This window comes from Drosophila miranda, chromosome 4, assembly GCF_003369915.1.
Source record: "Drosophila miranda strain MSH22 chromosome 4, D.miranda_PacBio2.1, whole genome shotgun sequence".
Lineage (NCBI taxonomy): Eukaryota > Metazoa > Arthropoda > Insecta > Diptera > Drosophilidae > Drosophila > Drosophila miranda.
Genome location: NC_046677.1, coordinates 26,769,529 through 27,312,088, shown reverse-complemented (window position 1 = coordinate 27,312,088; position 542,560 = coordinate 26,769,529). Strand labels below are relative to the sequence as shown.

Below are 542,560 nucleotides of genomic sequence, written 5' to 3'. Positions count from 1 at the left end.
CAGATAATTCTCCTCTCACCATTATTAAATCAAGTAATATTCCAAAAAATTCTACTGTATGTAAGCTAAATATGGATGTGTTGTATATTTCAAAACTACAGCATATTCCATTAATTAAGTCCAATTTACAAATCGATTAACAGACGAAAAGCATGAAAAGGTTCCGAAATTTCAGATAACCTTCCATTTCAATAAAAAAACCCTTGGATGTTGTTTATATATATATATTTCATATATTTTGCATATATATTTGTTGGTTGTTTTTATATACTTAACACAATAAAAATGATAATGGATCTCAACAAAAACAATTATACGCGTTAATCGAACTTAAAATTTGGAAGAATTCAAAGACAAATTTGCTGTGTGTATCTTTTGTTCTCTACTTTTCAATCATTCGATTTTTTTTTTTGAATGGGAATCGAACGCATCTACGTATGCGTGCCTAGTGGTTATCGGTATTGGTATTGGTATCGGTAGTATCGATAATCGATTAGAAAATAAAATAGTCATAGTTAATTTCGATAGAACTATACGCTCCTCCTCTCTATAAAGTATATGTACATTTGAATGCAGAAGAATATTCTCTTGAGTCATCGATCAGTCATCGATGTGCGGGGCTTTCGATTAAACTTAAATAATTAAACATAGTTTAAGGTAAAAGTATTTAAAGCAAATTAAACTTATGGTTAAGAGTGTTCGGTTTTCTGTGTGTTTTGTTTATCTTTGTTTATCGATTGCAGTTTAAAATTATCGAGCATCGAGCGCTAAAAATCATATCGATCGTGTTTCTCTTCTTTTCGATATATTCGTACGGGGGATATGGGATATTGTGGGGTGCTACGTGAGAATGTGTGATAACGAGAGTCACAGTAACAGTCACAGAGTCACAGCGAGCTGTGATTCCGGTATTCGAGTGCGACTAACGAACGAACGCGTAACGGTTTTGTAAACCTCAAAACATTGCTACGTGTTTGTGTGTGAGTGTGTGTGATTATCATGTGGTGGTTATCGATATCGATTTATCGTTGTGATGCTTTGTGATTGATCGCTTTCAACTTTTTTGGAAGGGGTGGGGTATTTTTAGAGTTTGGTTTTTGTTGTTGTTTTGTTAATCCATGCGTTAAATATGCTTAAAGACTTATATTATATATTTGGTGTACTTTTTGAGTTTTGTGTTCTGCGTTTTTTCGTTCTTTCTGGTTTTTAGTTTAGTTTGTAACTGCTATACATATATAATATGATATATTCTAACGATTTGAATAACTCTTGTCCATGCTTGTCCTGCAGCGATCCTTCCTATCCTTCCGATCTAAACTAAATATAATACAGTTTATCTTTTCATTCGTTCTACGTGGGGGGTGCTACGTCTACAATGCATTTAACGACTCCTTCGAAACGACTCCTGCCTTCTCCTTTATTTCCAAAGTGTTATACACGGCACAGTGGTTACTCCTTTCTCTACTCCTTTCACTTTCACCTCCACTCTCTCTCTCTCGCTCTGTATCTGTATCGCTGTCTGATCCCTCTGTCACGTTTAACGCTTTAGATGGGCGATATGGAGAGCGGTGCGGCGGCTGTGTCCGGCATGTATTCCTTGACCAAATCACGCAGCCGCAGGATCTCCCGTCCAGCAGCCGCCAGATCGCCCTGCAGCGAGAGTTCCCTCTCCCGGAGTCGCTTAATGTCGCGCTGACAAGTCTGTAAATGGAAATGGATACTCTAGTAAGTAAAGGGAAGATCTTTCTCTCTTTGTGGCTTGATGTGCTTACCACATTCTGACGCAGCAGATCCAATTTATCGCACTTGAGTCGCGTCACCTCCTGCCGCAGATTCTCAATCTTCACGATCGTCTCGTTGCTCGGCGAGCTGCCCATCATGGTGGCCTGCACCCCGTCGAGGCACAGCGAACAGGCCTTGGTGGTGGCCTCCGCGGAGCTCATGCTCTCCAGCCCCGTGTCGCTGTCAATGTAGGTGGCACCGCCATCCAGATGGCCCATCATCGGATCGAGATCCACGCTGTTCAAGCTCGAATCATCGCTCGTCTCCGACATTGTGGCCACTGCCACGCCACCGTTCTGTGCGGCACTCACGGCTGCAGCTGCCACTCCACCCACTCCTGAGCCATTCTGAGGGTGCAGTCCGCCACCATTGGAGCTGCCATTGTTGTTGTTTGTGGCCTGTCGCGAGGTAATGTCTGGCGACGAGGAGGTGGATTCGTTCGAGGACTTCGATTTCGAGGAAGATTTCGAGGCGGTGCGACTGCAGGCCTGCAAGAGGGTAGAAAAAAACGTTTGTTAGCGGATCGATTGGTGGGTTTTGCATCGTGCGATCAAACTTACATTCAAGTTGGGTGTCTGCATCTCTGGCTGTGCCTCCTTCTTGGCATTCAGGGTTCCCAGCTTTGTGTTCACGCTGAACTTGTCCTGCCCGTTGCCCGTGTCCACGCTCTGGGAGCGCACTCGCATGATGAGAGCCTTCTTGACGGTGTCTATGAAGCGGGTGCCCGCATTGCCGCCCCCACTGCCACTCTCTGCCTTGGGTGTCTCGGGAGTGGGACTGCCCGCCGTGGTCTGCAAGAGATCTGCGCCTAGGAAGTCCCGTGTCTTCTCGCGCAACTCCTCGACGAGATTCTGGAGCAGGGAGGTCCTCGTACGGAGCTCCAGCTTTGCAAACTTCTCGGCCTTGTAGCAGGCGTTTTCCGCATTGATCAGCTTCGTGAGGATGAACTCCTTGAACTCCTGGCCCTTGCGGAAGACGGCCGGATTGGGGAGTGTGGGCCCAAAGAAGGGCACATCATCCCGGGCCGTGACGCTGACCTTGTAACGGGTGTGTGGGGTGTTCGGCTCCAGGGGCTGCACCACAATGAAGGCGTGCAGAAAGTGACTGGCAATCATGTCCGGGGAGAAGGGCGTGTTCGTCTCCTGGAAAACAATGGCCACAATGTCGTTGCCGATGTGCCGCTTCCGCTGCAGCTGCTGCGGATCGCCCTCCGTGTGGGGCAGCAGCGTGGACACATGGAACATGACCTCGCGCTCCTTGAACACCTCGTAGACGGCCGTGTCGCCGGTGTGTCCATTCTGGATGTCCAAGCCGCCGCGATAGCCCTTGTGGTCCTTCAAGCGGATGCGCTGTCCGAGGACGTCCAAGAACTCATCGAAGGCCGGCGACGTCTGCTGATTGCCGAAGAGCTCCTCCTCGGTCGTCTGGCCGTATCTTTGGTACAACACTCCGAACTTGAAGTGCGAGACGAGAACGTGCTCGTCGTAGACGCTGATCAGATTGGAGGCCTTGGGGCACAGCACCGGCATGAAGTTGTCCACCTGGATCTGCTCGTTCAGAAGCCTCACCATCTTCGCGGGACTCGGCTGGGCGCCCAAGCAGGACACCGGAATGAGCTCGTGCATCGTGCCCGTGCGCAGGCGCAGCAGTATCCGCATGTGCTCCTGGTTGGCCACATTCTCCGTCTTGATGGAGATGAGCACGGGGCCCAGCTGCTCGTCCTGCCCGACCAGATTCGAGTGCTCGCGCGCCGCATAGAAGCGCCGGTAGCACTTGGCCGTGTCGTCCGTCTCGAACTTGGCCATCCATGTGGTCTGCGGCAGCAGCGGATTGCCCCGCGCGTCGTAGCTGCACTCGTGCTCGGTGCCGTCCATCCAGTAGCCGCCATGCAGCGGCAGCAGGATCATCGGATAGGGCGCGGCCTTGGCCAGCGCATCCTCCAGCAGTCGCTGCGAGGCGGGAATGGCCGAGACAATCGACGAATTGGAGCTCACCGACGACTGTGACTGGTAGTGGTGGCCGTTGGACAGCAGCTGCCCCCCGGTGGCACTCACCACTCCACTGAGCTGCGGCGAGGCGGGGGTCGAGCTGCAGGCCGATCCGGACACAGAGGTGCTCGAGTGATTCATCGAATGCCGGAGTGTGGCCCGCGATCCGGAGTGCTGCAAGCCACCGCCGTTGTGTGCCACGTGACTGTCGTGTGGGGAATGCGGCTGTGGGACACGCTCCTCGCTGGTGGCATTACTGCCGCGATGGTGGTTCTGAAAGAGCGAACAAAGGCCAAAGGTTAGTGGATGGCATAGCACGTTGGATTCCATTGCAGGTAAAAGGTGGATAAACTGAGCAAAAAAGGACAGAGATTTAATTCCTATAATGACAGGAAACGCTTGGGTATAAAGACTAAAGAAAAACATTATCCGATTATAATGAAAATTAGCATTTAGTTGGGGAATAGTTTTATGTACGACTCCTCCAAATACCATTGAAATATCTCTAAATTTAAGGCCCCTACCACAGATCCTTTTGTGGGATTTCTGTATTCTTAAACAGAGAAAGAACATCTGCTGTTTCTTAAGCTCTTTTCTGCCTGGCAAAAACTTGCTTGATTGTTTGGCCAAGAGTGTGTCAAAGATTCAAATGGTTGGAGGTGGCTGTGGCAGCAACAATACTGACGCCTGATTATGTGTGTGGGTGCCAGTGCCTCCTCCTACACACACACTATTTGACAGGAGAAGGCAAGAGAGGAGGGACGGAGCGGGACGGGTCGGGGCTGCATGGCTGCATTATAATTTCATGCAATTATCGTCAGCGAACCCCCTGGTGCCACGTGCCCCCTGCTTGCCAGCCAGCCTGCCTGCCTGCCTGCCCCACTGTGTTGTATGCAAATGCTGCGAGGCCTCGAGCCATAGAGCCATGGATTGTGGATGGATTGGATAATGGCAGAGCAGAGTGGAGCAGAGAAGAGTGGAGCACAGGGCCCCCAAAGCTCATGGCTCATGTCGATGGCTCTGTGCAATTTTGTTGGCACAAACTATTTGAAAAGCGCCAAACAAATATGGCAGTGGGCGATGATGGGGCGGCGGAGCTGAGCAGAGTCGAGGGCGTGGTCGGATTACGTGATGGATTTGCCAGGAGACCCACAAAAACGACAGCCATGTGCACTCTAGCTGGAGCTGGGGCTGGGGCTGGAGCTCTGAATTTTTGATAACATTAAGCCAACATTTTCATTTGACATGAACGAAGAGAGGTTGCCCCTACTTGTGCCTCACTCAATGGTTGTGTTGCCTCTCCTTTCAATTCGTGGCGCCACTCGATGCTTTTGTCTAGTCGTAGGACCCCCTACCCGCCCGATTGCGCCCTAAACAAGCAGAAGCATATTAAAAAGTTCCTCTTTTATTTGCAAACAGTTTTTCCACATTTCCACAATTTCCTTTTGTTGCACTTGGGGCCTCTGGCTTGCAGCCAAATGTGGCACGTACAAGGGTTCAAAAGGGTGTGCCTTTGGGGGTTCATCGATAGTTCGTGCTTTGATTTAATAGTCTGCTGCTTGCTGCTGCCAATTGCAGCTGCAGGGCAGCCTGCCTCCCCATTCCCTTTCCTTCCTTTTTCTATAGAATGAAGAGGAAATAATGAGACCAGAGTTGGCAGGAGTTTGACTGGCGACAGTGTGACCATGTCTTAATTGCTTTCTCTTCTTTGGGCAGATCCTTGATTAGAAATTCCTCTATACACATATCCTTTCACTTCTCTGGGCGATCGCATATCTCTCTGGGCAATCGCCTAATCGATTGTTAATCGAAGGCTGAAACCATTTCGATTCATCAATTTTCATTCATGGCTCATTTTCCTAACGAACTGCCTTGTCATTTGAATGCACACCATTCACTCCCCATTCGTTTTAGGTATCTGCATCTGTAATACTCCGAGTATCTGTATCTGTAACATTTTGCTTGGCGTGTGAACCGAACGAAATAAATGCAAATGCAAAATGCAAATGCAATTCAATCCCTCTGGGCACTGTGGCACTGTGGCGGCCCTCTCCTGCCCCCTGCAGCAAAATTGATGTGGCAATTGAGGAAAATTAATAAATTTTGTTGTAACTCTAGACAGAGTGCCATCGCCCTGCGATGGGGAAGTGGATTGGCTGGGAATGGTGTTGTATAGGGCACACAGAGTGGAAGTGGCTGTGTGGCAGAGTGGATCGGAATAGTAGTTATAGATAGTTGGTCACGTCACACGCTTTGTTGGCTTCATTGGCTCTGAGGGGCGGGGCGGGGCGCCCTTTAATGTTTGCTTAAATGTGGAAATGGGAAACCCAACCCCGAAAAGCCAATAGATAGATGGGATAAGCCCTGTCTGGGGGCATGAGTCATCCGTCTAATAGGGAAAAGGTCCTCTGTCTCTCCGTCGTCTGTCTGTCGTTTAATTTGGCAATTGCTTTTGGAATGTGTCTCTTTCCCCCTGTCTCTGGGTCTAGATCTAATTAGGAAACCATTTGTTGAGGATGCTGCTCTTGGAACTTTGAGAAGAACAAATAGTAAACCGGAAAATGCCAAAGTTAAATGTAATAAAGTGGAAAGCATGACGAATGACGAGAACCAGAAACAGAATACAGAACCACAGCCACAGCCAAGAGACAACTCTCAAGAGACAGACAAGAGACATGTGCCGCAGCAGCAGCAGCAGCAACAATAATGATAATCATTATGATGTTTATGTGCCGATTCTGAGGAACTTAAGCGGATTACATTCGAGAGAAAAGTGTTACGAGCTCTGAACAGAACCGAGAAAAGAAACTAAACCGAAAAGAACTTTGAGGCAAAAGAACGTGAACGTGGATGCAACACTACTCGTACTCGGGTACGGCCATATGGCCAGACTCTGAGATGGGGCCTCATTTCGAGGTTAGTGGGGTACAGTCTTGAACAGAGAAGCCCTGCTGTCATCTTTTCGATATTTGCATAAGGCGAAGGGCATTCATTGAACCTGCGCCCCCCTCTCTCTCTTTCTCTCTCTTTCTCTCTCTGTCTCTCTCTGTCTCTTTCTGTGTCCACCCCCATATAAAAATGAATCCTGCAATGGTGCCCCAAAGTCAACAATATTTGCTGGCTGTTGTTTCTGTTGCCTGCCTTTTGTGCCTCCTCTGAAGTGCATGGAGGCGCAGGCGGGCGTCATTAAAAATGTGCATTTTTTTCATTCAACGCCCATGCCACATGCCCTCGGCCATGCCCCCCTGTCCCCCCCTTCAGAGAGCGGAAATGCTAGCTCTAGAGATCGAAGCTTTGGTTACCTTTTATAAGCAATAATTTCTGAGATAATAATGATCAGATACAAGCACTAAAAGTACATCTACAGGATATAGGAATCTTACACATCCATACTCGTATGTCTTCTCTGGCAGATACTGGCTTTTCCCAAGGATGTCGCATACCTCTGCTCTACTCATCATACCCTCTGTACAGAGTATACAAAAAATAACAATACAAAAGTAACAAATGCAAAAAAACGCACAGGAAGCATCAGGCTTGTTGTTCTTCCTCTTGGCACCTCAGGAGTGAGGAAAAGCAAAGAAAAACACAGGGGGCCAAGGAGGAGGAATGGGTGGCCAGTCCCCGTGCAATGCTTGCAAAACTGTGGGCTTGACTTTTGTGAATATTTTATGCAGTTCACATTTCAACGAAAAAAAAGTGTGACACATACGAGTGCTCTCGTTCTGGCTCTCTCAAGTGATTGATATACGTAGGAGAGCACACTCGCACATGAGATGTCTACGCACGTACAGGGGGGGGGGGGGGGGGGGGGGGGGGGGAGGCACCAGGGAGACACACAGAGAGACAGACAAGACACAAACATCAACTTCAACTTCAACTCCACCTTCAAGTGGCGTGCAACAACCCACTCCCCCGGCCCTCCATGATTTATGCGCGTCTCCTCCGAGGGTGCTACATGGCAAAGGAAAAACCCAAACACGCATCAAATCAAATCAAAAACGCATAAATCACCCACAGAAAAAAAACATCTCTCAAAAGGTCAGGCAAATGAGTGTCAAACTGCAGGAAGGGAAATTTGTCAACGAAATGTCCTTCGCAGGCAATAAATAAAAACAGGAGGAGATGCCTTATAATTTTCACTGAATATTTTGGGTAACTCTTGGAAGGAAATCTTACAGATTAATGCATAATTCTTTAAATAAAAATATAGCTTGAAATACTCTAGGAATTACAGGAATTTGAAGTACTTTTAAGCTTCAACAGTGGAAGGTTTTTCTTCTATAATTTTCTCTAGAGAATCGACATAATTTATAGATTTATTGTGGCCTTTTGTTGTTCATCAGAGTTTCGCATAAATCATTCAAGAGCGAGCCCTATTCTTTACTGTAAATCCCTAAAAAATCTATAAAAATTCGTACCGCTAAACATAAAACGCAGAAACACTCGAGACCCCATGAATATTCCCCAGAGAGATAGATAGAGAGAAGTGCCACACAAATAATTGGGTTACAATTCCCTGAACATCAACGTTCTCGGGGCCTGCCCTCCCGCTGCGAGATCGTTCCCCTCAAGTGTTAACTTTTGGGCCACATTTTCAATATGCAATGCACGTGAGGCGGCACGAAGACGCATGAAACGCTTTCACAAAACTTAATTAACATGAGAAATATATATGGGGTAAATGACCATAGGTTTTATAGGGTTTCTTAATGGTTCCACGAGTGCCCCATCGCCGGGGAAAGGAACATAAAAACCAGTAGCCAGAACAAATGGTTAGAGAAATGTTTCAAGACTTAAATATAGTAATTTGCAGGTGTTTTAAGAAATATGGAATATCAGAAATGATCTCAGAAACAGAACCCAAAATGATATCACGTACAGTTGTAGAGTCACACGTAATTACTGCTCGATTTAGCTGCTGTTTTGGGGGCGTTTTAATGTTGGCCAAATGCGGGACAGACAAAACACACAAGACAATCCGTGGCTCATTGATATTCGTGTTTTGTTCGACGATTATTGAACACCAAACAGTGGCCTTTATAAGGCAATCGATTGGAAGTTGTTTTTGTTACAGTTTGGCGACAATTTCATTAACGAATTCAATAAAAAAAAATAACAAAAAAAGCTGAAAGCGAAAGGCTACACACAAAATGCCCAAAAATGGTTTTCAAGTTTTTGAAAATTATGCAAGTCTACTGATTGATTTTTAAAAGTGTTATGATTAATTTAAAATTATATATTTTTCGTGATGGTTTATAAAAATAGCTATTTAATTGCATGAGAAATGCCAGAGGAGTAGGAGAAGACTGTTGCACACACACACACACACACACACACGCACAGGCCACATGTGACCCAATTGGTGCGCAATGAACCCGCAACACCCGCTGCTTCGTCATCGTCATCGTCATCGTGCAGCATAAAATTAGTGGCTGCGACAATTCCAAAGAGGCGTACTCGAAGAGGAAGTCTCTGAGAAGGTAACTCCGTTCCCACATGCCCCACGGGAAGCACACACAATTTCCCAAAAGGTTGCACATGCGATGCCTCCCTCCTCCGCTTCGTGTCACGCCTCTCTGAGCAGCAGTCAGCAGAGAGAGGGAGAGAAGGGACTGCCTCGTAACCAGATATTCTGCAATAGCTCCCAAACTGTGGGCTTTCTTGAGCTTAACCCTGGTGCCGCCGCGCATGTGCATTGAAGCGCCGCTCCGTTTCCAGTCGAAGAAGCACAGAGCGGAGAGGGTCAGGCCCTTCTGTGAAAAACTTTTTGTGTAACTTTGGCACTTTTAAATTACAAACAGCTGACAAAAGTCCAAGCCTCAAGACTACGTGCCACCACTGCCCAAAATGGAGTGGTCTTTCTTTCGCCCTGAAGCTCTCCAGCGACTCTCCCCCTATCCCTATCGCCATCCCTATCCCCTATTCATTTCGTTCGCTTCGGTTGCTTCGCTTCTCATAAAATAATTGCTCCGTGTGATGATGATGATCGGTCCCATCCGACTTTTTGCCTTTCAACTTGAATTACGTTCTGGTCTCCCCTGGAGAGTCGTCGTCGTCGTCGTCGTCGTCGTCGTCGTCGTCGTCGTCGTCGCTTGTCGCTTTTCTTGAGGAGTGGAGTTCGTTCTCCAGCGGAGTGGCCTGGCTTTTGTTTCTTGCCCCTGAGAACTTTCGGCAGCGAAGCGTGAAACATGCAAAACCCTCCCTGGGTGGAGGGCTTCCTGGAATTCTTCTTCGGCCCAAAACAGGCAAAACACACAAGTAATTTGCCTAAAACTTGTGGCAAAAAGCACTTAGTTCGGCTTACTAGGAATTATATTTTGCATGTTTTTTGGTTTGAAACTCGAAGGCTCTGAACACAACAGAGCGGAAAACAAGATCTGAAAAGTGGACAACATGGAACACGATAGCTCTGACAACTAGAGAACATACCTAGAACACGACAGCTCTGAAGAGTAGAGAACATAATGAGGAAGAAGAAACATAGCATAATACTGGAGAAAATATAAACATTTCCTGTTTATAATTAATGGGAAAAGTCAGCAGTCTCATGAAAAGCCCTCTCTTAAGGGCTTCTTCCTCCTCCCCCCCATCAAATATTGATCAAACAATTGGGTAGAAAAGTGGAGCATAGCTCCACACACAGCAACGGCAACAGCTCCGACCTACGCAGTGCAGTGTTTACTTGGCCCAAACAAGCGGCCAACGAGGTTAACCAATTGCTGGTCTGCACTTTGCACTTTGAATTATTGAAGGCACTGCAAAGGGGGTCCTTAACTGCAATCCCCCTTGTCCAAGGGAGGTGCTGTCACTCGAAGAGACAGAGAGAGAGAGAGAGAGAGAGGGTGGGAGAGAGTGCCACAGTGCCTGCCAACAGCATGTTGATCCCCTTTCTAGGTTTAAGCCACTCTCGGACTGTCGGGCTCTCGGGCACCCATTTGTCAGCAAATATTTCAGACTGATTTATGGATTTCCTGACTTTTGGCCAACGGTTTGCGTTGGCGTTTTTTTGACATCAGCCTCACATTCACTTTTTTTGCTGTATCTGTGTATCTGCATATGCATATGTATCTCAGGGTTTGCTTTTTCTGGTTTTTTTCGGTTGTTTTTTTGGGGGGCTGGGGGGAGAGCCACAAAGTGGGTCAACACACGTCCGGCAGGGGCTACTCCTCCCCCAACCCTTTCCACACTTTAACACTCGCTCATCGTTTATCTTCATTCATTTGCATCTGCCACAGCCGCTTGCCGCCTGCTGCATCCATTATTCATTCCCTTCATTCCCTTTGCAGCACCAACGGACTCTCGAGCTGTGTGTCAGCGCCTCCATACGCGACAATTGCCACAAATTGATGCCGCTGTTGTGCCTGTTGCAGGTCCGAGTATTTATAGCAAATCTTTTGACGCCAAAAGAGTGCCCACAAGTGCCGTGGCACCTCCCGCTCCTACCCCTTTTCAGCGGCGCCATTACAGCTTATGCCCCATGCAGCAGCAGCAGCAGCAGCATTATGAGTGCCACAAACGGGGGCACAAAGAGAGGGGAACGAACCTCAGAGTTTCTCGTTCTCAATCCCCATTTACCAGTGCACTTTTCTCCGTCTCTCTGGCTGTCTGTCTCTCTGTCGTCTGTCTGCAAACATTTGTTGACTTATTTACGATCACAGCACACGACTTTCGATTGGGAGAAGCCAGTGCCAGTGCCAGTGCCATAGCCAGAGCCAGAAGCCACTCGTACGAAAGGGAATGGTCATCTATAAATCAGCGAAATCCTCATAAAACCATGCTCCCCCCCTCCCTCTCCATCTCTGTCTATGGCTCTGTTTCAATCTCTATCGCGCGTCTCGCCATCTGTTTAATGTTTACTTTCGAGAGATTCAAAGTGATTTGATGGCTGCACTGCACGGCACAGAAGGAGCACTGCACTGGCAAAGAAAAGCCTTACTCATCTGGTTTTTCCATATGCAATGCGGGGGAAAATGTGGCTGCCTCATCAAATTAAGGGCAACAGGAGATGCAAGTGCAGTTCTTGGCAGATTATTACTCTGTAATTGTAGAGCTAAAGAACAACAGTGATGATTCCAAGAATCTGTGTATGATTTCCAATGCATTTTCTTTAATATTTTACTCTACAGTAGCCCTCGGACTCCCTTGAACCATATGAACCATTGAACCCGCAGAAATCAGAAAAACAGAGAGTGAGCGAGAAAACAAAACCGAAATTTTCGTATCTGACAGTAAAAAGCAGAGATGCAAATTCTGGCTGACTCACCAAATCGATTCGGTTAGAGCTCTACTCCAGTCCTCCCCAATCTACGCTCCCCAATTCCCAACCCTCCCACAACTGTAGCCATAAAAAAACCCTCTCAAACTGTTGATGGTTGAACTCCCTTGATTTATTCCCATTCGCAATGCAATCACCCCGTACGTCAATTGTTTTTTATTTTCATTTTACAATGTGTCTGGCAGGCCGAAAATAAAACATCCAATTTGATTCAGTCTCTGCTGCAGTGCGGCATATAAATCAATAAATTAGCAGTCCATAAACTTAATAAGCCGCATAAATAACGCCAGATACGCCAGAAAACAAAACAAGGCTAAGCATGCAAACGCCTTTTCGGTGGAAAGAAAAGTGCAACTGACCGTTGAAGAGTGGGCCGTTGTTGTGGGGTGCGAATCGTTTTAGAGAGACATTCCACTCTTGCAATCAATCATTGACATCCTGCGGACGGGGCCCCACAGGGGGACACAGCTACAGACAGGGGGGCACTGATGGAGTGATGGAGTGAATGAATTCGAAAAATTGTAGAAGGATTGTTAGCCATTTTGTTGCATGTTGGCTGGCAATTAAAGCCGAGCGGCAAGCGAAAAACCAGCCACTAAAATTCCGAAATAAACGATTCGGGAGACCGACAGTCATGCAAGTGCAAAGTGAAATGCAAAACGAAAATAAAACCCAAAAACCACAACCAAAACCGAAAACCGAAACAAACTGAAACTCAAAGTTGGGCAATGATCAAAAAATAAACAACAGAAACAACAACAGAGAAAGAGTGACCATTGGCTGGTCAGCAGATTCAGATTCAGATTCAGGTGAAGCATTGGCCAAAAACCAGAGTATGCAATGCATTTAACACTTTCAACACACAACAGCCACAGCCACAGCAACAACTACAGAAACAGATACAGATACTCATACTTGATACCAACAAGATACAAGAAAGAAAGGTTAGCCAAAGGGGGAGTCGAGGCCTGGGATACCCTGGCATACCCAGAAATTTCAGTGAAGTAGATATAAAAAAGTTATCGCAAATTTCCAAAAGAAGAATTTAGGAAGAATATTGTATTAAACCTCATAAGAATTGATTGAATTATCTCTAAAGAGTAAAAACCTATATCCCTCGCAAATATAATAAAGAGAACCACGAAGGATCCGACTATAAAGATTCCTTAGAGCATATTTAAGCAGAGAAATTTTATTAAATTTTCGAATAATAGATACATTTTTGAACTACCGACTAAAAAGTTAGCTAAGATTCCGAATGCCATGAATTTTCTACGATTAATGACTTCTTTGGGAACGAATTGATCATCGATGCAGTGAACGATTGTTATGCTTTCTTATAAAAGTGTAAAGATAGCTTTCACACAGAGATTTCCTCAGATGAGTTCCAGAGATAGAAGCCTCTACTTGTATCCATACCTAAACTAATCGCCTATCTATTCACCTTCGTTACAGGGTATTAAATGCCTGGCAATCTTCTGCACAAGACTTGCAACACACGCTTTAATAGGTGATTCATCTGAGAGTCAGGTTTGGGTTATTGGTTTTTCGGGTGCTTTTCGCTTGCGGTGGGGGCCTGCGTTACAGTTTGTCAGCCACTGTGAAACTTTCTTTTTACGAAATATTTATGAAGAAATTCACAGCAAACAAAAAGAGAGGGACGGAGAAGAGAGAGTAAAGAGTGGGCAATGCTAGTAGTAGAAGGAGGGGACTAGGCGACGGGGGCTTCGTGTTGGGGGCGTGTTAGCCACTTCCATGGGCGCTTGGCACCTCTCACCCGCAGGGGCAACGGGATTTTGACTTTTGCCTAATGAATTTATTTCCTTTCTTTTCTTTCGTTGCTTTAATCTTTTTAACACAACATTGCGAGCAATTTTGTTTAGAAACTTTCTTTCCCAGCAGCAGACAGCCGAAAACCGGAACCAAATCTTTAATCTTGGAATATATCTTGAGGGCATATCATCAGCAGCAGAGATGTTTTGTGTCTACATCTCTTTATTGTTATGATTATTGTATTATTATTATTTATTTTCCAGTTTTTCTTCTTCTGAAGTTTTGACACACACGCGATAGGCGAAGGCAAAACCTTGGCCATATCTCTCTCTCTCTGTCTCTCTCTCTTCGGTCTTGGCCGAATTCGAATTTGAATTTTGTTTGTCTCTCTTTTGTTTTCTACAAAGAATCTACACAGAAATCTCGCACACAAACCAAACACAAATTCAATTAACAAAAGGCATAAAAAACAGTGACGGAAAAACAAATGAGATTTAATTATTAATTGAACTACCGAGAGTCAAGGCTTTTCACTTCGCTACATTTACATACAGAGACGTCAAGAGAGATCTAAGGGGCTATCTATAAGATGTTTTTGTATATACGGGCATGTATTTCTTATTGCTTATTGTTTGTCTTGGCAAAATAAGGTCAAGTGGGCCGATCCATTCGATGATTATGATTTTTGGCAGCACATCAATCTGAGAGGGTGGAGTGCCAGAAGTGCCAAAAGTGCGGGTGTTGTAGGAGGGAGATACCCATACCAGATACAAGATACAATATACTTTATACAAGATGCGTAGATACCCCAGAACAAGGTTGAGGTTTCGGAAACTTGAGAAATGTGTGATCCATTATTTATGATTAATTGCTTAAAGTCTGGAGTTTATTTTTAGGGCATTCCTTGGCTGGTTCGAAAGAGGGTCTCCGCTGTAATGACAGTCGAAAGGCACACCCCAGCAGAAAGCCAGATCTGACCGAGGGCCACTGCTGCATGACGCGCAAGAGCTTATTACATCGGTCTCCAAGTGACTCTTCTTGTGGCAGTTCTTTTGCCTTGGCTTAGTTTTCTGTTGCACACTTTGATCATTTGATACACAGAGAAGACGAAGACCTTCTAAAGCTTGTCTTAGAACAAAGCAACTAATTCGAGTGTAAGCCCAAGTCTGAATCGGAATCCAAATCCAAATCCAAGCCTGAGCTTCAATTGAGATCTTGGGTTACCAAGAAACCAGGCGGAGGCAGCGGAAACAAATGCTGGGCTTTGTTTGAGAGCCACAGGTCTTGGCCAGCAAACCAGTTAACTTGGTTTGGTCAGCTCAACTTTCAGTTTTGTTGCCTTCTCTCCCGATCCGGCTCCGGCTCCTTCCTTAACTCTGACAAGCGGAAAACATTGCTTACGTTGGTTGGAAAATTACTTTGCGCAAAATTATAAAAATTAACAGCAAATTATTTATGAATGAGGCGTGTTCTCGAGGTCTGTGAAGCATAGAGGCAGAGAGTGGATGTGATTTGCATGCCAACAAAGAACAGAATAGAAAACATAACCATAAATGATCGATTGAATCGGTTCGAGAGAATGGGAAGAGCAAAAGGAGATCGGAACGGGCTGGGAGTTATCTAAGAGTCTGTTTCCCACTCGGATCTCGCTTTTATGCCTTCGACAGGTTGTATCTTCGGGTGATTAACTCTTTGCGATGTGTAAATTATGTTGTATCTTCTCCTCCCTCTCTACGCCAGCTCTCCATCTGTTGTATCTCTTTGTGTTCTCTGTGTGTTAACTGCTTTTGTGCCGTTCTGTCTGTCTAACTGTTGTTTTCCACCTTTAAGCAACGACCTTAGGCTTTAATTTATGCCCAAAAAGCGGCAAAACGCAAACACCCCGAGCCGAACCCCCGAACAACCTTGTAATAGTTCCTATAGAGCTCCTCCAACAGAAACTCCACTATCTCCATCTCTTTCGCTTGTGGCATGCCGGAAAAGCATTGTTATTTCGGGGCTGGCTTTTCGCTGCCAACTTTCGCTGGCGAGAAAAGCGTTGGGTCGCTTTTTCAATGGAAATGCCATTTGTTGCCTGCCACGGAATGCCATGGAAATTAGCTGACACAGAAACGATACAGAAATGAAACCCATCATCCGTCCAAGAGCCGCCGCTGATAAAGCTCAATGTTTTGCCCACTGATGCGTCGCAGATACAGATACAAGATACACATTTGATAGGCCTCTCTGTGCACACGAGTCGCGATCCATAACCAAGGCTGTTCGGAGTCTCTGTCTTCTCATAAGCGGATCACCCATTTGACATTTTCATTGAGCCGCAAAACGTGTTTTCAGTGTTTTTTGCACAAACATTCCATGAATCAACAGATCGAAGGCTTTAGCCATTAGCTTTCAGCTCTTATGGGTTTCCAGAGGCATCGGGCCTCCTCCTGCTCCTCCTCTGCTGCTGTCACGTCTGCGGGTCACGCAATGGCAAATCCCTGTCAAAGTTCACAACAGTAAAGACGGCGGCACAACTGTAATGACAGTAGGGCCGTAAGATGAGCCCCGGGGCATGCCACACACAAGAAATTAATGGCCATCAAGTGCGAAAAAGTTCATTTCATTTCTTTGTCTGTGTGTTTTCTGTCGCCTTGTAAACTGTCACACAAGACACACGCCACAGCCACAGTTACAGTAAAGCTACAATAAAAAGGGAGGAGAGGGAGTCGGAAGGAGGAGTGGTGGGCGACCTGGTCACCAGGTGTCAGGTCCCAGCCCCGGAGGCATCCCACAAAAGATGACAAATGGCTTGTCGCAGTGTCGTAGGTCTTGTGTCTTTTTTGTTGGTTCAATGAACCGCAAACCGATGGGTGTGGTAGCCATCAAACTGTAGGGAATAGAGCGTAAAACTGTAGGCGTTAGAAGGTGTGCAGATTGTTGATTCCACAAAAGACGGTGGAGAATATCGTGGAAGAAAGTGAAACGAGAGCTAACACTCCTTTTCAGCATGTCCCGCATCATGCAGCAGCGCTCTTCGGTCGCACGTAACGAGCTTGGGATAGGTTTCGAGTTGAAAATGACTCTTTTTATACAACACCCTTTCGGGGTGGACAAGATGTTCTTTTATTGGAATATAGGTTGATCGTTTTCGCTGGCCAAATCTAGAATTTAGCCATCTTTTCGGCGATCCATGCATCGTAGTCAGCGGTCGAGGTGTAAACCGAGGGATACCTGGTGGAAGCGCAAGGAGTGTAGCCCCAGGAGACAATGCCGACCAGGTAGGCCGAGCCGTCGGAGGAGCGGCTGATCAGAGGGCCGCCACTGTCGCCGTTGCAGGCGCCGTCGGTGGTGCCGGCAGTGTAGGTGCAGACGTTGCTCTCAGCCACTTTGCTGTTGGAGGGCAGGGCGGCCTTGCACTGCACGTAGTCGATGATGTCCACATCGAGCTTCTGGAGTTTCTCGGGCAGGGCGCCGGAGTTGTCGCGGCCCCAGCCGTAGAGCGTGCCGTCGGTGGAGCCCTCCAGCTTCTTGGGGGGCAGGGAAATGCTGGCCACGGGCGCGCTGCCGTCGCGGGAGATGGCATTCAGGTCGAAGGGCGTCGCCACGTAGATCAGGCCAATGTCGTAGGGTCCCACACCGCCGTCATAATTCTCGTGGACAATGTGGTCGTCGCTGGTGACCTGGCGCACCTGGGTGTCCTCCTTGCTGGACCGGGCGTGGGCTGCGGCCACCACCTGGTAGCTGTTGTAGATCAGGCAATGGGCGGCAGTAAGCACCCAGTTTTCATTGATGATCGAACCGGCGCAGAAGTGAGAGGTGGTCTGCAGGGAGACGATGTAGGGTGCCTCGCCGGCCTGTGCCTCGTGGCCGTTGATGATGCGTCCCTCGGGGAATCCTGGCATCGCGATCGTGTTGGCCGAAACGGCAGCCACCGTCAGAGCAAGGAGCACCACAAATTGTTTCATCTTGGCCACTGGTTTTGGTTTGTGCTGCTCGTGGCTGGGACATCGCTTTTTATAGGCAGCTCTAATCAAAGTACATATGTTCTAAAGTAGATCGGCTATCAATTATCGTTATCAAATCAGTTGATAGAGAAGGAGATTTACAATCGTAGTACAATCGCTATCGACACTATGTCCTGACGCATCACTTTTTTCTAGACCCATAAAAACATGTAAGACGTTGACTGATTGCGGCAATGTCCGTTCAATGGCACTCGAAAATAATGGTTTCGTGTGAGTTATAGAATGCTCCCTTGATCTGGATCTATGCTCTACTTTTTTGGAGTGCCATCCTCAGAGTCAAGATCACATTTGAATGTATGCGTGTTGGTGGAGACACACGTCTGGGAATAATCAAATTAAAGTAGCCTTTTCTTGGATCCCATCATACGGCAATGTTCAGACTGAAAAATACCAAAATCCCGATCCACTAATCGCGCTTTGTATTGGTATCTGGATTAACAATATAATCGCACAATTCCTTCCCTTTTTTAGACCATTTTCCCAACATCTTTAACGCTTAGCTTCCCCTCGTAAGACCTTTCCACACATAATTCTGAATTCCACTTCCCCAATTTCAATTTCCCTAGTATGCTGTCCCTCTCTCTCTCTCCATTGGGCTCTCCACTTACCCTGACCCTAATGCGTTTAACCCGCTTTCAATAACTGTCCCCCATTCTGGCCAGAAGCGTTTTCGATAATGGCCCAAATGGCTCTGGGGACTAATCTCCATTTTTTTTTCGGTTGGGAATAATTATCCACAGCCACTAAGAGTATTTGTGGAAACGACATTTAATTAGTCTAAGAAGTTTTTTTATATGCTTTCGCACATTATTAACCCATTAGTGCCAAATGGAAATGGAATTCTCGCTCTCTTTAATCGTGGTGGCGAGAATAAGAGAGTGGCGGAGAGGGAGAGAGTGGGCAAGTGTTGAGGTCATCACAATTAGCTAAGAGGCAGAGGTAGAGGCACCACTCCCTGCCGCCCTCTTGGCTTTTTTTAGCTAGAAATAATTTGATTACGAATGCAGCTATGACCTCAGCTTGTAATGGAAAACTCGTGAAAAAGGTTTTTATTTTTTGCGTACTTTTTTTATAACTTTTATAAAGTGTTTTTGTGTTTTGTTCCACCTGCTGCTGGCCAACGCGTGCCAGGTGAAAGGGAGAGAAAGAAAGACAGAAAGAAACGCCGACTGACCGCAAAATATAAAATTTCAAATTGACAGCTGGCGAACAGCTGAATATGGGCCACAAGAAGTGGCCAGAAGCGAGCCACTGAAAGGTAATAATTATTAAAAAAACCAAAACACACAGAGAAAAACGCCAAAAGCAGAAGATAAATAAATCCACTTTGGGCCGGAAATTCGAACTGAAACCGAAACCAAAACCACAGCCCGAAAAGAGCGAGCATAATGCATCCTTCCGCCTTGGTTTCCTCGCTCTCCCCGTCTCCCTCTGTCATCCGCAGCGCTTCCTGTCCAGCTGTCAGGGATGATTGAGCTCCGCCGGGTCCCTCGCGTTTCCTGTACAGTTGGACAGTCCCGCAGCATGACGTCACTGAAACACCATATTTCTGGGTCACTCTGGACTCCGTTTCCGACGCCACAGACAACACTACTGCTATTGACATTTGCTCAAAGCTAAGCGGGTGGCAATCCTAGGACAGAGTTGCACGACAATCGAATTAATGATTGGCTTTCCCTTTTCCCGTGCCCTAATTCCATTCTCCCCCCCTCTGCCGATGCCCCTGCCCCAACCATGACAATGTGTGTTTATAAGCGGCGATTATTATTTTATGACACGGCCACAATGACGGGGCAAAGTCAAAGGAAACGACAGTCGGGGGGAGGCAGTAAAGGGATATGCATGGGATAGGAGGCACATGTAGGGTGGGCGTGACAGGGACACGTGTCACAATTGCCAGGACAGTTGTGTGGCAGAAACCTAAAGTGGGGCAGCAATTGCGTGTGTGGGGCAATCATAAATCTCCATTTGAAGGAATTTAAAATTCATTACAGTTTTACAAGCGCCAGCACGATAATGGGTATGATTTCACTGACAGTTGCAGAGCCATTGCTGTAGTTTCTTCACGCGCTCTCTCTCTCGTACACAGTTTTACACTCCCTGCCGCTGCACTGCACTGCACTCCACTCAGTTTTGCATTCACACGCGAGGAGCAAAGCGAACAAAAAAATATTTATAAAAACCCGCTTACTGTCATCTGGCATATGAAAAGTGGTACTGCTGCCAGGCCATAAATTTTAAGCCATTGCCAGACATTTTTATTAATGACGCAACAGAGAATTCTTCGCAGAGCGACAGAGACAGCAGACAGAGCGGAGGGACATGTGGAGAGATCTCACTCTTATGCAAACAAGTGGCAAATGTCCAAAGACTTGATTTCCTACTCCTTCTCTCTGCCTTTGCTTCTCACTCCTTTCGTTCTACTCCTCCTGCGCCAAGTCAAAGTCTGGTCTCAGTCTCAATCTCAATCGCTGTTTCTGTCGCTGTCGCTGCCTCTGTCCTTGTCGTTGTCTCTGTCATTTCTAGAACCGACTTGCATAATTACAAGGTATATTTAAGGGAGGGTACGGTGTCAGCTATTAGGCAATCTGCGTTCTAGATTTACCTGAATGCTGACATAATAAAAGGCTAAGATAGGGGGCCACCCCGATTGCTGGACTGCCTTTCCTTCTAGTTGATTCTACCCTGCGTGTAATTACAAATGCAGGCAGAGACACAACAGCAGGCAAAAAAACGGTCATTGCAGTTAGCTTTAGGTTACCGTTAGCCAGCGGACGACGCCGCATGCAAAAAGGAAGGAATGAAACAGAAACGAAACAACAAAATTACTGCAAAATACTTCAGTAGCAGCAGCACAGCCGAGCAGAGGCAGCGGTTAAGGCAGAGCAGTAGAAGCTGGAGAAGGAGAGGGAGAACAGCGGCAGCAGCAGCAGCAGTTAAAGCAGAGGCAGAGCAAAGCGCAGCAGCAGCAGTAGTGGAAGCAGAGGGAGAGTAAGGCGCAGCAGCAGCAGCAGTAGTAGCAGAAGCAGAGGGAGAGCAAAGTAGCGGCAGAGGGAGAACAGCAGCAGTAGAAGCTTCGGGAAAGCTTGAGAGGAGGAAGAAGGCAAGCAGCAAAGCAGTGGGAGAGTATTTGCAAGGTACTTTTACACAAGGTACTCTCTCTCTTTTTGTCTTTTTGTCACACGGCCACTGAAACCACATATGCATGCAATTATCGTGGGAGAACTCTTTGGTTGGGCCTCACCTTTTACAAAAACTCCGCGAGGAAGAGTGCGCTTTTTTTTCCCATAATCAAAGAGTAACAAAGTTGCCTCCTAATGCAATAAAACTTAAGACTCTTTTGTAAAGTCTGTGCAGAGGGGGGAGGGTGGAAGATTGCAATATACCCAACTGCCCTACCCCCCTCGCCCAGGCATTGTGTTACTATTATAATTATTTGCCGGGCCATAAATTATGGGAACCCAACGCAGAGCAGAGCAGAGCACAGACTGAGACTGCGACAGCAGACAGCGTTGCCACATCGCTTAATGACCCAGCGGGCTCCACATCAAAATGTGCGAGTTTTTTCCTATACCCCCTCCATGGGGTTCAACCTACTCTTGGCTCACGGCTAATGAAACATTTTGCTTGCAACTTAATGCGACTAAGACGACGGACCGGACGGCGACGGGGTTCATTAAACTTGGCTCGTAAAATAACATTTTCAAATCATTGTTGATGATACCTTGATGAAGACGATGCTATAATCTGTAAGTAGAAGGCTGCCCCGATGACGGGGGGTTGGACACCAACTCTGTCCCATCCGTTGATTGGCGGCACTACATTGAATGGTCCTACAGCGGAAGAGGTTGAAATCTCTCTCAATACTCCACAAATACCAATCCATCACAAGTCTGTTTTCGCTGTATCTCTTGTAACTCTCAAAAACTGACCTTGTAACGTTTTTGTTCAATCAATTTCACTCAATTTCATACGAAATCATAGCTGAATCATTATCATCTTTCAAGTGAATGATCTCCACTCCCCATACAGCCATCCCCCCTCTCTCTCTCACTCTCTCTCTCTCACTCTCTTTGCAGCTCCATTAACTCTTGTACTAATTAATAAATATTTGCTTAATTGCTTAATTAAGACTGCTGCTAAACGCTGACGCTGTGTCTCAGTTTTCAACAGAGCGAGAGAGCAAGAGACTTCCATCGGATTTCCCCTGGCTTTTCTGGTTTTTCCGAGCAAACAAACAATCCGTCTTAAGGCGGCCTAATGTGTGGGCAAACAGTCTCAGAATGGTCTGAATGCTGGCCCTAAAGTAATTTCCGTTTTCGGACTCCATTCTGCCTGCCCCCCCACCCCCCTCTCATATCACTCGATGATGTCAACGGATGTCGCATGTAATTAAAAGTTGTCACAAAAAAGTTGAGCTCCATTGGGCTCCAGTTTTCCCACACAAAAAAACCACAACAAAAAAATGGTAACAGCTACGGATACGGATGTGGATGTGGATGTGCATGCGGATACCCCAGGGTTCAGGGTATCCTCTTTCAGACATTTCAATCTTGAGGCTTTTGCGGTCAATGCTGCTTCTGCTGCTGTCCCAATCACTGGGGAAATTAAATGGGAAAACTTGTCAGCTGTGATAAAATCGATTCTCACTGCAGGATGGAAAGTTCTCAGTGCCATTCTCCGTTCTCCAGTGAAAGTAAACAAAAGTTTAGGCGTCTCTCAAACGGAGTAGAGAAACGGACTATGGACTCGTGGCTAATTGGTGTCTGGCCATACCATCGTACCATCAGGTGAACGATTAAGTCGTCGTCTACCTAAAACAGAGTCTCCATCGCAATCGGAATCGGAGTCCCGAGTCTGTAAGCCGCTTAAGAGATAAACAGTGAAACCTGCCTGGGCATGACAAGTGCAGCTTTGGTTAGGAATCCCTTCCCCATTTCATTTACAGCTGGAAGCGTGCCACAAAATGCCGCACCAATTACATTTCGCAAATTAAATAACTGGCGAGAAGAATTATGAAGCCCTCTATCGCTCCATCTTTCCAGCGTTTTTCCGCTCTCCTAATCGGCTTTGCCTCATAATTTATGAGCAGAAAAATGTTGAGTCGGGTGTCGGTGCCGGGGTCCAACCTCCAGCCTCCAGCCGTTTTTGGGCGTATTATTTTTTTACTAACCTGCAAAGAGCAAAAAAGAAAAACAAGAAATTGTGGATTAGTTTTCGAAGCGAATAAAAAACATTTGAAAAAGGCAGATGGCACGCCTTTTTCCCCCCTCATCCCTGTTTTTGCAGTTCCCTCCCGCCCTTAATACATTTTTTTGCAGTTAAAAAAAAGGTTTTTTATTACATCGTGGGAAAACACACACAAATCGGAGTCGGAAACGCAGTGCGATTTTTGTGTATGTGAATGAATCTTTGATGCGCCAACTGCTGGCAGGCACTGTGTAAAAGGATATATATATGTATATAGTGGAGGGAGACGTGGCAGAGTTATACTGAGTGAAAAAAGTAGGTCGCTGCGGGATTCCACTTTTCACTCTCGTGGCTTAAACCGATTTGTAATGCAAATGAAGCCAACTTTCGCGGATAACTAACTAGTACAAAAGGATAAACATCCTTAGAGAGTTCCAGAACGACAGAGAGAGGGGGAGGGGGAGAGGGATAAGAGGTCTTAGAGAAGACATGCCACATGGCAGTGGACGAGGGGACGACTACTTCATGGGAAACAATGCTCTGACAGCAGAGCAGGTGCACCGTCAGACGGTGGCAACAAAGAACTCGAACCCCGACGCAGAAGAAGCCAAAATAATAATAAGCAGAACGCAGCGGGGGAGGAGCGAGAAGAGACCAGGGGTAGTACCTTCAAGTACTGCAGATACATTCAGACACACAGATACACCGCACACAGGCAAACTCAAGTGGAGTTCCCTTTCGGACAGAGAAACAAACTCGAAACGGATGTGCGGTGCGTGCAGGACTCGTAATCGAGAATGAGAGAACCAAGGAGCGTCGCTTGTATATCTGGAGCTTCATTTACCTCTTCTGACCAGCGAAAAAACACCTCTAGATGGAGGAGGGGGAGTACTAACCACAGCGGAACTGAGCAGCGGAAGTGCAACTAATGAGGTGGCCAATGGATCGGGCAACCTCAGACCGTAATGAACTCCCAAAAACCAATGATGATTGTTGTTACAAATGAGGAAAAAGCAAAGCAGAAACGACCAGTACTAAGGGTGGCACTAAGGAAACCAATCCATCGAATAGATGACCTAACGCCAACCCATGACCTAACGCAAACCGAAACGGTACACACTCTCCTCTCCTCCGCCTCCTCATCTGAAACTCAATCCTTCCACAATAATCAGGATGATGATGATCACTTACAGACATTTCCAAAGGCCAGGATGTGCAGCCGTGCATGTGGAGGCAGTAGGAGATGTACACTCGAAGAAAACTGAACTGAATAAATTCTGAAATTTTATAAATTTAACCTCTTTGAAAATGTTCCCGATTTTTCTACCATTTCCTGGTTTTTCAGAATTCTAGCTCGAATTTTCGCCCAGTGCATCCACTCTATGTGGCACTGTAGCTCGTACTCGTACTTCCCAGAGCCATGTTCGTGCTTGGACAACATGCTTCATTAGAAATGTAACATGTGCTCCACTGCCACCTACCCCACCCCATCCCCCTCATCCCCCTCTCCTTCACTGTTTTTGGAATGTGCTCTCTATTGCATTTAGAACATTGCCAAAGGATTACGCAAATGGCACCTAAAGGTAGTACCCCCGGTTTGCCCCTTCTTCCAGCTCACATTTTGACTGCGCTCAAGCCTGAAATTGCCGGCCATCTGATGGAGTGGAGTGGAGGGGAGGAGAGGCATGCCTCGTTGCAGTTAAATATTAATAAACATGGCATGCCAGGCAGAACGCGACGACTGGCGCGTTCGCGTCCCAAATGCGAGCACAGCTTTTTTTCTGTTCTGCTGTGGCAGCTACGTGACTTCCATGAGTCAACCAGGGCCCGCGAATCAGCCTCCACACCGCCTCCAGTCTCCGGTTTGCATCCACCTCCTCCCTGCTCTCCTTTCTGGCCATTTTGCCTGCTCTGAACTTTGGCCAAAAAAACGTTGGAGAGTCATGCAACAAAATGCTTGCTGGCGCACCTTTTTTCCCTGCTGCTGTCCAAGACCCCGCCCACCCCCCACACACGCTCCTCTACGATCCATTCATTCGCGCAGTTCTCTACGTTTTTCGCCTCGTTTCTGCGGCCTGTGGTTGGGGGCTGGGGGCTGTGGCTGGTGCCATGTCATAAGCAAAGTTGCCCCCATATTAAATCATCATAGACTCTCGAATCCACACACAGCACAACAGCAAAAGGGTTGAGTCCGAGAGTCTCGCTAGCCGAGTGGGCAGTGCGCCACTGCGGAACCACACTCTCGAGGGGAGAGTCTGGGGTCTGGGGAGCCAGGCGCCAGCTGAAAATTACAATCAACATATGTTGGAACGCCCAAATGGGGAAAATGTGTAGGAAAAAACGGAAACATAGCCAGAGAAATAACCACGACAACAACTAGAATTAGCCATGTTAAGAGAGCGACAACAAAACCTGCAGCACGAGAGGGGAGTCAAAGAGGGAGAGGGTTATGAATATATGACACTGGAACTTTGGTTACTCTTTCGATAATAGTTTAAAGAAACTTCATTCCAGATTTCATCGGAATAAATCATTGGGATATAGAGTTCTTATAGGGTATAGAGATTTACCATAATGATATCTCATACCTTTCTATAAATATAAGATAAGAATGGTATACAAAATATATAAGAGCAAACAAAGCAATTCAGGTGAAATATTTCCATATTCACGATACCTTTGTTTATATACGATAATTTCCAATGAAAAAGTTATAAAAACTCATTGAAAACCATACATATTTCACAATTAATAACAAATACTGACCATACCACAAGTTTCTGAAGCATAACTCTTCAAAAAACTCAGTTCCTATAGAACACATTCGCAAATATTGCATGAAATGTAAGAATACATGGTGGAATTGCGCTCTCTTTAACGCTGGACGCTTTAACGTCATCCCTTAAATAAATCTTCCTAAAACTAAGTTCTCATAGCTGGCACTCCATTTTTAGCTATCCCAACAACATTTATCATATTTCCACCTCTTAGATCACCAACTATAAGAACCCTACACAAGATAGGGCACAGCCCCCAGAGAACCAGCCATTCAGTCGACTGTCCAGTGCTACCTTTGTCTAGGCCCCTGATATGACATCATGGCAGAGCCGCTCACAGTCGCTCAGAGTCGCTCAGCCGGAGGTAAGAGATCTTTTGAGCCAAATGAAAACAGACAAAGACCTGAGAAGCGAAAAGACGTCGAGAAACGAGAAGCAGCGGCAACTGAATGGCCAGACCATTTGACGGTTCGTTTGTCTCGGGGACCCACAAGGAGCGCCGCTGCCATTCCGCATCGACATCGACGTCGACATCCACATCCACATCCACATCCCTATCCCCATTCACATCATCAACTTTGGTGGAAATTTATGGCCATCGACAGCGAAAACAATTGGCCACAAAACGATCGAAGCTGACATTTAAATGTTTTATAATAAATGCCATCTGACAGGCCGACAAGGCTGGCGGTCGTTCGGTCGTAACCGAGAAATAGGAAGCGAAGGCTTTCACCTGGAGATTTCCCCTAGACCGTAGCTAATTTTCAATTTTCCGTTTTTGCGTTTCCCCCTCGTTTTTTGTTTGTTTGTGGTTTTTACGACCGCCTCATTTGTGTTGAGGTTTACAATCCATTTGACCTTTAGTTTTAGCCGTGGTTCAGTTTAAGTATTTGCCAAAATAAAACTAATTCCCGAGGCAAACAAAAACAAAAATGTTCTCTTCTTTTATGACGCTTTATTCTGGGCCAAAGGGAAGGCCATTTCGATGGTTGTTGTTTCTCTTTTGTGCTCTGCTCTGCTAATAATCTTGTCAAACGGTGGGACACACTGTCACGATTAGTACCCCCCCTAAAAGCCGCCTCATTAGCCCTATCTGCGTGGAGGTGTGTCTGTCTATCGTATCGCACAAAAATCAATAATGAATTTTTATCATATGCAAATAAACGAGAACCAGAATGCGGCTGCGACGGCGGCGCCAGAAGAGAGCAATTTGGCCGCCAACGAGAGCTTATCTAAGGCTCAAAATGTTGATATTTGTTTGGCGGAAGAGAGTGGAAGAGGAAGAAGCAGGGGCAGGTACTCATGTGTGGAAAATTTAGCTTGTTTATTGGTTGAGCCTCGTTTCGGAAAATTTCTATGATAATTATTTGGGTTAAATATTCATTCGACATTAATCCATCAAGTTCTTTGTTCAAATTCAGTTAGAAAAGCAGGCGGGCAGCCCAACCGAGGGGCGCTGCTGCATGACCAGTTAGGGACTGCCTGAATGATAGAAAATATATATTTTAAAGAACAATTATCCTGAAACTATAATATCATCAGTGAACAACAGTTCTATCTTTCTTTTATTTCTTACAAACATCAACTTTTAATTAAGCAATAAAGCCCTGATTATTCTTACCAAAAAGCAACTCAAATTTGGTTCCAGAAGAACTTAATTAAAGTCAAGATATTCGCCAACTCAAATCTACATTAATTTCCATTCTTAAATGCCAGAAAATAGTCTTTCCATTTGTAGAATCTTCGAAATTATTCACACAGCCTCTCCAACTGTATTATTAATTTGCAAAACTATTTGCCAAGGCAGTCGCAGTCGCTGCGACGTGACTAGCCTTTCACACATCTTTCAGATATACGAGTATGTATCTTTATAGCGAAAAACCCGTCAGAATGATCGTAAATACCTGGCACTCGTTTCCAAATGTCGCCATAAAGATTTCAAGCCATCAGAAAAAAAGAAATATATTTTACGAGACAAACGATAAAAAAATTAACTAAAAATACAAATAAAATAGTGAGCAAAGTAGAAAATGAATCCAAGGCGTGTGACACTGTGTAATGAGAATTACCCAGAGAGAGAGCAGAGAGAGAGAGAGAGAGGAGGTACGAGTTATTGTATCTGACGGGTTGGGTTAGGGATCTCTGTGGTACGTGACATCAACACATGGTACCAGAGGTACAGAACGGAAAAAAACACACCAGGTAGGAGATGGAGAACCCTCCTGAATTCGTGGAAGGTTCGGTCGCCTCTTGTCTGCTGTCGTCTCTCATTAAGTGGCAGGCGCCAGGCTAGAAGGGAACAGGAAACCGAATTAGTGGCACCACCTACGCAGAAAACCACGCCCACACACAGACACGAGTGTCCTCGTCCTCGCCACAGGATGTGGATTGACTTCCTCCGCAGTGAAAGCGCGTTACAACGCAAAAAATCGACTAAAAAACGAAACACGACCGAAACGAACCAAAGTCAGCTCAAAGGCAATTTGCAGCAATTAAAGATACATTTGTATCTGTATTTGTGATTGCTCACACAGAGTGTGTGATGTCTGTGGCAGTGCAAAATTGCTCGTCCATTAGCAAAAAGTTGATTTCTGTGTGTGTGTGTGTGTGTGTTATTTTAGTCAATTTAGTTGCCATTGACATTTGAACTTGGGGCGAAACGAGGCTTTGATTGAAAATAGACCATAGACAAATAGATAGAGAAGTGGCGACAGACAAAAGATTTAAATGGAAAACAGTCTGACGATACAAAAGGAGAGGGAAAATTATTCAAAAGATACAAAAGAAGAATGGGCAGGGGCATGCTTATGGTAATAGATAGATAGTTCTATTCGCCATAGAGACAAAGTGTTTAAAGAATAAAATTTATGGGTTCCTCGGATGATGTGGCGGGGGCCTTTGGTGTTCTGACAATCTATATCTGTGGGTACCCTCCTTAAGAGTCTTTGGCAAGTGACTCAACTCACGATATACCCCGGAGCCATTACCAATCCACCAATCCATATCTCTCTATTTTAGTTTATTCCAGTTCCAGCCCCGAGGCAAGGTTTTGGTGGCATTTTCCCATTGAAAAAAAAAACCTCTCTTTTGAATCAAAGGCCAATCATGGAATGGCATGGCACGGCATGGCTTGGCTTGGGTGGGTGGGTGACGGACTATGACTGATATTCCGACGCCGGACACACCTTGCACACGAAATCGGGGCCCCAACAACAATGGAGGGAGGCACAAGTGCCTCAGTGCCGAGCCGCCTCGTAATTAGCCACGTTTGACTTTTTCGTTAAGCAACAATGCAAAAAAAAAGCTATGAACATATTTTTGTTGCTGTTGCTGTTGCCTTTCGAATGGTAAATTGAATAAAAAATGGATAAATGGAATACGAAAATTGAAAACCAGTTACCCGTGCACCGGCCTCCCCTCCCCTCCCCGCCCCTCTTCTCTGTGTGTGTGTGTGTGCCACCACATGTCCATCAAAAGAGTTTTGCTAATTGACCTCTCAGAAAAATTGAATTGGAAATAAAAAATTGAATCTGCGGTAAAGCAATCTACTGGCTTGAAAATTGGTTTCGATTTGGATTTTGTTTGGCTTTTGGCTTTTGCTTTGTTTTGTTTTGTTGTTTAGCTAATTAAAATGAAAGTTTTTGCTGCTTTTCTATGGGCGATCGCAAAGTGAAATTGTTTATGGAGAGACCTGCTGCCGCCGCCAATTGGAAGTGGAATTGAAATTGATTTGTAAATTGTGCAAATGCCAACTGCAAATTGTGCCTCGTATTTTGATTTGCCCCACGGGCAGAATGCGAGCAGAGCAGCGAGCAGAGCGAGAAAATCCAAAGAAAATTGCTGCAAATTGCAAATGTCATAGAAAGTCGTCGTCGCTGTGGAAATGACAGGCAAATTCGAAATGATTGTTGCATGTCGCCCCGAGCAGAGAAAGAGAATATCTCTGCCCAGAAGAAATGCTAATTCTTGGGAAGAAAGTGAGAAAAGCTGAGAATGTTTTCTATAAATTGCTATGAAGAAAGTATTTGAGAGTTGATCAAGAATTTCAATGGAAAGACTGCTTCCGAAGAAAGTATCTAAAAATTGTTTCTCAAATGAGAGGTTTTATCATCGAATTCGTTGGAAAATCTACCTCTAGTTCGTATGGCATTCAAACAGCCTCAAACACAATCAATTCTTGATGATTTCATATCTATTTATAAGCGTAGAAGTCAATGAAAAAGTCCCAATCTTAATTAAAGGTTTCATATATTGTTTAGTCACGTAGTATTTTTTATTATTGTCTATGAGGTAATGCCATGAAAGATAAATCAATAAGGAATTTAGTTAAGGCTCTAGTGGAGGTTATATTAAAATTGCTTAATTTTTAAGTGCATTTTGATGAAATTTAAAGCGAAAAAAATACATTTTCGGTTTTTTTTTTTGGGATAAAAAATGCTATGTATTTTAAATAATTTGTAACTACTTTCAATACAATATTAATGAGAGAAAATTCTGCTAAAATAAATGTAAAAAAATTAAATAATTTCATTAAAATGTACATCAATGTGGCCAATATTTATGAATGGTAAAATGAGCGTTAAAAATTCACTATTTTCCCGTATATTTTCTTGTAATATTCCATACATATTTTTTCAGTTTATTTCTGATAAAAGGAGCCCCACAAAATGCATAATTGTTCAGCGGTTTTTGCATAATTCAAGCCTCCCAAGCCCTGGCCCCTCATCTGACCGACTGACAGGCGGACAGATTGACAACAGTTTGACAGCCACTTGCTGAAATTATAAATTACATAAGACAGGCGCTATATCCACATGTTGTTTGGGCAGCAAACAGCCAGGCCAGCAGAAAATATAAAAAACACGGGAACTGCGAAAAACACTTACAACGAAATACCCGCGGACTGCGACTGCGACTACGACTACGAGTAAAAATCTGTTTGTTTATTTGTTTGTGGGTAAAACTGTTTGTAAAACTCGTTTAACACTCGATTGAAAACCTGTTACTTGTACCTGTACCTGTGTACCTGTAAGTGTTGTAGTTGTATGTAAATAAATTTAATGGCACAAGTTTTTCCATGAAACCGAAACAGAAAGAAGAAAAAAACATCATCCGAGAGACAGACAGATATATCTGCCATCCAATGAAGTAATAAAAGAAAAAAGTTTAATAACATTTTTTTGTGCAATGCGTAAAGTGTTGAAAGAGGGGAAACGGATCGTAAGGATGGAAACTGGTTAAGAGTTGAGCATAAATCAGCTTGAACCGAGGTATCAATTATAATAAGGCAAACGTCATGGGCATATGTTTTCAAGCGATTCGGAAGCGCGACCCGGCGATAAAGCGTAGACAGATGAGAGACCCTTCGAGAGGAGGCCGGCCCTTCCCCATCCCATGCCGAAAGAAGAGGAGGCACCATCCCATGCTGAAAGAAGAGTAGGAGCTGGAGGCATCATCCCATGCTGAAAGCAGAGAAGTGGAGCAGACCCGGGAGCGAAACACTTGCAGCTGTTGCCTGCTCTGTTTATTGAGGGGGGGCGGCGCACATACAATCCATTGCGGTTGCACGTTCAACAGCAGCAGTGTCTTCAACTACCAGCTGCTGGTCCGAGAGGCAAGTAGAAAAGTTTTTCTGGGTCACCAACGCATTGAAAACCAACAGACAAACAAAACAAACGACTCTCCGTCTCCATCTACGGCTCTGCTTATGGCAACTTTTCACTTCTGTGCCATGCCACAGACAAAGACAACACAAAACGTGGCAACAACAGCCGCAAAATGATTCTCCGTGGTGCATCAGGCATCAGGAGGGGGGGATAAGCATCTCTCGCCATCAAATGCAGAAGGAGAGACAAGAGACAAGAGGCTTGTGCATATCTCGTGGCTGGCATCTAAGCCTTAGAGAACGTGGCGTATGCGCAATGTGGCCTACAAAGCCACACAAAAGACGCAGGGTCTATACGAACTGGAGATATCCTACAGTGTTCGCCAGATAATTGATGGAAGGGTAGTATTTTCATAATTTCGGGTTACATTTAAATCTGGTGAATATTATAGGCATATTTTCCGATACTTTCCGCTTCAGAAATGTACCTCTTCCTATGACCTAACCTTTCTCTCAATCCCCATGTACTTTCCCCATTTAAAAGGTATCCAAAAAAGTGGCATATCTTGAGCGTGCAATGGCTTTTGGTAGCCAATCTCCCGGGAGACACTGTGCCTGAGCAGTAGATGATTATGATATACATAAATCTCTGGCGAAAACACACAAGAGAAAAGCAAAAGGAGAAGGAGAATGAGAGAAAACACAGAGAACCCACGAGATGCTATGAGATGAGAAGAGTAGAGTTCAAAGACCGCGTGTGCTGGCTAATAGATTTCCCATTGAGTTCTGTTGGCGGCCAAAGCGCCGTTGCTTTTGCAAATTGAAATGAAATTCTTGAAATCCCCAAATGGGGGGCCTGGCCTGGCTCCACAATGCGTTTTCAGCCAATTAAAACCAAACAACAGTTGCACACCAGGCCGCAAAACATCTCCATCTCTCGGTCCCTCGGTCTCTGACAAATTATATTGTGCAAAATAATCGAATCGGGTGATATGACGAGATCTAGACGAGACGAGATCGAGACGAGACGAGCTGCCAATTATTGTAATTGATAGTAAAAGTCTACGTTTTGGGGGTCTCCATCTCCGTCTTGTAGTATTTTTTGTTTGCTAATTAAAAGCGATCTCGAAATGCAAAAAAATTTTGCAATTAGCAGTTCCCACTTTTGGAAAATCCGAGCCTATTGGGGAGATATTGGCACAGCTGCTGCTGCTGCTGCTGGGGGGCCGCAATTTAGGCCACAGCCAGGCCTCAAGGGGGGAGACAGAAGGGGAAAGCCATCGGTACGAGTATGTGCTAAATATTGTCAATGTTTAAACAAAACTTAGAGGCAAGAGATAACAGATATGCAAATACCAGGCATAAACGGAAAGAAAGACCAGGAATTTCAAACTTCCCCAGAGGCAGAGGAATTGCAAATATCAGGGGGCCAAGAGGTTGGCAATGGAATGAACAGGGAGTCGTCTTGGGGCACATTCATTCGTGTAAGTGGGGGAATATAGTACATATGACAAAATCACGAGTCAGTGAAGTAATCGATTCGATAAGAGACAAGATAAGATTGTCTGTTTGTAAAACCTTTTGTAATTTACATGTTCTGAAGAGGGCTTCCACTCCCCCAGAAGATAAAGGCTACTGTATTTACTATAAGAGTTATCTTTACGAGGGGTTTTCCTTTGCGGGTATAAAGAAAGGGAAAGCACCTAAGAGCTAAAGGAGTTTCCTTTCCAGCAGAAAGCTCTATCCTTAGAGAGTTTCAGGAGCTTTCCCTTAATAGTAGAAATATAAAAAACATCCAAGAGATATCTTTACAATTCATTAGTCTTGGTTTTACTCATGTTGGATTACAGGGAAACCCCCAGAGTATTCCATGAGAAAAATACAGAATAACACAAGATAATACTCTAGATTAATGGTTTATATTATAACTAACTAACTAATAGCTTCATTTCTTTTACAACAAAAACCTGCACTAATCATTCAAAAATCATATTCTTTGTAGAAATATATTTCTAATCATCTGTTACTAATTTTGTAGCTCCAAAAAACCCTTAAACAACCACTCTCCACTCCATTCTTATGCAACAATCCATCTACAAGTACTCCATACTGTTTAACGACTATTTTTTTGTTGATTTCCCAGTCGTTTGGAACCAATTTTTCATGGCAGAGTCGTGTCCGAGTGTCGTGGCGTTATAAATGGCCCGATGGCAGGCTCCGCGAACGATGACTGCGACTTTATATTCTACGAATGTGGCCATAAATCGAGCCACTGCGACGACTGCTGTTAGCCAGCAGCCAGCCCTGTGGTACGCCCCACTGTACGCCTCCCTGTGTGCCCCACTGTATGCGCCTCTGTGGCCTGTGTGTGTATTTGCTTGGTTCTATTTCGAATGGCTGCTGCTGCTGCTGTGGCTGCCACGTATAATTCTTTTTTTATACGCTTTCAATTTGGGTCAATAACATTTGGCAACTTCAGTGCGTTGTCGACAACAAATACAACAAATACTAGCAACAGTAGAGAGCGTTTAGATCGCATTGGAATGAAACAGAAAGAAAAACAAACAAAAAACAAAACACTGTCAAAGCCAAAAGCCAAAAAGGCGCCAAGTTCGAATGGCATCCGATAGATAATTGCAACAAAATGGCCACAGAAACAACAACAACAACAGCAACAACAATGCCCACAACTATTTGTTCATTAATTATACATTAAAATAAACGCAGAGCAAAGCTATTTGCCATTAAAACAATCATTTTTTTGCGATTCGTTTGAGGTAAGCCGCAAATCAAAGGCCCCATTATATGGTATATGGTTATATCTCTGAATAAAATATAGAAAGCGATTAAAATCTATATACGCGCCCATCAATAAAATAGTTTTACATATAAACAACAGCGGGGAAAAAAGTGAAAACATCTCGGCAACATAATAAAAGTATTAACAGAATATTAAGTTGAAAAATATCTCTTCTAATTTATGAGATATTCCCCATGCCCCCATCCCATCCCCCGCCCAACCGAAAGAAACTTTTACTTTTTTGAGGGGCGGCAGACAAAAGATACAGATACAAAAGAGTGACAGATTCTTTCAGAGAGTGAAACTTTTGTTCAAAGCAGTTTCATAATTCTCCTTCGAGACAGAAAAGACGTGAGTGGGTGTGGGCCCTGGGCCCTAGGCCCCAGAGCGTATTCCAGAACCGATTTCGCCATATAACCACTTTATTTGTCAACATTTGACATCCGACTGTCGCAAGTTTCTTGGCTTTCAATTTGTCAACCTATCGGTGGGGGGCTTTCGGACCCCCAGAAGTAAAAGCAGCTGCCAACAAAGTGTGTTTCTCGGGACTTATCGGTTGGTTCTTGGATATCCCTCAATACAGGGGCCATTTCTTATCAGAAACGCAGTTTTATCTTTTCTGCAAACACAGCCACAAAAGACCTTTCTCTACAAATCTTATCTGCTGAAAGAAAGATAACCCAAAAGCTGAGATACAGCCACTCTATGGGGTGTATCTGTGTGACGAGACCCCACTCTGAATGATGTTAAGGTAGTGGCCGTTGTCTCTGTGTAATCGGCTGTGTAAGGTGTAAGCCCATATAAGAATGCTTTTGCATTGTTTCCAACGCAATTTCATATATGATTTTCCATAGCTTTTACGGCTACAATGCTGACAGCCGGCCTGCCGTCAAGTCAATGTCGTCAACACACAACATTTAAAACATTACACAATACAGAAAAAAGGCAACAACAACAACAACAAAAAAACAAAAACAGGCAACAGCAATTGTTGGGCTCTTCCAATGGTTTTTCATGCTTTTTAATGCCGCATTGTCATCACATTTGTTGCCATTACTTTAGATATATATATACATGAATATATATATATAGTACGTATATGTATCTTTATCTTTATATGGCACTCTGCGTAGAGAGCCAGGCAATGGGAAAGAGGTTTGAAAGCAGAGAAGTTAGCGGAATGCATTCCCGAGAAATATCATTCGAGAGGCCGATCATTGAAGTGAAATATTGTTCAAGAGTCGTATCATATGGTATAAGCAAACCATAGCCTGATATAAACAAAGTACAGACCGCTAGAATGAGGAAAAAAAACAAATCAAGGAGGGGGAAAAACATGAACAAATTGTTTATTTCAATGGGGAATAAATACAAGAATTTATTGCTGGAATAACGTATAGTTTATTATAATCAAATATTTCAACGAATAATCAAGAGAGATATTTGTTTATCAGTAGATATGTATGTGCGCTCGAATTATTTGGTTTTCCTTATAGATCTAAAAGATTTTGGTAAAAAAAGTGAAGAATGCCATCAAAAATTATTCTTTATTTTCCAAAAACTAGGGGAAAACCCGCCTTTTACAATGTGCTATAACTGATGGATATATATCTTCTCTGTAGACATATCAATCTCCATGAAAACATCCCAATTCCAAATGATTAATTTATTTTAATTTCATGTACTTTTAAGAACCCAAAGAACCTTTAAAACCCTTCCAAGTTGAAGGTTTTGTTTGCCTTATCTTTGGTTTTCCTTTCCTTATCGAAGGTTCAATATGTTTTCTCTCTCCTACCTCTCTGTTTGATCGCTGACACATCTCCGATATGGTGTGTGTATGTTTTTCTGCGGACATTTCTTGGTATTCCCTTCTGGCCATCAATCGATATCTGGCTTCGTCGCTGCTGTTATGTTTTCCAACTTCATTCATCTATCAGTAGACGAGAGGTCTTATCTTTCGTACAGGATCTGTGCTCACTGTAGGAGGTACTACCAATACTACTACCTGCTCTTATCTGTGTTTGTGTTTCTGCCTCTGCCTCTGCCTCCTTCTGTAGAGCATTCCCTATCTGGTCCTCCTTCTGTAGAGCATTCCCTCCGTTTGCCTCTGCCTCATGGATGGTTTTCCCTCTCTGTCTGGAGTTTCCCCCGCTCTCTGTGTGGGGCATTGTCTGCTTTTAATCAGTCTGAGGCCTCTGCCTCATCATCATCATCGAAATCATTATCATCATCATCATCATCGTGATGGGGCCATTGTCAAACAGCAACATAAATATTTTTTTTTTCTCCTCTTATATATATATATTTTTTTTTTTGCAAGCAAAATGCAAAATGGATATCCGGTGATGCCTCGTTCCAAGAAGGAAGTGGAGGCTTGGGGGCATCCATTCCATATTGACTAACTGAGGAAATGACTAAATGACGGAGGAGAACGAACAGCACTGCCATGAATCACTAAAAAGTCGCAGCCCCAGACACAGACACAGCAAATGGAAGGAAAGGAGTCGTTTCTTTTCATTAGCGAGAGGTTCGGTTCTCTCATTAATCGCCTGGCATTATGCAAGACACGCGCCTCCAGCACAATCCACAATCCACAATCCATATGCATTATGCTATGGAAAGAACCACTCTTCCTACTCCTCTCGAGAACGCCTCAGTGCAGTGTGGTGCAGCGGTGCAGTGGCGTTGCAGTGTGGTGCAGCTTGTGGCGCAGTGGCGATCGTTAGTGGCCTCCGACTGTTGTCCATTTAAGGGCACAGACCATCGTCGGAGCGGAGCGGAGTGGCGACAAAAAGCGAAAGCGAACACAGACCTTGAGGCGGGTTTTTCAACTCGTTTCCCCCGGGTTCTACCTTACGTACGCAAGTACCTCCTCCTCATTTTGTGGTTGAAGTGGCAGAGGCACACACACACACACACACACACACAGCAGGAGAACTGTTTCAAGTGGCTCTCTCTCTCTCTCTCTCTCTCTGTGTCTCTAAGAATTAGCTCTAGAGAAAGGGAAACCTTGACATCAAACGCAGCGCAAAGAATTTCCCCTCATACGACACATACGGCACACAGCTGATGATAGCATTGAAAGTATCTTCGCGATACACAAAAGGGACAGCCAGATGCTTACGAAATCGAAAAGAGGCAGCGCCGCCGCGTCACAGAGAGAAAAAGATGCGAATGAAAAGATACTACAACAAAAAGTTTCAGCGAAAGTTTGCTTCTTTTTGTTTTTCAGCCACATCATCATCAGCATCATCATCATCTGCATCTACATACAACATCGCGCGGCAGACTGAATGGGGCCCCCAGATCTCAGACCCCATCCCCATCCCCACCCCCAGTGGCCCCCTCTCCATCTTCCCATCTCCCCGATGAAAGCAGCGGATTTTCTGTGGGGGCGCACTTCAAACAAATACTGAAGACGTCCATCGGGCCGCGGAATGATATGAAATCCCAAGCAAACACAGAAATAAATTAAATAAATTAAATATACGGTGGAAATAGAGATAAAAACCACACGAACGAAGGAGAGCACACGAGAGGAAGATTGTGGGGAGAAGAGCATTTTCAAGGTGCCGATAAGCATTAAAAAACAATTTGGAAACGGGGATTCCATGGTCTAGATATGCGTATAGGTGATAGTAAAAGCCCAAGTATAAGGGAGATTATAATATGGAGCATAAGTCTGAATATACGACGGAGTTTAAGACGTAATATAAGAGTATACGAAGGAATGCATCTAATATAGTCGAAACAGTCTATTACTGAGTAAAATGGCGACTATAAGATGGAGTATAAGATTAGTATAAACTTCATCTAAGGATCATAAGACTTTGTATAAGAAATGGTATAAGTCCATGGCCGCCTCCGAGTATAAGTCCCAGTATAAGACGGATTATGAGTCCGGATTACAATACGACATATAAGTGCGGATTACAAGGCGGAGCATAAATCCTTTTTAAATCCGAGCACAACGGAATGTAAGTCTCAAAAAAGGTGTTCAAATCCGGGTATAAGTATCAAAATAAACTGGAGATTCAGAGCACACGAGCGGGAGATTGTGGGGAGAGAATTAAGACCCATTTTCAAGGTAGCGATAAGCATTATAAAATAATTTTTGAAGTTGAATTCTTGTGGTTTGGGGAGGGGGGAGATTTTTTGGAACAAGGCCGAAAACCTTAATTGGAGCGTGCGATCTATGGCGAAAGTTGGCAGACCTCAGAGACACAGCCAAGAGATCTCCGAGCTCAGAAGCAAAGTATCTTTCAGAAGTAAAAGTGCGTAGGTAAAAGCTTCAAAGGCTGGAGAATGCGGCTAATGGCCATAATGATGATGAATGTAATCACAATCCCAATCACTTGCCTCAATCATTATTATCATCGTCATAATCATCGTTATGATGATGATAATCATGAGTTAAACTCCCTGAAGAGTCGATGATTCCGATTCCGCTTTCGCTGCGGCCCCGCGGTGGCTGGCTGGCCGGCTGGCTGGCTGCCGTTGAGTGATTTATATGAAATGTGTCAACTCCGTTTCCATTTTCGAATGATTTTTTGTTGTTCAGTTTTCCAATCACTCAACAAACTGTTGGACAGATTCTTCTAGGTAGAGAGACAGAGACAGAGAGAGAGAGAGAGAGAGAGAGGGCCGTGTGCTGTCTTTACGTTCACAATTTGTATGCACTGTGCCCCTGCCTTACGACATCAAAAATTACAAATACGGCATCATTCCGGCATCTCCAGCTTTCAGCTCCCAGCAGCAGCCATGTGTTATCAGTGAGGCGTCTAAATCTGTGCTTCTTGCCGTTGACTTTATTTAAATTAAGCAACTTAAAAGCACACACACCCTGCCACACACACTCGCTCTTGAGAACAAGTCATGTGTGAAAGCCGCTGGAACATTTTTATGGAAATTACAATAAAATATACGGTTTTTTTTGTGGTATTAAACCGATGATAAGCCCTGCCTGCCTGCCTGTTTGGTCTTCGGAATGATCGTCTCTGATGACGCCGTCTCAATGGGGCCCTAAGATCAGAACTTACAATGCGGCTGATGCTGATGGGGCACTTCGAAAGTCATTATCGTGGGGACATTACAAAAATGCTGAATGGAAGGCGGGAGCATGAGAGATAGTGGCTCTCAAACTGCAGCCATGTGTGGGGGGGAGGGGAGCTATAAAATGATGTAAGATCAAGGATTTTATGTACGAAATTTGTGGTAGAAAGCAGCTAGATTCGATCGACAATAAATCTCTATTAATTTTCAATGAAGACCTCGTTAGATCAAGCCTTAAGACAAACTTCACTGCTTTCCACAGACCAAAGAAAAACTTTGAGATACAAAACTTGCAATGAATGAAGTATTTTCGGTTCCTTTTTCAGTTAATTTAATTCCCATAAAACCACCCACAGAGTCTTCAAGTGCAATCCCAGACCTCTTTCAATCAGCTACTCGAAAACTTTTTTTGTGTCACTCTTACATCATTTCCCTCAGCTGCAACACCCACACACGGCTCTCATTTGCCCTGTATCTCCCAGTTGAAGTGCAGCAGCAGCAACACCTTTGTGACTAACCACAAACAATGCGCCAAAAAGGCAAACAAACATTCGAGCAGCCCATCGAATGAGCCGAACAACATCAATTACAAACGCCCAAATTGCATTTAATTAATGGAAATGTATCCCCCCACCCAACGCCATTCGTTCTGTATCGGGGATACACTGCCGCAGAGATACTTCCCTTTATACTACAAACATGCACAGATCCAATTTGGAGAAAAGTATATAGAAAGATTGAAGCAGTATATCCCACGACTACTGATGTCATAAGAACAATCCCTCGAACAAAAGCCACCGCTGTACTGTCTCTGCAGACATGTAGAATCGACTCCCATCGAATCGAAAGACAGATCTCTTCTTAAGAGTATCCCACACTTCGGATCTACCATGAGACACCTCCTTGTTTCGCTTTGTAATTGCTGGGTGTCACAATAGAATCCGCATTGGAATCGGGGCAACCCACACACAGACCCGTGCCACGATCCGATGGAGCCCCCCTCCCGATTCCAGCCAAGCACTCACCTCTCGATTGTTGTTGTTGCTGTTGTTGTGGTTGTTGTTGTTGTTGTTGCTGTTGATGTGATTGTTGTTGGTGTTGCTGTTGTTGCCGCTGCTATGGTGTTGCCCCTGATGATGATTGTTGTTGGTGTGGCTGTGGCTGTTGCTGTTGCTGTTACTGTTGTTGCCGACTGCTGAGGCAGAGCCCGACATTCGCGATCCGGGTGAATCGCGCCATCTCAATACCCCCATAACGGCCTGACGCACCCAACGTCTTTCGGCGCCTTCGCTGTAAAATGCCACCTTCGCTTGATGGGCAGCCTTTTGCTGCTGGGTTGCACGTTGCTGTTGTGGCAGGCAGGCAGGCGGCAGGCGGCAGGCAGGCAGACTTTTGCTGCTGCTGGTTGCTCAGTCGAAAGACTGCATTTGCAATGGGATTTTCGGGGGTCTCTCTAATGCAGATCTCGGGCGGGGGGGCTTTTTGGGGGGCACCGATCTCCACTCCTGAGGTAATTGTTATAATTTTTTGCAGCCTTTTTTTTTGCGCGATTCACGAGCAACAAAAATATACTTTTTATGAATATCTTGCGTTCGTTTTTTTGGTTTTTGGTTTTGCTGCTTTACTCGTTTGACGGGTTTTTGCTTCGGCCAGTGCTTGCCAAACTGTGGGGCTGGCTTTCCAAGAGACGACGACGACAACTGCGACTCGACTCTGATCTCAGACCGAGAGATCCGAGTATACTATATGTATGCAAATATTATTTGCCTTAAAATTTCTAAGCAAACAATTTCACTCTCCACAGATAAAGATACACACATCTATCCGCCTTATCCGCTTGATATATTTTTGGATATAATATACTTGATGTGCGTGTTGTGTGTTTTATTTTTGTCAGCCACAAGACACAGCCGAAATCCGAAATGCACCTCAAAGAATCACTCCACCAACAATAACAAGAGCACAGATACGGATACGGACACAAAGATACACAGATACAAGTTGCAGCTGCAGTTTTCTTTTGCTTTGGTTTATTGCACTCACAAAAATTTCTGTTTTATTTCGGTTGCGGCGGCATGGAGTATCTCCACCGTGTATCTTCTCTTTTCTTATAAATAACCCAACAAAATGCGTTTGCCTCTGCCTCACGTTTGTTGTTGTTGCTGCTTTCTGTTTCGTTTTGAATTTGTAACGAACAAAATTGTACGAACGACACGAGAGCGTAGCGGGTTTTTGAATATATATATTGATAAATCGGAATATTAATATATTTTATTTGTTATAATATTTGTAGCTAATATTTGTTATATTTTGCGTAAATATTGTATATTTTTTTGTGGGAAACGGAACTATTTTTCGGAACTTGGAAATAAATTCGACATTATTTCAGTGTTTCCTTGTCCGCGGCCAAAACATTTGTGATAGCACAAGCCGCTGCGCTCGGACAGCAGCAGCATAAACGTAACCGAGTAGTCGTTCGAATTGCTCAATTTTGATGTTCCGTTGAATAATGCTGGCCAACTAGGACCCTCAGCTCTGCCCGCACAATTTTTTTCCATTGATGAAAGAATTTTCTACAAGATGAACTACTTTTAAGCACTCGCTTTTGTTTTATTGTGCCTAAAACAACGTTTAAACAAAAAAGTTGAGCAAAAAACAGTGGAAAACGTAAGCGAGTATGGAGTGTCACGTCATTTCATACATGTTGCTGGCTTCTTTGAGACTTGCTGCCTGTTAACCGGTAGTATGGACATTTTTATACCCTACGTCGTTAGATAAATACACAATTTTTTGTGTTTCCAAGATGTAATTAAAGATCCCTTTTCAGATTGATATGTTTTAGACCTATAAATACATATGATTGGTATATGTATATATATCTTGATCCAGATATGAAACTGAGACTGACTAGTGTCTGCATTTATTATCCCCTAAGATGACAAACATTTCCTGAATCCCATAATATCCATTTCCCCAGGGTATGCAGAGTGTTGCTCACATGCCTCTCGATTTCTCGGCACATGAGTCTGGACCATACAAATTGAATGTTGCCAGCAACATAAGACGTAAGACGTAACATTTGTAAAAACAATTCGTACACCGCTACTGGCAGGGTATCAGCAAAAAAGGTATGACCAATGAGCTCAAACACCTAACAACATTTCAAAAGCGGGTCACGAACCCAACCTCACCTTGTACTCCTCAACATACCATGCGGCTGCTTTGCAGGCTTCCGAAATGCACTAAAAAATACCAACTTCAAGCGTTGGATATGATATCAGATGCGGCAGAGCGAGACAACTATAACAGGTGAGAGAGCGCATGCATTGACACCCAGAGGGCGCCAACTTTTGAAATGAAGAATGTTTTTTTTTTCTCTCAGCATCGGAAATTATCATAAAAAGTGCAAAGAACCCCCCCAAAGAAAAGGAAGTACGCCACTCTTTAAAAGATTAAAAAATTCTTCAAAAATATATTTATTCCAGAAATAATTTTTGCTCATTTCTGATAAGCAAAGCAAAACTTTTGGAACGTGCAACATGCTGGGGGACTGGGGCCTGACTTGTGGATAAGCGAGTTCGCCACAGTTTCTGTTGGTTTGTCTCCCACTTCTTGAAGAAAAAAGCAAACAAAATTTGTGATTTAGCTTAGCGTGACCTTGGCATTCGAGCTATTAAATCTGTCGCACACCATATACTATATATAGTTTTTGATATTGTGGAAAAATCTATGGAATACTCAAACGCGCACGTATTCTGTGGCGTTGGAGTGCTTTATGCTCCATGCCCCGGGTCCCACAAATTGTTTATAAACAAAATGTGAACAAAAAAGAAAATTGAAAGAAATAAAAGTATTTTTAGGGTTTCGCAGAGTACCACAAACAAGGGAGAGAGAGAGAAAGATATAGATAGAAAGTAAATATATAGATTCGTGAATAAAGATTGATTGAGAGGTACAGAGATGTGAATATGGAATTTGTTATTGTTTATAGATATGGCTAAATATATAGACCTTTAAAGAGGTAGATGCGCCTAGAAGTGGAGATAAAAACGTATAGATAGATGTAGAAGGAAGGTGGATAAATGGCTAAAGAAATTGGTAGATACTTGTTTATGTATACAAAAGAGTGGACGGAAGTTTATAGTAGAGTTCTTAAAAAGGAATCTATAGATAGATGCATAGATTTATCGATGGATAGATATAATGATTATGATTAGATAACAGAAAGACAGAGAGGTAGAAAAAGATCTGGACAGATAGATTGATAGTTGGTTAGGAGTATAAATAGATACAGAAATAGATCGATTCATAAGCTTATGCAGAGATAGATGGATAGGTAGATGGTCTGAGGAATAGAGGGCTCAATAGATGAATGACGTAGAGATAGTAGTATCTACTAATAGATAGATAGTTAGATCTGCATAGATCTAAGATAAATGATCAAGGAGATGGCTAATTGAATGAATAAATATTTATCCTTCTACGAAAATAGTTCAATTTCATTTCATAAGTATCTAGAAAGTAGTTAAAGCACACAAACAATAAAGATAGACAGACGATAGAAAGATATGTAAATATATGTATATGTATGTAAAAGAAAGACAAATAGAAATGGATCGGTTCATAAGCAAAGAGACAGACAGCCAGTCAGGCAGACAGATAGGCTGCAAAAGTGAACGGATGGGAAAGATAGAAAGATGGATAGACTGGATTGGATGACTGCTTCCGCAGTGCCTCTTCTCATGGCTAATTGGTTATGCTGAACCCGCATCATCTCCAGAACCAGACCCAGACCCAGAGTCAAAAACCGCCATCGAGCTTTAAATTCCATGTGAAAAAGTGTTTTAAGGTCTAGGGTTTGCTTAGTTTTGGACTGTGGTTTCTGCTGCTGCTTCTAGTATCTGCTGTTTGGTGGTGCCTCTTCTGCTGTCAGCTGGCAATCAACAACAAAGTCAGCGAAGCAGCAACAAGGTAAACATCAGAGTCAGTGCCGCATGCCGCATGCCGCATGTGGCCGGAGTCGGAGTTGGCAGAGGGATTACAGAGAGCCCCAGGGCTAGGTTAAAGTCAAAAAACAAAAACAAAATAGAAGCAGACCTCAAACTAAAGCGTGAAAAAATGAATGAACAAAAAAAGTATCTTTAAAGTTGCATTGTTTAAAGGAGAGAGAGAGAGGGCTATAGAGATACTGGGGTGGAAATTAAAAAGCAACGAATGAAGGAGTAACGGAAAGGTTTCCACATGGCAAAGTTGAAGAGTTTGTTGCATGCAACAAGCGGAAAATAATTATAAATTTTAAGTGTCAGATAGAGGGAGGGAGGGAGGAAGAGAGAGATCCAAAAGTATCTTTCAGTTTTTTATTGGGGATAATTTAGATGCCGCTTGGGTTACGGATACACTGATAGACATCGCACATTTTCAGACTTAGAAATTCATAGGTGAAGTATCTTCCCCCAAACCAAAGAAGTATCTATGCATCTGTGTATCCTATGCATCTCCTCCGTTTCTCTGTTTGTGAATGCAGCTCATTTTCATCCGGGAACCGACTGCCTGCCAGCTCTGGACTGTGGGAGTAGGTTTCGCTCTGCGGTCTCTGGTCTCTGGTCTCCGTCTCTGGTTCTGGGAGTCGTCGTCGTCGCTGTCGTTGCGGCTGACGACCATCGCAATTAACAACTTCAACGTTCGTTGCATCCACACACAGCGCACCGCACACCACTCATACCCACCCACACACCCACCCACAGTGACTGCTCAACTGTGCCGCGCCACAGAGAAGAAGTGGCGGTCGGGCAGTGGCAGTGGCAGTGGCAGACAAATTGCAGCACCATTTGAGACAAAGACATAAGGAGACACACACCGCAGAGAAGAGACTTCTTCTAATGTGTGTGGCAGAGGCAAGAGCCCGTGAAAAATATGCAAGAAAAAAGGCCACCAAAACCGAAAAATATATCTTTATATAATTCCAACAAAAGTCGGAGGAGGAGCTGCAGCATAAATTTCCAGGCACAATGGGAATCCCAGATGGGAGTCCAAAGGCCTGGGAAAACAGAACGAAAAAAGGTACGAAAAAAAGGTAGAAAAAAGATGGCAAAAAATAAAGGTAGAAAACGGTTTACTTCTACGTGGATTTTGGCCAGGCTTAATTAGCCGCAGTCGAGAAAGAGGGAGGGGGAGGAGGGGTGGGAGACATTCAGAGACCCAGACCCAGACCCAGAGCCAGAGCCAGAGACATTCCCTCGCAAAGCACTTTATTAGCCCCCAAACTATGCAATGGAATGGGGGATTAAACGTGCGAGAAACTATGCAATGGGGAGAATAGTTAGAGCAGCGAGAAATACCAAGAGAAAACTATGCGAATTGGAGAGAAAACACAGAGAGAGAAGGATGGAAGCGTACCCAAAGGCATCCCAAAAAACACCATGCAAACATCCAAACAGGACGACAGAAAACTTTCTGCACGGCAGGACCTTTGGCATTTTCTCTCGTAGCGGCGTCGGCGGTGGCACGTGGCACTCATCGTCGCAGTTTGACAAGCACTGAACCGTATACAATCTGACCTGAACCCAAATTCAATTTTCAAACTTGAACAAACATCATTTTTAGTAGAAAAGAAAACGGACGATAGACGGGACACGGAGGGACTTCCCGGTCGAAGAGTCAACCTAGTTTTGCCTCAAGACGTTGCCCCAGACTCCGGGCCAGACTGCTTGCCACACAACCCCCCACCCCCAGCCCCTCTATAAGAGCCCGCATAAAAAGTTTTTCGAAAAGGCACTCGACGGACGGGGAGACGCTTGCATCTTGAGTAAAAAATGTGGCAGGGTAGGGGTGGATCGACGGATGGAGGACCGAGGCGGCATGTGGCAGAGCCTGCACTTTGTTGCACTGCACACAAAAACCACTTGTGGGTAAGAGGGGGCAGATGGAAGGGTAAGGGGGTAAAGGGGTAAGGGCAAACATAGGCATAGGGACAGAGACTCCTGCACTTCCTGCGCTGTTTGATGAAAAAGTTTGCCTCCGAAAATTGTTGCGAAAACTAAATTAAAATCTGAAAAGGCCATAGAAATTGTGGATTGGAGGGGGTGCGGGGAAAACTATATAACTGTTGAGGAAGGGAAGGAAGGCCAAGTGGATTATGCTCTAAAAATTTGATAAACTTGGCCAAAAGAAAGAAAAGAACTTTATGTGTGGCTTAGAGAGGGCTAAGGGGGAGGATTTAAGGGTTAAAGAGAAAGGAATTTACTTCGGTAAATATCTTAAATAATAATCAAAATATTTAAGAAACAAATGGTATTCCTATTTCATTTATTTTGTATCATTGTAATCATTAAATCTGTAAGATTCTTAAGATTTAATATATATATCTAGTTCAACAAGTGCCGCCGTCTATCAGCTTCTGCATGAACTACATTCCATAGTACCCTCAAAACCCACCTAGAGGCGCCACTGTATTGCTTGTTAGTTCTAAACAGCAACGCAACCGCTAGAGGGCAGCACTAAAGCGCCATCAAGCGGCTATTTAGCGAAATCTTCAATAATCTAGTTTCATAAACAACCGCATACACATTTGGCGCCACTTCAAATTCAAAAATGCGGCCGTTTCTTAGGAAAACTCTCAATTTTAAATGAAAAACGTGCAGAAATCGCATTTAAGGCCATTCGTTTCGAAGCCAAAACCTCGAAGAATTACCTGTCACTCATTCCATTTAAAATTTAATCAAATTTATTGCAAATAACCCAAAAACAAAGGCCAGGGCCAGGGGCCACACCTGACAGCTGCCAAAAACTTGAATAATTCCAGCAGCAGCTGAATTTTTGGATGAAATAAATGTGTCGTAAAAATCGACAACCACCACAAGCCACACTCCACACACCACACACTTCTTAATCCCAACAGAAACCACACCCGCAATAATAACTGGAGGAACGAGAGTCCCGACTCCGAGTGTGTGTCCACAATTTGCCTATTAAACGAGTCTGGGTCTCTGGGTGTCGCTTGCGGATCCCAGACAAAGCGCAGATTATGTCAAATTATACAGATGTTGCCACCAAAAGGTGCATGTCATGGCGAGGGAGAGGGTGCCCTGTACATGCAGAGACATTTTCCATTGTGTCGAGGTGGTCGGTTGCCCATTGTCCCTCCCATTGGCAATTTTTATGACCGTCCGTAGTGGCGGCAATAAAATGGGAATTTTTACTGCTTTGCCCCTCCACTCCAGAGGAGATGCACTTTTATGGGTCAAACCAGAGGGCAGGCATCCATCGGAGCGGCAGTTGGATTATTGGAGCACCAGAGCATATGCCCGGGGACTAACTGATGTCCCATTGTCGTAGGTCGGGTGCAATGTACGTGTACGCGCGATGCCGGTGACCTTTGGCCCTGATTCTCATTTCGCCAGTCCCCCATTACCCCATTCCCATTCCCATTCCCGCTACCGCATTTGGTACCCACCTGAGAGAAGTATGCGGGCAGAACGCATCGCTGGTCATCCAGTCGCGAGCACTGCACACGCTCAAGCAGCTCGAACAGATCCTGTGTGGCACCGCGCAAACGTTCCGGACTGTGGGTGACGCTGCCACCGCCACTGCCTCCTCCTCCTCCGCCTGCAGATGGCGGCTGCTTCTGTGTGTTGGCCATGAAGGCATGCTGACGCCTGCAACAAGAAAAGGAAAAATTAACAAGGGACAAGAAAAAACAGGAAACGTTTTAATAATAGTGCACGCAAAAAGCTAATCACTAGAGCAAATTTTTCAGTCTCCATTCGCGGAGCACTCCACATGCAATCTTTTCATGGTTCAGCGAAAAGTCGGAGAGCCGGGAGACGTCGCGTCGTCGGAGACAGACGTTCAATTGAGTGAACAAACTCGAGTGTCACTCGAGGAAGGGTTAGGGCGGGGGAAAACCCCCCTCTTGATTTCCGACAGTATGGGAATCAGGGATACGATCGAAAGAGTGCCACTAGAGAGCACAAGAGAGACTTCCTGACTTCAAGACGACTTGGACTTCGATGTCGATGAAGGGTTTGTCGGTGGGTTTTGAGGTTCTTTTGGCAATGAATTGATTGAAAGGGAACAAATCTTGGGGTTTCAGCCAAGGAGAAACGTTTAAAGGGGAGAATGAGCAACTGATTGAAAGGAACTCTTGGAAACTTCAGAATTAGAGGCGGCCTCCGAAAGGATTATGAGTAATGCAGCAGTGCCCCTCAGCTGGCATTTCTTACTCTTTCCACAACTCTGACCTTTCATTCTTTCATCACTCGTGTCTGGAAGGCATCCATAATGTCAGCATCTGTTGCAAGTGCTGCAGCCATTCCCCATAGACTATTCTCCAATTACCCCCTGACCTAAGCCCCGCTCTAGGGCCACTTTCCTAGAGGCACTTCAAAAAATCAACACACACTCATTCAGAGCGAAGTGTGGGGACTCTCTCTCGCTTTCTCTTTGTGGAATGATCGCGCTCATCGGCGAAGAGTCGTGTTTTGATATCCTTTTCCCATAACTGTCACAGAGAGACAGAACGAGAACAGCAGAGGGGGGGAGAGAGAGAGAGAAAGAGATGCGCTAGGTGTTAATTTATGAGTGACAGCCAAAAGGAGTTCATGCGAGTCCTCCTCTAAATGGTCTCCTCTTTCTCCCTCGTTTGGTTGTTTTTCCAGAGGGGGGACAAATGTGGAGCAGACAGACAGCTGCAACAGCAGCATCCAACAATATTTCCCAACAAAACTGAAACAACAGAGTAAACATCCTCTGTTTTTCGGACCATCGTTCCTCTTCCGTGTTCTCCCCATGGAAGGGCGGAAGGAGCCTCCATCCTGTGTGTGTGTGTGTTCATTTCGAGGCGTTCGTCTCTTCGTCGTTTGTGTGTCAACATCCGAAATTTCACAAAAAATAAAGTCACACACACAAAAAATAAGTATAATATCCTCTGGGGCGACAATAAAACTCTCCGTAAAAATTGAGAAAAATATTTTTTGGTGAAGAGGCCACTCATAATTCTCTCATTCTCTGAAGAGTGCGCGAAGAGGCGGGCTGCTCGAGAGTGTGGAAAAAGAAGGAGGCAAATAGAGAGGAAAAGGCTTGAGGGCTTAGAGAGTTCTTTCCGAAGGCGACAAAGAAGGAGGGACGAGTGGCCATGGGATTAAAAGAAGGATATGGAAATCTATTATTAAGGGAAAGTGATTTTTAAAGCCCAAAAAAGGTTCTGAAAATGAAAGTTACGAGACCAACAAATTCTAGAACCGAAATGAAGAGAATGATACATTTTTCCAAGGATTCCCAGGGTTCTCCGACTCTTTTTTGATTCGCAATAAAATACACAAAAAACGTACGTAGTTTACCCCGTCATTCCTCGATAGTTTCCCCAACCCATAAATCACAACTTGAACTACTTTTTTCTTCCATCATCCTTCGATAACAAACCATAAAACATTCCCTAACCTTCAACCTTCAATACAATTTCACTTTTAGAACCGGCATTCGCTTTCAACATCAATCTCTAACCCAACAATCGCTTCATATTTCCAAGCTCTTCGCCCCATAAATCAATCTATTTGCTGGCCGCCCTACCCCTTCGGTAAACGGAAGTACCCATACCCACACATAATATTTTTAGTGTTTTTACAACTCTGTGGACATGGGATTGTTGGCTTGGCCACAACCAAAACTATTTTTATTGCATTTTTATGACAATTTTTCACATGAATTGTTCGCCAAATCGCCAATGAAATCGAATTCTGTAATAAAATTGAGCGAAAGTCGACACCGAGAAGAGGGGATGGGATGGCTGGATGGATGAATGGGGAGATTTTCGGATTGTTAAAAGTCAAAAACTGCAAAAATGGCACCAACAATGGGACCGTTGATGAGGCTTAACCTACAGTTAAGAGTGCAGTGGGGTGGGTGGGGTGCGCATCTCATGTTTAACCTACAGTTAAGGCCACAAGCAAAAAACCACCCACAAAACAGCAAACAGTCGCTTCCTGCCTTTGCGGGTACGCCTGCGCCGAAAAAAAAGAGGTATCCGGTGGTGGTGGTGGGGGTGGTGCCTCCTCCGTTTAGCTCTCGTTTCGAAGTATTTTCTGCCATTGTATGCCACACATTCAGCGTCTCATTATAATGCAATTTCCAGCCCTACCGAACCCCGAACCCCGGACACCACCCACATAATTAAAACCTATTACACGGCAGAACAAAAAGCGTTAATTCTGAGTAAGACGGGGCATGCCCCGTCCTTTTAGTCGAATGCCCAGAAAATGTTCATTAAATGCAAATTTATGGGTCGCCCAACCGCCCAGCACTGCCACACCCCCTCCCCCTCCTAGCAAGCACCTAACCCCTGCCCCCTGCCCCTCAATCTCTGGGAGCCAAGCACCTACCTCATTTGGCATGCGCAGCGCATTGCGCGTGTTTAAAGTTTAGCCGCAAAATGTTGCAAGTACTAGGCAGGAGGTGGAGGAGGAGGGGGAGTGGGTACAGTGGGGTCATGTGTTAGAAAGAAAAACAATTAACACAAACAGCAACAAGAACAAAGCCATAGCCATAGTCACAGCCACAGCCATGTGTGGCGTTGACAGTTCATTGCAGGGAAAACCCTCGGAAGAAAAATGGATGGGGGGATCTTTTCCAAAGGGAAGGGAGGGGGAGGGGTAAGGAATGGGAGTGTGGCTTCTACACAAGTTTTGGGTTAATATATTCCCAAAGAACCGAGAGCGCGTACATTGTGTTGACGTGGGAAATACACTTGTTCTTTGAAAGAAAATAAAACACAGAGGAAAATAGTGAGGGAAGGGGAAGAGAGAGAGGGGATGTTCAAAGATTGAGAGACGATAGGAAGCTGGCAGAGAACACCCTGAAGTCAGAGCACAAGGAAGTGATATTGTGACTTCGATTAAGAGTCAAGATTTCATTTATTTTTGTGATTTCCCCAAGGAACAGAGGAAGAAGCAAAGGAAGAGAGCTGGAGGCCAACAGATGGAGTAGAAATGATGAAGGATAATGGAGGATATTCTGAGATATAGGAACACTTAAAGTCAGGAATGTTAGTGGATGAAAGTAGGCCACAAAAGTAGAAAAATAGGAAGACAGGAATCCTAATGGAAAGAACACTTTTTCTTGGTATTTTTTCAGGAAAAAGAGGCATGACGAAGGCAGAGAGAGTTAGAGATAAAGGATCTAAATAATATTGGGAATATTGTACTCGATAAAGAGCCAATTTCTCCAGGAAGAGAGTGCGTGGTGTACCAAAAAGAATGCTAGAAAATACCACAGTATGTATGGGAGTTGATTTTCCCCTGAAATACAGATCCCCCCCTTAAAGGGAAGTGATTGTGGTTTCCCTAAAAGAGTCAAATTATTTATAAATTAATTTTCCAATTAAAATTTCTATGACATATCCCTAGGCGCTAAGTTGAAAACGTTTTTCCAAAGACATTTCCCACACTCCCTCTCTCTTTCCCAGTGAAAAATGACAGGAAATGTCCAAACGCCAAAGGAAATCAAGTCCCAAAGGACCAAAGTGTGTCCACACAAATGCATAAGCGGTGAAGGGGGGCGAGCGAGAGGAAAAGTCATAGACATTCATGCATTTTCCCCATTTTCCAGCTAATAATGGGTCACACACAAGGCATATAGAAGTCGCAACTGAAAACTAGAGCAGAAAATGCCAGATAGCAATCGCCACAAAGAGGAGAAAGGAGCCAGGGTGGCCAGGGGAGGGTCCTGCCCGCGTCCAAGGAGTGCGATGCACTCGCTCTGATAACCGCGCACAGGACACAGAGGGACAGCAGCGGACATGTGTGTAAAAGGGATATACGAGTACAGTGTGGCACCAAAAAGTCAACTCTGACCAGCTTCAAGGGTCGTTGACAGGACAGGACAGCAAAGGACATCCCAGAGGGGCACAGAGAGCTCTTGTAGGGTCCTGTAATTAATACGAGGAATATATGCCCATAAGTGCTTGCCCTCGAAACTAAATTTATATGAAAAGTACGTGGAAAAACCGCATGAAAATTACTCAAGTCCTTTCAATGCAAAAATGTCCTTGATCACATTTATGATTAATGTTTTCCTATTTTTTTTGGCAGGCGGCGGCGTCGTCGCTGAGAAAAACGAATTTCAAAAGGAAAGCCCGTTCGCAGGGAAATTTGGAAAATGGGCAAGACAAGGATATGCATTTTTAGGGGTGGGCTGCCACAACCCCTTCTTTTCGTTTTCTTTTTCTTTTCTTCCGCTGCTGCATCGTATGGACATTACATAGGTTCGTTTTCACATTATCCTTAATGTCGCGCGGCTACATCCTGCTACACTCCTGTCTCGTGAATTGTCATTAAAATTAGTTCCAACGCGAGAGAGAGAGTCACCGTTTCCTTTCGAGGGAGAAAGGATTTGCGCCGAAAGTTTTTCTCGTTTCCGGAGGAGTACTCGCCCAAGAAGTCCTGCTAGGAAGGGGGTTGCTCGGAACCCGTTTCCCCGTTTCGTTCAACCTCATAAATGCAACACGTTCCAAGCACTCGAACGAACGGACCCTCTGGCTCGCTGGCTCTTCCTCTCCTCCCGAAGATGATATCCTTCAAGCAAGTACAGGCAATCCCCGGCTTCCTTTTGGCTCATAAATTAGCCACAAATTTGCCGGAAAACTTCCACCTCCGGCATCATCAAAGTTTCCTCTTTCGCATTTACATATTTTCATTTTTAATCGTTCCGTTGCCTCGTTTTTGGGTTAAAAATTACCCAAATTTTGTGGACATTTTCCTGGCAGACGGGTTTTTTTCTTTATACGCTGACAGCTTTTGGAAATTTATTGCCTCAATCGAAGGAAAGAAAGTTGCTTTTTTGGGTGTCAAAAAGGTGAAAGTAAAATAGAGGCAGCTGCTTGAGCGGTCAGTGGAAGATTCTGGTGGGATTCTGGGAAATCTTCTCCTAATTTTGATGCTGTTTGAGATTGAGATTAAGGACTGACACTAAGTAGACCCAAATGAGCTACCAGTTTCATCCACAGGGTAGAAAAATGAGGTCCGAAGGTGAGTTGTAGGACAGGATTTTATGGCTGGAAAGAGATCATTGCAGGATCATGCAACCTCTGGTCCCATTTGAGGACAGTTCTCAAATGGGATTGCGGCCCTTGGAATCATTTGAGATGAGAGTTCAACAAAAAGATCAATGGAGCAGGCAGAGATCTCAAGCTGGGACAGATTGAGGCTACTTTGGGAACCATTTAAGAACAGATTAACTTTAAAAGGTCAAAAGGAAGGGGACTCTATGGGGTATTTCTATCTTTGGGTACGTCTTTGAGCGTAGTTTCTGTTGGAAAAGATCATCAGTGATCTTTTTAAAATGAATTGAACAAATGGAATAGGATCTATGCAAGAATAGGCAATATTTGGAACAGAATTGAGTTTAGAGATCAATTACAGATAAATCTAAGGTACATTTATGTAAATTATAAGCGAGGATCAACGATAGATGGAAGATCTCTACAGAATGTACAACGGTTAGAAGTTTTAGAAGTCATTTACCAAAAGATGGAAGAAGAGATCTGCGATAGAAGATCTGCAAGATACATAAGGTAAGTTCTAAGATCGAACCAGAGTCTCTTACAGTACAGATCCGAAGGTAAGACCTATACCCATCAATCCCATACTCTTCCCAACAAGAGCCTCCTCAGAGACATTTCCTAATTAAATCGCCTCTATGAGGCTCTGTTCTGTATCCAAAAGCCATGGATAAATATACCAAAACGAAAAGCGACATCAACAAGTCAACAAGCCATTTATTCTGGCCATCATTTTCCCCCAGATATCCCGCCTATGCGATCCACTTGAAGTTCAATTTGACACGCTATTCCCCAAGAGGGAAGGAGGAGGCTCCTCCTCCCAGAATGAAAGGAAAGGAGAAGAGAGAAACAACCTGTTGCCGGTTGGCCAAGGCAAGTGCAAAATGCAGCATGAAAATGCTGGTAATAACCGTTTAAATGTTGATATTTTTAATGCCTTTCAGCCACAGCGGGGGGCACTCACTTACAGGGTATGCACGGACGTATATATAGAGGGTCACTTTGCATATTAATGAAGCGCTTCGTCAGTTAGTCAGCGAAGCTATTTATAAGGCACTGTGTACCCCCTCCCCCTCCCCCTTCCCATCCTTTTTTCTGCTTTTTTCGGTATTGAAATTAATGTGGACAAGGCACGCGCTTCTTCATTTTGCACGTGCCACAAACAGTGGCACCCTCCACCCCTCCCCCCCCCCCCCCCCCCCTTGTGTGTATCTGCGAAAATCGTTGACCAAAATATTTGGCGCGTTTTCTGGCACCAGCTGCCTGGCACCTCTCTCTTTCTCTCTGCATTACTCATCGATGGCTCAAAAAGATACAAAGATACACATGTATCTTTGGCGGCTAATCCACTCCTTCCCTGCCACCTCTTGAGGCCCCCTCTTTATGTGGGCGTCCCACCATCCACGAAGGTCGAGACTTGTAATCTTTGGTGTCAAATCTTTGCCTCGGGGTCTGTCTCCTCCGCGGAGTCTCGTTAATTTGCAATTATCATGTGGGCTGAAGCGGGGAGATTGCCTCATGTGGTAGCACTAAAGATACATACAACAAAAAAACATTATCCACCCGTCGTCAGATCGACGGAACTGAGAAAATTTGCCATGCATTTCCGCTAAACCGAAAATGTTGACGACATTGAGGGATGGCCGTATCGCCATCCGATTGAGATATTGATGGATTGCTGGATGGATAGGTTGATTGGTTAAATGGTTAACTGGTAGCCGGTTGATGGCTGCTGTGGTGTCGCTGTGTCGCGCACAAATGTGTGGCAAGTCCATCGTGTTAGTAGGTTAAGCGTTAAGCGTCGCGTCAATGGGGGGCGATTATTACGACACTCATTTGGAAGAGCGTTTAAAAACGCTTGGGAGTGGAGTGTAAAGCCAGAGCGTTTAAAACAGCTAGGAGTGTGATGTCAGCGTATAAAACCGCTCGGGAGTGGAGTGTGTAGCGAGAACGTTGAAAACCGCTTGGGAGTGCGATGCACGCGTTTTAAGCGTGACTTTTCTTTGCACCAAGAACATTGGAGGGCGATTTCTGCGCGACTTTCAGTCGTTTTTATATACGCGGTTTCTTCTAGAAGAAGTCCTTAGCGACTTTTACGCGTTTGCTAGTGTATCTGTTTTTGGAACGATTTTTGAACCTGCGCGTTTTCTTCATTGTGCGAGCGTTTTTAACAGCTACGACTGTAAAGCGAGCGTTTTAAGCCGCGGTATTCAACTGACTTCTTGCACTGCTCAAATCGCTAGCGTTTTCTTCATGCGTTTTCAAATCGCTAGCGCTTTCCGCGCTGCTCTTCCAGCCAATAAAAAGCGCCTCAAATTAATTTGATTGCCTGCTAATGCTGCAACTTCCTCCACAAATGCAGAGACTTCTAATTATGTTGGCTGCTGCCGCTGCGGCTGCCGCCTGTCTGTTGCCGGTGTTGCATGTCTGTTGGTCATTTACTACTGACTCTGGCTTAAACCCACCCCTGCACCCCCGCCCCTTCCACGCTTGGTAGCCTTAGGGAAACAGTTGGGTTTAGGTGCGGGTAAAGTCGCGTTGGAGTCGCGTAGCCTAAGCAAATTATGATTGCACGTCTGCGATCTCTGTTTGAACTCTCGGAACTCTCAGACATTGAATATTTCTTTTTGTTGGCCATGTGTGTGGGTTTTGGCCAAGTGATTTACCGTTTTTTCAGTGCCGCTGCCTCTGCCTGCTGCTGATCCTAACAAATCGATAAGCAATGCCGAATATACTTATGGGAAACACTGTTTGCCTATTGACTTTGCAAAAAAAAAAAAAAAATCCACTAAAAAACATAGAGGAGAACGACATCCGGGAGAGGGAAGGGTGCGAAAACTAACAGCCGCAGGACTACTCTCCGAAGGGGTTAAGGCATATCACCTTACACGGGGTTTCCATCCCCCTCGCCACTCCTCTCTGCCCCGCTCCCCGCACACAGCTGTTACATAGGAAAACCATCATCATCATCATGATCATGATGATTGGGCACATCATTCATTAATCATAAATTTAATTAACAAAACAGCCAAAAAGGAATTCGAAGCAACACAACAAAGAAAGAAAGGGTTTCTTGGGATCTCCTTGAAGGAACAAACAAATCCCCTGATATCGCCTGATAATCCCCCGATAAACTCCTTTGCACATTTTTGCGGTTTTGTTTCGGTTTCGGGAGAAGGCACACACACACACACACACACACACACGTTCAACAAAGGAAAAGCCAACAAACAAATGACAAAATTGACAGGAGTTTGCAAAAAAAAAAAAAGGAAAGGGCTGGCTGCCCCGCCCCTTTCCCATCGATGGGCAAAATTTGCATATTTTATGCGACTGATGCGCCATAATTTAGGGGCGCACTCCTGTCGAGTGCGGCATTCAATGGATTCAGCCTAATTATGGCACATTTCATATTCAAATGGCACAAATCACAATCATTTCCATAATATCTGCACACCAATAAGAGATACAAGAGACGGGAGGCAGGAGGCAGGGTCACGGTGGTTCTATCAATATTTGCCCAGATGAGGATGACATTTATGTCCCCCTCCTGGATGCTAATGAAAAAAAAAAGGAATATATAGGGTATAGAATATACATACAGCAGATTTTTCATGTAACGTTTGCGTGCCACCGATGTGTAGGACTCTTTGTGTGTATGCGTTAGATATTTCATTTTGTTTGGTTGAGATCCAAAAGATATTTATTGATGAGATTCGAGTTTTTCTGAGAGACAGGTAGAGGCTGGATAGATGGATGCTCTCTCCCTCTACGGGTCTACAGGTCAGGTATAATTCACTTAGCGTTTGCTTAGGTCAAGGAATAACCTTTGTTCTATTTTGGGATTTTCGTTCACTCAAGAGCAGGTAGTACAGAGGTATTCCATTCCCTACTTATACACAAATATTGCACTATTGAATGTTTATACTAAAATCACTTTATTTCGGTTCGGCATATCTTACAGATACGTTCGTTTAGCTCGAGATTCATTCGCACGGGCGCTCGTTTCGTTTCGTAGTTTTCACGCACTTATTTCTGCCCGGTTTTGACCCACTGACGGAACCCCGCGATATGTACAACCTAACAGCACGAAGTTTCAACGAAGATTGGCCTCAAAAACCACTGAATTCTGTGCGCCTCTGGAGTTGAATCGGAGTTTTGTTGTAGCACCGGTTTCCACCCTGATCGCTGGCTGCAACACGTTCGATTGGATTGGTACAGGTTCGAAGCAAACACTTGCCCGGGAGCTGTTCTTCTGGGGGTTCGCTTGAGGTTCGATCGGTTCCTGGTTCGAAGCGAAGTTTGTTTGAGGGTTCGTTGAAGTTCGATTCAGGGTTCGTTGAAGTTCGTTCGAGGTTCGATGTCCATTTGGGCTGTTTCGGTTTTTATCAAGCCATAATGTGGAATTATAGCAATCGCGCAAATACAGCCGGGTACCGGCAGGGACCACCGGATATGAGCGTGTCACAAAAGGCCTGCCACGGGCTTTGTATTCATGTCTTTGGGGTTGGCTTGGCCCATGTCCGAACAATAGGCCTCCTATCTTCGGTATGGGTATGGCATGTCTCGGGAACGGGGACCGTGTTCTCTTCTATAATTTCATCCAAACTTGGACACATGCAAAACAATGCCATGGCACTGTAGCCCCTGTACGCGGGCTTTGTGCGCTTTGGAAATCAAGTCATTAACACCTGAAAACTGAAACTGAAACTCAACCTGGACTGTGGCTACGGCTCTTAGAATTCACTGAACCGACAGATCAGATATCAAAGCAGAAGCGATACAATATGCAGGAGAGGAGGTTGAGATATCACAAGTACTTCTATAGGGTCTGTTGAGTGCCAGTATTGTATGGAAACCCCCATCCAAAATAAAGAGTGACAATGTGAGTGGATGACATTTTTTTGATTGATTGATCCATCCAAAGATTGATGGCATTTATTGGTTAGTAATTTTCCTAGTGAGTGCTACCAAATGTTGTGTTACTTTGGATCCGATTTCTTGTTCCCGCTGGACTGAAGCTGTGGGTGGAAACCGGGCCTGGAGTTTGGGAAGTACGAACCGAGTTCGTCGGGGAATCTGTCGTCCTAAAATCGGTTTCTGGTGCACTCCGGCAGCTTTTGGGGGATCTCGTCGCGATAGGCCGTCAGGTCGGTTTCCGCGCAAATCTGGGCGATGAGGACCTGCTGCTGGCGATCAAACTCGCGCTGCATCCGCACGCGCTGGTCATGCTGCAGCTTAATCAGCTGATTGAATCTCTTGTCTCTGTTGCTCCGAAGGTAGTTTCTCAGTCCGTCCACAAGGATGGCGGGCACCGTCCCCTCGTTGAGGGTGTTCCTGATTATGCGGTCGAATTCTCGATCCAGATGCTCCTGTCGAGATTGCTCCCGTCGTGATTGCTCCTGGCGCGGTTGCTCCTGGCGCGGTTGCTCCTGGCGCGGTTGCTCCAGACTTGGATACACCTGGCGTGGCTGCTCCAGCCCAGGATAGGCCTGGCGTCGGGGCTCCTGATTCAGATGCTCCTGTCGCGGTTGCTCCAAATTCGGATACACCTGGCGTGGTTGCTCCTGTCGTGGTTGCCCCTCCTGAAGGCTGGGTCTGACGGCACGCATCCAGTGCTTGGGAGAGCAGGACATGGATCGCTTCTTCTTCGACTGGACCGTCTCCATCTTGGGCTGCAAATGCTCCATCATCTGGGACATGTGGTCCACCAGTGTAGCCGATCGCGATCGTTGAACGGTATCGACACTGCCGGCATGGAATGATAATGTGGATGCACTTAAATCCTGCATGTCAGGGTGCTGCCATAGCACAGTGGCCGGGGGTGTGTTCCGCAGCGGTCGTTGAGCGACACCGACTCCGCCGGGTTGTCGCGAGGCCATTACTACGGTTGCGGTCGAGGTCACTGAGGTCACTGTTCCGTCTACGCTCCACATCGAAATACTGTGGTCCACGGTCGTGGTCGAGCGCTCGACTATGATTTCAACCCCCCTCTGGCTCTGTCCCTCCTCTGCCAACAGCATCTCCATTGTCTTGCGGGGATCATGCATGTCGCAAGATTTACAAAAATAATTTATGATACTTAAATTTTGAGAGGCAGAGAAGGAGATTTGGAGACTACTAAACTGACTCCAGACCCAAAGGGTAACTGAACAAACACCAAAGACACTTGATTCAGTTGTTGCTTGAGAGAATGGCTACTAGATTCCCACGAGATGGTTGATTGATGAGGACTGTAAGGATCTTTGAAGAAAGATCTCCCCATCGAAAGACGAGTAGCTTTTGGAACACTCCTCTCGTCGTTTTGGGATCTCCCTTTCTTAAGAATATATTCTACATATAGTCTAGAGTCGAATCCAAGATCGTAAGACCTTATCCATTGGCATTCTTTTCCATTTCCTTCCTTAATCTATCCCTCAAAACACTAATTAACCCACTCCCTATGGTAGTTCCTTATTCGGTGACCTGTTCATCTGTTGTTTCAACAGTCAACACCCATCATCTCTTCCACTCCAAAACACACACAAACAGCTGACATAATGCCTACACTCCAGTGGATCTAATGATCTAATAAGTAACTTCTCAAGCCAATCATTAAAATTCAATTCGATTTCTTCAAAGAGAACAAAACCCTCACATCCACTGCCCCTGCCACTGCCACTGCCACTTCCTTTGCAACAACTCTTTTTGCTACCTGGATCTTACCTTTTATTTTTCTTTGGGATACGATACTTCTGGTGCTCCCATTTGCAACGCTTTATTAACCGTGTTTTCATTTAGTTTTTCTTTCGCATTTTCTTTGTTTTCCTTTGGAGTGCAACTTCTTATTCAATTTCCTCTATTTGTTGGCCCATAACTTTCTATCCATTGTTTTCTTTTGGGTCTAATGTCTCTCTCTCTCTTCTGGCATTTCCACCTCCCTCTCTGAGTGGTCTCTCCTGCTCTCTGTGGCGTCTCCCTAACATCTATTTGCCCCGTTCTGTGGTGTCTCTCTACCATATCTTTGCCTCTTTCTGTGGCATCTCTTTTTACTTCTTTTGGTTTTTCTGAGGTTTTTTTGTTTTTGTTTTTAATGGTCCGTTCCGCTAGTCACTCAACGCTCAACACCTCATAATTCCATTGTCTTTCGACCTGTACCGTCCCGTCCCTAGTCCGTCGCTTGCCCGTGGTCTGGGCTCGGGGTCTCGGAGGGTCTCGGGAGGTCTCGGTCTCGGTCTTCGGGTGTGTGATTATGCATACATAATCATGATAATCAGGGGGCTGCCTTCTTATGGGCCTGCTTCTGGATTCCAATGATGTGATTCCTCCATTCCTCCCCTTAACTTCACTTTCGTCTGCTTGTTTTTTTTCTTCTTTTTTATCACTTCTTCAACTCTTCTGCTGCTTAAAGTCTTTCTATTTCTTTTGATTCTGCTTCTGCTTCTCCTATAAGTCTTGTATTTTTTTCAAATTATGCAAATTTTTTCGGCTCTGTTTATGTGTGTCGTCGTCGTCATCATCATCATCATCATCATTATAAACATCATTAACATCCATGGCGCTAGGTTGACGACGCACTCCACCCAGATTTTTTTTTATCTTTCTTGAGAGACTTCTTTTTTTCGTAGCTTTTTTCATGACTTTTTTTAATTTGCATCTCGCTTCAAGTGGAGAGGTCTCTCCCTCTCATGCAGATTCTCTATGGGATTCTCTCATTCCATTTGTCATCTCAGGTGTCAAAGGCGCATGCGCACGCGTTTCTCACCCTCAGAGACCTCAGAAAAAGGGTCCACGGGGACATCAGAGAAGGGAAAATCTGAGGCAGAATTATAGGGTACCATTTCCACCCCTCGCCAGCCCATGGTTACCCCTCGCACACTCACCCCACGATTTCAGGGGTAAGCATTATTCCACAAAAAAATCCTGTTTTTTTCATTCAAATTTTAAAATTTTTGTTTGAATTAATTATAATTTTGTGGATGCCGATTTGTTCGCTCAATTGCCATGCTTTTGATTTGTAATATTTCCCATTTTTTATTGAGGAAATCCTAATCAAAGAATTAACATATTTTTTTATGAATTTTAATGTTCGGCAATTGCCAGAAACAAACCGTAGAAAATGCACCTAAATAAACCATAAATTGTTCGATGGAAATGAGACTCGAGAGGTAGAGGGAGAGTGCTCTGCTTTTTTCTAAGGTTGGGAGATGCGTTTGCAGGAGGTGGTAACCCTGGTTTTTGGAGAACAATTGTTAATACAGTTTCCATTCGTAAGGCAGCAGGGCGTAGGGTGCGGTCGGGATTTATATGTAGAACATGTGGGTTAATGACGTAACAAAATATGAATTATGAATATTTTCATGGAAAAAGGTGGATGTTTCTTGGGGACTATAACGAAGCGTTTTTAGGCATTTTTAATACATATTTCTTTTTATCTCAACAATTAAACACAAGTCTTTAGTTTAAACTAATAAAAACATTTATCATGGAGCTAAAAAAATATTTTGTTATATGAAAATAATAATTTTTTTTGCTCAAGGTGGCCATTATCTATAAAAACTAGGATAGAATAGGGATAGCTCTGAAAATTATGTATGACTATTTCTTTTTAAAATTTTTTTTTTGCTTATATTATTATTATTTTCTTTTTATTCATTTTTTTTTATTGTTTTTTTTTTGTATATTGTTTTTTTGGTTTTTGCTATTTTTTGTATAATAATTTGTTATGCTATTTTTTTGTATATTTTTTGTTTTATCTATTTTTTTTATATTTTTTGTTTCAACTATATTAAATTTTTTAATACTAATTTTTTTCTGTATATAAAACGTTTTTCGTTTCAACCATTTGGCGAGGATAAGTTTGAAAGAGTACAACATTCTATAATTCTGTAATTCCATTAATCAATAGATTATAAATCCGTATACATACACACTATGTGTATATAATAAAGGATTAACTATAGAACGAAAGGAACGATGAATCACCTTAAGGCTCCTAGTATAATGGATTCAAAAGTTTATATATTTTGAAGAAAATAAAACTTCTTTAAAAACACTTTCCCAGAGAAACATACAAGTAATTTATGAAGAATTGAAACCTTTTGGAATGCCTTGGAAGGATAAATTCTCTATATTATGATGGAATTATTCACTCTGTAATGGGATTTATCTGCGACTGTTAATAATGTATGTGTCATATGCCTCGTTCGTTGGTTAATCACTGATGACCTTCCAGTCATTCCACACGCAGATGATGCTGCCTCGTGTGGTCTGATCCACCCGCTTTGCCATGGCAATTTCTCCTCATTAAATCATATTTATATTCATTGTTCTGTTCCCCCACGTGGCACCCCCAGTCCCATTTGACCCTGACATTGATAGCAGACATTAACCCATGACATCTCTCGCACAGAACCAAACCCCCCGGGCCCCCCACCCGCCGCAAAAACCAAACTTTTGTTCCCACAACAAACAATTTTCGTGCAGCCAAAGAGCTAATTTATTTCAATGAAAATTTCCGCAATTACAGAGCAAAATTAAATGTTAGAAAATGTTGAATGAATGCCAGTTACAGGTGCTGTTCGAGGGGGTGGAAAGAGGTGGCTTGGGGGTGGTGCTAAGGGAGGCTGACTGTCAGTCAAGCAGACGCCGCCGCCGCCGCCGTCGACGCTGCAGAAAAAGTACATTAACCCAGGACCCAAAGGCACAGGAGGAGGACTATAGGCCTAGACCTATGGGGCAATGCTTGGGGAAGGCTGTCGTCTAGCTACACCTCTCTCTCTCTCTCTATCTCTCTCGCCCACTCTCTCTCTCTTTTCCCCAAAGGCCACTCAACAGCAGCCTCAGAGGGTGGGGGATGGGAAGTGGAAACAGCCACAAATGAGAGCGACAGCGACACCCTTTCGAAACATTTCTGCTTTTGATTGTGTTCGTGTGTGTGTGTGTGTGTGTGTGTGTGGTGTGGTGTGTGTGTGTGTGGTGTGGTGTGTGCATTCATGTAGAGATGTAGATACATTTGCACATCTGTAGATACTTACACATGTCTATAGTTATGTACAGAATAAGTATATGTTTTAGAAACGCTTGTTAATTTGCTCCAAATGCTTGAAAAATAAACATTCCAGGGAGGGGGAAATGAGGTGGGAAAAAGTGGGTAAAATGGTAGTCAAAAAAGAGGGGAAATGGCATGAAAAAGAGGGCGTGCAACGGTAAAAACATATTCATATAAATGGGAAAGGAGTGTAAGAATTTCCATATTGCATACATAATTCTCTCCATTGCTCCATATGAGGTCACAGGCACCATTTTAAGGAAATAAAATTTAAATAAATTAAAAAGTTTAAAGCGAATTTCGTAGAAACAGGAGTCAGAAGGTTCAAACTAGATGTATCTGTGTAGGAAATGGCGGTTCCTAACCGTTTTCATATACGATGTACATATAAACAACGATGATCGATCTTCAAATACTTGTAGAATTCATGCATAAAATATTGTTATGTATCCATATGATAAAAATCATTATATATATCATATCTTCATCATTTTCGAAATTTCGGTCTAATTTTTAGTATAAATAAATAAATAGGGATACGAATTTGTGATGTTTTCCTGTATATCTCTCTCTCTCTTTCTCTTTGAATAATCCAATCAATAGACGACATCGATATCTAAGCCTCCGATCATTTATTCACATTTAATTCCATTTATTTCCAACTAAATTCGAAATTTTCTTCAGTGTAGGGAAACTATGGCTCCTAGACAAACACCTACACCCGCGGAAGTCGCATTCCCCCACCTCCTAGCTGGACTGCCGTCCCCCACCCCTGGGATGGACTCATTCGTGCATTTGCTCGTTGAGCATTTGCTGCATTGGCGCATTTTTGCAATGTTTCCGTTTGTGAATTCACTTTTCATTCGTCCCCCGAGCCCAAGTTAGGCCTGCACCTCCCCCCACAGCCCCCCATTTAGGCCTCCGCGATGGCTTTCATCCACTCAACCCCCCATTTAGGCCTTATTGCGCCACCCCCCCGCGCCACACGAAGGATCCACAACGTTGCAAATTAACAAAACGAGTTGAGCCGAGCAGCGAGGCAGCTCCTGGAACTGTCTCGCGAGTGTCTCGGCTGCTGCCCCTAGCGCCCCTCTTCCCCCCCCCCCCCCCCCCCCCCCGCCGAAGGAGGAGGAGCGAGCAAAAAGCGCTGACTATTCTACCAACAAATACAACAAGAACTCGACGACGGCGACAGCGACAGCGACAGCAGCAGCAACGATGACGTTTTAATTATGTGTGTGCCCGGAAGGGGCTGCAGGGGGGAGGGTGACATAAATATAAGTAGGGGTTGATTTAAGAGCGTGGATGGGGGGGGGGGGAGGGAGGGAGGGAGGGAAATGTGGGGAAACTGGGATGAAGATGAAGGATATTATATCAACTTTATCCATGGAAGCAGGTTATAAATCTTATGCCATCCTGGGCGACAGGAGACGCAGCAGCTCCTCTTTAGAACTGCGGAAAAGCCGGCTCCCAGAAGGTGAAAGAAAATGCAGGGAGCAAGAAGAGAGAGGGGTTTTTAAGTGGGTTCTTTATTGCTTTAAAATAAGATGAAACAGATTATGGGAATTGGTTTTATTATGGTACTATTAAACGAAGACATAAAGAAGACTTTTAAAGTTGTTTAAATATCTGAAAACACTTCGAACATCGTTGAATATATAGTGCCTCAAATTAATCAAACGAAAAGGAATAGAAATCCAGTAATTTCCATCCATTTTTCGTCATTTTTTAATACTTGTATGTCTATGTTTCTTAAATATATGGCTTAATCATTAGAATCCTTCATTTAAAGAATGTACTTTCTATCAGATTTTATTGATTTCATTTATACATATTTTCATCTAAAGATCTCCCTCAGAATTGATCCAATACCATGCCAAAAATCACACTTTTGTGCTACGAATCTCAGAAGATTCTTTTTATAAATGTTCCACTCCATCCTCAATCTATTTCCCTCTCCTTACAGGGTACTTCCACTTCGTTGCAATGAAAACTTTTCTAGCAATAGGCAAAGCACTTGAAGAGGCTTTTTGCCATCAGCCAATCCCTGGCACTCCACTCCGATCCACTCCTTCCCCAGGCATCCCCCCTTTAGAATTTTTACATTTTAATGAAATTTAAGGCAGCCTCCCCCCAGTCCTTCGGTGATTTTGTGGCATTTCCCATTGAGAATGCACATGAATTTTTCGCTCAGTGTTGTGCAAAGTCTGCAACTTTTTCTCCGTTGGAGAGTATGAGAGAAAGTCCTACCCGTCTGGAGGCTCAACAATTCACAAAAGGCTTTCGCCTACTCGCATAATGAATTCTCTCGCTCTCGCTCTCTCTCCCTCTCTCTCTCTCTCTCTTCCGTTTAGCAAGGAAATATATTCATGGTTGGAAAAAGCCTGCTGGAAAATTATCGAAATTTCGGACGAAACTAATTTGTTTGTCGAAATTTGCATATCGAATGGCATCGAATGTCAAGCATAAACGGGTTTCGTAGGCCACTCGATCGCTACTCAGAGATAGGCCCATGAAAAATGAGTATCTAATCGGGGAAAGAGAGGAGTCTCGATGGGGTAAGAGAGAGGGGTGGAAAGGTGGTAGAGAGGTGAGGGGTTAAACAAGGAAATCCGAGCAGCATTAAGAGCCTACGGAGGAGAAGGATGAGGCATAGGATGTTCCTGAAAATGCGGGCCCCGGAGCAAATACCAGACACACACACACACACGCAACAGCAGTGCAATGTCCCGACGTCTGTGTATTGGGCAAACAGAGGCGGGGGAGAGAGTCCTTACAAGTACACACAGACAGGAGGGACAGGACAAAGGCCAAAGAGAGTGGGAGAAGTTTTCTAGAGCTTTAACGAAGTTTTAATGCACTTTGGGAGAGAAAATTAAAAGGAAAAACATAGAAGATGAAAACTATCATCGAATGAGCGATCAACATAGATATAATCGATATATTAAGGTTTGAAATCCCATCGGAATACCACAGAATATACAAAAACAGACAGAAAGAAGACCCCATCCTACGAAAAAGGGGAGTTTCTTTGGTTTCCATCAATAAAAGATACTCTCAAAGTAGCTCTCGCAAGTGCAGATCCCTCCACCTTTTCATGGTTCAAATTGGGTATAACTTACTTTAACCAATGGACCAATGGACTGAAATACAACAAAAGACGTGAGTCAAACAGGGGCATCACCTGAGGGTAAAGACAAGGTAGCCCCTTAATCTTCAACGAATTTCGGATACCCTAAAAGTAATATGTAAAGCAGAACTCAAATCAGATGAAGAATTAATCCGAGAGAAGGCAAACAAGACAGAAAGCTCGTAAAGCGAGAGTTCCTTAATAGAAAGATCCTCCAGAGAGAAAGTGTAGCTAAATACAGAGAGATATTCCACCAAGAAGGAGTTCCAATTTCGATCTAAGATTTACTTTCCAGACAGAAAATAGAGTGAAAGTTCTTCATTTGACATAAAACCTTCTATCGAAGAGCTCGTTGGAAAAGAGTTCCTAGAAAATAAGTCCCAACGAAGAGGAACCTCAAAATTAGGAATAAAGGACTGACGTCAGAATCTAAAGTACCCTTTCAATTAGGGTATACCAAAAAAAGGGCGACAGACAGACAAAGCAGAGTGAACATCATTTCATCAACGTTGACAAACTCATCGTGAAATGCAGTTGGACGTAGGACGTAGGACGTAGGACGTTGAACGTTCCTTAGACCTTAACCAAACCCGACATTGACACACACACACGTCCAGTGTCCTTAGTGTCCTATGTGTCCTCTCTGTATGAGTCCCTGTCCCTGTCCGCTCTGTGTGTGTCATGCAAATTTGCTGCCAAACACGCCTTTAAAGCCAATTTCAAGCTATCCAGCCGGCCCCCTTTCTCTGTGGCTGTGTCTGTGTCTGTTTCTGCTTCTCCTTCTGCCATTTGTATTTCCATGTTGTGCAGAGTTAATTTTTTCAATTAAGTGAACTACTGTCCTGTCCGGTCCTGTGCTTTCTCCATTTCTCACTCACTCTCTTGGCAATTCAGAATTTAATTGCTGCCACAGTTGCCTCCTGCTGCTGCTCCTGCTGTTTCCTCTATGCAAAACAGCAAAAAGTTCTTTCGGCAGAAAGTTTCATTCGAGGCTCAAGCTATTTATAGGACTCTCCCAATGAAGAGACTCTCATCCAGCAGCCAGTCATCCATCCAGGAGCCAGGATCCAGCAGCCAGCAGCCAGCAGCTGCCAAAAGTCAAAAGTGGAAAGCGGCAAGCGGCAAGCAGCAAGCGGCAAGAGGACAAAATGCTAGAGGAAAACGCTACTTGAAAATGTATTGCGGTGCACAGAAAATTCTATCGAAATGTATACGAATTTTTTAAGTGGGGAGACTGCTTCCGGAGCTCTCAAAAGAAGAGCCAATAATTATATTAGCAATATCCTCGGGATATATATACAGACATGTACATATAGAGTAGCAGGAAAGAGCTCCTCTCGCTCGAGGAAAAATGGCAAAAGTTTTATGGAAAATGCAAAAACGGTTTAAATATATTCCTGCATACAAATTTCCACCTTGACTTTAATTTAACTCCCATAATTTGATGATTCTTTGGAACCGTCTTTTGGGGATTCTTTTCTTTCAAACTTTATCAGAAATCTCTTCAATCTCTGCCAGTGTGGCTTAGCAATGTTCGGCGTTTCGCAGTAAGACTCTTACTCGAAAAAATACCATCATCGTCCCTTTCCTTCTAGAAACTGAATACCGAAATTGAATATCATGATGTCGTGGCACGTGTGCCTCAATAGAAAATATTCCAACCATTTGTGGATGATTCAGAGAAGACTTAGGCTCTTAGGAAGGAGCGCCTAGGATCGTCGAAAGGGTGTATTCTCAAAAGAAGAACTCCCATCATGAATCCCTATTTCTTCCGTTTCTAAAGGTTCAATCAGGAATCCTGAATAAAGCTTCGATCTTTTCTTTTAGGCAGAAATTCTGTTGAGTAGAAACAATCTCCCAAATGTTATTCTATATAGTACTAAGGTCAATCCATAAATGAATTCCAGTTCTTCCCCTTTCCCTCTCCCTGTTGTCCCTACTTTTTGTCTAATGAGCCATGACCATGCAAGTGTTAGCCCCTGACATCCCCTTTGACACTCGTCGCGTTTCTGGCTAAAAAGGACATGTGGAAAACGCAAAACCCAGACCCGGAAAATACAAAACACTGCCAACGTGTCTGTCACACACCAAAATGTGTTTTTAATTTGTCAGAAACTCCAGGATCAGGTGCTAACAAAATGCACTCTTCTTCGGTTCTTCAGTCCTTCACTCCTCCGGTGGCTGCTGCTGCCACACGTGTGTGGCGACCACACACACACTCACACACGCCACAGCCACGCCCACTCCGCGCCCTGTGTTTTGTGGAATGAATTTTAATTGCCTGACATTTTAGCTCGTTAGCAGCGACAGCGACAGCAACAGCAGCGGTCGAAGGGCAAAAATATTGCAATAATTGATGGCCAAAAAACCAAAAATAAAAATATATTTTAATTAATTTCCCAATGAATGGATGTCGCACACAACATCCCTCCCCCCCTCCTCCATATCCCACCTACTCTGCAGGCAAAAACCTGCCCCATTGAGACTCTGTATTTATGGCAGCTGCCCGTGCCTCTTGGCCCATTATTATGGACACCTTTTGTGGCTGATTTTTATGGCTACTTCGGCGACGACACCACCCAGAAGTGGCACACAGCCGCCAGAAAGGAGGCGGCCTTAAGAGGTCTGGCTTCTCTTGAGTGGCACTTCGGTCAGCTGCTAATTAAATATCTCTCGTTTTTGCATTCCAATCCTCGGCCTCCCTTAGAGTGCACTTTCATTGAATTATCCTTGAAATTGTGAATGACTTTTAAGGCATTTAATTTGATTTTTCAATGTTTCATAATGCATGTTTGCTCTCACGGGACACACCGATTTTCCTTGAATTTTTCTCTCTGTTTTTTTCCTTTTCTTCCGAGAGTGCGCCTAAAAATAGACTTCAATTCCTGGGGCCCAAAATTCGGCCTTCGCTTCTGTTTCCTTTTTGTTTTTGTTTCCTTTTTTCGTGTCCTGCTACACCTGTGGCTAAAAGAAGACAATTTTCTGGGCAAAAGTTTGGGGCAAGAGTCACCTGTGCCATCTGCCTTTATTTGTTGGCCCCAAGGGCTGCCACTTGGCTTCCTCTCACAACATCCTCTACGCTCCTCTTTGCCCCTCCCTCCTGCTCCTCCTGAACCTTGTTCTTCCTACAACTTTCCTTCCTGTCATTTCACTTTTGCTGGTCATTTCTCATTTCGCATTACGCATTCCCCATTCGGCCGGAGACGACTCCGAAATAGACAGACATCCTGTTGGAAGGAACGAAGGTGCTGCTGCCCCATTTTAATTAAACTTCAATTTATTTTATTGCAATATTTATCGCCTTGTGGGCAAACATTTTATGCAACTCCATGGGGGGGGAGGGGAGGGGAAGATTTCTAATTAGAAAAAGACAAAAGCATCAAAAGAAACACAAACTCAAACTTTAGCTCTGTTTCCAGGCATTCCATAGGCCCTCGAAGTTTTCGCCTGATTCATTCCTGATTTTTCTCGTGACTCCACATCCCACATGCTGCATGCCACATCCCATGAAGCATCGCCCTTTGTCAAGGCACTGGCTGTGGCTCTGGCAGGGACGACCCTGCTGCAAAGGTTCAGTGGAAGCGATAAAATATATGTACTCGTCGTACGCATATTGCAATTCCAGTTCCCAGTTCCCAGAGCTCTCTCTCTCCGTTCGGTAGAGCTTCGAGGGAACCCGGCTCCTTATCAACCAAATGCCTGGATGGCGACAAGTTTCTCACGTTTTATCGACAATGATGGGGCGGTGCGGGGCAAGGCAGGGCAAGGGCAGCATCACTTCGACTGGCAACAAAAGTTCTTCATCGTTTTATTATTATTTTTGATACCCCACGAGGGCTCGTGGAGACTGCGAGGGAATGTTGGATATGGCAGAATGAATGTTTGGTTGGTTTCCCTTGAGATATGTATATATATTTTCGATATTTGTTGATCTCAGAGTCTGTTAAATGTGTTAAAATAAAGATTCTTTTCCCTTTTCATTTAAATGTATGAAGAAAAACTTTCTTGAATCCACAATTTTAAAGACTTCCGTTTTATTCTTCAACCTAGAGGCATTTCTTATACATCTCTTCTCTTTCTTCTACTGTTCCTTCTACTATTTCCCCTATTCTTACCTCAATTCGTTCTTCTACTCATTCCTCAACTCTTCCATAAACTAGTCCTTTTATTCCCTCCTCTACTGCCTCTTTTCTCTCTCCCAGTGAAGCTAAGCATATACAGAATTACCCCTATACACTGTATCTTCTTTAAAGAATTTTCTGTATACACAAAAACGCACTCCACTGAATCCCTGGGTATCTTTTATTCGCAAAACATCATAAAAATGTATCCTTCGTTTTTTTTATTTTTTTGTAGGATATTCATGACAGGCAAACCCACAAAATGACGCCAACACTTGGGCGAACAACTCGTTATTGCCCCTCGATGGATCTGCTTGTGCCTCTCTCTCTCTCTGTCTCCCTCTTCCCATCTTCCATCTATGTGTAAATATATGAATCTTCACGCAGCATATTGCCACACATTACCGCATTTATCGATAAAGTGCTCACAATATTCCACCAACTTCAAACCGAAGAAGCAGCCGCAGACCCCCGAGGAGGGGGTCCCCGTATCTGCCATCTCTTTCTCTCGCTGGCAGTGTGCCCAGCCTCCGTTCTGCAGTTTGCAATTCGCACAATGTGCCGTTATCTGACTGCTGCCGCTGCCGCCGCTGCTGCTGTCACTGTCGCTGCTGCCACCGCTGTCGCTGATGGCTGTGACAGTGGGCGGTTTTATGTTTCGGTTTTTGGTTTTTCGCCTGTCGTTTTCTCGCCTGTCAACAACATAAATAATATTCGAAGAAGTGTGAAGGAATGCGCCAGACCAGAGCAGAGATGTTGAGGAGAAAAGAGAAGGGAGCAGAGTGAGAGAGAGAGATTTGAAGTGTAGATTGGGTTGAGTTTAGAGAACATGGGATACTCTATAGAGAATGTAGGAAAAAAGTTCCCAATCGTGGCAGATACTCTCCTGTCTCCATGGACTCTCCGAATCTTAGCGACTAACTTTTTCAGGACTTCTGTTAGTTTATGGAACTAATGAAAGGGAAAGATGGACTTGGTAGAGAGGGTCTAGTGATGGTAATACCAGACGCCCATACATTTCAATAGTACAAGATTTTGTATTATGGATGGAATAAAGATAACATATAATAACTAGTAAAAAAAATGGGCCTTAAGATTCGAAAGTGTGGCTATAGCTGTCTAGAGATAAATCAGATGGAAAAGAAGGACTCATAGAAGAATCGAAGCCTGTAGATTAATAATCCATTGTGTTAAGAGATCATAAATAGCCCATCAAATATTATTCAAATTCAATATATGATTGCAGAAATGTAGACCTTTCTGTGGCATCTTCCAGTGCTTTGCTCAGGGATTGAGGGCAACAAATATGTACCTTCCAACTCCCAAACCTTATATAAAGAGCAGCATGTGATCATCTTTCAATTCCATTCCTCGCAAACTATCCTCCACCTTCTCCTTCTAGCTAATATACCCGACACGCTCGAGATGTACGTTTTCCCTCACTGAACATTGCATATCGGCGACAAAATATTGTACACAATAAAATATTTATTGAATTACGGAAGCCAATGCCGTGATTTGAGAGCGTTTTGCCTGTCGGTCGACTGCCGCCTGAGGGCGGTGGAAACGATGCGATGCCAAGAGATGCAAAGAGGTTTTGGCGGAAAACAAGTTAAGAAAAGCTTACAACGCAGCCCACAGCGCTTTCAAGTTTTTCCAAGGAAATACATTGTGCTGGCTTTACTTACAGAAGTCGCCGCCAAAAACCCATGAAGAAGATGAGGTCTCAGAGCTGATTTGTGAATTCTGGGAAAGGATGGAGACTACGTATTTGTGCTTACCTGAAAGGAAAAAAAAAGGAGAAAAGTGTAAGTTAATATTGCAGTGGAGTGGAAGAATTAAAGGCACTTGAGAGTGCTGGTCCTAGAAATAGTAATAAATATGGATAATAAAGAGGAAACCCTTGAGAAACGACGCTTTTTTAATCGACAATTATCGGAAAGGAATCGATAAAATTAATATTACCCGATTGCACGATTACTTCATTGATAGAAGTGGTGGATTATTCCCTATATCTTTACCAAAGAATTCGTATATGAGAGATACATAAGAAAATCTTAAGAACTTACGATATTTCAACAAAATGTAAATCGAAAACTATCAACATATTATCGATAACTCGAAAAATACCCAATAACACGAGTACATAATGGATAGAAGTCGAGAAATATTCTATATTTCATTAAAAATGAGCTACAACAAGGAGAAGATTTGATATATCAATCGAAAACTATCGCTCTCGCAATATCCAATTTCACGATTAAATCATTAATAAAAGTCGATTGATCTGTAAAATTACATTCTTAATCTTCAATTAAAAGACTCAAAAAACTGATTTACAAACTTCCATTTGTCTTACAGTCCCGAAACGCACTGTTTATTGAATTTCCAACTAAAATCGTTGACATTTGAAATACTTTCAATTAGTGTAGCATTTCCACGAACTCCCAACAAATTGCCAAATGAACTTCTAAGGGTTCAAAACTAAAGGTCCGCCCCTTGGCCGTTTCCCCCCAAAAAACTGACTCCACTTCCTGTGCTCCCCCCGCTACATCAAGCTCCAAACTTCCCCTCCACCGCTCTCCACTCTCCACCAGCTACAACTTCCGCTTGTTGTCTGATGGGTCTGCCTTTTGGCCACTTCTTAGCTTCTTTCCGTCTGCGCTTTAATTTGGCACTTCCGATTGTTGGCCAAGAGAGCAACAGCCAACAACCAACAGGCAGCAGCAAACACAAGACACGGCTAAAAACAAAAGTAAACAACAACCAAAGAAACCCAGTCAAAAGACGCCTATTAATTTTCTTTTCTTTTGTTGCTTGGGTATACGCTGCTTCGAGAGGGCAATATTAATAGAAAGAGAGGTTTGGTTATGAAGAGAAGAAACCATAGAAGGTGTGGGTATTCCTCAAAGGCTTCAACAGAGGCGTCCATCGGTAGAGATCTCTCCAAATCGTTCCCTAAGTTTGGCTTCACGAAGACTATTAATCGGAATTTTAGTGAAAAAATGTTTTCTTTCAAAAGAAAACTGAATTAAAAGTTGAAAAACAAAGTTTCATATTTGCTTGGAGCATAACTCCTACAAAAAATATTAAAATCTTATCACCATATATTTCAGACATCTATATTGATAGAAAGACATATGTATGGAATGAAGAATCGATTTTATATTAATTCGCCTTGGGCTGCCTCTTAGTTTAAATGTTGTGTGAACGAGCCCACAAATTCAGTGGAGTTTTCATTCTAATCCAAAGAAAATTATTATTTATAGACAGATATATGTAGATACTTTCATGTTTTATTAATAAAAGAGAACTCCCTCATAGATAGAAAAAGTTATATCCCTTCCAACCTACTCTAGATCTTGAAGAGTATCAAAACAGTCGTTCTGGTATCTTTCCATGTATCATTTCCCAAGTTAAGCAATATTTTATTGTTGTAACAGTATCTATATATCTTTTGCTGTCTCTATCTGTATTTTTCAGTTGATTTTTGGCAACATTTTTCGTAGCGACTTTGTTTTTGCTGTTACCAACAACTTTATTAGCCCCCATCAACAAATTTTTGTTTTGTTTTCGGTCGGTGATATAAGTGATTAAATGCACCCCCTACGGTCCCCGCCAAGCCGCACCACGTAGGTGCCCCCAACTGTTGAATGGTTGAGCGATTTGGCTGGCGATTGCATCGCACATCGCATCGCATATAAGCCAAAACGGTCGATGTTGCAACATTTTCCACATTTATTCACGCGCCACATTTAGTTTTAGTTGTTGTTTTGGTGTTTTTTTTGCTGTTGTTGTTGTTGTTGTTGTTGTTGTTGTTGTTGTTGTTGTGCCACTGCATTAAATTAAATTACACGCTTTTAAAGGTACGAGTGCGAGTGAACGAGAGTCTGTTTCCCTTTTGCGGCTGTGGTTGGCTGCTTTTCAGTTGCTGTTTTTAGTTTTAGATATTAACCGAAATTATCCCAAATTACAATTACATTTTCATTATATTTATTCCATTTTATGAACTTTATTCAGCTTTTGGTTGCCTGTTTTATGACCTTTCGCTTGGCATTCAGCAATTACATAATTATACAAATTAAAAATTTCATAAAAATAAAAAGTGGGAGATCCCTATACCATAAAGATTGTTATAGTTTTGTTTTTTTTTTTTGTTTTTTGGCTAATGATTTAAGATTGTTAAATGTTACAATACCCATAAATGGAATAATTACCGCTAATGGGATTTGATTGCTGTACGAATTAAAATTTTATAATATTATTTAAGTGGATTTATTGAAAATTTCGATTGGGTTATTCACGTGGTATAGATTTATGGAATATAAGTGGGATAAATCTCGTGCAGATTACGTTTCTTGGGCGCTAATTTCGATAGATGTGATACAGAAAGCTTTTTATACGCCCATCTAACAAAAGTGTGTCCTCTGAAAAGAGATTTTAAGGTATTTCGATGGATGATAGGGTGCTCAAGAGATGATAGATTGACAGATGAAGATTTCAACATCCACTGAGATTGGAATGCAGCGACTTCGAGAGGTAAAGAGATCGAAAGAGAGATATGTTGAGTAATCGAGACATCAAGCGATTGTACATATCGCAAAGCGATGGGTAGATGATCGATACATAAATAGATACAATCATCGATTTTTAGAATGATCGCTGCTTAGGGCTATTGATGGATGTACTAATTTATTTGTAGGTTTATTATATATAGAATATTATATTGTAGAATTATCTATATTTCGAATTATCCATAATTATCAACCAACGAGAGGTACTTGCTCAGGTTGTAAATGTTCTTCTTTATTGGAGCTATCAAAGAACATTCCTATACTTTATTCGAAACTTCCCCCACAAATATTGGCGTACTCCAATCGCAATTCCCTTCTTTTCTATCGCCTTGCCATCTCAAGCACGTCCCCACACGTCGCAGCGTCTGTCTGGTGTCCATAATTTCCATAAGTTGGACTCCATAATTTCCCCCTGGACCACCAGTCAACAGTCGACTGCGTGTCTGGCCAGACAGATGGAATATAAAGGAGGAGGATTGGATACGTAATTCAATTTCAGACTTTGGGCTAGCCTCCTGCCCTGCCCCTGCCCCTGCCCCCGCCCCTCCTGCTCCATCGATTCTCAAAGTTCGGTGTGTTGTGTATTTAAAGATTTATCGCCTAAATTATTAACAAGTTGTGTCAAATCGTTTTTGTTTTCTATTAGTTTTAGTTTTATGATCATGTTGTTGTATGTAGTTTTGCATATAATTAAATTTATTTATTCAACTTTCTGACCAACGGTCAGAAACGCAAACACAGACACAGACATTCTGCTGCCATGTTTTTTGACTAGGCGAAAAGATATTTTCTGTTTTGTTTACTCAACCCGAAATGACATTTTTCATTATGTCCAAATATTTTGGTGTTTTGTGCTGGTTTATTTATCCATGAGATGATTGCCAGCTCTGGGTGTTGTTTGCGTTGTGTGCGTGTGGGAATTTGCTTGTACAATTAACAGATATTCCCACTGTACGCCCGAATAAATAAAGAACAATAAAGTCGGGTATTGGTACTGGTTTTTGAAATGCAAACGGGACATTGAGTTAGGGGATCATTTCTGTAACACTTTGGGTTGAGACTTTATTAGTGTTCTCAGAGGGAGAGCGGAAGAGAGTCCGGTTGAGATCTGGTAATATAATCGGTTTATTCTTAAAATACATTTGTTCTTTTGGACATCGGAATTCCGTTTTCATTGCTGATTGCATGGCACAAATCAATCAAGCTAGAAATTTCTTATTTAAACGTCAAGATTTTCAACGGATGAATGGAAACACGTTCAAATTACAAAAGAAAAATAATTCAAAAATAAATTTTCGCACATTTTGTTGTGTTTTACATGTAATACATTAATGAGTGCAATTTTGTGGGCTACAAATCGACATTGACATACTTATTTTGGATATAAAAAATATTGTATTACTAAAATATTTGAAAAAATTCTTAGAAAGTAGAGAAAAATATTTCTAAATTTATTGAAAATTATTACACCGACATTTAATTTTCTATTTATATTTAGAGATTATTTTCTGGGTATTCTGGATTTCTCAGGGGTTCTTCCCAGGTTCTGCTCTCAATAATCTTTCAGTCCCAACGCTCGAGTTATCGAAACTCCATTATGCTTTGGTTTTCAATCTATTTCCCATAAATCTAGATTAGTTTTAGCCACACGTTTAATGGGTTTCCAGTCAGTGGATCATTTCACTTGGAGATCAATCTTAATAGCTCTGGGAGCAGTAAGGCCCTCGCAATCCATTGTGATCGCCTACCGCTCCAGGGAAGTGGGAAACGAAAGTGATTTGGGTGCTAAAATGCAGTGATTTATGTCTAATTTGCATGTGCAACATTGCCCCCGTTTGACAACCGGCTGTCGGGGTCTACCTCCACCCCCCCGTTCGTCTCCCGAGGCTGTTAATGTGACAGACGGCCAATTTTTGGTCGACTTATTTATTTCGAAAAGTGGGTCTGCAGCCAGCGGCGATTTTCGCACTGATTAATGGCCACGTGTGTGTGTTTTTTTTTTTTCGCAAAAGAGCTCTGCAGAATGGAGCATGCCGCATGGAGTGGAGCTTAGAGTGGGGTCTCCCCAAATCAGTTTCACCTCCAGTTAATAACCGACCATAAATATCGCAGTGGCAGCGGCTGCGGCTGTGGTTGTGGCCATTTTGGTGGCAGTGCAAGTGTTTGCCAATTAGCGAGCAAATTGCATACGCGCTCCCCGTTCCCCGCTCCCCGCTCGGCTCGAGGTCTGCCTGTTGTCCGATACATAAATTAGAGGGTGCATACGAAAAATACAAACCCCACAGCCATCCAACCATCCAACCATCCGTCCATCGAATGTGAATTGAAATTACGAGTGAAGTGAAGTGCAGCGCAGTGCAATATGTGGGGGCATTCTCAATTGGTTTTTTATCAGGTGCTAAGTGGCAGTCTGCGAGGCAGGTGGGCTGTGGAGCGGGCTAGGGTCCTCCAAATGAGGCATGGGTCGCTCTGGGCATACTTTAACCCCACTCATTGCTTTTCTCAGGAGCTGAAGAACTCTCATGACTAACTGACCCACAAATCAAAGTCTTTCAAGGAACATGAATCGGGAGTGCATCGGGGGCTTATGACTAGCATTATCCCCCACCATGGAATCTTCTCCAGATACCGGACAAATACCCAGCGGGAGACCTTGTTTTATTTTCGATTTAAAACTGCTTTTTAATTGCTTTGGCATTGTTTTTGTTCATTTCGTTCTTTTAACCGCCTGGCAGCCTGTGGAGGAAAATTCCTGGTCTGGAAATTCCTATCGAAAAATGCAATTTTCCATTTTTTGTTTGTGTTTTCATTTTGGACGCCGGTGCTGCAGTTGACAAATTCGACAACGAAAATTCGCATAAAAATGCGCATAAATAATGTTTCAACCCAAATTCGGTTCAATTGAGTTCTGTTCAGGTCTGTCGATTAATAGCCTCCTCCTAAGAGGAAAATAAAAAGGAAAATGCAGGAAAGCTGCTACGTATACCAGTATATTTTGTTTTAATTTTAATTTCGATTCGCCGGCAGCGGGTAAACCAATTAAAGTTGTGCCGCTTACAGGAGGGTCCACGGAAAATACACTACTGTATATATGGATATGTACATGTATTGTACCTTGTAAAACGATGGGAAAGAAGCTTCAATTCAAAGGAAAAATATATATACCAGAAAGGTACCCTTTAATTAGAGGGGGGTATCCTATAAGTGGAGCACGATCTCTTAGCATCTATGGTATGGAATCTTTCTATCAAATTTAGAGGCCATAATTGTTAGATTTTTTAGAGATCTGGGCACTCTATAAGCTGTTTACCCATATCCATTGGCATACAAAAAACCCCTTGGTTTCCATAGGGGTGTGAAGACTTTAAGGCGTATTGCAGCAGCGCCCCTCTGTCGGTTTGGATGCCTGATATCCATGTGCAATAAGCTTCAACGTGTCTTAAAAATTCTGTTAATTTAAAGCCGTTTTCACCATAAACAATATACCCTCCTTTCCCTTAAAAGATTTACAGGATACCCATAAAAAAAACTTAAAATAAAAATGTGAAAAGCCTAAAAAGAAATAGAAGAAATGCGAATATAAAAGAGCAAAACAGGCGAGAGAGAGGGAGGGAGACAGGAGTGCAGCAGCAACAAACATCCCGTAAACAATGCGGAATGGAGCGCAAAACACAGTGGCAGCCAAAAGCGCTCGCTCGCCCCACCGCCAGTGCAACCGACACGACAGACAGTCGGACACTTGTCCGTTTGTTGCACTCTCTCCCGTCTCCACCCCCACCCCCCTTTCCACGTTGGTCAGACAATTTTCAGGCGTTGTCTCGCCTGCCACTAAAAATTTAACCCCAGGCTGCCTGCTGGCTTTAGTTTATTTTTTGTGTTGGTACCCTGTACTCAAAGAGTGCGGGGGTATATTAGATCTATGTATATTTATGTAACTATACAAATATGTACCCCCCGAGTGGGATTTACGTATAAAATATATACATATTTAAAATATTACAAAAAATAATAATATTACAAATATTTTCTGATTCAGTGCCACCATACGCTTTCGGTTTTTTTCCCACTTATTTTTAAAGTTTTTGTTTTTGTTGTTTTTTGCACATTTTCGTGCCGCACGCCATTTTCATTTCTCTGCACCTAAAAAAAAAAACTTTGCTCTCTATTTTTTTTGCAACACATTTTTCATAATTCTTGAGGCATTTTCCCCACACAACCGCCGCCTGGCCGCCAGACACTGCAAAGTTTTTCCCTGTGTGGAAATTATATATATATATTTTTTTGCCATCATGTAATAATCTCCGTTTCTGCTTCTCGGCCGCTGCCAAAATATATTTCATAGTTGCACTTTTGGAGTTGCCCCAGCACTCTGCCACTCCACAGTCCATTCCATGGCCCAAAGTTTGGTTCCGGGTGGGAGGAAAAGGGCGCACGAAGTCATAAATATGTCGTCGACAAAAGTCTATATCATGTATCTCTCCATCTCTCTGGGCGCTGGGTGCCAGGCCATACATTTTGTTCACAAAATGCTACAAAATCTATGAAATAACTTCAGAACTTTAGCGAAAAGCACACAAAATATGGTGCCCGTGTGTGGAAAGACGATTCCAAGGGGAGCCCCACACACTTTTGGGGACATTGGGGCCAAGTGTCGGCAACAGTGTTTCCAAGGAAACTTTTAAATGTTTCAACTGTTGCTGATCTTCTATGTGTTTATCACTTTTAAAGGGTTAATAGGATGCAAAGCGATAAGCAAATGACAGCAAAAACAAAAGAATCTACGCAGGAAAGCAAAGGTCCCGTATTTATTTGCTGAGAGAGCTTGAGAGCCCAAGCGCAAGAGAGAGAGAGGGAGGGCCGTTTCATCGGAGTTTAATTGTTGTGGCTGCTGAGAGAGCGGTGGGCAGCAGGAATCGATGAGAGAGGGAGATTCGTATGAACGAATTGCAATGATGTCACGATCGAGAGTGGGAGTGAAAGGGAGAGAGGGAGAATAAAAGAATTGCGGCCCACGAAATATTCTTTTGCTTCTCGCTTCACTTCGCATCTCTTTTTGCATTTGGGCTGAAAAACAACAACAGAAATGCAAGATCAGGAACCTTTTGTGTGTACAATGGAACGCATATCACTAAATATCAATTCTATTCCAAATTTGTACTCCCAATTGTCCACAACCCACTGTTTCTTCCTCTCTTTTGCACTGTTTTTTACACTCTGATGTGTCTTCTATTTTTCAGCACTACTCCCCCTGCTCTGCTGTCCCCTCACTTTGATCTTCCAAGCACATATTTACATCCACACTTTTGCGTTGTCTGCTCCACTGTCCATGGCAGAAAGCAGAAACTAGAACCCCAATGCCCGCTAATGGGTGGGAGTTTTCTCTTCTCTCCAAGTCTGTGCGTCCGCGACCACATTGTTTCTTGGCTGTCGTTGTCATTGCACAACTTTAAAGACATTTCTCACATCATCATCATCATCATTGTCATTGTATTCTGATGATGGGGGTACGACAGACACCTATTAGGCGCAGCATAAACCCCAAGAGAGTTTCTCGCAGATGCCGGAGCGGAGATAACATTTTTGGCATCTGCTTAAAGATCGAATGCTTTAAAAATGCTCGAAGGAGGAAGCAAGAAAGCGTCCCCAAGGTAAACAAAAAAGATAATCCGCACTGGAGATGCATACAAAATACGATGCATGGAGAGGGGCGTGGCATGCGGCATGTTGGGGCCCCTCGAGGCAATTGAATTGCTGATGAGCTTTCGGCGCCTCCTGCGACTCGTTTGAATTCGAAATGCAACCGCAGGGCAGCAACAGCAGCAGCAGCCGGCAAGCGTTACAATAACAGCATACGAAATGCGCGATGATCTCCCAAATGAGAGGAGGAGAGTCCCCTCACCACTGCATCCCCTGCCACAGTCCCATTCAACACCTTTTGTGCTGTACGGCTCCCTTCTCCTGTGACTTCCCTCCCCACTGCTCTTTGACTTTTCCCCTGGACTTCAATCCTCCGTTCAATCCTTCACACTTCCTCTCTCTGTGATAATCTAGAAAAGCTCCCTCGGCAGTCGTTCAATTTGAATTTCCAATATATACATTTATACATCAGTATCAATTTGATACCCTGTAGGAATGGAAAACTAGGGTATGAGGTTTTCGGCTAAATTATTTATTTTTTTAGAAATTTCTTTAAGTTAGTGAAACTTTGATTTTGGTAACCAATCACACAAGAAATTTTCTGATCCACTTTAAACATTTTGTAGCATATACAATTTTCAAGATATGGAACTCATTTTTGGTGGAGTGATATATAATGCTGTTATCTATGTATCTAAAGAAATTCATCACGAACGGATCATTATAACAGTCATTGAATACAACCATGTGATTCTTTCTTAAAAAGTTGTGCAGTCTACTATTTGAAAGATATAAGACTCTATTTTCTTCTATTTATCTACCGATTTTTACGTTAATGGGTCCACTATTCTAGTCAGAACAGGTCAAAGAAATGGCAACACAGTCGAAATCCCTAAAGACAGTAGATTCCAGATTCCCAAAGAACTTCCAAAATAGTTTCCTCTTTCATTGTCAGAGTACTCTTTCAAGACCATCTTTTTCTACGTAGCGCATCAATCAATCAACGAATCATCCCTTTAGTCGTATTCATACCCTATAAATATTCATTCCTACTTGCTTTTCAGATTGGATTGACGTCATCTGTAATGCGCATACGATTTACAATAATACTTGTTGCTCTCTCAACAAATCAGCATACACTCCACCCACACGCCCACTCTCCCCAGAGCAGCCTCCCCTTCCCCTCTTCTATTCTTCCATTTTTCCGCAAAGGCGAGAGAACGAGAAGTCGTACGTCTCGGGAGATACATCGAGTAGGAGAGTGGGAGAGTAGGGGATCTAAGGGGAGTAGTGGAAAAATTATGGTAAAAACAGCTTTGGAGCCGCAGAGACTTTTTGGTGTTTTGACGACGGCGACTTTTATGGCCGACAAATGAATGCAGGCTGGCAGGCAGGCAGGCAGGCAGGCAGGCAACTCCGCACCGCACACGAAATTTGCCCAAGACGAAAATTGAAAGAGACAGCAACAAGACAGACACGTAATTAGCCAACAAACAGAGCCATGGCCCAAAGGAGGAGTTTCAAGAGGTGGGGTGGGGTGTTATAGACCGGCCTTAATCGAAAGTGAATTTGAAAGCCCATTTATTTCGTATTTCATTTAATTGCGAATCGAATTCAGAATTACTTTTCGATTTTAATTGCGGGTTAATTAGCGTCTCTCCAATTAAAAGCGTCTCTCTCGAGCGTCTCACGAGTGTGCGCGAGTGGCCAAAAGCAGTGCCCCGTCCTAGCCAAATCAACGGCCAGCCAATTCGAGCATTTAATTGTGCCCACAAAAAGAATTTTGCAGCTACGACGATTCCTCCTCCGACGTCAAGTTTCGCTCTAAAGTTTCCATTGAAAGCGAAAGTTTTTGTAGAAGGCTTTGGGGGCTTTGCATGTGGCACGAAATGTGGCACCTTCGCCTTCGGTTTTTCGGCGGTGGCAAGGTGTAAATTGTGGGCAAACACGAATCGGTGTAATGGTAATTGGCGCAGCGCAGGTTACAAATCGATTTGAACTGAAAAACTGAATTGCTCGTAAATCCATTTTTAGCCTCATTCTTTATTGGTGGATAAACTATTTTTAAGACACGATTTTGGTGGCGTTTTATAGGGATTGATGACGTTTTATATCTAGATATGACCCACTGCAATGCAATAGTATTGTTTTCTACTCTTAACTGGTTCTAGAAGCTCATTAGATGAATGAAACCTTTATAAAAGGAATACAATTAAAGTGTAGAACGCATCATGCAGAAGCACCACTCGGTTTCTGGGGCGGGAGGTGCTTAAAAATTAAAAAAAAAAAATTTATATTTCGCAGAAAAAGTGTACTGGAAACAGATATTAAATATTTTTAGAGAGCTGAAATGTCTTCTATCCAGGCACCGGAACCTCGACATGAAGATACCAGGTACTCAAAGGAAAAAATGAGTAGAAATACGAAGCAATTTCGAAGTTCTGACATCGGATTAGATTTAGATTTTTCTTTACCGAGTTTGCGTAAATTAAACGTAAAATGCTTTTTACTTAGTAGTGTTTACAAATCTGTGAATATTCGTACAAAATTTGTGCCAAACAAAGAACGATTTTAGGAATAGGAGAGATTGAAATCATTACTGATAGATTTTAGATTGAATTACACCATTTTTCCACTAATAATAGTCGTCGTAATAGTTTAGTTGTTCCACAGGTTCCACAAAACCAAGAAAATTTACATGTAAATGTCAAAACCACATCTCTTACAAAACTTCTACCAAATTGTGTTGATATACGTCAGATTCAATCGACTTCTTTAGCGATTGAGGCAACCATGTCTCAAAGCAATCATTTTCCATACGACTTGTGTAATAGACCATGGTATAGTAAATAGATTTTCCATGTCTTTAGCAAAAACGCAAATAAAATCCCATTTTCCAGTGGATTATTTCTTTGACAAATTATGATCAAATCACTTTTGGTTACGCCAACGATTGAACAACTTTCAGACAATGCGAAAGGCTTCTCTTTCTTTTTGGACAACCCTTTTCCATTCATCATTTATCGCATCTTTTCATTCAGAAATTGCATAATTTTCGTTTGCGATGCGATGACCTTCATTATGCGCTCCCTATTCCACCTGTTGTTGGAGCACCCTCTTGGCACCTCCAGAGAGTATCTTGGTGTCTTCCACAATGAACTTGGCCTCTTGTGACTTTCTTTTGTTTGATTCTCCTCTTAGCTGTTTTGCCGCATCCAAACGCTACGCTTAATGCTCGCTAATCAATTTAACTGTCGCTCATTTGGTAGCAGCCACACACGGAGGCAGCAAACCGGTTGAAACGCTGCTAGATTGGTGTCCCCGACTGTTGGAATGGCTACTGCCTCAACTTTGGAGGCTTGAAGCGATGGTGCCTCCGCTCAATCAACTGCCAGAAACTATTTTTGGTCTGCTGCCAGTTCTCCAACAACAATTCAAGCACTACAACAACTTAACAACCATTCAACAACAACAACAGCCATTCAACAATCCACAAAACGCATGCCAAAAACGTTTCAAGTGGCGGCAGTCGCGCTGCTGCTGCTTTTGTTTGACCCACTGACTGATATTTTTCATGTAAACGCGATATATAGTATATTTGTCCATAAATACAGCGTTCTGCCGCTGCCGCAGCACTGGCTGCCACTTTTGGTTGCCACAAATGTAATTAACTTGTACTCGTATTCTTTTCTGTTGCAGCATTGATGGTTTGGAAATGCTTTCCATCCTCTGACGTTTATCGGTTCTTTGCTCAGCTGTTTGCTCGGTTTTTTCGGGGTCTCAACCTCATTTTTGGGAATATGAACTTTTCGCTCTGTGGCAAGAACTTTTCTTTCTAAGGAGTGAACTTTTCCATTATTTCCCATTCCCCCCATTCCAGGGTGCTATTACACTTGTGCCCCACAACGGCATACACAAGAGTTCAATGACAAAACTACCAAACACTCACACTCGAGTTTCAGTCTGTTTTACCCTTTCAGGGGGTATTACGAGTATTATATGGGTCCAAAGAATGAAATTCTGATGAAGGAAGGATCTTTAAACATAAGGATTCTTACTACAAATCTAAAACTGTGTGTGCTCAACCGTTTTTTAACTGTTTCAGAAAATATGGCTGATACAAACACTTGAAGTACATATAACTTTTGTGTTTTTGAAGATAATCAAACTAAATTTCATATAGAGAACTATGATACTTAGGTCTATATATCTGTAAAGTTTCATTTAAAAAACAATCAGTACGATTAAAATTTGTATAACTTCTATGAACTTCTATTGAAGTACCATCTATATCTGTACAAATATCCAAAAATTCATCAAAAATAGTAAAAGCTTCATATCTCAAGAGTATCCACAACTTCAGCCATCAAATATCTCTTTGCTCTCACTCCATTTTCCTCCAGTCTTCGCCCATTTATGAAAATTGTCTGTCACATCAATTTGATATTTGCATCCATCAAACAACGGCAGTAACGACAGCAACAGTCTGCGGTTTCGAGGCACCGCAAAATGTTCAACTTTGTTCCAAGTGATTTTAACTTTTATAACTTTGTCATTGCGCGCTCCCCCCACTCCCCTCTGCCCCACTCCCCACTCCCACTCTGGATCGCTGGTTGTGCATCTTTTGTCTGGGTTTACAATTTCCAATTAATAATTCATAAAGATTGTTCCCCCTTCTTTTTTCCCGGGAATGGTGGGGGGGGTGTGGGGGTTTGTTAACACTTGTTGTTCAAAAGTGTTTTTCTTGGCAATTTGTTGGAAAAGCTCCATGGGGAAAAAAACTAAAAATAGTGACAGGGGGAGGGGTAGGGAGCTGTGCCTCATAATTGGGTTACGAGTGAAGCGGCATCCCAATGACGTCCGATATGCATCTGCCACAACGATACAAAAAGCAACTGCACTCTGCCTCTGCCTCTGCCTCTGCCTCTGTCGCTGCCTTTTTCGCTGACTCTGCCTCTGTCGCCGCCTCTGCCGTTGGCTTGGCCATTAAATTTTCTTCATTTTCATCTCTAGCTTTTCCACTTCATTAGCGGCAAAATTGGATGAGCAGTCGTTGGCCAACAGATTTTTCCGCTGATTTTCACACACATTTCTTTTATGATTTTGTGAATATTTTTGTTGTTGTTTTGATTTATATTTGCGATTACAATTTTAGTGTCAATGAAACAGGATTTTCATAATGATTTTTTGAATAACTGTTGGGATGCCTTGGGACTGTTCTAATTAGTGGACGAAAGAGGGACATATTTTATGGCTGGTGGATGAAAAAGTTCATGGAAATCAAGTTTTTTCCACTGCAAATTGGTTTCTGCATCGATTTTTGTTCTGCAATTTAAAGTTTTTGAAGATAATCTTTTAGAATTGTTTAAAATGAATCTTAAAAAAAAAATATAAAAAAAATTGAATTTTGGAGAGAAATATACCATAAAAAAATTACTTAAATATAAAACTAAACTTTTGATACATTTTAAAAACATATAAAATTAATTTGAATAATTTTCAGGGAATAAGATATGCAAAAAAGCCCTTGTTTGCTTTCAAAATTAGTATTTCTTTAATCAAGAACTAGAATCCAGAAAATTGTATATAAAAAGCCAGCAAAACCATGACCCAAAAAGGCAGTCCATCTCCCACTACTTTCACACCTTCAGAAATGATTCTTTGGCGTGCCAATCAATCTGTATCTGTATCTGTTTCTGTTGCTGTATCTTTCAATCTGGTTAATTGCTCGAAACGATGTTAGACAGTAGCAAAATGGGTTGGATGGATGTGTGCCACAGGCCCAACAAACAAACTTCCATCATAAAAACCTCTGGCTCTGCCTCATGCATAAGTCATAAGGAAGAGGGCTCCCAGAGATCCAGACAATGAATGGATTTTTTTGTATATTTGCTGCGAAAACAAAGGTGACTTTTGTGTGGAGCAAATAGAAAACAAAAGTTACATCAGTTTTGTGTCTGGGGGCATAAATTAGCATCGCGCTGAGAAATCAAAGAGTGGCAGCAGAGAGAGAGAGAGAGAGAAGGGCGACACACAGAGATCTTTCACCTCTTAAGCGTAGAGCCCGTAGAACCCGTAGAAATGGAACCAACCAAAGTCTCGTTTGCCTCTGAAGTTTCGCCCAATTAGTGGAGCCATCAAAGTGGCAGACTCCCAGACTCCGAGACACAGTTCAGTGGCATGGAAAATCATGCCACACCCCACCCAAAGGTTGCTCTTTCTCTTGTGCTCTCTTTCTTTTTTTTATTGATTTTCCCTGAGGCATTTTCGCCTGTCCTGACATTAATTTAATTGTTTGTCAGCATCTTTGAACCCCGCATGGGACAGGGGCTGGGCCTGGGGCGGGGGCTGGGGCTGGTGGCACCCACTCATGTGGCACACAGAGAGCTGCGCTGCCTGTCACACGAGTGCGGTAATAAATTATACAAAATTTAGAGCGATTACAGGGCCAAAAAGCCTTCGATTGATCTGTGCCGCCATAGTTTCCTGTTCGAATCTCTAGCTCCAATCGTAGATCCAATCGTGAACTTGGCATTCGACGGCTTTCGCGTTTTTTTTTTTCTGTGGCAATTGTCGAAGCACTTGGCCCAATGACAAGTTTCTTTTTTCGGCTGGCCCTCGGGGGCTCCGTCTCCCCACTTTATCAAGATTCAAGCCTTTTTTTTTGTTAAGACAAGAATCACGTACGAATGGGGTTTCTTCAGGTTTCTGCGGCATGAGGCAGCGTGTTGTGGCATAAGCCGAGTCGAGTCCCAAGTGAAGTTCCCTCGAAAGTCACGTGCAAGTCCTTTGTCCTGCGAGAGTCCTTCAATCCCATAACCTACTTTGTAGTTAAAGCAACTAAAAACGAGCCAACTTTTGTTATTCTTAGTTACTCTCACTTATTTTTAGTTACATTTAAGTTGTGTTTAAAGTTTTTAAAGTGTTTACTGATCCCTGCTCAATATTTTCATCCACCACTGTGATGGCAGAGCAAAAACCACCCACAAAAATGCCTTCAAAATAGGTCCGAAAGAGGGCCAAAAGGGGGCCAAAACAGGTCCCAAAAAGAGCCCCAAACGAGGGAGAGCGGGAGCGACACAAACCCCAAAGAAGATACAATCTCATGCTGCGATATTAAAGCCGCTGACATGCCAAATTATCCCCCCAAAATTAAAGACAAACAACAGAGAAACAAAATACAAAAAAAAAAAGCAAAAGAAAAAAATGCTTAAAAATTGGAAAGTGATAAATGGTTTTGGCCTGGTCAAGAGTCGTCTCTTTTCCATACAGATAATGATTGTTGTTGGCTTTGGCTTTTGTCCAGTTATTTGGCTCAATCTTTGCATAGAAATTAGCCTGGAAAAATGGGGAGAACAGAACTCGCAAACAGAACCAAACCGAAACGAAGAGAACTCCAATTTGGTTGCGGAATGGAAAAGATAGACAGCCTTCTGTCGACTGTCGGATGTCTCTCGACTAACTGGGCTAACAACTGCCGCTGTTGGCCGCCTTTTGGCAGCGTTTCGGGGTCGCGTAGCTGTAGAACTCGAACGAAACGAAACGAAATGGAGATGAACACGGAATGAAGCAGAAGCAGAAGCCGAAGCTGAAGATGCAGCTTGTGGCATAATGAGAGCAGAAGACCAGAAGAGTCTGTGCCTCGAGATAAATCAAAAATTGTTTGGGCCACAGGCAGGAGCGAGAGCGCGGTGGCAGGGGCATGCGACTAATGCGAGGCATAAATAATGGCTACAAGGGACGACAAGGGAGACCCGCCGTAAGCCCCAAAAGTCTCCAAGTAATTAAGTCAAAAATAGCCAGCAAGTCAGCGGGAAAACTGGGGGAAACACTGGGGGAAGAAGGATTGAGGGGGCGCCAACGGAAGTGTTTATGTTTTTGAAAATTATGTTTACAAAAGAGAAAGGAAAAGCCCCTGGCCTGGCCCGCTTTTTGCTTTTGGGGAAAATCCCTTTTGATTGTCAAGTTCATAGAAAATGAAAATCCCCATCCCCTTCCTCTCTCTCTCTTTCTTTTTTTTGTATCTGAAAACTGTGACAATGTATCCACCGGATAATTATTAACAAAACTATGCCCAGGGCCACGCCCACATCCAAGACCTTAGTACCCATTGTCTTTCCAAAAGGCTTTTGCTATGCTTTTCCTTTGGTCTTCCATTCGCCTTGATGTGTCGCTCTCACAGGCAGAAAGCCATAACCATCCGCAAGATATCAATTACCTCGAGAGTCTAAGGCAAAAATAAACAACACAACAATGAGCAAAATGCCAAGGAAATGTCATGAAAAGTGGTGGGTGGGCAGTGGGGGTGGGGGTGCTAACTGACCAACAAAAGAAGTCCAGAAGAAAAGAGTAAAATGAGCTTAAAAGATACTCAATTGTTGCTTTGAGGGAATTAAATGAAGCGCAGAACGACACAAACGACTCTGGGGGCCAGGTGAAAGATGGAGAAAAAGATACAGATACCATAGAGAGAGAAAGATAGAGATACTTAGGGCGAACAGAGAAGAAAGTGATGGAACTACTAGAAGTTACGCAACTTGCGATTGAACAATGAATTCTATGGCATATTGTCCATCAAAAGCTCTACAAAAACTGAGCTCAAGCTTGCCGGAAACTTATGGCAATTTTCCTTTTGAAATAAGTAAAAGATACCCAAGCAGAAAAGTATCTTTTGGAGCATGATAATGACGGAATAATGTCAAGTACAGGCTTGGATTTCTTCCATGTGAAATGCAGTGGAATATGGAGAAAAAAATGGGTGTTCTCGTTGGGAATTCCCCAGGAATATTCCTCGAGACCTTGAAAAAGTATCTTCAAGATCTACACCAAGAGGTATCCTAGAATTTTTTAATGTATTTTAATGGTTTGGTGCTAGTATTGTTTTTTGCATGATTTTAATATTTGTATGGTATTTTTTATATTTTGTGAGTATTTTTTAGTATTTTATTTAGTATTTTTATGCTATTTATCTGGGTTTTTTTTAGTATTTTTATGCTATTTATCTGTTGTTTTTTTAGTATTTGTATGCTATTTATCGGGTTTTTTTATAGTCTGTATGCTATTTATCAGGTATTTTATTTAGTATTTGTTAATGGTATTTATCTGCTTTTTTTCGAGCGCTATTCTGTTGTTTTACACAATTTTTGTATGTTGATGGTATATTACAATTGTTTTTCACTTTTATTTCCTAGTATTTATTTATTTTTTTCTGATAGGTTTTTAATAGGTTTTTTTTTGTATTTTCTAGCCAGAAGGAAGTGTTTCCACAACGTATAAAAACTGCTTTGATGTCGAGTTCCTTAAATTCCATTCCACAGACTAAATAATGTATTACATTTCAAAGGTAATCCCGTAAATGGTGTCAATATTATTCATATGACTTTCCTTTTTTTGTTTTGGTCAATTTTAAACACATTTTAGTACGTATTTCCACACGTCTGTCTAACAGTAGCTCTTTTCACACTTCATGCAGTGCATTAACAATTTTCCCCATTTAGACACACCTCAAACGCCACTGAAACCCCACACTCTCTTCCAAAAAAACACACACAATGAAAAGAAAATAACTAAATTTGCGGTGAAATTTGTTAACTAGAAAACTGGGCAAATGGCCAAAAGGCAATGGGGAATGGGGGGAATGCAACGCAATGCAGTGGCAGTGGCATGGCCAATGGGCAATGGGAAAGGGTATGAGTATACCTGATGGACGATGCATTCATTATGACAATGCAACGGCTGTCCACCGCATCGACCAAAGGAATGTGACAGCATGGAAATTGCATCAACAGACAGCAAAAGACAACAAAAAAAGAGAGTGTTTTGTGGGGAAAGCAGAGTCTGCTGCTGCTTTCGACTGTTGCTCATCAAAAAGGCATCCATCATGCCACAGATTGTTGCACAAATACGAGTATGTGTGAAGAGAAACAGCGCTTGATCCGCAGGGCAGGCTCCTCAATTAGCCAAAAATACCAAAGTACCCGGCGACGGGTGCAGACAGGGAAATGGAAATGGAAAAATCTCATTTGGGGAGGAGCGATGGTGCCCTCCGGGAAAATGTGCGTGAAATGTGTGAAAATAAATGGAAGTTTAAATGGTTTTCTTGGGGATCTCATCAACAGTTGGACTTTGAATTCATTGGAATTCAAATTTACGGCCTTTGTGCCTCGACAAAAACGTTTTCCATTGAAAACTTGGCAACTTTTTCCATACCCACCGATCTCTGGCCATTATCGGACATATGTTGGTACCTACCCTGCCGGCGATGATCCCTGGCTGACGCTTTTGCCACCCGCCGTTGCATGGATGTGCCGCTGCGGCGGCGTGGGCTGGTGATGCGGCGACGATGTGGCAGAGACAGTGGGTGTGCTCTTGGCGCTGCCGCCATTCGAAGAGGAACTGCCACCGATGCCGCCAGACATGCCGCTGCTGTTGATGCCACTGGCGATGCCGTGTGGCACCTTCCGCTTTGGTGATAGCTCCTGGGCATTCTCGCAGACGTTCTCCGTGTTGACGACCTGCTCGAGCATGTGTATCTTAAGCATGATTGATGTGGCCGATTGACAGCTACGATTGACTCCTCTGATTGACTCAATGGCTGAATGACTCAATGACTGATTGACGGTTTTGACTGCTTGAAGAAGGTTTGTTTTGTTTTGTTTTGTTTTGATTTGATTTTGGTTTTAGATTTTTGGTTTTGAAGTATTTTTGGTTTGGTTTTTTTTTTTGTTTGTTTGTTTTTCTTTTCTTTTCTTTTATGTTTTTTTCTTAAGATTTTTCTTTAATTTTTCACTTTTAGTTTCACTTTTTTTCACTTTACATTTTCCTGGGGGGGAAGGGGAGGCGAAAAACCGTTGGTAATTCAATTGGGAAATCAGATCAAGAGTCCGTCTCTGCCTCTCTCTCCCTCTCTTTCTGTCTGCCTTTTTCCGGCGATTAATTAAATTTCAATGGAGGTTTTCCTTCGCTTTTTCATTGGTCACTTGAGCGGCCGTAACATTCCCCCCCCCCCCCCCCCCACCCACACATTTTCCATAATGAATTTCCCCTTTTACGATGGTTGGGAAACCTCTAATTTCCCTTCGTCCCGCCCTTTGGCGCTTTTCGCAATAAAAAGAATGGAAATTTAATAACTTTATGGTCGTAAAACTTCTTCTAACAAAAAAAAACGGAATACTTCTGCTGGAAAAACAAAGAAAATCACTCAAAGAAAAACATTAGAGAAGGGTTGGGGGGGCTATATGGTTATTAAAAAGTAATGCCTGAAGAAAAATGCTGAAAAGCCTGCCCATCGAGGCGTGGAAAAGCGCGTGAAAATGCGTGCAAACGGAGACACATGTGGCAAAGGAAAAGCCAGAAGAACAGAAGGAAAAGGAAAGCCAAAAAGGAAAACCCTCATAAAGCGGCAGAGAAAACTCTCTCTGTGTGTGTGTGTGTGCTTGAACCTGCCCCACTGACAATTGGCTTATGCCTCCTCCCAAAATGAGAGCAAGAGCGACCTGTGCCTGCGCCTGTGCCTGTGGCAGTGGCAGTAGCAGTGTGGCACGTGTCCAAGTGTGCGCCCCCGACGATGATTTATGATTTACGGCATTGACTGAAGGCATCTTCTTCTGGCCATCATCGCAGCAGAGACCGCCATAAACTTGGACCCCAGCTCCACATGCCACACAATTCCTTGCCTCATGCCCCATGCCTCAGTGCCTTCGCTCTGTTGTCAGGTGGATGATGACGACGATGAAAGGGCCAACCACCTCTCGCTTAAGTGGTAATGTGCGTACATTATGAGAGTTTGTTCTGAATGGTTAAGGACGGGGCATGGGGCATGGGGAATGGTGAGGGGACTCTTCTGAGAGGTTTACTAAAGAAAATACCATAGAATGGTAGATATTCTGAGGTGAAGGGGGCTACAGCAGAAGCTACTTAACCATGGCTTGGAGTGGGGGTATGAGAGTCAACTGCCAGTGAAAATTGACAGAATGAAAAGTGGAAGATACACTTTCGGCTACTTTTCAGCTAAAAAAGATACTTTCGACTTCTGTTCAGCAAAAATATACTTTTGACTACTCTTAAGGGTTGTTGTTAGTCTGTAGTTACAACGCAATCCATCAGATACAAAGTAGAACAAGTTAAACATTTAACAACCTCTTATCAATGATAGAAGGACATAAAACAATTGAAAAATAACATTTCTTTGGCTTTAATTAAGTTTAAATGCCATATTTTATGTGTAGATACAATGCAATCCGTTAGATACGCATTTGTTACTGATGGAACTTTATTAATTAAAAGAAAAAGGCATTGAACTAACGGTTTCAAATAACAGAACGCAGTCATGGCCAGTTAAGTTTCAGATAAAATTCGAAGAATGAATTAATTCATTTCTGAATAGGTACGCACTCAATTGGTACTAGGAAACAGATACTCTTCAGATCACCATCTAATTTCCGATTATAATTAAAGGAATGCTGAAATTTCACTTGAAGTAAAATCTTTTTGAGGGTTTCACTAGAATTTTATGCCGTATTTTATCTGTGGATACAACGATAACTTCATTTGTTCCATTTATGGCCATTTAAATTTCAAATATTCGAGGAAAAATTCATTGAACTTGCAGATTTATGTAGAAAAATTAAGAAATATTAATTGAAATTCATGTACTAAAACATTTTCTACGGTGTTCCTTTTATTAAATGCTTTAAAAGTATCTGTAGATACAATATAAATCCATAAGAATCTACATTTAGGCCGCAGAAATAAACTTTGAACTCTTCTTGAGACTACATTTAATCTGCATAAATACGCTTTGAACTCATTTTCAGAATATTCCACAAGAAAAGGCAAAATAGCTTAGTTTAAGGCACTTAAGCCTCGACAAAAACCTTTTCTAATGTATCCTATGCCTCAAATATGTATCTTAATCTATTAATCTATCTGAAAACATGGCCGAGCCCATCCGTTAGAGCTTAAGCAATCAAATATCAACTCAATTACTGACCAAATACCATTTAAGCTGCATTCAAAATTAGCCAAACTGAAGGTTGGCCAAAGGCAAAGATAAACCCATATGTGGGACCACATTTAATTGGTTTAGTAATTTCTATGAAAACACAGCCCGAAAATGCCTCCATCTCTTGGCCAAAATACATTACCTGATTTTCTCATTAATTTCCCCACAAATATTACTTAATTTTCATGCCAATTTCAAAGATACATTACCGCATCTACGCCCCTAATGGCCGCACCCCCTCGGTGACCCAAATTCGCATTAAATCTGTAAATCTTCTCCGCAACATTTGGCAAATCATTTGCTGAAAGATACACAGATACATTTACAGACATCAATTTGCAGCGCACACACACACACACACGGACAAAGATACAGATACATTTTGCTGTCGCTGTAATGCAATTACCCAATGTAAAATCGTATTAAGAGCAATCAAAATGTTGAAGCTGCCACAAATCCCTCTTTCTGCCCCACTGTCTCTGCCTCTATCTGTATCTCTATCTGTGTTTGTTTTTTTTTCAACACGCAACTTCCGTTACGCGGTTGCAAATTCCTCATTTCCGCATGCGAAAAAAAGCAACAATTCAGGTGCTAAAAAAAAGATACATCATAATAGATTGAATTACGTGGCATAGAAAACAATTTGCAGCTACAAAAAAAAGATACAAAAATGGGGCGGCTGTTTACCTCGCGGTTTGCTTTTTTTTTGTTTTTTTGTTGCATTATAAAAACGCATATAGAATAATTTATTTAAATCAGACGCTCAGCCGCTTGGCCGCAGTCACCGCCGCCCCCGAACAACGACAACGACAAGACGACGACATCCATTTATGGGGTGGCATGCAACAACAACAACAACAACAGCAACAGAATTATAAGAAATATCTATACAAATTTGTATTCATTCAAATTAATGTCAAGAGATTGCAAAAAGAGGGAGAGATCAGAGGCGATTCGAGACTCAAGAGAATTGTCTGTGTGCGTGTGTGGGACGATGGGGTGCACCGCCCAGTGGGTGGTCCCCCATTCTGTTTCTCTTTTTAGAGGAGGTTCTTCATTTCGCACTCTCTGCTGTTCTGCTGTTCATTCAATTAGGAATTTTCCATTTTTTATTATTATTGATTTATTGTGATCCGCGGAGTTGCAAGCGCTCTAGAAACCCATCGGATGATTGAGTTAATGAAGCAACAAGAGAGAGATATTCAGATACATTACAGAAGATGAAGTGCCGTAAAAGATACAAAATACTTTTGAAAATGATGTGTGGTGGTATTTGTAGACTGAATATTGTATTTCAATAACTCAATCAGCTCTCATTCTCCTGGGTAAAAATCTATCCTTTGACTAGCACATTTCTGGTGTTATTTATAGAATTTTCTGAACTTCTTCTGGTATTATTTCCATATTTTTCTGTATTTGTTCTAGCATTATAAGTAGTATTTTTCTGGTGCTATTGCTTGTATTTTCTGTTTTTTTTCTGAATTTTTTTCTAGAATTTTCGTATTTTTCTGGTACTATTAGTATGATTTTTATGGTATTATACATAGGATTTTTTGTATTCGTTCTGGTATTTTTTATAGAGTGTTCTGTATTTGTTCTGGTATTACTTTTAGTATTTTCTGATATTATTATGGTATTATTAGTTATAGTTTTCTGGTATTATTTCTAATATATTCTATGATTTTTCTGGTATTAGTCTAATATTTTTCCTCGTGTTTTCCGTATTTTTTCTAGTATTATTTTTAATAATTTCTGAAAATATTCTGGTATTATTTCTAGTCTTTTCTGAAATTTTGGTGGTATTATCACTAGTATTTTTGCACTTGTTTTGGTATTTTTTCTAGTATTTTTCTGATATTATTTCTACTATTTTTCCTAGAATTTTTTCCAACATTTTTCCTCAATCATACTTTGTCTTGGTTTGCTTCCTTTACTTTCTCCCTATCAATGATTCACTCCGTTCCGCTTCTATATCATTTTCTTTCCTTATATCATTTTATCGTAGCCCCAATTTCCACAATTATCCGAATGATAACTGTGTCAAGTGCTCGACATACTCAAACATTCGCTAACCCCCTTAAATATTTACCACCCTTCCCTTTCCATAAATTGTGGGGCCGCCAACAAATGTTGCGTCAACGTTTCGCAATCAGATTTCAGTTAGTAGGTTTATGCCCCAAACCATATCGATACGTCATTTACGAGCCGCAATCTCTCCACTAAAAAAACATTCTGTGTTCTGTGACTCAATTGAGACCAAAAAACTGAAAGTATTTCCTTATCAAAAACCTGCAAGATTGAGGTTTTCTTATCGTATAAATAAATATTCCTAGGGAAAATGCTGCACCGTAGAGCAGGAAAAACCCCAAAAGACCAAATTCTAAGCAACATCCGGCAGCATTTTTGGCCAAATTCCAAGCTGGGGGACTTTCCTCCATTTCCGTGTACAAGAGAACAGAACACTTCCCCATAGAGGCGGTCGTGTATCTGTCGTACTGTCGTCTAGCGTCTGTCGTTTGTTGTTTCACATTTTACTCTGAGAATTCTGCTGCTGTTGCCTGTTGCCGCGTTGTGTGCGTTGCACGTGTTCAAATATTTATGCTACGACAAATTTCGTAAACAAATTTGGGCCCCATATTTGGGCGGCTCCATTTCGCATCGGGGCAACAAACGTTAACAGCTGTCGCTTCTGGCTGTGCCGTTGTTTGGGGCAACAACTTTTTTAGGAGGAATTTACCAATCGATTGTGACTTCTGTTGTGCTCTCCGCTTCGGTGGGTTGGGCTGTATCTCTCGCTATGTTGTATCTTATCTAATCAGCTTCCAATTTTTTGGGCCTCACTAATCAGTTTTTGAACGGTTCTGCAACCTTGAAAGCCCTGCCCCACACGCTTCTATATCTCTGGATGTCCATTGGGGAAAAATCGGTAGAGATATTTCTGGTTTTAACTGATATTTAAATGAGAATTTGATGAATTTTGAGACTGGTTATGTATTGGTAGACACCTTTCTTTATAAGAACACCAGTGGCGTGGGTTTTGTGTTCTCAGGGGTATTTTTTCTTCCTTCCTTCATCCTTCAAAATTAATATTTCTACTACTACAAATCGTCTTTCAAATTAAGTTTCGAGGTTAGATACTTGTAAACTTTTGAAAAAAAAAACGATGGTTTTTCACTTGAAAGTGGTTCTTATAATCCCATGTAATATCATATATTCCTAAAGTAAAGCACATATTGCCTAAAAACTTTATTTATGGAGTAGCCAGACATAAACAACTATCTAGTTTCCAGTTGGGTGCCAAAAGTACTGATAAACTTTAAAATTGTTTGAAAAATACCTTTTTTCCCTTGATATATCATTTTTCCCCCAGCCTAAAATCCATATTTAATATCTTAGACTTATATATTGTAAAATAATCCTGCCATATTGGCAATAACCTTTGAAAATTCAAATATATTTCCCCCATCATATCCATTACCCCTCAAAAACCTATTTATGGCACCCCTTTTTCTTAAGCATGTTCGCACCCTCTGGCATGACCTTGAAAACATTATGTTTCCATATTGCAAGTTTGTTTTTCTTGAATTTTCCCTTTAATCCCAAAGTAAACAAGAAAAACTTCAAAGTCCAATCTGTGCCACGCGACGACCTTCCTATCCGCATGCTGTGGTAATAATTATCCCATAACAGCCCATAAAAATATGAGAAAAATACATTAATTTCATAATTTCTAGCGAAAAACGCTTTGCTTTGCTCTGGATGGGGCTGTTTTCTTTTCATTTGATTATCTTTTTTTTCGCACAGGTGTAAACAGATCGTAAACAAAAATCCCCCCATGGTCATGGAAAAATATGGAGCAATTAAAAGTATAGAAAGAGGGAGAGAGGGAGGAGCAGGGGTTGGGGGAAGAGTGTTTACCCTTTCCTCTAGACACCCTTTCCTCTTCCCCCCCACACACTCATTATTTAGCTTCTTCTAATCCCAATCCCCATCCCCATTAACCGTTGCCTTCTTCCATTCTCGATTCCCCTCTCTTCTGTCTATTCCCCCCCCCCCCCCCCCTTCCATTTGTTGGCTTCACACAAACATTTTGGCACTGGGCCATCGCCATGCGTCCCATCGTGCGAAAGCGGCGCGACGGCACACGCCCCATAAATTATTATAAAATTTCGCGTGTGTTTTCTCTGCAGACAAAAAAGATGAGGATGGGCGGAGCGAGGGAAAGAGGGACCGAAACGAGATAAGACACCGAACAGAATACAGCAAAAAGCAACAAAAACGCATGGGCAAAACGGTAAATTGTGCAGGCCAGAATCCAAAATCAATGCAGGGCGAATGACACAGCAAGGTTTTACTCTCCCTCTCTCTCCATCTCTTCTTTCTCCTCTCATTTGGCACTCTCTCGCTGTCCCTGTCTCTGTCTGAGCTTAACTTTTGTGCGGATTGCACTTCAACTTGAACCCTCGAGTGGGCAGCGCCAAAGAGGGAGACAGAGAGAGACGGAGAGGGCCAAGTGCAAGAGCTGCTGGCGGATGGGAGGCAGATGACAAGACAATTGATGGGCCAGACAGCGACAAAAGATGATTGGGACAACAAGGCAGAAGCAGAGAAAGGGACAGCACCGAAAGGGGCAAGGGAAAGGCAGAAGAACGAGCAGAGGAGGGTCACCAGATAGCAAAAGATTTAAGGAAAGAAAGAGTTACAAGAAGAGACACCACAATATTCTGTGTGTTTCCCAAAAAGCAGCTGTTTTTCTCTCCATTTGTTTTGTATTCGCTCGTTCTTTATTTTTTTGCTTTTATTTGTGGCTATTTTTGTGCTCTTCTTTTTGCACTTCTTCTCCTGCCGTCTGTTATTATCGTCCATCTTCATGTGCGCGGGGGACAAGGCCAATTTGCTTTTCGAGTTCATTTACATTTCGCCGCCGCGGATGGAATGCCACTTGAGCCTCGCACTACAGCTCCCCGCACTCCCCCTTTCTCTTGTCATCTTGAACGGACATCTGACATCCGATTCAAACACTCCCAAATATTATCTCAGATTCTGCTTGGCATTCTCTTTCGCATGAATATTTGATGAGCTGTCGTTTACCTTTTTAACCCAAAAATGCAACAAAAATATGTACGAATCGAGGGAATAAGGAAAAAGTGCAAGCGGGACAACAAGGAAACAAAGGAAAGAGGAGGAGGAGTGGGACAGCTTGTTACAGGAGAATCAGGGAGATGATTAAAGCATCAAAAGAGCTTAATCAAAGCTTAAATACCCTTAAGGGATGGGATAGGAGCTTTTTGATGATCGTTTTGAAAGAGGATTACAATTTTCGGAGGTAAAAATGTTCGATAAGCAAGAGCAACCTCACATTGCATCGATTAAATATATATAATTATCAAATTTATTATTAAACGATAAGAAAAAACCATAATTTCCGAGAAAATTTAAATAAAATTATTAAAAATTTTCAATTGGTTAAAAATGGTAATTATTCCCCCCCCCCCCCCCCCATCATTAGTTCTCTTGGCGATTCTCTACAAACAAAGCTCTTCCCAAAACCCATATGCCTCGTTATCTCTCCGGAGCACTGAAATTCAGAAATTCCACAAATTGCAGCTGGTGCCGAACGATACACGATACAGCAGCCACACACACGACACACACACACACACACGACACACACACACACACACACACACAGATACCACACACTTTTGGCCAATAAATATTTTTGCAAGTTGCACCTTGGATACTGCCCCATGAAACGCCTTTCCCCTCCACACAAAAAATTGAGAAAAAATGTTAACGAAAATGAAAAGTCAACAACAACAACAGTCAGACGGGGGGGAAGGAAAAAAACTGAAATCATTTCAGGCCAGAGAACCCGTTTCGAAAAGTCGAAAAAGAAATTCACGTGCTCTGCACATTTTTCATTGCTTCTTTTTTTTCATGCCACAAAATGCGCCACGCCGCCGGCAAATGCATATTAACAACAGATGCAACAACAGGCTTGATAACAGCCAAAGAACAAGAGACTAAAGATGGGCAGATACTCTGACAGGAAATACATACATATGTATATCCCAAAGGCAAACCTTTTAAAACCCTGTATTTTTCCCATAAAGGCCAGAGGATATAGAAACACGATCTTGCGGGAGGAAAAAGGTTGGATTTGTAGACAGATTTTGGTTTAAATTTTTTGGATTTCTTCGTTCTTTGGTTTAAAAAAGTAATACCCTCCCGGAAAGGGTATAAAAAGCAAAAGCAGAAGCATCCACGGGTGCAACATTGTCAGCTAACGGGACAAACAAACAAGACAAAGAGGACGGCCAAAGAGAGATGGAGAGGGGAGTGTGGAGTGCGTGAATTTTAATTTGCATTTTTTGCAATGCGGAAACGAGAAGAAAAAACCAAAAGCGAAGCAAAAGTTGTTTCTTTTCTGTTATAAAAGGAGAGAGTCCTATCCCCACATCGAGTGGCATCAGAGGAACTATAAATAAATCAAAAAAACCTTTTGCCCCTCTTCTGGGATCCCGCCTTATCATACATGCATTACATATACTACATTTTCCCCATATAACCGAAAAAACCTGTTCGTTTCAGGTTCATGATCTTCGAGTGGCATCGTTCAACCCCTAATAAAAATAAACGCTGATAAGTGGAAGAGAGACAAAAAGACCTGTCGGAATCCCCTTAAATGATTGTATGGCACTCACTTTTTGTGATTCATAGCGACTTATGAGGCAACTCTGCTTTGGGCATTAAGTGAGTGTCACACAAGCTCGAGCCTAAGTCGTTTCCCACTTGTTGGACAGCCCTTGCCCATTTCCCAGTCATAAGCATAATCGCGTCACATAACCTGCACATAAATCACATGAGAAAGAGAGACGATTACGATCGGGGAGATCGAATTCAACGGGATACAACACGTAACAATCATGCGTGAAGCATATCAAACCAACTGCAGCTTGAGACAGGAGACAATAACAACAACTGCAAGACCCAACAACAACAAAATTGAGATCTATCAAACGCCTCCAACAACACCAAACTCCTTCTCCAGCAACAACACTACTAATAGCAACGAACATCACACAACCGCAGAAACCGGCAAAGCGATCGAGGTAGACAGAGAGAGAGAGAGATTTTCTGCATTTTTGTTGTTTCTTTTTTTTTTTAGCTATTTCTCTTTTCACAAATTATTTCTCATTTTGCGCGGTTTTTGTGTGCGTTTTGTTTGGGTTTTTTTTAGAGCCGTTTTGCGGCTGATTATTTTTTTTTCTTGTGGATTTCTTTTGTAAATTGCGTTTGACATTTGTTTTGCCATGATTATGTTATTCTCTCACTGCTTTCAATCTTTCTATCCTTTTCCATCACTTAATATTAATGGCATTTTGTAATTGAATTGCACGACAGAAAAATAAAGAGGCATTGAAATTTCACTTTGGAAACACTTTCGTTTGGCAGGTCTTCCTCTTCTTTGGCTGCTGCCGCCGTTAATTGTAATTTCTATGCACACACAATTATTATTTACAGTATTATTTGTTGTCGAATTTCACTTTTTATTTTTTGGTTCGTTTTTCGGAACGTGCTGGCATTTTGCTGCGCCTCCACTTTCGCAAGAAGCGATATTTTTTGACGCTTCTTTTGTCACTATCACGAAAATGCAGTGATAATACACGCACACAGCCACACATACACACACGCACTCACACGCTTTCGCAGAGATTGCCAAAAATATACGAATTCTTGTTTTGGTTTTTTTTTTGGCTTGGGCTTACATTTGTTGCTGCTGGTTTGCCGCTGCTTTCTGCTGCGGCATGCGTTGCAACTGTTGCTGCTTTTGAAGTACCGTTAGAACTGTAGGGAGTAGCGGACTCCAAAGCCGTTGCCGGACTCCGACTCGTACTCGGACGCAGACTCGTGGCGACGCAGGACGACGACAAAACACCGACGACGACGACGACGACGACGACGTCACACACATTTAAATGGGAGACCAGAGCAGCTCCACTCGCCACGACGGGAAAAACGGTACAAACGTGGGGCCGCAAAGCTACGTTGCGCACGAAGCTCAGATTTCTGGTTCCACAATGGAATCCACACAACGGTCTCTCAGAGAGCGCTGCTTTTACTCTCTCTTGGCACTGGAAGGAATGTGTGTTCGTGTGTGTCGCTGCCGCTGCCGCTGCTTCTGTTTTTGGTGTCGGGTGTTGTGTGGGTGGCTGTTGCTGTTGCTGTTGCTGCATTGTGGCTGGTTCGGGGGCGGGGGTTGCATTCCAAATGCGCGCAGTTTGTTTGCGTTGGGAGGAGGGTGACAGAGGCCCGCATTAGGCAAAAAGCAAACACAATTTTCAGTTCAAATACAAAAGAGCCGCCCGCGACCCCTTCCCCCCCCCCCACCACCCCCCCACCAGAAGGAATGCAGTTATATTTGCATAGTCTCTGTTATTGCAAGGGGGCGGTCGGTGGTGGCACCCCAAAAGTATGCAGAAGGCGGCAGCGTCGGCGGCACGCTTTTACCGCTGCTCTGCTCGGCTGCCGAAAGAGATAACAAAAACAAATCGAACGACCGGCATGGGACCCACACAGATGCAGCCCGTAGCACAGACGTTTTGGAGCGCCAGCTCCATATGTTTTGTTTCGGGCGCCAGAGAGAGAGAGATGGAGAGAGCGATAGTTATGCTCGCTCTCGCGCTCTTTCGTTGGAATAAAAACATAAACAGTTGGTTTGTTACACTGCGCAACAAAGGGTTTGGTCTTTGAGAGTGTTTGGTGCTGGGGCATGGGTGGATTTTGATAAATTCTTTTACTTATGATATATTTGACACTGTGTTTCCATGCAAATCAGACACATCTTCTATAAAAAGTCTACTCTCATTCCAGTTTGCCATTAGAATATATAACTATTTTCTGTATTTATAGAAGTATTCCAATCGGAAAACATATAAAGACTGTATTAAATACATTTCCCAGCAACTAATATAAATAAAATACATTTGAACCTGCCATAGCATCAAAATTTTGTGGTCTGGTGTAAAAACAACTTCCATGCTCCACCACGCGCTCATGCTGTGGATGCTGTCTGCCGACGCCTGCTGTTTGTGGAAGCTGGAAGTTCAGCGAGAGAGAGCCGCGCTCTCTGCTCTCACAGACACAGTGGCAGAGCAAAGCAAACCACCAAATGGCGTCCACAAACCACAGAGAGCATCCACAGCGTTTGCGGCGGCGTGCTGCACTTGTTTTATCAGCGGCCTCTGCTGATAAGAGCACAGCATCCCACAAGATAAATGCAAATGTGGCCACGGGGGGGCAGCTGCAAGTGTCGCCCCACTTTTAAGGGGGCGGCAGCTGCAACTTCAAAGAACTATGCACAATGGGGCCCACTGTCCCGTGGCACTCACCTTGTGGTTGGTGTTGCCAGCAGGCAAACATTGTCGCAGCTTTCCAGTCGCTGGTACCGCGTGCTCGGGGTGCTCGATCTTCCTCCCGCTCCAGTGGCTCCTCCTCCTCCACCCACCCCGCCTACTCCCAGGCAGGAGTTGGAGGAGTGTCGCCTGTAATCCGCAAAGCTCTCGCTCTTCCGGAGTCCTGGCATCTTGCCAGAACTGTTGCGCCAGTACTTGATCATGCGATGGAGGGTCTTGGGGGACGAAGTAGAGACCAGCGAGATGTCGCTGCCACCCACGAGGTGAGACGGCGGCGCTCCATGTTCCACCAGGGTCCTATAGGAGCTCATTCTTCCAGTTCTTGTGTGCTTTTACGTCTTTCCTTTCTGCTTTCTGCCACTTTTCTGAGCTTTTGCTAACCCAAAATTCGTTGGATCATCACTCCCGTTAATCCCGCTCCACGGTTCGATGTCGCGTCGCGCTCGATTCGATTTTTCAGACTGACGGCGCAACAAAGAACGCAGCCCCATAGTACTCCCCCAGTACAATGGGCGCTATCTGGAGCATTCAGCATTCCCTCTCTCTCTCTCTCTCTCTCTCGCGAGATCTTCCTCTCTTTTTGTGCCGTTTCACTTTCCATTGTACTTATTGCTTCGCACGTTTTATTGCTGTGGTTTTTTACATATTTTTTTTTTTTTATTAAATTACTTATATTTCTTGCACTTGCAGTATAATTATTTCTTTCGTTTTGCATTTAATGCGATTTTTCCCTCAGCGATAAATAATTACTCAGGCCGTGCGATTCCGTTCGCTCAGCATATTTCCAGAGAATATTGTGAGGCACAACTAAGAAGAACATTTCCCTGTTCTATATGCGGTATAATCCTTATTTTTCTACAATACTACCCATGACTCTTCTTTATATTTATAGGGACGCTCAAACGCGGTATTTGTGCCATCGTAAATCTCTCTTGAACGGACTCTAATTCCTACTGAAACTGTGGGAGTGTTAGACCAATTTTTATCTTGATTTGGATCAATCCACCCCCTTTGACACGCCCCTACGATACGGTGAATGAATACAAATCATTGTCTAAGTTTTAGTTCAATGCTCTAATCAATCAGAGCCACAGCTTACAGGTTAATCAATTTATCCATCAATCAAACAAAGTTTTCCCCGTGTGTATCGGAGAACTTTCAGGGAGTACTTTTGATAATGTTTTTCAGTAGAAAAAGAACCTTAAAAAGAACACAATCCAGAGATATTATACGATGTTTAAAGTGTATATTTCTTTTAAAAGAGGGTTAAAGGAACCTCCTTGAAACCTGCTCCACTCTGCAGATAAGGCTAAATAATGGAGACCACACAACATGTTCGTCATGATCTATTTCCCGCTTAGAACTTGTGGGGAAGGAACTCAATTTGAGTTCTTGTGGAGAAGGAACTCAATCTGAGTTCTGTGGCACATGAGGGGAGGGAGGGAGAGAGAGAGAGAGAGAGAGAGAGATTATGAAGACCTCATCAATGCATCAATCAGTCAATCTCTGTTTACGACTGCACGGGTCACAGAGGAGAACTTTTATGACTCTCCAGAGAGGGAGAGTGGTGAGAGGGAGAGAAGAGAGCACTGGCGATAAGAATACAGACTGGTGGGCGTCTTTGAAGGAAAGGAATGGAAAGAGGAAGGGACACAGAAATGCTCTTTCCTCTGAAGTACAAAGAGGGGCTGAGGAGGGAGGGTAACGCCTTCGATCAAAGGCAGTATCGACTGCTTCCCCGAATCGACTTATCGGGTAATCGAATACCACGCCAATCCAGATAAATCGAAACATGCCAAACGACAAATCGCACGATAAGCAAATGAAATCGAAATCGCGCAAAACTGCTACTGTAACGGTTTCGATTCGCGCGCGGCAAATCCAAGCAAGATTTATCATGACATTTCCTAGATGACGACACCCATACCCGCCCCCCGTCCCCCTTGCTTGCGGGATGCCTTGTCAAAATTGCATTAAAGCGGAAATCGCCTGCTCCGCTCCACTGACCGCTGCAGAAGGGGTGGCGAGTGGAGTGGGGGGGGTGGGGGCTGTGACACGCAACACCCGCGACACACTCGACGACATAAATCAGGCTCCCAGACGCGGAGTCGCTCTGTCTTTGAGTGCGTGCGAGCGGGCGAGAGCTGTAATGCGAGACACTTGCATTTTTGCTCGCATTTTGAGGGGTTTGAGGCGAACATGTCCGAGCTGTCGCTGGTGTAGTCTCCCCTTCCATCCTCCTTCTGAACATAACTGTGCGTGGAGAGACGTAACGTAACACAGAGGCAGGCCATCAGAGAGAGGCACACGCAAGACTCTTGTCGACGTCCGAATTTGAGTTGCAGTTGGAATCGGAGTTGGGGGCAGAAGGCGGCAGGCGGCAAGCGGCAGGCGGCAGGAGTGAGTGGGAGCCAGCCAGGACTGGCCAAACATATTTCATTCGATGGACAGCGGACACGAGACTTGGGCCTTAATTGACATGTGTTCATTAGAAGAGAGACATCACCACGAGAGGGGCGACAGAGAGAAGGGAAGGGAGGCAGACGGGGGCTGAAGTGCAAGAGCACTTTCTCTTTCATTTTGAGGAAGAGAGGAAGCTTTAAGGCACCAAAAAGCTGTTCTATGGCGTGGTTTTCGCGATGCCCCGTGGAAAAAGGGGAGTGCTTCGTCTTGGACAGCTGAGTCGGTCCCAAAATTCAACAACAATCTACACATTATTCGATTTCCTTTACAAGAATCCTTCCGTCTTGAATTCCTGAGGCATCATGCGTTCTATCGTCTTTGATTGTCAGCGTTCCTCTCCTCCATAAAATTTTGCTCTTTTTTCCTTATCCAAAACGACAGTTGCTCTATTTTCCCCTTCCCCTCGTCCCCTACCCACAGCTGTTGACGGGCCCTAATCCTAACCCTCTCTCCCTCCATTTCCCGAATCATATCTAACGTTTGACCTCCTTGCTAATTGCCTTTCAGCATACCCAGCGCCGAATGACGTCCGTCTGACCTCCGTCCAACAGCTGTGTGACCTTTCGGCCTTTCGGCGGACGGTATGGAAATCCCCTACAATCCTTATAGGACAATAAAGAAAGACAAAGACGGCTTTGCCTTCGATAAAAGTTATAGGCGGCCATAAATTAAAATGCAAATTAACACAGAAAGAGAAAGAGCGAGGGAGTGGGAGTGGGAGTGGGAGAAAGAGAAGCCTATAGACTCACAGAAAGAGATAGACTTATGTCAGAGGTTTTCGAAGAAAGAAAAAGGAAATAATTATCGTTCTTTTCTAGGGGCGACTGTCGTTTTTTTATCGCCTTAATTATGGCCAATATTTAGGCAATAAAAAAGGCACGAAGTTGACTCAGCAGGGCTTCCCTTCCCGCCCCTCTCCATCCGCCCACCCAGCAATTTGTAAGAGAAAAACCTCGAAGTAAAACTTATTCGGAAAACGTCATCTTTATCCTTTCCCTTCCCCAGCTTTCCCCTCTATCGGCCCTTTTTTTTTGCAGAGGAAAGCAAAAAACTTTTAATTAAAAAAATTTGTAAAACGAAAAAAAACAAAAAAAAAATGAAAGCGAAAATCTGCGGGAAAAACTACGTGGAAATCCGGGGCCCCCCCTTCCGTTCTCCAGCATCTGTCTTCTGGACATGAGACAAATTAGAACGGGACATGTCTGTCAGATGGATTTTCCTGTCCTCCGTTTTCCTTCCTGGGTAATCCTTCTCCTTCGCTTTTCCGCTTTTCTCCGCCTTTGGGGCTCGTAAATCTGAAATCAGCTTAAATTTAATTTTTGCGCTTTCCGCTTTGGCCCCTGACCAACTAACGTGGCTTTCTAGGGGGTCGCGCAGGGGGTAGGCACTGCCGACGGATACAGGAAGCGGAGCCAGGACCCCTCAGAGGTGCCTCCTCCATTCACATGCAGAGCCAAGCGCTTACAACCTGCCTTTGGCTATGGAAAACTTTGCGCTGCAAAACTCTTCACGGTTGCTCCTTTTGCAGGGCGGCTCCAAGGGGTATCTTCACTTTTAGATAAGGTAGAGATGGCTACAGTTTTTGAGGTATTTTAATATCATTTTTGTTCTCTGTACAACGTTCTAAAGCTCATTTTTTAGTCAACTTTAAGAGACAATTTCTTAAGCCAGTCGAAACTCCTTCTGGTACATTTTATCACAATTTTTTCCACTTTTTTTGAAACATTTCCCATTTGTTCAAGTAATTTTAATAGTTCTCTATAAATATGTCCACAATACCATCTAGAAATCGTTTCATTAGTTCCTCCTTTACGTCCACGAGTATTCACCCTTCAGAGTTATTTTCAGGGGCTTTTCCAATGATATTTCCTAAGATCTATCCCCCTTAGCAGGGATCTATCCAAAGCTCTTTCCAGGATTCTTTCCAGGGCTCTTTCTAGAGTTATTTCCAGGGCTCTTTCTAGGGCTCTTTCCAGAGCTCTTTCCAAGACTCTTTCCAGGACTCTTTCCAGGGCTCTTTCCACGGCTCTTCCTGGGCTCTTTCCAGGGCTATTTCCAAAGCTCTTTCCAAGGCCCTTTCCAGTGTTCTTTCCAGGGCTCTTCCAGGGCTCTTTCCAGGACTCTTTCCAGGGCTCTTTCCACGGCTCTTTCCAGGGCTCTTTCCAGGACTCTTTCCAGGGCTCTTTCCAGGGCTCTTTCCACGGCTCTTCCTGGGCTCTTTCCACGGCTCTTTACACGGCTCTTCCTGGGCTCTTTCAGGGCTCTTTCCAGGGCTTTTTCTGGGCTCTTTCCACGGCTCTTCCTGGGCTCTTTCCAGGGCTCTTTTAGATCTCTTTCCATAGATTTTTCCATTGCTCCTTGATACTACTTTCCAACTATTTCCAGGATTATCTCTAAAGCTCTTTCCACTGGCTCTTCTGGAACTTTTTTTTTTGAAGTACTTCTTTTTTCCCTTGTAATTTTCAGCCCTCTTTCCACTAGACTTTCTTGTCCTTTCTGTTCTCAGCTTAGAGTATCTAAAAGTCTTAATGGAAATATACTTTCCTCGACTCTATTTGAAACACTTCAGCCTTCGTTGCAAGACCCTATGTGTGCTCCTCCAACCACCCCAAAACCCTCCTTTATCCACTATTCTCCACCTTAACTCCCTCTTCTCTCTCCCCTTTCAAATCTTTTCTCACATTCGCCACAAAGGCGCAAATTGTGTTGGGGCTTTGCTTCAGAATTTGACTTTGGGCTGTTTGCACTTGAGCTTTGGCCCGCATGCTGTGGCAAGCCACCACCGAGGCCCCAACCTGGATTCCTGCGGATATCTATCAGATATTGGAGGTGAAACATACACAATACAGATGGGGAGACCTGGGCGGGGGGCAGAGACAACTCTCTGTCGATTATTCAAAGTTTTGCGATAAACCAATAAGAAGGAAAGCCAAACTTTTGCGGGTTAAATAATTCATGAAACGAGGAAAAACCATGGAAATTAAGGAAGAAGGAGGGGTACAAAAAGGCGGAATAGCAGTAGGAAAATACAGATGGAAGGTGGAGGTGGTTGGAGGCGGGAGAACGAACTTGTAGGAGTCTCCCATCCAGTTAGCAAATTGCTTGGCGCTTAACGATTTGCTTCCAAGTGCGCAACTAATTACGGAATATGAAGGGACACACGAGGCGCCCCCCCAACACACGTGCCACAGTGCCACAGTGCCACAGAAAATTAATGAGCTGCCACTTGGGGCCAAGGAAACGCGAGACAAATGTGCCACAACTTAATTTTCGAGCAAGAAATGCACTAAAGAAGGAGCACCTCTTGCTGGGATCCTTTTTCTAGGACCTTTCGTGGAGGATGGCAGCTGTTCTTTAACGCATTTTAAATTTACAAATAATAAAAAATTGTCAAACGCCTGCCCAACGCCTACGCTCGAAGGGACCCAGCTGAACCCGAAGGATATACTCGAGTGTCCTTATCGCGGGATCGTCGACGCAAATGTTGCGTAACTAAGTGCGGCCCCAGGGGCACGGGGCACGGGGCACCCTCTGCTTCCTCCCCTACCTGCTCGCTCTCTCTCTGGCGGTGAGATTTCTAATTGTTGCATCCGCAGGATCCTCCCCCACCAGTCGGGAAAGTCCTATCTCTCATCCTTAATTGAGTTGTCGGCATACGCACAAATTTTCTACACAACAACAAAAATTAAGAGCCTTTTTTCAACACACATTTTGACACTTTATCTGAGCATTTAAATGTCGTGTCCTGCCCTGTCCTGTGGGTCCTGACATGTGTGTGTTTCAGTAATTGAAGCGTGCCAGGCAGAGGCGACTAAATTGAGTCGTGACTTGGAGAAATTACCTTTTGCGGGGGTGAGACAGGAAGAAGAAAGAAAGGGCGATGGGAGAGGGGGCATTCCAGGAAGTCTGAAGATCAGAGATCGGGGGCAGCCTAAGGGTAACCTTTCAATGTTTTATGACATGTAAAGATCGAGAATTTGAATCCATCAACGTGAGAGTTAAGAACTAAATGTTTGCCAAGCAATTATAGAACTTACAAGCCATCTATGGATGATCGTGAGGAGATCGTTTCATATTCGTTTCATAAGCATTCTCTTATTTTTGTTTAATCAAAACTATTCCCACTTTTACATCGATCATATTTCCAATGGGTGTTTTTCTAGAGAATTTTCTAGAAACAATAAAATTTTATTGATCGATTTTTGGAATAACGATCATTCCGTTTATGATTCTAAGAATTTATCATGAAATATCACTTGGGAGAGAAGATCATTTCAGAATATTTCCCATTATAATAGACACGAAGATTTCCAATAAAGATCATCTTTCGAAGATGGTTTTGAGAGCGATAATCCACAGAAATGTCATTAGTTAATAGTTTGCCAAATTAAAATGATATATCAGTAAAATATATCTTTAATATAATTTAAAAATATTAAAAATATATATATTAAAATTTTTAATATAATATTAATTAATTAATATTAATAATATACTTTTTAAAATAAAAATGTTTTATTTATAGGAATTTATAGGAAGATCGATTCTATAAGCGATCGTCCGATGAGAATGTCATTAGTGTTCAATCTTTTGGTTGTATTTCCGGCCAGGATCATTCCTATTACGATATTTCTCATAATGATCAATCGATCTACAAACGATTTTGCAAAGATCAGAGAACAATTGCGCCTCTAGAGGACTATAGATATATAGATAGCTCCTTTGATCATATAATGATCACCAAATGATGTTTATTCTGAGATCATTCGCAGGTTTTTCTTCTAGAAACATTCTCTAGGAAGATGGATATTCCCTCTAGAGGGCGATAGAAGAATCGATTGCTTTTGTATTCTATTTACTGCCCACTTTAAACACTCCCTAAACTTTAGAACCCCATGCAATTGTATCTCTGGCAGTGCACACCCCCCAATCGATTAGGTTTTAATCTTTTTAAAGCAATCTCCGACCTTGCACACTTTCTCCATTCCATTCCATTCCGCTCCACTCCACTCCGCCCCCCCGCCTGTCAGTTGTCGTCAATTCTAAAGGTTTTTGCGCTTCATTGAAAATCAATAAAAAACGGAGAAAAATACAGGCGATGACTGTTCGTTGGAACACCTTGACCATGACTGAAAAGGGGAATGGGGGGGGCCACAGGGGGGAGGCCAAGTAACGTCAATTATTTGTGCACAATTTGCACACGAAATGACGGCAATTAGCTGCAAGTGCGAGACACCTGCCAAATGGGAACACACATACACACATACACTCATGACTGCCTTCCTCTGGCTGTCTCTGTGGGTCAGGCTTCCCCCCCTGTGGGGGTCCCTCTCTCTCTCTGTCACTGCCAGTCATGCATTTGGAATACTCTTGTTCCGGTTTCGGTTGAGGAATGTTCTCAGCTGAAAAAAAAAGGAAAACAGAAGAGCAAAAGCCAAATATGTAGTTGACCTCGTTCTAAGGGGGGAAGGGGACACCCTTGTCGCTCCCTAGAAGACAAGTTTCCTGGCCCATTGTCACGTGCTGAACTCGTTTTCCAGAAGGGGAGAAAATTGTTAGAGACAGAGGAAGCCCTTTGTCAGAAGGGGAGTAAATTTGGATGCTCTGTCCAGCAGATATATGCTGGCACAATCTTTAACTAAAGGGAAACCAAGGGAAAGGGAGGAAACTCCCCTCCAATTCGGGTTTCATTATCATCGAATGATTCATTTAAATGGAATAAATCTCTGAAGGAACTTTACTCCATCATGATAAAAGTCAAATGTGGCTAATAAAGGAACTAAAACTCTTACGGGAGGCAGATTACGGACCAATTCGCTTTCCTGTTCCACTGCCAAAGTTTTCGTCTTATTAATACTTCATTGGGAAAACCCTGGCACTCCGGACTCCTCTCCAAACAAGTTGTTTACAAGGGAAAAGCAATTCGCTCTGTGGGAAAAACAATTCAATTTCCGTGGAAAACAGCAGCCAAAGGAACTGTAAATGTATTCGAGGAATGCGTGTTGGACTGGGACTGGGACTGGGACTGGGACTGGGACTGGGGCATGACCCAAATCTTCAGCTATGAAAAATATCAAATAAAAATGCAAAAACCCATAAAAGTCCAAGTCGAAGGAGCCACAGAGCCACACAGCAAGTGCTTCAAATCAGAGACACAGATCCCAGTCGCAGGACCAGCAAAGGAAAGTGGTGGCTGTGGGGTCCTTGGGGGGGACAGGAGGAGACTCTGCCCTGCCCGACTGTCTGCTTGGGTTACATAAATAAAACAAAGTGGCGCCAGGACGCGACAAAATGACGCGTCGCCTCAATATTTGTTGCGGGTGGTGGCACTGTGTCCTCCTTAGGTTATAGTTTCCTCTCTGTGGCCTCCGCTCCCCACTTGCGGTTGCCCCAATTGTTATTCATTGGCTTCGCTTGCCAGGACTTTTCTTTTCTGCAGGGCCCGCTCGGGCAACTCCACAGAATATCGATTTTCTAGGCCACCACATTTGTCTGGCTTTCATGTTCTGTTGGCAACACAAAAAAGCAACTGGTTGCAAGTACCACACAACCAGTACCAGGCCACCTACTGCTCTTTTTGTGGTGCCACACACACACTACTCTTTCTGCGGTGGAGGGGCGGGGGGGGTCAGTGCCACTGCAACTGCAACGAGGAACAGTTAAAGCTGCTTTTGCGATGGGAAAGCGTATTGATTGCTTCCGCGATAAGCGCTCTCTGGAGCGAAAAACGACTTCTTTTAGCTGCCTCTTAGAGGAAAATGACTTCAAGGAACACTCCGAGCAGTTCTTGGGTTGATTTTGATATATGGATAAGTGTTCTCAACGGAGACATTGTGCAAAACAAGTCAATTTATGGTGGAAGAGTATCTTTTTTAAAGGAACCAACGAAACATTCTGGAATATGTAGGAAAAGGAAGAAATATTCAGTAAGATCAATGGTATATTCATTGAAGTATCAAAAGAGTGTATTGGGATGTATCTTAAACTGTTTGCATATCATCTATTCATCCATCGAAGCATTGCATTTGGAATAAATATAGAAAACTTATCTTTTTCGTACTACTTTTAGAAGAATTTTAGAAATATTTAAACCAAATGCCCCCATAGGGGTTTGAAAATATAAAAATTATCTATTTTTCTATACGTTTAAGGGCTATTTTATAATGTATAATCCATTCAAATTTCATTAGCTGTGCTTTCAAAGGGCTTTAAACTTATTTCATGATCGATTTCCTTTAAAAATATATATATTTTTCCATAAAATTGTATCAGATAAGATAATCCTTTCAGAAAGTATAGAACGTAAGATAGATACATTAGAATTTTCCTTCATGAAATTATTGTTAAAAATCTTGCAACATTTTTCTACCTCTCAATGGCGGCATTCTTCTTCCCAAGACTCTTCTTAGGGTACTCCCGATTCGTTTCATTTACTAACTTTCTTTCTAAGCACTTTCTCTCCCATGTGTGGGCGTGGCTGTTGCTCATTTTCAGGCTCCTCTTCTCTTCTCTTCTGTTCGGTCCGGCTCTGTCGTCCTTTTGGGGTTTTTCCTTTTCCTGGCACTCAACGCAAAGCTCCCTTTTGTGTGGGGTTTAAATGGTTTTCAAATGCAAACATTTACTCCTCACCCCACACCATTCCCCCCCTCCCCCTTCCTCATGCCCCTCCCTCTGGCCATATGCAAATTGCAATTTAAAAAGAGGACAAAAATCGATGCAAGGACTGGCTAAATTTATGAGGTGGTGTTGGAGAGGGGCGGGGGGAAAGTGTCCTTGAAGCCATTTAGATATTGAAATTATGCATGCCCACTCGTTAAAGTAACAAACATCGTACCGCGTGCGCGTATAGCCCAGGCCCTAATCATTGTCACCCTGCCTCTCCGTCCCCCCCACTCCCCTCTGATTTGTTGGAAATGCGCTTTTTGCCATTAAAATTTATGGGCCACCAGGAAAGGAAAGGCCCGGAGAAATGTGTGCCAAAGTGCAAAAATGTGCAAAAATCAACCAAGGGGAGGGGGAAAGGCAGGAGGGGCGGGCAGTCCCGCGCCAGGGAGGGTTGTTGCACTTCGGGGGGTGGCATGCAAATTTTCGTGTCGCCCCTCCCCTCTCCACTGATGAGGTAATTAAATTTCATAGCACCACGAGAGCCCCTAACAGCGAATAAATTTGTGTCGCATTTTTTATGCCATTTCCTTTTTTTCCTTTTTGGGGTACACTAAAAGAGGGTATTATGGGTTTTAGGAGAGGTTTGTCGGGGTTTTAGACTTGGGAAAATATAGATAATTATATCTTCATTAAATTTTTAGAATATTTGTGGGTTTCCGTACAATTTTCGTACTTCGATTAAGGGTTATATAGGGATACAAATATCCCATAGTTTTCTTTACAAATTTATATATTGTTTCTCTCATTAAAGATGTTCATAGAAGATCATGAATGATTTACTATAATATGATAGAGCACCCTTTAAAATCCTACTTATAAAACACATATTTACGGTGTATCTTGATGTCGAGAGACCTTTAAACGCCTATAAATATCTTAAAATAATTTTAACATAATTAAAAGACAACTCTGAAATGATAGGGTACTGAATATCGGCAGAAATAGATGTTTAAAAACAAAGAAAAAAGGAAATATATAGGAACTTTCATCCCTGAAGTCCCTCAAGTCTTGCTATTCCAGGACTCCTGCCTCGTATCGTCTTTGAAAGGGCATTCAGCAGTCACCAAAGTGAAGTTCCATCCACTCTTTTCCTTTGATTTCTTTTTCGGTTTTTTTTTGCATTTCGGTTGTTTTTGTATTCGCCTGCTAATAGGCAAATCGTGTTCGATTATTGCCAAACGATTTCCGATCGCTCAGAGTGGACCTCGACTGATGTGTGTGGAGTGGGGTGGGGGGGTCCATTGGTGAATGCTTCCTTGTTGCACTTAAGTAGCTGCCGCAAATTGATTTCACGCTGGTTCCTCATCCTCTCCGCCGCATCACTCTGCCTGTGCCTCTTCCACTTCCTCTTGGCCGTGCTCCACTTTCCATCCTCGCGGGGAGAACCAGGACAGGGGGGAGAACAATGCTGCACCGCAGGAGGAGGATGCTGCAACATGCAACAATGAGTGACAGCAGTAGGGGAAAAAAGTTTCCTTCGCTTTTTTTTCGGTTTTTTCCTCTTAGGTTTTGTTCTTGTTTTCTTTTTTTTCTGTTCCGTTTTTGTTTAGTTGTTTGTTTGCTTAGCTTTTCTCTGGCGGCCCGAGGAAAATAGAAAATAGATTTTCCCTTTCATTCCATTGTCCGTCCATGTGTGTGTGTGTGTGTGTGCGCAACCCTTTTTTCTTTTTCTTCTCCTTCTGGGCTGCTGGGAAAATCCCAAAATCCTTTGTCCAAGTGCGAGGCTCGCACTAGCAGCAGCCGAAACGAAAGAAAATTCAGAGAAAATGAAAGGAAATTTACTTCTGCGGCTGTGTGGCTGTGGCGGGTCTGGGCCCGGGAGCTGGGATAAGATTCATTTTGTGGGAATTTGCACAATTAGAGCGAGGCGAGTGGTTCTATTTCAGGGCTCTCTCAGGGCTCTCCCTCTCTCTCTCTCTCAGGGGGAGACGAAAGTGAGAGCTAATGGTCGAGGAAATGGTCGTGGTAGTTAGGGAATCAAGGATATGGTGGAAAAGGCTGGAATTGGGGCACTTATTATCTACTTAAGATAGGATCTTTAATGTATCCCAAAATCATTAAAGAAGGCTCTACAAACTCAACAAAGAATCTTGTCATGCACACGCTATGTCGCTTATGCGTGTCTGGCATCAAATTGTTGAGTCATGCACACGCTATGTATGTTGTTTTTGCAATTCGCATTCTTTTTTGCAGCATTCGCTTGGGGGTGTCTGATCTTCTGAACTTCGTCTATGAAGTAATACTTCTATCTGTCTAATTCTTTATCCATTTCTAGCATTCCTTAGGGTTTTTTCTTTATTGGTTTTTACAGATCAATCAAATCCTATTTCAGGGCCAACTTCCATCTCTACAAAATACCCCATTCCCGCTTCTTCAACTTCCTTTAAGCCTGTCTCCAACTCCCATTTAAAACTTCTTTCACTTCAATTGAAGCATTCTTTATCGTAGTTCAAACATTTTCCATCTACCACCATAAACTATTCACATTCTGTCAGCACTTTCAGCAGCATTCCACATGATATACCCAGCATTTCTCTTTGCCCAAGAACATGCTCAGCTCTGCTCCAAAGATATCCTCAACACTTTACCCTCCCTTCCTTAAAGATATATATCAAAAATTTCAGGTTCTCTCCTCAAAAGACTTCAACTTTTCGAGAGTCCCACATTTGTTAGCATCCATTGGAGCGACAACATCCGCATTTACCTGATGGCCCGCCACTTGCTCCACTGACTCAATCCACTGCACTCCACTCCACGGTACGGAGTGTCCGCAGGCCACGGGCCACAGCCCACAGCCCACAGTCGAAATCCCAGCGTGTCCCATCCCCCAGCAAAACTCTAATGGACGATCAATCAATCAAAGCAAAGCCAGTGGCAAAGCATTTAAATGTAATCGCAGACGCTAATCGCCAACTGCAAATCAAGTTGCGATCAACTCGAGCCGCAGATATGCAAAGTATCTTGCAGATACCAAAACCCGAACCGAACCACAGCCAAGCGAAACATTTCGCAGAGTGGCCAGAGCTGTGGACACTCGTCGTGGTTACAAGTTAATTAGAGAAAAGACCCAGACGCAGTCTCCGATGCCCAGCCGCATATGGAGACAGTTTCATAGATTGATTGATTGACCATTCGATGCTGGAACCCTTTCTAGCGGAACCCCCTTCGCTCCGTGTTTTTTCCATGTTTAGTTCATTAGAAGTCGTCGCCTCCGAGTCGTCGTCGATTCCTCTGGCCATTTGCTGACCCCGACACGTCAATGCAATGTGGAGCAGAGATGCGAGGGTGAGTCGTGATTATGCAGTCGAAAAGAGTAGAATTTTGTAAGATATCTAAAAGATGTGGCTTCGAATGCGATTAAGGGCTCTATTACATGTCAGGAAGGAAATCATTCAGTGAAATCAACAGAATTAAATAACTTTCGAGTGGTTTATGGCCTTCGTAACATTAGATTTATGGATAATAATTAAATAATTTATGAGTGCTTTTATTATCTGAGGATCCAAAAGACTACTCTATCTACTTCGAATATTCAAGTTCTTCGAGGTTCTCTTAAAAGAACTAAAGGTAAATCCATCAAGTTCTTCTGCTTGGAAGAAATCAAAGAAAATTCTAAAAAAAAAATCTCTAAAAACTCAAGTATGAAATCATTCTATGGATTATGATGGAAAAGACTGAAGAATGATCCTCCCAAAGTTCTTAATCAATGCTCAAGAATACAAAAATGATACGATGAGACCCATATATATATGTATTTATATATTAAAGAAATGCTTATTATGAACCATTTAGTAAAAGTTCCCAAATAAAACCCTGATCTGAAAGTCATTGAGTCGCGTAAGTCATGGGAAAGTATACCAATTTTAAACACTTTTATGACTGGTGTATAATTTATAAAGATTTCCATATATTTTTCTTCCTCTTCTACAGAAGGTTCTTCAGAAAGACATGAAACAATTATTATAAATAAGTTAGGAACACTTTTTAAAACAAAACACACACCAAAACTTTTGAAAAAGTAGTAGACAAGCCTTTAATGGTATTTTTTTTTGGAAAGAATCTATAATTAAAAGGTTTCTTAGAAGTTTCTATCCCAGACTTATATTTCTCCATCCCTTCACAAGCACTAAAGACAGCTCCGTTTGGAGTTTCCTGATTCCCAATTTAAAGTAAAACCCCAGTAAGGCACCCCCTCGTGAGGTCTCACGATTGCATCTCCGATCTAGAGCCAGTCCAGCGTCAAAGATACGCGTAGAACAAGTAGCCCAGACGACGCCCACAACCAGAGCCGCGACCATATCAAAATCAGAATCAATTCAAAGCGAATCGAATCGAGTCGCCCCCAACCAAGCAGTTTCGCTGTGATATTTATGCCACAACTTCTAGACACGATACTCGGCCGACTATTGAATGTCTTTGGGTCTAATCGAATGCCAATTAGAGGTAATCAGTGGACGGCATACTTGGACCGGCTGTAATTTATAAAGACATCAGACCGGTGGGTTCAATCCTCCCTCGCCTCGAATCAAGGTCAGGGACTGAGGCCTATTGTTGGCCCCTTTTTTTTTTGCTGCAGGGCCGGACCGGAAATGCAAACAGAAAAAGTCGCTCTCTCTGACATGGATATGAGGTAATCAAAGAGGTTTAAACAACAACAAAAGCCGCACTACAATCCACAATTCCATACCTGAAAAAGCAACCGAAAATCGGAATATCCCCTCCCCTCTCCGCCCAACCCAACCCGTTCATTGTGCCTCCAGTGAAGTGCAAATATTTTTTTAAAAATTTCTGCTCAAAAGTCGCGTGCGCGTTGTTTTAATGCATTTTTGCACACTTGACTGAGTGACGTTCGGCCTGTCCGTCCATGTCCGGGCCCGAAGGGTTAGGGGTTGTGCCTGTGGAGGGGTTAAGGGGTTGTGCCGCGCCTGTCCCATGATTTATTTTTAATGGGCCTCTCATATTTTTGGCAAAGCCTCATAAACTAGCTGGCAATATTGATTCTGCTCTCTGTCTGATCTATATTTTATGAGCTGACAATTGGACAAATCGTGGGTTGGCTCAAAAGGGTTGGGTTGGATCGAGAATTGGGGGATGAGGGATGAGGGTGGGTTTAAAATAAGGCACTATGATTAGGTAGAAAGGTGAAAGAAGAGTCTTTCCTCAACCAACTGTGAAAGGTTAGATGTTCAATGTTCGAACTCAAGCTCTGGACTTCCTTTCCTGGTTATAATCCTGCTTTGATCTTTGATCTACATACAAGGAATCTATAAGGAATCATCCTTTGACAAGTTTGATCTTTAATCTATCCTTAATCTCTCCGGCGAGTGAGCCAGGAGTCGCTTCACAATCAAGGCTATTGCGCAGGGCCCTATTAATGCTACTTCCTTTCAAACCAAGTTCGATCTTCAGGTCTCAACTCCAACAAGTTCGAGGGATCAATCATCCCTTCAGGCCCAACACGTTTGAAGTCCCTATCGAACGTCCAACATGTTGGCTTTGTCTCCATTTCAACCAAGGGTTGGTTTTTTCTCTCGCTTCTCTGTAAAAAGGCGGAACCACAAGGATTGTGATTGTCCCTTAAACAAACTAGTTTTTTTTTTTGCTCTCTCCTTAGACAAACAATTAGGAAAACCAACATTTGACAGCCTCAATGGAGCTTCTGTTGCCGATTTTCTTTGTGTTTATTTATGCATTTTGTCGTTTTTTCACTTGATTTCATTTTGATGCGAAGGGAAAAATCTGTCTTCCAGACATTTGCATTTATCCCCCTTCGACCCCCCCTCCCCTCACCAGTGCCAACCAAACCATTTGCTGACCTATTTTCCTAATAATTTTCTTAAGCTGAAGCTCAATCTTGGAGATTTTTCAGGGGTTTTTGTTCGGCATTCAACTGGAAGCAATTTCAACTTCAACTCTGGATATTCTTCCATTTGACCTGATGTGAACCCTGTGGATGATGATGATGATGGGACACACACTGCTCGAGGAGGACCCAGGGACCGTTGACTTGCTCTTATCGGGTTTTTTATTCGATATTCAAATGAAGTTTTCTTTCACACATCGATGGGCTCAAGTGACTGATTGATATTTTGGAATATTTAACCGATTTTTATCCCAGGTAGAGTGCAAGATGATGTCTATCTGTTTAATAGAATCTGTGTGTCGGTTTCCCTTCATGTCATTCCTGACAGGTCGAACGAATCCACTACGAATCCACAAACGTTTCCTCTACCCACATTTTGCATATTTTGAAAAGGTTTCTCTGTAATGCCCAGACTGTGTCTAATTGCGTGAATTGTATTCCCCTGAAAAATTGATGGACTCGTGTCATTTCTGGTTCTGGGTTTTTCGAGGGTTGCTGTTGCTTCTGATTCTGCGCCCGATGCTCGATTTAATTAAATTTTCTGCGCCTGCGCCTGCGCGCAATTTTTTACTCATTTGCCTTTTGTTTGAATGCCATTCAGGTTCAGTTTTTGTTCTGAATATTTCCTTTCATTTGTAGGTTTTTGTGGGCTGGTGACCCACACACAATACGACTTTCTGGTGGCCCATTTTTGTGGTCAATCCCGGGGCCAGGTTGACCGCTTTGGACACGCCTCTTAGGGGTTTCTACCAACGATCTTTGAGGGGTCTATTTTGAACGGGATAATCATTTTTGGGAGCTCTCTGAGGTGCCTTTTCGTTTGAGAACTCTGTAAGGAGTGTCTTCCTGTAGTAACTCTTTGAGGAGACTCTTCTTTCAGGAGCTCCTTACTCCAGGAATCCCTTCTTTCATGAGTTCGTTGGATAGCCCCTTCTTTCAGTAGATCTTTGAGAAGTCCCTTCTTTCAGGAGCTCGTTGGATAGTCCCTTCTTTCGGGCTCTTTAGGTAGTCCCTTCTTTCAGGAGCTCCTTGGATAGCCCCATCTCTCTGCAGTTCTTTGGATAGCCCCTTCATTCGTGAGCCCTATGGGTATCCCCTCCTTTCAGTTGCTCTCCAAAGAGTCTCCCCCCCTGGCCGTCATTCATCTGATCTCTTTCGAAGTAAACTCTGTTTTTTTCCAGTTGAACTCATTCTGTCGCTGTTTTGCTTTGAATTTCCCGTCGACGACATTCACTTAATCAAATTTTTCGAGATCAATAATTAATCAACTGATGGCAGGCGACGCGTGCAAATCAGAAAATCATTTGTCGTTTGATTTTCCATTAACATGCATCCCCATCCCCCCGTCTCTTACCACCCCTCACTCCCTACAAAATGCAAAATTTTTTTTGTGCTCGGGTTTTATGTTTCGGGTAAAGTTACACAAACATCCCAGAAAGGATAATATTCATACAACATAATCGCAGGGCCTTCGTCCGTGGCATTTGCATACATTACTGTCACAGGACTCTACTGGCTGCTGGCTGCTGGCTGATGGCCTCTCCTTTTGATGTTTGATGAAATTAGCGAGCGGCTCAAAGCTGCCGTAAATCTGCTCCCAATGCCAAAAGTATTAAACTTATTATAATGATGTCAGTGTCTGTTTTGGGCTCTTCCTTTATTTTATATACTTTTATTTTTATTTGCAGCTTATTAAACCATAAATGGGAAGCTGAAGAAGAAAAAGGAAGTGGGATTTTGTGTGCGGAAATTATGGAAAAATACTCAAATTGCCCACATCCTGCTCAAGAGCTTCTCCTTTTTGGGCAACTACCTGGCTTAGTCCTTAGTCCCTTGCTCAGTTTTTTCTTTTCTTTAGAAGTCTTCGACTCTTTTTTTTTTTTGGTTCGTGCAGCCTTTTCCATGGCATACTTTGCGGCTGCTGTGGCTCTGGCGGGGCTCGTTTGGGGCTCCACTGACTCTCGACTTTCGACTCTGCGGCTCTGTGGCCGCTGTGGCTGCTGTTGGGTTATTTATCATAAAAGCATCAACAAATTATGGCTTGGCCCGCCCCTTTCCCAGCCAGAACAAAGCCCTGCAAAGTGCACAGCCCCCATGAAAAGCCAAAAGGCAAAGCCTTTTACTCAGTTCAATCAACCCGCATGGGAGGCCTGGGCCTGGGCCTGGTCCTGGGCCAATTCGATATCAGGACTGTAAAGCGAAACCGCTAATGAAATGCCGCAGCAAACTAAGTCGAAAAGTTTTGCGGGCATCCCGAAATTGGCAACAGCAATTAGAGGGGAGAAATTAGCGGCATCCGAGAGGGGGGTTTTGGGTGGGGGGCAGGCACATGTCAGGGGAGGGGTATACATATGCAAACTAGTTGGACGGTTTAGACGGTTTTTGGCTGTACAGCTGGGAGTTTGTACTCTCGAAAGTCAATTAAAAACTTTCGGTCAAGTGGCTCAGACTTTGCCAACTGTCAAAATGAGGAGCTAGCAGGGAACCTGAAGGAAAAGGAGAAGGAAACCCAGGCAACAGGAGGGGTGCGGGGGGGGAGGTTGGTTAACGGTAAGACCCTGGTCCTCAATTAATTTTATCACATGCATTCGATCAAATTCAATTAAAAGTTAAACGCCAAAACGCGTACGTGGGCCATTACTCAAGCCCCCCCGCAAAGGGGGGAAAACTCGTGAAACCACAGAAAAGATACAGCGGAATGGCAAAAGGTTGAACCTTTTTTTCCGCCACAGAGCAACAGGTGGATAGCCGCCAAATGGACACCATCAATAAAGGCCAAGCCGCCGCCCAACCCCAAAGGACACCCCAAGGGAAGCGCCCACCCATTTGGAATGCTTTTTTCCCCCCTCTCTCTGGAGAGCTAGCCAATTTGCTGGGGACTTTGTGTCCTTCTATCTGTCAGGAAACTTTTTAGAACGGTCATGTTTCAAAAGTTATCGGAAAATGGGTTTGTCTGGGGGGGTTAGGTGCTTGCGAAGAGGTGTCAGCGGTGGGTGGGGGGAGGGCAGGCACATTCCAACTTGCCCGTAATTCAATCAGTGATGGAGGCCATGCCACACGTGAGCTGTTTACGCGATGGCCAAGAAGAGCTCTTCCTGTCGATTGTCGATTAGTTTTTTCAGCTAGAGATGGGAAAGGAGCCACGTGAGCCTTTGATTACTTGTACAACAGTCCTACCATTACATAGGTGCTATAGATCTTTCCGGGCAGCTCAAGAGAGAAGCTTTACCTCTTCTTTCTAGCCTCCTTTCGTTGCCTCTACCTTTACCCCAACGTGAGTCACGCATACATCCCCAGACCTACTCCTATCCCAGTCCCTTTGGACCTCGGAGTGGCTCATCCACATGGACTACTCTTCGTAGAGCCATCAGCACAAAAGCCACCACATTAAGGTGCGAAACAGTCGAAAAAGGAGACCCTCCGCTCCTCCGCTCCTCCACCCCTCCCTCCAAGAAGGATATTTACAGGAGCGAAGCGTGCTTGTCACCTTAAACAGCAGGCAGCTGTTCAATAATGCAGTAAACGACTCAAAGGACAGGACAAAGAAGGGTGGAACTAGGAATTGGGTCAGGTCGGGGTTGTCTGGGATATCTAGAGGTTTTCTTCTTGACGGCGGGGAGGCGGATGAAGATAAATCATCTTTGGGTCTGGCACAACAACCTGACAGGGCACTGAATAATCGCACTGAACCTGGCCAAATGCGTTGGCCAATTACATAATTTCAGCGATTTTCAGTGAGTGGGTTAGCAGAGCAAACAGGGAGGGAGGGAGAGAGTGCCAGTGAGAGAGAGAGTGAGGTGAGGCTCATTTATCATGCTAATACCTTTGGTCCACTGCCGGCCGGTCCATGGTATCCTGTTCGGGGGATATGTGTGTATGTTTCGGATCATTAATTATCAGCACATTGCGTTGTCTGTGCCTCTCTCTCTCTCTCTCTCCTGCTCCTGCTGCTCCTCCTCCTGTTGACACAACAACTTAAACATTTGTGCAAACAGGCTGGCAAATCGGGCAAGCGGGGAGTAGCCAATGTCCAGGCTAATCCCCTGGAAGCACTGGCCATATCGCATCGAAATTAATCATTCAGCGGAATGCTCGCACATAATTTCGCAAAAAAAAAAAAAAAGCGAGATGAGACGAGAGAGAGAGAACGGTGGCTGGCGGCAGTTGTCACATTGACAAATGACTTTCGGCGCAAAAACTGAATTTCGCTTCAATTTGCATTTGGGATAATCAATCCAGAGCCTGATTCTTCGCCCCGAAAGTTTGCCAAGGAAGGGGGATGCTCCAGGATGCTGGCACAAACACCCCTATTGATAGGGTTATGAATACTCTTGTCGCCTCTTTTGTTGGCTGCCAACAAAAGTTTAAAAATTGCGTGGATTACTTTGCATGTAAACGAATATTGTTGGCACACACACAAAAGTTTTTTGGATTTGATTTTTTGATTGATTTGGGTTCGTCCTTGTCCTTGTCCTTGTCCCCATGCCATTGATTGATTCTTTGCCTTTTGGATTAGTGTTCAAAAAAGAGAAGCAACTTTGTTATCCGTTGATTGGTTATTTGATATTCATGGCGCTGCGGGCGGTGCACGCACCACAACGAGAGTCGACTCGAGGCAGCAGACGAAGGTGCGCGCTGAAGAAGCCGCTGACAGCCGCCTCGGCGCGTGCCTATGGATTAATGTAATTACTCTTGTCGTAGGTTGTTAAGATGGATAGATACTGGGTAAACAGATGGCTAGATGGATGGGTGTTTCGTGAATAGGCAGCAAGGTAATTCGATGCGTTTTGTGAAACGGATGAAGGATGAAAGCCACAGAATCTCAAGGGGATTTCCCATAGGAAGCTTGCAGTAAAAAGAGGCAGCCCTGACCTACATCTCAAGCTTTAGGTAGATTCTCGTATTCCAAGATATAAAGGTTAAGGGGCCACAAAAAAGGTGGCTTAAACGGAAGCTGGAAATGGAAAAGTGGTGACATCACTTAGGTGTGGAATAAATACTAAATACTTGGATTTTCTTTCTGGTGATATGTCTTAAGAGGTGAATGAGAGGAGAATCGAAGAATCTGAGTCACAGATTACACGGAATAAAGTGTGTGAAACAATCTACAATAAAGTATATTTTGGTAACTTAAGGATACTTCTGATAATCAGTTCAAATTATCCAAAAAGGTGACCCAAAACTAAGAAAAATTATATGAAAAAAGATGACCCCAAACTAAGAAAAATTATTTTAAAAAAAGGTGACCCCGAACCCAGAAAATATATCAAAAAAGGTGACTACCAACTACCGGATAGATTTCAGATACATACCCCCAACTTATCCTTAAAAACAAGAAGAAAAGATTATAAAAATGAACAAGATATTTCAGACAGTAGCCCTTACCAAAAACGATTACGAATACACGACAAAATGATGACCCCAAAGGCAGGGAAAGAGTAAATAAATGACCTATGCTCTGACGTATTTCCTCTTTCATCGTAAAAGGTTTATAATGAATGCATGTGAATAATTTAGTTCAACTAAAACTCCCCCCCCGAGGCGAAAACCACTCACGCGATTGTCATCTAAGCACAATCACCCACAAATAACCGTCATTAAATGCAACCAGATATAAACACACACACACACACGCGAACAGAAATCAGAGCCAATCCACAAAATGAAACCATCAATTACAATAATACCAACATCGACAAAACAACAACAACAACAACAACAATCAGAGCACGCGGAAGTGTTTACAAAATGTCAAAGCGACACAAAACACAGGAGGAAGAAAGAGCCACAAAGAGTCTGGGTTTTCGTGGTGGTGCCCTTCTCCCCAAAAATCTTGGAGAAACGTAACAGAAATTGTCTCTCATGTCAGTTTGGAGATTTGAAATCAGTTAAAAAACAAAGAAGGAAAGGTGGAATGAACGGAACGAAGCGATGGATACCCTTTGGGAGATATATTTATGGTTTCCGAATTGGTGAGATTTATGGCTATATATTTTCCACTGTAGTTCTTTAAGTTGGATTGGAATATCAGTAGTAGGAATAATGTTATTCTTAAGTCTTTTGAGCGATATATTTATATTTCTTTATATACAGTGTCGGATTTAAGTGTTGGCACAGCAATAACTTTTCAGTTTACTGCTGTTTTAAAAGCAGTTCCATCGCTATTTACAACGAAAGAATAATTTTATTCGATAAACTAATCAATTTTCTATAAGATTGGCTAATTTTTATGAGCGTGAATTTATTGAATTATTTTTTACAATTTTTGAAATGAAAAATGGACTAAAATTTGATCCCATTTGATTAGGATTTGTCTGATGCACAGAATTCGGGTATAAATCTTTTTAAACGGCATAGTTTTTCCTACAAAATATTACTTTTAAACACTCCAAAAACAGATCTGAACGATTCCGAAAGGTATACAAAATCAAGGGCGTTCCTAAGTTCTCACAGAAACCAATGCTCTTTATGTACGTTACTGTGGATGCTGTAGATACTTTTAAAGATCCATTAAGCATCTTTGACTCCATAAAAAACATCTGTAGGAAAAGATACTACCCCCCCTTTAAAGGGTATACCCTACAACAAAACGAAATGAAGCGAAATGTAAACGGAAAATGTCAATATCTGTGGCATTTGTCCCAACTAAAACCATTAGAGAGAGATGCACTTAAGAGGCAGAGGCAGGAGGGGAAAGAGAGACGGAGAGAGTCGGCATTAGCAGCGCCTTCAGTTGATGCATTGTCTCAGTCGCAGTCGCAGTCGGAGTCTCAGGCCATTTGATTTATATCACCCCGGAGGAGGAACGGCAGCGGCAACGGGGCAGCAGCCAGACTTGCAACTTGCGATGGTAATGAAACTCCAATCAGCAACATGGGATGTCCACTCCGTGGGTCAGCAGACGACGGGGCTGCCTGCCACTCAGAGACGTTACGAGGGAATCGAGGGGGGGGGACTGGGACTGTGCCAGACGCATCGAGTCTTGTTTTGCTTCTTTCTTTTTGTGAGCATTGTTCGAGTGTCTTGTAACTGTAACTGCGTTGCAGACAGACGAACAGACGGCCCGACAGACGTTGGAGACGGCAACGTGATGGTGATTGCGTAACGCAGCCAAAAGTGGAGCAGCCACCGTCGCTTTCTCCTCCCCCAACGCCACACATTCTCTGATTCGCTGAAGAGTCTTTCTCAATGGAAGAGTCGTTTAATTTATACAAGAAGTGCCGGGGGGGCGTATGGATGCCCGAGGAAGTGGAGTACGGATATAAATAGATTGTGCGATGAATATATTATACAAATAATCATCGTGGATCGTCGTAGCTTGGTTTCGTATAGAGTATAACCATTTTCGCTTTGGAATCCGCTTTCGATTTGCCTGTTGTTGATTTTTTCACTCTCTGACAAGTGCATGATGCATTGCCCCGGTGGCCGAAAGTGGGTGAAAGGCTCTCGGCGGACGGATGGCAAGCCAATCCCCTCCTATCCAATCCCCTATCCGTATCTGGCGCGGAGCAAGTGACTCTTAATTTACGACTTGGAGACTCGGCGACGGCCACGATAACAATTTGTCAGCTTAATGGCGCCGAAGGATGCGCGCGCTCTCCCCAGAGGTAATCCCATTCCCATTCCCAGCTCCGGCTCCAGCTTAAGCTCCTTTTTCTTCGACACGGAAGTGGTTTCGAGTGCAGCCAAGTGGAGTGGCGTCTCTCCGTGAGTGCAACGACCAAAAAAAAAGAAACAATTTTTGTATATTGCGTTGATTTGTTTATAATTGCTTCACTCTGCTGCGATCCGATCTGCACTTCTTTGCGCTGCTCTGCGGTGCTCTGCTCTGCTCTGCTGTGTGGAATGCAGTCATGTCGTGACTTGCTGGCGAGACGAATGCGAAACAATTATCTCCGTTGAATGTTGAACAGTGCGAATGGGAAGGCCTGAGCCAGCGAGTCGACGGTGCAGTGTGGAGCGAGCAGTGCAGCATAGACGAGAGCCTTTGTCTGAATGCGGATAAGCGCAAGCCGGGGGCACAGCTGATTGGGGATGTGATTATGTTGAAAGGCAAAGATCGGAACAAATATTGATTGACTGAAGTTCGACTGATAATTGGATGAAGATGAAAATATAATATGGGAAAAATATATCGAGATATCGATCGATTATTTAATAAATTAGAAGAAATTAGAGGAGGACAAATGTAGGCATTACTCAAAAGTTGCAAAGGAAAATGTATATATAGAAGACATTTTTTCTTCCAAGAAGATTATTGAAAAGAATATCGGTTTAATTAATAGTTTTTTTGAATCTATCTTCCCATTATATTTTTCTTAATTTTTCGATTTTTTTTATTATTATTTCTTTAATATTTATTATAATTTTTTTTTAATATACATATATAATTTTTTGAAATATTTATTATTATTTTTTTAATATTTTTTTTTATAATTTAGGTTTTTTTTTGTATTGTTTATTATTTTCTTTTATAATTTATGTTTTTTTTTTGTATTATTTATTATTTATTTATTTTTTGTTGTATTATTTATTATTTATTATTATTTTTTATTATTTATTATTATTTTTTTTTTGATTTATTATTTATTATTTTTGTTTATTTAGGTTTTTTTTTATGATATATCAATTATTAATACAAAGAGTATCGATGTCAATGATGGAATCAATAATTTTTTCATTCTATGTACAATCTATTTATATATATATATATTTTTCATAATTCTTCGACTATACATTTCCCGATAATATCGATCATATGTGCCATCTCTATTACCCAGATCAGCTGCTGACCTTTTTATCTCCCCATCTCTCCGCTTAGGAGCACCGTGATGGCAGGGAGGGTGTAGGGGGGGGGATAGTACATCGGGACAGTCATGCCCATGCAAATGTATTCATTAGTTACTGCCGGCGCGGCGTCTGCCGTACACAAACACACACCTATTGACACTCGCAGCAAGAGCCGGGCTTCAATTTATGCTAATCCGAATGCAAAACACACTCCCCCCCTCTCTCTTTTACCCCCTGTAACCACTGTCTCTCTCTCTCTCTTTTGACTTGGAGTAATCACCGACTCGACGCGGCTCGTACTCGCGCACTGCTACCCGACTCCGGCGACAATCATAGCTTGTTCAATTACGTGCCGGGTCTCTCCATTCGATTTCTGTGTCACTTGGAGCCTGTCCCCCTCCCCTCCCCTCCCCACCCCACCCCACCATAACGCATTCGCATTTGTTTTGCATATGTTTTCATTAATCTTACTTAGGGGGAGAGACACACAGAGAGACACAGAAAGAGAGGAGAGGCGTGCTGCAGATCGGGAGACTTATAGATAGGCCTATATGGACCTGCTGGGGGTGTTGCCCCAAAAGCCGGCCGTCTGGCCGATTGTTTATGATGATATAGGGGTAATCATGGCCCGTGTGGCATGTGCCAAATGTGTGCCGCAAGGTTAAAGAGCTGCGAGGCGACTGTGGGCGATCTGGGGATTGGCTGCACAAAACTGAGATTAAAGACCTGGGAGGAGCCGAGCGAAAGGTATGGAAAACATTAATTAATAATTGAATAAAAGCTGTATCGAAATTGCGATAGATTGTGATGGATTGCTAAAGTTTATTGAAAGAAATCGGGGCTATAAGATGTGGGGTGGAAAGTGTTGAAAGTTGTTCAACAAAAAAAATTGAAGAGTGCCTGGGGCTAACCTGAAGAAATTGTGGTGGTCTTTAAGGGAAAGAGATTAGGGTGTTTCTGGAAGGGAAGTACTTCAATTTATGTGATCTTCGGGCCTAAAGATCTCTTTCTTAAAACAAATTTCAATGGTTCTCTGAAATATTCATCTTCCAACCTAAAAGATCCTTGGATCTACCCAAACAAGTATCAATCTATCTATCTGCATAGCCATCCATCCATCCATCATCTGTTACCATTTCCATCTAAGGAACGGTTTCCCATCCCAAAGTGCTGCTCCCCAAAATGAATCTTCACCTTTATGGCTTCCCATCGAGCAAAACCCGAGACCGAATCAGACCTCACCTTTAAATGCAAAATAGTTTATCACGCCCCCATCAATCAGGGCTAAATGTTAAGTCAAATAAAAAGCGACGAAAACGAAATCAATTCCCCTTCTTGTACGAGTATCTGTATCTGTAGCCAACCGCAACTGTATCTGTATCTGTATCTGCAGTCGAGTGATTTCAATTGTTTGACTTGGTGTTGTTTTTTTTTCCCCCTGGCATCATCGCATTATCCAAATGCCATTTAAGATTTAACCTTTTGAGGAGCGAATTTCAATTGTCAGGCGGAAGGAGGAGGAGGAGAGGTTTGCTATGCAAATTTCATGGCTACCACAAAAAACAAACATAAAACGGGGCCCATCATCGTCATCGCACCGCCAATTCAAACCGTTCAATGCTACCCAATAATGACTCAAGAGAAAGATGAGATGAATTTTTGTGCTTTGGGCAAAAAAAAACCACAATATCATGTTTTTTAGTGTCATTATGGACGAGGTCCCGCCCTCCCCCCCACCACCGCCACCGTTGCCGGTGCCGGTGCTACACATTAAAAACTTGGCCCAACAATGGGCTTTGGATATCTGGCGATAAATACCTGACTTCGGAGACCCTCTGAATGGGCATTGTATGCAGATACGAGCCATAGATATGAATACGAGTAGATACGGATAGATAGATGGCCGCAACAAAAGGGCCCCAAATGACATGGACATGGCTACCGCATTGAAAAACTATTTTGAGGAGTGCCCGCCCGCAAGAAAACAATTTTGCACTGCCATACACTTCTCTTTGAACCAATTTTTGGCTTCAATTTTGGAGGGCAATCATTTTCGAAAACAATTTCATGAAAGTTTTTTGACATTCTTTGCCACGGGCCCCAAGTGCTACACTGCGGTGCGGCATTCTTGTTAAGATTAGAGCGATTACATGGATTACCATATACCATGGATACCATAGACACCACAGACCATAGACGCCTCGATCCAAGCTCTAACGAGTTTTATTTCTTATTTGGAGTTTGCGCAAGCCTCTTGACAGCCCCAGCGACGGACGACAGACGACCAGCGACTTGGTTTTTTTAAGATTCCCGCGGCGCATCGCACCTGAAATTACAAATTTTGTAATTGCCAAACAAAGCGAAAAAAAAGAGCCTGAGAGGAAAAGGCCGAGGAGGAGTCGTCGCGTCGCGTCGCTGGGGCTCTGGAGCTGGGGCTCTGGAGCCTCACACAATGCGAGTATTGGCAAGAAGGCAAGCGCTAAATTAGATACAAGTACAAGTAGCAGGCAAAAGGCATGTGCACATTGTGCAAATCGCTGACAAAATGTGGACACGGTTAAGGCGGTACGAGGTATCATCTGCAAATGGAGATGGCAGCGTGAGACCCAGGGGAGATCTGTGTGTGCAGAGGGCACTCCAGTGTCTCCATGGGTCTATTAGCTCCACCCAAAGCTTCCTCTTTCAAATATACTTTGAAGGAACTTCATAGGACATTCTACCGTTCTATAGAGATTGAGTTCTCATCATTTCCATTGGAAACTCTGGACATTGCGATTCTCCAATCAATTACTGTCTCTAATGTCTTTTAAGGTCTCATCTTTAAAGATTTCTTCCCATTCTGTTCATCACTTCATTTACTGTTCTTCCCACGCCCAAACCCCACGTTCTTTACCATTCTTTCAGTCTTCTAAGCCCTTGACTTTGGCCATCTTTGAATGAACTTCCTGATGGCCTCACGCTCTCATCTCTAGTGGTTGTCGGGCATTTCGCAGTCGGCAGGGCAGGCAATTATGGAGTCTCACCAGGCAAGGCATTGCGCCAGCAAATAGCCCACTGAATCAGAGGCGAAACAAATAAATGTGGAGGCAATCGGCATTTGAATGAAGCGCTGACTTTTCCCCAGCACAATATACTCTTCCTCCGCTCTCATTCGCATTCCCATTCCAAAGTCCACCTCCACTGCGATGTTCATCTTGAGATAACCAAAGTCGATAGTGTTTTCGTGTGTAGATTATTATTTATTTTTCGTTAGCCTCAATGCGGAAGTGGGGCCACAGATAAATGTTTCTTTTGTCTAACAACTGTATTAGCCATTAGAGATCGCTGCCCCCCTCCTCCTCCTCCTCCTCCTCGTCCGTTCAACACCCGCATCAATTGATCAGCACTCCTTGCGGCAGTGGCAATTACGAACACCGCCCGCTGACTTTGTTTCGCTTTTTTCCGACGAGTATGTGGGGCTTTTCGCTCGTTTTATTTTAATAAAATCAAATCCAATCATAAATAAATTTAAACCCGTTTGACCACAAAACTAAACCCATAAAAAAAGGCCCCATATCTACATATAGAAAATATCCATTGGCATGTAAGAAACGTGCAGCAGCAGCGGCGGCAGCAGCGAGCGGCTTAATGCGAATCGGTAAAGAGTCGTCGAGTAATGTAAGGCACGGAACCACAGACCACGGAGTCTTAGAGAGGAGGGCAGGGGTAGGGGTAGCGAATCGGAGCTATAGAGCTGTAGACGAAGGCACTTAAGTGCGTTGTCGTGGGCCGTCGAGTACTCGAGTGTGTGTGTGCTTCGGATACGGATGATTGCTTGTACCTATGGATACAGATATATCTACAACTCTATATAAATATATATATAGTATAGCTATAGGTACAGGTATGCTGTACTCCCCCTCCTCAGATCTGTGTCGTTGTCAACGTTTTGGACATTACTCACTCAGTCGAACAGTTAGCGGATTCAATTGAACGCGAAAAGCGAAAAGTTTTTATCGCACGATACGGCTACCCTGGCAGCCAAGGGGTATATTGGGCATAATAGAAAAGAGGGTAAGTCCAGTAGATGTGGAAACAAGAGAGTCCTTCTATGAATAAAGTTTAAGGAAAACGTTTCTGATGGATCTTATTATAATTAATTTTCCTGAATCTGTACAAAGATATAGAGAAAATATAGAACAAGATTCGATGCACTTATTCCTCTTCTGATATAATTATATGATCTACAGAACTGCTGCTTTTATTTTGTAATATATGTAAATTTTTCAAAATTGGTTTCTTTCATATTTGGTTTATCTTTTTGTAATCGTCCGATTTTTAAACGATGTTTATTTTTTATTTTTTGATAATTATTTAATTTAGTTTTTATTCATAAATCATCTAAAACGTTGATTCCTTAGCCTTTTCCATGATTTTTCAGTTTCTATAAGTCACTTCTTTTATATTTTTCCGTATTTACATAGTTTTTATATTTTTAGTTTTGATCAATTATTATTTATATATATATTATATTAAGTTCTTTATATTCTAACCTGTATAAAAAATTTCCCTCCAATTTATATTGTATTCCCCTTCTCCTTTCTCCTTCCTTCTCTCCTGCTTCTTAGAACTTTATTTCCATTTCCTTATTGCGATTAATTTCTCACTTTCTCCCCCTCTCTCTCTTTCTCCTTTAAGTGTTTCTCCATCTCCAGCGGAAGTTCATCGAGTGGCTCCATCAAATCTTTGCATTCCCATTACCTCTTTCCTGTTTTCCTCTGGCTGTGGAAGCCTTTCCTGGGTCGCCTTCGCCTCGACCTCGATGCAGTAGCAGCTTGACTTATGAATATCTTTCGTGTATTTTTTCTTTTCAGTATTTCTTTTTATGGTTTTTTGTTGTATTTTTGCTGCTGTTTTTTCTTGCTTTGATCCAGTATTTACAAGCGTGTTTAATCGTAATCGCCAGAGAGCAATTCGCTCGTGTGCACAATGTTAACGGAGTTTATTCCTTGCTTTTTTGTTAGTCTTGGGAGATACATAAATACATACATATATGTATGTATGATATCATGTTTAAAAACATATCTGCATCTACATGTCTGTGTTTTGTTCCTTTTTTGCATATTTCGCTCGTCTCAATCAATTTCATGTGGAATGGAATACCCTAACAAGGGAGGGATATGACTATTTCCAGCAGAGAAGGAAGCATCTACGACCTCATAAGATACATGTATTTACATATATGTATGTATATATTTTGTATATATTTTTATATTTTTTATTAATTTTTAGATGCAATAACTTTAAACGATTTCTGGCTGAAACCAGAAATGGAAAATTTTGTAATACAAAATCGTACAGATCGGCGTACTAGAGATCCCTATAAAAGCTGTCCTAATTGTAGTATTATTTCAGCTAAATCTAATCGGCTGCAAACTCCTCTTAAAGTGTATCTAAAACTTCGCCTCTCAAAGCCACAAAGCACCGTCTCTCGGTCTCTCGGTCTCTCTGTCTCTCTGTCTTTCTTGTTATTTTCTGTTTCCCGCTCATTTGCATTTACCATAAATTCAATTTAACCCGCTGTCCGGCTGGTCTGTCCGCTCATCAGGTTGTCTTTTTCCCAAAGTCCCCCGCACCTCGCCCCTCGCCACCGCCCCCCTCCGACTCCTTTGCATATCAGGTGACGCTGCTCCTCCTTGAGCATTTCTCTTGATTTCCTCCTCGCTGCTCGAGTTATTTACACGCTTTTAATTCAATTGCAATTGCACAATTAATCAAGAGCTTGGTACACCTTGGCATACTCGAATACACTCACATTCGTTCAGTCGCATTCACTCGTACTCACTCGCCGGCTGTTTAGTCTTTCCTCATGCGTGTTTTGCCGAGGTTCAACGGAGCGTATGAGCGATTTTCGAGCATGTCGAGCCTCTCTTTTCCGCTCGTGTGCCGTGTGCCGTGTGCCCGTGTGTTTGTTGAACTCTTTTTCTGTTTCTGTGTTAATTAAACACTTTAATTTGGCTTTGGCGCTTTGTTAATGCTGTCATAATACGGTCTGTCCGTATTTCCACCCCACAACTCCCCCCTTCCCCGCGTGGAAAACAATTGCATTTTTTGTTTTCTTTTCAAGTTGTTCCGTTTTCGTGTGTGCAAAATGATTGATTCGATTTCTCAGTGGCAGCTAACGCACAATGGGCCCCGCCACGTTATTTATGGCCCCCAAGCCCCAAGCTCAAATCTCCAAGTGCATGAAATTGTTCATTACATGCAACCAAGGTACATAATGGGGGGCGGCAGCTGGTAGAATTATGCGATACTCTTACAGGGATACCCTAAAGGCACCAAGAAACGAGTCTACAGATTGACGCTAAGAAATATCAGTTGGAATATTCCTATATAATAGAATCTTTATGCTAATATTTTTCCATTTAAACCTTTGTTTCCGAAATATTTCCTATAAAACTTCTATAACTTACTAGAAACTTGGGAATATCGTAAGAAAATAAAATAAAAAAACATCTATAAAATTTGATTGAAATACTCATATAGATACACTGAGAGAAACATGGCATAGTAAAGAAAAGCACAACCATCTTTCAATTAAATATTCGATTTTTAGATACAAACATAAAGAAATTAAATAGAACCCAATAGGATTTAAATATAAATAATATAATAATAAATAATAATAAATGAATAATAAATAAATATAATAATATATAATATACAAAAATAAATATATACAAATAAAATTGTATTAAAATTGTTTTCTTTAAATGTTAAATATTTTTAAATATTTCTTTAAAATGTATCATATTAAATTTGTATGAAATTTATTTAATTTAAATTATTTACTAATGCAAAATGTGACCCTAATCATTTCCAAACGAAACAATACCCCTAGAACCCTATAGATAACATCTTATTCTGGGTTTTCTGGTAGCCCGAATTTGCCTGAAATTTTGGTGGAAATATTCTAATAAATATATTAACAGACAGAAAAGTTTTCACATAAGAAAATGTATAAATTATCCCGATATTTCCATGTTCCATAATTTCGATTAAATTCTCTAAAAAAAATAGCGCTTCACACCCAAAAATCTGTTGCTGTTCAGATAGACATCTGTTCCGCTGAAACATATTGGAAACGTATTGGACAGTCACCCCAAAGTTCATTCTTTCCGGCATTGACCCCTTCCTAGAGTATCTGTAACAGACGCAGATAATTCGTATTCCAAATCAAAGTCTCAAAGTCGTATTGGAGTCGCATTGGAGTCGGAGTCTGTGACTTTTAAGGTGGGTCGTCGTGAATAGCGGAAATTCCACACGAGCTCTCGGATACCGCCCCGCACAAAAGTCAATCACCGCCAAAGGAAAAATAGAAAAAAAAAAAAATAAACCGAAATGAAAAACGAAACTCAAAATGGAAATGAAAATATCTCGCAGATGCATAGATGCACACAGAGCTCGAACTCGTATTCGTACTCGTACTCGATGTCATAGATACTGGAGCTGGAGTGCGGTAACATTGACATTTAGAATGCAGCAGCAGCAGCGGCAGGCGAAACCCGGGCCGGGGCTCGGGCCATTCATAATTGCGGATTGCTGCGAAAAATGCCATAAAGAGCAACAAGAAAAAACGCCAAAAACCAAATCAAAGTCGAAAACGAAATCGAACGCACTGAAAGTCCACAAATCTACTAACCTTGTGCCCCCCCTCGGGCCATAAAAAGCTGCGTATTGATTTCGGGCCATGTCGCAGTGGCATGGGGGCATGCCGCTTGGTTGCAGGCCAATTATAGTGCACTTGTCCGCGGCAACAGCTGACTCTGGGATTGGGAATGGGAGTGGGAGTGGGGGCCAGGAGTTGAACCACGAGTGAGGCAAGACCAGAGCCGATGGCGGAGCCAATAGTGCGGTCCAGAGTGCTGCAGGAGCCTGTTGTCTGAGTGGTGCCACATGCCGCCGCCGCCACATTGAGCAATGTTTCTGCCATGTCGTGAGTGGGGGCTGGAGCTCTGCACTCCCGGGCAGCCCATACAATGATCCAATACCCAAATCGGTATGTGGTCTATGGAATCGTATCTGCCAGGAAGGTCATTGTTCGGTACGAGTGTAATTCGAAGAATAATGAATAGGTTATAGCCAATACGGGCTTATACGGATCTGGTGGAAGGCTAGCAGACAATGAGGAAGTGGAAAACCCATAATTAGAGCTTTAATCTGGGAAATATCTGGCTAGAAACCATATACGTTTGCTTAAGTGTGGAGTTTCCCACGGTTTTCAGGGTAAATGATTGCCCTGAAGACATTCGATTACTGTGGGAGATCTTTCGATCCTAAACCATCATCTGGCATATCCCCAATCCAGTTCTACCTTCCCTACCATCCCATGGCAGCTTTTTTTGCCATGCTATCCCACATATTGCCAAATATTACACCAACTCATCATCGCCCACGCTCAGAATCAATCTTGGCTTCTAAATTGTTGTCTTTTTCCCTGTAGCATCCCATGAATCATCTTAACCCACTTTGCAGCCGGTCGTCGGCACCCACATGGGCGACATTTGCACAGCCAATTGCAGAAAAGCTTCTCTTGAAGTCGAAGTCGAAGTCGGACAAATACAAGTTATTTTTTGTCAAAGCTCCAGCATTAAAACATTCTTTACAGCCTCTGGGCACGCTTCAGGCAGCGCACACACACACAGAGAGCCATGGAGCACAGATACTCGTACAGGCCACATATAAAAGTCATACAAAACGATCTCATCATAACTTAAACGTCACGTTGCAAGAGCCATTAAAATATTGGCTCTGACGACAATGGTAGGCCCCCCCTCCAAAAAAAAAAAGCCGAAACCAAAATAGACATTGCAGACACAGGCCCCAACAATCTATGCGATTTAAGAGAGAGTAAGAGTGGGCCCCAAAAGCCCACAGCAAAACTCGTTTAAGAGCAAAAGCTATGGCCAGGCCCCACGATCCGCGGGGCCGAGCTTGAAAGCGAAATCAAATCGAAACCGAAAGCCAAGCGAGGCGCATGCGCGGCGGCTCTCTTCGACATCGACATCGAAAGAATAAGCCAAACCGAAATCCGAAAGAGCGGTGGATCGGTGGATCGGTGATTCGTTGGCCAGCTTTTTCGGCATCTTTCGGCTTTGGCTTTGGGGCAAAGGTATCTGCTGTTAGTCGTTATTTTGGCAGCCGAACGTGCGGATGCGGCCACCACCTGTAAGAAGCGCGTCCCAGTCCCAGTCCAGCATCAACAAGTGCTTGCCGCTCATAAAAAGTGAGTTTCGATGTGCCACCAAAGTGTAAAATGGTTAAAAAGGAGGCTGCACCCTCCCCCCAAAAAAAAAAAAAAAAACAAATAAAATACCACTTGAAAATGAAATTTTTATGCAAATTATGACTTTGGTAATTACCACTGTACTTGCAGTGTGTACCGTGTACCGTGTACTGTGTACCGTGTGTTGTTTGTGCAATCAGTCCGACACAAAAGTGACTTTATTTATTTTGAAGTTTGCACTTTTAATTAAAATGCTAGCAAAAATAAGTTGCAATCAAAATTGATTAACATAAAACAAGGCACCCAACATGTGAATGTCTCGGGTATTCGTATTCGTACGGGTATTCGTAGGGGTATTCGTAGGGGTATTCATTTCAACCGCAAAAGTGCCGAGACCCCAAAAACTGTAGCGTGGAAAAGTGACAAAAGTGTGGTTCTCGTGTGAGTTTACTCTAGATCATCGGATCGCTCAAGACGTTGATCGTCTGCGAACAAGTTGGTGTCAAAAAAAATAACTATTTAAATGAGCAAAACAGGTGCAACGGCCAAGAATCTGTGGAGTGTCTTTGAAGTGTGATTGATGGCATAATTGCTACGATGACAGGCAGATTTCATATGAAGATCGTTCGGTATATCTATTCGTCAGCCATAAAGTTCAACGGGTTATTAGAGATCATCTCCTCTGAGATCATTTCAGCATCCAAGAAGAAGAAGAAAACTTAATGAGTGAGATCTTTTTGCGTAAGAAGTTAACTCGTTTTCAGTGGTTTCGGGCAGTGATCAATCAGTGGAAAATTAAATAAAAGAGAACTTAATTTTTGCAACTTGATTGGCAGGCATGACGGGGCAATGGGTAATACAAAGAGCCAGTAATTAAAGTCCACAAAGAGATTGTACTCGAAATAGTGCCACCCCCTGCAGCCCCCCTCTTGGGCAAAGTCGGGACCAGTATTCACCCACGTGGTTCTGGTTCTTGTTGAAATGTCAATTATGATTGATGTTCGATCGCTGGTCGCTAGTCGCAACCCTCTGTAGAGCATCCATGACGCATCGTTAGAATTGCCCAACCAAAGTGTAGCATGCATGTATCTCTGGGTATCTCGACTCATGTCTGGCCATAATCGGCGTGTCTAACAGCCATAATCCACCCGCTAACAGGCCCCAGAAGACAGCTGCCCGACTGCCTGGCCTGCTGGCCTCAGACCCAATCCCCTGACCAGAGTCCGAGTGGCCTGCTCACCTCGCATTGCACATTGCACATCTTAGTGGCACGTAGCAGAGCCGGCTCTCAGTTCGAGTCTCAGGCAAAAATAAAATCAAAAAGGCATCAACAATTTATTTGTACAAAATAACTTTGAACTGCAGGCAGTTGCCGAGCCACAGAATGACTTAACTTGCTATAAGCTGGCATTTTCCATTGGATGCTGCAACGATTGGTTGTCCGAGTCGTCGGAGTCGTCGGAGTCGTGTAATCAATGCAATTTACTGGACTGCCATGCCAGTGGAATGTGGTGCATAGGTTCTCGCTTAAACAGTGTGAAATAAAAGCAATATGCAACACACTCCCTCGATCGAATAGAAGATTGCACTTGAAGCAGAGTGCGGAGCATTCAGGCGGAACGGAACGGCGGTTGCTCAAAGGTGTTCTAATGGCTGACCAAATGAGCTATTGAACAATGGCTGGAAGTGGTTTTCGGGCTGGGAGATACAGCAGATATACTAATTAGAGGGGGCTCCGACTGGCTGTGGGTGGAAGTTACCCAAGATCTAGATAGGTGCGTGCAGGAGGCTGTAATTTGGAGAGCGGAGACTGGCCATTCACTTTATTTGCTGGAGAGGCTATTCCCTTGATCTTTCGATGTTAACCACTAAAGACTTCCCTCCAAAGTTCTGCCGTTAACACCCTCATTAGTCGGGGATTACACAACAGACAGACAGACGACTTGACTAACCTTCTTCTCCACATGCGACATGCTCATCGCCCATTATCCGGGTTTCCTCACTCCGTTTACACCGCAGCCGAAGCATCCAAAGCGGCAGACATTAACAACTCTCTTAGAGCTCAGGGAAGAGCAGAGCAGACCCGACCCGATCGTATTGTTTGGTTACACCCATTCGCCGCAGCGAGAGTCTCGACCCTACAACAAGGTTCTTCACAGCACTCCGTCAATTGCTATTATGACCTTTCTGTCGATGGCTTTTGCTTGGTAGCATTTTCCAACCCAACATTGCCGACTGACCTTAGCGAAATCTTTAGAGCCCCAAGCCCCACTCTTAATAACTCTTTTTTGCACAACTGAGAGTGAAGTGGTGTCTCGGGTTGCAGCTCATTAATCGAGCAACGAACGGCGCAAGAGAGCAGAGCTCTCGAGTGGAGCTGCTACCCATTAATAGGCCGCAGAGTCCGCCCCATCCTCCTGTGCAACACTTGAGGAAGCCCGCAGAAACACGGCAGGCGCAGTCAGGCAAACGAAAACAAAAGTGAAAAGGTCACTAGCACCAGTTGGGTCTCCATTCCACCGCCACCACTGGGAGGGGGGGGCAGGCAGCCAGGCAGGCAGGCAGGAGTCGCAGCTGGAGTCGGAGTCGTCTCTAAGCACTCGTCGACACTCAACATTCAGCCAACTGTGGCCGCCAAGCTCAAGCGATTTTGCTCAGGAAAGGGTATAAAACATAAAACATGAATACATAACACTTAATTTGGTTGAAAAGCAAAACAAAATAAAGAAAACCCCAAGCAGGGAATCCGTTTAACTTCTTTAAAGTATCTGCATCTGCTTTGGCCCCCATTGGCGGCATTTGGGGATTCGAGTGGCTTTGAAGGTGTACTTTATGGAAGGCAAAAACCTAGACAACTCTTCTCGTGGATCTCTGCAAGACAAGGCATGTTTTACTAGGGGAAATACCCCCCGAAATCATCAAATACTTTGAACTGAAAAGCTTAAAGTTTTTCCTATGGGAAATTGCCTTGAAAATCATTCATTTCTGAATATTTATTGGCAAACAACAAGCCAGAAATATCTGAATAATTCCTGGGATATATTCCTATCAAAACCCCTGACAATAGACCTTCTTTAGGCCTACTTTTTTCCTATAGAAATAAGCCTTGAAATATATTAATTTCTGAATAGTTTTTCGCCAAACAGGAAGCCAGAAATGTCTAAATAATTCTTATACCAAGACTTTTAGAACTTTCTTTACGGCCCTGGGATATATTCCTATCAAAACCCCTGACAATAGACATTTTTTAGGACTTCTTTTTCCCTATAGGAAATTACCTTGAAAAGCATTCATTTCTGAATAGTTTTTCGCGAAACAACAAGCCAGAAATATCTGAATAATTGTTATACCAAGACGTTCATTACTTTCATTACATTTCTTGAGTATATTCCTATCGAACCCCTGACTATAGACCTTCTTTAACCAAAGGAAACCCTTCCCTAGCTGCAATCATCAGTCAATTTATGCTTTTTCTAATGGGGTTTCACCTACAATTCGTTGGGGATTCATTGAGACACCCTAGAGGACACCATAGTTCTATATAGCTCTTTAGTTCCCTATCATAAGCCCCGCCTATTCCTCCTATATAGAGCATCTCTTGTTCGTGGTTGGGCCCTGTCCCCAGACCGACTTGTTTCTAACTCTTATTGCTGTTGTTTTCTGTTGTTCGTTTTTCCGGCTAACAAGTTGAGCTTGGCCCAGGCTTTGGGCCCGTTGTGTGCCGCAGAAGCGGCCACAAGAGGGTACCCTCTTGGCCAATGCAATTCGCATTTCAATTTTTCTAAACTATTGGCCAATAGATTTTTTTGGGGGGCTTCTCGTGCGCCCAGACCCAGAGCCACGAGCATTCACATGGAGATACCGAAGCCGCCGATGGCCGATGGGAAGTGCAGCTGTGGCTGTGGCTGTGGCTGTGGCAGTGGCAGTGCTGCAAGGTGCTGCAAGGCGAGGAAGATGTGTCCGAGATGCGGTGGGGAATTAATGAAGCTTAATTGAAGCAGCTCTCGGCGATCAATCTGACAGATCCGATCCGGGGGATCGCGAGTTGGGTGACAACTTTCCAAATAGTGGAAATGCCATCTTGACTTTCATTTTCATTTGTAATTCGATTTCCTTTCGCCGAAAAAAACAAAAAAAAAACAGGAGACTGAGGCCCTAATCTGGTGAACCCCAGGCACGAAGAGGCTCCCCGGATACCCAAAACGCCAGATCGCCAGATCGGTTAGACAATAGCAATTACCCCGCAGAGAGCGAGAGAGCGACGAGGGGCTTATGCAACAGAAGCGGCAGCAGCTGCAATTGACATTTGGACAAAAGTCGGAGACAAAGGTGAGCCGAGGCGATCTCTGGCAATAATCATGGATGAACAGAAGCCCCAGCAGCAGCAGCAGCCACAACCGAACCTCGATGGCATGTCGAATGAGGCCTCATCAGTCAGTGGATTGAGACGTCAGCCCACAAAATATCCGCACGGCCTCAATATCACGGTGCAGACCATCGACGACGACGACTACTCCCGCGCCTCGACTCTGCGCAGCAAGGGCTCCAGCGAGGAGTCGGCCTGCTGGAGCGACACCCACAAATATCGCATTGGCATGCTGGGCAGCCCCGAGGCCCTGGCGGAGCTCCAGGTGCGCCGCTACAAGTATCCCCTGACGAGCCCCAGCTACTACCTGGAAGCGGCCCAGCAGAAGCCCACGCCCCTGATGCTCCTGGGCTATGCCCGGCGCGCCTGTCGCTGGAAGTACCTGCGCTGGCCCATCATCTTCGTGGCCAGCGTGCTGCTCTTCTTCGGCCTGATCACTTACTGCCTGTGGCTGCACGACGTGAGTGTGGCCCGGGCACGCTTCCTGCAGCGCCGCCACGAATCAGCCGTCACGTCCTCCACGAGCAGCAGCGCCGAGGTCTACGATGAGGAAACCACCACCACGGACCCGGACGGGGAGCCCCAGGAGACCACGCGACTCAGAGCGGTCGAGGGGGGGGAGCACACAACGGAGTTCCAGCCAGAGATGACTTTGGAGGAGGGGCAGGAGGAGGACTACGACGACACCTTGCTGCCGGCAGACAGTATTCGATTCACATCTGGTCACCAGAACAGCTTCGGGGTGCCCATCGAGCAGGACAAGCGAATGCTGCAGTTGCTGAAGGACGTAAGTCGATCGATGGGGGGGGCATAGGAGAGAGAGAAGATACACTGTATTGTCCACTTTTTGCAGCTACTGCCCAGACCCCAGGCCACGCCTCCAGGCCACGAGCAGCCCCTCACGCGGGTCTCGCCCACTCTGCCGCCTCCGTCGGCGGCCAGCGGACGACCCACAGAGGCCATGAGCACCACGCCGTCGCCGACAAACAGCGGCTGCTACTCCACCATGCTGCCCATGTGCCAGGGCGTGCTCGACTACGACCTCACCTACAACCGGGAGGGGTCTGCCCCACGGGATGCCGCCGCCATGACGGCGTACGAGGACCTCCTGCGGGCCAACTGCTCGGCGCGGGCCATCGAGTTTGTGTGCGCGGCCCTGGAGCCGGAGTGCCGGCCCTCGCCCATGGGCCAGCTGCCGCCCTGTCGAAGGATCTGCAAGGGTAAGCGCCAGTCAGCGAGAGTCCCGGTCTTTGAGTGATGATATCCCCCCTTTTTGTAGCCATTCTGGAGGCCTGCTCCATAGCTATATCCAACTCGGATGTCCTCAGCGAGCTGTTCGACTGCAGCCAGTACCCCGATGCCCACGAGAGCCACAAGTGCGAGGATCCCACGCGGCGGCGGGACGACTGCTATGCGAATGAGTTCCAGTGCCACGACGGCAGCTGCATACCGCAGCAGTGGCAGTGCGACAAGATCAAGGACTGCTCGGGCGGCGAGGACGAGGACGAGCAGTGTCTGGTGTGCGAGCAGCAGGACGAGTTCCGGTGCCGCTCCAACGAGAAGTGCATTCCGGAGGGGCTGCGCTGCGACCTCAACTTTGACTGTCTCGACGGCAGCGACGAGGAGGACTGCGACGAGTACGGCTCGGGGGACTCGGCCCCCTTCGACGAGGCGGAGCTGAACGCCTTCCCCAGGGTCTTCTCCTACGCCAGCTTCCTGTCGCCCAACGAGACCAACGACAAGTTGTACACCTACATCACGGCCACCACGGACGAGGAGGCGGGCACCGAGACCAAGTTTCAGATCCATCAGGTGGCTGCACCCGTTCCCACGCCAGTGAATGGCTCCAGCGGCGAGGCAGGACCCAAGGGGTTTGGTAAGAAATACTAGAAATACTCCCTAGAGTATCTGAGAATCTGAGATGCTAAACATTCCCCTCTAGTAAACTTTCGGGACAGCAAGGAGATCATGATGACCAGCGACTCGGAGAACAAGTTCAAGTACTCCCAGAGGGCCAATCGCACTTCCGTGAAGTTCAGCATCAGTGGACCCACGACGCCGGCGGCAAGGACAGCCAGTGCGATTCCCAGCTCTGCTTTGGTGCAACAGCGAGGACGCACCACCAGCACCACCACCACCACGACGAGTACGACCACCACTAAGGCCCCACCCACAACACAGACAGCGGTGACTGCCCCAGGGGGTTGTCTGCCCCACGAGCTGCGGTGCGTGAGTGGCAAGTGCATCACAGTCAGTCAGCTGTGCGATAAGGTAGGGGAAACCCCTTCCCCCCCGCTAAAGCAGGAACCCCCTTAAGCCCAAGCCTTTGATCCTCCTTTGATCCACAGCAAATTGATTGTCCCGATGCCGCCGACGAGCTGATGTGCGTCTATCGGGAGCGTCCCAGTGGCCGTAGGACTACCACGACCAGCAGCACCACTTCAACCCCGAAGCCGCCCAGAGCCACGCCCACGCCCACAAGCAGTGCCAGAACCACATCGACGAACCACAGTGCCAAAGGCAGCACCACAACGCGACGCTCAGTGCGGACCACGCCCAATCGAAGTCGAAAGCCCAAGTCTTAGAGTGATGTATCTTGTATCTTGTATCTTGTAATGGTTATTTATATCTCTATCTCTATCCGTATCTGTATTTTATTTCTTCTTCGCGCTCGCTATATGTACGAATTTAAGTTAGTTTTTAGCTAGATTTTAATGAGATTTCATTGACTATTTTTATGTGTATGTAAATTGAATAAAGTCTAAGAAGTGAGTAGCAAAAAGATAAAGATTCGAAAAGTTTGGGAGGGAGGGCGTTGGATCTATCTATCAATCTGTCTGAAAGGCGAAATTCAAATGAAATCGATACAATTAAAGCCGTGAGACATTGTTGCACAAGAGAGCCTTGGGGCGGGGGTCGGGGGCCAGGGGCCCACGCATTGAAAGCAATTCAATTAACCCGACCATTGTTTGTCCATGCCACAAGGCCCATTATCCATCTATGCGAGTGGTGTGCAGGCGACTGCATTAGAGACATGACTCGGCCCAGACAATGCCGCACTCTGCTCTGGTCTCTGGCTCTGTGGCATATGCCTATGAATCCAGTTTGCACATGACAAAATGCGGAAGAGACAAGCCACACTTGTCTGACAGATTAAATTGCAGTCGGACAACAGTTCCAGTCTCCCAGTCTCCCAGTCTCCCAGTCGGACTCCCATTCCGACCCTCGACTTCGATTCCTATGGCGACCCCGCCGACTCGTTGACAGCTCATTGCAATTTTTTTTTCAGGGGCTGATTCTGCACAGAACCACAAAAGTTAAATGCGCTTTGATTTCCTCCCCGGAAAGGGGACCTCTTTTTTTTTTGGGATATTTTCTGATTGATTGCCATCAAAATCCGCTTTCGGCAAATACGATTTGATTGCCGTCATTGTCCTTGCCCGCCCGAGACTATTAATATATGTTTTCGGCAAATCCCTAATCCCCAGCACACGGACAATTGGGCAAAACCCACCCGAAAAAAAAAACGAAAGAAAAAACAGCCCAAAAATTGGGCTAAAAAAAAATGATATTTTATTTCCTGGGCGAGTATTTTATGCCATTTGATACGTTTCATAGGCCGCTTTTTGACAGCTGTCGGGCATCTAAATTTTCACCTTAATTAAGTGATATTAATCGTCGTTTGGCATCTCTCCCCCCGCCCCCCATCACCTCTTCTTCGGGTGCAAAGCGTGCCCGAAAAAACCAGAAAAACTCTCATTCTCTTTTTCGGGCATTAAAAGCTTTTTTCACCTTCGGTTTTTTCAGGGGAAAGGGAATGGACGGCAGGGAGTCGGGGGTAGGGCCATGGACACGCATAATTTTCATGTTTAAAACCCTTTTGCCGGAGACCCTTCTCTCTCCCAGAGCGGGGTCACTGCCAATATTGTTAATGTAGTCGATTCTAATGGCCTCCCATTTCGGTTTTGGGGCCATATGCAAGCATATGAGTAGTATGTATCTTTGTATCTTTAGCCTGGGTCTGGCTATCAAGTTAATTGAAAACTTTTGGGGTACTAGGGCCAGGAGAGGGTCTGGAGAGGGGGTAGTTATCAACTACAGGAAGTACAATAAGTATCTCTCTTTGCGGCCTTCTTTCAAGCCGTTTTCTTGCTCTGGCAATCATCTCTGTGGGAGTCCATAATTTAACATCAGATAAAAGCAGAGGCAGAGACCTCTATCGTTCCAATCAAAAAGGGAGGCTGTCTCAATCTTGAAAGATACTTATCCAGCCCGTATCTATATCCATATCGAAAGACTGGCCCAAGTGCAGGGCCACCCTCGAAAGGGTTCACCCCGTGGGGCACCCATAATTACGGGGCTCTCCTCTTCTCAGGGAGTTCCGCTTGATCGTTTTCGAATTGCAAGCGATGCACGGCGCACACTTCCGCCCCGAGGCGAATGGCAGGAGTTCCATTCTTCAAGGAGTTCGAAAAGTTGACATAATTGTGCCAGCACCAAGGAGAACCCAAGGAGAAGGAGTATAAGGTTTGCCCTGCTGCACTTTTGTATCGTTTTGGGCTGCCTGCAAGAAGTCATTGTCTCGGGCAACCCTTAGAGCAGCACCCATCTGCCCTGCCCTGCCCGGCCCTGCCCTGCCCATCTGCAAGGGGTGTCGTCGGGCTGCATTCCTTTGCCGGCAGTTGCTACACATTTTCCAGCCAAGGAAATGGGTGTGGCCCAATCGGATTGCCCAACCCCAACCCCAGCCCCAGCCCCCTCTCCGCAAAAGTACAGTTTAGCCATTAGAGCAAAAGCTCAAATCTGGGAAAATCATTAAGCGCATTTTCCAATTGATTTCACACCTCAGCCGCAAACGGCAGCATTGGGGAAAGGGAGATGGAACCGAGAGGCAAAACTTGACCAAAATCAATAAGCAGCCAAAAGGCAACCGCATAAACAGAGAGAAATCAACCGAGAAGGAGAGGGAGAGGGAGAGGGAAAGGGCATTGGGGACTGCCAATGCGGCTGCTTGGGCGTTTGTCCACTGAGGCATGGCAGGGACCAGACCAGACAATTGTTTTGCCCATCATATGGGGATTTTTGAAGGGCATGCCCAGGAGTGGATGATGTATGCCACAAGGGCAGGGAGTGGGGAGAGAATATTTGGCGAAAAGAAGTGAAGATCTCTATGGGAATCAAGACATTCATGGGGTATATCTGTGTACTTTTATTTACAGATGGTTTTTGATGATTTTAAGGAGGTTTATAGAGCCCTCTTACCCCCCAAGACCATGATCATAGTGGAATATATCTTCTCTCCGATAGTTGAAAGTCTTTTCATCAATATATTCTCATGTTTTCCAGGTATAAACCATTTCCCTAGGTATCTTGCAGTCTCTACTCCTCTTTGCTGCACTTCACCGCAGACGATTTTGTCGCATTGTTGCAAAATTGATGATGGACCCACCTCAATCTCTCAGTCAATGTCCCCTGTACCCCGTCCCCTGTACCCTCCAGGGCAATCGAATGGCAAAAGGAAAAACCCAAACAAAAACCTTAAAACCGAAAAACCAAAAGTGAAAATTGCTTTTGGGCAGCATCTTTTTACGCCTGATTGCAGCTCAAAGTGTCGTCTCTCTCTCTCTCTCTCGTCTACCTCTTGGGCCTAGGTTTGTTTTCCTCTCTATTCAATTGAAGGCCCACACACACACCCCTCCACAGGGCGCACACACACACACGGATTCGAATGATTTACGAGCCTCGAGCTGAGGGCTGCTTAAAGGATAACACACACAAAAAACCAGGAGGACCAGTGTCGGACACATTCGGGTCCGATCATTTGCATAAATGCTCATTAAATCATGTTTGCCGGCCACTACGAGTGCTCGTAGCTTTGGCTCCTTCTTCTGTAAAAGTTGCTGTCGGGTGTCCAGTTTTTGGCATAAATTTAAAGGCCATACGACACCTCTCCGATCCGATCGGCCCCCCACCCCGCCATTAATCGCCTCACATGGAGTCGAAAGCAAACGATTTGCATTCGCCTCGCACCGAATGTCAAGTTCAAAATGATTTAGTGACTCTTTTTTTTTTTTGTCCGGCCACTCCGGGGGTAATTAATTGGGAGAGAGAATGGTGATAGTAGTTTTTCAGGGGGGGGAGGCGGGGGCTCGCTTTCCGAGAGAAAAGTCGGTGAACGGTTCGCGGCTTGTTTGGCGTGCGCCTAATGAGTGTTCACTGTGGCTCGCTCCATGTGGATTTCGATTTGCTTGTTTTGGGGGAAATTATTCGCCACTTTCGTAGGAGATTGTTTCGGCTAATGATGTAACTGGCGTATAAACGGCGGAGTGTGTTATGTGGCATGAAACTTAAAGGAGATTGCTGGAAAGTGCTTAAATACTATGTGGCCGGGGGAATCCACAAACGGAAGTGCTAGAAGGTGAAAGAAGAAAAAGCAGAAGGAAAGAAATAGGGGATTGTTTTAGACGGTCCTTACAAGGTTCCGCCACTTGATCTGTGGGACTGATCTTCGACTTTCATCGGTTACAATCCGCATTGAGATTGGATCTGCTTAGATCTCACTTCGATGTCTCTATTCTATACGAAAGATTTGGTTAGTGGTTCGTTATTTTGCGAGGCGAGTGAGCCTGGGGTAGTCGCAAGCAAACGAGGCGAGTGAGCAGGGGGGCCTTTAGGATGTTCTTTTCTACCGATTTTAAAGATTTTCCAAATCTCATCATAGATCTCTTGAAAATACCCCAAAAATACATTTTGCAACGATTAATTTTTAAAGATTTTCCACAGGCAGCAGCTCCCGCAATATTCTTCTATAAATTCGATCTCCTCCTCCTCCACCTACTGAGAAACCCCACAGTCATTGTTAATCTTCCAACGTAACCCTCACCGCATATGGACAACACCTCTGTCCAGGGGCCAACTGCAAAAGTTGAGGCCAGACCCAGATACGTAGATACTCGTGCACAATGCGGTGGAAGGTGCGGCCTATCAATGACTAATAACCTTCAATAAACCCCCTGCTTACGAGTGCGGGTTCGGAGATCTTATTGTTTAAAGAATAGAGCAGGACATCTGTCAGCAGAAGGCAGCAACTCCATTCAGGCGCCGTGACAGGCGACGCACATGACTAATTATGGATATTGCAGCTTGTCGACAATACTAGACCATGACTCTGACTCGGGCTCTGACTCCTGCTACGGCTCCTTTGAGCCGCACTAATGATCCGTGACAGACGTTGATCGGAGGCAGGCACCTTTTGACCGCCGACCGTCGATCGGCCGACAACAGCAAGTAGCGTGAAATATTCGCCATCAAAATAACGACAAAACACACAAGACACACAGAAAACAGCAAACAGAAAACAGCAAAGTAAATTAACTTTATCGTCCCATACACGAGTCCAATCTTGGCCACTCATTCGGAGGGTATTGGTGGCACTGGTGGCACTGGCGGCACTGAAGGGGGCCTGAGTCACCAGCTGCATAAACAAATTGCAGTCAACATTCATAATTTCCTGTTTAAATTAAGCTCTGGCCCGCATTTCGGGGCTGGCTCCTAACTCAACTCCAACTCTATATTTCCTAGTGACAAACCAAAAATTACAGCTCCACGCACTAAATCTGGTCTCCCCGGCCTGCCTGCCTGCCCCCCCGCCGCTCTGCCCCTCGATCGCTCAGGCAATTAAATGTCGCCTTCAAAAACGAGCAGTCGCAGAGTTCCAGTGTCTGGCGGCGTCGGCCCGCAAGACTCCGCATCGATATGCAGTTTTCAATGTGCGTTTATTGATTTTATTATGCATAAAGCCAGCCACAAAAGCGACAAAAATGCAAATCGCCATCGGATATCAAATGAAAATTATGCATTGCAAGCCAATCTGACGACGATTCGACGATAGACTTTTTAACGACTCTACTCTATCGATCCAGATGGTGGAAGGGTATTCGGCATAGGGAATATATTGATAATTTGGCTTGAATATGGATATTTGCAGGTTTTGCAGATACATTTTTGAGGCCTAAATCTCAACTACTTAATATTTCCTACACCAATTTCTGATAAGGTTTATATTTTGATTATTTCTTCAAGAGTTCGTCAAAAATGATCTTAACCTTCAGATTGAAGAGGTTGCTATTTAATTATATGTATCTTTTTCCAGAAGATATCGTTCTAAAGAATATAATACATTTTCAGTGCTTCAATTACAGGATTTTTGGAATTGGTAAAGATTGAAATTGTTGTAAGATTGGAAATGGTAAAAATTGTCTGAAAATTTTTAGGGCATTTGCACGTCTAATTATTTTATATTTATTATATTTATTATTATTTATCATATTTATTATTATTTAGTATATTTATTATTATTTATTTTATTTATTATTATTTATTATTACTTATTATATTTATTATTATTTAGTATATTTATTATGATTTATTATATTGATTGTTATTTATTTTATTTATTATATTTATTTAATTTATTATATTTATTATTATTTATAATATTTATTTATTATTTTTTCCAAATTGATATTGATATTTAAACCAAGTTTTCCATAGAATATTACCTAGAATATTTAAGTTTTTTAGTTCTTTCATTTTATCTATCTATCACATATTTATCTATTTATCTATAGCTATCTCCATCTATCTATCGAGTCTCCTTTGGCTCCTCCTGTTCTCCCACTTTCCCTTCCCTTTTCTACATCCTTCAAGCATCCCCAGCCAAATTCCTGCTTTAAATTCCCCTCCTCAGTAGAAGAGTATCCCTCATTCAACCTTTCTCATTTCCCTCTCATGGGCTTTCAAGCGTTTCGCTGGCTTGTGGCGACAAACGAGAAGCGGCTGCCATCAAATTGGCAATGCCGCCGACGCCAAACGATGGACGATGGACGAGCGATAGAGTGGACGTGGACACAGTCCTCCGTTAACCTGTTTTTTTGGGATATTCAGAGCAGGAGCTGCCACAGATCCATGGCATACTCTTCATGCCCCATGCCCCATGCCCCAGAGCCGCAGAGCCGTAGATGTGAATGTCGTTTATCATAATCTTATCAACAATTCACATTCAATTATAAATCAATCAAAATTGCACCAATTTCATTTAAGTCGCGGCTCGTTTTCTCGTGTGTGTGTGTGTGTGTGTGTGTTTGTGTTTGTTGTTGCCGCGCGGTGTGGCACGCTTTGCAAAGATTTTGTGGAGCCTGCGGATTGATACGAATACCCAGATTGAGATTGATATATGGCCAGTGGTCGGGGCTCCCACGTTTTCGGAACAGAGAGAGAGATAGAGAGAGAACCCGATTGACAGCGGAGAATGGATCGCTTAAATAGTTTTGTCTAGATTGATACATTCGTTAATCGAAAATCGAATGTGCCTGTGGTTTCGAGCGGCACTCGCCTACTGGCGGCAGCCACATTCTAGTTCATTATGCAGCCTGTCGAGAATTCCCTCAAGCGTGAATCGTATCCCACTCGAAACAGAGAGACTGCCACCGAATTTGCGCATATTTTTTGAGTATGTTGCAACCCCCCGCTGCTCTACATATTCCCTCATCGAGGATGATCCTTAAACGGAACACAGGACACACTCCTGATTGCAATCAACGCAGTTTTCGCCCTCTCTCTTTATTATCTCTGCGGTTCTGCGGTGGGTTTTTATCTCGACGTTGCAATCTTTTGTGCCGCAAAAATTTTAATGCTTCATTAATTGGAAATTCGCTTGCAAATGGAAATGAAATGGAATTTTCGGCCACAAGTAAATACGCTCCATCCGTAGATAGAGATACGGATACGGATACGGAGGCACACATGCTTTTCGGTAACGCCGGAACGTGCTCTGAATTCAATTTTCAAAAAGTCTCAAGTTCTGTTTGCATTTCCCCCCTGCCTCTGGGTTTCCTTTCGGTGGGCGGTGAAAATGGAGTTGTAAAGTGCTGGGAGTTGGAGCTTCATAACTTTTTTATGCAGGAAGCAAGGCACGAAAGTTACTACATAAAAAATAGTACTTTATTCGGGGGGGAAGGAGGCCCCCCACTGTGATAAGGCGGGGCATAAAATATGAGCGGAAATGCAAGGATATTTGGGGGTCTAAGTGATTATAAATCTGTTTAAAGTTTGCGAGTTATTGGCATTTTTTATAGGGCAAATCTGGACGTTACTCTATGCTTCTTAAGAGGGGGTTTTCCCTAGTCTATGGCTAGTTTATAAAGCTTATATTCTAATCCACTCTAACCCTAATGGAAACCACTTGTAACCCATTAAATACCTTATAATTCCAAGGAAAAACCCCTCGTCACTCTTCCGCCGTAAATCAGCCCACAACCAGGCAACACTTACTTTCTGTTTCTATAAATTTACGATCGTTTAGGAATCTTTGTGGGTCTCCAGAACGAAACCAGTTCCGCAAGACTCTTAAAGATGACTACAAAGTAGTTTGGCAGCGGAATAGTTAACAAATCAACAGCCCGCCCATTCCAGACCCGCCCAAGTCCCCGGAGTTCAACGGAGTTCAGTCGAGCACAGCCTTGAGCCGGAAAGCAGCTTGTGGGCTGGTTTTTTCGGGGCACGTACATACGTCATCATTCGGGGCGCATCTTTGCCTAATTATGCAGACAGCACACCCGAGCAAAAGACCTGCAACCTTCCACCATCTGCTGGGGCGGCTAATTAATTAGAAGGTGAGGCATGAGGCACGGCTCGGGTGACGACAGGCCACAAGATTTGTGTAAATATGTTCTCTTCTTTGCTTTGGGGGCGCGTCAAGGCTGCCCAATGAGTCGATGCTTCTTCGGTTTCATATAAACTCGTGGAATACATAGAAATCTGTGCGCTCAGTGGTGTGATGTCATTAGGCGTGTAACGAGCCAAAATATTCATAAAAAATACATTAAAAAAAAGGTATATTATTCATTCAGCTCACCGAACCCCTTTGGAGAGTGGAAACCCCTCAGGGGCTCAGGGGCACGGGGAAATCAAATCAAAGTAAACGAAATTTTTGTAACATTTTTATGATTTTGTGACACAAAGAAAATATATATAAATTTTTTTATGCATTTTTCCAGCCTATTTGGCGAGTGTCCTGCAAGCAGCTGCTGCCTGTCTGAACTAATTGCGTTTAATTAGGCCAAGTTACGAGCACATAAAACGAGTGCCTGGCTGTACCCCTCTCGTGGTGTCACAACAGAAATCTGTTGTGGAGCGTTCTGCTCTCCAGGTCGATGATTTTTATGGCACGAGCTGCAGGGTTTTACGAGCAATTAGAACTGGGATAGGAGCTCGGCCAGGAGCCAGCTGGTAGGCGTGCCACTGACACGCTTCATCCAGAAACCCGAAAGCGAGAGGCACAACGAATGTCATTTGATGGATTACACAGCACGGCAGAAGAGATACACGGAAGGACTGACAGAAGGAAGCGCAGGCGCAGCCAGCCACCCCTTTAGGGCGCTTTCGGGCTTGGCTTTGCTTTCGTTTTGATTTGTGACAAATTGTCTGTGACAGGAACTAGGAGTTACGCCTGCCTGCCTGCCTGCTGCTGGCTCTTGCCTTCTGGCCTCTCGAAAGTGTCCCTGAGCTGGCACAACAACACATTCGTCATTCGTAAGCGATTCACACCCGTGGGCCCAGCGCGTGGCCCGATACTCGTCTGTCAAACGTCATTATCTCTGCCTGCTGCACGTGCACCGTCACAGCGTCACACAACATTTCACGCCCTGTTCCACAGTTTTCAAGTAGCCGCCGCCACTGCCACCGCCACTGCAATTTAGTTTTCATGTAGTCATGGGATCGAGTGATCGGGGCGCGGCAGCTGCTGTACATCGAAGTACAGTCAAAACACATTGAGAGCGATACTCGGACTACCACGAACAGGTAGCCACAATTCAAAAACTGACAGCCTCTCAAGTGCCAGGCGAAAATGGAGATGGAGATGGAGATGGCAGACCTCAAGTGTCTAGAAAAATATATGCAGAAGAATATTTATACATAAAATAAGTGATTTACTTTTGAGTGAAGCCTGACCCAGAAAAAAATGAGACTATTTTGAGCTTGAAACAATTATTTTTCAATGGCAGAAACAGTCAATCGGCTGCTGTTAGAGTCTTTAAATATCTGTTGGGCCTTTAATCCATTAAAGACTTTTCTGCCATTAATTTTGGGTATCAAATTCTTGAAATTCTACCCCAAAAAAACATAATTTTCATTAAAAGGAAAGTAATTTTTTGTGGCAAATACCCAAGGATATGCCTTGCCACTCAATGGAAGGAAACCCTCCTCATCTACGAGGATACAGAGGCACAGACCCGCCCAAAAGTAAAACAAATATAATTTCGCAAAGTAAATATGAAATTATGGTTGCTTCATCCCCCAACAAAAAAATGAGAACATTTTCGATCAGGGACCCCCACCCCTCCGCCCATTTCCCTTCAACACATACACATAGAGAATGTGAGTTATCAAGTGCCAACTAGCGACCCAAAAACTATCCCAAAAACCAACCCTTTTCCCCCCCTTTTGCCCGCAAAAGTCTCAGCCATAAATCTGTCAAAAGTTGTTAAAGGGTTAAAATTCGATGTTCGTCTTTTTTTGGGACAAAAAAAAATCATAAAAATTAATTAAAAACGAACCGTAAACAAAGTGAAAGTTCAACGAAAAAATGAAGCAATTCGAGAGAGTGCCAAAAAAAAGATATACACACCTAAATCCACAAAAATGCGTAGAGATATTTGCAACAAAGGCTTAGATGCGCCTCATTTGAGGGATGTGCAGCGGCAGCTGTCGATATTTTTGCGGCTATGCGGTGGCTCTTCTTCGGCGATTACGATTACGATTACTAGTTCGATGGGCACTCCCTACTGTGTCCCGGGGCCCACGCTAATGTGGAAAGAAGCGATTTTGTATGGGGAAAGTGACCGCTGGACGGACAGGGCCAATCCTGTTTGCTGTACCGAAACTCACGCCCCGCCTCACGCACAAAGGATGTGCAATTAGAGCGAAGGACCCTCGCTGATTGCCCATTGTGTGTGGTGTGTGGTGTGTGCTGTGTGTGGGCAGCTTCCTATTTTAATCCCCTGCCATTGTTTGCCTTAATTTTGTTATTTTGCAGTTGACCAGGCTACTGTCGGCTACTTTGGGCTAGCGATGTGGCATAATCGCCTTCCAATGACCAGAACACATTTCGGACTGTCACGCGACCATCTCTAATCTGGACTCTTGATTTGCCACTTCCCACCCATGCCACATGCCACACTTGCACTCGAATGAAGTTGTCAGCGGCAAAAGCATTTAAATATTTCAACGGCTCCGCCAATCTCTGCCCATGGTCTCTGGCGGGTAATTTAAGCCCAAAGTGACCCAAAAACCGACACTGAGCCGACTCGGACTCTGTGTATCTGTATCTGTGGCCTGAGAACCGGGCACGCACTTTATCTATGAAAATATTCATGGCAAGTTGCATAAATAATCCGCCCAGCACTTCAAATTGATAAAGACAATTTACAATTTATACAATACACAGACGTGCCCCCCTCCCCACCCCGTTTCTGGGCGCCTGGCAGCAGCAAAAGCAATTTCAAACAAACCCAAACAAATCAAATTGGAGTCATTTACCCGTCGACACTGATAGAAAGGTGGGGGAGCAGGCACTGCCTCTGTCTCTGGAGCTGGAGCTGCCTGGATGCCAATGACATCTGCTGCACTCGAGTAATGGAAAAACCCAGGGATACCCTACAGGGCCTGGGCGGAGGGAGTCTGGGCTGTGGGAGATCCCAAAGACAGGCCAGCTTTGAAATCTTTTAAATATTTGCACAACATAATGAGTTTCTTCTGCCACAAGTCGAAGGGGCAGCCAGGGGTAACCCACTGCTTCGATAATCGATCATTCCCCATGCCAAAGCTGTCATGCCTCCTCGTTGCACACTCGAAGAAGTGTAATCTGCCACAGACACACACACATGCAAATATGTGTATGTTCTCTGGCTCTGGGCTTAGACGGCTCTCTCCTGTGAGCTCCTCGAGTGGAAATTGCCTCCGATGGCAGTCACTGAGTTGGCAATCAATCAAGTCAAGTGCCAGGCTGCAGAGAGCGAGCATTTTCGAAAATTATGAAATTCTGTGAGACGGATATCCTGCAGTGAAATGTGGTACTGCCTCTGTCTGTGCCTCTGCCCTGCCTCTGCCTCTGTCCTGCGCTCGAATCAGTCACAAAGTCATTGCCAATTATGTCATGACGCAGATGGTGATGGAAGATCTGGGGACTGTAATCAAAACTGGTTACCTTGACATTGCCAATGCGGTGTGCGTCCACAGCAATTACCTTGCGTGTGCATCGCTTCTCCTCCTCCTCCTTGGTGGAGCACTATGTGGGTCAACGGGCCATCTAATGGCACACAAATTGGATTAACACATAGCTGGCTCCCCACCCTCCCCCCTATCAAAGCAAAAGAAAACATCTCTGCAATTTGCTGTAATTAAATCGCATCGTGTTTCTTGTCGTTGTCGTTGTCGTCGCCGTGTCTTGCACTTAAATGGCGCATTTAATGGTGTAATATCATTCGAATTGCGCTTTTAATTTCTATTTATGTCTCTTGGCCGGCAATTTCTCTTAATTGCAACACAGATACCCCAAGGCACCGCCTCGCAGTCGCTCAGATACTCTCGCAACTAACTGACAAGTATTTTGATAAACTGCCTTCAGACTTTATCACTCCACAAAAAAAATACCGCCTGTCAATGCGGTTTTGATTTATGCGCCTCGAGAATTTTCTGTCTCGAATGGAGGTTCAAATGTTAACAAATTAAATTTTCTACTTAATCAAAATGCAGTCACATACAAAATATGAAGGGGAGCCACCACCCAGTGGCTGCCTCTCCCTCTTGGTTTATTTTTGGGTTCAAATAAACAAATTTATCAAAACCATTAGATACTCGTAGAACTCAAACACATGCTCGCCTCGGACAGACGGAGAGACAGAGGCCCAGCCTTGAGGTTGTTGTCTGCAAATACGAGTATAAATAAAAATAATTGGCTGGCACCTATTGGGGGCTCTGGAAACCCCAACAGTATAAAGGGGCTGGCATGTGTGTGCCCTGTGCCCCTCCTCCACCCCCTCCACCTCCTCCACCTCCTCCACCTCCTCCACCTCCACCACCTCCTCCACCTCCTCCTCCTGCTCCACCCATCAACCCATTTAAGCAGGTTGTAGCTTTTGAGGCCACGGCTTGGAGGAATGAAAAATGGTAGAGTAATGCTTGAAGGTTGGAAATGTCTGCATTTACGGGCTGTACTAAGTCTCCGGCTGTATCCAAAGACCAGGACGTAGGTGGCTTTGCTTTTGGCACCTCCATATCTGGCTGAAACCACTTTATTACCTTTTCTTTTTACTATTTCCGTACTCGCGAGTATTTATTGTTCGCCTGTCAGGTCTTTCAATATCTCTGATAACACTAAAACTCAATTACTTGTAGATGTTGCCATTTCGAAAGTCGGGATCCAAGAAGACACTCGGACACTTGACATTTAGCCATTAGCATTACCCATAAATCATATTGGCTCTAAGCATAAAATTCAAAAGCCAAAGCGGCAAATTATGGGCAAGGGGAGAGAGAGGGGGAGGGAGGGAGAAAGAGATGATGACGGCATTTGCAACAATATGATTCGCCTGCCGCCTCAAAGACTTTTCGCATTTTCTTTGCAATTTTCGCCAAGCCAAAAGGTCATTGGAGATGGGCTGAAAAGATGGGCAGATGGCCCCCTCCACTCCCCCCCACCCTCCACCGACATACAATGAATAGCAACCGAACAAAGGAGCCCGAAACCAGTTGCTCCTGACTTCCTCCCGAGAGAGGCAGGGCATTCCTTATTGACTTTTGAGTGGCCCCCAAGCAAAATCTCGGATCATATTTCTCAATGCAAGACATTTGAAAGCAGCAAAAAAAAAAAATAGCGGCTGCCCTAGGGATTTGTTAGGATACCCTACAGGAGAAGGAGAGTAAGGCATTTAGGTGCCTGTGTGACCAGAGGTTGATTAGCAGCTGATTAACACCCCATAAACATATGTTCCAGGCCACCATTTACATTTTTTGCATCAATTTGAATGCTAATTTATGTAAATGCTCGAAGAAATGTGCGCTATTAGCCTTTATTTTTGCCATAATTGGATCGTGGATCAAGATATGAACTCTACAATTTATGAACACACTCTAGCAGCTCCATTTGAGACATATCTGAACCGATTTGGATGATTCAAAGACAGGTTTGCAGCAGAAAGCTGTTCATTCGATACAGTCCTTGGTTTAGTGCTTTCCCAGGGTATCTTTTAGCCTCCTACCTTTAGCCTTACTTCAGACGATGGTCTTTTCTCTGGGCAAATCAGTTCAACAACAATATGGCAAATTATGACGCTTCCTGCTGACCTTTGCCTCCCTGTCTCCCTCTCTCTCTCTCCCCCAGAGGATGAGGTGCGATTGTGTGTGTCTTGGAACAAGATGGGGATGAGATGGGGATTCTGTGTGTGTCTTGGGGTTAGAGGGTCGCACAAGTTATACAATTACGCGGCGGCAATCAAGGCGAATTTCACTGGCAATTAGGATAGAGGATAGAGCAGCTCCAAAATGGGGGTCTTGGAGTTTCTGGGCTGCGTGATAGGCATTTTGATTTATGCCATCGTGGAAGAGCGACTCTGGTGCACAAGCAAATCCTTAATTGAACACGCTGCTCGGCTGCTAAGTAACTAATTTTATGGCATATTAGCAGACCATTAATTATGGCAGCGTTATAAATTTTAATGCCGATTAATTGCTGCCAAAACACCAGCCAGAAACAGCAAAAGCCAAAAGGCAAAACAGACAAGAGCCACAATCTGTGTGGCTGTTGACCCAACAACAAGCATCGAACATAACAAGCGACTGTGCGAGGCGACACACACCAACAACCAACAAAACTTACGTAGTTTTGATACCCTGGAAGAGAAGGAGAAAGCATATGGCCATGTTTTTGCATACAATTTTTGCAAAAAAAAATATAAAAAAATAAAGAAAAGCCACCTTTTCTATATTCTACATTAAACTTTGAAGCTAATGCTGATTCTCTTTCAGGAAAATCAAGAGATATACGAGCTATATTTTTTTCTAAACTATAGCCATAGGAAATAAATAAATTAAAAATCAAATAAAAATCTGATGAGCAAAGAAATATACATATATTATTTTTAAGGGGCAAGCCTACCCCCGGCTCACTCGCTTCTATCCTTCCACTTTCTGCGCCGATAAGAGTACAATATCGGGCCACGACGACAGCCTAAGACTTTTTTATATAATAGAGAGATATCCAACAATAAAAAAAAAAAATTTAAATAAAAATAAATAATAAAATAAAAAATAAAAATATTAATAAAAAAATATAAAAAAATAAATAAAAAAACTAAATAAAAAAATAAATAAAAAAAGAAATAAAAAAATAAATAAATAAATAAATAAATAAATAAAAAAATAAAAAAAGAAATAAAAAAATAAATAAAGAAAAAAAAAAATAAATAAAAAATTCTTTTTAAAAAATGCATTAAAAACAAAAAAATACAAAAAAAAATTAAATAAAAAAAAAATAACAAACAAAAAAAAATTAAAAACAAAAAAAAACATAAATAAATAAATATAAATAATTATCTAAGTAATTGAATTTTAAATAATAATATAATATTTAATAAATATAAATATAATATAAATTTAATATAATATTTAATATATATAAATATAAATACACATAAATAATATTGATTATTATCAAATTAATGCCTAACAGAATACATAAAAAATAGTTTGAGCAACAGCTCATGAACACCCCCTAAAAATCCCTCAAAATACTCTCTTTTCTTTGGAAGACTCTGATTATCTCCTGTTCTCCCAACATCCACAGAAATACTTAAATCGAATCATAAATCTTGTCAATTCCAGGGTATCCCAGACTTCGGCCCCCCTTAGCCCACCTTTCTTTCTTGTTCCCGATGCTGTTGCCGCGAGTGTTTCTGTTTCTGCGGACCAACTTCATTTTCTGTTCCACCTGAGAAAGAGTCGGAGCAGAGCAGAGCCAGCGGTGGGGATCAGCGTCGAAGGGGATCGACGGGCCACATGAGATTTGCCTACAGAGGGGCTCGGAGTGGAGCATGCGTGCCGCTGTCGATTCGGATGGCCGAAAGGCTTCCTGTTGTGCGTGGGTCGATGATGTTGTCGCTGTCCGCGGAGCAGCGGACTTGTGCCGCCGACATCACGTCGTGCACTCCGCCAGCATCGTCGTCAAATTGGTCGCACGCGTCATATAAAAAATGAGTGTCTTTGGAGGAAGTGGCTAACCATGAGGCTAGCCAGAAGACCCGGTCCCCTGCACTCGATTTGGGTAATTTTTCTATCTATCTATCTATTTCTATCCCCTGAAAAATCGCTGCCAACTATCTCGGAAATATATCATTACATCACACTTTTATTACGCTTTGCGATTAGTAATTACCGATTTAAGATACATTTCGAAATCAAGAGAATACAAGAAATACTGTAATGAGCGCCCCAAGCAGATACCGAAACCCAATTAAAAACAATTAAAGCTTTAAAGATACTATATAAATTGTGCAGATTTGAGTGCCTCCCCTCAAGGCGTTGGCTGTGTGGCAATCAAAGGCTGCGCATGCGCTGAAAACTTTCCCAGCCTTGGCACAGAATTTCCCCAATATCCTAGTCGATTCAACGAACCCGAAGAAAGCCAACTCCCCGTGGTATCCCGGCGTAGGGTACATCATTTTATAAGACCAAATTATAAGCGCATAACTCTTATTTGGGGCTCGGTAAACGAGTCAGCGGCTGGCCAAATGTTATTTATGCTGTTTTGATTGCATTCGGTGAGTGTTTTTAATTTGATTATAATGCTCGAATGGTTATATATGGCACTGCAGGCAAGGCATAATGAGGCGGGAATATTAATGAGGAACTAACTCAGAAACCTCGACTGCCACGGCGGCAACCTGCCACCAAAAACTGTCACATAAAAGTGTCAACACAGAGTTTGAACTAAATTGAACAATTTATTGGAATACGGAATACCCAGGCCATCAAAATGGACGGCCACCCACGCGCCACCGCCGCTCCATCATCTCCGTTTTCGTTTCCCATTTCTGGGGGTTTCTTCAACTAATTTGCCTTTCGGGGGGGGTGCCCAGGGGTTTATGTAACGCGATATCTTAAGCGGCGTCTCGGTTTTGTAGTTTTTAGTAGTTTGTTAATAAAGTGCTTACCTCTCTCTCCGCAGGGATTTGAATTTCCATTAAATTAGCATAAGATTGGACTGTTGAGTGCTCTGCAGATAAGTCTGAAAACAGATCAAAGATAAAGTGAAATTAGTAGAGCTCACCAATGGGAGATCTCTGGAGGAGCTTCCCCTTCCATTTGCTGCCGTACCAGCTGCTGTTCATTTACCCCCTGGCCACGCCCCGCCCCGCACTAAAATAACCAAAATTATGATCTGCTCTGACAAATCCAAGAATCAAAATCTATAATTTTCGCACTTCGGGGCTGGCTGACAAATTTATAGACCCCTTCTGCCTGCCCCTGCCCCCTGCCCCCTGCCCTTTGTGTGATGCAAATTTATGACAAAACATTTTTCCACGGCCAAAAAGTGTGAAGAAACGCCAACAATGGGCCATCGGGAACGGGTTGGAATGCGCCTAATAATTTAATTATAATTTTCAGCAGCCAAAGGCATGCAAAATTTTCCAAATTGCATGCATATTGAAAATATTTTTTGGCACACAAAAGAAGGAAGGGAAGGGGTTTGCCCTAAGAACAAAAGGTTTTTGGGTTCGTTTCGGTTCGCTTTCGATTCCGGGTTGGGATAGGTTAGGGGTTGCAGGGCCTGGGGGAGGGGCGTTTGCCCGACTCGGGTCGATCCGATCCGTTCGGACAACTGTCTGCGATCCATTCTGGAGCACCCACGCGATAATGTCAATCAAAAAACTGTTCAATATTGGTCATTCCCTGAACATTTGTCTCAATTACACCCGAGACACGCAGGAGATGGCCCGGGGGCAGCAGCGATAAGAGTGGGTCTCTCGGGATATCTGGTCAATGGCTACCTGGAAAGGTTAACTGGTTTCTGAGTGACGTGTGACGAGCGGTCAGCAGGAATGTCGAGTGCAAGGAAATTGAATTAGAACAGTAGTCGGTCGAGGGTTCTCGCGACGGATGACTGGATGACTGGATGATGTTTCTGGTCAAGTTGCGTGTCCGCCTTTAATAGGATTTACGTGCCAGGCGTAATTAGTGATAGGAAGGGAGGAGGTCTGGTAGATAGCGATATCTGTCAGAGGTACAGTCGCCATTCGAAGCTGCCTCTCTGGGTTGGGAATGGGGATCAATGTTTACACATTCAAGTGGTTTTTGCATAATTTGCATATTTAATGAGCCGAAACGATTACGATTCCATTGGGTGCTCCTCTCTGGCGTTATCGCTGGCTGGAAAAACAAATAAAAATTAAGTGAAAAAAACTAGGGAAAAAAATTGTATCTGGCCTTTGTCATTGATTGGCAACGGAAAATGTTGGAAAATTCTGTCAAGGGTTGCTGCGGAAATTCGAATGGAATGGAATGAAATGAAATTGAATGGGTTAAGGGGATTACCAGGGCCGGGCAGGAGAGGGGATCATATATCATTTACATACGGCAGAGAGGAAGCTGCCAACGGGATAGAGTCCTGCACACAGACACATAAATCAAGGCTGCATTTGCATCTCTCTTGTCGGACAGATGTCGCCTGAATAAATTAACACAATTGGTCAAGCCATAAAGACCAACTAATGCGAGTCCTAATCGAATTTCAAGGCAGGAAATGGGAGACCCCAAGCCGAAGATGGAATGTTCTTTGATGCAAGAAAATTGTATGCTTTTCTAGAGATATTTCTTGCCTTTTCGTGTCTAGAGTATCCCCACGGCTTATGCCTCTGGCAAATTGAGATTTATTCACATCTGTGAAGCAATTTGTTGAACAAATCTCTGTGGCAATATGCTAAACAAGCCACTCAGTTGGGCAAACAAGAAGGGGTTTTGGGGCTCCAACCCCCCCACTTAACTGTCGATTAGGCACACACAAAAGCTCACAGATGCAATCGATATGGTGGCGTGTGCCGAAGGTGTTGAAATGCAGCCAATCGAGCGAATAGACAAAAGCCACACTCACTCCCAGAATGGAACGGAATGGAACGGCATGGAACGGCATGGGGAACGGGGGGAAGGAGCGCAACTGTACCCCGGCTACATGTGTGCATGGCTGGAGATAAGCTGGCCACAAAGATGAATGAAAATTACACAGAAAGCGAAGCCCTTAAGTGCAGATTGAATGGAGGAATTACGAGTACATTTCGGGGAAAATATTTTGGTGTGCTTCAAGCCAATTAAGGACTTGGGAACGAGTGGCAAGGAATACTGTGATTGGAACTAAGGGGTTTCTATGGAATATATTTCCCTTATATATTATTTCCTGGAACTACTTCTCCCAGTAAACAATCACAAGCTCAGGAAAAATAACACCCTATAAAATAGAATCAAGTGAAATTCGTAGAATTTTTCAATCACTGGAGATAGGGATTATATCGAATGCTTGCTGGGGCACGCACTGGAGCCTTAATTGAACGCCCAACGCCACACACACACACACAGAGCACCCCCACTCCCCACCCCTCCCCTCTGTGGAAAGCGAGAAAACAGTTCACTTAACCAGAAAGCAACACGCAAGAGCAGCTCAAGGCAGCCGGAGGCGGGTAAACAGACTCGAAACCAGTAGCAGAATCAGGACAAAGTATTTCCCCCCCCTCCACACTCTCCTGGCTGCCCTGCATTCCCAGCCAGGACATGGCAAATAGTGGATTGTAGGTAAATAAGCCAGGGAGGGGGACAGGGAGAGGGAGGGGGACAGGGAGAGGGAGAGAGCTCGTGGCATTTGAATTTCTGATGCATTTTCGATTTTTTCATGCTCTAGCTCCCTCCACAAATACACACACACACACACATACGACAAGCATTTCCCATTTCCCACTTTCCCAACTTGTCCTCTATTTTCTTTTGTTGCACACAGAAATTGCAACTTTGTTTAGTTAAGAGTTGCTCGCTGTTGTTGTTGTTTTTCCAAGTGCTTACTCATTTGTACTTCAGTGCGTATTTATTTTTGATTATGCTCCGAATGTTTTCCCGTTTTCCCTGTTTTCATTTCGAGAATTAGCCCCGAAACAACAACCCCAAAGGAGCCCGGGCCAAGGACATGCAATAATAATTATCATTCTGTTGGCTGTTTAGTGTAATTACACTTGCCAGCTGGCAGGCAGGCAGGCAGGCAGGAGCAGGGCTCAGCCGCAATGAACATTACAATTTTAAAGATATCCCGGCATAAAGGATAGCTTCCAGTAGTACCTTGCAACCTCTGTATATATCTCCCCTTCTTTTTCGCACTTCCACTCCACTGTCCTCATGTGCCAGAGCATGAGTGGAGGCCCCACCGCCCCGGACACACAGGCTGGCAAAGAGGCGACGAGAGAGGCCCCCCAGGCAAGAGTCACCTGCAGAAAAGTTGCTGCTGCAATTTCATTCAACGAACCTGGAACCTAAAAAGGGGTGGGGGGGTGGGATGGGGGTCACCCGCTACTGTCGCATTTCCGCATTGCAAATTACTCCGCTTCTTCCGGCCCAGCGTTTTTTTTTTTGTAATTAAGATAAAAGCAAACCGGGGGGAGGCACTCCGTCGAGTGTCTGGGCACAAAAGGCGCTTAAAGGCGGCACTTGAGGCGGGGACAAGGATCCACCGACAATTGATCCAGAGCCGGGCCACAAATTACAACTTAATCATCCTGACGACCTGCTGCGACGGCTCTCTGTGGCACGGAAATTGTTAAATGTGGCATGCATAATTGCGACTAGAAAACGTCAGCTTATCCACGAAACGGAGAAAAAAAAAAAAAAAAAGAGCAGCCGACACGCCCCGTGGAGCGATCTATAAACCTCAGACAGACAAAACAATTTCCGCCTCGGACAGCAGCTGCACCCAGAGCCCAGAACCCAACTGAAACCCAAACCCCGAGCCCATTGGAAGCTCATCCCATCGGAGAGAGAGAGAGAGAGAGAGAGAGAGAGAGAGAGAGAGCATTACAAGCTCATCAAACTCCCGGGCACAGCCTCATCGTCAGATCAGATCCTCCCCTTGTCATTCAAATGAACCCGTTTCTCGTCAGAGTCCTGGCTCTTGATATTTTTTGTGACGTTTTTCGTATTAAAAACGTTTTAAAAAACAACAAACATGCAGATTTAGATGCCGAGGGTTGATGCCACGAGGACCGACAGCATCCGCGTTAAAATCTCTGCTCAAAATTGAAACATTTTGACCCAGGACCCAGGACCTCTAGGACTTCATTCAAGTGGTCGCCGCGAGATTAAAAATCAACAAAGACCAAGGGCCAGGGACAGGCTCCATGCCGCTGTATCTCTGGATCTACCATATATCCTTGCTGTGTATTTTGACAAATCCCAAAACAATATTTTAAGGCAGAAAGTGAACAGAAATGTAGAGTGGCGATGCTGGGGACCGATAAGAAAACATATTTGATGCTTATGAGTGGGTTTTCGTGTTCGTATTTTGACAGGAAAGATGGAAGATAGAGAGATGTGTGATAGAGGGATACGAGAGTGTGACAGGGGCTTTCCTTAAGCCAAGATCTCCTCTAGCTTTACTCTTGGAAAATCCCAACCTTTTATCCCTGCAGGACTCACTCTGTGTACAGTCTGTGACATTTTGTAAAGCTAGCCGTCAATTAACGGCAATTTATATAGCCAAAGGGCTGGGCCGGGCTGGGGCCCCCTGGCACGTTTCTCTGCGATGTTTTCAATATTTCCGTTTCCGACAAAAAAGCGAAACAATTAACAATTGTTGTAGCTGTAGTCAGCTGCATGCCGCATGCCACATGCCGCATGCGCCTGCGCCCCGGACAACAGCAAAACAAACAACAAATCAAAGGCTAGAATATACTCTCGTACTCGTATTTTTGTTGTGTTCTACGTCGCACTCGCGTCCTCGTATGTGATGGCGCGAAATGGAGTGCGCTTTAATTTGCATAAATTACCCATAGAATGTGGCAGGGAGGAGGAGGAGGAGGCAGAAAGGGTTAAAACCGGAGCTGCCCCGAAGCTGTAGCCGTGGCTGAAGTGCCTCGAGACCGAGACCGAGTCCGCTGCCGCCTGCACTTGAAACAAAATCTGTTGCAAATGTACAGACACCACAGGAATACCTCCCCCCCCCCCCACGCCCCTTCCAGGGACGAAAGAGAGTGAGTTCTGCTTTGTTCTTGGATGATATGAAGTGGTTGATTGCATTTATGGGCTGTGCTGGACAAGGCCTCGGCTACAGTTGCCCTGGAGCGATCACTTCCGATGCTGCTGCTGCTGCTGCCGCCGAGGAGGAGCTGTGTTGGCGGGTTGGATGCTGAGGTGTGTCCGCTCTGCTCAGCCGTGAAAATTGTAATGTACATGGCAATTCCATTTAATATAGACACACATTCATCCCATCTAGATGCTGGAGAGTTGCGCAAATAGCCAAAGGGCTGAGTGCCACTGAGGGCGGAGGGCGGTCCCCGGGTTAGGCTTTGGCTTTGGGTTAGCAATCATTTTAAAACCCGCATAATTGTCGGGATTTGCACGCCAACTAAGAGTGAGGAAAAAACAACACGATGCAAATCGGGGCAGTAAAGGGTTGGCTGTAAAAGGGTTGGGCTCGTCGAAGGATGGGGGTGTACGAGTGCTTAAAGGAGGAGGTTTTTTTTTGGTGAAAAACTGAAAAGATTTCATAGCTGGTACACTTCGAATGATTCTTGGGAGCAACTTAGGTTCTGGGCATGAAATAAGGGCGCTGGTTGAAGCCACTTTCAAAAGCCACCGTTCCAAAAAAAATTTATGGGCGTTACTACAGTCGATCCTTCAAAAAGCGGATCTCAAGGGGAATTTGTGATACAGAAAAATTCGTAATATAGAATTAATTTTTCTGGAAATAAATTTGTTTTATAGAAAACTTCTTTGTAGGGAATTTCGTAATAGAAAAGTTCGTCTGTTTTAATTTTTTATTGGTGCCACTAATGGACAAATCTTAGTACTATTTTTCAACATTATGGCTCTCCATTTACCCCACCCTTTCCCCCTGTTCCTTCCCCCCCAAGCGAAACTCTCCCTTGGTGCCTCCACTCCTTCCTTTCTTTTTCGTAGTCCACATCCTGCAGCGTTTCTTTTTTTCCCATTTATCGATTGCGTCTTCCGACCGCAATCGACTGACAATTATAGGGCATTTAATTTCGCCTGGCACTGTCCTTCCCCCCCTCCCCCTCCTCCCATGGGTGCTCGCTCCGCGGGTGACGATTGCAGGCAAGGCATATTGAATGACAAAAACCGCAACGGGGAAAAAAAGGTGAAAATAAAATGCCAAGAAAATGTGCATAAAGCGAGAGGCAGCCGACAGCCACAATCAGCACGCACCGCAGGACACTGCCACAGGATTACAACAGCAGCAGCAAAAAAAGAGGAGGATGAAAAAAGAGGTTGAAAAAAGGAGGATGAGACCTATCGAAAAGTATCTTTAATTAATCGCTCGCACGTGCAATGAAAGCGAGATTCAGAAAATCAAACTTGAAATTAAAGATTCCCTTTCGATCGAATCGGGGAAGAGTCTGTTGGGGTCTGTCACCTGGTCCCCAGACCATGACAAAGCGTATCTCTCAGCGACGATGATGACTACTTTGATGGAGATGAAGATGGGGGATACTTGATATGTCCATCAATAAAATATATTGTACCTCATGCGGCGACGAAAATAAAAGAAAGTTTTTATACTTTTGGCAATGAGCCATTAAAAAAGAGCCCAAGCAAACAGTTTTGTAATGGAAACACTGGAAATACATACATATATTCAATTATGTCATAATGGATCATAATGGGCGTGCTGCTGTGAGGCCTCGACAGGGCTTTAGTGGGGCTCGTAATGGGCAGATGTTAAATGCTTTGCGATTAATACTCAATAGAAATTATGAAGGAAATTAAATTGTATTGGAAATTGGGGCAAATTAAGAGACAAAAAGACTGAAGGAAAGTTGAGAAATGGCAGGGTATTATTTATGCGTATAAAATGGAGCTAAAATTTGGAGAAAAAAGCACTTTAAAAATATAAAAAATCTGAATAAATTCCTTTGCACCGAAAACCCTTTTTAAGAAGTATAAATTTATTTGAAATATTCCAAGAAGTGTCTTTCAGCCCTTCCCCTACCCTCCTCTCCATTCTGCCCCTGCCAACCCTCACTTCCGTACAACATCTAAATATTATAATGTTTAACATCTCTTAAAATAGCAAAACAGCAAAAAATCATCAGCAAACAAAGGAAACACTTCACCGAAGCCGAATCATCCACCGAAAAATAGAATCGAAAATCATCATAAACGTTGACAAAACTTTGACTAAGGACCAAGGATTACCCACCCGATGGAAACGGTGGTGTTGTGTTGTGCCCACCCCGCCCCGCCAAGGGCTTGTAGTAGGAGGTCAACATGAAGAGGTCACTCGTGCACTCGTGCAAAAGGCCGTAAAAAATAGCGAAACGGAAACGGAATCGGATTCGGATTCCGGCTGGGCATGCGCCTACTCGTAGATGGATGATTTATGAACAGCTGGACAGGCGCCTGTCCCTGTCCCTGTCCCTGGTCCAGGACTGCTTTCTGCCTCATGCGCCTGCGCACAGCTTGACAACCCTGGCACTTGAGGCCAATTTCCCAGCAGTCGCTTCGATTGATTCGCTCTGAAAATGTTTTTTTAATTAAAAAATCGCTGCCAGCGACAAACAACAACGAAAAAAAAAAATATGTCGCTGCCAATTTGTTTTGGAATTGAATGAATAAGTGAGTGCCTCACGGGCCTCAGCGAATGAATGAATGAATGAGTGAATGACAATGTCTGTCGCTTGGCTGGTGGCTGGTGCACACGCGTATTGGGTTTCCCTCGGCGACAGAACATGTTTTCTAATTTTCATGCGAGAATAATTTTGAATGGCGGAAAAAGAGAATTACTAAATGAAAAAAACACCTGCCCAACAGGCTGTGAAAATGGCCAGTGGCCAGTGGACCCCGGACAGTGGACACGACACCAGACAGCCGTCAAGCGGCACCTTGACCATGTCCAAGTCCAGGTGGAGTTGACGGCTCCACGGAATGTGGCAAATTGTTTTTGGTTAAACGGTTTTGTGGCTCAAAGTGGGGCTCAAATTGTTGTGGCCTGGCATTGATTGAAAAGTTCCAAGTAGAGGCCGAAGGGAGGGACGTGTTGGACCGATTCATCAGCTGGCTTTTCCGTATTCCCCCGGGATCATCCGATCCAGCACATAAATCTCTTCCGGCCGGGGCCCCGCCCCTCAACCCTTGAGAGCGAATGGCAACAATTGCACCACCAACCACTCAACCACTTCAAAGGCAGAGGCAGACGCAATGCACACATAAATCTTCAGATGGGACACCGAAAATTGTGTCACTTTCACCGCTGGAAAAACAGTTGACAAATGTGCAAAAAAAAAACGTGAAAAACAGGGAAAAAGGCACACAAAAAAACAGAAAAGAGAAAAGAGGAGAGAGAAAAGAAATTCTTTCCACAATAATGAAATAAAAGGTATTAAATAGTAGAAAAGAGAAACGCAGTGAATTTCACGGTAAATTGGATGAGGACAAAGGCAACCGCGAGAAGTCCTTTTAATCCTTTTTGCAGCGCCAGAGGAAACATTGAAATTGCCACTCAAAAGGTGAAAAACTGATGGAAAACATTCCCTTCCTCAATGGCTGCTGGACACAGAGTCCCGCTGCGTGCGGCACGCGCCAACGGGGGTGGGGGGGAGAAGAGGCAGCTGCGCCTGCGCCTGCGCCAGGCCCAGGGCCCATGGAGGATTCCAGTGACCAAAAGGGGTCGAAAAACTGTTTGAGAACGCCCCGGCCTGTGGTCGGCACAGAACAAATTGAAATGCTAAAATCATTTCAATGCCCGGAATTATAATTACAAAACCAACAAATGCGATTAACTGGACCAAAGCCGGGCAGCGCCGCAGGACACACACCGTAGGCCAGTTTTGAGTAGTAAATTCACGCCTCGCTACACAAAAGCGCTGTAAATTATATTGTTAGAAAGTCGGAACGGACCGGACCGAACCGAACCGGACTGACCAATGTCCAGTGTCCAATGCGAGGCAGCCGTAAAATTGCCGAAATTCCCATAATTGCAGCTCCTGAAACAATGGACAGGCAATCAGACACAGGACATAGGAGGGAGGGGGGCAAGGGAGGACACACCGATGGACAGGCAATCGCCCAGGGGAACCCCTGTCAGGTAGGAGTGGGATATTTTATTAGTTTGCTGTCATATGCTCATCGATTGTTTGTTTAGGATGCTGTGCCGGAGCAACAGTAACAAGGACACACTGGAACAGGACATGACAGGACATAATAATAAATATGGCAACTAAATTATGAAACAGGGCACAACCAACCCCCTGCCTGCCCCTACCACGCTGCCTGCACCCTTCCCGAATGGTCTTCGGTCACGTTTGCGCCATCCGATGCGCTGCCAGCGGATCGCAGAAGGTGCCCCCAACAATTTGTTTAATCAGAGTCTTGTTTTAGTCGCACCTTCTAGCTGGAATGAAGAAACATGTTAAGACGATGAGAGTCTACGCCCAGAAATGGGTTAGTCGTTGGATGGTGGCACGAACCAGTTGTGCCACTGCCACTGCCAGTGCCCGTGGCAGTCGTTTGATGAATGAATTTCAAATGAAAGTTGACCACATATTTGCCTATCAATCAACCAGCTTGTTAGCCAGATTGATGGCTCCGTTTGTGAGCTCACATTCAGGTTTCATCTTTGACGAAAGGAATTTCGAGACTCTGGAGGACACTTTCGCGACACTCATGGCACTGGATACAAAAGAGAATCTCATTTGACCTCTCCTTTTGTCAAATCAACAGTTGAGCCCCGTAGCTGTTACGGCTATTTTTGGGTGTTTCAATAATTTGTAAGTCAGTGGCGGATCTGAGGATGGAATTGGAAAGTCACTGGTACTCGAAAGTTTTCTTTTTGGAAGGGGGGTCGCCATTTACAAAGGCGAAGAGTTTATTAAGAGTTAATTAATTCCTTAACTAAAGTGTGCGAATCGGACGGAATGACTGCAATGACGGAATGCACTTTTAATGCAATTCCCCCCGGGCCACCGCCCATTCCCAATACAGGGGACAAATATTGTACTTTCATCAGTAAAGTCTTTGTAGACTCAAATTTATAATAATATGTAGGTGGAGCAGACTCACCTTTCATTTAAATCGACACAACTCTCGTTGCTCTTCTCGGCTTGTACTGCTTGCCGGTCCTTATTCATTTCTGTGTATTCCATTGTTCTTATTTCCACTCGCAGTTTTACTCACTTATAGTTTTGTACTGCTTGTCGCTCTTTTTTGTTTAGTTTTTGCGGTACATTTTGTCGTTCTTCTTTTCACTCACGCACTTTCACTCACTATTCGCCATTATCGCCCTGCACTGCTTGCCGCTTGCACTCCTTGCCGTCTTGATGACCATCTAGCACTCACAGAAAACAAAATACTAATTGTTTACTTCCACGCATTGCGCTCAATATTTTTTTTTATATAGTTCCTGCGGTACATTTATTTTTGTACGGTTTTTACTGACACTTTCACTCACTTTTTGCCAATATCGCCTTGCACTGCTTGCCGCATTGCACCCCTTGCCGTCTTGATGACCATCCAGCACTTTCACTCACTTTTCGCCAATTTCGCCTTTAACTGCTTGCTGCCTTGCACTGTTCGCTTCTATGAACTCCTTGCCGTCTTGTTGACCATCTAGCACTCACAGAAAAAAAATACTAATTGTTTACTTCCACGCATTGCGCTCAATATTTTTTTTTATATAGTTCCTGCGGTACATTTATTTTTTTTATGGTTTTCACTCACACATTCACTCACTTTTTGCCAATATCGCCTTGCTCTGCTTTCCGCCTTACACTGCTTGCCGCCTGGCACCCCTTGCCGTCTTGATGACCATCCTCCACTTTCACTCACTATTCGCCCATATCGCCTTGCACAGCTTGCCGCCTGCCACCCCTTGCCGTCTTGATGACCATCCTGCACTTTCACTCACTTTTCGCCAATTTCGCCTTTAACTGCTTGCTGCCTTGCACTGTTCGCTTCTATGAACTCCTTGCCGTCTTGATGACCATCTAGCACTCACAGAAAAAAAATACTAATTGTTTACTTCCACGCATTGCGCTCAATATTTTTTTTTATATAGTTCCTGCGGTACATTTATTTTTTTTATGGTTTTCACTCACACATTCACTCACTTTTTGCCAATATCGCCTTGCTCTGCTTGCCGCCTTACACTGCTTGCCGCCTGGCACCCCTTGCCGTCTTGATGACCATCTAGCACTCACAGAAAAAAAATACTAATTGTTTACTTCCACGCATTGCGCTCAATATTTTTTTTTATATAGTTCCTGCGGTACATTTATTTTTGTACGGTTTTTACTGACACTTTCACTCACTTTTTGCCAATATCGCCTTGCGCTGCTTGCCGCATTGCACCCCTTGCCGTCTTGATGACCATCCTGCACTTTCACTCACTTTTCGCCAATTTCGCCTTTAACTGCTTGCTGCCTTGCACTGTTCGCTTCTATGAACTCCTTGCCGTCTTGTTGACCATCTAGCACTCACAGAAAAAAAATACTAATTGTTTACTTCCACGCATTGCGCTCAATATTTTTTTTTATATAGTTCCTGCGGTACATTTATTTTTTTTATGGTTTTCACTCACACATTCACTCACTTTTTGCCAATATCGCCTTGCTCTGCTTTCCGCCTTACACTGCTTGCCGCCTGGCACCCCTTGCCGTCTTGATGACCATCCTGCACTTTCACTCACTTTTCGCCAATTTCGCCTTTAACTGCTTGCTGCCTTGCACTGTTCGCTTCTATGAACTCCTTGCCGTCTTGTTGACCATCTAGCACTCACAGAAAAAAAATACTAATTGTTTACTTCCACGCATTGCGCTCAATATTTTTTTTTATATAGTTCCTGCGGTACATTTATTTTTGTACGGTTTTTACTGACACTTTCACTCACTTTTTGCCAATATCGCCTTGCACTGCTTGCCGCATTGCACCCCTTGCCGTCTTGATGACCATCCTGCACTTTCACTCACTTTTCGCCAATTTCGCCTTTAACTGCTTGCTGCCTTGCACTGTTCGCTTCTATGAACTCCTTGCCGTCTTGTTGACCATCTAGCACTCACAGAAAAAAAAATACTAATTGTTTACTTCCACGCATTGCGCTCAATATTTTTTTTTATATAGTTCCTGCGGTACATTTATTTTTGTACGGTTTTTACTGACACTTTCACTAACTTTTTGCCAATATCGCCTTGCACTGCTTGCCGCATTGCACCCCTTGCCGTCTTGATGACCATCCTGCACTTTCACTCACTTTTCGCCAATTTCGCCTTTAACTGCTTGCTGCCTTGCACTGTTCGCTTCTATGAACTCCTTGCCGTCTTGTTGACCATCTAGCACTCACAGAAAAAAAAATACTAATTGTTTACTTCCACGCATTGCGCTCAATATTTTTTTTTATATAGTTCCTGCGGTACATTTATTTTTGTACGGTTTTCACTGACACTTTCACTCACTTTTTGCCAATATCGCCTTGCTCTGCTTTCCGCTTTACACTGCTTGCCGCTTGCACTCCTTGCCGTCTTGATGACCATCCTGCTTCGCTCCAACTCTCGCACAAAAAAAAAAGCAACAAAAGAAAGGGAAAAAACTCGAGCTGAAAGTTGACTTCATGACCTGGTGCCAAGCAATTCGCTCAATTTTGTCTGGCGCGGTTTTCACACTTGCTGCGATCTTTTTGTTCAATTATTCCCAAACCTTTGGCTCTTCACACACATGGGATTGCATTTTCCTGCATTTTCGACCATTTTTCATCACTTTTTCGGCTTTTCACAATAATTTTCCGACTTGTTACAAGACTTTTCTGGCGCATTTTTATTATAAACACTTGCTACACTTATCACGCGGGTTTTTATATAATTTCCGATCATTTTCCAATATTTTTCAAGATTTTTTTACTCCACGGCACGGAAAAACGTGCGTCTGCGCTGGGAGCTCAAATTTGACAAAGCATTCGGTCATTTGTAGGTGAACGAACCGTAATCGGTGAGAGCATTTAAGCTCTCTCGTTTTGCTTTTGCAATTTGTGTGCGTGTGTAGTTGCTTGAGTTTATGCTCTAGAAATGGGCGGAGGGAGATGGTCAGTGCAGTAATGAGATCATCAGCATATAAAATCTCTACTAATTTGAATGACTAATTCTTACCATGACCCTCTCTTCCCAATGCATTTGGTGAGAGCGCAAAGAACTGAAGCAGAGGCGAAAAGTTGAGAGTGTCTTTGCTTTTGCAATGCGTGCTTGTGTTAAAGCTTCTGCTCTTGAAGGGTGGGTGGGAGATGGGCACAAAAGTTTTTTTTATCTTTGATTGAGTGTGTGTTTAAGCTTGAGCTTATGCTCTATAAAGTGGCGGGGGGAGATGGGCAGTGCATCGATGAGATCATCAGCATAGAATAAGTCTACTAATTTGAAGATTTTTTGTCTTTGATCCTCTCTTCCCACTGCAGTTGGTGAGAGTGCAATGAACTGAAGCAGAGGCGAAAAGTTGAGAGTGTCTTTGCTTTTGCAATGCGTGTGTGTGTAGTTGCTTGAGCTTATGCTCTAGAAAGGGGCGGGGGGGAGATGGTCAGTGCAGTGATGAGATCATCAGCATAGAAAAGGTATTAATTTGAAGATTTCTCGAGTAATGGGAGTGGGAAAGGGACAAACTTGACTTTTCAAGCCCTACACATTGCTGGAACCCAAACGAAAAAAAGGCGAGACAACGGAACAAGACCTTTTAGATTTTTACACATGAAAAAAAGAAAATTATGCAAAAACAACATGCTTTTCGCTTTATATATCAAATTTATATGGATTTATCACGAATTGCCGCACTTTTCCTTCGTCGAGCTGCAACGATGCCGCCATTTTAACTCTTTTGCGCCCCCGCTTTTTTCTCAACACATTTTCTTGTAGTAAAACATACTTTTTTGTGTGTAATCGCTGCTGCACTACTCTAAACTTTACATCCCACACCTGCGCGACATTTTTCCCGTTGGATTTTTCACCATTTTCCGGATTTTCATGGATTAAAACGCGGAGCTGGCTGGCCGACGCCCGCTTGGCCCGGGTGAAAAAATTTGAGTGAGAGCGGTGCAAATGCGTTCATTCTTTGATCTCCTTCTCCTCTTCCTAATTGCTCTCTCTCCCACGTTCTATTCGACAACTTTGGCGAAAACGAAACGAAAAAAAGGGAGAAAACGGAACGATATAACATTTTGTATATATGCACATGAAAAAAAATAATTTATGCAAAAATAATATTTTTTTCTACATATGTACATATGTATGTATATATATGTGTATACAATATGTACATACATCTATCTCAAATTGCCGAAATTTTCTTCGTAGATCTGCATTTTTTCCGCCATTTTGCCTCTTTTGCGATTCCGCTTTTTACTCAACACATTTTCTTGTGGTAAAACATACTTTTTTGTGTGCAATCGCTGCAGTACTACACTAAACATTACATCACACGCCTGCACGACATTTTTCCCGTTGGATTTTTCACCATTTTCCTAATTTTTACGGATAGAAACACGGAGCTGCCTCAAGAAAGCACGCTTGGCCCGGGCGTAAAAATTTGAGTGAGAGCGATTCTTTGATCTCCTCCCTCTCTTCCTATTTGCTCTCTCTCCACACTCTATTCGGTTACTTTTGCTTATGCTGAACTCTTCTCCTTGTCTTCATCCTCTGCTACTGCCAAGCGAGATCAATTAATTTAATTAGACTAAGACAGAACAATTATTTTAATTAAATTAAGTAATTTCACCATGGGCTGCAGGTACACCGCGCACTGTAAATCTCTCACCAGTCATTCCATCTCACTCCCACTCCCACACTCTTTTGATCTCTCTCTGCAGTAGCAGTGGAAGAAGACAAGGAGCATGAAGAAATTATACAAGGTGGTCCAAGAGTCCGCTCTCTCATCGCGCTTTTTATCTCATTATGCCCAGTACATCAAGCAAGGCGTCAAAGCGCTCTCAGCAGCGCGGAGCGTAAAATAAAAGTTAGCAGACCACCTTGCAAAAGTAGCTGAAGTGTGCGTGGGAGAGAGAGCAAATAGGAAGAGGAGAAGGAGAGGATAGAATGAACCCATTTGCGCCGCTCTCACTCCAATTTTTTCACCCGGGCCAAGCGCGCATTTGTAAGTCAGCTCCGCGTTTCTATCCGCGAAAATTCGGAAAATGGTGAAAAGTCGAATGGGTAAAATGTCGCGAGGGTGTATGAAGTGAATTTTAGTGCAATAATTAAATAGAAATGCAAAATAAGTGTTTTAATGCAAGAAAATGTGTTTGGTCAAGGGCGTGGGTGAAGAAAAATGCAAAATGGCGGCAAAAAATGCAGATCTACGAAGGAAAAGTGCTGCAATTTGTGATATATGTGCATATATTCGATATATATATAGAAAAACATGTTATTTTTGCATCAAATATTTTTTTTCATGTGTAAAAATAAAAAATGTCTTATTGTTCCGTTTTCTCCCTTTTTTTTTCGTTTCGTTTTCGCCAAAGTTGCCGAATAGAACGTGTGAGAGAGAGCAATTAGGAAGAGGAGAAGGAGATCAAAGAATGAACGCATTTGCACCGCTCTCACTCCAATTTTTTCACCCGGTCGAAGCGGGCGTCGGCCAGCCAGATCCGCGTTTTAATCCATGAAAATCCGGAAAATGGTGAAAAATCCAACGGGAAAAATGTCGCGCAGGTGTGGGATGTAAAGTTTAGAGTAGTGCAGCAGCGATTACACACAAAAAAGTATGTTTTACTACAAGAAAATGTGTTGAGAAAAAAGCGGGGGCGCAAAAGAGTTAAAATGGCGGCATCGTTGCAGCTCGACGAAGGAAAAGTGCGGCAATTCGTGATAAATCCATATAAATTTGATATATAAAGCGAAAAACATGTTGTTTTTGCATAATTTCCTTTTTTTCATGTGAAAATCTTCTTTTCGTGTTAGTTCCAGCAACGTCTATGTGTGCGTGCTTGAAAATTCGTCAAGTTTTGTCCCTTTCCCTCTCCCATTACTCGAGAGTAGCAGTGGGATGGAGTGAAGAAGAGAATCAAAAGGAATGAATGCTCTCGTTCCAAGTGAAGTTTTGAGCTCCCAGCGCAGACGCACAAAATCTTAAAAAATAGCTAAAAATGTTTGGAAAATTAAATGAAAACCCGTGTAATAAGTGTAGCAAGTTTTTGTAATGAAAATGTGCCAGAAGGCAAGAAAACATTTGAGCGGAATCCATGCCACAATGCCATGATGCCATCTTTCAGCTTGTTTTTTTTTTCATTCTTTTCTGCGTGAGTTAGATTAAAGCATGTTGAAATCTTTTCGGCAAGGGGTGAAAGGCTGAGGCCGTCAAGGAATATAAGGCGATATTGGCAAAAATTTAGTGAATGTGCGAGGCAAAAAGAAGCAATAAAATTTACCGCAAGAACTAAATAAAGAGCGGCACCAGAGTCCATCCTTATGAGTGTTTTTTTTCTGTGAGTGAAAGTGCAGATTGCTCATCAAGACGGCAAGGGGTGCAAGGCGGCAAGCAGTGCAAGGCGGAAAGCAGAGCAAGGCGATATTGGCGAAAATTGAGTGAAAGTGTCAGTAAAAACCGTACAAAAATAAATGTACCGCAGGAACTATATAAAAAAAAAATTGAGCGCAATGCGTGGAAGTAAACAATTAGACTTTTTTTTTCTGTGAGTGCCGTCATCAAGACGGCAAGGAGTGCAAGCGGCAAGCTGTGCAAGGCGATATGGGCGAATAGTGAGTGAAAGTGCGTGAGTGAAAAGAAGAACGATAACATGTACCGCAAAAACTATACAAAAACCAGCGACAAGCAGTACAAAACTATAAGCAGTGCAAGGCGATAAAAGCCAAAAGTGAATAAGACTGCGAGTGGAAATAAGAACAATAGAATCCACAGAAATAACTAAATAAAGACCGGCAAGCAGTACAAGCCGAGAAGATCAAAGAGAGTTGTGCCGATTTAAATGAAAGGTGAGTCTGTAATAATTATAAGATTAATTACTGATGAAAGTACAATATTTTCCACCTGTTTTGGGAATCAATATTCGGCATCAATATACAGTCATTCCGTCCGATTCGCACACTTAAGTTAAGGAATTAATTAATTCTTAATGAACTCTGCGCCTTTGTTAATGGATTCATCTGAGAACACAAATATCTCAAATAAACAAAGGAATATTGTTACCTATTTTTTACCAAACTTTCGAAAACCAGTGCCAATTTCCAATTCCATCCTCATAACTTCTGCGTCCTGTTGTTTTTGCGTTGCTTTGCACCCGTTTACCAATGGATTCGAGTGGACATTTGTATATTCTTGATCAGCATGAATGTCCATAGCCCAGTCGATAGAGACATGTTTGTCTGTCGATTGGATTAAGGGCGGATAAATTAGATCCCGAAAATATTCCCTTGGGCTCGAAGCTCTCCGCCAATGCTGATCAAGAATAAATATAAAAAACCCTAGCGGCGAAGTATTGCACTATCCATGCACGCACGCCGCCAGTGTCTAATAAATGTACTACGAGTATGTAAATGCCATGTAGCATCTACACCAGCAATGCCACAAGTAGAGGCGCTGGCGTTAACAGAGCTGTTAGTTGCTTTCAATGTTAAAGATAACATTTCATACCGGTTGAATGCTTACTTTTCCCACTAAATAAATAAAACATCGTTTTATCGTTTGCTTTCTCGTTTAATTGTTATTCTCGGGGGGCTTCCCCGAAGGGCGTTACATTACACAAGTAAACGGGGGGGGGGTTATTGGGGAGCAAATCAACTTAGATTGAACGATCGGGGCCGGGGGCGGGGGGGTTTAGTGGGGAAATACAATACAATTACATACTAGGGGTCCCATAAACAATGCTCTCTACGCTTCCAATAATTACGAATAATAAAACTAAGGGCAACCGTGGCGGTTCGTCTGGATTCTTGGATGGTGGGTGGGTGGGTGGTTGTGTGGTTCCATTAGGGGGTTTCCGGGGTTTCCGGGGTTCGGGATCGTCTAAGTGCGTGCGTCTATAATTATCTCTATATATGTAGTATTTGATTTGTGTGTGGATTCATCTGTGTGATATTTTGTTTGTTGCGATATCTTTTGTAAATTTGATTGCTTTCTGTATTGTAGTTATCGTTTATCGTTATCGTTTATCGTTTTTTTTTTTTTGCTAACTCTTAGGCGATAATCTTTAGTGTGCTTGCTTATAAGTGTGTGTGTGTGTGTGTGTGTGTGTGTGTGTGTGTGTAACAAAGAATTTTAATTCTCGAACTCTGCCTCTCACCAAATTCCATTTGGCATTGTTTTTGTTTCCTAATATTTATTTATATATATATATATATATATATATGTATACTTTTAAAACATGCCCCGTTCTGGCCGGTTGTTTGGGGGGTCTACAGTAAAATATTATCTGCCGCGAAGCTTCAAGTCTTAACTATCGAATCGACTACCAAGTACTAAATTGTATAATTCCGTATAATGCCGCAAAACTATCGTCTGTCTCTCCTCTGTACAAAAAAACCGAACGCATCTGTAGTGTTGTAAAGAGAGAGATTGTAAAAGCAATCGGCTAAAGTTCAATATAAAGACGAAAATATTATTGTTACCAGAAGAAAGCTTTGAGTGTGGGTTCAAGCAAAGGCGAAAGCAGCCCCCAATTATACATACACATATATTTCTCTCTCTGTATCGTGTCTTATAGCACTGCCATTACCTTAACCAACACTGGCACTGTCTCGTTCCATTTCCATTTCCGTTCTCTATTTCATTTGGTTTCTTTATCACATGCTTTGCATTTCGGCTGCTCGATAAGTGTCTTTGGGGGTGTCTTTGGGGATCTGTGCTCTCTTAGAGCTTCTCTAGATCTGGCTCCTCCGGCTCGGTTGGACTTATTGGCGACATCTCCACGCTGTCCAGGAGCGGTGTCTTCTCCTCGCTGCAGCTGCTCCCCGGAGGATCGTCCATGTCCATCACGAAGATGCGCGACAGCTCCGCCCCGCTGAGGGTCAGACGCGATGGCGACTCATCCCTCGAGCTGCTGCTGCTGCTGGTGTTTGTGGTGTTGTTGGTGTTGTTGGTGGTGCTCTGCTGGACCTTGATGTTCAGTGAATGGTCCAGGGACTTGGAGGGCGTGCGGTAGCTGGCAGTTGACGGAACGGAAGGAGCCTTGGCTACTAAATTCGATTGGCAGGAGAGCGTGAGCGTGGCCAACGAGGTGGTCTTAATATTGGTCGTCTTCAGGTGGTTGCCGATGGAGCAGCTGCTCCAGCGCCCCCCCTGCTGAGGCTGCTGGTGTTGGTGGTGGTGCGCCTGGCCCAATCCCAATCCCAATCCCAAACCCAAACCCAATCCCAAACCCATGCCCAATCCCGATGCTGATGGATTATTGTCATCGTTGAAGCTCATGTCGTCCTCGCTGTGCGTGTTGTTGATGGCCGTCTGCTTGAGGCGCACCAAGTGGCGTTCCGAGTAGGATTTCCTGGCATCCATCACCCTGAGGTAGTCCGAGGACTCGCCCAGATCCTCGCTCTTCGAGCTGCAGTAGCGGGCGGCATTCCGGGCCGCCGATCCGCCGCCACTGCCGTTGCCACAGAAGCTGGTGGTGACGCTCAGCATCTGCTGGCTGCCGCTCAGGGATCGCCGGCTGGCCTGGGAGCTGCTCCGGCTCTCGTACTGATTGTCCCGCAGCGAGCCGGGCGACAGCCGCGGCGAGGGCGTGTTCTCCATGAGGGAGTCGTTGCTCTTCGCAATGCGGTTCTTCCGGTAGAACTTGCTGTCCCGCCAGAGTGTCTGGCGGCCGGTGCGCTGCATCTCCATGCTATTGCCGGCGGCATTCGGTGTGGTGGGCGTGGCAGTGGCCGTGGCCGTGGGCGAGTCCTGGCTGGAGGTCTTGCTGATGCGGAAGGAGGCGTGCGTGAGCTTCTTGTACTTCTCGCTCTGCATATTGACGCGATTGTCCGAGTGGGTGCGGTCCGCCATCGGCATGAAGGCGTTGTCGATGCGCCGCTCCTCCTCCAGCGAGCGGAAGGCCAGCCGATTGACGTGCTTCAGGTGCTGCTTGTCGGCGTTGCCCCTCTTGGGGGACATGTCCTCGAAGGAGCTCACCTGGAAGGGACACTGATTAAACACACTTTGGGCACCGGCCATCGTCGGGGGGAAGAGCTTACCCTGTACTTCTGCGAGAAGACCTCGATCATGCCGGACCGCTTCGAGGGCGATGTGGTGTAAATGGAGTTCTGATCGTTGACCAGGATCTTGGGCGGATCGAATTGCTGTTGTTGCTGATGGGAGTGCCCCTGGGCCTGTGCCTGTGCCTGTGCCTGTCCTGCATTGCTGTTGGAGGCCAAGGAGGAACTGCTCGAATTGCTGGTGGCCGTAACGAGGATCTTGGGGGACAGCGAGACGGGAAACTGCTGGGGCCGCATGTTCCCGAACGAGCCCGAGCCCGAGCCACAGCCCGAGCCCGACGAGGTGGACCCCGAGCCCGAACCGGACATGGCGTCGTCGATGTGGAGGAAGTTGCTCGGCGAACTCTCGCGGCAGGGCGAGGAGATGGCCGAGTCCTGGGAGACCATGCTCCTGGGAATGGTGGCCAGCTCCAGGCAGGTCTCGTTGCCGCCCGTCGTGGTGGCTATGATGATGTCCTCGACGCCCTCGTCGATGGGCGAGGAGATGGACTGGAAGCTGCTCAGCCGGATGCTCGACGCTATGGACAGGTCGTTGTCGGTGAGCGACCCGAAGGCCGAGTCCTGCGAGGGGTTGCTGCGCCCGTACTTGAGGCACTTGAGCGAGTACTCCAGCCGGCGGCTCTTCGAGTTCTTGTAGTTGCACATGTCCGCCGTCAGCTGGTGGTTGAAGGAGGCTCCCGCCGAGCTGCCGCCGGCAGCGGGCGCCTGCAGCCGCTGGGCCCCCGACGAGCCGCTGGCCACCTCCGCCTCGTCCTGGTCCTGCAGCTCCTGCAGCTCCTCCTGCCCCTCCCCCTCCGCATCGGCGGTGCCCTCGGCCAGCATCACATTGAGATTGCTCTGGCTGCTCGTGCTGCAGCGGATGGTGGGCGGCTGTTGGTCGTGGAGGCTATTGTCGTCCGAGTAGAGGGCCGCATGGTCGCAGTAGTGGATGGGCGACTCCGTGGCCGGCTCGTACGTGTACGAGTGGGCCGAGTGCCACTGCTGCAGGCGCATCAGGTGCTGCTGGTGGCACCTGCCCCCGACGACAATCTCCTCGAGCAGCCCCTCCTCCGAGTCGCTTGATATGTCAAATGAGTCCATTGTTCGGCTGATTCTATGGAGCACACATTGGCGCGTGTGTGTGTGTGTGTGTGTGTGTGTGATAGAGGGTAGAGAGAGAGGATAGATGAGAGAGAAGAGAATAACAATCAGAAATTTCAGCATTTTCTTTCCATGCACCGACCCCGACCCCTGATTTGATTTCAGGTTTCGATTCTTTTGTGCGGATTTTTATGCAAAAGCCATGACATGTCCCTCTCTGTATTCGTGGGTGTATTCGTGGGTGTATTCGTGGGTGTATGCGTGAACAGGCGAACGAACAGGCTCGTGGCTACTGTGGAAAGCATCAATACGTGCTGGCTTTCAATTAAGCACAATTTTGGCTGCCACGAAGTGGTCGGAACTCGGCCTCAAATGCATTTCGGAACACGTCAAAACTCAATTACTGACCAGGACACTGGCAGGACAAAGTTGAGGCCAAGTTCTCGCTGCGGAAATGCAATTAAAGACCAAGAAATGTGCATCTCGATATTCCTACAATGTTCGGCCATAATCCTTGTTGATTTTCTGTTCAAAGAGTGTGCAGGGCAGCGTAAGGATTCGCCTATTTCTTTGATGGGTGAAGCAGTTTTGTGTCTTGTTTCTATGGATCTGACAGCAGAAAACCATCACTAGCACGGGCTGAAAGAGCTTTCTATCAAAGACTAGACCAAGACCAAGATGGGGCTTGAGGGAAGGCACCAAAAGGCCCCGAGCTGGCGGGATCTCGAAGCTCTTTTGGCCCAGGGTTCGTCTCTGTTCAGGGCTGCTAAGTCGGTCCCAGAAACCAACAACGTTGGAGCTTACAGGCGCAAAAGGTTTCTGGGAGGGACTAAGCTCTCCAAGGCATTAATGGAGCCAAATCCAGAGGCGAAAAGAGCGTCGAACGGTGCCATAGCCTGGTATTGGAAGAGTCTTTGATTATAAACCCTGTATGTGGCAGATGAAAAGACTGACGGGATGTAAATGACTGGCGTTCTAGAGGTAAAAACGAGGCTACTTTGAGGGCAGGACGGGTGGAATGCCAATGTGCCAGCATATGAATGTACAGAGTGTAGTATCTACGGCAAATACGAGTATTCTACAACAACAATTACAAGCATAAATACAAGACAAATATGGGGGTTATACAGGTCTAGGGGTCAGGCAACAAAAACATGCATAAACACTCAATCGAAATCGAAATCGAAATAAACCGGCAAGCAAATAAAAAGCATTGGCTAATGTGGCTGGTTTTACGAGGAGGCGTACTCCCCTCCTCCTGACCTTCCTCCGCCGGAGATTGGGGGGGTGGGTGTGCTTTTTGCTTTTTCTTTTCTGGTGGGTGGTGGGTGGTGGCTTCTGGCCGCTCATACAAAAATATTGCCACTTACCAAATTTAGCTACAACAAAATTTCTGTCTGTTTCTGTTTGTTTTTTTTTTTTCGTTCGATTTTCCGTATAAAAAATTGCAATTTTCGTACAAAAATTTTATGGGGTATATACTTTATTTTTCTTTCTTTTTCTTCTGGTATTTAAGGGGGTTTTTTTTATTTATTTTGGGGCTTTTTTAAACACGATTAAAGGTTTTTTTTTATTTATAGAAATTTCATTGGTGAAGGGGGGTTTTTGTTGGGTTTGGTTCGGTTCGGTTTGGTTGTTGTTGAGTTGTTGTTGAGTTGTTGTTGTTGTTTTTTGTTGGGCTGTTGGGTTGTTGGGTTAGTACATACGAAAGACTTCATAGGGCGCAGGCAGAACACTATAGTTGTTGTTGTTGTTGTTGTTGGAGAAGTTGTTGAAGTAGTTTGGAACGTAGTTGTTGTTGTTGGAGTTTGTTTGTTTGGTTTGTTTGTTTTTTTTTTTTTTTGTTGGTTATGTAAATAAACAAATGCAGAAATGCAAAAGTTTGTAAATCAAAAACAAAACACACACATATGTTAGATAAACGAAAATGAACGTTGATAGACATTCAAGAGCGGATCGGTATGTGTGGAGTATCAGATGATGGGTTGTTTGGTGGAACGGCAACTGTAACGGTAACGGTAACTGTAACGGTATTCTGGGGCGCAGCACACACACACACACAGCACACACGCACACACACAGAAAAAAACATATACATATACATATATATATATATATACATAAATACATACATATATATATTTTTTGATATCGGTATTTTTTTTTGTATTTTTTTTGGTATTTTTGGTAGTAGTTTTTTGGTAGTAGTATTGGTAGTAGGAGAGAAAGAGAGAGTAAAACATGGCATACGGAAAAAAATACTTTAGTTGAAAAAATCCTCAACTACATTAATATTTAGTATTAATTTTTTTTTTTTTTTTTTTTTTTGTAATATAAATACAAGTAAAACATGCATTTGAGTATTTTAATTTTTTTGGGGGGGGGGGGGGGTGGGGCGGAGTAAATTTACAAGGGGCTCAAGAAATTGAGTTTTGGAGATTTTGAGAGAGAGAGAGAGAGAGAGCGAGAGAGAGAGATATGCTTAAATATACATGAGGCAACGGATGAGGAGGCTTCGTTCTATTTGATTGTTCTTCCGAGTCCCTCTCATTTTTTTTTATCACTTAATTTTATTCCTTGTCTTGTATGCATAATTTTAAATTCTGCGGGGGGTTTGGGGGGCGTCCAGGGCAGAGCAGAGTCCAGGACATTACCATAATTACCTTTCGACACGAACACAAGCACACACACACACACAGAGAGACAGAGGCATGGCCACACGCACATTGTGAAGCTTTTATGGAAACATTCCCCCGCTCCTCTCTCCCCTCTGCTGCCACGCCTTCCTTTTTTTTCTGTGTTAGTTTTTCTCGCCTGTTTGCCATTTGGCGCCTCGCCTCTGTGTGTGTGTGTGTGTGTGTGTGTGTGGGGGGGGGGGGGGGGGGGGGGGCTTTCTTTATTAGCCCGAAATGCCAGGGCACGCCAAGGAGGGCTTTAGGGAGGGTGTGCGGCGCCCAAAGGGGGGCTTATTCGACTCGAAGAGGCCTCCGAAGATCCCTCATGGTTTTAAAGACCATTTTCGTTGCCCTGCTCTGCCCCTCTGCGAGGGGCCGGGGGTGGGGGGTCCGATCGGAGTGCATACAAGACCTGCTGTTGTTGTCCCTGTCGCACCAAAACAAGACACGAGATGATTTCTGTATGTATGAGTGAGTGTCTGTGTGGCGTGTGTGTGTGGTGGGGAGGGATGGGGGGGATTATGAGTGCCAGAGCTGCCAAGTTTGCCTTTTGGGTGTGTGGGGGGGTGTGGGGGTGTGTGGGTGGGGAAGCGACCAGCAATCACTTACCCAGTGCGTCGATCGTGCGGCGTCGAGGGCGGCGTACAGGGCGAACTGGCCTCGCTGAGGGAGTGGCCCAGGGTGGCGCATTGCCGCTTCTTCACGGCATGCAGCAGATTCAGGGTGGACCGGCTGAGGCTCGGCTTAATTGTCTGAAAGTTGAATGGTTCAATGATTTCACGAGGGATCACTGAGGCCTTTTCCACACTTACACTGAAGCAGGGACCCCTCAGCTCTCGCAGATCAATGCTGCGAAAGAGATCGCACAGGACTAGGTCCTCCACGGAGGGGCAGACACCGCTGGGCGGCTCAAAGATCAGGCCCAGGATCTCCAGAATCTAAAGAGTACAACAATTACAGGCTAAGGGATGAAAGGGGGTGCCATGGCTATGTACCTGGCCAATTTGTGGATAGTGATTCAGCTCCATCTCGAGGACCCGTATGGACGGCTTGGGTGTGTTGAGCTCCTGGCCCGTGCACATCTCGTACAGCAGGTGGCCGAAGCACACGATGTCGACGTTCTCGATCTCGGTCACCGAGCGTGACCACATCACGGCGTTGTTCCGCGAGCTGAGGCCCAGCAGGCCGTTCTCCAGGCCCGATAGCCTGCCCAAAGCGACGGATACAAAGATAAATGTCAAACAAAATGCATAATTAAATGGGTACAGATACCGCCCCTGTGCCCCTTTGCCCCTTTGCCCCTCCCCTCTGCCCCTGGCAGCCCTTTTGTTGTTGCGCCCTTAATTATGCAACACTTTCGATGGCTCTGCCTGCCATATTGATGGCCAACACGTGGCAATGGCGGCCGCCACAAAGTGTCTACTTTTATGGATTACTGTGCGAGCGAGAGGCCCGCCCTGGATATCCCCCTTGCACTCGGCCGAATGACAAAAGAGCGTATGTCAGGCCTTATATCACAATATTATGAGCACTTTCAGACCGAGGCCTGGCGGGGTGCTATTAGTGCGGATTACTGCTGACTAGGCGGGGGGGCACATGGTACGTCTCTTACGAGTGCATATTGGCTGACGAAAGGCGTCACGAGCTGTCGAGACCGACAGCCGAGAGATTTATGAGCCGAAAACTAAGACACAAGTTTTTTTTTTATACCTAATTTTGGGGTAGTAGTTAAAAGAGATTGGGTTTGGATGGAGAGAGGCCTTATTGAGGCACCCAGGGGAAAACATATTTAAATAAAATTAAATAGATTATCAGTGCATAGAAAGAGGAGCTTTAGAGATCCATAGAATCTAGAAACAGAGACGGAAAAGAATAGGGGATTGATATCGAAAGTTAGGGATATACATAGATCTTATATATCTTCAAGACAGTGGAGTAATCTTTAGAAGGATGTAATGCACATTTGCATTGCTTTTGCGTCCACCCCAGGCTCACTCGCCTCGAACGACGCCTAAAGTCTTTTTAAACCATATATAAAAAAAAATTAAAATATATATATTTTATGTTTTAAATTTTTCAGGAAAATAATTAAATTTAAATATGAAATATACTTATTTTAAATATTTAAAAAAATATATATACAAAAAATTTAAATATATATATTTTACGTATTAAATTTTCAGGAAATATTTTTAATTTAAATAAGAACTATATTTAGAAAGCCCTTCCATTTTAATATTTCCACTCTCGGTGCAAAAATAATGTTATAATTATTTAAAACTATTCGATTCTCTGGTCTTTTCTCTCTGGGTGCAGATCCTATGTAAAAAGTGTAGCTTTTATGCCCTGAATATTTAAAGGTGTCTAGAAAAATGGAACTCAACTTTCGAAAAAGATGCCAATTCCATTATAAAGATCTCATTTTCTATCCTTCTATAGTGATTTTCGTGCCATTTAAACCCCTTATTCTCTAGAGACTTTCCTCCCTTAATGATATTTAATGATATTGGATCGATGTGTGGTGTGCCACACCTTCTGAGACTTTCCATTTGCCTAGCAATGGGATTTCCCCAGCACAATCTCCTGTGAACATGTGATTTCTTTTCATTTCTGTCAATCAGCTTTTCCTTGTTATCCCTTGCCTCCACCCCTGCCCCCACCCCACCTGGCCCTGCACTCTCTTGACATTTCCCTGCACCCATATCGCTATCCCATCGATGACTGGCACACATCTTACACGGTATACGTATGCGTATACGTATGTGTATGTGTATGTGTATACGTATGTGTATACCCAATTTATATGAAAATCAGCTTTTGCACTGTCCCACTCGAGGGCGTTGAAGGCAGCCGCTAAATTGGGTCATGCACTTGGGGCAAACTTCGAACAAAAGCCGTCCGCACTTTAATCGACTTTCACCTAGCGGATTTCTGCTGTATGCACACGGCTGTGTGCCACATGCCACATGCCCCCCGCCCCCTCGCTCCCAGCCACACCCTTTATCGCGCTTTGGCCCTATACTGTGCTGCAGCAGCATTTATTTTTAAAATGGCAAAAAGCTAAAGCTTTATTTTTGTTACACCCATTCGATGTTTTACAAAAGGGAGGAGGTGTTTGGGGGGGGCGGCGTACGCGTTACACGGAACGGAACGGAGCGGAGCGGAGGGGCAGGGACATGCATTTAAAGTGCCACCAAAATGTGTCCAACGATTCCGTGGAATTGCTTTTAATTTGCCATTTAGGCGGAATACGAAATGAAATCGTCCTTTCGCCATTTCGCTCTTATGTTTCGTTGAATTTTTCATCTCATATTTGTCGAGAGTGTTGCCCCTGTTTCTGACCCTGTCGCTGCCCCTCTCCATGCCTTTGTCTCTGCCCCAATCCTGCACCTGTCCCTGCCCCTGCCTCTCTCCCCCTCTTTTGATATCAAAACATTTTGCAGCCATTATTGAATTAGTTCACAGTTGAGCGGACACCAGTGGAGTGGACACTGGACACTGGACACTGGCCGAGAGAGGCGACTCACCTGGCGGCTCCATTCTGCAGTATGACATTGCCGCTGTGCAGGTGACCGTGAAGCGGAAAACCGCGCTCCTTCAGGAAGAGCAGGGCCTCCAGGATCTGCCGTCCCAGACGCTGCACCTGGCTGACGGGCAAACCGTTCGGTTTTCGCGTGTACTTCTTCACCCACGGCTCGTTCCACTGTGCCTGGGGTTTGCCATGGGAATAATGAGTATTTATTGGTATCTTCGGATCCCGCTTACCTTGTAGATCAGATCCTTGAGGCTGCCGCGCGAGTTGAAGGGCGTGACGAGGCACGCATAGCCGTTGGCGCTGCTGCGCAAGAAGCCCAGATCCAGCACGGGATAGATGTAGGGATGATGCAGGGAGCCCAGCAGCTCCATCAGTATCTCCCTGGGGCTCTCGTTGGGCGGCATGTCCTCGAAGGCCACACAGTCGGGCGGCAGGGGCAGCAGCGTCAGCAGACGATCTGTGCGGACCTGTAAAGAGCATCCCTCGTTAGGGGTCGGAAACGTGTCCAAATTTGATGGTGGCCACATACCGATGCATCTGTGACCAGAAACCAGTTCTTGCCGTGCCTCGAGCCGATCTCATCCAGATGGGCGATCACCTCGTACCGCCCGTTGGCGCTCTGCACCCACTCCTGGGTGGCGTTCAGGGCCCGCTCTCGCTGGGCCCGCTCCCGGGGACTCCGCTCCACGATCCCATTGCCGCTGTCCAGGGCCGAGTACTGGTATTTGATGTTCGGCCTGCAAAATGTTCAATGCCAATCAATTTACGGGTTCGTTCGAGGGTATTACGGAATACGGAATACGAAGTTGAGGGCTGATTATGGAAACAACTAAAACTATGACTAGAACTAATCATGGGCGATGCCTACGGATGACATTACACTCGTGACCCCGAGAGGGTTTTAATTTACAGAAGGAGACCCCCCTCCCCCTCCCCCTCAAGCCACCGCACTTGAAGGCAAGAAAAACACCAGGAAAATGTTTTAATTTCGTCCTCCTTTCGTTTCAATTATGCGAATGAAACCAATGAAAGCCACACACGTTTAAGGAGCTCTCTGGATAGGTTTTTTCCCCTCAAAAAATGTACCAAAAATCTATAAAAAACTCTAGACATTTTTCCAATAACCCAGGATGAAACTTTCTTCAACTGTTGGCCACAAAGGAATGGGGGAAAAACCACAGGGGAAAATCCATTGACATGAACAGCAGGGAATGTTGCCAAAAAAAAATACAGTGGAGACAGAAATAATTTCCATGCCCCCTTCTGCCCCCAGGGCAAAGGAATTTGCAACTCAATGAAAGGCACACCGTGGACAGGGGAAAGGGGGGGTTACAGGACGCAGAGGAAGAGGAAGTAACTGCCTGCACAATGGCGCAGCGGAAACGGAAGCAAGAGTTTATCATTTCATTTCGTTTTCGTTTTCGTTTCGTTGTTTTAGGTGGAAAAATGTTTATTATTTAGTTTATTTGTTGCACTAAAGGTCGGTACAAAGAAGAGAAGGGGGTGCAAGAGAGAGAGAGAGAGAGAGAAACGAAAAACACAAAACGGAAACAGTGTCAAAGTCAAAAGCAAAGGAAAAGCAAAGAAAAACTGCACTCGGCTTAGAGGCTCGACAGACAGTCAAAGAGTGTGGGGAAATAATGAAAGAAACCGCACAAAAAAAAGACACAAAACGGTTGATCGAAGCTTTGATACCCTGTGCAGTGCGGTGCCAAAGACTCGTATCTGCTGGCAGGCCTGTCTTTGCTGCAAGGGGCATAGAAATTGTAACCAAAGAGTTGTTGGCTCTTGGAATGGTCAGGTTGGAGCAGGGAAGGGGGAACGGGGGAACGGGGGACAGGGGAGTGGCAGAGACAGGCTCATAAACAAACACTTAGAGGCCACTCAATCAAAACAGAACGAAGGTTAAGCACATCCTCGGGTTAAGTTTAGCATGTGTTTGAAAATTTAATAAGGCACCCAACGAGAGAGAGAGAGAAAGTGGTGGAGAAAGCCGGGCCAGGAGGGGGGGTGGAGTGTGGCCAAGGGGCTCCTCCTGGGTGCTGGTGGTTGCCTCCCCCTGCCGCACGTACATTTCACTTTCATTGCGTCACAAGATTTTGCAGAAACGAAAACAGAATTGTGCAAAACATGGGAAGGCTGGGCCGAACTCTTTGTGGACGGCCCCCCTCCCCCTCCCCCGATGCCTGTCTCTTTTGGCCAACGGTGCGTATGTGCTCCCAAGGCCTTGACTCAGATTGTAGCCACAATGTGTGGCACTGTGTGGCACTGTGTGGCGCAGTGTTTTCCTGCTTTCTTGTTGATTTAAGCTAATTTTTGTTGTCCTGCACATCCTGGCCAGAGGGGAAGCCCCGCCATCGTGTTCGTGTTCTTTATTTTGGTTATACTGCAGCTCAAATATGTGCCAAGCACTCGACACTCTGGCTGTTTGTCGACTCTGGAGTGGGGAACGGGGGGGAGGGGCGCCAGTGAAGAGCGCTTCAAGATTGAGGAGCTTCCATGTCATTGGAGGATGGATGGAGGGAGGGTTCAAGATGGTTAAAAAAAACACTTTGCATTTCGCAGAAAAGGAGTTCTTAAAGAGTTCTTAAAGAGGGAATTTATTTGGTTTATTTTTACAACGAATATCCCTGGGATTTATCGTCTCCTCCCTCCTCAAGGGAGACCTGCCTTTCACCCTTCCCCCCCCCTGGATACACAAATACTTTCGCAGATACTCGGAAGATAGCGGACTCAATCGATTGGTGGTTTCAGAGGGGGGCTGTGCCTTGAGGTGGTTTGAGTTTTTTCAAAAATATTCGGATGCCGCGAGTAATTAACGTGCTCGTGTGTGAAATTTTTTATTGCAGCACACACCCAAACAGCCATACATTGAAGCTTGTTAGAGGGAGGCACACACACACACACACACACACAGACAGACACACACACACACACAGACACACAGACATTGGCAGACACTTACACACACGAACAGAGGCTCACGCTCGCTTGCACATTCATCACACGGCTCAGCACGTACCTGGCCGAAGGGTTAGAAAGGCAGAGGGCACACACACACACACACACACACACACACACACACACACACCCATCGATGCTCTGCGGCAAAGGGCTCTGCCCTTTTTGCGAGTGAACTTTCACCGAGTTGATAATTTAATTTTGCAATTTTTGTGCTGGCATCTAATTCGAGGCATTTTCACCTTGTGGAAACTTTTTACAGAAACATATGGGTGGAAGGGTGGCAGGGTGGGGGTGTAGCCCCCCTTTGGAAATGCATTCTATCATGGCGTTTGCTGGCTTTTCATTTGAAATGAGAAAACTTTACAAATAAAGTTTTACAAAATATTTTTAGCAGCATCCAAAAGAGGAGGGGGGCAGGGCAGGGCAGGGGCAGGGCCAGGAAATTATTTGACTCCCAAAAAAGCTTTCAAGTTAATTAATTTTTTTTTGGGCCTCTTGAAAAATGTGAAACACATCAGATGCTAGATTCCCGGGATCTCTAGTGTTATCGCTATACATATAATTTTTTGTGTGTGCGAAACGGAAAAAATAAATTGAAAAATATTCGTAAAGTGTGTGTGGGGGGTTTTTTTTTTCTTTCTACGGCAAATGCTACGTGTGGCAAGACATTGAAAGCATTTCATTTTGAGGGTATTTGGCATGCAATGAAACAAAAAAGAAGAAGAAAAAGATAGGAGCAAGAGAGGAGTACAAACGGAGGAAAACTAGGGGGAAAAGTTGAGCAGGCAAAACCAAAAAACTATTCTGTACAAATGCTGATGGGTGATGGGTATTTAAATACAGTTGATTAGAGTTTAGAGATTAGAGTAAATGCAACCTTGTTGTCAGTACTGAATCTATGGTATCTCTACTTCCGGTTTCCGCTGGCATCGATTTGCTAAAGAAGAGCCTAGCTAGATTGTCTAACCTCGCGCTAACCAGCGGCGACTTCTCCGAGTGCTCGGACATGTCGGACATGTTATCTTGCTCCGAGCTGGCCGACCGATTGCTGCAAATAGAAGGATGTTGTGGTACACAAGGATGTTGTGGGTAATGCGGTGTGGTGGGAGGGTGGAGCGTGGAGCGTGGAGCGTGGTGGTGGGGGGGCGAAATAAAAGTACAACAATAAGTGTGTTTGTTTTTCTTCATTTTGTTATTTCGTTAAGTGTTCAAGAAGAAGAAGAAGAAGCTTAAACCAAAGAAACCGAAAAAGTAAGACTAATATTTTGAATAGAGTAGAGCCTTTTTTCTGCAATATTTCTATATATGTACACTTGCATGGGGCTGGGATGATCGTTTACTCACCTACTGTAGATCTGACGGCGATTGGCAGCCGTCAAGGCCGAGACATCGAACTCGATCGCCGAATTGGAGCGCTTCAAGCCGTTCGCCTTGTGCAGCTTCTTCATAATGTGCTTCACCTTCCTATCGACACACACACACACACACACACACACACACACACACAGATACATTGGTATAACAACGCATATGGGGGAAGTCGAGCGGTTGGAAAAGCATTGGCAATCGGAAGTTCGATTAATTTATCGATTGCTAAACAGTTTAAAATCGATTTACCCTTTGAATATATGGATTCCATGTTATGTTTAGGGTCTTTCCAATGGGTTTCCCATACTTTTGTAGTGCAAAGTTTTTTTTAGAAAATTAATTACCCAATTTTCAGGGATTTTAAAAGGTTTAATCCCTGTTTTACCCCCTTGAAAGTCCTGCAGGAATACCAATGCTCTTCCAACACTTTGTTTTGGGCCACTTTCCACTCACTTTTCGGGAACCGGCGGCCGGACAAACGGATCGTGGCCGGTGACGGCGCTGTTCCGGTTGTCCATCCGCTGCTGCTGGGCGGCCTTGTTGAATTTGAACATCGTGAAGGACTTCTTGGAGCTGGCCAAGTCACAGACGCGTACGATGATCTTGCGGCTGCTCCGGAACACTGTGTTCAGGGTCTTGTAGACGAGGATGGACACGGACTTGGAGGCGTGCGGATTGTGGTGGTTGCTTGGGTGCTGCTGCTGCTGCTGCTGGTGCAGGGGCTGTGGCAGGGACTGCTGCTGCTTCAGTTGATGCACTGGAGCATGCGGCGTCGACGACGACGATGATTGTGATCTGGCGATGACTTTTGTGTCCCTCGAGTGCTGTTGTTGTTGTTGTTGCCGCTGTTGAGGGCAGCCGACGATGAGCTCCGGCTCCGGATGCGGCGCTGGCGCTGCGCTGACCTCGCTGCAAGTGTCCTGTGGTGGTGATAGGAGGTCGATAGGTCGATGGGTCGCGGTGTCGTGTTGTTAGTGAGAATTCGAACCAAAGAAATGGAAAGAAATATGCATAAATTCGTTTAATCAGAACTGTTTTCTGCTCGAGACGAGGCGAGGCGAGGGCGATAGCAACGAAATGAAAAGAACGGACAGAAGCGCTTCGTGGAAATGGAAAAAGGATAATCAAAAGCTATAAGTAATTAACTTCAGGCTTGATCTCCCCCTCGGCAAACGTTTAAAGAGTGTAAAATAGAGTGGGGTTTTTGTTTTTTGTTTGTTTTTTGGTTTTTTTGCTGAAAATGACAATCACAAAAGCAGCAACTAGAACTTTGAGCAGTCCTTTGAGGGTGTATTGGTGTGTGTGTGTGTGTGAAACGCAAAATAGTAACGAATTGTGTGAAAGAGCATGCGTTTTTCTCATATCCGGTCATAGGTCATACTCCAAAAATTTATTCAATTCAACTAAACTAATTTGCAGCCAATGTTTGTGATACGATACGATACGATACGGAAGCGTAAACTAATTACATTTTTTTTTTACAATAAAAAAAAAAAAGAAAAATATATTTTGCTTGGAAAAATCGAAAAATTGAAAGGAAAATGTGGAAATATTTTAGCGTGTAACTTTTTGCAGCCAATTCGATTTGGAGTTTTTTGTAGAAAATCATAATTCAATAGAAAATTTGTATTTGGTTTTCTTTGCTCTGGTGATGATTTGCTCTCAACTTTTGCTGGGCTAAACGTCCGATCCGATCGGATCGGATCAGACTTGCTTTGGTGTAACGAAGGCAGTAGTTTTTCCGAGTACCTACCGCTCGCGATCGCTTGCGCAACCTTCGCTACAATCCACCAAGGCAGGAGGACACCTAAATCTGGGAGGAGGTTCGATGGTGACAGAAATTTAGTTTACAATTCGGGTTATAGTGGGGGCGGGGAGCGGGGAGCGGGGAACGGGGGGTGGTATATGGTTTATGGATGCATAGACGCCCTATAGAGAGGCCTGGGCTATAATTAAATTTCAATTTGTTTTCATTTGCCTGGGAAATCGTACATTTTTATGGCTTCTGTGATTGTAATTGCTTTTTGTGGGCGCACAGTACAGTGAATGCCCCCAATGAATGGTCCCTGTCCCGTGGGTGGCTTCTACAGATTTATGCCCTCGAGGCTCCACTGTTCTTCAAGTGTCTGTCTGCTGACCATCGACCACAATTAAAACGTCTGACGCAGGCACAATAGCTCAAATTTGTGGTTCTTCTTCACTCCATCACACTCTCTCTTCTGTTGTTGCTGCCTGGCCTTTTTTTGTGGATAATTAAAACGCACACACGCCTCTCGTAACGATAATTAAGATACCCTTTCAGAACCCAACAGATTTGTGGGACACATACTTTGTAGAAGGAGATTTAATCTCAATAATGATCGTTTCTTTGGCGGATCTCCACAGGAATGATAGGGCTATCCCTTCCTGGCGGCTTCCCCCGGGATCGAAACATTTCGTAGCCTCTTTTTCAAGGGCATTGCAACCGCTGTGGCAGCCAAGGCGTCGGCGGAACAACGGAAAGGAGGCTTTAATAGACGCTTAAATAAATCATACGCCTCGTATGTCGCGACGCGCCTTTTCCCCCCGTCAAGTGCTTTTCTGTGTTTGTGTGCGGCTGCGTGACATTGAGTTCTATATGCTACGACGAGTGCACTGGCCCCTCGCCCCCCTGCCCCCCTGTGGCCCGCAACCTACTGCCTGCCCCCTGCTGCGTTCTGCCATGTGGCATGTTGCACGTGTACGAGGCGCTCTCTTCTGCCCATTTACCTAATTGTCTGATTCTAATTTTAAATTGTATTTTTTTGTTGTTCTTGTTGCACCCACCCCCCACCCACCCACCATGCCCCTCCTTTGGGGCATTTATCTAATCAGGAACAGTCATCGCACACAGACACACACATTTTGCCTTTTACTTTTTCAAGACATTTTTATTGATTTTCCTAGGAGGGCGGCAGTGCAGGTTCTTTGATTTTTTCGTTTCTTTTTGGCTTTCAAGAGGCTCTGCCACTGCCACTGCCACTGCCACTGCCACTGCCCCTGCCTCTGCCTCGTTCCCACCTGCCTGTCTGTCTGTCTGGGTGTCAAATTCATATTCCTATTCATTTGCAATCACGATAGACGCGGCTCGAGGCTCGAGTTTCGTTCAGTTTATTCTGCCATTATGATTATTGCATTATTCTTTGCCATCCGTCCGTCCGTCCGTCCATCCGCCTGCCACTTTGTTGTTTCTTTGCAAATTAAATTGTCAATTTTGGTAAATGGCCAACAGTAACGCGATTCGTGTAGAGACTGCCAGAAATGCGAAAAGCCAGCCCAGTTACACGTCGAATATCATTAATCAATATTGCTTTGCTCCAAGTGCATGTCTTCCTCCCCCCTGCCCCTGTCTGGGGGAGGTCTTAGCCCGGGGCTTAGTTCAATGTTCCAGACATTTATGCCACACCATTTTAATTGAATCGCTTGCGGCCAAGGGCTTAGGTTCGGAGATATTACTCATGCGAAGCGTTTAAAAATAGCCACCAGACGATTACTAATTATTTTCCAGGCCAGAAGTTGGGGGGAAGTTTATGAAGCGGAAGGGATTCTACGTGTTGGGCAGGGCTTATTTTTTTTGGTAGGGACTCTTTGGGAGTCTTTGGCGAAAACCTCCTCTTTAAGCCGCCCAAATATATCATATTTGTTAGGCAAATTTATCACCTGCCTAGGATATTCTTTTATGCTCATCTTTTGGTCATTACACAGGTCTAATCTGGTGCCCCGGAATAATGCCCTTGCCACAAACAGAATTGCACATTAAAAATGATGATGAAGAGGGGGGAGGCTTAAGAGGGGGTTCAAGGAGACACAAAAAACTCCTCGAGGAAAGGCACCTGCCTCTGATGGTGGCTTGCTGTTGTTGTTGCTGCTGTTGTTGGCCTAAACCAGGACCTGCCCCAATCGCTTCAGCTTCATTATGCCACCACTCATCCACCGTTGATTGGGTGCCCGGGAATTATGATAAATATTTAAATAGTTTGCTTTCGTCACGAAAGTTTTCACTAGTCGCAAAAGTTTTGTCACTCTCCAACGCGCCGAAAATTCGGAATTTTAACCGTTGAATAACTGTAACTGGGGCAAAGAAAACGCGGCCAACGCGCTGCTCGGGTCGTCCGTTAATGAAGGTGCCGTTCGAATATCGTTTCGGTCCGGGCGAAAACTATGAAATTTCTTCATTCCATTCCAGGCCACGAGGTGGATTCTCTCTCTGTGTGTGTGTGGGTGTGTGCGGGTGTGTGTGTGTGTGTGTGTGTGCGGATATTTGTTGGTGTATTTGTGGGTGGAGTGGAGGCTTAGAATGTTTGCGTGTCCATATCGCTTTATATTTGTGGTGGAAGGTGGAATCGTTCTCTCTTTCATTCTCTATGTATTGCCCTCTCTTTCTGCCCCTGGCCCCCCCTTCTAACTGGATTATAAAAATTGATTTTTAATTTTTATGACAATTTCCAACTGACTCACGGGGCCAGTGTCGTCGTTCCACTAGTATTTGCTGTTCTTTGGGTGGGTGTGGGGGGGGCAGTCCCCACCCTGTCAGTCCCTGTTGAACTTGACATGGCCGTCGTTTGTTTAGCCACGACAATGGGATAACAATGTACGGATCGCTGACAGTGGGCCCAATCAGAGATGGGGGGCAGGGGGCTAGAAGGGTGTCAAAGATACGGACAGGCTTTCTAAGACTAAAGGCGGAGCAAACTACAGATGTTCCAACATTCAGGGCGGACTTTGGACTTATTGGTAGTCCTATCTCCTGGTATTCCTGGCTCCACTGTGCCGTGTGTTTGTGTCGTGTTGTTGTCCACTTCGTGACACATTAATCATGACCCGCTCAACGACTGTTTACCTTTGCCCTGACCAGTAAGCAGCAACCACCCAGCGACCACTGACCAGTGGCTCCACTCCACCCTAGCAGGGGGACACTTGTCCGTATGCAAATATTTCCAGTTTTGTTTGTTTGTGGGGTTTGCTTTTGATCGCGCCATATGGAAATTGGAAAAGTTTTAACCCCCCAAAATGGGGACCCGGACCCGGGCTTCGTTGGTCGGTTGTCCTTTTAATGCGTTTGTGCCCTGCTCTCTCTCTGTGTCCTTTAACATACATTTGTACAATTTATTTCTCTGTCTGTGGCGGACGAACTGGCGCCAAGCCACGTAATGGGTCTCCACGGTGGGGGTAGGGGGGGTACCGCCCTCGGTTGGCGGCCTGAAAGTCAACTGCGTCATTGTTGGGGCGGAACTAGGACTAGCCCTCGTCCTCCCCTTTCTCACCCAAATGGCAGATGGGAGGAGACTTGGAATGAGGCGGAGGAGGAGGCGGAGGCGGAGGCGGACGATGGCCAGGCCCATTTCCAGTGACCTTGCATCATTAACTTAATTGCTCAAACAGTCGCTCGTTGGACGTCGGTCGTCGGTCGTCGTCGGTCGTCGTCGGTCGTCGCTCGTCGCTCGTCGTCCGTCGCTCGTCGGTCCAATTGCCGAGTTGAATTATTCAGTTGTTCTGCTCGGCCAACTGGCAATTTAGCGTCTTTTTTAATGTCACCAGCCAGCCGCCCATCCACCGCCGCTGCCTCTGCCTCGCCCTCAATCCCCACGTGCATCCGCCGGAATCCGCCGTTCGCGGCGGGACCCCACCAGGAGTCACGTGTTGCGGGGCTTAGTCCGATGACAAAAGACAAAAACAACGAACGAATACGAATACGAATACGAATGCGTTTTCCCCCCTGGCTCTAATTGGATTTCTGGCCAAACGCATATTTCAGCATTCGTTTTCGTCTTCATATTGGGAAAATCATTTCATTCGAGAGATATTGCCACGCTTGGGGCAGGGGGCATGGGGCATGGGGCAGGGGGCGGGTGGTTTGAATGGATGGTTGGATACATACCTGCATCGTCGTATCCAGTATGAGATGACAACGATTCCACCTAATATCAAACCTCCCAAGGCACACCAAAAAAGGGTCTGAAAGAGAGAGAATTTCGAAAGGAATTAAAGGATATTTTCCAAGGGCTTAAAGGTAGAGAAAACGGCTATTTATACTCCAACAACAACACCATTCATTGGCCTTCAAGGAGTGCCTTGTTTCGGCTTAAATCTTTAAGCTTAAATTAATCAATTATTTTAGTATTTGCCAAAAGGTTCGTCCGCCAAATCCCTGGCGAAATATTCCCTGAAAAAACTTGACATCTTCTTTGAGGAAAGTTAAAAGGTTCATTCGGTCGCACAGCCCCAGACCCTCCCCCACCCCCCTCCCAGGCAAGGTCACACCCCGCTCTGGAGGGGCAGCCGGTAGGGAGGAGGAGGAGGAGGAGGACAGTCCCCAAGGAGCTTACAAATCATTTTAGAGGAGGATTCTCTTCAATTTTATGGCCGAGACAGACGGAATCAGACTCTGTTGGATCATCAATTTTGCAGCCAGAAAAGTGTCAATTGCAGTTGGCATTCCGGGTCTGAGGTCGGGTCGGAATGCCAGAGGAATGTCTGTGTGCCGGATTCATTGTGGCATGGAAATGTGCCACAGACGACGCGACGGCTGGATGATTTATTGACTTTGTGTCTGGGCTAGATCATGGAAAATGCATCAGCCCCAATCGAAGACGCCCGAACATCTCCATTCCGGTTAGTCAATTAAGTGGAATGGCCTTTTGGCTCGCCCTCAACTCTTTTCAATTGAGTCCTTGCCTCCTCCTTGCGGCAGGGCGTCAGGGCGTGGGTGGGGACAATTTTCGTAATTTTCCAAACAATTTTGGCTGCAATAAAATTCTATCGCCCTCCGTTTCGGGAGCTTCCTGCCATTCTGGCATCCTGCCAATGCAGAGACAATGCCGCGTCAGCCTTTGCAGAAATTTCTGAATGTCTGGATTTGCATTTATTTTTTGGCTCCCCGACTTTTTGGCTTGCAATTTTGATGGCTCGATAATTGCGGCCACAAGGAGTTGTCGAGTTGTGAAAACTAAAATGAAACCACAGCCAAGGTTCAGGGTCCAAGGTCGCTAGGCAGTGGAGGATGTATATAAGAGGATATGGTATGTGTGATACTTACAATCCAGTAGTGCGTTTCAGTGGTTCTGCTTGGATTCAATTGCATCGCACGTTCCTTTCATCTAAGAGCACGTCACAGTTGGGTTTTCTGCAACGAAAACAGACATTGAGAAAACTTTTATGAGTGATTTATGCATGCAGCGGAGCGCCAAGGCTCCAAGGCTCCCAGGCTGCAAGGCTCCAAAGTTCTAAAGTAAACTTAATCCCAACAGAGTTGCCTTTTGGAGGTTTGTCTTTCTGACAGTTAGTGGCAAAAGGAGATTAGGTTAACATAAATCCAAGTACAATGTATTTGGAATGGGAGGAATGCAAATCCTGACTTTGTAGGACTTTCTTCTGGCCTCTCCACCAAGTTTTGGGTACCAAAGAAATGTAGAGGCGTTACTCCTCTTACTATTTATATTTTCTTTTTAAAATATTCTTATAAGGAGTAAAAGCATAAAGTATTGGAAGATTTGGGAGAAATGTAATCAAAAGATGCTCAGAGCCTCACGAATGTTCCTGTTTTCCAAGTGAAGCCAGAGAAATGATTCTACAACCGTTTAAATATAGAAAAAACCCTTAGAAAGCCCCACAAGCCCATCCCAAATGAATTTCCTCGAATCTCTCTCGCTTCCCAGCTCGACTTTCCCCGTTCCTTGAGCCCCTTGACTTTCCTGTCGCTGTAATTACCCATTTATTGATTTGTTTTTGCCTAAATATTATTGACCAACAATGCCGTGGCCGCCCACCCGCGGATTGAGTGCCGCCCGAGAGCCCGCAGAGCGAGAGATTAGCTCCGCTCATCGAATTTCAAGAGTACTTTGCGCTGATTGAAGGCTGGCTGGGGATCCGAGCCGAACGGATGTCCTGGCCCAGCATCCTGGCAAAGTTTGGGCCACCGTTTCGGACTTGTTCAATGAGGCGTTCGCAGTGTTTTAGTGGCTGCCGCCTTCGCAATTATCATCATCAATGGCCAGCGTAGGCAGGGGCGCCAGGAGCCGGCAACAGTTTTTGGCTTGAATGTTTTCCGTTGGCTTTTGGCATTTCCACCACAGAGGAGATGGACAGGGAAATGGAAATGGAATTGGTAGAGGATTGGCTGTGGATGCGGGTGTGAGGGTGAGGGTGGGGGTGGGGCAAATGGCAATCTGTTGATTTAGTCTCTCTGGAAATGCCATGTCATGTTTATGCTCCATGTTGCTGGTGACACGCGCCTGAACTTTGAACTTTTTGCAGAAGGCAAACTCCCTTATGGCCATACACACGGGCAGGGCAGAGGGCAGGGGCTGCAGGGGGGCGACTGTTTGACATTCATTTGGGTACGAAATGGAAAGCAAAAGGGAAAGCAGAAGGTGCAAATACGGGCAGCAGCTCGAGGAAACCCAGGTTAACAGTCTGCCGGCAAGCACTATCCGTTAACAGACACTCTCCGTGTCTGTTATCACTCCCGGCTACCACTCTCCCTTTAACAGTCGTTATCTCTCCCGGTAGCCACTCTCCGTTAACAGCCCATGCTCGCTCCCGCTTGCCTGTCTCCGCTAACAGTCTGCTAACAGTCTGCTGGTAAACGCTATGCTTTAACAGCCTGTAATCGCTCCCAGTAACCACTCTCCTCCGTTAACAGTCTGCTAACGCTCCAGGTTCCCACTCTCCAGACTGTGCGTTAACAGACTGTAATCGCCTCCAACTGTCACTCTCCGTTAACAGTCTGTTATCGCTGCCTGCTATCACTCTCCATTAACAGCTTTTGCTAGCTTCCGCTTACAGCGCACTGTTACCGCTCTCTGGCGAGCTCTGAGAGCGGACCAGTGCTCCCTCTCACGATCCACACGATCCACATCTTCCACTTTATCCAACCCGAACAAGAAAGGAGCTCCGATCGATGGAAAATAACAAAAGAAACTTTAAGGCCAACGGGTTTTAGTAAACATAAACAATCGATTGAGTTTCATTTAGAATCAAGCCACTCGAACCAAATCGTCCAGACCACGTTTCAAGGACAGCTCGAAGACCTCCTGCACACACTTGACCATCAGGATATACAGACAGGGCAGGCCCAGGGTCAAAATCGAGTGCAATTCGACCTCGATCTGACCAGACAAGATTTCGTGGAGCCAAAGTACGATCTCGCCGGTCATCATTAAGGTGTTGCACACGATCCAGGGGCGTATAAACTGCGGCTGGACCGTCATGGTGCCCAAGAAGAGACTGATCCAGGTCACGAACTTGATCCAGCAGCCAATCATTCGGGCGCGACGGAGTATTGCGGCGGCGAACACATGGAACTCCCGGCTGCGCCACATGCGCAGCTCACACCCCCGGCACACCCAGAACTTCACCATCTGAGTCGCAGTGCAGCCGATGCCGAGCACGCTCAGAAGCAGCACCAGCCAGAAGACGTACGGGAACAGCCCCGGCGTGCAATAGTTGCAGGTCTTCAGATCATTGAAGTGATTCCAAAGATTAACCTTCGGATAGGCGAAATTCCAAATGGTGTATTCGTTCTTGGCCTTCCAAAACGTGAACGGGTGGAAGATGAATCGCATCAGGCCCGAGTCGAAGACCGATAGCTCGTACATCGTAGTTGAGTGAATTTTAGTCGAGATTCGAATCGAAACTATTATTTTCAATTTTATTTCACGCACAATATTTGTTGTGTTTGCCTGTAGCTCTCTGGAGCTCTACTGATTTTCCGATATTCTAAACTCGCCTCGACAAATTCCCTTTGACTCCCCGGCCTTCTACGATGCCCCCCCTTCGATACTAAGGATTCTAAAACCATACAGAGTACCGATTTGCCTTTGGAAAATATGTCTCAACTCGAACTTTTTTTTTTTGGGGGGTCTGCAAATGGCAGTTGAATTTGCATAGTGGCACTGGCGTGCATTGAATAAATGGATTTCCTTCTCTACCACCAAAAACTGTAAATGGTTAAATTATGCAAAAGTCCAAAGGGGGAGAGGGAGATGGAGATGGAGAGGGAGAGGGCAGGCTTCTGGCTTTGATTTCGAGTGTGTTTCGGGTTCGAAACTGATAGACAGAAAATCGGCTTTGCCTTGGAATTGGCGATGGTTTATCTCTAATGGCATTACGAAGGATTCTCCAAGGAGAAGGCAACAGAACAGCCTTGGCACCGAGAGGAGGTATGTATTTGTTTCCTTCCTTCCTAATTGCCGCAAAACAAATCCTTTTGAATCACGATCATCGAGTGCAGCAGCGATGGGAATACGACGGGTATTCCTCCAGGCTCAGATGTCGTCAGCAGCACATCGTCAAACACTTCTTGGCCCCCTCCCAGCCCCATCAGCCCCCTGGCATTAACGAGTTTACTTTATGCGGGCCCAAAACAAAATGTGGGCTAATAAAATTGTCAATAATGTGGCAACCCCCCCGCCCCAACCACAGGGCAAAGTTTTCTGGAGAGGAGCTTGTCAATGGGCACATTACTCATACGCAGCGTGTGCCCGCACGCTCTCCGATGGCTGGAAATCAACTGCAGCTGACCGAAAATCTGCGTCGCCTTCAGCCGCTGTTCATTTATCATCGCTTTGCCTTGAGGAAGGGGGGGCAGCCCGACGCCTAGGACTTGCCTCTGGATGGGGGCCTGGCCTGGCCAGGAGTTGAGTGAAAACTTTCAAGGCCCAGCCCCAGCCCCAGCCCCCCTTGTGTCGTTGCGTGTAAACTCATAATTTGGCGGCACGGCTAAAGTTTCGCTTAGACTTTCTTGTCGCACAATTTGAGGCGTGTTGTTCGTGCGTCGTGCATCGTGCATCAAGGGGGCGTATATATTATTATGATTATTGCTTACGAAAACATTAATTAGAAGGCCATTGGCGAAACAGCCAAAGCGTTTGCCTAATAACATTAATTAAGCCATTTCGAGTGGCTTCGTCAATGGAAAGGCATTAGGAAAAGTTAATTGAGAGGAAAGTACAGGCACTTTCTCTTAAGAGGGTGAAAGAATTATCAAAATTAAGGCGAGAATAATGGGGGACTTTCATTCCTTTCGAGCCCATCTCTGCAATTTCCGCTACCAAATGCCACTGACAATGGTAATGGCCAAGAAAAGCGTTTGAAAAGGGGCAAAACAAGCCAAAAGGAAAACTCGATAATGTGGCCGACAAATAAACAAATCACGCTTGGGGCGCCCCTCTACGGTTTTCATGTTTTCAGTTCCGCAAAAGTCTGCGTGGAAAATGGACGCCGGCTATCCGCACAGAAAAGTACGTTCCTTGAATTCTTCCTTAGTTATAGAGAGTGTCCCTGTGTGTGTGTGTGTGTGTGTGTGTGTGTGTGAGTGGATTGCGTAAAAACTCAATTAAAGAGAGAGCAAAACTCTCGAGTGAAACTCGGCAAATGGAATGCGTTTTGCAATCAAATGGGAATTCAAATCAATAAAATTGATTACCGCCGCCACACAAGCAACAAAAGAGAGAGAGAAAGAGAGGGGGAGAGGGAGGTGGAGAGGGACAGGTGGAGGGTGAAAGTAAAAGCAAAGAACAAATATTGGTAGGAGGCAAAAGCTTTTCTTTTGGCGAGCTTCGACTGCGACTTTTTTTTTGTTGTGCAGGTCAGGAATTTCAGGTCCCTCCCCCCACCCGCCACACGGTGCCCCCCACTGAGTGCGGCTGCCACGCGGAACTTGAAATGCGTTTTTAATGTTCAGGCCGAGCCGCGGTAATGACAAAAGAGTCAACGCCGTCGTCGCGGATGCACGGATGTGCCCCCCAACCCACCCCCCAACCGGATGTAATAAAAACGTACGAAGACGGACATGCAACGGAAGTGCAGCCCCCCCGCCCTCCCCCACACACACACACACACTGTTGACTCGTAAATTTGGATGGTTTTTTTGTTATTTACGGTCTGTTTGATTGCACAACAATGTGTTTATGTGGAAGGTGACATTTGTAATTGCCCGACGAGCCAACCAGAACACGTGGGACGCCTGGCCCCCGCCCCCGCCATAAATCGCGATTTCTATCTAGAAGAAATGTGTGTATGTGTGTGTAGAGGTTGAACGCTGAAGGTCATAGTAATTCTATTTTAGAGTTTGAACTTGGCGCTCGAGGAAGTCTAAAAGCCACGTTTGCAGGCACTCCCTCCAGCCCCCCTGCCCCTGCCACTGCCCCTGCCCATAAATTGTACTATTTCGATGCCGTTTCGAATCGGTGGCGAGACTGAGAAAACACAAAAGTGTTGATCGAGTTTCAGGCATGTTTCAATCCCGCCAGTCCTTGCATGTCCTTGCTGTCGGCACAGAAAATTGAATTCAGCAAAAAAAAATCTCTCTTTGAGTTGCTCACACGTTTTTATTATTTTGATGGGACACCCCACCACCCACCGAACCCCCCACCCAACCTTCAACGACCTTCTACCGCCCCCTCCCTTAGCTCAGATAGTCTTGTGTTTTTTTGTGGATTTCTCTCTCTGTTTATCTCTCTGTCAAAATTGAAAAGTTCCTTGTGGACGGTGGACTGTGGCTTGTGGCGTGTGGCGTGTGGCAAGAGTGTGCGGAGTGTCCATAAAAAACAAGCGAAAATAAGTTTACTATATATTCAGACGATATTTGTGGCATCGTCTGGCATTTTGGCAGCATGTTTTGCGGCACTCGCTGATTTGCATTCAAATATTGTCCGCACGGCGCTGGCAAGGACACGGCTTCCTTGACACACATTTGCCCCACCCCCTGCCCACCGGAAGTGCCACCAAAACGCTGAAACGGTTTCGGTTTCGGTTTCGCTTTATGCCCAACAGCGCCAACCGGTAAAGAGATTAATTAACCGATTCCGGCTGCCAGTTTGCACATTTCCTCCCCCTCTCTCTCTCTCTCTCCCTCTCTGACTGTTAATTAGCACGGGAGTTGCCCTCGGATAGTCCCTCAAACAAAGGCCTGACGTCAGGCCTCCGATTAATCCTCATCACGGTCCAAGAACCGCAACTCCTCTGAATGATGCCTCTGACAACGTCAGTCAGTCACAAGATGTTGACAGTTGTCAGGCCATGGCTGTGGCTGTGGCTGTGACTGTGGCAGCCTTTTGTTTTCGCGGCAATCAGACAAGCAAATTGTGCCATGTTCCACGGATTGTCTCACTTGATGAAGAATTATGGACCGAAAGGGGATAATTGTCAGCTGGAAGATGATGGCATGGCACGGGTTTCTAATCAGCGTGTGAGCAGAGCTGTCAAAAGTGACAGCCAGACTGTCGAAATGAATTCAAAATTGGGATACGACTTGTGGGGACTCTATTTTGCTGTTTTAAAGATATTTCTGGGCCTGAGCTCTGTCCAAAAGGCAAAAACTAACCTCTTAAAGGGCTTATAGTGGGCTTTCCTTATGCCACTTCGATGGTTAAGGTCTTTGAGCTTGACAGAGCCACAAAGGAAGCCCTATACTCGTATTTGTTTACTTAATATCCCTCTTGCTATCACAAGGGAATGCTGACAGCTTTTGGTGACCCCGACAAAGGCCGACCACTCCACCTCTAATTAAGAATCTGTGATCAATTTGTGGGAAATATAAGCCACAAGAGAAGGCTTGCAGATTTGCTTTGGTGACCCCGACAAAGGGAGGGGGCGGTGGCTGAGGGCGGAGGGCTTTAAACTGTTTTCCCTGCCAATTGCTTTGTTGTTGCCGCCAGGCAGTGTTGCTTGATTGGCGAATGATTAAAATCTATTCACGTATAATGCATTCAATTTGTTGTGGTGGGCTGTGGGGGGGGATAAACCCTAGAAGCGAATGAAATGTGCGTGAATCACTTCACAATGGTCGCACGTACGGCTCTACCCCCACCCCCCCGTCTGTCCGTTACTCCTCCACGAGACAAACAAGCGATTTGCGTGCCTGAAACGTATCCAATTAATATGGAACCGCACACGTGCTTACATAGAGTATATGTATGTGCATAAATGATTAATGATTCCACCTCCTGCTTCTCCCCTTTCAGCCGTGTACTGTCCTGTCTATTGGCAAACGATACGCAAAGGACCGTTTACGTACCCCCCGGACCGTCCGGGCAGTCCAGTCCTTTGCATAATTGAATTACCCTCCATTTCTCTCCATTACTCAGCGCCCAGCTCCTTGGCTGTCACTCATTTTGGCCCACAATCCTCAGTCGCAGTCCGAGACCCTTTTTGCCCTCCTCTTTGGCTATCATTTTTCAATAACAACACTGCCCGAGCCTCAGATTCAATGGAGACAAACCATTTATCTCTTAATACAGAGTCGAGTCGCGTCGAGTCGAGTCGAGAAGTCAACTGTGGGGGCGATGGCGAGGGCTCTATGCCTTAGGGAGGCAGAGCCACACAAAAGTTGTATTCACAATCGATTAACCCGTTCAGATGTGCAGACAGGGACCCGCTCTTCCTTTTCAGTTAGCTGCAGGACAGGGCTAATGCGGGTCTCCTCTCCCCTGCCCTCCGACTCTCCCTCTCTCTGTTTTCTTGAGGATTATGCAAATGCAAATGAATGTACGTTGACTTGAGGCGTCCCCGGGCTGTGGCTGGTGTTCTCCAGTTTCCATTATCTCAGCTGGATAAGTAATTATGCTAGAAATTACAATAAACTTGCATTCGTTGAATCATTTGCATATGGTCTCTGCTACTACTACTCCAATGGGGGTCTCTGTCTCTTGGTCATAACGGGCTACCACAACTTGACATTTTGCTTATTGAGAAGGGGGCGCTCTTTCTCTCTCTCTCTATGTGTCTCTCTGTGTGTCCTTCTTTGTCTCTCTCTGTATGACCTGAATAGCCTTTGAGCTAGCTTTAAGCCGTGTGTGGGGGTCGGATTGGTGCCTGTTTAAATGCGGTTTGCGGTCTATATACGAATACGTGAATACCTGAAGATCTGTCCTCCTTTGACGGCTCCCACACACACACACACACACACGGAAGGCCCCTTCGGCATCGGCTTTGTGTGGGGACTTTTCTGTGCATGCAACTACAAAAGAGCTGATGCATCGTGCCACATGTCAGAGGACTGTCCAACATTTTTATTATAATTGCCACGCTCGGCAAAGCCACGTTAAGCCGAAAACAAATGACAAACTCTGATTAAGTTGAACTGAAGGAAATAAAGGACAAAGCACAGAGGCGGAGGCGGAGGCGGAGGCGGCAGGAGACCAGACCAAAGAGTGCCAAAGACTATGCAAAGCGGAAGCCGCAAGAACCATTTGAGTCCATTAGCTGTTAAGCCAACGACAGGACAGGTCAAACGATACAAAAAAACAAAAAAGAGGGACAGAGACCACCGCCCGCACATCGTAATAATGTCGTCAGAGTGCGGCTCACCTGTGAACAGAGCGAATGTGCCCCCAAGGCCCGCCCACTCTCCCGGAGCAGTCAGCACCTGCAGAGCCCCCCCCAGGTCGGGGTTTTTTCTATTGCCTGAGTGCCTCCGAGCAAAGGATAACGAACGAGGGTCTGTTGTGTTAGTGAGCAGGTCGGCATTAGCAGGAGGGAATGATATTTTCTACTTTGCTGCCATTATAGATGTTTATTAGAGGATTATTAAACATAAAGAAGGGATTCCCTACCAATAAAAGTTTAACAGTTGGAGGGTTGGGGGGTTTTATGCCCAATATAAACCCAAATAACTGCCGGGTATCTCATTGTCGAGCCACTCTCGCATTTGGCATCGTCTCTCCTTTTCGTTCGTGGAAAAACTAGGACAAAGTGGTAACCCCCTCTTCTCTGGGGGGGGGAGGGGACTCCACGCTGGTCAGCCCCGCAGATTGTGTTGCTAATAAATAAATGAAACTGTCCCCAAAAGTGGCAGCAACGAGCGAACCGGAAATGCGAGTGAACGCCGCGCCGTGTTTAATTTTATAATTACATGAGCGTGCCACTTGTGTGTGCCGTGTGTGTGTGTGCTGGGTGTGTGTGTGTGTGTCATTAGGTCGCAATTCTCATTAAATTCGTGTGCCATTACCTGGCAGAAACGTTTTCGGGGCAAAACGGAAGTATGATTTGTGTGTTTCGGTTTTGAGCGGCGGAAGCGGAAGTTGTTCGCATGTCGAACCAAAACAGGAGCACAACTGGAGCACCGTCCTTGGTTAAAGGATTAAGTCCAGGGCATATGTGTATCGTAAATATATAAAAACAAGAGTAAACACAGCTACAGATATCGTTTGTGCATTTAATTGTTTGCTTACGTGTGTGCGGGTGCCTGTGCCTGTGTGTGTGTCTGTGGCTTCGTTTGTTATGCAAATTGATTGTTAATTGAATTCTCGTAAGGCGGAAGAGTGTGGGGAAAGAGATATCCGTAGCAATGTTTGCTTATAATATCCCCCACTTATCGGGGTCTACCCCTAAAAGGACATCAAAAGTGTAGCCTACTTTTGTGCGGCACTTTTGCGTTTCATTAAAAACCCTCTGGCCACAAAGTCCACACACAACTTATTGGAAAACTTTCTAATTAGTTGTCCTGCCACCCACCACCCACCATCCACCCTCCACCATCTATCATCTATCATCTTTCGTATCTCCGCTGACGCTGCACATTTGTGTTGATTTCAGGTTCACATAAATTAGAATCATATTGCCCCGTGTGTGCTGTGGCAGCGACAGCCAGCGACATTCTGTCAATATGTTGACACAAGAAAAATTTACATATTCCCCACATATGAATGTGGCAAGGTGGCAGGGGCTGGGGCAGGGGCAGGAGCAGGAGCAGGGAAATAATGTGGAGAGGTATTGCCTTGAGGTTATAATAACTCACACATCGATGGGGGGGGGAGGGGGTTCTGGCATTGAGGGAGACGCCTGTCATACCGATGGAAGCAAAAGCTTGAATGATGCATCTATTGGAATACCCTGAAGTGGTGGGGGTTACAGTGGAACCCATGGACAACAGAGGTGTTTGGAAATTGGCGACTCTGGCACTTTGGAGCCTGCCCCTTCGTGGCCATATCTCCGAGCGGACCCCCAATTAATGCCCTCGACGAGCATTCCCTCGCTTCACCTGATGAGCATTTTCCACCCTCCAATCAGCAGCCACTTTGTGCAACCCTCCTGGCTGTCAAAGGCATTTACCCTCGCAAGGTTGAAGCTCCCCCGGCCCTTTTTCCTCCCCCCCCCCGGACCCACTTGAGTGAAATTCGATGCGCAGAATAAACGTTATTTAAGCTAATTTTATTGCTGGCATTTGTAAAATGTCAGCCCCGCCTCCGCGCCACCGCCCACGGCGACAGGCCACCCCCCACCCCGCCCTCTCTGGGCCGCTCTGATAAGAAATAATTTCCTTGGGCTTTGCTTTTGTGGAGCTGTCGTTTGATTTCCATTCTTGTATCTCAGATCCATGTGTTATTGTCATTTGTTACATGGGGGCGACAATGCGGCCAATTTTGGGTGTAGCCAAAGGTCAAGGCTTGACCTTTGACCAGCGGGTGGCGTAGGCAGGGGCTTGGGCTCGGTCTTAGGTTCATAAATATTATGACTGCTCGTTGGAGTCGATAATCTCTAGAAAGTTTCAGGCGCTGGCTGGACTTTTAATGAATGTCGGAAAAGCACATAAACAAAATTTCAAGAGCCACGCCCCCGCCCACCAAAAACACCCACACACACACACACACACACATACACATGGGAGAAAGGCAAGAGCCCCCGGGCGAAAGCCAAAGCAAAATGTGGCCAACTTTGACCTTTTTTGAAAAGTGAAATAAAACAAACAAATTGAAAGCAACACACAAAACAAACCAGGAGCTGGAGGTGGAGGTGGGGGTGGGGTTGGGGAGTCGTGAGTGATGGGGCGTGGCCAACATGGCAGAATGAACTAATTCTCGGGCTCCCCACAGGAAAAAAAGGGCTCTAAGCAAGGGGGCAGGGCCCAGGCATAAATCAGCGAAAAACCAAAGCATTTTGTCGATACAAAAACGATTGAAGAGAAGTCTAAAGGAAGGGAAGGGGGCGAAGCAGGGCAGATATAGTCTCTCGAAGCTATAGTTTGGTTGGAAAGGAATAGGAATACGATTTGGACATTCCCTTAGCAGGAAATAAGGGGTATTTATGGAACGGGAATGCTCGGATCCCCCAATGATATGCAAAATACCGATGAGGAATGGGTTTAGAGGGTTATTGTCTGGCCGCATGCCATGAGTGCCCAGTAGGACGAAGCCATCCCCCCTCTTATGTTCGCCCCCCTATCAAAAAGTTATTCAATCTATGAGCTCAGTCGTCTATTTCGGGAACGCCATCCTTTACGGGCAGCAAATCTCGACTCTTGACAAAACAAAGCAAATGTTCCGAAAATATTACGCATACGCATACGCAGTGAAGGCGTTTGCATAATTAGCATAAATTTCGGGAATATTGTAGGCGACACTTGGGCGCACTTAAGTGTTATCTGCGCCACAGCGGGGCTAAGTACAAATATCGATCCAGCGAAGCGAGCGATCAAAATTAACATGAAAATCAAATCAACAAATGGGCGCCGACGGAGGGCGAAAGTCGAAATCGAATAAAAATGTTTGGGCAAACACAACAAAACAAGGAAGGGAGAAGGACAGGGAAGGGAGAGGGAGAAGGAAGAGACATAAAAAACGAGGCTTTTGTCTTAAGAAAGGACTTGGACATGCACTGGCAGAAATCTAAGTGCATGACTAAGTGAGAGCTGGGATCCCTGGAAGGATGCCGCAATTTAATTTCCGTTTTCTCCCTCCCCGCTGGGGAAAGTGCTTCATGTTTTTGTTGTTCCCTCAGGCTAAAGATCCCTCTCGCTTTTCGGTTAGTTTTTGTCGCCCTTCGGGTAAATGCATAAAAATGTAGAGGACAGCATTAGCTGCTGTCTCGCTGTCTCCAAACAAGAAACTTCCGAATAGTTTACGGCTTTAATCCGGCCATAAACTGGGTAGCCCACCGCAAAGGGACCCAGGCACCCCCCTGGCCAACCTCCTGCGATACTCAAATGCTGCTGCTGCTTCGGCTGATGTCCTTGGGCTCAATGCATTCCAATCGAGATTGAGAAAGAAGCGCAGCGGCATTCAAAGCAATCCAAGCGCATTCCTCGAGGGTCCTTCAGGGCAGGAGTGAGTGCGAAATACACAGGACCAGCCCGTTGACGATTGCGTTTTAACTGTCTCATTAGGAATAGTTCAGGCAGCTTTAGAAGCAATTAGGGAAAATATCAATGGTCTCCAGACGGACGCCCTGCTATTTTTCTCCTATATGGATCCTTGTGCGACGGTGCGTATGCGTTATATTCTCTCATACAGCAGCCAACGAAGCAAAAGGGAAATTACTTTGAATTGCTGGCAAATTGCAATTGAACTCGAGTCGAGGGGAAAGTTCTGTGCAACAAAGTTGTTGAACTCCTTCGAGGGTTCGAGGATGTCCTTCTCCCACAGGGGCTGGGATGCTTTAAAGTTTTATTGGGGAAAAGCCAATGCAAAAGTGCTGGAACTGATGAATTCCATACTGTTTTTGGGTTTGCTGCTGACTAACGAAACTTTTCAGTATTTTAATCCACTTTGAATAACATTAATTATCCCCAACAAGCCATTAGTTTAGCCAGGATTTTTAATTACTTTTGGCTTTGATCTCGACCAGAATTTGAATTGCAACACCCCCAAAAATCTGTGGCTGTGGCCGGGCGAATAATTGCATTGTAAGCCCTTCGCTTCCCTTTGCTTCCAAATAGGTCATAAAGTGCCTGCACACCACCCCACCCTCACGCCAGAGGACTCACCTGTAACCAGGAGAAGGAATATGAAGGAGCTTTGAGCTTTGTTTAGTCGGAATTGTCGCTGGCTTTTCGCCCGTAATCGGTTTGAGTTTGTCGCTGGACGTTGGACTTAGTTAATTGACATGTTGCAGCTGCAATTTGCACTCGCGAACTGCTGTATCTCACAGATACCTCCGATGATGGTGATGGTGATGGGATGCTGCTGCTCCTGATGCTGATGGGAGACTGTTGCTGTGGTCTTGTGGCTGTGTGGCGCTCGGAGATGCTTTCAGATGCGATGCTATAACGCGACTGATACGAGCATAACGGTGAATGCGATTCGGTATTTTCGGCTGGTCTTCCGCTCGGCAGTGTTGAGTGCTCGGCGCCGAGTATTTGGGCTTCGGCTTTCGGGTGTTCTCTTCGTTGGCTCTCTCTTTCTCACTGGAGGGCAAACAACAACAACAACAGCAGCACGCACGAAAGTGAATCAAAATAAATTTCCTTTAATAATTTACTGCATTTTAAATGCTTTTTCCCAAAAACGAAAACAACACGAGACAGAGAGAGGCAGGCCGAAAAATTTTGAACAAATCTGTCTGTTTCTCGAATTTGATTCACTTTGCACTTTTGCTTTCAATCATAAATCGAATCTTAAATTGGGTTCTAACAACTTTACCGTTAACTTGACGACGCGCGAGAGAGTCGCGAAAGAGACTGCAAAAGAAGCGGCAGCGCTGAGAGACGTCCACACCGCTGGCTGACTCGAACTGGATTGAAAAGCTGCCCTGCCACAGCGCCACAGAGAGGGAGAGAGAGAAAGAGAGAGAGAGAGGTGGAGTGTATCTATAGGGTTCCATTTCTGCGCTTCCATTGACACCCTTTTCCCCATGCTGTCCCATTTGTCTCTCTTTGTCTCTCTTGAATTCTGTCTCCAGCTGTTCGTCCATTTCCAGTTGATTCGAGTCTTGTCCGAAGAGCAGAAGAATCGGTTTGAGATTTCGCTGTTCTCGGGGCAACTCTCAGCCGTTTTGGTTGTTGTTTTTGGGTTCTCTTCGGCATGGATGCACTTTTTGAACAGTATTTACCCGAAAATAAGAAGATATCTGTCCTATTATATTTGTTCGACTTCCTAAGATAGTTTATTTATCAAATATTGCTTTTAAAGTATATTTTTCTAGCATTTTCTAGCAAAATGTGGGTTTTATAATTTTATATAATATTTATTTTATATAATATTTATTTTATATAATTTTGTATTATTTTTATTTTATTTTATTTGTATTATATATTGTTATTAATTTATACTATTTTTATTTTGTGTTATTTTTTTTTGTATTATTTTTATTTTATATTAATTATATATTATTATATAAATATTTTGTATTATATATATTTTATATTATATTATATTATATTATATTATTTTTAAATTATAATTTTTATTAATTTTATTTTATATTATTTTGTATTTGATATATAATTTCATATATCAGTTTTTTCAATGTTCCTCAAATTTTTGTTGGAGTTCTTTCTCTGCTGTTCATCAGTTTTTAGATCATTTTAAATAAAATAAGAAATATCATTTTAATATTTTTTTAATATGCAGGCCCCATATCTTTAAATTTAAAATATAAGAAATACAAAAATTTCGAAAAAATAATAATTATATTAATGGTTTGTGATATTTTTCAAGATTTTGTATTAATTTATCATTTAATTTATTATTTAATCCCTATCCGACTTCCTGTAGCCCTTTTCTGTTGCATCCATTTCTTTGTAGCGCTTTGCCTCTTTGGTATACAGTTAGCATCAATGAAAGCGTCTGGCAGGGAGAGCGCCGTACGGCAGCAGCTTTTACTTCCAGTCCCAAAGCTCCCTCGATGAGAGAGCAGAGCTGCGAGAGCTTTGCCTCCAGCCCAAGCGGCTACTGGGAGCTTTTACTCAACTTACTCAATAGCATTGAAAGTGCGCTGCCTCCTCCCCTCCCCTCCCCTTCGCTCTGCTCCCCGCTCCCCGCACAGCTGCTCGCGTTTCATTGATGCCCGAATATAGGTCAACAATGTGTTCGAGAGGAGCTGCTGTGGGCAGTGGGTACTGTGGGTAGGGGTGGGGTTTGTGGCCCATCGTCATCGGTAGTATCAGTGTCACTTGGCGATGGCTGCACCACCGACTGAATGGTAGCTGAATGCCGCCGCCATAGACACCTTTTGCTACTCCTGTGCCCACTATCTGCGCTCGACGGAACACGGCAAACATTGTAAATTGTGCGCCTCGCCTCGACGATGATTGCTTGCTGGGGCAGACCTCGAAGCGCTGAACAAATTGCACGACATTGCGCATACGCCATGCTATCAGCGCGTTATTTATGAGGCAACATTCGTATTTCCATTCGCATCTAGCACTCTGTAGGCATGTCCTTTAATTGAATTTTTATGCGCCGCCGGCAAGCAGCGGACAACAGAGAGCGGAGAGCGGAGAACGGACAGGCGGCCTGACAGGCGAAGAAAGAGAACGCTTTTCCTTTTCCTTGTGCCCTTTGGGGCACTTTCTTTGTCTTTGTCTTTGTCTTGCTGGGATTTATGACGTCCGAAATTGGGTCAAAAGTTGAGCTCGCCCCAGCTGGCTGGCTGGCTGGCTGGCTGGCTGGCTGTTGTCCGTGTTGCTCCTGCTAAGCACATTCACAGGATAATCCTAATTGCGCTTTTAATGCACAAGCAAGCTCCAGCCCCAATCCCCAATCCCCCATCGCTTCTCGCGAGTTCATTGCATTCCGTCAAGGACGAAGGCAGAAGGCTGCTTGTGGCCTGGCAGCAACACGACTCTGCACTCTGCACTCTCCACCCTCCACATTCCTTTGGAATGTTTCATCTAGCACGTGACTGGCCCCCCCGCCATCAACAATTTATTGCAGCCACTTGGAGCAGCTCTCCCTCTCTCGGCGCTGGGCGCTGGCTTATCGCCCAACTATTTGTTAAAGCCAAAATAATCTACTGACAATGATGACGTTGCGGTCGGGCACCAAAGTCAAGGGGAAGGCTAAAACAAACTGGCTTTAAACAAACACAAAAGAGAGCGACAAGGCATTCGCCTAACTAATAGTTTAAACGATATTCAAACAGACTTAAGGCATCTATGGCTTTGACTGCACTCGAAGTGGAGCTAATGTTGTTTGCCTTTGCTTTTGTCTGTTCTTTATCAGCGTTTGTTGTAGCTCTCGGGCTTCGGCGCCTTCAATTATGATTAAAATGGTTAACAAATTACTTAAATAGATGACAGGCATTGTCGCCATCGACCGATAGCCAAACGCCAGTGGGGCACTGAATGACGAATCACCCACAACTGTTGGACTTTGCAATTTATGTGCGGCCGGGGAGGGGGGGTTACAGGAGAGTGGATAGCAGGTATTTCATACATTCTCTAAATAACATCTGTTTATGGGTAATTCTATAAATGAAACTGCGTAATTGGAAACTTGAGAAGTATATTAAATACGACATGGGCTCGGCTCTTGACAAATCGGATTCGGTTGATTAATGCGAGTGTCCGTACATCACAAATCAAAGTGAGACACTGCAGGAGTTCGTCATGGCATGGGAACAATGGAATGGAACGATACACCTCTGAAATGGCACCACAAAAAGGGTTCTCTTCGAGAGGTGGAGCTTCCTTCCTTTACGCAATCGAGTGATATACGACTTACACTCGTTCTTGAGCGTTTTCCGGGAACCTTTAAACACAAACCCAAGAGTGGTTCGTGTCTATCGAATCAACCTTTGTCACAGCACAATTCTGAAACAATTTGTTGCTCTGGTATTTCACTATGGTCCCTCAAACTTGCGTTAGACTCATGACCAATCACATGACTCATGAGCGGGGTCAGTGCCATGCAGCATTTATTGTCAGATAAGCGGGTATCGGGAGATACCACATCGGATACATTAGAGCAACGTTAATCGTGACGTATGCATATTGCCAGGGCAGGCAGACAATTTTCCGACCCCGGGCCATCTGTGCGACACCCGCCATATGGCGGAGTCGTTGTGGGGTGGCAGCCGCGATAAGGGCTGCCAAAAAGCGTTCAATATTCGTTATCAGCTATCAGATAAGAGCCCCCAACCACCCTGTCAGAGGCCCCATTGAGGGGCCGCATTGAAGAGCGCTCAGAAGTGTGCGAGACTCCGTGCGGAACGGAACAGAACTTGGCCAAGGAAAACGAAAAGAACCGAGAAAAGAATCTTTGATCGCCGTGCAAGAAAGTGAAAACGGCTGTGAAAACAGACACAAAAAAAAACCTTTGTGGGGCAAACATTTGCCAATTAAGAATCGTCGTTGTTGTCGGCGCGTGTGTAAAGTGGGGAGTGTGGAGTGGAGCGGGGAGCGGGGAGTGAAATACGTCTACGAGATGTCCGAGTTTGTGCGGGAGCATGTAAGTGAAATTTCCATAGAGACTTCCTGGTTGTCGTGGCACCGAAATAGCCTGTCTTCCAGTCTCCCCCCACCCTCCAAAAGTCTTATCAGAAAATTGCTCTGATAACTGATATCACACGACACCCCTCCCGCTGCCATCATGGGGCATATTTTAATTTTAAACTTATCAACCAGACGCGACTCCATTCCGTGGAGCCTACACGTGTGCTAATTGTGTTGTTCCACCTGCGGCTGCATGGAATGTACATAATAATACCCAAAGATTATGAGCATAAAGTATTTATGATTAGGTAGCTCAAAACTCAATTGTGTCCGTCACTGCGGCTAGTCATGGGTTGCCATAGTTTGAGCGTGTAAAGCCCTTCACTCCCTGCCATTCGCAGCCAAAGCAAACTTCTTATCGAAACAGCGAAAAGTCAATTAAAGATTATAGATTGAACAGCACAGGAAAGAAGATACGAGGCAGGTCTTGAGAGCGCTGTAAAAGGCTTTGGCCAGCCCTAAACCACTGAGCCACAACGGCTTTCAACGGAATAAACATTATAAATCGCACACATATCTGTCTGTACGACTTTTGTGTCTTCCGGGAATCTCAACACAGCCTACTCTTTGCCATGTTCCACTACCACTGTGCCGAATTCCATCTAATTCATGGAATACTTATTTATTGATTCGGAAAACTAATGACTCACACTTTTTGGGGAGGTGATCTCACCGACACGACACGGCAGACATTTCGATTAGCGAATTCCCGATTGTGGGATCTGTATTTACGATCGTTGGAAGGCACTTAGTGAGACATTAGTCTCGATTTATATAGCAGGTGTTTGCTCATGGCTCATGGCCGGGAATAGGCCTCCGGCAGAGTAATCTAATCTTGGGATGGTTCCATAGGCAAGGTCATATCTGCCCGTGTGACCCCTTCGTTTTGGCAATTATCACCTGCTTGGTGCTGCCTCGTAGTGTCGATTCGATGCTCAGATACCGATAAGACCTGCTTTGTGTATCGGCATTCCAATGATAAGATAATGACTGCCGACAGCTGCACATATTTGCCGAAAGTCGGCTACCGTTTGTGTTCTTTTCTTTTATATTTAAATCAGGCCACGATATTCAAGGGTTTGCAGAGCAAACTCTACTGTGGACATAAAATAATTTCCTCTTCACTGGCCGATATCGTGTTGGGTGTGGCACCAAACGATATAAACGTTTATAAGTTCTATAGGTATTTCTGCCATTTTAGGGGGTTACCAAGGGGTAAATCTAGTTCTTTGTTGACTCGATATCGTGTTGTAGCCGGCTCGATTGAAAAGGGGGGCAAATTCTACGAAAAAGAGCTCAATAATCGTTTAGGAAAACTCATTGATCATCAGAGATCTTTCAAGTAGAAATTTATGGGTGGTTTTTGGCTTGTTTTTTCATGGGAAAACTCTACAAGTTCATTGGTCTTTCGAATATCTCGTTTTTCGTTAGTTTTCAGTTCTATTTAAAGGTCTTTATGGACTGCCCCGTGATTTATGAACTATCGAACTGTAGCTTATCAGTTCTTATCGGTTACATTTATGATGTAAAAACTAACCTCAGGGGAATCCCTCAATTTTCTATCGACAGGGCGAGTATGTGTGGGTGAAGCCGCAGAATGCCACCAGCGAGTTTGCAGTGCCTTTCGGGGCCCGTATCGTGCGCACGGAGAAGACCCAGACCCTGGTGTGCGATGATCGCAAGAAGCAGTTCTGGGTGCCAGCCGGGGACGTGCTCAAGGCCATGCACATCACGTCGCAGGAGGATGTGGAGGACATGATCACGCTGGGCGATCTGCAGGAGTACACGATCCTGAGGAACTTGGAGAACCGCTATGCCAAGCAGTTGATATACGTGAGTGATGGGAACCAAAAGGATATCCGAGGCTGTGACTAAACGCCACTCTCTCTCTCCCTTTCAGACTTACACCGGCTCCATGCTGGTGGCCATCAATCCTTATCAGATACTGCCGATCTACACGAATCGGGAGATCCAGCTGTACAGGAACAAGGCCTTGAGCGAGCTGCCGCCGCACATCTTCGCCGTCAGCGACAACGCGTTCCAGCGGCTGCAGCGGCACAAGGAGAACCAGTGCGTGGTCATCAGCGGCGAGTCGGGGGCGGGCAAGACGGAGAGCACCAAGCTGATCCTGCAGTACCTGGCCGCGATCAGCGGCAAGCACTCGTGGATCGAGCAGCAGATCATCGAGGCCAATCCGATAATGGAGGCCTTCGGCAATGCCAAGACCGTGCGGAACGACAACTCCTCGCGCTTCGGGAAGTACATCGAGATCCGGTTCACGCCCGAGGGCGCCATCCAGGGGGCCCGCATCCAACAGTACCTGCTCGAGAAATCCCGCATCGTCTTCCAGAGTCGGGAGGAGCGCAACTACCACATCTTCTACTGCATGCTGGCGGGGCTCACGCCGCCGGAGCGGCAGCGTCTCATGCTGCAGGAGCAGTCCCCCAGCCAGTACCATTACCTATCGCAGGGCGGGTGCTTCACCCTGCCCGGCAGGGGGGACGCCAAGGACTTTGCCGACATCCGGGCGGCCATGAAGGTGCTCTCCTTCAAGCCGGAGGAGATGTGGAGCATACTCTGCCTGCTGGCGGCCATCCTGCACCTGGGCAACCTGCGCTTCAAGGCCACCGAGGTGGCCAACCAGGAGGCGGCCGAGGTGGAAGACGACGAGAACCTCAAGAGGGTGGCCAAGCTGCTGGGCATACCGGTGGCTCCGTTGAACCTGGCCCTGACCCAGCGCACAATATTCGTCCATGGCGAGCATGTGACCACCAGCCTGTCCAAGGAGTCGGCCCTGGAGGGACGCGACGCCTTCGTGAAGTCCCTGTACGACGGCATCTTCGTGCGGATCGTGCGGCGCATCAATGAGACGATCAACAAGCAGCCGGACCGGCCGATGAACAGCATCGGGGTCCTGGACATCTTTGGGTTCGAGAACTTTGACAACAACAGCTTCGAGCAGCTGTGCATCAACTATGCCAACGAGAATCTACAGCAGTTCTTTGTGGGGCACATCTTCAAGGTGAGTCTGGGATAGGATCCCTCGATCTACATTGGATCTACGAGGGGAGCTTTGCGTCTCTCTCTCTTGCGCTCTCTTGTCTACTCCATGATCAAATTAAGCAAGCTGGTCCGCAAAAGCAAAGCGCTCTCTTTTCGGGTCTTACAGCCCACTTCGTTGGTCTCTCTCCCGTCAAACAGGGCGTCAAAGCGCTCTCTGTAGTGCTGAGCACCCGAAAGAGAGTTAGCGGACCACCTCTTATCTCTCAATGCATGTATGGCTCTCTCGCAGCAACAACAAGACCCGTTCTCTGTCGTGGGGCCTCTCTCTCTCAGCAAATACAAAACAAAGCGAAGCAAACGGGTCTCAACATGCATGTCTGTTCATGTTCAGGGCTGGCACGGTATTCTATATTCGACTAAACCTGCTATTCATTCCATAATCTTAAGATATTCTTCGGAATACCTATTCGCATCGTAACCATCAAGTGCTCTACCACTTGCTCTCCCCCTCTTAACAATCTTTCATTTCTTTACTTTAGATGGAACAAGATGAGTACCAGAACGAGCACATCAACTGGCAGCACATCGAATTCCAGGACAATCAACAAATACTCGACCTCATTGGCATGAAACCGATGAACCTCATGTCCCTGATCGATGAGGAATCAAAGTTCCCCAAGGGCACGGACAGCACCCTGCTCGAGAAGCTCCATGTCCAGCATGGCAATCGCTCGATTTATGTGAAAGGCAAGACCACACAGACCTCGCTGTTTGGCATCCGTCACTATGCGGGCGTCGTCATGTACAATCCGCTGGGCTTCCTCGAAAAGAATCGCGACTCGTTCAGCGGTGACCTGAGGGCGCTGATTCAGCGCTCGGCGAACAAGTATCTAGTGGATATCTTCCCCAACGAAATGCCCATGGACACGGCCAAGAAACAGCCGACGCTGTGCGTGAAGTTCAGGAACTCCCTGGACATGCTGATGAGGACCCTCGCGCAGTCGCATCCCTACTTCATAAGGTGCATCAAGCCGAACGAATACAAGGAGCCAAAGGTGAGTAGCGTGACGGAGACCAAAGGCTTGTCAGTTCTTGACCCTCTTGTATCCTGTTGTAGAACTTTGACAAGGAGCTCTGTGTGCGACAGCTACGCTACTCGGGCATGATGGAGACGGCGCGCATCCGACGCGCAGGATATCCCATACGCACCGCCTACCGCGCCTTCGTGGAGCGCTATCGATTGCTGGTGCCGCCCACGGGACCCCTGGAGAAGGTCGACTGTCGCCAGGTGGCGCAGCAGATCTGTTTGGCCACACTGCCCGCCGACTCGGACCGCCAGTTCGGCAAGACCAAGCTCTTCCTGCGGGACGAGGATGATGCCAGCCTGGAGGTGCAGCGCTCGCAGCTGATGCTCAAGTCGATTGTGGCCATACAGCGAGGGTTCCGGCGCGTGCTCTTCCGGCGATATCTGCAGAGATACCGCCAGGCCATCGTCACCGTGCAGCGGCATTGGCGGGGTCGCCTCCAGCGTCGTAAGTACCAGATCATGCGCCAGGGCTTCCACCGGTTGGGCGCCTGCGTAGCTTCCCAGCAGCTGACCACGAAATTCACGATGGTAAGATGCCGCACCATCAAGCTGCAGGCCCTGTCACGGGGCTACCTCACCCGCAAGGACTTCCAGTCGAAGCTGGCGGCCCGCAGACAGCGGCAGAAGGACGAGCAGCAGAAGGTGGTGCGCCTGAAGGAGGAGCAAGAGCTGCAGCGTCTCAAGCAGCAGCAGGAGCAAAAGGCACAGAAGGAGCAAGAGCAGCTGCGTCTCAACGAGGAACAGGAGGCGCAGCGTCTCAAGGCCGAGGAGGAGCAGCGGCTCAAGGCCGCGGAGGAGCAGCTGCTCAAGGACGAGGCAGCCACCCGCAATGCCCTGGCCATGGCCGCTCTGCAGCAGCCAAAGCGCACAAAGTCCCTCAAGCAGGAGGCGCCCAAGGCGCCCACCCTGCAGGCGCGCATGTCCCTGCCGCCGCCACCGACCACTCTGATCGTCGCTGCTCCTGTGGCCACGCGTCCCGCCAGTCAGACCACCGCCATGGCCACGAACGGCAGTGCCCCCATACCGGAGAGCCCGCAGGGCTACAACGACGTGGAGTCCTCCAAGCAGATGGTGGACGATGTGTTCGGCTTCCTCAACGACGAGCCCGATGTGAGTGGTCCCCTGGGGCCGAATGTCAAGGCGAAGTCGCTGATGTTCGAGCGGGAGCTGCGCCTGCGCAGAGACGTGCCCACGAAGCTCCTGTCCCGGCCCGTCAACTACTACGAGGCGGCGCCGCGGAAGATCGTCAACCAGACCCGCCTCTAGTAGGGACGCTCGGCCGGGACAGAGGGGCCCTGAACAAACTAGACATAGCTGTAGATGATATTACTCCCAAGGCTGGACGACGACTCCATGGCTGCCAGGGTCGTCCTCCAGCCTTGCGACTCGCCTTCATTGGGACTCCATTTGGCTACCTACTTTTTTATGTACAAATCTATTAAATGCAGCTTGTATATGCCATATAATATATACGTACACGAGTATATATTGTATTTGTAGAATGAGAAAAAGCTGTGTTTGTGATCGCTTTTTGTTACAGTTTCCTCAATCGATGAATGTATATATCGTAGTATCTGTATAACCATAATATTTATTATACTCTGTAAATAAAACCCATTGCTGGTGATATCTAAGGAATCTAGAGATAAATGTTTCGTTTTCTCGTCTGCTCTGCGTTGGTTGTGGTTTGCTTTCCATTCGCCCCCAATCTTTGGCTTATTGTATATCGTACCCGTCAATTCCAGTGAGTGTCCCCATAATAACCCACCCTCTGGGATCGCATGTCACCATTATATTCAAATACCATGAACCTATGACTAATTTGGTTATATATTTATTTTATTCGCCTAGACTTTAGGAATAGATTATCTCTATACAGATACGACATTCATTTCTTTTTTTTTCAATTGGTTTTCTAAAGATTAGAGCTTTTTAGAGTTCTTAAAATATTCCTATGCCATAGATACCGATCGAAAGGCTCTTATTGAAGCGGAAATTATTTATATTTATTGTATTTACATCATAAAAGCTGGACTCATTAACAAAAAGATTAGCCAGAAGGTTATTTACAGCCCCCAAGTCATAGGCCAAGCCATAGAGGGTTTCCTCTAAAATTTACGGCCCCATTTCCTTGAGCAAAAATAATCGCTGTGGAATTTCATATAAATAGTTCAGGAATTTCCACTGGAAACACTTTATAGCATATACCAAAAAATTCCAAGAATTTCCTAGAACTTTAGATTATATTTAATAGAATTTTACTCGGGAAATATCTTCCTTCAGGCCAGAATATTCCCCGGTAACCTTTACCATTTCCACTTCAAAATAAAACAACCACAAAGCACAACAACAACCACACCAGTAAAAAAAAATATAATTTATTTGCTAGATTTCGAATAGGTTCCTAGAAGTCGGAGATCCACACCGGGTCGTCTTTAGTCAGCAACTGAATTTCGAGCCAAAGGAAAATGGATGTGGAGCGTGGCCAGTGGCGGGCGACAGGCCGCTATCAGTGGGGCGGCAGAAGTTTAAAACAAATACCCCAAATGATAAATGAAATAAAACCCCGATCGTAAATAATCGGCCGCAGAGTCCTTATCGCGAGGGCATATCTTCGGGTGCAGCATACCCCGTATATTTATAAAAGCTTACGCCTAAAGCACCTCTCGATAAGTGGCACTCAGATTACAGCTGTCGAAATAATTAATGCCTCTGAAATATAAACTGAATTGAATGTCTAAGAGTATAAGAGAACACCACTTGAGGGCTCCACAGAGAGAGGGAGAGAGCTAAATAGTTGAACGAGTCGCAAAGAGTTTACCCTAGAAATCACTAAATGAAACCTTCTTTATTTGCAGGCTGCTCGGAAGAGGCTCCAGGCCATAGCCTCCGGCGACACCATACGCCTGCCCAAGCCGGTGCCCAAGAACATAGACACCTCGGACTTTAGCTATCTGAAATATGCCTCCACGTACTTCTGCGGTGGCGCCACAGCACAGCATGAGAGGAAGCCCCTGAAGCAGGCCCTGCTGAAGCAGGAACTGCCTTTGGATGAAATGGCCTCAAAGGTGAGTCCTTTCTAAGTATAGCACAAACAGAGATTCAGAGACTTATCCCATCCCTAGGCCATTTGGTTGACGATTCTGCGCTTTATGGGCGATATCCCAGAGGTAGCCCCATCGTCGCCCATTCTCCCCTTGGACGATGCCAATATCATGAGTGATTTGTCGCGGCTCTTGAGCGCATTTGGTTCTTCAAAGCCCCGACTATTTGTGCGTCAGGCCCTCAAGCGTCCCTCCAAGCTGCAGGGCAGCAGCCAGAGGGAGGCCGAGATGTTCTACCAGCACTGGCTGAATGCCTCCAGCAGCCATCTGGACAAGCTGCACTTCATCATTGGACATGGCATCCTGAAGGATAACCTGAGGTAAGGCTTGGCAGTAAGGAGTGTATCAATATTAACCTTTCAACTCCTGCCAGAGATGAAATTATTGCTCAGATCTGCAAGCAGCTGTACTTGAATCCCAGCCGCACTTCCTATTCCCGGGGCTGGCTGCTCCTGTCCCTCTGCCTGAGCTGCTTTCCGCCAAGCACGGACTTTGAGCCGCATCTCCGGAGCTTCATGAAGCAGGGAACCGCCCAGCTCCAGGCCGCTCCCTCGCTGCAGCGTCTGGAGCGGACTCTGATGAATGGCGCCCGCTGCCAGCCGCCGTCGCTGCTAGAGCTGCAGGCCATCCGCGGACGCCAGCCCCTGAAGCTGGACATTCACCTGATGGACGGAGGGACGCGTCGACTGCAGGTGGATGCCGCCAGCACGGCCAGGGAGGCCGTGCAGCAGCTGTGCCAGGGCCTGGGACTGAGCGACTGCTTTGGCTTCGGATTGCTGATGTCCCTGCACGGCAGACTCATGCCACTCGGCGCTGGACGAGAGCACGTGCTGGACGCCATTTCGGTGTGCGAGCAGCGCCAGCTGGATGCCCCCTGGAAGCTGTACCTGCGTAAGGAGATGTTCGCCACGTGGCATGATACCGCGGTGGACCCCAAGGCCACGCATCTGATCTACAAGCAGATCATGAACGGCCTCAAGTGCGGAGAGTATCGCTGTCGCTCCGAGAAGGACATTGCCATGGTCTGTGCCTTGGCCTGCTTCATTGAGCACGGCCCGGTCGCCATCGGAAGCCTGCAGGCCACCGAGATCACGGCCTTCGTCCCAAGTGATCTCCTGGCCCCGGGCGAGCGTGCCGTGCAGAACTGGAGCCGCCTCATTGCAGCCACCTACGAGCGCAGTTCGTATGTCAGGCAGGAGCAGGATGCAGAGCAGATGGCGGCCAGCCAGCAGAGGGCCAAAGAGGACATCTGTTTGTTTGCCCATCTCTCGTGGCCCATGCGACACTCGCGGCTGTTCGAGGTGCTCCGCAAGGAGGGCCCAAAGCTGCAGAGCGACGAGCTGATGCTGGCCATCAATGCCACAGGGCTCTTCCTGATCGACGAAACGGAGCAGGTGCTGGCCTCCTGCAGCTTCGCCGAGCTGCTGAAGGTGCACACGGAGTCCAACGAGGAGCTGCACGTTCGCACCGTGCAGCAAGTGAACTTTGTGCTGCAGTGCAGCGCCGCCGAGGATGCCAGCGAGGTAATCAACTATATGCTGGACAATCTCCGGCAGCGGTCCAGCTTCGCCGTGGCCCTCGACCACTCCCAGGAGATGGACGACGAAGACTTCCTCACTCTCGCGCCCGGGGATCTCGTCCAGTTCGATTCGGGTGTCACTGGGGCCCAACTGATGGCCGGCAATGCCCAGCAGTGCTGGCGTGGCTGTGTCCAGGGTCAGTGGGGTCAGTTCGCCGCCGGCAATGTCCGTGTCCTGGCCACACTCACGGAGCCCACCGCCAAGCTGCAGGAGATCTTTCGCGAAGGCCGATTCGATGAGGAGGCACCCAAGCCGATTCCTCGCAAAGCTATTCTACGCCGTCGTCAGCACAATATTTCTCAGCTGGCTGAGATGCAGTTTAGGGAGGCCATAGAGTGAGTTCTTCGGAAAGTCGGAAATGGAGGGAAGATAATCCAAGTTTTCCTTTTCCTCAGATCTGACAAGGCTCCTCTCTCGAAGTATTCGCCGGAACCACTCAAGGCCCCGCTACTCAAGGCGCTGGGATCGAAGCCGCAGCTGTTTCAACAGGCTTTGGTCATCTACCATCACATACTGAAGGTAGTAGGGCTATTTCGGAGTAATGTTCCAAACTAAATTTCACCATTTTCCCCCTAGTACATGGGTGATATAGCCAGGAGCAATCTGCCCGTCAACACGGACCTCATCTTCCAGCCGGCTCTGCAGCATCCGCTGCTGTGCGATGAGCTCTACTGCCAGCTGAAGAAGCAGCTGAGCGACAATCCCTCCACGGAGGGCGAGAAGCGGGGCTGGGACCTGCTCTATCTGGCCACGGGTCTGATGGCGCCCAGTGTCCTGATCATGCGGGAGCTGCTCATCCTGCTGCGCATGCGCGCCGACTCGCTGGCGGATGCCTGTCTGAAGCGCCTGAAGCGCTCCGTGCAGCACGGCCAGCGGAAGCAGGCGCCGCATCTGATCGAGGTGGAGGGCATCCAGCAGCGGTGCATGCACATCTACCACAAGATCTACTTCCCAGACGACACGGTGGAGGCCTTCGAGATTGAGTCGCATACGCGCGGGGCAGAGCTGATCACGGAGATCGCCCACCGACTGGAGCTGAAGACCGCCGTGGGCTACAGCATCTTCCTGAAGACCGGCGACAAGGTGTACGCCATGCCGGAGGCGGACTTTGTGTTCGATTTCATCAGCCAACTGCTGTACTGGCTGCGCCAGCAGAAGACCATTCGCTCCGTCTGCGACGGCCACTACCAGCTGCACTTCATGCGGAAGCTCTGGCTGAACAACCAGCCGGGCGAGGATCCCAATGGGGATGTGATCTTCAGCTATCCCCAGGAGCTGCACAAGTATCTGAAGGGCTACTATCCCATAGACTGCGAGCAGGCCTCGCAGCTGGCGGGACTCGTCTACAGTGCGGATCAGGAGGTCAGTCTGCAGAGACTGCCGGAAGTGCTGCCCCGCCTGGTGCCCGAGGATCTGATACCCCTGCAGACAGTGGCCGATTGGCGCCAGCAGATCCTCCCACGAATCCACCACGAGCAGTTGACCGAAGACCAGGCCAAGCTGCTGTTCCTGCAGGCCGTCTCCCAGCAGCAGTGCTTCGGCTCCACCTTCTTTGTGGTGAAGCAGCAGAATGACGAGACCCTGCCCGAGTGCCTTCTGATCGCCATCAACAGCTCCGGCTTCCACCTGCTGGACGCCCAGACGAAGCAAACCCTCCGAAGCTTCGAGTACTCGCAGCTGGGGATGTGGAGCTCGGGGAAGAACCACTTCCACATACGCTTCGGCAACATGATCGGAGCCTCGAAGCTGCTGTGCAGCACCACCCAGGGCTACAAAATGGACGATCTACTGGCCTCCTACGTGAGGTACTTTACTGATCAGGATCAGGGGTAGTCCCACACAATACACATTGCTTATATATATCCCAGTTCCTTGGTCTTGTCAATGAGAGCCAGCATGCCGGCCATCAGCTCCTCGCAGTTGGGGATAATCTGCACGGGGGGCAGAATGAAGCCATAGCGTCCCAGGTCGCGGTACTCGATGGTGAACGCAACCTTCTTGTCCAGCTCATTGAACACCCAGTCCACGGAGGTGCCCGTGGCCACATCTACAAAGAGAAACATTCGGATTATCCATCGTTTAAGGACGCTTCATTGTGGTGTGAACCTACAAAGGACATCGGCTGTGGAGCCATAGCGGTAGACAGTGCCGTAGGGCAGGTCTTCGATGGCGGTGGCAAAGGCCTCGCCAATCTCCAGGAGATCCGCGTAGTTGTCTGGAAATTCTGTGGCAGTGTGTCCATAGGGAGAGAGCAGGTACTGGCCATAGGAGTGGAAGGATATGTACACGCTGAACTGGTCCTTTATCTGGGTAAGGTACTCCACCAAAGCCTTCGCCTCTGGCTCGGAGCCAGGCTCGTCTCCGGCGAACGTCTCGCTGCAGGGATTCGAAGAGGCGCCACTGTTCTCCAGCCAGTGGGAGTCAAAGTTTCGGTTGGCATCGGCTCCAATGCATTCATTTGTGGCATGCGGCTGACGGGTCTTCCTCCACATGCGATTCTAAGAGAGGAGAAGAAATTGGTTTAAAACAGAAGAAAGTAGAAGAAAGTAACCGGCACCTTCGCGTGGGAGTACTCGAAGCCATCCACATTGAACACGGGCACAATGTGCCAGTCGTAGCTCTCTGCCAGATCCCGAACTGCCGGCTCTTCGGACGTGAGCAGCTGATTGATGAACCATGTGGCACTGGCGGATGTAATCCACTCCCTGGCATGGATATTGGACTCGATGAAGATGCCCGGATTGCCCGCCTTGTGGGAGATCTTAATGCCGCGAATGGTGCGTCCCTCGTAGGACTGGCCCACGATGAACTCCTCGGTCACCGTGGGATACGCGGCCAGTACACTGTCCAGCCAGGCCTCGATCTCGGACAGCTCGTAGTATTTAGTCCAGCCAAAGGTGCCACTATCTGCGGCGGCAGTGACTTGCTCTCCATCGATAAGCCTAAGTGGGGGAATGGGATCGTAATGTTTATGGCCTCTCATAAACCCCCGCATAATTGTTGGCTAATCGGCCACGTCCATCGGCCATCCACTCTTATCGATTGCGCACTTACTCTTGAACATTCTCAATCATCTGCTCGCTGCTGATGCCGTTGACTCTCAATAGTTCCTGGAAGTGCTTCAGCTCCTCGGGACTAACCATAATGTGCACTTCCTTGGTATGCTCATCATATTCCTTCCAGATGTCGTACTACAAAAAGGATAAGTCTCCTTGGTAATCCACAGTTTCAATTCCAAATGAAATCCTGTCTCACCTTATTGGAGATCTCACCAATCTTCTCGATCAAAGCCAATTGGATCCTGTTCCGAATCGTCAGCTTGTACACTCCGTAGTTATCAAACCGCTGTTTGGGGGTATCCTTGAGGGTCCCAGCATTAGCCAGGACCACCAGCGTGGCGGCACACAACCAAAGCAGACGCATATTGACCATTAACTGACTTTCTGGCGAACCCATCAGCCCAAAAGAAACACCTTTCCCATCGTAATCGCTTTCGTAATCGAATCTTAATTCTTTTATTATGCTTTCGATTACAAATCATACTTGAGCTCCAGATAACCCAACGTTTTGCACTTATCTAACAATGCGGTAATCCCAATGAGCGCCTCCTCAGCATTGGGCACGATGTGCACCGGGGGAAGGATGAAGCCATAGCGACCCGTGTCACGGAACTCGATGGTGTAGGATATCTCGATGCCCTGCTCGTTGTAGGCCCAGTCATTGGTTGCCCCCGAAGCGGGATCTACACATAACAACAACAACCCATTATTTACCCTCAAAAATGGACAGTCTCCCCGCACTACTTACAAAGTATTCCCGCAGCAGAACCATATCTGTAGACTGTGCCATAGGGGAACGCCTCAACCGCATCGCCATAGGCCTTGGCCACCTCCATCAGATCGTCGAAATTTTCGGGATATTCCTCTTTGGTATGGCCATAGGGCGAGAGCAGTAGCTGGCTGTAGGAGTGAAAGGCCAGCATCACATTGAGTTTCTCCTTGATGCTGCCCACAAAGTCGGACATGGCCTGGATCTCCGGCTCGGAGAAGGCATGCGGTCCCCCATAGTCCTCGGCACAGGGGTTCGAGGAGGCACCATCGTTCTCCATCCAATGGGAGTCGTAATTGCGATTGGGATCGACGCCAACGCAGGCAGAAATATCCGAGGGTTGACGCGTCTTGCGCCACATGCGATCCTTTAGATCAAAAAATGTTAATGAGCTATAAAGGAGGTACAGATCTCCTTACCTTTTCATGGGTGTACACAAATCCATCTACATTTAGCACGGGCACAATGTACCAGTCGTGGCTTTCGGCCAAGGTCCTTACCAGCGGATCCTCGGAAGTGAGAAACTGATTGATAAGCCATGTCGCCGTGGCCGAAGTTATCCATTCGCGGGCATGAATGTTGGACTCAATAAACACACCGGGATTGCCCGATTTGTAGGAGATCTTCAGGCCGCGTATGGTGCGACCCTCGTAGGATGTTCCCAAGACAAAACCTTCCGTAACTACCGGATATCTGGCGAGTATATCGTCCAACCAGGCCTCAATTTCGGCCAACGAATTATACTTTTTCCAGCCAAAATCATCGCTCGAGGCTCTAGAGTTTTCAGCTGTCTCCACGTCTATTAGCCTACGCAACAGATGGGAGAGAATTACATAAGGGAACCGAACCTCTTAATAGGCACTACCTACTCCTGCACATTGGGTATGAAGATCTCCGCACTGACATTGGCCTTCAACACTTCCGCCTGGAACTCGGGCAAACCGTAGGGGCTGATCATCAGGTGCAGCTCATCCTTGGCCTCATGCCACAGCCTGAACTGAAGGGGGGATTATATCGGAGACTCCCAGACCTTATGCATAGAAATTCACTCACATTATCCCGATCCTCTGCCAGTTGTCGCAGAAGATTGCGCTGTCCGAGACTCGCGTACTTGACCTTATAGACGGAGTAGTTGTCATAGCGTATCCTGCTGTCCTGACCCACAGATGCCCCCAGGGCTATGTGGAACAGTGCCAGAGCCAAGAGCAAAGTGAAGGTGAAGCCCATGTTCAGTGCTTGGCATAGAATAAGCGACTATTTCTCTTCAGGTAGCCAGCCAGCTTTATCGCTCGGTTTTCCTTAGTCTCAATTGGGTTGTAAAGATACAGAAATTCAAGAGCTTACTGGCAATATGCATTGGTATTTCTCAATTAAATTGGAAGGTCTAGAAGATACAGAGTTTGCTATTGTATTATTTGGCATTCCGTTTTGAAACATTGGTTAGGGCGAGGGTATTTTGCTGTGTGTTTTGTTGTTGGATTTTGTGGACCGAATCAGCAGCATTGGCGACCAGATGAAGCCGGGGCCGCTGTCAGGACGATGGATAGCCCAAGAGATACCACTACACCTTACCGTGAAGAATTCTGATGGAATATCTCGGTATTTTATAGTCTTTGCTGATAGCTACTTTTAGTCTATCATTGCTGTATCACCGATACTCTCTTCCGATGGTTTGTACTTTCCCGCAGCCCTGAAACTACATTTGATACTATGAGTATCCGATGAACGGCACCCCGGAATTCATATGCTGAAACACTTTTTCCAGCTAAACGAACCGAGGCACCTATTAATCAAGGGACAAAGCAACAGCTGCCATCTGTTGAGGAAATATTCCTATATTTATAAAGCATTCTTTTGAGCCCCACTTAGTGCCAGTTCTCTCAGAATGCTGTTCGTGATTGCATTGCTCTGTTTTGGTGTTGTCCAAGCCACGGGCCTCCCAGTCCCAGCTCCAGTCTCAGTAACAGTGGAACCTCCAACCACCAAGCCGTCGGGAAGGGTTTCCTATGCAAATTATAAGGTGTTTCGGGTGGGAATCCACACTAAAAGTCACTTTGAAGTGATCGAATTTCTGCTGTCTGATCCCGAGATGGTGAGAGATTACCTGTTGCTGTTCGAGGGGCATTCATTTACTAATAATGTTGTTTTTCATCCTTTCATCTAGTACAATTTGTGGCGCATAGGCAAAAACGAGGTGGACATAATGGTACATCCAAGGGTGCTACAGGAATTTAACAACACGGTAACTAAGGAGTCGTTCAATGTGCAGCTGTTGGTGCCCGATGTTCAAAAGTAAGTTTATCGAACAATCCCACTATGAATCTATTCTAAACATTGCTATTCCCTAGACTCATAGATGCAAAGAAGGCAAGGAAATAAAAGAGACCTAGTATTTTTTCATAGACCTGATTAGATTATTTATTTATTTTGCAAGCTTCACTCTTCTTCACTCCTTCACTCTTTCTTGCAACCAGTGCCACAGTCGCTGCCCTCGCAGATATCGCAGAGGGAGGACTTCACCTGGTAGTACTCGGTGGCACGGCGTTCCGTGTCGTAATAGTCGTAGAGGGAAACGGCGGCGGGCTTCTGTTTGGCCACAGCATGTGCTTTGGTTGCCTCCACGGGCAGACACTTCACATCGCCGGGTGTCAAGCTGTCAAAGTACACAATGACCGTGGAGTCGGAGTTCTTGGTTTCCACCCGCTTCACCCGGTCTACGGCCTGGATTTTGCTCAGACTATCGGCATCCCCCACAAAGCCGGAGGGCAGAACGATCTCCATGACAGCCATATTGGAGTCCTTTTCCTTGTCGCCATCCTCGAGCGGAATGTACTCGGCGCAAATGTCCACCACCAGCAGCTGGCTGGAGGTGGTCTCCTTCACCGTGGGCGTAACCTTGAAGCTGGGCTTCTTGTCCTTCTCGGCCAGATTGTAGCGATACGAGAGCTGAACCATCGCCGACCCCGTGCCCTTGGCCGTGAAATCGACCTTACGCGTGGTCTTTGGCAGTACGTGGGTCTGCAGCACCAGGGAGTTTTCGGGTTCCACCTTGATGGTGGACTTGGTGCCGTTCGAGGGAACAAACTCAACGTCCATTGTGCCAGTGCCGGAGCCTGTCTTGGAGGCGAATTTGGTCAGTGCCTGCAGGCCGATGACCGTGTCCTGGGTCGAGGCAAAGCCTCCGTTGCTGTTGCGCTGCCCAATCAGCCACTTGACGATGGGCAACGTCGTCTCCGCGGGATTCTTCTCGAGCAGAGCCAGCAGCACGTAGGAGGTGATCTCCACATCGTTGCTGCGGGGACGCCAGATGGTGAGGCGACTGGACTGCTCGCCGCTGGTTTCCGTTGCCTTGGACCACCACTTGCGGTCGTTCTCCTGCTTGGCCTCACCCTCCAGCTTGGCCAGCACCTTCTCGGCCTGCGGATGCTTGGCCAGCTGCAGGGCCACAGCGGCAATGGCCAGAGCATATTGATCCTCGGTCTTGTCCACCTCCTCGGCCACATACTGCACACCCTTGTCAATGGCACTCTGGTACTTGGGAATGAGCTCCTGCAAAGATGGCCAAAAGTTAAAGTCAGATTTCATTTCCAAAGACCAATCAGTACTTACTTGGTTCTCGAAGAAGGCCAGCAGGACGAATGAAGTGAGAGCCAACTCATTCTGATTGGCATTATCGAAGAGCTTTCCCACCTCAGGGAACTCTCCGTTCTCCTTCTGCTTGGACAAGAGGAAGTCGAGGCCAGCGGTCACCACCTTGGGATCCACATCGGTGTACTTGCCCGCCTGGTGGAAGGATCGCATCACGTAGGCGGTGAGCCAAGTGCTGCCCGACGGATCGGACTTGCCGAAAGCACTGTAGGAGCCATCGTCGTGCTTGTAGGTCAGCTCCCGCTGGTAGCCGATCTCCAGGAACTTCCTTGCCTTGGCCTCAATGCTGGGCATCTTGCGGTTGGTCACCTCCAAGTACTTCAGCACCAGGATGTTGGGCACAAAGTTCACCATGTTCTGCTCCCCGCAGCCGTACGGCATTCGCACCAGATTGTCGAGATTCTGGAGTGTGGGACCTAGCAGGTCGCCCATCACCGAGAACTCGATAAACTCCGAGTCGCGCACCGCCTCCGTGGGTATCTGGACTTCTAGGGTCTCCGACATCTCGGGCTGTTCCTTCAGGTTGATGAAAACCGCTCGATTCACGAACTGAGTGACACCCTCGGGCTCCACCTTCAACTTCTGGTGAATTGTGTCGCCGGCTAGGGGCGATGTGGCGGTAATCTTCAGGGTGGTGGAGCCCACAGTCTTGGGGCGAATCATAAACGAGACGCTCTTGCCGCTGTTTGCGGGTATCGTGACGCGTTTAACTCGGCGCTCCTCGTCGCTGGCCTTCTCCTCCACCTCGTTTGTGGCCTCTGTGAACTCGTACTCCTTATCCGTGTTGTCCATGGTGACCTCGGCATCGAGGGCCTTGTCCAAGTAGTTGAATATGATCACGGGTATAGCTATCACTTCGCCTTCAGTGAACCCACGAGACGGGGATGAGTTGAAGTTGATTTTGGCTTAGGGATTTGAACACTTACCCCTTTTCACGGAATACGGCAAATTGGTGGACACAAAGAATGGCTGGAATACTCGGATTTTGCTGGGGTTCTTGGTCAGGGCGATGCCCGAGCTGGGGTTCAGCGAGAAGCCCGTGACAACCCATGACGTAATGGTATCCGGGATTTTCTTCGCCAAAGTAAAGCCATCGGCATCCGTACTATTGAAGATTATACGATTAATTTCCACCTCATTAACAAAGCATGATACACCACATATACAGTAACGGACGATCCACGTAATGGATTAAATGAACTGACGATTTAGTTGACACTTATATATACATATATCCTTCCACCTCTAAAACAATGACAACATGCAGGGGGAAAGAGCTGGGAAAATGCTAGTGGAAAGGAACTTAAGTTACGTTACTCTTCGGTGGAATGCTTTTCTTAGTTTCACGGAACTTTCTTAGGTATGCCGACTGGTCATTTGGTTTTTGAAATATTCCTTTGAATGCCAATTATTATGGGCTGGTGAGGGAATGTCTTATGAGTCACCCCACAGTTAACAGTACATGGCATTAAGTGAACAGAATTTACTCGGGACTATTTAAGAATATCCAAGTATCTGGAAACTCTTTACGTATCAGTGGAAGTGCTGGTGGTGCATAATATTCAGCATGAGCCACAATAATGTGTTCATAACTGCGGCGGTGCTCGGGTTCTTCAGCTAGTGAGTGATAAACCACGTCATCAGACCACTGTCTGAGATCTGGGAATTAGATGTTGATTAATTTTGTGGAGGCATCCGTTGAGGAGCCTCAACCTATAACCAATTTGGAGGGCGTTCTATCAGACCTAGCACCTAGGTATTGATGAGATATGGGCTTGCACTTGGATTCATTTGGTTCTTGAAATATAAATTTGAATGCCATTTTTTATGGGCTGATGAGGGAATGTCTTGTGAGTCCCCCAAAGTCATGCCATTAAGTGAATAGAATTTACTCGGAACTATTTAGGAATATCCACGTGTCCGGAAACTCTTTACGTGGGGCTGGTGGTGGGGCTGGTGTTCGTGCCGATGGTGCCAATTCTTCGTAATATTGTGGTTCTGATGCCGAAGCAGCCGCAAGGCCTGGGCCAAAGGCGCGGGATTGGGGCATCGCATACCAAGTACGTGCTTCAATTCCTCCAGACCCTAAGAAATAGTCTCCTGAGGAAAACCACCTAGGATAACCTAATAAGATATTGATTAATTGTAAGAAAGCATCCCCTGAGGAGCTTAAGCAAAAAAAAATGCTCGAGGCTGTCCCATCAGATCTAGCACAATAGATAATGGTGAGATATGGTTTTGCATTTGTGTAGCCATAGCTTAAAACTATTGTTGTTAGTCAAGCACATAAAGCACACCTTCTACACACAAAAACTTGGCCTAAAGGGTCATACTTTTCAGCATTGTAAAATATCCAGTTTTCCGGAAACTCCTTTCGAATATGGGGCACTGGGGCTGTGGGTGCTGTTGGCGTTGTGGTGGTCAAAAATACAGATGGCCTCATTGGTAGGAGATTTTGATTCATAATACCATTTCCTACTGCTGGAAAACGCTGCAGTGGTCTTGAGAACCACCGTCTTCCTAATAGGCATAGAAGTTTGATGTAAAAACCAAATGAAGGGCGGAGACAGCAGTTCCATCGATATAGTATGTTAAAGGAAGACTCTTGCAACTGACGGTTGATTTTAGTAGGTAGAAGCTAGGGCATTCAAAGCGTGGAGAGAGAGTTAATCCTACTGATACCCAAACACACACAAAAAGCACAACGGGGAAGAGTATTCATTCAATTATGGTTACTTTTCGGCATTGTAAAATATCCAATTCTCCGGAAACTCTTTCCGAATCTGTGGAAGGACTGCGCCTGAGGCTGAAGCAGGACCTGGAGGGCCGGGTATTCCAGGTGCCCCCGCAATCGAAAATGCAACCGGCATTGGCGAATTTAGTACGAAGAAAGGTACTATAAGATCATCTGCATCGGGATATATATATATGTATATCATTAGTATATGGTTAAAGCCTAAAGTTGAACTAGTTTTTTCAAGGTGGAGTTAGATTTTAATCTACTTTTTTGGATAGAGATGACTGGTGTGCATTCGGAGGGGGGTTCATGCACTACTTAGATAACCGTAGACCCACCTCCCGTGGCCGGTGGATTGCGAATGCCATATCCATATCTCGGCAAAGTTTGTGCGTACGATGTCTGTCTTCGTTTCAGACGGCGAGTGCGAATCAACGGTATCAATATCGTCGTCTACTTCTGCTTCTTCGTACTCAAAGTTGTCCGTCACATACAAACCAGCATCAGCATACTGAACAGCTAAAATTTGGGTGGGGGGTATTCGATTTTTCATTCACGATTACTTGTAGTACCTTTCCGAATTCTCTGGAAACTCTTTTATACGAGTATCTACGAAAAATCGCATGTTCGCACAAGCAAGTTTTAAGTATTAGTATTGGTGCATGGCGTCGAGAAAGCCTTAGCCTTAGAAAGCCATAGATTTGTGATTAGGAAGCATAGAGAGCTGTGCGCTAAGGTGCATTATCGTGTGTATCGTTCGAGGGCGGCACCCACCTCCGGCTTTCGTCATATATCCAGACCTCGGCAAAGTTCTGACGTATTGGCATTTCTGGGTCGCCGTTAATCACTGGCTCGCGATTGTAAATGGCATTACCAAATCCCAATGGTGGACTGCCAACACTAATAGGTATGGCTTGAAAATTTGCTTCCACTTGCGGCTCATCGTTAACATAGTCGGGGAAATCTGATGGAAATGCGGCTTAAGTTCTCCTTTTTCCAATGCGACCAAACAAACTCTTTGCAATATTTAACAATCCCTCAAAGTGGTCTACAGAATATACATATATTCGAACCCAATCTTACCCGTATTGTAGGGATAGTTGGCATTGGTCAGGGTCACCAATCCTGAGGTCTCTCCAGGATATCGGCCAAAGCCGCGACGATAGGGGGTCGTCGTTTGGTATTTGCTGAGGCTGTTGAAGATCTCATCACGGTTCAGATCGTTACCGGACTTCAGCAGCAACACACTCTGGTCCACTCCGAGAAGGCCCACAAAAGAATCGGCATCCGTCTTCACACGCAGCTTAATCTCTTCGCTAGGCTTTGCATCCGCCGGCGCAGATATTTCAATCTATTAAATAGTTCTGGTTAGTACATGCCGCTTTAAAGACAAACGCTTGAGGACCCACCGAGTTGGTGAAATCCATCTCGAAGGTGATTCGTTTCTCTTCAAATCGCAGCTCGTTGTCGAAGATGTAGTGCACGAAGATCGTGGCCTGGGGTACCATCGCAAAGCTGGGCACGAACTTGACCGTGTGAGTCTTGCGGCCCTTTGGTACATCCACATAGTCGGTGTCCACGATGTTTCCCCTGGCGACAATCGTGTACACAAAGTAGGGTATATCGGCATTCGACTTGACTTCAAAGGAAACAGTCTCGCCTAGTTTTGGCCTGAAGAAAAGCAAAAGTTAGCCAATCATATTACGGTGAAAGTGTTCCGCAGTACTTACGTCTTGGTCTTCACTTCAATCTTGAGTGGTTCGTCGGTTTCTAAGGCAGGATGGAACTTTGAGATGCTCCCCACGTAGGATGAGGAGTCCCCGAACTCGGCATTTATGCTCACATAACTCATTTTCATTTCGGGCAGAGTGACGTTGAAGGAGGCCATGCCATGTTCGTTTAGAGGTCCCTCAAAGTTGAACTCCTGCCGAGTTCCTGCCGAAAATCGATTGCCGTTCATGAAGCTCAGTTTGACCTTCTTCGTGGAATCCCTGACCGGCGAACCATCCACATTCTTGACCACAACCTGAAAGACAAAGGTCTTGCCCGGCTGATATGAGGGAGGATTATCCACACCCTCGATCTTGTAGCGTTGGCTGTGAAGATTGACAATCGTTGTAGCATTCTGCTTGTTGCCCGTCAGCTCCTCGGTGACGATGGCCAGGATTTTCAGAGGGGGAGAGTAGCCGCCACGGTATTGGTTGCCTTCGATGCTGAACTCCACGTGTCCCTTGCCATCGATATCGATCGTCTTTTCCTGTTTGCCAATATCATGGTTCAGATAGTGTGCAAAATTTGGTTCGATCGAGACGGTGGCCTTGCCCTTGACCGGCTTGCCGTAGGTGTACTTGGCCCTGATCGTGGCCTTCACCACCTTATCCTGCACGGCCAAGTCCTTGGGCGACTCCACGATCACCTCGAACTTGGGCAGCACATACTTGTCCACCTCGAATGTCTTGGTCTCCGTGCCATCGCCGTCCACACTCACGGCGATCTTCCAGGTGCCCAGCACTGGCTGCTCGGACAGCTGCAGCTCCCCGGAGTACACGCCCTTCGTCAGCTTGATGTCCGACAGCTGCTTAATGCGGTTCTGGGCCCCATCAGTGATGGCTATCGTGATGGGCTTGTCGATCTTGGCCGGTCTAGTGTACTCGTCGACGAATAGTACTCGGAACTGCACAAGATCGGCGGGCTTGTAGGTGGCCTTATCGGTCTGAATGAAGGTCGGGAGCTTATCGTCGGCATGGTTCAGCTTGGTGGAGTTCTGGAAGACGATGCCCGTCACTCCGACAGCTGTCAGATTGTAGTCCCCGCTGGCCAGCTTCGGCACATCGAACTCCACATTCTGGGTGGACATGGGCTCTACCTCAATCTCCTTTGTCTCGTTGTAGGAGGGTCCATTGAGGCTGATTCTCATCTGGCTGGGGCCGTCCGCCTTGTGCACGGACACGGCCACATTGTACCTGAAGTTGGAGCGGATGGTGCCAGGCCCCACAACCGAATAGAGGCTGCAATATATGTACACAAAAGATTTGTTTAATTAAACAAAACTGATTGTTGGCAATGAACTATCAGTCGCGGATTACGATTCCCATTTCTTAATTGCAATTCCATGTATAAATCGCTAATTAATGACTGAATTCTGATTCTCTATTCTCTATGATTGATTCTGTTTGAATCTGATAATGCAAAACAAATAATATAATGGTGTTCTTGAGTGTAACAAGCTGTGCGCTACCTCTTATAGACTGGCGGACATGAAATATGATGTTTTTATAGTCCTCACTCGGATTTACCTCTAGAAATAGAGATCATTGGCTTTATATAGTAGTTTCTGTACTGTCCCTGTCTCACGTAATCAAAAACATACTCCCAAGATCACGATGGGGTGCAGGGTATATGAATATTAAACTTTTATGACACCCGACGACCACTCCGCAATTAAGCGGATCCCACACTCACAAAATTTGTATGTTACAAACAAAAAGGTTCTCTGTTTTTCCCCATTGAATGTCCCGCTGTGCTTCCCCTCTAGGCAGACGCGTGTTCCGATAATCAGTGGAACGAGCACCTCTCCCCAAAGAAGAAAGACATCTACTCCAGACTGCAAGGCTTTTTTAACCGGTTTGAAGGGAACCAAAAGAGTGACACTTGAACATAATCTGGATAGTAGACGTGGCCAGGCGCTGGGTGCATACACAACTTTATTGACATAGTCTATTATTTGAATATCAGTTTATTGATTCATATTGCACCTGACAGTAACCTTCCTTACTTTAACTGATAAGCGATCGATTGGACCATATACATACATATGTACATATGTATATGTATGTATGTATATGACTCTGTATAACAGAACTCACCCGGTGGCATTGATTAACAATGCGAATTGCAACAGAAAAACACTGAGACATATCCTCAACATTTTGGCAACGGGTCACGACACAAGCTGTAAAAGAATTTTGATTATTTCTGGCACATAATATTGTATATATGTTGTCTTATTTCACGCGAAGGTTTATGACAATGTTTTTTTTTTTTGCTCTCTCTCTTTCTCATTCACACGCGAACAATCAAGAACTGACCTCAAGAAACGAACACAGTGGCCGGCACGATCCAAAATGAGCTCCGCTTGAAACGAGACGGGGCTTAAATACGATTTCCATGTGATCGGACATCGGCTCCCGATCCGATCTCTCTCCCATTCGTTGGGGCGTCGCGTCTCTCTATTTTGTTTGTTGCGGGGAATTTTGTCGCGCTCCAATAGATCCGCACGATCAGTAGGTATATGATCTCTACGTCACTGATGATAAATCTCTGTGTTTATTTGTTTTAATTGAACCAAAGGCAGTGTGAGATGTGAGGGTGATCAGCGAGATGTTTGACCTGTGTTATCAGTTCTTAGAAGCGTTCCGATAAGATTTTACGGGTTAAGCCCGCGCTATGTATTTAATATTAATTATGCCATTAAACGTAAAAATCAAAATTAAATAAAACGAATTTATTTAGCAATGCAGTCGCATGTCAGACCTATATTCCGCTTTTCTTTCACTTCTCTTTTCTTTTATATTTCTTTTTCAGAAATCCAGATGTTCTGGTGAGAGCATTAACCGCATCGTGCATTCAAAACGCTCTAAAGACGCCCTTTTGTGCTAAATATTATGTAAATATTGAATATGATTTGGGTATTTTTCTTACGCAATTAATTAAGAGGGAAATACCCCGACAAAATTTAAGCGTTGATTTTATGAAACTATTAATCAAAAAGCTATGGCGCTTCCAAGAGAGATAACTTTGGTGAACAATACAGCATGAAATTAATAATATAAGTACTAGTAGAACTACTTCTCCTTAATCTGTTATTTTTTTTATCAAAGATTTAAAAACAGTTCAAGATTCTTAAAATAATAATAAGACTTGTAGAGCTTTTATCGTCGCTTAGTCGGGACAACAACCCTCTCTGACACAAACTTTCAAGCTGGACAAAAGCTGAAGCGCCCACTCTGTGGGTTCCAGCTTTAGTGCAAAGCAAATCGCGGCCCCGCTGGCCTGACTAAAAATCAGTTGGCAGCGAGCTTTCAAGCGGGCAACAGGTGAACGGGCGCGCTCCGAAACGAAAGTGAAAGAAAAAACGCGAGACAAAAAACAAAAAAAAAACGAACGAACCAAAGTCGCTCCAAAAACGCGCGACTCGTCTTTGGCAATCTCTGGTGCTCTTCTGGTGCTGCTGCAATCGCCGGAGAGACAGAGACCGAGATAGCTGGAACACTCTACCCACACGGAGAGTGGAATACCGAAACGATAAAGTCGGACTCCGTATAGTATGTGATGCCAATACACAATTCGGCGGCAATCGAGCAAACGTGTTTACACTTAATTTGCTAATACAATTCAAACACACAATATCGGGAAATACAACCCCACAAAATGCGGCTTAGAGGCAAGGAAATGGGCAACATGCTGCTGTCGCCAGTGCTGATCGTCGTCGTCACAGCTTGTTTACTCACTCAAACAGCTGCTCAGGGGTTAGTATCCCACACTATGTCAGGCCCAGAGACCTGACAAACAGGGTGACAAACCGTATGAAAATGAGATATGAGAAGATATGACATCACTCTGCACTCGACTCTCCACACTCCCAGTTTAATCCCCGACAATCCACGAAAATGAAAGACTTAAGAAACAAGCGTGCGAAACCATCTACTTCATCATCATCTGTGAGGGAAGAAGATGTATTATTAACAACATGTAATCAGGGAATTAACCATGGGGTTTATATTATGGCAGTTAAAATATGAAACAACCTGAGGCCAACGCAGTTTTTTTGGAGGTGATGCTGTCGCCTACACACAGATTCCAGCTTCCAATTTTGTTAGGGTGATGCAATGTGGCCGAGAGCCAGCAAAACAGGAGCAAAAAGCTCTCCGTCTTGAGTCACCCTGATGCTCTTGCTGCTGCTACAAGTTCTGCTGCTGCTAAGGTGACACATAAACGCGGATTGCCACTTATGTCTGTACTTATTTCCGATGGCAGTCACCTTGAACACTGAATGACTGACCAGTCCGGGGCAATACTCATACGAGCACGAGTATCTATGTTCATCTACAGAGTAATTCTGATTGATGGCCGAGTGAAAGACTGGAGGCGGCTACTTCTGGCACTCTCCTGATCGTTGTCAGGGGTCCATGATCTGTTTTGTTACCCGTTCGATATGTCTGCTTTGCCCCTTATATGGGGCGGACACTCATTCAAGGCTTGATTTCAGTCGATTTCATGTAGGTGATCATCGTAGTCCATAGCAAAAACCAATCAGGTGGAACACTGTGGTGGAACTGCAACTGCAACTGAAATTTCAGGCTGCAACTTTTGCGGCCAATTTAAGCAAAAGCGAAATTGTTTTTTTTTGCCATTTACCTGCTCTTACTAAGACCGTTTTACTGCCTAAGCGAACCTGTTTTTACTTTTTGGGCTAACAAACGTGACATAAACACAAAAGAAAATTTTTGTGGGAACAGGTTAGGCGGTGCCACAAGAAACCAATTGGAATTAGAACAAGTTGAAACTGTGAATTACGCCAAAGAGCAGACCGGACGGACGCACGGACAGACGGACAGAAGGACGGACGGTGTGGCACAGTTAGGAGGCAGTCCATAAATTTCGCAATCTTGCTACCAACTAAATGAATAGCCCCCGAAGCTTGCTACGAAAGCAACAAAGTAAGACAACACCAAAAAAAATAAAACCCCAGCAAGTAATGAGTGGAGATTTTCAAATTGAAAACCAAACAGTGATCAGACAGAGCCGCCCCTTGGATGCTCTTCGGAAAGGGAATCTTGAGAAACACACTTAACATAACAATATGGGCATGGAAACCATATTCAAATGTCTATTGATGGCTTAGTTTTGGTTTTGCTGATGATATAAATTCCCCAAGCGAGGAAGAGTTGAAAGAAAAACCACAAAAAAATAGTTATAGCTCGAGCCACTCTGCCACAGCCCCCGACTCCAAGCATTTCCGACAGATGCCGCAAAGAGTCTGCTGCCGCAAAGAGTCTGATGCTCTGACCCCAGAGGAGGTGGGGGTTGTGGTGGAGGCAGAGTACATTACCCCTGTAACAGAGGTACGATTCGGTTCGGGTTTGGGTTCCGTTTCGGGGTATTGTCTTCCGTTAAGCGCGTGAATGAATAGCGACGCGAAGAGAAGATTCAGATTCCGATTCAGATTCAGATAGCATAGGTGTAATTCGCTTACAAAAAACAATTCACTTAAAATCTCCACTGTCTTCCGTTACAGTCTGTACTCCATCATTGCCCCGAATACAGTGCGACCCAACTCTCAGTTTCATGTGGCTGTAAGCCTGCATAAGGCACCGGAACCCGCGCGCTTCAAGGTGGGAATACTTGGCAGCACCTACACGGACTTCAAAACAGTCGAGCTGCGGCCTTACTCCACACAGTTGCTGCACTTTGAGGTGAGTTTTCCATTAATGTTGTACTCCTTTCTTAGTCTTGGTCTTTGTCTTTATTTTTGGTAGATTCCCGATCTCAAGCCCGACCGATATCGCCTTACATCGGAGGGTCTGGGCGGCGTGCAATTCACCAACGAAACGCAGCTGCACTTTGAATCCCGACAACACACAGTTCTGGTGCAGACGGACAAGAGCATCTATAAGCCCGGAGACCTGGTTCATTGTCGAGTGCTCGTGCTCGATGCGAATCTAAAGCCCGCTCGTGGCTATGGACGTGTCCATGTCGATATCAAGGACTCGGGGAATAACATCATAAGAAGCTACAAGGATGTACGCCTAACCAATGCCATCTACTCGAATGAGCTTCGCCTTTCCGACTATCCGCGCTTTGGGACGTGGTCCATTGTCGTGGAAGTGGCAGAGCAGATGCACGCCCAGACCTTTGAGATACTCGATCATATATTGCCCAAGTTCGTGGTAGACATCGAGACGCCCAGGGATGCCATTTATAAGGATGGAAAGATAGCAGCCACAGTAAAAGCGCAGTAAGTCGTTTGATCAGCACAAAAAGAAAGGATTATTCTTGAATTTTTATCCTGCAGCTATGCCTTTGGCCAACCGATTGTGGGTGAGGCCACCCTCTCCATTTATCCCACCTTCTTTGGGTCTCTGCAGCCATTCGTCAATGATCTGATCACCCGCAAGGTGGTGCCCATCGATGGCACTGCCTATTTTGAGTTTGACATTGAGCAGGAGCTCCATCTGAAGCAGGACTATGAGCGGCAGTATCTCTTGGATGCTCTAGTGGAGGAGAAGTCCACGGGCTCAGTGCAGAACTATTCGACAGTTCTCACTTTGCATTTGAACCACTACCGCGTGGAGACAGTGAAGATTCCCAGCTACTACATACCCGGAGTGCCCTTTGAAGCCACTGTAAGTATTTCCTGAAAGTTATATTTAAATAGTTAAAAGAATTATAATGTTTCTTCGATTCGAAGGCTCGCATTGCCCGCAACGATGGCAGTCCTTTGAGGGACTTTAAGCCAGAGATCAACGCATATTTGACGAATGTCTATGGCAGCAGTGAGATGTACAATCGCTCTACTTACAGCCTGGATGCTCGCGGGGAAGTCAAGATGAAGTTCACGGTACCTGTGGGCGATAGCGATGAATTCCATTCGATTATTGTCGATTATTTGGGTGTGATAAGCGAGGTGGGCAAGGTACCACGTAAGCATTTACATAGCAAGAACTACATCACAGCCAAGGTGTTGAACGATAAGTAAGCATTGAATACAAGACCCAAAGGTTCCTCTAATGTCTCTTATGATTTTGTACCCTTTAGACCCACAGTCAATCAGGAGATATCCGTGGTGGTGCGTTCCAATGAGCCTATGAAGTACTTTATGTATCAACTGGTTGGGCGTGGAGACATCATCCTCTCACGCACCGTAGACGTACGTCTGATTGAGTAATCCTTCCGAATATATAAACCAATAAGAGTTTGTTCCTTCAGGTACCCGACAGCACCTTCCACACTATCAAATTCCTGGCCTCGTTTGCCATGATGCCGCGTGCCAAAATGCTCGTCTACATGGTCGTCAATGGAGAGTTTGTCTATGACGAACAAGTCATCCAATTCGAGGAGAATCTACTCAATGCTGTAAGTATTACAAAGTACTTTTCACTCGAATGAGGTTACCAGTTAATTCCCACTTTAAGGTGCAAATAGAGGCTCCCATCAGAGCACCTCCCGGGCAGGACATTGATATTGGCATCAGCACGAAGCCGTACTCCTATGTGGGCCTAATGCTGGTAGATCAAAACGCCGCCGCTTTGGGGACTGGCAATGACCTAACCCACCAACGGCTCATGGATGCCCTGAGGGCATACGAACTGAGTGATGTCAATACCCCCGTGGGCTCACCCGGCAAGGAATCTGGTGTGATAACCATGTCCAACACGGATTACTTCATCGAAAAGGAGGCAGAGAGCACGCCAGCCATAGGCCGGGAGGCCTCCACTGGCCCAGAGGAGGATAAGTTGACGACTGTGCGAAAGACAGACATTGGGCCGGCGCATAAGATCGAGGTGAACACTTTGCCACCCGGTAAAGGACGGTATGCCTTCTCCTACACCCCGAAACCGTATTGGCACAATCCCCGGGTGCATGTGATGCGTGATCCGGCCGACACCTGGCTCTTCCTTAACATCTCGGCGAGCAGTGATGGACGTAACACCATCCATCGACGCATTCCCAGCGACATGACCTCCTGGGCCGTCTCAGCCTTTGCTCTGGATCCGGTCAATGGCTTGGGTCTATCCTCGCCAAATGGAAAACTGGAGGCCTACAAGGAGTTCTACATTTCTACAGATCTGCCCTACTCCATAAAAAGAGGTGAAGCTCTATAGAAATCCGCCATATGGTTTACTTGAACGTGTTTTCTTCTTTCAGATGAACTCATTGCCATTCCATTTGTGGTGCATAACAACAGGGAAAGTGACCTGAGTGTCGATGTCACCTTCTACAACACAGCCCTGGACTTTGACTTCCCGCAGCTGGATCCGAAGGCCACCAGCAAGCCAAGTGAGCATCCTCCAATCCCATCCATCCTATCATCCTGCCAATCATCTAAAAATGTTCTATTGTTTTGCAGAAGTGGAACTGTACAGCCGCCGATCTCTCCAGGTGCCCGCAAAGTCCGCCCGTTCCATCTCCTTCATTGTCACCCCCAAACGTGTTGGCGCCCTTCAGGTGAAAGCCATGGCTGCCTCTACCCAAGCAGGCGACACAGTAGAGCAAACGCTTCTGGTGGAACATCCCGGTGCCACAGAGCGTGTAAACCGGGGCTTCCTCTTCGAACTGAACTCGAATGCGCCGAACAGGAAGAACGTCAGCATCGTGGTGCCCCGAAATGCCATTCCAGAGTCGACCAGCATCGAGGTGTCCGCTGTGGGCGATCTGATCGGCAGCGTTTTGGGCAATCTGGAGAGCCTCATCCTCCTGCCCACGGGCTGCGGCGAGCAGACCATGGTGCACTTTGTGCCCAATCTTATGGTTCTGCGTTACTTGGGGGTAAGTCCAGTGATTACTCCTATTCCCAGGTCTCTCAAGATTATGTTCTTCCTTTAGCGCCTTCGTCAGCTCACTCCCGAGATGGAGCTGCGAGCCACCAATAATCTGGCCCTTGGTTACCAGCGACTGCTGTACTATCGCCATGGGAATGGTGCCTTCAGTGCCTTCGGCCTGGATGCCAAGCGGAGCTCCACTTGGCTGACGGCCTATGTGGCGCGATCCCTGCGCCAGGCGGCTCCCTTCATCCAGGTAGATAGCCATGTCCTGCAGAGCGCCCTCGTGTACCTGGCGAGTGTCCAGTCAGGAAATGGTGGTTTCGAAGAGCATGGCGATATATTCGAGCAGTTCGGCGACGATGGCATCAGTCTCACGGCTTTTGTGACCCTCGCATTGATGGAAAGTGTGGTAAGTGGAATCCTCCTTTGAAAAGTTAACCCTAATTTACCAAGCCCCCTCCTACACTAGGATTCCTATCCCGAGTACCGGAACAACATCAACAAGGCCCTAGACTTCATCACCAGGGGTCTCGATGGCTCCAGCAATCTGCATGCCATGGCTCTGGGCACCTACGTGCTCTCCCGTGCCAATCACAATGCCAAGGCAGCCTTCCTCCAGCGACTCGACTCGATGGCCATCAATGGGGGTAAGTAGATAATTCATAACTTTCCGACCGGACAAAATGTAAATGTAAATACTTCCCTTAGATGGTCGCAAATGGTGGAACAAGACAGCGCCGGCTGGTGAGCAGCAATCTCCCTGGTACAATGCCACACGGACTGTCAACATTGAGATCTCTGCCTATGCGGCGCTGGCTTTGCTGGAGAACAACCTGGTGGGCGATGCCTTGCCCGTGCTCAACTGGCTGATGGATCAGCGCAACGCTCAGGGTGGGTTTGTCGCCTCCCAGGACACAGTAGTGGGACTGCAGGCACTGCTCCTTTTCGCGGAACGCTTCTCCAGCCAGGGAAACAATCTGCAGATTGGCTTTCACTACGGCGAAGGAGCCGAAACCATACTCAACGTGAATGCTGAGAACTCGCTGGCACTGCAAACTGTTGAGGTAGGAGACATAGACTCCCGACCTAAAGTATCTGCTAAAGTATCCATATCCTTTTCCAAATTAGCTTCCCAGCAACCTGAAGAACCTGAGTATATCCGCCACTGGTCGGGGCATGGCTTTGGCCCAAGTTAGCTACAGATACAACACCAATGTGACCAGTGCCTGGCCGCGTTTTGTACTGGATCCCACGGTGAATCGCAACTCCCATGCCGACTACTTGCACCTTTCGGCCTGTGCCAGCTTCGTTTCCGTGGTGGGTGAGCCGGAGCAGAGATCCAACATGGCCGTGATGGAGGTACAGCTACCCAGTGGCTTTGTCGTCGACACCGACACTCTGCCGACGCTGGAGTCGAGTGAGCGGATCAAGAAGGTGGAGACCCAGAACCGAGACACCAAGGTCGTCATCTACTTTGACTATCTGGACAGACGAGAGGTCTGCCCCACGCTGCATGCCTACAAGACGGTCAAGGTGACGAAGCATCGCCCGGTGGCCGTCGTCATGTATGACTACTATGACAGCGGTAAGAGAGCCCATAACTTCCTCGTTTTCCCATAGATCTCATGGGGTCACTTCTTACATTTTAGCGCGACGTGCCAGGCAGTTCTATCGGGCTCCCAAGTCTAATATCTGCGATATCTGCGAACATGCCAACTGTGGCAACCTCTGCGAGAAGGCAGAGAAACGTGCCTCCCGAGGACCAGATGACTTCACGGCCATTGCGGGTCATAGTTCCGGTCAAGGCCTCAAGGCTCTCCCCATGGTAGTGGTGACTCTTTTAGGGGCCCTGATCTGGTAGAGGTTTTGTCCACTGCGGGTGGAAACCACAAGGAAATCGAAGCTTTAACAAAAACCCACTCACATAGTGCCTAAGTTAGACTAATCTAAGCCGTGAACTAAACCCGAGCTAAGTACATCTAATGATGCTAAAATGTTGCCAATAAAGTGTTATAACATTTACTAAAACCCTAGCACAGTACGAGTATCAGTGAGTTCTGAGATGTGCTTTTTATACCCGATACTCAAAATGAGTATAGGGGTTTATTAGATTTGTGGTGAAAATGAATGTGTGTAACGTCCAGAAGGAAGCGTTTACGACCCCATATGTATTCTTTATATGCTGAAACTGGCACAGAAGGGTATTTCCTATTCTTTTTCCAGCATTTCTAATAGGTTTTGGTATTGTTCGAAAAGGAAATGTAACATATGTGAAGCGGATAAAAAATCTTTGTATGATATTATATGTATGTGTAAAATGGATGCCGGGAAGGGAACGGCAGGACCAAGATCGGCACGCACGCACGGTCCAGCACGATATATATGTATGTATATATTTAAAACAAAACAAAAAACAACCTTTCTTAATATTAAAGCTCAACGCATTACATATTTTATAAAAGTCATAGAATTCACAGTTCAAGTTATCGAAAAAATTATCGTTTATGGTCCATAGTTTAAAGTCCATAAGTGATAGTGATAGTTGATAGTGTGATAGTTTTGTTGTAGGCCTTAAACAAAAGTTACGATTAGTGAGGACAGAAATCTGATCTTATCTTTGCTTGGAAAAATGTTTATCCTATTTTTTCGTGCCCCTGGACAATATTCATATGTTATTTTATATATATTATATGTTATAAAAATTATAATTTATATTATATTTATATTTATTTATAATTATAATATATTAAATATATTTTTATCGTCTTGGCTCAGCCTTGAATATTTATTCATGAAACTAATATATAGCTCAGAACGTCCGTTTGTAGGCTCAAAGTAATCATTAATATTTTCATTAGGTAACATTTGTATTACTTCGTTAGTTAATTTTGTTCCTAGTTCTTTAGATACATACATTTTATTTTTCAAATAATAGTCTACTATTGCTCTTAATATTTCCTTTCTATTTATCACCCACAGAGTCTCCTTTTGCTTAGCTGCTTTTTATTTTTTTTTTATTTTTCGTACCTCAATTACAGATAACTTTATATCAGACACGATGTGACAATCAGATACATAAAGTTATGAGCATAACAAAATAATTAAACAAATTAAGCAGAGAAACAAATTCTTGATGGGCTTGTTCTCAAGTATAAATCTCTCACATATCCGAGTGGTTTACTTCAAAATCAGAATGATCAATTCAACATAAACATAAACAAGCAGAAAATTTAACACTGAATGTCGAATACCACCTCGCCACCACCGAGGAAGTCAAAGCGCATCGAACGCGACACGAATCGCGGCAAGTGGAAGTCCAAGACCGAGTTCATACTCTCGCTCATCGGCTATGCCATCGGCATTGGCAATGTGTGGCGCTTTCCATATCTCTGTTACCGCAGCGGCGGCGGTAAGTCTCATCACTCGCCCACTCACCCCACTCAGTGCCCCACCTAGTCGCCACGTTCTCTCTTTGAAGCTCATTTCACTAGCAGAAAATAGCGCTGTCCAAGTGGGAGTGCAGTGCAGTGGGGTCAGGGCTGGGGCTCTGGCTGGGGCTGGGGCTGGGGCTATTTTTAGCCCCATTTCATTTAGCTTTTGAGTGAAAGCTGGACAAAAGCTTCGTCGCTTTTGATGGCTTCTTTGCCGGTCTGTGGGGGACGCCTTCGATAGCTCAGTTGGTAGAGCGGTGGACTGTAGAGTTTCCGAGGCTTGGTGATGTGCGACGAGCAGCGGCAGGACTCTGGGCCTAACAATACCACGGCACCCAGACAGCGCCTACTCTTGCACCACCAGTTAATGATTCGCGATATGTTGAAATCCATAGGTCGCTGGTTCAAATCCGGCTCGAAGGATATCTTTTTTGTGGCTTAATTTTCTTCTTTTTCCAGGTGCCTTCCTGGTGCCGTACTGTTTAATGGTTCTTCTGGCTGGTATACCGCTGTTCTATATGGAGGTACTCATCGGCCAGTTCTCGGGCACGGGCTGCACGGGAATGTTCCGCTTGACGCCGATACTGAAGGGCACAGGGATAGCCCAGGTCGTCGTCAACATGTACTGTGTGTGCTACTACTCGGTTATCCTATCATATCCCATTCGCATGATATCCTACTGTTTCTACAAGACAGTTCCTTGGGTGGACTGCGACCATTCGTGGAACACTGACAACTGTGTTAACATAGATGATGTGAGTACGGCCCTATTATTTGTTCAATCCCCCAGCTCTGACAATCAATATTATAGCTGAAAAAACAAAATTCGTCGGAATTTGTGACATCAGCGGACGAGTTCTTTCAGTAAGTTCTTTGTTCAAGTTTTGTTCTGTATCAAACTGTCACATTTCTGTATTTTCAGTCGCGAAGTGCTTCAACTTTCAAGTGGCATCGACGATCTTGGCGGCATTGTGTGGGAGCAGACCCTTAGCCTCTTTCTATCATGGATTGTCATCTATTTATGCGTGTCTCGAGGGATTCAATCGGTAAGAATCGTACACCGAAAGGCTCACCAAGTGTTGCTCACGGCTAAAGTGTTTTCTGGTGTAGGTGGGCAAAGTTGTCTACTTTACGGCACCCTTTCCCTATGTACTGCTTTTCATTCTGTTCGTACGGGGCATCACCCTGCCAGGTGCCTGGACTGGCATCAAGTTCTACATGTACCCCGAATGGGACCGCCTCCTTGATCTAAAAGTCTGGGCTGATGCGGCCATACAAATGTTCTTCGGCCTCGGCCCCGGATGGGGTGGCATCGTCAACATGGCCAGCTTCAGCGATTTCCGGAACGACGCGAAGTTCGACTCCATTCTAATTGTCACCGTCAATGTGTTCACCAGCATCTTTGCCGGTTTTGTGGTGTTCTCCGTTTTGGGTTTCTTGTCAGTGAAGTCGGGCATCCCCGTGGCTACGGTGGCCACCTCTGGTCCTGGACTGGCGTTTGTCACCTATCCAGAGGCCATAGCAAAGCTTCCGGTGCCACAGCTGTGGGCCATCATGTTCTTCGTCATGCTCTTCCTCCTGGGTATCGACAGTGTGGTAGGTTATCGTTATCCTCTGTGACTCCACATGCTATTGGGTATTTTCTGATACTAGCTCCTTCATTCCATCCGCAGTTTGTACAACTGGAAGCCATCACCTCCTCAGTGCTGGACGAAATAAGCTGGTTCAGGAATCACAAGTGGAAGCTCACGCTTGTGTGCTGCACTGTTTTCTTCCTTTGCGCGATTATAATGACCACGCATGTAAGTAGACGTCGGACATCATTCGCATGGATCCTAAAGGTCCCCCTACTTTTTCCCAGGGCGGCATGTATATCCTGCAACTGTTCGACTGGTACTCCTCGGCCATATCCGTGATAGCCATCTGTCTCGTGGAGATCATCATGGTTTCCTTCATCTACGGCATAGACAACTTTATGCTGGATGTGGAGTTCATGATGGGAAAGCGCCCCTCGATCATTTGGAAGATCCTCTGGAAGTGGGTCACTCCTATAGTTCTAGTCGTAAGTAGAATCCAGCGACCCTCGGATATCTTCTTCAACCTTTTTCTGAGCTCCTTGCAGTTCATTTTTTTCACGAGCATCATCTTCATACGGACCATCAGTTACCATGGTAAAGTCTTCCCCCAATGGGCCATCATTATTGGATGGGCAAGTTTCGTGTCTTCCGTCATGTGGATACCGCTGTACGTCCTGTACATCATGATCCGCAAGCGAGAGACAATGTGCGACAGCCTCAAGAAGCGATTGAAGCCCCTGGACTGGACCCCTGCCGATCCGGAAGATCGAGAAAAGTACGAGGCCTTCCGTCGTCAGCGTAGAATGCCGGCCTTCATGTCTGACACAGACGCGGAGGGGATGAAATAATCCCCAATCCTAATGCCAAACATCTTTAACTTTTACAATACAAAACTAAGTGATTGTCAATAAAGACTGATTTGTATTTACAGCACGCATTAGTTGACCTCGTCGGTGACCTCGAACAGTTGATGGGTCACATCGGTGTTGCCCACAGCCTCCTCGTACTGCTGTCGATGCTCCATCTCCACAGGATACCAATCGGTTGGGCGGCATGTTCGCCTAAACCGCTCCCAACAGCTGCCTGTGCTCTGGTACATGTTGTACAGCCCATAGCCGGGTATCACCAGCAATGGTATCACCACCAGAAACACACTGATCACCAAAACAATGATCGAGGAATAAGAGTGCTCCATTATGGCCACGGCTATGCCCATCAACTACGAAATACAGAGGGTAAAGACAGTATAAGGACAAGTATTTCCCGTCAAAAATTAAAAACAAACCAGCGACACTATCAGTATAAGGGGAGCTATGAAGCGGAGAATGAAAATCTTCCACGAGGCAAAAGGCTGGCCCAACATGAACTCAATGTCCCGCTGAAAGCGTTCCCGTCCATAGATCCACAGAACCACCAACAGCAGCAGCAAATGAAGAATGCTATGCGACCAGATGGCATCCAGAGCCAAAGCAGAGAAGTACACGATGCCATGCTGCGGGGAAGGACTTACAGAAATTCAGAATACGAATCATACAAAGCTCTACTCACATTTGTGCAAAAAAAAAACGAGCAGAGGGCCAGGCCCCCAATCAGGCCAAAGGTCACTTCCTGTTTGTACTTTCGTAGCCCCTCGAACTCGTCAAACACACTTGTGAGTACCGTGAATATTTGAGTGATCTGCAAATGAGAATGAGAATGAGAACGAGAGCTCTCAGAAGGGTTTTCCACCTACCATCACAATGAGGGCAGCCAGCAGTAGCATCGAGTAGTATATCACGGTCCACATGTTGGGCCACTCCAAGGATGCCAAAGCACTGGCACTCGACAGGAACAACAGCCAATGGTTTATAACATGTGTGTCAAAGTTTTCGGTTTTCATTTCTGGACCATAGGAAGGGTTTTTGCATCTTAAACAGGCCCAATTCAATTCAACACTTTACCCACCTTCGTAGTAATGTTCGAGCATAAAGGTGACCAATCCGAAAAATATATAAATGAAGATCTGGCCAAAGGAAATGATCCAACTGTAGGACATGATGTTCGTTTTGAAGCCATTGAAGCTGGAGAGGGCCATCACACTTCCCCAGCCAGCGCCGAAGGCCTGCAGCACCATAATAAAGGTGGAGCCGCTTCCCATTATCAAGTCCTCGCGGCGCGGCGTCAAGTAATTCAAAAGTCCATTGATGGATCCGGGCAGGAAGAGGAACCGCACAAAGCAGACTCCCAAAAGACCCAGTGTAATCAAGACCATGAACCGCAGCAACTTTCCGAACTTTGCAGTCTCCGAGAACTTGTAAAAGATGAAGCCAATGATGGCCCAGACCAGGATAAAGAAGCCCACAAAGTGCCAGGATAGCTCGTACTCCCGACTCAGATCGGGAAACCTAGACTCATCAAGGGTGTCAAAGTGTTTTCTACAAAAACAGATGAGCATAAGACATAAATGAGGGATATGGAAATGCTGTTAGTGCCTCACTGGAAATAGAGAACCGATGGTACATGGAGTATCTTTGTGTAATAGTCGACTGTTCCGTTGTCGTTTAGATAGAGTAAGTCCTCCTCGGTTTTTGAAAAATTGCAAATCTAAAAAAGGAAAATGGTTAATTATAGTTAGCTGAAACTTTGGAAGCTCTGTTCTTACGGTCAATTGGTCACTGGATTCATTGTGCCAGGACTTCATTCCCTCACAACTCCATGGCAGCGTGGGATGAACGGAGTTGATGATGAACAAAAGCGGTACAGCCGCAAAGATTCCATAGTAGATGAGCATTGAGATAGTTAAGAAGGTGCTGACATACCCCATGCCTGAAAACATAACAAAACATAGGGTAAAGATTAAAGATCCTCCAAAGTAAAAGCAGTTCTTCCGTAGCTTACCCTTGAAAAACGGCGACACACGAAATGCTGATATGAAGCCGCTGCTGGAAAACTGTCCCATGAAGGAATGTATCACCAGAATCGGGACCAAATAGATGACCATGTATATGTAGTAGGGAAGCATGCCGCAAACTGGAAAGAAATTATTTAATCTTGAGAAAAGTTTGTCTGTTGTCTTTCAATCGATCTCTCATGGCAACTCAAGATCGTGTCGTCTCTCAGTTGCAATATGCAACGAAAACCGATCCGATGAATCATTTCAGTTATATGCGAGTTCTGTAGGTCAGGTAATGGAACGCCCCTAAAAAGATTAGGAGCTTCTATCTACCATATGTATAATACGTAGTGCTCTGATTCTATTCCTAGCTAAAAGTGCAGTTCAATATTCCCATTACTCACTTCCCATATCGAAGAAGAACCAATACGAGGCCACAAAGATGTCTAGCTTCAGGGCGAGTCCAAAGCAGGCGAATAGGAAATCGGTGGGCTTTTCCCATTTTCCACGATCGAGGTCCGGGCTGAAGGGCTTCTGGCCCGTGCCATAAGATGTCTCATAGACCATGGCAGCCTTGGTTTGATGTTTGCCAATGTCTGGACCAAAGATTTACAGATGATTTTTGAAAACAGCTGGTCCTATAATATATGTATGTTTATTTGGTTTTGCTGCGAACGATCCGTGCGCGTTTTTACTTTAAATTGACGGACTAATTAGTAGAGCCGATGCCGGCAAACTGAATCCAAATCGGACTGCAAGCCGCCGTCGAGCTCATCCCAGTGGACGACAGATGTGGCTACCCTCAAGAGGGGTATTCCTACTTTTGTAGGAAGTGTGTCATCCCCTTGAGAAAGATGGGAGGCTGATTAGCAGAGCAGTACAGAACAAAATTGTGACTCTGTGTCCATATCATGAGTACCTAAAGGTCCAACCTGGCCAAAGATTAGCTGGAAGAATGACACATTTGATAGCTGAAGAGCTTATAAGAATGTAAGGGGTAGCTTACTCTAAAGTTCTTTGGTTAGGGTATATACCTCCTCGACTATACATTTATTTTTGCATTTTTTCATTATCAACGCTCTTTTATCTGTGTCTATGGCCCGACTGTGCCACTTGTGCGGGACATCACACATCGCCAAGTTCATTTGGAAAATTTCATATGGCGTAGAATGGAAACCGATCTGATATTTGTGTGTTTGGGAAAAATGGGCGGACAGACGGAACCGCAATGACATCGAAACCGATTGTAGATCCAACAAAAACTCTACAGTTTACACACTTTCTGATATGCTGATGCAGATAACCATCAATCAATAATTGCTTATAGTAGGAATAACATTTCTTAGAAGCATTTGAACACTGAACAGTATTTAGAACAAGAATATAAATAAACTTTGAATCATTTGTTGACAAGTTGAATTAAAAGCTAATTATTCAATAATTTTTTAATCAGAGAATAGTTTTCGTTCTGATAATCGAAGTGATCTCGTTGAGCATCAGTATAGAAATGCCCGAAAGCGAAATAGATTTCACAGTGTCGGGAATCTTTTTAATAGATTTATTCAAATTTATAAACACCATTTTTTCGCATCACTGATTAAAGATTAGGATTAGCGCTTATCGCTGATCACGATTTAAGACACGAGCACAATGTACCTACGAACAGTACGTATATATACGGTATTTTAAAAATAAGCCGGCGGAGACTTTCGAGATCTGATGCGTGAGAGGAACTTGGTTATGGCGTTCGGCTTAGGCTTAGAGGTGGAGACCGCGGAGGCTGTGTACGTTGACGAGTCGCTGCTGATGCCACCCGTGGCGGAGGCCTTGAATCACAGACCGCCGAGATTTGCTCGGGCACATTCCTCAGTCTTATTGGGCGGCGGTTTGGTGTTTGGATCTGGTCATCTCCGATTGCTGTTTTCGAAAAGTCAAATAGAAGTACACGTTGGGCTTTCCATTTACTGCCGAAGTACTTACCTGGTAGCTACTCCTGATCTGCAGATGACGATCCTGTCCGTACTGCTGCAGATGTTGGTAATGTTGATGGTGGTCGTTGCTGTGCCACTCGAAGGCAATGAGGAAGAGCTCCTGCTCCCCGTGTTGCCATACATTACTACTAATACTATTCTTATTCTTGTTGTTAAGTGCTGTACAACCGGTGCCGGTGCCGGTGCAAGTGCAAAGCTGGAGCTTTGCGTCTTTCGAGTTGTCATGCGTTGCTGCTGATGCTGATGGTGGTAATGTTTTTGCTTATTATTGTGATGATGGAGATGGAATGATGGTTGCTGCTGGTGTTGAGCAGCCAAAAGCTCACGTGCCTGGAGCGCATCTGCGCGCACTCTACATATAAATTGATCCCTGCGATCGATGGACGAAGGGAAGAAGCGATCATAAGCATATAATATATGACTCTTACACTCAATTATCCTCGTCCTGACAGCTGTCCACCTCGGCCACCGTCTGGTGGCGGTCCATCATCAGCCAGCGCTTGCTGACCAAACGATTGCCAAAGAAACCCGGCATTTCCCCCTCGAAGCGCCCGCTCTCAGAGAGCTTGATGACAATCTCGAACTGATTTGTGTCGGATCTCTCCAAGGGGCGGAAGATGAAGCGACCCGCGTAGTGCAGGTTCTCACGGAGCACAAAGGACCTTTCGACGAAGAGAACCGTCTGCAGCCAGAGCGAATTGTAACCGCTGGCGAGACAGGGATTGCAGCTGAGGGTGCGCTGTCGATGGCATTGGCTGAACGCCACATCGAAGTACAGAGTGAAGCACTCTAGGTGCCCATCCTTGGTGACCTTCAGCCGTATATCGCGATCTATCTGTAGATCCTCCGTGGTGGCCCTCTTCAGATTGAGCGCCAGCACGCGATGGGCGAGGGTTAGGACACAGCCGGCGTGGGTCTTCGCGTAACGAGGCTCGGAGATGGCACACCGACGCATGGCGTTCATTTTGAAGCTGTAGACGCTCCGCCACCAGTCGCAAAGGCCCTTCAGCTCTGGCTCCGCGGCTCCCACCAGATAGAGAGCCCCCAGATCGGGCAGTATGAATCCATTCTTCTTCAGCCAGCGATCCCGTGCCTCGAGCACCTCCAGGATCTCAGAGTTGAACAGCAGCGAGTGCCCCATCCAGTTGCACACAATTCCGTCCACTTTCTCGGGCAGCTTCAGATCGGCCATGCGCCCGTGCAGCACTTTCACGGTGTGCTCGAAGTGATTCTGCTTCACCACCAGCTCCGCATAGTTAGTCACCATCGAGTGGTCCACGGCGTACACACGCTTCGCCCCCCCAATGCGGGCGGCCATCAGGGCCAAGGTGCCCACGCCGCAGGACAGGACGAGGATGACGCGCCCCTTGAACAGATGCGCGTTCTCTCTGATGACCATCGCAAAGTAGTGCATGTGGTCCTGGTTTTTGAGCTGCGTGCGCATGTTCAGCACGTGGGCGTTATTGTCGTGCCGGAAGTCTGCCGATGTCATGCGATCCACCTGCTCCAGTTCCTTCGGCACGCAACGCGCTGGCGGCGCTTTTGGGTGGCAGGATCGCACTCTGACCTTACCGCGGGGCAGTCCACGGATCGGCTCATTCTTAATTGTGAACGTAACTTTGTCTGGCTCCGGCCTCTTCATAATTTTGATTTGCGGCTCTTTGCGTGCCTGTACACAGGGTATCCGAGCCTTGGAGGGTTCTCCTTCCACGCGGCTGATCTGTTTGTAGTTGTTGGCCACTCTCAGGGGTACGAATGGGCTACTCTGGCTCTGGGTCGAAGGTTCCGGAAACAGCTCGGATACTCCGCGGTAGATGTGGACGTCGGAGTTTCCATGCCCATACATTGCAGCTAGTGCTTTTTCCCAGTTATTTAGTGGCTTTTGGTCTATTCCGTTAAAGTTGTCCTCTTTTCCGCGTCTCATTTTGCCAGTGGACCCGCCGCCGCGTCTTTGGGGTACGAATGGGACACTCTGTCCAGAAGGTTTCGGGTACAGCTCGGATATTTCGCTATAGATATTGTGGACGTATGGGACCTCGTGACAATTCATTTCAGGCGTTGCTCGCTGGGAAACATCACATGGGTCTTCTGGTTTCTTTCTGTTCCGGTTTCCGTACATTTTCCGTACCGAACCGGCTTCAACCGACTCGGGTACTTTGTTAGAGATGTTGTGGCCATTAATTTCAGGTGTCGATAACTGTCCCAAGGGTTTTGGTGGCACTTGGGTAGCCCTTGGCATCCCGCTGGAGATTTTCTGCTCCCTGTCGTTGGCGCCGCATCCCCTTGAACTGCTTGCTGTCCTGCTCTCGCACATTACGCCAAGTTCACGCTCTAATGCTCGGCATGGGCTTTTCAGCTGTAGTTCTGCATGCACTTTATCATTATTAACCACATGGTGATGGAAATCCCCCAAGCCAGGTTGCGGAGCCTTCTTGATGGCGCCGTTGGCATTCGTTTCCACTTTTTTCTTGCTTTCCTTATTTCCACGCATTGTTGCGGTTCAAACGAAAATTTGAGTAGCTTCTGGCAGTGTTGTGTTGTGGATAAAATGGCAGTCGATCGGTCGTTGCAGTGTGGCCAACTCTTATCTGTGATATCTTTTTTATTTCAATATCTTAAATTAATACGTCTGCTGATTTGGGATCCCTTTAAAATCTATTGATAATAATTTTATGGCTAGCTTAAATGCCCCCGCAGTCTTCAGCCACCTCTTTTTATTTTCGATAGGTCGATAGGTCTGCAATCGCAGTGTGCCCAAATCACGGCTTTGATCAGTTGCTCGGTTGTCTCTCTCTCTCTCTACCCGTGTTTATGTCGCTTAAAATCGTTGTTAAACTGTAATTTAGTGTTTATTTTGTTTGTGAAAGTGCTGTGCAGAGTTTGCCATTGTTATTTTGTGTGTGTGTTTTTCTTTCTCGTGTTTCAGTGCATTTTTTCTTGATATGCCGCTCTCTTTGCATTTTGGCGCGTTTCTTGCGATGCCGCAACACCGAGTACACCGTTATTTTGTGTACGTGTGTTTGTGTGTAAGCGAGTGTCTATTTGAAAAGAAAGAAAGAAAGAAATGACAAATCTCTGCAGTAACAACGGAAAACAATCGGGTACTAATATTTTCGGCATCGGTCGCGTCGTTGTAAATAATAAATTAATATCTCGAGAAGCTATGCGGTCTCCAGTCTGCGATCATGTGTGCGGTGTGAGTGTGTAAGTATGTACATACATATGTATGCATATTCTGTTTCTTTTTGGCTTGTCTTATTCGATGCATACCCTTGCAGGGTGTGTGTTCGGGTTATAGCGAAATGTTTGACAAGCATCTTCAAATTCATAAATCTCTTATATACATACATATATTCTTCATTAGTAGCCATTGGCTAGTTAATATGACTATATCTATGACTCTTTATCGTAAAGCTAACATGGAAACGAGACTGCAAGGGTATCAATGTTTCGTTTCCCGAGTATTGTTTGTTTTTTCTGTTTTTTGGGTACCACACACAGCATGCAAAAAGAGAGACCAAGCAGGAGAGCAAGCAGTAGAAGTGAGGAAGCAGACGTGTAAAGGGAGACGCGACAGAGCAGTAGGCGCAGTTATATAAGACTCGGTCGGGCCGCTGCGTAGTCGAATCTGTATCAACATCTAAAAAGCGGTTGTGTTCTGAAATGGATTTTTACAAAAATGGGAGGGGAGGGACCTAAATTACTAGAAATACTTGAATCGAACAGATTCAGTCACGTTGTTCCCCACAGCTTCCCCACACTTTTTCGATTTTCCATATCCACAGGATTCCAGTCGATAGCGTGACCCCATTTACAAGTATCATCTGGGATCATTTTCAGAATAAACTGACCGCTGATATTTGTACATACATATGTACATATGTTAATCTGTTGTTTTCAATAAAGAACATAATACTGTATTTCTGGAACTGAATCATCTGAAAACCCCTCTCGAAGAATAATCAACACGAAGCCACAAACACAGCATGAAATCCGAGGGCATCTCTCATTTTTCTCTCTTGAGGTTGGGGCTGGAGAGCATCGTCATAAGATGTCTCATGGCTGTGATGAGCGTTGAGCTTTCTTCAATGCTTTAATGAAATTAAAAAGAAAGCCAAACAGTAAGAATTGCTCAAGATTAAATTTCCTAGGGTATTCGACTTATAGTAGACGTTTTTCCTATGCCGTTCCAACATATAGAACACAGTCCGGAAAAACACTTTCTCCACTTTCATTCCCTTTCTAAGCTACAACTGTCCGCAGATTAATGCATTTGTGTGCTCAAATTTTATTGTTTTAAACATTGTTTTTGTCCAAAGTTCGTGGAACTTCCGTTTGTTTTTGGCAAAGTTAGTTTTTAGTTTCGGTTTTTTGTAGGCAACTACTAAATATCACCAGTTTATTGTTGACTATAGCTAGCATTTGGAAAATATCAGTACAGCTCCATCAAAAATCAGCCATCAGCAATTGCCCTTGATCCGTGTTTTGATTCCGAGGGATGTCGTGTATGGGTGTATAATAAAAGTGAGTTTCAGTTCGCGCCGCGACCTGCGGCAGAGAGGTCCTTCGCGTGTCATGGGGGCTGCGACTTAAGTAAGTACGAATGCGATCTCTTTGGGAGGAGGCGCTGTTTTGATTCGATTCTAAGAGTATTCTAAGATACAGGCACTATGTGTTGTTGGCATTGGCATCGATCACCAGCATCTCGGAGATGCCCATGATCTCCTCGTAAAAGCGTCGGTTGTCCGCATCCACCGGATGCCAGTCATGTGGCGCCAGGCACTGTTGCAGCCGCTGGCGAAAGCTGCCGTTCGTTTTGGTCACCCTGTAGACCATATAAACGATGGCCAGGAGGAAGAGCAGTCCCTGGCTCAGCCACATGACACCTTGATGGATTTCATTGAAGGTTATCAAATAGTAGACGAGCTGACCCTAAAACGAAAGAATCTTAGGATCTTCGGAATCGGGAGACGGAACATAGAATGCCTACCAGACAGAGCCCGAGAAAGATTGGCGTGCCAAAGCGTATGAAGAATATGGTGAAGCTTGAGATCGTTTTGCCCAGCATGAACTGCAGATCGCACTGGAAGCGCACTCGGCCATAGACCACAGTGGCCATCAGCACGAGAACACCCGAAATGAGGACATTAGAGAACAGGGCCATTCGTGGCAGCAGATTCAACTGACTGAAGCCCAACTGAAAGAGCAATATAAAAGCTATAAAAGTGATATCTTTTATAGGAAATCCCTCACTCACCTGCGTACAAAAGTACACGGATGTGGCCGCAAGGCAGAAAATCAGCGTACAGATAATTGGCATCTTTCTAGACCTCAAACACTCAAATTCATCGAAGAGGGATGTCACCACAGACAGCAGCTGGATCACCTGCAATAGAAACGAAACCATTAAGAATAGGCCCTGAAAATAGCTGGAAATAGTGACTCACCAATGCTGATAGCTCGGCCAGAAAGATGACGACAAAAAACAGGAAAGCCCATAGATTGGGCACAGTACTAAAGCGGCCAAAAAGGTACGAGAAGCTGAGGTACAAGTACTGCAAATCATGCTTCTCATCCACATGAAACGGCAGCATGCCCACGTGATCTGCAAGGGAGGAATATAGGAACATAGTCACAGAAACTTAGGCATCCAGTGGGACTCTCACCTTCGAAATGATCGTGGGCCACATTGCAGCAGAGCACGGCCATGAGGCCAATGGTGGCATGGGTAAGGCACACCCAGACGCTCATCCGCTCGGCATCGCTGCGAAAGCTGTTGTAGCTGGCCAGATTGATGATGCTGCCACAGCCGGGGCCGAGGGCCAGGCCGGCCATTACGAAGGCACGGCTTCCGACTCCCAAAAGATCCTGCACGTTGTAGAACGGAGGCAGCAGGTAGCTGTGAAAGGTTCCCAGGTCCAATCCCTCGTGAATGGCCAAATAGAAGAACACGGCCACAAAGCAGGCAAACATCAGGACACAGGAACAGCGCAGGGTCTTGCCAATCTAGAGGGATATCACCACAAAGGATTAAATATGCTGTTCTACAAGAAGGACACTCACAAAAACAACAGGCTTAAGCAGGAGGGCCAGAACCAGCAGCCAGATGGCCCCCACAGCCACGAGCATGGACAAGGAGGTGGTCATTGCAGTAGAGCCTTCGCCTGTGGAGGCAATCATCGACCTGGAATCATCGAAAGATATCAATCTTAAACTCCTAATTGAATGGTTCTACTACCCACCGAAAGAACTCCACAGTGGAATGTGGGTCGACAGCGAGACTCTGTAAAGAAAGCAGACATAAAATAAGCACAATAGAGTACGATTTCCCTTTGCTCAGCTCACATCGGGATCGTAGTTGTCATGGGTGGAGCAGTCGTCGCTGTTCCACGTATTGTTGCAGTGCGTCCATGGAATCACCGCGTGCAAGGCGTTGACCGCGTAGATGAGCGGCACCACTGCCCCAATGCTGTAGTACGAGAGTGTACCCAGATTTATGAGCAGTATGGAATATCCGATGCCTGAAAGTATGCCCCATTACAACCCGAACAAGTGAGCGGTTTTTGAGTACCTTTGAAAATGGGCGCCACACGAAATGCTGAAATAGATCCGGAAGTGGAAAACTGTCCCAGAAATGCTTGGATCAAAAATATGGGCAGGGAGTAGAAGAAAATACCCATAAGATAGGCGATAATAATTAATACTGTAAAGAGATCGAAAAGAAGAGGAATTGGATAAAGGGATTGGTGGAGTCAATTCTGTAGAGTGAAATTTCAATAAACCTAATGCTTGATAATGATTCATTTCTAGATTCTCTAGACCCTTGATCTGCGGTCGCATAAAAGTGCTATTAATATGCTCTCTCTCGAGAGATTTATCTGCCGCGGCACTCTGTCATTATTCGCCTTATCTAGAATCGTGTATAGAACGAGTGTAATTATGTCATTAACTAATGACCCCACAATCGCCACCGATTATATCTGTTCGTAACCAGTTGGCAGATGATTATACCCCCGTTTATGATGAATCGTTCTCTCTTTCTATTGTTGTGGTTTCTGACGAAACTACTACTCTCTTTCTATTGTTGTGGTTTCTCTGGCTCGATGACAGCCCTGCCTGCTGTCGTCTTCAAGTCTTCCAGCTTATCGCTCGCCAAATTAATATTGTGCATAATATAATAAAAACGCACAGAATCCCCAGCGATTAACGCAGTCCCCCCGATAACCTTTGCTTCGGTTAATTGAAATCTATTGATAAGAAATTATAATGAGAACGGGAATGGGACCGTTGGCACTTACCCCATCCGCCGTGTACGAGGCCGAAGGTAGGGAGTTCCGAGAACATCAGCGGGGTGAAGGCATGGGTGCAGCTGGCGAAGTAAAAGTCCGCCGACTTGGCCCAGCGTCCGCGTGCCTTGTCGTGGCGGTAGGGCCGCTCCAGGGTGTCGTAGGCGCTGGTCGTGGGCACGGCCATGCTCTGCACCTGCCGCAAGCGGACGCGGCGCGCTGAGGCAGCCAATCCTTCTCCTCCGCCTCCGCCTCCTCCAACAGCCACTCCATCTTCTACTCCAACTGCTGCGGCTCCATCTCCACCGTTTTCGCAGTCGCCCAGCAGCATGCAGTTGTTGAGCTGCTCCCCGCAGATGCCTTTCATGATGGGCGGACCAACGTCATGTATTCCACCCACGGAAGTGTCTCCGCAACACCTGAGATTCCCCTGAGAATCTCACTTACGATGGCGCAGCTTTTTTTTTGTCACTATTTGCTCTCCTCGTTCCAAGTTCATTCCGTTTCGTACCGCACTGCACGAGAATTTCGCACTTTGACCCAGTTTCCCCGGAGTTTCTGGGTCAGTCCGAGGTAGCAGTCTTTTTTTTCGCTGTCTTGTCTGTGGATAATCTTCTGAATGGGCCAGTAGTCGAGATTTAATAAGATGTTATAGCTGCCAGCAGCAGTCTTTAATTGAAATCGAGACTCGTCACGACGCGACACTTCACCCCAGAGACCGACAGACCGATCCGGCACCGAGACTTTGTATTATACGAACTCCAAGCGCAGTCGGAACCAAGCGGTCGCATCAGATGCTCAGCGACAAATGATGCGATTTGATGGGGCACTCCCCGCTCTCACTCTCCGCCACTAAATGAAGCAAAATAATAAAAGCGGCAATAGCAACAATAGCAACAAAGAGCGCAGCAAATCACGAATTTAATTAAATAATAAATACTATTTTTTTTTTTGTGCATGCGTGTGCGAGTACAGTGGGACGAGGGCTGGGAAAAGTGGCCAGACTAGAGGGGATATATGGGAGCGTGTTCCACTGTGCCATGACATTGCCCTGCCGTTAGCCGTAGTTCGTTGGCGGTCGGACGGACGCAAATAGCTCATACATGCAGTAAAAATACCCCGCACTCGTGGGCATCGATAAGAGCAAACAAAGGAGGATTCCAACCAACAAGTCGCGACATGGGAAGCAAAACAAATCGGAATTAATCCGCAAACAAAGACAGGGAGCGCGATGTTTTATTTAAATCAAATCGAATCACAATCGGAACGGAATGGAAGTAAATAGACGTCGCAATGGGATGGCGAACGAGGGCAATGGACGGACACACACACAGCACCAGCTGATGCTGCACTTGCCCTCTCTTACGCTCTCTCTCCATCGCTCTCTCTCAATGCCGGTGGTCTCTGCCAAGGTGTGTGCCAAGGTGTGAGTGAGGTAAGGCATTACCAGAGTCCCACTGCCGGCAGTAGCTGCGAGGTTCGACTGCCTTACCTCTTGCCAAACACACCTTGCTTGACATTGCTCGTCCGAAACGAATGCCCGAGAGAGGCCGCTCTCTTTGCCCAAACGCTTCAACAAGTGTAGAACCAGGGGTGTGAAACATTGCGTGAGGGCACACGGGGAGGGAGGGCGGTGATAATCAGCTGTTTTTTGTTTGTGCCTCTCCCGCATTGTGTAATTCGCAGTGGACTTGAAGTTTGTTTGTTTATTTCTGCGGGTGGTGGCCGCTGCCACCAGAGAGTGCGGCAAACGTGTCCAATTACTCGAAACGAAATGTTTATAAAGCGCAATAAATTTGCAAAAAGAAATGTTCAAGAAAGTCTAACCATAACCGAACAATCGCACATCGTTATACATATGTATGTACATATTTGTGTACACGATACATATGGCCAAGCAAAAAGACGCAAAAAGTTGGCGTCTCAAGTGGTAGCCAAGTCTGCTCCACCTCCACCTCTCCCTCTCCCAGCTCCCTCCACATCCATCCTGCTCCTTCTTCTTCTTCGCCTTCGCACAAGACAATTCAAACAAAGACAGCGGCACAGGCGCCGCCTTAGCGGGCTTATCGTCCGCCTCCAATCTAATCACGCACCTGGCACTCACATTTGCATACACTCTTCACTCGCTGCCTCTCTTTGCACTTCACAGTTGCAGCCGGCGACAGTTTTTGCAATCACGCACGTATTTCCCATGCACTTTGATTTCTGTTCTGCGCGATTCTCCGATTCTGCGATTGTCCGATTCCCAATCCGACGGCACGTTGCTTCCAACTGAACGACTGAGGCAGCTCTGCCTCGGATGCAGCCAGATAGTCGCCGAATGCTGCTGCTGCTGTCTCTTATCGCTGCCGTCTGCCGTCTGCTGTTTTTGCTATTTTTACTCTTTTGCCAATTTGGTTGTTGTTGGGAGAAATGCAAAAAGAGAGTGATAGAGAGAGAGAGAGCGTGCCTGTCTATTACACGGTTTTGATGCTCTGGAAATGTGAGCGACCACCGAATGCTCTACAATTGTAGCACACATGGGCAGGCAAAGGAAATTACTAGAGAAGGAAGTGTACCCTACAATACTCTAGGCAATAAAGGTGCTAAAGAGTGGCAAACAAAAGGCAGTGAGAGCAGCAACGAGTCGTCATGACGTTTAAATGCTCTCCAGTCAAAGCCGAAGAGACATACAAGTGCTCCCAAGAGCATACCGTGTTCGCTCATAACCCAAAATCCTGCAAAAGGGCAAGGTGCATAAAGGGTCAAGCAAAGAGTGTCACGTGTTTGGGTAGTAAGAGCACCGACAGTTCGCTGTGACCCCCCCCCCCCCCCCCCCACAACTTTTGTGTGCTCTTTTCTCTTTGCTGTAACAATTACCGGGCCTGGCCAAAAGGAAGCCCAGTAGGAAATTTCTTACCATTTACGAATACGAGTACGAGTCCGAGCCGTGCTCCCAGTAAGGGGAGACTGTCGACACGATTGACGACGATTGACTCTTGGCCGCGGGCAGGCAATAAATCACGGCAGTCAAGTGAGTCCGTTCAATCGCCAAATGCTCTGTTCCAAAAGGGGGTGTGGTTGCTGGAGAGCGGGGGGCGGGGGGCGAGGCACAGGGTACACTGACGCATTTCATTCAACAGCCAAATGCGGCAGCAAAGCGAAACATGAAAAACAAGATAGAAATGCGGATTTCGGGAGCCGAATCTAGTAATACCCTTGGGGATAGTGATATAAACAAGTGATCCTATCTAAAGTACATATAAGTGGGATTCTTTATTTATTTTAGGTTTAATAGTTAATTTTTAGTTCATGTTTAATAAATTTGGGATAATCTCATCTTTCTGTGAACACACTCTTCGTTCACAGTCGTCGTTTTCTTTCTGTGCTGCTCTCTTCGTTGCTCGTCGTCTTCCTAGCGATGGGATCCTCGTTGCTCCTCGATGTTCTAGGGATCGTATCTTCGTTGTCGCCTGTTGTGTCTAGGAATCTGCGTACGATACTGTACGAAGGTATTATTAATTTTTCATATGCTTTTACTCCGTGTTACAATCCTCTGTTGAAAACCATAATACCCTCTTTAAAGGGTACCAAAAACAAGCGCGTGAAACGCAGAGTGGGAATAGAAAACCAAGCGAGGGAGTCGCAGAGGGGGCAGTCAGGCAGTCACGCATTGGGTTGCCAGAGCAACAGTTGGATTCTGTTGCGGTCAGCAATGGGGCCGGGGCAGGGGCGCGAATGCTCTGATTTGATTTGTGGATGCATTGCGCCATTGAGCGTTGAACGCTGCGCATGCGCATGAACTTGACATTTCAGCCTTTTCGTTCAATTGCGTCGCTCTGTTCAGCAAACTGTAGCATTGGGTATAGTCAGAGGAGTGGTGGAGAAAGGGGGATGGACACTCAGTGGAGGCTCATGTTCCCATTTGAGTCAATGAATCAATCAAATGCATTCGGAGGCGTAACACTGTGAAAATCATTGTAGTCATCGGCCAACGGACTGTGTTTACTAATTGACTCCACGCCGGAGAATGCCTGAGAATGCAAGGTATTTTCCAGTCGATCATGGACTAGCTGTATAATTTAAACCCGTTTAAGAGGCGTCTATTATGCGCTTAATTGATCCATTACGAGCTTGAGACAAATCTAAAGTCCAATATTTGTCGCTTTTATGGCTTGTTACGTGACAAAACCAATGCTACAGACGGAGATTTATGATTTTTACTTGGAATTCGGATTTTGTTAGCGAAATTTCAAAACGAATCGCTTCAGAGGGGTCTTAACTATTAAATATAGTAGTGGGATCTTTAGAATACTTTGAAGAATCTTCAATCAACCGATCGCAGATCCTTTTCATACTGTTCTCCAATCTTTAAGGTCTCCCTCCCAAATAAATCACATTTCGAGTTGGTTACATTTTCTTTATTTGCAAAATTTCAAACATTTCCCCAGGGAATGATCGTGGCATTCCTTCAAAGGAAAGTCCTTCTGCCTAGTTTTCACAGGAATGCTTGGAAAATGTATTCGAAATAAATAAAGAGCGCAAGGGACACAGCCAGTGTTGGCCGGTGCTTGGGTCGAAAGGGAATTTTGATGGCTAGTTATGGTAGGGGTGGTTGAAGTTCAAGTGCTAGGTGCGAGTACCCTGTCTATATAGATCTATATACATTTATGTACAACAGTATTGTGGTTCAGTTGAGGATCCCCCCCGTGGAGGGAGGATCCATCAATGGCAGTTCCTTGGCATGGCGGGGCGGTCCGATCGGAGTTGGTGGATTGTAGTCCATCAGAAGATCCTCTCACTTACAGGGTTCCGGGAGCGGGGGCAGCGTTGATGGAGGCCACCGACTGGATGTGTCCGGCCAGGGGAGCGGTGTGGATGGCACCACGGGTCTGGGCCGTGTAGACACCCTCATGGGCCACGGGGCCGACCACAACAGCGGGGGAGTGGGCGGCAACGACAGCGGGGGCTGCTGGGGGCCAGGCGCCAACGGTCACGGCTGCGGGCCAGGCGGCGGCGGGATGACCCCAGGGGGCGGCGGCATGGGCCCAGGGAGCGGCAGCATGGGCCCAGGGAGAGGCGATCACAGCGGGTCCCGAGACGGCGGTGTAGGAGAGTCCGTGTCCGGCCACCTGCGAGAGCAGGGGAATCACCGACGACTGGACGCCCATGGCAAAGGCCAGAGTGAAGACTACGGCGATGGCGAACTGGAAAAGGACAGCCGGATTAGCAAAGGATTCGCCGTGTGGCAGTCCCGATCTCAACTCACTTTCATTTTGCTGTTGGTTTGGGTTTGGTAGCGCTCTCGTTGAACTCTTGTTCTGAACTGATCTCTGGACGGTTCTGCCGGCCAGTTTTATACCCACTGCAGGCCCCACATGGCTGACCACCAGCGCGCGCACCGGCGACAACGACAAAGGTTCATGAAAGTGAGAGTTCACACATTGTTCAGACACGGGACAGTGGTCCGCTTGCATACGCTGCCAGAGCATATGACATGACTTACACCGATCTACCGATCTATCGTCTGAGCGATCTCACAGATCACCGCCTTGACTGAGACATTGTTTGCTCGCCCTGCCTCACTGCCTCAGAGCTGATCGTTTCCGAGAACTAGTTCTACGGATAGTTATAAAAATAGTTTCATTCCTGTTTAGATTGCAGTGAAATATGGTTCTGGGAACCTGATTTAAAGCTACTCTCTCCACGGGCCGCACTCTCCCAAATATAGCCCTATCCTTCCTGCCGTCACATCTGGGATTAGTGTCTTTTTTCCTAGAGATACAGGGATGTATCTTGATGTCGAGGGACGTGTGCTTTTGCAGAAAACGTTCCGACTGGTTCCGATATAATTCCTGCAAGAACTCGAATCTTGAACCAACTCGTGGTTCCCTCTGAGTTTTTTTAGCCTGGAACCAGCTCCCATCGGAACGGACACGGATCTGCACACCTCTGACGACTTGCACCGCCCCAGAAATGCATTCCGAGTGAGTGTTTCTATCTCTCTGAGTGGCTTTGAGTGCGCCCAACCCACTTTTAAGCTGCAGTTCCGGTAAGTTGCTTTTCACTCCATCACACCGACGCGTCGGTTTAATTACTTAATTGTTGTTTGTGTTCGATTAGCATTTCAGTATGATTTATAAGCAAATCTAATTATGGTCTGATCCATATCCTGAATGCGGCCAGCTAATAACTGATTTATGTTTCTTAAGGGCCATAACCGAGATCTGTCGTTAGTTGCGCGTGGGGTTTGTCTGGGAAAACCATGAGAAAGGGGAATGGAATTACCCAAAGAAGTCCCTTTCGGATTACCTAATGGATGTAACCACAACATTCCCTGGGTTTTAATGGAGTGGCGTGGCAGGAACAGCGTGGGTGGGTGTCTGCAGACTTCCCACATGTCCCAGGCCCCATTAGGTGGCCCCCTGCAAAACACAATTGAATCATGCCAAAAAGAGCCTTCGATTGGGCAGTGGCGGAGGTGTTTGGAAAGCTTTAGAACTGGTTTACATTTTTATGGATGTGGGGGCAGAGATCCGAAAGAGTTCAAGTTGAGATCTCTCGATGATACTCTGTAATTAGCCATTGCTATAATTTGCCTCATAAGTCAATTATTTAGCTGCACTCAAAGACCAGGTGCTGACTGAAACTAAGTCTTGGATCTGTAATTATCGTTTAAGCGTTTGCATAATTAAGCATACGCCCTGTGCTCCCAATACACTGCAGATGTAGATGTATCGTAGCTGGACAATTAACTCGATCTAATGACCATTGGCCTCCAACTTGACTACCGTTCAGCGGCTGCTGTTCTGTGTGTGTTCAAACAAATTGGGATTGCCGTAATAATAGTACACTTAAAAGACAAAGACACATTTGATCTAGACATTCTTCAGCGATCCATTCAAGGTCCAGCAGGTGCAAAAACTAAACCCCAATGAAACAAAGCCACACCCCCCAGTCAAGGCAATAATTAGATTATATTAGTGTTTAGATATAATCGGGGGTGCACATTAGTAGAGGTGCTTCAAGGTCGTAAGGGAAGTTACTAGAAGGTTTCAATGCATGAGAGACCAATGCCCTGAATCTTTAAGGAAGAAACTCTAGAAGTATAGCAGAGAAGTAGAGAAACTCTAGAGCCACGAACCGACTCCACGGGCCACAGGGTTGACATCTCCATGGAAACCTTGGAAAAAACTCAAGGATTACTAATAACTGTTACCCCCAAAGCCCCTATATGATCTTCCATAGAAATTTTCGTATAAAAAACGCTGTTTGAGTTTATTTATAACGCTTTCGTCAATCTTTACATTGTTGCAGATTACTAGAGTACAGGGAATGGATATTTACAGTTTGGTCAAAGCATATCTCTTCGTAAAGACACGCCAGATATGTATAGAGAGAGACAGATAGTGACAGATATAGGAAAGCATATAGAAAGTACAGAGAAAAGTGGTGATGGTGGAGGAGAATGGAGAGTGGAAGATGGGAAGGCATTTGAAAGATATAGTTCTCAAATAATAAAATTAACATGTTGTCGTTTGTTGGTTTCTTGTAGTTGTTGTAATTGTTGTTGGACTTAAATTGCTGAGGGATCGCCTCAAGATCAGGATCGTGTTCGTATCGGGGGCGAGGGGGGGGGACTAAGAGCGGTGTGTGCTTAACAATAGGTGTGTAGAGAGAGTTGGGGGGAAGTATCCGGTTAGAGTCGTGGAAGGTCGGTCGCTGAAGCAGATGGAGGAGATCGAAGGTGGCTCCTGGCTCCTGGCCCATCCGCCCCGTCCGCCACATCCGTTTGGCATCGGTTGGTGAGACATCATCGGTCGGTCGTGGTGGTGGTGGTCGGTGGTGGATGGCGATTGACTTACAGGGTCCCCGGGGCGGGGGCCACGTTCACAGAGGTGGCCGAGTTGATGTGTCCGGCCAGGGGGGCGGTGTGGATGGCGCCACGGGTCTTGGCCACGTAGACACCCTCATGTCCGTGTCCAGCGGCAAGACCGGGTCCCTGGGCCAGGGCAATGCCGGGCACAGAGGCGCCATGCCAGCCGGGACCGGTCAGACCCCAGGGAGCACCGGCACCAGCATGGACAGCCACGGCGGCGGGTGCACCCCAGGCGCCGTTCCAGCCACCGTTCCAGGCGCCGTTCCAGCCGCCGTTCCAGGCACCGTTCCATGGGCCGCCCCACGCACCGGCTCCATGGGCCACCGAGTTGACATAGGAGACGCCAGGGGCGATCTGGAGTGCGTTCCACGAGGCCTCGGCTCCGATCAGGGCGCACACAAGCATGACTACGGCGGCGGCGAACTGCAGGAGGAGGGAGAATCAGGAGTCGGAGAGTCAGACGGTGGATCCTAGGCGGGGCTCCTGGCTGGTGGGTGGCTTACCTTCATGTTGCTTTTGGGGGGGGGTGTTGAAGAAGTGGTTGTTGGAGGAGAAGAAGGAAAACTTGTGTTGAATACTCAGCGAACGAGTTGATTCTGATTTCGACTACCAAATTGTGGCAACTTTTATACCAAAAGACCTGCCTGGCTTTTCCACATGGAAACCTGTGCCGCAGCCGCAACCGCCGCCGCCGCGCAGTCACAGTCACAGCCAAGAAAATGTATATCAAAAAAACGCAAACAAAACAAAAAACGAGAGACTCTGACGCCGACGCCCAAGACTGGGGCTCGTGCCGACGACGACGACGAGAACTGGAGTACACTTGGGATCTGTGGTGCTCCGGGTGCTCTGACGCCGGGACCTTTCACTGCCCAGCTGCGTCAATCGTCCGACTGAGATCTGCCTTGGGTGGCGATAGCACCAATGCTCCCTCCTCTCTCCAGGTTCATGGTGGGGCGTGGGGGGGGCGTGGGGGGCATGGGGCATGGAGCGCTACGGTGCTGTCAATGGTTGCGCAAATTACTATAAACAAGAATTTAGAGCCGAGGGTAATACGAGCACAGATCCACATACACACACACAGCTAGTACGCGGGCTCCAGCCAATCGGGGAGCTCAATCAGCAACATGAAAATTGCCACAAACACCAAATTATACTGATAAAGCACAAACACATTTAAAAAGTCATAAGCATGTGGCCCAAAGCATTCAATTTGCAATGGCAGCAGCAGGCCCCAAAGTCGAATCGCGGCTCAGAATTCTTTGTTGCAATTATATATTTATTTTGTTGTTTTTGTTTCTGTTTCTGTCTGTCTGTCTGTCCGTCCGTCCGTGTTGCTTGCAACTCAAATGTGAGTGCTGCCGTTAGTTGGGGCATGGAATTTCCACTAGAGTCGCGTGCCTACACTGCAAAAACAATTGAATATTGGCCATTGCCCAAGGCAGGCTAAGAACTTTGCCTTTGCCTTTTACAATGACTTAATTAATGTTTAAATAAAATAACAATAACAATATCCATAACCATCGAGCAGCAGCAGCGGCAGTCAACTGTGAAATATCTTAAGTGATGGGCAATTGCGATGGTATGCCTTTTCTATAGATTTATTAAACAATAACAATTTACAGAAAAGTATACATGAATGTTTGAGGTATTATGAAATGGGTTGGATTTACGCAATAGCACGTACCTTTTACATTCTTTGGAAAGAGTTAATGCCATTAAAGAATTAGTTTCTAAAAATATGTAAGACCATAACATAAAAAACAGCATTAAAAAAAAAACCATACAAATGTTGAAATCTCTTTAAAAATAATCTTAAGACCGGCAATTCAATGTTCCCGACAGAAAAAAAAAAGATGAACAAATATTAAAAATGGTTTAAAACTGTAACTTTGGATCCCTATTTGTTCAGGTGTAATCCGATCTATCAACAGGAATCAAACGCCCTGCAAAAGGTCGTACAATCATCAATTTAATCATCAATTTTTGAGGATATCAGTGCTGCAAATACCTAATGAAAATGATATAAATATGCAGCCACAAACTGGTGGTTTTTTTCTAATTTTTAAAAATATTTTGTGTTGCATATTGGAAGGCTTACAAGCTTATTTTTGTCTGGTGCAAAGTACATACCAAAAGTTGCATTTTGTTGCACAGTGTAACATCATCATACATCTATCAGCTGAGAAAAAACCTCAGCAATGAAAAAGGACTTCACAATCGATAGATGCACACCTATCGCACCTTCAAGACAGCACAGCGATAAGTCGATAAATCGCTAGCTACAATCCTTACCTTTTTCAATGACTCAAGCAAAACATATTTTCCGAGATTAGCAATCAATCTCTAGGCCTATAAAGAGTCTTCAGGGAAAGCAAAACTATGGCAGCCCCAGTGCCCAACAATGCCAGCATCAATTCGCGTAATCTCCCCCAACCAAAACCCATGGAACTTTTGCGCAGTGTTCTAAATAAACAATTAGCTTTTGCAGCTCATGCCCGGTTTTCGGTTTTCGGTTTGCGGTGGGGCCAGCACTGCAGCGCGCTGCTCCCCCAGAAATAGGAAGGCATTGCGGGGCCAACGCCCAAGAATAAATATAATCAAACGCTGTCAGCATTGGCAAACAATAAAAATGCAAAATAGCGAAACGAATTGTTGGACTACATTTCCATGTTTGGAGGGGGCTCTTAGCTCTCAGCTCTTAACCGAATCCGAACCATAGCAATCCCCCCATGAAATGGCAGCGCCTCAACTTGAAATTGTCATAGGAATGCAAATCAACTTTGGCCACGTTTTCGGACGAGGGTCAAAGTGTCAGAACGGCCCGAATGTGAGAGTGGAACCAAACCATTTAGAAGACAGCTGCACGGCACAAGTGACGGGCGCAAGAAACAAATTTATGAAGCATTAATCACATCTTATTAATGATTATGCATAGGGCAACAGCACAACGGGTCTCTGTTTGGAATGTCATTCTCAATTAGTAATACGATATACTAGCACTCGTACTGGACCAATTTCCTTGGCAGAATGAGAGCCCTTCACTGGTTTAGTGGCCATTTGTGATCCATTAACATTATGGAAACCCACCCAACAACACCCAACCCGATGATGAAATACTCCCCAGCGCCGTAGTCCCGAAGACAATGCAGGCCATCGATGTCTGGGCCAATTTGTTAGGGCGTGCTTTTGGCTCTTTGCTTTTTTCATATTCTCTCCCATGGCTATTGTTTTCCACTGGCCAGTGGGCGGGGATCTTGAGCCGCTCGCTCTACTAATAACTATCTTGTCGGTGCCGTAATGATCGGTCAGTTTATCGCCTCAAAATCGCATAATTGGCGCAGATTGTATTCGACAACTGGGCAATTATGCAAATTTAACCAAAAACCCATTTGCCTGGGCATTCCTCCCCATGGGATTCGTGTGTGGCCTATCGCCTGCCATCAAAGCAGCCTATCGTTTAGCTTTCAACTGTCTGGCAGCACTACTGTGTCGTCTTTGCTGGAAAGAAACACAGAAACTGAATAAAATTCGCTCCAAGATGAGTCAATACGTTGCCAAGGCCACTGCACTCGCCAATAGTAAGTTTTCCATTCATCATAATAATATATTCTGTATACACTGGGAATTTATTCGCAGATCTTGCTGCTTTGGCACGTCCGCAGCTGAAGGAATTCTGGAAATATGCCAAAGTGGAGCTGTCGCCGCCGTTGCCCGGCGATTTCCAGAAGCTGCAGACCGCGGCCAAGTCCACGAAGAATCTCAAGACGGGTGTGAAGGGCTTGGGCGGCCGTCTCGGCCAGGTCACAGTGCGCGAGGCCTGGCTGAACATCCTGGTCACCGTCGAGGTAATCACCTGGTTCTACATGGGCGAGGTGATCGGACGTCGCCACTTTGTGGGCTACAAGGTCTAAGCACTCCGAAATGTTTCCTCAATTCTTGTACACAGACATACCCCCTACACAAGACACAAGACACATGTTTTGCGACCAGGTGCATTCAATAAAGCAGCAGCAGGCCCCTCCCAGAATTCCGTAGAACCATGGGTACACGGGTGTACGAGTATGCTCGCTCAATGCAAATCGCCGCCGAGGTGGCATTGATCTTGCCCCTTCCTCGACTGGGGTGTACGTGTCGTGTGGCGCAGGCGTCCAAGCGGCAAAGCGTTAACCAACGCGACATGGCACTCGTTCGGTCAAGTGGCATAAATCAGATTGACACAGTTGCACAACCGACGTCAAACAATGGACCAGGCGCCACCACGGTGCTGCCCCAAAACATAAGCATATTTCGTACGAGTATTTCCACCTTTTGGCCCAATTTTAATGGCATTTTAATAACAAAGCCCCGCGTTCTCCAGCCTTTTGTTGCAATCTCACCGGTCGATTGCATCAGCCGCCACAGTCCGTGGTGCACAGAGCCAGGTCCTTATCACAGTCCAGACCCGGTTGCCGCCCACTTTTCCGGCGAGATTAATGCGAATTCCATATTAAAATCGCATAAACAGAATAAAACTAATTATGGTGAATGGTGGTGGGGCCCGCGACGGGGCTAGGAAATCAATGTTAGCCACGCTTGAATTCAATTTGGCCGCCGGCCGATTGTTGCTGCTGCCAATTGTTGCTACAACTGCAAACAAGCGCTGACCGGGCCAGTGGGGCGGTGTGGCACGGTGGCAGTCCAACGAATTTGGTTGCAGCAGCATTTCCACCCACTCCGCCAACACCTTTGGCGTGTTACCCATTATTTAATTTGGTTTTCATACTCTACTCAAGAGTGAAGACTGAAGGGTACTAGTGTACCCCTGGTAGCCCTTCGTTATACAACACTGGCAGGTGCAAAGGATAAAGAAATCTTGGCAACACTGATTTGGGAATGGGGAAAACTTTAAAAGAAAGTCTTCAAATGCTAAAGATGCGCTTTAAGGCACTGAGTATAAGATAAAGAACTCTTGTACCGCTAAAGGAAGGCACGCTTTCCAGCACTGGTTCAGGAAAGCTTTGAATAGAATAGGGTTTTGAAATGTTGAATGTTCAAATGTACATCTGACAGCCCTAAAAGGGAGTTTTAAATAGTGGATGGATGTAAATCTTAGCTCCAGATGCCTATACGGAAATCAAGGCTTAAAGTACAGTACCCAGCTGAAGCAACGCTTTGCAACACTAAAGGGGGAAGCAGAAAGTCAGTTCTCTTTCCAGCACTGATCAATTAAGGTGTTGGAAGGATATCTAGGAGCTAAGAGCAATTCCCCGTCGACTATTCCACCAACTTGTATCCGTTTTAATTTCTAGACTATTTAAGTTAATTTAATTAACGTACACACAACACAGGCAATCACACTCGACTCCGTTGCGAGGAATTTTCGAGTGGTCGGCCGTTCGGTCGATGTGGCCTCCGAAGTGCAATTGTTACTATTTTTTGGGACTGTGCTCTGTGCTGATGATGCAATGGCCAATCGTAGACGTAATCGATTGAAAACCGTTGGTTTACGATCAAGATCTGGGGGCAATTAATCCAGATACAATTAGTATGCTAAGGCATCGGTTAATGGTCATTAGGCGAAGCCAATAATTAACCACTTACGCGGTCGCGGCTGTCACTAAATCGTAGTCACAACTGTCACAACTAACAGAGAGCTCTAGTACCCGCAGAACGGCCAATTGGACAAGTTCTATGGGCCACGTTAGTAGTGTGTTTATGACGTTAGCAAGTGGCTGCTTCCAGTTGCAGGCGGTTCATGCAACACGAGATACGAGTGCTTGTCTCTCTGTTGCTCTGGCGTATATTTGGTTACAGGTTGTTACTATATTTAGGCCACCAGCCAACCAGCCAACCAGTTGTGGGTGCGGATAAGAAAGCTGTACACCAGACTGTGGGCTATTACGAAATACTTTTTGCTGGCATTCGGTCATGTCTTGCGAGTCCAGCAAATGGCTTACCGACTCCCACTGGCAGGTCTGGCAGCCATATGTTCTCGTGGTCTCGGTTCTGTTTCGAATGAATCAGTTCGCTTAAAGCCGCGATCCGATCCTTTATTGGTCTACTGACCTTATTCAATGACTCATCGCCCACACACGCAACGCAGCAAAAAGCGGTATGAGATAATACCCATAGAGCCCCCACAAAAAAGGGGTTTATAGTGGGCCAACTTGAACTCGATTCCGTGCGTGCTGCGTGCCAAAAAACCAGAAACCAAGAAAATGCGACTACGAATGCGTTTTGCTCAAGTGCGTTGCCGTCCGTTGAACCTGTCGAGCAGGAAGCCCACAGACCGCAGACAGAGCAGTGCGTAAACTTGAACTTGCCACCAGAGATGGAGGAGGAGGAGGCAGTTGCAGTGGCTGCGTCATGCGTCTTGCATTTACACGCACGCAGCTAACAGCAGCAGGGTGGGGCCAGGGGCCGCTGATCGAGTAAGAAACAAAAGTGAATGGTGGCTGGGGCTGGGGACCAGATTTATGGCCAATTGCTATGGGGCTTGGCTGCCGACACGACACCGAACAACAGCGGCAAAAATGCTGCTGTTTGCTGCTTGTCTCCCCCTCTGATGGCGTCTGTTGTACCCTCCAACCAGGGGGTATTAGAGCTGTGATTAGCCGTTGCTAATGCAGAGATTTTTGCGCCAAAAGTTCTGCAAGGGTATCAAAAGTGTCGACCCTCTAAAGTGCCAAATTCCTCGCTTGTTTTTACCCCCACGATTGACACTTTTATTGAAAGCTCAGAGCACTTTTTGGCTTATCATTATTTTGGTCAATGCGGAGTCTTGGGCTGCGGAAACGGGAACGAAAAGCACTAAAGCGGGGCTCCTAAGAGCCCCAAGTGGGCGTTGAGGCGGATCTGAGCTGCAACTGCATTTGCATAGACACATTACTTAACCGGGGTCCGTGCTCTGTCCTCCGTGCTCTGTCGCCGTCTTGGCCATATAGAGCTGTTGCTTTTGTTACCGTCTATTACGCGCCACATTTTCTATTAATAATTGCAAGTGCGAGTGTGCGGCGATCAAGGCAAACCGCCCCCTGCTCCAGTTTATCGGGTACTCGTACCCGTACTCTCGGTACTCTCGATTTCAGTTTTGTTGGTCTCTGGTCTCTGGGGTCTCCAACCAGTTGGCAACAATGTAGTCCAGCTGCCTGGGCTTGTCTTTGGCTGCTTTTCCAGAGAGCGGCTTTGTCAACGCCCCTGCTTTGGGTCTGGTTCAAAGTAGCTTGCTGATCGATGCTGGATCGAGGCGGCCCCGGAATTGATTAATTGCTGGCATCGGTAATCGATCGAGATTCGTTTTGCGAGCTATTTAGCTGTCTAATATTTGCAGAGACTTCAAGACTTTGAAGGCGTGGGAGCAGGGAATATGGATAGAACGGGGATCGAAAGGTGATCCCTAAGAAATCCCCTTCGAAAAATCACCTTTCCCTCATTTGTTTTGATAACAGTTTTTTATTCAAAGAAACAATTTTTTCAGATGATAACATAAGAGAAAATAAAGCAGAAATCGATAGGAAGGACTCAGAGATTGACTTAGATTTGCTGAAGAAAGTTTTGTGAGGAGTGCGTGAGGTCCGAGGCAGATGGCAAGTGGAAAAACCTTTGGGAAACTAAAACCAAACATGACTTGAAGATAGAGACAGAGAGACGGCGCGACAGAGACAATCGCTGGCAAGGTCAAAGATATCGTTTATCCAGGGGGTTCCGTTTCAGTGGATGATTACCAGGTGCCTGGTGCGGGCTCCAGGTTGACGGAGGCCGCCGACTGCGAGTGTCCGGGCAGGGGTGCCACGTGGAGGGCGCCACGGGTCTTGGCCACATAGCTGGCAGGGGGAGCAGCCACTGCGACCACAGCGGGCGGATGGGCGGCCACAATGGTGGCATGGGCTGGGGCCGACTGGATGAGCACGGGTGCAGCTGGGGACAGGACCAGGGGCACGGCAGCGGGCACAGCTGAGGCCTGGATGGCCACCGAACCGGCAACGGCGGGTCCAGCACCCACCAGCACATGACCGCCATGGATGCTGGTCAGCAGCGGCACCACAGAGCTGTTGACTCCATAGGCCAGGGCGAACAAGACTACGACAACGGCGAACTGGAAGCGAGAGAGAGAGAGAGAGAGTTAATTCCTGGCTGGTTGTAGGGAAAATCGCGAGTATCCTACCTTCATGTTGGCTTCTGGTGATCTAAGCGACGATTGAAACGTTACTAACTGACATCTGCCGGTGGTCACGGCGTTTTTATAGCTCTAACGATCGAGAGCGAGAGATCCATAATACCATTTAGCATATAAGGCCAGTTCTCGGTATGTTTGCTGCACTAATGCGGAAACTGGCCAGTGGCCCCTGGAGAACAAACAAACTCGATTCTGCTCATGGCCAGGGCAAAGAGATCTCCGAGCCCATGGGCCATAGACACCGTTCAAGTGCGGCGACAATTAGCCACGCCGGTTGACAAGATACCAACCGGACAAGACACATTTGATTCGGCCAATCAATTGAAACCGGCACAAACAACAGCCCCACAAACCCCCAGCCCCAGCCCCCACCCCACATGTCTGTAATATCTCCCCTAACAACAATGGATGGGCGAACCACTCACTCACTCACTCGCACAGTACAGTACAGTACACAGTCGAACACTCGGCTGTCCATTAAAATTTCATCAGCTGAATATAATTATATTCAGTTCAATAAGTCTGCCCTGAAATTAATGCCCCAGCCGCCGCCAGGGGTTAGACCGAACCATTTTGGTCTCGATCGATGCAGATATATGTAACATACATATATGTACTATATAGATATACCGATTTGCATATCGCTAATGCAGCCAATGCGGGGGCTATGCTCGCGGCTGTGGGATAGAGTGGTGCCTAAAATGAGACTGTAAAAGAATTGGGATGCAAAAAAACCATGGAGTGGTGGGTTTTCCTTCGATCTAAGAAAGGTTTTCGAAGAGGGTCTCTCTTAACAGAGCCTTAGATTCCGAGAAATGCTTATATCTGAGATCTAGGTACAAGAAAACCTTGAAAACTGATCCAAAAGATAGTTTTATTGACAGACATTCTTCTTGTACGTCTTCTACATAATATATTTGAATTGAAATAAGGTTTTTATGCAAAGCTTTTGATGGAAAAATATATTTATTCTCACTAGTAAGACCTTCAAAACTCCATAGAGAATAAGACTACTATTCTATTACTATTATATGCTTTACCAGATCCCAGGACTAGCTAGAACTTATAGCTCTGTGGAAGAAATCTTTAGATGGAGAGCTAGCCTCTGACGCCTAATAAATATTTCTTTCGTATTCCGAATGCTGAAAACTGAATCCATCGATCCATATATGTAGTACACTTTGTGGTTGAATAATATATCTTAAATAATTCCATTTCATGGTCCCCTGTCAGTCAACTGTCAGTCCGACAAGTTGGCAAACACACAAAATCATCAGTCCTGCAATACAACATATAAAATATTTCCCCCAAAACAGAAAACCATATAAACCAAAAAAGGTAGAAAGAATACCCGGAAGCGCGGCAGAATGGCTCGTCTGGTGTTCTCCGACAAAGATCACAGTGCCTACGATCCCAAAAAATACAAAGTAAGTTGGAGCCCTGGCAAAAAGTGGGAATAATCGAATGATATGGCCATATACCTAGGTGGTGCACAAGAACCACTGGCGTCAGGTTAGTCTGCTGCTGCAGCCCTCGCACAAGAAGTGGTGGGAGGATCCCGATGTCATTGTTGCGTGAGTACAGCCCATTGAATCGCTCTCAGCCTCAAACACACGACACGTGTGCCAGCTCCCATTGCCGTCGAGTGGTCGTTTCGTTCTGACACCGATTGGCGCCAGTGAAGGAACCACCGCTGCCACTGCCGCTGCCATTCAATTAAGATTCTTTGCCACAGCCATGCTCATAATATTTTATTGCATCCATCAGAGTGTCAGGCGCAAGAGCCACACCCAGAAATATTTCCATGGCAATTATCGTGGCCCCCACTCTCTCGCGGGAAATACTTATACTCGATTGCATCACATTGTCTGATAAGATTAGCTCTGGTTCTCTCACGTTTCCTCCATTCGCTTCCTAAAACTTAAAACTTGCCAAAATTCGCTCCTTTTGGAGCACCATTCTTCTGGCAGCCCCGTTCCTCGAGTGGAGGTCGCTAATTTCCGGACTAAGTTTAGTCACGCGATGCTAACGAAGCATTTGATAGATGCCTCAGTGCCTCCTCCATGAACACCAGCCTGGGGGGGTGGGGGATGGAGCTCGGAGGAGCAAGTGCAGCCATCGGCTGTCGGCAAAACTTTTCCAAGTAATTGGGGAACAAGTGATGGAAAAGGGAAATTGGCTTTGGTTTTTGCTCACTGGGTCGTCGGTTCACTCGGGTTCTCGGTGTTCTCTGTGGTGTCAATGTTCATGGAATCCTCCTTCAAGGTTCAGGAAGGTGTGAATGGAATAAGAAACTATTAGTTACAGTGGGTGTTCCCTTCTTGACTTTTTCCTGTTCTTAATGGAATAAACTTTGAATAGCCTTTCGTTATTTTTATCTTCCAAAGCTTGAAACAAGAACTTTTTGAGGCCTCATTCGTACGTCGATGTGGAACACATTCTCTAGAAAAGATATACTTATTCGGATTGGCATGGAAGCAGCCTTTTAGCACTTCCGTTCCGTCCTTCTTCATTCGTTTTGAATCCCTGCCACCTGCCCTCGTGCGTCAACCCCTGACTCACTTGCTTAGCTCGCCCATCGGAACGACGACAACCCGAAACTTTTTTATATGAAAAAAAGATAGTTTCTTCCGCTGAGAAATTCTCTGCCATATCCTCAAGATAACCCCTAAAAAAGTCAACAAAAAAGTAGCGTCTAATTACCTCCATAGAACCCCAATAATAAGCTGATTTGTTAGCCATAAATATATTTCTGTTGATCAGTCAGAACCCATCCTCAAAAGACTGAATGTATAATCGATCAGTCAACCTTTTGTCCTTCAGTAATACTCATACAACTTCCTAGCCTACTACTTGCTACCATTTCTTGGCCATAACTCTTTGCCATATCAATAGATAAAGTATCTTCCCTTGTCCATAAAAACACCCATCAATCTAAAGTTTATGGCCCAAAGAAGGGGGCAAGGGCAAACTTTCGTCTAAGCTGCGTATCCCACAATGGATCGGAATATAATGGAACCGAGAACGGGGTAATGTGCTCTATTCTATCGGTGCCCCCCGGCCCCGAGCCGACACTTTGCGTGTTCAATAAAAAGGGAAATCAAAGTGAAGCGAATGAAGCGGAAAACGGTGTCAGTACGAGGACAGCGAAGAAAGTACTTAAGCGGCGCGTCACTCAATCAGAATGATATTATTTTTAATGGCGCAAAATGGATACAATAAACACCCGAGTACGAACGCGTGGCTGCCACGCAACGGACACGGACACGGGCACGGATACAGCAGATACACGGATAACACCACCCAGCGCCGATCGGCTGGCGTCTCACATGAAGTTCGGTCGTCGGAGGCTTCGCACGCCACAGTATAGTCATATAGTAGTCCCAACAAAATAGAAGAAGGATGAGGACGAAGTTTTAAATGCACAACGCCGAAGGAAACTTAATTACATTTCAATTTGTGCTACACAAGACAACTGACGTGAACCGTACACCTGGACGTCGTGGGACGTTGGGGCGTTGGGACTCTGGGACGTTGCTAAACAAACTGTTCCGCATATGTCACTCACAGGCGCTCGGGTCGGAGGAATCGGGGGGGCGACTGTTGCTCGCTCAGAGTCGCTGGAATGGGCCCCACCGCCGCCAGGCAAGCGCTGTGCCACCGTGACGATGCTCCTGGCCCAGCGCATAGCACGCAACGCTTGCTGGTCAGTCGACGACGAGCCCTGCTACAGTGCGAACAAGATGAACGTGTGGCAGACGCTCGAGTATCTGTCCGGGCTGAGCCTCCGGAAGCGCTACAACTACGAGGGTTACGCGGACACCCAGAATGTCCTGCGCACTCTCACGCCCTCCTGGCGACGCGACAGCTTCGCGGAGAAGGCCAAGGCCGAGGAAGTTGCGGCCGCCAGCGCCGCCGCCACAGCGGCCAAGTACCCCGACGATCGCTCCACCAGCGGCATGGCCATCATTGCGGATACACCCGTTCCCAGAACCAGTGTCCAGTCCAGTGATAACCTTCCTCTGAGATCCGGTTCGAAGCCTTCGAGCGGACTCCGTCGCAAGCATCGCAGTAGAAGCAAAAAACGCCATGGCCCGAGCTTGGATCCCGAGTACGCTTTGTCAGCGGAGGACCTGGAGGATCTGGTCAAGTGCACGTAAGGACTATACGGTGTTTGCTAGAGAAAGTGGGGTATATTGTGGAGAAGGTTTAAATTAGTTAAACGACATAGAATGCTTGAAGGACTGTTTTATTTAGGATTGGGGATTTGGGATTCTTTTATCGGAGTACAGAGCTGTGTTTTAATATATTTCTTATATAGAATCTGAGTTTCATATATCTTGACCAGTACCTACTGGATTCGTTTTTGGAAGCAAAGATTATATGAGTAATGAGATATGTATTTATATTCGCGTCTTTAACAAGACTCCGTTTCAAATTTGTTCATCTCGGGGACCTGTGTTGTATACTCTTGTGCTTTTTTTGATAGTTTTTGGAATTAAAGATGCATTTTGAGAGCTTGATATCAAGGATGCATGTATAGCCAGAGCTATTTATTAATTTACAGGAATTAGATTTGATAATACATAGTTATACATCCATATTTCCATCTGTAAACGCGCTGGATTTTAGTGTTCGATTATGACTGTTTAAGATGATTTTTGATAAATCCATCCTTACAGCTTGCATTTTCCATATTATAAGGAGAATCTTGAACAACAGAGACAAGTTGGATCTATTCTCCACATTTCATAGTTTCTTTAGAGCTCGATTTGTTGCCATTCAAAGTGCCAATAATGTTTTCAGTGTACCGCAGAAAAAGTCTTTTCAAAAGCTTAGCGGGGACAAACACCCGCGCGTTTTCCTTTTAATATTTAGCAAAGACACAACCCCACTCGTAAAGTGTTTTTGGAGGTAGAGGAGGATTGATAGATGGGCACCAAGTTGTACCTTTTATCTAGAACTTTGGAATGAAAATAGTTCAACAAAGACTAGAGTTATCAGATTTCCAGAATTTAATAAATTCATAATGTGATTTCACTCAGAAACATGTAGTAAATGACACTCCAATGGAATGAAGCAGTTTTAGAGGAAGAAGCAAGCTGCAGTTGCCCGCATTGCCTCCCAGAAGACCCCCTAAGTTAACGCACAAACCAGACATAAAGTGGAGCTGACTATGGAGTATCCTTTGAAGCCACAAAGTACTCAAAAACGAAGAGATGAAAGTGCTTAAAACGAAGAAAAACGAAACGGAACGGAACAATCAAAGTTATTTGTTGAAATGTGAGCGGAAACCTTTTCGCGCTGTCGGAAGACGGAAGACGTTGCAATTAAAGTTTTTGGGGGCAAAGATGCCTCAAAATTGTTCAGTGGCATAGACCGGAAATAACAGGGCGCTGCCAACAAATACGAGACGAGTTTCGGAAAGTGGCTGCCATCGTTGTTGCACGTTGCAATGTCAGTGTCAAAGCGAAGGAGGTACCCACCTCTAACCAATGGAATCCCCGAGCTCGATACAAAGTGTTTGCTCAATTTCCGCGCTCCGAGTCGATTAGAGGAAATTATTGTATGTCTTGTTCGCATGAAAGACGGCCCTAAAGCGAAATTGTTATCTGGTTTCAGCGGTAATGTGAGACTCCCTTCCGAGTCCAGGCCCGTGCCATTCTCTTGCGGGGAAAACTTTAAGTCGCCGATTTCGAGCTCACAAAAACTAAACACACACACACACACATATGCAGATACTGTGACAAGGAAAAACGAGTTCTAACGGTGAAATAAACACCGACAGTTGTTGGCCATAAACCAAAGGCAACAGCAAAAGCGAAAGGGAGTAAGGGAAATAGTTAGTACTAGGAGCTGATTTCCAGTCCCGCAGCATAGAAATAGAGCTGTCACCTACAGACCTACAGGATGGAAAACCTTCGAAACTTTTCGGCGATTTCATTGCACTGAACGAAAAAAGGAGGGATCTTCCAAAGGTGGAGACTAAAGGGTGGTGTAACTAAAATAAATTCTTTGGATGTAGGTTCTTTGAGGATTTTTATGATTAAAGCTCAAGAAAATCCTATGGATCAGGTATTCAGAAGATATTTGTGGAAGGATAGGTTGAAAAGAATAAAGACAATAGGAAAAGATTCTCTGAACTGGAATAAATACCGTCTGATTGATTTGATGTTTTGTCATCAGCATCTGTCTCTATCTCTTACCCTTCTCACATCAACAGCAGCCGTTATATCGCGTTCCCCTTCGACAGGGAGAGGATACGATACACCTCCTGTAGAACTGTGCACCTAATTCGATCTTAGTTAGAGGATATCTAATTTTTCTGATTTTTGTTGGATTACAAAAATTAAAAGAAATTCCTTCTACAGTCTCTAAGTAAGTTTAAACAAATGAAAGACTAAAACATCTTTGAATCCTCTTCCTCACCAAAACGAGCGACAGATACTCTGTAGAAAGAGATCTTCTTTCTCTGTGGTTATCCAAAAATACCTCGTTCATCGCGCTCATAACAGCACCTACTGGTTCATTCACCCCAGTGTTGGTGCCTTCAAGTTCCCATTGCACCTTTAATGGTGGATTTTTTTGAAATATCACCTCCTGTCTGGGTAAACCCCATGCCTACTAAAAATGAGCTCTCTTTGTTAACAGTTGACATCTCCATCAATCCTTTAAAGCTAGTGGACTTCCTTTAGAGTCCACAAATCTTTCGCCAGTGTATGTAGTCGTACAATGGGGAACTTGTTGACACACTGCGTCGTATACTTTGTCATTATATTGACATGGTGTCATGTCATTACGCCTAGCATTAAACGCTTTACGCTGGGTTCCCGCACAACAACATGCGATGGGACTACCACCAGGACAATGCCAGAACTGGAAAGGCAATGCCAGGACTGAAATCGCGGCTGACTGAAACGCGAAACCATGCGGCATGAGAGGGCGAAACGGCGACGGCGACGGCGACGCCGACAGAAAAAGTAAAAGTAAAAGTGAAGCATAGTGGGAGCTGGCGTCTGCCACTCGACGCCACACACATGTGTGCCACGAGCGGCACCAAAACCAGGAATCCCAGTCAAAGGTCGCCCCATTCGCCGGTCGCCTTTGTTCCGTGAAAGTTCCGCCGAGTTCCTCCCGCATAAGCCAGTCGTCCCGTGTCGAATCCCCGTGCAAAAATGAGGGACTAACGTGCCAGTGACTCCTTGAGGCCAAAGATGACCAACGATGTCCACGAAATCGAAAAAGAAACGCATACGAAAACCCTCGCACATGAGGGAGATCCAGATCGAGGAGGATTTCCTCATTGACTTTGTGCAGTGCAATCTGGAGCCGGAGTCGAGGTAAATCCCGCGACAAAGGATCTCTCACGAGAGAATCACATTTCAATATTCCACCCACTGCGCCTCTTCGGCACTCAGCATCCTGGGGATATTTATTGTCGCCCCTCTACGTGGGGCAATTATCAATTTTAATGGCAAAATGGCGAATGGCAAAGGGCATAAATGTCAGGCTCTTCGGCAAATTTATGCACGTCCCAGGCATTAATTAGCGTTGCACACACTTGCAGGGCATCCTGCCACACGAAGGAAGTTCTCCTGTTCCCAAGTTTTATAGTTCTCTTTCAATTAGCCAATGAAAACGATGACGAAGAGCCAGGCTGTAAACTAATATGGTTAGTTTCGCTCACAAAAGGCCAAGGAAAAGAGTCGCTAATTAAGTCATAAATGTCATCGATGCGATGGAGACCAGCCTCTTCTTTTCTGTCACTTTGCAATGGAGTCTCAGATGGCTAGAAATTTCCTTGAGAGGAAGTATATAAGAAACAAGAGCAGAAGTGAAAGTAATGGAGGGCTATAGGGATTTATATATAAAAGGGAACTGGGATTACAGCCCAGAAGTTTGAAGAGATCTTACAAAAGACTGTCCCTTAATGAATATCAGAAATGAAGATGCAAAAAAGTTCGGGACAAAATCTTCTCAAATAAAGTAGTATTGAAATATGATGGTTGTATTATAAAGATATTTCAGAGGTCCCTGAGTGCATAACAAACCCAAAAAAGCTAAGCAAAATAAAAACCTGAATAAAATACCGACTAAAACTTAAAGAAAGTACTTCAAACCCGGGGACTATTCATTAAAGAAAGCTAGATTCTTAACAATTTGTACTTTTCTATCAAAGGTACTATAGATTTTTTTAAATCTCACGGAAATAGTACCCAAATATGGAAGAAAAACCAATAGAAAACATTTATTATACATTTCTTTTGATAGGGCTTCAAATCTTAGGGAATCTGGTAGGGAAGGAAAGAAAGATCATCTGGCGAGTGGTCTCAGATAACAAACGTTCTTTCGTATTCATTATACTCCTGAAGAGAGTATTCACTTGGGGAACCCTATACCTTTCCAGAACCCTTTCCGTTACCAAGAGTCCCCTGTTATAGCCCTTTTTGATATCTTTTGTACATGCAAAAACGATCGAATACACAAAAAACAAGTACATAAAGTACGTAAGATTTACTATGGAAATGGATATTACAGAAATCCAAAGGGCCCACAGCTATAACCATGCATAAATCGCATATTTTTTATAGTTTGCCTGGGACAGAGCGGAATGGCTAAGGGCAAATACGTATTGGCGGTTAACCCATTCAGTGAACATTCAGTGAACACTCACAGAACGACAGCCCACGCATTGCACTCTCGACCCAACTCCTGCGCAAATGGTGTAATAATCATAGAAACGGAGGCGAAGTTGCAAGGCGAATCGGAGGGCCATAAATCATGGCCCACCTGTGCGAGCATTCGTGACAGGAAGAGCGGATGCGGCGACGATGAGCAGTGCAAATGTCATGGGAGTTGCACTCGCGTTAGTTTACGCGGAAGTTGCAATAAAAACGCGCCACCCACGAGGTGGATATCTCCTGTAGGTAGTACTTCCGTTTATCAAGTTGTGTGGAGCGCGTGTGGAAGGCCTGGGCAGGCCATAAATCGAGGCTGGTAACAGCAGGGGTTTGGTTCTCGTAGGCCACACAGACATGACAGATTGGTTCCTCTAGGCTCCCTACTCCAGACGATAATTTATGCATGTGTCCCCAGCCCCAGCCCCAGTCCCAGTGCCATGTGACACACGACCTAAGTTATTGATACGACGACAACATCCATTGATGTTTTGATGTCCTGAAATTTCATTATCAATGTCAATGCTGAAATAAAGGGGGAGAATCCACCTGTCTGTCCCCTATTGGAAATTGATTGAATTGAACTTTGATGACTTTGAACTATTGCGAATTGCGATTTTCGGAGGTCGTCGCAATCGCAGTCCCAGTCCCAGTCGCTGTAGAGACATCAAAGCTTACAATGTTTTATCTGTTGAAAGTGTTTTAAAAGGGTAGAAGAATCATTCTGATTGGAATGCATGACTCCCAAAACGATAGAGATAATTTCTTGGCTCTGAACCAAAAAGCAACCGCAGTCAGGCAATCCTGTGGCCACGAATCAGGCCAATGGCTATACCCTATCTAATTGTCAGCTGAACGACAATGATTAACTAGAGCTGACTAATCCGCAACCAAGGGGATACACCCGCATCTCATGACCTGACTGCATTAAACTCCTTTATGGCATGTAGAAATAAAATACCTATTTACCATATAGAGAATGCGCCATGTGAGCCCCGCCCTCTGGCTCCTCTGTCTGCTATTCTGCTAAAAAGCCTAGCGAAAGTCTCTGACGAGTCGAGACAGTCTTCCCCCCCCCCAGTGGTACTCCTTCTAAAAACCCATCCACATCCATTGCTCAGAGCTCAGAGTTCTAGTCTGCATGTCTAAAATTACACTAAATTGTCGGCTTGGGGAGGTGTAGTACTGCGGGTGAGGCGAGGTTATATATTGTTCTTGTTATTCTTGCTGGCTGGTTTTTATATCATGTGGAAAATATGAGCCCCAGGCTCGTGGGAACAGTGGATTGTGCCGGGTGGAAAAGAACCAAAGGAAGGTGCGAAAGTTATAGGTTTTTAATTGAGGATAAGCTTTAGAACTCAATCTAAACTTAAATTGTTATATTTCAAATAAATGGGTTTACTTTGGAAACAAATAACGGAGGAAAATATAAGGCTATCGCTTTGGGGAATGTGTAAATTAAGTGTAAAAGTACTGCAATCATTCCGGAATAGAACTCCTTGTGATTTTCATTTGAAAATAGCCTGCATTTGGTAAGTAATATCTGTATCCTTACCGCATTGTAGTTTATTGACTTTCTGACAGCTCTTAGATGGGCATTATATAGTGATTACTCTTAGATAGTCCTCCTATTAGATAAAGTGTAATAGAATAGCGTATCACTGATCACATTTTATTGTTATTGTTGTAAATGGGAGAGGTATAAACCTATATATATGTAGTTTTTCTCTGCTGAGACTGGAATGAGAAGACTCATGCTGTTTTGGTGGTATAAAGATTTATAGATTTTAAGAATTCTTAGCATGTAGATAAAGCAATAATAATTTTCCTCTGAAATGGAAAAATATAGCACAAAAATTCCCAGATTTTTTGAAACTTATAGTAAACTTAAGTGTCTAGTTAGGACACTTATCCTCAGGCTTTACTCATTAAAGCTTCTGGGCGTTGCAATTAGCACACGATTTTGCTCTCCTTAAAAAGTTTGGAAGCTCTATCCAAAGATGCTGTCGTTCCCCTCAAAGAGTCCTGCCTGCAATTATTGATATCAGCATTTGAAGAACCCTTTAAGCTTCGATTTCGGCACACTGTGCCTTAGAGACAGTGTTTGAGTGGTTGGGGAGGAGAGGAGCGGCGAATGTCGGCGGAGCGGTGTCCTAGTGGTGCTCCTTGTCCTTGTGTTGTCGGTTTCGGGTGTTTGGCAACCAAAATAAAATAAAATAAAATCCCCTGACTGACTGACTGGCTGGCTGGGTGGCTGACTGGCTGACTGGTGGCGGCAGTTGGCGAACGCAGCGTATGAACAGCTACGACGCTATAGTAACACAAAAAATATGCGGCCCGACCTCATTCGTTGCCCGGAGTTACAAGCGCTCAAAACGCGGTGCGGACCGCGGTTCCATGTGGGATTCGCCCACCTAGAAGAGAGAGAGCGCCGGCGGCCACTCGGGCGGTGGGAGGATTAGAAAGGTTCGGCCTGTAATTAACCGGCAAAAATTATTGACTCACATTAACCCCTGGTCCCTGGTCATTAACATTCGCTTGTCCACTCCTGCTACTATATTTGTACGTTTCCGTTTCGCCCACAACAGTTTCAATTTGCCGCGCATTAGCGCCCGACTGGAGCGCCTCATGGGCACCAATGTGGTCAAGCTGACGGATCGCGCCTACATGAAGGAGCTGCGGGAACGCATCGACGAGGACTACCGCAAGCAGCTGCTGTCCCGCATCCGGGCCCGCGAGGTAAGGACCCAGATCTGGCAAATCTTTATTTTGGACCCCAATTAGCTTTGAGTTTTAAGGTGGGAGCAGGCGACGCACAAATGTGACCAATTTGTTTGGTTGGTAATTCAATTTTCATAAAGTTCCCTAACAAAAAAGAATCTGAGACAAGAGTCCTAAACAAATTTGACGCCCCAGAGTCACGTAGAAGAGCAAAATGAAAGAGGAGGAAGGGTTCTACTCGATTTGAGGGTGCATTTGTAACGAAAGATGGAACTTTAGGTCTTACAAAATGGGGCTTGAGGAGTTTTATGTGTAAATTCATAGTTTAATATGTTCTCACTTCGGTTTTAGTTACAATATCATCCACTGATTCATTTGTGGTTACAAGGAACGACTCTCCCTATTCCTTTTATGGAATATTGATTATTCATTAAGTGTTACAAGGTGTTCAAGTTATTGCACAATATTTTTAATGTCTAGTTTTAATTGTGTGAATTTATGGGACACTTAACTTTACGAGTACTAGAATGATTTTTCAAGGCGTTTATTGACAAACTATTCCTCAAATAAGAATTAAGGAATTGGGGATTGTTTCCCTATCCAGAACTTAATATTAATACATGTTCCCTTATAGACCCTTGATCGTTTTCCACTGATACATTCCTCCATAGTTTTATTCAATGAACACCGTATAGATATATGAATATGTATTCATTCTATAACATCGAACAGTTAACCATTTAGGTAAAATTTTTTCCGCTAAAAAGACCTCTTAGAAACTCCTATTTTTTTTAGATAAAATTTCCCACTCTTGTACTTTAGGTATCCCCTAGTCGATAGGCTTTTGTTTGCTTCATTTTCCACTTGTTTATTGGCTGCGATTTCATTTTCTTGCCTACCCTTCTCAAGTTTGCCCTTTTTTCAGCGAAAGTGTCCCAAAGTTTTTCAATGACGCCGACACCGCCATCGCCCACTCATTTTTCTCTTGCGACTCCTTTTGCTGGTGGGATTGTAGGGGGCCTGGCTCCAAAGCACAAACAATTGAATTCAATGAGCCCCCGACATGAAAATGGCAAATCCAAGCCGTCAAAGTAATAAAAATTAGACCAGAAACAGACACAGATACACGGCCCGTACAGATACTTGGAGCAGCCTTCTTTTGGAGCGCATTTTATGTCTGTGAGACATGCGAGGGGGGGGGGCCAAAACTATGAAGTACATTGTGCTTCACTGCGGATACAGATACTTAGAGATCTGTCCGTCCCGATACGAGTCCTTAAATGCAGTTGCAGCTCCTCGAAGAAGGTTAACTTTGTTCACGCTTCCAATTGCACTTTTGACGAGTGCTGCGCAATGCGGCACGAGTACCAGACAGTAGTATAAGGTGTCAGGAAATGGCCCTTGAGTGCTAAGAGGCATGTCTTTAGGGAGGAACGGGCGCCAAGGACTCCTCAAATTAGACCAAAGACAAAATAAAAGCTTTGCCAGCCGCTAAGAGGCTCAGAAGCTATTACTCGGGACATTTGGCTTTGATATTAGCCGCAGACAAATCTTTAATGAAGAAAGTGGCTACACTATAGGAGATATTTCGAATAAAAGATATCCTGTAAATGGTAACTAGGCTATTGAAATGTGTCTAAAAGAGACAGTCACCGAGCTCCATCCATTTGCTCTTTAAAGCAGAGACTAAGGGCAAGCCCCCTGCGTAGTCGTTTGTGTGACGACCCCGGCTCACTCGCTTCGGTTGTTCGGCTCACTTCCTCAACCTCGGTAACGCCGATATGAGTAAAACTACGACGACCCAAAAGATTCTCATATATTAGAGAGATATACCTGCTAAAGCGGCGTTTCTTTGCTCTAGTTTTTATATATTCTGTGAGATCCAGATGTTCTTTCCTTTACAAATATTTCCGAAAAAGGAGCACACCTCTTGTACTCCCCGTTTACTGGGTATAACAAGAGGCTCTGTAGCGATTAACCACAGCATTCGTCCCTAACATAAACCACAAACCAAATCGTTAATCAAAAACGGCCACAAATATTTGGGGCTAACAGCTTGTAATGCCATCAAGGGAACTCTACTAAAGATATTGTGTGACACGAAATTAATATGTTCTTAGATGAAAGAAGTGGAACGCGAACGCATGCTTATTATTGAGGGTAAATCGGATGTGATACCAGACGAACTGGCCGACGATCCCATATTCATGGTCAACAAAGATGCCAACCTGGAGATACAGAAGGAGCGCTCCAAGGTGAGTTCCCGAGCCCCAGATCAAGACCACAGCCTCATCCTGTCGTATGCCGTAACGCACCTTGCAGTTGAAGACGAGTCGGGAGAAGAATGCGGAGCGTCTGAAGCTGCAGGGCGTGAAATGGGAACGGGAGCGCCTCCAGCATGCCGCCCAGGAGGCCGAGCTCCTGGCCAAGAAACGCGAGAGGCAGCGCGCCCAAAAGCTCCTGGTGGAACAGTACCGAACGGAGGATGCCGAGCGAGGCATGGACCTGCTGCGGTAAGTCCTTCCTCCGCCTTTAATGAGTCTTTAATGTGCGGGCGAAAGATGGCAAAATTAAAAAAGGCACAACAATAACAGTACATTATTCCGCGTTGTCGCTGAACGCCGCCTGGGAAGCATTTTATCCTTCGCGGAACGTGGGCGGAGAGATATGTCAAGATAAACCCAATGGCTTAAATCGGCTACAAGGCGAGAAATTATGACCAAGTTTTGACTGTGGTTTTAGATACACTCTAATGTTTTTGAAGAAAGATTAGATGATCATTTGATATAGGCTAGGGAATTATGATAGAAAAGGTATACCCTTTGAAGTAACGTAAGAATCCTTGAAGAAAATATCCCTTTTAAATTTCTATTCTGAAAATTCTGTCCTACTTTTTCAAAATATCTTCAAACCAATCTGTTAAACGGAACAGTGAAGACACATAAGGTATTTATATTGTATAAATTAATTATAAAAGGTTAGGGAATATGAATTTCTCCTACTTACAAAACCTACTTTTATATATCTGGAATTTTTTAAAATCATTTTTCGTACAAAAGAAGGACAGTTACCATTTCCAAAATCTATCATATTCTTACTTTAAAGTGCAGTTCTTTTCTGCTAACATTCATAAAGGACTTCTATCTTGTATATCCCCTAAACGATTCCCAAAATCCGAAAGGTACTCCCTTCTAATCACCCTAATAACCCTATGCCAAGAAGGGTATTGTACGATGGAAGCGTTTTGCTGTCGCTAAAGCATTTTAGCCAGGAGCCCGCCCATTAATATGCATGAGTTGAATGTTACGGAATCGCGAGGCTAATGAAAAAAAAACCTTTGCCTTTCCGCATTCGCCCACAGCATTGAGAACGAGGATTGGCGCGAGTGCGAGCAGAGCCTGAAGGAGTTCCTTGAGTCGGAGCGTGCCAAAATGAAGGAGCGTTCCTTGCGCGTTTCCCAGCCCTTCTCGTCGGATCCGTTGGACATACAGAACATAGTGAGGGCTAGGTAAGGTGTTTAGTACAAACCCTGCGGCATGTGTCACCCGAAAGTCGTCTCATTTTAGACAAAAGTTCCGCGAAACGGAGCTGCGTATACGGAACCAGCTGGAGGGCAAACTGAAGGAAGGCAATACCCAGATTACGGGCCAGGAATTGAACGAGTTCATGGAGGATGCGCACCGCGGCAGCAATGAGACGACTATTCGGGATACATCGTTGGACTCGATCCATGGTCAACTGCCGAGCAAGTACATGGACGATATCACCGATGTCTCCGACGAGACCATTATCAGTGAGGATGCCGTCAGCCTGACCCTGGCCAAGCAGCAGTACGCCGAGGAGCTGGAGGCCGAGATGGAGGACGAGTTCAACAGAGGCTTGCTCATCTCCAAACAGCAGTACGATCAGCTGCGCTTCGAGGATGAGAAGATTCTGGCCCTCCGTAATGCCAAGGTGGCTCCGAAAGAGGCTCAACATGGGGAAATCGTTCTAATATCGTTCTCTTTATCAGGATATTCGCGAGCTGTATTTACTGGCTGAAGAGATCATAATGGGCGACATCATTGAGGAGGTCGAAGAGGGCGAAGAGGAGGGTGCCGAGGAACAAGAGATCGAAGTACACAGCTCCGATCATGAGCCGGAGCCGCCCAAGCCAGCCTAAGCTCCAGAGGCTTTTATTCAACGTTTATCATCGTTCGGCAGAGAGAACCATCAGTTGCTTCTCCTGCTTCCATTTCCAAACAACAGTTTTTTAAAAGATTGGACAAATATTTCATTTCCCTGTTGGTTTTGAAATATTTCACACAAATTTTGCAGAAACCTCATCGATTTGTTGTTGTTACAAGAATACAATCATTGGGAAACGTCAGCAGAACTGTCCATCAGACGCTATGATTTGATTGTTGATATCTGTCATGGAGGTTTAATTAAGGCTGTAACGAGCTGACGAGCCGATAGTCCCGTATAATCATACCAATAAAACGTACCGTAAAATCACACAAAAACACACCAGTTACTGAGCGGACGACTCATCGGCTTTTTATTGCACATTTCACGTGCCCGCCGACAAGTATGCTACAAATATTTGCCTAGAGATACGGCCAGCGGGAGATATGGGGGATGTTCTGCGAAACAGTTTCGCCTGAAAATCTCTAGACTCGAAAAAGTATGGAGGAAGACGATGAAGACTAACAAAACTGATTGAAATAAATGGGGATTATGTTTTAGCGGATTCCCAGTGAAAAAGTTTCCCAGAACACCCCTGGAAAATCTCAGCGCAATTAGTTTGCGATAATTTCATTATCAATTGCACGTCGCCCGCTTTTTGAGCGACGCGACACATATGCCCCGATTGCACAAGCCCCACCGTGACGCACTTGAAAGAGGCCCACCCGTAGAGTGTGGGTGGGTTCGGCGAATTTCGGACTGATGCAATTCGCAGAAACCGTTTAAGACAATTCCAACGTGAAGGACACGGAGATAGAAAAGAAAACAAAACAAGAGATTGACTAAAAATAGTCCTGTTTATATCCAAAAATATGACTTTTCTCAATCCTTATATGGCTTCCCCACTCCCCCCATTTCCCCCCTCATGGAACACTAACTTTTCAGCGAGATATTGCTATTGGTTTTTGTTTTCCTTTTTTTTTTTGGAGGGTAAGTGTCATCTTCGGTTGCCCCAGGCAATTGGCCAGAAAACCCTATATATGCTTATTTTCTTGTGCCGCCTTTTAGGCCAAAACAACACACACTGAAAACAAAACCGAGGGGGGATCGAAGGGGGCAATCGTAGCGCATGCAAATCAGGTGGGATTGTTCTCCATTACTCACGGCCATTTCACTTTAAAGTGTCTTTTATTCTTGGCCTGCGGCCAGTCGCCACGTCGGTTGTTGACTTCTGAGTGGTCCTGCCCCTGTCGCTCCCCCGCTCTGCCTCCACACGGTTTCAGGCTTGCGGGCTGTTTGTGTCTGCCTTTGCCGGGGATTTGTTCCTGAGGAAGTGAAAGCAGAGAAGGCTTATGTGAGACGATTGAGTGAGGTGAAGGATAATGGAAACCTGGCGGAAAGTTCTTCAATTCGAGTTAACGAATGGAAATGGAGCGGTTATAAATAGCTCAGATCGAACATTTATCCATATTTTAATGATAATTTATCGATAGCTCTAATACTTCTGTCTCCAACCCATAGAGCCCTATAGAGCAGTCAACACTTGCAGTGCCAGTACTACACCCCAGATTTATTAGCCCTCCCCCAATCAACACCCTCAATCAGAGATTTATGATCCCGTCGGTCTATTCGTGCCCCACATTTCCACAATCATCAAACCAGTCTATTAATAAACTATTAATAAATGGTTATTTTGGAACCTCATTGGTATGTATATCCCGCCAAACAATGCAGCCCTTGCAAGGGGGGAGAAAACAAAGTCCAAAATCGCTTTAAATTCTAGAAGGATTTGCATTATAGGGATTTCCGCGACGTCATCATCGGAGAGGTCCCCTAAGAGGGCAAAGACGCACCCACGCTTCTAAGAAATTCCACGAATCAAATGCCGCGTCGCACTGGCATATTCCACGCGGTGTATTGTCAACAAATCCCACTCTCTGTGGCAGGCAGGGAGGACCTGCTCCCGTCACTTTTCCCTAGGTGTTGACCCTGTGACGCCTGTTCCTCGCTGACTTGTTGCCTACTTAGCGGCGTATAGCCTTGGCTTTCGTTAAATAATTGCCTAAAATTTTCTTTTACGCCCCCAAATTTTTCATCAGACAAAATCGCGAACGGGCGCTAAAACTTTGTAAATGCGAGCTAAATATTTCATTGATAAGAAGAAAAACATTTTTTGGAATCTAAAGACCTGACCCGACGGAGGAGAGTGCAAAGGAAGCCACGCACTTTTGGTGGCGGCTCGTGAAAGCTTTGCAAGCTTTTAGGCAATTTTTTTGGCGCCTTAACATCGGATGTGGAGTCCCACAACCGCCCCGGTCGGTAGGGGCCTCGGCATCGTTCGTCCCGAGTCGGTATCGGGTTCGCCGTCGGTTCGGCATATGCGTGGCCTTTATAAAAGGAGTCGGCTAGGCGAGTCAACCACGCAGTGCTCAACAAGTAGTAGGAGCAACAGTTGACACCAGACCAGACAGACCAGTCCTCCAGGTTCCACGTCCCCAGTTCCCAGTGTCCATCCAAGGAGAGAAGCAAGTGAAACGGATTAAAACGATATTTTAAAGTGAGTGCAGAAAGCAGTACGCCGCCAAACGGAATAAACGATATATAAGCCCTTGAAAGATATTCCCAAAATAAACTCAGTTTTGGGGTCAGTGTTTAAAGACATTTGCCCAAAGCGTAAAGCCTAAAGGATACTCAAAGACCCAACGCGAAATCTTAGAAATGCCGTCGCTTTCGTCATCAACTTTAATGTCAGACAGAATGCGTGTCAAATGAAAGGTTTTACTTGTTGTGGGTGTAACCTAAAGAACTTCAGAAGTATATAATATCAAAAAAATAAATATAAATATAAAAAAATATAAGACATTTTAATGAGAACAATACTTGCTTGTGGTCTTGGCTTTAAACTAAAATATATTTAAAAGTGACATAAAAAAAAAATAATTCTAAAGTTTGGGTAGAATGGATGTACTATGATTTCAAAACAAAAGTAAAAGTTTGATTTACAAACTAATAACCTTAAAAATCGTTGGTCCTCAAGTTTTGTGATTCTATGAAATTTCTATAGTTTCCTACACAACTTTTACCACCTCTCATTCTTCCATTTGAAAAGCGAACTTCCTTTTGTAATTTCGGAAAGACTCTTTTATTTTTTATTTTACAATTAATCCATCACTTATCCCATTTATTAGGAAAACTGCAACCATTTTGCACTATGTAGATAGCATTTTTAATGCCATTTTAATCACACAAAAAAGTGATGACGGCTGTTTCAAATGTTTAAAAATTTAAACACTTTTGTTGCCTGTCCAGAGCATTGATTAAATATTTTATAAATGCACACAGCTTCAAGGAATTCCCCTCGAGTACAGACATAAATGTCAAGCGCAAATAAACCCATGCAGAAGACTCTTTGGGAAACAAATAGAAAAAAGAAGCCTTGAATACGTGTTCTTGCAGAAAAATGTTGTCGAGGTGACATTGGCTCTCCCTCCATTTCCGTTTTGCTCAAACCCGTTGTGTATCACGTGCGAAAATTCCTTGAGAATTGAATGAAAAGTAAAGAAGCAATTATTGAAAATACAAGAGAAATCGAAGGCGTTCCATCGGTGGTCCTGCGTACTATTTCTGTACGTGGCCTTCTCCAACCATCCTGGGGATCAAATTCAAGACCGCAGGCGGTACCATTCCCCCTCTAAGATCGCTCCTAATATCCCATATCATGTGAGGCTCGTACTTGACTGAATATTGCCTGAGATGAAGGTCTTAAGCAGGGTCCGTTGCTAGGCTTAAACAGTGCCTAGGGTAGTCCTCATCAATGGAGATTTTATTCTGGTTTATTGCATGTTAAATGTAGAATCATTGTAGATAAAAAGCTGATGAAAGTGCACCCCAAAATACTCAGATGGAATTAGTGTAGGTAGAGCTATCCACCCACAGCTATCACCCTAAAAATACAGGCTACTCTCCGGCTCACTTTCCTCACCATTTACTTCTGGACATCTGTTTCGCCTTCAACATTTTTATGTAACCTTTGAAATTTCTTACCAAATTTGGACCCTGTCTCGCCACCATTGGAATGGTACCTTTGACAGGTGTCCCAGCTGGTCCAATCCAATAAATATGGAATTATATAATCGACATCAACTGCAAAGGTGGACTGTAAAGGCATCTCTTGGGGATTAGGACATCGGGCAGAGCCTGACTAATTGGCTCTGGTCTTCGGCCATATGTCAGATGCACTTGTCTCGCCTCAAGCCGAATTCCCACCATGTCCAGGTTTATCCTACCGTTTAATCACGCTTAGTCAACGTTAATTAAACAAGTTTTTGCCCTACACTGCACTACAAATGTCAAGTTTTGCGGAGATGGGAGAAAGTCAAAGCCCACGCAAACCTTACACAATATTCCCCGTTGGGCTAGGGCCCAGTTTCTTCTGTATTTTTGCTCAATTTAGCAATTAGCCGTGCGGTTATTGCGAAAACGAAATACAAAGGAGGAAAAACAGGTGACAGGAAAGATATGCTGTTACAGTTGCCATACACTCACTTATTTTGCCCCTCGTCCAGCCCCCCGTTCTGGCCACTAAATTAATTTCATTTTACCTCTGGGACACTTTTTGTACCCCAAATGTTCGTAGGATGTTCGAGGGTATATTGTACGGCAGAAGGAAGTGTTATGGACTCCAAAGAATATTTAACTCCTCGTTGGTAGGATCTGCCTACTAGTATCGGGATCGGGGTAAACCTCGAATGAAGAAAACTACTTCCAATGGAAGTCTCATCAATGCCAACGAAGATCTTGTAGAAAGTACTACCCAATCTTTTCTTTATTGGGTATCCTATAGGTCTAATGCTTTTTTTTCGGTCTTCATCCACTTTTGGACTTTGTGTCAACAAGTTAATTAAAGCATTTTGACAACGATTCCGGCTTTGTTTGTTTTTCCCTCCTGACACTCTCTTTTCGGACTCACTTTCTCTCTGAAGCTTCCACTCGTTTACTCCAATTTCCTTGAACTTCCGCTCTTCAACAACGAGCCCGAAAAGTGTTGCTTACTTTTGAGTGCCAATCAAAATGAAGTAATTGAAAAAGTTTTCCGTGCTCCATGGTGAGAGGTAGTGCCCGAAGCCCGAAATTTGTTGCAATTTATGTTGCGAATTATCATTTCAAGAACAATACAGTGCGGAATGAAGTGAAAAACTTTATTTTTTGCCACAATTACCAAGAAAATGTCGATGTCACACGCAAACAGGAAGAATTTCCTTTTGTTTTGTGCAAATTATAAGCTTCACACTTGAGTTGAATGATTTCAATCAAGCTGAATCGAAACGTGCCAGGAAATGGTAAACAGAAAATATCTGCCTTCCAGAGACAATTTTAATAAATTGGCAAATGGGAAATTGTAGCAGATTTCGTGGTTTCTTTTCTTTGATTGGGGCGTGTGTGAGTTGATTTATATGAGGCTAATTAGGCGTATAATTTTACTGAATTTACATGGGAAATGTTTTCAGCAGACAAGACATTTTATTGGAATTTTATTGTCTCCTGCTGAAAATGGATGGAAATAAATGGAAAATAAAGCTGCGGCCAACAAAGCCTCAACCATTTTTAGAAATTACTTTTCATCACTTTTCCCTGGATAAGTCTTCACTCTTTTGAGCCCCATTCACGCTGTTATATTTTTAGAGTAAACATCGTGTTTTCTTCCTTAGTTCTGTTTTCTCTTTACTGCTTTTTCTCGGTTTCCTTTGGCTAACAAATTAAGCCAATCCTAGACGTCTCCACGCGGCCACAAGTGCCAAAAGTTCCCTGCAACCCATTTATAATATTTATCAGGGCAAAAGTTATTAAACGAAGCAAGAAAAAACAAGATAAAAGACTAGGAGAAGCCCCTTCCAGGGCTCCTGGGCTCGGGGCTCAGCCTCAGCTAATGGGCTGCAAATCCACAGCGGAAGGGTTAAGCCGACCTTCGGTCCCTGTCCCCCAGCAGCACCCACTCGTTCCTTGTCATCGCCGCCAACACCCGACTTCCCCGCCCCACCAGCTAATTAAATGAGACGACAACAACGCATACCACAGCGGCCGCATAATGGAAACGCGGTGCAGTCCATGACAAAGCAGCACCAAAAACAACAGGACCCCGCCAGCGAACAGTGGTTCAAGGTGGGGCGAAAAAGAGCTGCAAAAAATAGAGATACCAGGGGAACGACCAAGGAATTAGCAGTTCGTTGTGGAAGATTTAAAGGGAACCTTTTTCAATGCTACCTTAAGAAGTGTATTATTTTTGATTCTTGTCTGAAGTTTTGTAATGTCTAGACTTATAAAGGCTATAAAGGAGATATCCATAAAATCGATACTTGAGATATGGTAAACTGTTGGGGAACCTTTTTCAATGTTCAGCTCAAGAATTGTCTGATGTTTTACAGTGTTTAGTCTAGACCTTTGGCCTTTAACTGTGGTTGTAAACAAATAATGATAAATGACTGCAAATCGAATGCCCATTTCGCCCAAGCTCGTAATGCGGAAATGCAACAAAATATAATATTATGAATGACAAATGACACACTTTTTGTCGTCGCATGCCATTCCACTGTGCACGCGCGCGAGAAGACAGATTAAGCAAGGAAGAAGGCGGAGAGAGGGAGAGCAAACAGAGGGAGAAGCAACGAAAGGGAGCTGCGAAGTTATCTAACAGACGCTTTTGGTGCTTCTCCCTCTCCCACACTCACACCCTTCGTTTGTCGCCTCCTTCTTCGTGGGTTCCTGTCTTGTTTGCGTGTTTATGCGTGCATTGTTTGCTTAAACACAAAAAGCGAGGCGCCCACACGCACACGCACCGAAACGGTGGGAGGCTGGAGGCTGGAGGGGAGAGTGGGAGCTCTAGCTGTAATGGTAGTGACGGTAATTACCATCATGTACATACATCTCCATTTCTGCCTTGCAGTAATCCCGAGGACAACAACATACAACCAGTGCAAGCAGCAACAGCAACAGCGCCAACATGAAGCCCGACCTGCTCTCCGTCTGCATTCTGGCCACCCTGATCTTGGGCTGTAACACACGGCACGTCTTTGGCTTTCTGAGCTCCCAGAGCCAAACGGCCGCAGCCGCAGCACCCGCCACAGTGGATGATGGCGTCGATGGTGCATCCTCGCCACAGAGACTGCATCTGGCGCCCATCTTTGGTGGCATCCAGTCCCATCAGGCGCGTCGTCAGGGCTCCCCATCGCTGGATGCCGATGCCCAGGAACGAGCGGTTTACGATCCCGGCGATGGTGAGTCATAAACTTGAATTACTTGAAGAGTTGCTGCCAATTGCCCCAACAGGCAGGCAATCTTGAGGGGCTTAGTCCAGGTGCAGGGCGTGGCTAATCCCACTTCGATTGGAAAATCGCCCAAGGGCAAATCTAAAAAGCATTGATATGACAATTAAATGGGTCAAAGTTCGTCGCCAAGCAACCGGGGAATCTCATTTGTGGACAAATTTTGTGTTTGCCGACTTTTAGGCGACCCAAACAGAAGGGCATGGACAGGGGGGCACACAGGGGGGAATGGTGATACATGGCATGCACTTAGCCGTAACCACTGGAACCACTGCCCGTGCGCCATCGTCCGTGATTATAATGGACACAATGGGTGAAGATAGGGATTGCTCGCTGAACATTTTTCGGTCAATGAACAATTTTTGAAGTGCCTTTAACACATGTATTGACTTGTGTCCTTGTGGCCCTGCGTGTGTGTGTGTGTGTGTGTACAGCACTTAACACGCCCACAGCTTTGTCGCTATTTTTTTATGAGTTCTTTGCTGAATTTGATTTGACGTTTGCGTTTTACGTCACCCCAAGGCTCCGGTTCCAGTTCCACTTCAACAGCATTGACAACCCTACCCTTTGCGCCCACTGCTATCACTGAATATTGATAATTCGACTGGTTTTACAATTGACTTGTTATACGAGTAAATGGAAATGGCCCAAGGCATTCTTTAACAGTCGAGGGTACAGTGCAAGTACAGTCCCTCCCTCTATGGAATATTTCTAGGAATCACTTCAAACAATAGAAGCTTAAGTGCCTATGATTACCATCTATCAAAGATATCAAAGCAGTGATTTAGCAAGCATTTTAAACCTCCTTTGGATCAAAGAGTTGCACTTTTAGGCATTTTTGGCTGAACTTCACTGTGAAGGGCCTCAATCTGTAGGTTGAAACCGGGGAGAACACAAAGCCCCCGGGTGTAGAGTGACAGGCAGACAGGAGACAAAAGGCAGACTGCAGCAGTCAACAGACGGACGGACGGACGGAGGGACTGACTGACTGTTGACGTCAACAAGACGGGAATAGGGCTACGCAAAAGAGATGGAGATGCGACTGAATATAGAGTGAAACTCATTGCCGCCAGTCAATTTCCGTCCGTGTATTGAAACGACGCAAAGGGAAAATATGTTTTTTAAGCCTCGGAATGGAGCGGCGGTAGCCGAGGAGGCGTCAGGCAGTCGACAGACACAAACAAACACAAACTATTCAAACTTTCAAATGTCAAACGGCGGAAGTGCTCATGGGAGGGGGCAGGAGGCAGGGCGGGGCATCCATCTCCGAGAGTAGGAAATGGTTGAAGGAAGTTGTGGCCGGATTAGCGGCAACTTGAGTAAACATTAAAACCGTAAATAAGGACTTTGGTTTGCTCATTTCACGGCAGAGCTACTGCACGCCCTGAATGCCGAAGAGGAGCGTGAACGGGAGCAGGAGCAGGAGCTGGGCCTTAGACTGGGAATGGCTATGATCCCCCAGCAGCAGCAGCAGCCTGACTATGCGGACACCGTTTACAATGAACTGGGGTTGGCCAATCAGTTTGAGACGCTCAAGAAGCTGGAGGAGGATTTACGGGCCGAGCAGGAGCTGGTGGACAAATCCGCTTTGCTCATGAAAATGCTGGAGGTACGTGAAGACAGCAGTGGGTGGAAACCCAAAGGAAATAAATAGCTGAAACTCTTGTGTTTCGTTCAGGACCCGACGCTGGAGACTTTGCCCCTGGTTTACGTCGAAGAGGAGGAGGAGCAGCCCGAGGGCGTGATTGCTTCCGCCCCGGCCACGGCCACGGATGAGTATGCCGAAATGGAGAACAGCGTTCAGGACCTGGTCCTAGGCCAGAGCAAGCCGAAGCGTTCGCGCTACTACCGTCGCTATCCGTGGAAGCGTCACAACAAGAATCGCGGGTAGGTCTCCATTTCCATCCCACACAACCATCCAAAACACTCCAATCTCCCCCAAAAACACTTGCTAGCTTTGCCATAGTCTTAGATCCCTAGTTACCTTTCCCCCGCTACCCCCCCCCAACGTTTTTGTTTGTAGTTAGTGAATGTTTTTGGTAGTAGCTTAAACCCAGGATAACCTTCTAGTTTTTTTTTGTTTCGAAACCATAGAAATAATCAGGGGAATGTTGCTCAAAGCGCCAGCAGAGGATTCCCCAAAAACCTAAGCTTCAAAACCATAGTTTCCGATCTGAATCCGTTCTGGCCTTTTGAGGAGCAACCCCCAATATGAAATGTCTATAACATGTCTAATGCCATCTCTAAGAGTCTCTCTAGGCCACACACAGAAAGACACACTGAAACCGAATCCCAACTGAGAACCAACCAACCCTCTGCGAATATTACTACCGTCTAATGAACGTGATATCGTGAAAGATCTTTCTAATTACATAACTGTTATCCATTATCAGTTCTTACATGAATTCTATCAACAGCAACTATGAACCGGAGCTGCGTTACGCCTGTACGCCCAGCAAGGAGGATATCCTGAAGCTTCTCATCAATCTCCATGAGAATCGCAAGGGCAATCACAGCAAGACCGTGAACTTTTGCAATCGCAAGCGTCCGGCCAAGGCGGTCTTCACCAATATACGATTTCTGGGCTAAGAAGAAGACGGACTCTCCTATAGGACCCTAGAGGACACACACATACACAGACACACAGCCACACACACGTACAGAGGACACACATATGTATACCAAGCATCAATTGTATATTGCTGACAAAGTCGAGCGCTAAACTGGAGAACAACAAGCACTAACAATTAGCCTAAACTAACTAACTAAATACTAACTAAAGCAAACTCTGTAGAGAACATTTAGAGCGGATATCTCGTGCTCCTTCCTGTCCTCGCCCCCACAACCCCTTCTACCTTAACTCTAATTGTAGACAATTAAAACTTTTATAGTAGCTCTCAATGTGTTGTATATACTAACTATTTAGACAAAGTTCTATTGTTCTCGTTCTCGTTCCAAGTGTTAATTGCTAAACGAAACGATTACGAACAAAAAATATATGTTGCCATATCATTAAAACGTTTTAATCGTCCCGTGAACGGTCCCGTCTCTCCCTCACGGTCCAATCCACGAGTATTATAATCCAATAAACAGAGCCCCGCAACTAAATATCATTTCTATATCAATGTGTATATATACGAATATATCTATGTGTGTACTAATATCTATGTGTATGTATTATCTGCTATATATAATGTAAAGTCGATAAATAAATCCTTAAAATACAATTATTCCTGTGCAATTATAAACGGCTAAGTGAGTATTTCTTTCGATTGGGTGGAAAGAAGAGAGATCAGATAATGGAGAAGAATGTGTCAACAAATCCAACAAAAAAAGATTGTTTTCTCGAAATTAATTGAAGAATACATAAATCTTAAATGAATCTTAAAAATTATTTCAAAAGAGTATTTCACAGCAGAAAAAAATTGAAGAAGTAAATAATATCTTTCATTAATAATATAGGGATAACAATCAGATTTAGATAAGAAATCTAAGAGAAGAACTTATAAATGTAAAGGAAAAGCAAAGAAAGTTTATGAATACTAACGTGATTCCAGATCTGCATAACTGTTTAATGATTCCTGTTGTTTCGAAGCCTTTTGAATACATATGATTCGTAAGATTCGAATGCTTTGGAGTTCCATGAGGCACTTGGCTGTGGTTGCGAATCAGCTATTGATTCACGCAAATACTATGCGAGAGCATTTCTATTAAATTTGAAATGCGAGTACTTTGTTTAGTACTAAGATCTTTTCTTTGGCACTAATCCAACGCCTTGTCCCAATTACCATTAAATTTCCTTGGAGATTCAAGGTTAGATCTTTGGAGGCTAACTTTCCAGAGAATACAATGACTCAAAGTGAGATTTTGTAAGCCTCGACCATTTCCACTTCCATTACAAATCCCCTTCTTTGTTTATCCCACATAAGTACTGTGATTGTGGCAACGAGGTGACACCTTGGATGGAAGTGTGAATGCTAGAATGCTGGCAAGGCGCTGGCGCTGGCACTGGCACTGGCTCTGCCCTGACATTGAGCAGAGATTCTCGGTGCTCTGGTGTTTGCTCTCAGACAACAACTTGCCACAGAGGTTATCTATATGAAGAGACCGAGCTGCTGTGGATGACAGCGGAAGCGGGTAGCGGTACTGTAAGTGGGTGGGGAGGAGGGCCAGGCGGGAAGCTCGTGCCTCATTCTTGGTAATGACCACAGTGCGTGTGAGAGTGCCCCACACCGATGACTAAGCAGAGAGAGAGAGAGAGACTACAGGCAAGGCACTTTTTCTGTCATATATTTCATGCATTTGGTATGACGTCAACACAATTGCCTCGTGGAGATACAAAGATACAGATACAGAGAGCTAAGATCGCAGATTAGGGGATGGAACACACAAAGCCGCGTCATCTACTTGATGAAACAATATTCAACTACATTAAATACTCCGCTCCGCCTAGCCAAAGATATTGGGGAACCAGCTCCTCAGCGGGGAAAAGCACAGCGGTTTCGTCAGCCAGAGTGTGTCCACGGATAGCTTCAGGACCTCCATGTAGTCGAATGTGCAGCTGCTCTGCTCAAAGGCCTTCGTCGCCAGCTGGGATTGAGGCTGCGTCTGGGTCTGGGATAGCTCCTGTGGCTGTACTTGCACTCCAACAGGAAGTTTGTCCTCTTCGTCGTCCAAGGCAGAGCGGGCAAAGGCCTCGTCGCCATCAAAGTAGTAGAACTCCTTGCGCGTGGAGTTTGTTTCGACCACCCGCGAAGGCTGATGTTCATCCAAGCCCCGAGCCCAGGACACGCGTCTGCTTTGACGATATGGAGAGGCAGCAAATGGCAGTGGATAGGCTGGATTCAGGTATCCCGGGTAGCCTCCTTGCATGGGCCAGATCTGAGAGTGCAGTGGCTGCTGCAGCGAAGGATATCCCCCTTGGGGCCAGAGGCCTAGACCTAGACCCAGGCCTGCCTGCGGTTGCTGTTGCTGCTGCGGCTGCTGTTGCAGACCAACGCCCAAACCCACTCCAAGGCCAGCTCCGGGATCCTGACGACAGCCATCAGAGTCCTGATCCTGGTATATCTCCAGCAGGAAGCCATTGGAAGTTGTGCTGCCCGACTGGCCCATCCGCATGCGCAATGCCTTGCGGCCCTGGCCCCAGTGGGATTTGTGGACATAGCCGGAACGACAGCCGCAATACCGTTGGCCATCCAGTTCCAAGAAGTCGCCAGTGCAGGATTGTTGTCCACCCAAGCCTCCACTGAAACCGCCTCCTCCAAAGCCTCCTCCCATTCCGCCAGCGATGCCTGCTCCACCCAGGCCTCCTGCAATTCCGTTTCCTATTCCTCCTGAATTCTGGCCAAAATCAAAGAACTTGAACTGAATCCTCAGACGGCAGACGTTCGGGGAACTCTTCTCGATGTAGAACACGCAATCTCTCTGTTGATTGGGCAGCAAGGCGTTCAGGACAGTCCTTGGAAAGCCAGGACTCGACAGATAGAAGTGATTCTGATTGAAGCTACTGGAACAGCACAGATCCAGCGATCCGCCAAACTGCTGCAGACTCTGGGAGTCGTAGTCCTTGAGGGTCACCGCCTGAGGCTGGAAGGCACTTGTTTGATACTGGTCAGAGATTAGCGGCAATTGTTGCTGCTGCTGTTGCAATTGTTGCTGCTGCTGTTGCAGTGGATTCTGTTGCAAAAGTTGCTGCTGCTGTTGCAGTTGTTGCAGCTGTCGCTGTTGCTGCAGTTGCTGCTGCTGTAGAAGGTTCTGCTGTTGTAAGGGATTCTGCTGCAAAAGTTGTTGCTGCTGTAGGTATTGCTGCTGCTGCTGCTGAAGAAATTGCTGCTGTTGGTGCAACAGTTGCTCTTTCTGCTGTTGTGGCACACAGGGCGGTGTGTGCTGAGGTGGCAGTCCTGCAGGAGGCAGGTAGAAGCCTCCAGGTGGTCCTCCTTGGGGATAGAGTGGAGGTGGCACAGAAGCCGGCCAGCCCACGTTGAATCCCCAAGGACTTTGCTGGGTAAAGTTCAATGGCAGCTGCTGTTGCGGCTGCTGTGGCTGCAGAAGATGGTGGTGATGATGTTGCTTCTTGGACGGCAGTTTGGCATTCACTTGCACCGTGTCATCATCACCCACATCCACACCGTCCTCGTCGTCGGCATCCAAGCCCCGGGCGGCCAGATCCTCCCTCTCACAAGCCAAACGCGTAACCAGCAGACGGAAGCCTCCTCCTGTAGTCCATGGCGATTCGTCGCTGAGGAAGCGCAACCGCAGGACGCCGTCGGGTGTGTGATACTTCTTGATGCCCAGCACCTGACCGCAGAGCACATCCATGTCCTCGCCGTCGTTCTCCAGGCCAATGGCCAGGTAATCCCGGCTGCACTTCTCCGAGAGTTCTAGCTTAAAGTCGAGGAATTGGATGTGGAACTTGGTGGGGCAGCGGTAGGGCGAGCGTATAACGTAATCCCAGCAGGTGTTCACCGGATAGTTGTCCGGAAAGTTGGGCGACTCGATGAGGCTCTGCCGCTGCCTGTAGATGCCATGGAGCCCGCACTGGGGCAGCTCATCGTGCACGGCTGCCTGGAGTCCCCCACAGACGAGACTCAGCACGAACGCAATAAATGCTGGTGGTAGCTTCTTGAGGGCCATGTGTCCGATGTGTCCGTCCGCTGTTAAAGCGCTCTGAAACGCAACTAACTCGTTGCGGTTCACTTCGCAGTTCGAACTGCTGTTTGCCTCCGAAAATATGTGGGGTGCGTCGCTTGGGTTTTCACTCTGCCGCAGGCCCAAACAATTTGCACTTTTGTTTGTCGACCGCACAACAAAAGCCATCACTTGTCCCCCAGACTGGGCCCCATCTCATTCATAACTGGCCTTTTAGTTCACTGAACCTGTTGCCAAGTCGGGAGTACTCCTAACAGGTGGACAGCAAGTATTCGAGGTGCCAAAAGCCTCATAAAAACACCAACCATTAGATTGCATTCCAAGCAAAAGTCTGGCAAAGATGATTCACCCCCCACCCACATGTGAGGGGAGGGTTCTCCATCATCAAGATCATACAAATATGCCGAGTGCATATCTAATCACCATTCATTCTTATTCTTATTCCATTCATCAGAAGTCTCCTGCGACTTTCGGGGTAGCTCCTCCGTTTATGATCTACCATCATCCAAGATCATATAAGTCGCATTTCATTTCGGGGCAGAACATATACCACCGGATAATCCCCTTAGCTATAAAGTTGATGTGTCGCACTTATCACTTGTTTGTTTGTTCTGGCAGCTGTTTAAATATTTTCCTCTTGGGTTGTTGCTTAAAATCGGAAGTTTGCCCCGTGTAAAACCATTTACAACTCTCACTTCACAAACATTGATCAAAAACGAAACGTTTTATATTTCCGCTGGGTTCGGGGCTCCATAGCCATGGCACTTATGTAACTGCCGATGAGCTAAACGCAAATATTTCGAGTCGTGGGAGCGTCTTGCATCTTGCCTACAACAAAACAAAAACAGTGTCAAGTAAATAAAACAGCTTTTTGTGACCATACCATATATATCTCCTCTTGGCTTGCTTTTGGCTGTTGACATGGGGAATTACCATGAATCCTACCCAGAATTTGGCAAAGACTTTGCCTGATAAGCGGTGCTATGCAGATTTCAAAGCTCTAAGAGAGTAGCTATTAAATCTCAAGCAGAACCAGGTCCCAAAGGCCTTCCAGGTGTGGTTTATAGGTTTAATTTCAGGGTCAACTTATAGTCATCATTTACTTATAGTCTCGGATCCCTAAATTTAATTGAGAAACTCATGAAGTATACAATTTATGACTATATCGGTGTGGAGAAAGATCTATAAATCAGAAAAAGGAGTTTCGAATAAATCGAACCAAAAAACGATCACATTATTATGCGCCTTTCGCTTGGTCTAGTCTAAAATATTATAGAAAATCTTGGGATCTTGATATATAAAGCTCTGATGAAAGGTGTCCAATTTTTCTTTCAAAGGCGTAACAGTCATTATTTTCCAGGTCCAAGGTCCAAATCTCTCTGAATTCTTTTCTTTTAGGACATTGCTAAAATTCTATATCCATTTCTACGATATTGTAAGGTATAGCGCCCTATTACCCTACTGATCACTTAGGATCTATAGAGTATTTACAATATTCAACTAAGAATGTTACCAAGAAAGAGAGCCGGTGGAGATTGTGAATTAAGAGAAGCAGTAAAATCTTACAACTTCTCAGACTTTGTAATAACATTTCTATATGTACACCTTATCACTTGCGAAATAGTGTTCAAATATTATACCCAAAGAAAGTAAGCATGGTCATTACATGGTCTGGAGATAGAAAGCTTGACAACAGGGCTCCAGACCTTGACAATCATTCGGGGATTAGTCATATTTGCATACAGCAAGGCGTTAGATGGGCTTCTGTAGAAATGTACGTAGAATGATCATTCGTAAGCCCTCTAAGAACTTAAGTTGGGGGAAAAGATAAACGGCGCACACGGTCCGCTCCACTTTCTGCTAAATTTTGCGCATCAAATCCCGTGGTACACCTGCACTACGTGACTGCGATCAAGATTGCGCTTGTATAAAAAGATCGGACGGGAGGCGATTAGGCATCAGTCAGTCATTATCCGAACAGAATTGCAGTTAGAATGTTTGCCACGCCCCTAAGACAGCCCACCAATGCCAGCGGTGCTAGGCCAGCAGTCTCAATGGATGGCCAGGAGACGCCGTTTCAGTACGAGATCACCGATCACGGCTACGGCAAGGATGCTGTAAAGGTGCTGCACGTAAGCAGGAAGGGACCCGTGCACACCATCCAGGAGTTCGAGGTGGGCACCCACCTGAAGCTGTACAGCAAGAAAGACTACTACCAGGGCAACAACTCGGACATCGTGGCCACCGACTCGCAGAAGAACACCGTCTACCTGCTGGCCAAGAAGTATGGCATCGAGAGTCCCGAGAAGTTTGCTCTGATGCTGGGGCAGCACTTCCTCAACAAGTACTCGCATGTGGAGGAGGCCCACGTCCATGTGGAGACCTATCCCTGGCAGCGTGTCTGCCAGGAGGAGACAAAGTCCGTCAATAATCAGGGTCAGGGGAGCTGCAACAACTTCACTTCCATTGACAATCGCTCGCTGCACAACCATGCCTTCATTTTTACGCCCACAGCGTTGCACTACTGCGATGTGGTAATCCGTAGAACAGGTGGGTGCCAGGAAAATACTAATCGAGTATTACTTAACTCCACTTGTGACTTGTAGATCCCAAGCAAACTGTCATCACTGGCATCAAGGGCCTTCGCGTCCTGAAGACCACTCAATCCTCGTTCGTCAACTTTGTCAACGATGAGTTTCGCTCGCTGCCGGACCAATATGATCGCATCTTCAGCACTGTAGTGGACTGCTCCTGGGAGTACTCGGACACAGAGACGGTCAACTTTTCGCGTGCCTGGCAGACGGTGAAGAATATCATCTTGAGGAACTTTGCCGGAGATCCACAGGTGGGCGTCTCCTCACCCTCCGTCCAGCACACCCTGTACCTGAGCGAGAAGCAGGTGCTGGATGTGATTCCGCAGGTGTCGGTCATCTCCATGACCATGCCGAACAAGCATTATTTCAACTTCGATACGAAGCCTTTCCAGAAGATTGTACCTGGGGACAATAATGAGGTTTTCATCCCGGTGGACAAGCCGCATGGCACCATCTATGCCCAGCTGGCCCGCAAGAACATCAGTAGCCATCTATAACACCGATCTTCAGTACGATTTAGTATAAATATAGCACAAAATTAAATAAATACGAAAATGTGAGAAAAAGCGCAAAAAAAACAATCAAACAATCGATGGGAATAGTATCGGAATGGTAATCGCAATCGACAGAGCTGCAAGGCACGCCTCGGGGGGCGATTTATTTCCAATTTAAATTCGAATTCAAAAATAGAGTGCTGGAGATATGTGTTAACAAAATTTGTGCATTCAATTTCTAAATTCTAAAATGAGAGATCAATTTCGTCTTAAATTATAATTTTTTCAAACTTTTAGCATCATTTGGCATCAAAATTCGCAAACTAAATTATTTTTGATCTCGAGCAAAAGAGTATAAGCGGCACGATGACACAGCGACTGAATTTGCCTCATATATTGCAGAATCAGCTGCAGAACGAACACCGTGTGCAGGGTGGGGGGATTTTTAAGCTGGGCAACAAAAGAGATAAGACCGCCATGAAGACCAAACCGAAGGAACAGATTCCCAATGATACCTATTTTTCCGAGAAGCCGGATGTGATCAAGACCTTTGATAAAATGGTGTCGACCATACACTCCACCATGAAGGGTAAGTCTTGAGTGGAAATTAATTGCGAATCATCGTAAATCGAGCACGCTGTGGCCATAGCTACTCAACCGCCGCGGAGAGCAATTCCCACGATACCAGCGCCCATAGCAGTGATTCCGAATGCACCACCACAGAAAACTTTTCGCAAGCGCAGCAAGTCAGTACGCAGCAGGTCCCTCCGCAGCAGATCCGCCTCGCGCGGCAGGTCCGTGACGCGCAGCAGGTCCTCGCGCTTCAAAGGAGGCGGCAGTTCCTCCAACCGGGGCAGTACCACGGGTGTGGTGATGACTGGCAAGTCAAAAAACCTTCCCCTTTCGGCCATGAAGGCCGATCTCGACCAGAAGGTAATGGTAATGATGCGGCGCGGATTGAACGATACTGGTGGCAAGAGTTTCCACAATCAGCGTCGCATTCGAGAGGTTTTGCAGCAGAAGGTCATGCTGGAGCAAATGCTGTTGCAGCACAAGAGACTGCAGCGCGACAGGCAGACCATAGCTCTGGACATACAGCGGATGCGTCACGATCTGGAAAAGATCCGACACAAGTTGGATACGTCCCTCCAGGGCCTCACAGCTACTCGCACTATCACAGGCACCATAGCGAAGGCTAAGAAGAACTCAGGCATTAAGGTGGTCTCTTTGGCCTCGGGTCGGCGACCGTTCAGTGCTGCCTCTCCGGGTCGCCGACCTTTCAGGACTGCTTCACCGGGCCGTCGACTGATGAATGCTGCTTCTCCCAGTAGCCGATCGAGTGGCATCGTTCATAAGCGTCGAATGTCTGATCGCTCGCCATCAAAACGCCGCGGGTCAGGGAAAAATTTCTAGGACTTATGCTATACTCTAATATTAGCTGGGAATCTCAAAAACAAACTTTACTTTAAACAAATCACGGCTCTGAAAACTATTAAATAAAATTAGCACAGATTAGCAATCAACATAAAATTAAGTACGTGTTTGAAATAACAAAGGGCTGACGAGAGGGCGGCATTTCTAAATCGACCGCATTTCGATACATCGCTTAAGTGCTGTAAAGTACACAAATGCCCACATGTCATAAATATGTAGTTAATATGTACCAACTATGTAATTACCATGTACAAAAATGTACCTTTTTGTTGAACTTTTTTGTTTAAACCTTTTTTAAGTCAAAGTACAATAAATGGAAGTAGTTGAAAGAAGTAAATCCTGCAGAAAATTGATTCATCAAAAGGATAAAACTATGTGGGCACGGTTGAGAGATCTATCTAGCTAGTAATATTCGACGGAATATCAAAAACGAGGAATATGTATAATAGAACTTAATTCGTCAGTATATTTACGGTATATTTTCATAAAGACACTTTATTTTGGTATATTTCTGAGAGTCGGACGGTATATTTATCGATCTGGTCACACTGACACACGCGTCTTTTCGCTGGCTTTTTTTTTCGTTTATATTAAATTAATTTATCACTTGTTTTCCTAACTGGTGGCACATTCACCAGGACCATGGGCTCCTCCAAGAAGCACAAGAAGAACAAATCAGAGCGCCGGGATAAATATGAAGGTAAGTGGATGGCGCAGCCGCCCCGACAAGAAGACACCACTGACACATTTTTGCCGCTTGCGTTCGTTCGTGCAGAATATAGCCAGCACCAGAATCCGGCCCATCTGCAGCGGGGACTGAAGCTCATCCTGAAAGTGGCCACTCCTGAGTACAGCTCCAACTCCCACATGACGTCCAGCGCGGTAGATGGACCCCCCACGGCGGCCGAGGCCATGATGTCTCCGGTGCCTGATGAATTGCAGGAAACGGGTGGTCACCGTGAGCGCCACAAAAAGTCCAAGAAAAAGAAAAAGAAGAAGGACCGTGAGAAGAAGCACAAGCACCACAAGGAGAAGCGGCACAAGAGCCGCGACAAACATCGAGATGTGGACTCGGTGGATGAAGAACTTGCAGCGCTCAACGATGATGCGGCCTGCAGTGGATTTGGCTCGCAACAGGCGGTTATACCGCCACCAATTGATGCCGACTCAAGCCAGGACGGCTTCAGCTTCATGGACGACGATCAGTCGCAGCCGCTTCCAGAGAATATACTTTTTTACGCCGGCATCACCACCGACAACTCTCCGTCCAATTGCCCGGTGAGCAAGCCGATTGTCCCGCGCAAACTGGAGGAGATACTAATGGCTTCCTCGCCCGCATCATCATCACTGCCATCTTCATCGCTGGGCCTGGCAGGCAGCAGTCCCACCAAGCCACTACCAGACGTGAGTGTCTCGAATATGAAACTAATTTTTGTGGGTCAACTGAGTTTCCTTTTGCAGCTCCATATCCCATCGCCTTCCACACCAGGCGGCGCCAGCTCCCAGAATACTTTAACACCCAAAGCTCTGGAGGCGCCGAGAACTCCAAGCAGCAGCAGTGAGTCCGGCCGAGAGCCACGAACCTGCGTCCTCAAGCTGAAGCAGCAGAAATCGCCGCTCAACAAGCTGCTGGAGCATCTTCTGCGCTTCCTGGAGAAGCGGGATCCGCACCAGTTCTTCGCCTGGCCCGTCACAGACGACATTGCCCCCAATTACTCGTCGATCATCAGCAAGCCCATGGACTTCTCCACCATGCGCCAAAAGATCGATGGACACGAATACTCCACATTGACCGAATTCAGCGATGACTTCAAGCTGATGTGCGACAACGCCATTAAATACAACCACGTGGACACGGTCTACAACAAGGCGGCCAAGAAGCTGCTGCAGGTCGGAATGAAGCATTTGCAGCCGGAGAATATGATGAGGAGTCTCAAGCCCCTCTCTGGTTTCATGCGAGAGCTGACGGCCAAGGAGCTGGGCTTTGAGTTGAGCTCAAATGAGATGGGCTACGATCTGCATGATTCGGCGGATGAGGGAGCCTCAACGGGGGCAGAAGAGCCACTCACACCAGCTCAACTGGAGGAGGAGGAGCGCAAGAGAGCCTTGCGCCTGGAGAATGCACCCAAAAACCATTTCGAGCCGTATGTAGATGACCTGACTGGCGAGGAGATCCTAGCCCAGGTACAGAACGCCGCCCAACAGGCCAAGCAGCGTGTGAACGCCAAGAAGAATGCCCACAAAATGGGTTTCCTGCGTCAAGGCCGCGATGGCAGCACCACCTTGAATCTGCTCATCAAAGAGGAAACCGAGGGCCCCGAGCGGGTCGTAACCATTGGCGATCTGGTGGGCAAACTCCAGACCGGCAGCACTCAGCTGCAAGTGCGTCAGGTCGATAGCCGCAATGTGGTGAAGCCCGTGAAGCCGCTGAGCTACGGAGCCTATGCCAGCTTCGCGCCCACCTTCGACTCCCGATTCTCCACGCTGAGTGCCGAGGAGACGAAGCTCGTGCTGCGTACTTACGGCGATGCCTCCAGCGCGGAGTACGCCGAGAGCATTCTTCAGTTCACCAAGGACTCTAGCTTTGGCACCAACATAGCCAACGGCCTGCTGGACATTCTCACCAACGGGGAGCACAGCAAGTCCCTAGACGAGCTCTACAACATGCAGCTGCACTCGTACGAGCATCAGGAAATCGAGAAATGCTTCGACACCGAGGAGTCATCCACTGCGCAGGCCCAGCCGCAGGAAACCCAAGAGCAAATTGAGCAGGAGTACGAGAAGTACAAGAACACTCGCGTGGACTTCAAGCGCCTGCAATCCCTCAAGGAAGTGGGCATCGATGTGAGCTTCCTGGACAGCATGGAGACGGAAATGAAGACTTTTGAGCTCAACCGCCGTATGCACGAGCATCTAAGCAATAATCTCACTCTAATCGAGAAGCTGCGGGTAACCCAGCACGAACGCCTCTCCCAACCGCTGCCCAGCCACCTGGGTCTAGTGCAGCCAGCGGGTCAGGAGGAGGCCCAAACCGCGCAGCAACTGACGCAGCAGATCAGCGACTTGGCCAAGAAGCTGCCGCCCTCCGCCATAGCAGATCCCATTGCTCTGCGAAAGGCCATGGGAATGTCTTATGGTGAGTAATCATAAGACCGATTTTCCTTTTCTTTAGTTTCCCCCTTTTAATTATAAAATTGCTGTTCCCGTAGCTGGTTTGCCGCCACCACCGCCCGCCTCACCGCGCGTCCAACTGCCGGAACTTCTTCAGCAGCCTGTGGCCCTGCCCCAGCTGCCGCCAGTGCCTATGGACATTGACGAGCAGGATGAGCCCAGTGGCGGTGTCGCTGGGGATCTGGAGAACGAGCTGCGCGAGTTTCTCGAAAGCGGCTCCGGCCTGCACTCATCGAATCCATCCGACGACAACAGCATTGTGGCACAACTGCTGCTTAATTAGAGCGATAGATGCGGATGCGGGATACCATGACGCGCGCTATGTTTATAATGTAAGATAATGAAAGTTTTGCTTAATTATTTTCATATATTCAATCGAAGTTAGTATTCTGAATAAAATTTAAGCACAGGATTAACACTCGTTCAAGAGAGGTTCCAACAAAACAAGGAAGTAACTTTCATAGTTTTCGGCTCCCACGTCATGGCTCATTGAGTCTTTTATATAGATAATCCTGCTGATCTGTGCTTTAGATATTTTTATCCATGAGTGATGGAAATGTTCCAATTTCTTATCCCCGAAGGCTCTCAAAGCTCCCCCAAAATCATCTCAAATCTCTCTCACTCTCTCTTTTCGACTAACAATTGTATTTTTCATTGCCATTTCATACTTAACCTACAGACACTTTGAACTTTGCTTAATAATTGAACACTAGCAAACGAATTTAAACACAACACACAAAAGCGAAAGAGTAGAATCGACTGCTGCTGGTGCTTAGACTTCTTCAATGTTTACGTTTTCCGTTTCCGTGGGCTCTATGGCTTTGGACTCCTCCTGCAGTTCCTGTTCCGCGACGACAGTCGGTTGTTTTTTGATCTACAGAAATTACAATTGGATGGAGGCGGTACAGTCAGTAGAGCATTGCAGCAATTGCCATTCATTCAATAGTCACTCTTCAGGCACATAATACTTATCGGGTCATGCGGTTAGAGATCTCTCATAGCACATGCGGGTTAAAGCTGCCTTCAAAGACGGATCGGTTCGGATGCACTTACGAGTCTAAGAGTCTTATCAAAAGAGTTAAGTACTGGCTGATTAGCTGCTTAGGACTAGGGTTAGGTATTTTGTAGTAGGTTATAATAGTAGCTTCGTATGGACTTTACCACGTTATATGCACACCGCATGAGTAGAAGGAGAAAGAGTATCGGTTAAGTGTTTAGAATTGAGTATGGACCACTTGGACCTAGACTCGGACTTGGCCGAAACGAGGGCGATGGCGAGGTATAAAGTTAAATGTTTTTTTTTTCGGATCGATCCCCATATAAATATATATATATATATATCACAAGATGGTTGGTTGATTTGTTTGTGGCCTTGTCGTTGATGATGTTTCTTTGGGGGCGGGGGTGTTAGTGAGCGAATTAGTTTCAATGGCCCTTGATTTTGTTATTATTCTGCAGGGATTGTTGTGATTGTGGATCTGCCGTTTGGCTGCGAGTTTGTCTTACTTTGAAGCATCTGATATGGAAGTGATTGCACATTTCAGAGACCTAGAAGGGGTTCGAGAATAGATTTGACTGGATTGCAGAATCAGGGAATATATAAAGTACTTACCACACTATAGCCGTAGTGCCAGTGCGCTAAGGTAGAGAATATGGTCAGGCCCTGGACTATCCAACGCTCTCCGTCCGCTGTGAGATCCATTCCGAAGACCTGCTCGTAGTAGGGGAAACAGCAGACCCCCACAGTGGCCGCCAGGGGCCACATGAGCACATTGAAGCCATCGCAACGGGTATCCGACATTTGGGCCACAATCAAACGGCACTAAACGCAGGGGAACATTATAAATTACGCAACTGTCCGTCAAAATGTTGTTCTGTCCGATCTTACGGCTATGTTGGAGAATATGGTGCCATAGAGTATCCATAGAATGCGCGGCTCTAGGTTGATCACATCGTTCCGCGAGAAGAACGACCAGATCACGGTGATCACAAACAGCCAGACGAAGGCAAAGAAGGGACGCAGCATCTCCCACATGGGACGCATCTTACCCGTCTTATTCTTGTAGGAACTTAAAGGGAAACAAGTAGATTATCTTGGCTTAAAGAAAGTGCATTACACTTACAGGTAGATGTTTCTGGCTATAATAGGATGACTTGAAACCATGCCAGATCCAATCAGCGTAAACTCAAACACATTGGCAATCGTAATGCCGTACATGCTGAAACGATAGATTCCCGGTCCCAAAACAGTGGCCAGAAAGAGAATTCCACTCACGCCCTGAAAGAGGAAACGGGATTCCAATGAAACAGGGGCCTCAAACCTCAAAAGAGATCGTATACCACTCACCCACATGGTGAAGTCATAGCCCCATGGCAGAAACATCACACCCGTATTGTACTTTTCCACATGAGTTAGGTAGAAATTAAGGAAAACGTTCCATATCACGAAGAACATTCGAATAGGCGGCAGGTCTTGGGTGCCGAACAGGGAGAAGATATATATGGGTATCAGTGCTGCGGAATAGGAGTCCAGCCCGTGATCGAACAGCTCTCCCAGCGGTCCACTAGTGCCAGTGCGACGCGCCTGCTTGCCATCCATGCCATCTGTTGGGGAACACACACATTCACATTAATATAATGACATTTCCTAGAGAATCGATTCTCTGTTTAATACTCACCCAAATTGTAGTAGATCAATATGTTTATGGCCGCCACAGTCCACACCCAGGCGGGCACTGTATTGCCGATCTCCTTGTCGTTGGCGGCCTTGAAGTCCCAGTCGTAGTAGGAGATCAGTATAAAGTTCACTACGGTCATGAGGAAGCCCACAAATGTGAGCAGATTGGGGGCCAGCCATCTGGGCAAGAACTGTCCATTTAGAATAGAGTTTCAATACGTTTCTTTGGTGTGAAAATATATCACTTACCTTTACACAATAGTTCCAGAATGGGTGCATTATATAGACACTGACGAAACCAGTGTCTATGCAGTTGTACTATGGGAAAAAGATAGTGAAATTTTGATGAACTACTTCTCCCCATCTCCATTAGTTCATCTTGTATGTACGAGTATATGAAATGTTACAGAACCCTGTAATTGTAATCTTCACAAGTACAAATTCCACTCTTTCCCTATCTATTGTCCAAGTATTGGAAGGCTACGAAACGAACACATGGAACATCGATCCAGTGACAGTTCAATGCCTTCTATTAGAGAACGTTTGCGAAACATTTGTTTGTCTGAGCCTATGTCTATGTCTATTTCCTATCTCCCTGGATTGATGACCCTATGAGTACACTAGTAATTCATTAAAAATTTTTGATAGTACGGCAATTTCCACACATTCGTTGCCTAATCGCCAGGCAAAGGCAGAAACAGAAGCAGAAGCAGAAGCAACCGGAACTGGTACACGCATTGTATTGAATTGTCCAACGACAATCGTCTTGCTTTATATATAATTTAATAACAATTGATTCACTCTGTGCATATGTGAGCAGGGAGCAGTGGAGGAACGGGGTGTCGTGTCTTTTGGGGCACGGCACAGATGGGCAGGACATTGATTTTTTATTGGTGGGCAGCACCAGCCCTAGGTGCCCCAGTACTCACCTTGTAACGCTCGAAGCCCCGCAAATGAGCCTCCGACAAATAGCCGCCGGTGCAACCCATTTTCTATGTAGTTTCTGTTGCTACTGCACTACTGATAACAGATCCAAAGAGAGGCGACAGCGCGAGAGAGAGAGCGGGAAGAACTTTAGAAGAGATAATGCGAGAGCGAATGCACCGTTGAACCTGGATCGGGGAAATCGGTTAGAGAGAGTGAGAGTCCAGGCAATCGCTCCACTCCGGCTATCGGATATCGGGCTTGAGTTGACCTTTGTTTCTGGTATTGGTTATGGTGCCCATAAACAACTGAAAACTTCACTTCACTGAGGCTTATTGTATAATGTATATCTGGAATTTCGATGCGGTTCCACACACATACACCCACATACACGGCGGCTGTTCGTTCTCACACGCGGTACGGCCAGTACTTAAATTAAATAATCGCTTCCTCCCTTTCGCACACGCAACACGCAAACAACCGTTATTAAAGAGCGAACAAGAATAACTGTAAGACTTAAATCGAGTAAAGAAGCGAAGAAGGCGAGGTGGAGGTGGACGTAGGCATTGGATTGTGGAATATATGGTCGCCCCTCTGCCTCTGTGGACGCGGACAACGGCGACAACTGGTGCTAGTGACTGCTGACTGGCCGGACGCCGCACTCGGTCGTATTATCAAGACTGAAGACGAATGGAGCGTAGCACAGCCCCAAATTCCCAGCGCTTAATTCACAACGCCAGCGTAGACGTCGCTGCCGGCGTTGGCTTAAGTTCCACAAAAATAAAAACAAACACAAATCCCATTACACACATTGCTATCGCGGTGACAAGATTTTTGTTGTTTTGAGTTCTGTGTTGTGTGTGTGTATTTGCATTGAATGAATATGAATTGAAATTTGTAAAATCCACAGAGCCTGCGCCCCCGCTCCTAGAACTGTGGGCAGCAGCGGGCAGCGACGCCAGCAGAGGTTATCAGGCGGAGGCCCGATGATAGCCCCCAATCTTGGACACCGAGTGCACCATCATATGGGCTGTTGTTTATTACAATTATAACCGACGCTAATGACCGGGGACGGATTGGTTCGGAACGCTTCGGTTTCGGATCCCCATGGGTGCAGTCGTGTATGCTCTACGTACAATCATCTGATCGGAACGGAACGGTTCGAATCGGATCCGGCTCTGAAAACCCCTGTAATCATCATCATGTCATGCTCGTGCAGGCATTGGACCTAAATATAGAATTGATTCTTAATCGAAGTCATGTTCAATTTTTCGTCGGTAGTAGTAGGGTTTCCACTGCTCCGTGGTTCAAGTTCAGGCGATAACCCTTCGAGGCGGGGAGCGGGTTGCCATGGGGGCGATGCCGAACGGAAATTGAAACTTGAAGATTAAACGGAATTGGAACATCACAATGATCAGAAATAAATGTCCGCTTTGATGGGTAGCCGTTCTTATGAGTGATGGTTGAAACATTTTAAGTAAATGAAAGTGATGGGTAATGTTATAAATATTATTGGAATAAGATAACCAATGGCTCAGTAAATATTTTTGATAGAAATATTATATGTTAATGTGAATAATATAAGTATATTCCCTCTCTGACTGTTCAAAAACTCTTCGTTAAAGGTTTTTTAAAAATATGCAAGCTCGTGTAAAAGGGGTAAGTAGTCTTCCTAACCTGTTATTAAATTATAAATATAATTAAAATCTGACAAATATATTAAGGAGCAGATGCTAACAGATTCCTAAAGAGGAGATTGCTTTTACGTACAATATTGAATGGGACCCACATTGGAAAAAGTGGAATTTCTTAATGCAGGAAAAATGTTGTTCTTTGGAAACCACATTCTTACCTTTAACCATGAAAGCACATTAAAACAACTCCCTGAAACTGATTTTTCATTTAAAAAATTAAAGGAAATTACTCCAAATTTGTGTTACAATATTCCGAATTCTTCTAGTTATGTGCATTTTTTTAATCAAAATTGAAATAGAAACCGAAATCATTTTGCGTCTAAAATGGGTTCAGAGAGAAGAAAGCGAGTGTCTTGAAGTCATAAATGGAATCCACATTTTAAAAAAGCAAGAAAAATAAAGTTTTTTTCATAATTAGATTCATGTATAAAATAATATATCATTATTATCTCCATAATGGTAAACCGTTTTCCAATTAATAGCTTCCTTATGTTTTGAAACCTTTTGTAGCTGTATATGGGAATGAAGAATTTATGGAATCGAAATGGAATCCACATCTGAAAATTATTAAAAATTGACTTCATTACAGTTCCTCCAATAATTTCTCAAATAAAACCAATTGAATATTATAGAATTTCGTTATAATTTTCCACATTCTTTTCAAATCATTCGTCCATCAATAATAATTCCCGCAGGAGAAACAAATTTCACAAGTTCGACATCAACTTGAACGTAGTGTTTGTGCACTCAAGTAGCTTTAACCATAAAACTTATTTTGGTAGAAAGATAACGTTAACATGTCTTATCGACCAACAAAAAGTAACACCAAAAAGTACAGCGATAAAAACAGCAACACAAATTATAGCTGAATGAATGAATGAATGAAAGGCACTCATGACTTAAGCCTAAGGGATATACTATTCCCGGCAGTACGGTTCTGTTCGATTCGGTTCGTTTCAGACTAATTCAACCATCTAGAGGTCTCCGTGGCAGTCAGACCCTCGGAGCGCAGACGCTGCAGCATGGGACGATAGATGTCGGGGGTAAAAGGTAGCAAGACGCCGCGTTCCTGGATCTCACCTGTAAATAAAGAGAATTACCAGAGTTAGAAAAGGATACACTAGATCCGATCCTATAGGAGACTCACCATCTAGTATCATTTTGGCTGCTATTGCGGCGGGCTTGCCCACCGTCATAGCCATAGCAGAGTGTCCCTGGGGCTGGCCATAGACCACAAAGTTGATGCCACGCTCCTCACGACGGCCGTCGGGCCAGCGGATGCCCACCTCATGGCGCAACACAACCAGATCGCGCTCTTCCCTTTCTGCAAAGGAAATTATCAGAAAGTAGATAAGAGTATACAGGAAATCCTCGCTAGAAATACCCACCAAAGGCCAATCTCTTGGACAGATAGTGACTAAGCGTGTCCAAGGGTGTGTTGAGCTTAACAACGGGCGTCTCCTCTAGCAGACCCAAGCTCTCAATGCAATCGACATCGCCGATGCGTTCGTTTAGCTTCTGCTTGAGGTTCTCGTAGAAGATGCTCGAATCGGACATGCCCAGCAGGTGGATCACAAGCTGCCGCCAGGTCACATCCGGTCCGCTGGGATGCAGCATAGAATGTGGCTCCGGATCGATCAGTCCCAGCAGCTGCATGGGCTTAATGGACTCTGAGAAGCCCTTATACCGTATGGTGCCACGGAGCAGGGTGTGCACATCCCTGCCCAACCCATAGAGGGAGCCGTACTTGGTGGAGTCCCGATTGGGGAAGCCCTCCAGGGCAAATCCTGGCAAAAAGTCGAGACTGCGAGGCGTGGACATTAGCTCCCCGCCGCCCGAGATCTCCACGATCTGGCCGCGACTCAGATACTTGGCCGCTGAGAGGGTGTTGAGCAGGACGCCGCGCGGCGACCATGAGAACTTGTAGCGCAGGGCATTGTTCGAGTGCTCGGGGGCTGGCAAACCGCCACAATAGCTCACGAAAGACTCGACGACGGCTCCCTTTTCCTGCACCTCGTGAATGCACTCCAGCGCCAGCAGATGATCAATGCCCGGGTCCAATCCCACCTCATTCATGATGGTGACACCCTTGGCCTTGGCCTCATCGTGCAGTCCAGAGATCTCATCGTTCAGATAGCTGGCCGTGACCATGTGTGTGCCCTCGGCCACGCAGTAGCGAGCGACCATGCCATGAAGGCTGTAGGGGAGCAGGGAGACAACCACGTCCGCCTTACCGCAGAGCTCCTGCAGATGGCCCGTGCTCTCGTTGACATCCAGGTAGACGCTGTCCACGCCCGCGTATTGATTGGCCAGCCGATCGGCCTCGTCCTTGACCTGCGAGCAGACGGTGATGTTCACGTCCTTCTCGCGGTGCAGCCACTCCACCAAAGGAGCAGAGACCATGCCGGCGCCCAGCACTAGTACTTTTTTGTGCGATTCGGAGCTGCCTTCCATCTTGTGGCGCGAACGATTGCTCTGGGACTCGCGCAGTTCCTGAATGTACTGAAAGCCCTCGGTCAGCTCTCCATTGCTCGCGATAATCGCCTAAGGAGATGGGTATTAAATAGCTGATAACACAGATAGACGCTGATAAGGTATTACCGATTGGATGGGGTACGAGAACTGCTCCTCGGACAGCGGCTTCTTGGCATCGCTCTTGATGATATCGTGGACATGGGGGGCCAGCAGCTCCCCAAACAGATCCGTTGACTCGCGCGGCAGCTGCGTGGGCATATTGTCAATGGAACACACAAGCACACCAGGTCCCTTGAAGCTCTTGGTATCCTTATTCCTATCCGCATCGTACAGGCAGAAAGGCGTGTCGATGGTGGTGCACTCGTTCATGAACTCAATGGAGCCGCCCGGATCCGCAGAGATGTCGCAAATGGCCAGCATGCGATGGGGCAGGGCAGGACTGCCCTTGCTCACCGGCAGCCAGGGTGTGTTGGCGGGACGCAGCAGGTTCTTGGCATCTGGTATGCTGATCAACTTCGGACTTCCGACCGCCCAGTAGATGCCATTCACTATGACAGAGGCATATGGTGCTATCTTTGTGCTCAAAGTGGATATATAACGCTCGGGGTACTCGTCGTACTCCTTGGCATCGAAGCCGCCGCCATCGCGACGCTCCAGGTGATCAGAACGGCTCACCTCGCAGCCATACAACTTATTCTGATCTGTAAGGAATACAATATTAATGTGATTCACATGATTTCCAAAACAATTTCCACTCACTTCCATGCTCTGCCACCTTACGCAGCATTTCTGGTGGAACATATTCAATGGGCAGCTCCGAGAACACCTCCTGGGCGCCCTGCGACACATTACCGGAGCCGGTGAAGACAAAGGTCAGAGGTCCGATCGACTTGGGCATCATACCCAGAGAGATCTCATAGCCGCAGTCGCGTATGGCCTGTCGAGCCATCGACGAATTGCGATAATTGTGAGCGGGACCAATGTGCATGAAGGGTGTGTGATGCCCCAGGGCCAGCAGACGCAGCCCGATCCCATGAAGAATGTTCACCATGCCAGCGACGCCAGCGTATTTGCCAAAGGCCACCTGACGGGCACCGCGTTCGTCGATGATGCGTTCATAATCGATGAGACGGATTTTCTATATGACAGATCATAGACAAGATAAGAGATATATTTATGAAAGTTCGAATGGGGGGGAGTGATGGACGACACAAACCTTCTCTAAGATAGCATCCAGCAGTGGCATGTTCGATTCCTGGGCCTTGATGGTATGCGAAAAGAAGCAGTATGTCTTTCCTGGAATCAACGCGTCGATGGGCACTTGTTTGACGCCAAATATGACAGAGGCCTCGCTGATGTCCTCCTGAATGTGAGCTCCAGCTTGCATATAGGCCTGGGTATCACAAAGAAAACATTATTATCTATTATCTTATTTAATTTGTGTGTGTATATGGTTTATCTTTTGCGGAATGAGCAGTATTATTGTTGCAAAATACTATAATCTCAAGGAGTTGGTCTATCATTTAAGGAAATGTTTGTTTAAATTGTATTGAGTATACAAATATTTTACAAAAATTAGTTCCTCGACAAAAGGTGAGGGGATACTTGATATTGTTATCATTATTCTCTCAAAGGGTTATTCTATAAATATTATTTCTATTTATTCATTAGTCTTGTATAGTTTTGTATAGAACTGATATCTTTATCGAAGGAATCATCCAGAGAAGGAAGGTATGATTATAATTGAACTCTCAAAGATTCAATTAATAAAGTAATTCCAGCTCACTATCTCCACCTATCCATAGAAATCTTTTATCTATATATTTTCAATGAAAACCACAAACATTATTGTTATTATACTATTATTATGGCGCATTATCTCAAAATATTGCTTCTGCTTCGTATCAATCCTCACGTTTGCTCTTCAAAAACTTCGTCGTTCGCTTATCGTTCCTATCATTCATTAAAATCATTTCTGTCTATAGCTATTCGGCCTATAGCTTCCATAGAATCATTCCGCTCCGTGGAGATAAGCCTTGTTGATTTCTCTTCGCTTTTCTGCCTTTGTTTTTTCACTGGTATTTTTCAAGGCCTGGCCGCAATTGCCAAATTTAGAGCTCTATGAACTGGAAGAGGCTTATCAAACGGATTTATTTATGGTGCGGCACTGTGGGGGGCGTGTTGCTACACATATAATGCGTTTAATCTATCTGGCATGACTTCTGATATGATTTTCGGAATGCGATTGGAAGGTGGTTCCATAATTTTGTTACCATGGAAAATTACAGGAGAATCTCTTCTGATGGTGGCTCACCTGCATGGGATAGGCGCGACGATTGGAGGGCTGTACGATGACCTTAACATTCTGCTTGACCAGTTTCTGGACATGGGTGGGTCCGAACGGAGCCCGTCGCTCCCACACGGACTGATCCTCGCGTCTTATGGCAATCACTCGACTCTGAAAATGAGAAGAATACCCAGCTATAATTGGGCGGCATTGTTGGGCGGGTCAATCAACTTACATGGCGCTGTCTGACCAGCGGATGCGCGATTGTTGTGCGCTGTTGAATCACTCGCCACATGGTTCGGCAGCAGTTGAATGCGGATTTCAGAATATTCTTCAGTTTTCAGTTTCAGTACGTGGATGCGATCCGTCTGCTCTGAGTGTTCGCGGTGTTCTAAAGGCAATCCCGAGACGACGGAGACCAGCCCCTAATCAGCAGCCAGACCGAGCCATAAACCCCACCGATAAGCCGCTCTCAGTTCCAATCTCATCTCCGCTCGAAGCTAAAAGAAACCAAAATTTGAGTGCGTTAGCAGAGAGAAATCTACTTACCCGCGGAGGAGAGAGCGATCCTAATTCCGAATTTTTGGCTGAAAATTTTCCATTCCTGCTGATAAGAGAGTTTCGCTGCGAATTAAGAGTACAAGTTGAGCAGTTCTGTGTTTGGTTTCAGTGTTAAAGCATAATTTTTATTTGTAATTGCATCTTGGATTCATAGTTTCGTCTCTGGCAGTCGTCCAGAGCAGATCATCTTAATTAGCTAATGTCTAAGGGCTACACGGAGGAAGGGAGGAGCAGCGAGCAGCAGCCACGGAGCGCGCACGCACAGACATTAAACAAATATACTAAATCCTTAAAGCTAGAAAAACAAAGTTCTTTTGCTACCTACTTTGACAGGTAGTCAAAAACGAAAGGAAGAAGTTATAACATTTTGATTTTGGGGGGGGGGGGGGGGGGGGGGGGGGGGGGGGGGGGGGGGGGGGGTGTGTGTGTGTGGTGTGGTGGCTGAAAGCGGCTGCGCCCGCGAATGGTTATAGTAGATGTACAGTTTCCTCTACAGCGCCGGTGCCTCGGGCAGCAGCGAGGTGAAGAACGTAATGACAAAGGTGCGCACAGCGGAAATCACAGAGTTATTGGCATTTGGTGGTTCCACTGCAGCAGCTTCGGCTGAAACGGCAGCCGCCTGTTCGGGTCCAGCAGCACTGGCTGGAACTGGCGCTGCAGGAGCAGCGGCGGCAGGAGCAGCAGCTGGATCAGCAGGAGCATCAGCCGCTGCACCGAGAGGAGCATCGGGTGCATCCTGACCGGCGGCCACTGGCTCGACTGCAGCCTGTGGATCGTTGTTCTCACGCTCCACGGCATCCATCATGCGTTGGATCTGTTGCACTGCGGCGAAGGCAGCAACATGATGGCCAGCATTATTATTGCGATTTATGTTGTTATTGTTTCGCTCACGACGACGTCGCAGAACACCAATATGATATCTAACAGGGAGATGGAAGACTTTAGCCTAAATTCAAAAGAATTGTGGAGAGCCACTCACAGATAAATCACCCCGGCAATGAACATCACCAGGAGGCAACGCAGCGGCGACGAATTGAAGTACAAGACAGTCACGAAAATGGCCAGGCGCGTGAAGCTAAAGAAACTGTCGAGCCAGTCCCGGTTCTCGGGTTCCACCTGGATGAGGGGGAAGTTTGGTCTGTTAGCTGCTGGCTGCGCCGCCTCCGCCGGCTGGGCGACAGGCGCCGGATTCTGTTGGGCCGCAGCTGCAGATGCGGCGGCATGCGCAGCCATCTGCTGCTGGGCCTGCAATTCCCATTGCGGCAGCATATTCGGCAGAAGGGGGACTCTGTTCCCAGGCGGTGACTCCGCGCTGTGGAGGATTTACGTTGATTAAAAATGCCACAGAGATGCCACATAAAATGCTGCAACTCACCCCCGCATCAGATCCTGCAAGTATGCGTCATAGACCTGACTCATCCAGGCGTTGTAGAGAAGTACCCGCTGCTGGTAGGCCACATGCGGATCGGGATGGGTGGCCGCCTGTTGCTGCTGCAGCCAGAGGGGATACCATGTTCTAAATGCGAGATTATTAACATCCCCGTGCAGGAAACTGTCGACACCGGCCTGCTGTTGGGGCAGTTGCAGCGGCGGCTGCTGCTGCTGATTTGAGGCATGACGCTGACGAATCTCGTTGGTGCTGGCGTTGAGGTTGCCCTCCTGGCGTGGGGCTGCGTTCTTCGGCACTGCAGTGGGCATTGCCGGGGGCTTGGCAAAGTGCTTATTGGCACAGACCAGGTGAAAGATGTGATGCTGCTGGTAGACGTCCTTGTAGCTGCGTATGACCTCCGACAACTTCTGGGCATCGTCCAACAGTTTGCCAGAGTAAATGAGCTTTTGATCGTTGATGTCCTGCAAGCAGAGAAACACACACTCTTGAGTCTCCTACGGTTTTAAATTTACACGCTGCTGCATGACGCAAGAAACATGACGAATGCTATAAATTACAGCTTGATGCAAGGCCTCTCTGCCTGCCGCTGGATGTACTGACGTGTACTTGGTACTAAACTAAGACGCAAATTGGACAGAATCGACTTTAATGGAACGCTAACCGAAAACATAACACGATAAGATAGCGGGGGCAATCCACACGCCACAGCTGACGTAAACTACGATAACAATGACACAACAGCGAGTGAAATTAATGAGGGGACGAGGACGAGGGGACGCTTACCGGTTTGCCAGGATACACCAGGGACAGTTGCTTCTTCAGGCGCTGCACCGTCCAGGAGAGATCACTGTCGACGTTCATGTCGTCATACTGTTGATTTGACGACTTAATTAGGAGCCTCACACTGGTGCTGCTGGCCGCTGCGGCGGCGGCAACGGCAACGCCAGCGTTTGTTGTCTTGTCACGGGCAGCATCACAGCCAGCTGCTGTGGCCGCTGCGGGCGATGCGGCAGTATCGTCCATAATTGTGTGACCCCCAACGCTGTCTCCGAACACACTTTCTACTGCTAGTGATCTTGTGATTCCGTTTCAGCTTCGCACTTGCTGCTGCCCCAATGTTGTTCACTTCCTCCTATTCTCGGGCTCGCGCACGATTGATGTTTGTATGTTTAGACAAACTTTTACATTTGATTTGGCTCTTTTCCCCTTTGTTTTGCTACCGAAAATAGTTTGGAATGCTGTACTTTCTGATGGAAAACGATATGTTTCCGTTTCGTTTCGTGTGTTGTGCTGCTTTCAGCAGAGAAATTATTGATTATGAAACGAAGTTATAAACTTCCGTCCGTGGCCTGAGTCGGAATTTTCGCCTTCGTTTCTGATTCTGATCTGAAACTGGAGATGACTTGTTCCTCACTCGCCTGCTACTTGTCGCAAGTATTTTAAAAGTCACAGTTTACGTTGCTGAAAAATATCAAATACTGCAGGCTAGAATACATAATTTCAAAACTACTGATTTTATATCTACTGGTTAATCAAATTATTATTATTTTAGGTTATATTTTTTTCTTAGTAGCACTTTTATAAAAATAATATATATATCTCTTGTGACTTGGAGCTGTCTCTCCTGCTCATCTCTGGCAGCAACACTTGTTAATACAATACATTCAGCAACAGGGTTGCCTTGACTCTTGGGAGCTGCCAACCTGCTGGTAGCATACGCTGACGTGTATGCATATTAAATTGTACGCTACCTATTTCATTGCCGCAGTGGCTATTAACATAACCTTCGAAGGCTAAAAACATTTGAATTCCGTGTTTCTGTACAGTATTAGCGAATTATTTTCAAAACATCGCTGTGACTTGATATTTTTCCGCTAATATCGCTCATCTCTAAGCTCGAAAATCAACGATTAATCCATCTTTGACCGCACAAATACAACCACAACAAATATGAATCTTGAATAGTTTTAGCGCAGTTCTAGTGAAAGATATCGTGAATATGTATGTTGATTGTAGATAAAAAGGAAGGCTAGGATAATTCTATAGGAATATTTTACATACAGTGTTTTTTCCCGCGGCTTAACTCAAGCTGTTAACCATTTAAAATTGAGGGGGCTGAGTGGGCTAAGCTCGTATATTTCTTGTCACACTGCAACAAAACACTACAGTCACACTAATAAATTGCAATAGAATAAAATAAAATTTGAAGTTTTGAGATGCAGATGGATAAAAAGTCAGCCGTTTCGAATTTGCAGGAATTTTGCGCCAAGAGCAAGATTCCGGTGCCGAAATACGACTATATCGAAGGGGAAGAGGGAGGATACGTTTGCAAAATCGTTCTAATGGATGTAGAATCCTATGGCAATGGTAATTACACGCTGAAGTTCTTCTCGACATACTTTCAACTCATTAGTTTCATCCATTTCCCCGTTTAAAAGGCCGCTCAAAGCGTGACTCCAAACACCTGGCGGCCTCAAATATGATAAAGAGATTGCGCAGAATGCCGGGCCTCAGTGAGCATCTGTCCGACGATATCGGTGGCAATGGTTCGGATTTGTACGATGAGCTAAAGAACCTTAATCGGGATATGATCAAGGAGCTACGCGACTACTGCGTTCGCCATGAAATTCCGCTGCCCATTATAGAGATTGTGCAGCAGTGCGGCACACCAGACGCTCCCGAATTCCTGGCCAGCTGCTCGGTGGTCTCCATCAAGCGTTACGGCAAGTCGGACAAGAAGAAGGATGCCCGCCAGCGGGCCGCCATCGAAATGCTGTCGGTCATCTCAAGCAAGGAAACCAGAATGGAAGTTGTCAGCACCAAGCCCTCGGACCAGGGGACAATTCCTTTAGTCGATGGCAACAGCGACATAGAGACCGAACGTCGTCTTATATTCTCCACCTACCGGAACTTCATCGACTCGGGCCGAACGGAATTCTCTGCACGCAAAGTGTGCGATGCCCACAACTACTACAAGGACTTCTTTCCGCACCTGAAGAAGGCCGCTTTTGAGGTCATCAATTCCACAGAGTACGAAAACGAAAAGGATCAGCTTATGCACATTCTGAAAGCCCTGAATATCACACCTGAATTCTCAACAGTTCCAGCAAAATCCATGAAGACAATGGTCAAAATTGAGCTAAACGTTGAATTTGATCGCGTTTTTATTGATTATGAGAACAATATCTATGGCTACATGATTGGCTACTTGAAGGATATGCTTGACTAGAATCATATCTATAATTTGTAATTTTGCGGAACTGGCATTTTTCTACTACAAATACTATAATGAGAGTCGCAGAACGGATTGAATCCCAGACTACCCTGAAATGTTTTGTTGAAATTTAAAAGCTTTGTTTGAGATGCCAAGCTTTTTTGGCACCTATGTGTTTCAAAAATGAAAAGAGATTTTTGGTTAAACTTTATAATTCGTATTTAATCTTGGTGGCTTAGCGGAAGCCGATTGCTTGCTATTGCCAGATAAACTTTATGCGAGATCGATATGCAACCAATGCGCAGAGGGGTTAGCATAGAACTAAACTATAGACGACGGCGTTAGATCAAAGTGATTGCCGAAGTGGCGGCAGCAGATCAAAGTAGTTGGCGAAGTGGCGGCGGCAGAGAGCCCCTTTAGCGGGAGAGCGCAGCAGCTCTGCAGAACGTCAACGTTTTACAACATAGGCGGCTCTCTCTGCTCATACAATAATAATGTTAAAGTTACGGTTATTCTTCAGCGGCTGGCCCGAACAAGCTTCATTTATCATTCAAAACTTCAGCCACCCCTGTAATACAAATGAGAATCTAGACGTTCCCAAAGTATAAGTATATTATATTATTAACATTTTTATTTTTGCTATATATATAGTGGTCCTTACAACTAAATAAACTTGTATCATATTTACACTCTAAACGAGTCTGAATAATGCACATAAATTTCGTTCGTTAATACAATCTAAAAGGATTTAGGTTCGTGTGTGATAAAACATCAAGAAGTTTAAATTGATTTTAATGATTCGTTAACTTTGTACAAGAATTGCAAAGGCAATATATGATTTAAAGCGGGGGAAACTCTTTCTATTTGGAGAGGGGATTCGGATTCCGACATTATCTATAGATTCCCAAAAGTTTAATTTCTCACTATTTAACAAAGGATTATGTTGTATGTTTGTAAAACTAAAGGCAACAAGGAAGGACAGGGAATCTTCTCCTGCTCAGTAGCTGATCTTCTTGCGCAGCTTCAGCGACTGTTGCTGCTCCTGCTGTTGGCGCTCTCGCTCCCGGCACGGTGCCGGTGCCGTTGGCGTGGGTATGCCCGAGTTGGAGGCCGATGTCGATGCCGAGGAACCCGATTCACCAAACACCCGACGCGACAACTTGAAGCTACCTCCAGTGCTGGGTGTTGTGGGTGTGCCACTGTTGCTGCTGTATTTGCTGCTGCCTCCGTTATGGTTGTTGTTGTTCGGATTGTGGATGGCAGGAGTGGGTGCGGAGGCTGCTGCTGCTGCAGCCCGAGGGGATACCATGTTCTAAATGCGAGATTATTAACATCCCCGTGCAGGAAACTGTCGACACCGGCCTGCTGTTGGGGCAGTTGCAGCGGCGGCTGCTGCTGCTGATTTGAGGCATGACGCTGACGAATCTCGTTGGTGCTGGCGTTGAGGTTGCCCTCCTGGCGTGGGGCTGCGTTCTTCGGCACTGCAGTGGGCATTGCCGGGAGCTTGGCAAAGTGCTTATTGGCACAGACCAGGTGAAAGATGTGATGCTGCTGGTAGACGTCCTTGTAGCTGCGTATGACCTCCGACAACTTCTGGGCAATCCACACGCCACAGCTGACGTAAACTACGATAACAATGACACAACAGCGAGTGAAATTAATGAGGGGACGAGGACGAGGGGACGCTTACCGGTTTGCCAGGATACACCAGGGACAGTTGCTTCTTCAGGCGCTGCACCGTCCAGGAGAGATCACTGTCGACGTTCATGTCGTCATACTGTTGATTTGACGACTTAATTAGGAGCCTCACACTGGTGCTGCTGGCCGCTGCGGCGGCGGCAACGGCAACGCCAGCGTTTGTTGTCTTGTCACGGGCAGCATCACAGCCAGCTGCTGTGGCCGCTGCGGGCGATGCGGCAGTATCGTCCATATCGGGCTCGCGCACGATTGATGTTTTTATGTTTAGACAAACTTTTACATTTGATTTGGCTCTTTTCCCCTTTTTTTTGCTACCGAAAATAGTTTGGAATGCTGTACTTTCTGATGGAAAACGATATGTTTCCGTTTCGTTTCGTGTGTTGTGCTGCTTTCAGCAGAGAAATGATTGATTATGAAACGAAGTTATAAACTTCCGTCCGTGGCCTGAGTCGGAATTTTCGCCTTCGTTTCTGATTCTGATCTGAAACTGGAGATGACTTGTTCCTCACTCGCCTGCTACTTGTCGCAAGTATTTTAAAAGTCACAGTTTACGTTGCTGAAAAATATCAAATACTGCAGGCTAGAATACATAATTTCAAAACTACTGATTTTATATCTACTGGTTAATCAAATTATTATTATTTTAGATTATATTTTTTTCTTAGTAGCACTTTTATAAAAATAATATATATATCTCTTGTGACTTGGAGCTGTCTCTCCTGCTCATCTCTGGCAGCAACACTTGTTAATACAATACATTCAGCAACAGGGTTGCCTTGACTCTTGGGAGCTGCCAACCTGCTGGTAGCATACGCTGACGTGTATGCATATTAAATTGTACGCTACCTATTTCATTGCCGCAGTGGCTATTAACATAACCTTCGAAGGCTAAAAACATTTGAATTCCGTGTTTCTGTACAGTATTAGCGAATTATTTTCAAAACATCGCTGTGACTTGATATTTTTCCGCTAATATCGCTCATCTCTAAGCTCGAAAATCAACGATTAATCCATCTTTGACCGCACAAATACAACCACAACAAATATGAATCTTGAATAGTTTTAGCGCAGTTCTAGTGAAAGATATCGTGAATATGTATGTTGATTGTAGATAAAAAGGAAGGCTAGGATAATTCTATAGGAATATTTTACATACAGTGTTTTTTCCCGCGGCTTAACTCAAGCTGTTAACCATTTAAAATTGAGGGGCTGAGTGGGCTAAGCTCGTATATTTCTTGTCACACTGCAACAAAACACTACAGTCACACTAATAAATTGCAATAGAATAAAATAAAATTTGAAGTTTTGAGACGCAGATGGATAAAAAGTCAGCCGTTTCGAATTTGGAGGAATTTTGCGCCAAGAGCAAGATTCCGGTGCCGAAATACGACTATATCGAAGGGGAAGAGGGAGGATACGTTTGCAAAATCGTTCTTATGGATGTAGAATCCTATGGCAATGGTAATTACACGCTGAAGTTCTTCTCGACATACTTTCAACTCATTAGTTTCATCCATTTCCCCGTTTAAAAGGCCGCTCAAAGCGTGACTCCAAACACCTGGCGGCCTCAAATATGATAAAGAGATTGCGCAGAATGCCGGGCCTCAGTGAGCATCTGTCCGACGATATCGGTGGCAATGGTTCGGATTTGTACGATGAGCTAAAGAACCTTAATCGGGATATGATCAAGGAGCTACGCGACTACTGCGTTCGCCATGAAATTCCGCTGCCCATTATAGAGATTGTGCAGCAGTGCGGCACACCAGACGCTCCCGAATTCCTGGCCTGCTGCTCGGTGGTCTCCATCAAGCGTTACGGCAAGTCGGACAAGAAGAAGGATGCCCGCCAGCGGGCCGCCATCGAAATGCTGTCGGTCATCTCAAGCAAGGAAACCAGAATGGAAGTTGTCAGCACCAAGCCCTCGGACCAGGGGACAATTCCTTTAGTCGATGGCAACAGCGACATAGAGACCGAACGTCGTCTTATATTCTCCACCTACCGGGACTTCATCGCCTCGGGCCGAACGGAATTCTCTGCACGCAAAGTGTGCGATGCCCACAACTACTACAAGGACTTCTTTCCGCACCTGAATAAGGCCGCTTTTGAGGTCATCAATTCCACAGAGTACGAAAACGAAAAGGATCAGCTTATGCACATTCTGAAAGCCCTGAATATCACACCTGAATTCTCAACAGTTCCAGCAAAATCCATGAAGACAATGGTCAAAATTGAGCTAAACGTTGAATTTGATCGCGTTTTTATTGATTATGAGAACAATATCTATGGCTACATGATTGGCTACTTGAAGGATATGCTTGACTAGAATCATATCTATAATTTGTAATTTTGCGGAAGTGGCATTTTTCTACTACAAATACTATAATGAGAGTCGCAGAACGGATTGAATCCCAGACTACCCTGAAATGTTTTGTTGAAATTTAAAAGCTTTGTTTGAGATGCCAAGCTTTTTTGGCACCTATGTGTTTCAAAAATGAAAAGAGATTTTTGGTTAAACTTTATAATTCGTATTTAATCTTGGTGGCTTAGCGGAAGCCGATTGCTTGCTATTGCCAGATAAACTTTATGCGAGATCGATATGCAACCAATGCGCAGAGGGGCTAGCATAGAACTAAACTATAGACGACGGCGTTAGATCAAAGTGATTGCCGAAGTGGCGGCAGCAGATCAAAGTAGTTGCCGAAGTGGCGGCGGCAGAGAGCCCCTTTAGCGGGAGAGCGCAGCAGCTCTGCAGAACGTCAACGTTTTACAACATAGGCGGCTCTCTCTGCTCATACAATAATAATGTTAAAGTTACGGTTATTCTTCAGCGGCTGGCCCGAACAAGCTTCATTTATCATTCAAAACTTCAGCCACCCCTGTAATACAAATGAGAATCTAGACGTTCCCAAAGTATAAGTATATTATATTATTAACATTTTTATTTTTGCTATATATATAGTGGTCCTTACAACTAAATAAACTTGTATCATATTTACACTCTAAACGAGTCTGAATAATGCACATAAATTTCGTTCGTTAATACAATCTAAAAGGATTTAGGTTCGTGTGTGATAAAACATCAAGAAGTTTAAATTGATTTTAATGATTCGTTAACTTTGTACAAGAATTGCAAAGGCAATATATGATTTAAAGCGGGGGAAACTCTTTCTATTTGGAGAGGGGATTCGGATTCCGACATTATCTATAGATTCCCAAAAGTTTAATTTCTCACTATTTAACAAAGGATTATGTTGTATGTTTGTAAAACTAAAGGCAACAAGGAAGGACAGGGAATCTTCTCCTGCTTAGTAGCTGATCTTCTTGCGCAGCTTCAGCGACTGTTGCTGCTCCTGCTGTTGGCGCTCTCGCTCCCGGCACGGTGCCGGTGCCGTTGGCGTGGGTATGCCCGAGTTGGAGGCCGATGTCGATGCCGAGGAACCCGATTCACCAAACACCCGACGCGACAACTTGAAGCTACCTCCAGTGCTGGGTGTTGTGGGTGTGCCACTGTTGCTGCTGTATTTGCTGCTGCCTCCGTTATGGTTGTTGTTGTTCGGATTGTGGATGGCAGGAGTGGGTGCGGAGGCTGCTGCTGCTACGGCGGCCGCTGCTACGATGCTCGTCTTCCGCAGTAGCTTCGTGTTGTATTCGTCGCACTTGTCCTTGTCCAGGCGCGTGGAGCTCAGAGATCGCTTGTTCCGCCTCGCTCCCACGTGCTCGATGATTGCCTCCAGTTCGGCACTGCCGCGCCCACTAAGACGGCCTGTGTCTGGAGAGGATGATGGGAGGTGGTGGTTGTGGTTGTGGTTGGGTGGAGGAGAAACAGAAGAATGGGCATTACTCAAATTGCAGTTGTTGTTGAGGTTGTTGTTCGTGTTGTTGGATAGCTTGGACTTGGCCCCAGCCCCAGTCCCACTTCCAGTGCCTTGTGTGGCCGCTGGCAATGGATTCGAGTTCAGATCGAGCGTAGCGGAGGAGGATCGTGTGGCTATATTATAGCAACCAGAACCAGCAGTAGAAGTAGTACAAGTGGAAGCAGAGTTGGAAGAACTAGTTCCCAAAGCAATCAACGACGACATGGCGGTGGGTATGGCGGACACATCGCGATAGTAGCGTGCCGTCGCCACCGTACAGGGCTGGGCCTGAGCGGCCGCAGGCGCGGACTCTCCGGCCGCTGGACGCTGATAGCGGATTCGCGAGCGACCGCGCAGAGTCATATGGTGGTGCGAGGTGCGGGCGGCACTGCCGCGCGTGGGGGGAATGGTGGCCGAGCTGCCAGCGGCAGCACTGCTCATCATCACCACAGGGATCTTGCTCTCGTTGATGGTGGCATACGGTGGCGGCTTGACGCTGTTCGTTGTAGTGGATACCGGCTGCTCCTGCTGTTCCGCCTTGCGCAGGTGTTTCAATTCCATTCTGGGAGGAGAGCATATATGGAGCGTGTGGCGTATGGCGGCACAAGAGATAAAGATACAGATAAAGAGATACAGAGTATGGATACCGGGGGTATGGATACAGATCAAAGGAGACAGAGGGGGATGCTACGGAAAACATAATGCCAAAACAACAGCAAAACAAGGCCAAAACATTCGATAAACAAAATAATAATCGCAAGCTTACATACAATTTCGATAAGTTTTTTGATAGTTTATTTTTTGCGCAAAAAATTTTTTTTTTTTTTTGCAAATTTTTGGGCATGCACTAAACGGAATGTTTAAAACAAACTGCAGAGAATGCCAAATACAAAATGTTTTTTTTTTCTCTAAACTAAGTTAGTAGCTAAATTTAGTAATCGATCAACGATAATGGATCAGTGATCATTCGATAGTTCCTGGATTAGTCTGGCTGTACATACGCCGTTTTGTAACTAAGTTTTTAATCGATCTTCGATCTATATCAATTATAATCGATTGATGATCGATTTCTCCTGGTTATCAATAGATAGTGTGGCTGTACATACGCCATGTTGTAGCTTAATTTAGTAATCGATCATTTGGTGGTCAATAATTATCGATAGTTCCTGATAGGTTAGTGTTTGGTTTAATTTGGTGCAAATTATATTACGGGGAGGGGTTGGAAAATTAATGGAAATACCTATAAAGATACACTCTATATACAACTCAAGGAATGGGGGCGGGAGTGGGGGTGAAGCAACGAAATAGGGAAATAAAAAATGATTTAAGCAAGCCCGCGCGCGCACACGGAACAAATGGAATCCAAAAAAAATATTGAGGCTTCTATTGGCTACATTTCGAGAGGGAGGAAGCTTCGAGTTCGAGCTCTGGCGAGGTAGAGGGGTCACCACTTACCTCTTGCTGTAGATCGCCAGGCTGCGGGTGCGACTGCCGGGCAGGAGATTGTTAGTGGTGCCATCATTGTTGTTTTTGTTCTGATTATAATTCTGGTTATTCAGGGATGGGTTTAGAGTACTGCTGTGAGAGAGGGTACTATTGCTGTTGTTATTGTTCAGATTGTTGGCCAAAGCAACCGCTGCCGCCGACACTCCCGGCACTGTCCCTTGCAGCAGGGAGGGCGTGGTCTGCGTTGCACATCTCGCCGTCACCCCATTGTTGTTGTTCCGGAAGGGCTGAGAACGGGCTCGCGTATGCTTCAGATTCGAGTCCAGCTCGCTAAAAAAGAACGATTGCAAATGTTAATCTGTAGGAATATTTAAGGGATTTTCTGCGACTAACTTGTTGCTGTTAACATTTACGGAGCGCGAATGGTGCCGCCGCAGCGCCTTGATCTGATTCAGTTTGTCGCCCTGCGTCTGGGCCTGTTTCTTCTCCAGCGCCGTCTGCGTCATCCGCACCGTCGATGCGATGGTATGGCGGGCCGCATCGAATACATTGCCACTGGGCTTCCGCAGCTTCTTCTCAGTGCAGGTGGTGACGTCGGGCGTGGCATAAACAATACCCGGAGTTGTCATCAGTGGGGTGGCGCTGTGCACACTACGATGGGTGGCCACCGGATTGACCAGGCGCCTCAGGGAGTTGGCAATCACTGTGGGTTTGTTGGCTGCCGACGGGGACTTGCGGCGTCGCGTTGACATTGTGTAGGTGGCGGCCAGCGGTGGGGCTTCGGCCGGTGCGCTGGCCGTATCCGTGTCATTGTCGCTGCCATTGCAATTGGGATCTTCCGTGGTGCAGCGCTGGTACAGCGCTCGTTCGTTCCGCTCTAGGCGCCGCTGCTCGGAGATCTCTTCGTCCGTCTGGTCGGCACCCGAATCCAGGGCTGTGTCCTGGTCATTCAGATGCATTGTGTCCACACGCTGGGAAATCCCCTTGACTCGATTCATCAGCAGATCCACGGGGGGATTCGAGGCGGCGGAGGCTTCCGTCAGTTTGGTCTTCAGCTCCAGGCTGTAGATGCCATACGTGTGCCGTAGCATGGGAACACCAGTGCGACGGCGCATACGTTCGCCCTCGGACCACAACCAGCTTTGTTTGCTGTAAAGAGAATGCAGGGGATTAGTAGGATAACTATACTCCTGGCTATATCTGTACATACTCCTCCATCCACTGCTGCTGATGGCCAATCACGGAACCCGGGCGGCACAGCCTTAGCCAGGCAATGGCCTCTAGTGCGGTAAAACCATAATGCTTCATCATATACGCTCCAATGAGGCTGCCCGTGCGACCTAGTCCCGCCTTGCAATGCACGGCTATGGCACCCTTTGTGGTCTCACAGATGGAGAGGAACTTCTTCATGATGGCATCGCTTGGTGTGCTTCCATCGATGAAGAACAGATCCTTGTGATCGAAGCCGGCATTTTCAAACGAGGAGGCATGGTAGACCTTCGCATTCAGTCGAATAACGGTGGTCACATGGTTCTCCCGAAAGTAGGAAAAGTATCGCTCCGGTGCATGGCACGGATACCCATTGGGCAGGGTCTTGCTCTTCTGATGTGGCCCACAAAAGGCAATAAACTTCTGGGGGACAATCCAATTGAAGTCGCCGTTTTCCACGCGCTCAAAGTACTCGTACTCCTCGGCATCAAAGTCATCGAAATTGAAGAAGCCCGCCTGCAGGCCCTTGTGCACGGCATTCAGGCAATCCAGCAGGGAGATCTTGAAACTGCTGGGACCATAGCTGGCATCGCAGAAGCGCGTATAGGCGGGTATTTCGCCAGACACCAGAGGCCTATAGGCCTCCAGAGGCGTCTTATTCAGGTAGATAATCTATAATCAAAGAAAATTCATATTACCTTGGCCCTTTTTAAGTGATCTTCATGCCATACTTACGGCATACGAACCGATCAGATATGCCGCATTGAGCCGCTTGGCCGGATTCATGGAGGTGTAGTGGACAATCTTTCTGTTGGCATGGCACTTGGCACTCAGCTTCGTGTTGAGCTTCATGCAGTATCGATACAGCATGCAGATATTGAGGGGACCAAAATCGCTGTAAAAGTTCTCGTAGATGAACTCCTCATCGATGCTGAAGTAGTGCGTGTTGACGGTATTCTTGGGCTTGATGTTCTTCTTGAACGCCACAAAATACAAACGGTCTACAGGGGGAGATACAAGTATTAGGCGTCTGTAGACACTCGAAGCAAGTTCCATTATTCACTTACCTTTCATCATTTCGGATGCACAGACCAAGAGATCTGAGTTGTCATCGTCCAGCATCATAGCGGATATGGGGCTCGGACTCGGAATCGGACACGGCTACGGCTACGGCTACGTCTAAGGGGGCACGGAGACAACACCAACGACTGCTGCTTGGCGACTGCAACAATATAAAAGAATCTACATTTATTACAAAACTTTTGAATGGCTCTGCAGCAACAGTAAAGCAGTAAAACTCTCGCCAAAGTGTCTTAAATCACTTCTGGAAAGCCCACACACACGGGGTCTTTGGTTTGACGCTTCCGCATGCGGTTTTTCATTAACAAATTCGATTGTTTACTATTATTCGAGTACCCTATAGAAGTGAATGGATGCGACAGCTTGACAGGTGAAACCGATCAATGATAGTGATACACAAAAATACCTGTATTCCTCGCAGTCTATCAGTAGATGGGTGGTATCTCTTAGTCGTAACCCCTGGAATATAACATTTCTACTATAAGCTTTTGTTTTTTCTTTCGTTTGTTAGCAACAAATGCGCCCACACACAGTCACGCAGACACACACAGGCCGCCTGCACAGTGAGACCTGAGAGAGACCTGACTTTGCCTTAATTGGATGGAAATAAATGATGTTTTCCGCAAAGGGTGTTCCACATATATGTATGGCGCCTTCATATATGTATGAATGTGTCTATGTATTGAGTGGAAACATGTGTTCTGTTTGTCGCTTTTACCAACTTTATGAGTGGTTGCCCCCTAACCATTACCCATTACCCTCCCCATCTAGGCAGAGTGCCCCCCCACCCGCAAGACACAATTCTTTTGCCTTATTTGCTCCACTTTTCCTTTCGTCGTAGTCATATATTGTATGTAGGTGATGGCTTCCATATCGATATATGTACATACATATGCATATAGCCATCACTCCGCAGTCCCTCCCTCCGTCATTCAGTCATTCTATCAAGTCGTCAGTTTTGCTGGCATCCGCATAAACATAAATCCCATAAACAATTGATGGTAACAGCCTGTAGTCTCGAATGGGGAACACTCTTCCGCGAAGGATCCAAGAAAATAAACAGGGGAAAGTGGATGGGGAATCTTGGAAATATGATGATTGAAGGGGTACACCTTTTGGAGTTGGTTTATTTAACTATTCCAAGGAAATTTCCATACATTTTCCCCTGTATCTCATATATTTCCCGATCTCTTAAGTTCCCTTATCTAAAGTTTTCTCCTATCTATTTCCCCAAAGGGCGGATTAACCCTATTCTGTAGGTCTAAAGGCGTGCCTTCATCTACTAATCTGCATAAGAAAATGTATTTTATGGGTCTGCGGTCCCACCAGCAGAAGGTTTACGATGTTGACCCCATCATTAAAACTGTTACGCACACACACAGCCATACCCATACCCATGCCCATAGGAAAACACATGTAAATGTTCGATTTTATGCAAATTTGTAACCTTTTCCAAAGCTAAGCAGCAGTTGGCGTGCCTTTAGAGAATTTTGGACCTCAGCTGGGTTATACGATGCGCTCCAACGTCTGTCCAACCCTGCCAACCCCTCCATGCACTTCCTTTTCCTGATTTTAAAGTTGAAAAGTCAAGACGCCGGAGGGCTTTTTATGGCACATTTGCATGTCGACTAAGCCCAGATCCAAAGATAGGTGGCAAGCCGGGCGCCAAAGGTGTAGGTACTACTTATATCGCATGACATTGGGGCGGGCCGTGCGAATAACGGAAGCAAAAATAGATGAAGATATTGAGATATAGGGCACTACCGCTACCGCCCATACCATAGTACATTTACGGTACTTGATGGGGCGCTCTCTAGGACAAAGGCTAACTGCAAATTCTCATTCATATAGCAACGATCGATATGCAATGCTATCCGAAGCTTTCTTTCTCTCTGTTTATACCCGATACTCAAAATGAGTATTGGGGTATATTAGATTTGTGGTAAAAGTGGATGTGTGTAAGGTCCAGAAGGAATCGTTTCCGACCCCATAAAGTATATATATTCTTGATCAGCATCAATAGCCGAGTCGATTGAGCCATGTCTGTCTGTCCGTCTGTCCGTCTGTCTGTCCGTCTGTCCGTCCCCTTAAAGATACGATAAAACCAAAAACGCAAAATCGTAGAGGATGACTATATATTTTAGAATGTAAAATCTCAACCAGATCGTATAATTATTATAGCCAGAATCAAGAAAACAATTTCATTCTTTCTCGCTCTGTCTCTCTCTAACACACAGGTTTCATGGTCGGTTTTGCCAATTGCAAAATATGAGTTCAAGGATCTCAGAACCTATAAGAGCCAGAGCAACCAAATTTGGTATCCACACTCCTGTGATATCGGACCTTGACCGTTTCGTGTCAAAATTTCGCCACACCCCCTTCCGCCCCCGCAAAGGACGAAAATCTGGGGCATCCAAAAATCTCAGAGACTATTAAGGCTAGAGTAACCAAATTTGGTATCCGCACTTCTGTTAGATCTCACTATAAAACGTATATCTCAAAATTTCGCCCCACCCCCTTCCGCCCACACAAAGGACGCAGAATCATAGATAATGACCATATCTATCAGATTGCTGAATCTGGACCAGATCAGATAATTTTTATAGCCAAAAGGAACAAATCAATTTGCACTGGCTACGCAGCGCCCGACGTCCCGCTCAGACTGATTTTCTGTCTCTCTCGCACGCACTCTTTGTCGTGTCGTTTAATATTAGCAGCGTCTGCGGGAGGAGAGCCATACTGACTTAGTATCGGGTATAACTGTAGAGTTGCGGTGTCCGCAGCAACTCACAACGTTCCCCCTCGTTTTGTTCTATGTTTAGCTCCCAGCTCCCAGCTCTCTCTCTCTCTTTCTCTCTTTCTCTCTTTTTCTTCCTACTCCATTCACTGTTCAATCGAATATTTCGAATTTGGAACTCTTTCTATCCCCCTTTCGCTACTCCTTTTCGATGCGCTGAATCGAAGAACATTTCCAACTCTCTCTCTTTCTTTCTCTCTCTATCTTTCTCGCTGGAACGAAGATCATTTCTAAATATAGCGACCCGCTAATTGACGACACTATCAGCAGGAGTATGCAATTTACTCTCCCTCTCTCTATCTTTCCCTTCCATTCTTTGCTGTGGCGAACTCCAACGACAACTCCCACGTGACGACATCGAAATCATATCAGCCACAAACAAACACACACACACTCTTAATCGGGCTTATCGCTGTTCTGTTTAAACATTGAAAAGACGAGTGGAAAAGCAAACATAAAATAGTGAGTAGAATGCGATAGAAAGGCGACCCTGGACGGAGAGCACTCCTCATACAGTTGGCAATGGGAGATGGGCTAGGCCAAGGTACATATATTAAACATAAGGTAGTCTAATCCCGATCTCCGCTTGAATCTGGTTTGGGTGCCAACTGGAGACAGCTCCATTGGTCTGGGTGTGCCTTACCTTCAGCGGGAATATGGCTTGGGCTAGGCACTGGCGACTATTCCGAAAACAATGGCCATTTGAAAAGCGTCGAAACGAGTTTTAAATATAGCTGGGCCCAGTGTGTGACGTCACCTACAGCCCGACTACAGCCCAGGCACAAATAGCCAAGAATGACAATAGCAACGACAGAGAAAAGCGAGCAAAACTAAAAGCAACGTCAATGCATTGGCGATTGAATACGATGCTATACGTTTTCAAAGTTAGTTTTCAGTTGGGGAATATGGACGCGGTGCCGTGGCAGGCCAGAGATTTTTGCCGCGCGCACATACCACAACAAATCCACATTACAACGGCAACAGCATTCACCTGCAAGAGCCACCTCCCCCCCTAACGTCACCCGCCCACTAACCAGCTAGAGAGACCGATTAAGTCGAGTGATTCGACAAAGTTATGCCCATTACCAAGTGTCCGATGGAGCCATATGGAATACTAGCATCTACAAGTGCCACTGGATCTTGTTTTTCTTAGTTTTAGAGGCGGAAACATACACTTTTTCTAGCTATTATTTTCTTCAAATTAATTGATCTTATTGATCTCATCGAATCTGGCTATGGTAATCTACCTTTGTACATTATTCTGAGTACGGGGTATAAAAACAACACGGCCAATTGCCGCTCTTGCATACCACTGCGCATGCTCCATCTCTCTGAAAAGCTGGTTTAGCCGCTCTCTCCGGCTCTCCGTGCTCCAAACGCCCTCTCATTTACACTTGTGCTTCTGCGGCTTTTATATGGCGCTCTTTCTCTCTCTCTCGCTCTCTCAGTGGGCCTGTGTGTGTGTGTGTGTGTGTTGTATTAATAAAAGCAACCAACGCATTTTTCAACAAAAACCCAACACAAAACTGAAAAAGAAACCCGAACTGGCGACGAAGAAGACTTGGATGGGATGTGTACTACTGCGTAATCAATTTTTAAGGGGACGGAACCATTTCTGGACTATTTTCGTGGTTCTATCTGGGAATGGGTGGCAGGGGTTGTTACAGTTACACAGTTTCTAATTGGAACGTAGTACGTGGGCATGGCGTATTGGAAGAAGGAGACTCACCAAACTGTTATTAGCTTCCCGCAACGGCTATGTATGGATATGCACAGGATCTGTATTGGAGCAGCAGCCACACCACACTCCACACAACATAACACTTAATTTTGGGGAAATCGTACTTTTTTTTTGGTGTATTTTCTATTTAAAACTGAAAATTTATCAACGGAAATTTGACATTAGGAAATATATGTGCGATTTCCATTCAACAACATTCTCAAAGCAAGCTTTAGTTTAATTCTGTTTTCTATTTTTCAAATATCGTAACGAACACGGCAGCGCACGGTGAAAATGGAGCGCACGGGATCCAACGAAAATTTATCAACTGCTGCTCGAGAGAGCTCCAAAACAAAAGTAAACTGAAAATTACATTGCAGCGTTGGCGCTTTTTCGTGCTCTCAATCTCCCCCACTTGGTCGTTGCGGTCCCGCTCTTCTCTCCGGCGTTGCGAATCTAGCTATTTTACAGGTTTTGGCTATATATAATATTAGATATCTGGAACTCTCAAATTATGCAGAAATCTGGCTATTTCAAATACATATTTAGCCATGTTTGCTTTTTTTCCTACAATTTTTCAAAATGCAATGATGCCACAATATAATAATAAATTAGTTGTTACAAAAAAGTTGGCCACCTATTTAAAAAAGTATAGCTATGTTTTGGCTCACAAGTTGCCAACACTGTTCTGCTCTCTCAGGTTGTTTTTATCGGTGGTGCAGCACAGCGATGTATTGCGCTATATCGATATTTTCGTTAGCAATTGATCGGTACGGGAGCCGTTACATTTAAAAGGACTAAATACTAAAATTAAAAGCACGGTGGATATTTCTTTTAAAGGTGGGCATACACAGTCGAACTTGTTCGTCGAATTTGTTGTGCTCGACGAAAATTGGAATGTGGTTGGCCGTGTTCGAGACAAATGTTTGTGTATGACGAGAAAAATACAGTGAACAAAGAGTTGAAGGCGCTCTTTGCATATTGTCTATAGTGCACCCAATTGTGGGTGAGTTTTCAATGAGCTATTGCCTTGGAACATATATATGTAGTCAAAGCCCAGTTTCAAGAAAAGCTAGATCCAACTAAGTCTCTAGCATTCTTTCTGCGGCCAAGACGCGCAACTCAAAACTACTTAAAAGTAGTTAATCTTGATCAAAATTGATTGATCAAAATTTATTCATCAATCATATAAAATTATCTGGGCAAAATATTCAACGGAAGAAAGAATAACCAGGAATTAGTCGTCATAACCGGTTGACAACAATGAGTCCCATTCCATGCACACATACCCTGGGGGAAATGGATGTTATAGAATTGCGAAAATGTTTGTCATCCCAGGCTCCAATTTTAGTCTCTGTTTTAAACCTTTTTCAACGACATTTTAAAGCTCATTGAATAGGTATCAGGATGGAGATTTATATATACAAGATACTAATAATTTCCATGATATGTTTAAAACATATCAATCTGATCAAGGGTCTTTATTAATTAAATCCTTATTATTATCTTGATATGTCTTCATATTAAATTAACGAAATAGGGTATACAAAGGCTATACACGCATCATGACTTCAAATACAAGCAACATTGCGACTGTTTTTTTGTTGAACTATTTTGTTTAAGCCTTGTTTTAGTCAAAATACAATAAAAGCAAGGACTAAACACTAGACAAGATCCAATAAAAGCAAGTATTTAGAATAAGCCAGTTAAGTACAAAATTGATTCATCAATTGTATAAAACTATGTGGGCATTGCAAAATGTTCTATCTAGCTAATAATATTCGACGGAATATCAAAAACGAGGAATATGTATGATGGAACTTGAATAATTCGTCAGTATATTTACGGTAATATTTTGGGTATATTTCTGAGGGTATGACCGTATATTTGATCGAAATATCTGCCGTCACACTGAAACCCACTTTTGTTTTGTTTTGGAAGAAGTTTTTTGACACGCGATGAGCAATTTAAAACAGGATTTGGACGAATATCTGCTGCTGCAGAGCGATCAGAAGAAGAATTTCAATGTAAAGATGCCACAGCTGAAGGTGCCCAGCCTGGGGGGCATCTTTTCGCGCCAGACAGAGCCCCAGGAGGCCAACAGTTGGCTGAAGGACACACAGGACTCGTGCTGCCCCAAGCTTGTGAGCCGTCTATAACCTACAGCAAATGGCATATAAAGAGTGTGTAACGTAACCCTCTTCTTTTTAGTCCCGCCTGCAGCGTATTGTTGGCTTCGTGGCGTGTCTGGGTATGGGAGGACTCTGCATGACGCTCTCCACCTTCTACATTCCCGTGCTGATCCTCAAGGCGCGGAAATTTGCCCTGCTTTACACATTAGGCAGTCTCTTTTTTATCATGGCCTTCTGCTTTCTCTCTGGGTTTGGGGCCTTCCTCAAGCAGATGTTCTCCAAGCCGCGGCTGCTCTCATCGATCTCCTACAGCTCCTGCCTGGTGCTGACCCTCTACTGCGCTCTGGTGGCCAAAAGTACAGCCTTTACAGTGCTCTTTGCCGTAGCCCAGATCATTGCCTTGCTATTCATGGTCCTGGGCATGGTGCCGGGTGGAGCCACGGGCTTGAAATTCTTTGGACAGCTCTTCAAGAGCAGCGTCTCCGCCTCAACCAGTGCTTTGCCGGTGTGAAACGGTGGCAGAGCCCGCGCGCACACAACGAAATAATTTATTTAGCCCTACGATAAATCCAAAACAAAACTTATTTGTGATACAATTAAAACAAAAGAATCGACGTTATAAGGTTTATTAATCATCAAATATCTCCGAAGTAGTGTCATTCCTCAATCTCTCCCAGATACAAAGTCTTATCGCTGGAGGCGGAGAGTATCAGCGGCTCTTTGGGGCTGAAATCGACATCGTTTACACTGCCATTATGTCCAGGGAGCTTGTACAGTATCCTCCTTGTGTTCACATCCCAAATATAGACCTGCCGATCAGCGGAACCAGCGGAGACCTTATCGCTGCCTGGGGCCCAAGCACATCGCAACAGATTCTTCTCGAAATTGTGCTGATGTCCCTGAAAGACCTTCACACACCGTTCGCCCGGGGCATAGGGCCGCACATCCCACACCCTCAAGGTGTTATCCATGGAGTTGGTGAGGATAAAGTCACCTTCTGGCGAGAGGGACATCCCCGTGATGGTGTCCGTGTGTCCGCGCAGATGGTGCAGCACCTCCTGCTTGCGTATATCCCAGATCTTCAGCTCATTATCGATGCCGCCGGTGATGACCTGCTCTCCAGTGTCGCCAAAGCACACGGATGTCACCTGGTATGGCGACTCCAGGGTCTGCACGGCGTGCTTTTTCCTGGCATCCCAAATCCTGATGCCCCGATCATCGCTGCCGGAGCACAGCAGCTGTTGTCCCCGCCTTGTGCCCTGGACACTGTTCACAAAGCTCGTGTGGCCCTTGAATCGACGCAATCTTTGGCCCGTGACTATATCCCAAATGGCCAGCGTTTTGTCTGTGGAGCAGGTGAAGATGTGGGAGCCATCGGGGGTAAAATGGGCTTCCATCACGGCTCCAGTGTGTCCGGACATGGCCATTACATTCTCACAGTCATCATAGACTTGCCAAATATCTGGGAAATTAAATGAAAATTGACTGGTAGTGTTTTTCCCATGGTTTTAGATGGGTTTTTCTTACAAAGCTGGCGATCGAAGCCAGAGGACAACAAAAGTTCTCCTTCCGGATGGAATTCTGTCGTAAAAATCTCTCCCTCATGTCCCTCCAATTGCATTATGGGTGCCTGCAGATTGGATGTTCTTCTTACACCCTGAAAAATAACAAATTTCCATAGGGAAATCCTGATGCTTCTTCTTTCCACCACGCTTACCGATTCCAAGAGCGCTTTATCCCGATTTGTATATGCTATTATATCATTTTTACTGCGCTTTGTCTCCTGGGCTGGTACCACACTGTTGTGGGGTCGTTTAGTGCCCATTTTATTTGGTTTTATACAGAAATATTACAAAATTCGTAGAAGGCAGCAATTTTTTCGGCAAAAAAAACTAGAGATGACAATTTGATGTCAGCCAGTGATGCCAGACTGCGATACTAATTTTCCATTATTTATTTTACAAGTTTTCTGTGTTAAACTATTATAAAATAAATCGCATTGAATTAGAGTTTTATTACAATTATTATTTAATTATTTTTTTATTCAATGAGTCAAAATTCAATATTTCTGGAATCCGTCATTGTGCAGCACTTCAACTATTGGGAGGGTTGCCAGACTGTCCAAATCAGATGGCGATACAGATTTCGTTTTATTTTATTTTTTTTATACAATTTGCGGCTATTCATATGAAGTTATACACGAAATTGTTCCATTCTTAATAGGCATCCACGCGCGGTGCCTCAGCAAAGAGTTCAGCCTTCTTACGCTCTCCCAACAGCCACTGCTTATAGCGCTCGTTCCTCATGGCCTAAAACAGAGATTTAAAATGAAGTTTTAAGCAATTCCTTGCTACTTAGACGTAAGAAAACCCACATGGAAACGCATGAGTTGCTTGTTCATGCCCACGCACTCCTGGAAGTCCGCAATGAGATCGGCGCACTCCTTTTTGCCGCGCTCCAGGCCGTAGGCCTCTAAGCAGTCCATCATTTTCATTTCAAATTTTCCACATTTGTCGTAGGTCTGATGGTTGATCAGACAGCCGGTCAGATCCGTGAGGGGCAGGCGCAGGAAGGGCGTCAGAGACATGTTGCCTGCGTATTAAAGAAAAACATATCCATGAGAGTCAGTATGGAGAATTTGTCTGTTCCTTCTGTGACGTAACCATAACAATGCTCATAGAAGGCACACTTTGGCTTGCAATTAGACTTAAATAGTGAATTTGCTCATTTAATTCGTTCTTTTGTAGGATTTTCTTATAAATTGACTCGCCACGCACCTTAAATTCCAATAAATTGGCAATGAAAACAATTTCTTTCCGTGTTTTTCTTGAACCGACCAGCGCTTAGTGTTGGCTAACGTTTGAATCGCCCGACAGCTGATAGTGCTTTTAGCGGCACCGGACGCACTCCACGTTTTGTTTAAATCAAAATGAAAAACCAAGAACTCGTGGACTATTTGATGTCCTGTGGCGTCTGCAAGGTTTGTCAGTTACGTTATCTTAGGGCACGCGGTTCCGAGTACAATGATATCCACAAATCTCTCCAGCGGGTGAGTAAAAATAGGGATTACTGGCAAGACAATATTTCAAACGTATACTTTTCTACAGCTGGGAGTAAAAGTGACTGAAGATCAGGTAGAGGATGACGATAATGTTATCTCCACAGACGAACAGCCGCTCAAGAAGCCCCGTCTAAGCCACTGCTCAACCTGTTTGGGCATCTTCTCCGAGGACTTTCAGCGGGAGCTGATCGAGGGCATCATCGCTTCGGAATTTGGCAAATATGATAGCGAGGGCATCGTTTTGGCCATTACAATGCCCATGAGCCTGCAGCTGCGACAGCTCTCCATGTGGTTTGCCCTCCAGAGGAAGTTTGGATCCACTGTTCACAGCGATTCCCCGCCAGATGTGCCCATCAAGGAGGCGGTGAAGCTGATTCTACATCCCATAATATGCAAAGAGCTGGACAAGAAGTACGATGCCAATGGACTGGTGATCAGCATTGATCTGCGACACAAGGTGGAGGAGGAAGAGGTGGACAAACTGGTGGAACTGAATCGTGCGGCCTTTCCCGGCAAGGCATTGAGACGCGTTGAAATCTCCCGTGGATTGCTGGAGAAGCAATACCAGCCGTCACGTGTGAAGGCGGAGACGTTCGAGAAGTATTTGCCCATTCCTCCCCCAGCTGTGGACGAGTCCCTCAGTCTCAAGTCCGTGGATCTTCAGGGTCCCATGGTCTGTGTGGCAGGCCGGTACCGGAAGTTGAGCCGCGAGCTCTCTCACACCCCATGGCTGCTGCAAGGAGTGCGGCAGATGGAGGACAGCATCGAGGAGATTATCATACGGAGTGTGGGACCGCATTTCACAGAGACCGTGCCAAAGATCACCTTCATGTCCAGCGGAAGGGAGGATGTGGATGTGCGTTGCCTGGGCAAGGGTCGTCCCTTTGTTCTGGAGATACCCAATTCCAGGAGAAGCACACTGACAAGAGAGCAGGCCCTGGCCATGGAACAGGCAGTGGATACATCTGGCAAAGTATCCATACTCAATCTCCAGGTGGTGCCCCGCGAGCAGGCGATGAACATCAAGACGGGCGAGGAGCAGAAACGCAAATACTATCGCGCATTGTGTGCCCTCAAAGAGCCCGCTACGTTGGAAATGCTTCAAAAACTGCAGATCTCCGAGAGCTTTGACATTCAACAGAAGACTCCCATAAGGGTCCTGCATCGTCGGCCGCTGCACACACGACCTCGCACAATCTACACCGTCAAGGCGCGACTGCAACGCGACAATCCCCTGGTGCTGGTCATCGATATCGTCACCCAGGCGGGCACTTACATCAAAGAATTGGTTCACGGCGAATTCGGCAGGACAACGCCTTCGTTCTCATCAATTATAGGCAAACCCATAGATATACAAGCCCTGGATGTGGTGGGCATTGATCTGGACTGGCCACCCGAGGTGGATAATTCTGTAGCCCAATAAAAATTTTTTGTACAAAAATTACGTTGAAATGAGTTCAAATCTTGCCCTTTACAGCACTGCTCGCGACTGGCAGTTCACGACCCAGTTCAGTTCGTTCATGAACCATCACTATTTCTTATCAGCTGGAGCGTGCGCCTCCAGGCTGCCGTCTATTCAATGAAATAAAAAAGTGTATTAATGGACATTGGCGTATACTACAGGTCCGATACTGGTTGCCTGGTGCATTGACTTCCTGTCCTTGAAATAACTCGACTTGGAACGGCCACTTTCCTCTCTGGTCCACTTGCTACAAAGTTCTGTGCTATTAATAAGTGGCATACAAATAAAACCGAAGAAGCCGCTGGAATTTGTACAAATTGTTGTATTGAAACGTGCGCAAAAATCGAAAGTGAGTGTTGCATTTGCAAATACATAGAGCATCTATCCATGGTCCACGCCCACTTTGGGAGTAAAAGCCTTCGACTCCTCAAACACCCTCCTAATGCATATGCGCGCGCGTGTCTCGGTGTTGTGTTTGTGTAAATCGTGCGAAATGAAGCGTTTTGTTAGCGTCTCCGACCTTCACACAACCTTCAGGCCACAAAACATGCAGCAACACGTTGTGTGTAATCAATAGAATCAGCAATAGGAGCAGTGACAGTGGCAGGAGCAGCGTCATCAGGGGGCAGGCAGAAGCCAGGGAGCGGCACCAGCAGCAGCCACCAGCAGCCGCTGAAACAAACAAAATAACCTAAAAAAGTTCTATGGCTCCCTCACCACCCTCTGCCGGCTGCCAGGGGTAACCGACAATCAACAAATTCTACGCGCTAACAATTCAATCAAAACAAGAGAGGATGGCCGCAGAGAGAGAGAAAGACAGACAGACACAGGACTGAAGAGCTTGATACCCTCGCAGATCGATTGTGGCTTTGATAAGGTCATTTGATATCTATTAAATTTTCCATGCATATACATATGTATGTATATATGTATAGTGATCTATATATGATAAGACTTGGGTGTTGATGCTGGTCAAGAATATTCATAAAGTCCACAGTGCATTCCTTCTGCGTTACTAAAACATCATACCCTCTGCTAGCGCATCATAACTGCATCTGTTTGGTGCACTCTCCCGCTCAATCGCTCTCTTCTTTGTGCTCTCTCGCTCTCTGCTCAATCGCTGTTGCTGCTCGCGTCGCTGCCAACGGACAGTGGGGCCTTTGCCAAAGAAAACCAAGACATCATTCATGTGATAATTGGCCCATATTTAAATATAAACCAACCAAAAGTAAAATCGCTTTCATCACAAGAAGTAAATTTATTCCAAAACATGCAAGTATTTTTCCGTGTGCCTTGACCAAAACGTTCAACCAATTGGTTTGATTTATTGAATGCTTTTCGGATAGCGACACCCACTGTGCACCGACTCGCAGTTAACTCGCTTGCGTCGCAGCTTTTTTGCTCAGTTGAGCCCCAAACGCTCAGCGGAAAAGTTTTTCACCAAGCTTTCGTTCCGTGAGACACATCCGACAAATCTAAAAAAAGTGATCATCGTTAGTCGATTCGCCCGCGTTATCAACCCGACAGCCGGCCGTCTGACCCAGTGCCTGAATACAATAATATCGTGATTAGCCAATTGATAAGACGCGTCTATCTATATTTCTTTGGCCGCTTGCCGCCTCTTTCGCTTCTCGTATGCTAATTTGTATTTCATAATCGTTTCCAATGTTTCACTGATTTGGTGTTTTATTTTTGCGTTGTATTTTGGTACCCTGCAATCGTAGAGTGCAGGGGTTTGTTGGCTTGTGTTCTCTTTCTATAGAGTTTGTCTGTACATCAAACTGAATCTATGGTATTATAAGAGCTAAGGAACTTAATTTAATGAAAAGCCATCTACCATCAGATCAAAATTGTAGAAAAACAAATTTTAGAAAAAGTTCTGGTGTTCGAAATTCTTAAGATAGAATTCTCTTTTTTGGGAGAGTGATTTATGATGTTATTATCTAGCAATATGACAAAAATCATTATTTTCGGATAGAATTAAAATTAAAAATATGAAAAACAAAAGATTTATTTTCGGATTGCATTTTCCAGTGAGAATTAAAAGAAACCTCCATAATAGTAGTAGTGCAATCCACAACGAATATATTCTACTATCCAGAGTAGTCCCCCCTACTCGTAATAACCTTCCCATATAATTTCTATTGCATTCTTATGCTAAATTATTTCAACACACCCGACAGGCGGATATTGGGTGCTCCAGTGGCGACCCCTAATCGCTTACGTCATCAAGAGGCAACATCATCGTCAGCAATTTACAATTACAACGATATAATTGAACAAACGCAATTGTAAACCATACAAACAAATACCAATTTTGCTGCCTTTACAGATATCCGACAAAAGTTCAACGGCATTCGGTAGAGAATATAAAACAAAACAAAGCTAAGCAAATTAATTAGTTTGTTTATTTGGCACATTCGTGGCTACCATATACCATATACGAATACGAGTCGCGTGTGAACGATAAATAGAGATCTACGATATAGCCGCACAGAACACACAGAAATATCATCCATTGGGACAGCAGATCGGCTCGGCGACAAAATGAATGACCGTGAATTGAGCTGCAATGCGGGCGGCCAGTTTATGGATCGCGGACGAATGAATCAGAATGGCGTTGTCCAGCCATTGCTAACCGGTAAGTGGAAATTGATATTCTGGCGCTGAATTGATACTTTATCTGTAGATTGGGTTTTCTCTGTGTAGATTGGGTTTTCTCGGGGATTAAAGGGGCTTATGTTTGTTTTTTTTTTGGCGGGAATAGGATATTGGGAACTGATTATTTGTGAAGTACTTGAGATTGAATGATATTAGTGGGGTATTTTCGTGATATAATACATACATATAAGAACTAGGAGGCTCGTTCGGCTCACGACTTCTAATAATGTTACAATATATGAGTAAAATATCGGGATGACTACCCAAAAATGTTGTATATAATAGCCAGATATGTATGACTGTAAGTAAAAAATGACATATGTAAAACAAGATCATGAAATATCCGTAGAAAGACAATTAGAGATATAGAAATACTATTGTAGCCTTATTTTAGTCTGGATTCCTCTTCGTACCATCTTATCAGATGATATATAACTAAATGGTATACAAAAAAATTCGGTTTTTGGTAGGATACAATGAATATTTGTTGACGCTATGAAATATATGGTTGATAATGGGATAAGATCCGATGTATATACCAGCATAGAGCATGTTACGATAGACCAAAATTGTTTTAAGAACAATTCTTTGTGTGAAATCCTTAAATCCCTTTGCTTATGGGATATTTATACAGTGAATCCATGTTAGAAAAGAAAGGCAAGGAAGAGGATATAATATTTAAGAATAGACTCGACATAGATAAACATTTGAAAGAATGAAATATATAGAATAGAGATTTAAACTTAAAGTTTTCCAATGGAAGAAATGTAAAATATCTCCCAATTAAAAACCATATTGGTGTCTGAAAAATAGGTATACCTAAATTTATACTGCGAGTACCAATCGCATAAGATCTCGCTTTTTATATTTGAAACTCGTTCCAAAAAAACTCGAGCGGATTGACATTTATATAGCCCCGCGCGTTGCGATGCTTCTACGAGTACGATATATATGTGCACACGTATATATAGCCAAATACTTGTATTTATAGACAGAGATACAAAACACAGACACATGGAAAACAATGTAGGCGAGCAAATACAATGCACGATCTGTAGGTCTTTGCACTTAGATAAGAATTTGCATTTGGTTCGTTTCGTATTTGCCATTGGACTTTTTCCCGCTTATCTTATCGCCCTTGGCCAATTAGGTTAGAGTTTGCTTGCCACCACATAAACGGTTGAGTTGAGGTTACATATATATCAAAGGCCAACATACATCAATGTCTAGACTTTTATTGGATAACTTGTACATATTTGCAGATTTATATCAAATAACAATGGCATATGCATACTGGAAATCGGATAAGATCGACGATCAGGCGGTATTCGATCTATTCTTTCGTAACAATCCATTCCATGGTGAATTCACCATATTCGCTGGCCTAGAGGAGTGCCTCAAATTCCTGGATAGCTTCCACTATTCCCAAAGCGGTAAGTACTACATCCACTATGTATATCAATATTGCTTTAATCAATATTTTTGTTACTTTCAGATATTGAATACCTCAAGCAAACACTGCCCGAGGGCATTGAGAATGAGTTTTTCGAGTACTTGGGCAATCTAACAGCGCGGGAGGTCACCTTGTATGCCATTGATGAGGGCACTGTGGCATTTCCACGGTGAGTTTTGATCTCTATAGAGGTTTGGAATGGCAAAATAAATAGTACTATCATCATTTGCGGAAATGATGGTATGTTTTATGCGACGTTCACACGTGAATGGCATGTGTCCATTCGCTTAGGGGAAATTTGTGCAGCGAATCAACAAAGGAACAGGACTAAAAAAAGTTGTATTTTATCTATTTAAGAACAACCTTGAGATATTCTTAGAAAAACAAGAAATACTATCTCAAATTCCATTATAGCCCAAAAGATTATGAATATTAAGAGCTGAGATATAGCACATCTCTAAGCATACATAATAAAGATCATAGTCGAAGAGATAACTCAAGAAACAAACACAAATTTACACGATTCATGTGGCTAAACAAATTCTAATGACATCCTTTTGTTCCACAGTGTGCCCATCATTAAGATTGAGGGACCCCTGATCATTGTACAGATCCTGGAGACCACACTCCTAACTCTAGTCAACTATGCTAGGTATTGTATCGTATATATCGCTTGTACTTGGTGTATTTTTAATAATATATTACCCCTCACAATAACAGTTTAATGGCCACGAATGCAGCCAGGTATCGCATGGTAGCCGGCAAACATGTCAACCTATTGGAATTTGGACTGCGTCGTGCCCAGGGACCCGACGGGGGCCTATCCGCATCGAAATATTCCTACACAGGTACTATACAAAATCAAACAATATATATCATAAAAAATAGCTGCAACTTTCACACGCCTCATCCTCCTACTGCTCTCTTCGCCAGCGCCGTGACAAGTAAGGTCATCCGTGTGCGATATAAACATACATTTTTTGGCATTGCCAAATTGCATGCAGACAGCTCATTATCAATTAAGAGGAATGGGGGGGAGAAATGAGCAAAGGAAGGATGGAATCAACGCGGAGTCATAGTCACTTCCAAAAATGATTTTATTTTGGGAATTCCATGGAAGTAGGGTTGTATGGCTTTTTTGGAAAGTTTGTTAGCTGCGAAAGGAGGGATTTTGAAATTTATGAAGTGCTTATTTTCATAGGAAACGTTGAATATTTGTTGAAATACTTTTAGTAGTCTTTTAGTTATGAAGTTATCTATTGGAAATTCGATGTAGATGGTTTTATACGTTGTAAACATCAGAATTTTATCTGGAAATCCTGTACATTTTATTATCTGAATGAAACAAAGTTCATGTGTGCCTTTGAACACCTTGAAGTTATATCTTTGTAGTATATTCTTAGTCGTGAAACGGCTATCGAAACCACAAACTTGTTTGACATCTTTTGATAATTAAAACCAACGTTACCGACTCGCATTGTTTGTGGTTTTAAATGATACTAAATGGTTGTCATAGGAGCGTAGAAAAGGGTTTTATTAAATGCAAATATATGTATTTAGAAATATATGCCATTTCAGGAATAGGAATATTAGGATTTCTCTCCAGATGATATATCTTTTACCAGGTTTTGGTTCTCCCAATGTGCCTCTACAAAACGAAGGAGTTTTAACTGATTTAATTAATTATATCACTTAGGAAATTATTTCAATTAAAAAAAGGTTTTTATTCTTAGGAACTAAAATCATTTTGCACTGTTTAATAGTAAAAAGCAAACTTGTAATAGAATCCATATAACTTATAATAATTTTAAGGGGTATTGCAAGCCCGCGACTATTCCCTACATCTTCCGCATTGATCGTTTTCAGTGGGCTATGGGTAACTAACAGAAGAAAAACACCGCTTTTCATATTGTTTTGTGCCTGAGTTTTTATGATGTGCATGCATGCAAAGCACGTGTCACTGTCAGAAGCCTAGGCATCAACCTCCTACCACTACCCTGCCAAGGATTCTCCTAGAACCAAGGCTCCTCCTCCTAGCCCAAGGCCTCCTTCCTTTCCTTCCATTCCATTCCGCCTACAATACATCTCTCCTCTAGTGGGACAAAGTTCAAGAACTCTTGTTTATGTGTTAAACTAAATGTGCGCCCCAAAGGCTGTAAAGAAATCCCTAAAAGTGGGTGGCACACGCAATGCCCATCGCCCATGATAAAGAATGTTGTGTGGGAGATCCGTGTGGGGTGTCCATGCACTGGGGAAATCGGTGCCAGGTCTCTGGCAGGTACCTCCATCGAGCAGGGGCTCCTTTCAATTGGCGCTCACACATCGTAACTTCTGGGTTCCGCTTCAATCTTTTTGTTTGGCAAGCAACGCTCCAACTTTTTAATGCGTTCCAAATTATTGTTGGAGTCTAGCTTGGGGGCGCTCGTGTGGGGGTGAGGGTGAGGGTGATAGGGTTTATCCAAACAATCAATGGGTTCGCGTGCGCGTGACTCACGCGGCGTCCAGTTGGCGTCAAGGTTCTTGTCAAGGCTTCCGAAAGAATGGGTTAGGCAGGCTTTCAAATTGAAACGTTTGAGGGAAACATTGTTGTAGTTAATGGATTGAGGCGGATATTAAGTCGTATGATGTCAGAAATTCGGGGCAACAGAGAGGTTACACGGTTTTTCAGAGTTTTTTTCTGCGAAAAGTCTTCTGAAATCTTATTCTATAATATTTTGGTTCCTTTATATGTTCCATACGATACAATAATACTGGTTCCTTCCTCCCTTTAGGTGGCTTTGATGGCACCTCCAATGTGCTCGCAGGCAAGCTCTTCAACATCCCCGTTAAGGGCACCCATGCCCATGCATACATCACGAGTTTCAGCAGCATTGGAGAGCTCAAGACGCGTCTTCTCAAGCACAAGCAAACGGGTGAGTGTAACCCGTCTTTGAATAAAAGAAAGAAACAGCTTTATATATGTCTTCTCTTTCAGGTGTAATGGAGGATCTGTTGGAGCATGCAGTCAGGCATCGTGGGATGTTGTCCCATGTCTTGGATGTCTCCACGGAGGAGTCCAGTGAGGGAGAACTGGCTGCAATGGTCTCATATGCCATTGCATTTCCGGATGGATTTATGGCACTTGTCGATACGTACGATGTTAAGAGGTATTTCGCTTTTAGGCAGATTCTCTCGGAACGTCGGGTTTTTGTTGTATTTTTTGTTGTGTCTTTTATTATGTTTTTTGTGTGTTTGGAACCCTTTTTTCCCCTCTTTGTGAGACTCCTGATTGTGTTCCTTGCTGTCCTTAGAACCTTCCTGAATATCATACTGCCATTATTCCTTTAAGGACTCTCCCAAATGCCATTCTTCCGTCGTGTCGTCGAAATACCACAGTTCCACTAGCAGCGCATTCAACGGTAACGAATGTATCGGATCGCTTATATGAAATTCGTACGGCAAATCATTCAACGAATTTGCGTTAGTGGAACAGGGGTATTATGCTCCTTATTGTGATCCTTCCTCTCCTTAGAACTCTCCTTCATCCTTTGAACCTTCCATTTTCCTATGTGTTGTTTTTGAGTCCTAGATTTGATCTTTTTTGTATTTGTATAACTTAAAACTTTTGAGACGTGCACCAAACTACAACAACCCAAAGAGTAACTATATAAAACAGCGGAAATTAGTGGAAAATCCTGTAACTTTTTGAATATTTAAATTCATCCTTTAGTTGTTTAATGATCATATTCTCCTGCCCCCCAAAAATGCATTTTCTGTTCATTAATTTTGCTTTGATTTTGTATTGGTAATAATAACAACAACAAGTATTATCCAACAGCCGAGAAACAGAACAACTTACACAAGATCTTCTATCGAGTACCCAAAATGATATCAAATCAAAAAAAGACGGCAAAAGCGGCAGTCCGTCAAAGCCGCAGAGCCACAATGTAAATGGCCAAAAACAGAGACAGCCAATAACGAATGGCAAGAGCCAGTCATCAGCCAATGGACACAAGACACACAATCACAAGGGCCATCAGAATGGTACTGCTTCACAGAACGGTGGTAGTGGTGGTGTTGGTAGTTGTAGATCGCCCGTTAAAGATACAATATACGATACGAATCTCAGCACAACAACAAAAACAGCTGAAACAACAACAACTGCTACAGCAACAGCCACAACGTTAACAAGAACAACGTCCAATGGGACGGCATACCTACCAAAATATGTCGAGAAGTCATTCAGGTAAATGTCCTCCCCCCAAGAAACAAAAACGAATTTTAAAATAGGAAACAAAAAAGAAAAGAAAACCGAAACTTTTGAAAGAACCTAACCCGAAACATTTCTATTCATGTGAATCATGTACATTATTTTATAAATAATTTCCACTGCTATTTGTTTAATTTAAGCTTTCATTCTAGATCTGTTTTTGTTTTGGGTGGTTTTTTTCTATGGTCTTGGGTGCTGCATGATTCCCCCCTTCCTTCACCACTAAAAATCATCAAAAAACATCCATTAAAAACTATCCTAAATTATTGCTATTAAATTTGTAAAATTACAACCCATCCATATACATGCAAATACATATATATTGTATGTCTATGTGTGTGTCCTGCTACTTTTAATGGTGTTACATTGGTCCTTAAGTCCTCGTATAATTGGGAAAATTGGAAAAACGCTAAAGATAAATGCAGAAAAACAGGTGAAGTTTCTTCCGTTTTTGTACTTCTATTTGAACTTTCGCCTTTTTTTACTCTTCTACTCTTTTAATCTATTCTTTCTGCTTTCATTTGAAGTAAGTTTTTGTCCATTACCTTTCAATCCTTCCTTTCCGGCTCTAATTTTATATTTTCTTCACTAATTTTTGTATACAATTTTTGCCCTTCAACATTTTTCTGTTCCTGTTCCCTTTATCATTTTAACCCATATTTACCTTTTTAACATTCATTTTAACTCATTTTCGTTACGTATGGCTTTTTATTTTTTGATCCTCCTGAATGTTTAATAAATGTGCCTCCCCTCTAATAAAACATTATGTGAAAACGAATCAGAAAAAACCCCCTGAATACAAAATTTGAAACATATCAAAAGAATTTCCTATTCTAACATAGTAAACAAAATGACTTCCGGCACTATTTTGGCAGAGGTATGTAAAACACACGTCTTCAAAGTTACTCGTAAAGAAACAACCAACACAACAAATAATTACACTATGATATCATATGGCATTATCCCCCCTCCACTCACCCACAAAAGCCACCAAAAACCATATACCATGTGTTCGATGCATAAATATATGATTTTAGAGCTTACATTTAACCCAAAGGTGCTTAAAACAATTGCAAAAAAGTCTTAAGATAGCAAAAAAAAAATAAATAAATAATGCAGGAAAAATTTTAAAAATACTTGAACAAATATTTTGGCATATTTTTTACTAGAAAATCAATTGCAAAATCAAGCAAATTGAAATGTAAAATATTTAAAAAGATCTTAAATAGTAAATGTTTTATAAAAAACTAAAAAAAAGAACAATGCTGAAAGCTAATATTTCTAAACAGAATTGTAAAAAAACAATCCTAACATTTAGGTTGAGGCACACGTCACGCGACATTAGGAAACCTAATACAAAATAACCCTGTATGTATGTATACATCTTTTAGGGAATCCTGCACTCAAAGAAAAACTTAAAGAAATTTAAAGAATTACAAAAATACTCTCAATAATTACCAATTGTTTTATGCACTTTGTTGGGAAACAATATTAAAAACACACACCGAATCACCCTAATGCTGTCATAGACCTCCGCCTAACCCTGTGATACTAGAACTTGTCCTTTGTCCTGAAACAACTCTCCACAAAAAACATTTTGTTCGATTTCTTTAACATTTTGTGGGAACCAAAATCATTTATTTTCTGTTTACATCGAAAATGATTCCCATTATTTTTTGACTTGGATAAATTCGTTGTCTTCTTTGTTAGAACCATTATGCCTATGGAACCCTTGAAGAAATTTCGAAGAGAAATCCTTTAAATATTTTTCAACAATTTTTCTTTAGTATATTTTACCTGTAAATAGTTCAAAGAAAGCGTCCGAGAGAGCACACTGCATGGCTTAATGAACAAAAGAAAAAAATAAGAATATTCAACATTTTTTGCTGCTCTCTAAAATGAGCAAAAATACAATGAAAATTCCAACACAGGAAATGGTTTTCCCTAGAGGCACTTGCAAAATCCAAAGAGAACCCAATGTGGTTCCATCACGTTTATAGAGCTACACCCTCCACCTTAAAATATATATTTTTGTATAAACTTTCGCTTTCAATTTAGTGGCAAACGAAATACTTAAAGAGAAAGATATTTTTATTGAATTGAGAACCAAAGCCCAGCAGCACTTGATGGCATTTATAGGCATCCTTTTTAATCAAATTTTTCGGTGTTTTCTTGCTTTTTCCATAGGAGCGGTCTGCTGAATTTTAGTGCCGTGGCTTTGGCCCTCAACGATTTGGGCTATCATGCATTGGGCATAAGGATTGATTCGGGAGATTTGGCATATCTCAGCTGTTTGGCGCGAGAGACCTTCGAGAAGGTGGCCGAGCGCTTCAAGGTGCCATGGTTCAATAAGCTGACTATTGTGGCCTCCAATGACATTAACGAGGATACTATCTTGAGCCTAAATGAGCAAGGACATAAGATTGATTGCTTTGGCATAGGCACGCATTTGGGTGAGTCTTTTCGAAGCAAGCATTTTTGATCAGATTTGAATAGTTTCGTCTCTTCCCCAGTGACCTGTCAGCGTCAGCCTGCCTTGGGCTGTGTCTACAAGCTGGTGGAGATCAATGGCCAGCCCAGGATCAAGCTGAGCCAGGATGTGGAGAAGGTCACCATGCCGGGGAATAAGAATGCCTATCGTTTGTACAGTGCCGATGGACATGCACTCATCGATCTGCTGCAGAAGGTCTCGGAACCCCCACCAGCTGTGGGCCAGAAGGTGCTGTGTCGTCATCCGTTCCAGGAGTCAAAGCGCGCCTATGTCATACCCTCGCACGTGGAGTCGCTGTACAAGGTGTACTGGAAGTCGGGCAAGATATGCCAGCAGTTGCCGACTCTCGAGCAGGTGCGCGAAAAGGTGCAAATCTCATTGAAGACGCTGAGGAATGATCACAAGCGTACGCTGAACCCAACGCCCTATAAGGTGAGGCAAAAAACCCATCAAATGTTGTGTAATTTATAATGATTTTATTGTCGTTTCCCAGGTTTCCGTCAGCGATAATCTGTACAATTTCATTCACGATCTGTGGCTGCAGAATGCACCCATTGGCGAGCTCTCATGATCTATATAAGGATTGGGGGACCTACGATTGATTTCGTGCTGAAAGAAGCAGAGAAACATTTCCGAAAAAACGTACTTTTATTGATGTAGAATGTTTTTATTGATTCGCTCATCATCCAATCATTTTCAATGATGATTTTTAGTCATTTGCTGGTCATACGAATTATAGAATTTGATACCTTACCCTCCGTTGGAGTACTAATTCCTTAACGAATTTTCGCGTTTATATCAATTCGTTGTGTAGTCAATAGATTTTAATTTGTTTAAAAATTAAATAACGCTATCATATGAAACGCACATTATATTCAGGAATGTGTCCAGGTGCCTTATAAAAGAAAATAACCAACAACAAAACAAGAGAAGACGAGATAAACTCAGATCAAAACAGAAAGAAATAGCAACCAAGAAAGGAACGAGCAGTGAGAAAGAACAAACGAAATCAAGATGTATTTAATAGTTTTTCTAGTACTTAAGTGTTGAAAATGTTGCTAATTAACGAAAGTTAAAAGTACAAATGCTGTTTAGTACATTTGCATTCAATATAGGGCACACATTCAAGCACACACACACAACTATCTATATATACTCTTTATATTCATATATATATATATATATATATATATATATATATACTATACCTAACTTTACATATTATGTTTATGTATTTAACGAAAATTCAATTGTAAATATGTTAAAATTCATAATTGTAAGCCCAATTGTAAGCAATTCACGAGTAGACGCCACCCACTCGCAGACACACCACTCCAGAACCCACAACCACCTCAGAAATAAACCCCACTCAAAGACCGCTTCAAAAAAAAAAAAAAAACTTCAATCTGTTGCCTGTAGTTTTGATTTAAAATAAAATAAAAAAAAAACTGAAGGAAGCCACGAAATTTTTGAGAGTTTTTGAGTATAGCAAGACATTTTCATAGAATGTGAAAGGAATTGATTTGGTTTGAATTTTGCGGGTTATTTGAAATTTTGCCACCGCGCTATCTTTAACATTAACATTCAACACTTAACATTAACATCACACATGTACTTACTTTAACATTACACCGAACGGTGCTGGAGAAAAAGCAAGAAAAACAGGGCTACAATACCACTGTGGTATGGCTGTGGTATTTTTTAGCGCTTATTCAAAATTTATCAAACTATTAAATTTCATTTTCAACGGTGTATAGAAATCAAATAAAAGCAAGTATTAAGAATAGGCCAGTCAATTACAAAATTGATTCATCAATTGTACAAAACTATGTGGGCATTGCAAAATGTTCTATCTAGCTAATAATATTTGACGGAATATCAAAATCGAGCAATATGTATAATAGAACTTGAATTCGTCAGTATATTTACGGTATATTTTTTAAATGAGATGGTATATTTTGATATACTGGCTATACCGCGGTCACACTGGTTATTATTAGTGTTAGCTGCTGTACTATGGCTGGGGTATTTTTTAGTGCTTTTTCGGTTACAGCTGACACCCCCGCTCATTTGTTGTTCTTTTTTTAATTGGAAAACTAGGCAAAAAGAAAGACTAAAAAGGTTAATAAACTGCACAAATATTACACCATTTTGATATGGCAATACCCAAAAACCTGAAAAGAGTGACTGACCGAGAAAGAAGAGCAAAGATTTTGTCGATTTTTGCTGCAGCTGCGCAGCCCCAAAAACACAGAAACACAGCAACAACTGCGTTGTGATTCATCTCTTTGAAAGAAGTTTGGGATAAAAATTGATTTTTAACACTACTTCCATTGCAGATAAGCAATAGAATGGAGGACTCCGTGGATGGGGATACCGGCGCCCGCAAGGATCTCATACTGGATCGCATTAACAAACGCAACAAGGACAGGAAAAACTATTTGGATGTAAAGTTGGAGCAGCGCTCAAAGGAGACGATCCAGAACGAGGGCGTGGACTTCTTTGCTCAGACGTTTGGCCAGCGTGCCTACGACATAGAGAAGAGCATCCTCATGCTGGACATGAACAGTGGGGATGCACCGCTACCCGATCTCAGCAAGCGGCTGCCAGAGATTACTCTTCAGATACAGGAACTGCAGCGTTATCTAACCGCATCGACGATGTTTCTCTCGGATTTCAAAATCAAGTCTTGTCAGAATATGCTAAACGCCCTAACCAGCAGCAACGATGAGGCCCGTCAGCGGCTAATGCCCAAAAAGAAGTTTGGTTTCAGCGGCAAGAAGACGGCTCCCAAGCAAAAGCCGTTGCCGGTGGTCGTCGATAGCGAACCACAGGACAAGAAGACACCAAAGAAGGAGCAGAGCGGCAGCAACTTCACCTGGACCATTGCCAATCGCAGGAATGCTCATATTGTACTGAGCGCAGACGAAGTCAATGGCCAGGATATAACCATTTCCAACTTAAGTCAATGCCTGGTGGAGCTGCAGGGTCATCCCGGCTCTGTGCAGGTCTCCAAGGCCAGTCAGTGCACCCTGCTGTGTGGGCCTGTGGCGCGTTCCTTCTTTGCCGAGCAACTGGATCGCTGCACCGTGGCCATTGCCTGTCAGCAGCTGCGCCTGCATTCCTCCCATTCCACACGCATCTATCTCCATGTCACCTGTCGGGCCATCATCGAGGATTGCAAGAAAATCGAGATTGGGGAGTTCAACTACGACTACCCGGAACTAGAGGCCGACTATTCCGCTTCTGGACTGAACAAATCCCAGAATAACTACACGGATGTGGCGGACTTCAACTGGCTGTCGCCGGATGTGCATTCGCCCAACTGGAGCCTTCTCAAGGATCATCCGGCGCCCAATTGGAATGCCCTGCGTCGCGATTTCCTCAGTAATAATAATAATTACAAAGATGATAACGAAGAGAAGGAGAAGACCACGATCATATAGTGGCGGCGTCGGCGGCTGCTCTGGACCGTTGTGGCCTATGCCCTACTGCTGGGCTGGCTGCTGGTGGAGATGCTGCTGCCGGTGCCGCTGGTGCCTCCGACTGGCACGCGCGTGTAAATAGATCTTAAGTGAATTGAATTAATATATATCGAACCCCGCCCTGTTTTTGGCATGTATCCCACTCAAAATCCCACTTTCTCTCTCACTGGGTTGTCACAGTTATTTGTGTGTTCCGTAAATTATGTACGCCGTACCCTGGTACATGTGTCTCCGGCAATTTGACATCATGTCCATTTCGGGATAGCATAATCAGTGGCTGGCCAAAATGACTGGGCGCTGTGCTGTGGCTGCCACACAAATTACGGTTACATTGGCTTACTGCCTCGAAGCAGTAGGAGGCGCGGCGGAAGAAGAAGAGCCGGAAGGACAGAGAGAGTCATGCAAGTTTCATGTGTGGCCACAACAGGACTTCTCGAGTTGGTAACTTCTTCGGTCACCGGGACCGGGACATTGATGAGGGTCGGTCAACTTTGTCGTGCGGTTTGTCCTACAGCGAACGTTGGTTTCGGCCATTCGGAAAGTTTACCCACATTTTGGGAATGGCTACTTGTTGGCTTGGAATTAGATCTGCCATTTGGAATCATAACCGCTCTCTGGAGAGAGAGTAATCAGTCTTCGTCAGGCCCCCTTTCGCCTTCCGCTGTCGACATGACCGTCCGACTGTCAAAATAATTAACGAATTCGAGTTACATGCGTGGGCAGAGCATATGAGGAGCCCGAAGGCCAATGACAGTGGGGGAGACTGTCGCCCCGAGACCACCGCGGCGACCATATCGACATGCCATATTAGTGAGGTAATTGAACTGCAAATTACACTTACAGCGTTACAGCGTTGCCCCACTAATAGAGGGGCTACCAGAGAAGACAGTGTGGAGCGGGTGTGGGTGGGGAGCGGGAGAAGATTGAGGTTATGTAATGAGCTGTCAACGTGAGAACAGCTGTCACCGTTATAACCAGAGCTGTCCACTTTGTGGCTTTTGTGTGGGCTCGGCTGTGGTAGGGCGGTGGAACCGGTGCTGATAAAGAAAATACAAGGTGCAAGGAACAAGGAAGAAGGAAGAAGGGTGAAGGGTGAAGGCGGAGGAACAAAAGGTAAAGTGCAAACAATTTAGCACGTGTTTCGGTGGTTTGTGCTGGCCAAGACAAAAGGGTAAGGGTTGGGTATAGGTAAAGGGTAAAAGTAAGGGTTAGATAAGAGTCAGCCACCGCAGTAGCTAACCGTCAATTAGGTGGGGCATGAGGGGCACTTGGGGAGGGCTGCTTGGAGCCCTTTGGATTGCTATGCAAGCCAGCACAACGGGAACCAGAACTTTGTGCAATTTTCTAATCAAAATTGTGGTTTTCATTGCAGTTCTTGGCAGCGAGGGAGGCTGGGATGGAAAGATGTCCCTACAGAGCAGAGTTCTGAAACTGTGCAAACTGGGATGTAACCAGAGCAGAGATATGTACATCTTAAAGCGATAGAAATGTTGACAGTTTTTGGATTTGCATCAGGGTTAAAGACAAAACAGATGGCAAATGCTAGTGCTAAATATTTAATAAATGCAACAAGCGCTTTGGATATTAAATTTAATTACGGAATAGCCCCCATGTCTGTGATTGCTACACCAATGCCAGCCCAGATATAACGCCCAGCGTAATTACCCTGTCAATCTCCATCTGCATTTGCACAGCTCCATATCCATCGATTGCCATTTAATGCCGTGTCTTTGTTCAATACACAATCCAATCCCAATAACTGCAATCAAATTGCAAATGAATTGTTTATAATGTGACAAAAGTGGCCCAATATGCCTGTCAGGTGGATGTCAAATGCACACCTGGAATTCGCTTGAATTAATTTTCATACTCAACGCCTCTGCTGCTGCTTCAGCTTCTGATTCTGCCAGCGGCCTCAGTCACTGCCACAGACAGCGCAGCGACAACATAAAACGCAGCTGGGGCCGCCACTCTACACTTATACCACTACATTTACTTTGCTTAGTACAACAGCAAACATGACGTCATAGCGCTCTCAGTAGTGCTGTTGAGCTAGCGGACCACCTTGCACATTTTAATCATTCGCAAAAGTAGCGGAGAGAGCGTGGGAGAGAGAGCAAATGGGAAGAGGAGATCGAAGAACGAATGCTTTAGCGCCGCTCTCACTCCAATTTTTTCACCCGGAACAAGCGCCCGTCGGCAAATCAGCTCCGCGTTTTATTCCCTGAAAATGCGGAAAATGGTGGAAAATCCAATGGGAAAAATCTGGCGCAGGTGTGTGAAGTAAAGCTTAGTGTATTGGTGCAGTGATTATGTACAACAAAGTGTGTTTTGGTGGAAGAAAATGTGTTTGATCAAAGGCGAGGGCGCAGAAAAAGGCAAATGGCGAAAAAAAGCAGATCTACGAAGGAAAAGTGCAGTAATTTGTGATATTGTACATATGTATGTATGTTCATATGTATGTATGTGTATATATTTGATATGTGATATATGAATATGTTGACAAACAAATTATTTTTGCATAAATTCTTTTTTTTTCATGTGTAGAAATAAACAATGCGTTATTTTGCCGTTTTCTCACTTTTTTTCGTTTTCGCAAAAGCACCCGAATAGAGCGTGGGAGAGAGAGCAAATAGGAAGAGGAGCAGAAGATCGAAGAACGAACGCATTAGCGCCGCTCTCACTCCAATTTTTTCACCCGGCACATGCGCCCGTCGGCAAATCAGCTCCGCGTTTCTATCCCTGAAAATGCGGAAAATGGTGAAAAATCCAATCGGAAATATGTTGCTGGTGTGTGAAATAAAGTTTGCTGTAGTGATTAGATATAAATGTGCAAAAAATGTGTGTGCAATGCAAGAAAATGTGTTAAATCAAGGGCGGTGGCGCAAGATGGCCACAAAAAGGCAGCTCGACGGAGGAAAAGTGCGGCAAAGTGTGATACAGGTATATTTATTTTAAATATATGCAGATTAACATATTATTTATGCCTTTTTTTTTCATGTGAACAAATCTAAAATCTGTTTTTGTTACGTTTTCGACCTGTGTTCGTTTTTGGAAATTTGGCAGAAAAGACGCGAAGTTATGTCCCTTTCGCACTCATCATGAAATATCGCAGTGAAGAAGAGCATCAAAACGGAATGTGAGAGCGTTCAAAGGGAAGCTCATTTTGGCGTGAGAGGCATTCCAAATACTGCAGATCTGACTCTCTCCCGCTTCGAGCATCAGCTTCCACCCTCTAATTCCTGTAATGCAATAGAATGAAGAGAGCGAAGCAAGTTCTTTCAATTTCATCTTTCTTTCGTTAAGGAAACGGTAAGCTGAACCTTATGCATTAATTTTGTTTCAGGTCTGTTTCCACGTTGCAAACATCTGATAAAAATCATCATACCTTCTGCCCAGGGTACTTGCTGAACGAACAATTTGAATTGCAAATTGAACAGAGTTTAGGGTGACAAAAAGGGGGAAAGAGTGTGCGAGTGAGTGAGAAGGCTGCGTCTTTAAGTTTCAAGGGGGAACAAAATCAGCTAACAGGAACAAGGTGTATTTGTAAAAAGTGAGGTATACAATATCCCACTCGTTATGTGCCACAGAAATGTTAATCAAACCTATTGCAAGCCCCACCTTGTAAAATCACAACTTGGTCTGCAGCTGCTGTTTGAAAATGAGCAGCTTACTGTGTGAGAGAGACTCAAAGAGAGTGAGAGAGGTATTAAATGGGCGTAAAAAGCGAGGAAGAGTGGAAGAGTACAACCGTGAGAGAGATCGTCACCGCTGACATTGCAATTAAGCTCTCAAGTTGCATCGCTGCTCTCATCAGCGGCGGCCATTTTGGGGAAGGGGACGCCTATCGACTTTCACTTTTCGGCCCCCAAGAGTCTCTCCCATTTGTCCTTACAGTTTTTGCGTGGTATTTGCATTGGTAATTGCACTGCGCTGCGGAGAGATATCGTCCTTAAACAGAACTGGTCTTAGAAGAGAAATTAAGCTTTAAGTCTCCAATTTGGTTATCTCTAATGATTGCTGTGCTGCTCATTGAACGAACAAAAGTAAGGCTGGCAACCCGAGTGCAGTCGAGTGTTTGTCGTCGTTCCAATTTCCGTTTATTCAAATGAACTCTCCCTCTCCCACTCCCAGCTCCCTCTCTGATAAACTATCAAATTTAATTGCTTTCACACTTGGCCAGTGTTGGTAAGCGCACACACACACACACAAGCACACAGCACTGATGTACAGGTGCATCTGGTGGTGCCACATTTGCATAGCTCACAATTAGTTTTCTCATTATCGCAGATAATATTCGCCGCATTTGCGATAAGGGTCGAGCAGACCGAGCGTTCAGGAGGCCCCAGTGCCAGTGCAGGTGACCGCCTCCATATGCATTAATATTATCATTTTGTCGTGTGTGTCCCAGTGTGTGTGTGTGTGTGGCTGTGTGTGTTTGTAATTGCCCAACACGGCCACATCTGGCCATCTCACTCTCCTCAGTCCATGTCCATTCTCTCTCTCTCCCTCTCTCACCATTCCATTCCATTCCTGTCGCACAAATGGCACCCACCTATGCTTTGATGGTTTCAATTACTGCAAAATTACCGACCCGCGTCACCTGGCCTCTACACCGTTTCCTTCTTGGTCTCCTTCCTCGGCCTTCCTCCTTCCCCTACTCTGGGGGGCGGGGGCTCCCCTATTTTGACCCATATAACCACGGCAAATGCTTTTGTGTGCTGATTTTATGGCTCAGCTGATGTGGCAACGATGGTAATTTACGCATTAGGTTTTGGGAGCCCCAGACCTCAAGCGGATACCAAGGATCCTTAAAACAATTGCTCTGGAAATTGCCTGAACATTTTTTTAGTGCCTTTTGGAATTTGTTTTTGGGGAATGTGGGGATACTTAAAATATGAAAATTATGTGGGACTCAAGAAGTGTTTTAATGGTAAAATGCAATCTTTAAGAACTGTAGAATCCTTTAATGATTAATGATTAATCCCTGTGTGTGTTTGTTTTCCTTTTTAGAAGACAAATTATTGAGTTTTCATGCCAATTTGTTTGGCAGTTTATGGGCGTGTTCCTTTAAAAACGCCTTCCTTCCGATATTGATAAGCGAAAAAAAAATGTTGATTAATTAAGCGAATTACTGGAGTCATGGAGTGCAATTAAAATGTCAGCGCAGCCCACAGTCTGCCAGGGATATCTCTACATATACAGACATATACAGATATATGTAGGCTTCCCGGGCCAGTATTGGTTATGTAACGCTCCCCCCCGCCACGCCACACCAGCCTCCTGCTTTCCAGCTGTTTATTCCCTCGAATCTCGGCTCTGCGTGTGCAGCTCAAATTGTAATTAATGATGCAAGACAGCCGGCCCGGCCCCATCCTCTGCTGCTGCTGCTGCTCCCCCGCGTACAGACCACAGTCGGCTCCAAACCGAAAATCTCTGCCAGATCCGGGTAGGCCTTGTCATCCTGTGTGTCCTGCGCCTTTGTTTGTTTTTTCATACCCTCGAAAAGGGATTTTAAAAAAAAACCGCAGGCTGGCAGTGCATCACGAGATGCCATCCATCCATGATCTCTGAAAAAGATATGGCTTTCCCTTTTTCTAGGGTATCCCCATAGTCGCTTCTCCCTCCACTGCGCCGCTTTACTGTTTGTTTACTTAAATCATCGACGCGGAGCGCGTTTTAAACGCGTTTCTCATGCTTTTCGTGTAAATAAATGAAAAGTTCGTTTAATTCTCGTCGATTCTTTATGTGAAAAAGAGGTGGATGGGGAGGGGGTGGGTGGAAGAAGGGGGTGTGCCACAGACAGGCATTGGAAGGAGGCGTGGCGTGGCGTATCGTTTACTTTGGAAATGAAAAATTATGATTACATCAACAATAATCGAAATGCGCTTGTAAGCTTCCTTCGTGCTTCCCCTCCCTCTCCTTCTCCTTTCTCCTTCTTCTGCTGCTGCTGCTGTCATCATCCCGCTTCCTCTTCTGCATATTCTTTGCTCACAATTCCGTTCCGCCTTTCCGCTCTGCCCCCGCCCCCCTCTCGTTCACTCACGCAGACTGCTGCTTCCCTTTGGTGCCGCTATCTTTTGCATGGCTCCGTTATTGTCGTTATTGTTATACCCCCCGACAGATAGGGTATATTGGTTTTGGGAAGAGGTTTGTCCTGAATAGAGAGAGGCCTTTAAGAGTCCTATATATTATATATATTCTTTCTTGCCTTCAATCAACTATGATCCTTCTTTCAATCTCTATTATCAGATATTTCTCGCAAAAAAGGTCACAGATCCTTCAGTTAAGTGCACGGATCGGATTACTTTATCTTATGAATCATTCCAAAACAAATATCTCTTTATTAAACGTTTCCCTATCCCTGTCATAACAAAGATTGTTCTCTTAGGGTATTCAGACCCTCGATCATCGATTCTACGAATAGCTTCCCATCTCTTGTTGTTGTTGCCTTTGCTGCTTACTGTTTTTTTTTTTTGGTTTCCTTTTGCTTTTGCTTCGTTTTGGCAATTTCTCTTCGTTCGCGTTGCTGACTTGCAATGCTCTCATGCGTAGCAGACGGCTGAGCGAGGGGCGGGGGGAATGCAAGGGGGCTGGGCAGGGGGGGGGGATGTACGCAGGCATTCATGGGGAACAGGGGTGGGAGGTTGGGTCGGGGTGAATCGGTTGGTAGTAATGTAAACGTTCAATATTTGTGTTCAAAGTGAAAAAAATCGGAGACGTTTTTTGCACTTCTTCTTGTGGATGGCTCCTACCTCCCTCCCTCCCTCTACTCATCCTCTCATAGGTGCAGGGTGTGTTGTTGTGAGGTGAGGCAGTCACACTATGCCTTCGACTGTGAAACAAGCCCTGCCATAAATATGTCCCTATCGTGGGAGCGATCTCTGGGAAATCATTTCCTTTTCTTAGTGGACTTGAGTGCTGCTCCTCTTTCTTCTGTACTCCCTACTCCTTTATACAATCCTTTTTATACAGTTCCTCCGAACGAACAGTTCCTTCAGTCACGAATTTTGGGTACGGTCCCACTTTCTGTTTCTTATACCGTGTCTTGGCCCTTCCCTTTTGTTCTGATACTTTTGCACTGTGTCATCCATGCGCCTCCTTCCTCGCTCCACCATCTTCCACCCCCCCGCGTTCTTCTTCTCCCTTTGCCCCTCACACATTGAACAGGCAGCGACGCGTTCAGCCAAAAAGTATGCAATGCAAAATCGGAAAAAATGCGCGTGGCAGCACCTCCGACGGCGTCGTCCATCTCCTCTTCCAGGGATCCAGGATCCACTTTTCGGCTGCTGCCTGGCTGTCCCTATCTCTATGGCCGCCCACCCCCCTCTCTCTCTCTCCCTCTCTCTCTCTCCCTCTCTCTCTCTCCCTCTCTCTCTCTCTTGGTGTGTGTGAGATATGCATATAAATCAGCGTCGTCTGGGAACGGTCGACAGGACAGGCACAAGCACGGGCCCTGGCACCGCTGTCTCTTGTCTCTCTCTCTCTCTCTCGTTCTACACCCCCTCCTACAGCTCCTGCTGCGCCTCCTTCTCCTGCATCTTTGATCCGGCGACAATGCCAAAGCCCCAGACACAAAACACAACAATTTTTGGGTGCCTGCCTGCATTGCGGCGCCTCTGCTGCTTACGCCCCATATAACTCCGTCTCTTTCCCACTACCTACAGTATCTCTCACTCTCTCTCTCGCTGTGTACTTGCCTCTCTTTCCCTCCAGTCTTAGGTTGACTGCACTCGGCATTATGCTTTGCGTATTTGTCGCTTTATGAAGTCATCTTGGCGTAAAAGCAAATTTATGACCAACTTCACTTTATTTCTGTCAGTTTTTGGCCCAAAACATAAAGATGGCCATCTTTCTCAGCCCCTCCCCAGCCCTCCAACCCCCTTTCTATCCCAATCTCTCTCTCTGGATCTGTCTCGCTCCCTCTCGCTGGGAAAGAACATTTCCTTTATCTTCTTTTGTAAACTCCAGAGAACTGTGCATTAGCATTAGCTGGCGGAATGTGTCAAATGGCCTGTGGCATGCCACTCCCTTCAAGGGGTTGACAGTCCATGAAGCGGTTTTGCAGTTTAGTTTTTTGAAATGGAAATCACATGATTCACATTTTTTATTGGTATTTTAGTCGGATATGTTCTGGGAATTGGCTTAATTTGAATATTAAGTGCTTTATTGTGGGGCTCAAATTCGATGGAACTTTCTCTGGGGGAAAAATATTTATAAAAGAAAATAGAAAGATTTATTTAGTTACATTTTGTTTATTATGCTCCCATTTTCCTTTCATTTCACTTGAATCTTTTTTATGTCCATTTTTATTGGTGACATGTGGATTTTAATTGAAAAATGCATAAATTTTGTTGCCAAAAAGTTTTCGATGGGCCAAAACTTTGCGGAACAATTAGTCAACTATTGGGAAAAGTTTGAAAAGCTTATTAATCCGTATGGGTTTTCTTGGGTTTATATTTAGGCAGTTTTAAAGATGGAAATACAAGGGAATTTTTTTAAAGCCTTTTGGTTTGTGTTTCCCTTTTAAATGTCTTTCATAAAAGAGCTAAAAGGCAGCATTTCGTGTTCATTGTTTTACATGTCTGCTGCATTAAACTTGATAACCTTTCAACAAGGTTGCAACTCGCTTAAGAGATGGTCTGGGAAGGAGGTATTCCGCGTGACAAAAAGGACTTGTGATGGGGGAATTTTATCCCTAATTCGTGCATGAAATTTGTGCCTCAAAATTATTAAAAATATATTAGATTACGAATCAATATTTATCTTAATTTATTTAACGAAAAAATTGATTGAAATTATAATTAGTATTATTATTATATAATATTATATTTTTAATATTATTCAGATATTAATTTTAAGAATTTTAAATCTTTTATCTCTTTTTTCTTAATGGAACTTTGGAACAATTCTATGAAAAATAAAGCGAAAAAAAGGCTGTATCCATCAGATATCTATATATATCAGATACCTATGTATATAGGGGTTTTTAGGGCTGTGCAAATTCGTGAGTTTCTATCGTCTCCATCCAGACTTCGAATTCGAAACCCTGTCCATCTCTACCACAGACGACACATCCAACAGGCTCCCTCATTCACTCTTTTGTACCTCTCCCAGTCGGAGCACAAAGAAGAAAGGAGCACTTTTTTTTGTATAGCATACTTAAGCGGGCAGTGAAGCATTTTTGTGTGCGGCATTCGTGTAGCAATTGTCAGGCCAATTACCGCACCGCAATTATGAACCGTATGAGCACATAAGCCCCGGATACGCTTATAGCCCCCGGGATACGTCCTCTCTCTCTCTTTATGGCGGCAGACCCTTGTGGCTATAAAACTCTTAGCCCAAAAATTGAGGCAGGGAGTACTCCCGTTTGACCCCAAAAACCAAGGAAAACTGACACCGAATTGTATGCAAACAGTAAATGAAAAGTGATACGACCGAAAGGGGGGGCTGAGAGGGGGTAGGGCATAAAAGAAGCCTCGGAGAAGGCTCGGAGAAAGCCAAAGAGAACGAGAAGGCTGCAAGTGGGGGCCTCGAAAAAGTTATCAGCTTGTTAATTGCTTAACTTTTTCACTTCAACTTTTTTTATTCGACACAGCATTGGGGGCATCAGGAGATTGGAGCCGCAAACGGGAGAGTGGAGCCCTGAAGATAAAAACCAAAAAAGGCAAAACAAAGGAACAGATGAAAGAGGTCTACACCAGAGACAGATGCAAATTCCGCCCCAAGAAACCCAGAGACCGGCTGCTACTACTGCCGCTTTCTCCGAGTTCTCCATAGAGTCTCCATGTCTCCATGTCTCCATGTCTCTGTGTGTGTTTCGCCGTTTTATTTTTCTCGTTCTTCCGACATTTTTGCCCTTTCACTGGGAAATTTAAATGACAAATGGCAGAAGGCGACTGCAACTTTGACCCTATCCATGACCGCTTACCCCACTTTGACCCCCTCTGACTTTTCTCCTCTATGACATTTGCTTATCGGTCGCTTACAATGTCATAACAGAGCCTCCAGAGGTCCAGGCCGAGAGAGAAGTTTTTCGGGAGCCAGAAAAAACTTTGCTTTTCCCTCCTCTAATCTTGTGACAGGCCCCAAAACAGAAGGACCCAAAGGAGAAGGTCCTGTAATTAGGGTCGAGTTTGGTGGGAGGGGGGGGGGGGGGGGGTTTGGGGGGACGGTCCTGAAATGAAATGAAAAATCAATGCAGCATACTAAAACTCTCATTACTCATATGCCAGCGAATGCCAGGAAATGCCAGGAAGGAAGGTGAAATGATTACTACACGGAGAGAAAAGAAGGAACGAAATGAGGGAGTTACTATAAGACACGCAGAAATTTCAGCTATAGTCAAGCCAGTGGTACAATTCTATAAGAATATATCAGCGATCGGCAAGCCCCCATTCTATGTGCATAGAAAAGTCCTCTGCCGCTCACACACACCTGTAAAAACATGTGACAAATATGTATGCGTGCCGATCCCTGCTATGGGACTCTATGCCATGCACTGATGCACAAAACTAAGCAGAAATTAGCTAAATTATTAAGGGACTAGTTCCCATTAAAGAATACAGAAAAACATCACACTTTATGGGGCCTGCCTGCCTGGCCTGGCAAGTCCCTGCAGGTACACGACTTAAAGGTGACGAAGCGATGGCTAAGCGAGAACTATGAAAAATTGTTGTTGCGATTTGCATTGGCTTCTGCCCGCGCGGATGATCGTTCAGCTGATAAATATTTGCAGGCAGAAGGCAAAGCAAAAACAATATATTTTGTATTTGTATTGCGCTCTCTTTCTGCCTAAGCAAGGGAATACTGATGCTCGACGTCGTTGGGGTGGAATGAAGGAAGGCAAAAACCGAGACGCGCCGATGCGATCGAAGGCTTGGGTTACCGAGTGATCGCCGAGGGTATAAAGGACTGTGTGCTTGCGTAAGTCTCTTTTGTCTTGTGTCCCAGTGTAAGTCCCAGTTTACCCTCACCCCGTAACGAGTACAGGGTGCAATAATGAGTGTTTTCTGTGACAACTGCTCAAAATTCGAATCGTAATACAAACTTTCAGGCTATCCCTAGTGTTTTCGCTCAGTGCTTGGCCCTGCCATACTTTACCCCTCGTATTCCCTGCATTGGTTGTAGTCGTAGGTTCCAAAGTCTCGACCATAAAAAGCACATTAAAACCATTTAAAAGTTGGCCTAATCTGCACAAGCGGACGGACCCCGTACCGTACCCAAAGGTAAACTTACATACATATAGACAATGTTTTATGACTCTGGCTTTTTCTCGCCTTCTCTCTTTCTCTCTCGCTGTCCCTCTGCTCTCCCTGTTTTATTGGCCCTGCCCAAATTGATTAAAAGATCAATGATTATGTGCCCGTTTAATGGTTCACTGCATTTAATTTAATTTTTTTGCTTTTAATTTTAGTTGGAGATTTGGCAAGGTCGTAATCTGAAGGGCGGGCGGGCTGGTTGGTAGGGTGCTGGTGCTGGTGCTGGGGCTGGGTTCGGGGGATTAGGTGGCAAGTCGAAAAAGGAAATTAAAAGAAGAAGGAAATAATTTTTCAACCTTGACGGATAACGAAAGAGTTTTAGAGGTTCTTAATGGGTTGGAAAGAAAGTGCTTTGAAGGTAAACGAAGGTCAAATCTTAAGCGAAAAGTCTCTTTGGAGGCAATTGAAACTTTGATAATTTATAAAACAATTTTCTTGGAATTTTTGTTAGAAAAACGAACCTTTTTTTGAAAGAACTTTAAAGAAAGACTGCTCTAAATTTTGTCATAGATAAAATATACATTTTATTTGTTATTTCCAGTAAGAAAACTCTTTTCTTCAAAGATACTCAAAGTTTCTTCAATAACTTCTATGAAAATCATAAAACTAGCACCAAATCTTTTACTATTATCAAGGACACAGCTGATTATGCGATTGCCTATCGTTTACGAACAGTTTACCGATGACTAATCTCAGACACACAAGCGACAGGAAGTGCCCCTCAGGAACGACTATAAAAGAATGATAACTTTTGGCACAATCCTTGGAATACTCATCCCTCGCTTCCCCCTCTTTATGTGCTTGTTTTCTCATAACTGTAATGCTCTTTGATAGTCCTTGATGATGACTTTATGTGAATGACTCACGTAGTCAAACAGTAAAAGTTTTCAATTGGTATTATGCCATTATTAAAAGATACCCGAGACGGAAGCCCAGCCCCAGTCCCAGCCCCCCTTTCAAGGACTTGTGCCAATGCAGTTCTTCACGCAGAAAACTTTTAGATTCTAGTTTTCCCCTCCGTTGTTTTTCCCGAAAGAAAAACAAAAGAAAATATAGATAAGAAAGAGCAACACTCAGCAGAAATCTCACTCTTCGCGAATTGAAAAAAAAAAACAACCAGAAAACTGTAAAATGCAGACAATTGCGATAAATGCGCGGGGGGAAGGAGCAGGAGGTTTGGTGGAACGAAATCATTGAATACCCGCAACGTGATGCAGAAACTTCGCATATTTCCCCCCCCCCCCACACGTGCTGCCATTTCCGTTTCCGGTTGCAGCTTCTCCTTGGCTCACACACACTCGTATCTTTGTATGTGTGTGTGCATGTATGGTGCATTCTTATGCATGTATTTGCCGTGATAAATAAAATGTTTAAGCACACATTTTGGATCCATTGTGTAGATTTGACTTTGAATCGTTGCTTCGCCCCACTGCCACTGCCCCTTCGAACCCCTTTTTTTTCCTACGTGATGCAGCAGCAAAAGTGCGGCAGACAACGATGACGACAGCAACGATGCTGCCACGATGCTCTATCTGCAATTGCTTTTATCAAAAGTGCAAGGAATGCGGGATTCCAGAGGGGATAGTGACGTGACCTTTCTTTAAAGCATAAAGATACAGAAACCATAGAAGATTGGAGTCACTTCACTACATGCTTTGAGATTTCTTTCTCACAGAAGAGGTTCTTTGAGTTGTTTTGGACTGGAAGGAGATCTATAGCACATTATTGTTGTCTTAGAGGTGGATCTAATGGGTTTTCTATTGCAATAAAGGTTCCCTTTACTACTGATCTAAAGCTGATGATTTAGATGCTTTTAGATTTCCTGATAGATGAAGTAGTTATAGAAAGATCTCTGATCATAAAAGTATCTATATTCACTTTTTATGGCTATCCGCTTTCTATCAAACTTCTTTGCTGATTCTACGAGCTGTTAGAGCTCTTCTTTTCTAGTCTTTAAGATTGAAATGTTTTAATAGATTATCTAATGGATGGATATGGCCAAAAAGTCGTAAGATTAGAGTTCAATCTCTCCTGAAATCATTGACATCAAGTGCTCTTGGGATGGACGAACATACGTCCTGGGGGGACAAACTTATGTATGTACCTTCTTACGAAACATCTCCCAGAAGACCTGATTGATAAAAGATCCCCATGTCTTCGAAGGAATATACCAAGTATCTTTTTGGGGATAGCGATAGAGGCTCTCTAAGGTTTTCAATTGAAAACCCTCTACATTTCCTTACAATCCCCTAAATCTTATTTTTTCGACGAAGAAAGGCGGGCCTTACCCATAGCTTTGCCATCTATGAAATAGTTCTTTCTTTTGTTTATAATACGATATATACCAGCCTTGAATCCTTCCTCCTTCCATAGTCCATAAATCTTTTTTATTTTTTGGGGAATTTCCAATTGGAATTTTTGTGCTGCATTTGCTGCTTTTGACACGGCACAAAGCTCTATCTCTAAGATGCTGAGACATCAGGCGAAAAACCAAGCCCTTAGCTAAGAAATTTTCAAGAATTTTCCTATGCATTTTGTAGCTGTAGCTGCAGCTGTTGTTCTTGTTGTTGTTGCTTTTGGTGGTTCTCTTGGCTGGCTAGTAATGTCTCTTACACACGCTAATGAGCAAAATAATTAATGATGCTTCTGTCGTCTGTCGTCTCAGTCGCTGGCTCCGCCATTTCTGTGGGCTCTCTGCTGGTTGTTGTAACATTTTCCATGCCATTTGGCAGAAAAGTTTCACTTGACAAAACTTGAAGTAGTCCGTCCGTCCGTCCGTCCGTCCACAGCCCTGCACAGCCCTGCACAGAGCGCATCAGAGCACGGCCACAGTAGTGGAAGCGGAATCCATCACAGGCTTCCATGCTGCCCTTAATAAGCAGTTAATTTCATAGTTTTCCTACAGTTTTTCCTTCTCTTCCTCGCATTAAAAGTTGGAAAATAACATTGTGCGTGTGTGTGTGTGTGTGTGTGTGTGTGTGTGTGTGCGGCTTCTGTTTGTTGCCGGCTTTTCCTGGCTGTCGGGAGGTAGATTTTTCCCCATTTTCATTTCATTATGCTCCAGCTTCAGAGGTTCGGTCGGTAACTCTTCATTCGTTCAACTTAATTTACGTTTTATAACTTTTGCAATCATTACATGTTGCATTTATTTTTCTATGGTTCCCTCTTTCCCTCTCCCTCGCTCTCCCTCTCTCTCCCACTTGTTTTCCTTAGTGTTTTTTTTTGTTTTTGTTGTTTCTAGTTTCCTGTGTTCTTTTTTTTTTGCTGTACGTCAGAGCCGTGCCTTCCATGTGCGCATAAACCATTTAGTAACAATTTTTGCTTTGGCAAAGTTTATTTTTTTCTCCCTGGCTGTTCGGCATCGAAATGCTGTGCTGTGCTGTGCTCTAGGTGCCTGGAGAATGCGCCACAGAGGATGATGATGAGCTGTGGGAATACTGTGTATCAGTCACTGTATCCCAGGGGTCCCTATGTTATCATAGGGTCATAACTTTAAGGAGGTGTATATTGTTTCTATCTCTTTCTCGTTTCTTCTTTTTTTTTATTCCCACGACACATTATTCGTGGGCGGATACGGGATACAGGTGATAACAGTAAATGATAGTAATATAATTGTGTAGAATGAGTAGGCAAAAAATACTAGAAAACAGAGCAGAAAATTCTGGAAATATACCATAAATAACAAAAAAGACATGCTAGATACTAGAACTAATTCCAGATAAATACTAGAAATAAGACCTCTAAATTCTATAAATAATCCCAAAAACATACTTGAAATTATTATAGTACAAATAATACCGCCAAAATACTAGAAATTATAATAAAAATAATACCACAAGTAATAGAGGCAATACTATTGGTAGAGTACTGGAGCAAATACAAGTAAAATACTAGTAAGAAAACTTTTGAAAAAATACTGGAAAGTAACACACTTAGCATTCCATACAAATTCTAAAAATAATACCAAAAAAATAATAAAAATAATACCAAAACTTGGTATAAATAATATCAGAAAATACTAAAAGTAAAACTAGAAATATACCAGAACGAATACCAGAAAAATTATTGACCTATGTAATACCTGTACAATACTTAATTATCGGGAAAATACTAGAAACCTGTTCTCTAACAGTTCAGCATTGATCAATCTTACAGTCTGGTACATTGCTTAGGAGAGATTCCGCCATGCAACATGTAGAGCGATCAGCTATGCATTTGAAGCCTCAATAAGTTGCTTATTCCCGGGTTAAAAAATTCTCTAGATTCTATATTTCCATAAAACTAATTTCCATATTTTGCCAATCGCCGAAATGTCCAGGGTAGCACGACAATACGAGCACACACACACGCGTCCATTGGCATAGCCATCTAAACTAGAAAACTTTCCCTACTATGTATTTCCGTTTGCAAATTCATTTTAATTAGCCGATAATTGTGTAAAAAGGAGAAAACATTTCAATGAACAAGTCTCTGGCTGCCACGAAGCATGCTTATTGGTTTACAAACTGCATGGCTTTCCAATTGGCGCACAAAAGTACAGTACTCCAGGCCACAGAGATGGAGATGGAGAGCAGCACATGGTTGGCTGTTAAGTGTAAGTCACATTAGCGCCAGGAGTTCGTCCTCCAGGGTCCCTGCCCTTCCATCGATGGAGCGAAGGAGCGATGGAGCGTTGCAGCTTATCCGCTGTATTTGGTGGGGCGGGGGAGGAGTTCTTTTGCTGTAAGTGAACTTTTAGTAACTGCTACAAATCTGTAACCAGGGAGAGCTAGTTAGCGAAGGCTTATCACACAGACGGGCGGACTAGAGACGCCGTACAATCACTCAGACAATCTCTCACATGGGAGGAAAATGACAGCCATACATCACATTGCTGGAAGAGCGGCAGCTGGGGCAGGATTCCCTCAAAGACAGGAACACAGACACTTCATAATGACACCCAGGCTCCTGGCTGCTGGCTCCCGGCTGCTGGCTCCACGAACTCCTCTGCAATCCCCCACTCACATGGCTATGAATTACATTTTACGTAACGTAAGCTTCTGCCCAACGTAATCGCAACATGACAACAAGTAATGAGCTTTGACACGCCCTCCACACGCACACACTCTCTCCTCCTCTCTTCCTCACTTCCTTTGCTTTCCTTCTCTTTGGCAACTCCTATCGGTGGCTCCCTATCCGAGTAGATCCGACTTACGGACAGGAGAGACGACTACTTAGCATTTCTTTTCACCCCGAAACGGAAGCAGGTAAATGCAGTGAGAGAAATTAATGGGGGTGTTAAGCAGGGAAGCAAGGTGTGTGGAGGTGTGGTGTGTTTTAGGGTTGTGTAAATCGATTATGGAATCTACTGTTGCCGGCGAAACTTTCGCTTTTTTGGAGGATTATTCAAAGGTTTAGGATTTATCATACTTGGAATGAAAGGATTGCAGAAAATAATTGAAAGACTAAGGAGATTGGACTGGAAAGAAGGGAGTGGAATACAAAACTGTCAACAGGTAAGAGGCTAGATAGGATTAGGGATGATTAGCGATGATACCTGAGATTCCAGACCAAGTATTAGACTATAGATTGGGCAGCTAATGGACTTGTTCAGGACTGAATAAAACCAGAACTCGACTAGAAAAAGGAACAAGATATGAGGTTTGGCCTTGGAGAAGATTCTATAGAAGAAGACCTTGAATAAGAGATGAAACTAATGATGGATCTGGAACATAGAGATCTAGATTTACCCAGAGAGGTTAAGAGAGGTTTAATCCTATACGCATTTCTCTGAGTGCAGCTTTTGCAGGCTTTTGGACCAAAGCTATTTCTCATTTTTGTGACATCCACCCTCTCTCCCCTCTCCCTGGCAGTCTGTATTCCAGTGCAAGGTGTCGGTTAAATCATAGAAAAAGTATCTCTGCACTTCACTGGGAAAAACTGAGGAAAATCAAGGGTTGGGAGGACAGCAAGCAGCCCGGTATGATAAGCATCTGTGCACTTCATTTTTGCACTTTTCTGAAGTCCTTGCAGCAATTTTATTACAAGCAACTTAAAACCCCCAACCGCCCCTCCGCCCCCACCCCCAGCCCGTAACATTCATCCGCAGCTACAGCTCGACGGCTCGACGGCTCGACGGCTCGACGGCTGTGCGGCTCTCCTTCCTGTGCTGAAACTTTGTTCGTTCCGCAGCAGATCCTGGCGCGCTGGTTGCGCTTTCTTATTTATTTGCAATTGCAATGACATTGCCGTCGCCGTCGTCACCGTCATAGCCATCGTCATCCGGGTGCTGGTCCATCGTCCTCTGGTATTTATTCAAGTGTGAGCATCAGAGCCCCCAGGAGTCCTGCCCGTCTGTTCGCCTGTCTGTCGTCCTGCTGCCTGCTTGTGAATGCGATTTAAACTTCTTACACACACATTTTGAATGGGCAAGTTGCAAAGTGCCAAGTCCATTACGAAGACAGTGTCCTGAGAGATGGCACGGCACGGCACGGCATGGCACGGCGCAAAGCAGAGGATAACACCGCCTTGACACTGACTGAACAAATGCCTGACGCCCTCTCCGCCCCACCCCCCCTCTCGCAGCCCTTCGGAAGCAGCCTTCAATCGCTGCCTTGCTCCCACTTCTTGTCAATCGGAATTAAAATCACAAAACAGGAAGCCTTCTTCCTGGCGGTGGGAGGTGGTTAGAGGGGCCTCAAGGAGGCGGCAGATTGGAGGTAAGAAGATGGACCTGCTCGCCCACTTGTCCTTCTCGGCATTTCTTCGCTGCTCAAAATCCTTTTCTTGCCTTCAACTGCCACTGGAATATGAAACTTTCCAAGTGGCCAACGGCAACGGCACTCGAAAAGAAAAATCGTTGCAGAATTGCAATCACTCACACCACAAACACACACACACACACACACAGACACGCACGCACACTCACACGTAAGAAAAACGAATAAGAATGATATATGTGGGGGCAGGATATAAGGACCTTGGAATACCCCCTAAAGGTTACCTTTTTTTTTTTTTGGAAAATATGTAAAAAAGAATGTAGTGAATATCTTGCTTTAAATGAAGACTTAGTTCCATGGTTTATGTGATTAATATGTAATGTATTTAATTATAATGGTTTCTGGGGGATGGTTAGATGATGTTTTCTCTATGTTTTGATAGCCATAGTTTATACCTTGATTTATAGGCATTTTTTGCAGCCAAAAACAACAGATAGACAGAGACCCACGGACTTTTAACAAAGACCTAAGAAAATAAATTAAAAAATACCATTTTTATAGACTTCACTTTTAAATAGGGTTCTCTACAGGGGTCCTTCAGTGCCTACATTTCCAAGCGATGATTTCTTTCTTTCTTCTTTGTATGGTTTAAGCGGTCTAATTTCTCTCTTAGGATGCAATACCAAGCAAAAGGCACTCCATTTTATCCTATCATTAATACTCTTTAGGAAATTTATTTCTGATGAAGGAAGGATATGTTAAAATTAATTTCTTAAAGAAGTCAGAATTTCTTCCACTACAAAATGCTTCAGAAAAATCTATGATCTAGTAAAAGATGGAGTGTATAGTTCTTTTTGGAGGTAATCTATGAATACTGTGTGTTCTTTTTGTCTAAAGTACTTTTTTTTTAAGGTGCAACTAAATTTAAAAATTAATTTGTGATAAAATATGAAACGATGTAGAGCTAATTTGTAAAAACTATGGGCTTCTTTCTTTAAAAATTTCTTTTAAAAATTCATGACATTCGTACTTTGTGCAACAAAAAAAGATTTTGAAATTAAAATTCCCTAAAACTTGAGAAAACGTTTCCCAGTTCTCTTACATACTCCCCTTGAACACAATATACCCCGTTTTAACCTTCCGACACTACCCTGTGTAATAAAAAGGGGGGGGGGGGGAAAAAGAGGAATTGATGGCATGACTAACTGACTAACTGCGAAGAGAGACCTAAATGATAAATAGCAGCGACTGATACGTTGTTACTTCCTCAAACACCACATGCCGCCCCCCGCAACCCCTAAGCATTCACCCCTCCACAGGTTGACTTTCGAGTTGCAGGCGGCTCTATCTCCGTGGCTGCTCCTACGCCTCTTCACATGCCTCAAGATTTATGTTGCGCATCAATTGCTTTGAGAGAAGTTCTTGCCATGGCTTGAGGACTTCAGGTAAAAAGCGGGCCAGAGGGGGCAGAAAGGGCGGCAAGTGGTTGGCGTACCATTTAATGCCTTCCTCGTAATTTATGAAATGAAATGAAGTATGGCCTGGCTGCCTAGTGACGTGGAGGGGGGGTGGGCAGGGGGCATATTGTGAATGACTTTGACTTTACAAGTGATTCGAGGGGCATTCGTTTCGACTTAAAAGTTATCAACTCTTAAAAGTATGAGGGGTTGGGGGAAGGGGAGGGTGGGTGCCGAAACATATGAATGTCTATCTCTCCACGTGGCACTTGAGTTTTTGATTTTCGCCTTGAAATTATATTTTAATTAGGGATTTTAGCAGGGAAATGAGTTTTATTTGAAAGGTTCTAATTGGCCTCTGATTTGAGGAGATGCTGAAGGGTGTTCTGGGGACCGCCTTTGGAGGAAGGACTTGCCCAAGGTTAGAAAACCTAACCAGGAAGATATATCAGTATCTAAAGGGGGACATACTACCCCCTTTCCCTTACCCCACAGCCCTCTCTGCATCTGTCTCTTTATCCCGCCATTAATCCTCTTTCTAAACCCCTCTTTACTGCCACAAAAACTTGTGTCCCGCACTCAAAGGTTAATCTCTCAATAAGCCGCTGGAAATCTCTATCATTTAAGCGCTCAACTTTCACCTGCTCTTCATTCATTCAGTCCTTCAGTCATTCATTGGCTCAATCACTCACTCAATCATCGATTTGTCAGCTGTTGGGCAATTTTCTTCTTGGCCAAAATCTAGAGGGAATTAAGATCCATTTCCAAGCAATTGATTTTGGGAGGAAAATCAGATTTCAAGAAGCCAGAATGTGTGTGTGTGTGTGTGTGTGTGTGCCGTACCTTTTTAATTAACATAAAAATCTAATTTGACTTTGGGGCACGCGACAGCTGTGGCAGAGAGGCATCTGTGGGGGGAGTGTGTGGTGTGCGGGGGGTGGGTGTGTGTGTGTGTCGCTAGTATTATGAAAACAGCTTAACCTTATGGCTAACGATGTGTGCTATAATGGGCTCTCTCTGCCGCTCATTTTTATTCTATGCTTTTTCTCATTTCGTACTCTTTTGAGTACAGGGTATTATGGTTTCCATTATATGTTTGCAATGCAGACGAAACCTTTGTCAAACTAGGGGTCTTGTCGGCAATCACTCGAAGGTAATCAAAGGCCTTTGATCGCCGCGGCTCAGCAGTACTTGGAAGACTATAAAATCCCAAAATTCCATAGAAAAATGGCTCTACAAGTGTATCTGTACCTTCGGCATCTCCAGCCCTGCTTTTCTAGCTTTATTTTCCACCATTTCCCTGCTCTTCCCTCTCTCTCTCTCTTGCTGTTTCCCTTTGTCAGCTAGCTTCGCTTTTGACATTGGCTTAGACAAGGCCAAAAGCTTACCAAAACACCTGCCTGCATCTCTGGCCATGATGGCTACGTTCTTCACATCAGCGTCAGCATCAGCATCAGTATCACATCCACACAGAGCCCACACAGGACCCACTGTGTCGTTGTCCTCGCGGCACATTAGCGACATTTACACGTCGCAGCAATTTCAAACAGCAGCCGACATCCCAGCCACCGCCTCCTGGTGGCGCCTCCATGTAGCTCCTCTCGCTTTGATATAACATATACGGAGACGGAGACGTGGATGTGGATGTGGATGTGGATGTACACCCCCCAGCATGCAGTCAGTCATAATCATTTTCATTGTCAACATTTTGCGCGACACATGACAACAGCAACATCAGAAGCAGCAGCAGCAGCAACAACAACAAACGGAGGCGACAACGAAAGCTCAAGCAACAGCAAAAACACCAACAATGGCAAAAATGTGCTCCTATTTTGTGTGTCATCTTGTTGGATTGCTCATTAGAAGCAATTAGCTCTATCGTTGCCTCTCCCTTTCTCTCTTTATGTGTGTGATAGCCAGCAACAAAAATTTATTCTAGTATTCCGACTATAAAGATACCCGGCAAGGCGATTTCTATTTAATTTAAAATTATTGCAAGCTTTTGCGGAAAAAAAACAGCAAGAACAAACACTCCAAGCTAGCAAGAAATTATTTTATTTGCTGAGAAAACGGTTCTCTTTGAGGAATACAGAAAAATATCACACTTTATGGGGCCTGCCTGCCTTGCCTGGCAAGTCCCTGCAGGTACACGACTCGAAGGTAACGAAGCGACGGCTAAGCGAGAACTAGGAAAAATTGTTTGTGCGATTTGCATTGGCTTCTGCCCGCGCGGCTGATCGTTCGGCTGATAAATATTTGCAGGCAGAAGGCAAGCAAAAGCAATATATTTTGTATTTGTATTGCGCTCTCTTTCTGCCTAAGCAAGGGAATACTGATGCTCGACGTCGTTGGCGTGGAATGAAGGAAGGCAAAAACCGAGACGCGCCGATGCGATCGAAGACTTTGGATTACCGAGTGATCGCCGAGGGTATAAACGACTGTGTGCTTGCGTAGAGCTCTTGTGTCCACTGTGTTTTCGACTGTGAGTCCTAGCATACCCTCACCCCTAACGAGTATAGGGTACCAACGCCGAGCGTGTGCACAAAAAAATGGGAGTACCAAATTAGTGCCTACTTTGCTGCTGGCGTGTCGGTTGGCGGCTCATTTAAATTATAAATTTACAGGCATGCAAATTTGATTGCCACTTTCAACAATTTTCTCGCTCTCTTTTCGCTTTTTCTGAATTAAATTTTTAGTGGTAAAAAGGGGGAAGGGGGGAGGATGTAAAGGACCCTGTAAGAGCTTCGCCACAGTGTCTGTGGGGGGCCGAGGGGTGGGGTGTAATGTCAATAGCCAAACGGCAAACAATGACAACGACCACTCGTTGTCGCTGGCAAACATTTGACCAAAATGACCGCAACGCACCGGAACGGTGACGGTGACACAAAAAAAGAGGAAAGAATTTAATAAAAAATAAATTACAAAATGAGTGGAAAATTAAGCGCAAAAGATGGCAACGAATTGAAGATACCCCACAGCAAAAAGTGTCATTAAATGATTAATGTTACGACTTTTATGGGCTTTGAGTGCATATGAATATTGTTTTCCACACAATTGGGCTCTTCCCGTACCAGCAATCCCCAGGGGTTCTCCATAGGGGTTATCCACCCTATCCCCCCATGTAAACGAACATCCATCCTCCTGGTGGACACTTCCGAATTAGTTGTCGCCCCCGAAACCGCTTTTCTCACAGCACATTTCGCCTGCTCAATGGTTTATGTAAATTCCGGTAATTTGCCCAACACACAACAGAAAACAGGCCACGCCCCCGGTGGCCCCCACGTTCCGCCCCCCCCTGGCACTAGCATTTACATTTAAATCTCATTAGATTTTAATGGTTTTAGATTTGCTGTTTTTTTTTTGTTGTTTCTTTTTGCACTTTTGCATTTTTTGGGCTTTTATTTTTACATTTTTCTGGCAACTCTCTCTTCCTGTCTTCCCTTCTGGTTACAACTTTCGTGTGCCATATCCGGCGGAAACAAAACATGGCGGCTGTTCCACTTGCACGCAGCAGCACCGCACCGCACCGCACCGCACCGCACCGCACCCCACAGGGTGTCAGGGGGGGTAAACCACAAAACGCGCGACCCTAAGCGCCCCGCTTTATCTCCCATAATTGGGGGAATGTTGTGTTGTTGCCATTCTCGTTGTGTGTTTATTTAATGAAATTGCATACAAAACATATGTTTCACTCACACACACCCATTCGCGGAAAGAGAGCTGGAAAATGCTCGTATTTCGTAGCATACTTTTCCGCTGAGGGCTGCATATCCGTTGATTTCTAATGACTCCATTTGTCCGTTTTGGCATTTTGGCTGTTTGCTGGCTGTGGCACGTTGTCTGCTGTGGATGCAACATTTTCCACATTCCATTTTTTTTGAGACTAGGGACTGGGTATATGCCCGAGCATGCATGGATATGGGACCACAGTCAAAGTATGGCCAATCTAGGCATCTGAGGGATTAGTTTTGCAGGCCACAGAAAGAATGAAAGGAGGGCTTGGATATAGGTTTATCTCTGATAAATACATATACATATATGGTCCATAGGTATGTATTGTCTATACGGATGGGAAATACATTCTTCCCTGCTTTTCTAATAATGTTCCATATAATTCTGCAAGTTCTGAAAGTGTTTTGTTTTCCTAAGAGGCGACCAAGAAGTTTCTGAAGATTTCCCGATAAAACAGAGGTATTAAAGTGGTTCAACAGGGCACAAACCTATATTTTATTAACGAATATTATTCCGTGCTATAACGTGTCAAATTGTGTCCTATTTAAGGCTTAAAGACCTATATTTTTCCCAAGTTTTCTTCCTTTATGATCTCCCTAGCTCCTACCCTGTACCCAACGCAGCCTTGTTTACAGGTCATCTGCCCGTCAGTCATCATCCCGGGGTCATGTCTCACCTGATTCCCATTCCCATTCGCATTCGCATTCCCGTCTGGTTTTTGTGTCCGTGTGGCTTTTGTGCCTGTGAATATTTTAACATAATTGCCGTGTAAGCGAAATGTACAGCTTCTGGTGCTTTAAGCCACTCTTTTTTTAGGCCATTTTTGGTGGCGCTTCGTATGAATATGCGACATTGTTTATGGGGCTTAATTTGCATTTGTCTGTTGCTCATTTATGCGACATGGCCGGGTCTGCGTCTGCTGATGCCTTTTGCATCTGTCTATCTGTGTATCTTTGTATCTGTGGAGTGCATTGCCCTTTTGTGGCACTCGCAGATAAATCCGCATACATCTATGTGTATTCATATATCACAGATACATTTATATCTGTGTTGCACGGGGCATTAATGTCGCTTTGAATGTGGCTTCAGATCGTGCACGTCCTTGGCTGGTGGGTGGCTGTTGGCTTTAAATTTTCAATTCGCATGCAATGACTTAATTGTTCATAATTTTGTTATCAGATTAACACAAATTCCGCTTAACGATAATGACTTCATGCAGTTTATGGGCAGTGCGTGCGCCAGTATCCAGAACCGAGGACCCGGGACCCTGGGACCCTCACCAAAGGACACGGCGCGGCACTCGGGGCACTCGGGGCACTCGCGGCTTATCCATTATCAGCTGCACGCCAGCACTCGTCGGACCACTCTCCCTCACCCTCTACCTCTCTCCCCCTCCCTATCAATGTCCTTCTCTAGGGGCCATTGGATTTTATCGCAGGACAACGCTGATTAAATATCAACGTAATTTATTATTCAAATTAAGTTTATCGCCGAACAAAAGGCAGACGGAATGCCCTGAAATGGCGTATCCAACTCCCCCCCTTACACGGGAGTTTATGTGGTCTACACTGAGAGAAATTTATTAGCTAAATTGGTGGAAAATTATCTTAGATTTGAAGTATAAGGTGTACTGTGGCTTCCAAGGGAAATTTGATTTATATTAGGGAACGAAATTAACTACAAAGCCACACTGGGAAAGGGCAAGGGAGGGCGAGCGTATTTTCGTATATTGGGTATTTAAAACGATAGCAAAGAGAGTGCCGCTCTTTGGCACAAAAGGCCTATTTTTTAATACTAAGATACACTGGAAGAGAGGAAAATATTTGAAAAAATGGCAAAATTTTAGGACGACTTTTTTTAAACTTTTTCTCAGTTTTGGTGCCAAGCCACTGGGTGATGGTGATAGAGGCAAAGAGAGAACGAAAGCCCGCTCGAAATTTCGTATTTTCGGCTATAAAATGGCAAAAGGAGTGACTGCAGCTCTTCGAGTACTGCTAGGCCACACTGGAAGAGAGAGAACAGACTCGAAATGAAGACCACTCTTAAAGACTAAGCCACACTGGGAGAGAGAGTCCATTGCCTACATTTTGGAGAAATATATATCAGAGTGTTGTGTTTTTTTTCGAGTGTAGGATTATTCATGTCCATACATCAGTCCATATACATATGTGTGGGTGTTCCAAATTGACATATCGCTTTCATACACTATACATGCATATGTGTGTGTATACATGCACCCTCCCACCCCTCCCCCCAGCACCCTTTTAGGCAAACAAATTAGCTACGGGTATAGGCTATCCATAACAGAGCGACAGAGCGAGCAGAACTCCGACTCGTACTCGTACACTCCACTAAAGTACATGCCACACTCCTATCACGTGGATTTTCATATACATACGAGTACATATATGTATGTGTGTGTGTGTGTGTATACATATAGTATGCATCGCATACACAAATGAGAATTTTGACGCTCCATGGGGTTTTCTATCAAAAATGCATTTGTCATTATAAATGCAACGTGCAACCAACCAGCACTCAACGTGCATCGTGCCTCGTGCATCGTGCTCGCTCTCTCTCCCTGTCTCTCTCTGACACAAAACTCATTTCAGGGGTAGATGGAAAATGACATGTGGAAGGTGCATGTGGCGTGTGGCATGTCGGGGTGCTTATATCTTTGATTGAAGGGGAGAAATGATTTATGCTTCTCGCAGGGAGTATACAACAAATATTTATAGCATCTTAAAACTAATTGGAAATTAAGCAAAGGAATCTGTTTTGTGGAATAAAACTATATCAACGCCAGACCATCCACCATTAGGCCTTAAGGATCTTTTAGTGAGCCATAGAACACTCCCTAGGAGATCCTCTACAGATCATAAGAAATCCTCTATGAATTCCTTCGGTATCCCTTTTCTGGAAGCCTAAAAGTGTCTTTGATCGAGGGAAAAGGAAGGTTTATTTTGGTTCCAAGAGAGACTATTAGGAAACTCTTTTCCAAGAGAGATCTCTCAATGTATTTCTGCCTTAATCCACGTGATCTGTAAACCCATTCTATTAGCTTTTAATTCTATGAAATTTGAATAATTTGTTTCTTTATTATTTATAGATACCCTATAAAGTACCCCCTAAAAAACGAAAAGCTGCTAAACAGGTAAGCATACAATTTTTAAGAGCATCCAATCATCAGCGTTTTATGCCCCAGCAAACATTTTGCCACTTGTTTAATTTTCAATTATAAATTCATATAAATTCAATGCCCGACGCTGGCCATTATCCCACTCATCCAGACACCGGCCCCGGCCCAGGCTACACCTGGAAAAGCCTGCCCCATGGCCCTCGGGGCGGACACAATGGTGGGCTTATGGGGCCAGAGCCGCCATTATGTTGCCGCCTGAGTCGCCTAGATTTCTGCTGCTGCGGCCCGGTCGAAACGTGTTCAATAATTTTGTCAATAAAATGTCAGAGCAGAGCAGCGAGAGGCATCATCGTAGTTGTGTTTGCCCCACACAAAAAAAAAAAAAAAAAAAATGGAGTGAAGTGTTTTATTTATATTTTCTCTACTTTTTTTCGGCTGGGGCTGGTCGTGTGGCCTACAAATCGTAACCCTGAATGCGGCTGTCCTCTCTCTATCTCTCTCTTCGCTCTGCTTTGTGTGTGTCCTCCCACTCGCACATTAAACTCATTGTGTTTATGGCATAAATTTGCATGTTTTTCACGTAAATTTTTCAATTTGAATGGACGTCGATCCTTTTTTTGGGGACTTTTTTAGACTGGTAGGAGGTCCTGGGACATGGGTCCTTTGTTGGCAGAGGCCTTTTCGATAGGTTCGATAGGTGGCATGTTGTTGGAGATGTTAAACACAAAAACACATTTAAAGGTGAGAGAAAGTCATCCATCGGGGGGAGGGCAGATCAAATCAGTTTCGAAATTGAGTTGTGTGCCCCAAGAGTTGCTTAGTTTATAGGTTTCCTCTGGGCCCATAAAACTAGTTAAATTTGTAGAAGTTTCATAAGCTAGAGGCTACAGGAAATTGCCTTAAAAGCCACTGTTCTGCAGAGGCTGAAAAAGCCCATAAAAATCCAAGCTTAAAACTGTTTTCCCCATTTAATTTTTTAACCCACATTTAAAGCTACTCCCTCCCCCCCCCCCATGTATGTGTGCTACTACTTTTTTTTTGTTAAATATTTATATGAATATTTATGTTTATATTTACTGTACGGGTACGGGCTGGTCACTCAAAAGCACGACAGTTTTCCGAGTTGATTTTTGTGCCCGGGCTTCTTTTTTTTGCAGGACCTTCCATGCATGCAGGACCAATACCAGTACCAGGACCCCTGTATATAAGTGTCAAAGGCATGTGTTTAGCATGCCTCATTTGAGCGCAAATACACCTGCAGCCATCAATTATGCAAAGAGCCGGAGACCGAAGTCCGTTCCGGGGGCTTTTCGTCAGTGAGGCGTCTCCGTCTCCGGCTTCAGTTTGGGTCCTGGCTTTTTGGCTTGGGGCCTGGCCTGCCTGCGCTTGCCTTTCTGGCCATGTCCTGTTTAGACCAACTTCTAGTGGCAGGCAGGCAGGCAGGGAGGCGGCACATTCAACGCCATCTGCCTCTCTCTTCGTTCATTCATTCAACCAGCGCTGCCTTCTCTCTAAATTAATTTATTGGCCTGCCTTGCATACACCAAATAACTGCAGTTTGCATAATCATCACACACACACAGACACACACACTCAGGGGAGCTTATATAATATTTATACAAACTGCAAGTTGACTGGCAACTCCTTTGGCTGGCTGGCGACTGGCAGAATGCAGAAATTTCGGTGAAATATCCTTTGATGGCGAGTCGATTTCTATGGCGGGCGGAGGGGGGAACAGGGATCGTAAAGAGAGGCTCAGACATTATAACTAATCTTGGATTAAACTCGAATCGAAGGACCAACAGCCTTTAAGATTGTTTCCTGGGAGTTTCAGGGAATTTCTAGAATATCTCTATACAAAATATTGGGATACAGGAAAAGGAGATATTCGTTTTCTTTAAACAAAGCATTTGGTGTATTTTCTTGGACTATTTTGACTGCTAAGCCACACTGTGAGAGGGAGAGAGCGCTTTTAGATATATTATTCAGAGATGTTTGAAGCGTTTAGAAATTCTTGTAATCGATTAAGTGGCCGATCCAAAAACCCAAGAAACGGAAACCCCTTTCCGCCTACGCCTCTGTGTGGGCGGGTGCCTCTGTGGCAGTGGCATGGCTTGTACCTGCCACACGGACATAAAATTCATGCCGCAAAAGGTCATTGAAAATCGTTTATCGAAAACTAAAGTTTAATTACCAGAACACGCCCAATTTGCCACGCCCCCCGCCTAAGCCCGTAGCCGTAGTACCCTCGAGCACCCCCACCGAGAAAGGTTGCCTAATTGAGGGTTAACAATCTGAAAACTTATTGAACTATGAAGCAAGGACAACGCCCATCTCATCAATTATGCTGTTCAACGCAGGAGGAGAGTCCCCTGTGCTTAGGCTATAAAAGGCAGCAGGACGACCGGGATTATGAGCTGAAAAGTGCAGACGGAGAGCGGCAGTAGAGAGCGAGATGTTACCTCGATTCCTCACCTCGTCGCTGGCCATGGAAAGGCACTATTTTCTGGTGCCAATGTTTGCACTGTCGCTGATTGGATTCTATCCGGAACAGGAGCGCACTCTGGGGCTTCGTCTATGGAGTTTCTTCAACTTTTTCATCCTAACCTACGGCTGCTATGCGGAGGCCTACTACGGCATACACTACATATCCATTGACATAGCGACTGCCCTGGACGCCCTCTGTCCAGTGGCCTCGAGCATTCTGTCCCTCCTGAAGATGGTCTGCATTTGGTATTACCAGGACGAGCTCAAGTCGTTGATTCAAAGGGTCAGAACCTTGACGGAAGCACAGCATTCGAAGCGGAAGCTGGGCTACAAGAAGCGATTCTTTACGCTGGCCACCAGGCTGACGACAGTGCTCCTCTGCGCGGGGTTTTGCACGAGCACTTCGTACTCGGTGAGGCATTTGCTGGACAATGTGCTGAGACGAGCCCACGGCAAGGACTGGATCTACGAGACGCCCTTTAAAATGATGTGAGTGAAAGGTATGAGGGCTGTTTTCCCATCTCTCAGATGATGGGGCATCTATCAATGGCCTCCTGTCAGCCTCCTCTTGCGTTCGACGGCCATTGATAGCAGACTTCCTCGTTATTTGATGCCGAACATCCAGGATTCCCGGTTGAGGTCTCTATACTCGAAAAAAGTAGCAAAAAACCACGATCGGAGATCGGCAATAGGCATATCAATGGGCTCCCTGGCTCCTTTCCCATGTTGAGGCTTCGAAGGCTCCTGTAGCTTCTGTTTCTTGAATTTCTAGTTTAATCCCTTCCCTTATCATAGCTTTCCAGATCCTCTCCTGCGTTTGCCGCTCTATCCCCTCACCTACATTCTAGTCCATTGGCATGGCTACATCACAGTCGTTTGCTTTGTGGGAGCCGATGGTTTCTTTCTCGGCTTCTGTTTGTATCTGACGGTGCTGCTGCTCTCCCTGCGCGATGATGTCAACGATCTGCTGGAGGTTTCCAACATAGAAGAGAGCCCCAACGAGGAGAATGAGGCCCGTATTGTGCGGGATATGGAAAGGCTGGTGGATCGTCACAATGAGGTGGCGGAACTCACGGAGCGACTGTCGGGCGTCATGGTGGAGATCACCCTGGGACATTTTGTCACCTCTAGCCTTATAATCGGAACCAGTGTGGTGGATATGCTGTTGGTGGGTTCGATTATATCGATCCATATAGATCGGTGTATCTTTTAATAGCTCTCTCTTTTCTTTTGTAGTTTTCTGGCGTTGGCATCATCGTTTATTTGGTGTACACCTGTGCTGTGGGCACTGAAATCTATCTGTATTGCCTGGGAGGGTCACACATCATGGAAGCGGTGCTTATGGTCTCAGATTTCTGTCTCCGAAGAAACTTCTTTAAAGAATCTTTCTTTTCCATCTTCCATGTAGTGCTCGGATCTGGCTCGTTCTACGTTCGCCAGTCACTGGTATGGCCACAGTGTAGGCGTACAGAAGATGGCTCTCCTGATGGTGGCCCGCGCTCAAAGGGTCCTCACCATCAAGATTCCTTTCTTCTCCCCATCGCTGGAGACTCTTACGTCGGTGGGTGACCTTTAGTGCCCTGTAATTGTGTCTTTTTTAAAGGTCCTTTCTTTGCCTGTAGATTCTACGCTTCACTGGTTCTTTGATTGCTTTGGCCACGTCCGTGATTTAGAGGCTAATCGGGAACTCTTACGTTTTGGAGATTAAAGATAAATAAAACGAATTGGAATTGTTTTTGGAGGATTAATCAATGAAATTTCTTAGAGTTTTCCTAGCCCTCTTCCAGTGTGACTTAGCAGTAAAGATAGGCTCTAAAATATTACCGAATTTCGATCAGTTTCGAATGGCTTACGTTGCAGAAATCGCTATCCCCCTACCCGTATAATTTCCATTCTTTTCCCTTCACTCTCTTGAAACTCATTTCCTTTTGTAATATTTCTTTCATTCTTTCAGCTTCAGCTTCTGTTCTGCTCTCCTTGTGTCTCTTCATCGTTTGTGTGTTAATTCGTGTTTCGGTTTACTTTTCATTTTTGCTGGCTCTGCCACGCTGCCACTCTGCCTCGAATGACCCTCTGATTGTTGTTCTGGGTGTTGTCGAATTAAAGCTGCAATGTTGTTTAACATCTCTTCCCCCGCCGACCCCTGGCGAGCCCCTCTTTCTGCTTGCTGCTCCTTTCTCTCTGGCAAATTGGTTTCTTTACCGGTCCTCATTGCAGAGTCCTCTCGGAATTGCACAGCTCTCTGGGGGAAAACCTTGCTCTGCTTTCCCACACTTTTCCCGCACTGCACTGCACTCTTTGGCACTTTCCCCTTGGCCATTCCACTTGGCCATTTTCAGGCTGCAGTTGTGCTTACAGTTCATTTCCATGCTCTCGCACTTGCAGTCCCACTGCCACTACCACTGCCACACACAGGCACACCCACACGCACACGCACACACCTTAATGACATCCGGACGGGGTGGAGTGTACACTGAACAAAATGGGTACAAAATGTGGTTGAAATCAATGAAGGAGAGTGATCTTATCCACCAGATTCCCAAGTTTGATTGCCACCGGATCATTATTATAGCCCAAATGGAACTCTCCTTGGTTTCCCCTCTTCCAGTGTGGCTTATTACGCCTGCGATACTTCTATGGAAGCTGTCAGACTCAATCTTTCGTAGTTTTTCCCAAGTGGACGGTTCCGGGGATACATCATATCCGTCGGGGGCCCTCCCTTCCACTCTTTTTATATCTTTCTGGGACTCCCTCTCAAAGACAACCTCTTCAATGATGTTGATGTTCTCTGTGCGTGTGTGTGTGTGTGTGTTTTGGGGTTCTTCTGGGTTTTTCCCATTGTTCATGCACCAAATTCTTGCCATACTTTTTCCTTTCTTTTCTTTTCTCTTGCTCTTATTTCTGCTTAATGTTGTAGTCCTTGAAATCCTTTACACGCACATGAATGAGCCTATCTACTGTCTCTCTCTCTCTCTCTCTCTGGCTGTCCCTGTCTCTGCGTCTGTCTCTTTCCTTCCTTATTACTGTTTGTCCGCCTGTCTTTTGTTTCTTTTGCCATTTGTTTGTTTGTTTTTCGCTGGCGCCTCCTTTTGTCAAAAGTGCTTTTGCTTGTAATGTGTTCGACGTCAGAACCGAACCGAGACGAGACGCTACGAGTGGAGTGGAGACGACCCCTTTCCCTATCTACGGCTTGTCGCCTCCCACCTTTCTCACACTAAGGGGATAACCTCAGGAGCAGCCTCCTACTTTTTGCTCCTGCGACAGCCCTTTAGTTTCTTGTCTACCCTGTACTTGTTTAGGTAGGGTGTTGCATGCAACAGAAGGAGTGAATCTTGATCGATCTTCACTACTAGTGGTAGTGGTAATAGTATTCCACAGCAGATGCTGTGGATCGATACTGGCATAGCTTCAATTAATCTTTCCCATCCCTGATCTAGGAAAGAACTTATTCTTGGCTTTTTTGGTATTGTTTCTTTTTCTTTTTTTTTCTAATTTTTCTAAGGTGTTCTTCTACTATTTTGTAGGTATTACATCTAGTACTTTTCTGGTATATCATTTTGTAAATTTCGGTATTGTGTATTATTTTTGGTACTTTTCGAGTATTTTTCAGAACGTAGTATTTTCGGAATTTTTCTAGTATTTTAGGTATTTTCTAGTATTTTTCTAGTATTTTTCTAGTATTTTCATTATTTTTGTTGGAAATATCTTTGGAATTATTCTCTGGCATTATTTTTATAATTATTCTGGTTCCATTTGAAGTATTTCGACTAGTATTTTCTGGTCTTTTATCTTGTAATTTGTCTGGTATTTTTCGAACAACCTGCAAAGAATAGTTCTGATACAAAAATATCTAAAACTAAATAAATTTCCATATTTTAGACATATTTTCAGATATATTTCCCAGGACTTGGCCATTACTTATTAAAAATTACTCGTTTTTGAGAACAGTTGTCTGAATAATGGGTGTGTGGTAGTTCTGTAATCCTTTTGTTCTTTTTCTTTTCGCCCTATTTTAGAGGTCCTCCTCTCTGTTCATTTGGCCTTTTCTTCTGCTCCTGTTGCTGCTGCTGCTTCTGCTTGTGCTTGTTGCTTTTTGCTTGTTATTTTTATTTCGTTTCCATTCAGTCAGAGCTCAGAACTGGTTTCCTGCCCCCCAACCCTGCCCCACAAACCCAAACCGTCACCCACAAATGTACCGCCCAAAACCCTCTCTTATGGTCCTTGTTAATGTTGTTCGTTTTCACATTTTTATGTGCATTTTGTGTGTGAGTATGGGTACGGTTGTGTGTGTGTGTGTGTGTGTGTTTGTGTGTGGGCCATACATCCGCATTTGCTACGCAATTTTTGCACTCAAGTTTACCTACTTTTTATGGTAAACACCCAAGGTTGCTTGTTTATTCTAGCAAAAATGTATTTAGGTGAAGCTTAACTACATGTGAATGTGAATGTTGGCTGTGGATGAGTACGAATGAGTATGAGTGCGAGTGTGAGTGCGAGTGTGGGCACTGTTTGGAGAGCGGGTAAGCCGGGTAAGCAGTGAGGTTAAGTGAGGTTCTCTCGTTCGGTTTGGGAGTGCCGGAGAGCCTGGGGGTCACACACACACAACAGCATTACTCCAAACAACAACAAAAAAAATTAAAAAACAAGCAGAAAGAACCGAAAGTTAAATAAATACTTCATCGTTTGCTGTGTGCGGAATTCCCGCCCTCCCGAAAGTTTGCAATAAATAATTATAGTTTCTTTTTTAGCGGCATTTCAATAATAATATTTTCTTAATAAAAGAAATATTAATTAATCGACGGTGAAAATAACATGTTAAATATATAATTTATTCAATTGAATGGAATATAAATACTCAAACACAGATGTTCAAAGCACTATATTAAGGTCTGAAAGCCCTTCTTTTTTTTTATCAAAATATTATCATCAAATAAATGTTGCAGCTTATTTTTCGCATTTTTGCATTTAAAAAGACAGGAATCGTAAATATTGAATTTTTATATTCATTTCTGTAAACAAAAAAATCATACCCGTAGAAATTATCACATTTTAGGCATATTTTTCAGTGATAATATTTATTTTTATTAATTAAAAAAAGTAAATATCAAAAGTAATGATTAATTAATAATTATCAATGAGAAATATCCCAAAAAAATTACAAAATTGTATTGTTTGATTTTTTAAATACTATAAATTATGTTAATTTTATTTGACTCCTTTATTAGAAACTGTGCACGAAAATTTGCCCGTTTTATTGCCATTAGAAGTGAATTCGACGTACATTTTCGCATATTTTTTTGGATCCAAAATTGTTTCGGTGAATTCCCTTTTTCCGCAGTAAACGCGAGTGCTTTTGGGGTTTTCAACTGAATCCACGTAGGTGATCACAACCATTCGGTGATTGATGCAGCCCTTTTTCTAAAATTATTAAATATTAAAATAATAGTTAATAATTAAAAGAAGCTCTACTGTTGTCTCAGGCACTCACATCCGTTGGTATGTCCATGTTGCACTTTAGTTCCAGCTGGTTATTAGCCCAATTGGTTACTGCTTTAAGCTTGCAATTGGTTCCGGGTTGGTATTGGGCGGGATAATTGGGACTTCTAAAATAAAACGAAGTTCCCATATCAATCGACTGCTCAAAGTTACAGTCCTCATTCCATTGGATCTCGCCCCTGGCCAGCAAGATGGGAAGCAGCAAAAAACTCAGGATCTCGAGGGTGATGTGCATTTTTCTCAGAACTTGTCGCCGTCAGAGTCAGCACTCAAATGGCCAAGGGCCGTGGCCTGCATATGCCTATAGTGGAATCGAAGCCAAATTAATGAAGCCAGACAATGAAAAACCTGTCTTTGAGAATGGCCAATTCTTCTGTGGAAGCTTGATTATGCATAAACCAGTTAGCCTACTACACAAAGGATCTGATACAGGTTGGATTTAGTATATACGTACATAATGTAAGAAGGAACAATAGATAAGAAGCAACGGCAGAAGGAGAGCACAGCAGAGAGGAGAATCGCTGCAGTCAGAGCAGACATAAGCCGAGATCGAGCCGTGAAGTTTTAAATAATTGTTCTTACATTTACCAGCCTACCGCGATTTAGTTTTATTGTCCAGCCACTGAGCTTAGGACAGACAGCTGTTTCCCATAGGCACTGCCGCGAAGGTTCTTACCCCCAGGGCCATATTGGCCTATGTGTGGCCCCGCTGAGGGTCGTCCGGGTTAACCTTTCCTAACCTAACCTACTGAGCTTTTTCAACAGCGTAATGTTTGTTTTAATTAGGTTTATTCGGATAGGTCGGATAGTAATATAGCGATAGCGACGAGTAAGTGGATCGATTCCAGACGGGGGCTTCTTGAAAACGCAGGGTCGTATCAGATTGAAGATCAATTATGCGAAGTGCGAGAAGTCAGTGCTAGATCAAAACTAAATTCAAGGGAAGGCGGGCGAATTGTACTCGCTCTAATTTAAGCGAGGCTTCGACTAGAGCACGACAGATCGAAACAGCGAGAGCGCAAGAGAACGAGAGCGAAAGTAAAGAAAAGAAGGAAAGGCGCGAGATGAAGACAAGGGAAAAGGGCTGCATAGGCTGCTGTCGTTTATATATACTCGTTTAAGTGGTACAGTGGGCACTGCAAATGACGGACAATAATGGTGTTCTACTCTGCTGGTGCACCGCTGACTATAATCTATGGAATATTGCTCAAAAATTCTCACGAATTCACTTTCTTCTTACGATTTCCACTGCCGTAGAAAATCCAAGTGTAAACATAAAAATTCCAGGCCTTTTTTTCTCTGGGTGTATCTTCATGGGTGCATCTTGTGGGTTGCTGTTGGTTCTCCTCCCACCACTGCTACTGCTGCTTTTTTTTCGGTCCTGCCTCTGCCCCTGCCTCTGTTTGTTGTTGTTGCTGTTGTCCACGAGGGCGAAATAATTTTAAATGTAATTTTTACCTACACGACTAATTAAATTTCGCATTTTATGCGCGCGACGGGCCAAGTGAAATGTACATAAAACGGAGGACCCACAGCTAGAGCCGGAGTCGGAGCCGGAGCCGGTGACGGAGCTGGAGCCTCGTGGCGAACGAATTACCAAAAACAAACACGACCGTAACTGTAAAATGGTGACCCCAACAAGCGGGAGACGAGCATACAGCATGTCAGTGCCCCCCCTCCCGACACTGGGGGAAGGAAGGGGTCTGGGAATGCGCCAGCGTCGCCACATGAGTGAAATTTTAAGCAGGCGCCAAAGTCTTTGGGCCATTTTCCTTCTATAAAACAGAACAAGACACGTTCGGTCAGAGAGAGAGACAGAGAGAGAGAGAGGGGTATCGGATCCATTAAAATTCCGTTGGGGCATTGCTAAATAAATCCACTTGCAAGTGGTATAAAACAGGCCCCAACAACAACAACAACAGCAGCAGGCAACCCCCAAAGAAAATGGCAAAGAAATCGAACGCAAAAAAAACTCGTCATCGTCAGCGGGTTTTGTTGTTGTTGTTGTCGCTCTCTCCCTTTGGCGTCAAATGCCAAACGCATGTGCTTCCTGCAGTCAGCGGAGTCCTAGGGAAATGTGGCAAAAACAACAGCCAGTAAAAGAGATATAGATTGTGTAGGTGTGGGCTACGACTAGAAGATACCCTAAGCTGTGTTTTGGATTCTACTTGGAGGAGGCACGATCTTGAGAAATACAGATTCAGAAAGTTCTTTGGGCATTCAATGGAGAGAGTAGAGCGGAAGATGAATCTTGGGTATCTGCTATCCAAATGCAATCCAAATGTGCTTTAGATTGGACGATAATGTCTTTGTATACATCTCCACCAAATGTAGACACTCTCTCCTTTAGAATGGCCACAATAATGGAAAGAGATCTCCACATATGGATATATACATCTATACAGAAAAAGATCTCTATAGATCTGAAGATTCCCTCTCATTGTTCTTCCATCTAGCATCCCTTTGAGGGCCATCTAAATACAGGGTATCAGCAGGCAAACACCCACGCCGTAAAGCCGAGGCCGAAGCGCTTTGCCGTCGTCCTTGTGATATGTGAAATGGCAAACAAATATTTTTTTGATGTACGGCCTAAAAGTATGCATTGAAATTCAACACGCGGCACAACAAAACACAAACGTTGCTGCCCCGAGTACCCCCGCACCCGTATTGATTGTGGCATGGGGCAGGGGCTGGGGCAGGGGCTGGGGCAGGGGCTGGGGCAGGGGCTGGGGCAGGGGCTGGGGCAGGGGCTGGGGCTGGGGCTGGGGCTGGGATGGTGCTTTAGCGGCATGTGGTATTTGAAATGTTGTAAAGCAATCGCTTGAAATTAGCACAAGATCTTTGTTGTTTAAAGCGCGACTCAAGAGACACGCGGCACCAAAAAACGAGTATCCAGAGTGGCAGGAAATTACACAAAAAGCGAGACATGTGGCAGGAATAAGTTGTGAAGGTGGGGGCGGGGGCGGGGGCTGGGGCACGAGGAAGTCAAGTGAATTGAAATGGTAATGATACATGACAATGTTGCTCCCGTGAAGAGATAGGGCGAAATGGAGACAGACAATCGCATCGCTTCGCTTTTGATGTGGAGTCGGAATGTGGGGGATATACGAGGGGGCCTGGGACAAGTGCCGTGTGCTCCTGTCCCTACGTTTGAATTTGTGCTTAGAATTCCATTCGAATTGGAGGTGCTTTAACAGATGTCATAAGATAAACGTGCGGTGTTCTGTGGGTTTCGGCCTAAATTTGTTTAAAGTTGTGCAAATGTGTGGAGTGTAAGGAACGATAAAGCTAAGGGGTAATAAAGGAGGCGATTTATAGGAAAATAAGTTATATTATTTGTATAAATTGATCTTGCATCATTATTCAATAGTTTACATGCGATTATGAGGCACTTTTCTCATTTTTGTGATATTTTTTTGTTTAAAATGTGGTCTTTAAAGCTAAAACTACAAAAAATCTTGAATTTATTCCTTTGTTAAAGTATCTTTGACATAAATTTGAGTCTTTACTGGAGTTCATTGTTCAGCCATGGAAATCATTTCTTATGACTGGTTCTTTTTCACTTTTACCTTCAGATTTCTATAGTCTGCAAATATTTGTAAGATGTTTTGCTTTGACATCAATATAAAATGTAATAATTCGTATTTTTTGTACACATTTCTTTCTATTACCTTCTTTTTCCTTGTCCACATTTTTCCCATATAAATAATCATGAATTTCTATTAATTATCACCATTTCAGCAGGCCCTTTCTTCACACTTTTTCCATTTCCATTGACTCTTAACCTTGAAAAAGCCCACAGCAATGCTTAGCCTTATTGGGGCTTCCCATCTTTTATCTGCTTATGGGAGGTTTTTCCTCTTAAACGTTTACTGTGTTTTTATCACGCATACGCCCAGTTGAGCGCCTAAAAGACTGAGTCGCAATTAGAGCCAACAGCCAGAGAGGGAGTCCCCCCACTCCCATGTGTCTGCCCCCGCCCACTTGCTCTCCCCTCATTTTCCTGTCCATCGCTGGCTGTGTTTTCCCCCAGCAGCGGCAGCACCAGCAGCACATAATCTGCATACAAATGCGTTGATTTGCCTAATCGACGCCTATTTGTTTGGACCAAAAAGAGAGCACAAAAAAACGAAGGAAAAAAATGAGGAAGGAAAACCCACCATCAAGAGAATATTCTGTCTGCCTCGAAAAGTTTTCGCCCCAAAAAATGGGAGGAACTTTCGAGGGGGAGGGCGGCGGCGTGCCGAGGCGGTAAAGTAAACCGACGTTTAATTTTTTGAAGCGTGTTGCACGCATTAAAATTAAAAGGAGAGGCAGGCAGGCAGGCACACGCCCCCACACATCCCCTCCTTCGAGCCAGTGGCACTTCCGTTTGGAGCCGCGTACGTGATGCTTGGAGCATCAAAAACTGGCAATTTGGGGGGGCGAAGGGGAATGGGAATGGGTACGGAACGGAACGTTGCCTTTGACTATGTTTTGCATTTGCATGCAAATGTTTTTTCATTGGCATTTTCACTTTTCGTGAGAGCGGAAAGCCACGCCCACACACACACATACACACACACATACACAAAGGGAAAGAAGATGGCACGAAAGAGAGAGTTTTCTGCAAAAAGAAAGTAGCATTCTTTTCACTCGAAATCAATTGATAACTACAGCCCATCATCTTCATCTTTTTGTGGGGGTTCGGCTCTTTCTGCTACCCTCTAATCACTGCCTGTCACGTGCTTTTCCCCTTTTCCGTTTTTTTTGGGACATTTTCTTGATGTCAACTCCTTTGTCTGTGCTCGAAAGTTTAGAGTAGGTTTTTCTTTGGGATAAACGTCCCTTGGGGAACCATTTTCCATTTTCATTTTCATCTGCTGCCTTGACATTCGCGCATTTCCGTTTCCGGCCGTAGTCGTCGTCGTCGGCCCGGCTCCACTTCCGCCGCAAGACGATGCGCCGCAAATGTGACATCCTCTACCGCCTTCTGTTCGTGTGGCTGCCACAAAATTATAGGCCGCGACTCAAGGCGGTAATTACTATATTATAAATGTGGGCGATGGTTGCTGGTGTGTGTGCAGTGTGGGAATTTAATAGAGGGGAGAGGGGGATCACTCTCTGATGAAAGATTTGAGGAACTTAAGAGCAACTTTGAAAACATTTTCCACTTTTCAGAAGCGGAAAATTGTGTTCGATATTAATATTAGAAAAAATACTAGAAAAATACTTTTAAAAATACCAGAAACCAATGGAAATTACAAGAAAATACCAGAAAAACATACTAGACATTATTAAAAATACTGTAAAAATACTAGAAAAATATTATAAATACTAAACAAATACTATTCTTTCAATCTGTTTTGTAGTGCTCTAGAAAAAATACCAAAATAATACTAGAGGCCTCTTTTCATGAAAAATTCATAGTTACTGATGAAAATTTCTACAATACAATAGAAAACACTAAAGGAACCAATAAAATACTACCATAAGAAGATCAATGGATGATCAACAGCGTCACAAACTTCAATTTTATTTATATTTTCTTTTGAGATTAAAGATCTGATATTCCTTAAAATTTTAAGCACCTAAAGTATTTGAAAGATATTACCAAAAAGTTCTTGGTTGATATTTTTTTGTTTTTTCTCTTTTATAAATATTTATCTTTGTCTTTTTATACCAGGTACTCGAGGGGAATAGGGTATATTAGGGTATATTAGATTTGTGATAAAAGTAGATGTGCGTAACACCCAGAGGGAAGGGTTTCCGACCCCATATATATCTTTGCTCTAGCAAAAAGTCTGTGAATTTCAATGAATTCTCCCAGAGGAATTGTGAAAAACATAATTCTCGACTATCTGTAAAAGAGAACACGCACCAAGTAAGCATGGACACCTTTCATTGACACATCTAAAGATCCCCCTCTCTATCAGGCATTGTCTTTCCATATCAACCCATTTTCTGAACTCTTCCTCTTGTTTAGGTAAAAGCCCCAATCGATTGATTAACTCTCGCCAACCGTGAGGAAACCCATCAACGCTTTAGTGATTCCATTAACCATTCCATAAATTGAAGGCGCCAATGCATAGACGCCCCCCCCTTGGAACCTCTCGCTCTGCTGTCTGCAGTGCCCCTCCAATATCCTGTCATATACACAGCTGATAATCGAATTCGACTTTTCAACGCCCCAGCGAATTATGGAATCCCAGGAGAGGAGCTGGAACAATTTATTGGCCTTCCCCGTGAATGGATGGGGCAGACAGCAGGAGAGGGGGAGAGCGGCCAAGCGGCAGAGGGGAACACCCACTCGGCTTGCAATTGCAATTAAAACATGCACATGGCATTAATTTAGAGGATGCGACACCTGAGGGCACCGCACTCGGACATAAATCCGCTCCAAAAATGGCCCCGATGCCACGATGGCTGAAGCGATAATTTGCAATTATGTGGGGAGGCCACCACATAGCCACCACCCCCCCGCCCCCGAAAAAAAGAGAGGAAAAATACGAGAGTAGAGGAGAAACAGGAAACGAAAAGCGAGCGAGGGAAAAACAACAAGTGGAAAAGTGGTTTAAATAAATTGCAGCAGACCAGAGATCAGGGGGAGGGGCGGCACGGCACGGACAGGCTGTGGCAAGTGGCATGTGCAGTGCTTTTGTTGCTGCTGCATCGTTTGCGGCCTGTTGGCAGCCAACAAATCTCTTTTTGGGGTCCTCTCCTTTTGCCTGTGCCCTGCCCCCTTTGGGCCCTGCTCCTCGGTCTGGACCCTGGACTCTGGAGCCTGGGGTCGCTCGTCATAGCCTTCTGACCTCTTGGTCTTTTCGCCTCTTTAACCGGCTTGGCCCGTTTGCCGCCATTACGTTAAATATTTTATGAAGCATTAAAAGTTTTTGCAAATTTTATGGCCGCTTTGCATACACATATACAAAAAAAGAAAGGAAAAGGGAAAACAAGAAAGAAAAGCATTTGGTTTTGACAGGTCGATGTTGGGGATACCCTGAAGGATCTAAGGGTTCGCAAGGAAAATATAATATAACTTTTACTAAAACATAGATACAAAAGAAAAGTGTATTGAACTAATATACTAGATATACACTAGATAAACACTAGAAAAATATCAGCAAATTGGAAATTACTTTTAACTGTAACAAACATCTGCATTGGCAAAAAATATTCCAGAAAAATACTAAAATATTTATACAAATAATGGTAGAAAATAATTTAAGAATACCTAGACGACTAGAAAATACCATGAAAATAGTGAATTACTAAAAATATACCATCAAAATTACTAGATATACAAAAAAAATACCACAAATAATACTATAACTGCAGTCTGTAACGTTTTTGTGAATATTTATTGTAATTTTCTGCTTTTCGAACGATTACTTATGCGGTTTTCTATGAAGATGATATGATATGATGATATCTATGATATAATGAATGGATCTTAGTGGATCCTACAAATAGGCAAAAAAAAGAAGGAAAGATCTGCACAAAGAACAAATTTCTACGGAATCAAAGAGAACCTGGGTACCGACGATTCTTCTGTTGATGTTTTATCAAGGATATACGAGTATATGCTCTATAGGGTCGAAACTTCTTTCTTTTTGTCCATCACACACACCCCCAGTTTGCTTATAGCACCCTCTAAAAAGAGTATGGTAAAGAAAGGCACCCGCCTGAGATGAGAAGCTAAGAGAAAGCGGCAAGCTGGCGGCATTCGACACTTTGCCTTCCAGGGGCACTCTGCCCTTCTGCAGCCCCTTCTACCCTTCTACCCTTTGGCTCTCTCTCCCGAACGACCTCGGGAAGCGTGTTAGTATGTCACGACTTGTGCAAATGACTGGGCCATCAGAGAGAGAGTGCCAAAGGAGCTCATAAAATATCCCCTCACCACACCCCGCCCCTCCCGACTCTCCTCTCATATGGCATACCATATCCCCATGCCCCATGCGGCACTTTCGATTCGACAACAAAGAGCGTGCGATGCGGCTGTAAGTTTTCAGTTTGATGCCAGAAAAGGGCCACCAAAAAAAAAAAATACCGAAATTTTTTGGCGGAAACTGTCGATGGCACTGTGACATTGTCAAAGGCAATAACGCATCCAAAACAGCAATACAGCAGCAATGAAAATGGAAAATTTAGCCCCAAGGCAGGGGGGGGATGGAGTGCAACTGAAGCTACTTTAAGGTTGAAAACTCATGTGCGATATTTTTATATCATGGACTGAAGAACAGATCAACGAATTATTTATCAACTTTCAGACGAGCCAAACGATAATCTTTTGGGTTTTTCAACTCCTTTTTACCTACAACCAAACCAATGGATAACTTTTATCCAAGGATGGTGATTCCCAAACTCCTTTGAACACTTAAATGTAATGAATTTATTCAATATTTATGCAGATTCCTTTGCTGTGGGTTTTGTGCCCACAGCTCATGCAAGTTTTTAACAATGTTTGCAAGTTTTCTGATCAATGCAGAAGCCCTTGAAAAGTTCTCGAGAAAACACTCGAACGAGCAGCACTTTAAAGATTTGTGGGCACAATAATAATCAGCAAAAAAAAAAAACAATTACAAAAGAAAAGTAGAGACGACAACGACGACGACAAGTGTTGTTTGGGGAAAAGTTTTTGTTGCCAGGAAAAGTTGCCTTTGGACGGAGTGAAGTCTCTGGCCTTCCCTGTAGGCCAGGTGCCGCATGTGTGACCCTATTTGCGTGTGTGTGGGTGCATCTATGACTATGTCGCTCTGTCTCCCTCTCTCTGTGGGGGTGACACATATGCATAGCCTTAGTGTTACAAGGCCGCCTGACTGACAGTAACAGCTGGCAGTAAACTTTAAAGCAGTTTGAAAACTTTTAATTAACAAAATTAATGTTATGGCAACGCACACAAACACACACATTTACATATGTATGTACTACATTCTACAATCAGAGAGCTGCCACGACTCTCTCCGGCCCAAGGTAGCTGTGAATGTTTATGCATGAATATCGACTAAGGCGAAAGAAATTTTCGAGCTGTAGCCCGCCTTCCCGCCTTTCGCCTGCCTGCCCGCTGCTTGCTTTTGCTCATTAAAAACGCCCAAAAGCAACAACAACAGCTGTTGCAACTGTAGCGCTTGCAGCAGCCAAAGCAGCAGGAGCAACAGCAACACGCTGCGTATGCTTAATTTCTATGCAGTTTATTCTCTCTCCTTCGCTGCGGGATGGCAATGAGAGGGGGGGGAATAGGCAGAGGGGGGAGTGAATGAGATGGGTGGCAGCACACACAATAAGGACAGCATTGCGTATGCTGTTCTTTTAATTTGCGCCCAACATCTGGTGGATGCAGTAGAATCAGAAAAAAGGCTGCATACTTTTCAGCGCACGCATTTAAATGCGAAATGCAGGCGGGGAAAAATTGTAGCCTACTTTAAGGGCTACAATTTTATGAGGGGAGGCAATAAATACAGAAAATCGTAGATAAACACGCAGGAAACCTAAGGAAAATGGAGGATTAAGGAAATATGTTATGAGAAGAAGAGTCATGAATATTGAGGGAATATGTAGTGATCATATTTACACAGATTAAACAGAAAAGTTTTCATGGAAAAATATTTTATTTCTTGGCTCTATAATTTCCATATTTTTGAGTGAATAAGAAAATTGGATAATCTGTGAAAGGAAAGAATGTGAATGGAACAAAAACATGAATTTAGATTTTAAGCACGTTTAAGATATTATTAATCGCTTGGTTTCCCTTTAAATCATTCAATTCGAAACAAAAGCATATTATTTGCACAAATTCGTTGACTTTCAATAGCTTTCCACTCTTCTGTTTTCTATTAAGAAAATTTCATGCAAATTAATCTTCTTCCAAATTAGTTTTCCCCTTGGAGCATAATCATTTAGCCTTGGAATTAAATAAGAAAATTTTCACTTTGACATGTCAAAAATGTGACGAAAACAAGTACAAGAATATAACTATATAATAAATATACATAATTAAATAAACTGGTGGCAAAGAAAACGCTGTTAGAGCCATTGAAAGAAACATCTGCCAATGGCAACATATCGTTAGCGGCATGTCGCTCAATGGCAGCATGTGACAAGGGCAACATTTCCTTTGCAACAGTCCCTAAATTATGTCATAATAATGGCTTAAGTCATGATTTCCTTCTCTATTGTTTCTCCTTTAGAGCATTCCCCATTCGCTGTAAAATTGATTAAATTTTCCGGAAATTTCCCAGTGGCCGCAAGACAATGAATCTTAAAATTGAAAACTGCAAATGAAAATGATAATTTCATTAAGCCTGCCCCACAGGAGGCAGAAGCTTCGTTTCTGCCGCTGCTTTGGCTTCGAATTACAACGGAATGGATATGAATGTGAGTGTGGAGTATATGGCATTTATATCCGTCTGACTGTGGTTAATCAGCAGGAGCTTTCGGGCCGTGGCCGTGTCCGTATCCAGCCTCTGGCCTGCCCATGCGCCCCCACTTAATGCGCATCAGCAGTCGCAGTCGCAGTCGCAGCTGTAAGTCTCGACATCCTTCGACATCGGCGTCACTGGGGCATCATGTAACGGCATTGTAAATGTACATTTAAAACCCAGAGCATTAATTATGCAACGAGTGGAGTCCTTGCCGTATATACCTACGTATCTGCATGGAAATATATATTTTAAAAATGCATTTATAACCATAGAAGCTGTGGATAACATTTCAATTAAGTTTCCACTTGAGTTTTAAGTTCAAGTCGCGCTTCACATTAAGTATACGTAGCGCGGAGTGGTTTGGCTTGTCCATATTCTGACAAAAGCAGTAGCCGCAATGCTCTTTCCTTTTCTTTTTTCCTTTTTTTTTGTACGTGCTTTTTTCTGTGACTTTTATACCCTTGATGAGAGTTTCGCCCTTAACTTTGGGTACCAGAGCCTTCCAAGTCCTCCCAAGATCTGCAGAATCTCCAAAAGACTCTGCCATCTGTTTCCCATAGGATCCTTTATTAGCGGCATCATTGTCTTGGCCACATGATCGTCCAGCGGCTGCTTTGATGGCGTATCGCATCTTTAGCTACATTTCCTTGGTCACACTGTCGCTAGAAACATCTGTCAACGTCTTCACGACTTCCGCAACATGTCTGTTGTCTGTCAGCGGCAACATTTCCTTAGCAGCATGATCTTCCAGCACTGCGATGTTCGCGATGTTTTCTTCGACTCTGAATCGGTTTTGTTGTTGGCTTTTGTTGTTTTTTTGGAATAGTTTTCCATTGTTTTTGTTTTCACAAGTTTAAAGTACTGTGACAAAAAAAAGATCCTTTCTTCTCCTATAAAAAAATCTATAAACCTTTATAAACATATATATTTGTAAGAGTATCTAAAGCTTTGGCTTTGGCTTTTTACCGCTGTTTCGTTTCGCTTTGTTTTTTGTTGCTTGCCGCTGCTCTGGTTTTTCGATCTCTCTACCCAGCAGCAGCCAGCAGCTGTCGCATTAACCAATGTCCATTTTGTAGCCTGTCGGCCATTGTACTTCATTCCGCTGGTGTCTCCCTTCCGCTCCCCTCCGCTCCCTTGCCCCCCTCCTGTACATCCTCTTTGGTTTTGCTGTCGCGACGTCGTCTGCCTGTTATTAAAATACATAAATAATAAGCGGCATGTCAGCGGCGGCTTTTGTTGCTCCGCCAACGGCTCGGCTACTGTAGTGTACTGTTATGGCCATGGCAGAGGCACTTAAGCGGCCGCGGCATTCCCCATTCCTCTGGCGGAGGCAGAGCGCAGCAGGCGCCATGTTTGTGCCCCACCCTCCCTCTGCCCGGCTCCCTCTTTAAAGGAACGCAAATTAGCTATAGATAGAGCACCATTATCTTGATGGGCGAACGGCGGTCGAGTCTATGCGAGTGAACAATATTTTATTGGCAGTTAAAAATTAATTGAACTATAAAGGAACTTCTGTTCGTACCAGGGAAATGTTTCTATCTATCTTTTGGCTTCAAGGAGTGGCAGAAAATCAAATTGAAATTAATGGTTAGAGGTTTTTTGGGCTTTGGTAAATAATACTTTGGGCATATTTCAAAATTTAAGTCGATGGTTTGTGGAGTGCAAAATTCAACGGAAATTTATTTGCAGCCGAAAGTTTTCACTGTATAAATAAAGGGGCTTTAATTGTAAACAATCAAGATAATTCAAAAGAAAGAATTGGGGATGATTTTTCGGCTGTTTTCCTGGAAAAAAAGCGAAACTTCAGAGTACAAAGAAAGTTTATTTAAAATTAAGACTAAACAATAATTTAATATCAAAGATTATTCTGAGGTGAGGAATGGAAATTTTGCAGAGAAAATTCTGGGAATATCACAGGGAAACAATTGATGTAAAGAAGATCTAAAGAACATTGGGAAATTTCAGAAATAATTCCGGAAAAATACTTAACGTTTATTGAATGAAATATCTGAAGAAGAGACTACAGAAATGGTTTTCATGTCCAGAGTCAGGCCGGACTACACCAATTTTCCTTTCAATTGGATAGAGAGACTTTTAAGTACTAGACTTAAGACCTTTCTGAATGATTATCCACCAGGAATGGAGATTGAAACAATTTTCCAAAAGAAAAAGTACAAAAACTCGAAATTTCATTCATTTTATCCCCTCAAATCCTGTTTTTTTTACCATCAAATGTAGTTTAATTGAGTTCGTTTCATTCTTTAGGACTTGCCACTTTTTCGATGATGGTTAATCGTATATTTTTAAAAATTCCTTAAACTCTTCGCTTCAGTTTCGGTGTAAATTTCCATTTGCAAAAGAGAATTTTGCCAATTAACCAGCTTGATTGCTGCACCCCCGCGCCTTCCCCTGCCATCCACATTTCCACTCATCGATTTCCGCATAAGGGCCGCCAATCATGGCTGGAAAAAAGAAAACCCCTTATGTGCACTCCGCGGGAATATTATTTAGCACCTCTTCAGCTCTATCTCTCACTCTCTCTCTCTCGCTCTCTCTCTCTCTCTCTCTCTCTCTCTCGGGCATGTTTTTGCCCACGCATCTCTCCATTATATGCATTTCAATTTTTACTGAACTACGGATATATTTTTAACCATTTTTTAACCTTTTTTTTTACACATTTTTTGTTGTTGTATTTTTTTTTATTTATCAGTGGTACTTGAGTTTCAATTTTTGCCACATTTCGCCCCCGCGCACGCTTCCACTTTGGTGAGTAAATTTTTTCGTTGACCCACGCAGTGGTGCCGATGCCCCTCTTTATAACTAGCATATTAAGCCCCCCACCGACGATTCCCCCCCTCCCCATATGTAATTCATATGTGTGGATACTGTGGATAGCCCCATCAACAACAACAACAAAAAGCACCACAAAAAAAGACTGAATATTATTTAAATTGTGGAGGTTTTTTTTTGTGTGTTTGCCATCCTTTTGTTTGATGCAAGAAATCAATTTTTATGAGAATTTCTGTTTTATTTCTGTGGCATGCGGCATGTGGCAGCAACTACAAAACATTTTAAATTTATTAAGCTTTAAATGGAAAATGCAAGTGCGGAAGCTGTCACTCGTTAAGGGTATTGGGATTTTGGTTTTAAGCTTGTTAGGGAATTGCACGTAAAACGTTGAATATTAATTGGGGATCAATGGAGGATAACTAATGCAGAGAAACATATTGATTCACTGTAACTGATCTGATAAATAAAACTCTTTTTTGACAGCCGTGACTATAGGTTTGGAGTGGAAACATTTGGCGGCGCAGGAAGTCCTTAAGGAAAGCACAGACCAGGTGTTCAAAGTGCTAAAAGACAGGTGCGTTTCAACTGGTTTTGATTATCCTTCCCTAAACCTTGGATATACAACTAATTTAGAAGGGAGTTACGCCCCAAAAGGCGTTTCTTTAGTGCTTTTAGGTGAAGATAGCAGGTCTTTAAAAGTCCCTCAGCCTTGGAAAAACCCCATGATTCAGATTATTGCTTGAAAACCCCAGGTTTTTGCCCCATTTTTCACCATATCCCATAACAAATGTTACCTGAAAACTAAAAGAGTATCTACCAACTCATCCTATACTTCTAAACTTCTAAATTCTCTGGCGTTTTGAATATTTTTGGAATATTCTCTTTTAGTCAAGGTCGAAAGGTTGATGGGTTTGTGTGGTTTTTGGCACATAATCGACATGTACATCAAATTTATGCTTTTTTATGTATTTTTTTTTATACATTTTTGCGGCCCAGACATTGGCCATAAAATGGCGTACACCCAAGCCGCCCCAACAACTAGAAAACTACCAGGAGGAGGGGAGGGTGGTGCAGGGGCGGTGCTGGTGGCTGGCGGTTGGCGGCTGAAGGCGAATCAACCTCTTGGCCATAACATTTAAAGTCAAATTACGGCGAATGGTCGCAAAGTGTGTGATTTAAATGCACTTGGGCGACACTTTAAGACGCTCAATTGCTCCGCTTTATTGTGGGGGGGCCATAAAAAAGGCGACAACCCTGGCAGCGCGACGCAAGGAGGCGGGACTGTACCCGTGATGGTCTGTGAAAGCCGAGCAATTGTCGCCAGAGTCACGTTTGTCACATAAACTCAATGCTCGGGCTCGCTCTCGGTCTCGGGCTGCCTGGCGGTCAAACTGAACAAGTGAAAAACTATTATTATTTGGTGGCATGCCCCATCCAGAACCACTCTTCTTCTCTCAGAGTTAGACTAAAAGAGAGAGAGAGAGAGGGGTGCCCCTCTCCAAAATGGTTTTTTGTTCGTAAATCCATCAGTTTTATGTTTTTTTCTTGAAGCATTTTCAATTTTTTTTTTTCTGGCTTTTGGTTGAATTTTTATGTGCCCCCAAAATCGTTTGCTGGAAGTTTTTTTCTGTCTCAATTTTTGTGCTTTTGTGCTTTGACGATGCTGCAGTTTTTCCTACGGTTTTTTCTTCTTCTGCAGTTCCTCTCTCCATCTCTCTCTCTCTCTCTCCGTCGAGTTCTGCGTCAGCATAAAAATTAATTTCATTTTTAAGGGTCCTTGGGTATGGCTTTTCTTCCACTTTGGGGATCAATCTAAAGTCATTAAACTGGGTTGACCAGCGAAGGGGTGGCGAGGGGTGGCAAGGGTTGGAGAATTTGAAGAGAAAGTGTTTTTATATATTTTATATTTTTTTGACAATTTTTTAGCTATAGATTGATTCGGGGGATATGAATATTTGCACAATTATTGAGATATTCGTGAGGAAAGACCTTTAAATTTACAAACTCTTTTGGTATTCTTATGGGAAGTATTGTATCTTTTCGTTTTTAAGATACTTTTTTAGCTAGAAGCTCATATATGCAGGGTTATATCCTAGTTTCCACCGCCCTTGACGGCCTTTGGGACGTAACTTCCTTCTAAATTAGTTGAAAGTTCAGTATCCAATGTTGAGGGACGTATCATTATTTTAGTCAGAATAAATATGTCTTTTAGCTCTATGAACACCTGGTTTTCGAACACTATTAATGCTAGAGCCATGCGCTTTCGGGCTGCTTTCTTTAAGGACTTCCTTCGACTCCTCTTTGGGACTTTTCGAATCAGTTTTTAAAGTTCACGAGTGCCGAAGGCAGCTCTAGCACAATTCCCATTTAAATAAAAGTTAGTTTCCCTAAAAGTGGAGATGTTTCCCTGTTCCTGTTCCCCTCCTCAAAAATAAACCGAAAATTTAAAGCTCCCACAATTGAAGGGACTCTTGTTGTCTTTCAACTAGAATAATATTTAACCAACTAAAGATTTCCCTCTGGCCGCAGTAGAGTTCAGCTTTGCTTGCACTTGTTGTCAGGGTAATTGCTGTAAAGTGGAGTGGATGTCTGAGTGACTTTACTGGTTTACTGGAGTAACGGCCACCGTCTCGTTCTCCGTCTCGTCTCGTCTCGCCTGTGGATCTGTAGATTTGGGGCTTGGCTCCTTGTCTCGCTCTGTCAGTCATTCCAGTCAACGCAACCGCATTCATTTGCCAAATTAATGGCATTTCATTTGGGTATCTGATGCTGCCGTTGCTGCTTCTGCTGCTGCTGCTTCATTCATGCAAGGATGTTGTGCCCCCAACCTCATAGTTGTCATTGTCGATGTCGTCCTTTTTGGGTGGTGGTGAGGGGGGGGCCTGACATGTCTGGGACATGCCTCGCCGTCCGAGTTTACGTGTCTGGTTGTGGGCCGCTTCAGGCAAAAGATACTGCCCCTATCCCTAGCCGTATCCCTAATCCTGATGCAGGTCCTGCTCTGCCAGAAAGCGAGCCTCTTCTTTCAGCCAACTGGCGCCATGCCATGACACTCCACTACAGCCATTCACTTTGCGCTTTGTTTGGTGCGGAGTGTACCCTGCCTTAAAGGGGGATAGGGGAGTGCTGGTTTTTGAGACGGCTATGCATTCCAATTCAATGCCAAACGGGCAAGTCCTAAAGGGCAAAGGGAGGCACTTTCCAACCAAAATGTCTCTCTCACCGCATTAACCACCTTACCAATATGTTGCCTTTTATTATGAATGATAGATTCCTATTCTATAGGTTACAGAAATCATAAGATTATACATATACTGGTTGGTTATCGTTCATAAAAGTCGAGCCGCGGCGCGTGCCGCAACTGCCAGGCAGTGCCCAAGTGATCTCCGAGTATTCTTTGACTCCGTGTGATGCCCACGCTATAAAAGATCCAATATCCACAGCCTAAATGACATTGAGATCACTTTGCCACCATTCCCTCCTCTTTTTGCTCACTTTCCTAGGCTGTAAACCACATACAGGGTATCTCCCAGTCCTCATGCCAATTACACTGCTTTCTACCAGTTCGTTCGCTGTTTTTCTGTGGCTTCTATCCCTCGGGGACCTCGGGGGATATAACATTTCCAGGCGAACGATTTTGGCAGCCAGTTGTTTGTCAGCGGCGTGCGATTATTCAAAAGTGCAACATGCAAATTTATTTTGTGCATAAAATGTTATGAGCTCTCGCATGAAAATGTCTGACAACAATTGTGACTCTCCTCCAGCCACCCACCCCCTCCCAAAAATCTCCAATGCCCCAAAGTTGTTGGCAAACATTTCCAAGGGGGCAGAGGGGAGGGGGGGGGGGGGGGCGGAATATTGCGAACTTTGCGAATGGCAAGTGAGTCACAAATTGACATTCGTTGAGGTATTTTTGGGGCGAAGAGCGTCTGTCATGGCTTTGTTTTGTGTGGAGTTGTTGCCCCAATCTGTGTGCCACAGCCTCTGGAATCTTAATTGGATGAGAGAGGCTGGGAGAGTGGAGTCCTTCCACATTCAGAACGAACCGATTCCACGGTAACCGCATTTCAATTAATATAAATATAAATTTGTGTATATATTTTTACCATATTAATTTCCATTCAGGCCCAATCGTTTGGCCAGGGGACAACAGCCAGAAAGCCGCCAGTGATTTGCACTTTTCCAGCTCATTAAAATCGCATAATTTGTTAAATATTTACGAGTTTGTTGAGCGCGTTTCCGTGGCCCCACAGCCGGTCCACAGCTCGATGGCAACGACACGGCATCTACCGCTCATTTACCTAATAAAATTACTGTCAATTAACGCCTGGGATCGCTCTCACCTACATCATACCATCCAGGCTCTCCCTCTCTCTCCCTCTATCACCTTTGAACCTTCCTCTAGGCTGAGGCCGGAGCTGGAGCCACTGCCATTGCACGTGCCACATCCATTTGGCTTATTATTTACTTTGAGGGCTTCAAATTCAGGCTATAGGTTGAGCTTCTGGCGTGGGTAGAGCGGGTCCGGGTCCGGGTCTGGTCTCTGCCGTACATCACGGTCAATAAATTATGTACACGGTTTAAGCTTCTGGGCTTGTTTTTTCTGTGTGCATAAATAAGAAGTCGGGACTTCACAGCATTAAAAATTATGTATTTTAACGAAATTAGATTGAACACCTTTTCGGGTTGGCGGAAAATGATAATTCCGGGCAAAATATCCAAGGATTTTTGGGAAGGTAAAGAAGGCTGGGAATGCCAGGAAATAAATCATGCTTTTATGTATGTTTCATAGGCAGATGGAAATTTAATGATTTAGAGAGGATTGTATGGCTTGAAAGGGGAGTCTTTTCTGAAGAAGGGAGCAGGGGAATAGCAAGTGAAAGTCTCACCAGTGAATCAGTTGAAATCACTCTCGAATAATCCTAGAACATGGGTCCATTCAAGGTGTATCCGCGGAACAGATCTAACCGGAGATTTGCCGTCAAAATCTGCTTTGTTTTCTTGGAGAACTGGCTACGATGATGATCTTTGCATTCAAATTTCTTTTCTCCCCGAAAAGTAGGTTAAATGTCTCCCCTCTGCCCCTCGACTGCCTCAAATCAAAGCTTCTGGCCTGCACTTCGCCTTGGTAGCACCGATTACACAAATTGGTTGTTCCTGTGTCCATCTGTGGCCATATTTCATAGTGCCGCCTCTCCGTTCGCTTTGCGTCACTCGCTCGTCGCCTGCCGGAGGATATGCGGGGCCTGGGGCCATCTATCAAGCAAGTGCTGCAAGTGCTATATAATATTTCTGTCATTATGCTTAATTATCTGGTTCCTGGGCAATGCGTCAACGTTGACCTAACCACTGAGTGACAGACACACCGCCTCCCAGCCCCCCTGCCATCCTGCTGGGGGCTTGCGTGCTCTTCGTCGAGCTTCAATGTGAAATTAGTTGAGGCAGGGCAGGGCCGGGTCTGGTCAGTCTTTGAACATGTAAGATTGAGGTTGAGGTTTCGTTTTGGGGCTCCGGCTCGGGCTCGGGCTCGGGGGAGCGGTGGCCATCGCGTGCTGCAAACGGGCGGGCCATAAATGAAATCTGCTGCCACTTTGTCGCCCATTGTTTAATAATGAAATTAAATCGTTTTACCCGACAAACTCTACAGAAATAAAGAATGGAGTGGCGCATAGTGTGCTTGACCCTTTGGAAAGGGGTGTGTGGGGTGTGGGCTGTGGGCTGTGGGGTGCCCCATCCGCTTCTCACTTGTCAGCGCTCTTGTTGACGCTTGACAAATGGTTTTTCGGGGGCGAGCAGGAGCTCCTCCTCCTCCACCACCAACACCACCTCATCCGCATCCTGGCCATTCTTCTTTTGATTTACTGCCACATTTTGTATACTTTTTCCCCTTAGTGGCAGTACTTATTGTGTTCGTTGGCAGCCCCAGAACTAAGACTAATTCCCACTGAAATGAGTGTAAAAAAGTGAAATGTGTTGAGGCTCGGGCTAAGTGAAATGTCAGGCAATTGTTCAACGTCCAAAATGTAACCTCAAACTGGGCCAAATTGCATGCAATGTTTGCGAGAGTGTGTGTGTGTGTGTGTGTGTGTGAGTGCGGTTTGATACCCTTTAGTGGTTACAGGGAAAGGGGGGGCTCTGTTGGGCCATTCTTTTGTTGGGTTGGCTTTAATGTTTGCTAATTGTCTCATTCGTTTTTAATGATTCTAGTGTTTACTTTTTGGACTACTTTTCTTATAAAAGATGGCATTAGAGTGCACCTTCGACACCAAGAACCCCTCTGTAATGCGAGCGAGAGAGCGCCTGTCTGTCTGCCATCTCCATGGCATTTATTTATAATATATTTTATAAACTTTTGTTTCCATTTCCCCCTTAGGTTATTCACATATCCTATCGCATCATTCATCCCCCCCCCATGGCGTGACCAACTTTTGTTAATATATTTTTTCTTTGCCATTTTTACTATTTTTTATTTGTATTTTTTCCGAGGACTATTTTAACTGATAATTTGCGCGCTTGTTGATTTGGCAGCTAATTACATAGTTGTGGCCCTTTACGTGTGCGTTTTATGCTTTTGTTCAACAATTTTATAATTTTACGAGTTATTTGTGTTTAATTTTAATGTGCAATTTGTTGGCCAGCAAAATGGCCCTCAGGGCGCGACATGTTACCCCCCCAAGGGGGGGGTAGTACACTCGGCCAAAGGGCAACTGTTTCTGGGCCACGGGCTGTTGTGTCAAGTGCTTAAAGTGCCTCGAACAGTTGTTGCCTCCTGCCTCCTGCCTCCTGCCTCCTGCCGCCAGCAGCCTCTCCAGTGGCTGTCGCTCGTGCCAATCCTGCCACCGATGCGATGCGATGCGATGCTGTGACATAAAATAACAATTACGCAATTAATTGCAGCATTTCAATAATATTTAATGAAGCGTAAACAAAATGAAATGACAGCGGGAACAAAGCCGTGGCCAACATGGCAAAATAATTGCAAATAGCGAAAAAGAAAAAAAAAAAAAAAAAAAATCAGAAAGTGGAAAACAAATTTTATATATTGTCAGATAACCCCCTCCTCCCCCCTCTCGTACTATGTAGCCTATATAGTACTCTATATAGTAAATACTTTTATCAGAACATATGTATTTATACTCATTCGCTCATGGGCCGTACAATTTATGTGTTTTATTATAATAACCATGAATAAACCATATGGATAACTGCCAGTATTTTTCCACTCGAATGGAAGAGTCGATTTTGAGGATGGATCGATGGTCGGGATACACTTTCGGATAATTAATATGCACCGATTTTATTTATGCTGATGCCGATTCTTCTAGTTAGTCCCGCTTCAAGAGTTTGGAAGTGATCAATCTGTGCTTTAAATCCCCAAGAAAGAAAATAAAATTATATTTAAAGGCATTCATTCCTTTATTTATTTTAAAATTTGGACAATTTTAGTAATTGGTAGCCAAGTTTTGTTCAGAATTAATTTCACTAAAGAACTTTCGTCTAAAAATATAGCCATAAGATACAACAAAAAATTGTAAAAAAATTCCAAGTTGAAGAAACATTAAAAATGGTAGAAAACTTAATTTTTCGCTTCATGGTTCGCTATATCTTCAGGTATTTCCACTCTATAGACGCGAATCAAAAATCCTATGAAACGTCTTAGGATTCTCCTTTAAACCTAAACCTTTTTTGTGGATATCCTGCAGATGAAGAATACAAATTATTTAAGAGGTTTTTGAATATTTAGAAAAGATTTTTGGGCTATATTCTAAATTAAAAGTATCATCCGGGCCTATAAACTAATATTTGTCTATTGATTTGTGATATTAATTGAAATATTCAATGTCTGTACCGGTCCCTCGTCAATTTTGGTCAGGGAGATCCTGAAAGATCCAAATCTTGCTTCTCCACTTCTTTCTTAAGATCTTCGAGGATCTTCTTCCCATCTGTGACATACGTTTCCCTCTCTGCTTGAGAAATATCTCTTCCAAAGGGTAATACCCTCCTTAAGACGCTACCAAATTAAAAGAATAAGATCCTCCTTAGTGGCTCCTGCTCCTCCTTCTCCTCCTGCTCCTGCGCCTACTGCTCCTCCTTTTCCGTTCCTGCTGGTAGCTGTCTTAATGGTAGTCACTATGTGGCGCTTGGTCACATAAATCTCGGCCACTTAATAGACGAGTGCATAATTTAACAGATAAACAAACAAACGAAGCAATGAAGCAGCGAACAAGCGACGACTCGGCAGAATGCAAGTGCCAATGAATGCGAAACTAGTGCACAAGTGGCAAGAAAGAGACAGCTACAGAGGGTGTGAAAGAGAGCGGAAGAAAAAGCTGGCAAAGAAAAAACCTACCAAACGAAAGCCAAGCCCGAGCCAGAGCCAGAGCCAAATAGAGAGACAGTGAGGGCCGAAAGCAAAAGCTAATTGCCAAATACTAAATTACCCATTCAGCAGTAAAAACATTCCCAGGCTCAAGCCCAGTAAGCCAAACATGTGAGAGAGAGAGAGAGAGAGAGAGAGAGAGAGAGAGACAGGGCCTAAGAGCGAGAGAAAGAGGTAAACCCCCGTTGAAAGCCCTCGAAAGTGTGGTGTAAAAAGTGGGCTGGAGAGAGTCCAGGAGCAGCAGCAGCACTCGGCCAAAATGCTGGGCAAATATATTTCGAATTTGCTGTCAATGCGAAAAAAAAGACACTCCAAAAACACACACATACACCCAAACACAGAGAGTGAATCCTGTCGAACGGCCCGCCGTTCCCCAACAAGCAGGGCGTATTTTCTGGGGGGATGGGCATGGGTTTTGCTGATATGCCAGTAAATGCCAGTAACTGCAGAAACTGGCCAAAGGAAATGGAACCAGGAGGAGGGCAGGGCAGGGCAGGGCAGCGCAGGGAGGACATCCGGAGAGAGCGGAGAAGGAGAAGTGTTAACAGTATCCATGGTTGACCAAGCGAATGCGCTGCCTTGGCCAGAAATTAGCCAGAGATTTTCGGTCTGGGGCCAGGCCGCCGCCATAGGGGGCTCGTATTACTCTGTGCTCGTATGTGCTCATTGATATCGATGTTTTATGACTTCTTTTATCGCTAGTTTGCGAGTGGCTTTCAGTGGGGCATGAAAAATTAATACCACCGAAATGATGTGTTTGGCTACGTGGTCGCCACATAATGACAGGGATAATAGATTTTGTTCGCGGACATAAGAAATAAATAAGTACAGACGGCTCACAGGTTATCGATACATAATCGATTATTTATTAACAACAATTTAGAGAGAATTTCGTGAAGAGTTTTTGAACAGAAAGCGGATAAAGCATGTATGAAATGTTAGTGATTGATAAAAATAGTTAACAGAAATAATAAATTAATAATATAATATTAGGTCACCTGGCAGATGGTTTACAAGGTATCGATAAAAAAATCGATTATTTAAAAAAAGGATTTGATGAGAATTTTAAGAGATGAATTTCTTGACGGAAATTTTAAATAAATAATCAAATAAAAGGTAATCAGGCGGTAATCAAGTTATCGATAACGAATCGTTGGTAAATTAGTTATCGATAAAGATCGAATAAATAGGAAAAGGAATTGCTGAGAATTTGTATACATGAATTTGTTGACAGAAATTATAAATAAATAATAAAATATTAAGTAATCAGGCAGATAGTTCACAAGTTATCGATAAGGAATCGATTATTTGAAAATTTTCCTCTTGTGATTGTAACTATTTCATACGTGCCCTCGATAAAGAATCGATTATTCAACGACAAAATGTAATAGAAGTATTATCTGTTAATAAAACCCCATTCAACAAATAATCTCAAGGTGATCTCGAGGCGATAAATAATCGGTTACTATCAGACTTGTGGAATGTGATGGTCGCGTGTTTGTATTTTCCTGGACTAACACTTCTCCTATGTCTCTAATAAGCTCCTCCTTTCTTATAAACATCTAGCATATCTTGTGTCGTTTCAGGGACATCCAACTTTAAAGTGTAATCCCTCGGAGTTGTCTGCGAAGAGCCAAAAGTCCTAGGACCCACACACGTTGTGGCACAACATTTGCAATGCATCTCCAAAGGCCACGAAGGGAGGGGTGCTGGGGTGCTGCTGTGTGGCAGAGGGATAATCGTATCGTTCGATGGTCGTCGTATAAGTAAGCACATACTTACATCTGAAAAGTAGTTCCAAAGTGTAGTTTTCAAATGTAAAATTATAAGCAATGGGTATGCTATTTCGGTCATATCCGTTTCGAGAGTGGAGCAGCCCTTGGCCAGGCTCCCTCCCCCCTCTAGAGTGTGTGTCTGTGTCTCTCTCTCTGCCTCGTTTTTGCACTTCGGCTCGTCGCCTCCGTTTGTCAACGAGTTCCGGAAATGATGATAAAAAATGGCTGCTGCTTGCAGTTGCAGCTGCTCCTCTTTTTCCACTCTTATGACACATACGTGTGTGTGTGTGTGTGTGTATCTGTGTGTGTGTGTGTAAGGGTTTGACTTAGTAGCTAAAGGAGCTAGAGGCTGCAGCTAAAATTTCATTGCACTCGACTGCTGCGCGACTACTTAGCGCCAAGTGAGTCGAAGGCCCCCGAAGGCAGTCGAAAGGAGGAGCTGCTGTTGGCCAGGCTTAAACTTGAACATGGCTGTAGAACCATTCAGAGAATGTCAGAGAGAAAGAGGGGAGGGAAGACCAAGACAGCTGCTCATTTCCGCACGCTCAGGCGACGATGACTCTGAGATGCTGTTGGTGGGTGGAGGAGGGTGGCATAATAAGCAACTAAGACAGCTTACAGCCACCCATCACCCTCCCCCCCTCCCCCACCCTCCCCTTTGGAAAACTGTGTTGGCTTTCCATGACAGGCACTTTCAAATGCATTCCTCTCTTCGGCTCGGGGCTCTGACTTCTTCTCCGACTCTCTGACACTGCCACAATAAATGTAAAGTGCTGCCAAGTGTCGACCGAGAGTCCAAAAGAGTCTCCCTTCCCCCCCCCCCCCCACACACACCAAAAACTTCTACTTGTCCACCCACACATGCATAGATTATTACCTGCCACTTGCCACATGCCACTTGGCACCTTTTTCCACTGCGACCGCCCCATGCCCCGCCCCCCTCAACTTTTAAGGAGTTTTCTTTCGACATTTTTCCTTTGCCTTTGGCCCGCTTGCTGCCAACACATGTTGAAAAGTTTTCACTTGGTTTTTACTGCTGCTTTTCCTTCGTTTCTTTTTTGTTTTTTCCCCCCTGTTTGCAGCGACATGAAAATGCTTTGAATCTCCATGCAACAAGCAAAAGGTTTAGACACAGAGGGAGCGAGAGGGGCAGAGAGGAGGGGGGGATTGAGAGAGGTCTAGGGGCATGGATTGGTAAAATTAAATTTGGCAGCTGCTGCCATTTTGCTCCTTGTACAAAAAACTCCTGACTAATTGACATGTTGCATGTTGCAACAGAGCATACGAGGATCTGTCTGTGTCTGTGTCTGTGTCTGCCACTCTCTCTCCATCTTCCTCTGTGCGTCTCTGGCTCTGGGAAAGTGTAAAGGTGTTGACTCCTGAACGAGTGAAAATGTATTTAAACATTTCCTTGGCACATTTCAATTTGAAATCTCTGCCTGGCAACCGCAAGGGAGAGGCAGACAGACAGAGAGACAGACCGACAGGCAAGGTAGGAGCATGATTCCGGCTTTGAATGCCCTGTTAATTACACGAAACACCAGGCAATAGGTTGTCTCCCTCTCTCTCTCTCTCTCTTTCCCCTCTTTCGATGGGCAATGGGGCTGCTAAGCTGCTGCATTAGTCGACCACTAAGCGGCAACACAATGCACTCTCTGGGCCGCACAGCCACAGACAGACAGAGACGGACACACCCACACTTACTCCTGCAGCAGCATTCGTTCAGCACTCAGCAAAGTCCTCTGGCAGAAGGAGAGTCGAATGTTTATTCACCGAAAATGTATGTCCTTCAAGGCCGCAGCCGCAGAAATTCCATGAAATTTTCCAAAGGGCTTGCGATTCCAGGAATATTCTAATCGGGTTTGGGTTGGGTTGGTGGAATATTTGTTTAATTTTGATTCATTTATCGAGGACCTTAAAGAAGGACCTACCTTTAAACCTGGGGAGTGGACAGTGTTTGTGGATTTAGGAGAGGGTTTGGGGGGCGTACCTTAAAGGAGGACACTTTGGGAGATCGTTTGGAGACCTGGCCGACCTACCTCCGAGCCTTGGCCGTGTTCAGGGTTTGGTTCCATCCTAAAAGGAGGCATACAGCAGACCTCAGACCCCTCTCTAATCCTTTCCCGTACTCTTTCCTAGTGAAACACATCCATGAAGGGAAAGTAGGCCTCCTCCGGCTCGAGAAGATCCACCAAATAGCAAACAGTCCCGGCCACACCCTCGTACAGGCTGTGGGGTCTGTCGGGGACGCGAGCCTTCTGCTTAAACTCGTCGCTGGTCAGCAGCTCCATGAACTTGTGGGCCCTGTAGAGGTAAATCGTGGCGTGGGTCAGGCGGAACAGCAGCAGAAACACGTAGGCATTGCCGGCCACACCGTGACAGATGCCAGGACCCTTGCGGAGGAAGCCCCTGCGCCACACGTGATCGGCTGCGCGCTCTATGGCCTGCAAGTACTTGTACTCCTTGAAGATCAGGTAGGCCTTGGCCAGCAGATAGACGACACCGGGCGCACCGTGGCACCACTGCACCAGCCGCCTGTCGTTGCCCTCCTCCAGGCTCATGGGAAAGTTTCCCTCGTCATTCTGCAGCGTGAGAATGCAGTCGATGGAGCGCTTGAGGTCGGGCAATACGTCCGCAGGAGCGGTTATGTCAAACAACGACGATTCTGAGGCCAGGGAGTAGCCCTTGCGGAACCACGGACTTTCTAGGAGCATGTGCAGAATGCCGGACAGTCCATGGGCGGCCCCCAGATACTCCGTGCCGTGAAAGGCGTACATCAGCGGCAGGTGGGAGTGGTGCTTCGCGCTGTACTGGCGACCGCTGGCCACTATGATCTGGCAAACGGCGATCAGGTCCTCGTCGGGGATCTTCTGGTCCGTCAGCACGTCGTTCAGCCAATAGCAGCCGGACAGATAGCCGGCACGTCCCACCAATATCTCATCGCAGCCGCCGGTGTCTTTGTCCGAAGGCATGGCCGCCCTAAAGCTCGCCAAGTCCTTGGACAGCCCCTTGGGGTCCTTGAGGGCCTCCGAGATGGCTGCGGACACCGCATAGATGCCAGCACTGCCGCAGAGAAACGAGTAGCTCTGCAGCGACGAACGCCTCTTGAAGAGCTCGGCATTCGCCTTGGCCTTGCGTATGAACGTCGAGGCGTGCTGCAAGGCTGTGGGCCACAGATCACGGGTGTGCCTGCTGCGCGACAGCTTCCAGAACATGTAGGCTATGCCCGCGTTGCCCACATACAGGTCTCCGCGATCCCCCTTCTGGGGCTTACAGGTCTCCAAGATGCTCTTCACGTAGGTGGAGATTAGGTCTTTGATGTGCTCTTCATCGTAGGCCGCTGTGTTCTCGCCCATTCTGGGGAAGTCCGGGTAGGTATTCTTCAAGTATCGAACATCCATGTTCGACTGGAGTTGGGATTTTTGTGCAAGAAAATTTTGGATTTGTCAGCTACATAGATAATAGAAATAAAATATTTACACAAATATCCGGGCATTCTATGAGTTCCTTGCCATCTGTCTGAAGTGCTCCGAGATGCTGCGGATGCTGCAAAGAATCCAGAAACAAAGGAAAGGGATTGGGACCGAGGCTCGACAAGGATGGTTTTGGACCTGTTCAAGAAGCTATAAGAGTGCCTAAAGCGGGTCTGCATCATAACGATATATATTTACTGACAAAAACCTTTCTCAATATGCATTGCTTATGGTTTAACCTCTACTATTTCCTGTATATAGTTTCGTATTTGTATATAATATTATAGATACATATCTCATAGCTTCTTTAATGCATATTTATACCTCTCTCTCTCTCTCTTTCTTTAGTAAATATCGTATAGGAGAGATCTTTGTGGATGCTCACCGATCAGAGAACGAGAAGGGAGTGGACTACGAGGATGATGAGGGAGGAAGACACCCCGGAGAATGAATCGAATGAGAGGGAGATAATACCCAGAGAAATATCTATAGATAGTTCGTACTTTCTACGTAAGTACCTAATATATATTCCTTACCCTTCCATTCATATTCCTCTGCATATTCTAAATGAGGAATTAATAATCTTTTAGCCCTCCCCTAATCATATCGTTAAGAACTTTTGAGCCCCAAATTTTCATATCTCTATATATCTAGCGCCTCCATCTGCCCTCTTCCTGATCCCTTTGATCCCTCGTTAACCCCCTATTACCCTATTACCAGGTGTGCTATCCTTTTTGCTTTGATTACCCATTCAAATGGCTTTTCAAAGGCACTTTTAACAGCACTTTAATAGAGCCAAAGAATGGCCAGGCTCAAGCCAGGCTCAAACACCTCGGAAAGCCTTAAAGCACACACCATGAAACGGGAAAGCAGGAAAGTTTTTCAATGTCCTGCGGCTTATTTATGTCCACAGCTTGACTTAATGACCTTTGAGGGGGGGAGGGGTGTGGGGTGCCGGTGCCGGTGCCCCCTTTTGATAGTTGCAGGCCCCCACAAAAGGAAAGACAAAGCGACTGGCGGTTAAGTCAAAAGGCGTTGAAGGCACTTTCATGAGCTGCCGCCTGGACACTGGACACTGGACACTGGACACTGGCCTCTGTGTGGGTCCTGGACAATCACTGAGCAAATCCTGGGCCATTGAAATCAATAAAAGTTAACGGCTTCTCTGGTGGAGCAAGACCGACGTTACCCAGGACGAAGGATGACTACGATTGATGTGCCATAAAAGTCGCAATTGAAGCGCACGCCCGCAGTGTACGACGAAAGGCGGACTGACCAAAGGCGAAGAGGGGGGGTTGGGGGGGCTTAAGGACAGACAAACAGATGGGGCTGCGGATTGCGGATTGCGGGGGTATTGCAGGGGATTCCCCGCTTTCGGATTGAGTCGTGTCGGAAGTGCGTCATCATAAAAAGCTTTCACGGCATTGACTTTGCTGCCACCGCCCCCCCCCCGAACCCCCACCCGAACGCACTGCTTATTGTCTGTGCGGCGGGCGCATAATTTATCATTTAACTGCTTTAATAGTTCCGTTATATTGAAAATATAACGGGTAGCGCAACGGCTAGGGATGGGTCCATAAATTGCGCAACAACTAATGGCCATTCGCAGGATATAGCCCTCTGCATCCTGCGGCATCCTGTGGGGTCTCTTATGTGGGTCTGTCCTGCTCTTTCTCGTCAGACTTTTGACTAATGGCCAGGAAAGTGGATGATGGCTCAAAGGGAGTGAACGAAGGGCACATAGAAAGGAGTGCTGGAGAGTGGGAGGATACATGACAAATTCACCTGCCAATCCAAGGACCTTCGCTGGGGCGTAGATATTTATGATTTTAGCCACAAGATGACTTGCCGGCTGGCGGCTCCATTGATTTTTCTTTGGTCAAGAAAAGCACCAAAATGGATACAATTGGAGGAGCAGAAGAGGGAGCAAAAGAGGGAGTAGAAGAAGGAGCAGACGAGCGAGCAGAAGGAGCCACAGCAGCACGACAGCCGACAAGTCAATTTTTCTGTTGGCATTTGACGAAATTTATGAACTACACATCCGTTTTGGGCACTGCTTTTGGGCGCTGCTTTTGGCTGCTGTTTACTTGGCTTGCAACATCCGACTGGCTTTTGGGGTGTGCCGACCCACATTTCTTCTTTTCTTCCTTTCGCTCTACTTTCTCTTCTCTCTCATTCTCCGCTGGTCTCCTCTTTTGAGGTTAAGTTGCACGTGCGCCACATAGCAAACGAGGCGTGTCCTGACACCTGTACTATATAAGTCCGCATCTATGCCACACACATGCCACATGCCATCTAGGTGTGTGTGTGTGTGTGTGGGATTTCTTTTGGCCAGGCTTTTGATTTGTTTGTTAACCCTCATGCGGTCACCAGAGCTCAGTGCTCAGAGCACAGAACACTGAGCTCTCTTTCAACGTTTCACTGATCATTTGGGTTGATTGTGGTCATTCCGAGGAGCTGAACGATGAAGGATGTGCAGGGGGAAGAGGCTCTGCCACCACCGACGGGGATTTGGTAACAAATTAGCAATGAAATGGAACAAATATTCATTGGAATTCGAAGAAAATGGGAATATATTGCAAATGGAAGGAATCTGATTCGACGTAGATTGGGAATGGTATGCAAAATATTCGAATTTCTCATGAAAAAGATGGGATATGACTGTGGGAATTGGCTAGAATATAAATTGTATAAAAATATAGAAGAAAATCTAACATAAAGTAGAAATATTCTGTTTAAGTAATAGGTAAATGTGACTAAGAAATATCCATTCCGAAATACTAAGAAAATTCTAAAACAAATATAGAAATAAACTGAAAATAATTCTCAACAGTTTTACAATTTATTTCTTCCATAATTTCTAAATCCTCGAGCAGTTCTTCTGCAATACATATGTATATTTTAACAATTACCCTAACATCCAATAAATATGTTTAAAATATATATGTTTATATTCTAAGTTGTTGGAATATATGTACATATAGTATTTGTTCAACGACAAAAATATCCTATGAATTCTTTTCGTTATTTTTTTTAGACTAACCCTTTGAAAGGCTTTTATCGAGGCCGATATATATATTTAATTTGTATTTTTTAATATTAGTTATTTATATTCATAACTCCTTGAAAAGAGTAAGGCAGGGTATGATGGAAGTTTCACAGGAATAGAGGTATCCTTAATCTTTATTTTTTGATAAATATTTTCTGTTTTTTAATGCTCTTTATTTATTAGTACAACTACCAATGAAAAAACATATTAAATTTAAATTTTCTTTACTTGTTTTTCAGATGAATTCAATGGAAATGTCATCCTTTCATCATGGACTATATTTGTATTTCTTCAAGCATATTCCTCAAGCGTCTACTATATATTATTAAGCCAAGATCTACCACAAATGCCACTTTCCATGGATTTTCTCAGGTCTTTGGAATCACTTAAGGTACGTTAACCTGATTTTTTCCCCTTTTTCAGGTGATGAAAACCAGCCACACATATTTGTGCTTCAATTAGGTAAATCCCCTCCCTGGGGACAACTCTCCCCCAAATCTCGCTCAAGGGTTAAGGCTCATCTGTGGTCTCCCCCCACCACACCCCTCCCTCCCCCAACCACGCTTTCTGGTTAGTTGGCCAAATCACTGCTCAGACGAAATTCACACAATAAACCCCAGGCTGAGGCTGAAGCGGAGACGGAGGCTTCGGGCCAACAAATTTGGTCACAGACAAAAAAAAAAAGAAATACGAGACAGGCTCAAGGACGAAACCACACACACACACACACACACACACACACAGATACAGAGACAAAGCAGCTGCGAGTGCGTGTGTGTGCGCATGTAGCCCATTTGATTGCAGAGATTTACGACATAACAATTTATGGAATGACGAAATGATTTCCTGTGTTTTTTACGATTCAATAGAACAGACCAGCAGGAAGAAGAGACCGATAGATCACAGCATCACAGCCCACACGCACAAAGAGAGAGAATTATGGGAGAGGGAGATAGAGAGAGAGACTGATGTAGAGACGTCTCCTCCCTGCTTTTGGGGGCCCTGCCTTTTGGGCATTTGCTTCCATCACGCCTTTGCAATATCATTTCAATCAATTTTGAGTCGGGGAATTTCCTTCTCTTTCCTGCGCATCAGTCGAATAAAATTAAAACGTCAGCAGGGGCTGGGCTGGGGCAGGGGCATGGCTGGGAGTCTCGGAATGTATTTCCTCTGACTGGCAGTGCGGCACTGTGGCAGTGTGGCAGTGGGGGAGTATAATGATATACATGCCACGTACATGCATGCCGTGGGTCGTGCCTAGTCCACTAGTGCACACACAGGAGGACCGTCCATCGAGGACCCGTAACCGTAGCCGTAACAGGATTCAGGCATAGGCCCGACCCACACGCCTCTGCTGCTGCTACTGCCAGTGCGGAAGTTCAATCGAATTTCAACGGAAATTGCCGACATTTCATGAGGTGTGAAATGATTTTATTACATCATTACGTGCAGAGAGAGAGAGAGGCGCTACTCGTGACACCCTCCTCTCCTCCGACACTTTCCATGGGTTTCCCCCCCTTCTAAAAACCCCTTTTCGTGGAGCACTCCCCCGGCGACTGTCCGTCCGTCTAGCAGAGGAGGAGGCCGCAGTGCTTGCGTCGTTCCCTAAACCAAAACCTGAAAAAGAATCTCTGCTCCACTCTCTCTCTCTGTTCTTCTCTGTGTGTGTGGCATACTTTCCAGCGTTTCGGTTCCGTTCCGTGTTGCATGTCGACATTTAATTATGGCCACGTACTGTCCGCGGCACACAACGAGGCAGCAGCGCCAGCAGCAGCGACCCAAGCGACGAGGCATGCTATTGCATGCAGTGGGTCTACAGTGGGGATTGCCTGGGTGTGATTTTTGGCCTGCCAGCAGATGAATTAAAGATGAATTTAAGGGAGAAAATTAAATCAGGTTCAAAGGGTAGCAAACAAAAAAAATAAAGGTGAAGTTTTGTTGAAGAATTCATGGAAAAAAATACTTTAAATGGGGTTTTATTTTCCACAGCTCACATAGGTATTTATTGGGCATTTTCTTAAATTATTATACTTTTCTGGGCTGAAATTTTAGTAGTTTATATGTTTTTATTGAACTTTTTTCATGATGTGATCAAGAAGAATATCGAATGTGCCTTTTCCCTCTTTTTCTCATTAAGAACTGCTATTTTCGGACCCTCCCCGATAGCCTAAAGTTCTCGAAAACTTTAAGATCAGTTTCAGCATTCGATGACGATTGATTTTGGAACTCTTTGAGGGAAAAGAAGAATATAAGTCTCTACTCTTTGAGAAGGCCCCCCATTCAGTCCTTCGTTTGCCAATTCTTTTTTTCTTTCTTTGCTTATATTTTTCCACTCAAAATTCATTGTCTAGCTGCCCATTCAATCTTGATTCCATTCAAAACCAATGTATTTTTGGCTACAACCCAAAATTTCATTCCACCGCACATCAATCTCCATTGGAAGCTCCTTTTACATGAAATTTAATTCACTCTCTCGCTCTAAACAAATTTTCGGGGTTATATATATTCAATTAACAGTGTGTTCTCGTTATGACTCTAGAATTTGCTTTTTATTACACGTGAAAAATGGGCGAAAAATATGGAAACAAAATACAGCAAAAAAGCGCCTGAACAGCGGCCATTGGAAAAGCGTATAAATATACATACATAGGTGGAAAATTCTTTATGCTCTGCCGCCCACCGACAATTGTGGACACAAGCGGCGGAAATTGAATATATTTCGAAGAACAACCCTCAGTTCTTTAGAGTAATTTTTTTGCATAGGATAAATATTTACTATATACCAGTATTCCAGTCCAGGCCAACAAAGGGCAGCAGGAAAAACTACAAGAATCGCCCTTTTTGATGGGTTCTACTGTTTGGGCTCCCCTTTCCCCCCGTTCGGGGCCCTGTGGCAGCACTCAATCGAGTTGATTGAATGCCTCTAATGAGAGCCGCAACTATAGCCAAGGAACCCTTTTCTAACACTCATTATTTCATACACTTGTGACATTATTTTTGGAGAGCCCCCGTGGCCGTCGACCGCAGTCACTTTTGCAATTAGAGCGTAATTATTTAATAAACCAAAATGTCAGAGTAGAGTGCTCAGTGCTCAGTGCTCAGAGTGTGCTGAAGAGTCAATGAATCGAACTGCAAGTGCAAGTATTTGGTACAGTGAACAACGTGAATGATGTGAGTGCTAGTGTGTCAAGCTGTCAAGCACTCATGGCATATTGGGTGAAAATGCGACTAAATGACGCCAGCTCCGGAAATGGCTGTCATTTGCAGGAGTATCTCTCTCTCTGGGTCTGTCTTTCTATATGTATGTCTGTCTGTTTGTGGTTGTATCTGTGAGTCATCTAGTGGCAGAATGTGTGTTTAGTTTTAAATACGTAGCATGTATATTTAATAATGAGAAAATGGAAATAGATTAGAGGTAACTTTTGTGGCGGATTGAAAGCAGTAGATGGCAAATAACTTATTGATGATTTCTTGTAGAAATGTCTAGAAAGTAAAATAAATATCACAGAGAAGTCTTGGGCCCATAATTGGGAATTTGATCTCCTTAAATGTAGGAATTATCCTTCATTGATTGCCAATAAGCTAACCAAAAATAGTACAGAATTGTTCCCTATATATCCATCATATATCTTGCCACATTTGTCTGGAAATTATACACTTTCCATTGGTAGGACTTCTCTTTAGAGAAATGTAAATCATCTTCATCATTTTGTGGTATTTTCTACCACATTTATGCTAAGAAAATTCCAGCAAAGATCCATTTTCCATCTGTGTGTGCCTCTACAGAAAACATTCCATCTGTTATTTATATTTTCTTCAACATGTTTTTCTGTTTTTCCTTTCAAGATTCTCCATTATTATGGAATATTTCTACCGGATCACCACTATATCATCACCAAAAGGAAGGATTCCTTGATACGTTGTCTAGAGAAATTCAGTGGATATGAAAGGCAATGTAAATCGAAGTTCTTTGTATCGTCAAGCATACATTAAATATATTTCAGGTGCACAATTATTCTCACCTCTGGCTCTCCGAGAAGGAGACGTCCCATTAAGAAGTCTGCGAATGAATATTCCTTGCCAGAGAACAGCAGCATCCTTTCGTTTGAATAAACCAATTACGATCTGTGCTCGTTCTCACTGGCAATCACCTCCTTGCTGCTGTCCTGTCCCATTGCTGATTGGCATTCCATTATCTGCATCTTCACGAGAAGCTTCTTCATTATTCTATCATCATCATCATCGGAGGGAGCTGCAGGAGCTGCACGAGGAGCTACTGCTTCAGTGGCAGTAACAGCTGCCACTGCAGGATCCTTCATTATGTTGATTCGTGAGGAAGGACGAGAGCGACTACTAGTACGAGAGCGAGTGCGAGTGCTGCGTATTTGGTTAAATTGTTGAAGGTCGCCCGAAGGCAGCAGCACTTTTGTGGGTCTGCCTGCCCGTGGGTCTGCCTGCCAAGTCTCATGTGCATAATTCAAGTTGTTGCACATGCCACACACACACATACACACACACACACATGTGAGACACTCGAGCGGCACGACGGGCCCTGTCGACTGCCGACTGCTAAGTGTCCTTTGGCAGGCGCAAGATGAAAGCAAAAGGCGGCTGAAATTAAATTAAAATGAAATGCATGCAAAGTGCCACAGCGACAACGACATGGTCCCGCGTCCCGCGTCCCGTGTCCCGTGTCCCGTATCCCGACTCCCAGCTTCCAGCTCCCGAGGCCTTTTTTTAGTCCTCGTCATCGGTGTGTCCTGAGTGTGTACTTTAAGCTTGCAATTAAATTGCAGGACGAGCCGCACCGCTGCCACTGCCGCCGCACGGGAATTGCAAAGGCTCTCCGATACCGAGGAGATGGAGATCCCTGCCGCACAGAGGGTGGGGCAGAGGGCATGTCCAATGCATATGCATTGCAATTAAGCAATCAATGGCATAATTATCGACACATGAGAGTCACTCGATTTATTAACACGCCTGCCCCGAGGCGCTGCTGCAACAGCAACAGCAACAGAACAGCAATCGACAATCGATTGGCAACTTGTTTAATTTAAATGCTCAAACAAACAAAGGAGACCAGACACAGACACCGGAGAGGGGGGGCTGGCAGTGTGGGGAGAGTGGTTTTTGGGCATACAGCCGGAGTGGGGGGTTAACCAAGAAGCCATTTGCAGACCAGATCCAGATCCTGTGCCAATCAGCAGCCCCAAGCCACAAAAAAACTGTCGCGACACCGAAATGGCGGCCAAAGAAGTGTTTCGGTAAGTGCAATGTCCTTTTCTACAAGGCTAGACTTTTGAATATGTATTAAATTTGGTTTTGAAACTTAAACAAGTTTATTTAATGGCCTATTGAAGAGCTTAAATGGGCATAATGTGATCTTAATGGTGGAGAGTATATGTATTTGATTGATTGTTGAGGTGGAAAGTATAGAAATTATTCATTAAACATTCCAAATGCTATCAGAAATGGTTAACAGGAGTTGCAGCACTACTCCTTGCCAGAAACCCACTGATTTGTTCACCAGAATGATGTTCAATGAATGGTATTTTAATACAAAACCTAAGATAAAGCCTTTCAGGATAAGGTTCACCTTCGTTCGAAATATTGTGATATTTGTACATAGAAAAAAACCATAATAAACCAAATCGTAGTGCTTTAAAGACACCAAACTATAATGAAACAAAGGAAATACACACATTTATATAATTTATAGTGCAAATCCCTTTTCCCGCACTAAAATGTTGGAAAACCTCATCGAAAATCAAAAGAAATGTAGAAAATTCAATGCGATTTTGCTCCTCATAAGCCGATATTTTGTTTCACTAAAACCAAACAAATCCCAACAAACTATTAAGCGAATCATAAGCCCCTGAAGATAGATGGCATATCATTTCCAACCCAAAAACCCAGCCAGAAAACCCCATATGAATCCTGTTCATAATTCTTTCTGTTTTGACAAATGCCCCTCCCTCTTTGGTCGGTCCGTCGCTCATTGAGGCTTAGTCGGGCATTAAAGACCGATATTAAAGGATCAAAAATATCGCCAGCTGGTTTTAAATTGAATTCAAGTTTTAATGCTTTAATGGCTTTCCCTTTCGCTTTTTTCCCCCTCTTTTATTCTTTTATCTGTGCTAATTGCAAGAGAGCAGTCGCCTGAAAAGAGAACTCAAGAGCACTAGCCATTGATTTTCCGTTTGGCTTAAAGGAAAAGGGGTTTTCCAAAGCCATCACCCACTCCACTCCACGCCACGCCACTCGTCTGGCAGGCCATAAATGATGACAATAAAAAAATAATACCACGGAGAGGAATGGAATGGATCGGCAACAAAAAGAGTCAGCCACGCGTTGCAGCTTAGCTGCTGGGAAGCTTTCAATTTGATGACAATTCCGTAGATGATTTGACGGTTGCCCCAGCATTGGGGCATTTTTTAATATGATTCTGGTATTTCCGTTTTCGTTCTGCCACAGAGAAGGGGGGTGGGGGTGGTCGTGTCTCTGGGGGATGACAGCATCTAGAGCTCATCTCTCTCTGTCCCTCTGCCTTGCTTTTGATGTTTCAACAATAACAATTTTTCGCTTGTGGCATGAGGCGGCATGAAACTGGAACCAGCCACCCCTCTGAGATGCATGCTGCAACGCTCCCCCCTCTGGATTCGCTCCTTTGGGACCGGGTTTTGCGGCTTTTATTTTATATTTATTCTTAATCGCATAAATCGTCAAGTATGCGTAATAATCCAATCGTCCTAATTCCAACTGCTGCTCACAGAATCTCAGCATGAAAATGCGAATATTTTCCATGCATTTTCCTTAGATTTCCAGCGGTGGATGGTCCACTCATGACTTGTCTGAGTCGTCGTCTGTGCCCAAAAAAAATTGAATTATTCGCCACATTTTGTATTTCGCATTTTGCAAATTTTTAAATGCTTTTGATGACATTTTTATTTATACGCGAAGCACACGACGACGAATACGAGTACACATGTTTTCTTCACATTTTCTGTGTATGTTTCTCGTCTCTTATTTATGTGGGGATTTCTTTTCTTGGTTTCCCTTCCCTTCCATACCGCGCGCGCGCTTAAGAGTCTTAAGTGCCATCTGGGGAAATCATGGCGAGAGAAGATGGCTTGAGGCTGGGGATAAATGGAAAATGGCTCTGTGGGAATACTCACTCGTACTCGTAGAATATCCGAACGTCCTTACCGTCTGGATGGGTGCGGATAATGAGTTGGCGATAATCCCTGCGAAACGAAACGAGGTGTTTATGGCTAGTAAAAGATATCCATAAATATGGTGCAATGATTGAGATATTGGAGTTTTTGGGAACGAGTTGTAAAGTAGATAGATTACATTTTTATTTCAATTAATAATTATACAAATATTCAAAAAAATACTGGAAGGCTTTCAGAAAAGTACTGGAAAAATATTAGAAATTTATTTATTTTTATTTCAATTAATAATTCTCCAAAAAACCAAAAAATATTGGAAGAATATCAGAAAATACTATAAAAATAGTAGAAATATCCAAAAAATACCAGAAAAAATGATTATATTTTATTTCAATTAATAATTCTACAAAAATACCAGAAAATAATAGAAGAATGTCAGGCAAATACTATTAAATAATAGAAATATAAAAAATACCAGGAAAATAAAAGTATTAGAATAAGAAAATAAAGGACCTCTATTTAAGGAGTTGAAAGGATAGAAAGAAGGAGCAGCACACGTTCCTAGACATCAATATACCTGGCAATACTCCCTTACTATCTCTGAGAATTAGCTTTAATTTTCCAATAATTACATTGCATAATTGCCATTCGTTAACCCTTTAAATCGTCAATCGTTAAGCCTTTGTTTGTGCAATTATTAATGACCGTAAACTAATTATATCCTTTTAGCTCGCACTTGTATCCTTTGGCATTCACAAACTGACTTGAAACTATTCCGAAATTAAAGTTAAATGTATCTCTCTCTCGCTCTTTCGTCTCTTTCTGTGGCTGTGTGTCTGTGTCTGTCTCTGTCTCACTATCTCTCTATTTCTATTTCTACTATTTTCTATCCTTTGCAATCACATTTGATTCATCCTTTGTTTGCCATCGCAAAATGATTTCTTTGCCATGCTTTATAATTAATTGCAAAATGTTCGATTTGCAACACGCTAATTGCAACTTTGTATTCCACTTTCTGCCCCAAAGAGCTGCCCGGGGCAGAAGGCGAGGGAGCGAGAGAGGGAGGGCCCTTGTGGATGGATGCGTTTGGTTACATTTTGCGAATGATATATGTATGTATATTTTTGTAGCTGTTTTCGGGGTTATGCAGTAACAAAGTAAATGGAATTTAGAGCAGAAAATGTCTGCCCCAAGGGCCACAAAGCACACAAACACACAGGGATGGCCCCCGCATGCGGCAAGCGGCATGCGGCATGCGGCATGCGACTCCTCTTGGAATCTATTTGCCTCTGTCGCTGTTTGAGTTGCATTGATTTGTTGACTTTGTCGCTTGCAGCTAATCGAAAACAAATGTACAAAAATGGAAGCGCACATCTATCGCACATACAAATGCATATGCTATAGATAGGATAGATATATCCTACATATATGATATGTATGGGGAGAGACAAAGGAGTTTTTGCCACGCGTTGATTTTGACTCATAATTAACGTAAAAGTGTGGCAAATTGGCAAACAGGACAGCGCCTGATGGCCAAGACAGACAGACAGACGGAAGGACGGACGAACACTCAAATGAATGACAGTTACCTTTGTGTGGTGTATCTGTGTGTGCAGTTCTGTGAGTGTGTGTACAAATGGCAGTTCACATGACAATAAAACCGACAGGAGGGATCGGGCGCGCTGTGGTTTGATGATTGCGAAATGAGATGAAATATAAATATTCCAATATTCAATTATTGTCCGAAAAGCACCAAAGAAAGGGACAGCGACACCGAGCACAATGGAAAGACAGAGAGCGCACAGAAATCATCATTCCAAACGCCAAAATAGACAATATGACAAAAACAAAAATTCAATTAATATGCTAAATGCAAATTGATATTTTACATGGCGTTTACACTGTTTGTTCTTTATTTGAAAAATAATAATATTCATAATCATTGTGTGCGGACAGTGCAGGGCAGTATAATATTGTATGTATTACAAGCCGAGCAGCAGCAGCAGCAGGGCCCCACACAAAAGAGCCATCGAATGAATGGATGCTCATAAGCTATGGGCTCCAGGATCTACAACAACATCAACAATAACATGTGCAATGCAACACACCAACAAGGGCATTCATCTGCTGATTCTGCTGCATCCTTTTGGGGCGCAACGAATTTTAATAGAATTAAGCTAATTGCCATACAAAAAGCCTCTTACCAGCCCCCTCTTACCCCCATATGGACAACGTCCGTCTGGCTGAAATGCCAAATGATGATTCGAATGAAATGAGAAAACTGATTGAAATTTCGCAATGTGCATAGCGAAATGCTGGGCACATTTGTAAGCGGGTGAGAAGATGCTGTTCTGAAATATGCTTTCGGCATTTCGGCATCGCACAAAGAGGCAATAAATGGGAAAGCGTTTCGATTGGAGGATATAATGTGAGCACTTTCTGAAGTGCTGTGCTTTTATGGGTTTGGTAGGTGGTCCTTAATGATGAGTAAAGAGAAGTAAATCCATCTACAAGTAAAAGCAGGAAGAGCTGCTACAAAGATTTATACTTTCTAAAAGAACACCTCCACACTTTAGTATTTATTGAGGTGTCTTTTTCTAGTATGTCGAGAATTTTTCTGGTATTTTTCTAGTGTAATTTACCTACCGATTCTATACTCTCAGGCCGGCACATGTTTTATTATTGCCCATTAGGTCCCACTTTCCAAGCATTACTAAAAGAATACATTGACAGATTTCGTGGCGTTTGTGGGAACCAATTTTCCATTAAGAAATTACATCATTAAATTGGTTTTTGATTAAGTTGTAAGACACTTGTAAATTGTAGCAATTCCCAGAAAGGATCTCTTACAAGCGAATCCAAAAATAAAATGATTCAATTTGTGGAAATTAATATGATAGATAAATGGATTCGCAGAACTCCCCAGTGAAAAGTGTGCACATGTCCGGACTGAGCGGAGCGGAGCTGAGATCAGCAGTAAAAAGGAAAGCCCATCCACTTGCCAGCTTTTCCACCCACAGTGTCTAAATTTTATTGAAAGCAAATATTTTTGCAAATTACATTTTGAAGGCTAGCACCGGAAAAGACGCGGGCGACGGCGGCTCCAATAACCAAAAATCCCCATTCGGGATGGCCAAAGAATCAGAATGAGAATCAGAGAAGAGAATCGTGAGATGTGGGGCCCAGAAGGAGAAAGAGAGCAATTTGTTTGATTAATTTGAGGAGCAGAGCATTCGAGGAGGAGTGAGAGTGGAGAGCCGACCTTCATTATGTAAATTGTATGGGGAAATTTAAATAATCATCTGCAATTTAAATGCAGAGCAACACTTTGAGCCAAGCCGAAGCCTCGACAATTAATCGTTTCCCGTTCCCGGTTCCCCGATCCCCATAAAAGATATGGCAAATGTGCGCCTTATGTTCATTTTCTATTTTAAGACAGCAGATAATATATATGGCTGCCAGCCGGTCGGAATTAACTGCCGCCAACGCATATTTATATGGCAGTATCTGTGTGTCTGCATTCGCATCTGAGTATCTGTATCTGTAGCTGTGTCCTTCTGCCATAAATAATTATTCATATTTGTATAAAATACACACAAAAATTTAATTAAAAATTGTTTCGCAGCGGCAGAAATGGAGAACTCGTCTCCCTCGGTTCTGTCTCTGGAGAAGTATTTCTCGTCTCCATTCTCCTTGGATTGTTATAATTCCCTTTGTTTTTTGGACACTTGTTTGTATCTTGTATCTCTCTCTCTGTCTTACACTTGTTTCTCCGTTCAAAAGGGACAGCGAGATAGACAGAAGACTGAGTGGACGGTTGTGGCGTGGGGGAAGCATAACCCGCCCATCATCCACTCGAGAGTTGGTCCAGTGGTAAAGTGCCATTGCCATTTTGGCTCATAATAAAATTAAAACGAAATGAAACGAAATGAAAAAGTAATAAAGTCCTTATGGAAAATGCCAACCCCATGAAGGGAAAAGCTTCTGTTTCTGTTTCTGCTTTTGTTTTTGGTTCTACTTCTGGTTCTGTTGCTTCTGTTTCTGTTATTGCTTTAGCTTTGGCTTCAACTTCAAGTTCTGTGTTTCTGCCAGGACTTCAACCAGAGACTACTTATGGCAACTGCTGCTGCTGCTGCTGCTGTCCGTCTGCTGCTTCTGCTTCATGCCACATTCAATAGATGAGAGGGACAGCAGCAGCAGCAGCGGGAGTGGCCATTGGGAGTGAGGCGTTGGCTGTCGAACAGACGGTCAACCCTTCAGTGGATACCCTGTAAATATTAAAGAAGTGATAGAAGAGTATATGCGGATCTATTTCGAAACAATTAGTGTACATTTTGAGCAGTATTAGATTAAAAGACTCTGAAAGCACTCGAATGCTAGGCAGAAATCTTATGTAGAAACGAATTTGCTCTTTCCAAAGGCAACGAAACGGCAAAGAGAGAACTAGAAAAAATTGTGTTTGCTATTTACATTGGGCTCTGCCAGGCGCTGATCTGCAGATCTGATAAAGCAAGCAAAGCCAAGTATTGCTCTCTCGCTCTGCCTACAGCGAAGCTGGTGACGTCGTTCTGCGTTGTGGGGTGGAATGAAAGAATGAACAGAAACCGAGACGCGAAGCCTAGACGATCGTCGAAGCTGATTACCGCGTGATCGCTGGAGTACGAGTATATGCGACTGTTTGCTCATGCAGGTATGTGTATCAGTGTTTCATGGAATACTCTGTACGACTCCACCAACATACTCTTACAGGGTATACACATGGCTTGCCTTCCTTCCTGCTGCCCTTCCTGTCGACACCCATTAATAATTGTTGTTGCTAGTTGATGCGCGGCAATGGCTTTTGCTTGTCTTTGAGCTTTTGTGCACAAATTTTTGAAATGCTGAAACGCTGAAAAGCTTGTAAACGCGTGTCGGCCCATAGTCTGCGACGGGGAAGGGGGGCTTTGGATTGAGTGAGGATTTGGCAGGGTTTTGGGCACTCAGTCTCGGGCATGGGTTTGGGCTTGGGTATGGGTTTAGGGTTCCAGTGTCTGGCTGCTGCCTGCGCATAATTAAGCGGCGGGTCTACAGTGTACAGTCGACGGTCGACAGTCTACGCCTTTTCCACTCTATTGTGAAATATATTCGGCCATTGCATTTAAGTGTTTTGCTCGCAAAAGGAGGAAGAAGGCCAGACAGTGAATTCATTAAACCATTAGACGGGTGCTCCAAAATGGAAGCGATTAACGAAAGATGCTTTACTGCTGCCGGTCTGCCAATCGCCTGGATCCTCTTTTTGGGGCGGATGGGGTACGGGTACGGCGCAAATCAAACGGAAATCAAAACCCAAACAAGTAAATCACAGAGAGAGAGACTGTGAGACACAGAGTCCTGGCAGCCATGTTATAGGGGACTGGTGACGTAGGAGGACGGTCCAGGAGGCGGACACCAGGACACAGCATGCGTCATCTGAAAATTGTTGCAATTACGTCGTAGCAGGCAGCCGAACAATGAGTGGAACGAGGCAGGCCCATAGGCTGAAGGGTGGGATGGGTAAAATGCCCGGAATTTCCATAAACACAATGGCGAAATGATGCCCCGACCATTGGAAATTGGAATCGGGCAGGGATCGAGGGCTAAGGCACTCCTGTCAAAGGCTGTGTGGTGGTGCCACTGCCTCTGCCACTGTCACTGGCAGAAAAGTGCCAGTCGTTGCCAGTTGTTGCTACGGTAAATATGGGCGGCAATCGATGTGGGGGCGTGGCCAGGGGGTGCATACATTTGCGTGATTTACGAGCTGTCTTTCATATAGTAGGCCGATGACGACAGAAGGACAGTCGACAGGACGACAAAGCGCTGAACATCGAAGGGGGTTGTGGTCGTGCCACTTGTTGTGGCAGAACGAATCGTGACACGAACCCAATTATGAGTAGAAATAATCGAAGTTTGACTCCTGCGGAGTTTTATATCCTGTACGACATTTTTTAATAAAAATGAAGCAAAAATTGGTAAACCCTAAGGAGGAAAAGTCATAATCCATCGGAAATAATGATAGTTATAAAGAGATGGATATATCTTCCACAAATTTCTATAAAAGTTATAAAGTTATAAAACCTAACCTTACCTAAAAACCTAACCTAACCCAAAGTTTTACAGACTGTAAGCGCATTTTATGGAACTTATGTCCTAATATGAAGGAAGAGACATTTGTAATGAAAACGATGCAAGATCTACAATGTTCAAAGGTAAATAAAAGGAATATGATTTAATAGATTTTTTTTACATTAAAATATTTATAATCCGAGTATTATAGGTTTTTTAACCATTTTTTCAATAATGAATTGCCTGAAAAGGAACATTGGCGGCCGACACAGGAACTACAGGAACACAGGGTCGACAGGAACTTAAAGACGAAGGACAGGAATAGTTCGATTCTTCAGCAAATAAGAGCGAAAGAAGATTCTCAATTTACCAGATGTCTATCATATATTATTGTGGAAAAAAACGTAAGTTGGCTCCTCTTCTTTACAGTATTACATTCTATCCCTATCTCTAACCCTAATGTTTTGGCAAATGCTCTATAAAAACGTTCGTATGTCCATTACCCTTCGTGCTTTGATTTGTATTGGCACATCTCTATGTGGCTTATGAGATGACACACAATGGCAAAATGTTGTCAACGCAATCAGCAGCAGCAGCAGCAGCAGCAGCAGCAGCAGCATACAGCAGACACACATACAGTTGTTGCTACTCATGTTGTTCCCCCTGTTGCAAGTTACAAAACAGAAGTGTATGATGGGACAAAGTGGACAGACGAGACTTTCACTGAGAGGAGAAGCCGCATGAGGAGAGCCATGAGAGATGAATGAATGAGTGCGTCATGCTGCTGCTGCTGCCGCCTGTTGTGGGTGTGTCGTACCGCCTGTGCCTCCTGCTAGTGGGAGGTGGGATATGGGTTACGAGTTTCAAATTGAATTGTTGCCAACACGTGACCATACGGATGTCCCGAACCCCCTAGCCCGAGTCCTGTCCTGTCCCAGGCCCATGTCAATAAAGTCACAAATGAATGACAGGATTACAAACAGTCTACAAGTGGCCGGGCATCCATTCTACGCGACCATTCGCCGCATACCCCGCATTCGCCGCGTTCCCTGCTGATGAATGGCATATTAAAAACTCTATACAAAATGATTCCCATTTTCGTTGGTTTTTCGTTGGGTTTTTGTTGGGGGTAAACGCAGAATGTAATTTGCGTAAAATGAGTCCCGTACCGTACCGTACCGTTCCGTCCCCCCCCGCCCCGAATATTGAATGCAGGGCAGGGGTTGGGAGTCGAGGGTTGAGAGCTAGTTGATGGGTGGTTTAGAGGACCTGCTCTTGTGGTTGGGAATAGAGTATCCTTCCTTCCATCCATCCATCCATCCATCCATCCAGCCACCCGCTCACACATTTGTCTCGTGCCTGGCGCAATCAATTCCCAAATCGCATTATGCTGCTGCCAGACGGCTTCTCCGTGGCAGTATCCAGCAAATTGCTTGGCGGGTTTTGTGGACGCCTTCCACCACCTACTCCTTCTCCTTCTGCTCCTCGCATCGGCATCGGCATCGGCATCCTTCACAGCATTTGGCATTTTATGTGCGTCAACATCAGCAAGTCGCCAAGTGCATTGCGTGCCAAATAGTTTACGTGTCAGTGGCGACATCGACATCGACAGCGACAGCGACATCGACTCTAACTTTGCTGCCAGTTGCCACTGGCCATTGGTGTGCTGTGGCAGTGGCAGTGGCAGCTGCATTCTCCACTACTTTATGGCACTTTGTCGTATCCCCAGCTCCCCTCCCTCCCTCCCCATTGGCATTGTCCACACGGAAATTTAGCTTAGCATGCAAATGCTTATTGGAGACATTGTTGCGCCCACCGACCAAACTGTAGGCGAAACACTTTGTTGCATGCAGCAAAATGGCAAACGGAGTTTGTCCCCCTGCCAGCAGTATCATTATTATTCGATTATTTTGTGACTTTCTGTGGGGGTTTGCATTGGGACAAAGAGGGTTTTGGAGAAGGAGCTTGGAATAGAAACAGCAGAGGCCTCGGGGAAACGTGTTCTGATGGAGTTTCAATCTTCGCCTTTAGGTCTTTGCTGCTAGACACTCAAGGTTAAAGCCATCAGAAATATGCGCCCAAGAAGTACATCTTGAGTCGAAGAAGATGTCCGCTAAGAGAGCTTTCTCAGTACTTCAAGTATTTTCCTATCATTCTCACAGTCCTAGCTTCCAAATATCCTTCTACATATACGTAAATCGATCTTTATTCATTTATATCACTAGCTATCTTTTCGCCAGCTCCAGCTATCCATCTATTTATGAATATCCGAAATGCACTTCATATTCCCTACATGCACTCCACTCCTGTGCTTTTTCCCAGCTGTTTTTCCACTTTTATTGACATCAACTTCCGTTTTTCCGTTGCCAAAATCCATCATCATTGAGTGTCACATCATCATCATCTATTGACATCATCTGTGCCCCTTCCCCCTGCTATCGCCAACTACATTTCGCGTATATCTAGGGGTGCGGGGGCGGGGAACTGGGAGCTCTATTCATCTGTCTCCTACAGCATGAGAGCGAGAGCTTGTGCACGTTTTATAATTCATTTAGCAGTTCCTTCCGACAATTTCGTGAATATTTCATTTGGTTTTGTGTGGGACAATTTTTACAGCTCGTTTGTCACTTTCCCCAAACCGAATGATGCATCCCTCTCCCCTTTACCTTCCCCCCGTTTTACTGCATGAATAATGCAGTGATCCAATCCGTGGGTATCCGAGTCAACCGAGGGAACATGTCATAGATACAGCCTCAGATACAGATACAGATACAGCTACAGATATATCCCTATCTTTTGCCTAAGCATATGCATACTTATGAAGGCAAGTCCGAAGCTATGTCTGTGGCCAACTGAATTGAGTATTCGAATCGAGCACAAGGACAAAGATGATTAGCTAATTGACTAATTGTAATTGTATTCATTAAGCCAGATGGCAGATGGAGCTGGGCAGCTGGGGAGGGTCAGGTATTAGGCATCCATAATCTATCAACTAATTAGAATGCAGCAGTGGATTCATGGTTTGAATGGGAAAAGGTATTGACAACTTACTGATGGGATAGTATGATAATTGGCTAATGATTATTCTGGAATGGAATGGCCAAATGTCTTGATAGTTGTGTGAATATTTTGAGTAGTAGTGAATTTTAGCCTAACTTTTGTTTTTAGTGCTGGATAATGGTAGAAAAAGTGATCGAGATCGAGTAAGTTTCAATTTCAATACATCCAAAGCATATCCTAGGAATAAAAACTAATCAAATTTCCTTCTCAAAACTCTTCTCATTATTGGAAAACCTCTATCTTGAATTTCTCAAACTCTTGCTCCTGATTCAGTGTCCGAAAGTGACATAACCAGGTAAACCATAAAATTAAGCCAGTCGGAATGGTTTCTCTGAAGGTAATACGCTTTTATTTATGAGAATGTTCCCTTATTTTCCATAAAACTGATTGCTTTTCATTAAACCAATTAAAATAAACACAAACCTCTCCAGTATTGAAAAACAAAGGAAAAATCCCTTATAACAGCATTTCTTTTATTTGCTTTCATGGAAATCGAATGCGTAGCCTTCTACCTCTAGCCTCTACCCATTCAATATCTGTCCATAAATCGTCTAGCAACTGGCAAGAACCCACCTGAACAGTCACCTAATCATTGGGCTCCCTCCTCTGTCAGTATTGGGCAATATCCAAGGCCAATTCCATCCAATCATCGGAGGTTCGTTCAAGCTGACATCTGCAGAAAAGTGAAGCAGAAACCTGTGATTTCTGGAGCCAATCACACAGTTATACAATCTTTCCGAGTGGCAGCTGGAACTGGAACCCTTTCGGCGATTCGGATACCAAAAACTTTTCATGTTAGTTGCGAGTCCACAGTTTTCCCTCTTCCTCATGATTTGCCGATGCCTTCTCCCTCTTCAGTTTTCTCCCTGCTGTTGCCTTCTGCTTTCCAGCTTTCCCCCCCTCTCTCCCTGGTAAGTTTTAATTTCCAATGTTGGCTAAACACAAAGTTTGTCATGGGGTTGCCAAAAGGCTTCTTTCATATTCTGCCACCTCACTCACGTCGCCAGCTACTGCCTTGTGGGCCTCCTGCTCCGCTCTTTCAGGTTTTTGTGGTTCTCTCATGTATAATGCATGCAGCTGGTGCTGCTGCTGCTGCTGCTGCAGCAACCTCCAGCCAATGCCGATGCGATGTCTGTCAACGCAACTTCGATGCGGAGACAATGTATCTCAGAACTACAGACAATGTAGTACTGCCAGCGGAGGAGGGCAACAGCAAAGAGGGGGACAATCCCGTTGAGTTGTGCAACAGAAACAGCAATGACTGAACGATTATGCCAATGGCAGGGCAGGGCAGGGCAGGGCCATGTCTAAAGCAAACGATTTGTCACAGTGGCAATGGAGTTTGAGTCCCAGAAGACGGAAGGGATTGCAGATGGAGTTACGTGAAGGAGTTTTATTGCCAGAGCGACGGAGAGAAAGAGAAAGAAACAGATACAACCGCAAACACTTTGCCACCAAAGAGAAGGAACTCTGCAAAAGGCGGGGGAGTGAAAACGGTTCGAAGTGGTTCCGATAGCTTCAAAAGTGGGTGGATAGATGGGAATCCCCTTTCGCAGCGTGTGGGCTGTGGACTTTTGTTGAGTGGCCTTCCGCCTTCCGTCTTCCACCCTCCCTCCTCCTTCCTCCTTCCGCCTGCTGTCTGCTTCGATTTCAAAACTCCAGCTGCGACAACTGCAGGAGCAGATCCCACAGATCCCATCGCAGACCGACCCCGTCTCTTGAACATGACACCAGAGTCCAAAGTCGTTTTCCGTAGCCCGTACCTCGTACCCCGTACCCCGTTACCCGTTCGCCCTGTGCCACGTCCACGTCCTTGTCCTTGTCCGCCCCAGCTGCAAGTGACAGTAATTGTTTTATTGACATTGATTGACATCGCAGGGCAGCAGGAGGAGGCAGGGGGAGGCAGGATGGATGCAGGATGGAGGACGGTGGCTTATACTCTCGTACCCATTGAAGGAGAAGAAGGAGGCAGCCAGGATTCAACCAGCATTCAGCCAAGTCAAGCCAAAGACAAACTGCAATGCCAAATACGAATTTCAATCCCAATTTTTGTAGCCACACCCCTCTTATCTCCTCATCCCCCCTGCCACCCTGCCCCTCTTATCCAACTCCTGGGCTGAAGCTCAAAAATGAGCAAAAGATTTCAATTTCATTTTGATGGATCGCATTTTCGTTGTGGGGCCAAAACGGCTTACAGCCCCAGACGAATGAATGAATGGATGGATGGACATGGACCGAATCGTAGTGCACTTTTTGGCTTTGGCTTTGGCTTCCCCTTCCCTCTCTCGCTCCCTGTCTTTCTTCGTTACTCTTACTCCCTTTCTCTCTCTGTTTTTCGCCATTGTTTACCCTTGTAAGCTGCTGATTAAACCATGCAATGCTCTCCGAGTGTTGTTTTCTTGTCCTTTCCTTTCCGGATTCCAGCTCCGGCTCCGGCTCCGGCTCCTTCTGTATGCCATGCCCCTTCTGGTGGCAGCAACACATCAATTGCGGGGCGTTGCAAGACAATGAATGTTGTGTTTCCATTGTGTACGTACGAAAGACAATTGTTTGATTTTCGATATGTTTTCGGTGGGGGGCCCCGAGGTGAGAGGAAGGCTCTTTCACCAATTCTGCTTTCGTTTCTGTTTTCATTCAGAATTCAGAATCCAGAAGCCGAATGTTGATGCGGCTACGGAATAGTCCTCATGCAATGCACATCAATCCTGAAGCCAAAGGACTCAAAGTTATTGAAGTTTCCGTCATTCTGCTGACTCCTGCTCTCCTGGTCCTTCTGTATTTTCATTTCCATTTCCATTTGCTGTCATGGCAGCTCCTCCCGGACTCTAATTCTCCTTCCCATCCTTCCCATTCTTCCCTTGTTGTTCATATTAATTATGAAAGCGCATTTGCTGAACGGCAAATTTATTTGGCTTATATTTCGATTTCGGTTTTGTTTTTCCTCTTTCTCCTTTTTTCTCCTTTATTTTTCCCGCATTTCCTGGTTTTTTTTCCGAATGTTCGTATTATTTTTGCTACCATTTGTGGGGATACTCGGGGGAGAGAAAGCGAATTGGATGTGAAATGTGATGCTTAATTAGTTTTTATGCTGCTCCTCCTGCTCCCGCTCCTGCTGCCACTGATGATGATTATGATGATCCTGATCCCGATGATGTTTCGTCCTCGGGGATGGGGTCGAGCCATAGATGACGATTGCTTCAATCAGGCTTAGCCTGGATGAATGTTTGGCTGCTTTGGTTTTCCATCGAATTAAGCAGGAGTTTTGATTAATTTTTGGCAGGGAAATAATGGACAAAAAGTCCCCTATTTGTGGGACAGTTTTTGTGGGATTTAATTGAATGAATTTTGAGTGGAGTTTTAATACTTGAAGAGGGATTTACGGATAGTTTACCTGTAAATTATGTACTCAAATCTGCTTGGATAAAATTCATATTCACAGTCCAAACTGCTCAAAGATCAGACATTCATTCTTATATGAACTATAAGGTAAAGCTCGAAGAAAGGTCTAGGAGTCGATACTGGAGGATAAATCCCTTAGGCAAAGATGTATCTTTCTCATATGTCTTCCGTAGTCATGATAATATTTTAGTAGTTTTGCAGGTATTTTCTGGTATTTTTTCATATATTTTCTGGTATTATTTTAGGATTTTTCTGGTTTCAAACCCAAATAAGAGAATAAACATATTTCATGGCCAAAATTGTTAAACTCCAGTAAACACTCAAGTCATGTGGAGGGACATGAAAGCAAAGGAAAGGAATTAAGGAAATATCCAACCAATCCCTCTATCTCTTGGGCTGTTGCATTTCTAGTGTTCATGAAACTAATGTTTCTAAAACTGTGGGTGTCCCCCCTAGAACCACTCTTTGCATACACAAAAACCTCTTAAGTCGAGCCAAATTTCATTGTAAAATTCTGCTTAGTTTTGCAGCAGAAGAGCTAAGCACTCATTCTCATGGTTAAATCAGTGAAACTCTTGCAAATCCCCGCACCAACAACTTACTTCGGGCAGTCAAACTTCTCTATGCCCCTGACACCCCACACCTCCACCCTCTTGAAGCCAAGCTTTTGTGTGCTTATTTAAATTGTAGACACAGTTTTATTCCTTGGCAGGAAAATACTCGCACTCGCACTCTGACAGAAGCGAAGCAAAAATATCTGCAGTCGACAACAACTTTGGGGGCAGCACTGATAACGGACGGCAACAGGAAATGTCGAGAACAGGCAACAGCAACTGCAACAGCAACAGCAACAACTGTAACTGCAGCTGCCACATGGGGCCAAAGGGAAAGTTGGAGAAAGGAGCCAAGGGAGAATGTGTGCTATGGTCAAGCAGCTGCTGGGCTGGTGCTGGGGAATAGGAAAAGAGGGGGGAAGAACACAAATGGAAACACTCTCGGCCAACGATAAAGTTGCAGTCTGGGCCCCGCCATAACTTGAGTGCATAAATCTTGGGCAGGTTTTGTGTGTGGCACAGACCCCTGTTTCCCGGCCTGAAGGCAGGCATGCAGCCAGGCAGCCAGGCTGAAAGGCAGGCAGGCAGCACAAGGTGACATCTTTGGTGAGTGGCACGTGAAAGTAGCCAAAACTTCACTTCACTCCACTCTCTTTCATTCTCTCTCTGCTCTATCCTATGTCCAGTGTCCAATGTCCAGACACTGCATAATAAATTGCAGCCGTAGTGTTATAAATATCCTTGCTGCCCCCCAAGGCCGTACTCCACTGGGAGGAGGGGCGGTACGGCCATGCGGCTGCCGTCTGCTGATACGGATCTTCTTGGGGCAACAATTTCGCACATGACCAATGCACGAGGCGAAGGAAGATTAAAACAGCAAAACTGAAATGCTGACGCAGCTGATACAAAAATGAGCAAAACAATAAAAACGTACGTCGGAGGAGAGTTTTTGGATTGACTTGGGGAAATACCCGTACCAAAGCAAAAGTAGATATACTCTTTTTTTGTGGAGAAGAAGAGCGGAAGAAACTGAAAAGATTTGAGTATTGAACCCCGGTAAAGATCCACTTTGACAGCTCTTTCTATAAAATGAAAACATTCCTTATTTTCTCATTTTGGTTGAACATTATTCTTTCTTTTTAACTAATTCTTTTCGATTTTTTATGAACTTGGTATACTTATAGTAGTATAGTAGATAGATAGCGACTAGCGTTATCTGCAGTTTTAACATTCGCAAAACGAATCTTCATCTGTACAGATTATACAGAATTATTCTTCCATCTTTCAATGGTCGCATGTCCATGAAATTCTTCTTCCAAAATTCTATAAATTATTGCCAGAGCGTATTGTTAATGGTAGTTTTATAATGGCTCCAATCCAATAATTATGTGTCTTAACTGCTCATTAATTTAGTATCATTCCATTAAATATATTTTAAGAGCTGTCACACACTTTTGAAGATAGTCGTTATCCCCTTATCCACATCTGAGAGATGTACTGTATTTGTTGGTTCTGGCCACACTTTTTTCGCTTGTGAGCCCACGAGGCAAAGCCCTACGTTCAGAATATTGCATACTTGCAGGTAAAAGGCGGCACAGCCACTAAAAAGTGTTAAATGGAAAACAATAATAATGCAGTGGGGCTCCAAGCCCTGCCCAAGCCACTGTCTGCACTGTCCGCAGAGTGGCCGTGGCGAGTGGACAAGCCCATTAAGAGGCAGTGGCATTGCCACACAGAGGCAGGCGGCGGGGCGGGCCTCAGTGCCACGAAATATGCGGCGACAACAATAAATTAATGCGATTTATTGCCGCGATAAGCGCGGGACAGTAGCCAGGGCCTATGGGAACCGGAACGTGGACTGTTACTGGGTGTCGAGGGTGCGTCGTCGTCGTCGTTGTCGTCGTTGTTGCCGTTGTTTCAGACATCGTGTGTGGGCTTGCCCAGAATGTGATAGATAAGCAGCCCCATATCCACAGCGCCCACTCAATACCATTTCCAAGGGGGTGGCATGCAAAAATTTGTCCCCAGGCCTCGTCAAGTGAGTGGATATTTACGATGCAACGAGCCCCTCACACCCACCAGAAGGCCCCAAAGAAGCAGGAGGTGGTTTCCTCCCTTAGATAAGCCGACTTACTTTACCATTTAATTAGGAACTCAACGGGCATTAGACGCCAAAAGTGTCTCGAGGCACGCCCCGTTGTCAAAATGCCTTTTTAATTAAAACCCGAAAAAAGGACAACAGAAAATAATAAGTACAGAATGGGAACAACGGAAGAGCGGAAGAAATTTCCCCCGATCAAGTGATGTGTGAGAAGTCGATAGAGCGCGGGGCGCTAAATCACAATTGCAAACAGAAAGTGCGGCAGCCCCGCCCCCCCCTGCAACAGGGGTGTCTGGCAGTCAAAAAACAAACCGGGAAAAAAGGAAAATGGGGAAGGAGAAATGCAAAACTCTGCCAGCAATTGGACTAGGCTTTTCCCCTTTGCGGAAAAGCTGCTCTGGAAAATCTTGTGTGAAAATTTGTTGAGCGTGCAAACTGCCAGCGACTCGTTGGCTGAGAAAACGGTAGCCGTGGTGGTGGGGATCGGTGTCTGGGATTGGTCTGGTCCAGAGGCAATAATTGCATGAAATGCCCAGAAAAATATTTTCGCTGAGTGCGGCACAAAACGTTTTACAGGGGGGTTCTACAGGGGGATTGTAGGGCAGGGGCAGGGGGAGGTTGACGTCTGGTTAGTGGTAACTGGTCCCCGAGACCCAGACGCTAAGCTGCCACTAAATCACAACCCAAAGCCGCTGTTAAAACATGAGCCCGAGAACACCCCATTGCTGTGGTGGTTGCTGCTGCTGGTTTTTCCAGCCAGCAGTCGAGTCGAGTCGAGTCGGGTCGGTGGTTGCAACAGAACAGTCGCCGCCGGCAGGACACGTGCAACATTCTGCAGAAAGAGCGGGGCGTTATGGAGGCTGACTGACAGCAGCATCAGCAGGAGCCGGGCCAGGAGCAGGAGCAGGCCTCAGGCCGAGGAGAACTTCTGGGTAACTGACACTCCCCACAAGATTTGATTAGGGGAGATCGTCGTGGCGGCCAGGCCTCCGCTCTTAAAGCTCGTTAAACGCACACAAAAAAGTGATTCATACTCAGGAGGGGGTTCCTTCTCGGCAAAAGGGTTCCTTGATATAATGTATTAGATTTCAGACTGGGACTGTGCGACCCTTTTGCGCACTTGTTATTTGAATTCAATATATTTTTTTTTGATACATTTAGTGGCTGGGAAGTAACCCTATTCGTGCATGAAATATAACATAATTTGATTGTAATATTCATGGAGGGCATACCTTGAAAGAACCCCCAAGCTTTTCACCTTTTCTTATGGAATATTTTATTAAGATTAAATGCAGCCTAAAAAACACGGGGATGCCTTTGTCCGGAGAATCTTTTGCAGGTGTAAATGATAAGCTGGTGGAATATTTGATGCGCTTTAGATACTGCAGGAACCAAAAAAAGATAACAGAATAGATATAATCACTAGAATCATTCGAAAGTGACAGATATTTCAGCCTATGTTTTGGCATTAGGAAGAGAAGAAAGATAAGCCAAAAACCTAAAATGTGTGTACAATCTTATCTAATCTTTTGCTTCAATGATCTCTTTAGAACTTCTCAACCATTAGTAACATTTGAATACATTTTTATTTGTTTTCTACATAAATGAGTTAGGATTCCTAACCTATACAATAGGTATAATCATACATACAAAAACAGATTAACGGGTAGGGACAGCGCCCTCATATTGCGACAGAAAGAGAGAGGGAGAAAGTTCTGTGTGCGTCCCGCATTTCGGTTATAAGTCCGTCACATTCCGTATGTCCACGCCCATTTCCTCAAAGCGGGTTGCATCATTCTCGAAATAGTCATCACCATCCTCGTCATCGGTATCGCACAACGGCTGACCCTGACCGTCTTTCTGCTGATTGCGCCGCAATAGCCTCGTTTTCCTCACTTTGCTGAAGGCCTTTTGGAATGCCACAGCCTTCTCGTTGCCGGGGGCGGACGCTGTCATTGGAATGATCCAGCGATAGGTGACATTTCCCACACCAACAATCAGGACGATGGCCAGAAGGATGTACAGCATGATGAGGGCGGGATTGGCGGCGGAGTTGCCAGTGATGTCCATGTTTCCAGCAATGGCATTGGGATCCACTGTCCAAGAGATGCGGCTATTGATCCGCTCTGTAGTGGAAACTATTGAAAGAGGATTATGATATATTTCGTATGGCTATGAAGATTCTTACCTGGATTTCCCTGGGGAGGATTGACAGCGGCGGAAGTTGATTTTTGAGTGGATGTTGTTGTTGAAGTTGTTGTCGTTGGTGCGATTGTTGTAGTCTTTGGCGTAGTGGCTGTTGTTGTAGTTTTTGGTGTTGTTGTTGTTGTAGTCTTTTGTGTTGTTGTTGTTCTTTTAGTCGTTGTTGTAAGTCTTCGTGTTGTTGTTGTCCTCTTTGTGGTTGTTGTTGTAGGCTTTCTTGTTGTTGTACGTCTTGTGGTTGTTCTTGTTGTTGGTTTTGGCGTTGTTGTTGTGGTAGTAGTTGTACGTTTTGTTGTTGGCTTTGGTGTTGTTGTTGTAGTTGTTGTTGTAGTTCGCTTTGTTGTTGGTTTTGGTGTTGTTGTGGTCGTTGTTGTGGTTGTTGTAGGCCTTCTGGTCGTTGTTGTTGTTGTTGTAGTCACAACCTCTTCCGGAGTGGTGTCATCCGTCATCGCAACACACTCCTCGAAGTAATTGAGGCAGCAGTTCTGCTGTTCTACGCAATCCTCATTGCACCCACAGCCGATGAGAATTCCATTCCCAGTGAAAACGAACGGGGTGGCCGGTCGGCCACACCTATTCGTGCAGTTCGCCATGTCAAAGACCATTGGCTCATCGCTTCTGTCCGGCGTGACGGTGGGCTCCGTGGTGGTCGTGTATTCACCCACACCACAGTCCCGGCCCGTCATCAGCCGAACATCATCGATGGCAATGTCGCCGAGCCGCGACCTGGCATCGGTGGCCGTGAAGATCACCTGGAAGTCCTCCTCCATCTCGTCAATGAAGATGGTGTGCTCCAGCCACTGGGTGCCCTGACTGCCAGTCATTTTCCATTTCGTGGAACTGCAAGCGAGAGAGAGAGAGGAAGTGGAAGTGGAAGAGAGAGAGAGGGAGAGTGAGAGAACGATGACGACGATCGTCGGGGCTTATCAAGAGTCGCTTCCGCTTCTCTGAGACTCACTTGTCCCTGTACGTAGACCACATGTCTTGGACGGGCAGGGAAATCGGCTTAACGGACACCACCAGGTTGTCCACGCCCGCGCCGTACATTAGGTAGTGGAACCGGAAGCAGCAGGCGGTCTTCAGACTGAGCTCCCGAGGATAGATGGGCGACATGAAGTGGTAGCTGCCAAAGGCCCCGCTCTTCGTCTCCATGAGCATGTAGTGGCCCCCGTAGCTATTCTGAAAGGTGTGATCGTGCCGCGGACCCGTGCGGAACGAGTGGTGGTCGGCCACTGTGCTGATGCGCTTCCATGGTTGCATGAACGTCTGCTCCGCCGACCAGCCGCACTGATCCTCGCTCTCAAAGTCGCACGAGTGATCCATTGCGTGGTTGCTGCGCCGGCAGGTGCCCAATTCGGTGTTCCAGTGCGTCCCATTGCAGTAGGCGTTGCGACTGCCCACCAGCACGTAGCCATCATTGCACACAGTGTAGGCCTTCAGGCCGTTGTTGGTGAAGCTATATCTGTTCCCCTCCGAATCTGGCTCTGGGCAGCCCCGTTCTAGGTGGAGTAGTCCAAAGTATTAGCCAAAGTTTTGCACACTGGTACGGCCCTCCACTTACTCGCACAGAAGGGTCGCTCCCCTCGGAGCCGACCATCCGAGCCACAGGTCGAGATGGAACTGCCTTGCAGCGCATATCCGTAATCGCATCGAAAGCGGACGAAATTTCTATTCCGATTGGATATCGTGCCATGGTCCAGAGTAGCAGATCTCTCACAGCGCCCATCCGTGCCGCCTACGAGGATGAGGACCATCAGTCCCAGACCCAAGAGGAGTGCCATATTTTGTGCGGAAGATCAGTGACTGTTAAAGTTTGAATAAAGACTGACCAGCGGTCGTTACTCGACCAAAGCCAGAGTTTATATTTATCAAGACATTGCCCGAGCTCTCTCTTTCACCCTGTCTTGCTCTCTTCTGGTGATAAAACATATTCCGATAACTAACTAAAGCGGCGCCTCCGACCCGACACTTCTGGCGGTTCTCATTCTCGTACTCATTTGTTTTTATTCTAAGTGTTTTCTGGAATAACTCTTATGATAAGACCTTTTTGTAGTTGTCCGCTTAGTTATTCAGTGGTCAACAATTCGAATGAAAGAAACCTATGTATAGAACTTGTGGAAAAAAAGTTCCATTCAAGTGGAGATAGTAATCAGCAGACATAAGTTCGTAGCAGCTAAGACCCCTGGAATCGGCAATGCCATCATAATAGCACCATTGTAGCATCTTAGCGTAATCCCAGTGATAGATAAAATCATCGTTTAGTTCATCCCCCACATTACTACATCGAGATAAAGCGATTGGCAGCGGCGGGGCTCTGTTGCAAGAGTCTGTTTTGGGTTCCATTCAAATGCAATTATGCGCATCTCCTGTGGCAGCAGGCAGGCGATGGAACTAAATAGTAGCATCTTCTTCCTGTCGCATGCCAACCTAAATTATGGCCATCTCCTGCAAAATAATTGCATTGCCCGGTCGAGAGACCTTCCTTCCTTCACTGTACGGAAGGAGGGAGGAAGGAGGGAGGAAGGAGGGAGGGTTGCCATCGATTCTATCGCTGTGATTTATGTTTGCTTCCGCCTAAGTCCCAAACAACTCACAATCACGACTCTTCCTTCTACGTCTACCGCTCAGTCTCCCTTCTCTCCCTTTTCTCGCTTTCTCCGTGTCGAGATAATCAGTCAATATTGACAACTACTTATTGGCACTTCCGATGAGCGCGAAACGACGCTAAGGAGTACGGTCTGCGAATGGGTATGGGGATGGGTGCCACGTGACCGGAGGATCAGAAGGCACGTGGCCCGGGACCAACTGCAACCGAAACTGAAGCGAATTTCCATTCCTGCAATTCGAATTTCATTCATAATTACAATCAAGAGCAGGCACCACAGCAGCAGAGAGGGAGACATTGAAAAGGGGATGGATGGATGGATGGAAGGTTTTCCTTATCGACAAGAAATTTATGTATCCAGGGCGTGTGTTCCATCCCCTGTCTCAGGGCAGCCACTGGTCTCTGCTAGCTGGCTGGCTGGTTGGCCCTTTCTCTGATTTCTGGCTGCTTAAATATTTGCTCATTATTCTGATTATTCTTTTATTTGTGGTGCTGCTGTTGGCTGCTGGCTGCTACTGTTGCTGGTGGTTTTAAAACTTCAATATTTGCGCTCAAATTACGCCTCTGGGAAAAAGGCCAGGGCCCAGAACCCAGAACCGGTACCTCGAGGTCTCCAGTTGCCAGGCAATGCCACAGGATGGTGGGAAAGTACTCTTAGGATTAGCGCTAGCAAATGAGCAGCTGTTGCCACGGCGAGTGGCCTCTTCCTGGACTTCCGCTTCCTCAGCCTCTGACTCTGCCTCTGCCTACAGGTAAAGCGCCAAAATGTTGGTTGCCCTGGCAACGGGGATAATCAAATCAAATTGGGATATGCCATGATTTTGCAATGATTTAACAGGAACGGAACTCAACAGGAGCTTATTTATTTTGCTCCTCTCCTTTCACCTTGCTGTGGCATGTGTCAGAGATGTAATTGGGTTTGGGGGCTGCGAAAAAAAGTTGGGGCTGCCAAAAGTTTATATGGGGACTTCGCGCCAAGAACTGCCACAGACACACACGTTTCGAGTTAACGCGATTAATGGAGGCGCCTCCGCACAGACAAAAGTTGAATATCCCTATGCCACAGACGGAGGCTCCTCCAGTCAGGAGGAGGCAACTTCAAAGATTACGTCGATAATTAATAAAATTAAACACAAAAGCACTCAACTCCACACGGATAGCGACCGCAGACGAAGAGGACCCAGGACTGCCTCAGTCTCTGCCTCTGACCTCTGACCTGGCTTCTGGGGGCCTTCTTCTGTAACATTAGGCCGCCGCAGGCGTGCCAAGTCCGGCTCTGGTCAGCTTCTGGTCGCATTAATTACAAACCAATGACCGCAGAATCCCACACAGAGAGAGACAGGGCGAGAGAGGGAGAGTGGGGATTGGGTATTGGGTATTGGGGGATGGGGTTGATTGGATGAATGTAGGATGAAGCCGAAGTCCCGACTGGCGATGAGGTGGCATCTATAAGGTGGCACGGCGGCACACTCATCGTGTCTTTAATTTGCGGTAATTTATGAAACTCATTATGCGCCTCTCGGCCACACAGTGCCACAGTTGCACAGTCCGGAGTCCAACGAGCGTGCCCGCAACCGCAATATACAGAGAGAGGTTCAGTCGGTCCTGGAGACCTCTTGAAAAAGTTACCATCACGGTGGATGGTGGTCCGAAAGTTTTCGCGTAATTTCATTTAAAGTCCTCGAAAGTTGTTAGTGGTTCGCAAGTTGCAATTGTTGTCGGTTCGGGGTACGTGGTACGGGGTACGGGGTAAGGGGGTCCGGGATGTGGGGTCCTGGTATTAAGTTTGTGGTTCGTACTTTTGTGTTTCTCTGGCTGTCTGTTTCCCCCCTCCTCCCTCCTCCACGGGCTCCTTCTAATGGCAGCAGTTCTCGCTCATTATCCTACTGATTTTTAGCACGAGTTTGTGCTTCTGCCGCTTTTGCCTCTGGGCCTGCCTCGCGATTCCACGAATTTGCACCTACACACATAAATGTGGCATAAATCCAATTAGGCGGCACCGGCAACGCTTTAATTGACGGTGGTTGCCGCCGCCTACGTGCTGGATGAGGCACCCTTGGTCATGCAGTGGAATGCCACCGCTCGAGGAGCGGGAAACGGGAAAAACGGGGGGGTTATAGAATGACGAATGGTTGTGAGCGGAGTAAATGAATTTCATATGCCGCTTTTGTTTGAGATATGAATGAATGACTGCGGCTGCTGGCGCATTGGTTTGGATTGGGGTTGGTGTTGATGTTGGCGTTGGCGTTGTGATTTTGCACTGGTTTTGGTTTCGTTGGGTGGTTCGGAGTGCTCTGCTTATTCTGCACCTGGTAGTGGCCTACATTCTACAAAATCCATGTCATCGAGAGCATCTGGATTGAAGTGTTCTCACTTGGCTCTAATTCCAGCTGTTCTCATTAAACCTTTGCAGACGCCGGTGTGGGATTTTGAGCAGACTGATAGAAGGAAACATTTCCGAACGCATGAGGTACACAGTAGTACACGGGCTCCCTCCGGCGGCCGTACCTGTTTGGGTGGTGCCGGATCGATACTGCATCCACGATCGCATGCATCGTGCTTCGCAGGTGCCGACATTACCGACATCGTCTTCCCTCCAGCACCTCCTGCTTTACCTGGACGGCTTTGACCAGGTAAGTTTTCAGGTTTCCCTCTATTCATCTTTTTTATTGACTATTTGTTCTTGGTTCTTATTCTATTTTATGTTTATTCCCTCCAGCTTATTTGCTGAGACCCTTTCTGGCAACAACTGTTATGCAGCGATCTCCTCCTCTTACCCCGCCAGGTAAAGGTTACTAAGCTTTACTTATTGATTTAACTCTTTCTTTTAGTTTAGCAGATCGCACCTTCCGGAGGCCATGAATAGCTCTTATTTACGAAGGGCCTAAGCCTGACGACAGCCCACTCCATGCGACCGGCTGAAATCGCGAACTCACAGTCGCTTGCGTTCGGAGCTGTTTTCTCTGCCTTTACAGTGCTTCAGAGCTCGACCTCATTTTCGTAGTCGAGATTTTGATGCCGTCCGACTGTCTGGATCCTCGCGATCCTGGGGGAGTTGGTCCTTGACCGATTTGGCCTTATTTGTCCGAGATATAGCCTTACGAAGATTTGGATTTGCACATCGTTACAATACTGGTTTTTTCTGTACGCCATATCTTTGGTATCCGGCAGCCGATCTGGCATATCTCTCCGTGCTCGGGAGAGTCCTGCCAATCGACTGCCACCCTAAAAAGGGACATCAATTTTCTCACGATTTTCGCAAAAAATCATGATGGTTACATCATTAAATTTCTCGAAAATTGGCCTCATTTTCGAAGTCGAGGTTTTGCTGCCGTTCGACAGTCTGGATCCTCGCGATCCTAGGAGAGTTGGTTCTTCAACGATTAGGCCCCAATTGTCCGAGATATAGCCTTACGAAGATTGGGATTTGCATACCATTAAAATAGGCCATAGTCATGATTCCACTGCTGTGTCGCTGAGTCGACAAGGTGGCGTGCCGTCCGCTGCAGCAGCGACCAGAGATCGACAGCAATCAAACGCTGGGCTATAGCTTTGAAACGCGTAAGTAAATCAGTATATATGTAATTGTGGAAATATTTTAAAATACATCTTCCTTCACAGAGGTCTTCTGTACCCCACGCATTGCCACAATAGGAGTCGTATCCGATTTCATCCCTCGACCTGGCCATCGATAACAAGGACTTTGACTAGGACTACCAAGGGAAGAACACTCTAGATATATCGTGTTGTTGTTAGGTTTAAGGATATACGCGTTCTTATATTTAGATAGTAGTCAAAAATGTTTTCCACTTGTTTAAATATTTATACTTAGCTAAGTTATGATGAATAAAACTTTTGAAAAATTATCCTTGCTGTTTTCTGATTGGGGGAAGCTATCCCGATTGCAAAATGGCGTGGCACGCCCAGATCGGTTCACAATTAGGGGAGAAAACTAAATCTTATAGATTGGGGAAAATGTCCTTGATCCTTGATAAGGACTCCATCAAATCAGGGGCATTTTTTCGATCGCAGGAAGCCATCGCAAGGCCAATTCGGCCAACAAATAGCAGAGAAAACTATGTATGTATGGTTGGGGTTGTTGAAGTCCTTACGAAAGGATCAAGGAGATTTTTCTGATCACGGCGGGCCATGGACGCCCCGATCGGGCCCCAAATAAAAGATAAAACAAGATATATATGTCTAGAGAAAATATCCTTGATCCTTGGGCCTTGATAAGGACTTCATTAAGTCAGGGACATTTTTCTAAGCTCAGGAAGCTGTCGCACGCCCAGATCGGCCCACAAATAGCCGAGAAAACTACGTATGTATGGTTGGGGTTGTTGGAGTCCTTACCGAAGGATCAAGGACATTTTTCTGATCACGGGGGCCGTCGCATGTGCGGATCGGGCCTCAAATAACGGATGAAACAAGATATGTATGTCTGGAGTAAATATGCTTGAACCTTGGTCCTTGATAAGGACTCCATTAAATCAGGGACATTTTTCCGAACACAGGAAGCCGTCGCATGTCCCGATCGGGCCTCAAATAACGGAGAAACAAATCTGGTTTGTAATTTGTTATTTTTGAAAATGTAGTTCAAGAAATCACCGATAGGGGCGCCACCGTACAAAAAGGAAAAACTCGCGTCAAATGGCCAAAATCTGGATGGGATACCAGGCGAACAGAAATCAGCAGAAGGTAACTGAATTTTTTTTAAATTAGTTGTCTCCCGAAAGTATGCACCATTTTTTTTGCAATTCCTACAGTTGCTTGCTGCTGATTTCTGTTCGCCTGGTATCCCATCCAGATTTTGGCCATTTGACGCGAGTTTTTCCTTTTTGTACGGTGGCGCCCCTATCGGTGATTTCTTGAACTACATTTTCAAAAATAACAAATTACAAACCAGATTTGTTTCTCCGTTATTTGAGGCCCGATCGGGACATGCGACGGCTTCCTGTGTTCGGAAAAATGTCCCTGATTTAATGGAGTCCTTATCAAGGACCAAGGTTCAAGCATATTTACTCCAGACATACATATCTTGTTTCATCCGTTATTTGAGGCCCGATCCGCACATGCGACGGCCCCCGTGATCAGAAAAATATCCTTGATCCTTCGGTAAGGACTCCAACAACCCCAACCATACATACGTAGTTTTCTCGGCTATTTGTGGGCCGATCTGGGCGTGCGACAGCTTCCTGAGCTTAGAAAAATGTCCCTGACTTAATGAAGTCCTTATCAAGGCCCAAGGATCAAGGATATTTTCTCTAGACATATATATCTTGTTTTATCTTTTATTTGGGGCCCGATCGGGGCGTCCATGGCCCGCCGTGATCAGAAAAATCTCCTTGATCCTTTCGTAAGGACTTCAACAACCCCAACCATACATACATAGTTTTCTCTGCTATTTGTTGGCCGAATTGGCCTTGCGATGGCTTCCTGCGATCGAAAAAATGCCCCTGATTTGATGGAGTCCTTATCAAGGATCAAGGACATTTTCCCCAATCTATAAGATTTAGTTTTCTACCCTAATTGTGAACCGATCTGGGCGTGCCACGCCATTTTGCAATCGGGATAGCTTCCCCCAATCAGAAAACAGCAAGGATAATTTTTCAAAAGTTTTATTCATCATAACTTAGCTAAGTATAAATATTTAAACAAGTGGAAAACATTTTTGACTACTATCTAAATATATGAACGCGTATATCCTTAAACCTAACAACAACACGATATATCTAGAGTGTTCTTCCCTTGGTAGTCCTAGTCAAAGTCCTTGTTATCGATGGCCAGGTCGAGGGATGAAATCGGATACGACTCCTTTTGTGGCAATGCGTGGGGTACAGAAGACCTCTGTGAAGGAAGATGTATTTTAAAATATTTCCACAATTACATATATACTGATTTACTTACGCGTTTCAAAGCTATAGCCCAGCGTTTGATTGCTGTCGATCTCTGGTCGCTGCTGCAGCGGACGGCACGCCACCTTGTCGACTCAGCGGCACAGCAGTGGAATCATGACTATGGCCTATTTTAATGGTATGCAAATCCCAATCTTCGTAAGGCTATATCCCGGACAATTGGGGCCTAATCGTTGAAGAACCAACTCTCCTAGGATCGCGAGGATCCAGACTGTCGAACGGCAGCAAAACCTCGACTTCGAAAATGAGGCCAATTTTTGAGAAATTTAATGATGTAACCATCATGATTTTTTGCGAAAATCGTGAGAAAATTGATGTCCTTTTTTAGGATGGCAGTCGATTGGCAGGACTCTCCCGAGCACGGAGGCCTAGATCGGCTGCCGGATACCAGAGATATGGCCTACAGAAAAAACCAGTAATTTAATGAATTTTCCAGTTGATCCGCCGCTATATACTCGAGATATATCAGAAATATACTATGTATATATCATACTTACATTTCAATTGAATATTCATTGAATTTTTAATACATTTTCAGATCGCTAATCGAATTGATTACAACTTGTTAGCCAATTTGAGGGCTGGGCTGCCTGTGCCACGCTGTCAATCCAAGGCGGCCCCACTCGGGCCCTGGCGCTGTCAGCGCTAGTCAAAGTGGCTGCCGTTTCTTACGCAAAACTGAAGAAGTGACATGAACAGGAAACCCAACAGCGGAGCCCGCTGGCCACGGGGGCGAGTGGGTCTGGCTGGGACTGGGAACCACTGCGCTTGGCACTAAATTAAAATGTCAGTGTCGTGTTACTTCCGGCGCCAGAGTTGCCAGAGCAAGAGCCGAGCGACGTCGCCTGCATTGCCACTTAAGTCAAATTGCATGGCTATAAATTTGGTGCCAATCAACTTAAACATGGCACATTATGCAACGACTGCAGCTGCAGCTCCTCCGCTCTCTGGCCTGGTCCTGGCCCACATTCCTTCCCGCAAAACCAAAACGCATGCCATTTAATTTAAATTCTTTTGTTTTGTGTTTTTTTTTTGATGTTTTGCTTTATTTTACCTTCGTTTTAAAACTGAATAAAAAAATATTGTATGTTTTGTTTCATGTGTGAGGACTGTACGTGAGAGTGTCTGACTGTACGCGTGTGTATGCATCATAAATATTTTAGCTAATGTTTTCTCTTTCGTTTTGTTGTGATGGGGTGGCTGGCAATTTGTTGAATTGAATCAGAAATCAGAAATGCATACAAAATAGTTAACAAAGTGTTTTATTATTTGAACAGCGCCCGAGGGCATAGCAATTCTGTTTCTGTGTCTCTGTTTGTTCATGCAGTTGCTGCTGCTGCTGCCTGGATCTACATACATATACTCGTATTTTTATTCACTTCATTCATTCTTGTTTTTGAATGATGCCGCATGCCACAACAACATTGTGTCTGTCAGTCAAATTTCAAAATATCGTATACACTCGTGTGTATATTTTTGCTAAATAAAAAAGTTTTTGATTTTGTTTCTCTTTTTTTTTTGTTGGAAATATATTTTTAATGGATTTCGTTTCGTTTTTGTGGATGGGGAGGGGGAGGTGGAGGGGAAGGAGGGACTCTTGAAATGAAAATATTATGCTTTTTACTTATTTACAAATAATAAGTAGATGTATATGTATGTGTATATATATATATATGTATGTATATATAATGTATATTCGCTTAACTTTTTTAAGAGTGTATAATTTATATAATAAAGATTCTCATTTCGTATGCTTTTTTGCTTAATTTATCCGTTTTCTGTGTGTAGCTTTTTTGCTTTTGTTCATTTAACGAGATTTTTTGTTACTGAATTCGCTTTACTTTTTATTTTTTGTGTGGCATTTGCTCTCTTAAACATTTGCTTACTAGTTAAATTCATTTTGAAATTGTTAAAATTAACTACAATTTAGTTTAAGTTGCCGCTGCTTGCTGCTTATTTACTTTTTGCAATTCAAGTAAATATATACAAATTACACATGTATTTACAATTAAATCTTAGCTACACAAAATGTTCCGCATCGTGTCTAACGTCTATCGTTAATCTTTTATCGTTTATCGTTTACCGTGTGTGTGTGTCAAAAAGTTGCAAAAAACACTTGAAGGGGAATTAATAAAACAACGCACAATGCACAAACAAAACATTTATATTGTTAACATAACTTAATGAATGAATGAATCGTTGTTAGATTGGATTGGATTGGATAGAAGGCTTAACAATAATTACAAATTATTTTAATATGATTATTAAAATTTTGAATTTCAACAAAAAGCTCGTCAGGATTCGAAACAATAATGGAAAACAGAACACAATCATTTTTTTTAAATTAAATGCTAAATTTTTTAAATTATATTAAAGTTTTCTTCGAATTGGAGGAGTTTGTTTTTGTGGTTTTCTATTTTTCAATTATTTGTAATAATCTTTTAAAGTTTTCTGTTGTAGTTATTTGTTGTTATCATAGAACTTACTTAAAGCAACATATTTTTTTCTTTTTTTTTTCTCAGATTTATTTAAAAATTTAAAACTAGTTTAAGGTAAGTTTTTCTTTACTTTTTTTTAAGTTTTTCTTGGTTTTTTGTTTTTTTTTTTTTGTGGCAGGTCGTACTGTTTAAATATACTTTTGTTTTGTTGGAGAATCTGTGAGAAGAAAGCACAGAACCAACGCGAATCACTTAAGGATTAATCCGTATCTGTATCTGTAGATCCCTAATCCTAGGTGTGTGAGATTTTTCTTATGTTTTCTTTGAAATTTGAATTTGTTCTCATTTCAACATTGGATGCCTTAAAGTTTTACACGTTTCTCGTTTCTCGTTTCGCTCGCAAACTGGGACCTAGATCATAGACTGTACTATTAGCTAATATTTAAGACCTATTTGCTACCTGCTCGTCGATCGTAACATTAAGTGCTCGTCCAGTGGGTGATGTGTCTGTAACTGTAGCTGTAACTGTGTGTATCTGTGTATAGATCCGATAGATCCCATCTGGATATCTAGTGCTTATGCCTATGCCTGTCCATCATATGTATCTGCTAGGGTATGATGGAGGGGCCCGTATCGTATGGTATGGTATGGTATTTATATGTATATCATTCGTTGCCAATAAAACTCAACACACGTTCGTCGTATCCCTCAACTAAGCTTACATCAAAAATATATATTTATATTTAAATAAAAAAAAGTATTCAAAAATGGCCACTTTTCAAATTAGAATTTGAGTTCAAGAAGTTGAAGAAGTACAAAAATAATAAGACTCTTTTTTTCGATGATGATGATTATGAATGTTGTGTGTAAGGGTTTACGAGTAGATTCGATTCGATGGTATAGCATGTGTGTGAAGGATATAGAGATATAGATAGATATATTGAGTGCTGGATTTTGATGCCGGACTTCCTTCTTTTTTGCGTTTTTCTAGACAATGATCTCGCGTATGACGCGACGATTCCTGGCATTCGGCGTTGTCGAGTACTCGCCCTCGAAACTGTCATCGTAGCTGAGGGACATGTGCTGTTGGGGTGGCAGGACCTCATCCTGTTCCATATGCTCCATATTATACGGATTCGGCAGGCCGCTTACGTCGTGATATGGTGAATCTGTACGAAGGGAAGAGACGGGATAGAGAGTGGGAGAAAATTGTTTAAATTAGTTTCACAAAGTAAGCGGAAAATTGCCAAAATCATGCTCAAACAATTAAAAACAAAATGCTAATCAAAGAAAACCAAACCCAACGAAAAGTCGACAAACAAACACACGGCGAGGCGAGTGTTTCGTGTGTGTGTGTGTGTGTGTGTGTGTGTAGGGTATATGGTGGGTGGTAGGGTATATGCTGTGTCAAAATCATAGCAAATTAAAAAACGTAGGCTCGACCGGAACGGAAAAAGTAACTCAAAAATCTCCATCATCATCCTTCACGGTAATCGAATATTCGGTTCGTCCTTTTTGCTGACTTTTGGAAACTTACTTCAGCCTGCGCGCTCCGTTAGAGCGTAACATCCTGTATGATGTCCGCTGATGTTTCGTGATTCGTGGTTTAATTTATCAATATCAATATTGTTTTTTTTTTTTTGTTGGTGATTTTGCATGAGGCAAGACATGTGAGTGCGGGAGAATATTGGGAGAGAAATTGTAGAGAAAAGCCAAAAAGTTAGGGAAAAGTTGTCAAGTTTTTGATTGAAGTTGATGCGGCGGCTGCTGCTGGTGAGAAATGCTTAAGATGCTTAAGGACTAGCTTAAAATGAGGCCAAACACACGGTTACACCCATGCACACACAGAATACACAGTTATGCAAGAGCCTGTAGGATGGGATTATGCCAATTAGAAAGATTTTCGCAGTTTCTGGTAAGAGTCTGGCTTCAGGGTTTGCTCTACGTTCAAGTTTGTTTTGTTTTCGTAGTTTTCAATGTCGAAGAGTATCAAAATGCATTGCAAAATCCCTTAAAGATTAGTGAAAGCCCTCACCACAGCCCCCTAATTCAAGTTCAATAATTGACTGATCAAAACTCGTTCTCTTTCAGCTTTAAATTGTCCATTTAACTATTGGGGATGCCGCGGATGCCCCCTCCAGCAATTGTTTTAATTTGTCAGTTGATTGCTTTTCCCCAACGAGACAGAGAACTGCAATTATTGACCCTCCCTCTCTCCAGTATCCCGAATGGTAATCGAATTAGAGGACAGGCTGGAAAGGACATCCACCTCGATCCTCCTCGATGGGGAATGGTGTGTGTGTGTGTTCGGTGCTAGGCAGACCATGTAAACAGGACATTAATTTATAATCAAAGGACTTGGCAGGGCACTTGCTACAGCAAGCATTTGGCAAACATCTTTGTCTGCTACAAATTGTTGCATATTTAAGCACATCTATCCACGATGTGGATCCCCAACCCCTAACCCCTACCGTCCCAAAGAATGTCCGCAGCTCTTTTGGTCATGCAAATCCTTTCAAACAAAAGCAAAAAAAAACGAAGAGAAAAGGATTCAAACACTAACAACCTTCAAACATTCACACGCTTTTGGCTTCGGCTTCGGCGCTGCTTTGTGTGCCAAATCGTTGGAAAATTTATTGGAATTTGAATTTCAAAATAGTCGAAAAAAAGCAAGAGAGAACGAATCGAAATCGCCGCATCGAAATGCTTCTTTTTTTTTTCTTTCTCTGGCCAAATACCAATGTGTGAATGTCCCGCCACTCCACTACACTCGGCACCACTCTCTCCTTCGTTCCGTGCTCTGCACAAATGTAAAACGTAAATCCTTTTTAACAACTGCTCTTTAACATATTCCGCTTAGCCATCCTTCTCCTCCTGCTCCCCTCCTCCTCCTCTTGGGGGGCTGTTGGTCGTGTGAAAATTTCTAAGCGCGTTTGTCGCCATCCTCCAGCGCCTCCGCTTTGGCATCTGCATAAACTTGACCCAAAAAAAAGTACAGAACTCTGGGAAAGTGTTGCAAGGCAGAAAGCCAAGAAGAGAATCCTTTTTTTCCTTTTTTTTTTTTTGGAGCTTGGACTATTTCCCTTTCGGAGATTTGGCTCGGGCTTGCCCTACCACTCTACGGTGTTTTATGGCCAATACGTGAGCCTGTGTGTGGATTTTATGCGCATAACTTTATTGTGTGCCACGCCTACGCCGCATCACCTACCTCTCCCTCTCTCCCTCTCTTGGTGGCCCCTGGTTGTTGTTGCTTCTAGTAGTTTTTCCCTGCTCCGTTTTTCAATTTCCATTCCCTTTCCGGCCTTTCCTCCGCTGCCTGCCCTTCTATCTCTATCTCTCTATCTCTCAACTCAACAACTTAATCGTTTTTGCGTTAAGCATACGCACTGTTGGACTCCACTTTGCTCTACCTTTTTCCAGCAGCCTCCCCCCCTCCCATATGCAAATTTTCCAAGTGTGTGTGTGTGTGTGTGCCGATGGTGACTGGCGGCCAGAGTAAGTTTTTCTTTTGTTTTTCCCAACGTTTTTCTCCTCAACAGTCGTGTCTGTTATTCTTGCTGCTGCTGCGAGCACTTTCTCTCTCTCCCTCTCTCTTCAACGAGTATGCTTTTCTTTTTTTTTTTGTTATCCTAAGCCCGTAATAACCCATTTTTTGTGCATGTGTGTGTTTCTGTTGCCTTCGTTTTTAGTAAATTTTCGGAAACGTCGAAAGTAAACAAATTGCAGATGAGTTTATCCCACAAACACAAACACAGACACACACACACAGCCATCTACAGTCGAAAAAACTACGATCTTTTTCAGAGGGATATGAATTTTGCCGACATTTTGGAAGCATCCAATGAAAATTCCCTTTACAGAATTTTCTATGCAGAAATTTCTTGGGAAACCGACACCTTTTTATGAATTCTCCCCCCAAGCCACAGCAGGTACAAAATATTCCAAAAGTAATCCTCATTTCTCTCACTGCAGAACATACAGGGAACAAAACAAGGAGTTAAAACATAGAGTAGCAAAAGCCAAAGCGCTTATCATTTGTTGCCCTTTGGATGCGCCTTTCCCAGCCACTGGCTTTCTCTCATCTTTTAAACTACTTTCTCCATCTACGATCCACCCTCCTCCTACACTGACTCCCAAATCCACTTAGTGTGTGTTTAGTGCTCTGAAGTGTGCTGCTCCTTCGACTGCTGCTGTGGCTGTTGCGGCCCTGCAACTCTCCTTTTGGTCTTTTCCTGTTGCAAAAATCCTGACTCATGTGATTAATCTCATTCCACTTCCACCTGTATTTCCTAGAAGGCCTGGAACCCGGCCAGCGAGAACGAGGGAGTGCCAAAGAACATGGGTTTTATGGCACTTTGAATAAGTTTCCCTGTCATTGGCGAAGCATTTATTGCTCAGCCTAAAAGCAAACTGCACTTCGTGTATTTCAACGCAGAGATAAACGAAAGGATGGGCCTCAACAGGATTCCAGCGGAGAGATCTATGAAGATACACGGTTTACACGAGGGAAAGGCCAGTCCATAGGAAAGTGAAAGGTTGCCAAAAGTTTCGCGATGGATAGCCCAATATTTCACCCTTTGCCTTACGATATTTTGGTGCTTTTCAGGAAGTTTTTTGATAACAAAAATTCAAATACTTTACTCAAATCGCATTACATTTTATGCCCAAAAATATTCGGGTTATTTTCTGTTTCATTTGGGTAGGTTTTTCCGAGGGGTTTTCCAGGAAGATCTACCAAATCTTCAAGGCGAAGACATAGATATTCACGCAATACTTTTCTCAAAGTCCAAAACCCAAATACTTTCTTGAATTTCTTATCTAAAAGTTTTCTTAAATACACAAGAATCATTAAGATACTCCAAACATTCCCCTGCATATCCCTTTCTGCAGACATTTTTCTTAAATTCCTTTAAAATTTCTTTCACTTTCATTTTTATTTGCCCCCCATCTTCCCTTTGCTGCTGCCCACAAATTTGTCATGTATCTGCATATACTATATGAGTGTGTGAGGGTGTGTGTCTTAGATATTAATCAAAATCGTTTATGTATATTCATGAAGTAGCAATTTGAATAATCTGCTAAAAGCTTGGCCGATAATCTGCCACTACATCTCTTTCTTTGGCGTTTTATCCTCATGTTGGTGCCGTCCCTTTCTCTCTCTCTCTTTGCTTTAATGATGAATTAAAGCCATTTCCATGTATGTGTGTTTGGCTCATACATGTATTCATGTGTGCGTGTGTGTGTTTGACAAAAGACCAAACAAAAGCGCTCAACCAACTGACACAAAAGTCTGCATAATCAATCAGTCAGTATGTGCCCTACTGCCACCACCCCCCACCACCCCACTGCCTGAGCCTTTCCTCCTCTTGGCCCTTTTGCACCCTCCTGCTGGCCCGCTCATTGCTGATTCTATAACCTTCTTTGCATGTTAACAGATGAAAAAAAAAGATGCTTCTTGCTTACGAAGCATTTTGGCGCCTGGCGCAGACTTCCTTCCGGCCATGGCCAGGCACCTCATCGAATTCCGCTCCCCCCAGCCCAGCCCACACCACTCTCCCGCTCTCTCTCTCTCTCTCCGACCCTTTTGATCACTCACTTATTTGCTGCTGCATTTTGCATTGCACAAAAGTCAGGATGAGGTCTGAGAGAGGAAATCAGCCTTGGGAGTGGGGAGTGGAAAGTGGGGGGGTTCAAATGTGAGTTTGGCAAGTGTAAAAGCTTTTAAACATACAAACACAGACACAGAAACACACACACACACAGATGGTAGTCTCTGCCACTCGCAGATACACAAACACAGACACAGACACACACATGGATGCTTCGGATGGGGCTACAGTTGCATGCAAGCTGTGCATAAGCTGACATCAATGTAATGAAGATGTATTTGCATATTGTAGCACTGTCAATCCTGCCACTCCCACTACCCTTTCCTCTGGCTTCCCTTCCCCATCCCCATCCCCATCCCCATCCCTTCTCCCCCATTCAACCATCTGCTGCTGCTCCCTCTCTTCTTCTACTCTTGGCCTGGCTTTTAGTTTGCTTTGCTTTTGATGGCACTCAAGGGGGATCTACTACTATCTGCTGATGCTGCTGCAGCCTCTGTGAGTCCTCGCACTGCGGCTCCTGCTGCTGCCTCCTCTATATGTACGTATTTGTGTCCTTCCCTTCCATATCTTTCTAGAACTGGTTGTATATTGTTGCTACTTTTTATTGGCATGGCAATAGTTCCTTCCAACACTTTCTTCCACTCTGCCACTCTTTCTCTTTCCAAGATATCTCGGGACAGCTGTGCCATTCGTTTTGGCATTTCCAAAATGCTTTTTTCTAGTTTTACAAATATCATACCCTTTGCCGAGGGTATGTTGATTGGGAGCACAACATTTGGAGGCCCTAAAGGGTAAAAATATTCGATATGACCGCCAGGGCTTTTTCTGTTCTAAAATTAATTGTTGCACTCCTTTTACCACCTAATGATCTATTAGTTTATTAGAAATTTCAAGTATTTGATCTGTATCAACATCTTTCCCCACTTTTCACACCAACACCAGGCCGTTATATCTCTCTCCCCTTTGCCAGAGGGTGCAGACTGGCCGAGGAAGCGAGAGAGAGAGAGAGAGATACATTAAGCATCTAGCATAGAAAGAGTCCTACTATAAGTGTATCTATATCTCCGAAACCCCAATCTTTTCCTTCTATATTTTCTAGTGCCTTTCTTAGTTGTTTCTTAAAGTGTATTCTTTTTTGGTTGTTTTTCTGGCCGCTCCTGCGTTTAACCTCAGAGTAAAAATCGGACATGGACGAATCTCGCATCCGCCTGACCACACGCCAGGGTTGTCATGTTTTCTTCGGTTTTTTGGGTGTTTTTTGCTCTCCCTTTTTATTGCATTTTATGTGCACGCACCAAAGCGCAAAGAGCAATACACAGAGAGAGAAAGAGAGGAGGAGAAAGAAAAAAAGCCAGCTAACAATATTCAGCAGGCAACAAAAAAAACATCCTGGTTTTCGGGGGGCAATAAAACCCCCCAAAAAAATATAACAACCAAAAAAGTGTGGTATTTTTTTTGCGGGTTTTTGGTGCTCATAAAGCGTAAAGATAACACACACACAGACACAGAAGCAGACACAGAGAACACACGTGCCTCATAGTTGTGGCCACAACAGACAGAGATACAGATACACAGAGAATATTACGCATACGACCCGCTGGCGCTTTACAGTCACTGCTGCCACTGTACTACCCTGCCCCTCCGCTACAGTTACAATTCCTCCTACAGCTCCTACAGCTCCTCTGATCCGAATCCGCATCCGCATACATATCCGCATCCATGGGGCTGTTCATCTTTCGCTTTGGCGCTGGGTTCAGAGGTTCGTTTCGGTTCGGTTCGGTTTTTATTATTTAATATTTTAAAACACTTGCGGTGTTATTGGCATTGCAACAAAAAGAAAACAGCAAACAGTCGTAGAGGGGCGGAGGGAGCAAAAAATATAATAAAATACACATAACAAAACATGGGCCATGCGGCAGAAAATGGATTCCTTTGCTCCCTTCAACAAAATTCGAACACACTCAAGGGCCGAGCCCTCACATCCAGAGACAATTCGGAAACAAGAAAGGCAATGGCTTTTCCGTAGGAGTCGCAGATACAGATACTCTTTGAGGCCCCTGTAATTAAAGACTGAAATTCGTTGGAAAAATCAAAAGTTTTCCACAGAAAATAGGTTGCTTGCCCATCGAGTGTTTCATTGAAAGCTTTGTGATCCGGCTCCTGGATACTGGTACACAAAATAGGGACACGAGCAGCTTTGAAGATCCTTCTTTTGTGTCTGCTTTCTCTAAATCCCAATGCCCACGTCCTTCAAGAGTACAACAATCTGTAGGATGCCAAAGGGCAAAAAGTTCTGCCTCCCTCTCAGCCGCTACTGTTTTCTGCTTAAAGAAAACTTGTTTTTTTCTGGCAAAGACTTTAAGCCCAAGCCAACAGCTAGCACCGTACATAATATGGGCTAATACATGGATGAAATATTATTACTTATTTCGTGACATGTTTCAAAACACACTGCCACTTCCCCTCTCCTCCTCTGAAAGGCCGAGTGTGACCCTCGGCCAGTGTTTATAATTAGCATGGCCACAAGGACGCCCCCGAAAACCATTCAGCTCTCGGAGCATTTCAGTGCTTAAGTTGTCATAACCGAAGAGCCCGAAAGCCCCAAATGCCAACAGAAATGTTCGGGGCGAAAGTTTATTCCCACTTTGACATAGGCAGCCGAGGACCTTACTCTTTTTCTCAGACCTTTTTCCAGTCCTTACCGCCCCGAAACATCAGCCAGCTTAATGTGTCAGAAAATTGGAAACTTTCGGGGAAAGTTTATCAATCAAAATGGAGGGAAAAACTTTGCGACTAACAAATCTGTTTGGCATATATTTTTTAGATGTTTTAGTGGCCGGTTTTATTGGCTCTATAGGGAGTAAATCTATCGTTGGGTTCTTGTGCTTAGTATTTATTACAGATCTGTGGATTTTCTAAAAATTTAATGGAAATCTTGGCATCTTTTTAGGGTCTTGGAGCAGGTTTCTCGACTTCGAATTAAATCTTTGTTTTCAGACACTTTTTCGGTACGAGAAATGTTAACCCGAAATCGAGAAACCGGCCGTTAAAGATACATCTTTCAGTTCTTTCTTGCATCTTCATTCACTCGCATTCATTCCTCACTTAACTTAAAGATATACATATCCATCCATTCATTCAGCTATTACCCTTAATTGTCTCACTCATTCATAGTCATTCGATTCATTCCGATCCTTCAACTTTTACTCACCTAAATGCTGATCTACACGCTTCTTGGGCTTCTGCACGGATGCATAGGGATCACTGCAGTAGTCCTGTCGGGACGGATTCTGGCTGTTCCTCAAATTGTGGTACTCGTCGCCCACCTGGCTGGGCGTGGCCGTCAAGTGGGGATAGGGGGCGTAGTCATCGACGGCGCCATAGCCGCCATGGGTCAGGGGGTCATAGCCGTAGGTGGGCTGCTGCTCCACATACTGGTTGAGCGGTGCCTGCACCATGCTCTGCTGGTTGCCCACCGCAGCGGCGGACATCTTCACCTGCCACAGCGAGTCCTGCGAGTTGACACTGCCGCCGTTGTTCGAGTTCGAGTAGTTGTTCTCCATGTAGCCCATGTTGACCCCTGGAAACGGAGAGAGAGAGAGGAGAGAAAAGTATGATGAATGTTCCACAAGTAAGGCGAAAATATAGTTCTGATTCTCTGGCTCTTGGCCAAAACTGAACCAAACTTTCGCTCGTTTGGCAATCGAATAAAATTTAATTAAAAGTTAAAAAATTTGTTTTCATTTTATTTATTGATTAACACATAAAAATGGCACGAAAATGGGGTCTCTAGATATGGAGTCAAAGAGTCGCGGAAATCAGCGTCAGACATGGCGTTATTAATAGTTGCCCCCCCTGCCGCGTACCCTACTTTGAACTCCATTCAAACCCCATAAAACCTTTCGAGGGTACACACCCCAACCCGACCCTCCACCATTCATCCTTCCGCTAGAGGACATTTTTACGAGGAGCCATGTCCACACGGCGGTGCTTGTTACGCTTTTTGACGAGGAGCAGCTGGGACTTCCGTAGCAGGACTTCCTTGGCTCCCCATTCGGTTGGCTCTTTGTTCCCTGCCGCTCTTTTGTTGGGTGCGTGCGCTGCCTGCCTGCCTCTTGGTCGCATTTATTATTATTTTTATATCGTGATAAATCACTCATAAATATTAAACGCATGCTTTGCTGGCAACAAAAAACTTTTTGAATTTTGAGTTGTGACTCCAGTCCCCCCTCAATGCAGCGGAAAATGTGTTCTGGCAAGTGTTCTCTCTGGAAAAACCTCATGATTTTCTTGTAAACAAAATTCCAAGTCGTGAAAATATTTTCGTGTTAATTTCTAAAAGGATTTCTGATGGAATTTATATAAAGAATTGAGAACAATGAAAATTTAGGTTGGATATATTTTTTTTTAATTTTTAATAATTCCACCTTTATTTTCCTAACAATTTTTCTTCCGAAACATGACAGCAAACACATATTTTATGAGTTTCAAACGGATCTCTGGCCTTCTCTATCATTTCCCCCATCGAAAACACCAAGAGATTTCCCACTGGAGCATCTCGTTCTCAGAACATTTTCGTTACGCATCGAAAAGTATGCAATAAAATATTCGATTTGTGCGAATTTTCAGATGGAACCTATCCCCGAAAATTATTCAAGTAGTAGGAGAGCAGGTCCTCTAGCATATCCCCATACACATACGAGTACATATATGTATCCCTGACATGTTGCGTGAGCTTTTGTTTTCTCTTCTGTTTTTATGACAAGTTTCCTTCGGACTATTCGCGTGTTCCGGTTCCCGGATTTTATGAGCCGTCGTATTGTGGCGGTGGGCGTGATAATTTTTATGATTAGCCATAAAACTAAAACAGTAATAATATTAACTTCATTTACATTTCATGCGCTGTTCCTTCTTCTATGGTTTTTTGCTCTTTTTGGCCATGCAATTTGCATATTTGCTTCAGTAATTTTATGCCAACAGATTCCGTCCGTTGTTGTACGAGTATTTGCCGTATTTCTCGTATTCTGGTGGAGGATCCGCCTCCAATTGCAATTCCACAAGAGCAAAAAAAAATAATAAATATGAAACTTTTCAATTTGATAAGCATCAAAAGTACGGAATCTTTTTCGGATGGAGGCAACTTTTGATTGCTCAAGTTTTTGCTGCCTGCCACACAATGAGCAAAATATTTGACCGAAATAACAAAATTTCCACTCTCTCCATCTCAGTCTCTCACTCTCTTGGTTGCATACTCTTTCACAGCCAAGGGATACTACGATTTTGAGCAAGGGATTGGCAGTGTTTACGACTCTGGAGATCTGTAGACAGATCTGTGTCTGTCAATCCATGTCTCTTAATGATATCTCTGTGATACACTCAATAGATACTTATACTTGCTTTAGGAAGTTTGTAAAAGGGAACGACTATAGTATCTATGATGAGATCACTTCATCATATAGATTTCATAGGAACAATAGGTGAAAAAGAGAAAATTATATCAAATGTTACCCATGGTAGTTCTATATGATTTTCCCATAACAAAATAATAATTATCGTCAATATGTTATAGCAAAGATCACTAGAAAAACGTATTCTTGTGGAAATAGAAGTATCTTATGTTTTTCCACTTTTCAATTGAAATCCAAAGACTTTATCATATAATTCCCCTAGGAAAAAGTAATTCTTAAGAGTATCTAAAGCTTCGTTCTCCGGCTGTTAGTATTCCTCTCTAGTTTTCCTCTACAAAATGAAAAATTTTAATGCATTTTCATTGTCTGGAATGGAACATTTCTCTGGAATGGAGGGAGCTCGCTGCCTACTTCTCCCCAAAGCGAAAGACGGGGTTCGTTTGTACTCCTTAAGCTGGAAAAGGGGTTTGGGCTGCCTATTCTTTGAGTATTCCGTACTTGGGTTGCCTCCCACTCCTCGAAGGAGTTGGCAAGTGGGAACAAATGGGGACGCAATTAAAGTTTGTCAAAGTTTTTCCGCATTGATTTGAGCAAATAACAACAACAGTTGCGGCATAGTTCTCGACTTCCCCGCCACAGAAATCCCCCTATTGGTTATTAAACCTCCCCCCTCCGCACCTAGTGCCTCTCAGGAGCAGTTTGTGTGGAAAAATCCTTTCATGTAAACGATTTTTGGGCCCAAACGTGCTTGAGAAAGAGAGAGAAAGTGGAAGGGAAAGGGAGGAGGAAAGTTTCTCTGCCGCCGAAGCTCTAATTCACTCGACAAACTTTTCAACCGGAAGCGCTTACAATTATGCAACATTTTTGTGCAGCAGCAGCAGCAACAGCAGTGGCAGATGAAGAGCAAACGAAGAGGCACAGGCAGAGGCAGAGCACTAGAAGACGCACAATAAAAACAGTTTCAAATGCCATTAACGGTTAACTAAATAGCAGGGCACCAGAGAGAGCAATAGAGAGAGCAATAAAGAGTGAGAGAGCGCAACTGAGAGTTGCCACAACTTGTGCCCTACTCACATTTGCTGCCTGCCCTGCTGGCTGCTGCCTGCTGCCTGCCGCCTGCCACTTGGCTTCTCAGGCAGCTTGCACCTCAAGCTCTCGGGTGTTAATGGCAGTCGCCTCCTTATCTGCCCTTCTCCCTCTCTCACTCACTCTCTGCCCCTGCCCCACTCTCTCTTCGACCTTTTCTGTTGCTCTGCTTTCTCCTGGCCCCTGCACCCTGTGCTTCGCCTTGTTGCACTTTTAATTAGCGACGCGACGCGATGCAAGTCGAGTCGAGGCCTGGGGGTCGTGGCAGGGGGCAGGTGGCAGGAGGCTGCCTGGCATTTGCCCTAAATGCGCTTAAATGTTGCAGGAACAACGAAGGGCCACAGGAGGAAAGGATAGGTGAAGTAGGGCGGAGGCGGGGCAGGGGCAAGGACTGGGGAAAGCGAGGCACGTTGAGCTGCTGTTGAGTTTCTGCACTTGCCGCCGTGTTGCACTTTTCTACAGGCTTGTTTTTTCCTAATACACTCAGAGAAACTTATTTTAGAACATACAAAAAAAAAATCTTTAAAAAAATGTTTAAGGTAAATAAAATTTAAATAAATATATAATAAAATTCCTAATCTTAAACCATTTTGTTTGAAAATAAATATATTGAAATATATAAAAAAAAATATTGTTTTTCCCTTTCCATATATGATATTTTTGTAAGGAAAATATGTTAAAAAAAATTAAATAATTCACTAAATTTGGAAAAAGTTGTGTGCAGAAAAGTGTTTTGAAAACACACAACCAGATATGTGGAAATATAAATAATTTATGCAATTCAATTTGAATAAATATATTCCTAAATTTTCAAATCAAACATCGTTCTATTCTTTCAGTGCAGTGCCTTCCTTTGTTTTTCATGTTAATGTTGGTGTTTCGTTCCCGAGAAGGGGAGTGGAAGGGTGGGAGGGAGGTGGCCTAAGTTGGCCCAAAACTTTTGCGCTCTCTCAGCCTCAGCTTCACTTTTCCTGCTGCTGTTTTTTGCTGTGTGTTGAAAGCATGAATGAAAACTAGCGGGGGTGTATACAGTGAGTGGGGGGTGGAGGGAAAAGAGCAGCGAAAGAGCAGAGTGTAGTACAACATTTTCGTAGGACTGTTGGTTTGGCCCTAGGACGACGCCTTCCTGCTTTTTAGCTGCTGATCTTTTCACGGAATATCTTTTGAGATGTCGACAATTCTAAAGATACGCCGTCTAGTCGGGGGTATTGATAGTTCTTGGTATATCTTTCCAACAAGACATAGCTCTTGACCCTTTTTTAGGGGGAAGCTTTGGCTTTTCCTTTTTGAAGAGAAAGTTAAAAAGTGGTTTTCTTTAGGAACTGAGTTCCTTTGGTTTCTCGGGGATAACTCCAGGTTTTACTTTCATTCATTCTCCGAGAAGAAAGGGTATTGTTTTCGAAATGCATCTTCTACTCTACCTATTTCTTTGGTGGGATGTCTTAAGATTGTTTCTGGTTCTGTAGATTCTCCCTCTACTTTTACATTTGTTATTCTTATCTCTGTTTACCCATAGCTTCCATCATGCCCTCCTCCTTCTTTGGTTTCCCTTTAAATTTCCCTGCTTTCCACCGCTGACTTTTCATTCATCAGTTCGTTGTGCATGTGTTTGTATGTGTGTATGTGTGTGTTAGCAACTGTGTTTAGATTTAAGCCAATTAGTTGGTGGCCGAGGCAGTGGAAAAAACAAAAGCCAGCACAAATTGGAGCTCATAGATTTGTGTCTTTGAATGGCCCCCGTCCCGTGCCCCGACCCGTGGTCTAGAGTGCGGTCATTCGGTCAATCCGTTGGTCATCTGGCTCTCCGGGCCAAGGCCCAACCTCCACCCTCCGCTGATAAGAGGAGGAGCTGCCCTGGAATACCCAGCTGTTTGGCCGGCAACAAGACAAACATGTTCGAGAGGCAATCACTGGAAAAATCAGACAAGAGCAAAGAGGCAGCCTAAAAGGCTGCTGCAGCATAGAATCTGGCACCACTATTCTCCCTCCCCACTCACTGCTTACCCGCCTTCCACCGCTCTTCAGCTGCGGTTGCGTTTTTGGGGCGCGCAAAACTATTTTGCGGCTATTTGCTTTGCGGGGCCATCGCTGGCTGCATTTTAAAACCCATAGAAACCCTCGAACCTCGCCCTCCCTCCAGACCAAGAATCCCAACCGAAAAACTATGGCCCAAAGCGGGAGGGAGGCGAGGCCTGGGTCTGGGTCTGGGGGCAGACATTTGTTGGCCCGTCGAGCCCCCGAGTTCATGGCTTTATTTATTTAGCGCATAAATTTGTCGAGAGAGCGCGAAATTCTTTCTTTTCTATTTCTATTCTTTTTATTTTCCTTTTTTTATGCTGAAATTTTCGATGGTTGGTTGACTCTTGTGTATGCCCCACGATACGACACGACACGACATTTGTTTGCATTTATATTTTGGGTTTTCCATATATTTTTTCTATTTTTTTTTTTTTGTTTCTCTGGTTCTGTTTTCTGTTTGCATTTATTTGCCAGGAGAACATGTCCTCGCCGATGTCTAGCCGTAGGCGTGTCGTCGGTCTACAGCCTCCCCCTCCTCCGCCTCCTGCGCCTTCTCCGCCTCTATTTTCCATTACAGAGTGCAAAAAACTTTCACCGCAAAAGCTTCAAGAACTTAAACGGCGAAAGTACTTGGCGTTTAAAGTGTTTTTTGGGCCACACTAGGCTTAAAAGTTGGGGTCTATCGGGCATTTCATGGATGATTAGCAGGGACTGTTAATTGATACTTGAGAAGGGTTCAAAAACAGTTTTGGTTTCCAGGAAAAGTCTCATTTTAGGCTTCATTAACCATTTGGAGTACAGTTTTTGTAGAGGCCAACGTGCCTCAACATCACGATACCTACATCAGAGTACCCTAAATATATGCTCTGAGTGCTGGGTATAAGAATTTTCCCATGAAAGCTATACTGATTGTTTCTCTTAACAATTCATTGATACCCATACCAGAACGGATCAATAAATTGACTCTAGTCGTTCGAAAACCTACGTCCATACCTGGGAAGATGTTTCCATAACAGAACGGAGACTTGGATTCACTTTAAAGGTTCTGCTATGGATTATATCCTTGAGCAGAACTTTTACACAAAATACACCAATATATCAGACATCTTCTACGCAAGTTCCTTTTCTTCTGACTGATGTTTTCATATGCCACTATTATCGCAATAGGACTACTATATCTTCAATTGTTTTCAATTGAAACTTCCCTCACCCTGATTTTGTTGCTGTTAATTTTCTAAAGAAAAAAAACATATTCTAATGTACTATCATGTTGTCTTATAGAAATATCTACCATTTCAATGAGAAAATGCTTCTTTTTGGTTAACTAATATCTAAAGAACTACGTTTCTGATGATTCTCCTTCGAGAATACAGATAATATTCATCATATAAGGGATCATTGAAGTTCTAAAGAAATGCCAAATATCAGATCGGTACCCCTTTAGTTCGAAGTACACCATTTCTACCCCTGTTTCCACAATCAAAGCTCATTCTCAAAGCTAATCACATTTGGGGTTTCTTTTGGCTGCCAATTTCCCTGCTGGTCAGTGTAATCTGCCTCTTGCCTTCCCAAAACCCCCAAAAATCAACCGCAGCGAGGAGTCTCCTTTTCTTCCTGCCCCTTTTCGGTAGGAGTCTCTCTCGATTTCCTATGGCTGCACTTTCCCTGTTTCCAGTATTTCCACCGCCCGTTGATTGTTTTTATTGTCGTCGTCGTCGTCGTGAGGGCAGAGGGGGCTACATGCAAAGTTCATTAGGTATTTGGCCTACGACGAAAGCAATTGGAGCTTGCCACGTGCTAGGGCATGGGGCAAACCGTTAACGAGCCCGAAAAGTGCAGGCAACTCCAACAATGAGGGCCGCACAACGTCAAAAACTCCTGCAAGTGGGGTTTGGGCTATGGACCATCTGGCAAAGGACATTTTCGTGTGCTCTCTCGTGTGCGGCATGCTTGTGGCACTGGGTTTGGGGCATGGAGACGACTGGGTACTCCTTAAGCGGCAATTAGCGCTTACAATGAAATGGATAGGGGGCAGTAGTAGAAGGAGAAGGAGTTGCCCCGTCGCCCCGTTGTTTGGCTGCCGCCTTCTCTGTTGTTGCCTCAACACTTCTCCCTCTCCTTCTCTCACTTCTTCCGATTGTACTTCCTTCTCTTTGGGAGTCTCCCCTTCCCGCCTTCTCTCTCTGTCTCTGCTCTTGCAACCCTTTATTATTCATGCCACTTTCACTTGCCAAATTAGCTGTTACTGCCACAGCCACACAGCCAATCCCTGCTCCTGCTTCTGCCACATCCTCTACTCCTTTTGGCAGTTCATTCTCCTCCCCCTACCCCACCTTCTGCTACAGCCTCTACTCCTCTCTGTCTCTCTCTCTGGCAATCGTTTTTAAATGCAATTAAGTGGCAATGTTTGCTCTCCTTTTCTCCAGATCTCTACGAAGACTCTCTCTCACACTCCTCTCTTTAGAGTCCTTTTTGGTCTTTTGGCTAAGCGCCTTAAAATTTTAATTGGCCTTCAAAACAATTGAAACTTGAAATTGCCCCCAAATACCAGACCCAATGATTGCTGCAGAGAATTTGCCAGAAAAAAATCTCAACATTTTACAAGAAAATTCCATTTTTAAAGGCTACCGAAAAAGCGACTGAAGAAATATCTGTCCATTAACGTACAGGCTTCAAAAGGATTCCGATATATTCAATGTATTCCGAAGATTCCCCTTTTAACTGCCACAAAACTTTCGCAGAGAGCACGCTGCAGTTACATCAATATATTGAAAGCAATGTCGCATAGAAAAAAGAGACAAATAGATATAGAAATACGGATAAAAAGTACAGAGAAACAGGGAAAGAGATACAGATATAGTATCTCTATATTGTCTTTGATATTTGTATATCCTTTTCAGAGATTGCTCCAGATATCTGCATCTTCTTCTGTATTGTACTTATTGCAAATTCTCAGTGAATTATTTGGGTATCTGTATCTTTCCTATAACTGTACTCAAACAATTCGTTAGATATCCCTGCTTGAATCTATATTTTTTCCTCACTATTCCCACATTCTATTAGAACGTTTCAGATATAACCCAGAGAACGCCTTAAATTATAATTTCTTTCCTCTAAAATCACATATAAATCTTAAGATATCTGTATCTTTCTTTTCCGCAAAAGATTCCTTCGCATTCTATCACCATCAGCCCTCTATTTATCCCCTACTTTCTCTAAGAACCCTTTAGATACATCCACTTCCATCTCAGGCTCTAGATTTCCCTCAAAAAACGCTTCAGTTTCCGTTTGGTAGGAGAGAAAGGAATTTTTAATTTTCACATCTTTACAAAATACCAAACGCCACTCGCCACCTGCTCATCCTTCGCACCTTCCTTGCACAGTATCCTCTCCCTTTTGACGTTTCAAATGTGAAAGGTTAATACCTTTAACAGAGACCCCCCTCCAGGCCACTGCCACAGCCAGTGACAGTGCCGCTCTCTCTACCACACACAACCATCGCGATGGTGTTCAGGGTTTCAACAAAAGAACTGTTGAGGGGGCGGCGGTTAAAAAATAAAGCGAAAACCAGGAACAACAATTAATAATGAATTGTATGGCGAATTGTGTAAAACCACAGTCCCCCCCCTCTCCACGCAGGAGGAGGAGCATCCAGAGTCCAGTTTACGCATTCATTTTGTACTCCAGACACACACAGCACACACAGAGAGGGCGGGAGAGCCATCCCCTCCATTTGAAAGGACCACAGCGTTGATGATGACGGTTGGGAAGGACCATGGTCCACCCTCGCTCGCTCGCTGCCTGGCTGCAGAATGAATGGACGACAACGTGCGCGTCAAGCGGCGACAGGAACAACAGCAGCAACAATGAAATGGAAAGTATATTACAAAATGCTGCAAAGCAACAACAAACAAGCAGCAAGCGAAAAAAAAGCGTTTAGAAAAAATTGCTGTTTCAACAAATTTACAACGGAAGTGGAAAGTGCTTTCCCTTCTCAGACTCTCTTTCTCTCTCTGTGTGAGAGAAAAAGGACCTTCTGTGGTGCGTTGCAAGGGGGAGCATGTGCTTCGGGGAGGAGGCGCAGCGCTTGATGAATGCGCATTGCCATCGATTTGCACTCGAACTCCATTTTGCACTTTTCCCACACACACACACACACACACACACCCAGACACTTTCATGGGCAACGCAACAATAATTTCTTTTGCAGAAAAACCACACACCTATTGCCCCGCTCTTGAGAGAACCCCAACACAACAGAAGAGGGGGAGCTACACTCCGGCACGGATTTCATTTTGTTTTGCGGACAATGAAAAATCACCGAAACGTACGAGGAGTCTCCTCCCCGTCCCCATCCCCGTCCCAGAGGCTGTGCCTCTAGAATCCAGAGTCCTGTCGGACCGGAAGTATTTCTCACTTTGGTTTTGCTCTTCTTTCTTCGTATTTCCTCTTTTTAGTTTTCCTCTTTCACCTTTTGGTTTTTTGTACTTGAAGGTTGTTTGTGGAAGGCTATGGTGGAATACATTATATATGGTATGAAAAATGGTTGTATATAAACGTGGACTGTGGTTAAGGGGAAAGTGTGGAGAGCCTTGAAGTTGGAAAAGGGTTTGCTTGAAGTTTGATATTTCCACACAAATTACTTCGATTTCTCATCGGTTCTCATCGCGTCGCGAGTGCTTTATGAAGTTTGAAAGTCCTCGAGAATGGAGTTGGTTTCGACAAAGGCAAGCACTCCCCTGGCGTTCTCTTGGAGGCATCTTCCAGCATCTGATGCCAGCATCGGGGCGCCCGATTCCTTGCCCGTGAGAATTCTTTGAAGTAAAGTATCTATATTGAATCCAAAGTATCTTGTACTTAGAACAGTTCCAAAGTTCTTCTATTTATGGATTAAACTTCATATGAATCTGTGGTTCTTTGGGGTCTAATGGATCTAATCTATCTTTAGATATACTATGTATGTATCTGTAACTTTATCTGTTGGCTATCTTTAGATATCTGCATAGAATCCACTCTACAACTTCTTCAATTCTTATGAATAATAATACCACAATTCCATTATAATTTTAAACAATATCGAAATCGTTTTTCATCAAACAAAATCCAAAATAATCACTCTTAGTCGTTAATTGTATCGGTTTTCTTTAAGAATGTATCCTATCGCTTATGGGACATTGTTAGGAATGTATTCAAGGGTGTTTTAGTGGAGCCAATGATCCACTTCTCACGGGCCATTCCCTCAACTCCCATATGTGATTCGATTTCAAATTTTACTGATAATCCTCTAAATAAAGTTCTTAAACCCCCGCTCCAATAAAAAATCCACAAAAAAGACTGTGATTTTTCAAATCCAAACCCACTAAAACCTCACAAACCAACAAAACCCGACCCCATCTACCCTTTAGAGAACATCCGTGAATGTGTGTGTGTACTTACATTCATTTCCTGGCATCGTGTGTCCTGTCAGGCCGGGTATTCCATTCACACCGACGCCACTGCCACCGATGCCGCCGACACCGACGCCGCCAACACCGCCCACACCGATGCCACCGACACCCATGCCGCTGACGACACTGCCACCGATGCCCCCCATGCCACCGACGCCGACAACACCGCTGCCCGGATGATAGCTATAGCCGTTCTGTGTGGCATAGAGGGCCGTCTTCTGCTCCTCCATGCTGAGCGCGAGGTCCATCGAATGCTCGAGGGCCTTGTTGTCCAGACCGCTGGCGGGATAATATGGCGGCGGGGCCTGGCTCTGTTGGGCGGCAACGATGGAGGGTCGGACGGAGTCCATTTCGTAGTCCTTGGCGGCGGCGCTCTTCTTCGATTGATTTCGCTTGCAGCGGCAGAACATGAGCAGCAGGCCGGCGAACAGGGCGAACACAATGCACGAGACGATTATCGCAATCAGTGTGGGCGTGGCCAGGGCCGAAGCCTCCGCTATGTAGGGTCGGCCAACTGTGGACAGAGAAGAGGGGAAAATGAAGCCATGAAAAATGCATTCGCAGAGGCATGAAGTGGATGGATGGATGGATGGCTGGCTGGCCAGAAGGATGGATGCTGCCCTGCTGGATGGTGAATGCTGGATGGATGAGTGATTGATTGTCCATCCATCGGACTGCAGCAGCATCCCAGCATTCAAGTGGTGCAATTGCTCGTAATGGCTTTGCATATAATGGAAATCATCAACGAGGAGTCCCCGTCCCCCCGTCCATCCATCTATCCATCTTCAGATATACTCACTCTCGGCATCCGTGTACTCGCTACAGTGTTCCGGATTGTTGCGCAGACAGAGCTTGACGCGCACCGTCGGACTGTTTTCGTCCTCGAGGGCCAGCGTATTCAGCCCCGAGTCGTCCTCATCCTCGCTGATGGTGTGCCCCAAGGCCCGACCGCCGCCAATGCGTCGTGTGCCCATCAGACGGTCGATGATCTTCTCCTTGTGCGTGGGGCCATTGCCCGAGAGCTGCAGGTTGTCCACGGTGTCGACCACTTCCCAGGCGGCCCGGGGTGTGTCCCCGTGCACCATGGTCTCCACGACGGCCACCAGGGAGAGGCATGTGCCACCCACATCGATGCCCAGAGTGCGGGTGCTCGGCTCGTAGGTGACCTGCAGGGGGGGCGGGATCCGGCTGACCTTGGTGGTCACCAGGATCTCATTGGAGTAGGGCGAGCCGCTCTTCGGGTTGAGTGCCTTCACCTTGAACGCGTAGCTCTGGTGCTGATCCAGCGACGTGACCTTGCAGGGTATATCCCTCTGGCAGTCGACTTCCACCCAGTCCGAGTTGGAGTTCGCCAGCGTGGCACAGTCGGGTATCAGTTGCTCCTCCCGGGGCATGGCCACGCGTCGGTAGCTGACGAAGAACTTGGTCTTGCTCAGACCCCCGTCGAAGCCGGGATCCCAGCTGAGGGACACGTAGTTGTGGCCCACGTCCATGGCCCGCAGATTCGTGGGCTTCTCCGGCGGACCCTTCTGCTGCAGTCGGATGGGGGCACGTATGGTGTTCAGGCTGTTGGCCACGCGGCACGTGTACTCCCCGTAGTCCGAGTGGGTCAGCGAGTTGATCCTCAGCACAGAGGTGTAGATGTCGTTCTTGTCCGAAGTGGTGCTTATTTCGTAGTGTCCCTCGGAGGACATGGTCAAGGGCGACTGATTGTTGCCGAAGAGCCACACGAACTCGGGCTTGGGATACGCCTGGACCTTGCACACAACCTCGGCCGTTTCCCTGATGTCGAAGGCCACCTTGTTGTACTGATGCAGGACGATGGGCTCGTGCTCGATCCGCAGCTGCATCGAGGAGTTGGCCGAGTTAACTTCGTTCTGGTACAGACACGTGTACTGTCCCCGGTCTCCCGGCACCAGATCGTTGCCATTGGGTCGGGCCTTGCCACGGAACTTCAACTGGCTCTGAACGGTGACCATGCCGTTCAAGCCCTGATCGGGGTTCGTTTGCACTTCGTACAGATTCAGTTCGGGTATGATCTCCACATCGTCCTTCAGCCACTTGACACTGGGGGCGGGCTTTCCCTTGGCACTGCACGTCACCGTGTAGTCCGTGTCGCCCACGCGGCGGGTCATGTGCTGCTGCAGCTTCGCCAGGAACTGCGGCGGCTGATGGATCTCCAGCACGATGGTGGCCATCATACCGATGCCCAGCTCGTTCACCGCATGGCAATGGTACTTGCCCTCGTTCCCCAGATGCGCCTTCGGTATCGAGTACTGGGGTCCTTGCGCCAGGATCTTCTGGGTGCTCGAGAACTCCCCGTCCATGTCGCGGAACCAGCGATACTGGGGCACGGGCCAGCCCGGCGGATTGGCCGAGCAGGTGAGCGTCACGCCGTTGCCCACGTGGACCACTGGCTTGTTGGGCGTTATGTAGGCCTGTCCCGGTCGATGGCGGACCAGCAGGGCCACCGTGGAGTTGCCAATCCGTTCGCTGCGCTCCTGGCCCTGGCTGTGCATGATGTTCACCGCTCGACAGATGTAGTTTCCCGCATGCTCCGCCCGCACAGAGGCCAGCGTTAGGATGTCCCCGTTGTAGCGGAAGTCGGGGGCCCCCTCCTTCAGCCACTCGATGGTCACGGGCGAGGGGTTCGAGGTCACGTTGCAGCGTATCGTCACCGTCTCGCCTTCTTCGGCCTCGCGCGTCTTCGACTCGATGACCACCGTCGGCGGGTACAGTATGTCCAGAATGAGCTCCTGCTCTCCGGTCTTGCCCAGTCCGTTGTCGGCGCTGCACGTGTACTTGCCGGCGTCCTGGACACTCACCCGGTGGATCGTGTGGACGAGGGAGGAGCTAATGAAGCGTCCGTTGCGTGTCCAGCGGACATTCGGCACTTTCGGCTTCGCATCGACGTTACACTCCAGTTTTGCAGTGCGGTCACGTTCCACGCGCAGTGGATTCTCGGGGCCGACCTCGACGCGGGGATAGTCTGTAAGGGAGAGGCAGAGAAAAGGCGAAAATTAGTCAAGGAAACACAGAGAGAGAGTGAGAGAGAGTGAGAGAGAGGGAGAGAGAGAGTGTGTGTCCTCGTAAATCAAAGCAGCCACACAATTCTCCTCTGCCCCAAAAAATGATGAAAATTAATAAACACGCAGCATTTTTCGGGGGCCAGCATAATCAGACGGCATCCGAGAAACTTCTAATTGAATTAGTCATCCCGAAAGGAGGATGCAAAAAGGAGCAGGAGCTGAAGCAGGTCCTGTACCTCTGGTCATGATTAGGGGACATGCTTCGCATGGACGTTGTCTGATTAGACACGAAATTTGTCAATTATTAATTAAACTAATGAAGTGGTGCCCCCTGACCCCGTGTGCACCCTCTCCCAGAGTGAAAGAGAAAGTCATTAGCATTAGAGCCTTCCATCTCCTCAGGAAAAGGAAGGGGGAGGAGATGCTTCGATAATTTGTAGTTGAAAGACCTTTTGGGTGGCGATTCATTGAACAGCTATCCCTGTTTTGGAGGTCAAATGAAGGAGTATCTTTCGGTGCTAAAGATATTGAAGAGTTAAGGAAGGAAAAAGTGTATTTAGGGTTATCTGCCATCCTAAAGATACTCCAAATGAATGATATACTGATAAAAGATACAATCAGCCATTTCTAATGTATCTTATTATCTATTTTCTAAATAGAATCTTCCAACTCTGATGGATACCTTTAGATATGGAAACATTCGAGTACATTCGCAATATATTCCCATAAGCGAAGGGACACATTCTTATCGGATGCCACAAAAAAGAGATACTCTATGTATCTATCCCTACTGCTGTTGTAAACTATATTCTAAAGCCACAAAAAAGTCACGAGCTTCAGTAAAAACCTTTACTCCTCGTTCAAACCATCTTTAATCATCTTCTAAGTACAATTTCGCGCATTTTCATTTGAGAAACACATTAAATCGTGGAATCTTTCAAAGATAATCATTATACCCACACTTTGTCACATTTTCTGCCAGCCAAAAATGGGCCAAAGCACTCATTGCTCAATCAAGAATCATTCGCATTAAAGATACTTCAAATTCAAGAGCACCTCAATCAAATAATTCCGCCAGCAATTTGCATTTTTGCTGCCCCTGCACTTGCCACAAGAGCCCTATGGAAAAGGGCTTCAATTTTCGTTGGACTCTCGACTGCAAGTCATAGTCCGACATTAGTGGCCCTCTTATGCACCGCAAATGGCGTGAAATTATGCCTCCACCTCCCTGACAACCACTTTGTAATTAACTGCCCCACGGATAAGTGTCGCCACAGCAGCCCCTTCCAGCCGGCGGGCCAGCGGCTGCCTAATGACTTTGCCCATAAGCCCTACCTCCCTCCTTCCCTCCCACCATGCCGCATTGACAGAAACGAGAGAAGCGCTGAAGCGCTGAAGAGCAAAGAGAACTTTAGTCTGCCGCAATCCCAAGAAACTGGAGCACAGCACAGCACATCCCATCATCCATCGGACACTGCCACTCCACACTGGCTCCAAAGACCGACCCGACCCTGTCTTGCGCGGGCTGCCCGGCCCCATCATTTTCTACAGAGAGCAAATTATAGTAAATTGCGTGATTCTGGCACTGGAGGGGGAAAGGGGTCTGTCTTCCAGGTGTCTTCATCTGCTCGACTTGGACTTGGACTCTGGTTTTACCGCCAAGACTGAGACTGAGACTGAGACTGAGACTTCTTTTGCGTGTTTATGTGCGTGTAATTACATTTGATTGTGTCTTCTGCCTGGCCAGAACCAGAACTACAACCACAACCAGAACCCGAGCCCGAACCCATTAAAGAATTGTTAGGAAAATCAACCTCAGAGAACGCGTTGCTTTTTGTTTCTGTTTCTGTTTTTGTTTGCTTTAGTTGGAGGATTTCTGTGGCCCCGCTAAATGGCTTCAAATTGGCTTAATTGTCACTTTTGTGAACATGTTTTGCCCACAGAAAAAACCTCCATTATGCAGTGCACATTCCCCACACACATTTCACAGCCAAAAGCCATGCAACAAACAACAGGGCAGGCCGCAGTGAGAGGCCGCAGCAGGCAGGCAGAAAAGTGACCTAAAAATAGGCCGCCTTTTCATTCGCCCGTTGATTACTTTAAAATGGACCTCCTCCGGGAGGGGTCCTACGGCTACGGCTACGACTATAGAGAGGAGAACTTCTTTCAGGCAGAGTTCCGTTCCTTCAATTATTTCCCAAAACGCCGTGCCGCGCCTTGCCGCCTTGCCTTCGTGTTCATAAATAATCAAAGACTTTGGGGGGTTGGCAAAGCACTGGAAAAAGAAACAATTTTATGCGTGTTTTGCATATAAATTTTTCTTGGTTTTTTGCGGACATTGGTCGACCCCCCGCTCCTTAAATTATGTACGCAAATAATTGAATTAGTTTACAGAGTACCCCCCACCAAAAAAAAAAACACAAAAAAAAGCGTTGGAAAATCGTGTTAGAAATATTTTTCCAATCAATTGCCAGGTTCTCGCTCCTCCTTCAATCTCTAAAAGATCTCCTTCCTTTCTATAAATTCTCCTTCCTTCCAAAAATTATTTTTTTTCCTTCAGTAAGTTCTGTTTCCTCTTGCCTTTTCGGTAAGTACTCCTGGATGTGCCCCGAGCCATTCATTCACTTGGAAAATACTATTAACAAACACAAAGAGACCTTCGAAAAGGGAGAAAAAGGGAGGCTATATTTTTTGCAGAGGCCCGAACCTTTCTCCTGCGCCTCACTTCTTACAGTTTAGGCATCCCTCTGCCCCGCACAATTTAGAGTCCAGGACCCGATATCCCTCACAAGACCCTTTGCCCCCCTCACGATTTCCACTCCAGGAAAGAAAGCGGAAAAAATACCGAGTAAAAACATTAAAAAATTTAGTTGAGATCTGGAAATGTGAAACAATATATTATACGACTAAATCCTCACCAGAAATGGAGAAAAACGAGTGCTAACTAAATTTAATTTTCAATTTGCACTTCTCTTAACTCAATTTTCCAACAGGAAAAAGGTGTTCAATCGAAAGCCGAGGCTTTAGATACTCTACCGAAAGGAATGTTCGAATGCAGCTATCAGATATAGAGGATATATCAATCTAAATATCAAAACAAATTTCAACTATTTCTATAATATAAATAAAGCAAAATATATGAAGGTACCATGCGGACTGTTCCGACTTCTCAAAAAGAAGCCCTTTTTTTCTTAAGAAATCTTTGGAACAGAAGTACGCACCATAAATATATGGTTTTGACCGAGAATCTATATGTTTTTCAGCTCAAGAAATGCTCTTTAATCTTTAGAAACCTTTGGAACAGAGTCACCGACCAGGACCTAAGGATATTTCCTCTATAAAACCAAGAATATTCTTTAAGCATCAAACTATTTCTTTCTCAAAGTCGAAGAGCATAAAAATTCTCTCTTTTCTGGTAGATCTCCATAAAAATCTCCATGCCCTTTGAAAGAGTATAAAAAGGTGACAAAAATCTAATGCAATTAGCGGGGTATCTCTTTCGTATCTTTTGCTCCTTAAGCAGCAATTAGTTTTGGACCCTAATTTCATCTGAGGATTTCATTAGAGGATTTTCCCCTCACGATTAATTTCCGCAGCAGGTGGGACTTTAAGCCGAAAGCACAGGAAGTGTAACTACCAGCAACGAGCAATAAAATTAGCAAACAGCAGAGAGTTAATATTAATTTAAATTTTAATTGCAAGGAAAAAAAAAGACCCACCAAAAAAGAGCGAAGGAAACCGAGGGGGGAGAAAAAAGGGAATCCTAGAATTTGCGGAGAGAAAGAGTGCGGGGCAAAAAATCCATTAAAAATAATCGACAGAGCTTTAACTCCACGTCAATGGCCATTGCTTAACTTGGCCAAATCCAATTTGGATGTGTGTGTGTCTGTGGCAGAGAGGCGGAGGGAGGCACGTGCTTGAGGCCACAGGCCACAGAAAGCCACAGCCAAAAGGAGGCAACAAGGCAGAAGCAAAAGCGATTTGATATGGCCAACAAGCGGGCGCACAAACCCAAAACGCAAACCGAGGAAACAGGCCCCTTCCCCCCCCCCCCCCCCCCCCCCCCCCCCCGCCATTCTCTCACGCGAAAATTGGCAAAGGGCAGAAAACATTTCCGGGCCCCTTCGCCTCTCCCGCTCCCAGAAAAGATAAATGATAAGGCGAATAGGCCATACGATTGGCAGAGCCCAAGGCTAGGACTCCACCGCCTGGGCCGCCGTGCCTCTTCCCCTCATTTGTAACTAATGAATGTTAAACTTTAAAGAAGAAACAACCAATAAATTACCGGACTTTAATTTGAGGAAAAGTATCTTCGAAAGAACAGGGCCAGAGCCAGAACCAGAGACTGGTATCTCCTCCTCTCTATCTTTGTATCTGTGCGAGAGTTTTGTGTGTGGCATCTTCCGAGTTGATGTTGCCATGATTTTCATCATCTACTAAATGTTTTTCTTTGGCCTTTCAAGTTTTTCCCGTTTCCAAGCTGCTGCCGCTGCCGCTGCTGCCACCAGATGGTTTGCTTTTGTAACTTGTTAGTTTTCCTTAGTGGCCCTTACAGAGCGCAGACAAGAGTTCCTATAGATACAGATATGTCCAGCAGAGACATACATGGATATAGATACTCATACTCGTAGCCTGGCCATGGGCTGCCTGCCTGCCTGTATGTTCCCTGTCTTGTTTTGCTATTAAGTCAAGAATTTTTATAGCATTTAGTTGGAAAAGCTCAACATATTTCCACTCCAGAACTCCAGAACCTCCGTCTACATCTTCCATCCTTCTGTCATCTCAAGAGTGCGGTGGGGTGGTGTGGAGTGGAGAGGAGTGGGGCATACGTACGCATAACTCGTGCCTGCTGTCAGCGCATTTGAGCTATGAGCTCTGTGTGGTTTCTAGCTCTGGCTTTTTATTAGTTTCTTGTTTGGTTTCCCCCTGCCCGCACTTACATGTCTCTCGATGTGCGGCTGAAAGTGGTTTTCGGACCAGAGACCATACCCACACACACTCACCCAAACAGGCACACACATTTCTGGCTAACTAGTTACTAAATTGAGCGCATAAACTAAAACAACTGCGGCCCCACCACAGAGGACGGACGAAAACCAACAAAGACAAGAGACCAGAGACCAGACCAGAGACCATCGACCAGACCCAAAAGGAAACTGGCTGGTAACTGCTCATAAATTACAGGAAGACACTAGTCAGGAGGAGGGGGGGCTTCGGTTCCGATGGGACAGTATTTAGCAATCACATTAAGTCCAAGAAAGAACAAGAAAATCGTTTAATCGAACACCAGAAAACCAGTTGGAGACTCAACTACGCGAGAGACGCGAAAGATACTCGGAAAAAAGACGCGCTACAAGATACAAGTTGTAGTTAATGCCAGCAAAAAAAGATACTTTTAAGAATACACTTGCGTATCTATAAATGATCAACGTTTGGACTTAATGGATGGCAAAAAAGGTACAAGAAATGTGTTCCAGGAAAAGGGGAATTAAATGAGCAAGAAAACTAAAGGAAAATGTATGCAAAAGAATGTATCTTAACGTTTGACTGATACTGAAGGACTTTACTTGTTGGAAATCAACCAAAACTGTACTGCAAAGATGCTCAAGATCTAATATCATACAAGAGTGGGAATATAAAAGAAAAGATTAACAAAAACCCATCAATAGATACAGTTTGTAATAAAATAAATCTACGGGGACATGTATCTCAACATATCTTCGATCTAGGAGCGCTCCTAACATATGGAATTATAGTAAAAGATACTCAAATTTAGTACATAAGCACTGAAAGATAGTTTTCAAATTAAAAAACAATTATTAGATATACAATATAGCACTCAAACATTAAAAGATACTTTTAAAATGCCATAAGTATTGCCAGTCCATAACAAAGATACGTTGAAATGGGAAAGATACTTCAAAGATACTTTTGAAAAGATACCCAAATTGAAAGATCTTTTTTAAAAGCAATGAATATTATACATTTCAAGACCAGAAGAAAGATACACAAAAAATGTAGTGAAAGATTGAAAGATACTTGGTCTAAATTATATCTATAAGTGTATATACCATGCAAAAATATATAACAAGTGTATACCATAAAGATACATAATAATTATGTTTAATTTTTGGAAGAAATCAAATTGCATCTGCACAAGCAAAGATACTTTGGACTAAAATTGTATCTATACATTTTAGGCACCAAATAATCTATTTCAAAGCAAATAATTAACGTTGCAAATTTCAGAAGATCTTAAAAAATACGCAATTCTTGAAAGATTCTTTTGGTGCACATTCACCAAAAGTATCTTCAAAAGAGCTACTAGATGTTATCGTACAACCGAATCTGTACGTGCCTAAATACAAATCCATCAAACACAAACAGAGCATCATCTGGAAATCGCGCCATAAAAAGATACACTTCCATGAGTGCTCCTCCACTTGAAAGCGATCACGAGCTGTGGGATCAAAGCCAGGCAAAGCAAAGAAAAAAAGATGTTAAGATACGAGAGCATATATTTTCTATGGAACAAATCCCTGGAAAAACCATCTCCTCCATCTCTCGACTGGGAAAAGGCAAATGAAATGTGCAAAAAGCTTTTAAAAAACCAAAAGCAATAAGAGACCAAAACCAAACTGATAAACGCACAAATGTTTATTGTACTAAAATTTTTATTGGCCGCACACATACACATAGGCACACGCCGCACATATGCAGATACAAAGATATACACTCATACAGGCACTGGTGGATACATGTGTGTACAGCATGCGTTGAGGACAATGGTTTTTGGGCCATAAAATGAAATCAAATTGTGCCGACCAAAGCAAATGTTTGGTCAAAAAAACAGCAACAAGACAACAAAAATGATAAAAAGACTAAAGCAACGTTTTCGTCGAGGCACAAGCCACTGAAACGAACAGATACTCTTCTAGGCTCAACGATAGATGGCTTTAGATATATGAGGTAGTCGCACGATCTCCATAAACTATTTAAAAACATTTATAAAAACCCATTTTTGTGGAGTTTAGTTGAAAAGACTTTGAAACGATACAAGTTTTTCTTCCAAAGAATGATTTTTGAGTCCATTTTTCCTATCATAACTATATATATTATATAGTGTTCCAAACGAAATAAATGTTTCCAGAATAATGTAAAATTTTCCCATAACAAATTAGATATATCTTTTATCTGTTGTAAAACCTTTGCCCTCATTCATAGTACCCCCTCGTTAGGGTACAAATATATTCGTAACATAAAGGAAAAATAAAGAGAAAAAATCAAGTAAAGATTTAATAAAATATTGCCTCGTATATGAAGCATGATTTTTATGGATCTCCTGCTGCTGATGCCACTGCTGCTGCTGTTTGCCTGAAAACATATTGATAAACTACAGAAGACTCTGTGGACTCTGTGTGGACTCTGTGTGCTGCAAATGAACGTGTAAACAAACAGATGTATCTGTGCATCTACCAGATACAAATGAACAAACACAACATAATTGGAAGGCAGAGCTCCTTCCCCCTGGGGCACACACCCATTCCGATTCCCATTCCCCATTCCCCGATTCCTCGATTCCCCCCACCGCTTTCTCTGTCCAGTGTTCAGTTTATTTTTATGGCGCACACAATTTGTGGCAAATCAATGAAAAACTTTTCCCCTTCCCTCCCTTCTACGAAAACTAATTTTATGGGCTTCCACATGTTCCAGACATAAACAATTTCCACCAAAAAATTCTCCATTTCTCACTCTATACAACACCTCTCTCGCTCACTCTCTCCCTCACTCTGCAGCAGCCTGCTGCAATCAAAGCTGCCCCAAAATTAATTTAAAAGGCAGAAACAGCAGCACAAAGTTTTTCTCGCTATTTAAACAACACAAATTTTTGTAAATTGTCTAGTTCGGAATTTTAATGGTAACACAACAACAACAACAGCAACAACAAGAACAGAGAGGAACTCCGGGAAATGGGAAATGGGTCTGGTCTCTTTTTTTTGTTGGTGGAAACGGGAGCTACTTTAAATAGGCAGCAAAATTATTGACAAAGTTTTTTGCTCCCCACATGGAGATTTAGGAGGAGGAAAACTGGTAGGAAAATTGGGGGGGGGGGGGGGGGGGGCGTGGGGGAGAACTGGAATGATGGGCGAAGAGAAGATCTAGGGAAAACTCTGTTCGGTTGATGATGCGAGAAGAGAGAGAGAGGCCACAAACGATGTCATTAGTGTTGGCATTTGCTTTTGTTGCTGCCGATTCTAATTCTCCCCCCGCCCCCTCCCCCACCCATAGCCTTTTCCCTTTATTTGCACAGTAGCAGATGCGGCAGAAGGAGAGCCAGAAGCAGAGCCAGAGATGGGGAAGAAGGAGAGCCAGAAATATGCCAGAGATGTGGCAGGAAAACTGGTACTACCATAGACAAAACAACAACAAAAAAAGTAACAGAAAACTTTTGCTTTTTATTTATTTACTTGACGCGTAACAAAAAAGAAGAGAACCAGAAGTGGAAGTGGAAGCAAACAAAAGTTCTGTATAGGCTGGTAGCCAAAATTTCGAGACTCCATGGGGAGTTTTCAGGGATCTAAGGGATCCTACAGATACCCTTACAGGCAGGAGACTCAAAAAAGCAAAGAAATTGTGGGGAAAAAGTATAATGAATAAATAATGGTTTTTTGTATGATTTTTGGAAATATTTTAATCAATTGTTGAGCTGTTGCTATCTGAATGAATCATAGATTAATGCTGAATGTCATTTATTCATCCATTCATTCAAAGCCAAGAATTCTTGAGATAATTCTATTAGTTTTTTCGCAGGATGCTTGGAAAAGATTCATAGAAAGGATTCCTTTCTCGAGGAAGCCTCGAACCATCTGAAAGCCCTTTAGGCCCTTTTCTAGCCTTCTGGTTAGAGTATACAATTAAATAGGCCAAGTGATTTGCACAACCCGTGGAAATGTATGAAAAAAGAGGCCAAACACACACTTTTCCTCTCGCAGATACACACACAGACACATATAGACATGCAAATACACCAGACGCACAGATACAGATACACATAGAAATACACCAGACACACAGATACAGATACAGATGCACGTAAAACGTAGAGTAAATTTTTGAATGGCGTAATTTTCCCCTTAAAACTTGGAAAATAGGAAAAACGTTGAAGATGATGATGATGATTATGGTGGAAACATTGAGAGGAGCAGCAACTGCTGAACCGTTGAGCAATTGCAGTCGACTGCTGCTTTGTTTAACTTTCCCCCAAAAAAGAAAGAGAGAGAGAGAGGAGTCACCTCTTGCCCCGCCTAAAATTAGACGCAGAAGAAAAAGAATTACTTGCAAAAATAAATAAAGCAAATAAAAGGAAAAGTTTTCCAGCTCCCCCGGAAAGCAGCAGCAGCACGTTCTGCAGGATGGGGAGAAGGGGCGGGGGGTAACCCCCATTCTAACGATAACCTTGCCCCATAATGAACTCAATTCTGCCACACTTTGAGGGGCAGCAGTAGAACTTGCAGCTGCGTCTTGGCGTGGGGCAGTGGGGGCTTGGGTTTTTTGGTGACCAGAAGTGCCATTGTCTTGGCGACTGGCGACCGGCCCCTCGCCGTCTTTTGACCTAAATAATTCAATTCATTTGGGGAAGCAGGCGCCAGGACCCCGGAAAAAGGCAGAACACAAAATACAGAACCCAAAGGGAAGACTAGGCTCTTTGTGGAGAGAGCGAAGATTGAGATACTCTTAGAGGTAGGAAATATAATGATCCAATTTACTGCCTGTACCATAGGGAACGGTCTGTGCAGAGTTTCAGCCTCCAAAAGTACAGTATTACTTTTTTTGAGCGTCATGGAGCAGTGCCCCTCGGTTTGGTGTCCCAGCTGCCTCATCTCTATTCAAAATCCGAATACCCCAGAGACCCAACAGAGTATCTATAAAAAACTTTCCTTTTAGCAGACTTAATGGTGTCCTTGGATCCAGAAAGATGGTCCTGCAGTAACAGCTGCTCCTCTCTTCCTCTTTGTTTCTCTGTCTCTCTCTCTCTCTCTGTCTCTGTCGTTGGGAAATGCATTTCATTTCATTTAATTTTATGTTAAATTAATTTGCTGCTGCTCCTTCTGTTGCTGCAACAGTGGGAGGCATCCAAGAAGACTTGCACTTTTATGCAGATTTCCATTGCTTTTGTAAATATTTAGTTAATTTTCAAGAGATTTCCCACTTTGTTCTCGTTTTTGTCGTTTTGTCGTTCTGGGGGGAAAATGTCTCTTGGCCAGAAATTGCGTTTAGGCGGAAAGAGAGAGACAGAGAGATAGCCGTACAAATGTATCTGTATCTGCAGCTGCTGCTGCTGTTTCCTGCTGCCAGTCTCACTTTTAGTTTAATTTCCCTGAAAGGTGTCTCGAAATAGTTACACAAATTGCTTTGACTTTGCATTTTTATTCAGTCGAGACGACAAAAGATAGGGCAAAAGTTTTTTAGTAGAGAAATGCAGCAGATTCAGAGATGTAGATATAAGATACGGTTGTCGCTGGCCTGAATTTTCGCTGGATGTGAAATATGGTTGTTTTTCTTTTCGCGGTTTTTATTGCAATTATTCACGAATTGTATCTGTTAAATTGTAATATCTTAAGGATAGTTATGTATCTTCTATGGAAATTAATTTGAAAGACTTTCTTCTTATATAAAAATATTCCTAAAACTTTAATTCTTTTAATTTCTTGACCACAAAATCCCCTCGTCCCTATCCCATGGAGTGCCTGGCGTTTCGTTGGGTTTTTTAGCAGATTTTTTCTTCATTTATTTCTGGGTTTCAGCTGTGTCATGATTGCACGCAGCGGTGGCAGTGGCAGCGCCAGCTGCTGTTGCATAACTCAGGGCGTTTCATCATCGTTTGGCAATGGGGCAAGAAGCTAACCCTCGGGGAGCGACACACAGTGGCAACAAAAACACATTCGAATGCTGCTGTTGCTCTAGCAGTGGCAGTGTGGCATCGCAGGATTCTCTTTCACAGTTCTACAGTGTTTTTGTTATGGCAGCCCAGCGGCTAAAGCCGGCGCTGCTCCTGTTGCCACTGCCGCTGCAGCATTTTGGTTGCCCCCAAGCGGCGTCAGCTGCTGCTTCAAGCTCCAACTCCAAATCCCGCTGCTGCTGCTGGTCCATCTCCCGATACTCCACGGCCACACTCCCGTCTATGGTTCTTGCCCCTTGCTCCTGCTGCTGCTATTTGTTGTTGCAAGTCAAGTAGAAGCTGCACTAACTGTAAACAATGCAAACGGCCGAAGCCCCCAGCCCCCGGCCAACAACAACAAAAACCCTACCTTCCAGCCCCAGCAGCCGCAACCACACCCCATGCCCCCTCCACAGGCAGGAGAGCAGCCGAAGGCAGCAAGCACCAGGCACCAGGCAGCAGGCGAAATGTAAATACAATTTTTAAATTAACTCCCGGCAATGCCACGTGCGCTTCTCCAGCTCCAGCTCCAGCTTCGGTTCTTTCATTTTCTCTTTTTGTTTGGATACCCTGTAGCAGGAAAGATATGCGGAGAGCGTGGTGTGAGTGGAGATGTATCCCACAGATTGAGGGAAGCAGAAGCCTTGATTTTGTACGGATACGATCCTTAGATCTTCATTTATGCATGCATCAGAAATTGATCCCATAGATGGTAGTAAAGATCTGTTTCAGACGCTTTTCTATGTATCTCTTTCTATAAAAAGGATCTTAAAAGCTATCTTTATTGTTGAAAGTATCTTTGAAACAGTGAAATATTTATCCATCTTCGATCTTGGATACGATAACAGCTAAATATGTGATGTCTACGCAGAAGACCATTTTTCTTCTACAACAAAACTTGTGGTGTCTGGTGGTGCTATAAACAACACCAATGTCCATTTGTCCACCAAAACTCATCATAATCTAAGAAGCATTATAGCCAAAGATACGAAAAATATGAGAGATTTATATAGAAAAGAGACTATAACTTAAAGATTTCTTTGCCTCCAAAAAGTAGCAGGTATCTTTAAGTCCTACTACTCCTACCTTCTGCCATCCCCTCACTCTCCCTTAAGTGTTTTAATTATCAATATATTTCCAGGGTATTTCTGTAGTCCGAATCCTCAGCCATTCATATTCCCTTTCATTCTCTTTTCATTCAGTTTCTGTTACTGTTTCAGTTGCATTTGCAGTGTGTGTATGTGGCCTTCTCCTGTCTGTTCCTCCGCAGGAGGCATGCAGGGAAAACCATCTGCCATTTGCTGCAGGAAATGTATCTACATATGTAACGTGCAATATTCAAGATTCTTCTTGTTCATATTGCCGGCAGTTCAAGTTCCAGTTCCAGTACCAGTACCAGTACCAGTACCAGAACGTACTGCCCGCACGAAGTTCTTTCTGTAGTTGTTTTTTTCTCGGGCCACCGATACCCCCCATGTGTTGTAGTTTTTCCGTGTAGTTTTCTTTGCAATTTTTTTTGTTTTGCTTTGTTTTGTGTACTTTTATTTGTTGTTTCGGTTGGCATTTTAGCTTTTGTAACTTGTTCCATTTGTTCAGCACTTTGTGTAGTTTTTCTTCCTTTTTTTCTTTTTTGCATCTTTCATGGGTTTTCTTATATTTTTCCTCCTCTTTCTTGCGGTTTTTCTCTGCTTTTGTTCGCCCTTTTGCAGCACTGACTTCCGATGCCTCTCCCTTTTCCCAGGAACCCCCCGCCCCCATATCATCATCATCAGCAGGGCCTGAAGTGAGTGTGAGTTTATTCGATAGTTTTCTGCGCTTTCAGCATTTCCTTATTCCGTTCTGCCACATTTACGGACTTTATTTGCTTGCAGATTTTTCATACTTTCATACACTTCATACACCCCCGCGTTTGTCCCTCTCCCTCTCTTTTCATGCTACTTCTTCCGTCTCTTTCTTTGGTTGGTTCTTATATCGCGACCGCACTCTTTTGCCTGTCAATTGCCTTGCACTTCTACATACTAACTTAGTCGGGGTATTATCCAATGGTTTATTGGGTTATCTTGGGGCTTAGTTTCGCAGAGGAGTCGCAGTTGCAGTTGCAGCTGCAGTCTGCCAGTGGCTTTCTATAAAAGATAATAATGATTTATGACCCTTGAACTACAAGGGAATACTCAAAGGATGCGACAAGAAAAATGTGAGAGTGCAGACTCTTGTGGAATATAAAGGAAAATATCTATTTGTTGGTGGAAAGTTCCTTATAAAATACTCCTAATAAATATACATATTATCTATACAAAAACCATCTTTCTTGTGGAGAAAGTTCCAGAACTCCACAGATACATTCCTGAGCAGATATTTCTGCGCTTGATGGCTCTCAAAACATTATGTATTCAAGGAAGATATATATTCTTCGAATACGAATATTTTCTGCTGAAACACACATCAAATTGTCTCCCTTCTCTTATATAAAATACCCATAAATATCTCCCTTTTTTTCCTCAGAGGACACAGTACCCTTTCGGCATCAAAATTCACCAAAATTTCCCTCCAAAGAGTATCCAAAATTCCCCTTGCATCTCGCATCATTTCCATCTCTAAATTTCTATGTTTTTGTGCCCTCCAGCAACATGTGTGTGTCCCAAAAACGTTTACAGCTCCAAAATGTTATGCTTTTCAGCAGCAGCAGCAGCAGCTGCCCCACAAAAATTCCCCACTGCTGAAACTGTGGCAACTGTTTTCGAGACCTAATAAATTTACATGTAGACATTGATATGTCTGTAAATATTTTGCACGCTTTTCCCGGCAGCAGTTTTTCCCCATTCATGGCTGTTGTTCTAAATCTAGAATATTGTCTGATATTTGATAATTTGCAGAATAAAATAAAGAATTTCACCGCTAGTATTTCCCACAAATTAGTTTAACAGAAACACGAAAAATTTGTTCTAAAAATAAAAACAACAACTTTTAATTATCCGAATTGTAATTAAAACGTATTTCATGGGAAAATTCCTTACGGGCAAAAAAACACAAAACAATCTATATTTTTGGTCAAGTTCTACGAATTTCATTTACACGAAATTCCCACAGAATAAAATCCGAAAAATAAAGACAAGACCGAAGGGCAGGTCAGTTTTAGGCCAAAATGCACATGCAATTGATGGAATCAACTTTCGTGGTGGAGTCCCTGGATTTTCCATGGATTCGAAGGGGAACGGGTGAGGTTTCAAAAAAAAAAAAAAAAGACCCCACACAAACAACTGCAACAATTGTTTGGGGAAACAGTCAGTAGTCAGCAGAGTGGAGTTTTCCCTGCATAGTTTTCATTTTCAATTGGAAACGGAAATCCTCTGATTTAGTTTGTTGCACATTTTTTTCTACGGCAGCAAAGTTTTTCCCTGCCGGTTTCAATCCTTTAGATGTGTGGTTATGGCTTAGAAAGGTTTAACAGGGGGGGTTTTACATGAGGAATAGAGGTTATATGAGAACTCTATGGCTTAAAGAGAAAGAGTACTGTACAAATTTCTAGATCCTCTCTACCTTTCAGGGATTTCTCATGCTGGAGTCTACAATTTTGAATTTATTTATTTAAGGGACTGACTTATGGGTATATTTTGTTTGGTAAATTCTATAATATTTTGGGGGCTACTGTAGCTCTTCTGCATTCGTGCTTTATTACAATTTATTTTCCAAGGATTCCTTATTTTCGGACTCTTCTAAATGACTTTTTTTCGTAGTCTTTGGTTCTCCTCCAATATTCCAACACCTCTCAAATATCCTCCGATTTTTTCATGCTATATTTTTTTATCTTTCCTATGTTCCTTGCCTTTCCTTTTCTCATTTTGTTTTATATCAAATTTTAGTATCTTTTTCTGCCACCTCTGCAGAAAGTCACTTCTTTTTCCTGCACTTCTCTCGCACTAAACTGATTTCTGTCGCTTCTACCGAAAACCGAAATCAACTTTGGCTCTGACCGAAAATGCAATAATGAACATATCTGAGTGGCAGTCAAGTGTGGGGCACAGGACGAAGAGCGACGAACGACAACCAAATGACGCCACATTCCATTCCAGTGCAGAGCGGAAACAGATTCATGCATCCCAAAAGCATCTACACTCCTGACACAGGGAGAGGGACAAGAGCCGCCTGCTCGTACTGTGAAATGAGTTGTGCATAATGCTTGTCGTTGTCCCTTTGAATGAGTGTCCTGTGCATGATATAGGGGACATGGGGTGGCCAAGAGGAGAGAGATGACTCTCAATGAATGTGGCAGGGGATGCACTTTGGAGGAGGCTGTTTCCCCCTCAACCATGTATGGGGGTAGGTCTCTCGGGAATGCTGGTGTTTTCGTTGCATGTTTTGTAGATGCTCTTCTTAAAAATATCACGGTATATTCTGTAATGATTGTGATAACCCTGAAGAGTACAGGGGATGATCTCCAATGTAGGGAGGTAGGGAATCAGATCAGAAGAACGCTCTTCCTGAATGATATCCGGGTATTGAATGAAGCAGGTTCTCTCTTTGAATATGTCAGGGTATGCCTACAGACATAGGGTATAACACGATGTGATTTCTACCCCTAATCCCATCCTTTTTTGGGATGCTTGCAACAATTTGCAAGCTGATCATTTTGACAGACTGTTTCGTTTCGTTTCGTTCGAGTGCTCTGGTTCGCCCCACAATTCATTAGGCAGTCAGTGGAAAAATATTTGGATTCGTGCTGCTGCAGCTGCAGCTGCAGTGGATGTAAAAATTCCATGGCTCCCTCTTCCTTTTTGGGGGCGAAAAAGTCAAATTTTGGCACTCCAAAAATTTTTGTAAATACGAAAAATGTGTGCAATGTGCGGCTTGTGCAAATTTGCACACATTGCGCAAATTGCAGTGCATTCAGCAACTCACAGAGAAGGAGAAAGGGGGAGAGGGAGAGAAAGAGATTGGGAGTACTGGAGGGAGACTGGTTGAGAGACAGTCGCTCCTCTGCTCTGCTCTGCCGCTGCTACAAACAAAAGTCAAACAAATGTTGCAAAATTAGCATTTTTACATTTCAATTTTGAATATTATTGACATGTTTACGCGCGTGTGTGTGCGTGCCAGAGTATCTGTGAGATGTGTGCTAGGGTTATTGCTGGTCGTCTGTTGTCCTTTCGCTGGGGATGTGTCCTGTGTTGCATTGAATCGCAAAATTTACTTTAATTAGCAGCAGATACACAATGATCATCAACCATATATCCATGATGTGTGACATGTCGGAGTTTGGTTTTATTGAAACAATGCCGAATCATTGTCCGCCTGTCGGCTGCACACACACACGTCTTTCGGTCGGCCGTCGTATCTCTCGTTCTCTCCAGCGATGACAAGCGACGCGTGCTGTTTGCACTGTTGACATCATCCACAGCCCACACAACCCTCGCATTCCCATCCACATCATCATCATCATCAACAGCAACAACAATAGAGAGAAAGAGATATATGGTGGAGGGGGGGATGGGGCTACCATCATGACTAACAATCCGAAAGTTTGTTTTCGGTCGTTTCGCATATCATCGAACAGAAACCCCTCCGTAAATGGGTTACGGTTTATGGAAATTGAAATGTTTTCAATGCATGTCTTTCTCTCTTTGAAGGGTTTATGCTATTTGTTCAGTTGCTGTCATCGTTGGAAGAGGGATATATGCATATCTTTTGGACATACATTTCCCTCTCGGGGTCTCGTTTATTTATGAATGTATTTAAGCATTGATCATCAACATTATGCCGATTTATCTGGTATCTATAGGTCCTTAAGGCTTTAATCTTGTATCTGCATGTAGGCCTGAAGGCTTGTGGCTCGACAAAAACTTTTCGAATGGTTTACAGATCGCAATTTCATCAACACCAACATTGTTTGAAGTTTACCAGCACTATTTAGAACTTTAAAGCCTTATACCACTACGTGAAACTTTATCAAGCACTATTTGATAATTTCTCAGCCTTCTTTTAAGTTTTCCAATACTATTTATTGTTTCCAACATTGGAAGCATTGTTTCAATTTAGATAAAAATTAAAAGAAACTATAAATTTAGAGCTCTGTTAGGGTTCCTTATATCTCTCAAATTATAGGCCCTTTCATACTCGGTAGCTTTCCCCTTTCCTTCCTTATAATAATGCAAAACTTTCTTATCTTCTCCTCCTCTCTTAAGGATACTTCTTTCTTCTCCAGAACGCTCCTTTTTTTGTCAGGAATGCTTTTCTCTCTCTTTCGTTGGCTCTCTCTTCCCAGTAAATCTTTTATTTCAATCGCATCAAATGTTTAACAAAGAAAACATTTCAGGGCTTTCTGTTTCTGGTTTCTCCTTTTGCCGCATACCAGAAGTAGAAACCGCATTCATGGAACATTACCCAACTCAAGACCAATCCACAGACGTAACCCGTAACCCTTAACCCTATCTCATTCCAAAACCCAAAACCGATTTCGTATTCCAAAGAAAACAGGCACCCAAAAAGTGACCTCAACACGCAAAAGCCTTTCCCTTCGACCCACAGGACACAGAAAAAAAAAAACGAGAAGATGGTAATGAAGCATCTCAAAACGGAGGCGTTTAGGGTTTCCTTATTCGTATTCCTTACATTTTTCGAACGGGGTTTGGGCACAGGCGGCTATACAGATACCAAAGGGCTTTTCCGGCGTAGGCCCACAGATGATGTCTCTTCGTGGCGTTTCCATTTGCCGTAGAGAGAGGCCAGGCCAATGCACGATTTTTCCTCCGTTCGTTTGCTTCTGGAAGGTCGTTGTGGCAGAAAGGAAGCTCCGCCCGTTTCGACATAATGTGGCCAAATGTGTAGCCAAACAATAAATGAAAATTGTGTGCAATTGTCGTGTGCCTTCCTCTCATTTTTTTTTGTACTCCACAACTTTGGGGATATGTCTTCTCTCTGTCTCTGGATTGCTCTTTTCTTCTGTCGGTATTGTTATTGTTGTGGCAGCAACTTCCATTTCGTGTTGCCTGCGTGTCTCGCAATGCGCTCGTTATCCTTTTTATTTGAAGTTTGCTTAATGCCAAGTAAATAGTCCTTCCCCCCAGCGTACACACACACACACATGTCCTTTCTTCCTTCATTGTTTCATCCTTTTTTGTTTCCCTGATGGTTATCCACTCGCTCTCCCACTCTGCCGCTCTCTGGGTCTCATTTTTCCTGCCTTTCCTGTCAATGTCCTGGCCATTTCATGGCTTGTTGCAGACGAACCTCAACCTTTGGGGCTGCTCCTACTGCTCCTCCCTTTATGAGACATTAAGTTTCTTGTTACCTATGACCCCCTGCACCACATGGATGGACACCACCGCAGACTAGTGGTTCCCCCAGTCCTCCCTCTCCCCCCCCTACTTCTGTTATCTGGCGCATTATCATCATCATCTTCAATTTAATGCGTCGACGATGCCACTCTCTCTCGTTGGTTTGTTTTTGTTTTTGCGCCACTTCCTGCCAAAGGACATGTTTGCGTTTATTTTTCTCTGGTTTCTAAGAGTACTACTTGTAGTACTGGCACTCCCCATCCTGTATCTCCTCTCTGCGTCTCGGCGTTCCGTTGGGTAATGCCACTTTATATGCCGCAGTTGATGCCTTTAGAGGCTTTTGTGTTTACGCCATGTTAAGCCTCGAATGAATCCTTCGAATGCCGCACAGCCACATCCGAGTGCCTCTCTCTCTCTCGTCCCAGCTTCACATTGCATGTGTATTGGCATTTGCTTGGTTGATTTTCATGTTGTCCCGCCTATTTGCCTGTGACAATCTACCAATCTCCTCTGCCCTCTGTCCATGTGCCTATCCCTATCCCCATCCCTATCCCCATCCCTATCCCCATCCCTCTATTACTCTCCCATTCCTTGGGTGTTAAGGCCCAAACACAGAGCAAGGTCGTTTCCCGTTTCCATATGCCCGAGCAACATTTACATTTAACATTTCCATTTCCATTTTTGCCGAGGACGTGCCCGGGGTTTACTTCACTTCGCTTCGCTTTGGTTTTCGTTTTCGCTTCGGTTTCCTTTTGCTGTTCTGTTCAGGGCTTTTTTATGCATGATCTCATCGCTGAATGGCAGGTCATGTGACAGCAGGCCTAAAGACTCCACTCCACTCCAGACCAATCTCCTCCTCAGACTCCACTTCGTTTCCATTGCTTTTTATGTCAGACTCTGCCTCCGCCTCCTTTGGGGCCAGACAAAAGTTAATTGCCTGACATTAAACTATGGAAAATGATGGACCCTTGGGGAGGCGGAGAGATGCTCCAGAACTGCACTTGAGGCGAGGAGATCCGGCAGGAGGATAGGGCTGGCTGGATTCTGGGATGCTTGCTCTCTTAATTATGGTTTTTTTTTTATAAAAATACTCATTAGGGAGACTCTCAACTTACTTTAACCGCTTTTCTGGGTTTAAGGGCTCTGGGAAACCAACGATAAAAACTTTAGGAAAGTGTGGAAGTGGCAGTTTCGACCATCAATCGATAGGCAAACGAATTTTCACATGTTTCAAGGGAAAAGGTAACATAATCGCTTCGATAACACTTTGATAAGTTTTTTCGGTGAAATTATCGATTATTAGTAACTTCGTTGAATGACTACTGTTCGATAACTTCTTCGACTTTATATCGATAAAAACATTAATAACAATAATTATAGAAAAAAACGACAATTTTGTCGTCCAATTTATTAATATGTCGATAAATATATCGATAGCCCTAACAATTCGATAAAATGCATATTTTTAGAATCCAAGCGAAAGCTAATGACATCGCTTTAAGGCCACCTATTTGTTCCTTCTTGATTGACAAGATCATCTCAAACACGTGCTTCTTATAGGCTCCTGCACTGCCTCCTTCCTCGACTTCTCTCTGACCTCAGAACTTTTCACTTTTCTTCACAAATTTTCTGTTGTTCAAAACGCTAAGCCGGCAACCAAAACTTAAGCGGTTTTGGGTGCTGGGCTCCAAAGATTTGACAGCAGCGGAAGTGGAAACAACACCCCAAAAAAACCCCGCCACGACCCCGGCCCCGTGATCCGGCCTTGTCAGCTTAGAATCAAAAACAAAAGCCAAATACCCCTAACCCCTAACCCGGAGACGCTTTTCCTATGGCAACCACCTCTTGGGGCCCTTCCTCCCCCGCCATAAAGCAGCTGTCTGTTGCTTGCCTACTTTTCGCCAGGTATTCTGCCACGACAGATCCAGGACTCCTCTCGTTTCACCTGCTGCCACGACAGATCCAGGTCTGCCTCCTTCTATGAATCCAGATCCGGGAGCCCACTCCTTCTCTCATTCCGCTTCCTTGCAACGACAGATCCAGATCCGATTGGCCTCATCAGAAACCTAAAAAGCGCCAGCCAGGACCCTTCGGGGCTCCAAACGGCAATACATTAGCCCGGGTCCCAAGATTAAACTTGACTTTTCATTTCCCCATTCTCCCCCCGATTCCATTCAGCCGCCTCAAGGGCTGTGGAAAATATTGCCCATCGTTGATTTTTGTGCGTTTGGCAATTTTCATTTTGTCATTTTGCGGCGGGTTATTAGCGCGACAATTTCCCAGTGTTTTTCCTACGGGTTTCCGCGCTGCGATTTATTGCCCGGCCATTTGGCCATTCGGACGATGAGTTATTGCCCAAAGATTAGGCCAAGAAGGAACGTCGCGTCGTGGCACATTCTGGCTGATTAATTTCTAGGTGTCAATGGGGCAGAGAAAAGCAGAACACCAGAGACCAAAGAAAGTGAATTTTTATTGCTTGACGTAAATCAAAGCTGGGGGCCAAAAAAGGATAGCACAAAGGATTGGCTGCTGGTCCTTCTGTTGATTTCAATTAAATTGTTTTGTGATTTAATTTCACTCTTCAAATGTTGGTGAAAATGTTCTCCAAAAAACAAACAGCAACGGGACACAAAAATCCCTCCAGAGACAACAGACAAGGGTCTGGTGTCCTGGAAACAGGACTCTTTGTCGCTCGGCCCGCAGCAACAACCGCAAAAGTGCCTGGAAGGCAGGCCAAAGGCGAACCGGACATCATATCCCTGTTTGATCTACTCCTCAGGGTACGCTCCAGGGTCTCCGGGACTCCGGGTCTTTCGCTCTGCTTGCTTAAAAACGCATTACAGCCGGGAGTCCTCCACTGAACCGTAGACCGAAGCGAACCGAACCGGACCGGACCGAACCGGAGGTAACTGAGACGAGACTTTGAGGTGTGTGTGGAAGGACGACTGGTGTGCGGTCTGTTGACCGCAAGGGGAAAATCCTTAGCCACAATCAGCAGTTCACATATCCTTCCTTCGTTGTCGTCTCTGGATTTCGTTTGTTCTGTCTTTTTCCATTGGCGGGGCACTGCCACGTAGCTCTTTTATAAATCCTATTTTTTGACAATTAATAAACATTTTGACAATTTACAAATCTCTGAAAAACAGACATTTTGCGGTTGGTCGGCCTATTTTTTGTTCGTAATTAAAAACATTTGACTAAACTATTGACTAAAACATATAAAGCAGATGCCGCAAATATATGTTAAGTGCGGAGGAGTCGGAGTAGGAGTATGGAGTGGGAGTGGGAGTGGCTGTGGTTCCTGGCCCTGAGGCCCAACTAATTAAACCGCAAGCGACCTATATATCCGACACACAAAACACACATCTATACTCTATTTTCGCTCTATTTTATTGGAATTTACTCGTTTTTGTACGTACACCTTCCTGCCTGCTGTTCGAAGGCTGGGCGAGGCGAGGCGGCTGCTAATTAACGTTCGGGTCAGCCGGCAGTCGTTCGGTTCAGGCCCACTTGTTTATGATGTTTTTAGGTCTGTTAGGTGGGCATATTACTCATACGACATGTGTAACACACACACGAAACAGCGTTGGCGGCGGCTGGCTTTAATGAATTTGCACGAGTGTCGAGTGCCGTATGCGGCGGCTGATAAATTAATGAATGCTGTTGAAATATATTCTGAATTGCAGTTCATTTGGTTAACGAGTGGTTCGAAAAATATTAAGTTTTAAACATGAATGAAGCCCACGTTTAACTATTTTTTTTTTTTTTGTATGGTGAACAGGTTTTTGATGGTTTTACAAATTAATTTTGTTTTAGTTTTGTGAAGAGTTTGGGTCGTATTTTGTGGTAGTACATTTAAATGGCCATAACCATAGCCAGAGTAAAACAACGAAGCGAATGAGAGTTTAAGCTGCTTTTATTTGTAAATATATATTATTTCCCTCTTAATATATTTATTAGAATTATTTGGAGTTGAATAGACCTCAAATGTGATTGATATTTACTTAAAATCTAATATCTAAGAAATATCTAAGCCTTCTCTATACAAAATATCCTCTCATATATCGTAGTATTTGCTTGGATAGTCCAGCTTATATCGTTGGAAATCTTTGAGGCGCTTCTATTCGTATTTGCAGCCACTTCTCTTCCCAAAACCCCCCCTTTAGATTCTTTCTTCAAAGGCGTTTCTCCTGCATTTCCCCTTTCTCTCTCCTCAGAATCAATATCTTTGGCCTGTATTTCCAAATTTTCATATTCTATGTATATTTCACTATAACTTTAAATCTCTCTCCCCCTCTCCCTTTGGTCTTTTGCCTTCTCTTGGCATGCAAAATGCAATTAGCGTGGGTTCTGGCTTCAGTTCTGGTTCTGGGCAAACCCACTCTTAAGTGTCTGACACTGCCACACAGCTATTACCACTCTGCAGCAGCATGTGTGTGTGCGGCGCGTGAGTGTTGTTTTTGAATTAATTACACATTTGATAGCCAGAGAGCAATAGAACTACAGCCACTATGGCTATTTAGAGGAGGGGGGTTATACAGGGGGAGAGGTGTGCAAAAGTTTTGGATTGTGGATTGTGGCTCTTGGGCCTCGATTCGAGTCGATTGCCCCCCCAGTAGACGGGCAGACGGGCAGACGAGCAGACGGTAGGCAATATTTCACTTTATTTGCCTTTTGATTAGCCCTAATAGCCCCAACGTTAACAGGTCACACTGCCACTGCCAGTGCCAGTGCCACTTGTTGCAACAACAACTACAACACTGGCCGCACAGAGCTGTGTGGCAGCAGGCGGCACATAAATTTCTATTCTAATTACTTGGGCGTTCGGTGGTCGGTTGCAGCAGCAGAGCAGAGCAGGTCAGGTCGGAGGCATTCGTAATTTATGTGCCGGGGCTTTGTGTTGGCTTTTTAAAAAAGATATATGCGATTATGCGATGACTGTTGTTGCATCTAAATGCGGCACACAGCCACATTGCCACATTTAAACGAAATGTGTCAGCGCATTTAGGAGAGGATATACAACAGGGTTAAGTGCTGTCCCATTGTCCATTTTGTGTTGAATAAATGAATGTTCAGCGCTCATTCCCTGCTTCATTATGCAAATAGTTCTGGCTGCTCTGCTGCCGCTGCCGCTGCTGTTGCACTTGTAATTGCTGTGCAACATGCTAATTAAGCGATCCCCCAATGTGATCCCCGAACGGAGTACGGAGAACGGAAAACGGAGAAGGTCAACTCGAAGGCAGCCCCAGACATCCGACTGGTCTCCGACTGGTCCGACACTCCCATGAGTTCCCGCAAGGTTCAACACGGCACAGGGCACTGGGCACTAATTTATGTGAATATTTTTATTCGAGCGGGTGGAAAATTATTAATGCCGCTCAAGTGGATTCTGGGAGTAATTAATGAATGGCGTGGGATTAACGTGCAGACTCTAGATGGGATGGTACTTCAATTAGGGCCAGCCACTATTGATTGCCTCTTTGGGTGTGGTATTATGTGGCAAGAATTCAAGTGTGCGAACTCCCAGGGACTCTTCTTTCATCTCCTGCTTCATCTATTTGATACCCCCTTCAATCGGCGAAGAATAAAGATCGACTACTTACAGTTGACATTCAGTGTAGCCGTGGACTCCAGTCGTTTGCCCTCGTTCATGGCGCGATTCCTTACAACACACTTGTACTTGGCGCCGTCGTCCTCCCGCCGTGGGGTGACCGTCAGGGTGGCATTTGTGGGCTGATCCTTGGTGCCGCCGCGCAGTACAGTGGCGGGCAGGGGAGAGTTGGAGCCCTCGCGATACCAACTGTGGGAAGGGGATTCAAACCAAAAAACATTACAATGGAGTTGGGAGAAATTTCAATGCAAAAATCAATACAAGAGTTCAATTTATCGAAAAATATCTAAAAAATATATTTTGTAAATCGATTTATTATCGATAAACAATAATTGGCGAAACGAAATAATAAATAAAATAAAAATCGTAGATATTTTTCGATAAAAAATCGTTTAAAGAAAATGAGAAATCCACTCACGTGATGGTGGGATCGGGGGAGCCACCAATACTGCTGCATGTCAGCTCCATGGGCTTATCCTCGGTGGCCACGGCAATATTTCCGGGCGAAATCACAGGCGGATGTGGGGGCGTTAGCACCGTTAGATTATGGAACTCCTGATGGACATCGGCGCCAGTGCCCTTGGCCTTGATGCGGCACTCGAAGCGTCCGTTGTCGCGGTTGTAGGAGACATTCTTGATCTGCAGATCGTAGATGCCGCGCTCCGGTTGAAAGTCGAGTCTGAAAATAGCGAAAAAGAACGAATAAATGTGAGTAAAAAAATACATTTAAATGTTCAAAGGTCAATGGCGAATCAGTGTCCTCTGTGGGACCTCCCCCGCCCCGTTCGTTGTGTCAGAAATCAATTTATTTATTTTTATTTGAAAACTGCCCTTGCCTCCTCTCTTCCTCCCTTTTGGTAACCAATCACTAATTGTGCTAATATTGAATTTCCCCACGCTGAGTCCTGCCTCGAGGGTCCTCTCCGAGTGGCTGTGGATGTGGCATCCACTTCCTGCTGCCCGCAGGTGGCCAAACTTTAAACGTTCGCCCAAATATAAATAAATACAAAATGGTAATATTTGACGAGCAGAGACGACACAGGCGACACAGAGGAGGGGAGCTCTCGAGGGGCTCTGTGGCAACATAAATAAAATCAACGTTCGAATAAATGTTTGCATATTTTTCCTAGACAACTTTTCAATAAGACGACGAAAGACGCCCTCAGACGAAGGCGTCAGCCAAGTGAAAGGTAAATAGAAACCCCAAAGAATACAGGATTTAAAAGATGAATGTCAAGAGCCGAAGTTACAGTTACACTTGAAGATACATTCTTATAGTGGAGATCGAAATTGATCGATTTAACGATACTTTTCTATTAAGTATCGAAAAATTAAAAAGATCTAAAGAAGATCGAAGGTTAAGATATCCTCTCTAGCAGCTATAGTTTCTTGTTTATTTGTCGATTATTTATCGAAAACTATCGTTATATTAAACATTTTAATAATTGAATACCGATTGAAAGGGACAAATCGACAATAAAATCCATTAAATATTGATATTCGTAATCAATAAAAATCGATAGAAAATTGTATCATAAAATATCGAAAAGTTAAGTAAAAGTCTGTAGTAATCATCAATTCATTTTTGCTGTAATATCTACCTGAATATATTTCCTTTCATATTTCCTTACAAACCTCTTCATTCAATGACTATACCCTCTCTATAGAGGGTAGAAATAAGTAATTTTCACAAAAATACACCTAGATTTCCCTCTGAGGTTCTGTGTGTGTGTGTATTTTGCTTATTGTTATTTGCTGGACTATTAGAAGATCTCCTGAGGAGTTATAACTTTGCAACAGACTCATTGCTCTACTTCTCCACTCCTCCACTCAAGAGCCAAAGCCAAATTAATTGCAAAAATTTTATAATTGGAAAATCGAACATTTTTTTGGTGAAAGAAATTTTATTAGAAACCGTAGAGAGCGGGACAAAGAATCAATTTGATTCGTTAGTTTTGTGCTTGAATATTTGTTTAGGTAAATAAACAAACTTTGAAACAAACTAGAGAGGAAATGGTGAGACATTTATCGAGTATTTAACGTCGAAATATGTCATGGATATGCCAGAAATACTCTTCAATTGAATTTATTTACTCATCATTTTTTGCGTGTGTGTGCGTGTGTGTGTGTGTGTGACAATTTTTGATTCAATGGCTTAAGCGATGGTGAAACATTTGAATGCAAGAAAATGCGAATTTATGGGAGGAAATTTTATTGGGAATTTATTTATATAAACGCATTTTCATTGACTATTTGAGCATGTCATAGATACTTTAAAACCGAAAAACTTTAAGACTTTTCAAATAAAAATAGACATGTGCCTACTGGAAATGATCTCCGTTTCTCCAACTTCTAAAGATGGCCTATTTATGGAGATTTCCTTGGGACCCTCAAAGAGGTTTTCAATGAATGCTAAGGCACAGGTGTCTCTGGATATACATCGATTTTCGAAGAAGAGATTTCATCAAACGCCATAAAGTTGTATCCGTTTATTCTTCATTCAGTTTTTAGCTTTGTTTCCTTCAAGAGAAATCTTTTTGTAAGCATTCTTCATAAAATTATCGTTCATTTCTATCAAAAATATCGCTTAATATATCGATTTGGAGAGGGAGATGCCAGGCAATTGTTGGTGGAAAACATGTCCTTCTTTGGTTCCAATCCAAAAACTTCTGTTGCCAACATCTCTTATAAGTTCTTCATACATTCCCTTATGAAACAAGACTTCTCCTCAAACCATCATCACGCACATCTTTAAGCCAAATCACGTCTTTAGTTCCATATTCAATATCTCTAGAAATTGCCTCGCTTTCATCTATCATCAACGAGGGAGCTGGCGGCTGTGGATGAGGCTGGGACCTGGAGACTGTGGCTGGTGGCTGATGGCTGGTGGCTGTGGCACAAGTTTGTCAATTTTCTGCTGTTGGCTTCAGTCCGATAGTCATTTCTCTTCGTCCTCGTTTCGTCCTGGTTCTGCTTCTGCTTCTGTTTCGGCTGCGTTCCTTGCTTCATTTTGGCAATGTCTTAATATTTCAAGGCCACTTCTGCGTTCACATCTTTTTTTGCGATTTTTTCCTCTCTCTCTCTCTCTCTCTGGTTTTTTTGGTTACGATTTTTCACAATTTCTCAATAGAATGATGCTGATGATTATTTTGTCGTCGTCTCCATCGTTGTCCTGGACAACTCCTGAAAATTGATGCCCGCCCGAATGCGCTTCGCTGGCTTCTTGTCTTGCCGCCTCCTCCTGCGGCTCCTCTTCCCCCTGCGGCTCCTCCTCCTCCTGCTGCTCCTTCTTTTTCGTCTCTGGTCAGCAGTCAGCAGCAGTTTATTAGATTGGCAAACAAGATGGTATTCGCCGGCTCCTCTACAACGATTTTTCACGAGTTCATTTGTCAAGCCTGACTGACGGTCTGCCCGAAATTGGTTCTCATCCTTGAAGGCTTCTCTTCATATACGGATGAGGCTTCAGCTGAGAGGTCCTGGCACTTCTTCTTCTTCTGCTTCTTTGCATTCACTTCTTCGGTCTAGACAATTTTTATGATTCTAATTGGACGACAGCTCGAGGCGTTAACAGGAGGAGCTGCGGTCGAGAAAAACTGAGCGACTGATTAACTGGGCCAAAAGGGAGGTGGGGAAAGAGACATCCCCAAGCTCCTGTGCTTTCCCTGTGCTAATTGCTGTGAAAAAAGCCAGCACGCATCAGTGGGAAAATTTAATTTGCCAAAGCAGCAAACCGCAGAAGCAGCAGCAGCAGCAGCAGCCACTACTGGACTTTGCTCTTGAAAAAATCTCTCTCGAAATAGAATGCAGACAATCCACAAAAAAAAGCTAGAGGGGAAGAGTGAGAAGGAGGACCAGGGGCAGGGGTGGGGCAGGGGAGAGAGTGCAAAAGCCAGGGCAGCAAATTGACTGAATTCTCCACAGAGACATGTCCCTATCCTCCCCTTGCCATTCTCTCAGCCATGCTCCGCTCTTCTTCAGTCTCTTCCCTCCCCTCTCCACCCTTCCCCTCACCACTTCATTCTGGGATGTCCTTGTCTAGTTGAATTTTTGTATTATTATTTCTATACCCTCTAAGAAAGGGTATCATAAACTTTAACAGACGTTTGTGGTGCACAAAAGTACAAAATTTCGATCCTATAAAGTAAGTTTTTAAACCTTTTTCCATAATTTCAGTGAAAACATAACCCAAACCCTTTTTGTTTCTATGAAAAATCTAAACTATTTTCTTATTGTTCTGCAAATATTTATATATTATGTAGATCGGAAGTGTATATCTGTGAGCGAAACCTCTAAAAATCGAAGATCCCAAGGCTTTGTAGAGTTTAAGTCATATAAAATACCGATTGGATCAGTATATGATAAATATATTGGTATAGACAGATCGGAACCACAAAAAACAGAATAATATATCATCTATCAATGTGAGAAAATCTTCAAAAATATAAATTCTTAGGTCCGGTTTCTCGACTTCGGGTTTAACAAATTTCGGACCGAAAAACAGTCCAGGGTCTCGGACCTGATGATTTTGTGCATAGATCTTTCAAGTAAAGAATAGATTTTCAGAAGTCTCTTAAGTTCCGAAAGACATCCAAGGATGTTTCCTCTTTCCCTTCTTTCATTAGAACAATGCACCCTCAAGGGTATCAAATGCTTCGACCCTTAAAACTAGTCCTATCTTTCATGTTCTATTTGCTGTTGCTGCCTGCCTGCCTCCACGCCCCTGTTCCTTCCCTTTAGTTGCCTTTTTTTGGGGCCGCGTCTCTGGCGACTTGCTCATTTGCAGCTGGGGCCAGAGAGAGAGAGAGAGAGAGCTCCCTCCAACATTGGGGCAGAGGAGACCAGCAGCACCCGTACCATCCACAGCCAGGACACGTGCCTGCTCCACTCTAGCTACAGCAACAGCAAAGAGTGCAAATTATAAAAACTGCTGGCAAAGCGCAGTCATTGTCCGCTCTGGGGACACCCCCCTCCCCGCCCGCCATGCTGCAGCCTCTTGTCGATGGCGGAAAAATGAAAAGCGCTTTAAATTATATAAAAAAAAATATATAGAGAAAATCAGCCAAGAAGAAGAGCACAGGACACCGCAGCAGGCGGGTCGCGCGCGTCCTTGAGAGCCACCCAAACCCAGGCCAAAAAAAAGACAGACTCCAGGGAGGATAAGAGAAAGCATTCCCCGAAGCAGCCTCAAGGGATATGGTGGTATCCGTGCCCCCCGCTGCCCCATGTTGTTGCAATTTTCAAGTTTATCCAAAGAAGGTCCCCCCGTCCTCCACTTTTCCCCTGCTGCAATTTGTGATTCGTTGTGTTGCCCTCAATTCGCGATTTTCTTTGCAAAAACAAAAAGTTTAGTTGTGTTTTTTTTTGCAGCAGAGGTGGAGACAGGACCTTAAACGGCCGCCAATTATTTCGGATAAGAAGAAACAGAGAACACAAGGATATTCCTTCGAGCTAAAAGAAAGCATATTTCTTTGGGGATACGAATAAGGATCTTAATGGGAAGCCAAAGAGAAGTGCAAAGAGACGGAGGGGGATGGAGGATATTAAATGATGAATAAATATTCCAGCGACCTTTTGGAGGAAAGTTTTAATCAAATGAGCGAATCATTCGATGGCTGGAGGAGCAGTCTTATGAATATATTAAGGGGCGGACATTCCTATAGATGGAAGATGGAAATCTTCAAGCTAGATAGATAGATGTCTGTCTATGAGGGGGGAATGCCGTTCAAAGGAAAGGTCTGTAGAGGAACATCCTGCATCGTTTCTTTCTATTATTTTTGATTAAAAGACTTTCGAATGACAGTGTGGTCGGTCCTGACCTTCCCTTATTTCTGGCCTTTGTTCTTTTGAAGCTAAAAGTTCTTTGTATTTCTAATAGACAAGGAAAAATAGAGACATCTGTTGGATTTTTGTGAGTATCTGACTCTCTCTAGTCTACGAGTGCTCTCTACTCGTTCTACTGTCCCAAAAGCTGACATGTAATAGGCAATGGGACCATCCATCCTCCTGTTGCTTTTGATTCATCTAAATATAATCGGAATATAACGAATCTAGGAATCGATCTACTCTTTTATGTTTCGAATATCGATTATATTGGAATATTTCTAATTTATTCATTATCATGGCAATAACTTCTCCAAATTTGATAAATATTTCATTAATTTTGTACCCTATTTTATATGTTTAACAGCCAATTTCTACTCAAAAGTTTATTTCCTTTAAATTCAAGAAAAAATTTCCCATAAATATTTAAGAAATTTCAGAAAAACTCCCTTTCAGAGAACATATTAATTTGCCAATTCCTTGCCACGAATCTCTCATTGAACTTTACCTTCAACCTCTCGTCAGATGTTGTCTGTTCCTCTTAACAGATGTCTCCTCCGTCTCTCCTCTCCCTCTTCCATCCATCCTCGGTTCCTCTCTCATCAGATTTCAACTCCTCTGCTCTCCTTAATGGCTGGTACTATAACATTTAGCCAAATGATCGAAATGCGATTTTCAGCAGCCCCTTAAGTATGCAATCGAATATTTGCCCCCTCCATCTGTCTCTGAAGAGAAATTCCGCAATTGCGAAAAGAAACCAGAGAGGGAGATAGAGACAGAGAGAGCCACTCGACAATTGTCGTTGCGTTGCGTTGCGTTGACTTCTTAAACGCCTTCTCTCGCTCATTGTTTCTCAATCTCTACAGCACACATTCCCCCGATGTCTCGTTAAATTAAATGTTCCAACGAAATATTAGCCATGAGGATTGTTGTGTCTCCCTCCCCCCTCTCTCTCTCTCTGTCTCTTTCCTTGCCCCACTCTGGGATTCCTGTGCTCCTGGTCGTTTGGCCCACTTTCGACCCTCTCTGTCGCGACATTTTAGCCCCCCCAAAAAAAAAGAACGACAAAAAATTGTGTAATTTCTCGTTTTAGTTTTTTTTTTTCTCGTTTTTGGCCAACAAATTTGCAGTAATTTCACTTTTGCTGTAGCACAGATGGGACGCAGGATATAGAAAAATGAACAGAAGAGGGGAAGAGAGAGAGAGAGAGGGTGCCAGGGAGAGAGATGTATAGGGACCCTGCTAAGGAGGATATCCATGGAAGAGCAGGTCCAGAGGGTCCAGATAGAGATGGAACCACAGCGTCTTTAAAGGGGAGAGATAGGCATGGCTTTGGGGTTTCTTGGGGGAGAGAGAGGGTCCTTTCTCCTTGAGTCTTGTTCTGCTGCTTGTTTTTCGTATTGTTTTGTGCTTTTCTTGTGTTTGGCTTTCGGCGAAAAATCTGCAGTACGAAAATATATATACATATTTTACACTTTCAGACTTTCGGCCTTCCAGCCGCGAAAGCTGCGATTTCTGTGGTTCCTTCTGTGAAGGACCTCCCTCTAAGATTCTGCCTTGTGGCTGCTCCATTCGTGCCTCAGCTGGTTGCTCCTCTAATGCCTCCTCTGGTGGCACCCCCCTCCTTGCCCGTGATTCCTTCCTTCCTTTTTTCGCATTCGTTGTTTGTTGATTTGCTTTTATTACACACCCCAAAAAATCCACCTACCAATTGGAACATATATTCGTACATATATCCCATACATAGGATATGTAGAGGCTCCTGGCTTGTGGCCAGAAGGGGAAGGATCGAGGGGGGGCAAACGGAAACAAGAGGCAGTCGAAAACCAAAAACGAAATGAAACGAAACGAAACGGATGGCAGCAAACGGACGACGCGCGACGCCGCCGCGCCGCTGCATTTTGTGGCCTCCGCAGTGTACAGAGTGTGGCACTTAAAATTTATGCGTTGCCACATAAAGAAACCCATGCAGCAGTGGCAGAGGCAGCAGCAGCGGCAGTGGCAGCGGTAGCGGCAGCTATGGCCGAGGAGGCATTAAAAAGCTGAGCCTCAACGGGCAAACGGGCGAGCGACAGGAAACGGAAGTCGAGGCACCAAGCAAATAAAAATACAATTGAAAACATTTGTGGGGCACGACGACGACGTCGACGACGACGGGGTAATGAAAATGAAACATAAACACGGCCAAACACCAACACCAACACATGGCCAGAAGGCCATATGTGAGCCAGCGACTGACTGTATGTGCACATACATTTGGCAGAGAGTGTGTGCACGAGGCTCTATACTTGTGGGGGGAGTGTAAATGTGTGTGCGGTGCCTCATAATTGTCTGAACATGCAACACGCGGCGTTGACATTAAGGATTAAAGGGACAGCCATACGCCATCCGCCATTCAGCATTCTCCATTCGCCTTGGTGGTGATGGCAGCGTGAGGCGTGATTAAATCATGAAATGCGCTGAATGCTGCCATTAATAGATCTGGGAATGTTTGGGTGTGTTTCCTATGGCTAAGTTTCCCATTTAATTGGAAGAAAAGTAGCTTAAGGAATGCAAACCTATGACCCCTATACGATAGTTCTTTAATCAATATCTTTATAGAATATATTGATCTTGGAAAATGAGAAGCAATCAACAAATATTTCAATCTAAATCACTCTTCTATAAGTTTAAGTCGAATGATTCCTGTTCCCAAGATATACGATAGTTTTTAAGACTAAATCATTATATATTTCACGCATTTTAGTTTAAAAACCTAAGAGAATGACGCACAAATTTTGATGTGATTTTGATTTTTATACCAAGAGCTATGAAATGTATCATTCTCAAGCACTTACTCAAGTCTTAGATCATTTTTCTTTTATTCCTCTTGTGTACGATAGTTTTTCAATCACTAGATCGCTAGAAATTCACACATTACACAGCTCAAAGCATAAATACTTGAACAATTCGAGTAGAAATCATGGAATATGACAAGTTAGAACATGTATCGTTGTCTTAAGATACGATTGATTCATAGGACAGCTCAAAAGAATCTTGAAATATTTATAGAAGGTTCTTCATTGATTCCCTGTGCCCTCTGAAACAAAAACCACAGTTTCGTTGACCCTCGTGTCACGCTTCAGGCTTCGTCTCTCCTCGCCAGAAATCTCTGTTTTCATATTCGTCCAAGTTCGGACGTTTACTTTGGCTCCTTTGGGTCCTTTGGCAGTTTGACATTTTGTTTAAATTGCCAAGAACTTGATTTTAATTAAGTTGGAAGCTCAGTCAGTCGTCACATGCATAAATCGCATTATGGGAAAGGTGTGGGAGAGAGTGTGAGGCATTTAATTAACTTAACAAATGGCTCTGTGGCAACTCTGGCTGTCTGGGCTGTCTGCTGCCTGCTGCGGGGATAAACTGTACCCAAACGCTGGCCGGATAACTGTTAATGGGCGCATAGCCTGGCCGGCTATTCGTCGTTCCAGTTTATGGCGTCACCCATAAAAGGCATCCACTTTATGGCTAGGCATTTACCACACACTCCCCTCCTGCCTCTGGGAACCCCACATCCCTTATGTGGATCACCATTTCCATCATTTGTTAACTTATCGACAGGGTTTTACTCACCTATAGCCGGAACTCAATTGAACTTCACCGATGGCCACATTATCGAATTGTGCAGGATTCGCTGTCCAGCGTGTCCAGAAGAATGAGAAATCATTCGACTCGTATTTGTCCGTGAAGCGACACTTGAGCGTGAGATCCGCATTCTCACGTGTGTCGATGGATTCGTCGGCCAGGATCGTCGAACAGAATGCCAGGAGAACTGTAAGAGAAACAAAATAGTAGAGGATTAATATGACAGATTCTAGGAAGATATGTGGGAAAAAATACATGAAGTTTCGATGGAAAAACGTATCTCCAATCTTTGATTTAAGATCCCTAAATGTTCCCCAATTTTTCTAGGAATTTCTCCTAAGTTTATTCTCCTCTAAGCCATACCTTTTTGATTTCTCATCATCTCATTAGATATTCCCCAAAAAATACTTGACCAACAATGCTAAAAGCGAAACTTTTTTATACAATATATTCCTATAATTCGTGAGACCATCAACAATCATAACTTTTAAGTTCATCAAACACTCCACTCCCCCAAAGCACTGCGACAATCCATCCTAAAACCATCCACTCAAAACTCCAACCGACGACATAAGAACCTTTTCAATTTCCATGAAATTTTCATCAGCTGTTGCTCTTTTCTTTCATTCTTTTTGCCGCTTCAAAGAAAAACAAAAGAAAAATCGGTTTAAAAGAGAGAGAGTGAGAGAAAAACAAAAGGACAAACCTTTTTGTGTTTAATTCTTAATAAACCATTATGTGTGTGTGGATGCAATGCCTCGAGGAGAGCGACAGGATAAGGGAAGGGGAAAGGAAAAAGGGACAACAATTTCAAGTAACTTTTTCATATGCTTAAGGAGAGGCGACTGTCCTTCACTTCATTCCACACATATCCACTCACACACACAACCCCTAAAGGACCTCTCCGCTAAGGACAAACGACAAAGTTTTTTTCAGAGTTCCAGTTCCAGTGCCTACCTTTGGGCGCACAGGCAGGCTGGCGGGCTGGCAGGCACCTTTACGTACCGCGATACAGGCACTCGCAGGACCCTTCTCTTAACGCATTACTCTTACTTTGGTGCGTAAATTTCAAGTAGAATTTATAGCCGCTTTATATTTGGCATCAAATATGCATGAGTCGGCGTTTAAGCCACTCCAAAAAAAAGAGCCAAAAAGTGTTCGAAGAGGGAGACCATAAATTTGTGGACTAGGGTTTTGCCGAGGGTCTGTCTGGCTTCTTTATAGATTGTTCTCTCAATTGAGAGTCAGAGAGGGAGAGAGGGAGACTTTCTCTCTGCATTTGCATTAGCTTCAATAATCGTTAAAATCCCGAACAAAAAAAGTTATGCGCGTTCCAAGAAAAGTTGCAACAGCCATGAAAATCGCATTAAAATTAATTTGGCAGTCGTCTGAAGGCTCTCCCACGGAATCCTAGGATCACACGTCAGAAGGTGGCAACTCTGGCAGAGCGCATCAGTTTTCATTTCGGCCTGGGAGCGGACTAGTCTCCTCCTTTTTTTGGTTTTTCGGCGAATTTATGTCAAAAGTTTGTTTCTCTTTCGGGCTCTGTGCCCATTTCCTTTTCCACGCTTTCTCTCCGACTGTCTCTGGCTCTGTTCGTCTGTCTGACTGTCTGCTGTCCCTGTCTGGCTTTAAAGTTACTTTTGCAGAAGCTTTTTGGCCGAGAGGAGAGGTTGTCATCGCATTTCTTTTGCTCATTTCACTTGACTGCCTACTGAGGCGGCAGCAAGATGAAGGGCGGACGAAAAGGCAGCGAGTTAGGGCTGTCCATTTTCGCAGGATGCGTTTCTAATTAAAAACTTTAGATAGAGAGGCGGAAAGCAGGGAGAAAGACAGGGTAAGGTTGAGAGAGAGAGAGAGGTCGACACTTGGTTGCACTTAGGCAAATTGCCAGATGTTGCACCAATGACTGACTGCTGTTCCACTGAATTATCCTTCATGAATATTTTGTGCAAATATTAAGCAAATGCAAAAATACATTCAAGCATATCAATTTATTGCAGACTAAAGACATTTTAATGTCAAAATTTCATTTCTAAGAACATGAGACATTTCCCCGAATTTTCATAATTTTCCAGACTACAAAGATCAATTTCATGTTATTCAAACAAAGTTTCCTTCGTTATTTACATTTAAGGCATTCAGATATGAAATCTCATGGATCAATGTGCATTTCAAGGCAATTTCTCATAGACTCCGACTTTGGAAAGCCAAAGTTCATTGAATGTTGGCGTTTCCAAGAACAGGAATCCGCTTTTCTTGTAGCTTAAGACACTTCAGCGCCACGTTTCAGGGATTTAGTGATTTTTTCTGCTTTAGAACATAAATTTCTTAAAAACTTTGACTTTTAAATGTAAAATTTCATTGTTTTTTTTACTTTTCCAAGTAAAAAATATTAACATTTATCGGGACGCTGTTGAGCTGCGCCACCAAGTGGCAAAAGCGACACCTAGCGCGGATACCAGACAGAAAAGCATTCTATCGACCGATGAGCACTGCCGCATCACCTGCAATGCAACAGTTTCTTATTTACTTACATCTAATTATTCTAATTATTCATTTAAACAATCAAAAGTGAAATCAAATTATTTTCTCAACTTTTTTTTACTTTTCCAGTCATTAAAATATATTTTCTTACAAATTGAGAAATTTGAATGCCAATTATCAAGGATTAGGTGAATTTTTTAGCATAATAATATCAATTTCTTATAGAAAAAGTCTTTTAAATGTCAGATGTCACGGGTTCCTGCCACTTTCCAACGAAAAAATATCAGTTTCAATTGCCTATTAATTTTGACATTTAAATGCTTCACTTTTGGTGCTCTCTGGCTTTCTTAATAATTAAAAATAATTAAATGTGAAATGCCATTGATTTCGTTGAACTTTCAATTTCTTATTAATTGAAACGTTTAAGTACGGAAATGTCATTGGTTCTTGACATTCTTCCATTCTTCCATTTTCCTGATTCTCTGGTGTCTCCTTTGGCTCCACTTTCCCTGATTTTGCGTCTGCTTTTGCTGTCTCCAGTTTCCCTGCTGCTGTCTGTCTCCATTTCTCTCTGGTTCTCTGGCTCAGAAGCAGCCTTTTCGCGACTCTCGACATTAAGAATTCACGAATTGTTAAGTGCAATTAATGAGGCGAAAAGGAAGCAGCAACAGCAGCGGTGGCAACAGCAACAACTTGCAACTAATTAAATTATCATTAAAGAAAGAGGAATATACTATCTCCAGAAAAGAAACGCGAAAGAAAAATTGTAGCTAAAAGAAAAATTTCTTATAATTGCTGGAAATTAAAAGTAATATGGAAGAGAGGACACAGGAACTTTGAGCAATGGAGAAACGAGAGAAGGGGAAGGGAGAAAGCATACCCATAGAAAAAGGCTTGCAGAAAAATTTAATTTCCGCTTCGAGAGAGCGTCAAAAGTACACGCTGTCTGTTTTTTTTTTTTTTTTTTTTTCAGTAAAAGCTAATGGCATGAGACTCCTAGGGTCAAGTTTTTCTCTTACTGTTTCTTTTTATGCATTTAGTGAACAAATTTCCATATTAACTTGCCAGATTTGTTCGACGAAAAACTTATGTTCGAAAAGTAAACAGGAAAAGTTTCAAACGGCAAAAGGAAGAGAAAGGGCTCTCTCTTGGCCTGGCTCTAGATACTTTTGTCTATAAATAAAAAAATATCTATGAATGGGATTCGGTTCCGGGTTCACTTTTGGGTTATTTTTAATGCAAAATATTAACTTTTTTACTTTTGTTTGGAAAGGTAGTAATTGGCGGATGTTTGGGATCTCATTTTGGTGGAAATCATTAGTGCTTGGGCGAGCGGCAGTGGAAAAAACGTTTATTTTTTTTTTATAAATTCTATTTCCATCATAAAAACATGTGATCTATCCCTGAAATAATCCTAGAATAATCCTCTTCCTAGTCCCATTCCTTCCTTAAATTCCCCATTCCTATGCAAAATTCTCTTGTACAAATTTAAGATATATTTCCAGAGGCTTGAAAACAATTGAAATCCGTTTGAAACTGCAAAAACTTTCCTACAATTCTAGAACATTTGGTCAATGGCCTTTCTCCGACTGTTGCTGTCTTTATCTGCTGGTTCCTGTTGCCATCTCTTTCTGCGTCTTTGTCTCCAATGCGCTATCTCTTCTTCTGTCTCCTTCTCTGGTGTGTGGTTCTATGGCATTGTTGTCTTTTGGCCAAGAAATTCTCAGCACACACACATGGACAGACACTGAGACAGACATTCGCTTTGCATTCTGGCCATAGTTTTAGACGGGAAAAGTCTTCGGCAACACCTTGAACCGGGGCCAACCGAGGAGAGAGGGGTGGGGGGAGGTCCATACGCAATTATGACGTGAGAATTATATTAAAATGGAAACAATGACAAGACAAAGGGAAGCCAGGGGCAGTCAAGGGTGCGGGTGGGTTTTGTGGCTCTGCCCTAAGGGGGAAACACGAGAACCCTGCAACCCGCACGAGGGGGGACAGGGGAGGGGGATGTGGCAAGTGGCAAGACCCGAGAACGTAGCAGAAGACTCACTTCTGTCTTTTGGCCGAGTGAATTTGCTCTTGTTAATTGCATGCTCTGCATATCACTTATAAATGCACTAACATGCCACATGCACCATCTCTACACAGAGAGAAAATTTCACACTTTGCCACACAGACAGAAGGACAGACAAACAGACAGACACCTTGACTCCTCCACATGTCATGGGCCAGGCTTCACAAGAGCGTGAGAGCGAGAGAAACACAGGGACAAAGGGACAGAGAGAGGGACGAGGGGGGGACGGAGACTTTGGAGAAAAGTTGCCCATAATTGGATTTTGCAGAGTTAATTACCAGCATTGATTTTTGGGCCATAAAATGTAAGAAACACGCTCCACCCTCTGGTCCCCAAAGCTGAATGTCCACCCTCCTCCCTCCACACTCTGTGTCCCTCTCTTTCGCTCGCAATTACTGTCGCCCCATCTCTCTCTCTGTGCCTTTCACTCCATGTCTATGGCCTCTCACTCATGTGATTACAGTGTAAGTTGGGATAGATTTTTGATTTTAATTGGAAACAAAGTTTCGTAACGAACATTTGCCTGATAATTACAGGAGAGGATAATTTTGCATACTCCTACTGCACGCACACACATACTCGTATGTATGGAAAGAGGCAAAGAATTATCGATATATGTTTATCGCATCAAATATTTAACGAAATTAACTATTAAATAGATTTTTTGATAAGAATATCATTTAGAGGAAAGGATTTTCTCAAAAGGATTAACGATATTGCTATAGCGATTATGTTCGAACGATAATTCATTAAGTCGATAATTATCGATAGCAAAAATTTGAGGGGAATTCTGGAATTCTTTGAGGATTTCTCTGGAACTATTTATATACATTTTTTTAAAGAATTATCCTTACGTATTTATTGTATCACATGTAAAGACAAAAATTAATCAAGCTATCGATTTTATATCGATAACAATAGTAATCGATAAGACCATTTTTGGTTTGACAAAATGTTCACTTTTTTTTTTATAATAAGAAATTTTTATTGAGTGATATCGATATATAATGGAAAAAAAATATCTTGAATTTCATAGGTTCTTTATGGATCTACAAAGAACACTCTCTCTAGCCGCTATCCAAACAGCTACAACTTTAAATTTTCTATGGAACAAACCCCGTTATGGCAAGAAGATCTTAAGGATTAAGGAAATACACGACTAAAGTTTTCATTTATTATTTTAGAAATTTTCCTCTTAACTAAAATCAAGTCAAAGGCACAACACGAAGTTTGGTTTGAAGAACCCCGCAACTAAGACAAAGTGAAAATAATTTGTATTTTATATTAATTTTGCGCACTGCACGACTTTATTTCCCCTTTGGAAATCTTTCCTTTTCTTGACAGAGATTTCGCTGCAAAAGACAGAGTATCCCGCAGGTTGCCAAGGTGTCCAACGGCACTGATAGACAGGGAGCGAGAGATGCAAAGTTATGCATAACGTGCACAAAACACAGAGCAGCAGATAGATGCCAAAGGATGAAGGACCGCCCGACCGAGCGAGCAATGGAACGGCAGGAGCAGCTTAGGAATTATGTCTTATTATTTTGCCTGCAGACGGCAGCAGGAGCATCGCATCAGGAGTCCTGCAGCAAGAACAATGGCAAATCAGAGAGCCTGGACTCAGGACTAAGGACCCAGGACCCAAGACCCAAGACCCAAGACCCAGGATCTGTGTGCAGTTGTTGTCTCTGGCACTGCACCAAAGTCGCAATCTCAACGCCTTCTCTCACACTCCCCCGAAGCACTTCTCCATGCTTTGTCTCCCTCTTCCTTTAATGTCTTTATGTATAAGCCAAATGCTCTTCTGGGTCCCGGGGAATGCTTAGCCTTGTCCGTTTGCCAGCTTTGGCATGGGCACGGCAATCCTTTCCTTTTGCATCCAAAAGCAAGAGTCGATAAAAACTGCAGTCCCTTTCTTTCTCTCTCTTTCCCTCTTCTGCCCATAAAATGCAACATAATTTTCTTATGAGTCACACAGATAGTAGCCCCTGAATAAGAACCGAAAGAAAAACGAAATCCAAATGGAACCGTAGCGAAAGGAACTATTTTTTCGACGGAAGAAGCTTTGGAATACCCTTTCTTGAAAATAAAGTCATCTGATCGCAGTGAAATTTCCCGGAATTATAAAAAGACATAAGAAACATCCATTTCCATCCAAATTTTCATTGGTTTATCTTTGGGTTTACTTGGTTTTTCTTGGATCCATCTTATGATAACTCATGGTATGGTGATCCGATTTTAATGATTCTTGGTTGGGTTAGGTATCTACGCATAAACATGCATTTCTCAACGTTTGGTTGATTTATTTTCGAAAATATAGATGATTTATAGGAAATACATGTTTTGTGAACCATATTCTTTATGAAAACTATCAGATGCTCTGATGCTCTGATCCTAGGGGTTCCAACTAATGTACTTCCTTAAGGAGTTTTCCATAGAAGTATTCAAAAGTAAGGGATTTTTTGCCACAGGCATCATAGATATATCCCCCTTAAAGGTTCGGGCATACCTTTCCAGTGTTAAAGGGTATCCAAAGAGGTAAGAAAAATAGGTGCTGCTGGTGCTGCTGCTGCTTTTGCTGCTGTTACAATGAATGTTATCTGTTTTAAATGGCGCTCCCGTTTATCCTTGCTACATGCCCCCCCCCACCCATGCCCCCATTCCTGCAGTGCAATCCAAACAAGACTCCGAGAGTCTGAGGCAGCAAAAGTCAACGAAACGGAAGAAGATTGCAATTTAAAGGCGAACGAAGGAAGGCGAAGCAGTAAAGAGGCTGGAGGCAGGAGGATTGGTGGCACAGTGGCAGGGGTGTGCTCTGCTCTCTCCGCTAGAAGGTAGGGTATGTGTAAGGTGCGGCAAACAGGTTTTTTGTGTGTGTCTGCAAAAGTCAGGCGAGGCTAAAAGAAATATTGATGGCCAAGTTGTAAGCTTCTGGCCAACAACAAAAAAAAAAGAAGACGATCCCGCAGCAGAAATCAGAAAAGGTTAAAGAACGAGAGGTAGCATAAAGAGGGATTGGAAGAGCGGGGGAGTGGGGGAAGTGGGAGGGGGAGAAACGTGACAACATTTAAGTGGCACATTTAACCCATTCATGTCAACCGGGGGCTTCCATGGGCTTAAGCTCTTTTCTAAGTGGAAGGCGAAGTGGGATTCTGAAATGTTAAGCTGGAGTACAATGTTCTTTAACAGCTCTGTAACATTAACCAAGAAATGCGTAGTTGTTAAATGTTAAGCGACTGTTATAAGTACATAATGTAAACAGTGATTGTTGGGCCACTGTTAGGCGTATGTTAAGTGTCTTTCGGAAGAGCATAAATGTTAATTAAAACTAAAATAATCCTTTAACTTTATAAATCCACTGCTGTTATAGTTTTCCTCAATTAAGGTTTAGATCTCTAGATTAAAGATCTCTAGGCATTCCAAGAGGTACTTTTCAGCCATAAGCATGTGAAACTCTTCTGAGGCTTCTGCTAGGGTGTCTGTTAAACACTTCTTTATGGTACATATAGTAGAATTCTTAGTAAAAATACATCTTTAGGTTGTATATCCATACAGTTAGAGACTAAGATAGATTCAAAGTCCGAATCATTAGCCACCAGTAATACTTAAAGATCTTTACTCTCTTTAAAAACTCTTCAATCATGAGAAAAACTACTCCTAATCTATGCTGTTAGCAGTCTACATTAAATACCCATAAAATACAAATCCAAGTCAAGTTTTTCACTGGAAAAACTTAAACTTAGTTCCATAGATTTCCATAAATTTATTGCATCCCACAAAGAACACTTCTCATTAATAAAAACAAGCCATAAATCATCCAAAAAAAAAAACACTCCAGAAAACCCTGCAAAAAGCACCATCCGCCAGTCAAGGGTTAAGTTAAGACCAAACCCCTTCCTCTACTCTAGGGTTAAGGAAGAGAAAACTCCATCTCCATGTGTATCTGTATCCGTATGTAGGGTGCTGGCTGGCTGGCTGTTGCAGCTGCTGCTGCTGCCCCTTTGCTCTGGCCCCCCAAATTGCATGACTCCACCATCTGCTGCTTACCTGAGAAATAAATGACAAAGAAGTGGAGGGGGGGTGGAGAGGGTTCTCTCATGTACCGTTATTTCATTACAACTTCTGCATGACAATGCAGAAAAAGCAGCAGAAAATGTGCAGTGCGTGTGCCACACGAAAAGAAAAAAAAGAAGCAGCAACAGCGGCAGCAGAAAAGAGGTGGCATCCAGAAGCTTCTTTCTGTCTTTTGTGCCACAAAAAGTAAAGTCAAAGACGACTTTAGAGTTCTCTCTCTCTCTCTCGCTCAAAGTTCTCTCTTGAGAATAAGCCTCTGAGACTCTGCGAAAGAGTCCGACTCTCTGCTGAAAACTTTTGCCAGCCATTTATGCGTTTTTATGCAGCGGCAGAAATTGCTTTTGGCCAACGAAAAAACACAACAAAAACAACAAAAAAGTAGAAAAACCAGTTGTTGGCGGAGAGACTGCAACACACACACACATGCCACATGGGCCCACACCCCGCCACTATCCCCCCTTTTTCCTGATGTGTGGTTAAAACATGGCTTAAGAAACTTTTGATACGAACCCCAAAAAAAAAAGATACAGAAAAAAGCCAAACAACAGATAAGTTGCAAGTTTCGAAAGTTGCCTCTGAAATGTTTTTTTCTTTGCTTATTTTGTTGCTCGACCTTCCCCCTCCCCTTCACTACGCTCCCTCTATCACTCTTTTCTGGCATACATTTTTCTCTGAGAAAAAGCCAAATGAAAATGCAATTTCCCGGCCAAAAAAGCAAAACAAACACTTGTTGATTGGTGGCAAAAAAGGAAAGGAAAAGTGTTTCTGTTTCAAGGGGGTGGCTTTTAGGGCGGAAACTGGTGTTGAAATATTAATAAATAAGCTGGCAACTTTTGCCCAACCCCCCCACCACCCCCCCCCCTCCGCTCACTTTGCGCTTCCGAGTGTCCTCTTTCCCTCTTGAGAAGCGGAAAGTTGCACATGCATTCCGTCTCTGGCCCCCGCCCCGCCCCCTAGCGCTCCCCCGACAAAATCAAAAGCAGGCCAAGTGCCTTACCAAAAGTTTTGAACTCGCAAAAAATACTCCAGCAGCGGCAGGACGAAAGGAAAGGCAAAGAATTTTCCGTTATTTCTTGTTGACTTTTCCCAACGCAAAAGGCACTCTGCCCCTTGTGCCCCCTCACTTGCTTTTGTATCACTTTATCAACACTAGGAAAATTCAATTTCCTATACGGCATGCGGCAGCGGCAGGAGGCGCCGCAGCGGCACTTATCATATTCCGCGGGCAAACTTTTTCCTGGCTGCATTCGAAAATGAACTGGAAAATTGGGTGACAGCAGAAAACACGAGGGAGAATCGAGGCTCCCAGATACACACATCCCCACATCCCACATCCCATAAATTGCCTCTGGCTTTGGTGACCATTTTATCACTTGGCAGACGCACTTGCCTCTCCCTCCCCCCTCCCCCACCCCTGCTATCTGCCATTTCAAAGTAAGAAAATACCCCAAGGCAATCTGCAAGATACTTTTCGTATCTGCTGGCTCTTGCGGTTGCAGTAATGACCAAAGCACGTTTTGTTTTCCTGCCAGCGGACGAGGGAAAGGCAAGGCAAGGCAGGGAAAAAGATCTAGTATCTCTGGCAATATTTGAACATTTACGCTTCATCGATTGCAGCAAAAAGTATCTCTCAGATACAGTCAGAGATAGATACGAGGATGCAGCAGCTGCAAAGGTAGCAAGCAGCAAAGTTTGCTGGCCAAACAAATAAACCTCCAGAGGACAGGGCGAAAAAGAGGAAACTTTTGTTGACCCAAGTGCAAGGCGGCGCAGGAGGGACGGTAGAAGGAGGAACTGTGGCAGAAGGAAGGAAATCGAGGAAGGAATCGGTCTAGAAGGAAGGAAGGAAGCGAAGAAGTAGAGACTGCAAGGCTCGAAGGAAGGGACGGCAGGCAAACGATAAAAAGTCAGCAGAAAGAAAGAAAGAAAAACCCATCGCTTGACCAAAGTCCAAAGTTGTTGACACTCCATGAGAGCGGGCTCCGAGGATTGCGATTTGTGGCTAACAGAAAGATATATTCCAGAGAAGGTAAGGACACAAGAACTTAATTTCTTTGGATATTGCATGGTAAAAATGGTCTCTGGTTTGTGGTATTCCTCATACAAGAATTCTTTCATTTATGGGGACATTTCTACAGCAAATTTAAGCATCTTTCGCATCCTATGTCAAATGTGCAGAGTCGTCAAGTCCCCGAGTGATCTAGAGCATGTATCCTTTCACTTATGGGACACTTGCCCAGCAATAAAGTGTAATTTTTCATCATTTGATTACTGTTTCCTCCTTGGAAAGGTGTAAAGGTATTTCAATAGTCTTCTGGAGTATGTATCCTTTCACTTATGGGCAAATAGAACCCTTTTTTCATCTTTAGACGCCTGTAGCCGAATGATCCTTTGGTGGAAAAGTGTTTTAAGCATTCGTATCACGCCTTGGCAGCATCCAAAGGGTAGAAAACCTTCTGGATCCCTCCCTCTAGGCCTCTCACACCTCGTCTTGAATATACCTTGCCTCGAGGAGGTTGTATATTGGATTTGTAGCCATAGAAAGGACTACAGAAGGTTGCAACGATTGCTGGCAATAGAGAGCCATAGGAGTTTCAATGTACGATTGCTGTCTGTCGGAAGAATAGGAGTTCCCTCGGGTAGGTAGCTCCCCGCTCCCGCTCCCCCTCTCTCTCTGTCTCTTCCTCTGTCGCGTAACTAAAGCATTTTCTCATTACCGTTTCAAGTGTCTTCGACACTCCAGAATCCGCCACTCAGACCGACACGTGGCCCCTCGTGGGAGGAGGACACTTTTCCCAAAAGCTAATTAAAATAATTCACTTTACTACCTCTCCCACTCCCACTCGCACTCCATCTCTCTCCACTCTCACTGTTTCTCCCTCTTTTATTCTTTCGTTCAATCACACTTTTTCTTGCTTTTCCAATTTCCATTTTTGTAAGGAAACATTTGATTGATTTCCCTCTGCTCTGACGGTTGCACTTGAGAAAGCAATTTGCAATTTTATTTGCGAGTACAAACAAATTCTCATTACGAGTTTCAGGCTCTTCTCGCCATTAGGGTTCTCTCTCCCACTCTCTCTCTTTGTTGCAACTTCTGCTGCTTGCAACTTGGCTTTTTTTTTCAGAGTTTATTGATGCTTCCTGATTTGAAAGGATTCCTGGTTTTCTGGGTTAATGTCTGACATCTGGAAAGGGAGGGTGTTTCATGGGGAAAAAGTCCACAGAGGACGCTCTCCACAGAACATCCTTTTTTCTCTATTTTCGTCCTATTTCACCGTATTTTTTTGTCTTCAAAAATTCCATATTTTTTTTTTTAAATTTTTCTTTATTTCCCCCCTTATTTTCTCTTTAATTTCCCATCGCATAATCATAAACAAATACTCGTAAATTAGTAAACATTTTTGTGTGTCACATTTTGTTTGTTTTATGCACGAGGAGTTTTCCTCGGTTTTTCCTCGCCCTCTCCGCTGTGGAAATTTATTCCGCAATATTTTTGATTCAATTAAAAAATATCTGCATTATTTGTCATGAATATTTTGGCAGGGAGCAGGCCGCACAGCAAAGCGTTTTCTTTAAGGGAAAAATCAACAACAGCACATACGAGACTCTCTCTGTTTTCCGCCTAAATCTGTTTTCCTTTTTCGGCAGCAGCAGCAGCAGCAGCAGCAGCAGGTTTTCCCTTTCAGTGGAAGGTGGTTTTCCCTTTCTTTCGCTGAGAACTTTCGGGTTCAAGGAGGAAGCATCATCTCCATTCTAAAGGATGACACACAGGAAACAGGAAAGGAAACGCATGAGAAAAAGCAAAGGAAAAATCACTGGCAATTTGCATAAGATACAATTGAGTGAGTGTCGTTTCTTTATATTTTCTTTTTTCCCCCAACCTTCGATGGGAGCTTCCTTTTTCCTCGTTTCTCTCTTTCGTTGGGGCGGGAGGGGGAGGTGGGGCATGCTCCTTCGTGTAATGAATTATCATATTTCATGTGGAAACAAGTTAAGGAAAAGCTTGAGCATCCAGAGCATCTTGAGACGCAACAACAATCTTTGTATTCAAATTTTGTGCCGTCGCCAAAGAAGGAGAGGTAGTGGGGGGGGGGGGGAGTGGGAGGACTTGCACCCAAGCCGCAAGCAAAGAAATGCCGCAAAGTATGCTATAAAAATATTCACACAACACAAGCGCCAAAGGAGGAAAAGACACAATGGGTGAGAGAGGGGTAGGGAGGGCTAGAGATAGAAAGGAGTCATCGCTTGAGCAAAAATAAAGATGGAGATAGAGATGGAGATGGGGGGCGAGCTTCCTGGGAAAAACATAATTCATGAAAAATATATCTTAAAAAAATATAAAAAATAAAACAAATTGAACGACATTCGACGGGGGAGAGAATAGAGGAGTCTCTCGGGCTGAGAGGCAGTGAAAAAGAGTAAAGCACACTCCTCTCTCTCCCACTCTGTCTTAGCTTCTGCCTTTCATTTTTTGTGTACTCCCAGTCCCAGAATCTCTTTCTCCTTGTTGATTTGGCCTTAGCAGAACTTAAGCCACAGCCAGGGAGGGAGGGGCTACCAGGAAGAGAGGTTGACAGCTGTTCTTGCGGGGGGACCTGCCCCTGCCTTTGGGGGCCACAAATGACACTGGAAATATGTCAGCTCCGCAAAGCTTCGCTCATCCTTTGGCAGCAGCGAAACAATGCTGCAATCCACTAAACCCCCCCGCCACCAAACAACAGACCCACTGGAAATCCCACCGCCTTGTAGGACATTGTCCATTGCCTCGTTTTGTTGTCGTTGGGGCTTTTCATTCATTCATTCATTTGCTTGCTGCGGTTCTCTCTCTCTCTCTCGCGGACCGAGAGCTTAGTGTAAAGTTGTTCGCGTTATTTTCCCTACAGATGTATCTCCCTCTCTCCCTCCCTCTCTCTTTCTCCCTCTTTTGTGTGTGGCAGCTGTAGCTCTCCCTCTTGGCGGGTTTTTTTTTGTGTGGTGCAAAAATTTAATTTCCATCCAACATGCCGACACGCCCATTCCCGCTTGCCTGCCCCCACCCGTTTCGCAATCCCCTTTCGGAGGCCCGCATTTTATTTTTTATATAAATTTGTTCGCAAGTTGAGTTTTGCGTTGCCACTGGACTTCCACTCCGTGCCACACTGCCACTGCCACTCCCCCATCCTGCTGCCCCACGTATGCCCCCTCCGTGTGTGAGGGGGGGGCAGGCATTACACGCTTGTTACTCATGCAACTTGGTTTTTGGACCTTAGCCGCCATTCACCGCCGTTCGGACTTGGTCAAAACACAATCCCGCTGCTGGGAACATGCGGCCACGTGGAGGGGCAGTGAAGTGCAGCGACTGACAAAAGAATGGGTGGAGCAGCTGCTGCTGCTGCTGTGCCCCAAAAGGAGATTGACAGAGAGAGGGGTTCCGGCTGCTGCAGGGGGACGGTGGAGTGGGGGTTGGAGTGCTACAGGAGGGTGCAGTGGCAGGGGGGGAGGGTAAACCACAAACAGTTCATTTGACCGCCTTTCGATTGGCAAATTGCATAACCAACAAAAATGCAGCTACGGCGGGGGAGAATCCAGGGGAAAATACAAAAAAATATATATATGGAAAACCGAAAACATTTAAAATTTTATAAAAATTAAAGAAAGAATGGAAAGATGCATGCATAAAATTATAAATATAAAGAGTTATATATGTACATATATTAAAAAATACAAAATATTGAAAAATAAAAATAATTTCGATAAAAACTTATATGTATATTCCACCGGTCTTTTTTTCTGGTCCGTACCTCTGAAAAACCCTCTTTTCTATTCCCAACTTGTATCTTTCCATTGAAACACGCTTTGCATATCTTTTCCATCGCGTTCCCAAAACCCTTTTCAATCTTTCATTCCAGTCCACAATTTAATTCCTCAAACAATCTCTCGAAACTTAAAAAAAAACTAAGAAGCTTTTTTTAAAGCACAGAAACTGAACTTCTAATAAAAAATAATAATATCATAAATGGGGCACATTTCATTGGCCCAGACCCTGGTCTTTCTACCAGTTCTCCGCCCTTTTTCCAGCTTACCCTCTCATTTTCTTTAACTTCAACCTCTCCTGCTCCTCCTTTCAGTTCTCTTCATTCTTTTGCTCCTCCCCCGAGTTCTCCACCGCCCTTCATCTGGTACCATCTGCCTCCGCCCCTGCCTCTCTATTTCCCATCGCCTCCCTCTGTTTTTTTTTCGCTCGCTTTGGCATTCTCTGAGGCACAAGTTGATTATTTTTTTAAAGCATATTTTTCAAAACCCTCTTTCAATCCCTGGCTCTGGCTCTCTGGACAGAGACTCCTTCTTTTTGCCATTTTCCCCTGGTTTCCAGTTGCTTTGCTTTGGCAGGGAGTCTCGGCGCTAAGTTGGCGCTAAATTAAAAACTTTTGCATCACATATATTCCACGAGAGAGAGAGAGAGAGGATCAGGGAAGAGAACCCAGAGCCAGAGCCAGCGCCAGAGCCCAGGAACCAGAAAACAGAGTCAGAGATGGAGATGTCCCAGTCCTGGCAACAGAGGAGGAGCGGCAGCAGTGCAAGCCCTGGGGAAGGACCTCCCCTCCCGTCCCCTCCCATCACTCTGTTGCATTTTTCACTCAACAAAAAGTTTTGCAAGCTTCGTTCTTTTTTTCTGCTCTGCTCAGCGCTCCTCTGTTCTTCTTGTAAAACCAATTCCGAGTAGAAAATGAAAGTAATTTCTTCCATTTAGCATTAAAATATATATAATAAAAGTCAGGGCTGCAGCATGCAACAGGGGCAAGGGGCTGGCAGGGGAAAAACTTCAACAGTTTCGCTGGCTGACAGCAGCAGCAGCAGCAGAGCAACAAAATGTTTGCCATTTAAAATTGCAATGCAATAATACTAAAAATCATCATAAAAAACGTGAACACAAGGCGGCAAAAGAGACTGAAAACAGTATGAAAAGTGGAAGAAAAACTGTGCGAAACTATGCGTGGAAAATGATGGAAAAGCTTGACAGCTGCAGCAGCGGCAACAACAGTGCGTATACGCAATCTGCCAGGCAGGCAGTGGCGGGGTGGGGGTGGGTGTGGAAAACTTTTGCTTAATTGATCCACACAGAAGGGTGGAAGGGAAAAGCCTCCAGTAATTAATAGCAGGAAAACATACCTGTAGGGAAAAGCCTTTGGATAGAGAGGGAAATCCAGAGGGATAGAGAGAGTAAGGCAGAGGTGCGAGGATAAAACTCTTCTCCTCTGAAAAGGAAAAGTGTTTGCAGCACCACTATGGCTATTTACAGAGAGGGGTAAAGGGGGTTTTCCCACGGTTGCTATTTACAGGAGGGGATTTTTCCTGTGGTTACAATTTATAGAGATTTTACCGCTGCAATTTTAATCTGCAGATAGTTTTTCCTCCTGTTTAAAACAAAGTTAAGAAACAGTTTTAATACTTTTAACAAGTTTTTGGCCATTGATGAATTTTTTAAAATTGGGATTACATGAAAATTATACTTTTTTAGTGTTGAAAAGATTTGAAGGGGTTTAAATTATTATAAATCGAAATTCAATTGAAACTAGTAATTTTTCCCATCTCTAAAACTCTTTTGAACAGAGTTCTCAAGGAGTTTAGATACTTTTTAAGCCAGACTTGTATTTTGTTTTAAACGCACCTGAAAAAGTAGTCGATTCAATGCAGAAAAATCCTCATATTTTAATGAATATTTTTAACAAATGAGTACCTCACGATAATAGCTGGAATTATGGTAATATTCCACGCTATTTATAGCCGAAATTCCTGAAATTGTAAGGTTCTTTAAAGCTTTAAGCCTACCATTAAGGCACTTTCTGGTGTCTAATTCTCCGAAATCCCTAGGGAAGACACTTTTATACAACTTTCCCCTATAGCCTCCCCATTTCTCTGTTTCATCACCCTTTTCATCAGCAATCTAAAGTAAAGATAGCCTCTCCTTCTGCTCCATTCTTCCATCCAAAAGGACTTTTCCTTCCTCAAAGAGACACCACAAATCCACGCATCAATCCACTCCAAAAACTTGACCAAAATTTGCCAGAAAAACAATCATCGATATGGAATCCTTTTCGAACTAAAGGAACTACTTGGAACTGAAGGAACTACAGAACTACAACTCCAAGCCACCTACAGGGAATGAATGTGGCAGAAGAAACTTTTGCACCACAAGAGAGACAGAGAGAGCGAGAGAGATAGCGACAGAGAACTCCTCTGAAAAGTAATCTCTGGAGTTTTAAGACTCCGCTCTCTCTCTCTGCCACATTGAAATGTTGTTTTGGTTTTGCTTTTGTTTTTGTTTTTCTCTGATTTCTGTTTCTGTGAAATTTTTGTCATGTTATTTTGTTGCTGGCTCTTCCTGCGGTTGTTTCTAACAATTGTACTTTAACCCTTGTCAAAATCCCTGGCGAGCAGAATGAACACCAAAAAATAATGTGGGTCACTTGACGCACAACCAAAAAAAAACGAGGAATAAAAAAAAGTAGGGAAAAAAGTAAGGAAAAAAAATAAAGGAAAAACCTAGAAAAAACGACCAAAAAACAGTTGTGGAAAATTTATTGTCGCCGGTAGTCTTTTTTTTTTGTCAGTGGAAAAGCTGCCAAAAACGAAAAAAATGCTCAAAAAACAACTGAAAATGTTGTCATGCATTTGCTCTACTTTCGGGCTGTCTCTATATCCATCTCTATCGTTCAGAGTGCAGCCTTCTCTCTCTCTCTTGCTCTAGCAGAATGATGCCTTCTCTATCTCTTGTTTTATTGAGTGTCGCGTTTTGGGGGATTGGAAATGCGATTTGGTTTCGAGATTCGCTTTCGCTTTGGCTTTGGTTTCCCTTCCTCGAAGAGTTCTAATTTTCCGCCCGTATTTTGTGTGTGTTTTAATTTATTTGTGGCACTATCGATAATATTAATAGCCCCCCAACAGTCGCCCCCAAGTGGCCAAAGGTAAGCCCTAGGCATCGCCCATGAGGGTTCCGCTGTGAAAAGATGTCACGCCATAAAACTGCTTTATTGAACCCAATTTTTGTTGTGATTTCGGTTCGGGTTTTACCGATAGGCCTACGCGTACGATCCACACAGGTGGTGAGGAGAGGAGGGGCAAAGGCAGGGATAGGTCGCTTAATAGTTCCATTTCTATCTCTGATGGTCGCAGACTTGACAAATGTTTTGTTGAATGTTGAATGCGTGTATTTTGGTGCCCATTTTGTAGACTATTTTACACGTTTTAGTGCGTGTGTGTGTGTGGATAAAGAGAGGAACATTTACACTTCGGGGTGTGTGTGTGTGGAGACATTATCTTTCCAGCTGTTATTCACTTTTGAATGTGAGGCACCATGGAGAGAGCTATCAGAGTACTTTACACTGTCCCAAATGCATTCATTTCAACATGTATTGCATTTCCAACGCATTTAAAACATTATTCTCGAGTAAACAGAAGCTTTTCTTTAAGGATTTCCATCAGGAAAGGTGGGTTATCATTCTTAATTCCTATCTAAAGACATTTGCCTCCTAAAACATGCCTCCAAATCAAAGAAAATCCCAATCACTTAACCATTGCATTCCCCTATTTACAGCACCCCCAAAAAATCCCCACATGGGCTTTATATACCAGCCCCTCACTCTCCCCCGTTCTGGTGGCAGCTTCATTAAACAAGGCTTAAAGCCATGTGCAATTTGTTGTTTTTTTTGTTTTGCATTTTAATTGCAATTTGCGGCACTTGAAAGCCAAAGCAAAAGCAAATCCCCAAACGCAAATGGGAGGCCAATGCAAGGAAATGGCAATTGGCGGCGGGGCCTTCTTTACTCCTTTTTTCTGTCGGCCGGTGTTTGCAATTGTCCTTTTGGTAGGGTCTCCCTCTCACTGCACTCATTTCTCTCTCCCCTCTTGTCTGGTGTTTTTGCTTTAAGCCCCCTCCACTGCCACTTCCACTGCCCCTGCTATTGCTACTCTTTTGCACCTGTTTAAATAGCCAAGTTAGTTGTGCAGCTAATTAAGTCAAGTTTATGCACGGAAGGAAGGAAGGAACGGGGTCCCTTCTCTCCCCCTCTATCTCTCTGAGGGGCAGGCCACTTCTCTGTTTTACAAGTTCTCACCTGCTGCCTCCTGGCTGTCCTTTCCCCCTCTCTATCTGCTCCTAACCCTCTCCCTTTTTGTCTCTCCTTCTGTCTGTCGTTGTATCTGGAATCTGACATCTAATGGTTTCTTCTTTTTTAAGTGGTACCCTTTAAAGAAGGGTATTACGGTTAGGAAGAGGGTTTTGCCATGCAGCAAAGGTATGGTTTTGGAGACTATATTTCTAGGATCTGAAGCATTTATTCCTTTATTTCCAGACCTTACTTCAAAGAAAATCCCATCACAAAATGCCACAAGTACCATCCAATTTACATCTATCCCCTCTCAAAGTGTATCTCCAGTTTCGACCACCAAAAGCAGCTTCTTTCCCCATTTCCCCCTCCCTTTTTTTTGTACGACACACACACATGGGAACATGTTGCGACCACCAGCTGGGGGCAAGCTTTTAATGACCCTTTACCCCCCTCCCTTGCTGTCCCTCTGAGCCCTAATGAGAAGGATAGTGGGGCGACAGCCCGACCGCATTGACAATGATGGATTTGCTCTGCTTAATCAATATGAAATGAGTCGAAAAAAGAGCACAGCGAAGGGTAGAGAGGTAGAGCGATGGAGAGGAAGGAAGATCCCTAATGCAGCTCCCTATTTGCGTTGCCTTTTTACCCCTTCCCCTCTTTAGACCGTTTTTTCCTACCGGCTAACGTTTGCTTTTGGTCAAAGCCAAGTTGTAGAGGGATTACACCTCTGCCATGCCCCCCAACTCGTCCCCCCTGTGGAGGGGACCACATCTATTTGGATACGCCGGGCTGCTGTTAGTTTTCCTGGGACTCAACTTTTGTGTTTTATGAGAAAATATTGTACAAGTTTTTTAATTGCTTTCGCGCTTAAAAAACAAAAAAAAACAGCATGCTAAAATCGATCCAAAAGCCCATTCCGTTGGTATATTTTTCTACATTTTGCCCTGGTGCAATATCAGGGAAAAACTATTTTTTCTATTTCCCATTTTCTCTCTTCTGGTTCAAAGTTAATTTGAACATTCTCTCGCTCGCCCCCCCTCTCCGCCTCGCTCTCGAATAAAATGAAGTTCTTTTTGGCCAAAGATTTATATAAATATTTATTGACTTTGGTGGAAAGTTCCCCCCAAATTCCCAGAGAATGGCATGGAAATTGGAAGCTTAATCAGTTGATGTATGCTCCGATCGATCGATAGGAATGGCTTAAGAATTATGTGTGAAAAAAACAAGCAGACCGTCAGACGGTCTGAGAGCCTGAGAACTTCTTCAAAATGAATTCAGAATGAGCAAAGTTTTTCGGAAGACCCCATAAATAAATTGGAATAAGATGAACAGAGACAGACAGAAAGAGAGAGAGGCACAGAGAGAGGGAGAGAGAGACACTCACTTAAATTTGCATATTGCCGTTGCTTAATTTTAATTGAAATTCATTTACATTTAAGCCAACAATTAT

The 542,560-nt window shown here is 44.6% G+C and overlaps 44 protein-coding genes and 7 long non-coding RNA genes across 89 annotated transcripts in view; 23 read left to right on the top strand and 28 right to left on the bottom strand.

Annotated features, from left to right (window-relative positions):
- Positions 1–378: 378 nt before the first annotated feature.
- On the bottom strand, positions 379–103,542 carry LOC108162014 (rap1 GTPase-activating protein 1). Of its 3 annotated transcripts, none has more exons than XM_017296504.2 (5): positions 103,193–103,542; positions 47,705–47,906; positions 2,343–4,043; positions 1,773–2,270; positions 379–1,701 (listed from the first exon to the last, which is right to left on the bottom strand). In XM_017296504.2, the coding sequence occupies exons 1-5, from the start codon at positions 103,525–103,527 to the stop codon at positions 1,546–1,548; spliced, it is 2,892 nt and encodes a 963-aa protein (XP_017151993.1). In that variant the 5' UTR covers positions 103,528–103,542; the 3' UTR covers positions 379–1,545. The 3 variants fall into 3 exon arrangements, with proteins under 3 accessions (XP_017151993.1, XP_017151994.1, XP_017151995.1); XM_017296505.2 differs by lacking the exon at positions 103,193–103,542 and adding an exon at positions 91,046–91,485; XM_017296506.2 differs by lacking the exon at positions 103,193–103,542 and adding an exon at positions 56,905–57,409.
- Positions 16,891–17,797, bottom strand: LOC108162016 (lectizyme-like). Its single transcript, XM_033393920.1, has one exon. The coding sequence runs from the start codon at positions 17,766–17,768 to the stop codon at positions 16,965–16,967; it is 804 nt and encodes a 267-aa protein (XP_033249811.1). The 5' UTR covers positions 17,769–17,797; the 3' UTR covers positions 16,891–16,964.
- Positions 91,576–102,052, bottom strand: LOC108162017. Its single transcript, XM_017296511.2, has 2 exons — positions 101,570–102,052; positions 91,576–91,616 (listed from the first exon to the last, which is right to left on the bottom strand). The coding sequence occupies exons 1-2, from the start codon at positions 102,035–102,037 to the stop codon at positions 91,602–91,604; spliced, it is 483 nt and encodes a 160-aa protein (XP_017152000.1). The 5' UTR covers positions 102,038–102,052; the 3' UTR covers positions 91,576–91,601.
- A 33,433-nt stretch (positions 103,543–136,975) lies between the features above and the next one.
- On the top strand, positions 136,976–144,403 carry LOC108162015. The gene is made up of 6 exons (XM_017296507.2): positions 136,976–137,262; positions 141,406–142,415; positions 142,482–142,848; positions 142,908–143,504; positions 143,571–143,899; positions 143,977–144,403. The coding sequence occupies exons 2-6, from the start codon at positions 141,621–141,623 to the stop codon at positions 144,211–144,213; spliced, it is 2,325 nt and encodes a 774-aa protein (XP_017151996.1). The 5' UTR covers positions 136,976–137,262; positions 141,406–141,620; the 3' UTR covers positions 144,214–144,403.
- Positions 144,404–160,742: 16,339 nt separating this feature from the next.
- Positions 160,743–175,517, bottom strand: LOC108162018. 11 transcript variants are annotated; one of them, XR_004472971.1, is made up of 5 exons: positions 175,351–175,517; positions 174,085–175,084; positions 172,836–173,997; positions 171,011–172,713; positions 160,743–160,970 (listed from the first exon to the last, which is right to left on the bottom strand). It is a non-coding gene; the product is annotated as an uncharacterized LOC108162018 (long non-coding RNA). The 11 variants fall into 11 exon arrangements; XR_004472964.1 differs by having other exon boundaries at positions 160,744–160,970; positions 171,011–171,275; positions 171,399–173,997; positions 175,351–175,516; XR_004472970.1 differs by having other exon boundaries at positions 160,744–160,970; positions 171,011–171,556; positions 171,680–173,997; positions 175,351–175,516.
- Positions 175,518–179,077: 3,560 nt separating this feature from the next.
- LOC108162232 (slowpoke-binding protein) lies at positions 179,078–213,195 on the bottom strand. 6 transcript variants are annotated; one of them, XM_033393267.1, is made up of 15 exons: positions 213,117–213,195; positions 212,462–212,881; positions 199,796–199,882; positions 198,638–198,714; positions 193,195–193,661; positions 192,718–192,837; positions 192,341–192,421; positions 188,939–189,146; positions 188,640–188,876; positions 188,402–188,583; positions 185,870–186,080; positions 185,687–185,812; positions 185,484–185,626; positions 181,099–182,212; positions 179,078–181,048 (listed from the first exon to the last, which is right to left on the bottom strand). In XM_033393267.1, the coding sequence occupies exons 4-15, from the start codon at positions 198,641–198,643 to the stop codon at positions 179,780–179,782; spliced, it is 4,164 nt and encodes a 1,387-aa protein (XP_033249158.1). In that variant the 5' UTR covers positions 198,644–198,714; positions 199,796–199,882; positions 212,462–212,881; positions 213,117–213,195; the 3' UTR covers positions 179,078–179,779. The 6 variants fall into 6 exon arrangements, with proteins under 6 accessions (XP_033249158.1, XP_033249157.1, XP_033249159.1 ...); XM_033393266.1 differs by having other exon boundaries at positions 192,251–192,421; positions 213,117–213,193; XM_033393268.1 differs by lacking the exon at positions 192,341–192,421.
- On the bottom strand, positions 201,660–202,474 carry LOC108162235. The gene has a single exon (XM_017296870.2). The coding sequence runs from the start codon at positions 202,353–202,355 to the stop codon at positions 201,735–201,737; it is 621 nt and encodes a 206-aa protein (XP_017152359.1). The 5' UTR covers positions 202,356–202,474; the 3' UTR covers positions 201,660–201,734.
- Positions 202,568–203,159, top strand: LOC117188828. The gene is made up of 2 exons (XR_004472873.1): positions 202,568–202,919; positions 202,991–203,159. It is a non-coding gene; the product is annotated as an uncharacterized LOC117188828 (long non-coding RNA).
- Positions 213,196–216,589: 3,394 nt separating the features above from the next.
- On the top strand, positions 216,590–227,551 carry LOC108162228 (myosin-VIIa). Its single transcript, XM_017296849.2, has 10 exons — positions 216,590–216,866; positions 218,480–218,743; positions 218,811–219,932; positions 220,453–220,968; positions 221,031–222,110; positions 223,859–224,068; positions 224,126–224,424; positions 224,478–226,019; positions 226,080–226,203; positions 226,261–227,551. Exons 1-10 carry the CDS (start codon positions 216,843–216,845, stop codon positions 227,515–227,517), a joined length of 6,438 nt encoding a protein of 2,145 aa, XP_017152338.1. The 5' UTR covers positions 216,590–216,842; the 3' UTR covers positions 227,518–227,551.
- Positions 227,469–229,132, bottom strand: LOC108162233 (zinc carboxypeptidase). The gene is made up of 5 exons (XM_017296868.2): positions 228,940–229,132; positions 228,739–228,875; positions 228,242–228,626; positions 227,795–228,182; positions 227,469–227,731 (listed from the first exon to the last, which is right to left on the bottom strand). Exons 1-5 carry the CDS (start codon positions 229,114–229,116, stop codon positions 227,538–227,540), a joined length of 1,281 nt encoding a protein of 426 aa, XP_017152357.2. The 5' UTR covers positions 229,117–229,132; the 3' UTR covers positions 227,469–227,537.
- Positions 229,133–229,170: 38 nt separating this feature from the next.
- On the bottom strand, positions 229,171–230,772 carry LOC108162234 (zinc carboxypeptidase). Its single transcript, XM_017296869.2, has 5 exons — positions 230,566–230,772; positions 230,382–230,509; positions 229,932–230,319; positions 229,492–229,879; positions 229,171–229,426 (listed from the first exon to the last, which is right to left on the bottom strand). Exons 1-5 carry the CDS (start codon positions 230,737–230,739, stop codon positions 229,215–229,217), a joined length of 1,290 nt encoding a protein of 429 aa, XP_017152358.1. The 5' UTR covers positions 230,740–230,772; the 3' UTR covers positions 229,171–229,214.
- Positions 230,773–231,276: 504 nt separating this feature from the next.
- On the top strand, positions 231,277–241,057 carry LOC108162236. Of its 2 annotated transcripts, none has more exons than XM_033394186.1 (3): positions 231,277–231,604; positions 231,677–231,804; positions 240,482–241,057. In XM_033394186.1, the coding sequence occupies exons 1-3, from the start codon at positions 231,398–231,400 to the stop codon at positions 240,690–240,692; spliced, it is 546 nt and encodes a 181-aa protein (XP_033250077.1). In that variant the 5' UTR covers positions 231,277–231,397; the 3' UTR covers positions 240,693–241,057. The 2 variants fall into 2 exon arrangements, with proteins under 2 accessions (XP_033250077.1, XP_017152361.1); XM_017296872.2 differs by lacking the exon at positions 240,482–241,057 and adding an exon at positions 231,861–231,921 and having other exon boundaries at positions 231,353–231,604.
- Positions 231,903–240,086, bottom strand: LOC108162230 (CD109 antigen). 6 transcript variants are annotated; one of them, XM_017296852.2, is made up of 9 exons: positions 239,986–240,086; positions 239,764–239,849; positions 237,628–238,905; positions 237,307–237,568; positions 236,981–237,248; positions 236,672–236,861; positions 234,087–234,265; positions 233,122–234,020; positions 231,903–233,061 (listed from the first exon to the last, which is right to left on the bottom strand). In XM_017296852.2, the coding sequence occupies exons 2-9, from the start codon at positions 239,823–239,825 to the stop codon at positions 231,967–231,969; spliced, it is 4,233 nt and encodes a 1,410-aa protein (XP_017152341.1). In that variant the 5' UTR covers positions 239,826–239,849; positions 239,986–240,086; the 3' UTR covers positions 231,903–231,966. The 6 variants fall into 6 exon arrangements, with proteins under 6 accessions (XP_017152341.1, XP_017152343.1, XP_017152344.1 ...); XM_017296854.2 differs by lacking the exon at positions 236,672–236,861 and adding an exon at positions 236,236–236,416; XM_017296855.2 differs by lacking the exon at positions 236,672–236,861 and adding an exon at positions 235,897–236,068.
- Positions 241,058–241,185: 128 nt separating the features above from the next.
- Positions 241,186–248,474, top strand: LOC108162229 (CD109 antigen). The gene is made up of 15 exons (XM_017296850.2): positions 241,186–241,425; positions 243,195–243,372; positions 243,436–243,914; positions 243,972–244,302; positions 244,368–244,651; positions 244,715–244,826; positions 244,886–245,032; positions 245,092–245,767; positions 245,825–245,956; positions 246,027–246,445; positions 246,503–246,850; positions 246,911–247,088; positions 247,150–247,505; positions 247,570–248,026; positions 248,091–248,474. The coding sequence occupies exons 1-15, from the start codon at positions 241,328–241,330 to the stop codon at positions 248,300–248,302; spliced, it is 4,407 nt and encodes a 1,468-aa protein (XP_017152339.1). The 5' UTR covers positions 241,186–241,327; the 3' UTR covers positions 248,303–248,474.
- A 1,061-nt stretch (positions 248,475–249,535) lies between these two features.
- Positions 249,536–252,381, top strand: LOC108163241 (sodium- and chloride-dependent glycine transporter 1). The gene is made up of 8 exons (XM_017298404.2): positions 249,536–249,850; positions 250,332–250,627; positions 250,684–250,736; positions 250,795–250,918; positions 250,983–251,468; positions 251,546–251,674; positions 251,734–251,934; positions 251,995–252,381. The coding sequence occupies exons 1-8, from the start codon at positions 249,682–249,684 to the stop codon at positions 252,295–252,297; spliced, it is 1,761 nt and encodes a 586-aa protein (XP_017153893.1). The 5' UTR covers positions 249,536–249,681; the 3' UTR covers positions 252,298–252,381.
- Positions 252,348–255,059, bottom strand: LOC108163242 (sodium- and chloride-dependent neutral and basic amino acid transporter B(0+)-like). The gene is made up of 9 exons (XM_017298405.2): positions 254,726–255,059; positions 254,327–254,458; positions 254,091–254,254; positions 253,926–254,032; positions 253,394–253,863; positions 253,182–253,330; positions 252,998–253,126; positions 252,735–252,941; positions 252,348–252,668 (listed from the first exon to the last, which is right to left on the bottom strand). The coding sequence occupies exons 1-9, from the start codon at positions 254,886–254,888 to the stop codon at positions 252,387–252,389; spliced, it is 1,803 nt and encodes a 600-aa protein (XP_017153894.1). The 5' UTR covers positions 254,889–255,059; the 3' UTR covers positions 252,348–252,386.
- LOC117189067 lies at positions 254,458–254,933 on the top strand. The gene is made up of 2 exons (XR_004473133.1): positions 254,458–254,613; positions 254,693–254,933. It is a non-coding gene; the product is annotated as an uncharacterized LOC117189067 (long non-coding RNA).
- Positions 255,060–255,863: 804 nt separating the features above from the next.
- On the bottom strand, positions 255,864–258,910 carry LOC108163240. Of its 2 annotated transcripts, XM_017298402.2 has the most exons (3): positions 256,741–258,910; positions 256,302–256,682; positions 255,864–256,238 (listed from the first exon to the last, which is right to left on the bottom strand). In XM_017298402.2, the coding sequence occupies exon 1, from the start codon at positions 258,801–258,803 to the stop codon at positions 256,743–256,745; it is 2,061 nt and encodes a 686-aa protein (XP_017153891.1). In that variant the 5' UTR covers positions 258,804–258,910; the 3' UTR covers positions 255,864–256,238; positions 256,302–256,682; positions 256,741–256,742. The 2 variants fall into 2 exon arrangements, with proteins under 2 accessions (XP_017153891.1, XP_017153890.1); XM_017298401.2 differs by having other exon boundaries at positions 256,302–258,909.
- Positions 258,911–259,060: 150 nt separating this feature from the next.
- Positions 259,061–295,512, top strand: LOC108162942 (intersectin-2). Of its 2 annotated transcripts, XM_017297933.2 has the most exons (8): positions 280,861–281,041; positions 281,100–281,188; positions 290,881–291,031; positions 293,134–293,268; positions 293,336–293,526; positions 294,375–294,521; positions 294,580–294,967; positions 295,026–295,512. In XM_017297933.2, exons 1-8 carry the CDS (start codon positions 280,982–280,984, stop codon positions 295,173–295,175), a joined length of 1,311 nt encoding a protein of 436 aa, XP_017153422.1. In that variant the 5' UTR covers positions 280,861–280,981; the 3' UTR covers positions 295,176–295,512. The 2 variants fall into 2 exon arrangements, with proteins under 2 accessions (XP_017153423.1, XP_017153422.1); XM_017297934.2 differs by lacking the exons at positions 280,861–281,041; positions 281,100–281,188 and adding an exon at positions 259,061–259,516.
- LOC108162940 (sodium- and chloride-dependent glycine transporter 1-like) lies at positions 260,577–265,883 on the bottom strand. Of its 4 annotated transcripts, none has more exons than XM_017297927.2 (11): positions 265,692–265,883; positions 263,611–264,450; positions 262,884–263,015; positions 262,658–262,833; positions 262,555–262,595; positions 262,376–262,496; positions 261,979–262,318; positions 261,760–261,917; positions 261,570–261,698; positions 261,303–261,509; positions 260,577–261,244 (listed from the first exon to the last, which is right to left on the bottom strand). In XM_017297927.2, exons 2-11 carry the CDS (start codon positions 263,963–263,965, stop codon positions 260,981–260,983), a joined length of 1,923 nt encoding a protein of 640 aa, XP_017153416.1. In that variant the 5' UTR covers positions 263,966–264,450; positions 265,692–265,883; the 3' UTR covers positions 260,577–260,980. The 4 variants fall into 4 exon arrangements, with proteins under 4 accessions (XP_017153416.1, XP_017153418.1, XP_017153415.1 ...); XM_017297929.2 differs by having other exon boundaries at positions 263,611–264,213; XM_017297926.2 differs by having other exon boundaries at positions 265,703–265,883.
- On the bottom strand, positions 267,984–268,954 carry LOC108162948 (adult cuticle protein 1-like). Its single transcript, XM_017297943.2, has 2 exons — positions 268,847–268,954; positions 267,984–268,784 (listed from the first exon to the last, which is right to left on the bottom strand). Exons 1-2 carry the CDS (start codon positions 268,850–268,852, stop codon positions 268,380–268,382), a joined length of 411 nt encoding a protein of 136 aa, XP_017153432.1. The 5' UTR covers positions 268,853–268,954; the 3' UTR covers positions 267,984–268,379.
- LOC108162947 (adult cuticle protein 1) lies at positions 270,859–272,071 on the bottom strand. The gene is made up of 2 exons (XM_017297942.2): positions 271,960–272,071; positions 270,859–271,879 (listed from the first exon to the last, which is right to left on the bottom strand). The coding sequence occupies exons 1-2, from the start codon at positions 271,963–271,965 to the stop codon at positions 271,439–271,441; spliced, it is 447 nt and encodes a 148-aa protein (XP_017153431.1). The 5' UTR covers positions 271,966–272,071; the 3' UTR covers positions 270,859–271,438.
- Positions 274,915–275,486, top strand: LOC108162950 (ATP synthase subunit g, mitochondrial). The gene is made up of 2 exons (XM_017297945.2): positions 274,915–275,037; positions 275,096–275,486. The coding sequence occupies exons 1-2, from the start codon at positions 274,998–275,000 to the stop codon at positions 275,368–275,370; spliced, it is 315 nt and encodes a 104-aa protein (XP_017153434.1). The 5' UTR covers positions 274,915–274,997; the 3' UTR covers positions 275,371–275,486.
- LOC108162949 (adult cuticle protein 1) lies at positions 278,871–279,711 on the bottom strand. The gene is made up of 2 exons (XM_017297944.2): positions 279,603–279,711; positions 278,871–279,533 (listed from the first exon to the last, which is right to left on the bottom strand). Exons 1-2 carry the CDS (start codon positions 279,606–279,608, stop codon positions 279,159–279,161), a joined length of 381 nt encoding a protein of 126 aa, XP_017153433.1. The 5' UTR covers positions 279,609–279,711; the 3' UTR covers positions 278,871–279,158.
- On the top strand, positions 290,944–305,747 carry LOC108162946 (GRB10-interacting GYF protein 2). 3 transcript variants are annotated; one of them, XM_017297940.2, is made up of 5 exons: positions 290,944–291,031; positions 302,121–302,451; positions 303,870–304,108; positions 304,178–304,386; positions 304,917–305,747. In XM_017297940.2, exons 2-5 carry the CDS (start codon positions 302,178–302,180, stop codon positions 305,086–305,088), a joined length of 894 nt encoding a protein of 297 aa, XP_017153429.1. In that variant the 5' UTR covers positions 290,944–291,031; positions 302,121–302,177; the 3' UTR covers positions 305,089–305,747. The 3 variants fall into 3 exon arrangements, with proteins under 3 accessions (XP_017153429.1, XP_017153426.1, XP_017153427.1); XM_017297937.2 differs by having other exon boundaries at positions 304,893–305,747; XM_017297938.2 differs by lacking the exon at positions 290,944–291,031 and adding an exon at positions 297,596–297,737 and having other exon boundaries at positions 304,893–305,747.
- A 1,026-nt stretch (positions 305,748–306,773) lies between these two features.
- On the bottom strand, positions 306,774–311,019 carry LOC108162939. The gene is made up of 2 exons (XM_017297925.2): positions 310,031–311,019; positions 306,774–309,975 (listed from the first exon to the last, which is right to left on the bottom strand). Exon 2 carries the CDS (start codon positions 309,313–309,315, stop codon positions 306,949–306,951), a length of 2,367 nt encoding a protein of 788 aa, XP_017153414.1. The 5' UTR covers positions 309,316–309,975; positions 310,031–311,019; the 3' UTR covers positions 306,774–306,948.
- Positions 311,020–311,097: 78 nt separating this feature from the next.
- Positions 311,098–312,319, top strand: LOC108162944 (uricase). The gene is made up of 2 exons (XM_017297935.2): positions 311,098–311,697; positions 311,754–312,319. The coding sequence occupies exons 1-2, from the start codon at positions 311,142–311,144 to the stop codon at positions 312,236–312,238; spliced, it is 1,041 nt and encodes a 346-aa protein (XP_017153424.1). The 5' UTR covers positions 311,098–311,141; the 3' UTR covers positions 312,239–312,319.
- Positions 312,320–312,452: 133 nt separating this feature from the next.
- Positions 312,453–313,765, top strand: LOC108162945. Its single transcript, XM_017297936.2, has 2 exons — positions 312,453–312,824; positions 312,885–313,765. Exons 1-2 carry the CDS (start codon positions 312,602–312,604, stop codon positions 313,646–313,648), a joined length of 987 nt encoding a protein of 328 aa, XP_017153425.1. The 5' UTR covers positions 312,453–312,601; the 3' UTR covers positions 313,649–313,765.
- Positions 313,766–314,198: 433 nt separating this feature from the next.
- On the top strand, positions 314,199–317,252 carry LOC108163092 (bromodomain-containing protein 9). Its single transcript, XM_017298178.2, has 4 exons — positions 314,199–314,369; positions 314,445–315,073; positions 315,131–316,805; positions 316,879–317,252. The coding sequence occupies exons 1-4, from the start codon at positions 314,312–314,314 to the stop codon at positions 317,121–317,123; spliced, it is 2,607 nt and encodes an 868-aa protein (XP_017153667.1). The 5' UTR covers positions 314,199–314,311; the 3' UTR covers positions 317,124–317,252.
- A 210-nt stretch (positions 317,253–317,462) lies between these two features.
- LOC108163094 (ethanolaminephosphotransferase 1) lies at positions 317,463–321,118 on the bottom strand. The gene is made up of 9 exons (XM_017298179.2): positions 320,447–321,118; positions 319,767–319,835; positions 319,519–319,708; positions 319,188–319,444; positions 318,964–319,118; positions 318,729–318,909; positions 318,453–318,662; positions 318,347–318,388; positions 317,463–317,714 (listed from the first exon to the last, which is right to left on the bottom strand). Exons 1-9 carry the CDS (start codon positions 320,504–320,506, stop codon positions 317,613–317,615), a joined length of 1,266 nt encoding a protein of 421 aa, XP_017153668.1. The 5' UTR covers positions 320,507–321,118; the 3' UTR covers positions 317,463–317,612.
- Positions 321,119–321,224: 106 nt separating this feature from the next.
- LOC117188892 lies at positions 321,225–322,702 on the top strand. Of its 2 annotated transcripts, none has more exons than XR_004472941.1 (3): positions 321,225–321,935; positions 322,067–322,100; positions 322,172–322,702. It is a non-coding gene; the product is annotated as an uncharacterized LOC117188892 (long non-coding RNA). The 2 variants fall into 2 exon arrangements; XR_004472940.1 differs by having other exon boundaries at positions 322,166–322,702.
- Positions 322,703–322,759: 57 nt separating this feature from the next.
- LOC108163154 (alpha-aminoadipic semialdehyde synthase, mitochondrial) lies at positions 322,760–327,192 on the bottom strand. Its single transcript, XM_017298271.1, has 8 exons — positions 327,133–327,192; positions 326,925–327,068; positions 325,827–326,003; positions 325,370–325,748; positions 324,737–325,311; positions 323,524–324,679; positions 323,283–323,459; positions 322,760–323,215 (listed from the first exon to the last, which is right to left on the bottom strand). Exons 1-8 carry the CDS (start codon positions 327,190–327,192, stop codon positions 323,097–323,099), a joined length of 2,787 nt encoding a protein of 928 aa, XP_017153760.1. The 3' UTR covers positions 322,760–323,096.
- Positions 327,193–327,553: 361 nt separating this feature from the next.
- LOC108163155 (homocysteine-responsive endoplasmic reticulum-resident ubiquitin-like domain member 2 protein) lies at positions 327,554–330,348 on the bottom strand. The gene is made up of 4 exons (XM_017298272.2): positions 329,632–330,348; positions 328,834–329,309; positions 328,438–328,770; positions 327,554–328,378 (listed from the first exon to the last, which is right to left on the bottom strand). Exons 1-4 carry the CDS (start codon positions 329,869–329,871, stop codon positions 327,949–327,951), a joined length of 1,479 nt encoding a protein of 492 aa, XP_017153761.2. The 5' UTR covers positions 329,872–330,348; the 3' UTR covers positions 327,554–327,948.
- Positions 330,349–330,599: 251 nt separating this feature from the next.
- LOC108163156 lies at positions 330,600–332,273 on the top strand. Its single transcript, XM_017298273.2, has 2 exons — positions 330,600–331,215; positions 331,287–332,273. Exons 1-2 carry the CDS (start codon positions 331,065–331,067, stop codon positions 332,075–332,077), a joined length of 942 nt encoding a protein of 313 aa, XP_017153762.2. The 5' UTR covers positions 330,600–331,064; the 3' UTR covers positions 332,078–332,273.
- A 377-nt stretch (positions 332,274–332,650) lies between these two features.
- LOC117188891 (TSET complex member tstC-like) lies at positions 332,651–334,339 on the bottom strand. The gene is made up of 2 exons (XM_033393435.1): positions 333,753–334,339; positions 332,651–333,687 (listed from the first exon to the last, which is right to left on the bottom strand). Exon 2 carries the CDS (start codon positions 333,369–333,371, stop codon positions 333,060–333,062), a length of 312 nt encoding a protein of 103 aa, XP_033249326.1. The 5' UTR covers positions 333,372–333,687; positions 333,753–334,339; the 3' UTR covers positions 332,651–333,059.
- A 270-nt stretch (positions 334,340–334,609) lies between these two features.
- LOC117185883 lies at positions 334,610–336,274 on the top strand. Its single transcript, XM_033393434.1, has 2 exons — positions 334,610–335,221; positions 335,293–336,274. Exons 1-2 carry the CDS (start codon positions 335,077–335,079, stop codon positions 336,081–336,083), a joined length of 936 nt encoding a protein of 311 aa, XP_033249325.1. The 5' UTR covers positions 334,610–335,076; the 3' UTR covers positions 336,084–336,274.
- Positions 336,275–336,656: 382 nt separating this feature from the next.
- Positions 336,657–346,307, bottom strand: LOC108163571 (dual specificity protein phosphatase CDC14B). Of its 3 annotated transcripts, XM_033393433.1 has the most exons (8): positions 345,876–346,307; positions 341,756–341,808; positions 341,337–341,491; positions 341,005–341,270; positions 340,271–340,941; positions 339,454–340,209; positions 339,070–339,390; positions 336,657–338,176 (listed from the first exon to the last, which is right to left on the bottom strand). In XM_033393433.1, the coding sequence occupies exons 3-8, from the start codon at positions 341,392–341,394 to the stop codon at positions 337,066–337,068; spliced, it is 3,183 nt and encodes a 1,060-aa protein (XP_033249324.1). In that variant the 5' UTR covers positions 341,395–341,491; positions 341,756–341,808; positions 345,876–346,307; the 3' UTR covers positions 336,657–337,065. The 3 variants fall into 3 exon arrangements, with proteins under 3 accessions (XP_033249324.1, XP_033249323.1, XP_017154427.1); XM_033393432.1 differs by lacking the exon at positions 341,756–341,808; XM_017298938.2 differs by lacking the exon at positions 341,756–341,808 and having other exon boundaries at positions 337,417–337,529; positions 345,876–346,285.
- Positions 346,308–347,766: 1,459 nt separating this feature from the next.
- Positions 347,767–348,612, top strand: LOC108162693 (vesicle transport protein SFT2C). The gene is made up of 2 exons (XM_017297543.2): positions 347,767–348,010; positions 348,078–348,612. Exons 1-2 carry the CDS (start codon positions 347,825–347,827, stop codon positions 348,507–348,509), a joined length of 618 nt encoding a protein of 205 aa, XP_017153032.1. The 5' UTR covers positions 347,767–347,824; the 3' UTR covers positions 348,510–348,612.
- Positions 348,609–349,918, bottom strand: LOC108162692 (U5 small nuclear ribonucleoprotein 40 kDa protein). Its single transcript, XM_017297542.2, has 3 exons — positions 349,716–349,918; positions 349,526–349,655; positions 348,609–349,460 (listed from the first exon to the last, which is right to left on the bottom strand). The coding sequence occupies exons 1-3, from the start codon at positions 349,821–349,823 to the stop codon at positions 348,655–348,657; spliced, it is 1,044 nt and encodes a 347-aa protein (XP_017153031.1). The 5' UTR covers positions 349,824–349,918; the 3' UTR covers positions 348,609–348,654.
- Positions 349,919–350,124: 206 nt separating this feature from the next.
- On the bottom strand, positions 350,125–350,868 carry LOC108162694 (NADH dehydrogenase [ubiquinone] iron-sulfur protein 5). Its single transcript, XM_017297544.2, has 3 exons — positions 350,776–350,868; positions 350,373–350,590; positions 350,125–350,307 (listed from the first exon to the last, which is right to left on the bottom strand). Exons 2-3 carry the CDS (start codon positions 350,583–350,585, stop codon positions 350,215–350,217), a joined length of 306 nt encoding a protein of 101 aa, XP_017153033.1. The 5' UTR covers positions 350,586–350,590; positions 350,776–350,868; the 3' UTR covers positions 350,125–350,214.
- A 34-nt stretch (positions 350,869–350,902) lies between these two features.
- Positions 350,903–352,503, top strand: LOC108162691 (putative tRNA pseudouridine synthase Pus10). Its single transcript, XM_017297541.2, has 2 exons — positions 350,903–351,047; positions 351,106–352,503. The coding sequence occupies exons 1-2, from the start codon at positions 350,928–350,930 to the stop codon at positions 352,480–352,482; spliced, it is 1,497 nt and encodes a 498-aa protein (XP_017153030.1). The 5' UTR covers positions 350,903–350,927; the 3' UTR covers positions 352,483–352,503.
- Positions 352,504–352,592: 89 nt separating this feature from the next.
- Positions 352,593–364,362, top strand: LOC108162690 (nicotinate phosphoribosyltransferase). Of its 4 annotated transcripts, none has more exons than XM_017297538.2 (12): positions 352,593–352,870; positions 354,854–355,162; positions 356,445–356,615; positions 356,678–356,804; positions 357,204–357,287; positions 357,356–357,483; positions 359,407–359,547; positions 359,610–359,781; positions 360,453–360,860; positions 363,072–363,337; positions 363,398–363,807; positions 363,869–364,362. In XM_017297538.2, exons 2-12 carry the CDS (start codon positions 355,069–355,071, stop codon positions 363,944–363,946), a joined length of 2,079 nt encoding a protein of 692 aa, XP_017153027.1. In that variant the 5' UTR covers positions 352,593–352,870; positions 354,854–355,068; the 3' UTR covers positions 363,947–364,362. The 4 variants fall into 4 exon arrangements, with proteins under 4 accessions (XP_017153027.1, XP_017153029.1, XP_017153028.1 ...); XM_017297539.2 differs by lacking the exon at positions 352,593–352,870 and adding an exon at positions 353,928–354,154; XM_033392660.1 differs by lacking the exon at positions 352,593–352,870 and adding an exon at positions 353,928–354,166.
- A 1,024-nt stretch (positions 364,363–365,386) lies between these two features.
- LOC108163932 (tubulin-specific chaperone C) lies at positions 365,387–367,009 on the top strand. The gene is made up of 2 exons (XM_017299464.2): positions 365,387–365,496; positions 365,715–367,009. The coding sequence occupies exon 2, from the start codon at positions 365,727–365,729 to the stop codon at positions 366,819–366,821; it is 1,095 nt and encodes a 364-aa protein (XP_017154953.1). The 5' UTR covers positions 365,387–365,496; positions 365,715–365,726; the 3' UTR covers positions 366,822–367,009.
- A 792-nt stretch (positions 367,010–367,801) lies between these two features.
- On the top strand, positions 367,802–393,523 carry LOC108163642. Its single transcript, XR_001775702.2, has 4 exons — positions 367,802–367,973; positions 368,233–369,803; positions 369,927–370,172; positions 393,118–393,523. It is a non-coding gene; the product is annotated as an uncharacterized LOC108163642 (long non-coding RNA).
- Positions 393,524–394,257: 734 nt separating this feature from the next.
- On the top strand, positions 394,258–397,369 carry LOC108163637 (odorant receptor 24a). The gene is made up of 5 exons (XM_017299048.2): positions 394,258–396,123; positions 396,430–396,802; positions 396,871–396,969; positions 397,043–397,195; positions 397,257–397,369. Exons 1-5 carry the CDS (start codon positions 395,603–395,605, stop codon positions 397,305–397,307), a joined length of 1,197 nt encoding a protein of 398 aa, XP_017154537.1. The 5' UTR covers positions 394,258–395,602; the 3' UTR covers positions 397,308–397,369.
- Positions 397,370–400,804: 3,435 nt separating this feature from the next.
- LOC108163640 lies at positions 400,805–401,410 on the bottom strand. The gene is made up of 2 exons (XM_017299051.2): positions 401,123–401,410; positions 400,805–401,052 (listed from the first exon to the last, which is right to left on the bottom strand). Exons 1-2 carry the CDS (start codon positions 401,363–401,365, stop codon positions 400,840–400,842), a joined length of 456 nt encoding a protein of 151 aa, XP_017154540.1. The 5' UTR covers positions 401,366–401,410; the 3' UTR covers positions 400,805–400,839.
- Positions 401,411–426,344: 24,934 nt separating this feature from the next.
- On the bottom strand, positions 426,345–427,959 carry LOC108163639 (lanC-like protein 3 homolog). Its single transcript, XM_017299050.2, has one exon. It carries the CDS (start codon positions 427,874–427,876, stop codon positions 426,611–426,613), a length of 1,266 nt encoding a protein of 421 aa, XP_017154539.1. The 5' UTR covers positions 427,877–427,959; the 3' UTR covers positions 426,345–426,610.
- A 342-nt stretch (positions 427,960–428,301) lies between these two features.
- On the top strand, positions 428,302–462,037 carry LOC108163641. Of its 2 annotated transcripts, none has more exons than XR_001775700.2 (10): positions 428,302–428,458; positions 431,237–431,388; positions 434,844–434,952; positions 435,002–436,261; positions 444,305–444,393; positions 444,462–444,654; positions 460,585–460,804; positions 460,891–460,956; positions 461,003–461,732; positions 461,793–462,037. It is a non-coding gene; the product is annotated as an uncharacterized LOC108163641 (long non-coding RNA). The 2 variants fall into 2 exon arrangements; XR_001775699.2 differs by having other exon boundaries at positions 444,297–444,393.
- LOC108163636 lies at positions 454,932–457,405 on the bottom strand. Its single transcript, XM_017299045.2, has 4 exons — positions 457,128–457,405; positions 456,525–457,065; positions 455,553–456,406; positions 454,932–455,502 (listed from the first exon to the last, which is right to left on the bottom strand). The coding sequence occupies exons 1-4, from the start codon at positions 457,345–457,347 to the stop codon at positions 455,102–455,104; spliced, it is 2,016 nt and encodes a 671-aa protein (XP_017154534.1). The 5' UTR covers positions 457,348–457,405; the 3' UTR covers positions 454,932–455,101.
- Positions 462,038–463,773: 1,736 nt separating the features above from the next.
- Positions 463,774–464,352, bottom strand: LOC117188982. Its single transcript, XR_004473041.1, has 2 exons — positions 464,079–464,352; positions 463,774–464,018 (listed from the first exon to the last, which is right to left on the bottom strand). It is a non-coding gene; the product is annotated as an uncharacterized LOC117188982 (long non-coding RNA).
- Positions 464,353–465,933: 1,581 nt separating this feature from the next.
- Positions 465,934–542,560, bottom strand: part of LOC108162104 (titin) — a 119,132-nt gene continuing 42,505 nt past the window's right edge. The window contains exons 2-9 of one of the 2 annotated variants that reach the window (XM_033393644.1): positions 522,370–522,568; positions 513,359–513,619; positions 512,933–513,129; positions 486,893–489,082; positions 486,083–486,607; positions 475,345–475,713; positions 468,062–468,108; positions 467,603–467,693 (exon numbers count right to left, since the gene is read on the bottom strand). In XM_033393644.1, the coding sequence (XP_033249535.1) occupies positions 468,080–468,108; positions 475,345–475,713; positions 486,083–486,607; positions 486,893–489,082; positions 512,933–513,129; positions 513,359–513,619; positions 522,370–522,568 (3,770 nt within the window). In that variant the 3' untranslated portion in view covers positions 467,603–467,693; positions 468,062–468,079. Of the gene's footprint in view, positions 467,694–468,061; positions 468,109–475,344; positions 475,714–486,082; positions 486,608–486,892; positions 489,083–512,932; positions 513,130–513,358; positions 513,620–522,369; positions 522,569–542,560 lie in introns of both variants that reach the window. The other variant, XM_017296666.2, reaches the window with a different exon arrangement.

Excerpts from the sequence above, each read along its gene's own strand:
- LOC108162016 (XM_033393920.1), bottom strand. The coding sequence starts at position 17,768 with ATGAAACAATTTGTGGTGCTCCTTGCTCTGACGGTGGCTGCCGTTTCG.
- LOC108162017 (XM_017296511.2), bottom strand. The coding sequence starts at position 102,037 with ATGCAGCAACAGCAACAGCAACAGCCACCCACACAACACCCGACACCA.
- LOC108162014 (XM_017296504.2), bottom strand. The coding sequence starts at position 103,527 with ATGAGCTCCTATAGGACCCTGGTGGAACATGGAGCGCCGCCGTCTCAC. Across the intron at positions 4,044-47,704 it reads TGCCCGCATACTTCTCTCAG|AACCACCATCGCGGCAGTAA; the intron begins GTGGGTACCAAA and ends TCGCTCTTTCAG. Across the intron at positions 2,271-2,342 it reads TGCAGACACCCAACTTGAAT|GCCTGCAGTCGCACCGCCTC; the intron begins GTAAGTTTGATC and ends ACCCTCTTGCAG.
- LOC108162015 (XM_017296507.2), top strand. The coding sequence starts at position 141,621 with ATGGATGAACAGAAGCCCCAGCAGCAGCAGCAGCCACAACCGAACCTC. Across the intron at positions 142,416-142,481 it reads TGCTGCAGTTGCTGAAGGAC|CTACTGCCCAGACCCCAGGC; the intron begins GTAAGTCGATCG and ends CACTTTTTGCAG. Across the intron at positions 143,505-143,570 it reads GGCAGGACCCAAGGGGTTTG|TAAACTTTCGGGACAGCAAG; the intron begins GTAAGAAATACT and ends ATTCCCCTCTAG.
- LOC108162232 (XM_033393266.1), bottom strand. Across the intron at positions 188,584-188,639 it reads TCAAGGATCTGATCTACAAG|GCACAGTGGAACGAGCCGTG; the intron begins GTAAGCGGGATC and ends GGCAAACCCCAG. Across the intron at positions 186,081-188,401 it reads CTGCAGAATGGAGCCGCCAG|GCTATCGGGCCTGGAGAACG; the intron begins GTGAGTCGCCTC and ends CGCTTTGGGCAG.
- LOC108162235 (XM_017296870.2), bottom strand. The coding sequence starts at position 202,355 with ATGTACGAGCTATCGGTCTTCGACTCGGGCCTGATGCGATTCATCTTC.
- LOC108162228 (XM_017296849.2), top strand. The coding sequence starts at position 216,843 with ATGTCCGAGTTTGTGCGGGAGCAT. Across the intron at positions 216,867-218,479 it reads CCGAGTTTGTGCGGGAGCAT|GGCGAGTATGTGTGGGTGAA; the intron begins GTAAGTGAAATT and ends TTCTATCGACAG. Across the intron at positions 224,069-224,125 it reads TGGATGAAATGGCCTCAAAG|GCCATTTGGTTGACGATTCT; the intron begins GTGAGTCCTTTC and ends TCCCATCCCTAG.
- LOC108162233 (XM_017296868.2), bottom strand. The coding sequence starts at position 229,116 with ATGGTCAATATGCGTCTGCTTTGGTTGTGTGCCGCCACGCTGGTGGTC. Across the intron at positions 228,876-228,939 it reads TTGGTGAGATCTCCAATAAG|TACGACATCTGGAAGGAATA; the intron begins GTGAGACAGGAT and ends TCCTTTTTGTAG. Across the intron at positions 228,627-228,738 it reads ATGATTGAGAATGTTCAAGA|GCTTATCGATGGAGAGCAAG; the intron begins GTAAGTGCGCAA and ends TCCCCCACTTAG.
- LOC108162234 (XM_017296869.2), bottom strand. The coding sequence starts at position 230,739 with ATGGGCTTCACCTTCACTTTGCTCTTGGCTCTGGCACTGTTCCACATA. Across the intron at positions 230,320-230,381 it reads TTCATACCCAATGTGCAGGA|GCTAATAGACGTGGAGACAG; the intron begins GTAGGTAGTGCC and ends TCTGTTGCGTAG. Across the intron at positions 229,880-229,931 it reads TTGTGTACACCCATGAAAAG|GATCGCATGTGGCGCAAGAC; the intron begins GTAAGGAGATCT and ends TTTGATCTAAAG.
- LOC108162236 (XM_033394186.1), top strand. The coding sequence starts at position 231,398 with ATGCTGTTCGTGATTGCATTGCTCTGTTTTGGTGTTGTCCAAGCCACG. Across the intron at positions 231,605-231,676 it reads TGCTGTCTGATCCCGAGATG|TACAATTTGTGGCGCATAGG; the intron begins GTGAGAGATTAC and ends CCTTTCATCTAG. Across the intron at positions 231,805-240,481 it reads TTGGTGCCCGATGTTCAAAA|AAATCCAGATGTTCTGGTGA; the intron begins GTAAGTTTATCG and ends TTTCTTTTTCAG.
- LOC108162230 (XM_017296851.2), bottom strand. The coding sequence starts at position 239,825 with ATGTTGAGGATATGTCTCAGTGTTTTTCTGTTGCAATTCGCATTGTTA. Across the intron at positions 237,249-237,306 it reads AGATGGATTTCACCAACTCG|ATTGAAATATCTGCGCCGGC; the intron begins GTGGGTCCTCAA and ends ACTATTTAATAG. Across the intron at positions 233,062-233,121 it reads TGGCCTTCTTCGAGAACCAA|GAGCTCATTCCCAAGTACCA; the intron begins GTAAGTACTGAT and ends CCATCTTTGCAG.
- LOC108162229 (XM_017296850.2), top strand. The coding sequence starts at position 241,328 with ATGCGGCTTAGAGGCAAGGAAATGGGCAACATGCTGCTGTCGCCAGTG. Across the intron at positions 246,446-246,502 it reads TGGTTCTGCGTTACTTGGGG|CGCCTTCGTCAGCTCACTCC; the intron begins GTAAGTCCAGTG and ends TTCTTCCTTTAG. Across the intron at positions 246,851-246,910 it reads TCGCATTGATGGAAAGTGTG|GATTCCTATCCCGAGTACCG; the intron begins GTAAGTGGAATC and ends CTCCTACACTAG.
- LOC108163241 (XM_017298404.2), top strand. The coding sequence starts at position 249,682 with ATGTCGAATACCACCTCGCCACCACCGAGGAAGTCAAAGCGCATCGAA. Across the intron at positions 249,851-250,331 it reads CTGTTACCGCAGCGGCGGCG|GTGCCTTCCTGGTGCCGTAC; the intron begins GTAAGTCTCATC and ends TTCTTTTTCCAG. Across the intron at positions 251,935-251,994 it reads TCACTCCTATAGTTCTAGTC|TTCATTTTTTTCACGAGCAT; the intron begins GTAAGTAGAATC and ends AGCTCCTTGCAG.
- LOC108163242 (XM_017298405.2), bottom strand. The coding sequence starts at position 254,888 with ATGGTCTATGAGACATCTTATGGCACGGGCCAGAAGCCCTTCAGCCCG. Across the intron at positions 253,864-253,925 it reads CCATCGGTTCTCTATTTCCA|AAAACACTTTGACACCCTTG; the intron begins GTGAGGCACTAA and ends CTGTTTTTGTAG. Across the intron at positions 253,331-253,393 it reads GCTCGAACATTACTACGAAG|AAATGAAAACCGAAAACTTT; the intron begins GTGGGTAAAGTG and ends CCTATGGTCCAG.
- LOC108163240 (XM_017298402.2), bottom strand. The coding sequence starts at position 258,803 with ATGCGTGGAAATAAGGAAAGCAAGAAAAAAGTGGAAACGAATGCCAAC.
- LOC108162940 (XM_017297927.2), bottom strand. The coding sequence starts at position 263,965 with ATGAAAGGCATCTGCGGGGAGCAGCTCAACAACTGCATGCTGCTGGGC. Across the intron at positions 262,497-262,554 it reads TCCACTGTGGAGTTCTTTCG|GTCGATGATTGCCTCCACAG; the intron begins GTGGGTAGTAGA and ends CGATGATTCCAG. Across the intron at positions 262,319-262,375 it reads TGCTTAAGCCTGTTGTTTTT|ATTGGCAAGACCCTGCGCTG; the intron begins GTGAGTGTCCTT and ends ATATCCCTCTAG.
- LOC108162950 (XM_017297945.2), top strand. The coding sequence starts at position 274,998 with ATGAGTCAATACGTTGCCAAGGCCACTGCACTCGCCAATA. Across the intron at positions 275,038-275,095 it reads GGCCACTGCACTCGCCAATA|ATCTTGCTGCTTTGGCACGT; the intron begins GTAAGTTTTCCA and ends ATTTATTCGCAG.
- LOC108162942 (XM_017297933.2), top strand. The coding sequence starts at position 280,982 with ATGGCTCGTCTGGTGTTCTCCGACAAAGATCACAGTGCCTACGATCCC. Across the intron at positions 293,269-293,335 it reads TACAGAAGGAGCGCTCCAAG|TTGAAGACGAGTCGGGAGAA; the intron begins GTGAGTTCCCGA and ends CGCACCTTGCAG. Across the intron at positions 294,522-294,579 it reads CAGAACATAGTGAGGGCTAG|ACAAAAGTTCCGCGAAACGG; the intron begins GTAAGGTGTTTA and ends GTCTCATTTTAG.
- LOC108162946 (XM_017297937.2), top strand. The coding sequence starts at position 302,178 with ATGAAGCCCGACCTGCTCTCCGTCTGCATTCTGGCCACCCTGATCTTG. Across the intron at positions 302,452-303,869 it reads GGTTTACGATCCCGGCGATG|AGCTACTGCACGCCCTGAAT; the intron begins GTGAGTCATAAA and ends ATTTCACGGCAG. Across the intron at positions 304,109-304,177 it reads TGCTCATGAAAATGCTGGAG|GACCCGACGCTGGAGACTTT; the intron begins GTACGTGAAGAC and ends TGTTTCGTTCAG.
- LOC108162939 (XM_017297925.2), bottom strand. The coding sequence starts at position 309,315 with ATGGCTTTTGTTGTGCGGTCGACAAACAAAAGTGCAAATTGTTTGGGC.
- LOC108162944 (XM_017297935.2), top strand. The coding sequence starts at position 311,142 with ATGTTTGCCACGCCCCTAAGACAGCCCACCAATGCCAGCGGTGCTAGG. Across the intron at positions 311,698-311,753 it reads TGTGGTAATCCGTAGAACAG|ATCCCAAGCAAACTGTCATC; the intron begins GTGGGTGCCAGG and ends TGTGACTTGTAG.
- LOC108162945 (XM_017297936.2), top strand. The coding sequence starts at position 312,602 with ATGACACAGCGACTGAATTTGCCTCATATATTGCAGAATCAGCTGCAG. Across the intron at positions 312,825-312,884 it reads CATACACTCCACCATGAAGG|CTACTCAACCGCCGCGGAGA; the intron begins GTAAGTCTTGAG and ends CTGTGGCCATAG.
- LOC108163092 (XM_017298178.2), top strand. The coding sequence starts at position 314,312 with ATGGGCTCCTCCAAGAAGCACAAGAAGAACAAATCAGAGCGCCGGGAT. Across the intron at positions 314,370-314,444 it reads GCGCCGGGATAAATATGAAG|AATATAGCCAGCACCAGAAT; the intron begins GTAAGTGGATGG and ends TCGTTCGTGCAG. Across the intron at positions 315,074-315,130 it reads CCACCAAGCCACTACCAGAC|CTCCATATCCCATCGCCTTC; the intron begins GTGAGTGTCTCG and ends TTCCTTTTGCAG.
- LOC108163094 (XM_017298179.2), bottom strand. The coding sequence starts at position 320,506 with ATGGGTTGCACCGGCGGCTATTTGTCGGAGGCTCATTTGCGGGGCTTC. Across the intron at positions 318,663-318,728 it reads CCATATTCTCCAACATAGCC|TGCCGTTTGATTGTGGCCCA; the intron begins GTAAGATCGGAC and ends CCCTGCGTTTAG. Across the intron at positions 318,389-318,452 it reads GGCACTACGGCTATAGTGTG|GTCTCTGAAATGTGCAATCA; the intron begins GTAAGTACTTTA and ends AACCCCTTCTAG.
- LOC108163154 (XM_017298271.1), bottom strand. The coding sequence starts at position 327,192 with ATGTGGCGAGTGATTCAACAGCGCACAACAATCGCGCATCCGCTGGTC. Across the intron at positions 325,749-325,826 it reads TGGATGCTATCTTAGAGAAG|AAAATCCGTCTCATCGATTA; the intron begins GTTTGTGTCGTC and ends TCTGTCATATAG. Across the intron at positions 325,312-325,369 it reads TAAGGTGGCAGAGCATGGAA|ATCAGAATAAGTTGTATGGC; the intron begins GTGAGTGGAAAT and ends TATTCCTTACAG.
- LOC108163155 (XM_017298272.2), bottom strand. The coding sequence starts at position 329,871 with ATGGACGATACTGCCGCATCGCCCGCAGCGGCCACAGCAGCTGGCTGT. Across the intron at positions 328,771-328,833 it reads TTGCAGGATCTGATGCGGGG|CGCGGAGTCACCGCCTGGGA; the intron begins GTGAGTTGCAGC and ends AATCCTCCACAG. Across the intron at positions 328,379-328,437 it reads ATTGCCGGGGTGATTTATCT|ATATCATATTGGTGTTCTGC; the intron begins GTGAGTGGCTCT and ends TCTCCCTGTTAG.
- LOC108163156 (XM_017298273.2), top strand. The coding sequence starts at position 331,065 with ATGCAGATGGATAAAAAGTCAGCCGTTTCGAATTTGCAGGAATTTTGC. Across the intron at positions 331,216-331,286 it reads TGTAGAATCCTATGGCAATG|GCCGCTCAAAGCGTGACTCC; the intron begins GTAATTACACGC and ends CCCGTTTAAAAG.
- LOC117188891 (XM_033393435.1), bottom strand. The coding sequence starts at position 333,371 with ATGGTATCCCCTCGGGCTGCAGCAGCAGCAGCCTCCGCACCCACTCCT.
- LOC117185883 (XM_033393434.1), top strand. The coding sequence starts at position 335,077 with ATGGATAAAAAGTCAGCCGTTTCGAATTTGGAGGAATTTTGCGCCAAG. Across the intron at positions 335,222-335,292 it reads TGTAGAATCCTATGGCAATG|GCCGCTCAAAGCGTGACTCC; the intron begins GTAATTACACGC and ends CCCGTTTAAAAG.
- LOC108163571 (XM_033393433.1), bottom strand. The coding sequence starts at position 341,394 with ATGATGCTGGACGATGACAACTCAGATCTCTTGGTCTGTGCATCCGAA. Across the intron at positions 341,271-341,336 it reads TGCATCCGAAATGATGAAAG|ACCGTTTGTATTTTGTGGCG; the intron begins GTAAGTGAATAA and ends CTCCCCCTGTAG. Across the intron at positions 340,942-341,004 it reads ATCTGATCGGTTCGTATGCC|ATTATCTACCTGAATAAGAC; the intron begins GTAAGTATGGCA and ends CTTTGATTATAG.
- LOC108162693 (XM_017297543.2), top strand. The coding sequence starts at position 347,825 with ATGAGCAATTTAAAACAGGATTTGGACGAATATCTGCTGCTGCAGAGC. Across the intron at positions 348,011-348,077 it reads ACTCGTGCTGCCCCAAGCTT|TCCCGCCTGCAGCGTATTGT; the intron begins GTGAGCCGTCTA and ends TCTTCTTTTTAG.
- LOC108162692 (XM_017297542.2), bottom strand. The coding sequence starts at position 349,823 with ATGGGCACTAAACGACCCCACAACAGTGTGGTACCAGCCCAGGAGACA. Across the intron at positions 349,656-349,715 it reads ATAAAGCGCTCTTGGAATCG|GGTGTAAGAAGAACATCCAA; the intron begins GTAAGCGTGGTG and ends GTTATTTTTCAG. Across the intron at positions 349,461-349,525 it reads TGGCTTCGATCGCCAGCTTT|ATATTTGGCAAGTCTATGAT; the intron begins GTAAGAAAAACC and ends TTAATTTCCCAG.
- LOC108162694 (XM_017297544.2), bottom strand. The coding sequence starts at position 350,585 with ATGTCTCTGACGCCCTTCCTGCGCCTGCCCCTCACGGATCTGACCGGC. Across the intron at positions 350,308-350,372 it reads AGCAACTCATGCGTTTCCAT|GCCATGAGGAACGAGCGCTA; the intron begins GTGGGTTTTCTT and ends TCTCTGTTTTAG.
- LOC108162691 (XM_017297541.2), top strand. The coding sequence starts at position 350,928 with ATGAAAAACCAAGAACTCGTGGACTATTTGATGTCCTGTGGCGTCTGC. Across the intron at positions 351,048-351,105 it reads TCCACAAATCTCTCCAGCGG|CTGGGAGTAAAAGTGACTGA; the intron begins GTGAGTAAAAAT and ends ACTTTTCTACAG.
- LOC108162690 (XM_017297538.2), top strand. The coding sequence starts at position 355,069 with ATGAATGACCGTGAATTGAGCTGCAATGCGGGCGGCCAGTTTATGGAT. Across the intron at positions 356,805-357,203 it reads GGCACTGTGGCATTTCCACG|TGTGCCCATCATTAAGATTG; the intron begins GTGAGTTTTGAT and ends TTTGTTCCACAG. Across the intron at positions 359,548-359,609 it reads TCTCAAGCACAAGCAAACGG|GTGTAATGGAGGATCTGTTG; the intron begins GTGAGTGTAACC and ends CTTCTCTTTCAG.
- LOC108163932 (XM_017299464.2), top strand. The coding sequence starts at position 365,727 with ATGGAGGACTCCGTGGATGGGGATACCGGCGCCCGCAAGGATCTCATA.
- LOC108163637 (XM_017299048.2), top strand. The coding sequence starts at position 395,603 with ATGTTACCTCGATTCCTCACCTCGTCGCTGGCCATGGAAAGGCACTAT. Across the intron at positions 396,803-396,870 it reads GTGTGGTGGATATGCTGTTG|TTTTCTGGCGTTGGCATCAT; the intron begins GTGGGTTCGATT and ends TTTCTTTTGTAG. Across the intron at positions 396,970-397,042 it reads GGTCACACATCATGGAAGCG|TGCTCGGATCTGGCTCGTTC; the intron begins GTGCTTATGGTC and ends TCTTCCATGTAG.
- LOC108163640 (XM_017299051.2), bottom strand. The coding sequence starts at position 401,365 with ATGCACATCACCCTCGAGATCCTGAGTTTTTTGCTGCTTCCCATCTTG. Across the intron at positions 401,053-401,122 it reads ACATGGACATACCAACGGAT|AAAAAGGGCTGCATCAATCA; the intron begins GTGAGTGCCTGA and ends TAATAATTTTAG.
- LOC108163639 (XM_017299050.2), bottom strand. The coding sequence starts at position 427,876 with ATGGATGTTCGATACTTGAAGAATACCTACCCGGACTTCCCCAGAATG.
- LOC108163636 (XM_017299045.2), bottom strand. The coding sequence starts at position 457,347 with ATGGCACTCCTCTTGGGTCTGGGACTGATGGTCCTCATCCTCGTAGGC. Across the intron at positions 457,066-457,127 it reads GGAGCGACCCTTCTGTGCGA|AACGGGGCTGCCCAGAGCCA; the intron begins GTAAGTGGAGGG and ends TACTCCACCTAG. Across the intron at positions 455,503-455,552 it reads TCCTCCCCAGGGAAATCCAG|TTTCCACTACAGAGCGGATC; the intron begins GTAAGAATCTTC and ends CTCTTTCAATAG.